Source organism: Streptopelia decaocto (assembly GCF_964273445.1).
Source record: "Streptopelia decaocto genome assembly, chromosome: 10".
NCBI classification, from domain to species: Eukaryota; Metazoa; Chordata; class Aves; order Columbiformes; family Columbidae; genus Streptopelia; species Streptopelia decaocto.
This window is the reverse complement of record NC_138665.1, coordinates 822916-1389553: the sequence shown is the minus strand read 5'-3', so window position 1 is coordinate 1389553 and position 566638 is coordinate 822916. Positions and strand designations below refer to the sequence as shown.

Below are 566638 nucleotides of genomic sequence, written 5' to 3'. Positions count from 1 at the left end.
CCTAACTCTGGCACTAACCCGTGTCCTGAGAAGCTCATCTCCACATCTGTTCAACCCCTTCAGGGATGGTGACTCCACCAGTGCCCTGGGCAGCCTGTTCCAATGCTTCACAGCCCTTTCCAGGAAGAAATTTTCCCTAATATCCAATGTGAACCTTCCCTGGGACAACCTGAGGCCATTTCCTTCCATCCTGTTCCTTGTTATTTGGGAGAAGAGATCAATACCCTCCATCCTTCCCACCATGGGCAAAGCTGGAAGCCAGCAGCCCAGCTCATGTGCCTGCCGAGCAGTAGCAACACCACAACCAATAATGCCCCCTCCATACAGCCCTGGCCTCATAGCAATGACCACCTCTTCTGTTGAAAGCAGCTGGATTTTGGCATGCTTCTGTAAGGGAAAGGAAATATTTTTTTCTTTCCCCTTCTTCTTCTTCTCCTGCATTTTGATGGGGCTTGAGATCTCTCGGAGGAAGACGCTTTTCCCTTTTTATCAATTAGGAGCACACACGCGCGCGCTCCCGCTCCCTCTCCCACCCCTACTCTGCTTTCCTCCCAGCTCCCCTTGGCTGCTGGTTTCAGACAAAGATGTGTGAGTTCTTTGATCTGCCTGGCAGCCACCACTGGGGGATTGGCTTGGAGGTTAATTACACACAGGCCGTCTCCAGCTGTGGCAGGGAGCCGTTCGGCTGGAGAGGGAGCTGTCCCTTCTCCCCCCCAGCTACAAACTTCAAGGGGACAGGAGGGCACGGAAGGTACCACTGAAACCCCTTTTGATATGACAAACGGGCTCCTTGCTTGCCTCTCTGGTTCTTGTTTTGTTTGTCTAACTGGTATTTGAAATATGAATGAGCTCTCAGTCCTAAGGGTCCAGCCACTGTCTTAACAAAACCTTGTCTTCTTCCCTCCCCGCTTTCCCCTTCCTGCCTGGGCAGAGCTGGAGTTTAGCTCTTCTGTCCGTCTGTCTTGCCCATCCGTGTGTCCTTGTCCCAGAGTCCTCTGCCCACTTGCCCATGACTCAGCCCATCTTGCAAGGAGCTGTAGAGGCTGGACCCTGTGCTCAGCCTGTGGTCCAGCGGTGCTCTGCAGCTGTGACAGCAACAGGGAGCCCCATCCAGCAGATAAAAGTTGTTCAGGCTGATGGCTGGTACCCGGGAGGTTTGCATTTAATCCCCTCTCTCTGTGGCTGGCTTGCTCTGTGATTATCTTCTTTTTTTTCCCCCTCTTATTTCTTTTAAAGCCACTTAAATCCCTATGTGCCTCAGTTTCCCAGTCTTCACAGTAAAGGCAAGAAACATTTATCCACTCCTCAGGGTTGGATTGAGGCTGATTGATTTGCTTGTCCAACATCCCAAACAAAGTAGTGCTGCAGAGGAGAGCTGCTGATGTAATCCCTCCTGCATTAGCAAAATCCTTCCCGAAGGAGCTTACATAGGTGCTCCAGGGCACGGTGTGGTTGGATTTCCATTGCTTTTCAGTGACTTATAGGCCCCTCCATAGGCTTCAGAGCTCCCCCACCGTATCTAAGTCTGAGGTTGGAGTCAAATGATGCCATGCAGTGAGCAGGGGGAACCTCAGCAATGAGATCAACCCTTCAAAATGGTCTGAAGTGGGCAACAGTGTGTGTCCTCTCAGGCATCACACAGCCTAGACTGCAGCCATGCAGGAGTGCAACCCCGTGCTTGGATCTGGGCTCTCTGCTGAACAGATTTAGGGCAAGATCTGAATTCCCCATGAAAAATGCTTTTCTGTTGCAACCAAGAGCTACAGCCAGCTCTGCTGCCTGTCGGTGGAAACTGCCAGTGATTTGGGGAAAAACATGCCTGTCTTGAGAATCTGCATGAAGCCAACCTGCTCGTGTGCTTGTTGGGAGTGTGAGCAGAGCTCAGAGCCAAGCAAGCAGAGGGCACACTTCTGCATATACATTTTTGCTGGCAACTGGAAGTTTAAGTGTGGCCCGTGCATGGACCTAGGGGTGCAGCCCAAGCCCTCATGCACCATGATGGTAATTGAACTTCTTAGACGTAAGGGCTGATGGTTTGTGCAAAAAAACAGTATTGTGTCTAATATTGGTTATCTTGGTTAAACGAACAAGGAGCTGTAGTTCAACCTTGTCCTCTGTTCCCTTTCCCTTCCCTCATCACCCACATGCTGCTGGGTGGAGGAGAAGCAGCTCAGCTGCTTTCTCCATCCATCCTTCCATGCCAAGAGCAACCCCATGGGGGCCGAGGGGCTGGGGAGCAGTGCCCAGGGCGGTGTGTGTGCTGCAGGGAAAGGGCTACGTGTCCCTCAGATCAGCCCAAGCTGCCTGTCTTGGCCAACCAACCTGAGAAGCTCTTCCCATCATGCAGGAGCAAAGCGATTGTTCCGTGCTGTGCGCCTTTCACAGCTTCGTAATGAATAGGGACACGGTTAACATTTTACAAAACGCTCCTTCTCCTTGGGGAACAGCCAGCCCTGACACTTTGAAGCTGTTCCAGAGTCAACAGATGCAAGAAATGAAACTAGTGGAAGGAGATGGGCACGCAGCTTCCCAGCTGCAGGCGGGGAGGAGACGGCGTCCTTCAGCCTCGGGCGCCACCCAGAGATGATGACACTGGGGGTTGCTTGGGGGAACTGCAGAGCCCATTTCTGCCCTTGCTCATAGCCATGCAGGGCTTACTCCGGGTGGAGGCAAAGACTGGACTACACGCAATGGAGGCAATGGTTCACTGCCCCTGTCCATGCTGTCCAGACCATCCTTACAGGATGTACAGGAGACAGGCTCTCCTGAGGCTGGTGCGATGTCCTTCCCTAGCTCAACACACCTGTTTGAAAAACTGCTGTGTGGGCAGGGAACACATCTGGTGCTTGAAGGCCTTCTGGAGACAGCACTTGGAAGACAGCACCCACCTTTCAGCATCCTCACCACTCTTTCTAGAAAGGCTGAAGTGAAAATGCCTGGGCAGAATGAGTGCAGAGAAAGCCCCTTCCCCTTCTCGGTGCTGTCCCTGCTCGCACTGTCACCTTGCTGCTGTCACCCCCTGCCTCCTGCCCTCTCCCTTAGCCACCGAACTGAGGTCCTGCACTGCCAAGGTAGGAGATGGAGGAGGTAGGGATGGGAGCTCCCTCTTATGCTGTCCGAATCTCAGCCCCTTGCAGTAAAGCTGGCAATAACAGGTAATGAAGGAGGAAAGAGCACCATGGGGAAATGAAGCGGAGACTGCTGCCTTTTCACATCCCGTTTACACTGAATTCAAACCGTGTTTCAGTGTTTTTGTTTCAGTGTTTCTGTTGATCTTTTTTTAAGTGTAGGAAGGCTTTTTCCCCTTTTCACCATGTAGCTTGGGTGGCTTTTCCATGTTTTCCTCTAAATGTTTAAGACCTAAATGTTCCCTGGCACAGTAAAGATCTCATATCCTGAAATCACAGCAGGCAGAGAGTTGGGAGTGGGCAGTGCGAGAAACTTCAGCTTTTGTCTCACCCTAAGGTAACTGTGATGCCCTCAGTTTCCCATGCTCTCCTCATGGAACACAAATGTGGTGACTTGTGCTATTTTATACAAGTTTTAAGCTTGTTGGAGTGTGTGACAGTGTTGGGGAGCCTGCGGAATAGGTGGGTTTTGTTGTGAGTGTAGAGATGTGCTCTGTGGTCTTTTCTGATGCTTGCAGGACCTGTTACATGGCTGCTTGCAACCAAACAAGGCTGAACCATGTGGGGTGTCCCTTCCCACTGCTGTCCTCATACCCCACTCTGTCGGTGTGCCCACAGAGAACCGCAACCCTGGGTAAGCTGGCTGTTGCCCCAGGTGCAAAACCATCACAGCCAGCATCTTCACAGATACGTACACTCAGAACAAAAGCAGTTGTGTTGGCAAGAATAAGCAGGGGGTGGACAAAGTCTGCCCTGTGACAGTGGTTCTCTCCAACATACCAACCACATAGTTGAGTTCATTTGTGCTTCCAGCCTCCCTAGAAGCCTGCAGCAGCGAGTTCCATTCTTGCATGAAAACAACTATTTTTCTTCAAATATGTGATAATTTTATCAAGTGTCCCTTGTTTGTGTACTGTAAAGTAGGTGATGGTGATTTCCTGTTCCTTCTGGCTGCACCAGAAATTGATTTATACACCTCATAGCTGCAGCCAGCTCTTTGACATGAGCAGTGACATGGACATGTATTCTGTCCTCTCCTCCTCTCTGATAACTTCTGGGTTGCAGTTCTCACCCTAGCAAGGTGCTGAGCTGTTTTGAGAGACCTCACCTCTGAATGGTGGTGGGTAAATCTGGTGCATAGTCATAGAAAATTGCCCTCCCAGCTACTGGATACCAGCTTCTCCTCCAGCTGAGCTTGGGGTGCTTTTGCCCACTGGTGCAACACCAGCTTCCGTCTTCTCTGTGCACTTTTTGACTCCTAAACATATCTGACAATGGAGATAAGGAGGTTCTAGTAAACAGATTAGGAGATTTGTGGCTGGAATGGAGGAAGGAGATCTTTTGCTCCTATAAGGAGGGGTGGTTCCTTTCAAGCTTTCCTGTGGCAAGGAAGGGACGAGATTAGTTCTGTTTGCCCAGGAATATTTTACCTGTATCGTATTCACTTCATAGAGTCCTCTAGGGCTTTTCCTTCACTTGGAGCAACTTTATATGTCTCCTGCTGACACTAATGGGAAATACTCCCATACAGGGGATATATAACATTTACTCACTTAAACACAGAAAGAGTAGGCAATTAAAGTATACAGCAAAGAAGAGTTTGGCTGCTCTCGGAACAGCTCTAGGAAAGGTGGAGTCTCCACAGAACTTGTTAAACACTCACTTAGTACCTCTAGGGGCTTTTCTGTCTCTTGCTGTGGAGATTTGAACAGCAAGGGAACCAAAGCAACGCTCTTTTCCTGCCAGCACACCCCAGTGAAGGGACTTGCGAAGGACGCCGAGGCACACACGGGTACAAGCACTCCCTTCCCACCTTTTCTCTATATATCAAGCAAATTTTGAATGAATGAGCGGTCCAGGGCAGTGGCAGCAACACTTTGCCTGGGAATCCATTTCCAGGAAGAAGAGCATAGAACATATTTGTTGCTGTAATTTCCCCATTGGGGTTGTAGCGGGAGAAACAGTGAGGGCTGTGGTTGGACCACCTACTTCCACCAAGGCTTCAAACAAACAACAAGCCACCCCGAGGCTCTGTGTCCCCATTACTGTCAAGAAAAGGCACCACAGTCCAACAGGTCAATCTGTTTTCTATGGGTGATAATTCACAACCTCAAGTCAACACTCCTGCTTCTCTCCCTGGCCACAGAGGTGGTCGTGGACTGGCAGCTCTGGGTGAGGAGGTGATCTAAATTGACCACTGCTTTATGGAGAGAGTCTGTCAGTGGTGCTGGAGGTCTCACAGAGCCCTCACCAGCTCTCCCCAGCTGCCTCCAGGGTCTCACAGATGAATCACTGCTCCTGCTGACTCAGCCAAGCGGTGTTATTCACCATTTGCTCCTTGGAAGTTTCTCCTCAAGTTGTCTGCAAATGAGTATATCAAATAACACATGCAAAAAGCCGATCCCCTTCTATTTCACTTGGCCAGAGGACCTCTGTGACCTTGGGGGCAGCTGGGGCAGGAAGGCAGAGAGGAGGATCTGAGGAGACAAGTTGGCTCAGAGGGTCTGTACTTGCACTGAGATGTGTGGGAGCAGGTCCCCAGAGCCAGCCCACGTGTGCATGGGAAGCCATGGCTACAGAAATGGGCTTTGGGGGAGATGTGGAGGTCAGCAATGCCCACAGCAGCAGCTGTTTTGTGCAGAAACAGTGGTAGAAGCTCCTCTTGTGTGAGGCCAGCAAGCTCTTACTGGAGCTGCCTTCCCTTTCTGGAGCTGCAGCCTTTCTGCTCCCTGTCCAGGCTGTGAGCACCTCCTCTCTGCACTTTCCCATAAGTTGCATCCCTCAACTTGTGCTTAGTGAGATCTGACTGACTGCAAGTGCTGCTGCACCCCTTTGCTCTGTGATGGGGTCAGGAGCTGGAGACCTCTCTGAGAACAAGCACTCCCTGGGGAGGTCCCTTCCAGCGAGGGAATGGTTAATCTCCTGAAGCACTGAACCCTGGTGGGCTTTTTTTTTCTGCAATAATGAGAAGTAGAGTGTGCACATCGCAGTGTGATTATTACCTGTTTATTTTTTCATGAGGCTTCTCCACTGTGTGTCACTCTAGTGTCATCATCCGTAAACACATTGATTTAACCATTACTTTGGAACAGCACTCGCCTGCTCCGCAGTCTAGATACCTGTCCCCTGGGGGGACCTGGAGTGACGAAGCGGGCTCAGAGCTCTTCCTCGGGCTCTGCTTCACTCCTTATGCAGTGTTTGCCCCTCCTCTAGCCTCTCTTTTTTGTCTGCTCACCTCTTTCTTTCCTCTTCTTCACTCTCTGCTCACCTTATGCTCCATCTCCCACTCCCACTCAGCTTTCTGTCCCCTTCGCTTCTGCCAGCGCACTCAGCAGGAGGCAAAGGACAAGCACATCTCCTGCCCAACCTCAGGCTCTGCAGACACGGCAGCAGCTCCAGGTATCACCCGTTGCTTTCAGCTGCACACCGGCAGGCTCTGCTGGACACACATCCCTGCATCCCCTCCTGCCTGCGTGTGAAGGATGCTCCCAAGGGAGCTTTCCTGCAGAAGCGGTAGTGGTGACAAGAGGTGGCTGTAAACAGGGGTGTCTGTGCACCTGGGAAGGTGGGATTCGCCTCTTCTCCTCCAAAGGTGTGTGAGCAGCTGAACCTTCTGTTTTTTTGCATCATCTAAGGAGAGGGCAGTCACTGCAGGGACACCCTAAGAAGGTTCCCTGGCAAGGTCTCTGGAGCTGTTTCTCCCTGGGTAAGAAGGGAACGTAAGCTCTAAGTCTAAGCTTAGACTTAGAGCCCTTACTATGAACCACTGGAGGTAGATGAGCTGAAGCCACCCTGGGGGACCTGCTGTGCTGGCCTCCAGTCCCACCTGTGGCAGTGGGACACAGAGCGCCTGGGCACTGCTCTGCTCTCAGAGGAGCCTGGACTGGGAGTCAGATCCCATTAGAAGGCTGAAAACCACATACCGTGGGTTGGGGAAAGCTCTCAGAAGTTCAGTATCACCACACAGGGTGTTTGCAGAGTTCTATCTGCTTTGAGGGCCACCTTCCTCTCTTCTCCTGTCCCTGTCCCTGTCCCTGTCCCTGTAAAACACCCCTCCATGTTCTTCCTAGAAAACTTTCTTCAGGCACCCTGTAAGTCAGAGACCATCAAGGATGGAGGATTGGGAGTTTTACTAGCTGGCTGGTGGGGTTGTCATATTATGGATGTTGTCACTAGCATTATAAAGGACACAATACAGACCTTCGCACCCAAAGTGGGTACAAAGGGTTTGATGTATATGACTGTGGGACAGCTAAAACTGCTGAAAACCAGCCATCTGGTGCCATTATTTTAGGGACATGGTCGTGTTTCTTTTCACAGCTATTGCTCTCCCTCCACTGCTTTCACTCAGTACAGTTTGGGTCTGTTAGTCTTGGAGCCAGTGCTTGCTGTCCTCAATGCCATAGTGTTGCAAAGGGAAATCCTCAAGGCAGGTGCTTGAAGTATTTTATTTTCAAGATTTCCTCAAAGATGCTCAGAAGGAATTGAGAAATAGAGGTGAAGAATATTTGAACTTGAAGCTTTTCAACAAATCAGTTTTTCTGATTCTGTTTCCCTGTTATGATCCCCATTGCAGACAAGGGCCAGGGAATCTCCTCACCCCTCATTCCCACCCTAACAATGGACCAGTTTGCTCTGAGCCCACCTTCAGTCTTGGATAGGAAAAGGTCCAAGAGGATTGCTAGTGATATTTGGAAGCAGAGCAGTACCCCAAAAGGATGTTAAGCAGAGCCAGGCACATCATTTACCAAAATAATTACCCCCAGATAACATTGGGCTTAATTTAGGTTGAGGAACTGGTGGCACCGAGGAGATGTTACAGCACTGTGTAGCCCTGTCTTGCTGCTCAGGTGCCACCAAGAGGCATGGCTGTGTTGAAGTTAATCATCAGAGGGCTGGGGACCACCGAGGTGGGGGTGCCTTGGATGCTGCTCCACAGCGAGTGCTGTCTGCTGAAGAAGTGTCCTTGGGTAGAGTTCTATCAGCTGCTGCTTTGGCCCCGAGTCATGCCAGGATACAGCGCTGAGGTTCTGCTCTTGAAGTTATTTAATCTGCCGCATGCTTTCTCTTTGCCTGTGCAAAACGGAGGCAGACCCTACCCCACGTCTGCAGTGCTGCGTGCATGAATCCATTAAAGTCTGCGCAGTGCTCCGATACTCTGGAGCTGCAGATCCTATCAGCACCTTGCTAAAATGGCTTTGCTAATCCCCACCGTTCACAAAGGAATCAGCAATGGTCCCTGAGGGACCCTTTTGTTCTGCTGTCAAGGCCTGGGCTACTTAGCAGAGTCTAACAACCCTGAATGCTTTCGCAGGAAAGCTCCGTGTGCATTATTTATTATTGTCAGGATTGTTACACTTAATAGTCACACTCACCTGCCCACTGCACGCTGCCGGGTGATAGGATGCTTTCGCAGCTCTGGTGCTGCTGAGGCACAGCCCCATCCTTCAGTGTTGGAGGGTAGGTGTGACTGTACAAGGCCATGGTGGATCCTCTTTGGTCAAAGGTCTGGGTGCCTACACAAGTGAGAGATGCTGCAGTCAGTGCTGCTTTAGGAGGGACGCGAGGAAGGTGTTCAGTGAGGCCAAAGGCTGAAGAAGGACAGTAGGAAGGGCTTGCAGAGGGAAGGTAAAGCACCTTCTCCCAAGCATCTTCCGCATAACGGCAAAAAGTGCTCGGTCTGAAGGGCAGCAAGAGATTCTTGTCTCAAGAGCAAGCTCAGGAGGGGCAAGGAGAGAGGGCAAAAGGGGTAAGAACAGAAATGGGTTTGGAACTCAGAACTGAGATGGGTTTAGGAGTTCATGTGTGATGAAGACTGAGAAATTTCAAGGGACACAGCCTCTCTTACCCAGAAGTCTTATGAAGGTTGAGGACCAATGACAGATTCCTCCTGGGGACCTCCCAGCTCATGTGGAAACAGGGCCAGGGGGCACAACAAGCTCACAAAGCTCCTTTAGACCTTCATTGCCATGTGAGCCCACGGGACATTCAGGGAGAGTCCTGCCCATCGCCTGTGTCTGAGGGGAAGGGGGTCTGCCCCTGGGGACTTCTCCTTTCTTGGAGAGAAGCTGCAAGGCTGGGCTACCCTTGGGGGAGGGGTGGATGGACTGGGTGCCTGCTGTGGGTGCCCATGGCACTGGCCTCATGTGGGGCTGCAAGCTGGCTCCCAGCGAGGTCTCCATGCTGTGCACTGGGCAGTCACCATCTGTTCCCACCCACTCACAATGGCCACAACCAGCCGGACAAGGGACACCCTGGGGGGTGACATAAAGAGCAGAATGTGGGAGAGGACAGAGGGACAGGGCGCTAACAGAGGGGAGGAAGAGGACGTAGAAAAGAGGAGGAAGAAGGCAAAGCAGGGAGCAGAACAAGAATACACACTGGAATCCAGAATTGTTTTTCCTCCCAGAAGCCGCCCAGTTTTAGCAAAGTCCTTTTCTGTCTTTAATGAATTCTGGCTTCCTTCCCCCTGCCGACCCCGGAGAAGATGGAACATTTCCAAGAGCAGGAGGGAGGGAGCAGTGAGAGGGGCTTGGAAATAAAATTTAAAGGGAAAAAAAAAAGAAAAAAAAGGGGAAAAAAAAGAGAGTCCTCTTTAAAAGTCACTTTGCATCCCCTCCCCAAGCGGGAAGGGAGCACGGGTCATGTCAGAGCCCTCCGCCGATGTGCCTTGCCTTTGCCGCTTTGCTAATGACACTGGAAATATGCTAAGGAGCTGGCTGCGAGGGGCTTTTCTAATGCGGTCACTTCCTGGGACCTCAAAGAGGCTTTAATTGCAGGGCGGCGGAGACGGCAGGTGTGCTTGTCATCTCTAATCAGTGCGCTGGGCGCACTGGGCCGCCTGCGCCAAGAAAGCGGGTTTCTGGTGCTCCCCCTCCCCGCCTCGCCCTTGTACCCCCCAACTTTTCAACCATTGCACACCTGTCAAAATGATTATGGGAATGAGACTCCAACATGGGCAGAAAGAGCAGATTTGAAGGAAATCCTCTTTCTGCCTCATTCTTGCTCTTTCTTTTTTGTATGTGGTGTTTTTTGTTTTTTTATTCTTTTGCTCACGTTCACTCAGCTCAAGAGGGATTAAGAGAAGGGGGGAAAAAAAATCCCCCTGGTAAATGGATCCTAAACACGCATTGTTGTCAGTGGGCTTTTTTCTCTGGTACATTCTGGAGTCGTCGCAACGTTTCCATGCTGGAAGCTCATGGATAAAGCTGTAACGTAGCAAACGAGAGGCAGCCCCTGTGAGAAACACCAGCCTCCTTGTGTGTCGCTTCTCTTGCACAGGCACACAAATACACACCGCTCACACATATATTCCCTGATATGGAAGCCCAGCACTTGCATGCACACAAATATATAGTGCACAGCTGAAATTGGTCGTGTCCCTGTCTCCCCATGGCTTGGGAAGCAGCACTCAGAGTCACAAAGACATGCACACAAACACACACACACACTTACACACCCCCTCAGTGCACCAGCACACACAGATAAAGGACCAGAAACCTGTATTCACATGTACAGAGGCTTTCCCCAGCAACAAGTGCAAATATTCCAACCCAGTCACACATACATATACACATATCTGCCACTAAGCAGCTTTCCTCACACTACGAAGATTTTAACACAAGTGCATGACACTTTCTTGTTAAATTCCTTGCTAAGTGGCAATTAGTACTGAACAAAGCACATAAATGCAGTGTCGATCTGTGCAACTTGCAGCAAATGCTGTGCTGGTGGTTGCAGAGGCGGATCTGACTCAGAGGCTGGGTTGCACCTTGTCATGCATGAGCATCAGAAAACCAGTGGGATTCTTTATAAATAAAAGCATGTGTTAGAATAAATTGTGGTCACCCACATAGGCCTTTTTACTGAAGAAGTCGTCTTCTGCCCACCCGCCCAGGACAGACTGAGACACCGGCCAGGATGCAGCCATCCATTGAGATGCCAGCTGCTGCAGACAGACAGCTGTCTCTGCAGACGGACAGAGAAGCATTGAGCTCTTCTGACATGCCTCGATGGAGGTGCTTATCAAAACCTTCTTAGCCTGTACCACACTGCTAACCTTTTAGCACACGCACTGAGCGATGCTTGAGCTGCCCAGGTGATGGGACCTGCTTCTAAACCTGCAAGTAAAGAATTCCCACTGGGAAGCAAGGCAGAGGTTGGGAGGAGAAGCAGTTGTTGTATGGATTGTAACGTGGTGCCAAGTAAAGTGAGGGAGCTGCACTATATGTATATTTTATAGTACATGGAAAGTGACTTTTAAAGCGTCTCCAGCGATGTTGTGATGCCAGCTGAGCACAAAGCCGCTCTGAATCCCAGTCAGTCTTACCTTGGGTTGCTTGGAAATAGATCAGTTTATCCTGCTTGCCTCCCTCTGATTTCTCCATCCCTTTCTCTCATCATCTCCCATACCTCTGCCACCTCTGTTTGCTGTCTATTTCCTTCCAGCCTTCTGCTTTACTTTTCAGGGTCATCTCTCTTGCTGGATCTTGTGTGTGGCTGCAGCTTTTGCTCTGAACCTCCGACACAAACACGTCACACTTGCTGTCTCCCTATGGCCTGGGAAGCATCACCCAGTGGTGCTGCTCTCCCCATGTGCCTGCAGCTCCCGGGTTCCCAGGCAGGGCTGCCTTGAGGCAGAATGAAGCCTTCAGCAAGAGTCAGCAGCAAACCTCCAAGTTACTCTTAATGGAGAAAATGTTCCTTACTCCTCTCCCATCCTGAAGCTTGCCCCAACAGTTCCTTCCCCCTTCCATGCCACAGCCCATTTCTCCCCTACCTAACTACACCCCAGACCAAACACCAGCCTCTTCCTTTCTCTCCTTCTCCTCAGACTAAATCCCCCCCCAGAAGCTGTGATCTCTGCCACACTGACCAACAACTGCCCTGGAGAAGTATGACCTCAGTCCGTAGGGCAGCCATGCAACCCCACCCCACTGCTATTGACGCACATGGGGATTTCATAGCTTTATGTCACAGGATCACAGAACAATTCAGGCTGGAAGGAACCTCACGAGGTCTCTAATCCAAACTCCTGCTTGACGTAGGGTCAGTTATGACCCTCAGGACTTGATCCAATCAGGGCTTGCGTGATTGTCCAACTTCTCTGGGCAACCTTATGGTGTTTTTTTTACTTTTATTTAGTCTGAACTTCTCATTTCATCTTATGCTCATTGTCTCTCATCTTCCCACCGTGCACCACTGTGAAGAGCCTGGCTCCATCTTTTTAATGACCTCCGTGTAGGCATGAGAAAGCTTCTATCAGAAGCATGGCAGCTTCTGAGATGACTGAAGCTGTCTCTTCTTCAGGCTAAACAAGACCTGATTCCTTAACACCTCCTCAGAGAGCAAATACTCCAGGTCTCAACCATCTTGGTGTTCCTCCACTGAATCCAGTCCAGTGTGTGGTCTTTCCTGTCCTGGAGTGTCTAACGAGTGCTGAGTAGAGAAGGAAAAATACTTCCCTTGATTTGTTGGCTACACTCCTTTTCATACCACCTGGGCACACTGATGGCTCGTGTCCAGCTTGCCATATACCAGGACCCCAGGACATTTCCAGTAGAACATGTCTGTGTTGCTGCAGGGATTTCTTCCTTCCTACAGCAGGACTTTGCATTTCTTCTTATTCCTCTGACTTCTATACCAGCACTAAGGCACACAATATGCCCTGGTCCTCTAGGATTCTAGCTTTTACTCACATTGGTGTCAGGGTATTTTGACTAATCTCTGCATCAGCCTTCACTTCCTGACCTGTGCACACTCCACAGCTATAACTTACACCTCTCTGCCAAGACATTTCTTTTCTGCTGTTGGCACTTGCTGTACCTGATCAGCTCATCTCTGCAATATCTCTCTGATGATCCAGCCTGAACACTGGGAGTCCTGTCCTTATGTTTTCTAATTATTCCTGTGGCTTTTCTTGAGTGCTTTCCAGTGCAGCATCAGCTCCTGCTGTTCTTACACTCCCCTATCAGACACAGCTCTACCAGTGCCAAGCCAGTACCCCCAACCTTCCCAGGAGCAGCATCATGTAGGACATCCTTCTTTCCATCCTTAAGATGTGCTTGCTCCAGAGTAAAGGGATGGGAATAACTACAAATTTAGATATTTATAATAAAGAAGTTTGCAATGCCCCAGAGCTCTACTATGTTAGGTAGCAAGATGCCATAGGAAGAAAAAAATTACATCTCAAAAGTTTTTTTTAAAACTGAGAGTTCTCTTAGGGGCCTTGGTCTTGTTAAATTAGTGGGCAGGAGGTGCAGGAGACAAGAGATGGAAAATCTGATTCACCACCAGCAGGAGCAGGAAACAGTGGCTCATGGTCACCCAGGAGCTCTTCAGAAGACGTGGAGAGCAGACCTTGCTTTCCCCAGCACTGTCCTTGCTGGTGGCTTTTTGTGTTGATCAGGAAAAGCACTTCCAGAAGAAAAGAGTAGGGGGATTTTGATGAAAAGCCATCACCGTAGCTTTAGGCACATTTCAATGCTTGGTGGACCAGTAATAGCCTTAAAGACACATTCAGAAATCTGGAGTCCGGATCTCCATTCAACCCCGTGCCTCTTACCCAACTCAGGACCATGAAGGAAAGAGGAAAAGCAGAATCTCCCCATGTGGGGGGCACCACTGGCAAGCAGAAATGGGGGAAAAAAAAACCACCACAAGTGAATGAGTGAGGACAGAAGAGCTCATTTTGTCTATTGAAAAGATTCTGTTTAATAAAAAATTGATGACATTTTAGTCTCTGAGCTAGGCCTGTTCCCCTTTAAAAAGAATCCCATCACTCTATTTTTCATCTCGCTTAGCTCCTTTCTGATAATCAATCAGGCACTTTCTCCATCTCCTCCACATCGTGGGATCCACCAGAGACTCTTACACGTGGCCACTTTTGAAGTAGGCGCAACTGAACATGGGAAAGGAAGGAAGGGTTAGTCCTAAATAAATAAACAAACCAACTAACTAAACTCTTTTTTGTTTTATTCCTATAAGGAATAATGCAAAGAACTTCAAAGAAGAGGGAGAAGGATCGTTAAAGCAAACAGAACAAACAGTCCAAGCCAAGAGCACAGGCACTTCAGCTATCACCCAGGTCAGCCGGTGGCTGGCCAAGTCCTTCACGTGCACATCACCCACCTTCTCCTTTTCCACGCTAACCATCAGAGTTGTGGGTTGGACACGGCAATAGCTGTCCACCAGCTCTCTGAGGGACCCTCCACGTGCAGCTGGCAGATTCAAAACAAGAGGACATGGTAACTCATGTGGCAGAGTGAAGCTGCAACATGCACGGTACAGGTCTGCGTAGGTTCAGAAGGTGATTTGTCGAATCAAGCAACGGAGATTCACCAGGGAGAATTAAATGTAAAGATACTACTTCTTCCTGAGAAAATGCCGAAGACAAATGCTGCTGCAGGCAGGGAAAGTGTCATGGGGAGGTATCTCTGCCTGCCTCCTCTGGTACCTCTTTAGGTCCTGTGTCCAGTCCTGGACCCAGCAGGACCAAAGGAGATGCTCCTCAGGGTCTGATTGTTGATTGGGCTCTGACATATCTTTCTACAGAGCACTGTGGTAGATTTGAAGACCTTGTGAGATGGAGAATCTACCACTTCCCATGTCTGTTTAGATACGCTTCAAACTCATCGCTTTGGAGCTGGAGTCACTTTAGGCACAGAGATGAACAGGACACTCAAGAGCAGGGGTGTCAAACTCATTGTCACCAGGAGCCACATCAGCCTCGCAGTTGCCTTCAAAGGGCCAAATGTAATTTTAGGACTGTATAAATGTAACTACTCCTACATTTATAAATGTGACTGCTCCTCTCTGCTCAACAGAATGGGAAGTGACTTTATCTCCTGGTAAGACAGTTCTTAATGAATCATACTTCTCCAGTAAGGGCAGAATCAAAAGTGACTTCTGACCAAAAAGACGTGGGCTTTGTAATGCCTACAGGGTGCCTGTGCATGTGGGTAAGGAAGGGGAAAATTATCTCAAAGTAGGTGGAAACACCAACTTCTCCAGCAGTCCAGCTTGCACTAACATCAGTGGAAGGGCTTTGTCTCCTTCCACAGAGATCAGCTTGATCCTGTGTCCTTTCGTTGGGTGTACTGGGTGAGGATACAACCATGGGAATCAGGATTGAAAAAGTCAGCCAAGATTATCATGGCTTTTTAGCAGTTCGTCTCTTTTCCTCTTGAACGAGGGGAAAAAGATACCTTACCATGCAAGTACTTGGACTGGATTCTTCTTCTCCAGAGTTTTCTCTTCGTTCGAATGAGAGTTTCCGTTTCTCAAATCTTCTGTTCTCTATAGGAAAATCAGAGGTGAAAAATTTACCAGAGATTTTTTACTCAGAAGATTTTTTGGTTTGTCTTGGTCTGAAACACTGCCTCCTGCTCCTTCAGAACCACACATGACCACTGAAAGGGCAAGCATTTTGCAGAGGGTGGCCCTAAAATTAACGATATGTGAGATTTTGAGGGAAAGGATGATGTTTCCAAAGCAGAGCTGGCGTTTTTCAGACCAATGTAGTCACTACTCATTTTCTCAAGATAATCGCAGACTGTCTATGCAAAAAACATCTCTCAGAGAATCCTTAATTAGCTCGTACTGGAGAGGAGATATTTCTGTGTCCTTGTTCAGATTTGCAGGCACCATTAAAGTCCTTTGTTTAGTGTCTGGCAGTCGCCAAGACACTATGGGGGTGTTAACAAATCATCAGTTCTCTGTGGTTCATCTGGGCTATGTAAAACATTCTCTTATATTCCAACAAACACAAGCTGGAGCTGGAGCCCTCTACTTTCCAGGCAGGGGCTGAAACAGGCAGAGTGAATGGCTGTTTTGGGGTGCACATCTCAGTTTTTGGTACATCTCCTGCACAGGCAACTGCACAGTTCTGGGGGTAAGTGGTAGCAATTCTAATAAGATTTTAGAGTGAAGGTTTCTGTGGAATATAGACATTTCAATAGAGTTATACTTCTTGGGAAGTATGGGAAATGGATAATAACACAAAGCATGGGGAAATTCTCCTCAGTAGGTTACTGTGTCTGGCTGGCTCAGACTGTTACTCCTCAGTCCATCAGATGCAGGATAGCTTTGGCCTGCAGATAGTCCAGATTTCACAAAGTAGCTAAATCCTAGGGGAACTAAGGAATATAGACATATGTCCAAGTCACCCAACAAGTCAGTGACAAAGCTAAGAAACGAGCCCACATCTCCCAAATCCTATTTCAATGTTACTTGTCAAAGTGAGCCAGCTCGTTCATCTTGGTGGAAGCAAGTCCTCAGTGAAAACGAACGTGGACTCCAAGGTGCTTCGTCCAGTCCTCATCTCACTCTGTGCCGTCTGATTTATTTAAAAGCAGCTTGGGAAATACCTTTAGCAAATACCTTGCCCCAAACTATACCTCTCAGCCATTCAGCTGAAAGATGGTGTAGATCATGCGTGTCATTCTTTCTTTAAAATTTTAATAACACCTATCAAAAAATAGGAGCTTAGAGAGCTAAACAAAAAGTCACCAGCTCAAGTTAATTCCATAGCTATGTCTCAGACTCATCTGATCTGATGCTGGGCATGTTTACTTTGATGTTCTTCTTTGCAAACAACATTGTTAAAATGCCAAAATCCCAGATAAAGGTATTTAGCAGAGCATGAAGCATTGCAGGAAGTATCCCTGTTGTTCTGCTGGGAGCAGTCACTGGCTCCAGACAGCTCAGCCTGTCTCTTATCGAGGTACCAGAGGGTGGAAGGACCTCAGGCTGATCATGAGGCTCAGTGGGGCATCCTGAAGGGGGGGTCCTTATGGCTGAATAGCTGATGTGTGGTTGGGAGCTCTTGGCTTGGAACAGCCCATGAGGACTGAGTTTGCAGGAACCTGCTTATTAGATGCAAAGGGAGAGACAGAAGGAACCCACTGTTATACCACTGGTTGATGGATCTGTTGGAGACATTTAGAACAGCTGGAGTTGTGGCAGAGCAGCCCAAGCACTGGAGACTTTGTGATGTTTAAGTTAAACCCTGAAATGACCTGGCCTATAAATTTCAAGCTGCTGTCGCTCACACTGCACAGATCTCCCAGGCTTGCACTCAGATTATGGGTTCAAGCCATAGGAGGCTGCACGTCAAGGTCTGGAGCATTTCAGAAGGAAAAAATGCCTGGGAAGGGCTTTCCACCTGCTCTGAGGGCAAGAGCAAGAGAAGTACTAAAAGCAGCATCCAGACACAGATGCAGAGAGAGGACAGTCCACGAGGGCAAGGTCTGTTTTCTGCACCAAAAAGCAGTTCTGCAAGCTTAGCCTAATTGCACAGAGGTGTTGGCAGCATGTCAGTGCTGTACAAAATCAGGAGAGGTTAAGATCATGTTAATTTGTACACACACAGGGGGATCAGGAAGACTGGTAGCAGGGAAGGCATAGAGCAAGGGTGGGTGAAAAGAGGAGGAGGAGGAGGAAGAGGAGGAGGGAGAAGACTTGCACATGAAAATGTTGGGTTTATGTGTGTGGGGGGGTCCATTTCCAAAGCAAGAATACAAATGATCCCAACAAAGCCCAAGCTGTCCTGGAACCCTGTAGCCAATTAGTGCACATCAATATTTAATCAGATCTCGCTATTGTGCAGCCTGGACTGTGCTACCCCAGCCCCTGCCACACTCACTCTTTCCCATCACAGACACACTGTTATGACACATAATGATATTGTCGATGAATAATTTAGAGCAGTTTTTCTCCTCTTCTCTCTCTGTCTCTCTCTCTCCCTGTGCCCTTATTAGCAGAAAATGTGGAACAACTTCTGGGAGGAGGCAAGGAAGGAGCTACTTCCGTAATGTTGCTCAAGGACCAGCCTGGCCTCCTGCCTTCCTCCCGTGTCTGTAATCCAGTGATTAATGTTCCCAGGATGGGCTGGAGGTGACCTTCCCTCAGTGAAGGGACCAGGCAATAAGCTAAGAGGGAAGGCTGACTTGGAAAAGCCTGTTGACGCTACGTATCTCTATAGACTGAGCCATCTTGAAAGCCAGGGGTCATCACCAGCTGGGAAAGCAGCAGCCAAATGTGACAGAAGACATCCAAGGAAACACCTCTGTGCCTAAACTGGTGAAAGGGAAAGATTCAGTCTTCCCTGTCTGCACCTTGACTCTGGCACTATGGGAAAGGAGGTCTTTCTGAGGGTGCGGTGGGCAGCAATGGCAAACTTCAGTAAATAGCTCCATGGATGTAGCCCCTCCTGCAGACACTTGTGTGCAAACTGTTGGTGAATCTTTCAACAGCTTCATTTTCCATTTGTATTTGGACAAAGCACCAAGGATGTCTGTCTCATCTTTATACGTGACACCTGTCTGATCAGCTGTGGCCATGCACTATTCATACACAGGGTAGGATGGACCAGCAAAGCCACATGGTGTGTCAAGACCTCATAGGCACGGGTGTGATCCAGTTTGTGTGGGTTGCAGGACACATAGTAGAAGTGTCAGGGATGCTGCGGTAGGAAGCGCTCCATGGAGGTTCATGGTGCTGTGTGGTCAGTGAGGGGTGTCCCTGTGCAGGGGCAGCAGACAGGCAGAGGTCTCCCCTGCATCGTGATGGGATTGGGCAACATTGAGCTGTACCTCCATCCCTACCAGGCTAAGCTGCACCTCCATCCCTATTAGCCCAAGGGTTAATTTGTTACAGCTGACTGATCCTTGTGCTGATCCTTCAGTAAAATGATCTGGTAAATGGTGGTGGAAACACAAATCTTAGAAATGACTTTTTTTTTCCCTCTCTTTTCAATGTTTTTTTTTTTTTTTTTAGATTAATCTGAGTCTAATTAGGGAAGCCATTGAATTTGAACTATTTTTCTGCTAACTCCACTCTCTTTCCAGTCCTGACCTCCCATCAATAGCTTTGACCTCGTGTCTGCCAGGCTCTACCTTTCTCATTAGCAACTTCTGAACCTGTTGGGTGAAGTCAGGCCGCTGGGGTGAGGAGTCTCAGGGATTATAATGTTCCTACAGAACACAGGTGAATATAGAAAAGAGCGACTAAATTAGCTTCCACATCATGGGAAACACTGAATGGGATGGGTAGTGTAATTCCGGGTTGTCAAGTCTAGTATGGATGACAAGGGGAAGAATAACTACCTCTCTCAGTGTTTCTTATAAAAAAGTTATTTTGGTTAAAATCGTTTTGGGGAAAGAAAGGCTTGTCCATATTTCAATCATCTGAGTGTACGAAATTCAGTTGTCTTCTGCCATGAGTCTCTGATATAAAGACCAAGCATCCATGGTCAATAATTCAGGCTTCCTACCCATGCCTGCCATACTTACCCAACTTTTTGATCCCACTGTGAGCTCAAGTTAGCTGCTCCATCCTGCCCATATGGATTCAAACCAGAGTGCTGCTCTCAATGGGACTGAAAACTCGGGAGTGGAGCTGCAGAGATGTCTGTCCCACAGCCTGCGTGTTGGTGGTCCTCCAAAGTTTTCCCGTGGTTTTACAATTTGACCTGTGCTGTGCTGTTTGAAATGAAAAACCAGAACCAGCCTATCCTTCTGGAAATAAGGCAACCCCAAGACAGGAAAGTTCTCCCACAGGTCACTTAGCAGGACTTTGGGGAGATTCGATTTCCAAAGCCTGGAGAACTCAGAGGTTTGGTCCCCCAAAGGGATCTGGTTAAGCTTTCCAGGCGCAGCACCGAGGGAAATGGTTAAGGATATCTCTTGCTGTGTGCTGTCCCACTGTGCAGATGGTAACTGTGGTCACTGTGCCTTGTTAAGGCACTTTCTTGTGTTTCATTTGCACACTCTAAGCTAAGCAAAGCTAATGTCTGGGTGTACCTGGGAGGTTTCGACTCATTCTAGATTTGCATGCAGCGCTGGAACAAACCCAGCAACTCTCTGGCCACCCCTCCACATCACCAGCACAGCATCAAAGATCCTCCGTCCTGTCTTGAAATCATTACTATTGGCAAAATAATTGCAACAACAAAACTACTAAAAGCCCTGTTTGCACTCCTTTCATCTTGGCTCAGTCAAGATCCAGCCAGCCTTCATAATATGTACTTTTAAAAGGGAAGACGAAGAAGGGGAAGAAATCTTATCCCTATCCTCATCTTTACCAGGGCATCATTGGCTATTCTCGTGCTATAAAGCACAACATTATTTGAGTTTAGGAGGATTTTTTTTGTGTTTGTCTCTGAAGCAATAAGTGTCAAAGTTGATTATTGATTGAGACTGAGGGATCTGAGAACTGCATGAGGAAAACTGACTGATTATTCAAACCCCTTTCTCTCTTCTTTTCCTTTCTTTCCTTTGCACCACGATTGGATTGATCGACCCTGTCTTCATTATCTTCCCTTCTCCTTTCTCTCTTCTGGCCCCTACTGGGGATTCCTGACTAAACTATGGCAGGGCTCAATTGATCCTCCGCAATTCACTCGCTCTTCGCAAGGAGGAAAAACTGCACCGCTGCATAATTCAAAAAGCAAACACAGTGAGGAGAGGGAGAGAGGAAAAATCAATACGGCTACAACTGATCCTGCAGATAAATGAAGTGGCGAGCGCTGACGAGAGGGAGGATCCCTGGCAGCGGCGGGGCTGAGCCCAGAGAAAGTTCAGCAGCTCGGAGATGGGCTTGGGCAGAAATGGACCAGCTCAAAGCCCTTTTGGAGGGGAGCAGGAAGGACAGGGGGCCCTTACCTCACGCAGCAAACAACCTGGGGTGCAGGAAAGCCCAGAGACAAGCAGGAGAGACCCTCAGCTGTGCTGTGTTTGCAGTAGACTCCTCACTCCCTGCAAGGGACCACACTTGGCAGAAACGTGCTCTTGCTCCTCTCCCTTGTTAACCTTCAGGGCTCCTCCTGCCTCCTTTCCAGCCCGAGCTGGTGACAGAGCTTTGACCTCCATGAGACAAGGAGGTTGTGATTTTGGAAACAAAATGGAAACAGAGGCTCCTGTGCCTCAGCCGTCCTGCTCTGAGGGTCACTTGTTGCCCTGCGTGGGCATCCTGGCTCCCCAGAGGCAGCAGCCGTGCAGGCTTGTCCTGGAAACCCAGAACACTAAAAAAAAATTTTAAAAAATATTAAAAAATTGAAGGCTACATTTTCTTTCCCTCCTGCACAGGGAGGATGGGCTGATTCCAAGGCTGTTTGACAGCCTGGTGGGTAAACAGCCAGCATTTTTTCTCCTCACCTGAGTGGTGAATAGGCAAAGGACTTGACTCCCCTGTAAGGGATGTGCTGGGCGGTGAGCACAGGGTGTCTGTGTTGCACTAGGGACCGTCTCCCGTCACCCTTCCCACGTATCTTGTGTAGCAAGAATAAGGGAAATATCAGAAAATCACGAGGATGACATCTCTTGGATGGTCTGGCATGGACAGCCACTGAGAAACTGCTGGAGAGAGTCCAGCGCAGCCACCAAGATGCTGAAGGGAGTGGAGCATCTCCCGTGTGAGGAAAGGCTGAGGGAGCTGGGGCTCTGGAGCTGGACAAGAGGACACTGAGGGGGGACTCATTCCTGGGGATCAATATGGAAAGGGGGAGTGTCAGGAGGATGGAGCCAGGCTCTTCTGGGTGACAACCAGTGACAGGACAAGGGGTAATGGGTGCAAACTGGAACACAGGAGGTTCCACTTAAATGTGAGAAGAAACTTGTTCATGGTGAGGGTGGCAGAGCCTGGCCCAGGCTGCCCAGGGGGTTGTGGAGTCTCCTTCTGTGCAGACATTCCAACCCGCCTGGACACCTTCCTGTGTAACCTCATCTGGGTGTTCCTGCTCCATGGGGGGATTGCACTGGATGAGCTTTCCAGGTCCCCTCAGCCCCTGACATTCTGGGATCCTGTGATTCTGTGTGAGGGATGGCAGCCAGGCGCACTTCTGCTCTGGCTGCGCAGGCCAATGTCCTTGGTGACTTTTCCAGCCTCTTCCTTCCATAGACATTATGCCTGCTGTTTAAACTGACCAGGAGCAGGTCCCAAACTTGCCTACAACCAGTCTGCAAAAAGTAAATTTATCCAGAAGTCTGCAAAATGGTGGTTGTTGTTGCTGTTTTTCCAGTGACTGAGCTTTGACTGTACCTCTGGCAGTAGAAGGGGGTGTCTGACTCTCCTGGGGAGGAGAGTAAAGGCTTCTGCACTGCTGAGCTCTGCCAAAGGGAATGGAAATGGCCATGAGTTTCAGATGTTGGCAAGTGGAAGGAGTAATAGGAGATGCACTCCCATTCCCTGCAAAGGGGGTGCTGCCCTCTGGGTCTTCCCAGTGTTCCCCTTTCACCACCCCTGTTCCTCTATCTGATAGTACATGGCAATGTATTGTCCAAAGGATAAAGTGGGGGAATGCGATTAGCTGGGCTTGAAATCAAAATCTGTGTGAGAATGGCAGGATAAAGGACATGGCAACCCAACCTCTGTCTGAACAACCAGGAATTCGGGCACATTCATTCTGCAGGTGAATTTTGCAGCTGAGCCACCTACTCTGGTGCTTCAGCAGCTTAAATGTAAAATACTACCTTGAGCAGAGATCTAATACATTAAATGACAAAATATAGGAATGTCTGGGCTACATACGCAGTCTTGTTGAGTGTCTAGAAATGACGTAGCAAGAAAATCCTTGTTTGTACCAATGCATTGTCATTGTCAGGCAGTGCCCAGCCCTTTCCTGGCTTGTAATGGATCCCCAGAAAAGCCCCATAGCTGGTGTCTCACAAGTGCAAGGAGCTCTGCTGAGGTGCACTGAGGTTTCCTGCAGCCAGGAGAGAGCAAAGGCTTTTAAAACAATATTGCTCTGTATTTTAAAATGATTTAAGAACCCAAAGAACAGCCCAGCACTGGGTTTGCCAGCAGAAGGGATAGATTGTTCTCTTAAAAGCTTTTAAATGCATGTGATAGAAAGGGGAAATACAGCTGCCTCACTGAGAGATATTGCTGTGGTACCAGCTTCCAAGCTGCCCACACATAACTTTAACTCTTCTTCTATTTGAAGCTGAAAGACACCTTTGTTTGTGGTGGGATCTTCAAGTATCCCAAGTGAATCAGGCACCTGGGAGAAGGATTTCAGAAGATTGTGGTTGATAAGGGAAGATTTTAGTGCTCCTTAGTCATCCAGACGCCTGAACAATTTCCCCTGAAACGCTACATCTATTCACAATCCACCTCCCTTGTGCAAATCTTGCCTCCACCATTGTCCTCAGACAGTTGCGAGGCGAGATCCTCCGTTCCCGAGTTTCCATCAGAAACACAAAGCTACTTTTCTTTGCAGGCACATTTGTGCTGACAGGCTGCACCCACCCAAGCCACGATGCTCAGTGGGTGCTGCGGGGTGAGCCTGCAGCCAGCGGAGCCCCGGGAGGCTGGGGAAAGGCACTGCGACCAGCGCACTCAGAGCACCCGCGGCTGCGAAGCACTGAATCAACGCTTGTGAGACTGCTTGTCTTCACTGCTCTGGAGCAGAGCTCGGATGAGTCTGTCTCCAGCAACAAAATCATGAGGGCCACCCTGTTCTCTCAGGACTCCGACTCCAGATGAGCCATCTTGGTGCAGTCCGCAACGCTGCCCTGAAACATATTCCTAGATACTGTCTGTGCCAAGCACTTTGCACTGAATAATGTCCTGTTCTCTGCTCTGCTAAAACTTGCAGCATGGATCTAGAGACCCTTCATTCAGTTTTCCCCCATGTCTCTGGAAAACCTGTGCACATCCCAGCTGTTCTCTCACGTTAGAGCCATCTGCATCTCACGTGCTGTTTGCTTTAAGGCCATTTGCACTTCTCCTAGGCCAAGCAAGACAGCAGTTGCTCTGGCCCTTCTGGTCTTAGAAACTGTTAGATCTGTGGAAATGGACAGTCACAAGCCCTGAGGAAAGAGAAATAATCTAGATCCTGGACAAAGCCAAGCTATTTCACTGTGCACTTGTTGGTGCAGCTCAGATGCTGGGAAAGGCTCTTTGACCCTTTGGTTTTGGTTCGCTACGAATTCCCATCCATCCTCAATGGACTCGGATGGTGTGGTCAGAGTGGAAAGAAGTCGCAGACCTGGAGACAAGAATCAAATTCCCACAATTATTTGTGTTCCTGGGTGCCCCATGGCCACCTGCCCATCATCTGTAGTCAGAAGCATTCAGTGCCAGGTCTGGAGCATAAAAGGGCTCTGAGGAATCCCAGTCAAGGTTCCTGTGAACCATTGTGCTACATTATCCACACAGGAGTGTGTCCTTTAAATGGCAGCAATCGTTATGGCTTTCCCTACATTAAATTTCTTGTATGCTGTGCATTACCCCTGTCTTTCTGCCCTCCAGGGATAGCTTTTGTCTTCTGCCAATGTGCTACATGTCTCAACTTTTGTCATCCCTCAGATTGCCTGAGGCAGTGGAGGTGACCTTGTTGCTGAGCTTTCGTTTTCCTTTTTCATAGGAAACCTCCTCTTCCTTTGAGCTGCTCGTCACCACGCTGTGAAGCTCATTTTCCCATCTTGTCAGAACAAGTCTCACCCAAGTACAATTTGGCCATGAAAGACATCAGTGAGAGGGTGTTGCATCTTGTGCTATCAGCACCCACCACCTGATCTGCCTGACCTGGATCTGTCTTGAAGATGGAGAAAGTGAGCCATAGTCTGCCATGCCTGAGCCCAGCTCCAGGACCAGCACATATTCCCCTCCTAAACATCCGTCTGCCTCCAGCTCACACACCTCTCATTGGGTCCTTTCTGCACAAAATCCCCTGAGGTGGGCTACAGAGGGTAAAGCAGGTGGATAAGGGTGAGCTGTTGCAGTGGAAGGAGAAGGGTTGAGAGGTGTAGGGTATTGGACAGTTGCAGGAGAAGAGTGGGAGGATTTATGGCCATTATATGCCACAAGGTTACCAAAACTGATGGAAGAAGGATGGCAGCTTGATCTCTCTAAAGAGTAGACAACTGTGTACCTCTAGCCATCTTAATTACCTCTGTCTGTACCTCTCCTTGTTCTTCTAGGTCCTATTTCAGAACATGGGTGAAGCAACGAAGTTGCTTCAAAGAAATAGAAGATTGTGGCAAATGAGCTGGTGATCATGGGTTTACCTAAGGTGTACATGGTACTCTTTACTCGTGGGTATGTTGATGCATGTGAGGTGTCCAGCAGAGCACTGGCCCATCCTCTGGCTATGCTAAGACTGATGCCTTGTGGTCAATGATGACAAATGGTCTGGAACACATAGATGGAGTGTCTCACCTGTGTTTGTGGATGAGAGCAGTTCATTTCTATGCCATGGAATATCTGGGCAGTGTCCTGGCCTGAACTTTTTTTCTAAACAGCTCTCAGGATAATGGCACTTGTTCCTGGAGCATGGTCATAGCTTACTTGCTCCTTAATTTTGCCTGGGTGTGGAGGCTGGAGAGGGGAGGCAGCTGAAACAGAATTCATGGAGACTGCTGAGTGGTTGGGCAAACCCATATGGTGCCCCAGGGAATTGCTAGACCTGTGTCACCAAAGGAAACCTCTACCACTTCTAAAGACAGCAAGTATTGTTGTTCTCCCTAGACCTGAACCTACCTGGAGGGTCATGTAATTGCACTCCGGGGAGACAAAGAAAAACATCAGTGCTTTTACCCCTCATTGTAAAAGCAGAGCCATGAGCTTTTCAGTCCAAATTCCTATAGGATCCCAGCTCAAGACTAAAACCAGACTCCATCCTGAGTCTGCAGCATGTGCTGGACCACTACATATTGCTAGAGGGAGAGGAAAACAGTCATGATTTGGAGACAGCAAAGTGGTCTCTATTTAGTGGTCTCATAGAACTCAGTTGTGTCTACCACCTGTGCTGTGACACTGATTCAAAGATTTTGAGCATTTGAGCCAGCTGAGCTCCCTGCTCCTTGCCTCCCATCAGGTTGTGCTGGTCCTGCAGGCACCATGTCTCTACTGTAGCTTCCTTCAGCACCCCGTAGGGCCACCTTGATCTGACCTTCACTGGCCATATTTCATGATGGTTCAGACCCTTCATCCCAACTTGTGCTCTGCTCACTCTCCATTGCGCACATGAGAGCTGGTGTGATTTCAGGCAGGAACTTAAGAGATCAGTTAACTCCCTTTGGAAGAAAAGTAGGGATTTTCTCTGCCCTGACAAACCAGGACAAGCAACGTGTGGGTGTCCTTTTCCACACTCTCCTTGTGGACTAACATTTCACCAACAATCGACAGTGAGAGACAAGCGTGTTTTTTCTGCAGAAACCCTCAGTGCTATTTGCCCACTGGGCTCTGTTTGCTTACAGTGATGGATGAGAGCAAAGAGGAAGCAGGCTCAGCACACAGATAATTAATACTTCTCTCCAAAATGTTCCACCTGAACATTTTTCCAACATGTTTCATGGGGAGGAAAAGTGTCAAAATCTGAAAATCTTCAAAACAGCTGGAAGGGCTCTTCCTTCTTCAGCCGGAGTCCGGCAATTCAGATTTGTTAGGTACGAAGGACTTTTCAGCTATTCTTTTTGATCAGGCAGCCAGGAGAGGGAGCTCGGCATCCTAGTCCCAGACTGCACTCGCCAAACATCACTGAAGACAATAATGTTGACGATTCTTTTGTTCAACAAATAAAAGAAGTGGCCCACGAGGGAACCCGTGTTGGCAGCTGCTTTATAAGGGCTTCGGGGAATTGTGGAAAATCAATGCTTGCCAAAGGCAAAATGGACAGTACCAGTGGAAGAAAACAAAAGTAACTATCGGGCTTCTGAGAGATTATTGCATGCAGAGGACCTGATCTTGGAAAACTGTGGTGTCTTCAGTTGTCACAGCCACCAGCAGGAGCACTGAGCACTTGGTACCTGTCAGGATTTGGAGCAGGAGAAAAGCGTGAGGCTGAACTTGGGACATTTGTCACCAAAACCCAGAGGAAAGTCCTCTTGGCAAAAATTCTAGGTTGCCTTCCCAGAGCACTGGGGACTTGCAGTTCTCATCAATCTTGTCAGGAGCAGTAGGATATTCAGTGGTTTTTATATGTCGGTGTTTAAGCAAGAGGATTGTCACCTAGCTTTAGGTGTCAGAAAGTGAACGTTCAAAGAATCAGAATGGAAACGGATTCCCAAATGTACTGAACACTGGTGGAAAAAAGACACTTTAAAAATGGATAATTATTCAGTGCCAGCCTGTCACTGAGGCCAGGAATTTAGTAAGATCTGAAGGGAGACGTTTGTGTAGATAAAGAAAGTCCTGTATTCTTAATCCAAACTTTCTGAGTTTAATGTTGTCAGTTTAATGAGTTCTGATTAGCAGTACTGTGATTCCTGGATTTATTGGAACTCTAATGCCTTTATTTCCTTTTGATGTTTAAGATCCTGGGAAGAGCAAATTGTAGAACTGGCTTCACCAGCCTGTTGACGGCCTTCACCAACCTGTTAAGAAAATCCCCACTCAAGATACCATCTTAAGGCTTTTAGAGACACTCCGCAATGCTCTTTCTTAAAGCCCCATAAGCCCCTAACAGGCTAATTTCAATCCATGTAGTGCTGCTGTGGACCCCCAGTCCAGAGATGCTGTCTCGCCAGCAGCTGCTGCTCTTGGGGGTGCCCTTTCATGATGCATTTTTTTTGGTCTTTTTTTCTTGTAAATTATTATATTTGTATTTGTGCATCTTTTCCCTCGCGTTCAGTGTAATGCCTCTGCCAGGTGATTTGTAGTTGTAGGCACAGTGAAGGCAACAGTCCACGTTCAGGAAGCTGAGATGGGGAGTATGACTCTTTGGTGATGGGCTCATTCATGGATCTTTTCTCATCAGCCATTCCCAGAGTTGCTATAACCACTCAGCACAGACCAATCTGTCCTTCAAATATCCCCCATCTACTGCGTAGTTTGACTTTTAGAGGGTGCTGAGTGATACACTTCAGACACAAAGACTGTAGTCACTACCTTTGAGGAACAAGACTATCCAGCCTTTTACACTCACCCCAACTGTTGTAGTCTCGCTGGGGTCAAGGGTACTCCATAACACCTAAGGACCATCAAAGTTGATGAGTATTTCTCTGTTTCCTTCCAAATTCTGTTTGGATAATGACAGTGCCTGGAAGGAAACCACAGCCGCCTTATCCCGATAGATACATTTTCCCTTGGGCTAGAGTGAAAAAAAAGTTATTTTGAGAGTGCCAGATGGGCTACGGAGACATCTTAACAATACCTGCCATTAAAATACCTACCTCTATTACATGATTGCTGGCACACAGCAGGCTGAAACTTGCACCCAAGCTGCAGAGCACTGCGAAGTCAAGTGCTGCCTAAGCCAACTAATAGTGATAATAAAGGGTGTGGGTCTTGGTCGTGAGGAGAGACAGCTCTTGAGAGACCGCCTGTTTTGGCTGGTGACTGGAAGTCTTGTGGGCCTGTTTTTAAGTGATCCAATTCTATTGTTTTCTATAAATATGCTGTGTAGAGGGAGAACATACCCCATTAACCTCCCAGCAAGCAAAATGTAGGATATCACTCTCCTGCCCTGGTCCTGGTGAGTGCTGGCTGGCATGGCTGGCATTCCTCCATCAGTGTCTTCATTTAAAATGGCACTTCAGTCAAACCTGAGAGCAGTTCCAACTCTTATGCAGTGAGTTTCTCTACCTGCATGGATCTCACTGACATGAAAAATGAGCACATTTTTTGAGGATCCTCTTCACCTGCTGTCCCATCTCGGAGAAGAAGCAATGCCTCAGAGATCAAGCAGCCAGACATCTACTACTTACCAGCAACCCAGCTGAGGGTTTGCTCATCCCATTCTCACTAAGTTTATACAGCAAACCCATCATATTCGGTGGTTTAACCGCAGTTCTTCCTTTGGATGGTCCTTGTTGGGGACTGTTTGTTGGAGACTGTGGGCTGTTCTTGCCCTTAAAAGCTTCTCCATGCTGTGACATCTGATAGTGCTTATCAGGTTATTTCTTCCTTCGGACTCCTAGCCATCAAAAGACGGAGACTCTTCACTGAGATCCATCTGCGGAACAGATGTCTTCCATGAAGCTTTCACATTCAGGCATCAATAAAGTGAATAAAGGAATCACATACAAGCAACTTAAGGATATTAGGCTCTGGGAGGATGGACCTCCTGGTTCCTAATGTTGTGTATTTTTGAACTGTAACTGTAGTGAATAATGCATAAACATGTCTTGTTTGCTGATTTTCACCTCTTTTTCTATGCTTGAGGAATGTCTCTAGCTGGTGAGCAATTTCCTTGTTCGGCACTTGTACTCCGTCTCGTTAGCAGATCTTCATATCCATCATGAATATTCAAAATTGGAGCTCATTTGCAATTGGCTGGCTATATCACATGGCACATCTCTGTCTCCTGGTTGGAAGGATGCTTGGCTGCACCGTTGCCTGTTCAAATAGAAAGTATGTTTTCTGGAACTGCTCACGCATTGACTTTGAAATTTGTTTCCGGCAAACATTTGTCCTCGAAATCCAATTGCTTCGACGGCTGAAGAAAGCAGACATAAAAGAAACATGGGCATTTATAATTGAAAGGGAAAGTCCTTAGCTTTGTTGAATCTCCTACCGGAGGTGCCAATTAGAGACTGCTGGATCCTGGATGGAGACACCTGCCTATTCCTCCCCAGCTCATTTAGGACAAGAGAGCAGAAGGCACTTGCAGGCACTGCCATGCTGGGTCAAGATTAGACCCACAGCCTTGAAGCAGAAGTTGCATGAGTCCAGCTCCCCAGTCCTGAAGCCAAGCCAGGCCCCAGAACTTTTAGAAACTGAAAGGCTGAATGAAAACATCAAATGCAAAGACAGTTTGCAGGAATATCAACCAGAGGAAAAAAAAATAAATAAAAAAAACCCCAAACAAACAACAACGAACTGTACCGATACCATCACTGGGCACAGACAGCTCCAGATTTTGTAGCTTCCAGACAAAGTCAGCAGCAACCGTCAGAATCTGTGTTTCAAGTCTGACCTTCTGCTTTTATCTATATTTTAAACCCCACACAAGGTATACAAGGCGAATGTTGCTGTTACAGTCAGAAAAGCCTAAATAATGGATGAAGAACAGAGGCTGCAAAGGGGGTGGGGGGTAAGAAAAAAAGAGAAAAATAAAAAAATAAAAAAAAAAAAAGAGGAAGAGAAAAGCTTGAGGGAAAAAAAAGAAAGACAAGAGAAAAAGAAAGGAAAGAGCCCTCCAAAATCAGAAGAGGCTGACACCTCTGACAGGGTGGGGGCTGAGACTGACAGTGGCAATGTTTTTTCTTCCATGGTCGCAGTGGGGCACACAGGGAACTGACCAGGGGCTGTTGTTGGAGCCGTTGCCACTTTCTACTCTCCAACCAGAGTCAAAATCAGGCAGCTTCTGTGCTGCCTTTGTCCGTTCTCCAAGCTCATCTTCCAGAGGCCATATAAATGTTCTCAGTAGGAAGGAAGCAGGAGAGGTCTGTAGTTGAGGATGGTAAGAAAAGAAGGTGTCCCTGTCGGACAGGGCTGTACTGCGCTCAGAGGTGCTAAAACATCACCAGGATTGTGTCCTTTTGCACCAAGGTGGGGGTTTGAGGGAAAGGTTTGTCCATCACAGAAGCACAGATTGGCAACTGCCCAGGCTCCCACCCTCTTCTAGGCAAGGGTGAAGACAGGAACCCTTCTTTTGCAGTGTTCTGAGGATGCTTAGTGCCTTGCCTTCCCCAATTATCCATATATCTTGAGGTTCATGATTAAGAGGGATAAAACAGGACCAGATGATGGACCAGGAACATTTCTGTGATAAGGGAAAGGGACAGAGCTGGCACATCCACAAATCTCCTCCTGCACTGATGCAGGCTCCATGACCATGCTTTTTTTCCTGATACTGCAACCTCAACCTGCAGCTGGGCTCATGGTGGAGGAAACCATGGTCACAATAGTGTAGATACACTGAAGACACATCTCCAGGTGTATGTCCCCCCACAGGAGCTGCAGTGAGGACAGGAGGGACATAGCAGGGCGATTTCAGGGGGCTGCTTTCATGCCAAAACTCCCTAGGGCCAGCAAGTGGCCTAATTTGGGGCACCATGCAGTAATTAAAACTAGCAGCCCAAATTCCGCAGCACTCCCCGTGCACAGCCCTCTTCCCCTGACATCCCGAAGATCTCCTTTTATTAATGGGAAGGTTTCAGAGCTGACGAATTAAGGCCATCAGGGTAAATTTCTATCTAATGAAGATTTTAGCAAAGGGAGCCATGCAGGAAGAAGACCTTTGTGTGGAAATGTTTGCTGGATCCTTTATTCTTTCTGTAAAAAGTTAATACAGAGGCAGCGACTTTGCTTTTGCAGTGGGGCTTGGAGCACTGGTGAGGTATTTGCTTTTTGGCAGCGTTTAGCTTCACTTGAATCCCTCCAAGGGCTGTCATAACCTACAGCAGAACTTAAACCCCTGAACATGAGAGTTTTTTACTGAGTTAGATATTCGGAATGGTTTACAGGAGGCCACCTTCCTCCTTCTCCAGCCCCCAGAGGGAGGCTGGCTCCAGCCCGCAGGAGCTAAGAGCCTTACGAAGCAGAATGAAGCCATCAAGGCTTGGCGCAGAGGCAAGCTGCATTTCCATTCCCTGCAAAGTGCACAGTCACTCGTTCACAGCTCCCTCTCGGTTTGTTTTAAGTGGATTCTTGTCTTCTCTGTATCTGCCTTCAGTTTTCAGGTGCTGGTTGTTTTTAAGGAGTGAGCTGCCTTGTGCCGAGTGGAAGGCTGCGTTGAGAGCAGAAAGCAACTCCTTGCCATTCATCGCAAGTCCTCACTCCTCTGTGCACCCACCATTGGAAAGATGCCCAGGACCAGCTTTTTAGCAAATCCTCTATGCAGGTGATCATGGTTTATAACATGCAAGTGACTGCCTTGACTCCAAGCTCGTCCAGCAAAGAGTAGGATATGCTGTGACCTGTCCCCAGCCACCAAACATATGTGTGTCATCAGTGCTTAGAAAAAGGCAGGCAGCTTCCCTTCCACCCCTCGCAGGGTGATGTCCCTTCTCTCCCTGCCCTCCCCAAGCCACAGCGCCCAGGTCAGACCCAGGCACTGTCCCAGAGTGATGCCACCACATCACCCGCTCTCCTGATGCCGGCTACAAACAAATCAGGTGGGTAAATAGCAGTGGTGGAGGAGATGCTCTTGTGTTATCTTGCAGAATACTATGGTGGACCTGCCAAATCAGGCAAGAGATGAATGGAGATTTGAGGGAGGAAAGGAAGGAGGAAAAAAGCAGAGCTAAACAATAGTTTTCACAGGGATGGCCTGAAGATGTTTGCGAGGGTCAGATAGATAAACGTGGTAACACCAAAGGGTGCAACTGGCTTATTTATATTTATGGCCTGTCAGAAGAGACTGTCTTTGCATCGTGAGGCTACTTAAGGTGAAAATAGGGTGCCATGTACAAGGGACTTTGTCCTTGCAGGACGTATATGAGGGCTGATGTGACAAAGGGAGCACAGATGATCTAGAGATGCTCTTGTCTGATAACAACTAGACTCATGACTGGTTCAACACTGAAACTCACCACTGCGACCCACCCTACCCACACTTCTGGGGGTTGTTATTCCCAGAAACTTTGGTGCTCAACTGTTTTGGACACTTAAACTAGCTGGCCCTGGGCATTACAAGGCAGTCTGCTGGTGATAGCTATACACCTCCTATAGGGATTTTTTTCAGTCAGTAGCTGTGGTGAGAGTTGATGCTTCAGGTGCAAGTACTCTAGTAGTAGCAGAAGAGGTGATGACTTGTTTATGTTTGCTGCTACTATCTGTGCAATTTCATATAATTCATAAACCAGGGATATCCAGGTTCAGCTGACTAATTGCTAATGGTGCCAGTACCAAATGGCACAACAAGAAGTGGGGAAGGTGGAAATATGGTCATTACTGTGGGACTGGGGCCCCAGCAGACACTGTAGTGGCTCCATGGGCAAATTCATCACACTGCGATCAGCGTCTCTTGCAGAAGATGATCTTATCCACACAGGGGAGGTCTCATCTCATGGTGTTGACCCAAATCGCTACTATCAAGGGCTTTTTCTTGGCAGTAGGAAGAACAGGGAAACAGCAAGACTGGCAAAAATAGTAGGCATGAATGCTGGTCTGGAAAGACATTGATCCATCAGTCAGGGGAGAGAGAGACGTTCCCTCATTCATGAGCAGTATAGCAAGCCATGTCGATACAATACATTAGTAATAAATAGTGGGAGAACAGGAAGAAGCAGCATGGCTGAAGGGGATACTCAAGTAAGAGTTCAAAATGCCTCTTCCGTCAGAGCTCTGTCAATTGGCATCTTTAATGAGGCTTCAAAAAAAGTCTCCAGAGCATCTAAAAATCACTGTGGATTACTGCGGCCATCACAGCAAATCCACAAAGCACTTACACCTTGCATGGGTACATCCCTTGGCCCTACATGATGTCAAAGATGAGTTTGTGCTCAGCTGTGGGCTGTGGAGAGATGAGGGATGCAGGGAATTTGGGGCAACTACCAGAGCATCTCCTTTCTTTGAGCCTCACACGACGGCACAAGTACTGGACATACAGCAGGACCAGGGGGCAAACAGGGGGAAAAGCAAAATGTCTTGAAGGTGCTCAACATGGAGGGGGCTGTGGGAGCCGAGATAAGTTTGGGAACTGCAGGTGGTTGCCTACTGGAGGCTTTAGGGTATCTTAAAGCCAAGTCTAGATACAGTGCTCTGTCAGGGCAAATAGGCCACTGTGAAAATGTGAAGGTATTTGCAAAGGTAAAGCCCACCATGGGATTCACTTCAGTTTTCATTTGCATCCCCATAGGCTTTCCAGCGAGCAGAGGGAGCACTTGTGCTTGAACCTGTTTGCAGGGGGATCGATGAAAGGTGCATTCACCCAGCCAGCCTGAGAGGACTTTGTGGCTTTGGCCCCTTTCCAGGCAGGGAGATGGAACAGCTTGGTCTAACCCATTGGTGAGCAAAGCACTGTTAACAAATGAACAGAGCTACAGGCCCTGAAAACAGCTCCTTAGCCATTCACTGAGAACCACTTGATCAGGTGAGAGGAAAATCCAGTGCATCTGCCCATGAATGAGGAAGAGAAGATGGTCTGGAAGCAAAGTGGCCCATCTGCAAAGCCTGCAAAGGGCTTGTGAGTTCAGGAGTCACTGAGGGTATGATGCAACACATTTTCCTGCCAAGCTATAGCCCCAGTAAAAACCCAAACAATGAAGTGAAAGCAAGGCTAAAAGCAGGAGAGTTGGCCTCAAGTCCCTGCTTACGTTCAAGTTCCCCATGCAACTTTGGGGTGTATGGACCCATTAAACACTTAACTTCAAGTTACCACACAACACCTCACTCGCAGGCATCTGATTTCCAGACAGATCCCAAATGCATGTTGGGGTCCTGAATCTGTGCAGCGATTCAGGTACTTGAGAAGGGTGTTCCCGGCAAGGTGACAGGATAAGACATAGTGGAGAAGAAACTCCATCCCAGGGTGGTAAGTGAACTCCACGTCCAGCAGAGCATCAGTCAGGGACGCTGCTAAGGCTGCCCAGCTACAACTCCTCACTGCATACACACCAGCTAATGTTATCTGGTAGGGTTGAGCAGGACCCCTTTGCTTTTAGAAAGCACAGGGGCCATCCCCTGTTACCCCCTAGCACAGCAATTAGAGCATGGCAGGGTGTTAGAGCCAACTTTCAACATCCACGTTGTCTCAGGGACCATCCAAGGGGCAGTTCTGGTCCCCAAAGCAGCTGGAGCAAGAGCTGTGCAGAACCCAAGGGGCGCGGGCCAGCAGGTCCAGGGTGTGAGTGCTGCTGAGGAAGCAATCATGAGAGCGGATGAAAGCTGGGATAGGGAGTGTGGAGAGGCTTGTGGGGACCTGGCTTCAGCCTGAGTGGCATGTCTTCCCTTTGTAGCTGTGCAGAAAGTGCTGGTCGAGAAGAGTTGCCCTGGCAGAGATGGCCGATGCTCAGACCTTCCCAGCCTGCTATCTCCCGCTCCATGCAAGTCAATGTGCTTTGGTCCAGGGCTGTTTAGCGGTGTAAGGTGTGAACCTCATCCTTCTGGGAAAGCAAGACTGTGAAGAAAGGAGACACAGGCACCCAGGACCTCTCCTTCCTCTTTGGAGCTCTTGTCCACTCTGGTTGGAAATAGAGTCAAGCCTTATTTAAAGCAAGCAGGCACTGAAGTAAAGCCTGTGTAAGAGTGGCCACCTGAGTACAGGGTCTGGTCCCTGAGTGCTGGTTTTGATCACAGGTCTGGTTTCCCTGTTCTCTGCAAGTTTCCTTACAGTCAGAATAAAGTCCCCTCTTGGGGCTCAGTAAGCCCCCTGTGATCTGCTTGACAACAGAGCATCCCCTCACCTATGGAGTGGTGAGAGGAGGACACACCTTGGCCTCTTTTGCTTCAAAAGGACTCCGGATCACTTGAGGATTTTAATGAATAAGTGTACCGATTAAGTAGCTTCTCAGGGCTGGTGGAAGCATGATCCATCCCCACCTCTGTGCAAGGGCCACTGCACGCATCCAAGCTTCACAGGGACAAGTAGAACGAGTGTCCACTCCCTTGCTTGGCAGAGGTGGCTCTGGGGAGATGGATGGAGGACCCAAGAAGGACAGGACAAGTGGCCTGGAGGCCAGTTCTCTTCAGCAGTAGGGGTGTTGCTGCCAGGTTGGCTCAATTCCCTGCATCCACAAGGTGTCAGAGCAGCCAGAGATCAGGCTGCTGGACCAGTCCACATAGGAGACCAAGGACAACTTGCCTGCCCAGATGTGACCATGCAAAGGCACTGCAAGGTCTATGAGAGCACTGTCCCCTCAGCAGTGTCCTCAGGCACCCTGAAGCACAGCTGCATGGCCATGTGGTGTGTGCATGGGGTAAAACCAAGCTCAGGAGGCAGCACAACTGGTGTTTCAGGCTCTCTGCAGGCCTGGCTTTGAGGTCATCTTAGTAAACACTTCATCTAGAAGTTTACTGTTGAAAACAATGAAGCTGAGCTATTGAATTGATGTCCACACTCCCATGATTTCAATAATTGGAAGCCATAGGCAGAGGCCACAACGCCTAAGCTTTAATTGAACCTTTGCTCTCAGCAAGGCACAAAGAGCAAGGCCCTACAGAGGGAGCTTTAAGGTTTCCTTAATTTAACCAAAATATCCTGCAGCCCATTTAACAACACATTATGAAGTTTTATCATAAATAATTAACACTGAACTACAATTGACATTATGAAGCATGTGGCTGGCTCAGTTAGTATCTTACAACAACCAGTCATTCACAGGGGGGATGAGCAGCCACCATGGCAAAAATCAGCCACTTCCCCCAGTAAGAGGAGCACTTAATGCAGCTGCTTCTGGTGCAGAGCATAGCAGCTGCTTAACAGCACTCTTCCAAAGAAGAAGCAAAGGAAAACATTATGTCTGAACTGGACTACAGGGTCGATTTGGAGTGGCAGAAGGTCAAGAGCCTTTGGGCAGGGCTTGAGGGTCGATGTACGATGATGAGTCCATAATTGTGTCTGAGTCTCTGTCCTCCTCCAGACTGGTGCAGCAGTATTGTTTTGAGGGAACATCAGCTTTCTGGTGAAAGGCAAGCCTGCTTTTCTGATTGCTTGCAGTCACTAACAGCTCCTGGCAACTTCTGCAAGAAGCCAAGGCCGGAGGTCCATGCCCAGGCATTGGGATCCTGCTCACTCCCTCCTCCCAGGGACCAGGCAGCGTTGTGTGCTGGTCCCTGAGCTCCAGAGATATCTGCACATCTCAGGGACAGGCAGAGGGACCCCCAGATACTTGGCTTTCAGCAATGTCAGTACTGCCTGAAATGGTCACCTCGATTTCAAGGTAGCTGAGAATAAAATTTGACTCAAGGCACAACATTTCCCAAGAGAAATCTATGCCTCATAAGCTGGTATCATGAATAGACTGACCACTCGTCATACCAACAGAGCTGGGCTCCTCCATGAGCCATGGGGAACACAACTCAGCATCTCGATCAGCTTGCCCATCACCCCCTTGCTCCCCCGGCTGGTTCACACCCCTCAGGGACATGTCCCTGTCTGTCCACCTGCCTTTACACCAGAGAAGACAGCAGCACAAAGGTAACAAGCAGAGGGGCTGCACTTCGTGATGATGAATTAGTCATGGGCCAGAGAACTGACCCCGTGTCCTGCTGCTCCGGCTGGCAGTACTGCGCAGCTGTTGGGGGCTGTGAACAGTTGTAGAGCAGAAGATTCCCATGGTTTTGGCTATGGAGTGCATCTAGAGCTGATCCGTTCCCCTCAGCCCCCCTCCTTAAGCTGTGTCTTTTAATAAAGACATACAGGCAGCACGCTTGAAAAGCTCACTTAGATCTGAACCAAACAGCACAGCCAGGGTAAGAAAAAATCCATGCGAGAACCCGGAGGTAGTGAGCTCTCCCATACACTGGCTGCAGGAGAGATGTATCATGCTGAAACACTACATAAGAGATGCTGAGCGGAGCCTGCGAGCGAGAAACCTGGGCAATGACAATTTGCATCTCCGGGAAGAGCCATCAGAAGCCGTTATTCTGCACAGGGAAGGCTGTACTGCCACCCCAGCTCCCTGCGGGGAGATTTGGGTCTCTAATGGGAGGGACTGGAGCCTGGGACTCCCTTGGTGAGTCTCTGCTGTTGAGTCGGTCCTGGTTTGAGGACTAGCTTAGGTTCTGCTGCAGGAGGTGGGGGACCAGAGCAGCGACTGGCCTTGTCCAGCATCTGCTCCCTCTGTGCAGGGAGGTGTGAGCAGGTCTGCGCTCAAGGGTCCTTCTGAAGGAGCAAATGGTCCTCACAGCAGACGTGAAACCCCCCAAATGTGAGTATCCCCCACACCAGGAAGTTTGGGTGGATTTGAGAGGGAAACACTGCCTCCCCTCTTGGCTCAGCTGCCACAGACCACAACACGACAGGAGCTGTGCTCAGCCTGGGACATGCTGCCACCATTTCCCATGGGATGTGCCAGTCAAGATCCCTGGTGTTATAGCAAGTTGGCTGGACCACATGTGAGAGGGCAGCGAAGGTTTAGACTGGATAATAGGAAAAACAAACTCATGGAAAGGGTTGTCAGGCATTGGAACAGGCTGCCCAGGGAGCAGTGGAGTCACCATCCCTGGAAGGGTTTAAAAACCGCATAGATTAGGTCCTTGGGGATGTGTTTTAGAGTTGGACTGTGCAGCATTGGGTTAATGGTTGGACTCCATAATCTTAAAAGTCTTTTCCAACCAAAATGATTCTGTGATTCTATTCTATGATTCTATGATCAAGATTGAGAGTCCTGGATGGGACATTTTTGTATTTCTCAGAGAGCTCTTATCTTCCTATAGGTGCTGGAAATGTTGGTAAGATGCTGCAGATGAAATATAGATTTTGTCTCTGATGTCTCCGTCTCCAGGATGCCAAAGCTTCTGAAATCCCCTGTGAGCTTCTTTACTTTCTGATCTACCCAATGATCCAAAGCCAAATCTCACAGCCCTTCCTTAGAGCTTATGGCTAAAAATGAGGGACTGTTCCCACAGGACTTCAGTAGGACTGCTGGTAAGCAGAGGGCTGTTCCTGTAGGTGAGGGTTGAGATCAAGGTGAGGTGAGATCAAGACCTCGGTCTTTGCATGGGAAAAGCACCAGATTAAATTTCTGGAAGTATTTCTTTAACAAAAACAAACAAACAAAACCCCACACCACAACCAACAACAACAACAACAACAACAAAAGGAAAACAAACAAAACAAAACCAATCAAACAAACCAAACACCAGTTATAGCTTTCCTAGGATTCCTTATTGACACTGAGATGAGTGTGTGGAAGATGGAGCTCTATTTTTGCACACTACAGTCAAGTGTTAAAACTGCTCATACTGCAGGCAGATTGAGCACTCCAGCTCTTAATTTTGGTAGCAAGAGGAGGAAACTCAGAGTTTGGTCCTTGGAAATGCAGAGTGGGAGATATCTCAAGGGTGTGTGCCAACCAGCTTTTTCTGTTGCTTTCTGAAGCTCCTACCCTCTTCTGACCAGACCGAGTGAGTGGAAAATGACCCAATTTCTGCAGTGCAGAATGTGATATGAGGGACCAAAAGTTGAGGTCTGTGAATATTGATGTACATTTGAGTGTCAGCCTACAGTAACACAGCCCAGCCTCTCAATCTTAGCTTTCCCCCACACCATGAGCTCCCTCCAGGCTTCCCCTGTGTATCTCCTTGGCCCGTTGAGATGTTTCATCTTCTCCTCAGAACAGGTCACCAGATTTAGCCCTGCCTCTATACCCTGACCTGATCCAACAGCACAGAAAGACCTTTCCTCACCTGGCATAGATGAGCTCTGGTGGGAACATACAACAGAGGGACCTGATCCTGCACTCCCTGCTCAACCAAAATCCCCAGCAACTTCCACAAGCTGGGTGAAGGGTTTGGTAGCAGAGAGCAAAGAGCACAGGTGAGAAACCTATGGCTGGACACGGGACTTGTTACTTGTGAAGAGCAACTGATCTGTTGGGGATGGAGATAATTGTCCTGCCTCCTCTCCTACCCTGCAGTCCACCATGGGCTTTGCTCTGTGCAGTACCCTGCCCCGTTTCCCAACCTTTTTCCAAAGACAGCTAATTGCCAGCCTTCTTTCTGTGTTCTCCCTCAAGCCCGACTGTCCTCTTCTCTGCTCGGGTGTCTACGAAGGCTGTAATTACTGCTTTACTCCTTTTTCCCCTGTAGTGGAACAGAACCTACTTCAAGCACTGGCCTCTTTAAAAATACATCTGCTCTGCAGTGCACTAAAACACATAGAATAATAGAAGAGAGTCCGTCAGCAGGGGCACCCTTTACCTGTACGGCTTTCAAAGGCAGGAATCTTTTAAAGAACATGGAGCATTTTCTCTCCTCCAGACCCAAAGCTGAGTGCAAAGCTGTGACGTGCTGGCAATATTTGAACAAAGGGGTGCACGTATCCCTCCTCTGTTTTATGGGCTGGTTGCAGTGACACATGTGCAGTCAGGGGTTATTCCTCTGGGGTCAGGTAATGCCTGTTTGCTGTTGCTGGGGATGGCTGGTGGTGGTGGCCACATCCTTTAAATCTCTGCATGAGGACTAGAGCTGCAAGCTCCATGAGTGGAGAGATGGGACTCACTGATGGTCCCCAGACAATCCAGTTATCAACCACCTTCTTTGCCTTGTTTCTCTTCCCAGTGGGGAAGTGAGTGCCTTGGCCCTGTGATTTGGTGCTGACACAAGAGCTATGCTGGCACCATTTACTGTCAGCCTGCAGTTTGGGAGTTGCAATTGACCCCTATGCCTGTGAAACGAAGTGGAGCAAAAGGGATCTGGTGCAATATTACAGCCATACTCCATCCTAAATTACTGTATTCTAAAACATAAAGGAGGAACAGTGCATCACCCCAAGACTTCTACAAACACGTCTGCATTTGCCTGGAGTGACAAGACTCAGTTCGGCAGAGCATGGGTGACTTAAATCATATTCCTGCGCACTTTGGTGGGTGGTGGCAAGGATACACTGGCCGGGATCATTTGTCTATATGCTTAAGGGCTTAGATGCCCAAATTCTTGGAGAGTCTTGGCTTTTGTAGCAGAAAAAATATATATACATGTATACAAGAGCATGGCATGGAGCTAAACAGCTTGGAAGTAAGCACTGTATTGTAACAGGGTCACACACCAGCTCCCGGGGCTCACTGGGCAGAGCTCCAAGAACCGATGTCTGAGAGCTTCAGCAGCCCAGAACTGGTGGGCAACTTTTCTCAGGGAAGTTTTGCAGCACCAGGGCTAGGACTCATCTCTGCTAAGCTGCCACATCCCCATTTATACACGTCTCCATCTGAGCAGGTCGTTCAACATCTTTACAGTCTTTAGGGAAAGTAAGATGCCTCTAGAGTACGATTCACCCGCCCCGCTTCAGAAATTGATGTTAGAATTGCACTGTAGACTCCTTGGTTCCTCTTCATTGACCACAACTGGAGCCTTAGAGGTTTACACTCACCTGTGCACCCCTGCTTTGAAAATCCCAAGTGCATCTGCAGCAAGGCTCAAGTCCCTGCTGAATTAGCTATGTGTGATGCTTTAGAATTGCCAGGATGAATAATCTCCTGGCTGGAGTATTGGGGGAAGGGAGAGGACCTGGCCCACCCCATCCATTCCACCAGCGTGGAGGTAGATTAGAAACCAAGTCCCCTAGGGTGGCTGTCACCTCCTCATTGAGCTCTGGGCCAGCATCAGTGGTGGGTGAGCAGGTAACCTTAGAGGTGGACCTGCTGCCAAAGTGACAGCTTTGATAAATCTCAAGACTAGCTCATATATCAAACCTCAAATGAAAAAAAGAAATGGTGAGAGCTGAATATCCAGTCCAATCAATATTCCTATTTTGGCTGTAGGGTCATGGTTTGGGGATGTCTTTTGCACTCCAGGAACAGGGAGTGTGCATGTGCCCATGACACCTCTGTGTGTGTATTTCTTTTCCATTTTCTGAAGCTCTGCCTGTTTTCCTTGTCCAGCACTTTCCTCCAACATCAGTCTGTGCAAAATGCACTGCAGAGGCCGAATTTGGAGGGGTTTGGGTTCCCTTTAGGTATCCAGCCTGTGCCTGAGTGCTCAGGGCAAGATCCACATGTGCTGCCCCAGAAGAGGGACATCTGGGAAGCGCCTCACCAGCCTAGCCCCCCAACCGTTCCCCAACCATGGCACCTTGGTGAGCAGTAGCAGGATCTGGGCACAGAAACCGACACGCAAGACGAGGCTGGGACCTGTCGCTGAGCTGTCATGGCCCCCAGACCTTCTACTGGGAAGGACCAGCAGCTTTTCCCAGACCTGTGCCCAGGAGGTAGCTATTCAGGAGCAGGGACTGGGATGCAAAAGGGGCCCTTCCCAACATCCTCCTGGACCATCCCCTTGGGCCTTCCAGAGCCTCACACCCAACCTGGGCACAGCGGGTGCTGATGAAGCAGGAGCAGGAGCAAGATGAATCCCCAGGAGCAGGAGCAAGGTGAATCGCCAGGCCACCCTCCCACCCAGCCCCCCATGTGTGATGAGTTCATCAGGCCTCATCACCGCTCCCAGAGCCACTGCCCCCGCTTCCCAGCCCCCGGAGCCGCTGGCCATGGCTCCAGCAGCTAATTGTCCAGGGCTGCCCCATCCTCTGCTCTAGTCCCCAGCCGGATCTCCCCGTCCCCCCTTACCTGGCGGCTGGCAGCGCCATCGGGGGACCGGGGCTTTGCCCCCCGCCTGCGGAGGAGCCCCGGGTGGCCCAGCCCCGCTCCAGCTCCTGAGCCCAGCGCTTTGCATTTGTGCCTGGGAAATACCGACTCGCCTTTTTATGATCGAGGGTGATAAATATTGCATCGCTTGTCTTTGCAAACTTTTTTTTAAAAGCGGAGGCAGAACGGGACCTGCAAGACGCTGGCACAGGGCACCGACCCCTGCCCGGTGCAGGGACCCTGCCACCTATTGCTGCACCCCGGGCAGGGCTCGGGGTCTCTGCTTTGAGGAGGGGGCGGCCCGGGGGGACGCTGCGAGGCAGGAGTAGCGGCAGACCGGAGTGTGTTATGTCTGCGAGGGAGAGCTGGGGAAAAGCGGGGGGAAGAGCGAACAGGGCCCTGCTAATGCTGTGCGGAGCTGATTCTCCAAGGCCCCCCCGGGCAGCACTCAGCATCCAGCCTTCATTAAAATTTCATCGCCAGCACTTGGCCAAGGTCTATTTATGAAAATGCGCTTTTCGCTTCATGGAAAAAACAGGAACGGAGCGAAGGAACAAAGGCGGGCATGGGGTTTGCGAAGAGCCCAGGAATAGAACCGTGCGGTCGCAGATGTGCGGGCCGGGGGGGCCGGGCCGGGTCGCCCTGGGAGCCGTCGCCGCCCGGGACACGGTGCTGGTCCCGGTCCCACGGTGCAGGCAGGGCAGGCAGGGCAGGCAGGGCTCTGCCCGTCACCGAAGAACCTGCCCCGCTAGCTCAGGCGAAGCGGCTCCTCCGACAGTTATTTCGGTCTCTGCGCAATTTTCCTCTCTTTTCAGTCTATTTATTCCACCCCCTCTTCCCAGTAAAATCCGCCGATTCGGGAGCAGCTCCGTTTCGCTGCAGGGCCCCGGTTATCGGGGTGCAGCACCGCACCCCCGCTGCCCCCGGGTCCCTGCGTTTGGATGTTTCTTCCCCCCCCGAAGAAGTTATAGAAAAACAAAGCAAACCAAAACCCACTCCTCCCCCCGGGACAGAGAGGACAGCACGGGGAACCGTCTCCCCCACCCTCCCGCCGCCTTGCCGAACACCTTAAATTTGTTTCGGGAGAGATTTCGATGCGAGCGGCTGCGGGAGATGAAACTCAAGGATGAGCTGAGCCGAGCGTTGAAACATCCCGTCTCAGCCTTCTCAAGTGGCAGCTCCGTCAGGGCCGGGGAGGTGGCAGAGACTGCCTGTAGGAAGCCCCCCGGGGAAGGCGGAATGGGGGGCGAGGGGCACATCCCGTCCCCGCAGTCGTTTGCGAGAGAGCCGGGGCTCTGCGGCTGCGCTCCCCCCGAGCCCGGCCAACGAATTTAGCCCCTGAGAGCACGGTCCGGGCTTCAAAGCAAAACCCACCCCGGGTCCGACACGTGTGGCGTCAAAATACACAGAGTTTGGTTTAGTCCCGGGCGCGGAAAGGGAGAAACCCCCGCAACCTGCTGCTCCAGACCCCGCTTGAACCGCCGGTGTGGCCGAAACATGGTGCTCTCGCTCGGGGCGAACCTCCCACTGCGTCCCGAGTGGGGTAGAGCAGCTCTGCCCGGAACTTCGTTGCCTTTAGTTGAATTTCGTTTCTTTCCCCACGGAAGAGGAAGGGCCGAGTCCCCCACCCCGACGGGAACCGGCGGGGATGGTCTGGAACCGCCCCGGGAGAGGGGGACCCCGGACCGGAGGGGTCCCTGGAGCCGTGCCCGGTGGCCCCAGTAACTGCAGGAGGCAGGAGGGTGAGGTAAAACGTGCATGATTTATTTTTGAAATGCTGCAGCGTACACAGACACCAAATTTCGTTCAGCACACACACAGCGAAACGAAGTATCGTTTAATTAAAAAAAAAAAAAAAAAAAGGAAACGAAGGTAAATTTCTCTATTAAATATGCAAAGCAAAAAAAATAATTTAAAAAAAAAAAAAAGTATTCTTGCCTTAGAAAGTGCAGAGTTCACTATTTGCAAAGGCGGCTGCCCCCGCAGGGCGCTGGGGCGGGATGCTCGGGCACCCCCGCGGCCCCAGGCCGGTCCCGCCGCTCCTGTGAGCCCGAATGACATGATTGTCGAAGCGTAGGATTTTTTACAGTGAAATAATACGGATAGCAAACAGTTGGAGTGAAACCAAAGCAAAATAAATCTCCGTTTTCCCCGAACAAACCGCGACTCCAGGGACGCGCCAATTCTTTTCTTTCTTTTTTTTTTTTAATTATTATTATTTTATCTTTTTTTAAATAATTTTCTCCTCTTTTTTTTTTTTATTTTTTTATTTTTTTTTAAATTTAGCCGATGAGGTAGAAACAGAAAGGTTATTGCAAAAATGCGATGGGTTTGCTGGGGACGGGGGAGAGCGAACAAAACCATGCAAGTGCGTGTGTGTGCATGTGTGTGCGTAGGGACCCTGGCAGCGAGCGCGGGGAGAACAGACCAGCACCTCTGTATTTACAGCCATCCAGGGCAGCTTCGAGCTGGCTTGCTTTCTTGTTTGTTTAATTTTTATTTCTAATTTTTGGAGACAAGAGGATCAGGTACCAAGGAGAGAGTGGCGCCACAGCCCCCACCTGCCCAGCCAAGCCGGGAAGGGGTGAGGAGCTGCAACAAAGACCCGCCAGGCTCTTGCTGCCGCTGCCCTGACTCCGGGCACCCCGCAACTCCCCCTCGGCCTTTCATTTTGTCTTTTCATTTTTCTCCATCTTTTTTTTTTCCAGTTTTATCTACAAAAGCAGTCTGTATCAGTCATAACAGCAGGGCCGCTTTGCCCGTGGGTGAGGAGCAGGCACCAAACTGCTTGCTTCGTTTTGGGCAGGTTTCCCCTTTTTAGGTTTCTTTTTCTTATTTTTTTTTTTTCTTTCCATTTTTTTTTGTTAAAACACACACACAAAAAAAAGCCAACGACCCCAAACCCTGTCCATTTTGGAGGGGCTGGGGGCCAGGGCTGTGGCAGGTCAGCTGGGGGAACAGGCACTCCCCCCACCACCCTCCCAGCTCCTTCTTCAGTAGGTGGCAGAAAATTTCATCCTTTTCTGCTTCTGTCTCTGATTGCAAAACCAGACCCGCACCACGTTCTTCTTCAAGTCTAACTTCTCAGCGATGGCAGCGATTTTCTCTGAGGAAGGCCGCGGCTGCACGGCAAAATAAGCCTCCAGTGAGCGCTTTTCAGGGGCAGCGATGGAGGTGCGCTTGCGTTTCTTGTCACCCCCTGTGTAGATCTCTGGTTTGGTCATTTTCTCCCTCTGAGCCCTCTCGGCCTCCTCCAGCCACGCTTCTAGGATGGGCTTGAGGGCCACCATGTTGTTGTGGGACAAGGTGAGGGACTCAAACCTGCAGATTGTGCTTTGGCTAAGGCAGCCCACCCCGGGGATCTTCAAGTTGGCCAACGCGGAGCCCACGTCTGCCTGGGTCACCCCCAGCTTGATCCTCCGCTGCTTGAACCGCTCGGCGAAGGACTCCAGCTCCCGGGGGTCCGTCTCCGTCTCGGGGCCGGAGATGACAGCGTGGGAAGCGAGGCCATGGGGGTGGGACATGTTCATAGGCTGGGAGTGGTGGGCCATGTGGTTGATGGCCGACATGTGGGAGTGAGGGTGTGAAGGTGTGGAGCCCACGTCCGGGCCCGGCACCCCTCCGAGCGGGAGGGCAGAGTTGAGGTGGTCCAGCAGCTCGCCATCCAGGCCCTGGGAGGGCTGGTGGTGGTGGTGATGGGGGTGGTGAGTGGTCAGCACGGACGGGTGGTGCAGGTGGACGGAGGATGAGGTAGGAGTGCAGGACACGCTGCTCATGGTGTGGTAGGTGGCATCTGGCTTGAAGGGGTGGGTTTTCTGCGATACTATATCCACAGCGGCCAGAGCCTCAGCACCCCGCAGCAAGGTCTCATCAAAGCCCGCAAAAATGTTACCCTGGATCTGGATGGGGCCAGGGGGAAGGGGGGTGGAATAGAAGTGGGAGCAAAAACAAACCAGAAAAGTGGAAGAGGATTAAAAGGAAGGCAGTGTTACAGAGATTCTGCTCTGCCCCTCCAACAGTGCCTGGGACAGGTAAGATGAACGGAGTTCAACCCGCTCCCCCCTTTCCCCCTAAATAAAAGGACCAGGAGCAGGGTGTCAGGCATCCATCCGTCCCCCCGGGATCACCTTCCCAAAAAAGAGAGCAGCGGCAGCAGGGCAGGGAGCCGCCGGGAGTCCCGCAGAGCCCCTGATCCGCCGGACGGCAGCGGGCAGGACGGCTGTTCCCCCCCAGCCAGGGACGGGGACCCCTGTTCTTCCCCCGCTTTCCCTCTCCCAGCTCCGAGCACCCTCGGCGACAGGGACAGCCCCCAGCCCGCCGGACCGACGGCGCTGCGGGAGGGCTGTGACCTCCCAAAACCTCAAACCCAGACAGAAAGTAAGTTGGGGAGAGCGCAGAGCAGGGTGGACCCCCGAAACCCATCCCGGGGGGAGCGCGGAGCCCCGCCGAGGTGCGGCTTACCTGGGGGGCGGGCAGGCAGGCTCTGCGGATGGCTTCGGAGCTGGTGTGCAGGTGGGGGTACTTGGGCTCGTGCAGGATGGGGTGCATGCTGAACGCCTGCTTGCTGTTCATGGACATCATGGTGGGAGAGGAACGGGGCAGGGGCGCTCCGGGCAGCCCGGCTCCGGGGGCGCGGTATTGTCTGTTTCCACCGCCCGGTATCAATGGCATTATAGCCCGGCCCCCCCGCCCCCCCGCCCGCTCATTGGACGGGTCGCGGGAGGAACCTCCCACCGCCCGCCCCCGGGCAGTGAGCTCACCCCCCCTCTCCGGTTGTATCCCCCAAACTGGGGCTCGGCCCCCCCCACTCCCCGGTACTGTGCAGCCCCGGGGTCCCCACCGCTGCGCCGCTCTACCGGTCCCCCCGTCCCGTCGAGGGGATGCGGGGGTATCGTTCCGGCCTCCTTGCAGCTCGCAGCGGCGGCGGGGGAAGGTGAGCGGTGCCGGGCCGGTGCTGCGGCCGCCGGGCCCCTCTCCTGCCCCGGGTCGCCGCCGTCGAGCAGCCCCGCGGCTCGGCACGGAACGGTACGGCCCGGCCACGGCCGGTGGTGCTCCCCGGCTGCATCCTCCTGCCCGGCTCTGCCCGCCCTGACGAGCCCCCTGCCCGGCTCCTGTCCAGCCCTCCCCGCTCCCTGCCCGCCCCCCGGCTCTGCCCAACCCCCTGTCGGGTCCCTGCCCGCGGCTCTGGGCTGCCTTTGAACGGGGGAATTCGGGGAGCAGAGCAGATTCTAGCCCTGATGTGAGCAGAAGCCTTCCTGACTCCCCCTTCCCTCTTCCGAAGGGAAAAAGTTCCTTGGGTTAAAAACCATAAAAACAACGAAATAAGAAGTTTCATCCACTTTTTTTTTTTTTCCCTTTTCCAACGAGGATACCTGGCTTGATTACCCAAATCCTCCTGCCCGTGCAGTGTCCCATGGGCTTAATGTCTGTCTGTCTGTATGTCTCTTTGCAACCGCTCCAGCCTGACAGTCTTCCTGTGACAGGCAGCAGCACTGTCAGCCCAGAGCAGGGGGGCTGATGGAGGGGGAACCCCAGCACCTGCTGGAGACGGGGGAGATGACCACGGGGTTGATGGAGGACAGGAGGGTGCTTGGTCATGCTCAGAGCAAATGCCTTCTCAAGGGAACAGTGTGTGTTTATGCGGCTCAGAAAATCCAGTCCCAGCAATGAGTGTAAGGACGACTTTACGTGGCGCAGGTGTTTCAGGAGAAAGGGTTAGTATACATTTTCTTGGCCACTCTCCCACTCACCCTCTTCTCTACAGAGTCTGCACACAGCATCCTCCGAGATGTCCCTTCTCATGGGGACACCTTGGGTCAAACAAAGTCAACAAGTGTCACACGGAAAGGAAAATTCTTACCTAATCGCAGTGTTGCCTGAGGGGCTGAAGTGGCCCCCAAAAGATGGTTCTTTGGGTCTGGACATGCATGAGGAAAGCTCATATCCAGTGACATGAGACTCGAAGGCAACCATCACCATGTGTGTTGCTACCCAGATTCAGGCACAGCAATGATGCTTCTGCAGAGAGAAGGTCCATAAATTAGACCCTTGTAGCACATTGCTGGCACAGAGGGGCGGAAGAGAGGCCACAGGGGGATGAATCCTGACTCTGGAGTAGTCTGCCTGGGGGAAGAACTGCATCAGCACAATGATGCTGCCAGGAAAGCCCTGTCCTGCGTGGCCTGAGAGATGGGAGAGGGTCTATGGCAGCCCCTACACACCATGGTCCAGAAAGATTGTCCGGTTCATTGAAGTGTCCTACATGTGCCAGAGGCCACCAGGCCCAGCAGTGTGGCCTGCCAAAGTGCTGATGCTCTGACTATCCGCAGGCAAGAGCAGGCAGGAGCTCCAAAGCCTCTTCCCCTCCTGCTTGCTCTCAGCGCAGCTCTCTGAGTCATGGTCTCCCCTCTGCTGCTTGTGGAGAGATTACAGCATCAGGTGATGGGCAGAGGAGAGCGGCTGCCAGAGAGGTTCCCTGGAAGCTTTCTGTACATGGAGACTCAGGGAGAATTACTGCAAAGGGGAATTGTCCCCCTTGGGTGCTCTGCAGTGGGCCCAGGCACTTTCTTTCCCCTTCAGCTTACAGCTCCTGGATTTGCTAACTCTCTTGTGACAGCCACAAGCTTTTGTCAGGGTATTTCATAATTTCTTTTTCTCGGCTCTTCTTGGAAACCTCTCTGTCTTCTTTCTCCTCACTCTCTGCATTTCAGCAGCTCAGAGAAGGAAGGCTGGAGAGAGCAGTTCAGTCCCTAACCCAGGATTTAACTGTGCTGAAGGAAGCAAACCTTGTCCTGAGCTGCTTTTTGCGGCAAGGAACTGACTCCAGACTCTGCCCCAGAATGTGCCCAGGAGGTTGGGGACTGGGAATACACCTGGGCATGTTCCTCTTCTGCACGTCGCTCAAAGAGTCAGCTGGAGAAGTCAGATGCGAATCTCCTCTTTAAGGGACTCAGCACCTGGGTTTACACACCTCCAGGAAGCTCAGGACCCCATGAAGCTCCATGGACAGCACAAAGCTAGTGAGCTCAGCAGGAAGTGCAGAAATACATTTTCCTGTGCATTAAGCCATTTCTCATCTCATTTTCCACACTTGCAACCACTGAAACAATTGCTGGAGCAGCAGAACCACTGTCCCAGGCCAGCTCAAAGACTCAACTAGCCTTGGATCTTGGGTGTTCATCTAGGAAAGACAGATAATAAACAGATGGTGTTCCCTGCTTTTCATTCCCCTTTTCAGCAGATCTCTTCTCCAAACAGTCAAGCCTCCACCCTTTGAGTGTCTCTTCATCACACCCCTGAGCATCTTGCCCTGGACTTGCTTTGTCTTGGCAATGAACGTTTTGAGCAAGAGCTACTCAGGGTAGGATCCCCAAGCACATATCTGCACACACTAGCAGTGACAGACACGTGTAACACAGGTAGGGACACAGTGGGGCACCACGGTGACAGCAGGAACCCCCTCCCTGCTCTGTTCCATGGATGAACCTCTCCTCCTACCAGCTCCTGCATGGATTTGTGGGCTGACCCCAGCAGTGAAAAGAGCAGGTGCCCTCCATATGAGCTGTGCCAAAGCCTCTCAGTATGTTCAGGTGTTACCAGGTTCCTCCTGGCTTGGGAAAAACAGGCATCTTACAACCAGGGTGTTCAAAACCAAAGCAAAGCACCAAATAAGAGGGTAATTTTCTACAGCAGCAATAATGACTAACATCTAAATTACTTTCACAGCAACTGTGTACTGGTTGTTTCTTTAGCCCTTTGCACTTCTGAATCTTTATAATCTACTTTGCAAGGAACGGCCCAAACTTTCAGGTGATTGCTAATGCTCAGCTATGGCTTTCTTGAGTAATGTGGGGCAGCTTCCAATACTCACTGTAGTCTCCTCGTGTATATACTAGGTTTACCCCCTGATCACTCCATAGATGCAACAGTCCAGATTCCCCTCTCTTATCCATCTGTAACAGTAACTCCTGTAAAGCAGGAGGTATTTCACCAGGATAAGGATAAAAGATAGGAGAGTCAGGATCAAAGACCGAATAAACACACTGAATAAAGAGCCTTATGATCTCAATTATTTGGAAACAAACTCCTTCTGGAGGGAGGCCACCTTCCAGGCCAAGAGCTGGCACACTAAGAGTTGGCTTTGGGAATCCTTTCTGAGATAAATCCCTACACAGAAATGAAAAGCCAGAAAGCCCTTTGACTTTTTGTTGCTCTTTGTGATGTACAGATGTGGTGGTTATCTGCTGTGGCACAAAAAATTGGCAAAAAGGGCCAGGGATATTGTCGATATTGTGGGTATCATGACATCTACATCAGATGCTCTCATTTGTCGTTCCCACTGGAAACTAATCTTGGAGACTCTCACCAGCAACGTGTATGCTCAAGAAACTCCATCTGTCTGTTGCCTTTTGAAGATGACCCATAGTTTCTGTCTGGCTTCCTGTCTCTCACCAATGAAATCTTGCAACACTCCACCTAATCCCTACGTTTTTCAATCAAATGACAACTCAATGCAGACTTTTTAGAGGATTGTCCTGCCTGCCATGTGGTTTGGTGCCTCAGGCAGTTGCCTCCAGACTCCAGCTGTTTTTATTACCTAAGTGGGTTTGATTGCTCCTTCATTTGTGCCTGAATGAGAGCCCTTGGCACCCTCGTGGGCTTTAATGGGGTCTGTGTGTTCTAGCTACCAATTAAACCTGCTGGCAGCGATTAACAGCTTCCAACGTAACACTAACACAGAGCAGAGGCAACACGGCTTTCCAGGTTTCCAGGAGAGGATCGGGTGGAAAAGGGACATGGCTTTCTGCAGGGCGATGTGGCACAGGGGCCCTTCCCAAGCGGACAGCTCTGTTGGCTGGAAATGACCCTGTCCCCAGGTGACCGCTGCCACTTTCTTCTCATCAGCGGAACTCTGGCTTGGCTGTCCCAGGCTCAGTCTGTGCCAGCTCAGACACATGTTCCAGCAGCAGGCAGGTAAAGGTGACAATGCCGATGGGCAGCCTGGGGTGGGTGTCACCCCAAAGCATGAGAAGAGACATTAGGGGACAGCTGCCCACCTGTATGTATGGACTGGAGGGACCGCCCCTAGAAAATTGTGTGTGGGGTGATGTAGAGATCGGGAGAACAGTGCATGGAGGGTGGTCCACCCACCAGGACAGTGTGACAGGAAAGGAGAACCTTCTCCCCTGCTCCCCTCTCCTTGTGGTCCTTCCCAGGAACTGAGCAGGTGGAAGTAGCCAAAAATGGTGAATTTCTAGTGCACTGGAAATTTTAGATTTATACTTCATTTCAGCCCCAAATAGCCAATAGTTCTTGCTACCTGCAGCCGTCCTGGTCCCTGCCTGTGGCTCTGCCCAGCCTCTGGCAGCATCCTCGCTGGCCCAGGGCCACCAGTCCTGTTAGCCCATCCCCTCTGCCCCGCTTGGCAGCTTGACAGCTCTGACACAGCCCACCGCCATCTGTGGAAACCCTGGGGAGGATCCATCCATCAAAATTAAGATGTTTGGGGATTAAATGTTTCAATCTCATTGGAATTTACATTTTCTGATGAAAATTTGCTTTGTCAGAAAATGTGTAAGTGGCCCTACCTGCCAGAGGTTCATACACTGTGATCGAGCGATGGTTTAAATCGCCTGTTTGAGTGCAGGAACAGAAAATCAAGCCCCAAGTGCTTTTTAACAGATGCACTAAACTCTATAATCTATGTGTTTTCTGAGAGAGGCTCATGGCATCGAGGAGAACATTTCTCCTCGGGGAGAAGCTCGGAGGGTGCTTCTGCTGATTCCAGCTTGATGTGAGATCAAAAACACAGCCACGACAGCCCCGTGCTACTCTCTGCAAATAGTGGTGTCACACAAGACTCAACAGAGTCCGAACTCTGTGCTGGAATTAGAAAATGACATCAAGTCACGGTTCAAAATCCTATGCTTTCAAAATGCCTCTTTTTCTGGAGGCTGGAAGAGGAGTACAGAAATAGCTCCTGAGGACGATGAGAGCAGTTCCTTAGCCTGAATACCACAAGTGTATTTTAATGCACAGGTCTAGCACTCTAGGTGTAAGAGAAAGACTATCCATGCAGGCCAATGCTGCAAGCCAGCTTGTAAAAATCTTTATTAAAACCCCGCTGAGCCTAATCGTGAAAGATAGCTTTTAATTAAAAAATGCAACCATTCAGCCAACTTTTATAGGAGATTGCTATGACCCCAGGAGATGCCAACCAGGAATAGACTAAACTCCTTCCGGAGAGAGGGATTTTTCCCATCCCCTGTTAGCTGGCAGGGAACATCTCTGTTTTAAATGGGCAACTTCACAAGTTTCCTGAGTGTGGTTTCTTCCATTAGGAAATGGGAATCTTTTAACAGCTCACCCAGGCAGCAAAATTCCTTCACTCCATCTATTGCATTAGGAGCCCGGAGTCCATGCTGCTCAACTCGACGGAGCAGGAGAGAGAGCAAGAGAAAAGAAAATCCAGATGGGGCAAAGTGTAGCTCGACTTTTTAATACTAAATTATTTACAGTAAGTAAAATCGTGTGTGTCAATTGTGAAAAGAGTCCAATTTGTTTGATTTACATTGCAGGGGGGTGCCCTAGGGTAGGGGGTGTTTAACTATCTCCTCTAATGTAATTGCCTATGGCAGCCCGTTAAATATTTGATAGGCTGCCTGAGCAAAGTAAGGAACTTTGTCTGATACGCTCCCGCAACCCTTTCAGTGTATCAAATGTATTTGCAGCCAGAGAGTACCTGAGCCCTTTCTATTGTGTAACTGGTGCTGAGCATGCTCGTTTTAAGCCCATGCAGACTGCAAAGGGCATGTGTTAGCCCACTTTGTGGTGTGCTTGTGTTCTGTGGGAATGTGTGCTTCCCACTAGAAAACGGGGCGCTTCCACTGTACCGACAGACTTATTTTACATAAGAAGCCCAAGTTTCTCCTCCTGTGCCACGGAGGGAGCATTTTCCTGAGCTGGAAAAGCAGTTTTTGCTATTGGCAAGGCTGTGCTCGTGGCTTGGAGGTTTTGGCCCCAGGGCAGCTCCCTGTCCTGGATCACGGTGGCTTTGCAAAGATGCCCTTCGGGTGCAGGATGGTCTGGCCTTGGCTCAAACCTCGGCTGCAGGATAGTGAGTGGGATGGGGATACAGCGGAGGTGGGCAGGACAGCACAGGGGCTGTGGGTGCCAGCAGCAGAGATGAACTGCAAAAAATTCAGGGGTCTCAGCTTACACAGTCCAGCCCCAAACTGGCCTCTTACAGCTTTTACAGTACTATCATGCCAGGTGGACAAACTGAGCATGAGGTGGGTGCAGAGAGGTGAAAAAGGTCTTACGCCTGTCCCATACACTTCTCCTTGACTGTCCTCCATGGGACGGACATACCATGTCCCTCCTCCCCACTGTACCTCACTGGTCTCTATTTGCAGCAGTGCAGCCCAGCCTGAAAACTGGTCAGAAGAGCAGTGTTTGACGCTGCACAGGTCCTGGCTGTTTCCACTCCAGCTTTTGCCAATGGCAGGTCTGTTCCCAGGAAAACAGCAGTCCCTTAGCCCAGGCTAAGAGGAGAACAGCAAAGTGCTTGAGTAATCTGCCCCTGGGAGATGCACAGCTGCTTACAAAGCCTGTTCACTGGCTTGGGGATCTACCCCAGCTCATGCTGTTTCCTCTGCACTGTTCAGCAGCTCAGTTTGTTTGGAAAACTAAGGGGAAACATGCACAAATCTTGCTTGGTTGTAAGGGGACCTCTCTTTTAAGGGCCTTCGCTGTCGCAGAGTTTAGTGGTCACTGGAGGATACTGATGAAGAAAAGGAAAGAGGTGGTTCTCAGCAGAGAAGAAGGAGCTCCCAGAAGACAGTCTGCAATGGTTGCCATGACTGTTTTGTTGCTAAAGGAGGAGGGAAAGATGAATTCATAAACTGCCCCACTGGACTTTCTTCCACAAGGAATGAAGCACTTTTCTCCTTCCTCTCCCAGCTGGGAGGAAACCCCACGTCCCTGCTTTGGCCAGCTGTGATAGAGCCTGTCCAAGCCCACCCCAGCACCACCAGCTGCCTTGACAAGCAAAGGATTAACTGTTTCCACATCCCACGTGGAATGTCAGACCTTTCCAGGGACAGCGCTGACCCCAAGACCTCAAACACCTCCGGCATGGGGACAAGGTTTTGCTGCTTAGATAAGGCTGAGGGAAAGCCCTTCTTCCTCTCTGGTCCACCTTGCCAGTCCCTAGGAATTCCTGGAGGGTAGGAAATATCACATCACCCGCCTGGGATGGTAAATATTTAACAACGGGAACACCCCCTTCCTTTCTCTCTCCCCTCTTCATACATATTCAACTCCTGCATCTCTTTCAGTTGGCAGCACTGCCCCTCTCCTGCTCTCCTCCATCGTGGTGCCACAGCAGTGCAGCACACTCATCGGTGGTGGGGAATTAATTGAGGTGGCCATAGTTCAGGAACAGTGAGAGCTTATAGGAGTGAAAGGTATTAAGGTGTGTTTGGTCCAGAGGCAGAAAAGTGTGGAATGACCTGTGTCCCCACTGCTTGACACCCTTGATTTGCTCAGGTTCCTTTCTGGGACTTGTGCTGTGCCGTGAGAGCACCCCCAGTTTGCTGTGGCAAACCACAGGTCAAACCACACCAGGGAGTGCACTGATAGTGTAAGGTGCTGCTAAGAGAGTTTGGGCACCCAAGGGGGCTGTTCCTCAGCACTATTCCAACTTACTGACCCAGCCAGACACAGCCCTGCTCTGAGATGTACCTCTTGGATGGCTATCAAGTGAAGGAGGTCTTAGGATCATTTAGGTTGGAAGAGACCCTCAAGATCATTGAATCCAACCATAACCTAACTCTGTTGCCCTCTAGAAAAGGATGTCCAAGTCATGTCCCAGGAGAGGTGGTGTCTGCAGGTCGTCTTCCCTTTGAAGGGGTATAGAGTCCCAGATGTGGAAGAGATACATGGAAGTCTCCAGGCTAACACCCTCTTTGAAGTAGGGCCAGTGAAAGCAGGTTGCTCAGGGCTTTGTATAAGGAGGTTTGAACATCTCCAAGGATGGAGATACCACAGTCTCTCTGGGCCCCTGTTGAGTGAGCACAGAGAGGCTGTCAAGGATCGCAATCTACAAATGCAACCAGAAGTTGCCTGGAGGTGTTGTATCTGCCTGATTTAGCATGGAAACACTGTGGGGCTGCAGATGAAGGGAGCTGGTCTCAGTTCACCAAATGGGACCCACATCAAGCTCCACACCGGTCCCCACGGACCCCCTGGGATTTCTCAGGGGGTTTCTGTGGCAGTGAGGCAGAGGCGGCTGGTCAGGATGGAATGGAGGGGGGGATGGAAGACCACTGGGTGAGGAGCAGGAGGAGAGACCTGCTGGGGCTCCAGGATGCAGGAGGAGGTTTTGCAGAGCGTGGCCATGCAGGAATCCAGGCTGATGCTCCCAAGCCCCTGGGGGCTCTGGCAAACACACGCTTGCCGACACGGAGGCTCTCTGTGGTTCTCCATCCCTTGCTGCTCGCTCTAGCTCTTACAGAAACCAGCTCTATTAATATCCCCATGTCTTCCTCTCGGCCCATTATTCTCCTGATGGCCCAAATTTCCAGTTAGCTCCTCTCCAAATTTAAACGATTGCTTCCCCCTCTCCTCTCAACTCCCCCCCACCTTTCCGAGAGATGATGTCACTGATGACCTATATTCTCCTTCCTCTTAAATGACTGGCGCCGAGGCTATTAGATCCCTGCTACTGGGCTGTGATTGGCTGACAGCCAGTCCCAACCTCACAACTAACCACGGCCATTCACCAGGAACGGGGAAACTCCGGCATTGCTAGCGCGTTGAAGAAAGGGAGAGGAAGGAAGGATGGAGCTGGCTGGAGCCTACTCCCACCCAGGGGGGATGTTACCAGGGAAGGGAGGAAGAGGAGCTGTAAAAGAGTTAACAGCTTTGACCAGATGAAAGCAGCCATGAAATGTGTGGAAAGCATCTTCACTGTCTTAACTTCTATCAGGGTCTGCCAGGACCTGGTGGCTGAAACCCTGTGGACCGCTGATGTGATCGCTTCTCCTCTAACCCATCTTGTAGCCCCGTGGCTCCTAAAGCACTGCAGACATGGATGGGAACAGCATTGCTATATGTGTCTGTGCACCTCAAAGCCTGTGTAGCCCAGAAAGTGCCATGTGGAACAGTCTCTTTTGTGCCTAGAGGGCCCAAGTGTGTTGTATTTCCCTGTAACCCAAAGCACCATATCAAAATCCAGCATGCTTCTGTGCAGAAACAAACTCTTACAGTTATTTTCTGTGCCACGATTCAGTAGAGAATCTCAGCCCACATCAGAGCAGGCAGTGCTCCCAGCACCAAGTCATTAGTCCAAATCAGTCCAAATTAAGCTCAACCGGTCTGTGAAAGAGAGCTCCATGAACAGCCAGAAAGAGACTTTCCAGATGGTGTGAGAAAACAGGGCAATGCCCCTTCTGCTGCCCACAACTCTGGTCAAGGCATCCCGTTTCTAAAGCCTTCCTAAGAGTCACCTCTGGCTCTTCTCAGTAAACAACAGGACTTCAGTGCCTGTTTAGTCCTGGCCTAAGAGCTGCCATGGGCCAATGCCTTTGATACCACCTGGTGCTGATCAGCTAAGAAATGAGAGAGTGTGAGAGGAAGGGAAAGTGACATCATGAGTAGAGGTAGGAATAAAGATCCCTTCCTTTCCTCTAGCTTTGGTCATCACTTCCATTTCTACTTTGTGGCCCTGTTCTACATTGTTTCAGCTCTTCAGCCTATTGTTAATCCCCAGTCCCATGAGTCGAGCCCAGGTCCTCCTAGAGCAGGGTTCCCCGGCAGCTCTGCCCATGCAACACCCAAATCCCAGACTCCTCATGCCATAAGCCTACCCCATCCTGACCAACTCCCACAGCTGGTGGGAGACATATTTGAGCAGAAGAAAGGCCCAGCCATCTAGGAAAGAACCCAAAGGCCACTTTTGACATCCTGCTTCTTCCAAAGAAGTCATGTTTGACTAAGAGGTTAGTTTTTGGATGGGTGATGGAACATCTATCTGCAATAGCACCTTCATCGCACTCGGCCACAGGGGTCCCACCACTCAGGAGCGTTAGCCAAAGGGATACAGCAGCCCCAGGACACAAGCGTGCAGACTGTCCCCTCATCCAAAGGACATTCCTTCTGGTCCTTGCTTTGCTATATTCAGCAAAGGGGGCTCTCTAGAAATTAATGTAGTTAGGATTTCCAGCAAGAGAGAGAGGGAAAAGAAAAGAACAAGAAAGAAATTATAAGAAAAAAGAAAGACAGAATGAAAGAAAGGAAGAAAGGACAGGAAGAAAATGAGGAGAGAAAGGGAGGAAAAATAAGGAAGGAAAGAGAGACTCTTGGTTTTCTGAGTTAGAAGCAAAATTATCTTGATTTCCATTTGAATAATTCATGTTTGCCACGGGCCATGTATTCCTGAGCTTGTGTGTCAAGTGTTTATTGAATATATCTCTTGACAGGGCACTTGTGTGATATTCAGCCATTGCCAGAGTGTTAAAAAAACACACACAACAAATGTAAAAGGAGGGGAAAAAAAAGGAAATGCTGAAATGATGGTTCCCTCCACCTCAGTTTGAGAATAATTGGTCCAAATGAAGCCCCTTTATTTTCAATAAAGAGTCTCCCCCTGCCACCTCCCTTCCGTGGGGAACCAGCTGGGAGTCTAGCATTGGCGGCTGGGACATTGTCCTTAGACCCAGAGGGAGAAGCTCAGTGATCATCCTAGAAGATGAGCCTGGCAGGTGCTGGAGGGACTGGAGCCTTTTTCATCTCCTCAGCTTTTGATAGGAAGTAGAGATGTGATCTTGAAGACCAGAGATGTCCCATCCCAAACGTTTCCAACTTGGAAGGAAGCCCAGTTGTGCTGTAAGCCAGGTGGTTCAGGGTTGGTTCCCGGATGTCTTGGACCATTCACCTTCATCTCATAGTCCACATGGCCATGGCACCATCAGCTAGACAGTGTAAGTGTATATCACGTGTACTCAGGCATCAGGGTTCATTGCTGCCCAGACAGTGATGGAGCATGGGTGGAGATCACTCTTCCCAGGTAGAAGCCACTTGAGCAACAAGGAAAAACACCCATCCTCCCTGGTCCTTGGTACTGGGGGACAGGAAGAGACAGGAGAGACAGAAGCTGGAAGAAGGACATCTCCTCTGCCTGGGGCAACCCAGACCAGACCAGGAAGATGAAGCCATTATCAGTGGATAGGTGGAAGGCTGTGGTAGCCCTGGAAACAGAAAGAATGGTGAGATCCTTCATTAACGGTAGTGTTGGCTGTGTACTCAGTGTAGGATGGAAAGAGGTACCAGAGCCAAATCTAGTTCCAGGGCAACAAGTGGGGAAAGATTTGGTCTCTATCCTGGATGATACAATTACAAGTTCTTTGGAGGATTCGGGGAGAAACTCATATGTTCCTACTGCATCACTCAGACCTTAGTCTTCATACAGCTCCTGAAGGCAGTGATGGAGGGAACACAGGGTGGCAAAATCCACCCCAGACACCCTGTCACCCCCACTCCTGCCCTGACACCTGCACCCCAGAGAGGCTCAGCGATCCCTGGGAGGGCAAAGGACACAACTATGGGGAGACCAAGGCCCAGCTGGGGGGGGCAGAAGAGAGGGTCTGCAGCAGCTGGAACAAGTTCACTTGGCAAATTAGAGTCTTCTGATAGGAAACAGCCTGGTGCATGGGGACCCACTCCTGTGTGGCTGCTGGCAAATACCCATCAGCCTCACAAGTTGCCTCACAGCACCACCCGTGACATTGAATCCTGTAGCAGAGCTGGGATATCACAGAAGTGGGGTCAGTGCAGCCAGGCTGGGGGTCTGAGTGGGGCAAGACCATCAAGGTGGACCTGAGCACGAGGGGAAGAGAGCAATGCAGGGATGCCCAGGACGAAGCCTTGACCATTGCTCTCACTCCCCCTCAGCAGCCAGACAGCCAGGGAGACCCCCAAAAAGCAAAGACCTCCTTAAAAGGTGTCATTTGAATAACTGTTTAGGCAGAGGGAGGCAGCCAGACAGGGGACGGGAGCCCCTCACCGCCTGCTCTCTCCCAGCACCCAGTTCACAGCTGGTGCACCAGCAGGGATCCCTGCTCGGCCATATGCTCTACGTGCTGCTTCAATTACCCCTCGGAGGAGCCGGGACTTGCACAGCTCCTGCGAGGGGGAGGAGGGGGCCATGGGGGAAGGGAGGCAAAGCTGGTGGGGAGGAAGGACAAGGCGTGGGATGCCAAAAGCAGGAGCAGGGCTCGTGGGTTTAAATCAGAGCACCTTTGCTCTGGTCCACGTGGGACACCCCTGGTGCACCCCAGGGTGTCTTTGTGTACAAGACCATCCCCCGTGTACAAAAGCATCCCTGGCATCTGAGGGCATCCCTGTCAGCCTCCTGCTGACACCAGCTCAGCACCAGTTTAACAAGCCCACACAGACCCGCAGCACACCAAGGCGGGCAGCCCCTCTGCACCCTTTGGGAGTGGATCTGGACTCAAGATCCAGCTCCTGCATTAGGGATCTATCCCCAGCTGTAAGGATGGGCAAAATGTCCCCAATCCTCCTTCTAGAAAGCTGATTATTTCCAACCTGAGCCCCTGAAGAGAATATATGTAAATGGGAAACCAAAAATTTTCCACTACTGTTTTCATTTTCATAAAAATACCCTTGTGATTAAACAGAAGTGTTCATGGGGAAACACTTTGATTCCTTTAAACATTCTTTACTGGAAAACCAAAACCCTAAAAAACTAATATTTTTTGACCTCCAGACCATGTTTTTTATTTTCTAACTTCCTTTTAGCTTCTGAAATTGTTCTTGTTTGTGTTTTTAATTACTCAAGGAATGTCAGTGTGTGATTACCTGATGAAAGTAAAAACTATTTGGTTTTTCTGAGTATTTCTAATATCGGATTATTCACTACACCTTGAAACCAGACCAGAGGAAAATACTTTACATGAGAAACACTTGTTACTATGATGCTCATTAGACAGATCACCCTGGTCCTTTTCACGCTGAAAAAATCTCAGCCTTGCACACACACAGATTGTGTTCCTCCGAACTGGAATCAGATTCTCTGTTCCTTAGGAAATCTGGTAAAGTGGTGGGGTTTTTAGAGGGGGAGTGTGGGGGGTTTAATTAATTTCTTTTCCAGTTTTGAAACAGGATAGAAAAGCCAAATGTGCATGGAAAAAAAAGCTTAAACGTAAATCATCAGTGACTGACATGAAGCTTATCAGATAATTTTGAAACTCACCACCTTCATTTCAACTCTTCCCAGCCACTGAAAATACTTTTAAGATCAGAAACAGCAGGCTTTATTTCAAGCAGTCATTGTGAAATGAAAAATATGTCAACATGTGCTATCAAGAAAAGCATCAAACCAGGACATGTCAGCATTCGAGGTAGCATTTTGAGTTGGCAAAGATTCATCTGGAGGGTTTTGCTAGTGCTTGTTTTGATCTCGCTGCACCAGGAGCCTCTGCAGTGACTCTGGAGCATTCCCAGGTCCAGAGCCCTGGTAGACACTCCTGGATTCAGACAAGACTTGGGCACGATGCTCCAATCTCTACAGAGACAACTGTGTCTTGTTGTTCACAAGGTGGGAGTTCAGTGTAGAAAGAGGTCATCTCGTTAAAGTGGTGCTAGCGGATGTAGCCAGGCTGTGTCCTGAGTCCCTGCAGGTGGACAGACGTTCCCCGCAGCTCGGACTGCAAACCCTGCATCTCTTCCCCATGCTCTGCTCTTGCCCCCTTGCCCACAGCCAGCAGTCACTGACCAACACCAAACCCACATCAGCACCCCCAAGAGCATCTGAAACAGGAACGTCTTTCCTGCCTGGGCCAGATCATTTTTCTGTTAAGCTGGAGAGCGTGGGCTGTGACCCATATGATGCCTCCATCGAGCATCGCCAGCATGGGCTGGAGTGGAAATCCTCCCACGCCAGAGGGACCCATTGCAGTGAAGTCTGTAAGAGCTGCATGGGGCTGGGAGCAAAGGCTGTCACCGATCCGAGAGAGCCTTGCTGAGGCACACGAGCATCTTGAATCCTGACTCACCTGGAGCGGGGAAGAGAAATTAGCAAAAACAAATCAAGGGCTAATTCCGAGTGTCAAAGCCACTTGAGGAAATTGTTTTGCTTCTGGGAGACCCGCAGGCAGAAAAGCTTGCCTGAATAAATGAGTCCCTCATCCACCAGTCCCAGAAGCTTCCGCGACTCACTCATGTCCAATCACTGCTGTCCCAGAGACTTGTCCCCCCCTTGATCCCTTGTCCCAGCACCTCTCGACCCTGTTTCCCCATCCTCCCACACCAGCAGAGGTCACAGCAGAGGAAAAGCCCAGCCTAACACCCTGTGAGCCAGGGTGAGGGGCGGAGTGGTCCAAGCGGAGCACCCCGAGGTGCAGGGTGAGTGCCAACATCTGCGGGTGGGAAACAAGAGGCAATTTTAGCCCAGACCCCTGTGCAGGTGACAACGGCCTGTGAGCGCACGGCAGCAGCTGTACGGTGCAGGCTGGTTTTGTTCTGGGGACAAAGGAGGGCTGAGCCAAAATTGCACTTGGGCAGCAGTTCAGCCGGGCTTTCCAGGCGGTAAGTGCCTGTCTGCAAACAAACCCTCCCCAGTGCCCCCGGCCACCTGGGACCAGGCCAGGCAGGTTGCCCATAGCCAGGAGTCCCTGCAAGGCTATCTGGTGACAGGAGCCCGCTTTTGTCCCGGCTCCTCCAGGGAAGCAAGCACAGGGTGTCAGCGATGTGCAGGGGAGGCATCCAAAGCAGGGAAAGTTTATATCTTCAGCAGGTTTCTTTCCTTTCAGAGGAGACAAAGCTGTCTGTGCTTTCACAGTGCCTGTGTACCTGCATCTCCTGGGGAATGGGATCAAAGCAGCTCCATGTCTCAGGTGCTGTATTCGCACTGCACTCACCACCCTGCTCCCATTTTTAACCCCATCTTTCTGGTCCTAAAGGGCACCAGCACTCCCACTGCATTCCCTGGTGCTTGGGTTGCTCAGAGACTGGTGTTCAGCACTTTTCCTCCGCAGCTGTGGTCATCCTCATAGCTGTCAGGTGAACAGCCCAGAGGTGACTGTCCACACATAGGGTGTCCCTATGACCTGGCATAGGAGCATCTCTCCCCTGGGTTTGCCTGGAGGAGCTCACACTCCACTTGAGGACAGCTTCCTTCTCTGAAAAGTAATGCACAGTTTGGAAGAAAACCATCTGAAATGAGCTCTGTCCTTGCACTTTACAAGCAAGTTACTTCTGAGCTGTCTTGTTCAGCAACCGCATGATTGTAACCAGAAGTCCCATGCCAGGTGAGGCTGGCTTCAGCCAAGTGTCCACAGCCATCTCCATGACAGTGGTAGGCACTTGGACACACAACAGACACGAATTGCTTACCCAGCACCGAAACAGCAAGAACAGTAAGGTGTCAAAATGGCTTTGGATCTTCTGCAGACATAGGATAGGAAGGTGTCTAACACGGCCTACAGGAGACAGTATTTTTCAGAGAGGAGGAGGAGGGACAAGATGTGGGGAATATCTGAGTGAGATGGTTTATTTGACCTTCATGTATAAATCTTCATTGTCCTTCCTGACAAACAGAATTCTTCCAGGCAGGACCCAGAGGACTCGGGGGAAAAAAGGGTTAAGAGCCCTCCAGGCCATGGGCTGACCCACAGACCTTCCCATATTGTCCCTTTTCTTATCCCCTGTCACTGGGGAGATCAGCAGCCAGCAGATTAACCTGGTCTATGCCCTGCAGGCACTTTGGAGATGAAGGGCAGAGGAGAGAGAGGCTGATCTTTGAATTCCAAAATGCTTGGATGTCCGTGTAGGAGGCAGAAAAGGGCTGGAGGGGAAAGGATGTGCAGGGATGGTGGAGAATATTAACCAGGTACTCCAGCTTCCTGCTCTGAGGGTGTGAGGTCCAGCCCTTGAAGCTTGTGTTTTCCCGAAGGGCATCAACAACTCAGGAGCAGAAAGGTTCCTGCGAGAAGGTGCAGAAGGCTCTGGGATGAGACTTTGTGGGTGAACCTGGAGCTGCACAAGCCAAGTGTCCAGCAAGCAGCCCAGGGGCAGGCTGAGGTAGATGGAAAAGCCGCTGCCCGCAGGTCAGGGAGGGCTCACGCTAAGTCTTGTGTGAGCACTGGCCTTGCCCAGCAGACATGCGATGGGCTGAACCTGCTGTGCACTAGTTCCTGGGAGCCCTAATTAGTGCCCTCAGCAATGCATTAGCACCAGGGGTGCAGCTGAGCCACAGCCCTGACACGAGAGTAGGGCTTTACAGATAGTGTCTGCTTGGGTGAACTAAGAAATGGCAGAGGAAGAGAAGAAGGGATATTTCAGAAATGATCTGATTTGAGATTTTCTTGCCTAAACCTGAAAACCTCCCAAGTTGAATAAAAACAGCGTGTCCAAGCAAAGCAGATGAGTTTCACAAAAGCAAAGGAGGGTGGATGGATGGCAGGACTTAGGTACCTGCTGTTCACAAGGCCAATGATGAGAAAATATTATCTTTTCATGATGGAAAGCTTCAATATCCCAGGGGAAGCCTTGAGCATGATTCCCATCACTTTCTGAAGGGACTTTAACTCAGGTCACTCATGCTAGAGCTAAATCCTGACCTCAGGCTATTCTGGGGCTCAGGACTCTCCACTCCTCTGAAACCTATTCCATTTGGCTGGGAACAATTCAATATCCACACAGGGGTGTGTGTGATCATGACTTGAGTCCAGTGGTTAAGACATCTGCACTTCAGGCCTTATTCTTGTGAATTTTCAAGTGATCAACGCAAAATCAAGAAGATGTCTCAGGAAAGTGCATCACTGTGGCCTCCTGTAATGTAAGGGGCAATGTGGATTCAGGTCCCAGTAGGCAGCAGCTTCTGTTGGCTGGGTGAGAACTTTTACCTGTCCCTGGTGGGAAGGCACCCACCTCTTTCTATTTAGTTTCATAGTACTAGCTCCCAAAAGATGTTTTGTTTTGTTTTTCCTTTCTGCCCTGCTGACACTATCTTGTTTCCTTCACTCTGACATCCTGGAGGTTCTGCCTTGTAGCAAAAGCAAATAAGCCCTCCAGCTCATCCTGGCTGGACCCAAAGTTGAGAAAATACTCAAGCTCTCCTCCAGTTATTAGCACGTTTGTGGAAAGGCTGGAAGCTGCTTCTAGCACATAACAGTTTTTGTTGAAGTTATCAGGAAGACCAGCATTGCTATAATGCACAGTGCCTGGCATGCCCGGAGATCCAGCACTGTGCATAAAGCAATTTAATGGGGGATGTAAGATACAACCTTTCAGAAACTTCCCTACTACAGTGGGAACAAAACCAAACATCCAGACCCAAATGCTACCCAGACCAAAGCTCTGGTTTATGGTACCCACCTTACACTGAGATCCTATAGCCCTGAACTAGCCAAGGAGAACAGAAGAGATCCAATTTTGCTGTTTAAACCTGATTTCCAGCCCATAATTTAAATTTCTGTTGCTGAAAACCATTCAGGGCATCTCCTAAGTTACCAGTAAATTATTTTAAGGGCTCACAACTGTTGCATGAATCATACAATGGGCTAAACAGCAAAAATGCATGAACCTTTTACAACAGAGCTTTAAATTCTCTGTATTTCCATTCTTTGAATGGAAATCCATAATAAATCGTGTAATAAACACTCATACTTCATGCAACATCTTCTCAGTTTGCCTGAGTGAAATTTGCTTTCTTATCTGGACAGGGGACAAAAATTCCTGGTTGCCTTGCAATTTGATTTTGATTTCAAATCCAAGTTCAAAATCTCCACGATGTCTTCTAGCTCAGACAGCTCCTCCCCAAAACCTGCCCCAAAAAAGCACTGGTGTTATTGTGGACCTCAGCCACTTCGTTACAGGATTCACCTACACTCAGCCAGGTTGGAGGGAACCAGAGACAGAAAAGGGATATCAATGGTCGTGGAGCTGAATGAGCTGATACTGATGGGAGAAGCTGTCAAGCTTCATATCTGTCCATCAGTTCTGGGCAGAGTTGCCACAACATGTAAGTGCTGCTGAGCTAGCAGTGGCACAAGGCTTTCAGAGGTATTTAGGAGAACACCCATGATTTGAATGCGGATAATACACCCGAGTGTTGCTAACAGCCTGGGACTAAACCAGCTTGAGCAAAAGGAGGGGCGCAGATCTGTTGCTTGACCCCTCCATCCCCAACCTGCTATGAGGATAATTGACTGTTGTTATCCCAGAAGCTGCAGGAGCCAGAAGGTAAGAGGAGAGCTGTGCAAGGACAATATCTAGGGTTACCTCATGCTACCCTTAGTGTGAGCCTTGAGCGCGAATTCAGACATGCCTCACCCAGGAAAGAACCCAGATCCAGTGTTTCTTGTGCATCTCAGTGTATTTAAGCCGAAACCTTCTTTCATTGATCAAGGCCTGAAATCGATGGGCATCAGAGCACTAAGACACCATCCAAATAAAGCTAATACAAACAGCAATAAAATAGCACCATTGATTTTAAAATTCCCCATCTAAGGCTTTATAAAGTATTCATTAAATGTCTATTAGGATAAATTGAAAGCATTAGGATCATGGGTAACTGGTTATGCAGATTTGCAAGCGTTTTTGGTTAATTTATAAATGCTACATCTACATAGAGAAGTAGACATTGATAATATTACTCCAATCTGTTTTGTTTTTCTCTATATAACTCAAAGTTGTGAATATCATGCTATTAGAGGCAGAAAGGGATCCATTTCCTTCTCTACTGTATTGTAGGAGGTCAATAAGCTAAGGAAGACAACTGAATTTTTCATCTGTTAAAAAGAACAAAGACACATTTAGTGAACACTTTATGTGGCTTGGAGAGAACGGCACCACTTCATTAGAAAGGTCCTGATGCTTGCTGATTACACGGTTGTTAATATGGTTGAGAGGGTCACAATTTTCAAGCACATGGTGAGTTGTATCACTTTCACCCCTTGCAAATAGAAGCTGCTTTGCTAACAGTGGGGTGTGTGTCATGTATCTATAGGGCTATCAAGGAGGACGGCAACGCACACTCATTTAGTGATTGTCAATCAACCACATAGCATGGATGGAGCTATTGCTCAACAGCAGAGACTGGAGCACTGGAAAATGGGATTGTAAAACACACATAAGGGTCTGCTCTCTGCTGGTGATGTAATTATTACTCCCTGCGACTGAGAGCAATGACAAATCCTGTCTCCAGCAGCCATGGAAGGTAACCCAGCGATTGCCTCCAAGACACGGGGCTTGCAGGCAGTTACAGGAGGTGAAATAGCCTCGAAGACCTCGCCAGCTACAGCGAGAAGCTGGTCCATGAATGGGGCCATTAGTCACACTCTCCTGCACAAACAAACCGGAGCACAAAGAGGCCATTAAGATGCCCAGAACCAGGAGGCAGAGAGGGGATCTCCGTCATCTGGCCCTGTGTCTTCTATGCTGAACACATCAGCCTTATTTGAGGCTCAAACCACCTGTAATTAAGAATTACAGTTATTAAATGCAAATATCCTATGTTGGTCCATTACGAGGCCCTGCAAAGTATGCACATGTACTTACAGAGCATCATCTTCCTCACTGCAGCCTCCAGAGTATTTACAACATCTTGGAGGAGGGGAGAAAAGAGGGCATGAATAAAAACCTCCCTCCTGCTTATGGACTGGTTTATTTTGCCATGCAGGTTGTTCAGAAAGAACCCTCCTCTCTGCAATACAAAAGCTCTGCCAGAGATGTTTTTTCAGAGCGCCACAGTCTGAAACACCTGAGATGTAGCTGTGGGAGAGTGTGCCAGGAGTTTTGGTTGCCTTCCTGCTTTTGGGGTAGACTCAGCTTCCCTGTGACTCAGTTTCCCCACTACAAATCACAGAGGAAATCCTGTCCTCAGTAGCTGGATGTTATGGAGATGAATAATGCTGAGAAAGCCTCAGAAGAACATCACTGAACAGCCCATAATAACTCATCTCTCCTCTTAGTCCCTTCTCTCCATGTTGCATTTGCTTGCCTCCGCTCTCCTCTGTTTCCCCTCTCATCGAATGCTCTGAAAATACCTGGTTCTGTTGCTTTGTGAATTATTGGAGGCATTTACCATAGGCCCTCTCATTAATTATTCACAGCTGTTTTGTTCTGGGGCTCAGATGTAATTAATGGCTCAATTAATATTTAAATATTAACTATTTTTAAAAACCCAAGACATCTCTGTTAAGCTTGTCCATTGAGAAATCAAATGCAGGGCAAGCGAGACTTGAGCAGGGAAGCTGAATAGTGTAGTGTGGACAATTCAGTCCTTCTGCAAGCACAGGGCCACGTGGAAAACAAGTCTTGGAGGTGGAGCCAGAGGATGGGAGAGGACAGCTGGGTGGTGGTGGAGCCTACGAGCCCCACCAGGCTCCCCTGGGAACAGGGAGAGAAGAGCAAGAGGTCTATTTTTGTTAGATCCTTGGGGATCAACCAGTGGTTAAAAGTGGGCATTTCTCCATAGACTTGTTGATCTAGAGACTGTTGATCTCCCCAGTATTTTGGATCTCCAGAGGCACTTAAATCTTGCAAAGGTGGATATTCTGCTGGTGTTTCCATCTTCTCCTGCTCCACATCCCGGCATCCAGCGGAAAGAGAGAGGGGGGAAACTGGAAGGTGAAATATGCACCGATGAGGCCCAAAGCTTGGGCCTCATAAACTGGGAAGCAATGAGATGCTCTTCCACTGGCGGGGCTGCCTCCTGCACAGAGGTCTGTTGCTTTCTTATGTCTTTGCCACTTGGGACAGTCAGTCCTACAGGTGCATTGGTGAGAAACACAGCCACGCAGGAACTTGAACTTCTGTTTGATGGAAAAGGCTAAGACTGGGGTTTCTGGTAAAAGATGGTATTTGGAGAAAGGGAGAGGGACAGACTGGCTTGACGTTTGGGTTGAGTGGGATATTCCAATTTGATAGCACTATAAAGGATGTGGTTTTACTGGGCTTTTTAAAAACGGAAGAAAAATTTAAAAGCAAAGTAAGTTTAATGAATTGGAACAAAGTTGATGCAGAAACAAAATAAAAATATTATATTCTAACTGTAATAAAACAGAAATTCATTGCCATCAGCTCTGCTCATTTTCATTTGTCTGTTTGTTTCCAAACTGAAATTTAATCCAAACAGATTTATCCCACCAACCCTGAATTCAGTTTCAGTGTCAACAAAACAACATTTCCCCACACAAGACACAACCCAGGGGGCTTATTTTTCCCCGAGGAACAGTGCAGAAATATTTCCTTTCGCTCTATCCTGAGCATTTCTCATTCACTGAATGTCTCCGGGTCCTCGATGCTGACAGCCAGGAGATGCGAATGACGCCCTGAACAAAGAGCCACGGCCAAGAGCCTGCTCGCTGCTCCCTCCTCCCGGCTCTCCCAGACCCAGAGCCTCTCGAGACTGAGGTTTATCCCGCTGATCGACTTTTTGCCCCTCATCTCCTGGGCGGTCTGGGAGGTCAGACCCTTCTCCCACGGTCTGACCCGGTGAGAGGTTCCCCTCGTTTCGGCGACGTGCGCGGGAAGATGCTGGTCTCGCCTGCCCATCCCTCTGATGGGAATTCGTGGGACGGGTTTTGCTCAGGCTATATAAAGCATTGCTGGAGCCAGGTACCTCCGGGTGGTTTCCGCCAGCCTTCTGTTCGCATCCTGATAACTCCAGCGGGTGATTTACAGCATCATCCCCCTGCACAGGCACTTACTGGGGCCCACATTGCCCGAGCAGGCGCGAGGCCGGGTCGGCTCAGCTCCACACGCCAACATATACAGTAGCGTGCAGCGGCTGAATAATAGATGGCTGGTGCTTTGTGAAGGTCCTGTAACCTGATCTCCATCGCAGGGACACATGGACAGAAATGGAACGGGGAAGCCGCCTGATAATGTAAGCCACGGCCACCCGATACACATCCCTCGAGCACGATCTGGTGCCCAGCCAATAGATGTCTATTGGGGAGGAAACGAGAGCCTGGTTTCTTAGGGACCGGCTGACACTCGCCTCCCCCCTCCAGCTCTGAAAGCGCAATAGGCGATGGGCAGATGCTGCAGCAAGGACCCCCTTGCACCCTGCCCTTCCTGCCCCCCCCAGCAGTGGTCTCCATGCTCTCCAGCTGGAAGGCGATGGGCTTCCCCGCAGCAGCGTGGCCCACCCCACTGTCCTCGGCATCCTTCTGGGGAATTAGGCACCCAAACCTCCACGGAGCAGCCGTGACCACATCCAGAGTGGTCTTGCTCCTGCTGGAGCGTTTCACTGGCCCTTGCCTGCTTAGCATCCCTATGTCCAGTCTTTTCCAAGGAGAGGACACAGGAAGGCTTGCTACAAAAAAAAAACCCAAAACACCTCCTTTCCAAAGCTTTCAGAAAGCCACCTATATCATTTCGGCTTTGCACTGCCTAATAAAATCAGGCACAGGTGTTCTGCAGCCAGCTTTTAGCAGCAAGGAATTCACTGGTGCTGCTTTGTTCTTTTAGTAGACCCCGAAGTCCCAAGCAAGCTCTTCTCCCTCCTCCCCGCACAGACAGAGGCAGATGTGTGTGTGACACAGCACTCTCCATGCTACCGCAAACCTGCTCCCTGCACCCTGCAGTCCAGGTCCCCTGGGAAGAAGAATGAGAGGTTCAGAAAAGGCTCGTTCCCAAGAACTGCAGTTGCAGAAGGTCCCTGTTCCTCTCCCCAGGTGCCCAGGCACTGCCAAAGGCTGCAGACAGCTGGGAAAAGCCACGGATCATCAGACCCTTGGCAAGGTGAGTCTGCTGGCTGCCAGAGGGTGAAAGAGCCCAGCTGAGCATCCAGTGGAAGGGGTCGCAAGTCCCAGCCCTACTGGTACCTGCTGCCTCTTAAGCTCCTCAGGTCATGGGGCTGAACAACCCATTCCCACCCCACTACAGTGTGTTCTCATCCACCAGCTGTGCAATGGGAAGAGAAAACACTCGCAGGAGCAGCTCTCCATAGCCCATATGGGACTCTGCCAGGCTGCAAATCCCAGGGGGGCAAAAACAGCCTTGAAGTTTCCATTTCTTTGGTAATCTTATCCTCCATACAGACACCTCCTAGTCCTTTTGCCTCCCCCTTTGCCTTTTCCCTTGTTGCAGACATCTTGTTTTCTTTGTGGTTCTGCACCACCACTGCACGGTCATGGCATGACTGCTGGTATTGCACCCTCTGCAAAAAGCAACACATGCTGCAAGGGATCCATGCAAGACTGGGATGCTCTCAAACATAACAGCAATGGGAGTTATAGCAGCACAGCAAGGATGGATGGGGCAACCTGCCAAGGGACGCTGTCCTGTCCCCGCTGCAGTGGTGACCCCGCCTGTGGGCAGTGGGGTGACTGGGCCATGGGTGGCCATGCATGCCCATGTCTTGTGCTGCGTGCTGCTCACAGCCAGCAGCTGCTGCAAGAGCGGCTTCCGGAGCAGGAGATGCTCACCTTCAAACCCAGAGGGAGGGTGGTTTAGTGAGGTTGGAATAAAAATCAGTGCAGGTAGCTGGGAGGGGAAGAAAGGGGTCATCTCCCCCAGGAGATGGGGGGAGAACCAGCAAGGGGGTTCAATGACAGCAGTCACTGCTCCTGTCTGTGGTTTGTCTCGCTAAATCCCAGCCCAGCCCTGAGTCCTCCCTGCCAGCACTTTAACTCAGAAGCCTGTTGCAAGCCCATTGCAGGGAAAGCTACAGCTGGACCCAACACACACTGGAAGCTGCTGCACTCCTGCCTGCCTCAACCACACGGATTTCCATCTGCCGCCTCGCTCGGGGGCTGTACCACTACCTGCCATGCTCACCATATTGCTGGCAATTTCCAGCTGGGTGTAATCACCGTGTAGAGCTATTCTCCCATCCCCAAGCCTGACAGCCGGCAGCTTGCACGCCTCAGCCGCAGCTTGAAAAGCCTTGGCGAGGCAGGTTTGCTGCAGGCGGTGACGGGCGCCGCTCCCAGCACACACGCAACACCCGTCCCAGCCCCGGCTGCAGGCAACACAGTCCAGCGCCAGATGCGGGGCGGGATGCGGCGTGTGGGGCACCGCCGCGGCGTGGGGCCCGTGGGGTCACCGGAGCCGGCGTCAGCTGTCAGGCAGAGCCACCCGCTGCAATTACCCACCCGGGCTGCTCGTGGCCGGAGGGCACACGCAGACGGCGGGGATGGGGATGGGGATGGGGATGGGGATGGGGATGGGGATGGGGATGGGGATGGGGATGGGGATGAAACGGGGCCGGGGGAATGCGAGGGGTGAAAGCGTAGCTGGAGATCAAGTTTTTTTGGTGGGTTGTTGCGGTGGGGAGGCATTGCCCAGCTCCTGCTCATGCTGAAAATGCAGCTCCTGCCCCAGCCTGTGTGAACAGGTACAGAGAAACCCACTGAGTCACATCAGGAAAAATTCAGTTTAGATACATAAGATGGCTAGATTTTAATGTTTTTTTTTCTGTCACCTGGGGAAAAATATGTATATATATTCCTATTACAAGAGTGCCTTGTGCTATTTCTGGACAAAATATATTCCATTTGGCAGTTATTTGGACTTAATCTTTAACCTGTTTTCAGCTTGTCATTTCCCAGTTTAGGACTATTTAAGAACCAGCTCACCAAAGAAACAGACTAACAAAAACACAACCAACAAACCGAAAACAACAACAACAAACCTCTCCCCCCCGCCCCTCCCAAATCAATGCTGCTTAACAGTTTCAGATAATTTCCCTACTTTTTCCTTCTCTTTCAATTTGACTTGTGTTTCATGAATGAACTTCAGTTATTTTCAGGTAAACACATTAAGGAAAGCCAAAGCTTTGCATAGCACAGGCTTGGAGACGAAAAAGAAAGGAAAACGCGTTTTGAAGTGCGATTCATTGTGGTTTATTCCAATAAAAAATTCCAAAATATTCTGTAAAATACATAGATATGTTTGGTTTTGCGTTTTTATCAAAAGGCTCATTGAAGTTGATTATTTCTTGAGCTGAAGTAGGAAATTTCTTGTAGACCTCATTTTTCATGCTCAGAAAGAAAACCCCCAAAACCTCCTTACTCTTTGTGGCTCTGGAGTGAAATCTTGAAAGCTGAATCTAGGTAGCCTAAGGGATTAAAGATCTGGTTTTCCACCTCTGTTTGCCATCTGAACAGCCCATCTTCAGGCAGGTGGCAGCTAAGAGGGGAGGTGAGAAAGCAAATACACACAGAACAGCATCCTGTGGACCACCCTGGTGGAGCTGGTGATCATGGTGGGAGATTCTCCCAAGGGGTCTCAGATGCCACTGGGGCACTGACGTGGGGTCACACGGTGGCTTTGGTTCTCCTCCCTGCCTCATGGCCACTTCTCCCAGTGACCCAACAGGTTAATACTGTTCCCACGCTCACCTGCCCTTTACTATGTGCTGTCCCCGGCTGTCTGTGCCTGTTTTCTGCTTCTTGCCCATCGGCTTTGCAGGGCAACATCAGCCTTTTCATTGATTTACCTCTGGTCCCATCAGGCTTCATCCAGTGTCATCAGGGTGGCTGGTCACACACAGGGCTGGAAAGTGGGGTTCACCTGTGAGCAATCAGATGTAGCAAAGAAGGGGTTAAAAAGAGGGGCTGGGAAGAAAGCTGAGCAAATAGGCATGGCTCATGAGGTGTCTGCTAGTCTGGAAACACAAAATTTGTACTGAAGGTACAATTTGGTGGTGGAGGAGGTCACAGCCTTGCAGAGATCTGTGGGTTGGGTGCACGCAAGCTGCACGATGTGTCCCCTGGGTCCCCACCGCCACTGGGCTCCCCGAAGGTGAGAAGTGACAATCCAAGTGCAAGCAAGGCCGTAGCCAGTTGTCCATCACTGGGAGAGAGGAGGAGGAGGAGGGGAGAACAGAGCTGTGTCCTCTCATGGGGAGGATTCCCAGGACACCCTTCATTGTCCACACGCTGCTCCCAGCTGCTCCCCTACCCGCCACCAGCCCATCTCCATAACGTGAGCTGACACAGCTCCTGCGGGAAGACGTGGGATTGAAAACCCTCCCTTCAAACCCTCTAATTGGAGTTAACTTTTGCCCTGAGAGTGACTCCATTATCAGGGGACCCCCGTGGAGGGGCAGGGGTAAATTAGGGTTTGATGGGACCAGACAAAAGTCATTTTCCAAGACTCCCCCACCAGACTTTCACCTGTCCTTTCCCCTCCCACTATCCTCTTTCCTCCCCTCCTGATCAGCTGCTCTCTGACTGGTAAAATGTTTACACAGATCAATTAGAGACACATTTATCTGACATATGGCTTCTCCAAGTCCATCGCCTTGACTGATACAGCCAGAGGGAATAAAAGACCTGGGCTGGAGCCCCTGTGTCCCACCCTTGTGGACACCAACAGTTTTTAATGACTCTTTAAATCAGTTCTGTCTGAGGGGTATGGGCCAAAGCCATTATCCTCTGACATTTATGACCAGGATTCGCTGACTGCTCTGTCCCTATGGCTTCTGCAAGACTCCTGGTTTTACCCATCAGGAAACTGGTAATTCTTCTCTTCCCCAAACACCAGCCACTGCAGCTGGGCTGTGAGATCTCACCCTGCCCAGTCTGGAAACAGCAGCAAACAGCAGGGACCACTGTGAAGAAAGGAGATGGAGGGAATGATTTTCCCATCTCTTTGGTGGTTTCTTCTCCCTTTGCTTCACCTGCCTCCACTCCACGCAGACAAGACCCAGCAGTCTTCAGAGCTGGTCCTCATCTGTACAGATTAACAGACTGTCATCGGAGCAGAAAGCTGCTCCAGCAACACACCGGCTAAAGCAAGCCTCAATAAGCAGGTAAAGTTCCTTTAAACACTGAGCTGATGCATCACAGAGGATCTTCTGCCTCCCCTGTGTCCATCTGATTTTGCTCTCCATTAATGTGTCAGCTAATGAAATGTCAAGAATAATTATTTAAATGCTTCCATGGACTCCTCCAGAGCAACTGATGCAACAGGAGCAGGTGCTCAGGCACTGCGAGAACTGTGACCGGTGAGCTGGGTGACACAGGGATGGTGGCCAGGCAGGGCAAGAGGGGAGGTGGGAGCAGGCAGACTGGGGGGGCTGGAGCAGGAAAATGTAGAGACCATTGCATTTTGGCCACCATGCTGTCTGTGGGGTTTGATGAAAATCATAAGTTTTACAGCTTGTTCTAAATATGTACTCTGTATGCCACAAAATCCTGCAGCCTGCCTGGGTTTGGCTCCACGTAGATGAGGTACGCTCCTGTCCCACCATCCGCTGGTGATGTTCCCCACGTCCAGCTTTATCAGGGTGAGGGGACATAATGAACCTGTAGTCATTCATCGCTCTGTGGAGTAGCACAAAGTGGGAATGGAGACGCTACAATGATACAGAGACAGGGAACAGTGTTTCAGCCTGAATTCAGGCTGGATGCAGTTTCCAAGGCTCCCATTTGAATTATACATTTTCTGTTTTCTCCCGTTGATGTTTGCTCCAAGTGCCCTGCAACCCTGTGTTAGACTCAGCCCATGTCAAGCTCAGCTGTGCTCTGGATCGGGTCCTCCCTGTGTCACCTGGCTGTGGCCATGCATCCTACTGCCACCGTCCCCGTGCAGCTGGAGAAGTGAGGCAAACCCTCATATCACACTCTGCCCCTCCAACACTGCTGTCTGACTGGTCCAGTTTGGCAGAAATGGCAAGATGCAGAACATTTCACTCCCTCTGCTCTGTCCCTCCCCTGTCACACAACTCAGCATTTACAACTTCAGCCACAGCCTCTCGCTCTTGCTGGGAAAGCTGAGCCTTCCCCAGTGATCTCCACTGATGAAAACTTCTTCTACTGGGCAAGCGAAACTCCTGGGATGCAATGGAGTGGTCCTAAACCCACACCCCATCAGTCCTTCCATGAAGATTTCCCTCTGGAGATACAGAAACACAGAGAGTAACAGAGCACCCATGCCACCTCTACCATCCTCAGATGTCCGGGGACACCATGCAGATTTCTGCACCCAGACAGCATTTGGGTCCAAGCAGGGCTCCTTATTCTGCCCTTCGGTGTCTTGGGGACAGGGAAGGGGAAGCCACTTTCGGAGGCCATGGCTCTGGGGCTGCAGCTGCTGATGCATCGCCCCATCTAGTGGCAAACGGTGGCTGGAGGGATCTTTGCAGCCCCGTTAATGCTGGAGAGATCAATGAATGGTTGCCCCTCGCTGAGTATTTTTAGTGTGCAAATGTTTCATGCTGTAATATATATCCTCTGGTTGAGGCTGAGCATATCTCCATTTCCTTCCAGCATTACGAGGATGCCGCTGCAGCCAGACTGACGAGAGACTGGTTTCAATTATAACACGAGGAACCACATGTACAGGGCTGGTCCGTAATATGCTGCTGTGTGGAGAGGTGGGTGCTCTAGTAGTTCCAGTAAAGGTACAACGGTTTAAGTGGAAATGACTGGTATTGATCTTGGCAGGCAGATACCAGCAGAAGTAAAAATAAGCTGCTCTCAATTAACCTGCATTGATCTGAATTAAAAGAAAAATGGATCAGCCCTAAATAAAATACTAGCCTCTCAAGTCAGAGAGACTAGTGGTGGGTGGCTTTTTAGCAGAAACAGGTGTTTGACTTGAGAAAGGAAATGCCTGGTTTTAAAGTGCAGTTCTGGTTAGAAAAGCAGTGGTACAAGACTGGATGTTCCTCATATTTTTCCCCTCTGTGGATGAGTTCTGTATTATGGGGCCCTTGGTTTGCAGATACAAAGAGCTGTTTTCGAGAAGCCAGTCTCCACGAGTCCACTAGGAACTTGTCCCACAGCAGTACCAGCTGCAAGAGACTGGAAAATAGCCATGGATGAATAGATCAGAGTTACTCAGCCTTGGCAGTCTGTGGGCCCTCTGCAGTGGTCAGTAGAGCAGGACCCAGAAAGAAGCCAGTAGAGCAGGAACAGACCTTCTTCCCCAAAGGCAAGGGAGTTTTTTAAGTAAGAAAGGTGGAGAGACAGTAGAAAAGACAAGCCCAAGTCCTGCCTCAATCTCTCAAGGTGATGCGTTGACTGCCATGAGGCCAGAAAGCAATCGAGCTGTCGAGCTCTGTGCTAGACACTTCATCCTGTTCTCCTGACTCTCAGGCTCTGTGTCAACGCTAAAAGCTCGTTTGCATCAGTCTAATCAGAGAACTGGCTTGAAGGCAAAGCTGACACAAGAGTTGTGATAAACAACATTATCTTCCCTCGTGGAGTATATGACACACAACATAGCAATTCCTGGAGGGCTATGAGCTGCCGACAGACACAGTCCCTGCTCTATTCCAGGGCCACTAGGTACAGAGGGGAAAGGAGCAAGGATGGAGTCAAGACTTTGGATAGAAGGGAATTCTCCACTGCAGCTTCCTGCTCTGGGCTTGAGCTCATCTGCAATTTGAACCTTCCAGCTTTTCCCATAGAGGAGCTAATCCAGGGAGCAGATGACAGTGGGAAGCGATGCAGAGACCCTCTTCAGCGGAGATGGGCTGTTGTATCTGAACCTTCTCTAACTCATCTCCTTGGGTTTAAACAGACCACATCACCTGCACAGGAACTGGTGAAAGTGCTCAGCACTAATTCTTGAAAGGTTTCCCTTGGATGGTGAAAAGGAGAAGGTGTCTCTGTCCCACAGCTCACACGCTGTCTTCATACCCTGACTGTCCAAGGCTGTGACTTCTGCTGGACCTTCTTTTTCAGGTCCATGTTCTCTCTCATTTCTCAAAGCAGAATTTAACTTCATCTCCTGACCCATAAGCTCCACCACAATAACTCCTCATAGCAGTCACAGGGATATTAACCATGATAGCTCCTCCCTAGGCAGAATACAGCCTAATAAACTAAGATTCTGACCTTCCCTCCATTCTTGCTGTCTAGCTCTGCCTATAGCTGTCACCAGTCTTGAAGAACAACCACCCTAGGGGGTAGAAACAGGATTGTCTCTAGTAAGAAATATAAATTGGAAAAAGTCCAGAGATATAGATCTACAAAAAAAAAAAGGCAATGACACAAAAGACAAGACCGGAGAAGAGACACATTTATACACTTAAATATGTAAGGTCTTCCTGCAAGGAGAGAGGCAACAGTCCTTGGTGGACAGGACGAGAAGTCATGGATTTAAATAGCAGCCAGGAGCACTGAGGTTTGACAGTTTCTCTTTGGCACAGGTTGGGAAACTGAGGCCTGGGGAAGGAGCTGCAGAGAAGGAAAGAGTGGAGAAACCGGAACATATTCCCCAGAGTTCACAACTCCTTGTCTCCTGCTGTGAGCTCTGGAAGAGACCTGTCTAATGTGCACTAATGAACCTGCCGCCCAAGGGGCTCAGAGAATGATCTGAGCTGGTCTCCCAGGAAAGCAGAAGAGGGATTTGTGGTGAGGAGAAAAGCTGGCATTGCCCCCATGCAGATGGATTTGTGTGCCAAGACTCTGCCTGGGGGAGTGTGAAGTGTCTGCTCGCCCAGCTCTCCCCAGCAGGATTTGTAAATGGAGAATAATGCAACCTCAGGCATTAAAAAGGGAGACACTGAAAGAGCTTCAAGATCCCTCGGTGGGCAGAGCACCCAGACTCTGGAAGACTGAAACCTGGACATACTGACTTTCCAAAATGATCTGTCTTTGCAAGGAAATTCACAGCTGCCTGAACCTGAAATACTCTTTTCCCATCTCCCCAAGCTCCTTTGCTCCCCTGTAACCTGCAATCTTACCCACCCTTCTTCTGCTGCCACCTCTTTTTACTAACTTGGTCACAGTAGGTTTGTCTCTCTTCTAATTTCATCTAACGATGCTGAATACATCTCATGGAGAGATTCAGACTCAGCTTCAGGTGAGCACCCACCATGCCTGGCTTTGAATGAGAGCTCTTCCCATGCTGATGGTGGTTTATCTGTGATTAGTGCCCTCAAAAGACCTCTAGAGTGAATTCAGGACAGCCCTTCGGGAGTACATTTGGTTGACAGCAGCGGAACATGAGTCAGCAGAGTGCCCAGGTGACCAAGAAAGCCCCCAGCATCCTGGCTTGTATCAGCACTGGTGTGGCCAGCAGGACCAGGGCAGTGACCGTCACCCTGTACTGGGCACAGGTGAGGCCAAACCTCAAATCCTGGGGTCTGGCATCAGTTTTGGGCCCCTCATGACAAGAAAGCCCTTCAGGTGCTGGAGCGAGTGGAGAGAAGGGAACGGAGCTGGTGAGGGGCTGGAGCACAAGTGTGATGGGAGTGGATGAGGGACCTGGGGGTTCAGCTGGAGAACAGGAGCTGAGGGGAGACCTTCTGATCTCCGAACTGCCTGAAAGGAGCTTGAAGCCAGGGGGTTCGGGCTCTGCTCCCCAGGAATAAGCTACAGGACAAGAGGAAGCGCCGTCAAGTTGCGCCAGGGGATATTTATGTTGGATCTTGGGAACAATTCCTTCCCAGAAAGGGTTGTCAGGCATTGGAACAGGCTGCCCAGGGCAGTGCTGGAGTCGCCATCCCTGGATTTGTTCAAAAGATGCTGAGATGAGGTTCTTAGGGACGTGGTTTAGTGGCGGACTTGGCAGCGTTGGGTTAAATGTTGGACTTGATCTCAAAGGTCTTTCCCAACCAAAATGATTCCATGATTGAGACAGGTCAACAAGGGGGAAGCCAAGGAAGCAGACGACAGGGGAAGTTTTGAACTCCCTCTTTCAGGCAGGACTGACAGCCGGGAACCCCTCAGCCGCTGGAGCAGGAGACTTGTGGGCTGCTCTGCAGGTGAGCGGCAGCGCTGAGCTCTGTCTGTGCTCCCACAGGCCACCCAAGAGCGCCTGGGCATTCCACACAGTCTCAGGCATGACCTTGTGAGCAGTGGTCCAAGTAACCTCCAAGCAGTGGAGCTGGCCCAAGTAATGCAAATCAGCATTGCCCCACAGTGCCCTCGTCTCTGCACTAGAGAGCACTCGGTACCTTGCTGCTGGTTGGGGTTTCCTTGCCTGTGCTGTTCTGCTCCTTCTTCTTTTGCTTTTCCTTGCTCTTCCCAAAATATCCTCACACTTGACTTATCTATCATGCAATCTTTTCAGTCGCACTGCAGACAATGTCCCCAGCTCAGTAATTATGCCAAAAACTGAACCAGAAAGACTCATTCCTGGTTGCTACAGAGAGCTGGAGCTTCCCAGGTATTGGTTGAGGGTCTAGCCTCAGGAATGCCCAGACGGTTATGAGAAAGGAGAGCAGACATCTGCTTCTCTGGTTCTGGAGACCACAAAACCTTTCAGAGTATGTACAATCTCCAGTAAAGGTAGGAGACCAGCAGCTGACCAGGACAACAGGCTGAACGGTGTAGCTCAGTGAGTGCGTGACCTCAAATAGATCACTTCAGCTTCTACAGCTCACCAAAACAATTTCTACTCATGTCTGTTAGTGGGGATGGATGGAGAGGTCTGGAACAAGCAGACCAACCAGGCTTTTTGGAAGAGCAACGGTTGAAACCCAGCAAGCCTTGGAGGAGCCATGCTGGGAGGTGGGAAAACCCAGAGCTTTCATAAGGACTATGAAAGAGCAGCTTCCCAGAGGACTCACTGAAGATCAGGACAGGCTGTAATGCCTGCCTGACCCCAGCCTCCTGTGCCATCCCCACCAGGAGCTCACTGCCTTGTGAGAGAGGAGGGCAAGGATGGGAGATATCAGCAGGGAGTGAAAGTACCATGGGAAATAAACACATTCTGCAAGGGAAACCAAAGGAGTGCAATGAGTCTGAGGCGTCTAACTGAGGCTATGGGACACTGTGTTGCACATGTGCAGCCAAAGTACTCTCAAGCAACAAGTCTGCATGACACTGACCGCTTTTTCTCAAGTAGAGAGACATGAGAAATATTCTGATAGCTCTCCAGAGCACTGGAAAGGTAGGTTGGCAAAAGCAGGTGATGGAACACGTGCAAATCCACTTCTTGGTGTTGACTTGCTAAAAAGTGATTGAAGCAGAAACAAGGATAATGAGGTTTATTTGGAGGAAAAAATTATATATTGAAATGGAAGAAAATTCTCTGAATATCTCGTGACCTGATGGAAAATAAGAACAGCCTCAAGCTTCTTTCTTAAGCCTGAAAATCAGCACTACTTAACCAATGCTAGCAACAGCTGCAGTGCAGTGCACAGCTGGGCTATGGCTGTCTTCCCAGCTCTGCAGCTAAAGGCAGCACATACCAGTACCCAACAAGTTCCACCGACCAGCCAGGTCAGCCTGGCCTGGCCAAGGGCTCACCAAATGAGGCAAACCTTTAACTCCCCAGGCAAGCTGAACCACAGCGCCACTCCCCAGCACACGTCGGCATGGCCAACCAAACCAAACCCCCACCTAGGAATACATGTACATCCTTGCACTCCCCCACCCCATCACTCCTGGAGAAGGAAAGAGCAGACAAACCATTCCTAACCCACACAAGGTAAAGTCTTGAGGCTTTTCTGTTGACACAGGCAGTTTAAGGACCTACTGAGAACTGCACAAAACTTCTGGTCCACACTCAACTTGCTTTCCAGGCAAGTGCCTGTGTGGAGTTATAATATCCACTAGTTGCAAAGAGACACAGAGTCTAACTTGCATCTTGGCGTCTTACTCCCATTGATTTCAGATAGGAGCTAGGTGCCAGAACAGGAGCAAGAAGTGAGTCGAACCACCTGACATAGGGCTGAAATACTACCGCTTCCCCAGATCATTGCTGCCACACCACCCAGTCTGCATCTATTTCAGGCACAATTTGTGTTCCCAAATGTACATTGAATGCTGGGAAAAGAGTGGCCCAACAACCTGGATGTAAGACTGGGACTTGAAGGACCTGGCTTTTTATCCTTGTGTGCAGAGAATAGATGGAGAGCAAGGCTATGAGCAAGTCTCTTTGGAGCTGAATTTGCTTTTGGCAGTAAAACAGTCAGAAGAAAGAATTCCCCAAGCAAATCTACCTGCTGTGCACCCAAACACTTGTGCAAATTTGCCATTTATCCCTATGCAGCCGAACCCAGGAGACCCTACCAGAGAAAGGGAGCAGGTATAAATGTTACTTCCCAGATACAAACACTGCTCCATCCACAGCTCAGACAGCAGCACTGCCCACCCAGGCTCCGGACCGCTGCCTTTTTCCCATGTTGGTTGCTTCGATTTGGGTTCCTGGGCTGGTTTTGGAGGCTTTTTTTTTTTTTTTTTTCTGGAGGGCACATTTATTAGGGAAGCCCTTTAATTTTTCCGTTTTGGAAGAACCCCAAATGGGCTTCCCGGCAAAACTAATGTGCAGGCGCTCGGCATTAAGATCTGAGTAATCCTGGAAGCACAGACCTGATGTCTCTACAGGCAGCAATAAACTTTTCAGCACAATATTGTAACCTCAACTCTTCCTTCTTTAATGGCTTTGCTCCATGCCATTAGCATTGCTGCAGAACTTTCTGTGCATGGCATGTGCACATAGACGCACGCAGGCAGGGTCTCGGGTGTCAGGGCTCAGGTGCAGCCATTTCTCCAGCCTCCTTGGGTCAGGAATGCAGCCTGGAGGGTAACACACACACACAAATCCTTTTTGCCTTTATTATTTTTGCCTTTATTATTTTCAGGATGCAGTGGCTCTGTGCCTGTTTGGGAGCAGAGAAAAAGGATGGGGTAATCCTCTACAGTCCTCTGCTTCAGTGCCACCAGGGTCACACATGGAACAAGACATAGTTTGTCACCCTGGGGTAGATTGGCATATGGCTCAAGCACCAAGTGCACAGAAATCAGACTGGGTGAGGCAGGTCACATAGAGAATGGGATTTGAATGCACAAGACCCAGGCTGTGTTGGGGCATCTGCCGCCATGTCCTTGGTCTTGACCCCAGTACAAGAAACTCTCATGCATCTCCTCCAGGCAGCGGGACCACCTCAGCTGCCCAAAGCAGGGGCTGGGGGAGAGCATGAAAGGGGTCCACAAGCTAAACCAAGGACTGAGGATCATGGGTGAGCTCCCTGGGGTTCTTGAGGGCTGGGTGCATGGCAGGTCCCTGCACTAACATCTCCTGGCTTCTATGTGTAGCTATCCCTGGCCAGGGACAAGTTTGGAGTCAGAGACAGATGTGGAGGGTCAGCGTGAGTTCAGGAATGCTGAAAGATCTGGCTCAGTTTATGGTAACAGGTTGTCCTGTGCTGACCATCACTCCTTGTCGAAGTGTGGAAGGAGTAGGACAACTGGGAATAGTACCTGGTTGCCTTGTGACAACTGTCACAGCAGCACTGGGGAAGGAGGAGTCCCTTCCAGTTAGAGGGATGAAGGCATGGCCTGGAAAACCAGTTTCCATCCATATTCACAGAGCATTCACAGGGAAGCACCAGACTAATTCCTCGTCTTGGTTTTCTGCTGCTCTACCTACCGGTGGCTGAGAAGACTACAGAAGCAAAAGACTCAGGCTCTGGAGAGCCCTTCATCAGCTCAGCTGACTCCTCCAGACAATTTAAAAGCATTATCAGTTGGCTTGGAAAAAGAGTTAGCAACAGAACCAAGTGCAAATTAATACACAGAGGAAGAAGAGTTTTCTGCCACTCAGCAGCCTGAGCAACCTCAACATGAAGCAACTTCAGCTGGGAAAAGCATGGGGCTGGACCTGCTCTGCTTTTCTCTAATTGCATTACATTACATGAGACTGAGGGAGACTGCTGTCAGCTGGGGGCCAGAGGGAGGTCCAGACCCCCTGCCTTCCAGAGCAAATTGGCACGTGTGACCCTGCAAGAAGGAAGATTTTGAGTGACACTGGGGCTCTGTGTCAGTGGTAGAAGCCTGGGAACCTGCATCAGCAAGTTTCAGCTCTCGGCTCTTTTCCTTCTTCACAAAATTAGAGATGTAACACTTCCCTCTGAAAGCAGACAGAATTTTCTGCCTTCCATCTACAAAAAAATAATATTTTTTTTTTTTTAAAAAGGCAATTTTTCTCCTGGAACCAATTTCCTAGCCCAACTGGCAATGTTTGAGGCTGTGAGAGGCAGAAGGTAATTCCATACGCTTCAGAAAAAGGCCACCAAGCTAAATATCACAGACAAGTATCCATCTAGGGTCACAAAGGGCATCAGGGCTGTCACCTGCATCTTTGGGCCAAGAACTGAGGTGTGCCCTGGCTCCTCCCTCCTGTGCAGGATACATCCCTGTCTCAGCTCTGGTAGCTGTAGCAAAGAAATACAAGCCCAAGAGGCAAGAGGAAGAGAAATACTCAGAGATGGCTTGAAAGTGCTGACTTCCAAAAGCTAGAGAGCCTCCCTTCCTCCTTCCGCTGCCTGCAGGTGAGCTTAGATGACACAACATCCCCACCTGAATTAACCAAGAATAACCACCACTACCCAAGTGCTGCATAACTCTCAGTCCTCCCAGGTGTTTCTTGCCAGCCTGATCTGTGCTAAAACAAAACCTCACTTGAAGTCTTTGAATTCCAGCTTTTCCTCAAACCTTCAGATTCAGGATAAGGAAGACTCTCCCTGGGACTTTCAGCTTGAAGAAGCCTTAGAATAGCCAGCAGTGACATCTTCCAGTACCCCAGCAGTGGCACTGACGGGGTCCCTACTTCAGGTTACAATGATCTCTGCACTGGGACGTGGACAGCAGCTTCCTATGAGCTTCCTGAGTGGCTTCAGGATAGTGGTGCCCTGTGACACAGCCTTGGGTTTATCTCACCCTGAAGCTCAGAGCATCAAAGCGTAATCCAGCTGCATCGCACCAAGGTGAGGGACAGAGTGTGGATCCATGGGCTTGAAGAGAACCTCACAAGAGAGAAGGACATGGTCAAAGAGGACATGAGCTGACACGCTCACGCAGCACTAAGTGCATGAGTCTGTCTCTAGCAAAGTAGGTCACATCAACAAGAGGTTGGCTGAGTGAAACAGGATGCTCTGGTGTTGCATTAACATTACCATTACGAGTCACTTGTTCCTCCTTTGGGGTCCCTCTGCACCAGGCTGCTCCTTCCTCTCATTTGCAAAGTCCTGAAGAAGGAGAAAGGCCCTGGGAAGAGATGCAGAGAGTCTGACCCTCATGATGTGCAGAGAGGGGGGCATTTCCTGGAGATGGAGCCTGCTGCCCGCAAGAGGAGATGGAGCTTCACTGCTGTCAGTTGTGGGAGGCACGAGCAGGAGGAAGCAGGTGCCAGAGTCCTAGAGGAAGCCTCCTAAACCTTGGGACAGTGGGTCTAAGGAGCACCCCTTCCCCTGGACTGAGTACCCCAGCTAGTGGGCAGGCACAGGCAGGGAGAGGCTGATGGACCAACTCTGCTGCACTAGCAGTGCTTAGCATTTAAAGTGCTGTGTTACAGCCACAAAATACAAACTTTAAACATCTACCTGTGTTTTGGGGCCATCACCTGGGCTCTCAGGCAGCTCTTCACAGCACTTACTTCCCAGGACAGGTGCCCAGCCTCTTTTTCTGCACCCACCTTCCAGTGCAGGAGCTCTCCCTTCCTCTTCCACTCTGCTCTTTGCTTCAGCCTCTCTCAGCTGTCAGCCAATGAGGGGGTGGATCCAGATCCTACTTCTGTCAGCCCACCACAGCCTGGAGTCACTGCCCTGGAGAAGGCTCCTGTGTAGATGGACCCTGGGATCTGTGACCACCCGTGGCGGTGGCAGAGACGGGGAGAGCTTTTCTCCAGTCTGGAGGAAGTAAATAAATAAATAAATAAGTCATCCCCAGAGCTCCCCAAAGGTGCCATTAAGGAGCAGAGAGTTAGTGATTAGTGGCAACAGGAAAGGGGGGAAAAATTATAAACAAAGAAGTCATCGTCATGTCCATGGGGAGAACACTTCTAAAAATCCTTTAACAGGGTTCATTAAATATACATGGCCTCAGTGGCTGGCTATACATCCTGATTAGCCCATGACTTCAGCTCCTGCAGTCCAGGGTGTTTCTGCTCCTCACCAAGGAGATAAAAGCAGGTGGTCCGTCACAGTGGCCAGCATGGCCAGCCAGGGCCCTGTGCATTGGCATGGAGCAATCATGACCTCTGGGAGCCCTATGGACCTTCATTCTGATAATATGGCACAGCAGACACAGGCATCAGCTGGTGTCTCGCTGCAGAGTGCAAAACGGGTCCAACCCGTTCGTTCTGGGTGAGAAACAGAATAAGAGAGAAGGAGAAATCAGCAGGACCAGAAAGTCCCTGAAGACCCACTTTCAGGTGTTTCCTTCTGCCTCTGACAGTGACAGTCCTGACGTGGGGCTCAGGTAAGGGGAATCTTTGCAGAGCATCACCCTGGTTTATCCAGGTCTGCTGGAGCACAACCATGTGGCACGGCAGGCTAGACACTGCAGGACGCTGCACAAGTCTTTCCACTGTCACACTCAGCAGGGCCAGGTGACTGGGTTAAAATTCGTGTGCACTCTCTATCCTCCAGTCTCCCTTGCTCTTCTGCTGGAGAACACGCAGCTCACCCACTCATTCAATCAGAGAAGCAGTCCAAGGCCTCTTTCTTTCCCCCCTTCCTTTAATGATATTAATATTTTATTACTTTTCATTGGAAGAAACATGCAAATGAATGTGTGTGGGAAGGCCCTGGAGTCTTCCAATGTTAACAAAACAAGTAAACAAGGATTGTCCTCCTTATGAATGATGTTAACACAATATACAAGTGTTGTTCTACAATCGATAACCTCATAGGAAGCTCGGGTGGCTGGAGGCTCCGTTACTACATTAACTCAGATTGTCATTAAAAGGTTTCTGCTTTGCTGATAAGATTTTTTGTTTCCCCCAAACAATATGAGAATTTCTTTCAAACATTACAGTAAGATCAGAGAAACACAGGGCTGCATAGGAACTCATGGCTTAACTGGATCAATTCCCAGCACCTGGGGAGTTGTCCTAGAAACCCCCAAATACTCCCAAGGGTCTAGGGACATTTTCAGCCCTAAGACTATATTTCAGCACCAAGGCTATAGACTCAAGAAACCAAGCTGTCTGCAATAGTCTTACTGTAACAAGGAAACAAACAGCAGAAGGGTGTGAAACCATCATGAAAAATGTCCTGACATCTCTTGTTGGGAAGGGAGATGAAACCAGGAGACCCTGCATTTGTTGACATGGTTTTCTACTGCCTGAGCTAAAGGAGTTTGCAGCTCTGGAAAGTTCTTACCCAGTTCAGCTGCCTGCAGGAGATGCTCAAATGGGAGATCAGGAAAGACACAAGATACAGATTAAGATTTCATTATAAAGCGTCCAATCCAAAACACCTGGGTGAGAAGGCATGTGAGACTTGTTGTGGTCAGCTTTTAGCTGCTGACCTGAAGATGTGGCCTAATTAAAAACAGAAGTCTCGTGCAATAGAAACCTTCCCAATTCAGGTAAGTCTAAGTCCTACAAATGTCGTATTTGCCAAAAGTAATGATAATTGCTATATTGTCTTTATGGGGTCCATGATGGTCTTGCATAAAAATATGGAAAAATAGGAGCATGACACCAGAAAAGAGAGGAAAACAAAGATAGCACCTGCTTGCAGTAAAATCAAGTTAAACATTACTGAAAACAGGAGATGTAGGTGCAAACTAGCTTAGAAGATTGAGTCCTTCAAGAAAGTTTTCTGGGTTCAATTTCTTTGGCTGTTCAGGATGTAAGCAAAGGTCTGTTACACTAACCATGTAACACAGCATTGTCGATTTTCTTCTATTTTTCTTCTGCTTTTCAAATTCCTTCCAGTTTCAGCCATCACCCGCTGAATCTTGTACATGAGAGGTGGAAATATTGAAGGGGAAATGCTGCTTATGTGGCTCTGTCTAAGATGCAACAGCTGCACAGAGCAAATGGAACGCTCAGGTCCAGCACTGCAGTCGTGACTCCTCATGACAGAGCCAGTCTCTTCCCAGATCCGAGTCCCACGACTCACTCAATCACTTCCATAAACAACTCCCTTTGAAACAGCAGCCTGTTTTTCTCACTGCTCAGCCTGGCCTGGGCCAGTGGGTGGAGTAATTATGTTAATTCTGCCATCAAAATGATTAGCCATTCCATTTCAGCCAAGAAAATGCTGGAAATTGGCTCATGATTTATTCTGCGCTCTTATTTCATCTCAGCCTTTTCACACGGCACTTGGGTCTCCCTGCAGCTCGCTGGCCAATTAGTCGAATCAAAGGAGGCACATAGAAATGCAGGTCTTAAACACAGGCCAGGTCCACATGTTGGCAGGATCTGGATGGATCCATTCCCCAGAGTCTGCAGAAGCGACATCTTCCTTTCCCTGGGGATCCTTCACCAGGCTGGACTTTCCTTCATGTTCAAGAAATCACCTCCATGGGGAACTGGCAGCTCCTAAGTTCATGAGTTTCTCTGTGAAGCGGAGAATCTCTGACTCAGTCCAAAGATGAAAGAGATTTGTCTTTCACAACCTAAAATAGTGATGAAACTGCTCAAATAGAAAACTCCACTCCCAACTGGAGACAACCAATGGTGACTGAGGCTGGAAGGGGCCAAGCTCCCCCACCCACCCCTGCTCCCAGCCCTGCTGGATTCCTCACCATGACAAGAACATTTTTCTCTCATCTGCTTTTGAGTGTCTCCCATGGGATCTCCAGTGCTTTCCTGGGTAATCTACCATGGCCTGACACATTTCTCTGTCAAGAGGTTTCCCTGGGCATTTCATTTTAAATTAAAAGCCCCACTCTTCTTTGTTGCATTCCCTTTATGCCTTGACATGTCCTCTCCCTCCCTGCATACCCATTTTGCTGAGAAAAAAATTGATGTATCATCCATTTGGAGCATTGCATACCTGGTCCTTTCACCCTGCCCATCATCTTTCCCTGGTCTTGATTTTTATGCTGCTGCTGCATTAGAAGTTTAGACACATTCCATACCTTGAAGCCTGAGAGCTCCATGAAGTGTCCAGAGGTCACAATGAGAGGGTCTTCCTGGAGCTGAGCTGTCTTCTATCTGTCGTGCCCAGAGCATCCGAAGATGCTCTGCTATGTCACCACATCACAGCTCACACATGTGTCATCTCCTGTTCATGACACATCTCCATCCTCATTCTTGTCACCCATGGCACTGTCCCCAGGCACAGACGCTGCCCCTCCAGCACAGCACCACAGGGATGCTGGGCTCATGTGTCTGCTCTTAAGGACACCCCAAGCCCCTTCCCTGCCTGCACAGCCAGGTTATGGGCTGGGACAGGCCCACTCTTCCAGGATGAGCTGAGGCGCCACCACCATGGAGCGATTTGTCTCCTGCTGACCTGTCTCAGGCTGGCTCTTGAAAGCTGCTAAATGGAAGTGACTTCAAAGTTCTCCTGGGGCCACCTCCTCATTTATCTCAATGAGACCGGTGACATCCTGGACTGTGATGCATGAGGCATGCCACCTTGCTCTGCACCGTGACATCTCGGGGTTTTCTGCTTTGCTGCCTCTCCCACGGGATGCCCATCACTGCTGGGGGTGACGGCTTCGGCACTCGGTCCAGCAGGCAGTTATATGTCCTAGAAGAAAACACATTATTTGCACTTTTATTTAAAAATTATATATATATGTAAATAATAATAATAATAATAATAATAATCCATGGACAGTTCTGAATTGCCAATGTCTGCTTTTGAGCTTTCTGGTTTGCTCCTCTGTGGGCTGTCTGTACTAATTCCATAGCCAACAGTGCTTCCCAGCCCCCAAAATGACCTGCAGGGAGGAGGAAGAGTTATCACAGAATCACAGAATCACAGAATGTCAGGGGTTGGAAAGGACCTGGAAAGCTCATCCAGTGCAATCCCCCCATGGAGCAGGAACACCCAGATGAGGTTACACAGGAAGGTGTCCAGGCGGGTTGGAATGTCTGCACAGAAGGAGACTCCACAACCTCCCTGGGCAGCCTGGGCCAGGTGCTGCCACCCTCACCCCCAACAAGTTTCTTCTCATACTTAAGTGGAACCTCCTGTGTTCCAGTTTGCACCCATTGCCCCTTGTCCTGTCACTGGTTGTCACCCAGAAGAGCCTGGCTCCATCCTCCTGACACTCCCCCTTTCCATATTGATCCCCAGGAATGAGTCCCCCCTCAGTCTCCTCTTGTCCAGCTCCAGAGCCCCAGCTCCCTCAGCCTTTCCTCACACGGGAGATGCTCCACTCCCTGCAGCATCTTGGTGGCCGCGCTGGACTCTCTCCAGCAGTTCCCTGTCCTGCTGGAACTGAGGGGCCACAACTGGACACAATATTCCAGGTGTGGTCTCCCCAGGGCAGAGCAGAGGGGCAGCAGAACCTCTCTGACCTACTGACCACCCCCTTCTAATATAACGACTGTTCTGGGGCAAGGAGCAGCCCCAGCAAAGGTCTCCTGACTCCTCACGTGTCACAGCAGTGGCACTCAGGGCTCAGGGACAGGTGGCCCCATGTAGGAACTTTGGGATGGGCATAGGGCTGAAGCCAGATGTTCCAAGGCTCAGACCAGTGCTTTATGCATGAAACTAAGAAAAATACTATCCTATGCCTCAGCAAAACGTCCTGATGATATTCAGTGCCTCTTCCCCACCCTTGTGCTCTGCAAATTATCCAAACAACGTCAAAAACAGATTCAGGTTTTTCAGAAGACCCCCTGGGTGGCAGCACAACAGTCCTGGACTTTCGGAGAGGGGCAGATTAAAGATGTTTTCCTTAATATCTGCTTTTTTGTTAGAGATATCCCCACTCTCAGATTGGAGACTCACCAATAAACCAGGAACAGCCTCTCGCTCTTGATGGATCACCGAGAGATGCATCCCAGCAACCTGAAACCATTCAGAGGAATTTGGAACAGATTTAATTCAAGCTTTTCCCTGCTGTCAGAGCAAGCGGAGTCCTTGCATCGAGCTGCAACCATGCAGATTCAAATTACTTTTAAATTACTCTTGTGAAGCTTTACAGCAGGAAGGTTTCCTCCGAATAGCGGGAGTCATGGGAATTTGGGGGCTGATACGAACAGCAGCGCCTTTCCCAAAGTGAAATACTACAGGCAGGAGAAAATGTGGAGAGAGCAGCATCCCCCGTGCCACAGCCCTGAACTCCTCTGCCCAGCTGCTCTGGAGCCAAGGGCTATAAATTACCTTGAAGTGACTTTTCTCGTAAATGGTTTTAATTTTTGTTTTTATGTTCGGAGAGGGAACGGCATGATCTATAGCACAACATACTGCTGCTGGTTCTCCCACAGAGATCTTGGGCTTCTCTCAGACTTCTTTTTTTTCCTTCTGCTTTCTCATTAATGGGCGGCCCCAAAGCAAAGCGGAGGTGGCTCATTGTCAGTCAAGATCATTCCCAGGCCTGAACTGGAGATGGACAGATGCAGTTGGTGTCCAATAATTGCCTCTTCCTCATCGTCATTTCTCACTGGCAGGAGGAAGGAGGTAGTGAAGTCTTAAAGGGAGGTGTTGCTGCTCATGCTGGGGCATCCCGAATTTATGGGGGTGGCTGTGTTCCAGCACCTTCTTGCAAGAGAGGCTTTGTGCTCAGGCGTGCATGGACAGCATCCCTGCAGAGGTGGATTTTGAGCAGAAACTGTTGTATTGCGCCTTTCTGAGACAAGGAAAGGCTGGTCAGCCTCTGGGAGGGGAAGGACAGAAATCCGTAAGTCTGCAGGTGGGGAGGGTTTTTTGGGATATGGGAGCAAGAGTCCTTCCAGCGTCTTATTTACTGCATTCCCAGCTGTGGTGCCATGGCTTCTGCACCCTCGAGGGACAGTGACAATCATCCCAAAACATCTGGTACAGACAGAGTGAGAGATTCATGCTGCCTGTGCGGGATGCAGAACCAGGCTGGTGGGTCACAAGCCTGAGGGGAGCCAAGTGCAACCTGGCGGCATGAATTTAGTTGGAGCTAGCCAAGGCAAGGCTGGATTTGATCCAGAATGCCGTTACCAGCCCAAACATCACAGGAACTGCCAAAACCATGCCATGAAATCAGAGGAATCTGAAACATGGGTGCTAGAGAGAGCAGAGGTGTGTTACTGCTGAGCAGCACAAATATGATCTCCAACACTGCTAAACCCCAACTGCAAATTAACAGTCCAGGACAAGGGGAAGGTGTGTCCAAAGGAGGCACCACATCTGCATCCAAGAGCTTTAGCTTGTTGAGATGGGGTCAGCTCTCAGCTTTAAAATCAGCTTCAAACCTTTGCCCTGCACATTCATTGCACATTTCCATGCAACCCTACCACAAACAGCACCTTACACTACAACAGGCTGGCCAGGCAGAGCCAGGAAGGCTAATCATGCCACCAGACCTTGGTCCATGTCCCTGCCAGTGCCTCCAACACTCCTGCAACCTGAGCTGCCTCTGCTGCCTGCACATCCCTGTCCCACGCATCACTCCGAGCAGCCTGAGGTCCCGGTGCTGAGCAGAGCAGCAGTGGGTGAGCACATCGGCCCCTTCTCCATTAACATTGTGGAGGTGGAGAGAAAAGCAGAGAAGCTGCAAGAAGCTTCACCCTGCCTGGGATGCTGCTTCCTGACCTTCTCTGGAGCTTAACCACCCCCAAAGTCAGCCCTGCTGAACAAGACCAGCCCTGTGGGAGGAACATCCTGGGAGGCATACAGGTTTCTGTACCCATGAAAGGTTTCTGTACCCATGAAAGATCCCACCTCATCCCTTGCCAGGAATCAGTCATCTCACTTCTAACAGCAACATGTTGAGCTTCAGGCCCTTGGAGTTGGACCAAGGTAGGCCGGTTCCTCCTGTTCCACTGTCCCAGTTTATCACTATTACCTTCACCACTACCATTACCATTTTTACCATTTTCACCAATTACCAGTGGCAATGCATTTCCTCCTAATCCTGTCCTTTTGCAAGGTCTGCACCTCTCTAATTCCTCTGCACTGTCTCTCATCATGTCGCTACTCACCGGCTGTGTCAGTCTTGCCAGCTCACCAGCTGGCACAGGGCACACCTTGGCTATTACCCTCACCCACGGGCCACACACCACTTTGTCTCAACCCAAGCCCAAACTGCTCCTAAAAACTACAATTGTTCATCTATCCCACCCTTTCTCCTTCTCCTGGGGCTACTGGTGTTTGAAGAGCCATCGAGAAAGTTGGTGGGTTGAAGTAGATGGTACACAAGGAGATGCTCAGGAAACAGGTTTTCTCACCCCAGAGAAAAGTCCAGACGGGGAATCTAACAGCTGCCTTCAGCTGCCTAATAGGGCATCACAGATAGGATGGAGCCAGACTCCCAAACACGCACTGCAAAGGGTCCGTGGCCAAAAAGCTCCAGTCAAATAAGGGAAAGCAAGAGGGTGGTCCTCAGGCTTGCAGAGGTCCTGTCCTGCACAGATTTTTCAGTGGTTTCTATGATACACTGAGACAGATCAGGAACCAGATCTAGTTAACACTGAACCAACAAAAATACAGTTTGCTGCTGGATCACGCCTCTTCACCAGCTCATTGCCTGAGCAATGGGACATGGAGCTCTCTGATGCACTTGGGGATGCAGAGGCCGAGCTAGGAGAAGCCTCAACCTTAATTCCCATTATCATTTCCGACAGTTTTGCTGCATTTGCAGTTTGGGTCGCAAGATGGAGCAATTGCCCTATTTGTCATTCCTGGCTGGAAACCACTCGGCTGTCCTCTGTGTATCTGGGGAGCAGCGGCGATTTTTTGCAGCCTGGATCAGCGGGTTTTTCTTTTGCTCAGGTCCCAAGTCCCTGCCCCAGGAAGTACCCAAGCCTGCACAACCCTGTTCCTCAAATTCACCCTGCAGGACCACATTCCCTGCACAAGCAACTGGCACAGGGTGCCCAGCTAAAGGCCCATTCAGACCATCCACACCAGCTGTCGCACCTTTGCCCCATGGTCTGTCCCACCACTGGGCTCTCTGCATCTAGGAGATGGGTGCTCAGAGTAGCACCCAAAAATGTCTCTATCCCCAGATTTCAGGTCTCTTCAAATCTACTGGGAGATGAAGATGCCTTTGACAGTGCAGCATGGGTTCAGATCATAGAATCATAGAATGTCAGGGGTTGGAAGGGACCTGGAAAGCTCATCCAGTGCAATCCCCCCATGGAGCAGGAACACCCAGATGAGGTTACACAGGAAGGTGTCCAGGCGGGTTGGAATGTCTGCACAGAAGGAGACTCCACAACCTCCCTGGGCAGCCTGGGCCAGGCTCTGCCACCCTCACCCCCAACAAGTTTCTTCTCATATTTAAGTGGAACCTCCTGTGTTCCAGTTTGTACCCATTGCCCCTTTTCCTATGCCTGGTTGTCACCCAGAAGAGCCTGGCTCCATCCTCCTGACACTCACCCTTTACATATTTATAAATATTAATGAGGTCACCCCTCAGATCTTCACTCCCAAGTACCCTCAAGCTTCAGCAGGCAGCTGAGATGCCATCTAGGATTAAAAACTGCCCTTGGGAACCACACAGGTCACAGCCTGGTATTTTGGGATGTGGCTGCATCTCACAACTCCCCAGGAAGCATTGTGGACAGTGGAACTGTCCCAACGGAGCTCAGGGGATGGCAGGACTGTTTGATGGGCTGCCTGCAAGCACCACGGCAGGGAGGAAACAGCCAGGGAGAAAAGTTCCAAGGGACTTACTGCAGCTCATTCCAGACAGGAACCTCCCAAGCAAACCACTTTCACCAGAAAATGATGGCTCGCTTGAACTGGAGCTGTTCCACTCCTCCACATCTCTCCTCATTAGAAACACCTTTGAAAGTAGTTGAAATGTCCCATTTTTCCAGACACATTTTTCGTAGGACAGTTTTTCCCTCCTGAAACTCACTCTGAAAGTTGATTGGCACAACAGAATGGCCTCTTTGGAGCGAGCAGCTCCAAAATAGTCATTTGGCCTCTTACTTCCCAAAAGCTTTCATCAGGATGGAAAAACTGCGAGAGCCTGGGGAGAAGTCCTTTCTCAGCAACTTCAGCCATCAGAGGCCAGGCCAGCTACTTTCCTTATTCCCCTTCCAAGGCAGCAGCACAAGGCATGGCTGCACGGACCCTTTGCCTCACACACCAAATATTTTGTGGATGTTCAGGGCCACCCAGCAGAAAGGAAACAGCATGAAGCCACAGCTGTATAAATATCTGGGGGTTGGTGGCCATAACCCTTCCTCCAGGATCCCTGGGACCTCTCAGCATGTGTGCAGCAACCAATGCTTGAGCCTCAGCCCCATTCCCAGTGGGCTCCGGAGAGGGAGCAGCTCCAGCTTCTCTCCCATGGAGTTGCAGCTGGGGTGCAGCAGAGGTCTTGGTTTTTCAGGCAACCCTTGTGTTCATCCCTCCACACATCCCTGAGCCATCAACCTGCTGCCAACAGCTCCAGCCTTTCCACAGGGAGCAATAATTGAGGTCTCACCACCACAGGGTAGATGGGTGGGGAAGGTGCCAGGTGAACTCATGAGCAGCGTAGCTGCCATGGATGTGCAGGGGGAGTCCCATGAGGCTGGAGAGATGGGAAGGGGGCCTTGGTTGGATCCACATGAGACAGCAAGGTGCTGGCCCCACAGAGCTTGCTGGCTCTGGAGGGAGAGAGCCTGTGGCCACTTTGCTTGAGCTCATGAGCATTTGTGGGTCAACCCCCTCAGTCCCAGCCCACTGAGTCCTGTGCTGATGGCTGACGGGGCCTGGACAGAGACAGGGGGCACAAAACGTGCGTATTGCTTCTCAGGGTCTGCTCGTCTCATGACACTTTCATAGGACTGAGTAGATCTGGACCAGTGACGGGTTTCTCCAGCAGAGACCAGACCAAAATCACAAGCAGCAGCAGGGCAGTACATGGTCTGTCATCCTCTCCCTCCATGAGAGCTGCTGCTTGGGATGAGAGAAGAGCTGAATTTTCCCAAGCTCTCCTCACCTGTCGGGTGGCAAACGAGGCTGAATTTCCCCTGTGCAAAGACCAAGGCCAACAAGCCCCTTTGACAACACACAGAAAGTCCAAGAGTTCCCATCTCCCTGGCTGGTCCTTCCCCCGTCCCCGCCAGCTGCCCCGGGCTGGCCTGGCTGCTCATTCCAGGCGTGTTTCTCATGGCCGTGGGAGGAATGCAAAGCCCTGGGGTGTTCATGGAGACCAGCACCAGATCTCCTCCGAAAAGGGACAGCGGGGTGATGTCAGCGGAAACATATTTTTAACCTGCACTCGAATGAAAAGGAAGCGACCCAGAGGAAATGCATTAAAAAAAAAAAAAAAAAAGAGCCTCCTGACAATAAGATTCCAGCTTTGCTTTCAAGTTTTACTTTTCCCAGGACTCCAGCTCCCTCCTGCCCTCGGCCAAGAGGGAAAAGAGCGAGTGAGGGAGCGAGAAGCCTCCCCGCACACCCCACAAACAGGAAGCATTGGCTGTATGAAGATGGGGGCTGTGTCAGAAGCGGAGGGGCAGGACACGGGACGTGCTGGGGCCCTGTGACATCCAGCTGGACCACCAGCCCACCTGAAGAGCGGCACGTCGGCTGGGCCAGCCTACGCAGAGCAGGGCAGCTCTGACGCCATCCAGCCTTTCCTATGACCGTGCAGCTGGCGTAAGCCAGCCACAAGAAAGATGTATGCTTGCATCCTCAGCCACAGTGAGATAAAGCCCAGGAAAATGAAGTGGAGGGGCTGCTTCTGAAAGAAAGAGACTTCAAACATTTTATTTTCCACAATACAGTGGATAGAGCCAGGCACTGGGCAGGGTTGCATGTCCAGGCCATAGCTCAGCAGACAAAAATCTCTGCAGCAAAAACAGGGGGCGGTGGGAGAGCAGTAAGGGTTTGCTAGAGTCTCAGCACCCCAATTGCCATCGATCTCACATCATCCCAACAGGATCTGGATCATCAACCCAACAGGACTCAAAGTTCACCCCTAGGGAAAGACATAAACTTCAGATCCACTGCTGAATCTGACACCCCAGCCAAGGGTGTCATTTTGATGGGGAGGAAGAAACGGGACAGCCTCTGTGTCCTGGAACATGGAGCGACCTGGTATTTTGCGTAACCTGGTGGCAGCAGAGGGGCTCCAGCAGCTGCCAGGAGAGGAGGGATGGAGTCAAGGTGTTGTGGGCCCCCATGGCCTGGAGGGCTCTGCCACAAAGCTTTGCAGTTTCCCATCTTCCAGGGAGCCTCAGGGGACACCTGACAACAACTTACGGCCCAGGAAATATTATCCAGGTCAAAATGCTGTCGACTCTGCAGACATATCCCATAAACCTTCACTCACAAGTTAAAACAACCCCTTGATTGTCTGCTTCCCTCCCCAGAAATGCTCTGGGCACCCTCCACTCAGCAGCCAGCTGCAATGCTGAGTGTGCATAAACAGCAATGCAGCGAGTTTCAAGACAATAAAGCCATCCAGCAGCCAGAGGCCATTTCTCCTCTACCCCACACAGCCTGGCAGAGCCAGCAGGTTTCATCCCATCCAGGACACCTCCCCACCCCAAAGTTGGGCTGTCACCAGGGAATTAATACTCTGAGACTCTCCAATGGCCTGACAGCTGATTGATGCACAGAGGAAGGAGGTCCATCAGCCTCAGACATGCCCCCTTGCCTTCTTCTCACCTGAACCCATCTGTCCCCATTCAGCAGGCTGGGCAAGAGCCATTTGTTGAAACCTTTGCCAGAGACACTCATTAATACCATTTAATACTCTGTTTCCTGGAAGACACAAGGTTCCTGGGGGCAGAGAGGGAGAGGGGGAAGGAGGGAGGGCTGAAGGGAAGGCAGAGGTGGTACCCCCATGGCACTGTGTGTTGTGAGCTCGGGCAGAGAGTGAATCCCTTCAGAAAACTAATCACCCCATTAGAATACAAGTGGATCTTCTTCCTGGACCCCCTCCCCATCCCTCTGCAGAAACACAAACAGAACACACAGACACACAAAGGCAGGGCTGACACCCAACAGCTGAGGAGGGCAGGAGTGCCCTGTGAGGTCCCATGGGGCACAAATGCCTCCAGAAATTTTCCAGGAATGGATCCCCTCCACCAACCTGAACATTCCCCTGTGCTGTGTCTACAAGTGATGTACAAGGGGCTGAGCCCTGGGCAGCTCAGCTGGTCATGATCACCCAACCCCACACAGCCCACTCTGCACATGGAGGCTGCACGCTGTGGGTGGCTCTCCAAAGCCCTGGGGTCACCCCATCCCTGGGTGAGAAGGTAACGTTTGTCCTCAAAGGCTGGAGCAGTACAGCTCAGCAGCAACAAGCCCCATCACACCATGGGTCAGCTTGCCCAGGGGGCACCGAATGCCTCTTCTTTATTCCATTTTTCTTTCAGGGCTAAACTGCAGCCCAGAAGCTCTTCCCCAGACCTGCATGGGGGAGTTATTTTTAGGCACAGCAGGTGGGAGGCAGGGGCAAAGAAGAGCTTGGACCAGGCTGCAGGAAAGTAGAGCTTAGCAAGGCAGGAAGGAGCTGGAGGGTGGATACAAGGAGCACTCCCTGCCTGCAGCCACCGCGGCTCCTTCCTCAGTCACACATCACTGGCTTCCCAGAAACAGCCACCCAAGGGGAAGACGCTCGCCCGCCCGTGTACGCAAGGATGGTGGAGGGGCCTGGTGCTGAGCTGGGGGCAGGACAGGAGAGGGCAGAGGTGGCAGTGGGAGGAGAGGAGCTTCCAAGAGCATCCCATGAGACCCCAGCCCAGGGGGGATGTCCCCTGCAGAGGTCACACCAGTCACTGGCTTTTGTTCCTGTCCACTGCTGGTGGGAGCAGTGGGAGAACAGAGCTCCGGAGGGAGGCAGATCAGCTTGGCGAGAGGCTGTGATGCTGCAGCACATGGGGAAGGTGCTGCAAGGAGGGGATTAGGGGACTCTGAGAGCTGCACCACTGCAACCGAGTAAACAGACATGAGTTAGAAGCCTGCAAGTATGGGCGAGTAGAGTACATCAACAGGCTGAAGGTGTTTGAATCCAGGTGTAGAGGGCAGAAAATGCTCCCTCCACAGTGCTGGAGGGAGTCCTGAGGTTTCCTTCCTCTCTGTGTGCCTGCAGCCCTGAAACTGCTGCCCCAGCAGCACCCTGGTACCTCTGGGGCGCCCAGCAAGGGCTGCTGCCCCAAGCTGCTGGGTCCCCTGCAGGCTCACGGGACAAGACTGAGAGCTTTCAGCTCCTCTGGTGCCTGGGCAGCATCAGCGTGGTGCTGGAGGACAGGCTGCTTCACCTGGGAAACACGATAGACGAGGAATGAAAAGAAAAAGAACAGCCTGAAACAGTAGTTCTCAGGCTTTAAGGCAAACCCTCAAATTGAGGGACTGATTATCTCAGCATGTCACCTGCACCCCCATTTGCCTTATGCCAGTGAGGTGATGCCCCCAGTCAGAGCAGCAGCAACAAGAGACATGGCAGAGCCCCTGCCTCCCTGTTTGCAAAATGTGGGCAGCACATTCCCTCATCAATCAGTCTCTATGCACATAAAGCATATGTGACAATTAGGGGCAAATGTGCTGGGGTGTATTTCATAAAGTGTTCTGCACTGATCCACTCTGCGTTTTGTCTGGTAGGTTTTGTGTGTATTTGAGGGTTGGTTTCTTCTTTCTTGACTTGTATTTTGGGGAAAACCTATTTGCCTCAGTGGTCTGTCTGCCTCCAAAACTATGTGCCTATCCTTGCTACGTAACTGACATTTCCGGGATTTTAAGGTAGATATATATATATATATTTGTATATATATATATTTTTTAGGAAAGAAGACCTGGTAGACCAATCTTTACGTGCAGACCAGATTTTCCCTGAAGTATCTTTCCAGCCCCCATGCTTTACCCAAGCAAATGCAAAGTATTTCCAGGCTTGCACCAGTGAGTTCCTTGGGTCTGATGGGCCTGGAAAAGCGCAGCTTATTTGTCGGAGAAGAGGGAAAAGAGAAAAGCAGTTTGCTTTGCTGTCCCTCTGCTCAGCGCCCTCAGACGGTCCCTACCTCCTGGCCCGCAAACTGCCTGCAGGTATTCCCACAGTCCTCCCCCAGCTTTGATGGACAACTTCCTTCACGCTGAGTGACACTTGGGGACCCACCAGGGTGTGTGAGGGGTTTTGAGGACAGCTGACCCGGTCTCCACCCTGCAACAGTGACAAGAATGAGCCTTTGCCCCCTCCTTAATCCACCTTCGCCCCGCTGCCGAGAGGAGCCCGTGAACCCTGGAACCCCGTCCCCTGACCTGCAGAACGTGAAAGGGAGGAGGCAGCGAGGGGGGAAGCCAGGACCCGCCAACGATGACCAGCACTGGGCATCCCCCGGGCTTCAGGCCACCCCCAGCACTCGCTGTCCCGCATTGTTCACCGAGAAAGGGGCGCTGGGGACGAGCCCTCCCGCCGGCGCTGTGAAAACCGCCTTTGTGAGGGGCTGTCACCCGGGGCTGTCACCCGGGGCCCAGCCATCCCGGCCTCTGGTTTCCAGGACGACGGGAGGAGGAGGTGGAGAGGGGGCTGATGGGGAGGAAGGTGAGAGACAGCAGCAGGACGGTTTGGACAGTGCGGGCAAAAGTGAGTCCCAAAAAGCGGCTCGGTGGTTTCTTCAAGACGCTGTCTTGCTGGAAGGGGAGATGCCAAAGCTGAGCCCTGAACTGCAGCCAAGCCCATGCTGGGTGCAGGATAAGGAGGAGTCAGGATGTGGCCCATGAGCCTGACCTGGCTGTATCCCACTTTGAGCATGGTGGGGTCCCTTCTGCTCCCATCTCTTAGTCTCAAATCAAACCTTCTCCAGCTCCCTCCAGCAAGCAGAGGGTGCCACCAGTTGAGCTTGGGATTAGTCAGTCCCAATGGCTACTTGCCCACTGTAATTGCTAGCTCACGCTGCCCCCAACCTCCCCCACCTGGCAGACAGAGCTCAGGTATATTTTTAGCCAAATATTTATGGTTTGTCCCTTTGCAACTCTCCAGTTCCATCGGATTTCAGGGGAGTTCAAAGGTGCTTTCCTGCCGCCTACAAGCTCTGGGCTATTTATAGCTGTCAGATGTTGGCAGCCCAGCTTTCATGGTGACAATGTGCGCATGGAAATGGCTCATTGCTTGTGAGTAACTCCAGGATCAGCCGCGAGCCTGAGGAGTGACAGGGTATTGCTTACAGCCCTGTATACAAGAGAGAGTCAGAAACGGTGGGTGGTGGAGAGCAAAGCGATGCTCCTTTAGACTGGATATGAGAAAGAAGAAAAATATCAAATTTGCCAGAGAGATCTCTTAACCCTTGGGATGCTCCTCTGGGGAAATGATGCTAATCCTGCCCCATGGGCTATTTCAAGCGAGGGTGGCCTAGTTGCTGTAGCTGTTCTCGCTGGTTCTAGCTCTGGGGATACTCTTATTCTTCCTTAGGCGCTCAGGAGAGAACGAATATCACATTGGCACAACATCATTGCTGATCTCAAAGCCCTGCCTGTTCTGACCTGGATGCCTCCAGAACGTGTAGTGCCACAAACCCCTCATATGCCCATATCCAGCTCCCAGCCTGCAAAAAGGCTTCCCCTGGCTGGGACTTGGGACAATAGTATCCAGTGCTGCATCACTAAGAGCCAAAAGGGTCACTTCTTACATATCCATTGCATGCAGCTGGGCTGACCTTTTCCAAAGATGCCAACAGCTGCGATGGTGACCAGATGGGCTACCAACCACAGGCAAGCTCTGACCCAACATCATGGTGGAGGGACAGAGTGTGGTCTATTGCACTTGGCCATCTGGCTGTGAAGTCTGGCCAGGCTGGGGGGCGAAACAACAGGGGCTTCAGACTAGAGCTTTGTCTTTCCATGGTGACCATGACCATCATGTCCAGGGGCACTGAGAAAGACTTGGTATTTTGGGATTACATTGCTTCATGGAGAAGGAGAGGTGAATCAGGGCTCTTGCATGTATATCTGATATGTTGGTTTCCATTTTCTCTGTAGAAAGTGCATATCCCACATCATTGGGATGATACAGCAGGGTAAAGCAGGCATTTCAAAGTCTGAGAGACATGCGGTCTTGCATCTGTATAAAACTCCACACTTACAAAGCTGCCAGGAATGATCAAGCACTGGTGGTCTCCGAGCACCACGAGGGCTTCTCAAGCTTGGGCTTTTTGGAGCTGTGCAGCCATCCATGAGGATGAGCAATGGCACATTCCAGACCTGACTTAATGCTGTGGCATCTTCCACTCCTGCTAGAAACAAGCTCTCTGCTCTCAACACGTCTCCACTGCTGAAGGGACTGCAATCTCCTGCATCTCTTCAAGTGCTGCCCTGGTCTGACAGAGGGCAGGAAGAGGAGGAGAATGCCACATCCATCTGCGAGCACATGGGAACTTGTAGAGGGTTGGAAAAGAACTATCCGAGCTGGACAGGGTCCTGGGCAGCATGGACGCACACTCCCTGCTCAGGAAAAGAGCCAAGGAGCCTTTCATCACCACGGCTGCCCCAGATCTCCATTTTACATCACATCCGAACAAAAGCACTTCGCCTTCCTTTTTTTTTGGACTCACACACACCTCTCTCCCTTCAGCATCAGCTGCCAGCATATGGGAGTGTGGCAGACTATTTAAGGAAAACGCCCAGTAACATTACAATTACTTACCATAAAAGCCTCATGTTCCAATAACAGCCTAATGTTCCAGGCACCTGTCCAACAAGCTCAGAATTTTCTTACCTGCCCACTGCAGGATTCATATCCATCACACTTCCCAACAGACATCTAGATGTGCCATCACAAAAGCGCAAGGAAGACCTCAGACTAGCTGCTACATCTGTCTGCAAGTGGGGACAGCAGCTAGTAGGACCTTTCATCCCTACTAGCAGTCATCTGCTGGGATCTGCAGTAGGTTGCAAGGCAACAACTGGTGTGCAAGAGGCAACGTCAAAAGCAGCAATTCACCTGCAACCAAAGCAGTCTGTCTCTGGCTAGCAGCACCTGGTTGGCTTCGACCACTACTGCAACTCCAGTGTGGTCCCCGCATGGCCACAACTCTGCTGACGGTAGATGACAACTTAAGGGTCCCAACAAGACCAGATGCCCCTCTCACCTCCTAACACAGTCACCCTGATGCTGGAATGAGGCAGAAACTGACAAATGGTGCAAAAATAAAAGGGTTCATAAATGTTTTTCTTGGTCAGATCCCATGAGTCCAATCAGCAATATCCGCAATGGCTTTTACAGACCAGGCTGGGCAGTGTGATTTTGTTCAAGTGTTCCCAGGGAATTAAAAAAAAAAAAGTCAAAAACATGTGTCTTGCTGAAAACAGTCTCTCTGATATGAAACCATGATTGTTCACCAGCGAAGTTCCTTGCGGGCTTGGGAAACAGCTCACGAGCAGAGGAGATGGTGTAACAGGATGTGGGCATCTCATCTCTCCCTACCGGTAGACAGTCATAAGCACTGGCACTTACCCAGCAGTCAGCTACAATTTGTTTGCACGCAGGGTTTGCTGGAAAATTGCATCCAGCCGTCCAGTTAATAAAAATTATCCACACACAGCTCACCGGCAGCATTTGCTGAATGAGAGATGGATGCTAAATTATTCACTCTGCACCATCGGAGCCTCGGCGGTGGAAGAGAGGGGAGGAAGTTTTCACTGCTGCTAGTCATGTTATGCTGTCAATTATGGAGCACTTCATTCTCTGGGCTGTAAGGCTGCCATCTGGTACTAAATTCACCAAGAAAAATGAAAAAAAGAAGGCAGCATTTTTAAGGATTGACTGCTCATCATACAGCAGTTCTAGAACACATTTTCTAGCATTCATGAAAAGTACAAATCCAGTGGGAAGTACAGTGTAGAAGGGATAATATGCCATTTAGAGTATTCCACCTACACAGATGTGGAAGAAATATTTGAGGCCACAAAATCCCATTCTGCCTACCCCATCTGGTAAACCTGAGAGGTCAGTAGAGAGGGTAGATGACATAGCATAAGCTTCTAGATGAGCTACTGGGCTCCACAGCCAGGCACTTTCACATTCCTCCCAGTACTGAGCTACTCTCTTCAGCTGCTGAGCTACTTCTCAGCCCACTCAAATTTTGAAGGGTTTTAACCCTGACAGCCAGGGAAATGAAAATATTTGTAAGGTGATCAGCATCATGGCAGGTCCTTGTTCTCAGTACAAAACTAGAAATGCTCAGAGAGGAGATTTGCTCACGGATATTCACAGCCAGGTGCTTTAGTGTCCATGATGGGAGTGTTTTGGTGGAACTGCATGGCGACCAGACTCTGAATGCATAGTCTGTGTTTGGAAGCACACCCGGCCCTGCTGCATACCACACCAAGCAATTAATTTTATCAGGAACCAAACAGAGGAGACATATTAAATAACAGAGCAGAGCGTGTCCCTGCAGGCAGGGCTGGGGAAGAAGATAGAGCACCTTGGCTAGATATGAAAGGCTTCAGGAGAACAAAAGAAGAGAAGGAGGCAATGAAAATCAGACGGGAAAACAAGCTCACTAATTTGTTCAAAGAGCCACAGACTCTCAGCACTGAACACTAGAGATTTCGGGGGGGGGATTTAGTAAAGACGGAGATGAGGGAGCCATGTGGTTCATTAATCTCTTAGATGGCCCTGACAGAAGCGAGGGACAAAGATGCCGCTCTACCATGTGGCTTCCCATGGCACATCACAACACTGGGAAGAACTGAAACAACCACGGGATGCCCTGAGTAAGTCCATTAACTGAGAGTTTTCTTCCTTTTCATGCCTTTTTCCTCCAGGCTGTGTACCTTCCACCCTCAGTACAACTCTGGAGACCATAGAGGTTGGCATTGCATGCAGAGATGATGAAGGAACTTGAAAATCAGGTTTAAGTTCTTCAACCTGCTGTGGCTTGGACTTAAAGCATCCACAACACATGCAGGAAGACAAAACTTGAGTTGTCTGCTGCCTTCCCAGCCCTGCCTACTACCAGCTCATCCAGACTGCAGGAAGCTTGGGTTCCCATAACATACCGAATGCACTCTGGGTCGATACCTCCCCAGAGCCCCCAGCATGGGGCTGAGGGCTCCAGTGAAGGCTGTGGTGAGTCTGGTCTGGAAGACAAATGTAGACTCAAAATAGGCAGCATGGATGTGCCTGGGAAGGTCCTGTGGTAGCTGCAGAAATTCCTACAACCTCACACATCCTCTCTTTGTTTAGTCTTTCACTGAGTCTTGGCTTCAGAGAGGAGATTCATCCTTCCTGACGGGCCACACAGCTACACGCTGATGAGATCCCTCACATGACGTCTGCACTGCCAGTGGAGCTGCCCGAAGCATGGCAGATCCTACAAAGTCCCCCTTGGGGACACGCTTGGAAAGAGGTGCCAATGAACTCTAAACCAGCCTCCACCCAGCACAGAAATGCTCCACAGATTCCCTTGACTTTTGCTGGATTTCTGGCAGTCTCCTGTTACTCTGAGACCAAACACCTAATTACTCCTTTAGCACGTGTCTAGAGCTGAGGACTCATGTCCTACCAGACACTACAAGGAGTCAGCAGAGGTAAGGTCATGAAAAGCAGGAAACACTGCTACAGAAGAGGAAAGTGAGTGGGACTCACACCCTCTCCTTCTCTCAGGAGTTTGTCCCTCTTTGGGGACCTGAAGGAAGAGCCACAATGGAGTTTTCTGCTTTGAAGGTAGCTCAGGAGCTGATACTTGCAATGCATTGTAAGGTGAGGAGAAAAGCAACCAGCTGATTCTAGGAAGAGACCCTCAATGTTGTACCAAAGCCACAGTCTTCACTGGGATATAACCCAGACGGTGTCCCATGAGCTGTTGATTTACTTGCCACAATAGTAACTTTTGCACCACATTTCATGTCTGGTGCCTGCAAACACAAAGACCCACTGACAGAAGGGAGCAGAATCTGGCTCCTTGTCCTCAGGAGCTCCCTACATGCCCCTTGCCATATTCACTGCCTATTGGCTTGACCCTTTGAACACAGTGGCTGATAGTAGAGGAAAATACCTTCCATACAAGCTTGAATTTCCAGTCCTCTTTGGACTCTTACACTTCTTCCATGTCTTCCTGTCCTGGAGCATGGACTGCTGAAGCTGCTGCTTCCAGTCACTTTGCCAGCTAAGAAGCGATGCTCCTGCACAGGCAGAGGTGCTGGATGTTCTGTTTATCTTCTAGATACCTGCCTCCCTCCATTTCTTTCTGAATTTGGTCTTCCTGTCCTTGAAGAGCTGAGGAATATTCAAAAGGGCAGCAAAACCACACAGAATACCAGGTAGCAAGTCCATAGGTGCACTCTTCAGGTAAGGTGCACTTGCACTCATCCCCTAGGTACAAACAAGGGCATTTTCCCTGTTATTCTCTAGCATGTCAGACTCATCCAGCCCATTTCTTTCCCTCTGAAAGACAGTGGGGTTTTAGCTCAAGCATTGGGGGGTGTTAGATTTTTAATGCTTATTTATTTTTGACATTGCACAGGCTGTTCCAGCACCCGCTTTATCTCCAGTGATCTTTGACCCTTGAGTGTCAGGAGTTCAATCTGGTATGTTCCACTCTTTGCCCCCACTTAATTCTTTTTAGCTGCTCGGCCTTTGAAACCTGGTGCCATATGCCAGCCCAAAAGAGTCCTGATCAATACCAGGGGACCACATCTCTGTGACCTTGCAACCCGCACCGTAAAGGGCAGAGGGCAGAGCAGAGTGTTGGCCATGTTTTCATTACGAGATTTCAGCTGCATTTGTTGGAGGGGGAGGGAGAGGCTTTCTTTCCTGCTTTCTTTCTTGCTTTCTTTTCATGAAATTTAGTCCAGCTGGGACACCAGAGCTCCTGGCTGCCTGTCGAGTCCTCTGTCTCATTTAATGAAAGTGAGCAAGATAACCACTCAAAATCAGGATCCCTGAAAAGGTAAACTAGAAAGATCAGCAGCACATCTCAGTATAAGAAAGGAATTGTTCATGCCTGTCCCTTTCAGACAGGTCGGGTGCTTTGGGGGTGCAGTCTCAGTCTCCCTTGTAGTCTCCCTCCTTTGTGGAAAACTTACAGGCACCAGGTTTATTTTATTTTTTGAACAAGGAGAAGAACAGATGAGAAGGGAAAAGCTCGTGGTGTCTCCTTGGGACAGGAGGGTTTTGATGGCACTGCTTCCAAAGGGAGGTTTAACCCAGCTTCGCTTCATCAGGGAGGAAAACCCAGCAGTTAAATCTAAGCCAAAACTGTTCAATTGGGAATGGGCAGCTACCTGTGGGATCTTCTCCATTTGCCTCCGTGTCCGCTGTCCCTTTGGCGTTGGTGCTGCGCCCTGGCAGAGCAAGGCTGCCAGGGACCATGTGGCAGGGCCAGGCTGATGGTGCTGTCACCCCATATACGACACACGAAGAGGCCATTTCCCTTTGGGCAGAGGTCACACCCAGTGCCACAACCATAGCTGGGAAAAAGCTACTCCCCAACACAAGCACCAGACCCCAAGGGGTGCAGGACAGAGTGTGGCCATGCCATTGGCCACCACTGTACAAGCCATGTATTGCCTGGGCCACCAGGCTCTGATCTTGGTAGCCAAATCCTGTTAAACCTCCTGGTTCCCCAAGGTGCTGAGCATCTCCTGGTTCCCAGGTGTCTGCAGGGGGAAGATATTCCAACAAGAGGTTCCACTTAAATTTGAGAAGAAACTTCTTTTCAGTAAGGGTATCAGAACACTGGCCCAGGCTGCCCAGGGAGGTTGTGGAGTCTCCTTCTGTGCAGACATTCCAACCCGCCTGGACACCTTCCTGTGTAACCTCATCTGGGTGTTCCTGCTCCATGGGGGGATTGCACTGGATGAGCTTTCCAGGTCCCTTCCAACCCCTGACATTCTGGGATTCTGGGATTCTGTGATATGCTCAACCCGCACCCTTGACACCAAGCAATTACCACACTTAGAAAGGGCCAGTGAGGTGATTTGATTGGTGTGGTTTTGGCTGCTGATTGAAGACTTCAATTCCCAGTCTTAACACAACTGCACAAAACAGTCCCATCCAGACTTTCCCTTCTCCTCATCTGTGCTTCCACCCCTCTGCAGAGAGACGCACAGTCCATGCCAGGATCTGCAGGACAAAAGCTTTGTCCCGTCAGGAATGAAAACACTTTTGGATGATCCTTGCAGACTGCCATTTTGGGGTCAGTGGCTTGTATATGACCCTCTGAGAGAACTTTTGGGGGCTTATTTGGGCTTAGACGAGTTGATGACTCCCCCCTTACCCTAATTACCCAAAGCCCTGTGGGGTGAGAGCACCCCATCCTGGTTCTGCCCAGGGCGTCTGGGTTTCTCTCGGAGGCTGGAGAGCCAGGAAAGGTCCCACTTGCATTGGTCTGTGACCCAAGTGTTTGCCCAAGGACAAGAACGGTGGGTCATCTTATACTTAGTGCGCAGTACCCCTTGGTGGCAAGGGGAGCTGATACCCCAGACAGAGGGCACTGCTTTGCACCATCTAATTAACCCTTCTGACAGCTTCGATTAAAAATAAAGGGGCCTTCAGTTCCCTGCTGGAGTGGCCTATTTTATGTGTGCATCTCCTTGGTTTTGCCTCAGCATATGATGTTCAGGAGGCAGTTATTTCAGGAAAGGTACGCTATAGATAACTGATCTGCCAGCCAGGTGTCATGTTCCTTCATTTATTTTCAATTACTTTGTCTCTTTAGCTCCAGTGAGAATTGCCTGGTGTCAATTCACTTGGTCACCTCCGTGCCTGCCGCACCTCTCCGGAGGCACTTCTCCGGTGTGGTGTGATCCCTCCCCAGGGACAGGCTGTTACAAAACAACTCTGCTTCTCTTTCAGTTTCATCTCGTTCTCATCTTCCGGGCCACCCCCAACTTTGTGACCCCTGCCAGAGTCACACAGAGACTGTGGGAGCAGCAATGGTGCAAGCAGGGAGAGAAACCCCATCTTTAGGATGGGAGCCTCCCCTCTGCTCCTCAGGATGCTCGTGACAGTGATAAGCTTGGGCAGCAGCAGTGCACAGCTTCAAAGGTTTCCTGCATCCTCCTTCCCAAGTGCATCTTGCTGTCATTATTTACTAGGTGGCAAGTGCAAGGCCCCTGGACCTCCTCTGTCCCTTGGCTCATTGCACTGAATGAAGTTCATTTTCCTCCTCAGCTGCTGACTAACAGGCCAGTTTGGGTGTCCATGTTCACAGACTGAAGTGGACCAGGGGCATTCCTGGCCAGGAGGAACGTTTCTCTCCTTTTGTGGAGAACTCTCTCAGGCAGACCAGTCGGGATGGAATTCAGGACCTCCTGGACCCTCATTTCGCTTGCCCCGTGCTATGTGCACACATACACACACAGAGATGCCTCAGTCCCCTACTGCAGAACCTGCCCCTCCTGGTCAAGACCCATGGTCACCCTTTCATCTGGGACAACATTGTCCCCTCGGAGGTGCACCCATAGGTTGCACAGCAACACCCTAAAGTCATCAGAGCACAGGAGTCCTGTCTTGACGAGCATTAGGGTAGGGGGTTTGTGCTGGCGGTCTCAGGGCTCATCTCATTCCCTCTGTGCACTCTGCTTTTGCTCTTCTTCTCCTTTCCAGTGACACCAGCACCGTGCTGTGCCCCCCCAGCAGCTCCTCCCCACTGCCCAGCGCCTGCTCCCTCTGCAGCCCAGCCAGAGCTGGCTGCTGGCTCCTGCCCACCTGTCTGTGCCCACCCCGATCCTGGCTCCCTACAACAGAGCGGGGATAACTGCTGAGACAGACAGCACCATGCAGAGAAATGGGGACACTTCAGACAGGAGGAGACACCCATGTCGCCAGATGTGTCTGGGAGAGACAATCCAGCCCTCCTGCCTCTTGCCAGAGAATCCCCTGAAGTGCTTTGTGATTAAAGATGGGCTGAACCCTTCAAATCTAAATTCTCCTGTGCTTAGGGGAAGTCCAGACCTGCAATTTAAGTCTAGGCTGAACCCTAGCTGAACCCTCTCGTGGTGCACCACCTTTTGGATCATGTATCTTCATGCTTGCTTATACTTCTGGGCACCTTTTTACCTGCCTGAGCTGCTCTCCAAGTGTGATCCGAGTCATTCCTGGCATGTCCCCGCTCCCGCTGGCACCACTGAGCTGGCAGGGCTAGTGACAGGGGCTTGCTTGTCTGCCTGCTCGCTGTCAGCAGCACAGCCAGATCAGTGCTTATGGTGACAACAGCAGGGACCAAGAAGGGCATGACGTAATTTTCGGATCCATCGGGAAGTTTTCAGCAGCGACGGCTGGAAAAAAAACCCAGCATTTTCCTGTGAAAAAGGGCACATTTGCTCTGGTTTCAATGAGAAAGAAATAAATAGAAAGCCTGGTAGTGACTGTCCTTAATTGATTAGTCATTTCTGCAGATGATAATTGCACATCAAAAGACTGAGATCCTACTGTTTCATGCAAATGTCCTTACGAATAACAGCAAGGCACAGGGGAAGTGGATACAGGAAACAAATCCTTTAGAAGCTACACAGCAGAATTTGGAGTTTGACTTTCATTTCAGGAAAAGATTTTTCTCAGAAAATGCCTGGAAGAAATATCCTCAACCTCAGTCACTTCCCAAGCACCAGAAACATGGAGATGAAGGATGCACGGGAGTGCTGAGGTGAGGAGCTCTTCAGCCAGGGGAAAGCATTACTTCTTCTGACACAAGTGGAGACCTTTAAAATGCAGTTGGTTGCAGAGCCAGGGGCTGAGACATGGCTGGTTGTGCTTGTAGGGGTCTGGTAGTAACCCCAGGAAGCAGCCCTACAGGTTGGTGCATCAGAACTCAGTAGCTGCCAAGGGCAAAGTCTGGGGAAGGGGTGGGGTGTCCAGAGGAAAGAGCATGTCAGTGACTCCACTAGAATTGCAAGATGGTCCTCCTGTCCCTCCTGCCTTTTGTGCCTCACCCCCAGTTTAAGATCCTTCCTTCACATTGCAGTTTTCTGTGCTCTTTGACATGTGTCTGGGGTGTCCAGCCTGACTCCTGATCCCCAGGCTGCGATGTCTGTGGCACCAGTTGAACTGCTGGCTCCTGGGCTCACATGAGACTCTCCATGCTCATTTAATTATTTCAGCGAAGCTGCTAGCCCTGGTGTCTGGCAAAAGAGGCTTGTGAGCATGACTCAGTCAGCCTCCAAAAGAAGCAGCGAAAAACAAGGATCTGCTGTGAGCTGCATCTTGATTTTTAAGCCAATCTTGTGATGTTTTGCAGGGCCAAAGCATGGGTCTGTCATATCAGGACAGCTCCATAAAATGCAGGTGTTTCTGGTGCTTGTAAGCAAATTGTCTGTTTTGCAAAAGGACTGTGGCACTTTGTCCTCACTGGGTCACAGAGACCCTCTTGTCCCCCTGTGCCCTCAGGGCTGCAGTCACAGCATGGGTGAATCTTTTGCAGGTGTCATTTCTTATTTGGGCTATTTCAAGGGCTCCCAGTGGCCCTCGCACCTACCCCTTCACTGCTCCAGGTGAACCTCAGACCCATGATCCCTCCAGCATCCCAAACATCACTGAGCAGCTCTGAACAGTGGTAGGCAAGGCAGATCCAATGAGCAACATCAGACTGTGCTCTTGAATCTGCCCAGACCAGAGCAGGATTTGCTTTTTCAGGCCAGAGCAGTGGTCAGATATCTGCAGAGCAATAAGCTGCTCTCAGCCCTACATGGAGGATGACTGTGGCCAAGTGAGGAAGTGTTTATGGTTGGGGAGAAGCCATTCCCCAAATTCCTCCAGCCTAAACTCCTGCTCTGTGGTCCCTACAACCTATGGTGACAGCAGGGAACTAGATTTGATCTTCTGTGTGGTCCTATCCAGCTCTCTGTGCCCAGATTCCTATATGTACCTTCAGTGTGAGTTAAAAACAAGCTGGCATTTAATTATTCCTTCATCTGCTCATCACCGTCACTGATGAAGTCACTGACGAAGCAACACTGTGGATGCTCTGGGTAGGCTGAATTCCCCTGCTGACCTGCTGAAACCTCCACAGCAGCCGGGTTCAGATCAGTTACCTTCAGATGTCTTCGGCGTGGAGGGCTGTCGAGAGCTCCCTCCTCCTTTGTAGTCAGCTAAGAGAAATAGGCACTTTTAGGGCATGAGTCATCTGACCTATTTAGCCATCTTAGGAAGAGATGAATGAGTGCTTAAGAGAGCTTGTTTCTTTCCACTGTCTAGACAGCCAACCTCTCGGCTGCAAACACCTACCCTTGCTCTCCTGGAGCACACCAGGCACCCTTCCCAGGCTGGTGAGGGACACAGCTTCTTGTGGCTTTCCAGCACAGACGGATGGTTGGATCACACCTGGACATCATCAGAGGGATTTGAGCTTGGCTTAACTTTGTTCAGTCTGAAAACAAGGCAAGATTTTGACACCAAAAGGATGGAAATCCACTTCTGGACAACCTTGTCTGCCTCTAAGGGAGAGTTTCATGGAGCTGAGCTTGCTCTGGCCATGTTGGTCCCAGGACAGCATGCTACAGGCCATTTAGGCTCTGAACAACATCTAGCTGTGTTAGCCAAGAAAAAGCGGCATATTATTTTAGGCTAAACCAGCAAGAGTGACTAAACTACCCAGCTGATGCAGCTATGTGGCTGTGACCTGGTGCTACCATCAGCTTGTCTGGGGCCGTTGTGCCCTGTGCCATGATACGCTTGAGCCAGTGGAATTTCTACTTGATCTTCACAAGGATGCAAACCAGGAAAGATTGTGCAATTTTAAGAATCACTCCAATCTTTGGAGAAAGCCCAGCTACTGTCACTTTTTGTGACTCCTGGGACCATAATGACTTTCTTTACAGAGGAGAAGAAAAATATCTAAGCAAGCAATTAACATCTTTCTCAGATCATCGTGGTCTGTAGGCCACCTACCCCTGCTTCTCTGCTAATCTGACATTACAGCTTAGCTCCTGAGCTCTCCTTTAGTTTTCCTCTACAAGACCACAGCTGATAAATATCTACAGATGCCAGCAAGATTTGTTGGCATGAATTGATGAGGACAGGGAAGGCTTGGGAAGGTGGTACTATACAAACCAAAAGGTCTCTAACATAGTTGAAGAAGGCTGTGCTTCTAGGAATGAAACTGGTTGGCTGTGTCCAAGAAAATGGGACTTTGGCACTAAAAAGATCCAAGTGTGACAAAAGGCCTGAAGTCATCTTCTGTGAAGAGTGAGTCACAGCAGGGATTGGACTCACATCTGTACTCCACAGCCCTGAGGCAGATACTGAACACTGTGGCTGGGGCACTGGAACATTTTTTGGAATGCACGCTCTGATACCAGCAATGGTACAAACAGGACCCCAAAACCAGTAAAACAGCCTGAGGAAAGGCTTTATGGTGAGAGACACAGAGGATGCATGTTTTGAATTAAGCACAAAGGTTGAGAGGGCTCTTGAGCACAGGTCTAGCCTAGCAAAACCATCCTACGAAATGAAGGGACTCTTGCAGCTGGAGGAAACATGTTCAGCCAGTCAAGTGCTAGAAGCTGAAGCAAACAGGTTCAAATGAGAATAGGAGGGGTGCCACAACCATGGGATTCATTAGTCACTGAATCTACATGAAAGATCTTGACACTCTGGAAGTGCTTGAATGAAGATCCACCGTCTTTGCAAAAGAAGAGCTTTAGGCGAGCAGAAGCCAAGAAGCTACTGGCTTCTGTACATGCAGAAGCATATGAAACACTGGCTTGTAATATGTACAGAGAGATCAGAGGCACCAGCCTGGTTCAGCAACTGCTGGTGATGTGGCCCAGATTAATCCTTTTGGGGCTAAACACATCACTGAGGTGCCTTCTGCAGCTGGTGGGGAGAGACAGCCGTGTCCAAACTGCAGCTCCTCCTGCAGAAGATGTCCATTGCCCTGCGGCATCACCCCATCTCTTCTGGTCGTGGAAGAAGCTTGGGAAATGTGTTGGAATGTCTGGGGGTGACTGAAATCCCCCACATCTCAGGGACTTCTCACCTCGGTCCCTCCCTATTTGCTCCTGCCCTTTGCTACAGGAGCCTAATCTTCCACAAGAATCTGGAACAGCCGCAGCGGGGAAGCACACGCTGAGATTTTTGAGGTTTTATTAAGTGTCAGGAGACGGCTACCAGGGGAGATCTCATGGAGTGAAGAGCGACCCCCCAACACTCAGCCCATGTCAGCGCAAGCCCAGCCGCCCAGCACCCCGCAGCCGGTAAAAGCCCTGCCGAAGCAGGACTCTGAGTCATACCCTGGCCATCACAAAGACAAGAATGAGATCACATTCAAAATTAATATATATTTTTATTGAATAGTTGCTCTAAGTGGGCTTGTGAAGCCACTCATAGAATTACTTCTTTCACCTCAGCAGTGGTTCAGTAACAGTTATCAGCTTTGCAAGAGAAGAAAACCAAACAGAAGAGGGTGCATTAAAATAAATAGGTTATTTTTTTTCTTATCTTTAAAATAAACTTTTCAAATAAATACTTTGGTTTTTTATTTTTTTCCCTTAAAAGGTACAAGACTATTGTCAAAAAACAGCCATCAGGTTATAAACATATATTATACCTTATAGAAAGGAACCCAAATAAAGACAGCCAGGGGAGGGGTCTCTTTATACACTGTACAGAATGCCTTTGTACCAATTAAATGGAGAATTAAAGGGTTCGGTTCTTGGTACGAGACTCTCCTTTGAAGCCAAGGGTGATCCGTCTTCTAAGGAGAACTTTGTGCTGAGGACACCTGGGGAGGCAGGAGGCTGTGGAGCCACCGCCTGTCTGCAGAGCATCGCAAAGGCCTGAGGGAACCGCTGGGAAAGGACGGGCAGAGGGGACGGGGAGGGGGGAAAGGGGCTCTGTTGGGTCTGTGACCGCTCCAGGACAACCACACACCTCTCGGCTGGTGCTGCTGTTGGGACAGAGGGTGTGAGAAACCTCCTCCCCCAAAGCCCAGGCCAGCTCAACAGGGTGGGTTTGGTCCTGCTCACGCTGAAGCCCTTTGGGGAGCTGCAGGAAGGTGCAGTAGGAGAGAGACCCAGCAAGAGACCTCGCATGGCTTCCCCTTGCCGGCACTCCCACGGAGGCTTGTGATCCCTTCCCACCCATCCAACATCCCTCTTGCCTGCAGTCCCCCTGCCAAAGGACCATTCAGCCTCCCTGGCTTATGTCCCCATTGGATCCTTCTGCAACGTCACCCCAAGCAGGACAACAGATCTCATCTGCGCAAGCTCAGTACCTGCACTCTGGGAGAAAGAATTTGCAAGAGATCCCAATTCTCACTGGGAAATACCCTGAAGCAGACTGAGCCCAAAGACATCACATCTCTGGTTTGGCCACATGGACTAGATGCCAACCAGCAGCTTCCAGCTGCTGCAAGCATCCCACAGGTCTGGGTTCTGCTGCCTCCTTGAAGGGGACAAGCCTGAGCTGGATCCCATTAAAGACCAAGAATGGGCTTTGGGGTGGAGGCGCATCCCTTATCTACTTTCCTCACATGCTGATCACAAAAATTAGACCTTCCAATATCTGAAGACCTCCCAGCTTTCTCCAGCCTTGAAACACCCAAGGGCCAGAGAGAGAAAACTAACAAAGCGGGTGGTGGAAACAGCAAGTTCAGGGCATGGTGTGTTCTTTCCCTGTGCAAACCTTGCAGCAGTTCCTCTCACCCCACTGCTCATCCCTCGTTATTGCACTAAAGCACCTGTTTATAAACTGTTATTCTGTGCTTTGACAGCTTTTGGTCGATGACGCTTGACGACCAGCCATTGGTTTCACACATGGGAATGAGGAAGAGTTAACTGAATGGGATTCTATGGGAATCTGAGAGTAGAGTCCCAGAGAGTTCCCCCCCCCCGTTCTTTGAGGTACTTGGTTGGCACTGATGTTTCTCAGGGATGCGTGGACAGCAGCCCAAGGACCTGTTTTGCCCTTCCACAAGGAGGGTGGGATGGGAGGGAAACTCCACCTTTGTCCCCAGTGACCCCTCCTCACCAGTGCTGGGACTGGTCACTTTTGCCAGCTGGGAAGGAGAGGATTTGGACCAAGGGAGGTCTTGGAGAAAGCAAATACCAGCAGGAGCTCTAGTGTGGATGTAGCTGTGTTGGTCTGGGTGGGAAGAGGAGGTGCCTGCATGGGGAGCAGAGCAGGGACAGCTCAGGTCCTGCTCAGTAGCTCCTGCCTCCTCCTCCTTTGGCCCTGCACATTTCCTGGCAAAGGAGCCCACAACCGGTAGGGACACAACACAGAGAAATGTTCCCTTGCAAAGTGGCTCCATCCTTGTCACATCACAGGGGCACAGGGAAAACAGAGGACTCAACGCGTGACTCTCCCAAAAGAAAACCAAAAAAGACACGTCAGGACAGAGAGAAACCCAAACTGCCAGGACAAGCAGCTGCAAACAAACATCTGGAGCAGATGTTATCTGACTCATTACAGGGTGGGGCAGGAAAGGGGCTCACAACCCCAACCAAAATTGGAGTCCTCTCTGCAGGGAAACCAAACTATCTGGCAGCCGGAGACAGGGAAGGAGCAGGATGGATCTGGTTTGAAGATGTGAGAAAAAAGCATGATCAGAGGCTGGCCACAGCCTTCCTGACACCCGAGATCAGCGAACCAGAGCTGGCCTCTTTGGACAGCTTTTGGCAAATCCTAACCTGTCCTTCCTGCGGAGAGCAAGGAATTGGAGCTCACTGAGTCCCCCCCAGACGGAGTGGGGAGCCACACGAAGCCACCTGCCCCTACAAGCCGTGTAGGGGCCAACAGCTCTATACTTCTCTAGTCCACACAACTGCAAGGATGTGGCTTTGCCTTTTGCCCTCAACACGGTCAAACCAAAGCCTTGCCCTGGTCTGACACCCCTCAGTGCCCATCTGGGGCTCTCCTGCTCTCAGGTTCCCTTTTAAATGTTCCATATTTCATAAAATATATCTCGCAGGTCTTTCATTTCTTGGAGATAAGACGTTCAAGAGACCTGGCTGGACTCCTCAGCCCCGCACCCAGGCTATGGCAAGATTCCCTGGTAGAAATGGGACTTCCGCACTGACCCAGAAAAATCCCATTAGGTAGAAGGCTACTGGCAGGCGTCCTGGCCTCCTACCAATTACCAAAGGTAAATACGCTGCAATAGTAGTGCAGGGCTCCGCCTCGCTCTGCTAGCGCCAAGCAAAACTGGCTCTGGGGAGCTGATATGTGGACAACCATCTTCTCATCCTACTGGTCCCACACCTGGGGGAGGTCACTCTGTGCCTGCATGACTTCGGAGGCTGTGAAAATGATGAAGCTCCTCATGTTGAGTCATTCCACCATCAGGAGAGGAAGCAATGAGTTGCAAAGATACAGAGGTGGTAACTAAATTTACAAGGAAGATTCATTTAAAAAGGAGGAGAAAAAAAAAATCGAAGTAGAGCAAGTTGGAAAATTCTGTTCATTAGTTTTCTTTAAAAAGTTTCAATGAACTATTTCACATTCTCATTCAAGTGAGACAGTTCCTCAAACCTTCAGTGAAAATGGGACCTTTTCTCCCTAAAAAAAAGTTTTCTATTTTTTGGGAAGAAGGAATTTAATCAGCACCAATAGAAAAGTGAACCAAGTGTCCAAAAGGAAGAGTTGCCTCTTGGTGGAAGTCTCTCCCCAAAATATCGCTCAGAAGTAGGGAGCCAAGCAATTATTGGCATATGGATAAATATGTTTGCAATATATTTCATAACTGCTGCCACAAAGACACGGACTGATCTTATGGGGGTACACACACCTACAGGGCATCCTCCGAGAAGGTCATTGCCTTAAAACCCAAACGATTTCAGGGTCCAGAGCTGGCCTCAAAGGATGTGCAAACCACACAGACATGGTCCTCTCCCTTTTCAATGCCAGGAGATCCTCACTGTAACCCAGAGCATCATCCTGAATTCCCCACAGCTTACGGAAGTGGGTTCTCCACCCTTGGTCAGAGGAACCATCTTTCTACAGCCCCGCTCAGGCTCTAGGTGAAATCGGGCTGAGGATTTCGGTCATGACTGTTACGTGGCCCAGGCACAAACTTCGCACCAGGGATGGGATTCATCTTCCCTTCCATGAAGAACTGGGAGTTCAGTGTTTGAGCCCCATTTGTGTCAAGGGGAGACAGGCACCACCAGGCTATAATTTAATGAATAATGTTTTCAAGGTGGGATGAATCACCCACTGGAACCGCTTTTCTCAGCAACAGAGGGAGCTTGGATCAGCTGCAATTTTCAGATAGCAAATGTATGGAAAGAGGAATCCCATCGTGAGAGTCTATGTCCTGCCTCACCCCACAGGCCGCACTAATCCTGACCTTCTCTCTGCAAAGCAGAGGCTCCCAGAGCAACCTGTAAACCCCTCTCCCAACTACCCAGGAACTATAGGTCTAGGATTAGCAATTAACAGACTGGGAAGTCACCTTCCAGCATGTGCAAGTATACCAGGAAGCCAAACCTTGCATCTGGCACCATTCACAGCAGTATCATGAATATTATTAGTAACAGACCTAGCCATCCTAACGTTATATTTATATATACAAAAATAGATCCACAGAACTCTACATAAAGAGGTGGCTGAAGGAAGGTGATGGACGAGCCCTGGATGGCATGGCTGTGGAGGACGCCAATGGACACGTTGCATATATTTCTCCAGGGGAACCATTTGCTTCCCTCTGAACACACACACACACACACACACACACACACACACACACACACACACACACTTCGGAGGGGGGACAGGCAGGCAGAGCTGAACACTGGGACATCATCCCAGCCCCAGGCTTCCCTGACCGATTGGCCGATGTCAGCAGAGTCACAACTGAGAGCTGCTGCCGTGTGTTGGCAAGCGGAGATGGGGCTGAGTCCTGGACCTTCCCCCAACCGCAGCGACGAGTTGGGCTTTTTATCATCCCAGCAAGTAAACCATGAAGCCCTGACCCTGATTCGCGTTTCCTCCTGGTCTGCAGACAGCCCAGCCCTAGGGTTTGGTTCAGACCCATCTCCGGTTTGCCACAGGCAGCCACCATTGCAGAACACCCTTCAGCAGTGCCAGCAGGTTTGCCTGCCGGCGTGACGCTGGTGTTGGTGTGAGACACGGGTGGGCCAAGGAAAGCGAGGTGAGGACCCACAGGCAACTTCTGCAGGGAGGGAAGGTGGGGCTCCCATCTTTCAACACCCCCTTCTGCTCTCAGTTTCCCTCCAATCCAAAGCAGGCACAGAAGAAGTCCCCACTGGGGAGTTGCCCAGGACCGGCACGAGGTGACAGGGAGAGCAGGGTGAGAGGCAGATGCTGACAGTTGGGTTTGGGGTATTTTTTCTAAAGTGAATTCAGTGCTGGTGGAAGGTACCAGACTGGGGTTCTTGGAGCTCAAGCACAGAGCCAGTGCCCGTGGCATCTCCTCTGTGGTGGGATGGAGCTGGGCGGCATCTCCCACCCACCAGGGTTTGTGGCCTGGAGGCAGCCCTTCAAGGCATTGAGAAATGAACGGCAGTTTCAAAACAGCTTCTTGTTCTCAGCTAAATCCCATAGGGGACCTTTCCCTCACTACAGTCGGGCAGAAGCGAGTGGGCTAGGCTGCCTCCAATAGCTCCATCCTCTGCCAGAAGGTTTCTAAAGCTTCCCACACCTTCCCTTCCTCTTTGAGACAGAAAAATACAATGCCACCTCATTTTGAAGCTAGATTGCTTCTCCCAGCAGCTTCCAAGCCCAAAGGGAAGCCACTGCCACCAGTGGGACCCTGCTGCACCCCGACCGTTTGGGGAAAGCAGACCTACAGCCATGTGAGAGTAGAGAGGCCCCCCACAAAAAGTGCTGGAGAGAGATAAAGAGAGAGAGAAGGAGGTCTGGCTCCTGGATGACTCTTGCAGAGGGGATGTGTTGACCTGCCTCTTCCCCTCATCGGGAAGGACCACACCATGGGCCAGCGCCAGCTCCTAAAACCCTCTGACAGCGAGCCCCAAGGACCCGCCGGGTGGCCCTTTCCCATGGGCCACGGCCAGGGAGGGCACCCGCAGCTCCCTCTGCCTCTCCTAGTCCCTCCACCCACATGTGCAAAACCATAATTTCCCACCAGCTTGCTGCCAGCTCCCCTGGCCATCCGGCTGCCTTCCCACTCCCAGAGGCTGAGGGACCACCAGTTCACCCATGTCATTCCCAGGAGCTGATGGTGATTAGGGGGGAGCGCTGCAGAGCAGAGGGAGCTGAGAGAGGAGGGGGATGGAGGGGAGAGGAGGAGGAGGAAGAGGAGTAGAGCCTGCTTCTCCTCCCCGGGAGGGTCATACCGGCTTATCCAGCGTCTTGGGGAAAGGTGTGCCGCTGGAGGAGGAGATCTTTCTGCAGACCGTATTGGTGTGGCTCTGGCAGCGGCAGCCAGGTCGTTTCAGGTTGTCATAACCCCGCTGACAAAGTTTGAGGCACCCCAGGGTAGGAAAGTAGCAGCAGAGGCAGGGCATGAGGAGAGAGAGGAAGCTCATGGCAGCCCAGCGGGCACAGCAGGACCCCGGCCCGCAGGAGCAGGGGTCGTCAGCGCAGGTGTCCTCGTCATCGGTGGAGCAGTGGTAGAAGAGACCCTTGACACAGCAGAGGCAAGTCCCGTAGTCGAGGAGGCTCTCGGGGGAGCAGAGGCAGCGCTGGTTGCAGAGCCAGCAGGAGGGCAGGCTGCGGGCGGCCGTGCAGCGGGCACACTTGCATCGCCCGCACTCCTCGCAGATGAAGAGGTGGCCGGTGTGCAGCGTGGGCTTCTCCGCCACCCCCTTCAGCGGTGACTCCTCCGGTTTCAGCTCGCCGGCCCGGGGCTGCGTCCGGATGAGGGAGTGCCCGGAGTGGGAGGGCGTGAGGCTGCTCAGGAGGCGCTGGTCGGAGGCGGTGGTGCTTTGGGAGACGGAGCTGGCTGTGCTGGAATGGCTCATGTGCTGCTGCAAAGGTGGCATCTGGTGCTGTTGGCTGTGGCTGCGGTGCAGGTCCTGGAAGGTGGAAGACACCAGGCGGTCCTGGGACCACTCTTGCTTGTGTGGTGGCTGGGACAGGGACGGGTTGGAGCGGGCTTGCTGGAAGCAGGCAGCTGGTCTCTCCACGTAGTTGTTGCTGGCACGGATGGAGCGGATTTGGTCAATGGACAGGACCTGCTGGAAGTCCTCAGCGGGTGGGTCCATCGTCTCGTCACAACTGAGTTCAGCCACACTGGAAGAGAGCTGCATTTCCAGGAGTGCGGAGACCCTGCGGCATCAGGGCACATCTAAAAATCCTAAAGAATGGGGCGGGAAGACAGAAAACATTTGTGTTACATTTTATAATGGATCCATCCACACAAACCAGGAAGCAAACACTGGCTGGAGAGCTCCTAATGAAGTTGTTTCCAATAATGAGACTCGAAGTACTTCTGTGCCTGGGGAGACAGCCTGGACATGTCCAAACGGCAAGACCTGTAAGATCTGTCACCTGAAACAGGTAGACACAGCACCCACCTGTGCTTTTGAGCTTTTTTGCGTCCTTCCAGAGGATTTCCCACCCCTTGCCACTCCATCTGTCCTCCCTGTCCTTCCCCAGGGTAAAGTGATGGCCCTCTCTAGAGGAGGGGAAACGTGAAGCTGTGACATATCCAGAGCCAGTGACAGAAATGGGAACAGCATCTCCTCTGGAGCAGCAGACTCTGTTTTGGGGCTTCCCAGTACACCCCAGCACCATACCCTGTACATACCAGGGGCACAGGGCTGGAGGGCACCTGAACACATATAATTTCAGGCAGTATCAGCAACAAATCTCAACTAATGAGACATGCGCTCAGTCAGGAACAGGCCAAGCCCACAGACTCCCTAAATCCCGGCAATTCCCACTGCAGTGTCCCGTTTTCCCATGTGCAACCCAGCAGCAGCCCAGGAACCCGTTTACCCCCATCACGAACACTGAGAAGGGCAGGTTTCTCTACAGCCCCAGCACAAACACAGGGCAAAGCAGGGAAAGCAGACTGTGCAGCAGGCAAGCCCCATCTTGCTCCTCGTACCCAGGCTGCCGCGCTGTTTGCTGTTGTTTTCAGGAAATGGCACTTCCGAGTCTGCGGCGCTGGCAGCAGCGCCTGCTTCGTCCAGAGGGAAGGTCGGGACCGTCTGAGGGCTGTGGGATGGGGCAGGGAGGATCCCTGTGTCCCACAGCTTCCTCCCACCCCCAGGCAGGTTTGACCTCATGGCATTAGCACCATCACCAAACCCTCGGGCTGCCAGACTTTGCCGCTGGCGTCTGGGTGAAACCTCCGCAGGGCTGGGCGAAGGGACAGGCAGGAGTGGGTCTGCAACGGAGCTGGGGCTTGGCCCTTAGGAGGGAGGGCGGGAGAGAAAAACAGCGCACAGAAGCCATTCGTTGCATGCCAGACCCCAGCAAAGAGCTTTCCCCCCTGCACTTCCAGCCCAGATTTCAATATCGGATACGTGCTTTCCGTGCGCAGCCAACTTCCCCAGGACAAAGCCATTCTCCTCTGGCAGCTCAAATGAGTGATCCCTCAGTGACACAGATATTGTCACGGTGCCCGGGCCCGCAGGAAGACTCTGTTTCAATAGGAAGCTCCCCGCCGGCGTTGCACATGGTCAGCAGCCCAGGCGGCCAGCGGCAGCTTTCAAGTAGGTGAGGGGCCACAGGTAGAATCTGCTCATGCAGCAGAGAGAGGCAGAGGGAAGATTGATTTTCATTAGCTAGGCTGACCTTGAAGGGCAGGGAAAAGCAAAGGCAACTTACTTTGACTGTTCAAGCAAGATCTGGTCTCTCCCATCCCCCTTCCCCAGAAAGAAAAGGCAACTGATCTGCTTAGATTTGGGTTTTTCCTTCGCATGGAGCCCACTTGCCATCCCTTCCATGTGCTCTCAAGTGAGATGCTCACCCCATCCAGGGAGATGCGGCGGTGAGTGAGTGGCTCTCCCAGGACAACCATAGTTGATTTGGACACCGATTTGTTTATCAGAACTACCAAAGTAAATTAGGAGGGCACAGCTGACCCAGGGAAGGTTTTGTGAGCATGCTGCCAGGATGAGAATGGGCCACAGAGGCAAAACACCCTCTTGTGATCTGTTACCTGCTTGCACTGAGCTCCTCACCTTGGAAGGTCTTACTACAGCACAGGCTGTCAACCTGAAGCCCCCTGGACCCCTGAAGAGACAGGACACATCTCAGCCTGCAGCTAGGACCATGCAGGAGGGAGCAGAAAACAGCCTCAGCAGGTTCCCACATCCCTCATGACCCAGATCCCATCTTGGGGTGGGATTGTTCAGGGGACGATGCTGATTTAAACCCAGGGAGGAGCTGCTCACATCTGGGTGTCCATCCCCTCTAGCCTGTGTGCTGGGACTTGGCAGCGTTCGGGCATTAGGACTTAGCCAGCGAGTCTCTGGTGATGTTCCCATGTGGGGCTTGAACCAAGGTGGGACCCAAAGGGAGAAGAGGGTGACCCAAGGCAGCAGAGGGTCCCACTGCGATGGAGGCAGTGAAAGTGGGAGATAAAGAGCAGCCAAAGGGCAGACCCAGTACAGCTACACCCAGTCCTCTATGCAGCTCAGAAGACATGAGGAGACCTATGAGCCATGCTTAGGAAGGAGGAGATGCACAGGGGACACCACGAGGACGAACAGAGCCGTGGGGACACAGACAGAGGGAGAAGCTGGCAATCAGGCCATGCAGTGCAATGCAATCCGGACACTTAGAATCTGTGTCCAGGGTTTGGTGTGACACAGCATCCTGGGCAAGACAGGTCCTGGGAGGACCCCCAGCACTGAACCAGGGCCTGAATGCTCCTGGACCTATGAAACCCCCAGGCACAGGGCTATAGACACGGACCCAGATTTGCCGGCTAAGGGGAGGCAAATGTCCCTCTGGGATCCAAGGGTACATGAGCCAGAGGATCTGAGGGTCCTCCAGTCCAGAGGGATGGGGAGACGAGGAACTGAATGACCAGAGCTGGGACCCTGCTTCTGCTCCCTCCCCCGACTCTGGGGGAGCCCAGTGTCCCTGATTCCCTCCCAGCCCTCCCTGCTCCAGCCCCATGCCAGGGCTGCAACCAGTGCATATCCCGGCCCCCAAGGGTCTGACCATCCCCAAGGCACTGCCGTACCCTCCCTGCCTACCTACCCATCTGGGGGAGACCAGGGCAGCCTGTCCCCAGCCTCCTCCTCCTCACACCCTGCCTGCCAGGCAGGCATGCCACCCGGAAACTGGGCGAGCTTTATGGCCGCCAGCAGCCCCAAACACATAAAGTTCGTGTAATAATGGGCCAGAGAAGGGATCGTAAAAGCAAATGATTTACAGCGTGGAGGTGGCTTCAAGCTGGAGATGAGCTGCACAGGGCTCCCAGGTGGGAGAAAAGGGCTTTTTCCCTCCAGAGGGACCCCCTCACCCGGTCCCGGGTGCTGCAGGGTGGAGCGGGTCAGTGGCAGGAGGCTGATCCCCAGCCCCTCTGCCCGCAGCCCACGCGTGGCGCGGAGCCGGGCTGCAGCCCCCCGTGCCCAGCCCCACCGTGTGCTGGCTCCTCCAGCCCTCCCTGCAACACAGCTCACGCGTGGCTTGGATCCGGATCCGGATCCGGCCCGCAGCCCCCAGCCCCACTGTGCCCACAGCCCACGCATTTCCAGGACCTCCAAGCACCGCCGTGCATGCAGCCCCTTCGTGTTCCGGACGCCCCAACCCCGCTGTGCACACAGCCCACGCGTGACTCTGACCCACACCCAGCCCCTAGCCCCACTCGACGCGTGTCCCGGACCCCATCCCCACCGCACAAGCATGGACCCCAAGCTTCAGCGCACACTCACAGCCCGCCCAGGGACCCTCGTCCTGTCGGCAAACAGCCCACGCGTGTCTATACCCGCCCCCCCCGCGCTGCCCACGCAGACCCCCCTGCCCAGCCCCGCCGCGCACACCCCACGCGCGTCCCCTCCCCGTCCCGCCACCGCTCCGGGCGGACTCACCCCGCCGCCGCCGCCTCCGCCGGTCCATCCGCCCGCGGAGCCCCGAGCCCGGCCGGGGCCAGCCCCGGGGCACCGGGCGGCCCGGAGCGGGGCTGCTCAGGGGCGACCGGCGGCAGGCATAGACCCGGGGCACCGCCCGCCCCCCCGGCCCCGCAGCCGGACCGTGCTCCGCGCCCTGGGGAGCGGGAGCGGGGCCGGGCCGGGCCGCCGGCGGGGGCAGCGAGGGAGAGCCCGGGAGGGCTGCCCGGCTCCGGTTTGTGAATGCAGGCTGGTCCCCGGCGCTCCTTGTGAATGGGGGCAGCGTGGAGGATGGGAGGGAGGGAGGGATTTATCGCTGCCCATTCGCATCTCTCTCTCTCCCTCTCTCTGCCGTTCGCCTTCCCGGAGCTGGAGCTCTTAACGCTTACCCCAGTGGCGTCATCCCGCTGCAATGGAATCGGCCCATTAGCGGTCCCCATAGAGCCCTGAGCATCCGCTCCCCAGATAATGACTGCAACGGAGCCGAGAGCAGCGCCGGGGCTGCGGGATGCAGCAGGCACTACTTAAACATTTCCGTCTGCCTCAGGCTGCGCTTCCCCCCCCTGCGCCCACCGGGACAGCCCACCCTGAGGCCCCGCCGCCCCCCAGCCCATCGTCCCCCATGGGGACATCTGTGGTGGCCATCCTGCCGGCCTCAGTCACAGGGTCCGTGCTGTATCACACGTAGGATGGGTTCAGTTCAGCCCGACACTGCGGGCAGGTTGTGTTAGGAGCGTCCTGGGTTTGGCTGCAAAGGGCCCATATGCACTATTGGGCTCTGTCACCTTGGGTGCCTCACTTGACCTGTAAGTCAGTGTGAAGTGGATGCAGTCACCTTCTGCCCTGCCTCCCAGGCATCTCAGGAGGCACTGGTAGGAGCCCAGATGTCGTCCACCCCTGATACTACCAAAAAAGTCCAAACTAATACCCAAATTAGCTCCTGTAAAAGAAACTCAGGGCAGGCAGGCTGGAAAGGGGTTTTTCTGTACTGAGATCCACAGAACCAGTCCACACACATCCCATTCTCCCAAGAACAAAAACCTCAGGCTCGAGGTCCAAACAAGACGGGGATCTTCTGTCCCAGGCATTTCCTTGAGTCACTGTGTGCTCCTGCCTTGTGCTGCTTTCTTTAAGGCAACAACTGCTTCTCAGGACCACTGAGGATCCTTGTGATACCCCTTGGCCTCATTTATAAATAAACTGGACCTGGTTTTACAGCCCCAAAGACACAAGTCCTCTCCTTGGGGACACTGGACATTGGCTATGGACCTCACCACAACTCCCACTCTCACTTTATTCCTCAACATTTCCAAGCTGGTCATCCATCCTTTCTGGTAGTGTTTGCTGGATGAACAAAGCAACATTACCAGCTCATGGAAGGCTAAGAACCTGTCTCCAAGAAGTGAAGCTGAAGCGATCAAGCCCTCAACCATCCCAGCTGAGTCCCTTGCAGCTCGGCCATGCTGTGCCGGTGTTCACTGCCAATGGGCAGTGCAGGGTCTGGGTGTGAGAGCAGGCGGTGGGGGGAGTGGGAAGGAAGAGAAGAAGCCTGAATACAAGTGACAAAACCAGCTCTGCTGCTTGTTGCCCTAACAGATGGGAATAAACCAGGATGATCCCACTGACCTCATTGGCTCCCTCCCAGCTGATGCCAGCAGAAGCACTGGAGTCCTCCCCAGGAGGGGCCAGTGACCCTACTGTCCCAGCTGAGCCTTTCCAGGCTCGTTCTTAGGCATTTCTAGGCTGAGTGTTTCTCCATCTCCATAGGATCCCACCAGTGATGCTCCTCCAAGAGGGCTTTTTCCAAGAGGAATGAGTCCCTGACGGCATCCTTCAGCCTCAGAAATGGCTCAGAGCCTTAATGCTGCATCCCTCTGTGCTCCTACGAGCCCCTCCTCTTCTCCCCATCGCTCTCAGCTCCCTCTTTAAAGGCGCAGAAAGGATCTGAATTGCCCAATTCCCAGCGACCGCCAGCTGGCTGTGAGCACCTGACTCCTAAAAGCACGTGTGCTGTCCTCCCTTTCTCCCAGCCCAAATCTATCACTCCCACCTTGAGGTGCCGGTGATTCAGGCTTCCCTCCGCTGGCTCACAGCATCCCCAGCACAGCAGCCTGCGTCGTGCTCAGCCAGCGCTGCTTTATTCCTCGCCCGCTGCCGAGGGAGGGCCAAAAAGGCATGAATGCAGATCCTGAGACAAGTGGGAGGGTGGGAAGCAGAGGGAGAATAGCAGCCTCCTGGTGAGTTAGTGACCGCAGCATCTCCAAAGAGGAGTCCTGGGAACACAAACGCGTTTGCAAAGCAGAAAAGTTCAGAGCTGCTCCCAAAGGAAAGGGTCCGTGTCAGAACCTCCGGCAGGTTGTCAGAGGCTTTTTGACTGTCGGAGGAAGGATATGGTCCCCTGACAGTGCACAGCTATGATGTGCCATGTGTGAAGGTGTGAGACTCTCAGATTTATTACAATCTCTCACTGTGCGGGGTCTGTGGGAGTGAGCAGCTGCCCTGACAGGGGGATTTCACATCCCCCCAGCGCTGTGACAGCTCACACTGTGCCCCACGCACCCACCGCTGCCTCTGCTCCCTCCCAGCCGCTACCTGCAGCTGATCCCAGCTCCTCTTAACTGGCCTTTTGCACTGATCGCACTCCTCCTCCCAGTTTGAATCCACCACCTTTCAACCCCTTGGGGTCCTGTCCAAAGGGACAGGGGAAGAGGCAGCTCCCAGGAGTCCCATTCTTTGCCCTTATTTTAGATGCTGCCAGCATGCCTCCTGCCCAGGACAGCTGATAGCACTGACATGCAGACACTGAGATGGCAGCAGTGCATCCCCATGTTCCCAGCTCCAGCTGAGCCCTCTCAGTGAGCTCTCAGTGCCTGTTGCGGATCTCTGCCTTGGGGGACCCTCACCCCTGCCAGTCCCCGCAGGTCACCAGCAATTCCTCCCAGCTTTGCTCTTTCCACTCCCCCTGCACATCCCAAACACCTCAAAAAAGGTGAGGAGCTACTCGCCTTCCTTCCCCTCCTCCAAAAGTGTTTCTCTAGATGCACACACATGTTCACAAAACCAAAAGAGCTAAACCTGGAGTCTGAAGAACTTAAATGCAATTTGAAAACAACCCAGGATTGCTTGGCGCTGTTTTCTCGGCACGTTGACCAGCCGCCTCCAAGCCTGACCACCTCTAGTCCTGCCTGTGCAGACAGTCGAACAGTAATTGCTGTGAATCAGTCTGGAAGTGGGCAGCGGAGAGGAGAATATCCCAGAACAAGGCTGAAGATGTCTGATCTCTTCTGATGCTATTAGCCAAGGCTGGGCACAGGGGGAGGGAAAACTCATCTCCAGTTAAAGATGATGCAAGGTGGGGGGGAGGAGAAGGAAAAAAAGAAAGGAGAGGATAAAGAGAACATGCGATTCCCCTGATTAAATCAGCCAGAAACAATGAGGTCCTGGTGCCCTCTAATTTCTAGATTCACAGATTTTAGGGCCAGAAGGGACCGTGATGTTCATCTAGCCTGACAGTCTGTATTATGTAAAAGCCACTTGAAGGCAGACAGTGCCACTAGCTTTTCAGAAGGAATAGCAAGCGCTGGGGAACTTATTAAAAGACTGCGATCCTCCTAGGGCGGAGGGCCATGTGCCTCCCAACACACGCTTTGGGAGCGGGAGAGGGACAGGTACATCTGCCCCACTGGGCTCAAGCTGAACAGACGGCAGCTTTGGGGAAAGAAAACATCGTTTCCCTTCTATATCACACAGTTCCTTTGCCCAGCAAAGAGGGATAAGCAAGAAGGAAAAAAATCCAGCCCTTCCTTGTGTTTTCTTTTTCAGCCTTCCCTAGTCTCTGGAAAGAAAATGCCCTGCAAGAATTCTGGCCCCAGGACGTCTCTTGGTCACTTTGGTGTGAAACTCCACTGTTTGCAGCGATGCAGCTTCACAGCAATCTGAGCTGAGCCCAACCCACCGGGCCAGCCAGATCCTGAGCTCCTCGCTCAGCCTGCAGCACCACGGAGGTGTAGTCATTGACTGCAATGTGAGTTTTTCTCTGAAGATGGAGCCAGGCAGCATAAAACATCAATAAAGAGCTCAGGATGCATCCCTTTAATGAGCTGAGATTGTAACACGCTGACGGAGCTCACCAGAAGCTGCCCATTCTGTCAGGAGGAGTAGATCCTGCTGGAGAAGTGTTAAGTGGGTCCTGCTGACTCATTGATGCAGATGGTTCCATCCTCGCATGGACGGCAGCGAGGCTGGAGATGCCATCTCTGGGGAGAGCATCCAGCACAGCGCCCAGGTACCTGATGTGTGAACCCAGCAGGAGCACAAACAGAAAAGCATGTATATATATATATATATATATACTTATATTTATTTATTTTTTTTCCCCATGTCCCATTGTGTATAGCAAATGCCAAGTGTTGGGCAAAGTTCAGGGCACCCCAGTACATCAACGAGCTCCCTGTGCTTCCACAGCAGGTTTTCTTCTACAGAAAACACGTTTGTCCCCGCGAGGTCCCCTACCCAAATCCACGTTGCCCTCCCAGCAGAGAAACCAGAGCAAAGACATGATTAAAGCAGCAAGTGCCACTCAAAATGTGCGACACAGCGACCGCGGCCATGAGCCCCTCGGGAACCTGAGCAGGGCGGGGAAAGCCAGACGGTGCGTTGGTTGTAGAGATATTGGGGGGGGTCTCTCAACACAAGCATTTCCTCACCGGGAAACTGTCAACTCCATCTTCCAGCTCCCTGGAAGCACTGGCAGATGCCTGTGCACACATTCTGCCTGAGGTACAAGCTCTGGGAGCTGGGTCCCTCGCACCGTACCAGCAGATGAAGGGTGCAGAGCTGAAGGCTTCTCATTCTCATTAGGAGCAGGCTGGCTTGGTGAGCCAAAGCGGTAGCTCTGTGCAGGGTGCCATGGGTGGGTGATGTGTGTTTTCCAGCCCAAAACCCATTGCTACACCCACCAAGTACCAAAGGGTTTGCACCCTCCGGACCCTGAATGTCCCCAAAAAGCCCATGGAGCACCAGTTCCTCCTGCCAGGTCTGACCCTGCGTTCGCAGAACATGTGGTTTCATCCAACCTGTGTCTATGTGGCACATTCAACCGCTGCCTTGATGGGGACGGGATGCTCCCACAGCCGTCTCTTCTGTCCCCAAGTCCTCAGGGTCAATTCTCTCCCTGGCTCCCATGCCTCACGCTCGCAGTGATGTTTCTCCACCATGCTGATCTTTTCTAGGAGCAGTCACCAGCTACTATTCCAGCTCTTCTTCGGGCTTTCTAGAGGTCCCAGACCAAGCTCTACCACTTGTATCAGGTATCCCTCCTGCAGATGATGAGCCCAGATGTGCTCAGCTCTCCACAGACCAGCTGGCCCATGCACTCAGCAGCAGGTCTTCCACCTCTTGTCCCCATCCAAGCCCAGGTGCCTGACCTGAGCATCCTCCCACGCCCAGGTACCACTCTTCCCACTCCAGACCAAGCCTTCTCCTGCCTCATTGAGCAAAACTCATTCCCCATGGATGAAGGCAGAGGGAAGGGAGGCAGCTCCCCACAATCTCTTTGCCTTCAGCACTTTGAGTTCCCATTTCAATGTCACTTTAACTTGAGCGCACGCGAGCGCAGGGGAGAAAGGCTTGGTATTAAATTGCCAATCTGGTCACATGTTGCCTGGGATTTGGCTGTAGCTAAGCAGCATCACCCCCGCATTCACTTTTTTGGCTGGTGACTCCTCTGCTCGGCGTAAGGCAGGGCCAGCGAAGAATAGGAGAAACCGGAGGGGGAAAGACAAAAAAAAATAAGGCGAGTCATTGTGAATGTCAGGAGCTCCTCGGCTGCGGGTGTGACAGTGATCCTCCCCCTCCAAACTCGCTCCGGGTGAGAGCCAAAGAGAGAGGATTTCATTAGGATCTGGTAGCAGGCTATTTTCAGAGCTGACATCCTACCCACAGCTAAAAATAGCTGGTCCCCTCCACGCAAACCAGGGTTTCTTTTCTGTTAAACTTTAATAAACCTCAGCAAGGCTCAGACCTTGCTTTCTCCCCACACTTTGCTCCATTGCTTGCTCCACTCTCTTCCATCATCCCTTTCTTCCCTTTGCCATCCCTCATTTCCTGCTGCCCAAGTGTCCTCTCCCATCTGGTCCCAGCTTGCAGAGACCAGAGCGGAGATGTCACCGCAGCAGGGCTGGGGAAGCAGAGGGCTGGGGTCAACTCCTACCCAAAAGCAGCATCCTGCACACAGACCCAGGATTTTGGGAGGCCAAGCAGGCAGCAGGGGTCTGAGATGCCTTCAGCATCCCTTCAGAGCCCAGCCCCGCTCCCGGATGCACATCAGAGCACCCCAAAAGGAGGGACCATGCACTGCACCCTCGGAAGGTACGAAAACGCAGGCAGAACGGGGACAGAGCCAGCCCAGCTGCAGCCCCCCGGGCATCATCTCCACCAAAGGCACAGAGAACCTGGGGTACATCTCCAGACTGGACCCAGAGGGTCACGGCATGAAGCTGTCCCACCTGTAGAGGCCAGCTCCAGCCCTCAGCCACAGTCACCTCCAAGAGGGCTCTCCTAGAAACATCACCTAGCCTAAAAACCGCATCCCTCCCCTGAGCCCTGGAGGCCACCGCTGCTGCTGGCCCCCCTCTCTGAGGGGTGCTCACAATTCCCTCCCTTCATTAGCACCGCCACCTCGCAGGTATTTATAGGAGGTATTTATAGCCAGCACACCTACCCCCTCCTCCCAGCTTTGTTAAAGACAACACAAATTTAACACCTTCCCATGCTCCTCTTGACTCCAGCCCAGCCTGATGGCCCAAAATCCCATGGTTTGGAACATCCAACCTCCGCAGAGACCTTCACTGCTAGGTGCATGCACCCTCCCTGTCCCAGCCCCAAATCTTCCATCTCTCTCCGCTCCTAGCACGGTTCAGCCCCAGCAGGGTCTGCAGCTGATCTGTGCTCTGCTGCTACTAGGATGGACCAAAGGTTCATCAATAGATGCTTTTTCAGCTTGGCCCAGCTGCCCAAAACAGCCACGAGTGGGTCCATCCCTGCCACCTCAGAGCATCCCTTGCTCTGCCTCTCCAGGTGCCCCAGCACCTCGGGGGCATGGACCAAGCTGCTGGGGGACATCCTGGCACACCATGAGGACACCCAAGATAATCAGGGCTGGTCTGATCGGCTCAGCCCAGTGCCCGCCAGCACGAAGGGGTCCGCTCACCTTCTCCCTCCGCTCTGCGCCAGGCGTGCGCCGGCCCTTCGGAGGCTCTGGCCGCCGGCCAGCCAGCCATTTCCTGGTAATCTAATAGCTGCAGCAGATGAACTCAAAATGCATTTCCTGCCACCGTGCTGTAAAATTTTTATTAATGTAAGGAGAGAACACAGCTCTGGCTCGCGCCGGCCAGGGCCACAGCGGGGAGAAGAGCAGCAGGGGTCTCGGCACAGGGCTGGGGCCGGGGGCCACAGGTATGGCAGCAGTGCCCAGGGGATTGCTGTGGGAAGGTGGAGGCACGGGGCTGTGTCCCCCACCCGCAGCACGGGGAAACTGAGGCACAGGCAAGGGAAGTGCCTCACATGGTAGTGCCCCAACTGCCTTCTCAGGCCATGCAAGGTGGGCTCAGCCCACTCCGATTGTTCTCACCAGCCACTCTGTCCTTGAAAGCCACCTGAGACAGGACCACTGAGCCATGGGTCCTTTTCCCTTGTGGCCCTTTCCATGGGGGCACCTGGCTCTGTGAGGATCCCAGCCAGCAAAGACAGCACGGAGGGGATGGAGGCAGGGTGAGAGGAGCTGCTGTGCCCTAGATGGGCACCATGGTGGTAGACCTGCCCCACATTCCTGCCTGCCCTCCATGCAGCAGCTCAGCCACCTCCTGCCTCGTGGCCTGGGCTGACCCCTTCCCGGCTGGCACAGTCACGCCCCAGTTAAAATCGCCCATTAAGGTGCTCTTGGGTAAGGAGCAGCCTCTAGTGACCAGTAAATAGTGGTCACCAGCTGCTGAGTTTGCCCGGGGAGGGAGCAGGAACCTTGGCTGGAGAGGAGCGGGGTGCTGGAGCTGGGACACGCGTGCCCTCACGGCTCTATTTCAGCAGCGGTCGCTGTGTCCACACACAATCCACGGCCCTCAAGGGCTTTGCGAAGAACCTTCAGGGCCAGCAGCCATCTCAGCATCCCCTCCCCACCCCCTTCAGCATCCACCTCCACACTCACCCCCAGCCCCAACACCCCAACCATGTCACCAACCCAGGGCACCCAGTGGGTGACATCCCTGTGGTGAGGGGGAGCCGGCAGCCCTGGGGCCGCGGAGCTGGAGCCGTTTGCACAGCCTTTTCCCCACTCGGAGCCTGCTTCTTGCGCCAAGGCAGAGCTAAATTGGAAAAACACACACAATGACCTCTTGTGGAATGTAGTATGAATATTTGATAGATCTAATGTAATCATATCCAATCGATACAGGCAGGAATATCTCTCTCCCCCTCCTCCGTGCTCTCACTCTGCCCTGTCCCTTCCTCTCTCTTCCTCTCTCTCCATCGCTCTCTTTCATTAATGCATTCTCCACTTTACATTATTTATTAACTTCCTTCCTTTTTTTTTTTTTATTTAGAAAAAATAAATTAAATAACAGTGGTTATGTGGAGGCTCGGACGCTCCTGCCTAAGCGCTTTTGGGCCAGACAAAAACTTTGCTGACCTTCTCTCCCCTCCTTGCCTTCCTCTGCCGAGATGGAGAGGCTCTGCCCCATGGCCATGATCCCCTGACACCCTGTCTCCCACTGACCCACAACACAGCCCATTTCCCACCTCCCCATAGGCACCTGCTCTGCTGTGAGCACCAAAAATCCCCCGAACATGACCCGTTGGACATGGCACAGCAGAAGATGCTCAAACCCTGTAAGCCAGGCCCTGAGGTGCAGGCAACACCTTGGAGGTTGAAGGTCTCCAGACTGGGCCAGAAAGGTGGCCTGTTCCCACCTCCAGCACAGCAGGGGACAGATTTCCCTTGCTGTCCCCAAACTGAGCCCGTCTGAAGCCAGAGAAGCGGGGAGGGTGATGGTCAGACCCATGGTGAACTTGGTACTCTGCTCCAGGGTCTTGCAAACCCAGCTCATCCATCCTTCACTGTGGTTCCCAGGAGAAGCATCTTCCAAGACAGGTTTCAGGGCCCCACCAGCAATACCCCCCAAAAACCCCCACATTTCTGCAGTGACTGGAGCTTGTCCGGCTGCAGATCCCACCCACTAGGACTTGGTGTGGTGGGACCCACAACCAGGAGGAAAGCGGGGCTGAGCACACAACAAGGAGGGGTGTTCTTGCACACTGGCACCAATGTGAACCCCAGCACCATGCCCCCCCTCCTCGGCAGCCCCAGAGCTGGTGACAGGGAGCAACAAAATGCCTAAAGCCCCTGAATGAGCTGGGAAAGGGGAGGAGGAAGATCCCCATACAGGGCTGAGCTCTGCCCCAGCTCTTCCCAAGGCTTCCCAGAGCAGCTGGGCAGGTCCTGGCAGTCCATGGATGCTCCCCAGGGATGCTGCTGGTCTGTGCTGTGTCACCGGGGCGGGCTGAGCACAAAGGTTTGCCTCGGTGGGGACAACCACACTGTCCGTCTTTGTGCCAAGCGCCCCTGACACCAAGACCCACCCCCCCAGGGCCATTTATTAGGACAAAGAGACCCTGGGCTTGGAGAGGCACATTCCTCCGCTCCAAGCCAGACCCAAGGGGCCATGGAAAGGCTGGGGCAGGGCCAGGCCCCGCTGCAGGCAGTGGGAAAGTTGGGACGGATGGGGAAAGGGGCTGTGCAGCAGCCAAAGCAGTGGCCTTGGGGTGAAGGGTATCCCTGGGGTGGTGGAGGGAGCAGAGGGGGCGAGGCCAGGGATGTCCCGAGCGGGAGAGAGCAGAGGGGGACAGTTAGCAGGCAGCTCTCTGCAGTCATGCTGCCTTCAGCGTGGGCAGAGCTGCCCTTGCTCTGGTGGAAAGGGGGACCTCTACGTGTCACCACTCTCGTCTCCTTCCTCAGAGGTGGGTGGCATTGGGCTGTCCCTTGCTCAGGGACCACATCCAGCAGAGCTGGACACCTTGCAAGGAGACCACAGCGTTTTGTTGGGCAGTTTGAGCTGGGGAGCGCTGCTCAAGGCGGTGTCCCCTCAGGGTCCCCGCAGGCTGGGAAAGGAGCCACAGGCTGAGCCGCCAGCGCAATGGATCAGGCACAGGGATGGTGCTTGGGAGCCTGTGCAGGATCTGTGGGGCAGAGCTGGGGACACGGGACATGGCTCCTAGTAGGGCTCCGACTCTCAGCTCGGACACACGGAGCCACTGAGGTCCTGGATTAACTGGCTCGGTTTCTGTGTGGCTCCACCTGACTCATCCCACCTTCTCCCACTCACCAATCCCCATCCTCCCCAAATATCTGCTGTGGGGCAGCATCCTGGCACAGGAGGGCAAATTTTGGCTGTGTAAAGGCTCACCTTCCCCATCTCAGTGGAGGGACATGAGACAGCACAGATGCTGCCCCATCCCTGCACCAGCACCTGGGGTGTCTGTCCCTCCAGGGACACCCCATTTCCCAGGGTGGGGGGGATGCGAGGCTGAAAGTTTTCCTACAGGGTAATGAGAGGCTGAAGATTTTATTATTTTCCATGAGTGGAGGGTGTGACAGCAGCCTGGGAGAGGACCTGCTGCTCCACAACACACAGGCAACATAGTTCAAAGGAAGGACGTGTCTTTGCCCACACTGGTCCACTCCTCCCTTTCTGGAGGACATTATCAAGAATACGTTCGTGGAAATCAGGAAATTAAGTTGTTTTGCAGTTCCTGACACAGTTTAGCACTTCCGATAGGTGCAATGGCTTATCCTCAGCCTGCAGTAATTTGGGAAGGATTCTTCCTGCTCCCATGCTATGGGAGATGCGGAAGATCCCCAGGGCACAGCCAGAGGAGGAGGTTGGCTGCTGCTCTCCAGGACACCACAATCAAAGCATCTTCGCCTGGGGTCATCATAAGGAGGGTGATGATCCAGCCACACTGTTGGACGTAGCTTCTCCCCCACTGCTGGTGTCTCCAGAAAGCTCAGGGGGACGAGTAGGATTTCAGCTGGGAATGGGCTTGAGAAAATCATGGGGAAAGCACATGGGTCTGTTTGGAGACACCAAAGGACTGCTCATCCCCAACACAGTGAGAGCTGAGGATTTCCTGCTTCCCCACTGAAGGGTTTCCAGAAGGGTCCCATGGGGAACCTGCTTTTCCCCACCACTGGATTTCACGAACCAGGGCTGCTCAGGGCACAGGGGAGGAAGAGCCACCCACATCTCCCAGAAAATCAGACACAGCACTGGGGGACCGTGGCAGCTCTCCCCAGCCAGCTCCCCCATCACCCTCACGCCCGGCCTGCGGATGTGACAGCGCTGCCATCGTATGTGTCACCTCTGCCTGGCTCCGGCTCGCACTCCCCTCACTGCTGGGTTTTGCTGAACCAGGAAAATCGATAGCAGCTGTCTGCTGATGGCCAGCCCGGGCGAGGGATCGGCCGGAGGAGAGGCAGGGGCTCCGGGGAGGAGAGGAGACAGAGCAGGAGCAGGAGGACCCCAGGGGCTCAGGGAAAGGCAGCAGAGCTGCGTGGCAGGAGAAGGTTTGGATGGAGAAGACCTGGAAGGATTTGTCTCCCATCCCTGGAGGGTCTGGAGGACTCATCCTGCTGACGCAGCCCCCTCCTCCCAGCCCCCCAGCAGAGACCCGGCTGCCGTAGACACACGGGAACCGACAGAGACTGGGCTTTAATGCGAATCTCTTATTGACCCTGCAGAGCTGAGGGCGGAGGAAGATTGAAAGGAGGAAGTGTAGGGAAAGAGCTCCAATTAGCAGCATCAAAGCTATATATTATCCGCTGGAACGGGTGCCTGGGCCAGCAGGCAGCAAGCCAGCGCGGTAGCTGCTGCACCGTATGGTGCTGGGGGTGACCTGGCCTTGTACAGAGCCTGGGCACCCCCCAGAGCACCCCCAGGAAAGAACCCCACACTGGGGACACCATGGAAGGGGCAGGGGACATTGTGCTGAAGGATGAGCAGAGAGAGACCCTCCTCCCCAGCCCCTCCTGTCTCCTTGCTGGACTCAGATGCTCACAGTGGTGCTCTGCATCATTCAAGTGACCATTTCCAGCTTTCCCAGGGCACTGAGATGCTGGAACAAAGGAGGGAATTTACCGGGAGCCAGGGAAAAACTGTTCCATGGGAGGGGACCAAGAGGCAGATGAGCTGCTGGGATGTGGGGCACAAAGCAGGAGGTTTGGGAGACGCCTGCATTGCCTTGGCTGGGAGTTCAAGTATCCTGCGTGAGGACACCAGCACGATCTAGGTGGTGGGGAGGGACACCCACGTTTCCTACTGCCCTCCGCTAAGGAGGCAACACCCAAAGCACCCAAAGGGCGTCTTCAGGGTGTCCTGCACTGCTGCAAAGAAAAGACCACTGAAAGAAAACGCTCAATTTCTAGCAGAGACACAACCTCCTGTTGCCTTCTCGCTCCAGTGTTTTCCACCACACTTCTCCCTGCAGTATCTCCAGCACCTTCCTCTATCCTGCCGGGGTCCCAGGGACCCATCTCCTGAGCCCACCCAAAAGTGTCTCCGACCCCAGGGATCCTGCGGGACAAGGCAGGGTTTCACCTCTCCCAGAGCCACCCCAACATCCCTGGGCAGATGCTCTTCCCAGAAGAGCTTTGGAAGTTTCCTGAGCTGATCGAGCCCCTGTTGCATATTCCTCTTTCCCTTGAACCACGTCCCTGCCCTCAACAGGGAGTGAGAGGACCACAAGGCCTCCAGCTCCCCCACCCATCGCTCACCCGTGGCACATATTCAATACCCCGTAAATATTTGCCTCTTAGGAGCCATGTTGGGCACATATTCCAGCTCAGAGGGAGACTTTCCAACCTCATGGCTCGTGTCAGGAGCTGCGGGATAAGGTCCTGGCTGGTTGCTCAGACCCACACGCATCCCCCCTCCTCTGCCTGGGGTCTGTAATGGCCTTGGACACCACCGAGTGCCCATGCTTGGGTGGGATCTGCCTGGATGAAGAGGGTGAAGGTCTGTGAGATGAGTGCAGCTCACACCCCAGCCCAGATCCCTTGTGGGCTCTCCCCTTCCACGGTCCCACAGCCAGGGGTGACCCGTGGGTCCCAGACACACTGTGGGTCAGGGGCTCAGCAGATGCCACCAGGGCAGGGTGGAGGGAACCTGGATGGTGGGGAGATGCTCTTGTTGCAGACATCCCACCAAGAGCTGTCCCGCCAGCTGGTGATGGAGGGGCCTGTCACAAGTGGAGTGGAGAGAGCGAAGGCAGCTGGCAGTACACAGCCCCCCCGGCCAAGCTAATCGGAGAGAAACCATGATGTAAGGGCGGGGAAGCAAGGTCCCGGCCTTTCCCAGGCTCCGCCGTGCTCCACGATCCGGTTCCCTGCCAGTTTATCAGCCACTGGAGCGTGACCAAGGGAACATCAGCCAGGACAGAACAAACAAACATCTGAGTTTGGGCTTCCTTCCTTCCTTCGAACAACTGGAAAAAAAAAACAGAGAGAGAGAGGGAGGGGGGGGAATTAAATTAAATTAAAAACCAAATACTGAAACAAGTCAAATAAATAAGCATTTGTGTTTCCATGGGGATGTGATGCATTTTTGGGAGTGGGAGCTTGTCCTCAGGGAGAAGCAATGCTAGAGCAGCGAAGCTGGAGATGGAGGAGCGGCTGTGTGGGCAGCTCAACACTGCGCCCAGCGGGACCCGGCGCTTGTCCCTCAGCTCCGACAGCCCTTGGATCAAGCGCTGCACAGGCAGCCGCACGCCACAGCCAGATCACAGCCGCAGCAGGGGCTTTGCTTCAGTTTTTAGCTCGTTTTCTTAACATGGCTGTGTGCTCTGGGTTTTCCTGCTGGGCTGTGTGCCTCAGGCCTCTTGAAATCACTGACCAACATCACCGTAAGAGACAGATGTCCAGAGGTGACTTTAGTCCTATTAAGTGTCATGAAAGGAGAGAAGTTAAGAGGAGCAGAGAAGCTCAGCCCCTTACTAGACACCAGAAAATCCCCCTGGTCCCTCAGGTCCCCAACACTCAGCCACGTTTCACCACTTCATTACCTGTTTAGAGGGGAAGTCCCGGTGGACCGAGGTTGTTTTGCTCTTTGTGTTTCATTACAACAGCCTTGCAGCAGGGGTAGGTCAGGACCAGCCAGCTCCAGTCCATGGACTCATCTCTCCTTTACCTTTCCTAAAGGTCTTCTGGATTTTCCTCCAGCCTTGCTGTGCTGTGTCATCCATGATGGGTTTGGTTGGGTTGAGTTGAGACAGGTTGTATCATTCACATTGGGTTGTGTCATTAAGGTTGGGTGGAGTCATTTGTGTTGGGTTGTGTCATTTCACTTCAAATCTTAGAATCACTTAGGCTGGAAAAGACCTTTAGGATTATCAAGTCCAGCCATTAACCCAGCACATCCAAGTCCACCACTAAACCACATTCCTAAGAACCTCATCTCCGCATCTGTTCAACCCTCCAGGGATAGTGACTCCAGCACTGCCCTGGGCAGCCTGTTCCAATGTCCCACAGCCCTTTCCAGGAAGAAATTGCTCCCAATATCCAACCTCAACCTCCCCTGGTGCAGTTTGAGGCCATTTGCTCTCATCCTATCACTTCACATTGGGTTGGGTTGTGTCATTCTCATTGGGTTGTGTTGGGTCATTTGTGTTGGGTTGGGTTATGTTGGGTCACTCAAGCTGGGTTGAGGTGGGTTTGGTTGCATCACCCAGGTTGTCTTGAGTTGTGGTGTTCAGGTTTTATTGGGTTGAGTTGGGCCAGACAATGACACTCAGGTTGGGCTGGTTGTGCATCAGAATGAAATGGTTCCTACACCCACGCTGACATTTTTCAGAATTTTTGTCCTACGAACCATTTCCAGGAATATCATCTATCTGCTCGGCCACCCTTTGTTCTTGCCGCTCTTGGGGAAATTGCCGCATTTCCTGTAAAATGCAAATTCTCTGTCCTGACCTGAGGAAATATCCCCCAATTTTTACCAGCGCAGAAGCCACGTGTAGAGAGAGACCCGCGCGTGGCCTGTGCGTCACAGAAAGCACCACCCAACGCCAGCACCGCAACCTCCGAGAAATCCCGTGAGCGGGAAAGAGCCCGATTTCTTGCACGACCCCTCAGAAGGGAACGAGCGAGCCCAGCAGAGGATGCATCTGTAGGATGCGGAGTCACTTTCCTCCACACGCGACGATGACCTCGGTGGCGCTGGGGCTGCCGGCAGGGACTGGCAGGGCCGTTCCCAGGCTGAGGGCTAATTCTGTGTCCCCCAGGCCGGATGCGGTACCTCGTCACCAGCACCCGTTAGGGAAGAGCATTGTGTGGGATGTTGCTTTTTTTAAAAACGGTTTGTGACCCCGGGAGTAGCATGTGAGTGAGAGCCGCTGCTGGAGGAAGGAGGGGAGAAGCGGGGGGCAGAAAATTCCCAGGTCCCAGCTCTCCCTGGGAAATCCCCAGGAGCTCCCAGGCACTCTCTTTCCCAGTACACGAGACCCCCCCGTGCTGGGGACAAGCAGCAGGTGCCTGTCAGAAGCACCGGGCACTTAGGGGAACCAGCAGCTGGCAAATGCAGCTCCTAGGGGGCTGGAGCTGCGGCACCGCCTGCCCCACAACCAAGGGATGGGTGACAGGCACTGCCCGAGCATGAGGAGATGGGACCACCCACCACCCATAGCCACTGCCTCCTCTTGGGAGCTGACACCAGGGCACACTCGCACCCCGGCAGCCCAGGAAGGGCCTGTGACAAATTCTCATGGAGGCTGAGATGCCTCTGCTGTGAGCTCATGAAGTGACTAACTTGTTTATGTCCCCTGGGAGCTGCACTGAGTTTTTGGGAAGCAACAGATCCCCCTCAGCTCCTCTGCCTGTTCCAGGCACCACCCCCATCCCTTTCCTGAAAAACACTCTTGGAAAACAGAAAGCTGCGGTGACGCGGCACCACGTCCCCTTGCTGCAATCACAGCAAGTGGCTGTTCTGCCTCCTGCCAGACCAGTGCACCCAGGAGCGTGACAGCAGGTAGACTGGAAGGACTCAAAAGGCCTGAATTTTCACATAGAATCCCAGAATGTCAGGGGTTGGAAGGGACCTGGAAAGCTCATCCAGTGCAATCCCCCCATGGAGCAGGAACACCCAGATGAGGTTACACAGGAAGGTGTCCAGGCGGGTTGGAATGTCTGCACAGAAGGAGACTCCACAACCTCCCTGGGCAGCCTGGGCCAGGCTCTGCCACCCTCACCCACAACAAGTTTCTCCTCATATTTAAGTGGAACCTCCTGTGTTCCAGTTTGCACCCATTGCCCCTTGTCCTGTCACTGGTTGTCACTAAGAAGAGCCTGGCTCCATCCTCCTGACACTCCCCCTTTCCATATTGATCCCCAGGAATGAGTCCCCCCTCAGTCTCCTCTTGTCCAGCTCCAGAGCCCCAGCTCCCTCAGCCTTTCCTCACACGGGAGATGCTCCACTCCCTTCAGCATCTTGGTGGCTGCGCTGGACTCTCTCCAGCAGTTCCCTGTCCTGCTGGAACTGAGGGGCCACAACTGGACACAATATTCCAGACGTGGAATTTGGAAAACTGAGCATGGAAAATATGGCACGGCATATATACCACACTAGGGAAAAGCGCTGCGTACTTCGCTGTGAGGATTTGTGCACCCAGGTACCAGGAGGCACAACTGAGACTCATCCTGCCCCAACTCCAGCATGAGACAGTGCAGCCACCTGCCAGGGCTGTGGCTCTGACCCAGAGAGACCCACACCTGCAGCCCCTCTGAGGACACCAGGGCTCAGCACCGCTCAGAAGATGCCTCATGTGCTGGGCAGCAGCTGGGTTAGCTCACTTCAGGAGGTTCTGCCATCCCCAGAGCTTGTCCCCAGCTGACAGGGACATCCTGGTACACCCTACGGGTCAGAGACCTCAGACCCGCTGCAGAAGAAACTGGGTCTGCAGGGGCTTCTCCTCAGCACCACCGATGGGGCAGGGACAACTGCTGAGCAGACAATGAGGGGGGTGCAGGGGGAGGGCGTTCCACTCCTTTGCAGGAACAGAAATGTCATGTGTAAGCACATGACTGACCAGTTAAAGCTGCCCGTGTGTAACGAAACTTCAGAGCTCCAGTGCCACCATGTGTCCTGTATCCTCACCCCACCTTCCAGCCGCATGTCCCCAGGTTCCAATATATGTTGGGGAATTACCTGTTGGAAAGCAGTGTAGTGGAAAGGGACCTGGGGGTCCTGGGGACAGCAGGGTGACCATGAGCCAGCACTGGGCCCTTGTGGCCAGGAAGCCAATGGTACCTGGGGTGGGTTAGAAGGGGGTGGTCAGTAGGTCAGAGAGGTTCTCCTGCCCCTCTGCTCTGCCCTGGGGAGACCACACCTGGAATATTGTGTCCAGTTGTGGCCCCTCAGTTCCAGCAGGACAGGGAACTGCTGGAGAGAGTCCAGCGCAGCCACCAAGATGCTGCAGGGAGTGGAGCATCTCCCGTGTGAGGAAAGGCTGAGGGAGCTGGGGCTCTGGAGCTGGACAAGAGGACACTGAGGGGGGACTCATTCCTGGGGATCAATATGGAAAGGGGGAGTGTCAGGAGGATGGAGCCAGGCTCTTCTGGGTGACAACCAGTGACAGGACAAGGGGCAATGGGTGCAAACTGGAACACAGGAGGTTCCACTTAAGTATGAGGAGAAACTTGTTGGGGGTGAGGGTGGCAGAGCCTGGCCCAGGCTGCCCAGGGAGGTTGTGGAGTCTCCTTCTGTGCAGACATTCCAACCCGCCTGGACACCTTCCTGTGTAACCTCATCTGGGTGTTCCTGCTCCATGGGGGGATTGCACTGGATGAGCTTGCCAGGGCCCTTCCAACCACTCACATTCTGGGATTCTGTCCCCAGTGCCGCCAGCATGCTCCCTGTTTTGGATCCCTCTGGATCTGTGTCCAAACGCAACTCGGTCCCACCATCCTGCCCCGAAGACACTTCGTGTTGAAGAGGAACCCGAAGCGCCCGTGCCAGGAGCTGCCGGCCCAGGGAACCCCGCGGTGTCCCCAGCGGTTCCGGCTGCACGATGCCCCCAGGAACACAGCCCGAGAGGTGCGGGCTCCATCGGGCGAACCCACTGCTCGCCTGGTTCCGCCGCCTTTAGATGAAAATCAGCATTTTATACCCCAGAAGGTCGCATCTGCCCGCGTCCGGCCCCGCTCCCGGTCCCGCAACCACCAGCACCACCGCCGCCCCGCCGCCGGCCCAGAGCGTAGTGCGCATGCGCCGCCTTCTCGCAGTACAACACCCCCCCCCCCCAACCACGCCCCGCGGCGTTCTAGGCTGCACAGTGCCTCTCTATGGTATTCCCCCGGGATGCTCTTACGATTACAGCCATAAAGCTCCACTTCGCGCTCCCAGTAGCGCCGCTCATCGCCTGCCCCGGCTGCTCCCCGGAGACAGGCTCTATGCGCGGAGGCTTTTCGCTGCCTCCGCGCTCTGGGGACACCCAGGTCCTTATGCTGCTTGTGGCGCTCTAGCTGCCTTCTTAGATCTCTATGGTGCGTGCGGCGCTCTATCCGAGGGCCTCCCAGCTCTTTATCCCCGCTGGGTCGGTGCTTGGTGGTATTTTCTGCCGCTGCCCGGTGCGGGCCGCGCTTTGCCCCGCTCCCGTAGAGGCGGTGCTGTTCCAGTCCGTGCTACCGCCTCGGACTACTCATTCCTTACCACCTCTATGGCTGCAGACGCTCTACCCCGCGGGTCGCTCTCTATGGCGGGCGGCGCTAGGTGCTGCAGCCCCGCCCCGGGGCGGCCCCGCTCCCGGCCCGGCCCGGCCCAGCCCCGCCGCAGCCCCGCGGGTTTGGGGCCCGGTGAAGCCGCTCGGGAGGAGCCGGGGCGGGTCCGAGCTTCGGGGGAGCTGCGGAGGTGGGTCGGGGGCGGGGTGGGGGATCCCGGTCCCCTCAGCTCCCGGGGCTGGAGCGGCCGGACCCTGCGCTCCCCGGTATGTCCTCCCCACAGAGCCCGCCGGGCTGCGGGCAGTGCCCCGGCTGCTCTTGGGCCGCCTCCGCTGAGGAACCAGGAGCTGCAAGTTCAGTTTGTAACGTGGTTTGTTTGGTTTTTTTTTCTTTTTGTTTTCTTTAAAAGGTCAGCGAGACCCCGATTTCAGAGCCGTTGGTTCCTCGGGCAGCACCGGCTTCCTGAAGCACGACCAGCAGTAAATGTGTGAAAGGTTCCGAGCGGCGTTTTTAGCCCGGGCAGGACGGCAGAGCCGTGATCACAACACCGACCCTTTGTCACTTGATCAGCGTCCCGGGCCCGTCTGAAGCCTCGTTCCGCCTTTTCCCCCGTCTCAGCCTCATCCTGGTCCCAGGTAACGTTGACTGACCCCGAGTCCAGACGGGAGTGAGACACCAGATCGCTCAGTCTGTGGGTGGCAGAGCTGTTTTCTCTCTTTCCCTGAAAAAAAAGCAACTCCCCCCTGCCTGGGAGAGCTGCCTGGCACCTTTCTGCCATGGTAGGACCCAGAGCCGCTGAATGAAGTGGTTTAATAATAGGACTTTACTGCAATAAGAATCCCCACGGGGATATACCACGAGAGCTGGCTGTTTTGCTTTGCTGGGGTGGGGAAGAATTAGAGCTTGTTTCTGTTAAGCTGTGCAGCCTGACAAAGCTTTGCTTGAGACAGATGAAGGAACTGCAAACAGGAGATGGCAATAAGGTTATGGGAAGCAGGGTCTGGAGTCAGGTGGTTGGTGTTAAACATGGGGTGAGCAGATAATTACCTTTACTTCTAGATATAAAATGAACTAACTGTGAAGCTGGCAGTGTCTGGGATGTCTTTATTAGCTTCTTAATTTAATTGAAATCCCTTGTGGGGAAGGGCTGGAAGGCGAATCTGATTCCTGACAGCTGAGATCTAATATAGCTGTCTGCTATGGTGCAGTCTGCAGGGGGGCAGGAGCCTCTCTCAGTGGGGGAACAGCCAATTTGCCTTTTGTTTCTTCTGTAATTAATAGGTAAGCGAGGTCAGCTCGGGCTGTTAAACCTTTAACTCTGCTGGCAGTGGAGTGTCTGTGCCTCAGAGGTGGCAGCCTGGGTTTGTCACCTGGGTTAGTGTACTTGTCTCTCTGGTCCTGCACAGCCCTCTCGAGGCAGCAGTTCTATCTCAGCCTTCGCAGCGCTTTGCTTTTCATCCACGTTCCCTTTGCTCCAGCAGTGGCATGGGGTGGTGTTTGGGTACGTCTTCCAAAGCAGATGGAAATGTCAGATTAAATGAGCTGTGTGTGGCCTGTCTGAGATTTGCAGATGGAGTATTTCTCAGGCTGCCTTGAAAAACAATTTCTTTTCTCTCTCTTTTTTTTGAAGCGTAAGGCCTGTTGTGCTCCTGAAATTTTCCTCTCCCTTATGGATCAGAAACCTTTGCTTTAGCCAGATGCTCCTAGCAATGAAAAAGGATGCGTGAGTGTCAGCAATGTTTGGAAATTAATGAAAAACACGTGGTTGTTTTTCAGTGCTAAATAACCTTGAAAAACAGGCTGGACATGCTCACACAAAGCAATGAAACAGGTCTGCTCCCAGCCCCAGCAGACAGGGCATTAGAGCAGCTTCCCTAATTCCAGCAACCCAGGTCACCCTGTTCCTGGAAGATTTTGGCTAAAAGCAGAGATTTGTGTGGTTTCTCTTTCCATATATGTTTTCATTGCTGAAACTGCTTGATTACTATTTTTTCCAGCGCAGTATTTTTCTTTGCTCAAAATGTGGATTGTGGCTTTTTATCCAAGAGCTTAAAAACCATTATTGGTGACTTTAAATGCTTCTTGTGTCTGCAGTGTGACCAACTGCTGAAGGGCCAGGCGGGAAGTCTCCTGGACAGATGAGCCACTCCTGAGGCCCCTCTTCCTTCCTCCTCCTTTCACAGCCTGTCTCTCATCTTTTCTCTCAAGAGACTTGTGGTAATTCCTCAAATCACAATATATTTGTGTTTTTTGCATTTCCCTCCCGCACCTGCAGCTCTGCTCCTCCTGTTTCACCCCGTCACTTCTAACATGGGTTCTGTGTGTGCTCCTGTTTTTCATCCACCACGTGGACTCTTGGACAGAACAAGCTACACAGAAAAAAATATTCACATCTAATGTCTGTGTGGGATTTTGTCTTGTTTTGGCAGACTTGGTAACTGAATATCTTTCCTTTCCTAAAGTCCACTTGTGTTTACGTGCAGGGTAGTTTAATTTTTTCTTCCTCCTGCCCTTTTTTGTTTGAATTTCAAGGGAAAGTTTGTCTTGAAATCTCTCAGCTGCTGCGTTTCATTTCTGCCCAGGTGAGCTGCATGTGGGCTGGACACCATCAAGATGAGAAGCATAGAAGTGAGGTCAACAGGAGGGCTGAGAGAAACAGCTGTTCACAGAACTAATTCCAGCCAGGAGAGAGCTGTTGGCTCTCATTAAACAAATGCAAAATATAAATCCTCTCTAATCATATAGATTTTTGTTGTTGTTGTTTTCAACTCCTCTTAGTTTTAGTATGTCTTGGAAAGATTTAATTTCAGGCTTCTTTGGGAGCTCTTTGTGGTGTCTGCTTCCAGCAAGAAGAGCAGAGAAGCAAGAGGTCTCATTGATTAGATTAAATATCTGGGCCACTTACCATTACCTGTGTTTATTCTCTGGTGAGTTTTGATATTGGAAGAGGACGAGATAAAAGGAAGCGTGCGCAGAAAGAGATAACTATGGCTGGAGCTGCCCCAGGCAGAGGCCACCTCTAAATGGGTTTGTAGATGAGCTTTTCCTATCAGTTTTGGGCCTTGTGTGAGGAGATAGCAGGAATGTGCAAACAGCCTTGCTGCTTTTCCCCCCATGTTGGGTTAGTGGAGATCCTTGATATCCAAAAGCCAAGCTGGACAGAGCCTTCCCTCCTGTGTGTCTTTCTCAAAGAATAGTCTTCAGCTTTATAAGTTGCAATGCTTGGTTCAGGGAGTTAATAGTTTCTTTAAGCTTTGTAAAGCCAGTAAATATCATAGTGAGCTCCTGGTTTTCTATAGCTGCAGATTTTCTTTGCTTATTTGTTAAGTTTTCATATCAAATTTGGCTAATTCTTTTTTCCTATACTGATATTGAAAGCTTGGGGTGGAGGTGAAGCATTAGCCCAGAATTCTGCAGTGGCATTCCTACAAAACCTGACGTTCTGGCTGGAGACCACTGAAGGGCACAGTGAGTATTCACAAGTGTCCTCAGATGCCTGGCAACTCTGGCTGTGTAAGTTCTCTAGTGCCCCAGTTTCTCTGTCTGTAGTGAGAATGCTGGAGTCTTTCAAGATGTTGCAGCTCCCTCAGCACCTGTAAAGATTTTCCTGCGCTTTGCAGCAGTGTTTGAAGCGCAAGGTCAGATCTTGGTCACTGCAGGTGTCAGGCAGTGGGTAAGGAGCTCCCAGTGCCTCCTCTCCTGCTCCGTGGAGTAAAACAGTGGCTTCTGATCTGGAAGCAGCTGACGTTCAGGACAGCCTGATCGCCTGCAGATTGCTGAGGAGCGAATATTGCATTTTAGCAGCTGCTGAAATTTTTTTGTGGTGCTAAAGCCGTCAGTGACTTGTGCACAGACCACGAACCTTGCAAGACTCGATGGCTGGAAAGTGTGCTTCTGAATGTCAAACTGTGTCCTCTTTATAAAAATGCTTCCACTTCTTTTTGTTCCCTAGAGCTGGCTGGCTGTATTTTCCTTTTTTTCTGCTTAGCAAGTTGTTGTCTGGGAATATGGCACTTGTTGATTTTGTTGTCATTACCAACTTTTGAGATCTCTGCACTGAGTCAACTATGAAGTGTAGAAGCAGGCTTGACAGCCAAAGCATCAGTGCCTGTACTTTTCAGATAAGAAAATGGAGGAAAATCAGAAGTCTAGGATAAGAAATGCTCTCAGAGTCTATGTCTTATCCAGTGATACTGTATCTTTATGCACTTCAGACCAAAGCACTGTTAAAATTCTGCTGGGTTTAGACCCGACCTCCAGAAATTAATAACTATGACAGGGTGTTGCTTCACTTCTTAAAACTTGTAGTGGTTTAGCCTTTGCTCTTCGTGGTGAAGAGTTGTTACAAATCTCCCTGCGAGAAATCACCTTCTAATCTCTAGCCTAAAATTAACCACAGTTGGTTTCTCTTCATGCCAGCTGTGTCCTTCAGCAGAACCAGACATCTTCCTCCTCCTCATTGTTTTTCATGCTTTTTCTAGAACTGACCTAATTACTGGATTCCTCTAGTTCTTGCTTCTCTAACCGAGGTCACTTTTGTCTTCGTCACTGATCCTTGTAGTTCTGCCCAGGAATGATGAATTCAAACTGGGAAGGACGACACCTGCAGCGGATGGGGCTTTACCAGGATTTTGCACAAGACCGCTGAACGCACAGCCTTCTCTTCTGGAATTGCTGATAAGCCCTAGGATCTCATTTTGTTTCTTCTTTGGACTGTTTTCTGCTGTGCTTTGTGGTGGTCACAAAATAAGACACCGTTGTCTCTGCTCCTTCTGTTTCCAGCTGATGTGCATGGAGTGGATTAGCTTGTTTGTTTAAAAAATTCATTGACCCCCTAAAGGTTAATTCCCCGTTGCTTCCGTTAAACGCAGTTTTTGAGGGCAGCCAGTCTTCACACGCAACTTCGTGCTCTTCCTCTTGAGATATTGGTGATATCTGTGAAAGTAACTACTGCAGCTGGCCTGAACAAGGGGTGAAGCACCCAGTTCTGAGGGGATCACTGCATCCTCTGTGTGTCGTTAACAATACGCGTGGATTCTAGATGCTGGAAGCAGTTTGGCAGCGGGCCTGGTTGCATTGGCCCTGGGAGGATGCAAAAGTGACGCTGGTACTTGGACGTGGCAGTGAAGGTGTTTAATATGAGACTCCAAACTCTGCATTTAGTTATTTTGCTTGTCCAGATGCTGCCTGGGACATTGGTGACTCTCCTCTCTGGCCAGGCTGCCAGGTATCATGACCACTTCTTTTCTTCCTTCTCAGTGGACTAGTTCTCACTTGTCTCTTTTGTTAGTAAGCTATAATTGCAGGGATTGAGACCAGCTCTCCCAGAAGCGCTTATAGTGCCTGGCGTACGAGTTGCAGAGCTCGGAACTGGGACGTGATGCGGTAGCACGGCCCAGTCACCTTGTTCTCTCCTCTCTCTCTCTCTCTCACAGCTCGGGATGTGGTACAGGAGGCTGCCCCGGTTGTTCGTGGTGCCGCACCGGCCGACTAGGAGCACCAGCCCTCGCCTGCCGTGGCTGCCCCGTGACAGGACCGTCCCCGCTGCTGCCGCTCGCTGGCATCACACGGTCCCGGAGTCCCTGAAGTGTGCCTGGCAGTTACACGGTGATCACCTAGGTGGGTATTTTGAGTGCATTTATACCTGCTTTGGGGTCTGTTTGGGGAGAGGAGCGAGATTTTCTTGACCTTGTCCCCTGGAAGTGTTTTGTTTTGTTCTTTTCCACCCCCCGGCTTGTGAAATGGCCTGTTAGAGGGATGCACGCTGGAGTCTGTGTTTTCTGCTCCTTTTGGGAATTCCTAAAGGCACGTTGGAGTGGGCTTGTCTGCTAGTGCCAAGACTTTAATGATAACTGAGGCAATGCTAAATCAGAAATCAAGGGATTCCTGAGCAAGAATTGCATCTAAGCCTTGCCCTGTCACTCACTTATTTTCTCTGTAATGCTCAGGGCTCTGAGTGGCAGGCAGGATGGCTGGTTTGGTGTTTGCCCAGCTCTTTTTGCCTCCACCTGTGCAGGTTTTCCTTAAAACTGATGTGTGAAACACAGTTGTTGAGGCAGGTTTGCAAGCAGCCTGTGTGGCTGGATGGCAGGAGCAGCAGGGGGGCACAAAAGCCTTTTTGATGCAAATTGTACCTCACTGAGAGACTGCTTGAAAAAAAAGGAAGGAGAGTGTGTCTTAATGTGAAGTAATACAGCAAACCAGTTATAAATGCTGTCTGACACTGATTTTTGTCATTTTGGAGGTGACTTGGCAAGGGGTTGGTATTCTGAGTCATTTGGAAGCAAAGGGACTTGCTTGGTACTTCATCCAACACAGCAGCCCCAAGAAAGGATATTGTTGTTTTCACACTCCAAAGTGACCTTGGATACTCTGATTTCGAAACTGAGTAGAGCTAGAGCAGGAGGAGCAATCATGTCACCTCTGCCAGCTGTGACACCCTCCTTCTGAGGGGCTTTGAGTGTCCCTAAGCTGTCCCAGGGTGGAACAAGGAGGAGAGGCTTTATTGTCATGCTCCATGGATGTCAAAACTCTGTATCAAGGCCTTGATCATAGAATCACAGAGCAGTTTGCGTTGAAGACACCCTCAAAGCTCATCCAATGCCACCCCTGCCATGAGCAGGGACATCTTCACCAGCTCAGGTTGCTCAGAGCCCCGTCCAGCCTGGCCTGGGATGTCTCCAGGGATGGTTCATCCACCACCTCTCTGGCCAACCTGGGCCAGGCTCTTACCACCCTCAGGGCCAACAATTTCTTCCTAATATTTCTAGCCTAAATCTCCCCTCTTTTAGTTTAAAACCATCACCCCTTGTTGTCTGTAGTGTTTGTGTAGTTTGGATGTTGGTGTGATTATCTGGTTGACTCTTCCCTGTATTTCTGTGCTGGGGTCTACAATGATGTTACACACAGCAGCTGCTATGCTGCTCTGAATTGAGTACTTGTGGAAGAGAGATGATCGAGGTAAGTATGTTTGTCAGCCGTGCTCCTCCCTATCGCAGGACAATGTTGCCTGCAGACTTGGTAAGAAGGGAGACCATGGTGAGATCACTGACAGCCAGGCCTCCTAAGAAGATATTCTGCCTCATCTTTATCATCTGACAAGCTATTTTAATTTACGCGAAGAGGCGCTAAGTCTGGCGGCCTTGCATCCCCTGTAAGTGAGATCATAACTTGTGGGCTCAACGTTTCGCTTCTTGGCTTTGTTTTTTCTCGCTGTTCACACCAACACATCTTCTGAGCCTGTCGGTCTTTGCAGAGCTCAGGTATGCGAACACCCTGATGCGTTTCGATTTCGTCTGGCTGCGGGACCACTGCCGCTCGGCTTCCTGCTACAATGCCAAGACCAACCAGCGCAGCCTGGACACAGCCAGCGTGGACCTGGGGATCAAACCCAAGGCTGTCCGAGTGGATGAGTCTACGCTCTTCCTCACATGTAAGTAGCAAAGTGATTGTGCTCTGTACAGACCACCAGCCCTGCTTGGAGAGAGCCTTTTAGTTTTGCTGGGAGAGGGCGGCCCTATCTCTAACTCAGTAGCTGTTTTGAGAAGAGATTTAGCTGTAAGCACATTTTAAGCGCTGCTCTTCTGAGCAGTCTGTTACTGTAAACATGCCTTAGTCTTAAATTTGTGTCTGTTTTTCCTCCCCCTCTTCCCCAGCCTTTTTTGGGTAGAGATGTGTTTATCTTCAGTGTCTGGGTAAGGTAGGTAGTGAACAGATTGGTCAAGACATGGTTGATTTTCTTTTCCTTACCCTGTCCTCTTTGAGCTGGTATCCCTGATCAGAATTCACATTTTCTGTCCTTTCTGGTCAGCTTCCTGGCTGCTTTCTTCCTTTTGTTGTTGCTCACCTTTATTTATGGGCTTGTCTTCAGTGCTTTACTTCTTGGAGTCCTGTCAATAGAAAACCAAACCACTGAAGTTGAAACACTTAGCTCAGAATTTGGAGTTGTCGCAGCAACAACAATGCTTTTAGGACTTTTGGCCTTAGGCAGGTGATATTTTGGGTGGCATCAGGGTGCAAAGAGTCTGTCACAGACAAAACTAAAAAGGTGAGGATTGTCCTAGAGCGATGGTTGCACTCTACCATGATCTTGGGCTGTTCAGTGCAGTTGTGGTGACTGTGACTCTTCTCCCCTGTTGAAGGGCCGGACGGGCACGTGACGCGCTATGGGCTGGAGTGGCTGGTGAAGAACAGCTACGAGGGGCAGAAGCAGCAGGTCATGCACCCACGGATTCTCTGGAACGCAGAAATCTACCGCCAGGCCCAAGTTCCTTCTGTTGACTGCCAGAGGTTCCTGGAGACAGACGAGGGGCTGAAGGAGTTCCTGCAAAACTTCTTGTTATACGGGATTGCTTTTGTAGAGAACGTCACTCCCACCAAAGAGGACACAGAAATCTTAGCGGAAAGGATCAGCTTAATCAGGTAATGAGGGCTGCCCTGGGAAGGCCACTGACAGCTTTGTAGAGGAGCCTTGAAGGTTAGGCTGTTATTTTCTTTTTGTTTGGAAAGGTGCTGCCCTCCTATCCTGCGTATTGTGCGGAGTGGTCTGGTTTGCAAACAAGAGGTCTGGATCTTCTACAGCCTCAACAGAGATGCAGTGTTGCACTGGGGGATCTGAGCTCTTTTAGGGGAGAGGCTGGAGTCTCTGGGTTATGGAGCTGCCTTGGGAGCATGTGATGACTTTTGTGACAGTGGGACTGCACACAGAGGAGTGACTGAAGGAAGGAGCCTGTCTGGGAAGACGAGAGCTTTGCAAGGAGAGACATTTCCTGTTATGACTTGAAAGGTTAGGAGGGCAGCCCTGGCCATGGGACCCAGGGAGATCAAAAACAATTTGTAGCTCTTGCTAAAGAAAAATATTGAGGAATGTTTTTTCTTTGTTTGTGTAAAACACACCAAGAGCATGGCAAGCTGGGGTTTGAGTTTCAGGTTTTATCCAAGCTGCAGAAACGGTTTAGCTTGCTTTGTGCAGTTGGAAGAGGAGGGATTTCTTTTAATCAATAGTCGCTCCAAATAGAAATGAAGGGCTCCAAGGAATATCCAGCTCACTTTTTCTCCAGGTACCTTCACCCTGTGTACCATTTGTCTTTGTCTTCTGTCTGTTCCCTTCTATGCACATTGTAGCAGGAGGTGGGTGAAAAAGCAGGATCCTGAGAACAAAAAATGGGATCATTAGGCAGCCCTGTGGTGGGTACAAGCAAGGGCTTCACACTGGCAACTCTTCATGTTGCTCAGTGGCTTCCTTGATTTGACTGGAGCTGGTGTTTGGTGTGGAAAGATGATCTTGTATTTGTAGAGAGCAAGCAAGACTCATTGCCATCAGTGTGCTTGGGGAGCAAAAAGAGAAATTTAATACTGGAGGGCGCATAAGATGTGCCATCTCTTGACAATGTGGATTTTGTTAAGTTGTCCTGTTTAAATTTACTCTGTACATAGGATGGAGGGGAGTATCCTCAACTGCCAGAGAGGATCCGCTTTCCTGCCAGCTGATCCCTGCAGCACTTTGTGATAACCGCTCACCTCTTTTGCAGGGAAACCATTTATGGCAGAATGTGGTATTTCACCTCCGACTTCTCTCGGGGAGACACTGCCTACACCAAGCTGGCTCTGGATCGTCACACAGACACAACGTACTTCCAGGAGCCCTGTGGGTGAGTGTTTTTGCTGGGTCACAGACACACGTGCGGAAGGCAGGAGGAATTCACAGTGATGCAGTTACTAGCAGTACAGCTTCATTGTTTCCAGTGCTGCTGATGGGATATATTTCTACAGTCACACAGCAATGGTTGGTCCTGTCTGATCTGTGTGGACAGGGCTGGTCTGTAGATGACTTTTTCCTGTGCCTGAAACTTCTAGGTCTTGCAGAGTGAAGGACTTGGCTCTGAGGTTGCTGCCTGCTGCTTGGTGTTGCTGTGGTTTAAGTTGTCTTTGCAGCCACAAAGGTAGCTCAGTGATGTAGTCTTTTCTGTGCCACCCTGACACTTATCTGACAATCTGAAATCAGTCTCTGAAGTGACACACAGCGTTTAACCTCACAGAAGTGAGGAGCTGAATTCATTTGTGGTTTTATTTGTGGCAAGGCTCAGCTCCTCCTGCAGCAAGTGCCCCTTTATCAGCCGTTGTAGAAGTTTGCTCTGAAAGTTTGCTTTGACCCTGCTGACCTGGGGCAAGCCCTCCTCACCCCTATCAGCACCGGTTTGTTTTGCTGGCTGAGCTTTGTTACTGGCAGCCTTCAGGGAAACAGGGAGAGCAGTTTGCTTGGCGCAGCCTGCGGTAACAGTCTCTCTGCCCTCCCAAGCTGTGAGTGGTGACTGACGTACGTGCTGCGCTCACGTACACGCTGCGCAATCATGCTCCTTCAGTTCAGACAGGTTGGGCTTTGCATTTTGGCAGCAGTGCAGGCCTGTAGGTAGTCAGAAACCAGGATTCCCCAGCCCTTGGAAGTTCATGCCTGTCTGTGCTTTTAAAGGCAGTTCATAGCTACAGCACTGTTTCCCAAATTCTAGTTTGCAAACTGCTGTTCTGATACAGCCTCTGGGCTGTGAGTTTTACAGAGAGCTGGAGAAAGGAAGAGGCAGCAGCCCTGGTCATGGTGCACAAATGAAGTGCAAGAGACTTAGGCTTAATTTCTAGCTAAATTCTTTTTTGTCTGCTTTCATCTGAATCGAGAGGGGAATCGTTGGGAAATGGCCTAGGGGAGAAGTGGTGTAAGTACCATGATCTCTTATGGAAGCAGGGCTACAAAGAGAAGTCATTGGGTGCCTGCCTCCTGCCCCAGGGCAGGATTAGCTCTTCCCCAGGGAGGCTGTTAACTTGCTGAACATTTTAACAGGAAAGCTCTGTGGTCCAGAGCTATGAAAAACAGAGCAGGGGTGGCATCTGTTGACTGCATGAGGATTTTGGAGCAGCCCATCAGACCCGGAGGGCTGTGCTACCCAGGTAGCACCCAGAGCAGGTGCCCAACCAGGCAGGAAGCTTTTGGGTGTAGTGTTTGTTCTAAAGCAGCTCAGTAAGTGGATTTCAGTGTGCTCTGTGGATATTATATGTGCATAAAGCATAAGTCCTGCCACACACTTCAAGCCAGATCTAGTTGACTTCCCATTGGAGGTGAATAGCTGACTGCAGAGCCCGTGTGTTTTCATGACCTGCACATTGTTACCAGCTTGGCTGACTTGTTTTAGGAGCTCACAAAATCTTCCCAAAAAAATCGAACAAAAAAAAATAATTAGTAATCAGAAATTCAGCTTACAAAAGAGATTTGATTAAACTGTTCCATGCCAGAACTATAGAACTCATTAGCTATTTCTATGCCTTTCTTTTCCACTTTAGAGGGTTCCCTTCGGATAGTTGTATTCTCATCTGCAGCCAACTGCAGTGTATCAAGCAGTGACAGCATAGACTAAATTAACAGGGCTAACCATTTATGATTTGCAATTCTGCAAAACCATAGTTGTGCAGGAAGAACATGAATTTCTGGCTCTCTTGAGCCCCTGTCTCTGCCAGAAATCCCCTCTTCCCAGACTGTTTCAGACTTGCTTCCAAAACACTTGAAACAGTCTTTGACCTGCTACTAAATGAAATGAGGTGTTTTTCAAGAAAGATGTGTTCATTTGAATGTCTGCTTTCCCCCTCTGCTTTGCCTGAAATCGCCAAATCTGACAAGTCTCAAATTAAATTATTGCAAATTGTAGAGGATAGAAGCTCCCAAAGCTATGGGGAAGACTGCAACATCGTCTTGCTTGTCAGGTACCAAAGATCCTGCCCTCAGAAGAGGTTTTCTCAGCACCCCAAGCTTCAGGAGCAGGTTGTTGCCTTTGAGGCACAGAGTGTCCTTTGCTCCAGTGCTTGTGGAGCGACTTTGTAAAGCTGTCCTCAAACTGTTGAGGGTATATAGGGTGGTTGGAGCACCCAGGTGAAAAGGTGAGGGTGAAGCTGGAAGGTCCTGCCACATCACTCACTGTGCAGCTGGGCTAAGAGGCCCTGAAGCAAGATGAGAAGATAAAGGCTTTCCCAGAAGGTCCCAATTAATTTTCTGCCAGGCGAAGTTGGTACATTGAAAACTTAGAGTAGGTGGCTTGAGGCAGCTCCTGTGTGTTTGTTCCTAAGTACAATGCCTGCCTTGCTCAGATGAAGGGAAGAAGAAGTAAAAGAAGGACAAAAGCTGAGTTGGATGGCTTCCCTCTAGGGACGGGGTGTCCCTGTAGGTGAACTTCTCTTTGGGGACCTCTGCTCCAGGCTTTCCAAAGGGTCTTTAACGTGTTGCCTCGAGGGACTTCTCCTGACTGTGTGTGGGAGTCCATGGCGTACGTGCCTTTCAGAATCACCCTGGACTCCTGTTGTAGTTCCTGGAGACCCTCAGCAGCACAACCAGCATTTCTTTAACTGTCCTTTTGTTCTGAGGTGTTGTAGGGAAGTTAATTTTATGCTTTTGAACCTCTGCATCCTACTGCTTGGATGGACTTTGGGTGATATGTGCCTGATCCTACACCACTTGAAGTCTCCCAGACTCACAGCCCTCAATTTAGAAGGCGGTGTAGGCAGTTAGCCCTCCGCTCAGAAAGCGAAATGTGTGAGATTGGGCCTGAAGAAATTGCAAGTACAGCCAAGCAGGTCTTAGCAAAATGAATTGTATTACAGATAAGCGTGTCACAACCATCAGGGAAGTGTGCTGCATCCATCTACCTCTGTCTGGGTCCCTGGAGGCCAATGTCTTGTGCTCTGGATTCTCTCGCCCATGCAGCATCCAAGTGTTTCACTGCCTGAAGCACGAGGGCACGGGCGGGCGGACGCTGCTGGTGGACGGTTTCTACGCGGCAGAGCAGGTTCTCCGGCAAGCCCCTGACCAATTTGAGCTGCTCAGCAAGGTGCCGTTGAAGCACGAGTACGTTGAGAACGTGGGAGACTGTCACAACCACATGATTGGAGTTGGTCCGGTCCTCAATGTCTATCCCTGGAACAACGAGCTTTATCTCATCAGGTAACATCAACATGAGGCCTCTTGCTTCTGGGGAGGAGAAGGGATTGTGGCAGTCAGTAGTGGTTCTCCAGAAGATACCATAAACTAAAAACGAACATATGTTTTAGGGGCAGAAGTGAAACCACAGAAACACCCTGTGTTTCCTCCTGGGCTGTGCTATGCTGCTTTAGAGGAAGTGTCAGAACCACTGGCACAAAGATGGGTGTCAGTGCTGAACTTTTATTTTGCTCCTGTCATCCTCCCTTCAGCTCCGTGCCCTCATCTCACTTCATTTGAGAGGCAGTAGAATTCAACCCTTGTCTGAAAAAGCCTCTAGAAGCTAGCCTGGCATACGGGGAGCAGGGAGGGCACAGACAGGTTGCTTTCCAAAGGATATTCAAGCTGCTTTCTGCAGCTCTGGCTCGGCTTACTGCAGGAGGCTGTCCAGGACTGCTTCGCACTTTTATTCTCAACAGCCCTCAGTCTTGCCTGTTGCTGTGGCACATCCTTCAATGGAAAATGGTTTTACACTTGCCAGTAAATTCCTCCTTGCTCCCAGTGTTGTGTAATCTCCTCAAAGTCCTGCCTCTGTGGCATAACCTCCCTAGTCATCTTCATCTCTGTAGCCTCCCTTAAACACTGACTGATCCTGCTGGCTCCTGAGGTTCCCTTTGGAAATACCTGGAGCCACATGGGCAGCCTCTTCTCTTTCCTTTACTTCCAGATACAATAACTATGATCGTGCTGTCATCAACACTGTGCCTTACGATGTTGTGCACCGCTGGTACGCTGCTCACCGCACACTCACCGCAGAGCTCAGGAGACCAGAAAATGAACTGTGGGTCAAACTGAAGCCGGGCAAGGTAGGACTTGGGAGGCTCGTGCTTGCTTGGTACAGGCAGCGTGGCCCTTTGAATGTGCAGGCTTGTTGCCACTAAGGTAAATGCTTCCTATGCTGCAGTTTTCCTCTTTACAGCTGTTCTGAGGTGCCATCTGTTACAGTACTGGCATCTGTCGTGTATGTTCCTGCTGTCCTAAAACAATACAAGCTTCCAGATAAGGCAGAAATGTTTAATTCGAACATGGCCTCAGATTAAGGTTAGTCTTGACTAGGGGAGAGGAGATCTTTCCAGTCACTGAAATGAGGGCACTGAGAAGCAGAGAGGCTGGAAACAACTCTAACTTCCAGAAGAAAATGGTATTTTGAGATAAATATAAAGATGTGGGAAGCTGAATCGATTTCTGTTCTGAAGTTGTATTTAAACCCTTACATTTCCAGTGAATCGCAGCAGACTTAGGCTATCTTCTCTGTCCCAGAAATGGCTGAGGTGCCTTAGCATGCCTTGGTATTAAGAGGAAAAAGCTCTGCCCCGTGTTTGAAAGGTTGATGCTGGGTGGCAGCTTTGGAGGATCTTAAAGAGCTTGAGCCACAGTTGTAGACTTGAAGGTGTTACGGTGCCTGGCTTCTTCCTTCAGCTGTCCTGCTTGAAGGGGGTTTTATTCCTACAGGGTCTAGATACAGCCTGAGCCCAGGGCCCCAAAAATGAAAGGGTCCAGCAGGGAAGATGATCAGATCAGAGTCCCTACACCTCTGTGTTCCCAGGGAGGCAGAATTGACACTGTAGAGGCAGGAGAAGGCCAGTTGCTGTTGCTGGTGAACTATTGCTCAACCAGAAAAGCAAAGAAACAGCTCAGAATGTATTTCTGCACTTTGCTACCCGTGGTTAGCAGCGGAGCAGAACTGCTGGCCTCAGGTAAAACAGCTGTGCTAAGTCAGGTGAAACATCTGGCTGTGGTCTCATGTGCTGTCTGGCAGCGTTGAACAAGAAGGGTCATGCCCACCCTGGCAAACCCTTACCTGCTCTCCCAGTCTCCAGGGCTCTCCAGCTCCAGGACAAGGTCCTGGCTGCGGTGGTTGCCCTTCTGACGGCCTTTTCTCCTGCAGGCGCTGTTCATAGATAACTGGCGCGTCCTGCACGGCCGGGAAGCGTTCACAGGGTACCGCCAGCTCTGCGGCTGCTACCTGACAAGAGATGATGTGCTGAACACCGCACGCTTACTGGGGCTGCAAGCGTAGCCCGGACCACCCTCCGTGGAGAGGCAGCCGGAGCTCCAGCACCACCGTGCCCATGTGTCACCACGCCGAAGATGTTGCACATACCTCGGACACCTCCACCATCTCCAAGCAGATCTTGGTGCCTGCTCAGGAGAGGGAACGGGTGGAAGCCAAAGGTTTTGGGAGCTTGACGGGACTGTGTTCTGCCTTGGAGCATTGTCAGCTCCTCCTGGTCTTTGCAGCCAGTCTGTCTTGGCTCTGCCGAGTGGGGGTTTATCACACCATGGGAAGTGCTCCTCCAATCAAGTGCCTTCAGGATTTGGAATCTTTGAGTTTTTCCCTGTTTTCAAGCATTTTTGTCGGCTGGCAGTTCTAGTTTCTTTTTTTTAGCAGAGCAGAATGGAAATATTTGGGGTTTTGTCTCACCCCAGGCTGGACTTTTCCTCTCTAGAGAAGATGAAAGTCTATGGTCCCTATTTGAAAATGCCACTATGCAAACTGAGGGCTGTTGGCATATATCAGCGACTTCTTAAACCTACGATGTACCCCTGTAACAGTCCCTGACAGAATCCATGCTGCTTGAGGGATGGCCTGGAATGAGAGCCTGGTATAGTTAGGGTATTTCTGAAAAGATTAGGTTAGAAGGAAAGGGGGAAGTAGCAAGATCTGCATGTTGGGAAGGAGGGAGGACTGTTAGACAAGGGCTGTATTTCTCACGCTTCCCTGACTTCCAGTAATGCTTGTGTTCTTTCCATCCGTTGCACTGTACTTGTATCAAGGATGAAGGCTCAGCAGCTACAGTATTTGGTGACAAATTTCCTGCTGTGCCTGCTTTTTCCTCTTTTCTGAAGAAGGAATTTGTCTTAGGGCAGCTTTACACTGGCTGCTCGATACAACTGACCTTTCATCACCCAGTTCTGCTGCACACGAAGGTAATAAATACAGAGGTGCCTTGTGGCTCCTGGGAGGATAGACCGGAGTCTGGCACGTTGCAGGGCAACAGTGTAAGGAACAAAAGCAAATCCTATCATTATTAAAAGTATTGGAGTTTTAGAACCAGGAGGGCATTTTAGGATTTGTTTATTATTTTCTTCCATATTTTTGGAAGTGCTCCCTCTGCTCTGACCAGACCTTAAAACAGAGCTGGTCGCCCTCACTCCTGGCTCTCCTGTGTAAGCAAGATGCTCTTGTGTCCATGGTACAAGTGCAGCACACGTGTGCTAAACTTGCTGCCCTCATTTAATCTAAATACTGAATATATCGATCCTGCTGTTAAAAGATGCTCTTGAAAGCTTCTCTTCATGCGGAAGGAGCTCTCCGATGCCTTTCGCGTTGTTTCCAGCCTGTGGGGAGCTGCAGTCATGGGGAGTTGGAAGGGGTTTGGGAGTGAAGGCTTGACAGGAAGGTGCTGATTGAAGGGTATGTGAGGAAGTGAAACATGAGCAATGGTGGCAGGTGGCACAAGTTCCAACTGAGCTGGCTTCTGTCAGGTATGTCTCCCAGGGCCTGTGTACAGCAGCCTCAGACACAGGCAGGAACTTGAATTTTCCTCTTGGCTGAGCCAGTGGGTTCTTTGAGCAGCCTGCATTGTACGCTCTGTTACTTTCTTTGTTAGACCTTTTGTTTATAGGTTCTACTTAGGTTACACTAGCACAACATAGATGGGAAGTTTTACAAATCCTCGTTAATCGCGTTGAAATGACAAACCACAGTGGGCACACGTGCTGTCCTGCACACAGCCCAGGTGCTCTGGGCTTGGTTTTTCACCCTGTGCTTCTGGGTGAAGCTGTGGCTTGGAGCATGGGTGCCATAAAACAATCTCTGTGTTAGTTGACAAAAGACCCTGATCGGTATTTGAAAGAAACACTTGAGCGGTGGAGCCTTCTTTCCAATTATTTGAGGATAGTGAGGGTTCCTTAGCTCTTTTTTGCCCCCGGGATACGAGGGAAAGTGCTTGGGTAACCTGGAAATGTACCTTTAGTCAATGAGATCAGCTTTACCTCCCTCTACCCAGGGGACCTCTGTCTTTATCAGCTGCAAGAAGCTGAAAATCTGCCACCACCCTGAGCTGAGGGTGCAAGGGAGAACCGACCAAAGCATATCGACGACAGGTTGTCGCGACACAGGTGCCTTTCCCACAAGCAATGTGGTGACTGTAGCTCTGCCTCCCGCTGCGGAGCGTCCTCAGACACCAACCTCCTCTTCTGAGCCAACTCCAAGCCAATGCGCTCCTCAAGCTGATTGTGTCATCTGTTCACGGTGAATGTAGAAGCAAAACATTTCCTCGTAGGTATTATTCAAATCAATTTAGCCACCAAAAAATAAAATGAGGAGTAGATGGAGCTTTGTTTAAATCTTGTGTTTCTCCCCACTTCCCAAGAGGGCTAAATTCTTCCTAAGCAGCTTCTGAGCGTCGAAACTTCACATCAAAACAGGACTTCTTGGCATTGCTGCCTGTCTGCTATGGGTGTTTGTTGTGCTGTGTTACGGACCAGGCTCTGTTTGCTTTCATGATACCAAATCAGTTTTTGTAATTGAACTTTTTTGACTCTTTCAGCCAATAAATGATGAACTGCTTACTTCTCGTTACACTGGTGATCCCATGTATGTGTTTCAGAAAATGTCTTAAACTTAGAAATCAAGTCTTCAAATAAATGATTTACAGAGTGGTCACCTTAAAACAATATACATATTCCAAGGAGTCATGAACTTGAAAATAAGTCTATATCACCTATTAAAGGTGGAATAAACCCAAGGAGCAGTTAATCAATGAGTTTTTGTTGACTCTCATTGTTCATCATTTCTCTGGCCACACGGTGGCAGAAGATGCAAGTCTCTGACCAGTCCCATCCCAGTGATGCTGGTTCTGTTTTTAAAGTGTGATACCCATTTCTTTGGAGAATCCCAGGAACTCGGGTTCAAGAGCTTATATGATTGAACACTTTTAAAGAACTGCAGGATTTGATGGCTGTGGTGGCAAAGAAGGGTGGAGAGGGGAATGGAGATGATGTGAGGGGACATAGAGAGGGAATCTGAGAGCACAGTGGGGATGATGGGGGGGGTGTGGAAATGAATGACGGTGATTCAGAGGCAGGTAGGAAGCGAAGCGCGATCTGAGAGCAAATGTTGCAAATGAGGCTCTTAGCGACATGGTTTATTGCTAGAGTTAGGTTAAGGTTGGATTCGGTGATCTTAAGGGTCTCTTCCAAGCAAAATGATTCTGTGATTCTAATCAGGTTGTACCCAGTGAGGCAAGGAGCTCTGGGCGGGGCTCTTGGAGGGCAGTGTGTACTCTGCAACCCTCGGTTCCCAGCTGTGGACATCCCAGGGCCCACAGTTTGGTCCCTTTTGCTACTGGGGGCCATCTCAGAACCACACAGAATCCCAGAATGTGAGTGGTTGGAAGGGACCTGGAAAGCTCATCCAGTGCAATCCCCCCATGGAGCAGGAACACCCAGATGAGGTTACACAGGAAGGTGTCCAGGCGGGTTGGAATGTCTGCACAGAAGGAGACTCCACAACCTCCCTGGGCAGCCTGGGCCAGGCTCTGCCACCCTCACCGGGAACAAGTTCCTTCTCTTATTTAAGTGGAACCTCCTGTGTTCCAGTTTGCACCCATTGCCCCTTGTCCTGTCACTGGTTGTCACCGAGAAGAGCCTGGCTCCATCCTCCTGACACTCCCCCTTTCCATATTGATCCCCAGGAATGAGTCCCCCCTCAGTGTCCTCTTGTCCAGCTCCAGAGCCCCAGCTCCCTCAGCCTTTCCTCACACGGGAGATGCTCCACTCCCTTCAGCATCTTGGTGGCTGCGCTGGACTCTCTCCAGCAGTTCCCTGTCCTGCTGGAACTGAGGGGCCACAACTGGACACAAGATTCCAGGTGTGGTCTCCCCAGGGCAGAGCAGAGGGGCAGGAGAACCTCTCTGACCTACTGACCACCCCCTTCTAACCCACCCCAGGTACCACTGGCCTTCTTGGCCATCTCTCCCTCACCTTGTGCACCTGAACACATTCCCCCACCCCATATGCACCCTCAGTTGCCTCCACTTGCCCTCTGGTCCGCTCCAGACCACCCCATTTGCTTTCCGGTGCCCCCACATCCTTCATTTGGTGTCTTGTCCCCCCAGGATCCCTTCCCATCCCCTTGGGTGTGCCCTTTCTTCCCCTCCAGTGCATCCAGGAGCCTTTCACTCCTCACAGGACTCACATAAAAAAGAAATAAGCTGCTTTCAGCCCAGCCAGGTTTGATGGAAAGACTAGCAGGAAAGGAAAAAGAATGCTCTTGGAAGCATTTGATCCGTGCTTCCCTCAATTATAATCTACATGTAGTGATTAAAATCCTTTTCTTATATTAAAAAAAAAAAAAAAAAGCTTTAATTCTGCATTTCCTATACTGAAATTATTCTCAGCGAGCTGAAAGGTATTTACATTTTTAGCTTTACTTCTCATTTCTTTCCTCTGGCTACTGGAAAACATAGAAGCTATTTTAATAGCTAAAGTACCTAAAATGTATTACCTAAAGTTAATTATTAACTTAATTAAAAACCTTAGTTCAAACCTGAGCTGTCAGGGTTGGAGAGACAAACAGTTTTACCATGGAAATGGAGCAATATGATTTCACAGAAAAACAAGGAGGAAGCAAATTAAAACGTGGCAATGATTACTATATCGAGGAAAGACAGATGGCGCAATCGAATTTCCATGTGATAAACCTGAGAGGCATGCAGGTGGGTCGGATTGCTCTTTATAATATGTGAAATATTAAACGTAACGTGCAGAACACACAGCAAACCTCCCAGTGACCAACTCTCCTGGAAACCCTTACACCTCCTGCTCTTCTTAAATAAACCGCAGCTGTTTGGAGTTGACAGTTTTGAGCAGGAACACGTGAGTTCCCTCTTTTCCATATGCAAACGATTGGAATCGGCTGATTTTACCCAGCGTCTCTTTTCTCCTCGCCTTTTTCTGTTTGAACTTTAAAGATGTCCCTCACCACTAGCCAGAGAAATTGCGTGTTCATTGACGGATGTGGCAGCACCGCTAATGAGAAGTACCCATTTCCAGTTCATTAACTACTGTTAATACACTTTGAGCCTCGGGCATGGAATACGATAAATACATTAGATGAGGAAGGGTAGCAAATGATCACCTAGTCCCCCTTTGATAACCTCAGTAGATTAATAAAGGGGAAACCTTAACAAACCCATAGGAGTCTGGTGATTATAGCACCAGACCAAGATTTTCCGAGTGATTGATTATTCTGCTGTTATTTCACACCAACCCATCTACCAGATTGGTACAATTGTGGTTAATTAATCCCTTACAGCTGATCACAGCACCCTCTGCCCTCCACCCCTAAGAGGCAAAAAATGGAGCAAAAAAAGGGGGATTTTAGGTAAAAACAGCCACTAGGGCTCACCATAAAACCTGTTGCTCCAAAGCAGTTTGGTTTCTCAGAACAGCCAGACTTCAAAATGTTTGACAGATGAGGAATTTTATTATTTTACTGGGGCAAAAAGGAAAACAAAACAAACAAGCAAAAAAACCACATTGTGGGTAAATACCAACAGGGAATTCTAAGAAAGATTTAGTTGAAGAATTCAAGCTTGAAAACACAAGCAGAGAGGAAAGCAGAAGCTGCAAGAGGCAGGAAGAGGCAAAAAGCTGTAAAGAGAAGTTGTGAAATAAAAAGATAGTAAAGATTTCCAGAACTCAGAGTCCAGAAAATATTGCACGTTTAAAGAAATGATCCGCACCCAGCACTGGCTGAAGACTCTTTAAATATACGTGCGCAAGCCCCGGTGAAACAGCAGCAGAAGTTTCACTGTCAGCATTTGCCGAGTCAGACTTCGGTATCACAAAAGAGTCAAAACAAGGCAGTTGTCAAAGAGACAACACAATTAATCGGTCTGAACACAGGAAAAGACATGAGGCCTTTCTGCGGCATCAAAATCCCTCTGTTAAGACACTGGTTGTGCAGGAAAGTGATTTTTTTGGTGGCAGAGCCTGGCCCAGGCTGCCCAGGGAGGTTGTGGAGTCTCCTTCTGTGCAGACATTCCAACCCGCCTGGACACCTTCCTGTGTAACCTCATCTGGGTGTTCCTGCTCCATGGGGGGATTGCACTGGATGAGCTTTCCAGGGCCCTTCCAACCCCTGACACTCTGGGATTCTGTGAAGGTGTCTGTCAAGCAGCACGTTTGTTGTGGTACCTCCTGCAAGCTGAGAAGGGGTGTCACAATCTACAAGCATTTATGTTGTTCAGAGGTTCATATTTAGCTGATGCGCATATTATAGAATCACAGAGTAATTTCGGTTGGAAGGGACCTTTAAAGGTCATCTGGTCCAACGCCACTGCAATTGATGAACCCAACAACAACATGACCATCAGGCTCCATAGTCTGCACTCACTACTGCGCTCAACAACCAGCAAGAAATTAAAACTGTGCTTGTTATTAAATAAAAATGTTATAAACTGAGAATTCCATCCACTTCCTTTAACACCCTATTCCAGCAGATGTAAATTTGATGGGTAAATTTCATATTATTAATGATACATAATTAAGGATACATATTATATTTCATATTATTAATGATACATAAGGCAGGAGGGCTCTGCAGAGGGATCTGGATAGACTGGAAAAATGGGCTGATTCCAATGGGATGAAGTTCAACAAGGCCAAGTGCCGGGTCCTGCACTTTGGTCACAACAACCCCCTGCAGCGCTCCAGGCTGGCACAGAGTGGCTGGAGAGCAGTCAGGCAGAAAGGGACCTGGGGGGACTAATGGACAGGAAGCTCAACATGAGCCATCAGTGTGCCCAGGTGGCCAAGAAGGCCAATGGTGTCCTGTCCTGTATCCAAACCAGCGTGGTCAGCAGGACAAGGGCAGTGATCCTTCCCCTGTGCTCTGCATTGGGGAGGCCACCCCTGGAGTATTGTGTTCAGTTCTGGGCCCCTCAGTTCAGGAAAGAGATTGAAGTGCTGGAGCGGGGCCAGAGAAGAGCAACAAGACTGGGGAAGGGACTTGAACACAAGCCCTATGGGGAGAGGCTGAGGGAGCTGGGCTTGTTTAGTCTGGAGAAGAGGAGGCTCAGAGGTGACCTCATCACTCTCTAGAACTACCTGAAGGGCAGTTCTAGCCAGGTGGGGATTGGGCTCTTCTCCCAGGCATCAGCAATAGGACAAGGGGGCATGAGCTTAAACTCTGCCAGGGGAAATTGAGGCTGGAGATTAGACAGCAATTCTGTGCAGAGAGAGTGGTCAGGCATTGGAATGGCTGCCCAGGGAGGTGCTGGACTCACCGGCCCTGGAGGTTTTTAAACTGAGATGGGACATGGCACTTAGTGCCATGATCTAATAAACAGACTAGAGTTGGACCAAGGGTTGGACTGGATGATCTCTGAGGTCTTTTCCAACCCAGTCGATTCTGTGATTCTGTTTGATAGCTATGTTCATTCTGGCTCTAGCGCAAGAACGAAGAAATATAATTTCTGCAAACCTCATATTTTAGGATGGAAAAGATAAGATCACCCTCTTTGACAAGGCAAAGCAATTTTCCACTCTTTTAAAATTGTGTCCTTGATCATATAATAATAACTTCTCCCATGGAAAGTATAAATGTAAAAAGTAAAAGAACTTGTTCTCATGACATAGTGTTTTTAATCTAAAAATACAGTAATTTATGCTAAACAAATAAAGGGAATAAAGATGCAAAAGTGTAAAAACAACAATGGGAAATGCAGGAGTCACAGGTGGTGACACTTTATGCACAGCAACGTGCAAGAAGGGGCAAAACTATTCCCTGCCTAAGTTTAGGGAAGGAAGAAATCAGTGTATTTTGAATTATAAGATTATATATGTGCAAGCCCTTGATTTCTAATTTAGCTTGTCTGGAGAAGCTCAGCTGGGATGAGATCTCCAAAGAGCCCGATTCCCCTGGATAAAGGATGCACATGAGCTTTGTCCTCCAGTTTTCAGGTTTAATCTTGATTTCCACAAGATTTTCATTTTACTTCGGTGTCCTTTCCACATATTTGCAGCCATTGTGTTTATCTTTCTGGACATTACAAACAAACGCTTTTCTTTCAATGTGGCTCCAAGTGAAGAGGATCTGAAGGTAATTAGGTAAGAAAAGGGGCGTCTTTTCCCATGAGTTTGTTGATGAATTGTGGTCCATAAAATCAGCCTGAAAGCTTTTTCTAGGGAAGAGGAATAAAGGGGGGGTTGTGGTGTTTTTCTGTGCATGAAGTGAACAGAAAGTAAGTATTGTAGAAGAAAGAGAGGGGGAAAGTGTATATTTTTGTGAGAAGCAATAATTATCTGGGCTCTCTGACATGTGGGGGTGAGGGATTCTCCACTATAACATTTTTGAGCCTGGAGACTAAATGCTGCAACCCCAAATTAGGTGAACCTCACTAGGAAAATATACCAGTATATCTTAAATATGCTAGCTGTTTGCAGGCTAAAAGCAAGGGGAAGGAACTTTACTCTTTCCAACTTTTTCTCCCCAAAAGTGGGCATTTTTGGTGACATTCAAATGCGTTGTCTGGCAGGGATGCTTGCTTGAGTTGGAGATACCCCAGCACATAGCTGGGGGACCAGTGCTAAAGAAATCCCATAAGCATTGCTAATTAGAAAGGGAGGTTTGTTTGTCACGCAGACAGATGTTAATGAATACAAATAAATTCTTAGAGGGTGTAATTTTTCAGATGAGTTTGGCAGACACTGTGGCCTGGGGGGATGTAGATGATGGTTACCTGGCAGCTCCTGCTACAATCTGTGATTATACAATGATTTCTTCATATTAAAGTATAAGGTGGAATAGTAATTTTTTCCTTTAGCTTGAGTGTTTCCCAGCTATACTTAGATTAATCTTCCATTTCTTTATGCTTGTAACCCCTTAGGGTTTTGATGTAGATGGTCTAAAACACAAATCTGGAGGAATTCTGCAACGTGGCTGTTATGTCCACCAGACCGAAACAGGCCAGAGGCAACGGATGGTGCTGAGCGCTGTGCACAGGACTGGGATGTCACAAGGCTTTGCAAAGCACCTGAATTTTGTGATGCACCTCGTGAGGTTCGGGGGCCTTTAGAAAGTAAAAAGACACTTGAGCTCACAGAATCACACAGAATCCCAGAATGTCAGGGGCTGGAAGGGCCGTGGAAAGCTCATCCAGTGCAATCCCCCCATGGAGCAGGAACACCCAGATGAGGTTACACGGGAAGGTGTCCAGGCGGGTTGGAATGTCTGCACAGAAGGAGACTCCACAACCCCCCTGGGCAGCCTGGGCCAGGCTCTGCCACCCTCACCCCAAACAAGTTTCTTCTCATATTTCAGTGGAACCTCCTGTGTTCCAGTTTGCACCCATTGCCCCTTGTCCTGTCACTGGTTGTCACCCAGAAGAGCCTGGCTCCATCCTCCTGACACTCCCCCTTTCCATATTGATCCCCATGAATGAGTCCCCCCTCAGTGTCCTCTTGTCCAGCTCCAGAGCCCCAGCTCCCTCAGCCTTTCCTCACACGGGAGATGCTCCACTCCCTGCAGCATCTTGGTGGCTGCGCTGGACTCTCTCCAGCAGTTCCCTGTCCTGCTGGAACTGAGGGGCCACAACTGGACACAATATTCCAGGTGTGGTCTCCCCAGGGCAGAGCAGAGGGGCAGGAGAACCTCTCTTGACCCACAGGCTGTCCAGAGACCACCAGCAGTATATTACACAGCAGCAGCGAGCAGGAGCAGAGAGTGGCTGCGCAGGGTCCATCCGGCCGCTGCCATCGCAGGGTGGCTTTGGCAGATGCTTGGCAGTGAATGTGTGCGCCACGTTGTGATGCTTCCACTCAATATGGTAGCTCAGGAGAGCACTTCATTGTCGCTACCAGCTGCTTCCCCTTATCAAATCAGCTCAGCATTATCCCAGTCCCAGCTTTTACATCCCCCAGTTTGCTCTCTGCCTGCCCCATCCCAGACTTACTGTTCAGCATCAGGATGGAGCAGAGGGTACAGCACCTCTGGAGAGACATCACATCTTGCTTGCCTTGGAGGTGCAGCAAAGGCACGATTGTGAGAAGCTGAGCATCTGTGCTGACCTCAGAATTTGCACGTCTCAAGTAGGAAGTAAGTGGCTGGTTTTAACCCCTTAAGACAGCCTTGTTGACGTCTGGTCACAATTTGGTGCCTTGGCTCTTCAGCTCAAAAGGATGACACCCGCTGTCATGACACACAAGGATTAAGGTGGTGGGTGCAGCTGGCCCAGGGGAGGGTGATGGAGGGATGAAAGTACATCAGGTTTGAGCAAGAGCTCTTGCTTGACAGGTAAACACTCAAAAATGTATTTTCAGCAGCCAACTCAGCCTTATTCCAGCGGGCATAAGGTATTATCCAGCTATCACTATGTCAGAGCAATTTCTGAAAGTTTTTTTGTTGTTGTTTTGGTTTTGTTTATCTTTTATTATTATTTAAAAAAAAAAAATATATATATATATATATTTAAAGGTTACAGTAAGTACTCCATGCAGATACTACCCCTCTCAGCACCAGAGGAGAGGGCTTAGGCAGCATTTCTGGAGCCTGTAAAAGCTTCAGAACTTGCTTTTAATTAGGGTGGATTTTGTCTCAAAATTTTCTTAGATATCTCCTTAGCCACAGAACCATCACTGTTGTGACTATAGGGGCTCCAGTTTGCCAACAAATCCAAGCAGAGGAGCTTTGAATGATGAAGTGAGGAACATGTGGAAGCTCTTGTAAGGGTCTCCCCTCTTTCCCTCCCATCTCCCATGTGAGGAAAGGCTGAGGGAGCTGGGGCTCTGGAGCTGGACAAGAGGAGACTGAGGGGTGACTCATTCATGTTTACAGATATATAAAGGGTGAGTGTCAGGAGGATGGAGCCAGGCTCTTCTTGGTGACAACCAGTGAGAGGACAAGAGGCAATGGGTGCAAACTGGAACACAGGAGGTTCCACTTAAATATGAGAAGAAACTTGTTTGGGGTGAGGGTGGCAGAGCCTGGCCCAGGCTGCCCAGGGAGGTTGTGGAGTCTCCTTCTGTGCAGACATTCCAACCCGCCTGGACACCTTCCTGTGTAACCTCATCTGGGTGTTCTGACATTCTGGGATTCTGTGATTCTGTGAAGGGTGATGCTGAGAACCTGCTTCTGTGTGTGGAGCTGCAGTAAACAGGCTGGTGGGGTGACATGTGCTGGGGACACGGGGCTGTGCTGGAGAGGGGACGAGACAGCAGGTCCAGCCCGTGCTCTCGTGTCACTGATCTGCCTCTTCCCCTTCTCTGCAGGGGGAACCCTGGGTGTCCTCGTTGAAATCTATCAGGATGCAGTCAATGGCACCGTGGGTCAGTCCGTGCTCCTGCCCGACTCCTACAGATTTGATGGTGCCCTGAGGAAGAGCTGCAGCTCGGGCAGGACCCTTACAGTGATTCCTGGGCGATGCCTGGGCAGGTTAAATGTGGGCAACTCTTTCTTGAGGCTGCTCGTCCTTGTGTCACCCGCTCTGATTTTTCTCTTGCTGGTGGAGCAGCCCCAGGGGCTGATGAGTGTTTGACGCTGCGGCACCTCCCGCTCACTTTGCATAAGTAAACGTGCGGTGCCTGAGAAATGCCGCTGAGGAGGCAGAGGCCCACGGTTTCCCCGGTATAAAATAATCTTCTGATGGCCCCACACGCCTGGCACATCTTTCCTTCAAGGGAGGTGGCATGTGCTTCAGCTGGTGCCCAGCCCCAGGGGCTGCCCCACTCCAAACCCGTCCCTGCAGAGCCCCGGGCAGCAGCAGCCACCCTGACCTGCCCATGGGGACACGGTAGAGAGCGCGTGGTCCCCCACCCTCTGTTCCTGCAGAGCCAGAGCTGGGGTCTCACACAGGTGCTTCCCACCCTGGCACGTTCCCCGTGTGCCAGTGATGATGTGGACGCCTCCCCAGCAGCACTTTGTGTCTCTCTCTCCTCCTCTCCTGGATCAGCTCTCCATCCTGGTGAGGGGAAAGTGCCCTGTTTGTTGTCAACCAGATACCTGTTCCTCCAGTGCAGGATTGGTCCCTACACTCAAACACCCCTCTCCCCATTCAGTACCCTCTCTCCAGTCAAATAAACTCCTCCAACAGCTTCTTCCCCACAAAAGCAGAGGCTGCATCTGCAGCATCACTTTGGGCTGTTCCAGCAGCCAACCAAGAGGGGAAATAATTTTAAAATCTTGCAGCAAGCCCAGGGTGATCAGAGCACCTCAGTATGGGGCTGCCGGGGACCAGAGGCTGCTTTTGCTGAGTGTTTGCTGATCATTCTCTGAAGGTAAGAGAGGGGGCATGTAGGCACCCCTTGGCATTGTCAATGCACTAGAAACCACGCTGAGGTTTCCACTGTGTGTGTCCAGGCGAGAAAAGGAGCCCCAACACATCTTGTAGTGCTGTTGCAGCCGAGAGGGCTGCGGAGGTTCGTAGCCCCATCCCCGCCGCAGCCCTCCCGACACCAACCCCCGTCTCACGTCGTGGCCGTGCAGCTGTGGTCAGCTCTGAACAGCAGCCACCAAGATCAAACAGACTGACGGGGCTCCGCTTCCCCTCCAGCTGCCTCTGGGAGGGGGGGTTGCTGCATGCAAGAGGCTCCAGACCCAGCACCTGGCCCCCACCCTCACTAACGAGGCGCTGGCAATCAGTAACTCGGGGAGCAGGAGCTGTGGAGAGGTGCAGCCCCGAGGAGCTGACATGGGGGCACAGGGGGCTGGTGGTTCCCTGGGTCAGAGGTGTCTCCTTGTTCCCATGTTTGCAACTCACATTTCTGCTTCCTAGGCTTCCCGTTTCTGCTTCTGCTCCCCAACACAACCACCGCCACATCTGGGCTCCCCCAGGCCCCGCTCCGGGAGAAGCACATCCCTCTGTGCAGACCCAGAGCCTCCTCTTAGCCCTGCCCGCACCCTGCCCGCACCCTACCTGCACCCTATCCTGCACCCTACCTGCACCCTGCCCACACCCTGCCTGCCCTCCTGCCTGCACCCTGCCCGCACCCTGCCTGCACCCTGTCCCGCACGCTGCCCGCACCCTGCCTGCACCCTACCTGCACCCTGTCCCGCACCCTGCCCGCCCTGCCTGCACAGCCAGGGCACAGGCAGCTCCCCTGTCCTGCACGGAACCTGCCTGTGGATTTGCACCTCTGGCTGGGAGCTTTGTGAACCCTTTTTGCCTGGGCGAGGACAAGCAGCGAGCAGGGCAATGAGTGGAGCCGGCTGCTCCTGGGACCCCAGCGGCCAAGCCGGGCTGGCCTCGGGCTGGAATCCCCCTCTTCCCTCTTCCACCGCCAGCACTCGTAGCAGCTCAGGAACTGCAATTGCAGAGCACAGGAAGAAAGCCTGGGCTCGCCCGCTCGCAAATAAACCCCACAGCACGCAGGGGACTGAGCAAGAGTCACCGACTTCCTCCCCTGCCAAGGCGACAGCTCGGAGGTGCTCGCTGGCCGCCTCGGCACAGAGCCTGGTGGCTCCAGCCCCATGCCGGAGGTGGGGTGACCAGCTGGCCAGAGCTCCCACGCCAGCTCCCCTGCCAGGGCTGCCCCCAACACCCAGAGCAGATGTCATCCGGCCAGCGCTGCTGGAGCCTCGGCTCCCTCCTGCTGCTGCTGGGTGAGTATGGGCTGAGCGGGGGGTCCGGGGATGGGGTGCACCTCTACAGCACCCCGGAGGAGGGTGACATGGAGGGTGATGCCGGTGCTGCTCCTTGGCTGGGTGGTGGTGACAGCTCTCCGCTGGCCCCCAGGACCTTCTCCCCATGGTGTGTGCCACTGGGGACATGTGCCAGTCCCAGGCAGAGTTGTGGTGGCAGAGGCTGCTCCAGACACTGGTAGATGAAGAGCAGGAGAGGGCTGAGCCTTTGCCTGCCCTTTTCCTATCAGGGCACAAGGCTGGGAGCTGCTTCAGGTGTAGATGGACAGAGAGCAAACCTGGCTGTGGAACAGTGTGGTGGGACAAATAACGCTGAGGGTGCTGGACATCTGGAGCCCATCTCTCAGCCCTCTCTGGAGCTGCTGCCCCATCTCACAGGCAGGCTGAGCCCACACAGCTCCCTGCAAGCCCCAGAGAGGCAGAGCCCTTCACTGCCAGAGCGTGGGACCACCATAGAATCCCCCCAGGACGGATGCAGAAACTGCATGTTGCTGAGAAACAGCTTCTGCAGCAAACAGGCTGGTGGGGTGAAGTGTGCTGGGGACACGGGGCTGTGCTGGAGAGGGGACGAGACAGCAGGTCCAGCCCGTGCTCTCGTGTCACTGATCTGCCTCTTCCCCTTCTCTGCAGGGGGAACCCTGGGTGTCCTCGTTGAAATCCATCAGGATGCAGTCAATGGCACCGTGGGTCAGTCTGTGCTCCTGCCCGTCTCCTACAGATTTGATGGTGCCCCTTCCTTCCCAGTGGCAATTTCCTGGACATTCTGTAAAATCCCGGTCAAACTCGCCACCTGCACAGTGCAGAACTGCTCCCTGGGTGCCGGGGGTGCTCCCAGCAGCTGCTCTGCAAATTGTTTCCCTGAGCCTACAAACCACAGCCGTGCTGAGCTATTCCCTGAGAACGGGTCCCTGCTGCTGCGGGACCTGCGGCTCAATGACAGCGGGGGGTACAGCGTCACCTTCGGGCCGTCATCCCAAACCAGGGACATCTTCCTGACCCTGTATGAGCAGCGTGTCACCCCTCAGCATCCAGGTGAGGGTAAGTGTGCGTGTTTCAGCGCAGACACCTCAGGCAGGGCGGGCGCTGGCAGGAGCATCTGTCCCTCCTCCCAAAGGGATGAGCTGCTGTGATGAAGACAGGATTTCCAGGGATGTCTTATATGGTGCTTTAGGTCTCATATCTTCCTGGCAGTAAACCCACCCTGTCCTGCACTGCCAGCTTTATCAAAGTATAAGGGCTTCCTGTGCAGCTGGTTGTCTCTAAACGATAAATGCTCTTTGACCAGCCCTGCACTTACCCAACATGAATGGCTACAGCTGAGAGACATGCACTGAAAACCCTAAGCACTGGGTTTAGGTTCTGTGCTGAAGGAAACCCAGTATTCACTGGGGAGAATAGGGTGCTCAGGGGTAAATCTGTGGCTTCCTGGGCCAAGGAAAATACTCTGAATGATTATTATTTCTGCCTGTGCAAAACACATATCTCACGGGGCAGGGGCAGTCAGTCAAACTGGCAGCTTCGATCCCTTTGGCAAGATGGGTTCCTCCTTTAACCTGCTTGAGTCCAGCATCTCTGTCCAAACTGCCATGTACTCCTGATGATGTCCCTCACATTCACCTTTCTTTCTGTGTTTGTTTCTTGCTGTTCCCTGGCCTGGTTTATCACTTTGCACAGTGACCACAGGGGTTTTGAAGTCCTAACTTTACATTCCCAATTCCCTCCCTGGGTTCTGCCTCCTCTGAGGGATCTTTGCCCCATCTCAAGATGCAGAACAGAGCATGCTTTCTTCATACCAATGATGACTCTTTCACAGCTCTGCTGCCACCCTACATACCAAGTACATGCAATAATCTCCATGGCAGTATCTGGCACGGTTCATTATGTGTATCACCTGAACATCTGTGCCTTCTGTGCTAGGACTGGTAAGCTCTGTCCCTCTGTGCAGATGACATATGCTTTCCAGGATATAGGTGTTTCTGAGCCACCATGGGGTGATGCTGTCAGCTGTCTTCCTGGCAGTGTGGACAGGGAACCCTCCTGCACAGCCTCTGCACTTCTATGTGGCTTTGGGGGCTGGAGAAGATGCCCATCACAACCCAGGGACTGGTTTTGGGTCTGAGCCCTGCGTGGCTCCACCTGCAGCTCCTGGGTCTGGCACCTCCATGGGTTTCAGAGCCACAGCAACCCCCATGCACAGTCTGTGCAGCCCATGGGGCGCACACAGCGTGGGCAGACGTGCAGGAAAGGAGATTCTACACTTGAGCTGCCAGCGTGGCAGCTTTTTGCAGCGCAGTATTTCCATTGACCCATGTGTTTGTGGTGCTGCTCTTCAGCCCCTTTTGCTGCTCTCTGATCCCGGGGGTAGCGCTGCAATCAGCAGGAATGCTCTAGAAAATGTGGTGAAGCCACTGCAATTGCTTGTTTAGAAAACACGCCACCTGTTTTCTCTCAAACAGCAGACACTGTGGAGCAAGACTACATCCGTTACTCTTTAATTGGAATTTGTTCTTTAATCTCCATCCTTCTGCTATTCCTGCTCTTCTACTGCATACGGCGCCGGGGTGAGTGGATCTGCTCCTCCTTGTTGCCCCTCCAGGTCACATCCTTCAGCTCACCCAGGCATATCCTTGGGTGTTAAAGGTAGCGGAGGGCTTAGGATTTGCCTGGGTTCCGCTCTTCACATCAAAATGATTCCTTCTGTAAGAGCACCTCCCAAATGTGCCACCTTCTTCCAGTCGTAAGCGCTGCTGAATGCATTTCGTGTTGGTGATGCAGCTTAACAAAGCAGAAGCACACCTGAGGTCTGTTGTGGAGAACTCTACTTTCTGGTGCTGAGATCAGAATCAACAGATCGCAGCATATCTAGTCTGTAAAAGAGGTACAATTTAATGGACTCTGAAATGCATTCTCTACGTGTGGCCGTGACTATTCCGTTGTAATTACTTTAAAACCCCAGCTGGCAAGAATACCTTGGAGTGTTTCCACTTCAAAATAAGCCAACGGGGTGCATATATTCCACAGCTTCCATCAGGGATATCTTCAAAACTTTCATCCCTGAGGGTGCATTTGTCAGGAAACAAATTCATTTCTTTCCAAGTGGGAAATCTCAGAAATCTCTGTCTTAAAGGCAAAATCCACATCACGCCCCTGGTGAAAGTGCTAATAGAGTAATCCTGGTTCTCCAGCACTGCGAGACCAGTTTGGACCATCAGTGTGTCTGCCAGATAATAAAACTCTCTCTTTCCTAGGTGCAGCTGAGAAGCAGAAGAGAAGAGTCATTAAACAACAGCAGGTACAGGAGAAAATCTGAAAGCTCTTGGGCATAGGCATCTGGGTAACTGCTAATTGCTGGCTTGAAAGGTGTACTGAGCTGCAAGAATCGGGTGCTGGATATAAAATTAGGAAGTTAATTCATTATTGTAAGGGAAGGCTGCAAAATGCCTGTGCTTTCCTCAGCTGTGCAGCAGCTGCAAACTTCTCCTCCATCTTTCCCCCAGTCGGACCCCAAACCAACATGAACGTTACCTTCATGGCTGAGCAGCTTTGGCCAGCAGCAGCAAGGAAAGTGCAGAATGGTTCAATGCAGAGAAATGTGTAGATAATTATCTCTCCCTGCTTCCTGGGCTCATGAATTTGCATTAATGCATTTATTAGGGGATCAGTGTGGACAATCTAGGGACTCATCTCACACGGGGTTTTACCCGTGAAAAATAAATGGAGAGAAAGAGGCAAATAAACCCACGTAGAAGAGAGCGAGCTGGCCCAAGTCATTTCTCTGCCCACCACACAGTGCTGGGGAAGGTGTCTCTGCAGGGAACAGGTCTCCCAGAAGAACTAGAGTTCACCAGAGACCATGTCTTGCAGGTACTACCAGCCTACAGTTGTTTGCATGCAAAGAGGATTTTGTGATTATTTTTTTTCCAGTGAAAACAGCCAAGATCAAGGGTAGATTCCCTACCCTGTGCTCTCTGGTCTGGAAACCACAACAAAACTTCCGCAAAGGTTTCTATCCCTGTTTCCAGTGTCCATCCCGCTCTCCCACCTACTCTCTAGGCTGTGTCTGTTTTGTCCAAGAGGTCCCTGAGCAAAGTAGATGTCCCTCTCCAGTGTACCTGATGGGCTGAGCCAGTTTTGCATCCATGGGCTGGGGGAGCTGGGACCGATGTTCCCCCACCATTATCATGGGTAAAGCCATCTGGGCTTTATGTAGCTCCTGCCCTGACAACTCCTCACTGTGTGCAGACAGTCCGTAGCCCTGGACCCCTCCTGATCCCACCACAGCCTCTGGAGAAGGGTCTCATTTTTGCTCTTTGTACTTCTGTAGGTCTCAAGTGTGGAGGAGTCCCACATGGACAGCACTACGGGCGGGGACGTGGCAACCATTTATGCCAGAATTGGAGACAGGTTTCAACAGCCACAGCCAAGACCAACATCAGAGCCTGTGTATGCATCCGTAACTTCTCCTGATCCACCAGGACTGGACACTAGGCCCTTCCATCACCCGTTTTGACTGTGGGAGCTGCCTCATGGGGGAGCTTTGCAGAAGGTGGTCATGCCTCAAACCAAAGAGGTTGTTTTTGTCACTGACGCTGCACCCTCGGGGCTCCCCCTCCAGCAGCTCCGCACGCCAAGCCCAGTCTGTAAAGGATTTGGAGCAACAGAGTTCAGAAATGCATTAGTTTGCCTTGAGCTGCAGTCTCTCTTCAATTTGAGAGACAAGCTGGTTTTAGTTTCTCCTTGAGACTTCCTGAGAGCACAGAGACAACCAGCATAAGACGAAGATGCTTAAGGCAAAGGCAAATCAACAGTTTGTCCATGGGAAGCTTGCTTCCATGGACTCACCTTAATTTGAGGGGTAACAGAGAGCATTAAATGGATTTTAATCATGTGTCTCAGGTTCACTACCAGTAGTCTTGTCACATTAAAAGAATATATGAAGATGCTTTGACTTGAAAAGTTGTCCTTATTTTCATAAGTATACCAAGTAATTGTTGAGCAATCTCTTCCTACAATGAACTTTGCTTGACCTCAGAGTGCCAGGGGTACAAGTTCCTCTGTTATTTCAAATGTCCCTTTGAAACACAAGGAGATGGCACTTTCTGTACAATGGATTTTCTCAAATTTCTATGCATGGGTGGGAGAAAACGGAGCTGTGTAATTCTGGTTTAAAATTAAACGGCCACATCTCCCCCAGCAGCACCAGCACTTTCAGGCATCTTTAGAATGCAAGGAGGGCATAAATTGATTTTTTTTCCCTCTGGGTTTCATGGAAAGCCAGGCAGTATGAATCAAAACGTGGGGCCCTGTCACTGATAATAAATGGATGCTATGAAAGGATGAAAGCCCTTAGGGATGTTCTAACTGGAGCCACTGTCAGCATGTGCAGTGATGCCAGGCTGCGGGGCAGGATTCGCTTGGACAGAGCATGGAAGCTGCCACTGCCTCTCTCCCTTTTCGGGTGCTCCTCTGTCCGCTGGGATGATGCTCATGAGGGATGATGCTGAAGATGATGTTCAAAGCGCCAAGGACAAGGGGTCTACTCCCACCAGAGCTGCCCATTCCCTCCTGCATTCTTCCCTTCAGGCAGGAAGGAAAAAGCACCCAACACCTCCAGCAGCACAAGAGGCTGCCTCCAACATTCCTGCCTGCTGTTAGCAAAGGAAAAAAACCTTCCTCTGGAGAGATACATGCAGTGGTACGTGCAGCTTTCGCTTTCTTCTCACCTGCATCTCCAGCTGAGTGTTCTGCAGCCCTGCTCCTGGCTCTGGGGTCTCAGACCTGCCTCATGGTCTGACCGCTCTGCTCTCGCGAAGTCCTGCCGGTGTTCGTGGTGGCAGAGCTTTGCTCCAGAAAACAACTGTGGTTCAATGTGGTTCAATGAAGTCACAAAACTGAACACTTGTACCAGGTAAAGACAGAGCTGCCACTGTGGTTGATGTGATGCCTTAAGTAGCAGGAGAGATGAAAGTACTAAAAAAATATAGCAGCAGCAAGTAAGTACACAGAAAATATGGCTTTCACTTTTCAGGTTAAAGCATGTATGGTCACTGCCTTACTGACAGCCCTCTCTGTCTCTGCCCCACTGCAGAAGGACTTCGGAAATGGCATCTTTGGGGATTGTGGAAGGGCAAGGGAGGGTTGCTCAGGACACAGATCTGGTCCTCGACACCTGCCAGCAGCCACACAGCCCATTGAAAGAGTCAGCAGAATAACCTCTTGATCTTCCTCCATCTCTGGTAAGCCACAAAATAATCTCAGCCCTGGAGCAAAATGAAGACCTAGAAGTGAATTCCTGCATCCGCTAATCACCCAGAAACACAACTATCCCATTACCAGCTGCTGCATCTTGCAGAGCAGCCTCTCCCTCCTGGAGAAAACACCTCTGGGGAGTTGAGCCCCTGGGCTGTGCTATGGAAACACCCCAGGCTGAGCTGCTACTCAGAAGATAAAACCAAGAGGCAGGAGCAAGCCCTGACCCCCTGCAGATCTGTGAGTCTGCAGTAAAGCTTCGTAGCTCCCTCAGGGCGCACACACTTCGTGTGCTGTTGGCACTGCTGGGAGTACAAATGGGATTTGGGTCAAGCAAATAGGTGATAGCAACCTGCTTCCTGGAATGAAATTATACTTCAGTGATCAGCAGAAAGACAAGTCTCTCCCTAATTGTGTCTGAGACAGACTGAAAGCAGCAGCAAGTTTTGCAAGAGTTATCAGGATTTTGCTTTATCCTTCTGCTTTTTGCTAAGGTTGAGAAGTAAAGAGGAACTGAGTATGAGTTCAACACGGACCAACTGCTGCCGCTCTGTGTGAAAATGTATAGGAATGTGATGGGCCATATAGATAAAGGAGCCCAGTCTGGGAGATTAGCCCGCCACTGAACTGTTGTGCCAACTTGGCAGCTCCATTTAATATGGATTTTATTTGGGGCTTGGAAAACGGAGCTACCTAGCAAAATTCATCTGATGGGCTGGCGTGTTTCTGTACATGAAGCGCGTGTGTGACAAGGCTTAACCCTGAGCAGTATGCTGGTGTGGGGCTTGATCACAGCACAGCAGAAGGTGTGATGTGACTCTTGTGGCTTACTGACCCTGCTCAGCCTGGTTAGAGCCATTTCTGTGAACGATCCATTTCCCAGGGGTGAAATGTGCTCTCTTTTGGGGTTTAAGTTATGCTGCCCTCCCTGGCCGGGTGAGTGGGCGATGGTGCGGAGAGGGGGGGAGCAGAGAGGTCTCAGTGAGCTCACATAGAGACAAAGGGCAATTGCAACAGCTTCCTGGACATTTCACAGAACTGCAGTTTTCACTTTTGTTTTAAAATGCCCATAAGAAGACTGAGCTCAATTTCTTTCTGGAAACTCATTTTCTTTTTTTTTCCCTCTTGTTTTAAGCTAAAATTCAATTTCTGCTGCGTTCTGCCTGTTTTGGATATGACTAGGGGGAAGGCTGTCTTTTGGCTGGACCAGTGGTCCGGGATTTGGGGTGATGGGTTTAATAGGAACTTCAGTGCCTGATTCTGGAAGTGAGGTGCCACTTGCACTCATTTTTTTGGCCAGTTGAGTGATGTGCATGTCATTTGCCAAATGCGTCACCCAGGAAAAACAGGCTCTTCTATTACAAGCCTCGTCTAGAGCCCCCAGGCTTTGGCATATTCACTTTAACCCATGCGTCCCTGCCATCAGCAGCTGCTTTTCCCATCATCTGATCCAGGTTGTGATACATCCACACACCGCTGGAAAGAGGCGTCTGCTGGGGGCTGACAAGGTGCTGCATTAGTACTAATTGCACACAGGTACTAATTGCACAGGTTTGCCTACACCTGCCCCCCATGCTGGCCGATATGTTAACGGGATAGCTGCATTTGTGGCATTGTGCTGTTGGAACTCCACACTTCGGCAGGCTGCAAGTTCAGCCTGGGGGAGGAGGCAGCAGCCCCTGCGCCCGCCTGGTGCAGCTGAGCAGCTCGAGTCCTCGCAGCCAGGCCGCAGCTCTGCTTGCAGCCCCAGAGACCGAGCGCCCGCAGGGCTGCACCCAGGGTCTCACCGCTGCAGGACAGAGAGCGCGCTGCACGTGAAACTGAGAGAAGCTGCAGAAATTAATGGGGAGGGGAGAAAGTGAGAGCAGACAAGGCTGACCACATCTGCTCCATGACGTTCTTCATGCTTCCCTGTTTCTAACTTCTTCTTTCCAACTCTTTGCTCACCCTGAGCTCCCCACCACAGAAGACATTTGGTTTTCACCTACACTGTGTCTCCTGTCCCTGCCTCTAACCCACACCACAGCTGCCTCCGCCTGTGCATTTCCCCCCAGGGCTTGCTTTGTTCGCAAGTTGAAGCTCTTCAAGGTCAGTGTGGCTTTCCTTGTGTCTGCAAATGGCTCAGTGCTTGCAGACCTCGGGTGCTTGCTGGCTGCATCTCATCTTCTTACTCTGCCCTGGTGAGACCGCACCTGGAATATTGTGTCCAGTTGTGGCCCCTCAGTTCCAGCAGGACAGGGAACTGCTGGAGAGAGTCCAGCGCAGCCACCAAGATGCTGGAGGGAGTGGAGCATCTCCCGTGTGAGGAAAGGCTGAGGGAGCTGGGGCTCTGGAGCTGGACAAGAGGACACTGAGGGGGGACTCATTCCTGGGGATCAATATGGAAAGGGGGAGTGTCAGGAGGATGGAGCCAGGCTCTTCTGGGTGACAACCAGTGACAGGACAAGGGGCAATGGGTACAAACTGGAACACAGGAGGTTCCACTGAAAGAGGAGAAGCAACTTGTTGGGGGTGAGGGTGGCAGAGCCTGGCCCAGGCTGCCCAGGGAGGTTGTGCAGTCTCCTTCTGTGCAGACATTCCAACCCGCCTGGACACCTTCCTGTGTAACCTCATCTGGGTGTTCCTGCTCCATGGGGGGATTGCACTGGATGAGCTTTCCAGGTCCCTTCCAACCCCTCACATTCTGGGATTCTGTGTGATTCTTCCTGCTGTGTGCATGTAGCCTTGGGTTTTTAAGATTTCAAGTGTGATGCTGGTCATCTCCATGGCCTGTCTGCGTATCATATTTTATTCTTCCACATTTCAATCCATCCCAGGCTCATGTGGCTGAATATCATACTTTGCGACCCCTGCTGAATGCATGGGGGACCTGGTGACAAAGATCGTGGTCAAGGCACTGAATGACTTCTTCACTTCAGTCTTTAACAGTAAGACTGGCCTTCAGGAATCCAAGGTCCTGGAGAAAGTCCACAGCAAGGAGGACCCCCTCCATGGGAGAGATCAGGTTAGGTGGCACTTAAGCAAACTGGACATGCCAATGGACCCTGAGAGGCTGCATCCATGAGTCCTGAGGGAGGTGGCTGACAAAAGTGCGAGACCACTCTTGATAATGTTTGAAAGGTTGTGGCAGCTGGGAGACGTGTCCGAAGAATGGAGGAGAACTCCTATCTGCAGAAAGGGGCAAGAAGGAGGACCCAGGGAACTACAGTGCCAGCAGCTGCATTTCAGTCCCTGGGCAGGTGATGGAGCAGCTAATCCTAGAACCATTTCCCAGCACAGAAAGGACAAGAAGGTGATAAGGAGGAGTCAGAATAGATTTATGAATGAGAAATCCTGCTTAACCAGCCTTATAGGCTTCTTCAGTGAGTCGACTGGCTTGGTGGACAAGGGGATAGCAGTGGATGTTGTCTACCTTGATTTCAGTAGGGTGCTTTATACCATCTCCCATAGCATCCTCACAGAGAAGCTGACAAAGTATGGCTTAGATAAGTGGATTTATCAGTTTTGTGGGTTGGAAACTGGCTGATCAACTGAACCGAGACATGGTCCTGGGCAACCTGCTTTAGGTGACCCTGTGTGAGCACAGTTCATCTCCAGAGGTGCCTGCTGACCTCAGCTATACTGTTATCTGGGATTTGTCCACACTATTTTGTTTAGAGGGGAAAAGTGTCACAGTTGTCCCTTGTGCAGCAGTTGCTCAGAGTCTATGTGATGTGCATCATGGTTACTTGGGCTGATTTCAAGTGATGAACCCAGTACAGCCAAGATTACTGTTGTCTGCAAGGCTCCAAGCTGCCACTTTTCACGTGTTAGCAGCCTTGAAGAGATAGTGTTCCCCTGGTTTCCCAGGGCTGAGTCTCCAGAAAACACCTTCTCCACTGGGACTGAACAGGTGAACCTTATTCCTTTTTACCGATTGCTTTTTTTTTCCCTCTCCTTTAATCCTATGCAGAGAGTTTCAGGAACCGTTCCCATATGCAAAGCTATGTGCAGACACCTCTGCTGAGCACCCACATGGATATTGATGAAAACCAGGAGCACACAGCTCACACAAAAACCCTCTCCTTGCCCACTGCTCCACCATGCTACCGTTCAGCTCAGAAGTTTTGTGGGCAAGACTCCTAAGTCTTTCCCCACTGCCCTTGACTGCAGAGGGGTGGCCGTTTGTTTTCTCCAGCCTGGAGACCACAGAAGGGGTTGAGCAGCCACCAGCTGCCCCATGGACCTGCCTGCTGTATCCTGGGCTTGGTCCTGCTGGGGGTGGAGGGGTCTCCAACCTCTACCTTCTAACAGAAATGCTGAGATCAACCAGAAAATGCAATTCAGTTTTTCATTCACACTCTTCTGATTTCTAGCAGAGACCGACCATCGTCCCTGCGTGACTTTGGGGCTGCGGCAGCGCAGGAGTGGGAAGAGTGAGGGATGTGGGGCTGTGCAGTCACACGGTCTGTGGCACGAGTTTCATGTCTGCTTATGGTCACCTCCTCTCATCTTTTTCCAACCACAATAGAAGCGGCGAGTGTGCAAACTCTTCCTTGCAACCAATATCTACTGTTTGGTCTCCCCCAGCCCCTCAAAAGGCAAAGGGTGCAATGCAAGTGCCAGAAAAGCTTTTAGAATACTTGAGAAAAGGAGTTAAGCACTAGCAGAAACCTGCCTCAGTTTTTCATTTAGTTCATCTAAGATTAAGTGGAGAATATGTTTTTAAAGCTTCCTCCAGCAACCTGGAAGGAAATTAATGGAAGGATACATTTCCTTCCAGGAAGGATTAATGAGTCCAGAGTGGCTGATTGATAAAAATAACTCTTTGGAGCAGCCAAATGAAGGGGTTTATGTGGATGATGGGGATGCAGTGGGCACAGTGGGTGGGCAACATGCATCTATGGCAGCTCATCCTTTATGCAAGCAAATGAAATATCTGCCCAGAGAACAAAAGCTTCATCCTTGAGTGTCTTTCTGAAGATACCTTCAGGTGAATGGTTGGTGTTGCACCTTGATGCATCCATTGCAGCTCCCAAGGGCTACCCAAGAAATAAGCTTCTCCAGGGAGGGAATCTCCCTGGGAAAAGGACAGAGGGTTGTTTCTTTTCACAAGTTGCATTTGCACTGCTTTCTGTTGATTTTAGCTTCTCAGACATCCCAGGCTCAAGTGAACCGTACGCAGAATGCAGCAGCCCTTCGCTGTGATGACAAATGCCAATGGACTTGTGACATGACCCTGCAAGTACCCAGCCCTGCATTGGGGAACCAGGTGGATGGAAACAGGGAACCTGCACTGAGCATGGGAAGAAACAGAAGCTAAACTAAAAATGAAAATGTACAGCTGACCACAAACCAACATGAAAGGCAGAATCTGAGTGGGAGCAGCCTCCACTTCAACACATAAAAAAGAATAAACAAACAAACATAAAGTTTTGCTTGACATACATTTTGCACTGAGCTAGTTGTAAGCTCCACTTACCTCAAAGGTCATTGTCCTTCCTGTCCAAAAATGTCTGTCCTAACCTAAGGGTAAGCAGCCTGGCCAGTGTATAGGAAACTACTGAAATTAGCAGATGTGACAGATTACAGTGTGAAAAGCAACAAAACTCAGAGCTCTGATGTGTGAGGTGTGGGTGGGTTTCACAGTGGCCGAGGTGGGGGAAATGAGAAACAACTGACCTTCTCAGATAATGATGGGGAGCACTGGGAACCTCTTGGGGAAGACACCTGCAAGGGCAGTGTTGCCTGAGTAAAACCAAATGGGCAATACCAGCTAAAGGTGAGATTGTCTAGGTAATGGTGTCAGGACCACTATATTTGGGGGTGGATGTAGAAAGATGAGGACCAATGGGGGAAAAGTAATTATGGGCTTATTTATTTGGAAGAAGACAGATGGAGAAAAAAAGGGTCAAGAAATGGTAAAAGAGATGGCAAGGTCAGCATCAGGCTGGACCTGCTTTGGCAGGTGGGAGGTGTGGGTTGGATGCTTTCACCAGCTGGCAGAGGGCACATGGATGGGGTTGATGGAGCTGACGGGTATCACTCTGTTGGTGCTCTGGACCTGATGACATCTGCATCCACCCACCTTTCCTTAATGGTTTACACACAGCTGTCCTGTCCCAGCATCCATCTCGCTCTGGTTTTGGTGGTCCATGGGAGTCAGTCAGGGCCAGCCAAACTCAGCAGGGCAGGAAAGCTTTCCCCAGTGCTCTGGGGCAGAGCTCAAATGTTCCCAAGTCTCTTATCCCTCTGTTGTTTAGTCTAGAGCATGAAACTTGTTCCCCAGGTCATCCTCTCATCCCAGGAGTGTTTCTCCCATAAACTGAAATTCCCTTTGCAGAAAGCTTGTCAGATGTGGATGATCCCAGTCCACATCTACCTTGGTGAAGGAAAAAGCTACTCGCAGTGGGAAAAGTGTTTCAGAGCCCGCTTGAGCCCCTGGCCACCACTAGAAACAAGCTGGAGGACAAGCTCAAGCTTTGCTCTGATCAGGGAGCTGGGCTCCTCTCCCAGGGGAGGGATGGAAGATGACTGAGCTGTAAGAAAGGGATGGGGATGCATCTTCTGGCCTCAGGGCATGGAAATTATCTGGGACATCCCCTGTAATTTATATCACTGCAAGAACTGAAATAGGAAATCCCTCCTAGAAGCAGAGTCAGGCAGGTTATTCTCCCTGGTTTGGCCTGGCAATCAAGCTCAGCGTTTCTTGCAATGGGGCCACTCCTGGGGTGCATTACAGCTCTGCTCATGTGCCCCTGTGGGGATAGAGTATGGTCCCTTTGGGGTCCCCCTCTGTCCTGCCCTGGCTGAAAGGACCACTTGGAGTCTGTGCTGCTCCCAGACGGGGCGCAGGGAGAGAGCCAGGAGGTGAGAGCTGGGAGCTGCTGCCCATCACCAGGAAACCTCCCAGGAAGGGTCCCCGGGCAGGAGGGCAGAGAGGAGGCAGCGAGGAAGGAGAGGAGCAATCAGCAGGAAAACATTCAGTCTGGAGCCAGTCCAGGCTGGGAGTATCCACGGCACTGACCTCACGAGCATCGGATATCCAGACCTTCAGACTGCAAAATCTCCTCGCACGGTACAGCCTGACCCATTATTCTCATTGCAGCGTGAGATTTTGAGGGGCTATTTTTCAAGTGTGGCAATTTTTGAGTCATTTTTCCCTGACAGATGCTGATGTGCCGTCCCATGGAGCTACTGGGGACCAGCTGGGTGCTCCTTGCAGGTAAATTGTCCCGAGGGTGGGTGAGGTCCCAAACCTTGCCCATTGCAAACCCATGGAGAGCATGAGGCTTCAGCAGAGCTTTGCAATGGGGATCTCTGGTCCATATAAATTAGACTTTTTAGATGGGCAAAATGCTTAACCTGAAAGGGAAAGGTGCTTCTGTTTCGCTGTCCAAAGACAGAGAAGGTAGAAGCAGCTTAAGAGCTTGGTCTGGGGCTGATATATGTAATAACACAACATTTAATGGAGTTATACTCCTGTGCACGATCTCAGTGTGGTCCTAATATATGCACTGGCTGCCTTGAAGCAGAAATCTGCAAAGATTTTCAGGGCAAGCATCTTAAAATAGAAAAGAATCTCATTACAATGTAGCCAGAGTTTCAGATGCTGTGGTGTTAGTGAGCTCTGTTTGAGTGTCTGTTGGATGAACTTTGGATATTGCAGTTGAAAAAAAGGTGTCTGTGCTGAAGTATTTTCTCTTATCTTCTGCTAGTGGTATTGCATGTTCTGTATAAATAGTGTTCTCTCAGAGCAAGGGGATTTTCAGTCGTACGATTGTACCTCTTACAGTTTCAGGGGCATGAAGGCACAAAAATAAAAACCAATAGAAGCTTCTCAAGGTTATAAGAGTGAGAAATGAAAATCAACAGATGAGCTTGTTTCACTTAGATTGTTAGACCTATTTCTTTCCCACCTGCGCTGCAAAGTTGCTAAGGGAAATCACCAGTCAGAGCATAAGGGACAATTTTCAGGATTGTTTGCAAAGACGGCAGGTGGCATTGTAAATGCACACGAACATCTGCTTATCGGAGCAGGAGCTGAGACACGGTGGAGAGAGGAGCAAACAGCCTGCGCACCGGTGGCTCTGCGCCAGGAGCAGATGGCTGCCCGAGGTGAGAGCGTCCTGCCCCCCGAGCGTCCCTCCGCCTCGCTGCAGGTTGTTCAGGGCCACCGGTGCTGGAAATGCGTTTCCACGGTGCCTCTTTTGTCAGGAAGCGTGGCTGCGGTTGCTCGGCGGCCGCTGTCTGGGGACGGGCTGAGATCACTGCTGCCAGTCCCCATCTCGGCAAGTCTCAGACTTGACGCACCTGTGCAAGGATTAAGCTGACAGCTTTGGTGAGGAGGACTGTTAGCAGAAATCACAGTGCCCAATTCAGAGCAGCCTCTAGGATTACCAGAATTGCCACCAGTAATAATTAGAACTCTCCCTAGGTAGATAAATACCCTTTCTTTCATCAGCCTAGGGCTGGCTTCTTCCTTTAAATTCTTGGGCTAAAGCCCAAGTCATGACAAGCCCGAAAATTGCCATATGTTTTAGAAAGAGAGATGCATCCCACTCTGCTGGGAGCGTGCAGATACTTTCAGCCCCAAACAAGACCAAGAATCTGGAATGAGCCATGGAAATTACGTCAGGATTAGCAAGTACTTTCTGGGCACAGACTGGGAGGAAATGCTACACAAATGCACACAAAACTCAAGTAGATAAAGCTCAGAGCCGATATCTCCAAGCACCCTGTGCTGTATTTAGGTACTGGTACCAGCTCTGTCTGGGATGTCTCCCTGCCTGGCAGCAGGATGGGCAACGGCGATGGCTTAGTGAGCAAGTGGTCCAGGTACCACGTGTGTCCTTGGCACGGGAGGTACCAAAGCCTCTCCCAAGCCATGCTGACTTTCTCCATATCCCTGACTTGAATTCTCTTCCCCTTCCACCCAGGGCTGCTGGTGCCTTTGTCACAGGCTACAGAAGCAGTGGGACCCCTTGAGAGAAAAGCTGCCGCTGTGGGATCCTCAGTGCTGCTTCCTGGGCCGGGTAACGTCACACACATCTACTCCGCACAGTGGGAGTACCTCAACGGCACCAGCTCCCGCACCATCCTGCAGTACTACAGGGGTTCTCACAGCCCAGCCATTCATGCACCCTACACAGGACGAGCCATTTTCCATCCATTCAATGGATCTCTCTTGCTGGAGGACGTCCAGGAAAGCGACAGTGGCACCTACAAAGTGACTGTCAACATGCGAGAAAAGGAGAGCCTGAAAATCCTGCTGGAAGTCCTTAGTAAGTGGTGGGCATGGGAGGGAGGAGAGGGATGATGGATGCAAGCAGAGCAGTGGCTTTATTTGACTGTCTATGGACCATCAGCTGGACAAAGGGATTTGGAGAAGTGATTTGAGCTAAGTCTAATAGGACAGTCATGGGTTTGTTTGAACCTGCCATGCATGGAGACATCACCACGGAGACTTTGGGAAGAGGTTCCAAACCTATCCCAGTGGAGAAGATCTGGCGGTGCTGCCCAAGGAGACCTTCTAGGGTGCCTGGCTGTGATGAAGGCCTGGGTTCCATCCTGGAAAGGCTATTTTCGCCCTGGTTTTCTACTCCCGGTGCAGGGATGGAGGGGCTGTCAGGATTCTGTGTATCCACTGCCACCCACAGAGAGTATCTCTGGCACTTTTACATGGGAGACCAGGCAGAGCCGATGGAGCTAAGCCCAGCAGGGTGGGCTTTATAGAGAAGTCACAAAAAATACCCCTCTCAGACCACAGTGGCCAATAGTTTGTTTGCAATTTGCCGGCGCCAGCCGCTGCCACAGAGATAAGAGCACACTTTGAATAACACAGAAGTTCCTCCTCAATATTGCTCTCGGTAACTCCCTTAATTTGTTTTGGCATTATCCTTTCTCTTCTGTAATAATGTTGTTGCCATAATGCTACCACAGCTCTTCACCACACGTTTCTCCTTTCCACCACACATAAAGCTGAAAGGCATCTGCATATTTTTCCTCTTTTTTCTCATTTCCTGACACATTTTAAAATGCCCTGTATTTACCCAAATGTAATAAAAGCAATGACTCAGCTTAGAAAAAGAAAAGCCCAAACCCTGAAAGCACAGCTGCCCTATGCAGCACAGGACTTTCCGAGGGAGAAGCACCTGCAATCGCACTGTTGCAGACTCAAGGCTGCTGCGGTGACACATGCAGCCCCGTTGCCCCTCATAGATGCTACAGGTCACATCTGAGAGAAGTGCTGGTGTTTCTGTCCCTTTTCCAGAGCCCGTGTCCCGCCCCCAGCTCCGGACCAGTGCTCTCATGGCCCAGGCCAGCGGTGAGGTGTTCTGCGATGTGGCAGAGGGCAGGGTGGACACCATCGCCTGGAAGAAGGACGGGCAGCCTCTTCCCCCGGACAGAGGTTTTCGCCTCTCCAACAGCCTCAGCGTTTTGTACCTGAGGCCAGCGAAGAAGTCAGACTGCGGCTCCTACTCCTGCAATGCCAGCAATGGGATAAGCTGGCAAGAAACCTCCCTGAACGTCACCATTGCAGGTGATCGCTGCTGAGGTTTCACTTCCTTCTCTCCACCCGTCCCTGGGGATCCCTGGGTGGTTTCATCCCGTCCCTCTGCCTCCATCCCCCAAGGTCTGGCTGCCCTCTCATGAGGTTGTGGCCCATGTGCTGTTGATAGGAGCTCCCCATCCTAAGGCAAACAGCAGCAATTCCCATTTTCTGATCCCACCAAGGCACAGCCCTTGGCAGGATGGGCAGCAGGAGATTGGCTGTTTTCTCTTGGAGAAGGTCCCAAGTGATGGCCTTTGGCTGAGGTAGGTAAGCAGGACATGGGCACAGTGGTGGTGGCCAGGAAGCCTGTGGACAGCACACATCCCAGGTTGGACATTCATGGACCACAGATTGCAGCAGAAAGCACTGATTTGGCCATCAGCTGGCAAATAAATTGAATATATCCTGGTGAGGGAGGAGCACCATGGCCCACCAGAGCCATCCATGCTGGTCCAGCCAGTGGCCTGACTCCTGGCTCCTCTTTCCTATTTTTTTCCAGGTCTTTCCCCTCCCTTGCAGGATGTACTGAGGATTGCGGTGGTTGCTGTGGTCTTCGCTGCCGTCTCAGGATGGGGAATAATATTTCCTGTCTGCCAGTCTGAAAAGCTGAGAATAAGTGAGTCTGCACTTGGGGGCAGCCAAACCCTTGTTTCTCTTGTCTGGTGGAGAAGAGTGAGGAGCATTGCTGTGGGAAGAGCTGATAATCAGCCTATTCGCTTTCCAGCTGTATAAACATATCACATTCTCTCCTTAGCAATTTTTTTTTTTTATGGCAAAAACTGATTTTACTCTGTTTTCAAGCTAGGCTAGATCTGCTACTTCCCAGACATTTTTGTTCTAGAAAGTTGAGGTGATTGACTGACACTTTAAATGAAAAAAATTTCTCAGGAGCATTTTTTTTCATTACGAGGCTCTATTTTTAAGAGAGTATGTTTATTAATACACTGTACTGGGGGGGGGGGGGCGGGGGCGGGGCACAGAGCCCTTTCCAGATACACACGCTAAAGAGTGGGTGAAACCCACCAGGCCCTGGTAACGGATACCCCAAAGCATCCCGGGTGGGGAAGGGCTGCATCCCACTCTGTGGAAGGGGTGGGGGCTGGTGTGGGACATCATGAGGGGTCACAGCAGTCACCCCGCTGCTCTGGGTGTCTAGGGGGCGAGCTGTGGAGGTGGCTGAGTGCCTACACCTGCGGGCTGGTGTGCATCGCCTCCATCCTGGCAGGCACCGCTGGGATCCTCTGGATGCGGGAGGAAGGTAAGACATGGATGGAGGTGGCTGGGGGTGGGGGTGGTGCTGTGCACCTTCACAGGATCCCAGAATGTCAGGGGTTGGAAGGGCCCTGGAAAGCTCATCCAGGTCAATCCCCCCATGGAGCAGGAACACCCAGATGAGGTTACACAGGAAGGTGTCCAGGCGGGTTGGAATGTCTGCACAGAAGGAGACTCCACAACCCCCCTGGGCAGCCTGGGCCAGGCTCTGCCACCCTCACCAGGAAGAAGTTTCTTCTGCTCTTTCAGTGGAACCTCCTGTGTTCCAGTTTGCACCCATTGCCCCTTGTCCTGTCACTGGTTGTCACCAGAAGAGCCTGGCTCCATCCTCCTGACACTCCCCCTTTCCATATTGATCCCCAGGAATGAGTCCCCCCTCAGTCTCCTCTTGTCCAGCTCCAGAGCCCCAGCTCCCTCAGCCTTTCCTCACACGGGAGATGCTCCACTCCCTTCAGCATCTTGGTGGCTGCGCTGGACTCTCTCCAGCAGTTCCCTGTCCTGCTGGAACTGAGGGGCCACAACTGGACACAATATTCCAGGTGTGGTCTCCCCAGGGCAGAGCAGAGGGGCAGGAGAACCTTTTGACCTTTCAGCAGTGCAGGATGCAGCATGGAAAAGCAACCCTTGCTGTGCAAACCATTTGGGGTGAAGGCCTCATGGGAGAGGCAGAGTTTGACGGGGGTCAGAGAGGAAGGCAATGCCCTGGGGAAGGAGGGTCACACAGGAGTGTGGAGATAGACCCAGTCAGAGACACATGTGTCTTCCCCATGGGTGATCTCAGCCTAGTCATGGGGGCCTGGACCACCGTATGGATTACACACCCATCCATACAATTGATATATTTATTTCCCTTTACTCAGAGCCCTTACCCAGAGTTAATTGCAGAAGAAAATTAAAATGATCCAGGGATGTTTGCAAGGACAGATTGAAAAGGCTGGGAGTCGGGAGAGGGTGGGAAAAGGTTACAAAATGCTGAAGGTGACAGGCAAGTGCAAGAACTGGTACTCTGCCTTGTCCTGTTTTCTTTCAGGCCCTTCAATTGCAATCATATTGCCAGAGATTGCCCTTACGTACGTGATGGTGGTAACCTTCCTGGTCTCTGCCACCGTGACCTTCCAGCCTACGAAGTTCATCCAACTCAGATCCAAAACAGGTGAGCTGTGTGACCAAGGATTGCAGGGAGTGAGGTAGAACTGGTCCATGGCAGTTTTATTTTGCCTGACAACTCTTCCTTTACTTTTTAAAATAAATTATTTCTACTTCTGTGCTAACTCAGGCTGGTGGATTCCACACCAGACCATGGGTGAGAGCAGACCCCCCCAGTCCGCGTCTCATAATACACATTACTATTACTTTGTCATCTTTCCGTTGGCCAGCACAGCGCACGATGGGCTACGCTGCTCCCGGAGGAGTGGTTTCGGTGGTGCTGACAACCAGCTTCCTCATAAAGAACATCCACAATCGCCATGGTGAGAGGGGATGCTCCAGGGAACACCCCAAACATTTGTCACACTGAGGCTAAAACTTGACCAGAATATGTAATCCAAATATCCTTTCAACTAGGCCATTTGGAGTTAGACCTGCTGTAAATAAAATTTTTAAAAAATCCAACAAATTGGGGTTTTCAAAGGAGAGCAGTTTTTGCAAAAGCAAAACAAGTTTTCACCACCCCACCTTTTTGTGCATGTTTTCATGGTGGCAATTTGCCTTTCTCCTTTCTCTCCTGCTTCGGATGGTGCTTTGTGCTGATGCTGGGTTTGTCCGACCACAGAAGAAGGATGCACAGAGTTCGTGGACGTGACCACCCTCGCGGTCAGCACGGCAGCCGTGTCGGCCCTGCCGCTCCTCGCGATCTTACTCTGCTGTAAGTCTCCCTGCTCCTTCATTTCCCTGCGCCTCCAAGTGCCTTATACTCAGTGAGCTGGTTTCCCTCTATCCCCACGTGACCAAGCAGCCATGTGAATTATTTAAAAAGTATTTATCGGCTCTCGTGACAACCCCAGGACCTGCCCATTGACCACTTCCCTTCCCCAGTGAACACCAGACACCACCCCCCGCGTACAACACCCTGTACCGCGTGTTTGGTGACTCTCATGTGCTTCCTCCTGACACCTTGGAACAGATTTGTCCTTTTACAGATCACACGACTCAGGGATGGCTGAAGGGACATGAGTCCGATTGGGTGGACAAGGCAAGGTAGATCCTCTATTACTTTTTTCTGTGTAAACTCATACTGCTTAGAGTGAAAAGAGTGGGATATGGAAACTATGCCATGCCTTGGTTTAAGTCCCAGACTCCAGGAAAGGTGCAGTCCAGTGCTGCCCTCCCAGCCCTTGATTTCACTCTGGGTTCAGAGCAGGTAGCTCTGGTGGAGGTCCCCATCCAGTGAAATGCTTGAATACATCCTCAAATCTCCCCACAAATTTCTCCCTCATGGCCTCAGCATTAAGCTGTTAGGCCTTAATTCCTGCTGGTTTCATCCCAGCACTTTGGATTTCAGCCACGCTGTGGGTACATTTGTGTTAAAACAACCTGTGTGCCTTGCAGGAAAGCCCCCAGGGCATCACAACTTCACAGGCCTCAACCAGCTTCTCTTTGCCCCCGCCAAAGCCATCCTGAGATACCGAGGAATGAATAACACACCCACAGCTGCTTGTAGAGTCTTGTTGTGTCTTTGGGCCATGCAAGGATGGGTGTGGAGAGAAGCCACCGCAGCCCTCGCCTCTGCCTGGGGCAGGGGGCAGGTCTGGATGGGACACCAGAGCCCCTGGCTCTAGTGATGCTCAGCACATCCCTACTCCTCTTCCTTACAGGTCCTTTGAAATGTCTCAGCCCAGCAGCAAGGATGCCATTTCCATGTCTTAGAGGTCAACTGGGGTGCTCCTTGGTTGGCAGAGTCAACTCAATCTTTCTCCCAGGTTTGGTGGGTCGAGGGTTCTCAATTTCACCCAGTTTGAGCAATACCTGTAATAAATGGCAACTCAATGAACTCATTTCTGACCTTTTTTTTTTAACACAGAGCTGGGGGAGGCCAAATGCAGGTTGCCCTTTTTTCTCTTTAGAACCAGGCCCTAAAGTAGAGAAGAACCTTTAGAAATAGTTGCAGGAGTCTCACTAGTTTATCACAGAATCACAGAATGTCAGCGGTTGGAAGGGACCTCAAAAGCTCATCCAGTCCATCCCAGAGAGGGCTGAGAGATGGGCTCCAGATGTCCAGCACCCTCACCGTTATTTGTCCCACCACACTGTTCCACAGCCGGGTTTGCTCTCTGTCCATCTACACCTGAAGCAGCTCCCAGCCTTGTGCCCTGATAGGAAAAGGGCAGGCAAAGGCTCAGCCCTCTCCTGCTCTTCATCTACCAGTGTCTGGAGCAGCCTCTGCCACCACAACTCTGCCTGGGACTGGCACATGTCCCCAGTGGCACACACCATGGGGAGAAGGTCCTGGGGGCCAGCGGAGAGCTGTCACCACCACCCAGCCAAGGAGCAGCACCGGCATCACCCTCCATGTCACCCTCCTCCGGGGTGCTGTAGAGGTGCACCCCATCCCCGGACCCCCGCTCAGCCCATACTCACCCAGCAGCAGCAGGAGGGAGCCGAGGCTCCAGCAGCGCTGGCCGGATGACATCTGCTCTGGGTGCTGGGGGCAGCCCTGGCAGGGGAGCTGGCGTGGGAGCTCTGGCCAGCTGGTCACCCCACCTCCGGCATGGGGCTGGAGCCACCAGGCTCTGTGCTGAGGCGGCCAGTGAGCACCTCCGAGCTGTCGCCTCGGCAGGGGAGGAAGTCGGTGACTCTTGCTCAGTCCCCTGCGTGCTGTGGGGTTTATTTGCGAGCGGGCGAGCCTAGGCTTTCTTCCTGTGCTCTGCAATTGCAGTTCCTGAGCTGCTACGAGTGCTGGCGGTGGAAGAGGGAAGAGGGGGATTCCAGCCCGAGGCCAGCCCGGCTTGGCCGCTGGGGTCCCAGGAGCAGCCGGCTCCACTCATTGCCCTGCTCGCTGCTTGTCCTCGCCCAGGCAAAAAGGGTTCACAAAGCTCCCAGCCAGAGGTGCAAATCCACAGGCAGGTTCCGTGCAGGACAGGGGAGCTGCCTGTGCCCTGGCTGTGCAGGCAGGGCGGGCAGGGTGTGGGCAGGGTGCGGGCAGGGGGGGCAGGCATGGTGTGGGCAGGGTGCAGGCAGGGTGCGGGCAGGGTGTAGGTAGGTTGCAGGTAGGGTACAGGGAGGGTGCAGGCAGGAGGGCAGGCAGGGTGCAGGCAGGGTGCAGGCAGGGTGCAGGCAGGAGGGCAGGCAGGAGGGCAGGCAGGAGGGCAGGTAGGGTGCGGGCAGGGTGCAGGCAGGGCTAAGAGGAGGCTCTGGGGCTGCACAGAGGGATGTGCTTCTCCCGGAGCGGGGCCTGGGGGAGCCCAGATGTGGCGGTGGTTGTGTCGGGGAGCAGAAGCAGAAATGGGAAGCCTGGGAAGCAGAAATGTGAGTTGCAAACATGGGAACAAGGAGATACCTCTGACCCAGGGAACCACCAGCCCCCTGTGCCCCCATGTCAGCTCCTCGGGGCTGCACCTCTCCACAGCTCCTGCTCTCCGAGTTACTGATTGCCAGCGCCTCGTTAGTGAGGGTGGGGGCCAGGTGCTGGGTCTGGAGCCTCTTGCATGCAGCAACCCCCCCTCCCAGAGGCAGCTGGAGGGGAAGCGGAGCCCCGTCAGTCTGTTTGATCTTGGTGGCTGCTGTTCAGAGCTGACCACAGCTGCACGGCCACGACGTGAGACAGGGGTTGGTGTCGGGAGGGCTGTGGTGGGGATGGGGCTACGAACCTCCGCAGCCCTCTCGGCTGCAACAGCACTACAAGACGTGTTGGGGCTCCTTGTCTCGCCTGGACATACACAGTGGAAACCTCAGCATGGTTTATAGTGCATTGACAATGCCAAGGGGTGCCCACAGGCCCCCTCTCTTACCTTCAGAGAATGATCAGCAAACACTCAGCAAAAGCAGCCTCTGGTCCCCGGCAGCCCCATACTGAGGTGCTCTGATCACCCTGGGCTTGCTGCAAGATTTTAAAATTATTTCCCCTCTTGGTTGGCTGCTGGAACAGCCCAAAGTGATGCTGCAGATGCAGCCTCTGCTTTTGTGGGGAAGAAGCTGTTGGAGGAGTTTATTTGACTGGAGAGAGGGTACTGAATGGGGAGAGGGGTGTTTGAGCGTAGGGACCAATCCTGCACTGGAGGAACAGGTATCTGGTTGACAACAAACAGGGCACTTTCCCCTCACCGGGATGGAGAGCTGATCCAGGAGAGGAGGAGAGAGAGACACAAAGTGCTGCTGGGGAGGCGTCCACATCATCACTGGCACACGGGGAACGTGCCAGGGTGGGAAGCACCTGTGTGAGACCCCAGCTCTGGCCCTGCAGGAACAGAGGGTGGGGGACCACGCGCTCTCTACCGTGTCCCCATGGGCAGGTCAGGGTGGCTGCTGCTGCCCGGGGCTCTGCAGGGACGGGTTTGGAGTGGGGCAGCCCCTGGGGCTGGGCACCAGCTGAAGCACATGCCACCTCCCTTGAAGGAAAGATGTGCCAGGCGTGTGGGGCCATCAGAAGACTATTTTATACTGGGGAAACCATGGGCCTCTGCCTCCTCAGCAGCATTTCTCGGGCACAGCACGTTTACTTATGCAAAGTGAGCGGGAGGTGCCGCAGTGTCAAACACTCATCAGCCCCTGGGGCTGCTCCACCAGCAAGAGAAAAATCAGAGCGGGTGACACAAGGACGAGCAGCCTCAAGAAAGAGTTGCCCACATTTAACCTGCTCAGGCATCGCCCAGGAATCACTGTAAGGGTCTTGCCCAAGCTGCAGCTCTTCCTCAGGGCACCATCAAATCTGTAGGAGACGGGCAGGAGCACGGACTGACCCACGGTGCCATTGACTGCATCCTGATGGATTTCAACGAGGACACCCAGGGTTCCCCCTGCAGAGAAGGGGAAGAGGCAGATCAGTGACACGAGAGCACGGGCTGGACCTGCTGTCTCGTCCCCTCTCCAGCACAGCCCCGTGTCCCCAGCACATGTCACCCCACCAGCCTGTTTACTGCAGCTCCACACGCAGAAGCAGGTTCTCAGCATCACCCTTCACAGAATCACAGAATCACAGAATGTCAGGGATTGGAAGGGACCTGGAAAGCTCATCCAGTGCAATCCCCCCATGGAGCAGGAACACCCAGATGAGGTTACACAGGAAGGTGTCGAGGCAGGTTTTATCACAATAATGAGGCTGCATCTTCTTCTAAACAAATATGGGTAACCAAATGCGCCCACTCCACCCTTTCCTGCCGCCATGCTTGACTTCTCGCTCCCCAGTGCAGATGATTTCACAGCATGTTGAGAGGGGAAGGAGGGAACAGTTGTCCCTCTCCCCCTGAATCCACAGGTCTATGTGTGTCCTGTCCCCTTTAGTGTGGGACAGCATCTCCAGGGGACTCCTCTCCCCTCACCATGAGGCTCAGGGCCATGCTACCTGCATGGGACAGGAGAGGTCTCACTCCTCATGTTCAGCAGGAATCTGCATCCTTACTAACTTTTTTTTATTGTTTTTTTTTGAGTCTTCCTCCTGTTACTTTCAGCACGAACTGTACTTTCGATGGACCCCTCTACAAACAACCTTAGGCAGAGCATTCAACTGAAGATCAGGAGTTGAGTCAGATTGAGACATAAGAAAAAGACGTATTAAAAACAAAAGTGGGGGGCTAGATTCTTGGCACCCTGTGGTTTTCCCCCCAGCTAAGCGATGATTCATGCGTGGGCTTAGCTGTCAGGATACAGGGAAACCATGACTTGTAGCTTAATCTCAGGTTGAGTGTTCAGAGTCAGATAAGTTTAAGGGACACAAAACTGCGAGAGGTCACAGAGGTCTGTATGGCCTTTGGCATCAGCTAATTGCACAAAGCAAATTGGGCAGCAGAGAGTAGTCAGAGACTACTCGTGGACCTGGCAAGTACCTCAGGCAAAATACCCTCATCCCATCAGGATGCCAATGTGATATTCAGCTTCTTGCTGGTACCTGAAAGCAGCCTGCTTTGCTGTACCTGAGACTGCAGCTGTACTAGAGATAGGAGTTAAGGATTCACCCACTTCTATGGCTTTTAAAAGTCTTTTTTTCAGTTCCAACCCCCCTAGGTATCCCTGCAAATGTAACTGAGCCCTGCAGTTTTGCATGTGGCAAACCTCATGGCCGGCCTGAGGAGAAGCAAATACAAACAGACCGACAGCGACTGCCATGCGTAAAGGGAATTTTCTCTCTTATAAGCACAACATCACGAGAATCTCTAACTAATAATGGATGGAAAGATGGAAAGGAGTTTCACTGGGGGGCATGGGCCATGTTTCTATATCTCTGAGCCTTATGTCTTGCTCTCCTATTGCTCTGGTAGCAGTGAATATGATTTACTGGCTGTGTTTGCCTAGCCCTTGTCAGCAAAGTCTCTGGCTTTTCTGTAATACCATCAAGATTAAAAAATGATAGATAGATAGATAGATAGATAGATAGATAGATAGATAGATAGATAGATAGATAGATAAAGTAAATAAATAAGAAGCAGTGGATTTAATGTAGCAGGCTAAACTAGACAGGCTGAGGGTGCGTGGTTGCTCAGGACCATAGACAGATGGCTTTTTAATGCTGATGAAGGTGGAAAGTCCACAGCCTCTCCAAACAACCACTGCCAGCACCTGATCACCCTCACAGTGACTGTTTCCTTGTGTTCAGACAGGTGTGGGGCAGCCAGCGGCTGAGCAGACACGGAGCCATGGCTGCTGCTTCCAGGGGGTCTGTCCCGTCTCACAGCAAAAGAGGGTGGCAGTGGGGGTGCTGCTGACGCTGCTCTGAGACAGGGCGTGTTGGAGGAACTGCTCTGGGGCTGGTGTCGCACCGGCACAGCCCCTCCGGCAAGGAACCGCTTTTGTGAGAAGGGAGAGAGCGGCCCTGGTGAGTGTCGCGGGGGGTCCAAGGTCTCATCACGGGGTGGGTGGGCAGTTCTGGGCTGCAGCCTTGGCGGCTGCCCTGTGGGACAGGGGAGATGGGGATGGGGAATGGAGCGGTGGGATCAGGGACCTGGAGCAATGGGGATCACAGAATCCCAGAATGTCAGGGGTTGGGAGGGCCCTGGAAAGCTCATCCAGTGCAATCCCCCCATGGAGCAGGAACACCCAGATGAGGTTACACAGGAAGGTGTCCAGGCGGGTTGGAATGTCTGCACAGAAGGAGACTCCACAACCTCCCTGGGCAGCCTGGGCCAGGCTCTGCCACCCTCACCCCCAACAAATTTCTTCTCAGATTTAAGTGGAACCTCCTGTGTTCCAGTTTGAACCCATGGCCCCTTGTCTTGTCACCGCTTGTCACCCAGAAGAGCCTGTCTCCATCCTCCTGACACTCTCCCTCTCCATATTGATCCCCGTGAATGAGTCCCCCCTCAGTCTCCTCTTCTCCAGCTCCAGAGCCCCAGCTCCCTCAGCCTTTCCTCACATGGGAGATGCTCCACTTTGTGGCTCTGGGGGTGGACAGGACAAGGAGGACCATGGGCTGGAGTGATGGAGCCAGCTACCAGATCCATGGGGACAAGGGACTGGAGCCATGGGGGCTGAATACTGGACCCACAGGACCAGGGACTGGAGGGATGGGGATGGATAATGGAGTGATAGGGATGGCTACTGGAGCAATGGGGACAGAGAGATGAGGCAGGGGCCAGGGGGCCTTTTGCACATGTGAGTTGGGCTACTCTGTCCCAGGACTCTACCAAGTTTAATTTGTGTGTCCTGAACACAGGACATGAAGAGCTTTAGGCAAGGGCAGGGTAAAGTTACAGAAGTCTCTGAAGTACCTCATGTATTTAATTTATCAGGGAGTTTCTTGGTTCGTTTAGAGCTGCACTTAAGCATAAAGCTTCTCTTTTCTAGATGAGCGTTACATCTGCTACTCTCACTTCTGGTTTTTTGGTTTTTTTTAGTATGAGCAGAAAGAGCACACAAGGTTTTTATGCACCCTACCTTTTCATACACCCTTACCAAAGGCTTTGATGGTGCCTGCACTTCCTGGTGGGGGAACTTATTTTGTCCTTGCAAATCGCAACATCCCTTTTGTTTCTTCCCATTGCAAGGTCTGTCAGTACAAGATCTGTAATTATCCATTGACCTAGGTCAGGGGAAGTGCATGCTTTTAACAAACTGCTAATGTAACCTAATGTGTTACACAGGAGGACATGGCACTCTTCTGCAGGAGTTGGTGTTGCCTTGCTCTTTTGAGAGATGTCTCCAGGTACAGGTGGTGTTTGAGCAGCCCCATGCCCTGGGGGCCCAGCCAGCCCCTGCAGCCCGCGTTCGGACCTCCCCCACCTTCCTTTTGCCAGGGGCTGATAAACAAACACTTCTGCTCTTTATCTTTACCTTCCTTGTGTGATTTCCTGTGTTCTGGTGCAACGGCAACACCAGAGCTAAAAGCCTGCGCCTGTACCGATTGCCTTCGCCGTCCCCCCGCACACAGTTCCTCTTGCTTTGTTACACAACCACAAGCCTTTTTCCTCACTCCAAGACCAGAGGAGGAGGCAGTTGAAATAACGGTGGAGCATTTCTTTGGCCCCTCTATCCCTAAGGGAGCCTCTCACCCCTCTCGAGCAGCAGGAGGGACTTGCTTGCTTGCAAAAGGCTGATTGAGAGCCCCAGCAGCCCGCAAAGCCTGGGCGGGCTCACAGTGCTGAGGAACTTCCCTTCCCCTGACACGGACATTTTTGTTCAGATATATGTGCCTTGGTGACAGCACAGCTCCAGCTCACATAACAAGTTATTTTTTTGCAGCTGAAACATAGTTGACGCACATCCCATTGCTACAAAAGGCTGGATGAGATGCTGAAGTGCCAAGGATGTTTCCAAAGAGCCACAGGCATGTTTTACCATGAAGATCCTGAGATATTCCTTAAAAAGATCTCTTTGTAGAACTCCAGCAGGCTGCAGCATGCTTCTGTTTCAGCTTTTCCATATGTGTTTGGAAAGATGGAAGATAACACAGCATAGCGATGATACTAGAGGCCAAGGGAAAACATAACAGCCTTATAAATACGTCCGTCTTCACAAGCCCTATTTTTCTCCCTGTTCATGTAAGATTTCCTGAAAACTTCTGAAAATATCTGCCCCTTACCAAAAGCGTTGGTTCACATTTCCAACCGCCTCTCAGACTGCAAATATTCAACTGTGCTAATGCCTTGTGTGAGACGAGAGGTTCTCTTCAGGAGATAAAACAGTCTGCATGACCACAGGCAGATATAACCCACACTCTGCCTTACATGTGCATCTCCACCCAAAGGCTCTTATCCATTTCCTCAGCCACATGTCTCATGACTCCTGGTCTGCAGGTAGAAAAAGGAGGGATTAATTTTTCAAAGGAGCAGCAGCATTTTGAGCAAGGAGGTGTGGCATGTGCCCTCCTTCTAAATACACCTTATTCTCCATCTCCTGGGATAAGCCTTGTCACCTCTCCATAGGCATAGGGAGAGACGGTCATACCCAGTTGCATCGGGGGGTGTGTGTGTGGATCCTGCTACCCTGAGAGGCTGTGGAGGTCGTTGCTAAATACAAATGGGCAATTTCATGGCCAGCAGTTGCAGAAATAAATAACAAAAGGACGAGGCAGGGCTGTACCTGCCAGCATTGTAAAGCTGCAGCACACAGAAAGCGGCCAGACACTCTCGTCCTCCCCTGCGCCTATGCTGGTCTTGAAGCTGTTGGATATCAGTGGTCTTTGTGTCTAGGAGATGTTTCTTTTGGATCACTGTGGAGAGCTGGTGCTGAACACAAATGGCCGTGATGGTTTCCCAGAGCTGTGCTGTTCTGAGCAGTGTGGGCTCAGGCTGCTGTACCGCAACCCCCTGCTTCAGCATGCGCTGCCTGCAGGGATGCCGGTGCTGTGGGGACACGTGGAGAAGGCTGGGGGTCCCTCATCGCTGCACTGAACACCCTTTGCCTTTCCCAACCTCTGTATGGCAGATGCTGATGTGCTTTTCACAGTGTCCTTCACAGGCCCGTCCATCGTGCCCAGAGAGGCCATCCCAAGAGCATGTCGCTGCAGGAGCTCGTCCCTCATGCTGGTTTGAAAGTCTGCAGGGCTTTACCATGTTAACCTGGCTGCAGGCGACCATCACAGGCTGTGAGTATGAAAAGGGACTTGTGCAAGGCTTGCATTGGCCAGGCACCTCCTTAGAGATCATATGCTTGCACATTTCTGTGCTCTCCTTGCATCCCTTCCCCAGGACATGGCACTGCCGGTAAAGGTGTGTGCCCCTGGCAGGCGCCTCCTTCCTCCCAGTGCTGCGGCATCACTGTGCCTGGCACCACCACCACGTCTCACAAGCAGCTCTCTTCCACTGCACACCATAGGATTGCTTCCCTCTGAGCCTCTTCGCCACTCTCTGACCACGATCTACTCTCCAGTATCCTTTGCTGAGCCTCTGAGCCTTCCCTCTATCAGCTTTCGTCTTTGCTCAGCTGAACTTTCCTTTTGGTACATCTTTCTGTAGCTTGTTCCCTCTTCAGCAACCAGCAAAACATTTTAAACGTGCAAAAAGCGGCTTCAGGATGACGGTTCTGGCAGATGTGACTTTCCGCTTGCTAAGTCCTTTTACACCAGCAGTGCTACGACAGTGTTCTCACGCCTGGATTTTGTACAGGGTGCCTTTCAGGGTCACAGTTGCAGACTGACCCCCACATTAGTGTGATTCTCCTCTGGGGAAACCATAAGACATTTTCAAGACAAAGGCTCTTATGTAAACACCTGTTTAGATTCTTTTTCATGTTGAAAGCAGCTTGTCTACACAGCAGCTGCACCAGAGAGCCGTTGAATTACTCAGAGGTGCCAAGAACTGTGAATGTGTGATGAATAATCACCTTTCAGATGCATAAGGTCACTGGGTGCCTGGTTGAGTGGGAAGCATCCGTCTTGCAGGGCTTAACCTCCTCTCAAGAGGATGGTGAGGCCGAGGCTGTAGGTTTTAACAGCATTCAGAAAGGTCAGCTCTCAGACACTGGTTATTTAGCATCCAGGACTACATAGTCCCAATAAAGTGTATTTCAGAGCTTGTTTTCCAAGCAGTGCTCCTCCTCCCAGGTGTTGAGGGAGCAGCTTGAGATCCAGGGGTGAAGCTGCACTGATTATGGTTCTTGTTAGCAATTTCTGATGTGCAGAAAACCCCAAAAGTCCAGATTCCCATCATTTTCATTCCACAGAGCAAGGAATTGTCTTAACCAGCTAAGAAGCACTTATATAACACCAACAAAAGTATTACAATTTTTATCCTGAGAAAGGAGGAAGGAAATCAGACATGAGACACAATGTGCTTCGGGAAATCAGTTGGTGACTTGTGTTTAAAAAAAAAAAAAAAAAAAAAAAAAAAAGTACAAGCAGATTAAATTGTTCTTTGGCTCATGCTTTAAAACTAACCCATCCTGCTCTGGCATCTCTCCTATTTCCAGACCTGTTACTGGTTTTGGAGGGGTCCTTCGCAGTGAAGGAACTCACAGAAAGAAGAGTCGCAGCTGAAGGATCCTCCGTACTGATGGATGCACCAGATATCAAGAACGTAGAATTAACTGAATGGGAATATATAAGAAACACCACCTCTGAATTAATCCTGCAGTACTATGCGAATTCCCCGTCTCCGACCATTTACCCGGCTTACCAAAATAGATTGATTTTCTTTAAGGAGAATGGCTCGATTCTCCTGCAGAGGTTACAGGAGACAGACAGCGGCATCTATAAAGCAACAGTTGATCTGAAGCAGGGAGAAGCTAGGACAACCTTCCTTGAAGTTATCAGTAAGTCAAATGTGTTGAGAGGATGGTTCTCTGAGACAAAGACTCGACAGTCAGTGCAGCAGACAGGCCCACAAGATGGCAACCAGAATAGAGCCATAGAATCATAGAATATCTCATGTTGGAAGGGACCCATAAGGACCATGGAGTCCAACTCCTGTTCCTTGTAGAACTACCTAACACTAAACCATATGACTAAGAGCATCAGCCAGGCGTGCCTTGAACTCTGAGAGGCTTGGTACCGTGACCACTTTTCTGGGGAGCCTGTTCCAGGGACCAACCAACCGCTCAGTGAAGAACCTTTTCCTAATATTGAATCTGAACTTTCCCCTTCATTCAATTTTTTTGTGTGCTATTGCTGGTCACCAAAGAGAGGAGATCAGCAGCTCCCCGTCTGTTGCCCCCTGTAAGGAAGTTATAGACTCACTGAGGTCACCTTTAGCAATGAAGTCACCTTTCAGTGATGTGGCCAACCCTCAGTCTTCTCTCCTTCAAGTTGAACAAGCCCAGTGACCTCAACTGCTCCTTCTAAGTTCTTGCCCTCAAGGCCTTTCACCATCTTGGTCGCCCTCCTCTGGACACGCTCTAGTACATAGTTTGATGTCCTTTTTCTACTGAGATGCCCAAAACTGCACCCAGGACTTGAGGTGGGACCTCATCAGTGCAGGGTAGAGTGGGACAGTCTTCTTCCTCCACTGGTTGGCAATACAGAGTTTGGTGGACGTGGTAGGCCCTTTGGGCTGCCAGGGCACACTGTAGGCTCATATTCAATTTGCCATCAACTACAACCCCCAGATGACTTTCAGGAGGGCTGATCTCTGGCCTCTCATCCCCCAGTTTGTACATATAGCCAAGATTACCCTGTCCCAGGTAGAGAATCCAGCTCTTGCTCTTGTTAAATTTCCTATGATTGCCCTTCTCTCTATCCAGACCTCTCTGAAAGGCCTCTCTATCTGCGAGGGAGTCCACAGCTCCTCCTAATTTGGTGTCATCAGCAAACTTACTTAATGTACATTCAACTCCTGCATCTAGATAATTTATAAAAACCTGTGGCAGTTGCACATCCCCCTGAGATCTGGAGCCTTCACTGGGGCAGCTGATGGCTCTTTAGCACCTTTTGTGCCCCACTGTGCCTGTCCCCACATACACACCTGGGGTGGTACCAAAGTGCTGACAGTCACATCCTCCTCTATCCCGGGGCAGGGTGACTTCACCTCCACCTGCTGGGGGGGCAGGAGGAGTGAGACCCTCAGCCAATTGACAGCGTCGTTAACAAGGGAGGTGTCCAGAGTAGCTGCAAAGCTTGTAATGCCCACAGCCAGATCTGACTAGACTATAAAACGGGGTCCCTGCCGAAGGCCCCTTGGACTGGTCTTCTCAGAGCAGCGGGTCTGTGAACCGGAGCCCTCTCCTTAGATTGGGACACTGTCTAAGGAGATTCCCGGGATTGAGAGCGCCTCGCCTCCTCATTTGAGTGAGTCGTTATTTACTGAATATATCTGTGAATGAGTCCTTGCCTAACCAGGCGAATGTAAGCCCTTGCCTAATCCAGGTGAGTGATTATTTCTTGTGGGTACCCTGGAGTCAGAGGCCTTCAGTTTTGTCTCTTGTGAGTGAATACATGTACATCATGGACCCTCATTTTTCTTATGTTGTCGTACTCCAATAATCTCCTCAACTGATATACAAACCTGTATTTTTTGTTGTCGGAGTGCTAACTAATTGCATAAACCCTGTTTCTAGTCAGTTAATTGGCTACACTTTTTTGGCTAGAATAAGGTCCGTTTTGGAACTTGTTGTTCACCTAAAACTGACTTTGGGGTGCCTCTGTGACAAAACCTTAAAGAGCACTGGCCCTAGAATTGAGTCCTGGGGAACCCCACTGGTGACTGGCCATGAGTCTGATGTCACCCCATTCACTATAACTCTTTGAGGCCAACCCAGTAGCCAGTTGCTCACCCGATATATTATGGACTTGTCTAGCTGTGTGCTGTGACATCCATCACAGAGGGATGCTGTGGGAGACAGTATCAAAAGCTTTGCTAAAATGCAAAACTCCCCACATTTACTGGCTTATCTTGGTCAACTGCATGGGTGAACTTATCATAAAAGAAAATTAAGTTGGTTAAGCGGGACTTTCCCCCCCGTGAACCCATGCTGGCTATGACCAATTACTGTGTTGTCTCTAAAGTGGTTTACAGTAACTCACAGAATAACCTCCATCATTTTACCAGGCACTGAGGTGAGACTGGTAGGCCTGTAATCACCAGGGTCTTCCTTCTTACCCTTCTTGGAAATTGCAACAACGTTTACCAGCTTCTGGTTGACTGAGATTTCTCCATATTAAAAAAAAAAAAAAAAAAGAAAAAAAGAAAAATAATGGAAAGAGATCTTGTGATAACATCCGCCAGGTCTTTCAGTACCCTGGGATAAATCGCATTAGGGTTATGTGCATCCAACTGGAGAACCAAGTCTTGAACTAGAGGAGGATTTCTGATTTCATCACTGCCTCGAAACACACAGACTGGAGATGCTAAAAGCATTGCTGGGAAATGACAGAGAGTTTTTTGCAGCTGAGTATGGCTGTGGCCCGAGTTCCTGGTTGGGGCATCAGGCTGCATGATGCCTCCTTCCCGGCACGATAGAAATGGGGAACGCCTTCTGCCTTAATTTTTATCTAGTTGCTTTGTCATGAACAGCTGCTCACAGGAAGTGTAAGGCATAACATTCCTTTGAGACAAGGGATTTCTGCTCACATTTGATGAACAAAGAAAAGCCATGGTGATGATCTGAGGAACTCAGGAGCTGCAGGCTGTGGCTGGTCCCTTAGAGCTGGGGCCAGAAGCTCCTTGGTAGCAATCCCAGGCTAAGCTGCTGCCTCACCAGTTCCAACTACTAACCCCTTCAGGATCAGATCATGAGATGAGCTGGGTTGATGGATTAATTCCACTAGAGTTCCATCTGCCAGGCAGATGTGTGTGAACTCCTGGGGCTCCCTGCAGGTTCTCCCCGTGCCTAGCTCCAGGCCTTGCAGACTCTTCCTTCACACCAACATTGCCCTCTCCTCTTGGAACACCCCGTGGCAGACAATGTTCACAAGTCTTTGCCATCACTTCCCAACTCGCAGCTCTTTTGGGTCAGTGTCCCTGAGCCCACATGCTGTGCCTGATCTCCAAGAGTTGGTAGTGTCCATCGTAGCGGTGGCACAGTGGCAGGGATGGGGACATCTTCCTTCTTCTTTGAACTTGGTGAATGTTGCCCTGCTCTTGCAGTAACTTCTTTCCCTCCAAACAGACCTAGGATGGAAATAAAAAGGGAAGGACCCCCTTATTCCCCAGGGGCTCAGTATTCTTGCATGTTGTGAAGCACAGGAACAGGCTGCCCAGGGCCGTGTTTGAGTCACCATCCCTGGAGGGGTTTAAAAGATGAGGCTTTACGGACACGGTTTAGTGCTAGAGTTAGGTTATAGTTGGACTCGATGATCTTAAGGGTCTCTTCCAACCAAAATGGTTCTATGATTCTATGTTGTCCAGTTTTCAGGTCCAAAGCAAGGCAGCACTCACTCTTCTGGGGGTGCTACCACACTCTTCTCTGCTTTTCAGAGCCTGTGCCCCAGCCTGAGCTCCAGTGCAGTTCAAACCTGGCTGGTTCGCTCATAGAGCTGGTCTGCATGGTGCCAGAGGGAATGGTGGCTTCCGTCACCTGGAAGAAAGAGGGACATCCACTTCCCCCTGAAAAATGCTCTCTGCTCTCTGGAAACACCACCGTGCTGCAGATAAGGATCGGAGAAAAGTCAGACTGTGGCTCCTACTCCTGCAATGTCAGCAACATGATAAGCTGGAAGGAGGCAACGCTGAACCTGACAGTGACAGGTTAGTCTTGCCCTGCCTCGGTGGGTCCAGCGGTTTCACAGAATCACAGAATCCCAGAATGTCAGGGGTTGGAAGGGACCTGGAAAGCTCATCCAGTGCAATCCCCCCAGCTCCAGAGCCCCAGCTCCCTCAGCCTTTCCTCACACGGGAGATGCTCCACTCCCTTCACCATCTTGGTGGCTGTGCTGGACTCTCTCCAGCAGTTCCCTGTCCTGCTGGAACTGAGGGGCCACAACTGGACACAATATTCCATGTGTGGTCTCCCCAGGGCAGAGCAGAGGGGCAGGAGAACCTCTCTGACCTACTGACCACCCCCTTCTAACCCACCCCAGGTACCATTGCCCTTCCTGGCCACCAGGGCCCAGTGCTGGCTCGTGGTCACCCTGCTGCCCCCAGGACCCCCAGGTCCCTTTCCCCTATACCGCTCTCCAACAGGTCATTGTCCTGTTGTCACAGGTCCACCCCACAGGGTACAATGGTCTCTTGGACATTCCTGAGCAAGGAAGACCCAGGGCTCATCACTTGGGTTTTCCAGCATTTTGCAGGATCACTGTTCTGTGTTTTGGGGTTGTCCCCAGCATGGGATTTCCCTCCCGCCCTTTCTTGCAGGTCTCACACCGAATCTACACCATGTGCAGAGATTGGCCGTCGTTGCCCTGATGCTCGTCACCTTCTCTGCCATCAGCTTCATTTTCGTGCTCTGTCAGCTGAGGGAGCTCAGGTTCGGTGAGTGCCTGGAATGTTCTCCCATGTGTATTTGTGTCTCAGCATTAACACTGGGGACACGTGCAGGTTGTGGAGTTGGGTTTTGCCTTTGAGTGTAATCTCCCCTGAGGAGCTCGCCATGCCTGGTGCTTGTGGCAAGAGCTTGGGCCATAATATGGGCCTCCAGAGGAAATCCAGCACTTATCAGGTCATTATAGGAGACAAAAACTGGGAAGAAGTGTTGTAAAGTTTATCACTAGGTGGAACTGGTGTCTGATTCAGTGTGGAACAACCCCAGGTCTGGGTGGTTTCTCCTGGTATCTCCTGAAGTCAAAGCAAGTCCATGAAAGTTCACCAGGTTTTCTTTTCAGGGTTTTGAAACCTCAGGGATTCGACTCTTGACAAAGGAAACCTGTGCTTGTTGTTTATTTTCCCCTTACAGGCTGCATCCATCTTGTTTGTGTGGTAGTGAGTCCATTTGCCTTTTTTTTTCCCAGGAAAGGAAGCATGGAAACATATAATTCTGTTTACCTATGGACTGCTGTGTATCTCTTCTCTCCTCTTGTTTGCCACCTCCATCATCTGGATGCAGGAAGAAGGTAGGATTCATTTAACCTGATTTGTTCTTAATTGCTTCAGTGCATCATCATTCTTTCTCCTCCAGGTCTTTACAGTAGCATCTTTGATGGAGCAGTATTTGATCTGGAGAAACAGAAGTTAGACTTCACTGCTCTGTAGCCTGCAGGTTCCTCTTTCTCTGCCCTTTTGAAACCAAAGGGCTACGTTTGTTCCTCTGCACTCTTCAGGTACCACTACCCCTTCTACAGGACTTCTCACAAATAAAAAAGCTGTTCAGAAACCACTTCCACCAGACCTTAAGAGACCATGGGTGACAAACACAAAGCTCGACTGTTCTAAAACTGCTCCATAGCCAGTTCTTCCCTGCTTCAGGCTGAGGCTACCTGTTTGTCATGCCATGGGTGCTCGTTTACTACATGCTGAGCTGCCAGCAGACATCAAGGCGAACAAGCCCAAACACCCTCAAAAAAAACCCCTGCACGTCTTCTCCCCATTCTCTGTTAAAGGAAGCGTGCTGCCTGTGTGTACATTTATAATAAATATTGCTTGCTACCAACTTCCAGGATAAAAACTGCCCTCAGCTGTAGGATACGGTCCCCTGGCCAGCAGAGCTGAGCCAGCCCCACTTCCAGACCCATCCCCAGGCCATGGGGACCCTTCTTGGCTGCCGTCTGCAGTCCTGCTCCCGCTGTGCAACCCCATTGCACAGGGTGATGGATCTTACACTCCCAGATGCAGCAGCTGGGTGCAGGGTCACCACAAGCCAGCTTTCCCTGCCTTGTTCTCAGACCGCTGCCTCCACCAGTTTCCATCTCACCTTCTGGTTTACTTCTCCTCCCACAGGTCTTTCTGTTACCTTCATCTTGCTTGGGATGTTCTTCTTCACTGCGGTAATAGGAACTGCCCAGGCGGCAGCAGCAGCGGTGTGGAAACCTGCAGCTCTCAGCCGCTTCAAAATGAAAATGTGTAAGTTGCTGTGTATGATCTAAGCCTCTGGTGGAAAAGGCCTGATAATGGCCCAGGAGTAAGCTCCGTAGGTTTTCAGTCCCAGAAGGGAGTGGAGGCTCAGCACACTGTTGTGACTCTCATCCAAGGTGTTGCCCACACCTTGCTCACCCTCCCACTGAAGCTCAGCTCCCCTGCGTGCCATCCTGCATCCTTACCCATTCTGCTCTCATCCATCAGCAATTTTTCCCTCTCCCAGGGCACTGTGTCATCCGGAACTCCATAGCCCCCACAACACTGATTGTCAACTTGTTGTTCACCACCCTTTTGCTCCACAATATCCAGCAGCTCCATGGTAAGGGGTGGCCTGGGTTTGCACCACCCGTGTCATTGCTCACCTTTCTTCTGGGGAGCAGTGGGGTATCTGGGGGGTGGGGGTGGATTCACACAGGGCAGAGAGTCCTTAGGTGGCTTTACATGGCTGGATCTGCAAGAAATCTTGTTGTAGCTGATGTAGTTGTGGCAGCTTTGCACTGAGTGGGGAGGTCGTAGCTCTTCCATAGGTTCATCCTGAAACACAGGAATCCTCCCTCTGTGTCACATAACAAGTCCCTGGATTAAACTCATGGCACCTAAGTGTTCATAGGGAGATGTCGGCCTGAGGAGCAACTGCTGACAAGTTCTCCGTTTTTCTTTGGCAGAGCGAGGCTGCTCAGAGGCTGTTGATCTGACGACCAGCTGTGTCCTTGCTGCTGCAGCTGTTGTCACTGCACTGCTGCTGCTCTTCCTATGCTGTAAGTAGCCCCGTGGTTTCCTTCCAGCAACCATAACAAACTGCCAAGCCACTGAGTCCTTCCAGACTCAGCTCTCACACCTTCTCCTGGCAGTGGGTACAGGAAAAGATGCTTTCCATTAGATAAAGCCAGACTTTTGCTGTAAAGAGCGGGACTGTCCAGATCAGCTGAGGACCCAACTCTGGTGTCCATGCTTTTAGGAAAGCCCCAGTAGGCACTGGTCCCTGCTTGCAGTCCTTGCCAGCACCTCTGCTTTGTCCATGGGTGCTCAAGGAAAGCAAATTTCTCCTGCAGAATGTCCTGCCATGGTCTTCCCTAATGATAGCCATGCCATGGTCAAAAAAACCCTCAGCCTTGGCGAGCTTCGGGAGCATAAACTATCTGATAAACAGGCAAGACTGGCTGTGGGAACATATTATGATTATGGTGTGATGCTCACAAGCCTACTGTGTTTTTTCCAGCTTCTCCTTTTAAAGTTCCTGGTTTCTGTGGTCTTGCTGCGTGAATCCCCTCATTGCCTTGATTAGTAATTGTATCTGGCCTCCCCCAGGCCAGGCTTTGCAGTGGCCTGGTCTCCAGGGCTGGCTGGCCATCCCAGCGGGCTTCCCAAAAATGCTGGCTCAGCCTTTGGGATCACATGAAGCATCTCAGGCAACTGGTAAGAAGGAGGGTCAACAGCATGTTAAGGAGAGGATGCCCTCAGGGAGAGGGTGGAAAGGGGGCTCTCATGCTTTCCCAGAGGGCACAGAGCATTTCCAAGTCTGGAATGTAGGAAATATTCAACAAGTCCATACAGCCACACGGAGGCAGGGGCTTGCAGGCAAGATGGGTGTCATCACCCTCCAGGATGCCTTCTTGTTTCTCCCCCCTCAAAACCTCTTGGTTTTGGAAAGAGGGGGGCTCTGCCCAGTAAAATGTTCCTGTCTTCACTTCTCTCTGCAGCCAGGTTTTCTTCACCCGTCCCATGAAATGCAGGGAGCAGCCCGAATTGCCGGGGCATTGTTGGAAACCCAAGAGTTACTTGGCCTTTCTTTTCTTTCCAGATCACGGGAAAAAGCGTAAGGGTCAGATGATGAGAAACCATCACACCAACAAGAGCACACGAGTCAGGGCCACCATGGTAACTCGCTGCCGTTAGCTGGCTCCCCACTATTGCATATCCTTACTCCTTAATGATGAATATTTAATTCATCATGAATATTTATGAATATTTAATTCATAATAGCAAGGAAGCATCTGCCTGCCTTCCTGCAGAATGACATGAGCTTTGTCCTCACCCTGGGGGGACACAGCGAGCATGCTGGTGGCCAGTGCTGTAATTCCGCTGGGTCCCATTGGACCCATGGGGTCACTACCACATCCTGGGGAGCTCTTCTGGATTTGGAGGTGCAGTGGACAATGCCCCAAGTGTTGTGGTTTCACCTGCCTGTGCCAGCACCACAGGGAATGTGCTTGGCTGCCCAGAAAAGCATCTTGGTGTCCAGAGTACGTCAGTTCTCAGGGCTGCTGCAGTCTGATTTGGGTAAAAACACACTCTTCTACTACACATAATCCAAAACAACTACAAATAAGACGCAGGGGAAAAAACAGGCTTTTCACCCACAACATCAACGTTAAATACACACACCTCCCTTATCTGATTCACTCTTCCTGCCTACGGAAACCTCCCTCCCACGCTGGCATCACCACCAATGCTCAGCCTCGCCGGGGCCGACCTGCCCCAGCCCCACCTTCCTCTCCTGCCTCCTTATTTTGGAGATGCCGGAAGGATTTTGGGGTCAGTGGAGCCCCCCCTTACCTCTCCCACAGCTGAGCCTTAGGCTTCACAGAATCCCAGAATGTCAGGGGCTGGAAGGGCCCTGGAAAGCTCATCCAGTGCAATCCCCCCATGGAGCAGGAACACCCAGATGAGGTTACACAGGAAGGTGTCCAGGCGGGTTGGAATGTCTGCACAGAAGGAGACTCCACAACCCCCCTGGGCAGCCTGGGCCAGGCTCTGACACCCTTACTGAGAAGAAGTTTCTTCTCAGATTTAAGTGGAACCTCCTGTGTTCCAGTTTGTACCCATTGCCCCTTGTCCTATCACTGGCTGTCACCGAGAAGAACCTGGCTCCATCCTCCTGACACTCACCCTTTATGTATCTGTAAAGATTAATGAGGTCACCCCTCAGTCTCCTCTTCTCCAAGCTAAAGAGACCCAGCTCCCTCAGCCTTTCAGCCCTTAGCTTGATGTCAGCATGGTGGCTGATGTTGCACCCCTGCATTTTGGGTGTGCTGGCCCATGTGCAGCTGCAGCCTTCCCCCGCCACTGCAGGGGGTCATGGTGGTTTGGGGTGGTTTACTTCTCTGCAGGCCAGTCTCTGGGGTAACTGGAGGGACTGGGAGGTTTAAGAGGAGTGCAACAGCACCATGTACCAGAGGGGTGCCCATCCCAGGGCTGGGACAACCTGCCCCCCCCAGCAGTGTGGCTTGCGATGCTTGGCAGCGCAGCCGAAGAGCTCCTGGTCCCTTTTGTGTCACCAAAGGACACGGTCTCTGTGTTTTCAGCAGGTGATGGAAGAAATCCAAGGACAGAGGGAGTAAACGGTTGTGCCTACTCCAGCCAGGGAGCTGCGTCGACATGCTGTGGGCAGCCGAAGCAAAGTATCCATAAGCTCTGCCTCTACCCAAGCACCAGTGAGGCAAGGCTTTGGCAAAAATCTTGACAAAATGCTGCAACCCAAGTCTCCACACAATAGCTCCAGGTGACAAATGATACTCCCTCCCCTGCCACTTCCCTGCCCTCTATTCGTAACACCCAGGCTGAGAGAAAACATGAGCCATTGCTCTTGCTAATGCTGGTCGTCACCCAAGCAAGGGCAGCTTTTCCATGAGCCAGAAATCATATCAGACCCCAAGCTGGAGGCTAACCACCCTCACTAATGCTGTCACAACACATGCCTGATTTTTTAATATGTTAATGAGTCAACAACAACAAAAAAACGTGTAAATGTCAGTCAAGGGAAAAAGCTGATGCTCTGGAGTGTTTTGAGGAATTTGATCCAGTTGTCTCAATGTATTGCTGTATTAATTATCGTAGACAACTGCAAAAGAGCAGAGGAACTCTCAGTTTTAGCCGCTGGCCCGGTCAATGTTCTTTCTACTGTAAAAGACACAAGTTCACAGAATCACAGAATCGACTGGGTTGGAAAAGACCTCAGAGATCATCCAGTCCAACCCTTGGTCCAACTCTAGTCTGTTTATTAGATCATGGCACTAAGTGCCATGTCCAGTCTCAGTTTAAAAACCTCCAGGGCCGGTGAGTCCAGCACCTCCCTGGGCAGCCATTCCAATGCCTGACCACTCTCTCTGTAAAGAATTTCTTTCTAATATCCAGCCTAAATTTCCCCTGGCAGAGTTTAAGCCCATGCCCCCTTGTCCTATTGCTGACTGCCTGGGAGAAGAGACCAATCCCCACCTGGCTATAACTTCCCTTCAGGTAGTTCTAGAGAGTGCTGAGCTCAGCTCTGAGCCTCCTCTTCTCCAGACTAAACAACCCCAGCTCCCTCAGCCTCTCCCCATAGGTCTTATGCTCAAGTCCCTTCACCAGTCTTGTTGCTCTTCTCCGGACCCGCTCCAGCACTTCAATATCCTTCCTGAACTGAGGGGCCCGGAACTGAACACAATACTCCAGGTTCCATGCTGCCCAAGCGCTGCCGAGATGTGCTGCTGCCGGAGCTGCGCTGCCTGTGTTTCTGAAGCTTTAAGCTGACCCTGGTTTGCTTTCAGCAGAGCTCTGCCTGGCGTTTGGGAAGGATGACCAGGAAAGGCAGCTCCATCAGCACCCATAGGTGCCATCATGTTTAAAGCACCCCTGAACTAGATCAGGAAAAAACAAACAAACAAACAAACAAACTTATGTTCCTTTTTTCTCCACTTTGTTGTAACCCCTCTAATAAACGTGTTCCACATTGGATACTTCTGTGTGTATCCCCATCTCGCTTCCTCGGGCAGAAGACAACTCCATCCTATTTCCAGCCCCACTCATGGGCTGGTTCCTGTCCCTGTGAGTGCTGGACCAGGTTTCACTACCCAGGTATGAACTGAGGGTTTTGCTGCCATTTCCACAGCTGCCTCTGCCCTCGGCTCCCCAGCCAGGCACTGGTTTACATCGATGAAAGGGGAATGCTGTTTTGGGAAGCACTCGGCTTCTCACTCTGTGTTGGACCTGCCTTTTCCCGGCTGCTGAGCCCTGTGAGGCTGCGATCAGCTCAGGGTCTCCCCCAGTGCCACTGGGAATCATCCAGGCTGTCAAGCAACAGGAGGGTGCTGGGTGCCTTCCTCCCTGTCACCACTGCCCTCCACCTCATTACTTCAAGCCCCGCCTGAGCTCCAGGCAGCTGAGCACACCAGGCCCTGCCAAATCCCCACCAAGCAGTGGCAGCAGGGATGCTTCCCTCTCTTCTCAACTTATCCCATCAGCTGCATTGGAACATCCCCCATCCCCACACCAAGCTGGATTGAAGGTGTCCATAGGAGGAACAGTCCTCTCCCCAGCTGGATTTGGGGTACAGGGGACCACGTCCCACCAGCCTGGGCAAGGCTGGAGCTGAGCCAGGGATGGGCACTTCTCCAGTGTGGCTTGGACAGGGACAGAAAGCCCAGGGCAGGGACACATATCCAGTAATGCTCATCTCTGAGAGTGCGGCTGCATGCAGCAAAGAACCACAGAATCCCAGAATGTCAGGGGTTGGAAATGCCTCTCAGAGACCCACAGAGGTACTGGGCCAGAGCTGCATCCATCCTGTCCCAGCTCACTTCAGGTTATTCAATCAAGGATCTTTCCTGTGAGAAAGGGGGAGGGGTTAACAAAAGCACATGCAGACACAGCCCAGGTAGACAGGGAAATAGGAGATTATGCCAAAGACCAAAAACCTCCATTCACCAATTGATGGGGCACAAACAACCAGCAGGCAGAGCTTGAGAGAGGACAACCCTGGAGTTTGCAACTGATAAGAGGGGAGAAGCAGAAGGGAGGTGAGGAATTGGGATATTTGAGAGGGAATATGGCACTGTGCCAAACTTCCTAAAGCACGGTTGGAGGAAGGAGTAGAGAGGAGGGTAAAAGGGGCTGGTTGTGTGTAAATGGCACGTCTCTGAATCAGCCCTGATCACTGCAGTCTGCTCCAGCTTCCCATTAAATCCTTTCTCAACTCTCTGCGTCATCTCGCTCTCCAACCCATGCGGGATGTGCTGTAAGGACTCAGAGCCAGCAACTGGTGGAGACTGGTGTGAGCAACCGATAGGAGGAGCCATAAAGGTCATAATAGGAAAAATACTGGTGGAAAATGTCTGCTGAAGTGCTGACAGTAGCAGATGTCTGCGGGCAGTGCCAGCCTGGGGACCAGGAGCATCCTTGAGGAGCACAGCTGGCATCCGTGAGCTGCAGCTGGTACCCGAGAACCTGAAACAGCCCGGGATACCCTCCATAACCATAAAAACAAGAAATGGCAACAACAAACTTATCATCTGAAAAGGGGAAAACTCATCAAAAAAAGGTGAAAAGCAGTCTGGAAAAAGGAGGAATCAGTGACAGGCATTGTCTGCTTCAGCTGATGGAAGAGAGAAACAGCCTGGGAAAGCAAGAATTGGTCTGAGAAAAATAGAAACCAGCATCATCTATGGGCTGTTCTGGGCGAAAGAAAGACATCTGTTCCAAATAGTGGTGTACTACGCCCCCTCATGTCACTACAGCACAAAAATCACTCGCTTTCTACCCCAAATGGAGTCTCTCTCCCTACAAGAATTTCTCTATGAGAGAGGACCTGTCCCAGGGATGCCTGTGTGACTCCAGATTCCCTGACACGGGAATCCATGCAGGGAGACTTTGTCCATCATCAACTGATGAGCACTATACTGGTGACATTTAAATTATTCACATATATAGGTATTCATATTAGAAATAAATCATAGTTATACGTGTTTCTAATATTGATATGTAGATACTTGCCACCTTAGTAGTGGTAATTTTGTTACTAGCTTGAAATACATACATATACTTGCTTCTCTGGGAGACATTTTGTAGCAACTTGAAATATATACTTGCTTCACCAGCAGTAATTTGTTTGGCTGGCAAACTTGAGCACACCGCAACGCTTCTGCTGCTTGGGACAGCTGCTTGGTCAGATTTCATCTACACAGCAAAATGATTTGATTTCACAGCCCTTTGCTAACAGCTTTGCTAATTAGGTGGATGGTGCATTAACCTGCCGAAGCTTCCCAGGGAGAGGGAAGAGGCCCAGGAGGGAGGAAGGACATGGAAGGCACCAGCACAAAGATGCAGAGGAGATGGACACTGGCCATGTCTCTCCCACAGGTACCCTGCAACGCATCTGACACCCTCCCGTATGCAAACACAGGCACATGTTTACTCAGGGCACATTAAACTATTCCCAAAGGCTATTTTTCCCCCACCAGATTTAGCTGTTACAACAGCACAAAGGTATTTCCTACAGCCTAGAGGACGTTTTTACGACTGCAAACGCAGCTGCTCTGCATAAATGTGCATACAAAGGCCACCAGATAAACCTGGAAGCTAAAGGAGCACCCACAGGGTGAACCCCAGACATCTCTGACCCCATCTCACTTGGGTGGAATCTTCTCTCAAGTCCATCTACCCCAGGACTAGGAGCTGTGCCAGGGTGGCTGCTTGGCAGGTCCTGGTTGAGTCACCAGGGAACTGATACAGGTTAAAAATACCCTCACCTGGCTTCGGAGCAAGGTTGTTGGGATGGTTTTAAGCCCAGCTCAGTCCCCCAGGCTGCAATCACTGCAGGAGGAGCTGGGCTGCGCAGAAGAAGGACAAACGGGGATGCAGGAGCATCACAGCAGTAGTAAATGGCCTCCCCAAGCACGGTGGCTCTTCCTGCAGGGCTGGGCATCAGGGGTAAATCCAGCTTCTCAAGGTCTGCCACCAGCTCCACCCCACCACCGAAGCCTGGAGCCCACACACGTCCCGCAGCGGGGAGCACACCCTGCACTACCGCAGGCTCTGGATCCCCACCCTGAAGATCACATCAGCTGGGATTATACAGGCGCTTTTATTAGCAGCAACAGACATGAACAAACCACAACATCTCCAAAATGATTTACAGACAACTCTCCAAAAAGTTTAGAAAAGTATTTTTTGTAAAACATGAGACATGTTATACCTACAAGTGCAACAGAAAATTTGACAACCTGCATTGCAGCTTAAAGCTGACATTGAAATCTAGTTTACTGCACCCAAACTGCCCTGTTTCCTTTAGTGCTTTAATTGCAACATGAAATCCCAGGCTGATAGATGGCCCTTTGCTGCTGGCCCCTTTATATCCCAGTTATCTCACAGGACAGAGCTCCATGGGATGTACCAGTGCTGGAGTGGGCAGCATCCAAGACACTCGAGCCAGTTCACTCTCCTGTGATTTCCCTGTTTGCCCCAGAAAGAGATGTAGGGCAGCTTGGTGACTGCTCACGTTGTGGGATATGATTTGAGCCTCTCCCAGGTGTACATCTGTTCCCCAGAGAGAAGGGATAACTCTGAGGAGAGGGACACCCACTGCTCCCCTGGCCAGGAAAGCCCTTTGCAGGTCTACAGGCAAGACCCAAGCTCTAAAAACACCCACTCGTACCACTCTCCATTTGCTGACTGTGGCTTGGGGCAAGGAGAGGTCCCCAGGCCACCAGCTGCTGGTGGTCACCAGAAGTGACCAGGACACCCAAAACAGCTGCACCCACAGAGGTGCCGGGGACCAGCTCAGTGCCTGAGCCTAAACCCATCAGAATGAAATATGGGTGCAAATACCCTGGTCTGATGATCAGCAAAAAGCACCTTGTGAGGTCCAAGGCTCCTGGGAGAGCATCCAGTTCTCTCCAGTGTGAAGATGGAAGTTGTGCCTTCAGGCTAAGTAATTTCAACTATAAGAATGAATAATGACCCCCTTCACGAGCAAAGCCCAGAAGAGCTTTGCAGAAGCAGCGTGGGGAAGGGAGGCAACAAGAGCAGGGGCTGGGAGCAGGGCTGCCCCAGCCATATCAAACCAGACCAAGTCTACCATCACCCGCAGGAGCAGCAAAAGCAAAGGACAACACGTAGGACCCAGGTGGTGAGTGCTCAGAAGAGGAGGACACGTCCCCAGATCCCGTCAGAGCCCAAGGCTGGAGGACAGAGGAGATGGGCTTGGGAGCATCCCTACATCTCCCATACCGGGCTGTGTCACGACAGCACTCCCCAGCAGCCCCAGGACTGTGTGTGTGTCCAGTGGAGATGGAGCATTTTTCCAAAGCAGTCAGCCCATCCACAAGCACTTAGCCCAGATGGGCTCTGCAGGAAGACTGGAGACATGAGGAGGTCTGGAGCACAGCAGCAGCCGGGTCTCCAGACACAGCCATGCCCACTTCTCCCCCAGGGATGTGCAAGGGGCCTTGGGGACGAGCAGGACAACACAGAAATAGTCCAAGCTGGTGTTACACAAAAAATATTTGCGGGCTTCGGCAGCTTAAGCAATTCAGAGGCTGGGACAGCATCCAACATGTGGCGCTCCCCGGGCAGCATCCACCACCATCAGGGGAAGGCAGCAAGGGCACAGCTGCTCAAGATCTCCACCTGCAAGGAGAAGAGAGGTCTCCATCTAAGCCATCTCCTGCGTGCAGATCCTGCATCTGACACTCACTCAAACCCCCTCCGAGGCCTCAGGCAGCTGCAGGGTGGTGGCAGCACTGAGAAGTTCAGAACTTGTGTGCTCTGCTCCCAATTTCAGGAGATACTTCAGCCAATTTATCTCTGGGAGGAGCTATCTGGGACCTGGCTGCACAAGACAGCTGAAAGCTCTCTTATTTTTGACTGGCCACAACATGGGATGTGGTTTCCAACCCTTAGGGGATCACATCCTTGTCCTCACCTTCCAATAAGCTCCAGTTAACAGCCCAAGTTTTTTGTGGTCACATAGAATGAGCAATCTCCAATAGGATTTCAAGAATCACTCCCCAGAAATCTCTGGAGCCCTTTGGACAATTAAAAAAACAAACAACACCCATTAAAGAGCATATTTCAGAATGAGTCTGCACATCCTCTGCATCTGGAGGCTGCTGCAGCTTGAGTTATGCCAATCTGGAAAGCATCACAGGAAACCAAAGTCTGGCCCCTTGTGAGCCACAGATGTGATTCGGAGAAGGTGTTTCCCCTCTGGGCAAGAATCTGCTCTCCCAAAAAACACAGCATGAGTTTTTGTCTGCTTTTGCAATGGAAGGAATTGGGACAGGACCACCACTTATCACGGCAGTACATGTGGCTACAGAAAACGTGTAACGAGAATCTAAAAGCCAACGTAGAGGGAGAAGAGCTGATGGAGCAGATGGACGATGGACCAGGAGGAAGTCTGAAGTTCCCCCCTGCCTGGCAGCGCCCAGCGCCCGCTTTGCCAGAGATAGCCAGCAATATCAGGCTGCGGGTGAGGAAATGAAGGATATTTTCAGAGCAAATCCCAGTGGGGACTGAACAGACAGGATGGCAAATCCTTTGAGCCCCCAGAGCAGGGAAAGCAACCCCTCAACTGCATGGAGAGGTTGGCAAAGGACCTGAGCTCTCCCACTTGTCCGGTTAACTCAGTTCCAGCCAACGATAAAACTTTGGCTTGTAGCCACAGCTGAAGGAGCAACCCAAGAGAGGGACTTAAAGCACCTTACCTACAGCCATTGCGACACGGGCGGTCCCTTCTCCTGCACCAGACGAAGACACCTGGGGACAAACCAGTCATCATCTCCGTTACACCACCTAGAGATGGTGCTCAGACAACACTCGGATGGGAAACCTCGAGCCAGCACCCCTTGACACAGGGTTGGTGTTCGGGGTCTGCAGGAGGCCCCCCTGCCCATCTCCACACTGCCCCACAGGTACTGATTGCCCAGCCCAGCCGATGGCCAGGGAGCAGCGCGGGCCACCAGCTCTGGCCACGTGTGAGCAGGGACACGGGGAGTGTCGCAGGGATGACGTGAGCAGGAGCGCACCTTTGCCAGCACCTACCCAGCGCCTGGAGGCTTTTCACAGGAAAAACCTGAAAGCTTTGTGCAATAGCAAAACATACACATAAATCACCCAGGGAGGACCTCCCACTTCTCTTTTAAACTGACAAATCCTCTTCTCAGGTCCAGACTTGGACTTTTCTTTTAACACCCCTCCAATTTTGCAGTTGGTAATCTGAGAATTAAAATCCCCACTATGCCAGGGACTGGGGATGAGCCAGAAAAAATGCTCTCCAGCTCCAAAAAAGGAGGAAAATCAAGACCACTGATTAAGGAAGCTCATTTCCTTTCTAAGGGCAGAAAACCACAGCAGACCATGGTTGGTGGGGGGGCTCAGTGCTCTTACCCTAGAAGGGATGTGCAGCTTCCCCCAGTAAAGTATAAATCTCATGCCCACTCTAGACACACAGGGGAAGTTTTCATGACAACCTTCCCTCCCTCTGGGAGCAGAGAGGCAAGGGAAGGCAACAGAGGACAAAATTACCTCCAGCAGCGATGCAGCAACCCGCCAAAATCCAGTAAAGAGTCAGCCCCAGCACTCACCTGCGAGCGAGCCCATGATAACGCACGCCAGGAGCACGGGCAACACCACATTTGCAGCATCTGCAAAGGAGAGGATTCACAGTCTCTGCAGCCAGACCAAATTTAACCTCCTACCCACAGCCTCCAAGCAAAAACCCACCAACAGGCAGTTGTGCCTGGTGCAGGGACACAGAGATATGTTTTCTTGGGCTATTTCCCTTGTTTCTTTTCCCGGGCATCAGGAAGAATTCCCCACTTACTCTGCACATGGAGCAGGAAGGAGGTTTCATTCTGGCTGACTTCATTGCGGACCACGCAAGCGTAGTAGCCGCTGTCATTTATTGATGCTTTAATGATGCACAGGGTGGTATTGTCAACAAACTGGATGTGGTCGCTTCCCAGAAGCAGCTCCCCATTTTTCTTCCACCAGTACAAGTCTGCCTTCCCTTCCAGGACATTGCAAACCAGTTTGGTGTTGCCTCCTTCCTTCACGGATGAGTTGCCCACAATTTCTGGCTCGGACAGCGGTTCTGGGAGAGACGAAGCGACTGTCAGCATTCAAACCCACGGCTCTCCGGACGCCAGACCGGAGCACCTTCCTCCGCAGCGATTCAAGCTCTCCAGCTGTGGCGGAGGGTTTGCTATCTCATCACTCACCGACAACGCGCAGCTGGAACCAGTCTGTGGCCTCCAACTCGGACCTGAACCGGTACAGCTGGTCATCTCCCTGCTGCAGCACGATCTGCAGCGAGAAGTCCGTTTCATTGAACCATGTGCGATTCTCATAGGGACGAGACACGTTGGCAGGTCTATCAAAAGCATAATTGATGATGACTCCTTCCTGCGAGCCGGTTTTGTATTCCCAGAAGACAACTTCGCTGGCGTTCACTGGTGGTACTGTCAAAAGCACAGTGCAGCCCACAGCCGAGACGAGTCTCTGTGATGCTGGCCTGAGGTCAGCAGAGTAGCATGGAGAAAGTGTGCGGGCTGAAAAAGAAATCAGATGTTACTCTGCAGCCCCTGAGAGTCAACTCCATGCACCTGGGAGGCGGTTGTATGTATTGGGTTTGCTTGGTAAGGTTTTAGCAGCCAGAGGGCTGCAGGGGTGGCTTCTGCGAGAAGATGCCAGAGATTTCCCCCATGTCCAACAGAGCCAATGCCAGCTGGCTCCAAGACGGGCCTGCTGCTGGCCAAGATTGAGCCCATTGGCAACAGGGGTAGTGCCTCTGGGATAACATATTTAATAAGGGGGGAAAACTGTTGTACGACAGCCACTGGAAGAGAGGAGTGAGAATATGTGAAACAGCCCTGCAGACACCAAGACCATTTGAAAAAGGAATGGGAGGCGATGCTCTGCCCATGGAGGTCCACAGGGGAGCAGACATCCATCCACAGGTGGAGAATTTGGGAATGAAGTTGAGCCCGGGGAAAAGGAGTAGTGAGGAGAAGGTGGTTTTAGAATCCCATTTCCATACTGTGATTCGACTAGAAATAAATTAAACTAATTTTTCCCCGAGTGAAGTCTGTTTTGCCCATGACAGTAATTGCTGAGTGATCTCCATGCCCTTATGTTGACCCACAAGCCTTCATTATGGTCTCTCTTCCCTGTCCTGCCAAAGAGGGTGGTGATCAAGCAGCTGGCTGGGCACGGGGGGCCCAGCCCCAGTCACCCCCCTGCACCGCAACACCCGCCCTGGCTCAGCAGCTCTGCAAACAGCGGCGCTGGGGCTTCATTATTTCTGGATTTAAGCAACAACATGGAAAAGCAGAAAGTCCGAACATTTGCATATGAGTTCCCTTTGTATCTCTCACCCGAAAAATGCAGTTCTTTGCCTTAAACGTTCAGCTGGTGTATCTGCACAGCGCCAGCAGCTTGAACCTGGGGACAACTCCCCGATCCCACTCAGGAGTCCTTTTCCTCCCTCCCCCTCTACCAAAGGCACAAATCTGAGCTCAAGGAGCCCTCCCCACAAACAAGCACTTTCCCATCGGATCACTGCCAAAAAATGGCATTAAGAAACGGGAAAGCCAGTGAGCCTCTTCCCGATCCTCATTGAAAAGTTCTTCTCCGGGGAAAAGATGGGGCTGAGGAGTGCCCAAGTCCAGGACTTGCCTTCCCTTCTTCAAAAACGAGTCAGGAAAAAGGGTCCTGCGCCCCTAAAGCCGGGGGAGAGGCTCGGCGAGATGCAGCCCCGCTGCTGAGCTACGGCTGCCCTTGCTGCAACTGACAACTCGGCAGCTCCCGAGTCAGCAAAACACCCCAAACCGCGCGGTGCTACATCCACGGACACTCCCGGAGCGTGAACGACCACCCACCCGGCATGCGGTCCCGGGGGGACCCAGGGACCCCCCTGTCCCCCGGTGAGCAGAGACTTGCCTGTGATCCCCAGCCCGGCCGCCGAGCTGCCGGGGCAGGCGAGGAGGAGGAGGAGGAAGAGCACGGGCAGCATCGGCGGGGCCGGAGCGGAGGCAGCTCCGCCATGAGGCACCGGGACGGGGCGGGGGGGTGACCGGGAGCCGCCCCTCCCGCAGCCCCTCCGGGCTTGTGCCGCTGTCGCTCAGCGGGGTGACCTTGGGACAGAAGCCAGAGTGTCCGGCTGCCGCCCGCAGACCCGGCCGGGCGGCCCCGCCGCAGCCCGGGGAACCCGCCCTGGCTGGGAGCGGCGCCTCCTCGGAACAGGAGGGGTCAGGGTGGGGGAGCGCGGGTTTGGCTACTGGCTCCGCAGTCCCGCTTCCTCCTTCTCGTCTTCTCCCCTCCCCTTCCTAGAGCGGCCAGACTCAACACGCAGGAATAAATCCACAGGCAATGCCTCCCGCCGCCTCTCAGGTACCTGCCCTGTTTGCCACGGTTCCCTTTACAAATGTTTCTTTGTTAAGTTTTCAGACTTTTTTTTTCTAATTTTTGGTGCATGTTTTCTTCTGTCTCTCTCAAAATCACCAAATCGTATATGAACTAGTGACACATCACGCTGGTGGATGATGGGGACACGTTGGCCTTCCACTTAGGGCGATGTAGATGTTGAGACTTTGGGATTTTCTTCTTTTCCTGTGCTGACATAGGACATGAAAAGAATGCCTACTTTTTCCAAGGATTTGTCTGCTCCCTAGGCTGAAACCAAACTGCATGGAGGGGGGAAGAAGTGTGCTAGGGGAGCAAAAGGAGATTGAGAGCTTGAAAGGACCGGTAGCAGATTCTTAGACCCTGTCATTCTAGAATGATTTGGCTTGTGCAGCAGTTGCGAGGTCCGTAAATTTTGTCACAGAGGCACCTCAAAGTCAGTTTTAGACAGACAATGAGTTCCAAAACAGACTTTATTCTGGCCGGAGAAGTGCAGCCAATAAACCGACCAGAAACAGGGTTCATGCAATTAGTTAGCACTCCGACAACATAAAATACAGGTTTGTATATCAGTTGAGGAGATTATTGGGGTACAGCAAAATAAGAATAAGGGTCCACAGCGTGCACGCACACACAAGAAACAAAACCAGAGCCCTCTGACTCCAGGGTACCCACAAGAAATAATCACTCGCCTGGGCTGGGCAAGGACTCATTCACGGATATATCCAGTAAATAACGACTCACCCAAACGAGGAGGTGAGGCGCTCTCAATCCCGGGAATCTCCTTAGACAGCGTCCCAGTCTAAGGAGAGGGCTCCGGTTCACAGACCCGCTGCTCTGAGAAGACCAGTCCAAGGGGGCCTCCAGCAGGGACCCTGTTTTATAGTCTGGTCAGATCTGGCTGTGGGCATTAAAACATGGTCCAGAAGCTTCCTGCTACTCTGGGCACCTCCTTTGTTAACGACCCCGCCAATTGGCTGAGGGTCTCACCCCTCCTGCCCCCCCAGCAGGTGGAGGTGAAGTCACCCTGCCCCGGGATAGAGGAGGATGTGACTGTCAGCACCTTGGTACCACCCCAGGTGTGTATGTGGGGACAGGCACAGTGGGGCACAAAAGGTGCTAAAGAGCCATCAGCTGCCGCAGTGAAGGCTCCAGATCTCAGGGGGATGTGCAACTGCCACAGGTGCAAAAAATCCAAATGCCAGGTCAAAAAGGGCACTCATGGAATTGACATATTCCCTGGCCCCATGGGTCATTTGCAGGACTGTGAGAGCACACGAAGGAGCCCATGACAGTGACAAAGAATTGGGTTTTAATAATGTTACCAGAGCAGCTTCCTACCATGAGCTCAAGAGGATGGGAATGTGGCTAAAACGTGGCTTTGCATCACAGGGGAGACCACAGAGGGCTGCATAGGGTTTATCACATAGAGTACGAGGTGGGTGAGGATTTTTTTCCGTTCCCCTGAATTGTTTCCATCACCTTAGCAGTGTGGAAGGGGAGTGAAGGGCGTTTCCACAAAAACAGCTGCTTTGCAATAGCAAAACCCTATGCAGAGCTTTGTGTGGTGGTGTCTAAGGAAACCCTGGAGTGAGATATATAGGTATACACAAAAAATAAACCAAGCCAAACTGGTTTGAAAACACACCATGGAGGAGAGCTTCCCGTAGAAGGCAGGTTCAGACATGGATGCAGCGCGTATTTCAGCCCCAAGCAACTGCAGAAACACAATGAGGTCAAACCTCACTATGGCTGGGCCCCCTTGGTCCCCTCCCGATGCCTTCAGCAGTGTGAAGCGGGGCTGCTGGTGTTTGGGGGACCCTCCAGTGTCCCCTGAGATGGATCAAGGCTCAGCTCTCCAGCAAGGGGGCGAGCAGCCAGCTTTTCCTGACTTGGGAATCCCTCGGCAGAAGAAAGGGACCCCATCCCGGCACCACGTGTGGGTGCAGAGGGTCTCGCCTGTTATCAGCCTGCAAGCCAGCAACACCAGCACTGTTACAGCAGCCAACACCTGCTGGCACCAGAACCAGGAGGTGGTGCCCAAGCACCGGGGCACAAGAAAGCCAGGAGGATGAAGGTTCGTGCAGTAAGATGGGTGCTGCAGTTCAGCAGGCCAGCAGTGACATGTTTCTCAAAGGCAGGAGCCTCCGGGACAGGGTTTTGAGCTGGAGCAAACCTGCAGACCTGCCAGGAGCAGGAGCTCAGCACAGAATTCAGGGAGATAACAAAGTCAGAGCAGAGGGTGGCCTACAGCCCCGAGTAGGGGACCATCTGGACCAGCCAAAGAACCAGCAAAGTCACCAAGAGGGGTCAAGTTTGGAGCAAGAGGGCTCTGGCAGAGATCTACAAGTCCCCTGCTGAAGAATCTGAGAGGAGCATCAATACACAGAATAGGTGGGTAAAAGAGATGGAAACAGTGAGGCAGCAAACAAGGCAGGCACGATGGCGAGGCAGCAAGAAGGGCTGCAGGCAGCAAGCACGACATGGCAGCAAGCTGGTGTCGAGGCAGGAGTCAGAGCGTGGCAGTGAGCAGTTCCCAGGGCAGCAGTCATGGCCCCACCAGCCTGGAGACGAGCAATCAGGGCCGCCTGATAAGCTAAAGAAGGGCCACACGTTACCCTCTGTCAACACCCAGCTGCTGCTGCTCCACCTGGAGTGCAGAGCCTCCAGGGACTAGAGCCTGTGGGAGAGGGGCAAACAGCTGAGCTTTGGAGGAAAAAAAGTCAGGCAAGTGCAGAAGGACACACAGTGCAGCTGTTCCTGGGCCCCACAGCTGGGCTAGGGGAAGCAGAGCACACCTACGACCTCCAGTCTCTAGGGCAAGGGACCCTGGATGGGCTGTACAGAGAAAATTCTCATCAGCTGTGAAGAAAAACAAGTGAAACTAATTCAGAGAATCCATGAAAGAGCTCAGCACCCTGCCATGCAGCAGTCCCTAAGGGAAGGGGCTGCTGGCATCCCCGAGCTGTGTGGTGGTCCAGAGAATGAGAGACACAAGGCTTGTGATTGCTCCTGGCAAGTTATTGACATGGCTGTGAAAGGAGAGACCAAGGGCAGTGGGAATGCCCTGATGGTGGGACTGGAACGAAAGCCAAGATTATGCATTGCCGGGACGGACTCACTAACAGGGTACAGTGCTGCACTTGCTGCCGTTGATAGAAGAGCACCAGCACCGTGGAGGCGAGGGACTTAAAAATGGAGGGGCAATTGGCTCATGGAGGTGTTCCGAAACACCCCTGCAATGGGGAGGTTCCTTCTGAGACGAAGGGGATGCCGTACGGTGCAGGTCAACCAGGCCAAGTCGGCAATAGATCGCAAATGTTCCACACCCATGACTCGAATTGGAGACAGGCGGGTGGGAAGGGAGCCTGAGGGGGATCCAGCCAAACTGCCGGCTTGCGGCAGCACCAGCCCAGGGCTTCCCGCAACCAATGCCGGGACACCCCGAGGACAGAGATTTCCTGCAGCCTTCTTTGTCCTGAGGTGGAGCAGGAACAGATGAGCACAGGGGAAAACTGCCATTTTTTTAATTGGCTTTAATGATTTCTAAAAACAATCCAAGGCCGAGCAGAGGCTGGCAGCACCATGTCCTCAGGGCAGGTGAATCCCGCGGTCACTGTCCATGCACCCATCCCTGGCGTGGACGCTGCGCAGGCACCCGCGTGGCGCTGGCAGCCGGGCTCTACTCCTCTTGCTGTCCCGCAGTGCAGCTGCAGCGGAAAGCCCTGCGCAGAGCCCGCAGCGCCCTCCGGAACCGGGAAGGCCGTCGCCGTGGAGCTGGGCCCTGCGCTGGGCAGGCCATGTCTGTGCTGGTCTCTCCCCCCTGCTCTGCAGACATTGGAGAAACCGTGTTCTCTTCTTCAGCCTTTGCAGCTGGGACGAGAGGGGCTGTGCTGGCCTGTCCCTCATTGTCTCCTGCCAAAGGAGCCTCAGTGGCTTCAAGTCCTGCAGGTGCTGGTGCTGCCACTGGAACATCCACGCATTGGGCCAGGTCCTGCTGTTCCACCGCTTGCTGGCCAGGTCCCTGGATCTCAGCCTCAGCCCTGTGCACGGCCTCACTGATGATGTGCTCCACAATGTCGGACAGGTCCACATCGTCCTCTGTGGGGCTGTGCTGGGCAGGTTCCAGGCGCTCTGCCTCTGCTGCCGCCTCTGTGTCTGTGCAGCTGGTCAAGCCAGACCCCTCCTGGGGACCTGCAGAGGCATCCTGGAGGTGCTCCTGGACCGAGGGGTTGATCCACATGCTGTGGATGATAATGTCTCCGCCTTGACACCCCTCTTTGCTGTTCTCATCTTGCAAGTCCCTGTGCTGGGCCAGGTCCTGCTGTTCCTCTGGTTCCTGGCCAGCTCCCATGATCTCAGCCACAGCCCTGCGCAAGCTCTCATTGAAGATGCGCTGGGCTGTGTCCCACAGAGCTGCGTCGTAGGCTGTGGGGCCCTGTGGGGCAGGTGCTGGGCACTCTGCCTCTGCTGCTGCCTCGGTGTTGGTGCTGCGAGGCCAGCCAGACCCCTCCTGGGGACCTTCATGGTGGTCCTGGACGTGCTCCTGGACCGAGGTGGTGACCGAGGTGCTCTGGATGCTGTGCTGGCCCAGGCTGTGGCTGACCTCCGAGCAGGAGGAGGAGCAGGACACAGGGGATGGAGGTGGCAGTCCCGGCACTGCAGCAGCTGCTTGCGGCCCCGTCCAACCACCGGCCTTTCCCTCCTGCCCTGTCCCGTCCCTCCCCTGTGGCTTCTGGAGCAAGGGAGGCTGCCCAAAGGGCTGGGAGTGGGCGTTCGCCTCCTTCTCAGTTGCCATCTTGGGTCTCGTCTATCAAAGAGCCGCAACGGGCACCCAGGGGAGATGCTGCCTCCTGAGAAGCTTTTGCCTCCTGAGAAGCTGCTGCCTCCTGAGAAGCTGCTCTCCTGGGAGTGAGCACCCCAGGGCTCTCGCTCCTTAAATACCCCCACGGTCAGGGCGGGGTCCCCCGTGTCACAATGGCCTTTGGTTATGATGAGGTGCCCACATCACAGAGCCCGGCGGTCGCCACGGAGACACCCACCTCCGGGCCCGGCTGGGCCTGGCTGTGCGCGGCGTGGGGCAGCCCCTGCTTGAAGGAGGAGGGAGCAGAGAATGGCGAGGGAAGCTGTCCCCAGCACACAGCACCCCGTCCCCCAGAGCTTTGCTCAGATGCTGCTGCCTGCTCCGCTGCACCTGCAAGAATCCGCATTCAGAGCTTGTTGGCAGGACAAACCAAGGGCCACTCTACAGCCTCACCACACTGATTCTTTGTTTTCAACATGATTGTCATGAGTTTTCTTAAGTAGGTATGAGCCTCCTTTGAAGAAAAAGGCTGAAGCCACATTCACAAAACCGCACAGTCTGTTTTCAGCAACAGAATCTACTGTTTCCCCCTTTAGTGACAACCAGGATCCTCTCAAGGTGCGCTTTTACAGTACTTGTGAGCTGTTCAGTGACTCGCTTGCTAAAGGAGGTGGCCTCATCCAGCTCCCAGTTTTAGCCTGCCAGCTCTCCAATGCATTGCCTTAGACAGAGGCCTGAGGAGAAGCATTGTGTTGCACAGGGGTCTCCAGCCTGGAAGGCTACTGCTAACAATGGCTGCTGTGTGGAGTTTGCCTGCTGCTTCAGCCAAGCTAGCCCCCACCTCCTAAAAGGGATTGTTAGACGGGTCTCTCTGACCCAGGGACAACCGCTGCCGTCCAGAAGATGGATTCTTACCTGCAGCCTCAGTCACACCTTGTCCCCCACCCGCTCCCTCGAACAAAGGACAACAAAAAAGAGCATGCCCAGAAGCTGGCCAAGGGTCCTGAGGTCACCCAATGGACCAGAGAGATAGCCCTGAGTGCAGGCCACGCAGGCGCAGACAAGCGCTGGCAAGAGAGGCAAAGACTTTTCGAGCCTGCACAGTTAAGCCCGGATTGAGAAACAAAGGTGGAGATTGGCCTGAAACAATGGGAGCGAGGGGGGGTGAAGAAGTATAAAGATGGTTCCTGACTGGACGTCATTGAGATGTCCCCACCAGAGGATCCCAAACCACTATGGAGGACCGGCAGGACTCCACGGGACTGGACCCCAGAGGGACGGACACCTTTGGAACTCATCTGCTGGTAAACCAGTCCTCATTCCTGTTATAGGAAAATAGGGAATTAGGATTTTAGGCCTAAATCAGTGTTATAAGCTGTGCTGCTAAGGCTGCAAGTTTCAGCCTTGTCTCCTGTATAGCCCTTTCCCAGAACCACGAGCGTGGTTACCTTATGCTTGCTTTGTATCCTTAGACATTGATAAATGCTATTCTTAGGTTTACTGATTTTGTACTAGATTGATATTTGTACTAGATTGATGAACTATGGATAACAAATGAGGCAGGTGGAACTTCAAAGCTAGCCCTGTAACTGAGGACTTTCCGTTCGGTACTTTCCGAAGTGGAACATGAAGAAAGAAGTGAAACATGAAGACCACTGGGACGGAAGGAACCTGAAGACATCAATAGAAGACATCAATAGTGATAGACAGTGATAAATTTTGCTTAGTTGCATAATACCTGTTAGAACCCTATATAATGTTTAGCTGTATTACTGTATGATTGTCACTCTCTGAGGAGGTGATCCAACCCTGCTGTTCCTGCGAATCTTCTACAATAAATACTGCTCAGAGTAACCCACGAGAGTTCGAGTCTCTCTCCAGCGCCTTCCTAATAACCTTTTTTCAATTCCCCTCTTTTCCTTCTTCTTTCCCTGTTTCTTTTTCCTTTCCTGTTTTCTTACTCTCTCGCACAAGGGGGAGAGTGCGTGGGGGAGAGGAGTTTAACAATACATCTGCCAGGGTTTTATTGTCACCCCGCAATCTTAACCCTCGACACAACTAAAGCACAACCAACCTACAAGTTTCTTGCAAGTCTCGTCCCAACGCACACAGAGCATCTCCATTTCTTTTTCATCATTTTAAATGGGCAGATGGAATTTTCCACAAGAATATCCCCAATCTAAGCAAGACTCACTGTTCAGCACACCAGTCCTGCACTGACCTTGCCGCCAATAGGCATCCTGTAGAACATGTTCCATACTACGATTCCTGCCACGACTTTATCCCTGAGGTAGAAAATGGCACCATCGCCATGCCCTTCTCTTTGCTTTGGAACTTGAGGCGCTGGGGGAAAACTTGGAGGAATGTCCATTTCTGATGCTTCTGCTTCAGTCTCTTGATCGAAGGGACCTTGTCCCTCTAGCAAAGAGATGTCCAAACATCCAGTGCAGAAGAGAAGCAGCAGCTCTTTGCCGGTGATGTTGAGAGCGGACTAAAGAGCAGGGCCCTGGAAGAGACGGAGGTGTTGTTCTTTTCTTTGCATCCAGCAAACGTTTCAATAAGACGAGAACGAAACCATCCTGACATGAAGCACAGCGCTGGCCGTTCCCGACTTCCATCACCAAAAGCAAAAGGCAGAACAGCCTGCTTCTTTAAGGCAGTGTAGACAAAATAAAGACGCTTGGAACCACAGCAGCTCTTCTGTGCAAAACCTGATCATTTGATTGCTATGGAGAAAATTCAGCCTCCCTGGGAAAAGAAGTTTGAATTTTGGGAAATGAGTTACCCAAGGCCTTCTTGGAGGAACGTTACGTTTGAATCCCATTTGACTATCCAAACCAGCCTTTAAAGCTTGGTGTAGGAAAGAAGCAAACAGATTGATGTCTCCTGGAGCTCTGCAGCGTGATCAGACCAACTCTCTGGGCACTATCCAGCGAGACACGTAAACCTTCACGCACGGACACAGCTCCCGAGCACGACTCCAGCCCTCCCTGATTGCTCCCTTGCACTTTTCAGCATGGCTTTTGCTGTTAATTTAGCAAGAACTCCTCCTGTTGGCAAATTACTGTTGGTAAACTACTGTCAACAAGTCCAATGGCTTAGTAGCCTACATTGGGACCCAGATTGCTCCGAGGAAGGAAGTGTTGATTTCAGAGAGAACATATAATACAGATTCAAGAGAAGTACACATTGCTGTGTCAACACCTTGAACTGGGCACCTGCTGAATTGGAGCTGGGGGGCTTAGAGGAGTCAACGCAGCTGTGATTTGGGGCCCAGCAAGTCCCGTGTGTCAAAACTGTTCCAAAATCATGCCGAGGAAACAGATGCTTCCCACAAAACGATATGGGCATCTCTAGATGTACATCACTACCTTTCTGGCCACGGCCCCAACTGACTTGTTGCGGCTCAGCCCCGCAGCACCAGAACATGTCGCCGGTCACCTCCCGCCTGAGGAGCGCAGGTTGGACAGCTGTGGCAAGTTACTTGCTTTGTTCCATGTCAATTTTACTCCTTTGGCTTTTTTGGGAAGTGTGGCTGTTTCACGTCCACTCCATCATGACGTTCCAATTTCCCTGAAAGCACTGGCGTCACCTTATCCCAGAGAAGGACCGCGCTGTGAGTAGGAGGAATACTCCAGTCCAAGCCAGGAAAAGAAGGGCTCTGCTCCGGGACGTGGCGGTGCTGTGCTTTGTCCTGAGCCCCCGGCCGATCGCAATCAACTGTGCCCTTCCCAGGCAGAAATTCCCCGCAGGGCAACTCGGCAGCTGGAGGCTGGGAAGAGAGATGCTGCTGCTGCCCGGTGCTGACCCAGTCATTGCAATCAGCTCTGGTTCTGTGCAGTGCACGGGGGTGCTGGGGAAGAGGAGGATGCTGCGAAGGCTGCAGCCCGGGGCATGCAGCAGCCACAGACAGCCCTGGCTGGTTTGCAATGCGCCACACAGGGATCAGCAGCTGCTGCGGCTCTTGGCTAACTGGGTTTATACCTGAGCCTCCCTCCATTTTTGGGCCCCAGAAAAACCCAGGGCAGAGTAACTCGCATCTGAGACGAAGCTCTGAGCGGGTGGATTTCTTGTCAAGACCAGCACTGTTTGCGGCGCTTCTCCCCGGTCTCTCAGGCCTGAACGTGCTCTCGTGACGCTGGAAGCCTTGTGCATCAGAGCCTTGTGCAGAGATGGATCATGGCTCAGATTTCCAGCAAGGGAGCCAGCAGCCGCCTCTTCCTGACTTGGAAGACGCTCAGTAGAGGCGAGGGACCACGTGTGGGTTTGGAGGGTCTCAACGGTATCAGCTCATGTAGGTGCTCCAAAACACCCCCGCAATGGGCAGGTTCCTTGTGAGACGAAGGGGATGCCGTACGGTGCAGGTCAACCAGGCCAAGTCGGCAGTAGATCTCAAATGTTCCAAGTCCTTGACTGGAATTGGAGACAGGCGGGTGGGAAGGGAGCCTTTGGGAGGGCAGCGACTAGTCGCTGCCCACCTGGTGTAGGGAGGCGCAACCAGCTTGTGTAGCAGGTGAGTCCCACCCACACGGTGCTGCAGCAGCGGGTGTGGTAGCTTGTGCAGCAGGGTGCAGAGAGCACTTGTTGTTTGTCAGCCCCTCTAGCTTATTGCCAGCGTCCCGGACTGCTGACGACCATGGTCGCCACCAGAAGGAGAGCTTGCCTCAAACAGACTGTAGCTACACAGACTGAGGTTCTGTCCCGAACGGTGGCTGTTCAGGTCTCCGGCTGCAGGGAGTGCCAGAGCCTGCTGCTGCCGGGGCAGGGAGGCCAGCACTCCACCTGTGTGAGGGGTGAGCAGGTGCAAGATCTGCTCGACATGGTCGTCAAACTTAAGGAGGAGGTTGAGACGCTGAGGACCATCAGGGAGTACGAAAGGGAGATCGACTGGTGGAGTAACACCCTGACGTGCCAGTCGGAAAGGTCCCAGGGAGGTACCCCCCAAAAGGAGATGGACCTCCTGCCCTCTCGGACAGAGGCAGAAGTCCTGAGACGGCCCCACCCTTGTTGCTCTCAGGCAGAGGTAGGGGACCGAAAAGACGACAAGGGTTGGAAGCGTATTCCGGTTCGGCGTCGCGGGCAGCCCCCCTCCCTGCCTGCTTTGTCTCCCCAGGTGCCCCTCCGTAATAGGTTTGAGGCCCTGGATCTTGAAGAAGAGGTAGGTGAGGAGGTGATGCCAAGCCTGCCCACAAGATCACGTAGGAAGAGGCAGTCGACTTCACAACTTAAGACTGCCTCTGATAAGAAAGAAAGAAGGGTGATTGTAATAGGAAATTCCCTTCTGAAAGGAACAGAGGGCCCAATATGCAGAGTTGACCCTCATCTTAGGGAAGTTTGTAGTCTACCTGGAGCCCGGATCAAGGATATCGCTAGAGAGCTCCCCAAACTGGTGCACCCGACGGACTACTACCCGCTGCTGGTCTTCCAGACAGATGGGGAGGAAACTGCTTCCCGTAGTCTGAGGGGGATGAAGAATGATTTCAAGGTCTTGGGAAGGATGGTGAAAGACTCAGGGGCTCAAGTGATCTTCTCTTCACTCCTTCCATCTTCAAGTGATGATGTGGGATGGAATAGGAAAATTCACTCTCTAAATGGTTGGCTCCAAGACTGGTGCTACAGGCAGGGCTTTGGATTTTTTGATAATGGTTGGTTTTATAAGACACCAGTCCGGACACTGTCACGTGGGAAAGGTTTATCTCGCAGGGGCAAAAGGATGCTGGGGCAGGAATTAGCTGGGCTCATTTGGAGAGCTTTAAACTAGGCTCGAAGGGGGATGGGGTTGTAGCTGGGCTTGTCCCAGTGGGGCTGTATTCTAAAACTGATGAGGACCGGGTGGCCTCCTATGCCCCTAGGGAGAAACTGGTGTGCTCTGCTCGCTCCCTGAAATGCCTGTATACCAATGCGCGCAGCATGGGGAATAAGCAGGAGGAGCTAGAATCCTATGTTCGGTCGGGAGATTATGATCTGGTGGCAATTACAGAAACATGGTGGGACAGTTCACATGACTGGAATGTGGTCATGGATGGCTATGCCCTTTTCAGGAAAGACAGGCCAGCCAGGCGGGGTGGTGGAGTTGCTCTCTATGTGAGAGAGCAACTACAATGTACTAAATTCTGCCCAGGAGCGGATGACGAGCGAGTTGAGAGTGTATGGGTCAGGATCAAGGGGCAGGCTGGCAGGGCTGACACTGTTGTGGGTGTCTGTTACAGGCCACCAGATCAGGCTGAGGAAGTTGATGAGGCCTTCTATGGGCAGCTGAGAGTGGCCTCACAGTCACAGGCCCTGGTTGTTGTGGGTGATTTTAACTTCCCTGATGTTTGCTGGAAGGACCATTCAGCCAGCCAGCCACAGTCCAGGAGGTTCCTCCAGTGCATTGATGAGAACTTCCTCATGCAGATGGTGGAGGAGCCGACTAGGAGAGGTGCACTGCTGGATCTCATCCTCACTAACAAGGAGGGTCTGGTCGAAGCAGTAAAGGTTGAGGGCTGCCTGGGTTGCAGTGACCACGAGATGGTGGAGTTCAGCATCTCGTGTGGCAGGAACAGAATAGCAAGTAGAATTGCAACCCTGGACTTCAGCAGGGCTAACTTTGGCCTTTTCAAGCAATTGCTGGGGGAAATCCCATGGGCAAGACTGCTTGAAGGAAAAGGGGCCCAAGATAGCTGGGTGGCATTCAGAGATTGCTTCTTCCATGCTCAGGATCAGAGCATCCCCACACGTAGGAAGTCAAGGAAGGGAGCCAGGAGGCCTGCGTGGTTGAATAGGGATCTGTTGGGTATGCTCAAGCAGAAGAGGAGAGTTTACAGGTCATGGAAGCAGGGGCTGGCCACTTGGGAGGAATATAAGGCTGCTGTTAGAGGATGTAGGAAGGCAGCTAGGATAGCCAAGGCCTCCTTAGAATGACAGCTGGCGAGAGGGGTCAAGGACAGCAAAAAGAACTTTTTCAAATACATAGCAGATAAAACTAATACCAGAGGCAATGTAGGCCCACTGATGAATGGGGTGGGTGCCCTGGTGGCAGAAGATACAGAGAAGGCAGAATTACTGAATGCCTTCTTTGTCTCTGTCTACTCTGCTGGAGGCTGTCCTGGGGAGCCCCGTACCCCTGAGACCTCGGATGAAGCCAGGTCAATGGAGGAGTTTGCTTTAGTTGATGAGGACTGGGTTAGGGAGCAATTAAATAGTCTGGACATTCATAAATCCATGGGTCCAGATGGGATGCATCCGCGGGTGCTGAGGGAGCTGGCTGAAGTCATTGCTGGACCACTCTCCATCATCTTTGCTAAGTCTTGGGAAACGGGAGAGGTGCCCGACGATTGGAGGAAAGCAAATGTCACTCCAGTCTTCAAAAAGGGCAAGAAGGAGGACCCGGGTAATTATAGACCGGTCAGCCTCACCTCTGTCCCTGGGAAAGTAATGGAACAGCTTGTCCTTGGTGCCATCTCAAGGCATATCAAGGATAAGAGGGTTACTAGGGGCAGTCAGCATGGCTTTACCAAGGGTAGGTCATGCTTGACCAACCTCATAGCCTTTTATGAGAATGTAACAAGGTGGATGGATGATGGCAGAGCGGTGGATGTGGTCTACCTTGACTTCAGTAAAGCCTTTGATACAGTCTCCCACAGCATCCTCACAGCTAAGTTGAGGAGGTGTGGTCTAGACAATAGAGTAGTGAGGTGGGTTGCAAACTGGCTTAGGGAGAGAAGCCAGAGAGTGGTAGTCAATGGTGCGGAGTCTAGTTGGAGACCAGTATCTAGTGGAGTGCCTCAGGGGTCAGTGCTGGGGCCAATATTATTCAATATATTCATTAACGATTTGGACGAGGGAATTGAGTGTACTATCAGCAAGTTTGCTGATGACACCAAGCTGGGAGGAGTGGCTGACACGCCGGAGGGCTGTGCTGCCATCCAGCGGGACCTGGACAGGCTGGAGAGCTGGGCGGGGAATAACCTAATGAAATTTAACAAGGGCAAGTGTAGAGTCCTGCACCTGGGCAGGAACAACCCCAGGTTCCAGTATAGGTTGGGAGATTACATATTAGAGAGCAGTGTAGGGGAAAGGGACCTGGGGGTCCTGGTGGACAACAGGATGACCATGAGCCAGCACTGTGCCCTTGTGGCCAGGAAGGCCAATGGCATCCTGGGGTGTATTAGAAGGGGGGTGGTTAGTAGACCGAGAGAGGTCCTCCTTCCCCTCTACTCCGCCCTGGTGAGACCACATCTGGAATATTGTGTCCAGTTCTGGGCCCCTCAGTTCAAGAAGGACAGGGAACTGCTGGAGAGGGTCCAGCGTAGGGCAACCAAGATGATTAAGGGAGTGGAGCACCTCCCTTATGAAGAAAGGCTGAGGGAGCTGGGTCTCTTTAGTTTGGAGAAGAGGAGACTAAGGGGGGACCTTATTAATGTTTATAAATATATAAAGGGTGAGTGCCATGGGGATGGAGCCAGGCTCTTCTCGGTGGCAAACAATGATAGGACAAGGGGTAATGGGATCAAGCTGGAACACAAGAGGTTCCACTTAAATTTGAGAAGAAACTTCTTCTCAGTAAGGGTGACAGAGCACTGGAACAGGCTGCCCAGGGAAGTGGTGGAGTCTCCTTCTCTGGAGACATTCAAAACCCGCCTGGACATGTTCCTGTGCGACCTCACCTAGGTGTTCCTGCTCCAGCAGGGGGATTGGACTAGATGATCTTTTGAGGTCCCTTCCAATCCCAAACATACTGTGATACTGTGATACTGTGATACTGTGATACTGTGAGCCTGAGGGGGATCCAGCCAAACCGCCGGCTTGCGGCAGCACCAGCCCAGGGCTTCCCGCAACCAGTGCCGGGACACCCCGAGGACAGAGATTTCCTGCAGCCTTCTTTGTCCCGAGGTGGAGCAGGAACAGATGAGCACAGGGGGAAAACTGTCATTTTTTTAATTGGCTTTAATGATTTCTAAAAACAATCCAAGGCCGAGCAGAGGCTGGCAGCACCATGTCCTCAGGGCAGGTGAATCCCGCGGTCACTGTCCATGCACCCATCCCTGGCGTGGACGCTGCGCAGGCACCCGCGTGGCGCTGGCAGCCGGGCTCTACTCCTCTTGCTGTCCCGCGGTGCAGCTGCAGCGGAAAGCCCTGCGCAGAGCCCGCAGCGCCCTCCGGAACCGGGAAGGCCGTCGCCGTGGAGCTGGGCTCTGCGCTGGGCAGGCCATGTCTGTGCTGGTCTCTCCTCCATGCTCTGCAGACATTGGAGAAACTGTGTTCTCTTCTTCGTCCTTTGCAGCTGGGACGAGAGGGGCTGTGCTGGCCTGTCCCTCATTGTCTCCTGCCAAAGGAGCCTCAATGGCTTCAAGTCCTGCAGGTGCTGGTGCTGCCACTGGAACATCCACACATTGGGCCAGGTCCTGCTGTTCCACCAGTTGCTGGCCAGGTCCCTGGATCTCAGCCTCAGCCCTGTGCACGGCCTCACTGATGATGTGCTCCACAATGTCTAACAGGTCCACATCGTCCTCTGTGGGGCTGTGCTGGGCAGGTTCCAGGCGCTCTGCCTCTGCTGCCGCCTCCGTGTCTGTGCAGCTGGGCAAGCCAGACCCCTCCTGGGGACCTGCAGGGGTGTCCTGGAGGTGCTCCTGGAACAAGGGGTTGATCCAGATGCTGGGGATGAAGATGTCTCTGCCTTGGCACCCCTCTTTGTTGTTCTCATCCTCCACATCCATGCGCTGGGCCAGGTCCTGCTGTTCCTCCGGTTCCTGGCCAGCTCCCATGATCTCAGCCACAGCCCTGCGCAAGCTCTCATTGAAGATGCGCTGGGCTGTGTCCCACAGAGCTGCGTCGTAGGCTGTGGGGCCCTGTGGGGCAGGTGCTGGGCACTCTGCCTCTGCTGCTGCCTCGGTGTTGGTGCTGCGAGGCCAGCCAGACCCCTCCTGGGGACCTTCACGGTGGTCCTGGACGCGCTCCTGGACCGAGGGGGTGACCGAGGTGCTCTGGATGCTGTGCTGGCCCAGGCTGTGGCTGACCTCCGAGCAGGAGGAGGAGCAGGACACAGGGGATGGAGGTGGCAGTTCTGGCACCGCAGCAGCTGCTTGCGGCCCCGTCCAACCACCGGCCTTTCCCTCCTGCCCTGTCCCGTCCTTCCCCTGTGGCCTGTGGAGCAAGGGGGGAAGCCCAAAGGGCTGGGAGTGGGCGTTCGCCTCCTCGTCGATGGGCATCTTGGGTCTCGTCTACCAAAGAGCTGCAACGGGCACCCAGGGGAGATGCTGCCTCCTGAGAAGCTGCTGCTCCTGAGAAGCTGCTCTCCTGGGAGTGAGCACCCCAGGGCTCTCGCTCCTTAAATACCCCCACGGTCAGGGCGGGGACCCCCGTGTCACAATGGCCTCTGGTTATGACAAGGTGCCCACATCACAGAGCCCGGCGGTCGCCACGGAGACACCCACCTCCGGGCCCGGCTGGGCCTGGCTGTGCGCGGCGTGGGGCAGCCCCTGCTTGAAGGAGGAGGGAGCAGAGAATGGCGAGGGAAGCTGTCCCCAGCACACAGCACCCCGTCCCCCAGAGCTTTGCTCAGATGCTGCTGCCTGCTCCGCTGCACCTGCAAGAATCCGCATTCAGAGCTTGTTGGCAGGACAAACCAAGGGCCACTCTACAGCCTCACCACACTGATACTTTGTTTTCAACACGATCATCATGAGTTTTCTTAAGTAGGTATGAGCCTCCTTTGAAGAAGAAGGCTGAAGCCACATCCACAAAACCACACAGTCCGTTTTCAGCAATAGAATCTACCGTTTCCCCCTTCTGTGACAACCAGGGTTCTCCCAAGGTGCGCTTTTACAGTACTTGTGAGCTGTTCAGTGACTCACTTGCTAAAGGAGGTGGCCTCATCCAGCTCCCAGTTTCATCCTGCCAGCTCTCCAATGCATTGCCTCTGCCACCTTCCTTCTACCGGGCCCAAAGTGCATTCTACTGCCTGGTTAGGGAGATGCACGTGCCACCGGTCCCAAAGCATCACTCTGGGGACCCATCATAGCTGGCCATTTCCTCTCAGCTGCTGCACCAGCCAAACCTTTCTGGAACAGCAAACTCTCAGAATCTGCTCCAGGTCTGTAAGAGTCGGTCCAAAACCAGTATCTGCCTGAACATCGCCATCCAGAACAGACTGACAGTGACTTAGACAGAGGCCTGAGGAGAAGCATTGTGTTGCACAGGGGTCTCCAGCCTGGAAGGCTACTGCTAACAATGGCTGCTGTGTGGAGTTTGCCTGCTGCTTCAGCCAAGCTAGCCCCCACCTCCTAAAAGGGATTGTTAGATGGGTCTCTCTGACCCAGGGACAACCGCTGCCGTCCAGAAGATGGATTCTTACCTGCAGCCTCAGTCACACCTTGTCCCTCACCCGCTCCCTCGAACAGAGGACAACAAAAAAGAGCATGCCCAGAAGCTGGCCAAGGGTCCGGAGGTCACCCAATGGACCAGAGAGATAGCCCTGAGTGCAGGCCACGCAGGCGCAGACAAGCGCTGGCAAGAGAGGCAAAGACTTTTCGAGCCTGCACAGTTAAGCCCGGATTGAGAAACAAAGGTGGAGATTGGCCTGAAACAATGGGAGCGAGGGGGGGTGAAGAAGTATAAAGATGGTTCCTGACTGGACGTCATTGAGATGTCCCCACCAGAGGATCCCAAACCACCATGGAGGACCGGCAGGACTCCGCGGGACTGGACCCCAGAGGGGGGCAAAATAATAAAGTAACACTGATTGCATTCTAAGCCCTGTGTCGCGGTTGAGACGGACAAATGACATGGACCAAGTTCTTTCAAGATGAAAGTAGTAGATGCCATTTATTGCCACAAGTGCATTTTTATACAGTTTTACCAATTCATGTGTCTCTTCACTATTGGTTACAAGTTACAGCAGTAACATGTCATTGGCTGTTTTTGCTATCATCAATGTTACTCTTCTAATCCCTTCTCTCTCACAGGTACATCCTTAACATCTCCCGATACTTCTTTACTCCCATCTTTCTCACAGGTAGGCCTTCATATCTTCAAGGCTAATTTCTGTTCCCATGCCATCCATCAGGGAATACACGGACCCACCATACTCCCCCACAATTCTCCCTTTTTGTTTTTCTGCTAAAAAAATTGCCTTCATTGTCCGCTGCAGGGCCCTTTGCAGCAGAGAAATCACGCATGGCAACATTAGTAACACAACCACAACAATCATCAAAACAATCAGTCCTGTTTTCGCTACCGATACCAACCATCCTAAAAACCCCCAACCACTAAGCAATTTATTTAACGAATCCCATCAAAATCTTAACACCCATGTCCTTGAGCTAACAACAAAAAGTCTATCGCAGCTCTACTCTGCCGTGTGGCATGTCTTACAGAATTTACATCTAACAAAAGTCCAGTTAAAGCCTTAGAAGTTCTGTTAGTTTGCTTAACTAGCCAGCATCCTGATTTTTCTAAAGTATTTAAAGCTTTAGTTGTGCCAACACCAGATACAAGAGATCCTAAAACCCTTAACCCTGATCCTCAAAAATCTACATTATCATCACATTTTGACTCATATACACGCAAAAAGTGTTTTTCTTGTCTTGCTCTTCTGTGATCTATTATCATAGATACATTGGGCGTTAAGAGAGTTAATAGTCCCAAAATACACAGTCCTCCAACGGCATTAGAAGGAATTCCTGGTCAGGCTCTATCTTCACAGATCGAGAATACACCATACAGGAGGTTTTGGGGTCGCTGTCCCACATTATCAATGACATCTCTTGGATTCTTCTGTGAGGCATTACACCATCGAGTTTCATTTCTGTAGTCACCAAGGGTAGCATTAATATTTTGCAGTTTTATCCATTCATGTTCTTGTATATTGTTCTGACACTTTTCCCAAACCGGCTGGATACAAGCATCCATGGGCACAGATCCCAGCAATTCCAGTTCCTGTGGTTCGATATCTGCTTCTGGGAGGCAATTAATCCAAAGTGCCATGTTGGTATTATTACAGTTTGTTGCAATGCCTTTGCACCGACCACTATTTTGAAACAGTTGTGTGATGCTGCTGTAATCATCAAGGGGGATGCCAACCAAGCATGTGTGGAACGGGTTTTCCGGAGACATCGTAGTTAGGCATATAGAGTCCTGGTCAGTCATGTTGGCTAAAGTAATCCACATGTTAGTCTTTGTCTGTGCGGGCATCCAAAACGCAGCAGCTGCAACAATCATTGTCAGGAAGATAACACAGGTTTCACGTTTCGTGCCAGCAACCATTGCGGCCCTTGATCTGTAAAGACACAAGCACAACCTCTCCCCCGGGTTAGCAATTGGTGTGGCCTTTTCCATTGACCATTAACTAGTGATTTGGCCATAACTAATGTAGGTTCTTTCTGATTTAGCATGGTTTTGGGTCACACTTGCACAGTGTTTCATCACAGGGCAAATTTGGGCTGCACCACATAGATATAAGTGATTCATCACATACAATCCTTTTGACAATTGGTTTTGTGATGTTTTCCCTACTTCTCCCCCCTTTTTGTTTTTAAAAAACCAAACCAAAACAAAAACACAGTTCAGAATCAGATACGTGCGTTGGACCTTGACTACGTACTCAGAATCACAAATCAAATTTAGAGGTTCCTCCTTAAAAGCTCTAAGTAATGTAAAGCTGAGCCAAGTTCTGCTCATTGGGTTGAACCTTCAATAATTTTTACAGAACGATACCCATTGTTATCTTCACGCCAAACCACTACAGCTTTATGAGACTGCCCAGAACCATCAACAAAAACCATGCAAGTATGTAGGATCAGACCAAATACACGTATGGTCTGTGACCTGATGTTAAAGACTTGCAGGTTCTGCAGCAATTTACATTTTACATTTATGCATGCCAAAAGCTGTGCTGTTAAGAAAACCAGCTAGTGCAATTTACAAAGACATAGATTACAAATACAAAAAAAAATTCAGAATTAAATTCCACAAATGGTACATATATGACAAAAGGATCATGGCCTATTAAGACTTAAATTCATTCCCTGCATTTCTTGATCAGAGTAACAATCAGTATATCAGTCTGTTAGCAATCTCATCATACTGTCCCACAATAGCCACAGGTTTTTTCTTTGTTGTAGCTATAAACAGACAAATCTGCAAGTCCAATCGAATGCAGTCGGCCTGTAAGGTTTTCATAAGTTTATTCCTCAAAGTTTCTAACTCCATTTTGGCTGTCATATTTATTGGATTTTTTTTTTTTTTTCCAGATCAAAGTCCTGTTTCAGATCTATTAGTGTAGTATTTGCTTTATTGCAACATTGGCTGTTAATACTAGTGGAAATACAGCATTTGAAATTTCCTTGGAGATTTCTTACTTGCAGCAAGCAGATCTGCACCATCCAAGCAGCTTCTTGCAGGACATGCAACTGAACAGAATTCTCAGAAAACGTTATTTGAGCTTACAATTTACTTAACAAATCTTAACCTAAGAGAGGTATAGGACTTTCTGGCAACTACAGAATTCATGTATTAAAACTTTATTCCAGATTTGACATTCTATTGGTCTCAAAAAACGGCCTTTCTTTCGTTCTCTCCCATGACCTCAAAAACAAGCATGGTGAATTTACTAACAAGTCTCTTACAACTAGTTACCACAGAATAAGTCTATTAACAATTTTTTTGTTTGATTTTCCAGTTTCATTAGAACTACGGGTCTGCTCAGGCTGCCTTTAAACTTCACCCTCGGACTGCTCCATTCAGTCTTACATCGCTGCAGTGCGGGGGAGAGAAAACCCCCCTTTCACCACTTTAAAAGCAGGCAGCCAGGTTTTTCCATTTTTTTTTTCTTTCTCTTCTTGCTGCAGTTCAGATATAACCAAGGTCACGCAGCTGGCATAATGGCTGGTACGAAGTGGGAGGCTCTGGGAAACTCCTCAGTTACAATGAGCTGCACACAGGCCTGGGGTATTTTGCTCTTTTGTTTTCCCATTTCATTCCAACCATAATACACTTTATATGCAATTTCAAGTAGCTCAGCAATAGTTACATTCCTTAGCTCCATTTACCTTTTACAATTTACAGATGTCAAAAACCAGTATAATAAACATAAATCCATGATTCTATTTTCCTAGATCCAAATCAGTTAATATTCTAGCAACTTTTAAATACAACCTCTTCCAAATTCACATCTATCATAGCATTTAGGTGTTTGTTTTGTTTGTGTTTTTTGTTGGTTTGATTTTTTTTTTTGTTTTATGTTTGTTTGTTTTGTTTTTTTTTTCCTATGCGAATCAGATTTTAACAATTTAAATTCTTTTCTGGCCTCAAAATTGGCAAATTAACTTACAGTACCACACTTGACCAAATTTTTTCCAAAGTTCTGCATAACAACATTAATTGCAATACAGCACTAAACCCCAGAATTCCACATTTAAGCCACATTCGAGTAAAGTATCATTTCAAGTTTTCTTTTTTCAGAATATTTCCCCTCAAAGTTACTCTAACATGTAAGGATGCATCCTAAGGGGGAGCAAGGTGGAATTTTAGCAGTGGAACCAGTTCCCATTTTGTAATTATCTCCCCAAACAAAGTTCTTTTGGTACCAAATACATATATACACTAACTAAAATACTGAGCTCAGATATGAAAACCATGTACCAAGTTCAAATATGCAGATGGATCACAGTTACACTTATTCAAGACAATATCTCGATTTTTGCATTGCACCTTTGAACCGCTCACTGCTCAGCCAGGTAGCGGTGCCGCTGGGTCTCCCTGACAAAACAGGTCAGTGCGCGCTGAGCCCCATTGGCACCCGCCCCCCCGCCGCAGCGAGCTGGACTGGGCAAGGCACCAGGATTCTTTCAAATCCAGCACATCGAGATGAGACACAGCCTGTCACAGAGTTGCGCAAGTCTGAATGCCGGAATAAAGGTAGCATGCTGGAGAGAAAAATAACAGCTACTACACACAAAATTTTACCATCACATTCACGCAGTAAAGAACTAAATTACTCATGATCTTCTGTATTATCACAAAACGCACATTTAGAGTCAACGGATTCTCATGATTTAACAGACTGTGAACTTATCGTACCATATAACAAAGACCTACCAAAATTACAACATGCTTAAACCAATACCCACATAGAAAACAGGTTAATGAGGAAAGCATCTTGCGACTTCAGCAAGTTTACTGTGACCTGTGTGTTATCAGTTAACTCTCTCTCAGCTTGTTGAAGTTCAAACCGTTCCAGCTGTAAAACTGTCTGTAATGATCTAATGATCTCTTGTAGAGATTTATTTTGTCCTGCTCTTCTCACCTTAAAAACAACAGTAACTGGAACAAAGCATTATGCTTCAAGGTTCTATCCTCTGGCCACTTTTCCCATTCATCTAACTTAAACAGCAGCCATCATTGACCATAATATTTCACAAGATCTTCTTTCATCATATTTCCAAGTGCTTTCCTATGTTTTAAAACACCTCCCAATACCGATTTCTTAGGAACACGACTGAAAACAGTCGTTTCTGACCTTATCTGGTAAGTAAAAACCATGAGAAGAGGGAGGGGGGGCGGAAAACACAGGGCTGCTTGCAGCACGACTGGGAAAAGTGGGGAGAAAGTTTTACGGCGCACTTATACCACAAAGAAACAATTCTAACAACAACTAGTAAAATAATTAACTCACATTCCTGACAAGCTGCTTGATTTTCAGAGAGGCAATACACAGAAACACATAATATGTACTGTAAAACTCACAGATAGCATGTTGATAGCAAACATTAGCATTCTCTACTGCTAAATTCAACACCAGTGCTTCCTTAGCTTCTAAGTTTTCAACCTGCTTATTGATGGCCTCTTGAAGATGGTCAATAAATTTCATGTAATTCTCACTGGGACCCTGATTAATAGTTGCAAATGATTCGGCTGCTTTGTTGGTTTCAGGCACCTTTATCATAGCTTGATATGCGAGGTCTGTTGACTGCCTCAGGATTTCAGAAACTTATCGTGCCTGTAGTTGTGGTGTGTCAATTAGTGTCTCTTCCAAGAGTTGTGGGATACCTGCCACTGTCAACAAATCCCCATCGTTCCGTCCTAAATGTTCTATAGCTGGTTTGTTTTTTTTTTTCAAATCTAGCCCAGAGAAGCCACCCCCCTCCGCTGTCTCTGCATGTTCCCATTGCTCTTTTAATCCTCTCAAAGTCTCTAGCAACAAGTGCCATGTTGTTAACAGTTCAGTTGTTTCTTTGGATCTTTCAGTAGTGCTTTACCCCATAGTAACATAGTCCTTTGTAAAGTCAGTTCCAGAGGGCTAATACCCTGCTTCTTCAGAAGCAACTTCCATGTGGATAATATAGTACCCTCTTCTTTAGATGTTTCCCCCCATGTTCCTGGTAGCTCACCTACTCCTTAGCGAGGTGTCTTTTCAACGATCCAGATCTTCGGCAGCTCCCTCGGCTGCTCTATCAGCTGTACCAGGCTCCGTCTCCACAGCTCTTCTTCGGCTGTTCACAGCTTCACGCTGTCTCTTTGTCATGCGAGATCCTCTTCAGGCAGGATCACGTCGGGGTCACCAGATGTCGCGGTTGAGACGGACAGACGACATAGGCCAAGTTCTTTCAAGATGAAAGTAGTAGATGCCATTTATTGCCACAAGTGCATTTTTATACAGTTTTACCAATTCAAGTGTCTCTTCAGTATTGGTTACAAGTTACAGCAGTAACATGTCATTGGCTATTTTTGTTATCATCAATGTTACTCTTCTACTCCCTTCTCTCTCACACGTAAATCCTTAACATCTCCGGATACTCCTTTACTCCCATCTTTCTCATGGGTAGGCCTTCATACCTTCAAGGCTAATTTCTGTTCCCATGCCCTCCGTCAGGGGGAAGCCATGCCGGGACACCCCGAGGACAGAGATTTCCTGCAGCCTTCTTTGTCCCGAGGTGGAGCAGGAACAGATGAGCACAGGGGGAAAACTGTCATTTTTTTAATTGGCTTTAATGATTTCTAAAAACAATCCAAGGCCGACCAGAGGCTGGCAGCACCATGTCCTCAGGGCAGGTGAATGCCGTGGTCGCCGTCCATGCACCCATCCCTGGCGTGGCACCCTCAGACGCTCCCTCTGGACGCTGCGCAGGCTCAGGACCAGCCGCATGCGCAGGCACCCGCGTGGCGCTGGCAGCCGGGCTCTACTCCTCTTGCTGTCCCGCGGTGCAGCTGCAGCGGAAAGCCCTGCGCAGAGCCCGCAGCGCCCTCCGGAACCGGGAAGGCCGTTGCCGTGGAGCTGGGCCCTGCGCTGGGCAGGCCATGTCTGTGCTGGTCTCTCCTCCATGCTCTGCAGACATTGGAGAAACCGTGTTCTCTTCTTCGTCCTTTGCAGCTGGGACGAGAGGGGCTGTGCTGGCCTGTCCCTCATTCTCTCCTGCCAAATGAGCCTCAGTGGCTTCAAGTCCTGCAGGTGCTGGTGCTGCCACTGGAACATCCACACATTGGGCCAGGTCCTGCTGTTCCACCGCTTGCTGGCCAGGTCCCTGGATCTCAGCCTCAGCCCTGTGCACGGCCTCACTGATGATGTGCTCCACAATGTTGGACAGGTCCACATCGTCCTCTGCAGGGCTCTGCTGGACAGGTTCCAGGCGCTCTGCCTCTGCTGCCGCCTCCGTGTCTGTGCAGCTGGGCAAGCCAGACCCCTCCTGAGGACCTGCAGGGCTGTCCTGGAGGTGCTCCTGGAACAAGGGGTTGATCCAGATGCTGGGGATGAAGATGCCTTGGCACCCCTCTTTGTTGTTCTCATCCTCCACATCCATGTGCTGGGCCAGGTCCTGCTGTTCCTCCGGTTCCTGGCCAGCTCCCATGATCTCAGCCACAGCCCTGCGCAAGCTCTCATTGAAGATGCGCTGGGCTGTGTCCCACAGAGCTGCGTCGTAGGCTGTGGGGCCCTGTGGGGCAGGTGCCGGGCACTCTGCCTCTGCTGCTGCCTCGGTGTTGGTGCTGCGAGGCCAGCCAGACCCCTCCTGGGGACCTTCACGGTGGTCCTGGACGCGCTCCTGGACCGAGGGGGTGACCGAGGTGCTCTGGATGCTGTGCTGGCCCAGGCTGTGTCTGACTTCTGAGCAGGAGGAGGAGCAGGACACAGGGGATGGAGGTGGCAGTCCCGGCACTGCAGCAGCTGCTTGCGGCCCCGTCCAACCACCGGCCTTTCCCTCCTGCCCTGTCCCGTCCCTCTCCTGTGGCCTGTGGAGCAAGGGGGGCAGCCCAAAGGGCTGGGAGTGGGCGTTCGCCTCCTCGTCAATGGGCATCTTGGGTCTCGTCTACCAAAGAGCTGCAACGGGCACCCAGGGGAGATGCTGCCTCCTGAGAAGCTGCTGCTCCTGAGAAGCTGCTCTCCTGGGAGTGAGCACCCCAGGGCTCTCGCTCCTTAAATACCCCCACGGTCAGGGCGGGGACCCCCGTGTCACAATGGCCTCTGGCTATGACAACCCCATGTAACAATGGCCTCTGGTTATGACGAGGTGCCCACATCACAGAGCCCGGCGGTCGCCACGGAGACACCCACCTCCGGGCCCGGCTGGGCCTGGCTGTGCGCGGCGTGGGGCAGCCCCTGCTTGAAGGAGGAGGGAGCAGAGAATGGCGAGGGAAGCTGTCCCCAGCACACAGCACCCCGTCCCCCAGAGCTTTGCTCAGATGCTGCTGCCTGCTCCGCTGCACCTGCAAGAATCCGCATTCAGAGCTTGTTGGCAGGACAAACCAAGGGCCACTCTACAGCCTCACCACACTGATACTTTGTTTTCAACACAATCGTCATGAGTTTTCTTAAGTAGGTATGAGCCTCCTTTCAAGAAGAAGGCTGAAGCCACATCCACAAAACCACACAGTCCGTTTTCAGCAATAGAATCTACCGTTTCCCCCTTCTGTGACAACCAGGGTTCTCCCAAGGTGCGCTTTTACAGTACTTGTGAGCTGTTCGCTGACTCACTTGCTAAAGGAGGTGGCCTCATCCAACTCCCAGTTTCATCCTGCCAGCTCTCCAATGCATTGCCTCTGCCACCTTCCTTCTACCGGGCCCAAAGTGCATTCTACTGCCTGGTTAGGGAGATGCACGTGCCACCGGTCCCAAAGCATCACTCTGGGGACCCATCATAGCTGGCCATTTCCTCTCAGCTGCTGCACCAGCCAAACCTTTCTGGAACAGCAAACTCTCAGAATCTGCTCCAGGTCTGTAAGAGTCGGTCCAAAACCAGTATCTGCCTGAACATCGCCATCCAGAACAGACTGACAGTGACTTAGACAGAGGCCTGAGGAGAAGCATTGTGTTGCACAGGGGTCTCCAGCCTGGAAGGCTACTGCTAACAATGGCTGCTGTGTGGAGTTTGCCTGCTGCTTCAGCCAAGCTAGCCCCCACCTCCTAAAAGGGATTGTTAGATGGGTCTCTCTGACCCAGGGACAACCGCTGCCATCCAGAAGATGGATTCTTACCTGCAGCCTCAGTCACACCTTGTCCCTCACCCGCTCCCTCGAACAAAGGACAACAAAAAAGAGCATGCCCAGAAGCTGGCCAAGGGTCCTGAGGTCACCCAATGGACCAGAGAGATAGCCCTGAGTGCAGGCCACGCAGGCGCAGACAAGCGCTGGCAAGAGAGGCAAAGACTTTTCGAGCCTGCACAGTTAAGCCCGGATTGAGAAACAAAGGTGGAGATTGGCCTGAAACAATGGGAGCGAGGGGGGGTGAAGAAGTATAAAGATGGTTCCTGACTGGACGTCATTGAGATCTCCCCACCAGAGGATCCCAAACCACCATGGAGGACCGGCAGGACTCCGCGGGACTGGACCCCAGAGGGACGGACACCTTTGGAACTCATCTGCTGGTAAACCAGTCCTCATTCCCCTCTTTTCCTTCTTCTTTCCCTGTTTCTTTTTCCTTTCCTGTTTTCTTACGCTCTCGCTATCGCGTGCCGCTTTACGGGCAAAATAATAAAGTAACACTGTTTGATTGCATTCTAAGCCCTTGGAGTTTCAGATGCCTTAATTTTGTGCCTCGAGAAGAACGTAAATGAACCATCACGAGTCCATCGCTGAGTGGACCCTAACAAGGTCCTTGCAAGCTCTCAATCTCCTTTTGCTCCCCTAGCACACTTCTTCCCCCCTCCATGCAGTTTGGTTTCAGCCTAGGGAGCAGACAAATCCTTGGAAAAAGTAGGCATTCTTTTCATGTCCTATGCCAGCACAGGACAAGAAGAAAATCCCAAAGTCTCAACATCTACACCACCCTAAGTGGAAGGCCAACGTGTCCCCACCATCCCCCAGCATGATGTGCCACTAGTTCATACACGACTCAGTGATTTTGGGAGAGGTAGAAGAAAGCATGCACCAAAAATTAGAAAAAAAGTCTGAAAGCTTAAGACGAAACAGCACTTCTAAAGAAGGAGATGATTGGAAGCCGCTCTGACCTGCACTGCTAACAACTTGTCCTGTTGTTTTTTAAAACAAGTTACTCTTTTAGTGAATTTGCCTGTCAGCTAAAGCTTTCATATTAGCTGCATTTTCCTGGAGCACCAGACACGTGTTTTGGTAAATATAGCAATGGAATGCAAACTTATTGATAAGCACGGATGGACATCTCGCAAGAGTGGCGACGAGAAACCGGTGACCAAGAAACTGACCAACTGTGTATAACATTCCATTCACATGAATACTTCATATAAAAGTGGGAAATCACGAGGATCTCGTCCCTTTTTTTGCCTTTTCCCTTCTGCTTATGACCGACATTAGGAGAGGACCTTGCAAGTCGTCCCTGCGAACTGAGGCCAGTGACAGACTGAATCCAGCTCCGGTTGGCTGCAGAGTCCAGTCCAGGACATCGGGTGCCGGCTCTGCAGTTGCTGAGACTTTCAAGATTGGTTTTGTATATTTTCAATTATTTTCTCTATTCTTATTAGTAGCATTAGTAAAACATTGTTCATTTTTCCAACTCTCTTCTCCCCGTCCTTCTTTCCCTCCCGATCGCCTGTGCTGAGTGGGAAAAGTGGAGAGGGAGGGGCACAAGGGGGAAGTGCGTGGGGGAGAGGAGTTTAACAATACATCTGCCAGAGTTTTATTGTCACCCCGCAATCTTAACCCTCGACACAACTAAAGCACAACCAACCTACAAGTTTCTTGCAAGCCTCGTCCCAACGCACACAGAGCATCTCCATTTCTTTTTCATCATTTTAAATGGGCAGATGGAATTTTCCACAAGAATATCCCCAATCTAAGCAAGACTCACTGTTCAGCACACCAGTCCTGCACTGACCTTGCCGCCAATAGGCATCCTGTAGAACATGTTCCATACTACGATTCCTGCCACGACTTTATCCCTGAGGTAGAAAATGGCACCATCGCCATGCCCTTCTCTTTGCTTTGGAACTTGAGGCACTGGGGGAAAACTTGGGGGAATGTCCATTTCTGATGCTTCTGCTTCAGTCTCTTGATCGAAGGGACCTTGTCCCTCTAGCAAAGAGATGTCCAAACATCCAGTGCAGAAGAGAAGCAGCAGCTCTTTGCCGGTGATGTTGAGAGCGGACTAAAGAGCAGGGCCCTGGAAGAGACGGAGGTGTTGTTCTTTTCTTTGCATCCAGCAAACGTTTCAATAAGACGAGAACGAAACCATCCTGACATGAAGCACAGCGCTGGCCATTCCCGACTTCCATCACCAAAAGCAAAAGGCAGAACAGCCTGCTTCTTTAAGGCAGCGTAGACAAAATAAAGACGCTTGGAACCACAGCAGCTCTTCTGTGCAAAACCTGATCATTTGATTGCTATGGAGGAAATTCAGCCTCCCTGGGAAAAGAAGTTTGAATTTTGGGAAATGAGTTACCCAAGGCCTTCTTGGAGGAACGTTACGTTTGAATCCCATTTGACTATCCAAACCAGCCTTTAAAGCTTGCTGTAGGAAAGAAGCAAACAGATTGATGTCTCCTGGAGCTCTGCAGCGTGATCAGACCAACTCTCTGGGCACTATCCAGCGAGACACGTAAACCTTCACGCACGGACACAGCTCCCGAGCACGACTCCAGCCCTCCCTGATTGCTCCCTTGCACTTTTCAGCATGGCTTTTGCTGTTAATTTAGCAAGAACTCCTCCTGTTGGCAAATTACTGTTGGTAAACTACTGTCAACAAGTCCAATGGCTTAGTAGCCTACATTGGGACCCAGATTGCTCCTAGGAAGGAAGTGTTGATTTCAGAGAGAACATATAATACAGATTCAAGAGAAGTACACGTTGCTGTGTCAACACCTTGAACTGGGCACCTGCTGAATTGGAGCTGGGAGGCTTAGAGGAGTCAACGCAGCTGTGATTTGGGGCCCAGCAAGTCCCGTGTGTCAAAAGTGTTCCAAAATCATGCCGAGGAAACAGATGCTTCCCACAAAACGATATGGGCATCTCTAGATGTACATCACTACCTTTCTGGCCACGGCCCCAACTGACTTGTTGCGGCACAGCCCCGCAGCACCAGAACATGTCGCCGGTCACCTCCCGCCTGAGGAGCGCAGGTTGGACAGCTGTGGCAAGTTACTTGCTTTGTTCCATGTCAATTTTACTCCTTTGGCTTTTTTGGGAAGTGTGGCTGTTTCACGTCCACTCCATCATGACGTTCCAATTTCCCTGAAAGCACTGGCGTCACCTTATCCCAGAGAAGGACCGCGCTGTGAGTAGGAGGAATACTCCAGTCCAAGCCAGGAAAAGAAGGGCTCTGCTCCGGGGACGTGGCGGTGCTGTGCTTTGTCCTGAGCCCCCGGCCGATCGCAATCAACTGTGCCCTTCCCAGGCAGAAATTCCCCGCAGGGCAACTCGGCAGCTGGAGGCTGGGAAGAGAGATGCTGCTGCTGCCCGGTGCTGCCCCAGTCATTGCAATCAGCTCTAGTTCTGTGCAGTGCACGGGGGTGCTGGGGAAGAGGAGGATGCTGCGAAGGCTGCAGCCCGGGGCATGCAGCAGCCACAGACAGCCCTGGCTGGTTTGCAATGCGCCACACAGGGATCAGCAGCTGCTGCGGCTCTTGGCTAACTGGGTTTATACCTGAGCCTCCCTCCATTTTTGGGCCCCAGAAAAACCCAGGGCAGAGTAACTCGCATCTGAGACGAAGCTCTGAGCGGGTGGATTTCTTGTCAAGACCAGCACTGTTTGCGGCGCTTCTCCCCGGTCTCTCAGGCCTGAACGTGCTCTCGTGACGCTGGAAGCCTTGTGCATCAGAGCCTTGTGCAGAGATGGATCATGGCTCAGATTTCCAGCAAGGGAGCGAGCAGCCGCCTCTTCCTGACTTGGAAGACCCTCAGTGGAGGCGAGGGACCACGTGTGGGTTTGGAGGTCTCAACGGTATCAGCTCATGTAGGTGCTCCGAAACACCCCCGCAATGGTGAGGTTCCTTGTGAGACGAAGGGGATGCCGTACGGTGCAGGTCAACCAGGCCAAGTCGGCAGTAGATCTCAAATGTTCTAAGTCCTTGACTGGAATTGGAGACAGGCGGGTGGGAAGGGAGCCTTTGGGAGGCTGGTTTAGGGAGGCGCAACCAGCTTGTGTAGCGGGTGAGTCCCACCCACACGGTGCTGCAGCAGCAGGTGTGGTAGCTTGTGCAGCAGGGTGCAGAGAGCACTTGTTGTTTGTCAGCCCCTCTAGCTTATTGCCAGCGTCCCGGACTGCTGACGACCATGGTCGCCACCAGAAGGAGAGCTTGCCTCAAACAGACTGTAGCTACACAGACTGAGGTTCTGTCCCGAACGGTGGCTGTTCAGGCCTCCGGATGCAGGGAGTGCCAGAGCCTGCTGCTGCCGGGGCAGGGAGGCCAGCACTCCACCTGTGTGAGGTGTGAGCAGGTGCAAGATCTGCTCGACATGGTCGTCAAACTTAAGGAGGAGGTTGAGACGCTGAGGACCATCAGGGAGTACGAAAGGGAGATCGACTGGTGGAGTAACACCCTGACGTGCCAGTCGGAAAGGCCCCAGGGAGGTACCCCCCAAAAGGAGATGGACCTCCTGCCCTCTCGGACAGAGGCAGAAGTCCTGAGACGGCCCCACCCTTGTTGCTCTCAGGCAGAGGTAGGGGACCGAAAAGACGACAAGGGTTGGAAGCGTATTCCGGTTCGGCGTCGCGGGCAGCCCCCCTCCCTGCCTGCTTTGTCTCCCCAGGTGCCCCTCCGTAATAGGTTTGAGGCCCTGGATCTAGAAGAAGAGGTAGGTGAGGAGGTGATGCCAAGCCTGCCCACAAGATCACGTAGGAAGAGGCAGTCGACTTCACAACTTAAGACTGCCTCTGATAAGAAAGAAAGAAGGGTGGTTGTAATAGGAAATTCCCTTCTGAAAGGAACAGAGGACCCAATATGCAGAGTTGACCCTCATCTTAGGGAAGTTTGTAGTCTACCTGGAGCCCGGATCAAGGATATCGCTAGAGAGCTCCCCAAACTGGTGCACCCGACGGACTACTACCCGCTGCTGGTCTTCCAGACAGATGGGGAGGAAGCTGCTTCCCGTAGTCTGAGGGGGATGAAGAATGATTTCAAGGTCTTGGGAAGGATGGTGAAAGACTCAGGGGCTCAAGTGATCTTCTCTTCACTCCTTCCATCTTCAAGTGATGATGTGGGATGGAATAGGAAAATTCACTCTCTAAATGGTTGGCTCCAAGACTGGTGCTACAGGCAGGGCTTTGGATTTTTTGATAATGGTTGGTTTTATAAGACACCAGTCCGGACACTGTCACGTGGGAAAGGTTTATCTCGCAGGGGCAAAAGGATGCTGGGGCAGGAATTAGCTGGGCTCATTTGGAGAGCTTTAAACTAGGCTCGAAGGGGGATGGGGTTGTAGCTGGGCTTGTCCCAGTGGGGCTGCATTCTAAAACTGATGAGGACCGGGTGGCCTCCTATGCCCCTAGGGAGAAACTGGTGTGCTCTGCTCGCTCCCTGAAATGCCTGTATACCAATGCGCGCAGCATGGGGAATAAGCAGGAGGAGCTAGAATCCTATGTTCGGTCGGGAGATTATGATCTGGTGGCAATTACAGAAACATGGTGGGACAGTTCACATGACTGGAATGTGGTCATGGATGGCTATGCCCTTTTCAGGAAAGACAGGCCAGCCAGGCAGGGTGGTGGAGTTGCTCTCTACGTGAGAGAGCAACTACAATGTACTAAATTCTGCCCAGGAGCGGATGACGAGCGAGTTGAGAGTGTATGGGTCAGGATCAAGGGGCAGGCTGGCAGGGCTGACACTGTTGTGGGTGTCTGTTACAGGCCACCAGATCAGGCTGAGGAAGTTGATGAGGCCTTCTATGGGCAGCTGAGAGTGGCCTCACAGTCACAGGCCCTGGTTGTTGTGGGTGATTTTAACTTCCCTGATGTTTGCTGGAAGGACCATTCAGCCAGCCAGCCACAGTCCAGGAGGTTCCTCCAGTGCATTGATGATAACTTCCTCATGCAGATGGTGGAGGAGCCGACTAGGAGAGGTGCATTGCTGGATCTCATCCTCACTAACAAGGAGGGTCTGGTCGAAGCAGTAAAGGTTGAGGGCTGCCTGGGTTGCAGTGACCACGAGATGGTGGAGTTCAGCATCTTGTGTGGCAGGAACAGAATAGCAAGTAGAATTGCAACCCTGGACTTCAGCAGGGCTAACTTTGGCCTTTTCAAGCAATTGCTGGGGGAAATCCCATGGGCAAGACTGCTTGAAGGAAAAGGGGCCCAAGATAGCTGGGTGGCATTCAGAGATTGCTTCTTCCATGCTCAGGATCAGAGCATCCCCACACGCAGGAAGTCAAGGAAGGGAGCCAGGAGGCCTGCGCGGTTGAATAGGGATCTGTTGGGTATGCTCAAGCAGAAGAGGAGAGTTTACAGGTCATGGAAGCAGGGGATGGCCACTTGGGAGGAATATAAGGCTGCTGTTAGAGGATGTAGGAAGGCAGCTAGGATAGCCAAGGCCTCCTTAGAATTACAGCTGGCGAGAGGGGTCAAGGACAGCAAAAAGAACTTTTTCAAATACATAGCAGATAAAACTAATACCAGAGGCAATGTAGGCCCACTGATGAATGGGGTGGGTGCCCTGGTGGCAGAAGATACAGAGAAGGCAGAATTACTGAATGCCTTCTTTGTCTCTGTCTACTCTGCCGGAGGCTGTCCTGGGGAGCCCCGTACCCCTGAGACCTCGGATGAAGCCAGGTCAATGGAGGAGTTTGCTTTAGTTGATGAGGACTGGGTTAGGGAGCAATTAAATAGTCTGGACATTCATAAATCCATGGGTCCAGATGGGATGCATCCGCGGGTGCTGAGGGAGCTGGCTGAAGTCATTGCTGGACCGCTCTCCATCATCTTTGCTAAGTCTTGGGAAACGGGAGAGGTGCCCGAGGATTGGAGGAAAGCAAATGTCACTCCAGTCTTCAAAAAGGGCAAGAAGGAGGACCCGGGTAATTATAGACCGGTCAGCCTCACCTCTGTCCCTGGGAAAGTAATGGAACAGCTTGTCCTTGGTGCCATCTCAAGGCATATCAAGGATAAGAGGGTTATTAGGGGCAGTCAGCATGGCTTTACCAAGGGTAGGTCATGCTTGACCAACCTCATAGCCTTTTATGAGAATGTAACAAGGTGGATGGATGATGGCAGAGCGGTGGATGTGGTCTACCTTGACTTCAGTAAAGCCTTTGATACAGTCTCCCACAGCATCCTCACAGCTAAGTTGAGGAGGTGTGGTCTAGACAATAGAGTAGTGAGGTGGGTTGCAAACTGGCTTAGGGAGAGAAGCCAGAGAGTGGTAGTCAATGGTGCGGAGTCTAGTTGGAGGCCAGTATCTAGTGGAGTGCCTCAGGGGTCAGTGCTGGGGCCAATATTATTCAATATATTCATTAACGATTTGGACGAGGGAATTGAGTGTACTATCAGCAAGTTTGCTGATGACACCAAGCTGGGAGGAGTGGCTGACACGCCGGAGGGCTGTGCTGCCATCCAGCGGGACCTGGACAGGCTGGAGAGTTGGGCGGGGAATAACCTAATGAAATTTAACAAGGGCAAGTGTAGAGTCCTGCACCTGGGCAGGAACAACCCCAGGTTCCAGTATAGGTTGGGAGATTACATATTAGAGAGCAGTGTAGGGGAAAGGGACCTGGGGGTCCTGGTGGACAACAGGATGACCATGAGCCAGCACTGTGCCCTTGTGGCCAGGAAGGCCAATGGCATCCTGGGGTGTATTAGAAGGGGGGTGGTTAGTAGATCGAGAGAGGTCCTCCTTCCCCTCTACTCCGCCCTGGTGAGACCACACCTGGAATATTGTGTCCAGTTCTGGGCCCCTCAGTTCAAGAAGGACAGGGAACTGTTGGAGAGGGTCCAGCGTAGGGCAACCAAGATGATTAAGGGAGTGGAGCACCTCCCTTATGAAGAAAGGCTGAGGGAGCTGGGTCTCTTTAGTTTGGAGAAGAGGAGACTAAGGGGGGACCTTATTAATGTTTATAAATATATAAAGGGTGAGTGCCATGGGGATGGAGCCAGGCTCTTCTCGGTGGCAAACAATGATAGGACAAGGGGTAATGGGATCAAGCTGGAACACAAGAGGTTCCACTTAAATTTGAGAAGAAACTTCTTCTCAGTAAGGGTGACAGAGCACTGGAACAGGCTGCCCAGGGAAGTGGTGGAGTCTCCTTCTCTGGAGACATTCAAAACCCGCCTGGACATGTTCCTGTGCGACCTCACCTAGGTGTTCCTGCTCCAGCAGGGGGATTGGACTAGATGATCTTTTGAGGTCCCTTCCAATCCCAAACATACTGTGATACTGTGATACTGTGAGCCTGAGGGGGATCCAGCCAAACCGCCGGCTTGCGGCAGCACCAGCCCAGGGCTTCCCGCAACCAATGCCGGGACACCCCGAGGACAGAGATTTCCTGCAGCCTTCTTTGTCCCGAGGTGGAGCAGGAACAGATGAGCACAGGGGGAAAACTGTCATTTTTTTAATTGGCTTTAATGATTTCTAAAAACAATCCAAGGCCGAGCAGAGGCTGGCAGCACCATGTCCTCAGGGCAGGTGAATCCCGCGGTCACTGTCCATGCACCCATCCCTGGCGTGGACGCTGCGCAGGCACCCGCGTGGCGCTGGCAGCCGGGCTCTACTCCTCTTGCTGTCCCGCGGTGCAGCTGCAGCGGAAAGCCCTGCGCAGAGCCCGCAGCGCCCTCCGGAACCGGGAAGGCCGTCGCCGTGGAGCTGGGCCCTGCGCTGGGCAGGCCATGTCTGTGCTGGTCTCTCCTCCATGCTCTGCAGACACTGGAGAAACCGTGTTCTCTTCTTCGTCCTTTGCAGCTGGGACGAGAGGGGCTGTGCTGGCCTGTCCCTCATTGTCTCCTGCCAAACGAGCCTCAATGGCTTCAAGTCCTGCAGGTGCTGGTGCTGCCACTGGAACATCCACGCATTGGGCCAGGTCCCGCTGTTCCACCAGTTGCTGGCCAGGTCCCTGGATCTCAGCCTCAGCCCTGTGCACGGCCTCACTGATGATGTGCTCCACAATGTTGGACAGGTCCACATCGTCCTCTGCAGGGCTGTGCTGGACAGGTTCCAGGCGCTCTGCCTCTGCTGCCGCCTCCGTGTCTGTGCAGCTGGGCAAGCCAGACCCCTCCTGGGGACCTGCAGGGGTGTCCTGGAGGTGCTCCTGGACCGAGGGGTTGATCCAGATGCTGGGGATGAAGATGTCTCTGCCTTGGCACCCCTCTTTGTTGTTCTCATCCTCCACATCCACACGCTGGGCCAGGTTCTGCTGTTCCTCCGGTTCCTGGCCAGCTCCCATGATCTCAGCCACAGCCCTGCGCAAGCTCTCATTGAAGATGCGCTGGGCTGTGTCCCACAGAGCTGCGTCGTAGGCTGTGGGGCCCTGTGGGGCAGGTGCTGGGCACTCTGCCTCTGCTGCTGCCTCGGTGTTGGTGCTGCGAGGCCAGCCAGACCCCTCCTGGGGACCTTCACGGTGGTCCTGGACGCGCTCCTGGACCGAGGTGGTGACCGAGGTGCTCTGGATGCTGTGCTGGCCCAGGCTGTGTCTGACCTCCGAGCAGGAGGAGGAGCAGGACACAGGGGATGGAGGTGGCAGTCCCGGCACTGCAGCAGCTGCTTGCGGCCCCGTCCAACCACCGGCCTTTCCCTCCTGCCCTGTCCCGTCCCTGCCCTGTGGCCTGTGGAGCAAGGGGGGCAGCCCAAAGGGCTGGGAGTGGGCGTTCGCCTCCTCGTCGATGGGCATCTTGGGTCTCGTCTACCAAAGAGCCGCAACGGGCACCCAGGGGAGATGCTGCCTCCTGAGAAGCTGCTGCTCCTGAGAAGCTGCTCTCCTGGGAGTGAGCACCCCAGGGCTCTCGCTCCTTAAATACCCCCACGGTCAGGGCGGGGACCCCCGTGTCACAATGGCCTCTGGCTATGACAACCCCATGTAACAATGGCCTCTGGTTATGACGAGGTGCCCACATCACAGAGCCCGGCGGTCGCCACGGAGACACCCACCTCCGGGCCCGGCTGGGCCTGGCTGTGCGCGGCGTGGGGCAGCCCCTGCTTGAAGGAGGAGGGAGCAGAGAATGGCGAGGGAAGCTGTCCCCAGCACACAGGACCCCGTCCCCCAGAGCTTTGCTCAGATGCTGCTGCCTGCTCCGCTGCACCTGCAAGAATCCGCATTCAGAGCTTGTTGGCAGGACAAACCAAGGGCCACTCTACAGCCTCACCACACTGATACTTTGTTTTCACCGTGATCGTCACGACTTTTCTTAAGTAGGTATGAGCCTCCTTTGAAGAAAAAGAGCTGAAGCCACATCCACAAAACCACACAGTCCGTTTTCAGCAATAGAATCTACCGTTTCCCCCTTCTGTGACAACCAGGGTTCTCCCAAGGTGCGCTTTTACAGTACTTGTGAGCTGTTCACTGACTCACTTGCTAAAGGAGGTGGCCTCATCCAGCTCCCAGTTTCATCCTGCCAGCTCTCCAATGCATTGCCTCTGCCACCTTCCTTCTACCGGGCCCAAAGTGCATTCTACTGCCTGGTTAGGGAGATGCACGTGCCACCGGTCCCAAAGCATCACTCTGGGGACCCATCATAGCTGGCCATTTCCTCTCAGCTGCTGCACCAGCCAAACCTTTCTGGAACAGCAAACTCTCAGAATCTGCTCCAGGTCTGTAAGAGTCGGTCCAAAACCAGTATCTGCCTGAACATCGCCATCCAGAACAGACTGACAGTGACTTAGACAGAGGCCTGAGGAGAAGCATTGTGTTGCACAGGGGTCTCCAGCCTGGAAGGCTACTGCTAACAATGGCTGCTGTGTGGAGTTTGCCTGCTGCTTCAGCCAAGCTAGCCCCCACCTCCTAAAAGGGATTGTTAGATGGGTCTCTCTGACCCAGGGACAACCGCTGCCGTCCAGAAGATGGATTCTTACCTGCAGCCTCAGTCACACCTTGTCCCTCAACCACTCCCTCGAACAAAGGACAACAAAAAAGAGCATGCCCAGAAGCTGGCCAAGGGTCCGGAGGTCACCCAATGGACCAGAGAGATAGCCCTGAGTGCAGGCCACGCAGGCGCAGACAAGCGCTGGCAAGAGAGGCAAAGACTTTTCGAGCCTGCACAGTTAAGCCCGGATTGAGAAACAAAGGTGGAGATTGGCCTGAAACAATGGGAGCGAGGGGGGGTGAAGAAGTATAAAGATGGTTCCTGACTGGACGTCATTGAGATCTCCCCACCAGAGGATCCCAAACCACCATGGAGGACCGGCAGGACTCCGCGGGACTGGACCCCAGAGGGACGGACACCTTTGGAACTCATCTGCTGGTAAACCAGTCCTCATTCCCCTCTTTTCCTTCTTCTTTCCCTGTTTCTTTTTCCTTTCCTGTTTTCTTACGCTCTCGCTATCGCGTGCCGCTTTACAGGCAAAATAATAAAGTAACACTGTTTGATTGCATTCTAAGCCCTTGGCGTTTCAGATGCCTTAATTTTGTGCCTCGAGAAGAACGTAAATGAACCATCACGAGTCCATCGCTGAGTGGACCCTAACAAGGTCCTTGCAAGCTCTCAATCTCCTTTTGCTCCCCTAGCACACTTCTTCCCCCCTCCATGCAGTTTGGTTTCAGCCTAGGGAGCAGACAAATCCTTGGAAAAAGTAGGCATTCTTTTCATGTCCTATGTCAGCACAGGACAAGAAGAAAATCCCAAAGTCTCAACATCTACACCGCCCTAAGTGGAAGGCCAACGTGTCCCCACCATCCCCCAGCATGATGTGCCACTAGTTCATACACGACTCAGTGATTTTGGGAGAGGTAGAAGAAAGCATGCACCAAAAATTAGAAAAAAAGTCTGAAAGCTTAAGACGAAACAGCACTTCTAAAGAAGGAGATGATTGGAAGCCGCTCTGACCTGCACTGCTAACAACTTGTCCTGTTGTTTTTTAAAACAAGTTACTCTTCTAGTGAATTTGCCTGTCAGCTAAAGCTTTCATATTAGCTGCATTTTCCTGGAGCACCAGACACGTGTTTTGGTAAATATAGCAATGGAATGCAAACTTATTGATAAGCACGGATGGACATCTCGCAAGAGTGGCGACGAGAAACCGGTGACCAAGAAACTGACCAACTGTGTATAACATTCCATTCACATGAATACTTCATATAAAAGTGGGAAATCACGAGGATCTCGTCCCTTTTTTTGCCTTTTCCCTTCTGCTTATGACCGACATTAGGAGAGGACCTTGCAAGTCGTCCCTGCGAACTGAGGCCAGTGACAGACTGAATCCAGCTCCGGTTGGCTGCAGGGTCCAGTCCAGGACCTCGGGTGCCGGCTCTGCAGTTGCTGAGACTTTCAAGATTGGTTTTGTATATTTTCAATTATTTTCTCTATTCTTATTAGTAGCATTAGTAAAACATTGTTCATTTTTCCAACTCTCTTCTCCCTGTCCTTCTTTCCCTCCCGATCGCCTGTGCTGAGTGGGAAAAGTGGAGAGGGAGGGGCACAAGGGGGAAGTGCGTGGGGGAGAGGAGTTTAACAATACATCTGCCAGGGTTTTATTGTCACCCCGCAATCTTAACCCTCGACACAACTAAAGCACAACCAACCTACAAGTTTCTTGCAAGCCTCGTCCCAACGCACACAGAGCATCTCCATTTCTTTTTCATCATTTTAAATGGGCAGATGGAATTTTCCACAAGAATATCCCCAATCTAAGCAAGACTCACTGTTCAGCACACCAGTCCTGCACTGACCTTGCCGCCAATAGGCATCCTGTAGAACATGTTCCATACTACGATTCCTGCCACGACTTTATCCCTGAGGTAGAAAATGGCACCATCGCCATGCCCTTCTCTTTGCTTTGGAACTTGAGGCGCTGGGGGAAAACTTGGAGGAATGTCCATTTCTGATGCTTCTGCTTCAGTCTCTTGATCGAAGGGACCTTGTCCCTCTAGCAAAGAGATGTCCAAACATCCAGTGCAGAAGAGAAGCAGCAGCTCTTTGCCGGTGATGTTGAGAGCGGACTAAAGAGCAGGGCCCTGGAAGAGACGGAGGTGTTGTTCTTTTCTTTGCATCCAGCAAACGTTTCAATAAGACGAGAACGAAACCATCCTGACATGAAGCACAGCGCTGGCCGTTCCCGACTTCCATCACCAAAAGCAAAAGGCAGAACAGCGTGCTTCTTTAAGGCAGTGTAGACAAAATAAAGACGCTTGGAACCACAGCAGCTCTTCTGTGCAAAACCTGATCATTTGATTGCTATGGAGGAAATTCAGCCTCCCTGGGAAAAGAAGTTTGAATTTTGGGAAATGAGTTACCCAAGGCCTTCTTGGAGGAACGTTACGTTTGAATCCCATTTGACTATCCAAACCAGCCTTTAAAGCTTGGTGTAGGAAAGAAGCAAACAGATTGATGTCTCCTGGAGCTCTGCAGCGTGATCAGACCAACTCTCTGGGCACTATCCAGCGAGACACGTAAACCTTCACGCACGGACACAGCTCCCGAGCACGACTCCAGCCCTCCCTGATTGCTCCCTTGCACTTTTCAGCATGGCTTTTGCTGTTAATTTAGCAAGAACTCCTCCTGTTGGCAAATTACTGTTGGTAAACTACTGTCAACAAGTCCAATGGCTTAGTAGCCTACATTGGGACCCAGATTGCTCCGAGGAAGGAAGTGTTGATTTCAGAGAGAACATATAATACAGATTCAAGAGAAGTACACATTGCTGTGTCAACACCTTGAACTGGGCACCTGCTGAATTGGAGCTGGGAGGCTTAGAGGAGTCAACGCAGCTGTGATTTGGGGCCCAGCAAGTCCCGTGTGTCAAAAGTGTTCCAAAATCATGCCGAGGAAACAGATGCTTCCCACAAAATGATATGGGCATCTCTAGATGTACATCACTACCTTTCTGGCCACGGCCCCAACTGACTTGTTGCGGCACAGCCCCGCAGCACCAGAACATGTCGCTGGTCACCTCCCGCCTGAGGAGCGCAGGTTGGACAGCTGTGGCAAGTTACTTGCTTTGTTCCATGTCAATTTTACTCCTTTGGCTTTTTTGGGAAGTGTGGCTGTTTCACGTCCACTCCATCATGATGTTCCAATTTCCCTGAAAGCACTGGCGTCACCTTATCCCAGAGAAGGACCGCGCTGTGAGTAGGAGGAATACTCCAGTCCAAGCCAGGAAAAGAAGGGCTCTGCTCCGGGACGTGGCGGTGCTGTGCTTTGTCCTGAGCCCCCGGCCGATCGCAATCAACTGTGCCCTTCCCAGGCAGAAATTCCCCGCAGGGCAACTCGGCAGCTGGAGGCTGGGAAGAGAGATGCTGCTGCTGCCCGGTGCTGACCCAGTCATTGCAATCAGCTCTGGTTCTGTGCAGTGCACGGGGGTGCTGGGGAAGAGGAGGATGCTGCGAAGGCTGCAGCCCGGGGCATGCAGCAGCCACAGACAGCCCTGGCTGGTTTGCAATGCGCCACACAGGGATCAGCAGCTGCTGCGGCTCTTGGCTAACTGGGTTTATACCTGAGCCTCCCTCCATTTTTGGGCCCCAGAAAAACCCAGGGCAGAGTAACTCGCATCTGAGACGAAGCTCTGAGCGGGTGGATTTCTTGTCAAGACCAGCACTGTTTGCGGCGCTTCTCCCCGGTCTCTCAGGCCTGAACGTGCTCTCGTGACGCTGGAAGCCTTGTGCATCAGAGCCTTGTGCAGAGATGGATCATGGCTCAGATTTCCAGCAAGGGAGCGAGCAGCCGCCTCTTCCTGACTTGGAAGACGCTCAGTAGAGGCGAGGGACCACGTGTGGGTTTGGAGGGTCTCAATGGTATCAGCTCATGTAGGTGCTCCGAAACACCCCCGCAATGGGGAGGTTCCTTGTGAGACGAAGGGGATGCCGTACGGTGCAGGTCAACCAGGCCAAGTCGGCAGTAGATCTCAAATGTTCCAAGTCCTTGACTGGAATTGGAGACAGGCGGGTGGGAAGGGAGCCTGAGGGGGATCCAGCCAAACCGCCGGCTTGCGGCAGCACCAGCCCAGGGCTTCCCGCAACCAATGCCGGGACACCCCGAGGACAGAGATTTCCTGCAGCCTTCTTTGTCCCGAGGTGGAGCAGGAACAGATGAGCACAGGGGGAAAACTGTCATTTTTTTAATTGGCTTTAATGATTTCTAAAAACAATGCAAGGCCGAGCAGAGGCTGGCAGCACCATGTCCTCAGGGCAGGTGAATCCCGCGGTCACTGTCCATGCACCCATCCCTGGCGTGGACGCTGCGCAGGCACCCGCGTGGCGCTGGCAGCCGGGCTCTACTCCTCTTGCTGTCCCGCGGTGCAGCTGCAGCGGAAAGCCCTGCGCAGAGCCCGCAGCGCCCTCCGGAACCGGGAAGGCTGTCGCCGTGGAGCTGGGCCCTGCGCTGGGCAGGCCATGTCTGTGCTGGTCTCTCCTCCATGCTCTGCAGACATTGGAGAAACCGTGTTCCCTTCTTCGTCCTTTGCAGCTGGGACGAGAGGGGCTGTGCTGGCCTGTCCCTCATTCTCTCCTGCCAAATGAGCCTCAGTGGCTTCAAGTCCTGCAGGTGCTGGTGCTGCCACTGGAACATCCACACATTGGGCCAGGTCCCGCTGTTCCACCAGTTGCTGGCCAGGTCCCTGGATCTCAGCCTCAGCCCTGTGCACGGCCTCACTGATGATGTGCTCCACAATGTCTAACAGGTCCACATCGTCCTCTGCAGGGCTCTGCTGGACAGGTTCCAGGCGCTCTGCCTCTGCTGCCGCCTCAGTGTCTGTGCAGCTGGGCAAGCCAGACCCCTCCTGGGGACCTGCAGGGGTGTCCTGGAGGTGCTCCTGGAACAAGGGGTTGATCCAGATGCTGGGGATGAAGATGTCTCCGCCTTCGCACCCCTCTTTGTTGTTCTCATCCTCCACATCCATGCGCTGGGCCAGGTCCTGCTGTTCCTCCGGTTCCTGGCCAGCTCCCATGATCTCAGCCACAGCCCTGCGCAAGCTCTCATTGAAGATGCGCTGGGCTGTGTCCCACAGAGCTGCGTCGTAGGCTGTGGGGCCCTGTGGGGCAGGTGCTGGGCACTCTGCCTCTGCTGCTGCCTCGGTGTTGGTGCTGCGAGGCCAGCCAGACCCCTCCTGGGGACCTTCACGGTGGTCCTGGACGCGCTCCTGGACCGAGGGGGTGACCGAGGTGCTCTGGATGCTGTGCTGGCCCAGGCTGTGTCTGACCTCCGAGCAGGAGGAGGAGCAGGACACAGGGGATGGAGGTGGCAGTCCCGGCACTGCAGCAGCTGCTTGCGGCCCCGTCCAACCACCGGCCTTTCCCTCCTGCCCTGTCCCGTCCCTCCCCTGTGGCCTGTGGAGCAAGGGGGGAAGCCCAAAGGGCTGGGAGTGGGCGTTCGCCTCCTCGTCAATGGGCATCTTGGGTCTCGTCTACCAAAGAGCTGCAACGGGCACCCAGGGGAGATGCTGCCTCCTGAGAAGCTGCTGCCTCCTGAGAAGCTGCTCTCCTGGGAGTGAGCACCCCAGGGCTCTCGCTCCTTAAATACCCCCACGGTCAGGGCGGGGACCCCGTGTCACAATGGCCTCTGGCTATGACAACCCCGTGTCACAATGGCCTTTGGTTATGATGAGGTGCCCACATCACAGAGCCCGGCGGTCGCCACGGAGACACCCACCTCCGGGCCCGGCTGGGCCTGGCTGTGCGCGGCGTGGGGCAGCCCCTGCTTGAAGGAGGAGGGAGCAGAGAATGGCGAGGGAAGCTGTCCCCAGCACACAGCACCCCGTCCCCCAGAGCTTTGCTCAGATGCTGCTGCCTGCTCCGCTACACCTGCAAGAATCCGCATTCAGAGCTTGTTGGCAGGACAAACCAAGGGCCACTCTACAGCCTCACCACACTGATTCTTTGTTTTCAACATGATTGTCATGAGTTTTCTTAAGTAGGTATGAGCCTCCTTTGAAGAAAAAGGCTGAAGCCACATTCACAAAACCGCACAGTCTGTTTTCAGCAATAGAATCTACTGTTTCCCCCTTTAGTGACAACCAGGATCCTCTCAAGGTGCGCTTTTACAGTACTTGTGAGCTGTTCAGTGACTCACTTGCTAAAGGAGGTGGCCTCATCCAGCTCCCAGTTTTAGCCTGCCAGCTCTCCAATGCATTGCCTTAGACAGAGGCCTGAGGAGAAGCATTGTGTTGTACAGGGGTCTCCAGCCTGGATGGCTACTGCTAACAATGGCTGCTGTGTGGAGTCTGCCTGCTGCTTCAGCCAAGCTAGCCCCCACCTCCTAAAAGGGATTGTTAGACGGGTCTCTCTGACCCAGGGACAATCGCTGCCGTCCAGAAGATGGATTCTTACCTGCAGCCTCAGTCACACCTTGTCCCCCACCCGCTCCCTCGAACAAAGGACAACAAAAAAGAGCATGCCCAGAAGCTGGCCAAGGGTCCTGAGGTCACCCAATGGACCAGAGAGATAGCCCTGAGTGCAGGCCACGCAGGCGCAGACAAGCGCTGGCAAGAGAGGCAAAGACTTTTCGAGCCTGCGCAGTTAATCCCGGATTGAGAAACAATGGTGGAGATTGGCCTGAAACAATGGGAGCGAGGGGGCGTGAAGAAGTATAAAGATGGTTCCTGACTGGACATCATTGAGATCTCCCCACCAGAGGATCCCAAACCACCACGGAGGACCGGCAGGACTCCACGGGACTGGACCCCAGAGGGGGGCAAAATAATAAAGTAACACTGATTGCATTCTAAGCCCTGTGTCGCGGTTGAGACGGACAAATGACATGGACCAAGTTCTTTCAAGATGAAAGTAGTAGATGCCATTTATTGCCACAAGTGCATTTTTATACAGTTTTACCAATTCATGTGTCTCTTCACTATTGGTTACAAGTTACAGCAGTAACATGTCATTGGCTGTTTTTGCTATCATCAATGTTACTCTTCTAATCCCTTCTCTCTCACAGGTACATCCTTAACATCTCCCGATACTTCTTTACTCCCATCTTTCTCACAGGTAGGCCTTCATATCTTCAAGACTAATTTCTGTTCCCATGCCATCCGTCAGGGAATACACGGACCCACCATACTCCCCCACAATTCCCCCTTTTTGTTTTTCTGCTAAAAAAATTGCCTTCATTGTCCGCTGCAGGGCCCTTTGCAGCAGAGAAATCACGCATGGCAACATTAGTAACACAACCACAACAATCATCAAAACAATCAGTCCTGTTTTCGCTACCGATACCAACCATCCTAAAAACCCCCAACCACTAAGCAATTTATTTAACGAATCCCATCAAAATCTTAACACCCATGTCCTTGAGCTAACAACAAAAAGTCTATCGCAGCTCTACTCTGCCGTGTGGCATGTCTTACAGAATTTACATCTAACAAAAGTCCAGTTAAAGCCTTAGAAGTTCTGTTAGTTTGCTTAACTAGCCAGCATCCTAATTTTTCTAAAGTATTTAAAGCTTTAGTTGTGCCAACACCAGATACAAGAGATCCTAAAACCCTTAACCCTGATCCTCAAAAATCTACATTATCATCACATTTTGACTCATATACACGCAAAAAGTGTTTTTCTTGCCTTGCTCTTCTGTGATCTATTATCATAGATACATTGGGCGTTAAGAGAGTTAATAGTCCCAAAATACACAGTCCTCCAACGGCATTAGAAGGAATTCCTGGTCAGGCTCTATCTTCACAGATCGAGAATACACCATACAGGAGGTTTTGGGGTCGCTGTCCCACATTATCAATGACATCTCTTGGATTCTTCTGTGAGGCACTACACCATCGAGTTTCATTTCTGTAGTCACCAAGGGTAGCATTAATATTTTGCAGTTTTATCCATTCATGTTCTTGTATATTGTTCTGACACTTTTCCCAAACCGGCTGGATACAAGCATCCATGGGCACAGATCCCAGCAATTCCAGTTCCTGTGGTTCGATATCTGCTTCTGGGAGGCAATTAATCCAAAGTGCCATGTTGGTATTATTACAGTTTGTTGCAATGCCTTTGCACCGACCACTATTTTGAAACAGTTGTGTGATGCTGCTGTAATCATCAAGGGGGATGCCAACCAAGCATGTGTGGAACGGGTTTTCCGGAGACATCGTAGTTAGGCATATAGAGTCCTGGTCAGTCATGTTGGCTAAAGTAATCCACATGTTAGTCTTTGTCTGTGCGGGCATCCAAAACGCAGCAGCTGCAACAATCATTGTCAGGAAGATAACACAGGTTTCACGTTTCGTGCCAGCAACCATTGCGGCCCTTGATCTGTAAAGACACAAGCACAACCTCTCCCCCGGGTTAGCAATTGGTGTGGCCTTTTCCATTGACCATTAACTAGTGATTTGGCCATAACTAATGTAGGTTCTTTCTGATTTAGCATGGTTTTGGGTCACACTTGCACAGTGTTTCATCACAGGGCAAATTTGGGCTGCACCACATAGATATAAGTGATTCATCACATACAATCCTTTTGACAATTGGTTTTGTGATGTTTTCCCTACTTCTCCCCCCTTTTTGTTTTTAAAAAACCAAACCAAAACAAAAACACAGTTCAGAATCAGATACGTGCGTTGGACCTTGACTACGTACTCAGAATCACAAATCAAATTTAGAGGTTCCTCCTTAAAAGCTCTAAGTAATGTAAAGCTGAGCCAAGTTCTGCTCATTGGGTTGAACCTTCAATAATTTTTACAGAACGATACCCATTGTTATCTTCACGCCAAACCACTACAGCTTTATGAGACTGCCCAGAACCATCAACAAAAACCATGCAAGTATGTAGGATCAGACCAAATACACGTATGGTCTGTGACCTGATGTTAAAGACTTGCAGGTTCTGCAGCAATTTACATTTTACATTTATGCATGCCAAAAGCTGTGCTGTTAAGAAAACCAGCTAGTGCAATTTACAAAGACATAGATTACAAATACAAAAAAAAATTCAGAATTAAATTCCACAAATGGTACATATATGACAAAAGGATCATGGCCTATTAAGACTTAAATTCATTCCCTGCATTTCTTGATCAGAGTAACAATCAGTATATCAGTCTGTTAGCAATCTCATCATACTGTCCCACAATAGCCACAGGTTTTTTCTTTGTTGTAGCTATAAACAGACAAATCTGCAAGTCCAATCGAATGCAGTCGGCCTGTAAGGTTTTCATAAGTTTATTCCTCAAAGTTTCTAACTCCATTTTGGCTGTCATATTTATTGGATTTTTTTTTTTTTTTCCAGATCAAAGTCCTGTTTCAGATCTATTAGTGTAGTATTTGCTTTATTGCAACATTGGCTGTTAATACTAGTGGAAATACAGCATTTGAAATTTCCTTGGAGATTTCTTACTTGCAGCAAGCAGATCTGCACCATCCAAGCAGCTTCTTGCAGGACATGCAACTGAACAGAATTCTCAGAAAACGTTATTTGAGCTTACAATTTACTTAACAAATCTTAACCTAAGAGAGGTATAGGACTTTCTGGCAACTACAGAATTCATGTATTAAAACTTTATTCCAGATTTGACATTCTATTGGTCTCAAAAAACGGCCTTTCTTTCGTTCTCTCCCATGACCTCAAAAACAAGCATGGTGAATTTACTAACAAGTCTCTTACAACTAGTTACCACAGAATAAGTCTATTAACAATTTTTTTGTTTGATTTTCCAGTTTCATTAGAACTACGGGTCTGCTCAGGCTGCCTTTAAACTTCACCCTCGGACTGCTCCATTCAGTCTTACATCGCTGCAGTGCGGGGGAGAGAAAACCCCCCTTCCACCACTTTAAAAGCAGGCAGCCAGGTTTTTCCATTTTTTTTTTCTTTCTCTTCTTGCTGCAGTTCAGATATAACCAAGGTCACGCAGCTGGCATAATGGCTGGTACGAAGTGGGAGGCTCTGGGAAACTCCTCAGTTACAATGAGCTGCACACAGGCCTGGGGTATTTTGCTCTTTTGTTTTCCCATTTCATTCCAACCGTAATACACTTTATATGCAATTTCAAGTAGCTCAGCAATAGTTACATTCCTTAGCTCCATTTACCTTTTACAATTTACAGATGTCAAAAACCAGTATAATAAACATAAATCCATGATTCTATTTTCCTAGATCCAAATCAGTTAATATTCTAGCAACTTTTAAATACAACCTCTTCCAAATTCACATCTATCATAGCATTTAGGTGTTTGTTTTGTTTGTGTTTTTTGTTGGTTTGATTTTTTTTTTGTTTTATGTTTGTTTGTTTTGGTTTTTTTTTTCCTATGCGAATCAGATTTTAACAATTTAAATTCTTTTCTGGCCTCAAAATTGGCAAATTAACTTACAGTACCACACTTGACCAAATTTTTTCCAAAGTTCTGCATAACAACATTAATTGCAATACAGCACTAAACCCCAGAATTCCACATTTAAGCCACATTCGAGTAAAGTATCATTTCAAGTTTTCTTTTTTCAGAATATTTCCCCTCAAAGTTACTCTAACATGTAAGGATGCATCCTAAGGGGGAGCAAGGTGGAATTTTAGCAGTGGAACCGGTTCCCATTTTGTAATTATCTCCCCAAACAAAGTTCTTTTGGTACCAAATACATATATACACTAACTAAAATACTGAGCTCAGATATGAAAACCATGTACCAAGTTCAAATATGCAGATGGATCACAGTTACACTTATTCAAGACAATATCTCGATTTTTGCATTGCACCTTTGAACCGCTCACTGCTCAGCCAGGTAGCGGTGCCGCTGGGTCTCCCTGACAAAACAGGTCAGTGCGCGCTGAGCCCCATTGGCACCCGCCCCCCCGCCGCAGCGAGCTGGACTGGGCAAGGCACCAGGATTCTTTCAAATCCAGCACATCGAGATGAGACACAGCCTGTCACAGAGTTGCGCAAGTCTGAATGCCGGAATAAAGGTAGCATGCTGGAGAGAAAAATAACAGCTACTACACACAAAATTTTACCATCACATTCACGCAGTAAAGAACTAAATTACTCATGATCTTCTGTATTATCACAAAACGCACATTTAGAGTCAACGGATTCTCATGATTTAACAGACTGTGAACTTATCGTACCATATAACAAAGACCTACCAAAATTACAACATGCTTAAACCAATACCCACATAGAAAACAGGTTAATGAGGAAAGCATCTTGCGACTTCAGCAAGTTTACTGTGACCTGTGTGTTATCAGTTAACTCTCTCTCAGCTTGTTGAAGTTCAAACCGTTCCAGCTGTAAAACTGTCTGTAATGATCTAATGATCTCTTGTAGAGATTTATTTTGTCCTGCTCTTCTCACCTTAAAAACAACAGTAACTGGAACAAAGCATTATGCTTCAAGGTTCTATCCTCTGGCCACTTTTCCCATTCATCTAACTTAAACAGCAGCCATCATTGACCATAATATTTCACAAGATCTTCTTTCCTCATATTTCCAAGTGCTTTCCTATGTTTTAAAACACCTCCCAATACCGATTTCTTAGGAACACGACTGAAAACAGTCGTTTCTGACCTTATCTGGTAAGTAAAAACCATGAGAAGAGGGAGGGGGGGCGGAAAACACAGGGCTGCTTGCAGCACGACTGGGAAAAGTGGGGAGAAAGTTTTACGGCGCACTTATACCACAAAGAAACAATTCTAACAACAACTAGTAAAATAATTAACTCACATTCCTGACAAGCTGCTTGATTTTCAGAGAGGCAATACACAGAAACACATAATATGTACTGTAAAACTCACAGATAGCATGTTGATAGCAAACATTAGCATTCTCTACTGCTAAATTCAACACCAGTGCTTCCTTAGCTTCTAAGTTTTCAACCTGCTTATTGATGGCCTCTTGAAGATGGTCAATAAATTTCATGTAATTCTCACTGGGACCCTGATTAATAGTTGCAAATGATTCGGCTGCTTTGTTGGTTTCAGGCACCTTTATCATAGCTTGATATGCGAGGTCTGTTGACTGCCTCAGGATTTCAGAAACTTATCGTGCCTGTAGTTGTGGTGTGTCAATTAGTGTCTCTTCCAAGAGTTGTGGGATACCTGCCACTGTCAACAAATCCCCATCATTCCGTCCTAACTGTTCTATAGCTGGTTTGTTTTTTTTTTTCAAATCTAGCCCAGAGAAGCCACCCCCCTCCGCTGTCTCTGCATGTTCCCATTGCTCTTTTAATCCTCTCAAAGTCTCTAGCAACAAGTGCCATGTTGTTAACAGTTCAGTTGTTTCTTTGGATCTTTCAGTAGTGCTTTACCCCATAGTAACATAGTCCTTTGTAAAGTCAGTTCCAGAGGGCTAATACCCTGCTTCTTCAGAAGCAACTTCCATGTGGATAATATAGTACCCTCTTCTTTAGATAAGTTTCCCCCCATGTTCCTGGTAGCTCACCTACTCCTTAGCGAGGTGTCTTTTCAACGATCCGGATCTTCGGCAGCTCCCTCGGCTGCTCTATCAGCTGTACCAGGCTCCGTCTCCACAGCTCTTCTTCGGCTGTTCACAGCTTCACGCTGTCTCTTTGTCATGCGAGATCCTCTTCAGGCAGGATCACGTCGGGGTCACCAGATGTCGCGGTTGAGACGGACAGACGACATAGGCCAAGTTCTTTCAAGATGAAAGTAGTAGATGCAATTTATTGCCACAAGTGCATTTTTATACAGTTTTACCAATTCAAGTGTCTCTTCAGTATTGGTTACAAGTTACAGCAGTAACATGTCATTGGCTATTTTTGTTATCATCAATGTTACTCTTCTACTCCCTTCTCTCTCACACGTAAATCCTTAACATCTCCGGATACTCCTTTACTCCCATCTTTCTCATGGGTAGGCCTTCATACCTTCAAGGCTAATTTCTGTTCCCATGCCCTCCGTCAGGGGGAAGCCATGCCGGGACACCCCGAGGACAGAGATTTCCTGCAGCCTTCTTTGTCCCGAGGTGGAGCAGGAACAGATGAGCACAGGGGGAAAACTGTCATTTTTTTTTTTTAATTGGCTTTATTGATTTCTGAACACAATCCAAGGCCGACCAGAGGCTGGCAGCACCATGTCCTCAGGGCAGGTGAATGCCGCGGTCGCCGTCCATGCACCCATCCCTGGTGTGGCACCCTCAGACGCTCCCTCTGGACGCTGCGCAGGCTCAGGACCAGCCGCATGCGCAGGCACCCGCGTGGCGCTGGCAGCCGGGCTCTACTCCTCTTGCTGTCCCGCGGTGCAGCTGCAGCGGAAAGCCCTGCGCAGAGCCCGCAGCGCCCTCCGGAACCGCGAAGGCCGTCGCCGTGGAGCTGGGCCCTGCGCTGGGCAGGCCATGTCTGTGCTGGTCTCTCCTCCATGCTCTGCAGACATTGGAGAAACCGTGTTCTCTTCTTCGTCCTTTGCAGCTGGGACGAGAGGGGCTGTGCTGGCCTGTCCCTCATTCTCTCCTGCCAAACGAGCCTCAGTGGCTTCAAGTCCTGCAGGTGCTGGTGCTGCCACTGGAACATCCGTGCATTGGGCCAGGTCCTGCTGTTCCACCAGTTGCTGGCCAGGTCCCTGGATCTCAGCCTCAGCCCTGTGCACGGCCTCACTGATGATGTGCTCCACAATGTCTGACAGGTCCACATCGTCCTCTGCAGGGCTCTGCTGGACAGGTTCCAGGCGCTCTGCCTCTGCTGCCGCCTCCGTGTCTGTGCAGCTGGTCAAGCCAGACCCCTCCTGGGGACCTGCAGGGGTGTCCTGGAGGTGCTCCTGGACCGAGGGGTTGATCCAGATGCTGGGGATGAAGATGTCTCTGCCTTGGCACCCCTCTTTGTTGTTCTCATCCTCCACATCCACGCGCTGGGCCAGGTTCTGCTGTTCCTCCGGTTCCTGGCCAGCTCCCACAATCTCAGCCACAGCCCTGCGCAAGCCCTCATTGAAGATGCGCTGGGCTGTGTCCCACAGAGCTGCGTCGTAGGCTGTGGGGCCCTGTGGGGCAGGTGCTGGGCACTCTGCCTCTGCTGCTGCCTCGGTGTTGGTGCTGCGAGGCCAGCCAGACCCCTCCTGGGGACCTTCACGGTGGTCCTGGACGCGCTCCTGGACCGAGGTGGTGACCGAGGTGCTCTGGATGCTGTGCTGGCCCAGGCTGTGTCTGACCTCCGAGCAGGAGGAGGAGCAGGACACAGGGGATGGAGGTGGCAGTTCTGGCACCGCAGCAGCTGCTTGCGGCCCCGTCCAACCACCGGCCTTTCCCTCCTGCCCTGTCCCGTCCTTCCCCTGTGGCCTGTGGAGCAAGGGGGGCAGCCCAAAGGGCTGGGAGTGGGCGTTCGCCTCCTCGTCGATGGGCATCTTGGGTCTCGTCTACCAAAGAGCTGCAACGGGCACCCAGGGGAAGCTGCTGCCTCCTGAGAAGCTGCTGCTCCTGAGAAGCTGCTCTCCTGGGAGTGAGCACCCCAGGGCTCTCGCTCCTTAAATACCCCCACGGTCAGGGCCGGGACCCCCGTGTCACAATGGCCTCTGGCTATGACAACCCCATGTAACAATGGCCTCTGGTTATGACGAGGTGCCCACATCACAGAGCCCGGCGGTCGCCACGGAGACACCCACCTCCGGGCCCGGCTGGGCCTGGCTGTGCGCGGCGTGGGGCAGCCCCTGCTTGAAGGAGGACGGAGCAGAGAATGGCGAGGGAAGCTGTCCCCAGCACACAGGACCCCGTCCCCCAGAGCTTTGCTCAGATGCTGCTGCCTGCTCCGCTGCACCTGCAAGAATCCGCATTCAGAGCTTGTTGGCAGGACAAACCAAGGGCCACTCTACAGCCTCACCACACTGATACTTTGTTTTCAACACGATCGTCATGAGTTTTCTTAAGTAGGTATGAGCCTCCTTTCAAGAAGAAGGCTGAAGCCACATCCACAAAACCACACAGTCCGTTTTCAGCAATAGAATCTACCGTTTCCCCCTTCTGTGACAACCAGGGTTCTCCCAAGGTGCGCTTTTACAGTACTTCTGAGCTGTTCACTGACTCACTTGCTAAAGGAGGTGGCCTCATCCAACTCCCAGTTTCATCCTGCCAGCTCTCCAATGCATTGCCTCTGCCATCTTCCTTCTACCGGGCCCAAAGTGCATTCTACTGCCTGGTTAGGGAGATGCACGTGCCACCGGTCCCAAAGCATCACTCTGGGGACCCATCATAGCTGGCCATTTCCTCTCAGCTGCTGCACCAGCCAAACCTTTCTGGAACAGCAAACTCTCAGAATCTGCTCCAGGTCTGTAAGAGTCGGTCCAAAACCAGTATCTGCCTGAACATCGCCATCCAGAACAGACTGACAGTGACTTAGACAGAGGCCTGAGGAGAAGCATTGTGTTGCACAGGGGTCTCCAGCCTGGAAGGCTACTGCTAACAATGGCTGCTGTGTGGAGTTGGCCTGCTGCTTCAGCCAAGCTAGCCCCCACCTCCTAAAAGGGATTGTTAGATGGGTCTCTCTGACCCAGGGACAACCGCTGCCGTCCAGAAGATGGATTCTTACCTGCAGCCTCAGTCACACCTTGTCCCTCACCCGCTCCCTCGAACAAAGGACAACAAAAAAGAGCATGCCCAGAAGCTGGCCAAGGGTCCTGAGGTCACCCAATGGACCAGAGAGATAGCCCTGAGTGCAGGCCACGCAGGCGCAGACAAGCGCTGGCAAGAGAGGCAAAGACTTTTCGAGCCTGCACAGTTAATCCCGGATTGAGAAACAAAGGTGGAGATTGGCCTGAAACAATGGGAGCGAGGGGGGGTGAAGAAGTGTAAAGATGGTTCCTGACTGGACGTCATTGAGTTCTCCCCACCAGAGGATCCCAAACCACCATGGAGGACCGGCAGGACTCCACGGGACTGGACCCCAGAGGGACGGACACCTTTGGAACTCATCTGCTGGTAAACCAGTCCTCATTCCCCTCTTTTCCTTCTTCTTTCCCTGTTTCTTTTTCCTTTCCTGTTTTCTTACTCTCTCGCTATCGCGTGCCGCTTTACGGGCAAAATAATAAAGTAACACTGTTTGATTGCATTCTAAGCCCTTGGCGTTTCAGATGCCTTAATTTTGTGCCTCGAGAAGAACGTAAATGAACCATCACGAGTCCATCGCTGAGTGGACCCTAACAAGGTCCTTGCAAGCTCTCAATCTCCTTTTGCTCCCCTAGCACACTTCTTCCCCCCTCCATGCACTTTGGTTTCAGCCTAGGGAGCAGACAAATCCTTGGAAAAAGTAGGCATTCTTTTCATGTCCTATGTCAGCACGGGACAAGAAGAAAATCCCAAAGTCTCAACATCTACACCACCCTAAGTGGAAGGCCAACGTGTCCCCACCATCCCCCAGCATGATGTGCCACTAGTTCATACACGACTCAGTGATTTTGGGAGAGGTAGAAGAAAGCATGCACCAAAAATTAGAAAAAAAGTCTGAAAGCTTAAGACGAAACAGCACTTCTAAAGAAGGAGATGATTGGAAGCCGCTCTGACCTGCACTGCTAACAACTTGTCCTGTTGTTTTTTAAAACAAGTTACTCTTTTAGTGAATTTGCCTGTCAGCTAAAGCTTTCATATTAGCTGCATTTTCCTGGAGCACCAGACACATGTTTTGGTAAATATAGCAATGGAATGCAAACTTATTGATAAGCACGGATGGACATCTCGCAAGAGTGGCGACGAGAAACCGGTGACCAAGAAACTGACCAACTGTGTATAACATTCCATTCACATGAATACTTCATATGAAAGTGGGAAATCACGAGGATCTCGTCCCTTTTTTTGCCTTTTCCCTTCTGCTTATGACCGACATTAGGAGAGGACCTTGCAAGTCGTCCCTGCGAACTGAGGCCAGTGACAGACTGAATCCAGCTCCGGTTGGCTGCAGAGTCCAGTCCAGGACCTCGGGTGCCGGCTCTGCAGTTGCTGAGACTTTCAAGATTGGTTTTGTATATTTTCAATTATTTTCTCTATTCTTATTAGTAGCATTAGTAAAACATTGTTCATTTTTCCAACTCTCTTCTCCCTGTCCTTCTTTCCCTCCCGATCGCCTGTGCTGAGTGGGAAAAGTGGAGAGGGAGGGGCACAAGGGGGAAGTGCGTGGGGGAGAGGAGTTTAACAATACATCTGCCAGGGTTTTATTGTCACCCCGCAATCTTAACCCTCGACACAACTAAAGCACAACCAACCTACAAGTTTCTTGCAAGCCTCGTCCCAACGCACACAGAGCATCTCCATTTCTTTTTCATCATTTTAAATGGGCAGATGGAATTTTCCACAAGAGTATCCCCAATCTAAGCAAGACTCACTGTTCAGCACACCAGTCCTGCACTGACCTTGCCGCCAATAGGCATCCTGTAGAACATGTTCCATACTACGATTCCTGCCACGACTTTATCCCTGAGGTAGAAAATGGCACCATCGCCATGCCCTTCTCTTTGCTTTGGAACTTGAGGCGCTGGGGGAAAACTTGGAGGAATGTCCATTTCTGATGCTTCTGCTTCAGTCTCTTGATCGAAGGGACCTTGTCCCTCTAGCAAAGAGATGTCCAAACATCCAGTGCAGAAGAGAAGCAGCAGCTCTTTGCCGGTGATGTTGAGAGCGGACTAAAGAGCAGGGCCCTGGAAGAGACGGAGGTGTTGTTCTTTTCTTTGCATCCAGCAAACGTTTCAATAAGACGAGAACGAAACCATCCTGACATGAAGCACAGCGCTGGCCATTCCCGACTTCCATCACCAAAAGCAAAAGGCAGAACAGCCTGCTTCTTTAAGGCAGCATAGACAAAATAAAGACGCTTAGAACCGCAGCAGCTCTTCTGTGCAAAACCTGATCATTTGATTGCTATGGAGGAAATTCAGCCTCCCTGGGAAAAGAAGTTTGAATTTTGGGAAATGAGTTACCCAAGGCCTTCTTGGAGGAACGTTACGTTTGAATCCCATTTGACTATCCAAACCAGCCTTTAAAGCTTGCTGTAGGAAAGAAGCAAACAGATTGATGTCTCCTGGAGCTCTGCAGCGTGATCAGACCAACTCTCTGGGCACTATCCAGCGAGACACGTAAACCTTCACGCACGGACACAGCTCCCGAGCACGACTCCAGCCCTCCCTGATTGCTCCCTTGCACTTTTCAGCATGGCTTTTGCTGTTAATTTAGCAAGAACTCCTCCTGTTGGCAAATTACTGTTGGTAAACTACTGTCAACAAGTCCAATGGCTTAGTAGCCTACATTGGGACCCAGATTGCTCCGAGGAAGGAAGTGTTGATTTCAGAGAGATCATATAATACAGATTCAAGAGAAGTACACATTGCTGTGTCAACACCTTGAACTGGGCACCTGCTGAATTGGAGCTGGGAGGCTTAGAGGAGTCAACGCAGCTGTGATTTGGGGCCCAGCAAGTCCCGTGTGTCAAAAGTGTTCCAAAATCATGCCGAGGAAACAGATGCTTCCCACAAAACGATATGGGCATCTCTAGATGTACATCACTACCTTTCTGGCCACGGCCCCAACTGACTTGTTGCGGCACAGCCCCGCAGCACCAGAACATGTCGCCGGTCACCTCCCGCCTGAGGAGCGCATGTTGGACAGCTGTGGCAAGTTACTTGCTTTGTTCCATGTCAATTTTACTCCTTTGGCTTTTTTGGGAAGTGTGGCTGTTTCACATCCACTCCATCATGACGTTCCAATTTCCCTGAAAGCACTGGCGTCACCTTATCCCAGAGAAGGACCGCGCTGTGAGTAGGAGGAATACTCCAGTCCAAGCCAGGAAAAGAAGGGCTCTGCTCCGGGGACGTGGCGGTGCTGTGCTTTGTCCTGAGCCCCCGGCCGATCGCAATCAACTGTGCCCTTCCCAGGCAGAAATTCCCCGCAGGGCAACTCGGCAGCTGGAGGCTGGGAAGAGAGATGCTGCTGCTGCCCGGTGCTGACCCAGTCATTGCAATCAGCTCTGGTTCTGTGCAGTGCACGGGGGTGCTGGGGAAGAGGAGGATGCTGCGAAGGCTGCAGCCCAGGGCATGCAGCAGCCACAGACAGCCCTGGCTGGTTTGCAATGCGCCACACAGGGATCAGCAGCTGCTGCGGCTCTTGGCTAACTGGGTTTATACCTGAGCCTCCCTCCATTTTTGGGCCCCAGAAAAACCCAGGGCAAAGTAACTCGCATCTGAGACGAAGCTCTGAGCGGGTGGATTTCTTGTCAAGACCAGCACTGTTTGCGGCGCTTCTCCCCGGTCTCTCAGGCCTGAACGTGCTCTCGTGACGCTGGAAGCCTTGTGCATCAGAGCCTTGTGCAGAGATGGATCATGGCTCAGATTTCCAGCAAGGGAGCGAGCAGCCACCTCTTCCTGACTTGGAAGTCCCTCAGTGGAGGCGAGGGACCACGTGTGGGTTTGGAGGGTCTCAACGGTATCAGGTCATGTAGGTGCTCCGAAACATCCCCGCAATGGGGAGGTTCCTTGTGAGACGAAGGGGATGCCGTACGGTGCAGGTCAACCAGGCCAAGTCGGCAGTAGATCTCAAATGTTCCAAGTCCTTGACTGGAATTGGAGACAGGCGGGTGGGAAGGGAGCCTGAGGGGGATCCAGCCAAACCGCCGGCTTGCGGCAGCACCAGCCCAGGGCTTCCCGCAACCAATGCCGGGACACCCCGAGGACAGAGATTTCCTGCAGCCTTCTTTGTCCCGAGGTGGAGCAGGAACAGATGAGCACAGGGGGAAAACTGTCATTTTTTTAATTGGCTTTAATGATTTCTAAAAACAATCCAAGGCCGAGCAGAGGCTGGCAGCACCATGTCCTCAGGGCAGGTGAATCCCGCGGTCACTGTCCATGCACCCATCCCTGGCGTGGACGCTGCGCAGGCACCCGCGTGGCGCTGGCAGCCGGGCTCTACTCCTCTTGCTGTCCTGCGGTGCAGCTGCAGCGGAAAGCCCTGCGCAGAGCCCGCAGCGCCCTCCGGAACCGGGAAGGCCGTCGCCGTGGAGCTGGGCCCTGCGCTGGGCAGGCCATGTCTGTGCTGGTCTCTCCTCCATGCTCTGCAGACATTGGAGAAACCGTGTTCTCTTCTTCGTCCTTTGCAGCTGGGACGAGAGGGGCTGTGCTGGCCTGTCCCTCATTCTCTCCTGCCAAATGAGCCTCAGTGGCTTCAAGTCCTGCAGGTGCTGGTGCTGCCACTGGAACATCCACGCATTGGGCCAGGTCCTGCTGTTCCACCGCTTGCTGGCCAGGTCCCTGGATCTCAGCCTCAGCCCTGTGCACGGCCTCACTGATGATGTGCTCCACAATGTCTAACAGGTCCACATCGTCCTCTGCAGGGCTCTGCTGGACAGGTTCCAGGTGCTCTGCCTCTGCTGCCGCCTCCGTGTCTGTGCAGCTGGGCAAGCCAGACCCCTCCTGGGGACCTGCAGGGGTGTCCTGGAGGTGCTCCTGGAACAAGGGGTTGATCCAGATGCTGGGGATGAAGATGTCTCTGCCTTGGCACCCCTCTTTGTTGTTCTCATCCTCCACATCCACGCGCTGGTCCAGGTTCTGCTGTTCCTCCGGTTCCTGGCCAGCTCCCATGATCTCAGCCACAGCCCTGCGCAAGCTCTCATTGAAGATGCGCTGGGCTGTGTCCCACAGAGCTGCGTCGTAGGCTGTGGGGCCCTGTGGGGCAGGTGCCGAGCACTCTGCCTCTGCTGCTGCCTCGGTGTTGGTGCTGCGAGGCCAGCCAGACCCCTCCTGGGGACCTTCACGGTGGTCCTGGACGCGCTCCCGGACCGAGGTGGTGACCGAGGTGCTCTGGATGCTGTGCTGGCCCAGGCTGTGTCTGACCTCCGAGCAGGAGGAGGAGCAGGACACAGGGGATGGAGGTGGCAGTCCCGGCACCGCAGCAGCTGCTTGCGGCCCCGTCCAACCACCGGCCTCTCCCTCCTGCCCTGTCCCGTCCCTGCCCTGTGGCCTGTGGAGCAAGGGGGGCAGCCCAAAGGGCTGGGAGTGGGCGTTCGCCTCCTCGTCGATGGGCATCTTGGGTCTCGTCTACCAAAGAGCTGCAACGGGCACCCAGGGGAGATGCTGCCTCCTGAGAAGCTGCTGCTCCTGAGAAGCTGCTCTCCTGGGAGTGAGCACCCCAGGGCTCTCGCTCCTTAAATACCCCCACGGTCAGGGCGGGGACCCCCGTGTCACAATGGCCTCTGGCTATGACAACCCCATGTAACAATGGCCTCTGGTTATGACGAGGTGCCCACATCACAGAGCCCGGGCGGTCGCCACGGAGACACCCACCTCCGGACCCGGCTGGGCCTGGCTGTGCGCGGCGTGGGGCAGCCCCTGCTTGAAGGAGGAGGGAGCAGATAATGGCGAGGGAAGCCGTCCCCAGCACACAGGACCCCGTCCCCCAGAGCTTTGCTCAGATGCTGCTGCCTGCTCCGCTACACCTGCAAGAATCCGCATTCAGAGCTTGTTGGCAGGACAAACCAAGGGCCACTCTACAGCTTCACCACACTGATTCTTTGTTTTCAACACGATCGTCATGAGTTTTCTTAAGTAGGTATGAGCCTCCTTTCAAGAAAAAGGCTGAAGCCACATTCACAAAACCGCACAGTCTGTTTTCAGCAATAGAATCTACTGTTTCCCCCTTTAGTGACAACCAGGATCCTCTCAAGGTGCGCTTTTACAGTACTTGTGAGCTGTTCAGTGACTCACTTGCTAAAGGAGGTGGCCTCATCCAGCTCCCAGTTTCATCCTGCCAGCTCTCCAATGCATTGCCTCTGCCACCTTCCTTCTACCGGGCCCAAAGTGCCTTCTACTGCCTGGTTAGGGAGATGCACGTGCCACCGGTCCCAAAGCATCACTCTGGGGACCCATCATAGCTGGCCATTTCCTCTCAGCTGCTGCACCAGCCAAACCTTTCTGGAACAGCAAACTCTCAGAATCTGCTCCAGGTCTGTAAGAGTCGGTCCAAAACCAGTATCTGCCTGAACATCGCCATCCAGAACAGACTGACAGTGACTTAGACAGAGGCCTGAGGAGAAGCATTGTGTTGCACAGGGGTCTCCAGCCTGGAAGGCTACTGCTAACAATGGCTGCTGTGTGGAGTTTGCCTGCTGCTTCAGCCAAGCTAGCCCCCACCTCCTAAAAGGGATTGTTAGATGGGTCTCTCTGACCCAGGGACAACCGCTGCTGTCCAGAAGATGGATTCTTACCTGCAGCCTCAGTCACACCTTGTCCCCCACCCGCTCCCTCGAACAAAGGACAACAAAAAAGAGCATGCCCAGAAGCTGGCCAAGGGTCCGGAGGTCACCCAATGGACCAGAGAGATAGCCCTGAGTGCAGGCCACGCAGGCGCAGACAAGCGCTGGCAAGAGAGGCAAAGACTTTTCGAGCCTGCACAGTTAAGCCCGGATTGAGAAACAAAGGTGGAGATTGGCCTGAAACAATGGGAGCGAGGGGGGGTGAAGAAGTATAAAGATGGTTCCTGACTGGACGTCATTGAGATCTCCCCACCAGAGGATCCCAAACCACCATGGAGGACCGGCAGGACTCCACGGGACTGGACCCCAGAGGGATGGACGCCTTTGGAACTCATCTGCTGGTAAACCAGTCCTCATTCCCCTCTTTTCCTTCTTCTTTCCCTGTTTCTTTTTCCTTTCCTGTTTTCTTACTCTCTCGCTATCGCGTGCCGCTTTACGGGCAAAATAATAAAGTAACACTGTTTGATTGCATTCTAAGCCCTTGGCGTTTCAGATGCCTTAATTTTGTGCCTCGAGAAGAACGTAAATGAACCATCACGAGTCCATCGCTGAGTGGACCCTAACAAGGTCCTTGCAAGCTCTCAATCTCCTTTTGCTCCTCTAGCACACTTCTTCCCCCCTCCATGCAGTTTGGTTTCAGCCTAGGGAGCAGACAAATCCTTGGAAAAAGTAGGCATTCTTTTCATGTCCTATGTCAGCACGGGACAAGAAGAAAATCCCAAAGTCTCAACATCTACACCACCCTAAGTGGAAGGCCAACGTGTCCCCACCATCCCCCAGCATGATGTGCCACTAGTTCATACACGACTCAGTGATTTTGGGAGAGGTAGAAGAAAGCATGCACCAAAAATTAGAAAAAAAGTCTGAAAGCTTAAGACGAAACAGCACTTCTAAAGAAGGAGATGATTGGAAGCCGCTCTGACCTGCACTGCTAACAACTTGTCCTGTTGTTTTTTAAAACAAGTTACTCTTTTAGTGAATTTGCCTGTCAGCTAAAGCTTTCATATTAGCTGCATTTTCCTGGAGCACCAGACACGTGTTGTGGTAAATATAGCAATGGAATGCAAACTTATTGATAAGCACGGATGGACATCTCGCAAGAGTGGCGACGAGAAACCGGTGACCAAGAAACTGACCAACTGTGTATAACATTCCATTCACATGAATACTTCATATAAAAGTGGGAAATCACGAGGATCTCGTCCCTTTTTTTGCCTTTTCCCTTCTGCTTATGACCGACATTAGGAGAGGACCTTGCAAGTCGTCCCTGCGAACTGAGGCCAGTGACAGACTGAATCCAGCTCCGGTTGGCTGCAGAGTCCAGTCCAGGACCTCGGGTGCCGGCTCTGCAGTTGCTGAGACTTTCAAGATTGGTTTTGTATATTTTCAATTATTTTCTCTATTCTTATTAGTAGCATTAGTAAAACATTGTTCATTTTTCCAACTCTCTTCTCCCTGTCCTTCTTTCCCTCCCGATCGCCTGTGCTGAGTGGGAAAAGTGGAGAGGGAGGGGCACAAGGGGGAAGTGCGTGGGGGAGAGGAGTTTAACAATACATCTGCCAGGGTTTTATTGTCACCCCGCAATCTTAACCCTCGACACAACTAAAGCACAACCAACCTACAAGTTTCTTGCAAGCCTCGTCCCAACGCACACAGAGCATCTCCATTTCTTTTTCATCATTTTAAATGGGCAGATGGAATTTTCCACAAGAGTATCCCCAATCTAAGCAAGACTCACTGTTCAGCACACCAGTCCTGCACTGACCTTGCCGCCAATAGGCATCCTGTAGAACATGTTCCATACTACGATTCCTGCCACAACTTTATCCCTGAGGTAGAAAATGGCACCATCGCCATGCCCTTCTCTTTGCTTTGGAACTTGAGGCGCTGGGGGAAAACTTGGAGGAATGTCCATTTCTGATGCTTCTGCTTCAGTCTCTTGATCGAAGGGACCTTGTCCCTCTAGCAAAGAGATGTCCAAACATCCAGTGCAGAAGAGAAGCAGCAGCTCTTTGCCGGTGATGTTGAGAGCGGACTAAAGAGCAGGGCCCTGGAAGAGACGGAGGTGTTGTTCTTTTCTTTGCATCCAGCAAACGTTTCAATAAGACGAGAACGAAACCATCCTGACATGAAGCACAGCGCTGGCCATTCCCGACTTCCATCACCAAAAGCAAAAGGCAGAACAGCCTGCTTCTTTAAGGCAGCGTAGACAAAATAAAGACGCTTGGAACCACAGCAGCTCTTCTGTGCAAAACCTGATCATTTGATTGCTATGGAGGAAATTCAGCCTCCCTGGGAAAAGAAGTTTGAATTTTGGGAAATGAGTTACCCAAGGCCTTCTTGGAGGAACGTTACGTTTGAATCCCATTTGACTATCCAAACCAGCCTTTAAAGCTTGCTGTAGGAAAGAAGCAAACAGATTGATGTCTCCTGGAGCTCTGCAGCGTGATCAGACCAACTCTCTGGGCACTATCCAGCGAGACACGTAAACCTTCACGCACGGACACAGCTCCCGAGCACGACTCCAGCCCTCCCTGATTGCTCCCTTGCACTTTTCAGCATGGCTTTTGCTGTTAATTTAGCAAGAACTCCTCCTGTTGGCAAATTACTGTTGGTAAACTACTGTCAACAAGTCCAATGGCTTAGTAGCCTACATTGGGACCCAGATTGCTCCGAGGAAGGAAGTGTTGATTTCAGAGAGAACATATAATACAGATTCAAGAGAAGTACACATTGCTGTGTCAACACCTTGAACTGGGCACCTGCTGAATTGGAGCTGGGAGGCTTAGAGGAGTCAACGCAGCTGTGATTTGGGGCCCAGCAAGTCCCGTGTGTCAAAACTGTTCCAAAATCATGCCGAGGAAACAGATGCTTCCCACAAAACGATATGGGCATCTCTAGATGTACATCACTACCTTTCTGGCCGCGGCCCCAACTGACTTGTTGCGGCTCAGCCCCGCAGCACCAGAACATGTCGCCGGTCACCTCCCGCCTGAGGAGCGCAGGTTGGACAGCTGTGGCAAGTTACTTGCTTTGTTCCATGTCAATTTTACTCCTTTGGCTTTTTTGGGAAGTGTGGCTGTTTCACGTCCACTCCATCATGACGTTCCAATTTCCCTGAAAGCACTGGCGTCACCTTATCCCAGAGAAGGACCGCGCTGTGAGTAGGAGGAATACTCCAGTCCAAGCCAGGAAAAGAAGGGCTCTGCTCCGGGGACGTGGCGGTGCTGTGCTTTGTCCTGAGCCCCCGGCCGATCGCAATCAACTGTGCCCTTCCCAGGCAGAAATTCCCCGCAGGGCAACTCGGCAGCTGGAGGCTGGGAAGAGAGATGCTGCTGCTGCCCGGTGCTGACCCAGTCATTGCAATCAGCTCTGGTTCTGTGCAGTGCACGGGGGTGCTGGGGAAGAGGAGGATGCTGCGAAGGCTGCAGCCCGGGGCATGCAGCAGCCACAGACAGCCCTGGCTGGTCTGCAATGCGCCACACAGGGATCAGCAGCTGCTGCGGCTCTTGGCTAACTGGGTTTATACCTGAGCCTCCCTCCATTTTTGGGCCCCAGAAAAACCCAGGGCAGAGTAACTCGCATCTGAGACGAAGCTCTGAGCAGGTGGATTTCTTCTCAAGACCAGCACTGTTTGCGGCGCTTCTCCCCGGTCTCTCAGGCCTGAACGTGCTCTCGTGATGCTGGAAGCCTTGTGCATCAGAGCCTTGTGCAGAGATGGATCATGGCTCAGATTTCCAGCAAGGGAGCGAGCAGCCACCTCTTCCTGACTTGGAAGTCCCTCGGTGGAGGCGAGGGACCACGTGTGGGTTTGGAGGGTCTCAACGGTATCAGCTCATGTAGGTGCTCCGAAACACCCCCGCAATGGGGAGGTTCCTTGTGAGACGAAGGGGATGCCGTACGGTGCAGGTCAACCAGGCCAAGTCGGCAGTAGATCTCAAATGTTCCAAGTCCTGGACTGGAATTGGAGACAGGCGGGTGGGAAGGGAGCCTTTGGGAGGGCAGCGACTAGTCGCTGCCCACCTGGTTTAGGGAGGCGCAACCAGCTTGTGTAGCGGGTGAGTCCCACCCACACGGTGCTGCAGCAGCGGGCGTGGTAGCTTGTGCAGCAGGGTGCAGAGAGCACTTGTTGTTTGTCAGCCCCTCTAGCTTATTGCCAGCGTCCCGGACTGCTGACGACCATGGTCGCCACCAGAAGGAGAGCTTGCCTCAAACAGACTGTAGCTACACAGACTGAGGTTCTGTCCCGAACGGTGGCTGTTCAGGTCTCCGGCTGCAGGGAGTGCCAGAGCCTGCTGCTGCCGGGGCAGGGAGGCCAGCACTCCACCTGTGTGAGGGGTGAGCAGGTGCAAGATCTGCTCGACATGGTCGTCAAACTTAAGGAGGAGGTTGAGACGCTGAGGACCATCAGGGAGTACGAAAGGGAGATCGACTGGTGGAGTAACACCCTGACGTGCCAGTCGGAAAGGCCCCAGGGAGGTACCCCCCAAAAGGAGATGGACCTCCTGCCCTCTCGGACAGAGGCAGAAGTCCTGAGACGGCCCCACCCTTGTTGCTCTCAGGCAGAGGTAGGGGACCGAAAAGACGACAAGGGTTGGAAGCGTATTCCGGTTCGGCGTCGCGGGCAGCCCCCCTCCCTGCCTGCTTTGTCTCCCCAGGTGCCCCTCCGTAATAGGTTTGAGGCCCTGGATCTTGAAGAAGAGGTAGGTGAGGAGGTGATGCCAAGCCTGCCCACAAGATCACGTAGGAAGAGGCAGTCGACTTCACAACTTAAGACTGCCTCTGATAAGAAAGAAAGAAGGGTGATTGTAATAGGAAATTCCCTTCTGAAAGGAACAGAGGGCCCAATATGCAGAGTTGACCCTCATCTTAGGGAAGTTTGTAGTCTACCTGGAGCCCGGATCAAGGATATCGCTAGAGAGCTCCCCAAACTGGTGCACCCGACGGACTACTACCCGCTGCTGGTCTTCCAGACAGATGGGGAGGAAGCTGCTTCCCGTAGTCTGAGGGGGATGAAGAATGATTTCAAGGTCTTGGGAAGGATGGTGAAAGACTCAGGGGCTCAAGTGATCTTCTCTTCACTCCTTCCATCTTCAAGTGATGATGTGGGATGGAATAGGAAAATTCACTCTCTAAATGGTTGGCTCCAAGACTGGTGCTACAGGCAGGGCTTTGGATTTTTTGATAATGGTTGGCTTTATAAGACACCAGTCCGGACACTGTCACATGGGAAAGGTTTATCTCGCAGGGGCAAAAGGATGCTGGGGCAGGAATTAGCTGGGCTCATTTGGAGAGCTTTAAACTGGGCTCGAAGGGGGATGGGGTTGTAGCTGGGCTTGTCCCAGTGGGGCTGCATTCTAAAACTGATGAGGACCGGGTGGCCTCCTATGCCCCTAGGGAGAAACTGGTGTGCTCTGCTCGCTCCCTGAAATGCCTGTATACCAATGCGCGCAGCATGGGGAATAAGCAGGAGGAGCTAGAATCCTATGTTCGGTCGGGAGATTATGATCTGGTGGCAATTACAGAAACATGGTGGGACAGTTCACATGACTGGAATGTGGTCATGGATGGCTATGCCCTTTTCAGGAAAGACAGGCCAGCCAGGCAGGGTGGTGGAGTTGCTCTCTATGTGAGACAGCAACTACAATGTACTAAATTCTGCCCAGGAGCGGATGACGAGCGAGTTGAGAGTGTATGGGTCAGGATCAAGGGGCAGGCTGGCAGGGCTGACACTGTTGTGGGTGTCTGTTACAGGCCAGCAGATCAGGCTGAGGAAGTTGATGAGGCCTTCTATGGGCAGCTGAGAGTGGCCTCACAGTCACAGGCCCTGGTTGTTGTGGGTGATTTTAACTTCCCTGATGTTTGCTGGAAGGACCATTCAGCCAGCCAGCCACAGTCCAGGAGGTTCCTCCAGTGCATTGATGAGAACTTCCTCATGCAGATGGTGGAGGAGCCGACCAGGAGAGGTGCACTGCTGGATCTCATCCTCACTAACAAGGAGGGTCTGGTCGAAGCAGTAAAGGTTGAGGGCTGCCTGGGTTGCAGTGACCGCGAGATGGTGGAGTTCAGCATCTCGTGTGGCAGGAACAGAATAGCAAGTAGAATTGCAACCCTGGACTTCAGCAGGGCTAACTTTGGCCTTTTCAAGCAATTGCTGGGGGAAATCCCATGGGCAAGACTGCTTGAAGGAAAAGGGGCCCAAGATAGCTGGGTGGCATTCAGAGATTGCTTCTTCCATGCTCAGGATCAGAGCATCCCCACACGTAGGAAGTCAAGGAAGGGAGCCAGGAGGCCTGCATGGTTGAATAGGGATCTGTTGGGTATGCTCAAGCAGAAGAGGAGAGTTTACAGGTCATGGAAGCAGGGGATGGCCACTTGGGAGGAATATGAGGCTGCTGTTAGAGGATGTAGGAAGGCAGCTAGGATAGCCAAGGCCTCCTTAGAATTACAGCTGGCGAGAGGGGTCAAGGACAGCAAAAAGAACTTTTTCAAATACATAGCAGATAAAACTAATACCAGAGGCAATGTAGGCCCACTGATGAATGGGGTGCGTGCCCTGGTGGCAGAAGATACAGAGAAGGCAGAATTACTGAATGCCTTCTTTGTCTCTGTCTACTCTGCCGGAGGCTGTCCTGGGGAGCCCCGTACCCCTGAGACCTCGGATGAAGCCAGGTCAATGGAGGAGTTTGCTTTAGTTGATGAGGACTGGGTTAGGGAGCAATTAAATAGTCTGGACATTCATAAATCCATGGGTCCAGATGGGATGCATCCGCGGGTGCTGAGGGAGCTGGCTGAAGTCATTGCTGGACTGCTCTCCATCATCTTTGCTAAGTCTTGGGAAACGGGAGAGGTGCCCGAGGATTGGAGGAAAGCAAATGTCACTCCAGTCTTCAAAAAGGGCAAGAAGGAGGACCCGGGTAATTATAGACCGGTCAGCCTCACCTCTGTCCCTGGGAAAGTAATGGAACAGCTTGTCCTTGGTGCCATCTCAAGGCATATCAAGGATAAGAGGGTTATTAGGGGCAGTCAGCATGGCTTTACCAAGGGTAGGTCATGCTTGACCAACCTCATAGCCTTTTATGAGAATGTAACAAGGTGGATGGATGATGGCAGAGCGGTGGATGTGGTCTACCTTGACTTCAGTAAAGCCTTTGATACAGTCTCCCACAGCATCCTCACAGCTAAGTTGAGGAGGTGTGGTCTGGACAATAGAGTAGTGAGGTGGGTTGCAAACTGGCTTAGGGAGAGAAGCCAGAGAGTGGTAGTCAATGGTGCGGAGTCTAGTTGGAGGCCAGTATCTAGTGGAGTGCCTCAGGGGTCAGTGCTGGGGCCAATATTATTCAATATATTCATTAACGATTTGGACGAGGGAATTGAGTGTACTATCAGCAAGTTTGCTGATGACACCAAGCTGGGAGGAGTGGCTGACACGCCGGAGGGCTGTGCTGCCATCCAGCGGGACCTGGACAGGCTGGAGAGTTGGGCGGGGAATAACCTAATGAAATTGAACAAGGGAAAGTGTAGAGTCCTGCACCTGGGCAGGAACAACCCCAGGTTCCAGTATAGGTTGGGAGATTACATGTTAGAGAGCAGTGTAGGGGAAAGGGACCTGTGGGTCCTGGTGGACAACAGGATGACCATGAGCCATCACTGTGCCCTTGTGGCCAGGAAGGCCAATGGCATCCTGGGGTGTATTAGAAGGGGGGTGGTTAGTAGATCGAGAGAGGTCCTCCTTCCCCTCTACTCCGCCCTGGTGAGACCACATCTGGAATATTGTGTCCAGTTCTGGGCCCCTCAGTTCAAGAAGGACAGGGAACTGCTGGAGAGGGTCCAGCGTAGGGCAACCAAGATGATTGAGGGAGTGGAGCACATCCCTTATGAAGAAAGGCTGAGGGAGCTGGGTCTCTTTAGTTTGGAGAAGAGGAGACTAAGGGGGGACCTTATTAATGTTTATAAATATATAAAGGGTGAGTGCCATGGGGATGGAGCCAGGCTCTTCTCGGTGGCAAACAATGATAGGACAAGGGGTAATGGGATCAAGCTGGAACACAAGAGGTTCCACTTAAATTTGATAAGAAACTTCTTCTCAGTGAGGGTGACAGAGCACTGGAACAGGCTGCCCAGGGAAGTGGTGGAGTCTCCTTCTCTGGAGACATTCAAAACCCGCCTGGACATGTTCCTGTGCGACCTCACCTAGGTGTTCCTGCTCCAGCAGGGGGATTGGACTAGATGATCTTTTGAGGTCCCTTCCAATCCCAAACATACTGTGATACTGTGATACTGTGAGCCTGAGGGGGATCCAGCCAAACCGCCGGCTTGCGGCAGCACCAGCCCAGGGCTTCCCGCAACCAATGCCGGGACACCCCGAGGACAGAGATTTCCTGCAGCCTTCTTTGTCCCGAGGTGGAGCAGGAACAGATGAGCACAGGGGGAAAACTGTCATTTTTTTAATTGGCTTTAATGATTTCTAAAAACAATCCAAGGCCGAGCAGAGGCTGGCAGCACCATGTCCTCAGGGCAGGTGAATCCCGCGGTCACTGTCCATGCACCCATCCCTGGCGTGGACGCTGCGCAGGCACCCGCGTGGCGCTGGCAGCCGGGCTCTACTCCTCTTGCTGTCCCGCGGTGCAGCTGCAGCGGAAAGCCCTGCGCAGAGCCCGCAGCGCCCTCCGGAACCGCGAAGGCCGTCGCCGTGGAGCTGGGCCCTGCGCTGGGCAGGCCATGTCTGTGCTGGTCTCTCCTCCATGCTCTGCAGACATTGGAGAAACTGTGTTCTCTTCTTCGTCCTTTGCAGCTGGGACGAGAGGGGCTGTGCTGGCCTGTCCCTCATTCTCTCCTGCCAAACGAGCCTCAGTGGCTTCAAGTCCTGCAGGTGCTGGTGCTGCCACTGGAACATCCACGCATTGGGCCAGGTCCCGCTGTTCCACCAGTTGCTGGCCAGGTCCCTGGATCTCAGCCTCAGCCCTGTGCACGGCCTCACTGATGATGTGCTCCACAATGTCTGACAGGTCCACATCGTCCTCTGCAGGGCTCTGCTGGACAGGTTCCAGGCGCTCTGCCTCTGCTGCCGCCTCCGTGTCTGTGCAGCTGGGCAAGCCAGACCCCTCCTGGGGACCTGCAGGGGTGTCCTGGAGGTGCTCCTGGAACAAGGGGTTGATCCAGATGCTGGGGATGAAGATGTCTCTGCCTTGGCACCCCTCTTTGTTGTTCTCATCCTCCACATCCACGCGCTGGGCCAGGTCCTGCTGTTCCTCTGGTTCCTGGCCAGCTCCCATGATCTCAGCCACAGCCCTGCGCAAGCTCTCATTGAAGATGCGCTGGGCTGTGTCCCACAGAGCTGCGTCGTAGGCTGTGGGGCCCTGTGGGGCAGGTGCTGGGCACTCTGCCTCTGCTGCTGCCTCGGTGTTGGTGCTGCGAGGCCAGCCAGACCCCTCCTGGGGACCTTCACGGTGGTCCTGGACGCGCTCCTGGACCAAGGTGGTGACCGAGGTGCTCTGGATGCTGTGCTGGCCCAGGCTGTGGCTGACCTCCGAGCAGGAGGAGGAGCAGGACACAGGGGATGGAGGTGGCAGTTCTGGCACCGCAGCAGCTGCTTGCGGCCCCGTCCAACCACCGGCCTTTCCCTCCTGCCCTGTCCCGTCCCTCCCCTGTGGCCTGTGGAGCAAGGGGGGAAGCCCAAAGGGCTGGGAGTGGGCGTTCGCCTCCTCGTCGATGGGCATCTTGGGTCTCGTCTACCAAAGAGCTGCAACAGGCACCCAGGGGAGATGCTGCCTCCTGAGAAGCTGCTGCTCCTGAGAAGCTGCTCTCCTGGGAGTGAGCACCCCAGGGCTCTCGCTCCTTAAATACCCCCACGGTCAGGGCGGGGACCCCGTGTCACAATGGCCTCTGGCTATGACAACCCCATGTAACAATGGCCTCTGGTTATGACGAGGTGCCCACATCACAGAGCCCGGCGGTCGCCACGGAGACACCCACCTCCGGGCCCGGCTGGGCCTGGCTGTGCGCGGCGTGGGGCAGCCCCTGCTTGAAGGAGGAGGGAGCAGAGAATGGCGAGGGAAGCTGTCCCCAGCACACAGGACCCCGTCCCCCAGAGCTTTGCTCAGATGCTGCTGCCTGCTCCGCTGCACCTGCAAGAATCCGCATTCAGAGCTTGTTGGCAGGACAAACCAAGGGCCACTCTACAGCCTCACCACACTGATACTTTGTTTTCAACACGATCGTCATGAGTTTTCTTAAGTAGGTATGAGCCTCCTTTCAAGAAGAAGGCTGAAGCCACATCCACAAAACCACACAGTCCGTTTTCAGCAATAGAATCTACCGTTTCCCCCTTCTGTGACAACCAGGATCCTCCCAAGGTGCGCTTTTACAGTACTTGTGAGCTGTTCAGTGACTCACTTGCTAAAGGAGGTGGCCTCATCCAACTCCCAGTTTCATCCTGCCAGCTCTCCAATGCATTGCCTCTGCCACCTTCCTTCTACCGGGCCCAAAGTGCATTCTACTGCCTGGTTAGGGAGATGCACGTGCCACCGGTCCCAAAGCATCACTCTGGGGACCCATCATAGCTGGCCATTTCCTCTCAGCTGCTGCACCAGCCAAACCTTTCTGGAACAGCAAACTCTCAGAATCTGCTCCAGGTCTGTAAGCGTCGGTCCAAAACCAGTATCTGCCTGAACATCGCCATCCAGAACAGACTGACAGTGACTTAGACAGAGGCCTGAGGAGAAGCATTGTGTTGCACAGGTGTCTCCAGCCTGGAAGGCTACTGCTAACAATGGCTGCTGTGTGGAGTTTGCCTGCTGCTTCAGCCAAGCTAGCCCCCACCTCCTCAAAGGGATTGTTAGATGGGTCTCTCTGACCCAGGGACAACCGCTGCCGTCCAGAAGATGGATTCTTACCTGCAGCCTCAGTCACACCTTGTCCCTCACCCACTCCCTCGAACAAAGGACAACAAAAAAGAGCATGCCCAGAAGCTGGCCAAGGGTCCTGAGGTCACCCAATGGACCAGACAGATAGCCCTGAGTGCAGGCCACGCAGGCGCAGACAAGCGCTGGCAAGAGAGGCAAAGACTTTTCGAGCCTGCACAGTTAAGCCCGGATTGAGAAACAAAGGTGGAGATTGGCCTGAAACAATGGGAGCGAGGGGGGGTGAAGAAGTATAAAGATGGTTCCTGACTGGACGTCATTGAGATCTCCCCACCAGAGGATCCCAAACCACCATGGAGGACCGGCAGGACTCCACGGGACTGGACCCCAGAGGGACGGACACCTTTGGAACTCATCTGCTGGTAAACCAGTCCTCATTCCCCTCTTTTCCTTCTTCTTTCCCTGTTTCTTTTTCCTTTCCTCTTTTCTTACTCTCTCGCTATCGCGTACCGCTTTACGGGCAAAATAATAAAGTAACACTGTTTGATTGCATTCTAAGCCCTTGGCGTTTCAGATGCCTTAATTTTGTGCCTCGAGAAGAACGTAAATGAACCATCACGAGTCCATCGCTGAGTGGACCCTAACAAGGTCCTTGCAAGCTCTCAATCTCCTTTTGCTCCCCTAGCACACTTCTTCCCCCCTCCATGCAGTTTGGTTTCAGCCTAGGGAGCAGACAAATCCTTGGAAAAAGTAGGCATTCTTTTCATGTCCTATGTCAGCACAGGACAAGAAGAAAATCCCAAAGTCTCAACATCTACACCACCCTAAGTGGAAGGCCAACGTGTCCCCACCATCCCCCAGCATGATGTGCCACTAGTTCATACACGACTCAGTGATTTTGGGAGAGGTAGAAGAAAGCATGCACCAAAAATTAGAAAAAAAGTCTGAAAGCTTAAGACGAAACAGCACTTCTAAAGAAGGAGATGATTGGAAGCCGCTCTGACCTGCACTGCTAACAACTTGTCCTGTTGTTTTTTAAAACAAGTTACTCTTTTAGTGAATTTGCCTGTCAGCTAAAGCTTTCATATTAGCTGCATTTTCCTGGAGCACCAGACACATGTTTTGGTAAATAAAGCAATGGAATGCAAACTTATTGATAAGCACGGATGGACATCTCGCAAGAGTGGCGACGAGAAACCGGTGACCAAGAAACTGACCAACTGTGTATAACATTCCATTCACATGAATACTTCATATAAAAGTGGGAAATCACGAGGATCTCGTCCCTTTTTTTGCCTTTTCCCTTCTGCTTATGACCGACATTAGGAGAGGACCTTGCAAGTCGTCCCTGCGAACTGAGGCCAGTGACAGACTGAATCCAGCTCCGGTTGGCTGCAGAGTCCAGTCCAGGACCTCGGGTGCCGGCTCTGCAGTTGCTGAGACTTTCAAGATTGGTTTTGTATATTTTCAATTATTTTCTCTATTCTTATTAGTAGCATTAGTAAAACATTGTTCATTTTTCCAACTCTCTTCTCCCTGTCCTTCTTTCCCTCCCGATCGCCTGTGCTGAGTGGGAAAAGTGGAGAGGGAGGGGCACAAGGGGGAAGTGCGTGGGGGAGAGGAGTTTAACAATACATCTGCCAGGGTTTTATTGTCACCCCGCAATCTTAACCCTCGACACAACTAAAGCACAACCAACCTACAAGTTTCTTGCAAGCCTCGTCCCAACGCACACAGAGCATCTCCATTTCTTTTTCATCATTTTAAATGGGCAGATGGAATTTTCCACAAGAATATCCCCAATCTAAGCAAGACTCACTGTTCAGCACACCAGTCCTGCACTGACCTTGCCGCCAATAGGCATCCTGTAGAACATGTTCCGTACTACGATTCCTGCCACGACTTTATCCCTGAGGTAGAAAATGGCACCATCGCCATGCCCTTCTCTTTGCTTTGGAACTTGAGGCACTGGGGGAAAACTTGGAGGAATGTCCATTTCTGATGCTTCTGCTTCAGTCTCTTGATCGAAGGGACCTTGTCCCTCTAGCAAAGAGATGTCCAAACATCCAGTGCAGAAGAGAAGCAGCAGCTCTTTGCCGGTGTTGTTGAGAGTGGACTAAAGAGCAGGGCCCTGGAAGAGACGGAGGTGTTGTTCTTTTCTTTGCATCCAGCAAACGTTTCAATAAGACGAGAACGAAACCATCCTGACATGAAGCACAGCGCTGGCCATTCCCGACTTCCATCACCAAAAGCAAAAGGCAGAACAGCCTGCTTCTTTAAGGCAGCGTAGACAAAATAAAGACGCTTGGAACCACAGCAGCTCTTCTGTGCAAAACCTGATCATTTGATTGCTATGGAGGAAATTCAGCCTCCCTGGGAAAAGAAGTTTGAATTTTGGGAAATGAGTTACCCAAGGCCTTCTTGGAGGAACGTTACATTTGAATCCCATTTGACTATCCAAACCAGCCTTTAAAGCTTGCTGTAGGAAAGCAGCAAACAGATTGATGTCTCCTGGAGCTCTGCAGCGTGATCAGACCAACTCTCCGGGCACTATCCAGCGAGACACGTAAACCTTCACGCACGGACACAGCTCCCGAGCACGACTCCAGCCCTCCCTGATTGCTCCCTTGCATTTTTCAGCATGGCTTTTGCTGTTAATTTAGCAAGAACTCCTCCTGTTGGCAAATTACTGTTGGTAAACTACTGTCAACAAGTCCAATGGCTTAGTAGCCTACATTGGGACCCAGATTGCTCCTAGGAAGGAAGTGTTGATTTCAGAGAGAACATATAATACAGATTCAAGAGAAGTACACATTGCTGTGTCAACACCTTGAACTGGGCACCTGCTGAATTGGAGCTGGGAGGCTTAGAGGAGTCAACGCAGCTGTGATTTGGGGCCCAGCAAGTCCCGTGTGTCAAAAGTGTTCCAAAATCATGCCGAGGAAACAGATGCTTCCCACAAAACGATATGGGCATCTCTAGATGTACATCACTACCTTTCTGGCCACGGCCCCAACTGACTTGTTGCGGCACAGCCCCGCAGCACCAGAACATGTCGCCGGTCGCCTCCCGCCTGAGGAGCGCAGGTTGGACAGCTGTGGCAAGTTACTTGCTTTGTTCCATGTCAATTTTACTCCTTTGGCTTTTTTGGGAAGTGTGGCTGTTTCACGTCCACTCCATCATGAAGTTCCAATTTCCCTGAAAGCGCTGGCGTCACCTTATCCCAGAGAAGGACCGCGCTGTGAGCAGGAGGAATACACCAGTCCGAGCCAGGAAAAGAAGGGCTCTGCTCCGGGGACGTGGCGGTGCTGTGCTTTGTCCTGAGCCCCCGGCCGATCGCAATCAACTGTGCCCTTCCCAGGCAGAAATTCCCCGCGGGACAACTCGGCAGCTGGAGGCTGGGAAGAGAGATGCTGCTGCTGCCCGGTGCTGACCCAGTCATTGCAATCAGCTCTGGTTCTGTGCAGTGCACGGGGGTGCTGGAGAAGAGGAGGATGCTGCGAAGGCTGCAGCCCGGGGCATGCAGCAGCCACAGACAGCCCTGGCTGGTTTGCAATGCGCCACACAGGGATCAGCAGCTGCTGCGGCTCTTGGCTAACTGGGTTTATACCTGAGCCTCCCCCCATTTTTGGGCCCCAGAAACCCAGGGCAGAGTAACTCGCATCCGAGACCAAGCTCTGAGCGGGTGGATTTCTTGTCAAGACCAGCACTGTTTGCGGCGCTTCTCCCCGGTCTCTCAGGCCTGAACGTGCTCTCGTGACGCTGGAAGCCTTGTGCATCAGAGCCTTGTGCAGAGATGGATCATGGCTCAGATTTCCAGCAAGGGAGCGAGCAGCCGCCTCTTCCTGACTTGGAAGACCCTCGGTGGAGGCGAGGGACCATGTGTGGGTTTGGAGGGTCTCAACGGTATCAGCTCATGTAGGTGCTCCGAAACACCCCCGCAATGGGGAGGTTCCTTGTGAGACGAAGGGGATGCCGTACGGTGCAGGTCAACCAGGCCAAGTCGGCAGTAGATCTCAAATGTTCCAAGTCCTTGACTGGAATTGGAGACAGGCGGGTGGGAAGGGAGCCTGAGGGGGATCCAGCCAAACCGCCGGCTTGCGGCAGCACCAGCCCAGGGCTTCCCGCAACCAATGCCGGGACACCCCGAGGACAGAGATTTCCTGCAGCCTTCTTTGTCCCGAGGTGGAGCAGGAACAGATGAGCACAGGGGGAAAACTGTCATTTTTTTAATTGGCTTTAATGATTTCTAAAAACAATCCAAGGCCGAGCAGAGGCTGGCAGCACCATGTCCTCAGGGCAGGTGAATCCCGCGGTCACTGTCCATGCACCCATCCCTGGCGTGGACGCTGCGCAGGCACCCGCGTGGCGCTGGCAGCCGGGCTCTACTCCTCTTGCTGTCCCGCGGTGCAGCTGCAGCGGAAAGCCCTGCGCAGAGCCCGCAGCGCCCTCCGGAACCGCGAAGGCCGTCGCCGTGGAGCTGGGCCCTGCGCTGGGCAGGCCATGTCTGTGCTGGTCTCTCCTCCATGCTCTGCAGACATTGGAGAAACCGTGTTCTCTTCTTCGTCCTTTGCAGCTGGGACGAGAGGGGCTGTGCTGGCCTGTCCCTCATTCTCTCCTGCCAAACGAGCCTCAGTGGCTTCAAGTCCTGCAGGTGCTGGTGCTGCCACTGGAACATCCACGCATTGGGCCAGGTCCTGCTGTTCCACCAGTTGCTGGCCAGGTCCCTGGATCTCAGCCTCAGCCCTGTGCACGGCCTCACTGATGATGTGCTCTACAATGTCTAACAGGTCCACATCGTCCTCTGCAGGGCTCTGCTGGACAGGTTCCAGGCGCTCTGCCTCTGCTGCCGCCTCCGTGTCTGTGCAGCTGGGCAAGCCAGACCCCTCCTGGGGACCTGCAGGGGTGTCCTGGAGGTGCTCCTGGAACAAGGGGTTGATCCAGATGCTGGGGATGAAGATGTCTCTGCCTTGGCACCCCTCTTTGTTGTTCTCATCCTCCACATCCACGCGCTGGGCCAGGTCCTGCTGTTCCTCTGGTTCCTGGCCAGCTCCCATGATCTCAGCCACAGCCCTGCGCAAGCTCTCATTGAAGATGCGCTGGGCTGTGTCCCACAGAGCTGCGTCGTAGGCTGTGGGGCCCTGTGGGGCAGGTGCTGGGCACTCTGCCTCTGCTGCTGCCTCGGTGTTGGTGCTGCGAGGCCAGCCAGACCCCTCCTGGGGACCTTCACAGTGGTCCTGGACGCGCTCCCGGACCGAGGTGGTGACCGAGGTGCTCTGGATGCTGTGCTGGCCCAGGCTGTGTCTGACCTCCGAGCAGGAGGAGGAGCAGGACACAGGGGATGGAGGTGGCAGTTCTGGCACCGCAGCAGCTGCTTGCGGCCCCGTCCAACCACCGGCCTTTCCCTCCTGCCCTGTCCCGTCCCTCGCCTGTGGCCTGTGGAGCAAGGGGGGAAGCCCAAAGGGCTGGGAGTGGGCGTTCGCCTCCTCGTCCATGGGCATCTTGGGTCTCGTCTACCAAAGAGCTGCAACGGGCACCCAGGGGAGATGCTGCCTCCTGAGAAGCTGCTGCTCCTGAGAAGCTGCTCTCCTGGGAGTGAGCACCCCAGGGCTCTCGCTCCTTAAATACCCCCACGGTCAGGGCGGGGACCCCCGTGTCACAATGGCCTCTGGCTATGACAACCCCATGTAACAATGGCCTCTGGTTATGACGAGGTGCCCACATCACAGAGCCCGGCGGTCGCCACGGAGACACCCACCTCCGGGCCCGGCTGGGCCTGGCTGTGCGCGGCGTGGGGCAGCCCCTGCTTGAAGGAGGAGGGAGCAGAGAATGGCGAGGGAAGCTGTCCCCAGCACACAGGACCCCGTCCCCCAGAGCTTTGCTCAGATGCTGCTGCCTGCTCCGCTGCACCTGCAAGAATCCGCATTCAGAGCTTGTTGGCAGGACAAACCAAGGGCCACTCTACAGCCTCACCACACTGATACTTTGTTTTCAACACGATCGTCATGAGTTTTCTTAAGTAGGTATGAGCCTCCTTTCAAGAAGAAGGCTGAAGCCACATTCACAAAACCTCACAGTCCGTTTTCAAGCAATAGAATCTACCGTTTCCCCCTTCTGTGACAACCAGGGTTCTCCCAAGGTGCGCTTTTACAGTACTTGTGAGCTGTTCGCTGACTCACTTGCTAAAGGAGGTGGCCTCATCCAACTCCCAGTTTCATCCTGCCAGCTCTCCAATGCATTGCCTCTGCCACCTTCCTTCTACCGGGCCCAAAGTGCATTCTACTGCCTGGTTAGGGAGATGCACGTGCCACCGGTCCCAAAGCATCACTCTGGGGACCCATCATAGCTGGCCATTTCCTCTCAGCTGCTGCACCAGCCAAACCTTTCTGGAACAGCAAACTCTCAGAATCTGCTCCAGGTCTGTAAGCGTCGGTCCAAAACCAGTATCTGCCTGAACATCGCCATCCAGAACAGACTGACAGTGACTTAGACAGAGGCCTGAGGAGAAGCATTGTGTTGCACAGGTGTCTCCAGCCTGGAAGGCTACTGCTAACAATGGCTGCTGTGTGGAGTTTGCCTGCTGCTTCAGCCAAGCTAGCCCCCACCTCCTCAAAGGGATTGTTAGATGGGTCTCTCTGACCCAGGGACAACCGCTGCCGTCCAGAAGATGGATTCTTACCTGCAGCCTCAGTCACACCTTGTCCCTCACCCGCTCCCTCGAACAAAGGACAACAAAAAAGAGCATGCCCAGAAGCTGGCCAAGGGTCCTGAGGTCACCCAATGGACCAGACAGATAGCCCTGAGTGCAGGCCACGCAGGCGCAGACAAGCGCTGGCAAGAGAGGCAAAGACTTTTCGAGCCTGCACAGTTAAGCCCGGATTGAGAAACAAAGGTGGAGATTGGCCTGAAACAATGGGAGCGAGGGGGGGTGAAGAAGTATAAAGATGGTTCCTGACTGGACGTCATTGAGATCTCCCCACCAGAGGATCCCAAACCACCATGGAGGACCGGCAGGACTCCACGGGACTGGACCCCAGAGGGACGGACACCTTTGGAACTCATCTGCTGGTAAACCAGTCCTCATTCCCCTCTTTTCCTTCTTCTTTCCCTGTTTCTTTTTCCTTTCCTCTTTTCTTACTCTCTCGCTATCGCGTACCGCTTTACGGGCAAAATAATAAAGTAACACTGTTTGATTGCATTCTAAGCCCTTGGCGTTTCAGATGCCTTAATTTTGTGCCTCGAGAAGAACGTAAATGAACCATCACGAGTCCATCGCTGAGTGGACCCTAACAAGGTCCTTGCAAGCTCTCAATCTCCTTTTGCTCCCCTAGCACACTTCTTCCCCCCTCCATGCAGTTTGGTTTCAGCCTAGGGAGCAGACAAATCCTTGGAAAAAGTAGGCATTCTTTTCATGTCCTATGTCAGCACAGGACAAGAAGAAAATCCCAAAGTCTCAACATCTACACCACCCTAAGTGGAAGGCCAACGTGTCCCCACCATCCCCCAGCATGATGTGCCACTAGTTCATACACGACTCAGTGATTTTGGGAGAGGTAGAAGAAAGCATGCACCAAAAATTAGAAAAAAAGTCTGAAAGCTTAAGACGAAACAGCACTTCTAAAGAAGGAGATGATTGGAAGCCGCTCTGACCTGCACTGCTAACAACTTGTCCTGTTGTTTTTTAAAACAAGTTACTCTTCTAGTGAATTTGCCTGTCAGCTAAAGCTTTCATATTAGCTGCATTTTCCTGGAGCACCAGACACGTGTTTTGGTAAATAAAGCAATGGAATGCAAACTTATTGATAAGCACGGATGGACATCTCGCAAGAGTGGCGACGAGAAACCGGTGACCAAGAAACTGACCAACTGTGTATAACATTCCATTCACATGAATACTTCATATAAAAGTGGGAAATCACGAGGATCTCGTCCCTTTTTTTGCCTTTTCCCTTCTGCTTATGACCGACATTAGGAGAGGACCTTGCAAGTCGTCCCTGCGAACTGAGGCCAGTGACAGACTGAATCCAGCTCCGGTTGGCTGCAGAGTCCAGTCCAGGACCTCGGGTGCCGGCTCTGCAGTTGCTGAGACTTTCAAGATTGGTTTTGTATATTTTCAATTATTTTCTCTATTCTTATTAGTAGCATTAGTAAAACATTGTTCATTTTTCCAACTCTCTTCTCCCTGTCCTTCTTTCCCTCCCGATCGCCTGTGCTGAGTGGGGAAAGTGGAGAGGGAGGGGCACAAGGGGGAAGTGCGTGGGGGAGAGGAGTTTAACAATACATCTGCCAGGGTTTTATTGTCACCCCGCAATCTTAACCCTCGACACAACTAAAGCACAACCAACCTACAAGTTTCTTGCAAGCCTCGTCCCAACGCACACAGAGCATCTCCATTTCTTTTTCATCATTTTAAATGGGCAGATGGAATTTTCCACAAGAATATCCCCAATCTAAGCAAGACTCACTGTTCAGCACACCAGTCCTGCACTGACCTTGCCGCCAATAGGCATCCTGTACAAGATGTTCCATACTACGCTTCCTGCCACAACTTTATCCCTGAGGTAGAAAATGGCACCATCGCCATGCCCTTCTCTTTGCTTTGGAACTTGAGGCACTGGGGGAAAACTTGGAGGAATGTCCATTTCTGATGCTTCTGCTTCAGTCTCTTGATCGAAGGGACCTTGTCCCTCTAGCAAAGAGATGTCCAAACATCCAGTGCAGAAGAGAAGCAGCAGCTCTTTGCCGGTGATGTTGAGAGCGGACTAAAGAGCAGGGCCCTGGAAGAGACGGAGGTGTTGTTCTTTTCTTTGCATCCAGCAAACGTTTCAATAAGACGAGAACGAAACCATCCTGACATGAAGCACAGCGCTGGCCATTCCCGACTTCCATCACCAAAAGCAAAAGGCAGAACAGCCTGCTTCTTTAAGGCAGCGTAGACAAAATAAAGACACTTGGATCCACAGCAGCTCTTCTGTGCAAAACCTGATCATTTGATTGCTATGGAGGAAATTCAGCCTCCCTGGGAAAAGAAGTTTGAATTTTGGGAAATGAGTTACCCAAGGCCTTCTTGGAGGAACGTTACGTTTGAATCCCATTTGACTATCCAAACCAGCCTTTAAAGCTTGCTGTAGGAAAGAAGCAAACAGATTGATGTCTCCTGGAGCTCTGCAGCGTGATCAGACCAACTCTCTGGGCACTATCCAGCGAGACACGTAAACCTTCACGCACGGACACAGCTCCTGAGCACGACTCCAGCCCTCCCTGATTGCTCCCTTGCACTTTTCAGCATGGCTTTTGCTGTTAATTTAGCAAGAACTCCTCCTGTTGGCAAATTACTGTTGGTAAACTACTGTCAACAAGTCCAATGGCTTAGTAGCCTACATTGGGACCCAGATTGCTCCTAGGAAGGAAGTGTTGATTTCAGAGAGAACATATAATACAGATTCAAGAGAAGTACACATTGCTGTGTCAACACCTTGAACTGGGCACCTGCTGAATTGGAGCTGGGAGGCTTAGAGGAGTCAACGCAGCTGTGATTTGGGGCCCAGCAAGTCCCGTGTGTCAAAAGTGTTCCAAAATCATGCCGAGGAAACAGATGCTTCCCACAAAACGATATGGGCATCTCTAGATGTACATCACTACCTTTCTGGCCACGGCCCCAACTGACTTGTTGCGGCACAGCCCCGCAGCACCAGAACATGTCGCCGGTCACCTCCCGCCTGAGGAGCGCAGGTTGGACAGCTGTGGCAAGTTACTTGCTTTGTTCCATGTCAATTTTACTCCTTTGGCTTTTTTGGGAAGTGTGGCTGTTTCACGTCCACTCCATCATGACGTTCCAATTTCCCTGAAAGCACTGGCGTCACCTTATCCCAGAGAAGGACCGCGCTGTGAGTAGGAGGAATACTCCAGTCCAAGCCAGGAAAAGAAGGGCTCTGCTCCGGGGACGTGGCGGTGCTGTGCTTTGTCCTGAGCCCCCGGCCGATCGCAATCAACTGTGCCCTTCCCAGGCAGAAATTCCCCGCAGGGCAACTCGGCAGCTGGAGGCTGGGAAGAGAGATGCTGCTGCTGCCCAGTGCTGCCCCAGTCATTGCAATCAGCTCTGGTTCTGTGCAGTGCACGGGGGTGCTGGGGAAGAGGAGGATGCTGCGAAGGCTGCAGCCCGGGGCATGCAGCAGCCACAGACAGCCATGGCTGGTCTGCAATGCGCCACACAGGGATCAGCAGCTGCTGCGGCTCTTGGCTAACTGGGTTTATACCTGAGCCTCCCCCCATTTTGGGGCCCCAGAAACCCAGGGCAGAGTAACTCGCATCTGAGACGAAGCTCTGAGCGGGTGGATTTCCTGTCAAGATCAGCACTGTTTGCGGCGCTTCTCCCCGGTCTCTCAGGCCTGAACGTGCTCTCGTGACGCTGGAAGCCTTGTGCATCAGAGCCTTGTGCAGAGATGGATCATGGCTCAGATTTCCAGCAAGGGAGCGAGCAGCCGCCTCTTCCTGACTTGGAAGACCCTCAGTGGAGGCGAGGGACCACGTGTGGGTTTGGAGGGTCTCGCCTGTATCAGCTCATGTAGGTGCTCCAAAACACCCCCGCAATGGGGAGGTTCCTTGTGAGACGAAGGGGATGCCGTACGGTGCAGGTCAACCAGGCCAAGTCAGCAGTAGATCTCAAATGTTCCAAGTCCTTGACTGGAATTGGAGACAGGCGGGTGGGAAGGGAGCCTGAGGGGGATCCAGCCAAACCGCCGGCTTGCGGCAGCACCAGCCCAGGGCTTCCCGCAACCAATGCCGGGACACCCCGAGGACAGAGATTTCCTGCAGCCTTCTTTGTCCCGAGGTGGAGCAGGAACAGATGAGCACAGGGGGAAAACTGTCATTTTTTTAATTGGCTTTAATGATTTCTAAAAACAATCCAAGGCCGAGCAGAGGCTGGCAGCACCATGTCCTCAGGGCAGGTGAATCCCGCGGTCACTGTCCATGCACCCATCCCTGGCGTGGACGCTGCGCAGGCACCCGCGTGGCGCTGGCAGCCGGGCTCTACTCCTCTTGCTGTCCCGCGGTGCAGCTGCAGCGGAAAGCCCTGCGCAGAGCCCGCAGCGCCCTCCGGAACCGGGAAGGCCGTCGCCGTGGAGCTGGGCCCTGCGCTGGGCAGGCCATGTCTGTGCTGGTCTCTCCTCCATGCTCTGCAGACACTGGAGAAACCGTGTTCTCTTCTTCGTCCTTTGCAGCTGGGACGAGAGGGGCTGTGCTGGCCTGTCCCTCATTCTCTCCTGCCAAATGAGCCTCAATGGCTTCAAGTCCTGCAGGTGCTGGTGCTGCCACTGGAACATCCACGCATTGGGCCAGGTCCTGCTGTTCCACCGCTTGCTGGCCAGGTCCCTGGATCTCAGCCTCAGCCCTGTGCACGGCCTCACTGATGATGTGCTCCACAATGTCTAACAGGTCCACATCGTCCTCTGCAGGGCTCTGCTGGACAGGTTCCAGGCGCTCTGCCTCTGCTGCCGCCTCCGTGTCTGTGCAGCTGGGCAAGCCAGACCCCTCCTGGGGACCTGCAGGGGTGTCCTGGAGGTGCTCCTGGAACAAGGGGTTGATCCAGATGCTGGGGATGAAGATGTCTCTGCCTTCGCACCCCTCTTTGTTGTTCTCATCCTCCACATCCATGCGCTGGGCCAGGTCCTGCTGTTCCTCCGGTTCCTGGCCAGCTCCCATGATCTCAGCCACAGCCCTGCGCAAGCTCTCATTGAAGATGCGCTGGGCTGTGTTCCACAGAGCTGCGTCGTAGGCTGTGGGGCCCTGTGGGGCAGGTGCTGGGCACTCTGCCTCTGCTGCTGCCTCGGTGTTGGTGCTGCGAGGCCAGCCAGACCCCTCCTGGGGACCTTCACGGTGGTCCTGGACGCGCTCCTGGACCGAGGTGGTGACCGAGGTGCTCTGGATGCTGTGCTGGCCCAGGCTGTGTCTGACCTCCGAGCAGGAGGAGGAGCAGGACACAGGGGATGGAGGTGGCAGTCCCGGCACTGCAGCAGCTGCTTGCGGCCCCGTCCAACCACCGGCCTTTCCCTCCTGCCCTGTCCCGTCCCTCCCCTGTGGCCTGTGGAGCAAGTGGGGAAGCCCAAAGGGCTGGGAGTGGGCGTTCGCCTCCTCGTCGATGGGCATCTTGGGTCTCGTCTACCAAAGAGCCGCAACGGGCACCCAGGGGAGATGCTGCCTCGTGAGAAGCTGCTGCTCCTGAGAAGCTGCTCTCCTGGGAGTGAGCACCCCAGGGCTCTCGCTCCTTAAATACCCCCACGGTCAGGGCGGGGACCCCCGTGTCACAATGGCCTCTGGCTATGACAACCCCGTGTCACAATGAGGTGCCCACATCACAGAGCCCGGGCGGTCGTCACGGAGACACCCACCTCCGGGCCCGGCTGGGCCTGGCTGTGCGCGGCGTGGGGCAGCCCCTGCTTGAAGGAGGAGGGAGCAGAGAATGGCGAGGGAAGCTGTCCCCAGCACACAGGACCCCGTCCCCCAGAGCTTTGCTCAGATGCTGCTGCCTGCTCCGCTGCACCTGCAAGAATCCGCATTCAGAGCTTGTTGGCAGGACAAACCGATGGCCACTCTACAGCCTCACCACACTGATTCTTTGTTTTCAACATGATTGTCATGAGTTTTCTTAAGTAGGTATGAGCCTCCTTTGAAGAAAAAGAGCTGAAGCCACATTTCACAAAACCGCACAGTCTGTTTTCAGCAATAGAATCTACCATTTCCCCCTCTAGTGACAACCAGGGTTCTCTCACTTGCTAAAGGAGGTGGCCTCATCCATCTCCCAGTTTTAGCCTGCCAGCTCTCCAATGCATTGCCGTTGTTTGTGTTTCCCTCTCTAATCGAATACCTGTCTCTAAAGCAAAGAGAAGAGTTATCAAACATCCAGTACATAAAAAAAGCGGCAGCTCTTTGCCTGTGATGGTGAGAGCAGACTAAAAAACAGGGCCCTATAAGACACTGAGACATCTGCCAGCTCTCTCAGCACTCATGGGTACATCCCATCAGGTCCCATGGATCTGTGGGTGTCAGTTTTGCCTAAACAACCTCTAACCTGATCCTCCTTTACCAAGGGAAATCTTTACTTTCTCTGGACTTTCTCTCTTAGCTCCAGGATCCGGGATTCCTGAGAGCCGGTCTTAGCAGTAAGCAGTAAAGTCAGAAGCAAAACATTCAGTAACTTGGCCTTCTCTGTACCCTCCATCCTCCTCCTGTTTGAGTTTTGACAGTAGCTCCTTATCCATGCGGGTCTCCTGCTGCTTTTACTTGAATTCTTGCTCATAGGGATGCATCAATCTGGAGCTAGGAGGCATGATGCTTAAAAATTAACCAGCTTTCTCAGGCCCCTCTACCTATGGGATTCTTCCAAGTAGGACTTTGAAGTGGCCAAAATTAGCCTTCTTGAAGTCCATGGTTGCAATCCTACTTATTGCCCTGCTTCCTCCACGCAGGATCCTGAACACCATCTCATGGTCAGTGCAGCCAAGCCTGCCCCCAGCCTTCACATTTCCAAACGGTCCTTCCTGGTTTGTTAGGACAGGGTCCAGCAGTACACGTCTCCCTGTTGGCTCCTCCACTACCTGCGCTGATCTGACTGAAAGTGAGTTATTCTCTTCATACAGTTAGAAACACTTCCGTAGCTGGCAAAGTCATTGGTTGGATTTAGTTTGAGAACAAGAAGATATCCAGTGACAGAGCTAATGTTTTTTCAGTTGCTGTTTTCTGGGAGCCAAGGTCTTTCTGAGCTCTGTCCCACAGCTCTGAGGAAGCTGGGAAGAGGGGCATGGGTGGGACAGACCTTGCCTGACATCCAGACTGATCAGTGAGGATATCCCATGCCATTAGCATCATACTTCATGTTGAAGGAGAGTCGGGACTTTCCAGCTAGACGGATGGACAGACAGAGATGGAGACTCATTCCAGTTTCTGGCCTGTTTTGGTGGAGTTCTGTTTGGGAGTTCTTTTAGTTCAGCCTTTTGCTATGCTGCCATTTCACAGTGGCCTCTGGGCCTTTCTGCCTCTTTCTCTCTTTTCCTGGGGAAAGAGAGAAAGAGGCTGTTCGGGACCAGGGTGCTCTCCCTCTTCCCGAGACCAGCTGTTTCGTGCAGATGGAGTTCATGAAGAATTGCATTGAGTAGCTTTCATTTCGTATTCTATTTTCTCTTTTATAGCTATTAGTAGTAGCAGCGGCATACGAGTATTACTTTGTTAATTTATTAAACTCTGTTTAACTCAAACCACAAGGTTGTCCCTTCTATTTCAATTCTCTCCCCTGTTTAGGGGTGTGAGCGGGAGTGAGCGAGCGGCTCTCGTGGTTTTGAATTGCTAGCTTGGGTTAAACTGTAACACCACCTGTGTAAAAAAATTGTCATTCGTGCTCTGCAAGAATCTCCTGGACTGTGTGTTTATTCTGTGCATTGGTGCACAGGCACTTCAGAGAAGTAATGAAGCATGTGGGTTTCCCACAAGGGGTGCAGAAGGATCCACCACAGCCATACATACCCTGAGGACAGTGGCAGTACAAGAAACCCTTAAGCTGTCCTCCACATGAGGGATAACATGTTCATATACAGAAAATTCATGCCTGCCTGAAAAATTGAGAGCCCAAGCTTGACGGCGTGCTAAGGAGACAGATGTAGAAAGTTGCACTTGTGTCCTGTAGATCTCAGAGCACTCCTCCAAGGGAGGAGATACCTCTATTCCTGTTCTGTGGGTAGAGACACAGAAGAATGTGGCTATTGCAGCTTCCCCTGGAGTTGCAAATTGCTGCTGCTGGGACAGTAACATGTGTCTCGTGGCACACTCCCCATCATACACCATCTCATAATGGAGCACTGCATAGACTTTTTAAGAAAAAGACAAGGGTAGAAACCACACTTTGTAAGGCCCAAGTCAGGGGAACAAGTGGAAGATGGAAGGTAAGATGGAATTTGTTTGACTAACCCTCAGAGGTCCACCTCTGAGGTGGTTGCCTTGGCCTCTTGTTGCAGTCAGCAAAGACTTGTCAGCAAGGGTAGGAATGAATGTCAAGCTGTGATGAACCTCTGGGTGCAACTGATCAGCTCTCCAGAGACTGTGGAGGAACCTGGGGGACACTCGCTGAGATGGGCGCTCTCACGGCGTAGACATCCTTGGAAAAGTCCCAGGCTGGGACTTTGGCTGGCACAGCACAAAGCCTGTGAAGTCCTTCAGTCCCCGTTTCCTTGGTCTTCTCTGGAGTTAATGAAAAGAGGAGAGAGACCAAGGCACTATAGGTGAAGGAGACTTGTTCATGAGGGAACCAAGCAAGGAAAGACCCTTTTGGTTTAAGAAAGGACTTTGTTTTAAAACAAAACCAAGAAGCAGCACAGGTAAAGCCAGAAAGATGGTTGGGTTTGCGTTGGCTGTCTGGTGCCCGTTGTTCTGTCCCACAGGTCAGCACAGCCCTGTCACCCTGCTCACGTTGGTCATTTCGGCTCCTCAAGGTGTACCTTAGGTGGTTATTGTCCTTCAAATCAGGATTAAGAGATGCCGAGTTAAAGGCAGAGCCTTGCAGGAGCACAGTTGGTGTCTGGAGATGTGCAGCACTCAGGACCCCACTGCTCACGTTCCTCTCCTCCGTCTGCCCCCCTCTCTCCTCCCTCTGATGTTGCTCCTAGCCCAGTTTTCCCCAGCCATGGTCAGCAGCAGCTCATACTGATGGCTCTGAGTTGACTCTTTCCCCTCCATCACAGGGAGGGCTAAATCAGGTCACAGCACTGGAGCCGTCCTCCCTTCTCCACCTCCTGTCACACCCTGGCCATTGGGTTTGTTTGGGCGGCAGGAGGGAGAACAGCGACTTGGAAGCAGCAGCAACAGAAGTGCTAATTTGCATTTAGTGAATTTCCATGCCTGACAATTTCTGCCCATCCAGAGGGACGTGGACAGCACCCAGGAGAAAGGGCCAGGTGGGAAATGGAGTCCCTGGTGTGTCTCATTACTGGGGGACGCTGCTGCATTAGGGTGCTCCCAGGGGCAGGTGAGCAGAGCCGGGAGCAGACACGAGAGGTCACACATCTGAAGTGGCTGGAGCTGGAAAGAGGAAGCTTAGATCCACCCAGGTCATGAATGCACAGCGTTTGGTAGCTGTGTGTGCACAAAACCTCAGGGAGAGCGGCACCCAGGGCAGGGTCTTGGCTGCCACACCATAAGCCAGGCTCTGTTGAAACCAAGGCTTTCAGGCTGTCCCTTGGAGGATGCTCTGCTCCCTCCATGGGTACCAGTCTGCACACTGGAAGTGAGGAGAGGAGAGGAGAAGGGTGGCCAGACCAGGGACCAGACACAGCATGGCCAGAGGAATATCTCCAGGAAGACATCAAGGTGCAAGAAAAGAAACTTGGGCATGTGTGTACAGGCAGGGAGGCCCCATAACTATCCCACTAGAGGGAGCAAGCAGATCAGTTGTCAGAGGAGACAAGCAGAAGAGTTGGGATGAAGGAGCCCAACCCAGAGGAGGAACTGCAGGCAGAAACTGGTCCTTCATCCCTCACCGGAGCCTGGGAACACTCCTGGCCAGGGTATGCGAGTCTCAGGACCTAGCAGTCCCACCCAGCTCCTCCTTTCCCCTGCAGTTCCTGCTGGGAGAGCAAGAGCAGAGGCGGCTGCCGCGAAGGAGGACGCGGAAAGCGGGGCTGCAGGGCTTGGGGACAGGAGACACAGCTGGCCCAGAGAGGTGGCTGATGCACCCAGGTGCCAGCTGGTCTGGGCAGCGTATGGCTGAGTTCTGGCTGTCACTCTTCTTCCTTTGTTTTTTAAACTGTTTTGTTTGTTGTTTTGGTTTTGGAGTTTGTTTTTTTCAGTTGGTTTTTGACACTTTGCTTTGCCAGGAAGTTGCAAAACCCAGGCAATGAGTCAAAAGAACCCAGAGCTCCCTTTTGCCACCCACAGCCCAGGAGCATCCAGGCATCACGTCCCAGCTGAACAGCTCAGGGATGGCAGGAGCAGCCCTAGGATGGTGACATCTTCCTTTGGGGTGCAGTGATGGATCCTGGGGCTGAGGAAATGTTGAGCCAAACCAGCCCAGATCTTGCTGGTTTGCAGAAGGCCACACACTGAGCTCTCCATCACAGCTTCTAGGAATGAGAGCTTCTAGTCAGTGTGGGCCAGCTTGTGCCCATCCAAGACAACCTGTTCTGTCCCATTCAGGGTGACCAACAACCCCTCCAGCCCCAACCCTACACCTGGCAATGTGTGGGGCTGGAGCAGCTGGCCCAGCTCTGGAGATGGCCTCATGCAGCCAGGGAAGGTTTCCATCCCCTGTGATAACAGGGAGAAGCAAACCCTGGTCCCAGCCCCAGGCAAGGAGTGACCTGATGTGTGACAGGTCTGGGGGCTGCTCGCAGCCAAACACTGGGGGCTACGGGAAGAAGAGGCTGAGTCCTCATGGCTGATGCCCTCTCTTTGCAGCCCCATAGCATGCACGCAGTGGAGCAGCCCAAAGGCTGCATTAGCTCTACTGCAAGCTGAGGGCAAGCAGAGGGGCCGAAATCTGCTGCCCCTCACACTGCTCATCCGAAGCCAGGCGTACATCAACGCAGAATGAGCGAGGTTCACCCAGAAAGAGAGTTTCTGCTAAGACAGAACCAGGCGGTGAGCACACACTTCCCCTGGGCGATGCCTTGACAAAGGGTAGTGAATGTATCTCAGCATCCTCACAAAGAGCTGGATAGTTTTGGGGAGGGGGAGGGAGAAAGACATGAAAAAAGCCTGAGCCAGCAGGAAACGTGTGGTGGGAAGCTCTGAGTCAGCTCCAACCATGGCTTTTCTGAAACTGATCCCTCCTACAGCCTTCACATGTCTTGCACAGTTCTCCAGATTCCTGGGAACAATGCAAAGGTCTCTGCACCTCACAGAGCGGGAGCACGCTGTGTCTGTCCACGTCAGTGTGTCTATCTGCCTGCATAGGAGGGCAGGGTCTTGGGACCTTTTGGAGGTCAGGGTGAAGGTCTCTGCACAGGTCTGGCCAAGGGACCGGCCCAAACTGGGCAGGTTGAGGCTGACCCAGGTGAGTTTAGGGGAAAGGAGAAGGCTGAACAGCAAAGTTGCAGCTGAAATGGATTGCTGGGACAGTGGTTTGTACACTGCCCATGCCACTAGAACATGGCAGCAAAGGATGATGTACATGGCACAGTGCTGTGAGGAAACTGAGGCAAGGAATTGAGCCAAAGCATGTGTGTGGGTCATGTGGGAGAAAGGGCAGAAGGGGTGAGACAAAGAAGGACTGGTCACAAAGCCTAAAACAACTCTTCCACAAGTCTTACCAAGGGCATCAGCGTGGCCTGCCCAAAACCAGCAGGCCCAGCTGGACCCCTAGAGCTGTGGGGTGTTCCCTCCTGCAGCACCCCCAGGATGACCCCTGAGCCAGGCTAGCATCGTCCTGCTCCTCCCCTTACTGGGGTCCCTTTCCAGACGGACATTGTGTTGTGGCTGAGAAAGAAGAGATTCTCTGGGCATCTCTCAAAGGCACAGATCCCTCCCGTCATGCAAACTTCTAGGGTTTCTGGGGTGGATTCTGCTGCTTCAGTGATGGTCTCAAGCAGATTGGAACTGCCAATCCCAGGGAGAAACTGCAGCATCAGTTATTGTGGCACCGGCACTTAGGTGTTGTCGGAGAGCATTTTGGGGGTGCTGAGTCATGTTGTCTAGGTGCTGAGTCATGTCTGCTCGGGTCACCCTGTCCTGGTCACCCTGGCACATCCTTGTCACCAAGCCAGGCTGCCGGGGGGGACCCCCAGCAGGGCTGACCAGCACCATGTGCTCCCACACTTCTCACCTCAGGATCCCCACAGGGAGGGTGAAGGGTGGGTGAAGGGGCACCACAAGCCCTGGGCTGAAATATCTGAGTTCTTCCCATTCTGGGTGGAGGTTTTCCTTCCTCCAAAAGTGGCTGCCACGTTGGTCTCTCACCCAGTCTGGCATCTCTGCAATGCCCCCCATGAACCCATCAAAATCCAGCACCGCGGGTCACCGCATCCTGCCCGTGGGCTGTGTCTCCCCAGTCTCTGTCCTGAGTCAAGAGCCACATGTCCAGAGGGCAAACCCAGATGTGCCCTGCCCCTCTCCCTCTCAGACCCTTCTCCCAGCCCAGCTATTTGCTGGGTCTTTGGAGGACCAAGTGTACCTCCCAGCAGATCAACCCACAGCAGATGAGTCCCTCCACATTTTGCCACAAATTAAATGTGCTGTAAAATCACTGGTATTCTGGGTAGAGGAGGACATGAAAGACCTAGCTTTAATAACTCGTCTTTGCTCCAGGGAGCATCAGGGCTGCTAGAGCCATCTCCAGGGAGCTTCTGCTTGTGACGATGACTTTTTGCTCAGAAATGTGTGGCAAGGGATAACGCTGACTCTTGGAAAGCTTAAAACTGGCTGCAGGAGCTGGGACCACTGTCCCAACACTGGGCATTTTGCTGTTGGTATCCATCCCTTTGCAGTCTGGGCCTCCCAAAATCCCTCTGGTTTGCAAACTGGTCCCAGTGCCACACTTGTGTTCCCTCAGGCAGGGAGAAGCACTGGCGACCTGGCATGGCCCCCGTTGGAAAATGAACCCCATGAGACCTGTGCCAAGGTCAGTACTGAGCCGTGCTGCACCAGGCCACTTGAGCTCTGCGTCTCCCAGGAGTGTCCTCTCTGTGGTGGCCTTGTAGTGGTGCCCCAGACGACAAAATAGTTGCCCACCCTGCTCCACCACATATCTCCATCCTGCTCCCTACAGATCCATCTCTATCTCAGTTTTTCAAAGGCTCTTCTTCCCTCCAGGACCCAGCATTGGCATCTCCCCCAGAGGTGCCGGCTGATGGTGATGAGAACCCTGTGTTACCACTGCAGCTGGATACTCCAAAGCACCATGCAGGTGGGTAAGGAGAGGTCCCAGCACACATCCACGGTAAAGCTTGACCCCCTTCACAGCCAAACGTACCCCACAGCCCCGTGTCAGTGGCCAGATCCACAGTGTGCAGGCACCAGGTCCCTGATCCCCACCCACGGGTCAGAGCATCACCCAAGGAATGTGGTGTCACCCTGAGACAGCTTCCGCTGGCCCTGACATCTCCTGCCTTTCTACATAATAAGGGCTCTGGGAGCTCTCCTGTTATTTGTGTCTTTTCTCACAGCATCTCTTATCTGCTTCTGAACCAGCCTTTGCTCTCTCCGACGAAAGACACTCAGGGCACTTTGCTGCAGCAGAGCATTTGTGGAACTCTCCAGGATGAACAAAGGCATTGTCCAAGCTGGACATCTTGCCGCTGATCTCAGGCACCTGGGAAACCACGCAGGAAGCAAAGCTCCCTGAGAGCCTGTGCTGAACAGGGGGAAACTGAGGCACAGAGGGGCAGGGAGCCCAGGCACATCATTGGCACTCCCCTGCTTCCCAGGTCCCTGTGCCGGCTACAAGGTGCATTGTTGTGCTGCCCCATGGATGGAGGGAACCACCCTGGCTTTGCTGGGCCATGGAAGAGGGCAAAGGAGGAGGGTGGGTCCCTGGCAGCCCAGGAGAAGGTGATCCCTGTGGCAAGGGCAGAATGGAGCCCGCCGTGGAGGTCCCAGTGGGTTCTCCACGTGGTTGTGGCAGACCTGGTCAGGAAGGTGAGCTGATCCAGTGCCTCAGCTGCAAGCACTGAGCCGCCCATTGAGCCTTGGAAGGACGGCGTAATGGGGAAAGAGGTTTTTCCCAAAAAACCCTCTCAGCACAGGAACTGATCAGTGCAAACCAAAAGACAAATGTTTGAGAGAGCATACCAGGGAGGTTAGCAAAGGCCTTCCCGAGCTGCACGCAATGATTTCACATCCCGGGGGGCTGCTGTTTCCTGACTGAAGATCATGTAGCCAACACATGTTAGAAATCATCAGCTGCTTGAGCAAACGGCAGCGCCTTGCCTTAAAGGAGCAGCCTCGGGAAGCTGCGACCCGGCCCTGGAGCTCTGCTCCAGAAGATGCAAAACAGGGGGGAATTCCCTGTCGCTAATCCAGCTCGAGAGGACTCCAGCCTAGGTTGACCCAACAGATCCTGCACACACTATCACCCCTGCAAAGCATGGGAAAATGACATGACCAAATCGCACATTCAGCCATCCTGCCTGAAGCTGAAGCGAATGCAAGGGACAGGCTGGAAAATCCCAGACACACAACTCACATCTGCACACAGGTACTCTGCCTGGTGTCCCCCCGCACGGTGCCTTGCTGACAACACTGGTGACGCCCCAGCAAAACACCTTCTCCTGCTCTCCTGCACTTGCTCTGCACCACTGAGCGCTGAGGAAACAGATTTCCAGGCTTGGCTGACCCGGCTCTCCTAGTGCACAGACCAGGAAACATTAGAAGTGAAAAACAACTCCTCAGCCAGTATCAGGAGGCATTTTTTTTTTATCTGGCTCCCACCCAATTTTCTCTGCACAGTTCCAGTTGTGGTCCTGCCCTTGCTCGCAGGCTTGGCTGCTCGGCAAACCTCCTATCTCCAAAGTGTGGAGAGCAGCCCCAAGCTACCTAGTTCTTGTAGCTCCAGGCTTCATCAGCAGAGCCCACGGGTGCCCTTGTCCCACCCAGTGGAGCAGCACACGGCCCAGCATCGCAGCACACGGGTGAGCGGCGCCCAGGTTGCTTCTGCACATGCATCCACACCCCAAACTGCAAATGCGTTCGGCTCTTCAAGTGCACTTCCCCCAAAAACAGGAGCCTGAGCACCTCCACCCCCTCTCCACCCTGGCTGCTCTGACAGGCAAACGCTGCCCCTTGCACCAGGGGGTCCCTGCATCCCCCAGCGCACACAGCCCTTCAACACCAGAAGCAGCCAGAATTGCTGCCTGAGACCAGGGTGAGGTTTTACAAGTGGTTTGTGCCACAGATGCACCTTTTCTAGCTCTTCCCCCTCCACCTGGCTTTGAAGGTCCTGAGCCTTTTTAATGAGATGAACAACAAGGAGGGTTCATTTTTCATTGTTGTGGGGTTTTTTTTTAGAAATGAATAGTCATCTCTCTCCTAGCTCAGTGCCCTTCCCCAGCTCACACAAAAGCACTTCACCTGGGCCAACAGCTGCTTGTCAGGGCAGGGATGGTGCCCACACCAGGGCTGAGCCGCACAGCTCCTGCCTCTGACGGGCTCTGGGCACCAGGTCATGCACCGAGCTGGCAGAGAACAGAACAAACAGCTCGTGGGCTTGGCAGATGCTTTTGACGGGAAGCTCCCCTTGTCTCAGGAGCATCCTGATGGACAGACACAGCACGGAGGTGGAAGGGGCAGCATTTTCCCCACGCAGGTCTCCACAATACAAGTCACCAGGAGTTCAGCAGCCCCTTCCGGCAGAAAGAGCAAAGGACAGCAAAGGGTGGTAGAGATGAGAGTGGGCACTAAGATCAACGAGGAGCCCAAGCTGAAAGGCTTTGGCTGGGAGAGTTGGTAATAAATCAGTCCTCAGTATCCCCCTCTGCATCTCTTGTCTGCACTGGGTCCCACCTCCTCTGCCCTGCTCCTGCAGCTTTGTTCTGGTCAGCTCAGGCCAACAGGACGTGGGAAACAGGGGCAACCGCAGCCCCCAAACAGCATCAGTGCTGCCTTTCTGCTAAAAGAGTAAGAGGAAAAATATTTTGTTACCCAGCAGATGCCAAGGCAACTGCCAGCATCATCCAGAGCATTCCCCAAATCCTCCCCTTCGCACACCACAGCCCACCGGAGACACTCGCAGTGAGCAAGTGATTAGATCAGTGATCTAAAGACGCTTGTATGGAGCTTGCGTTATTCAAGGCTGGGCAAAGTCTTTTATAAAAGCAATAAAAGCAGATAAGGTGACTAGTTACCCACTTCCACATGTTTGGGAGGTTGTGATAGCTGGTCACACGCTCCGCTGCGTGCTGGGCAGAGCAGCAGCCTGGAGGAGCCCGACACGTCTGGCTGGCGCTGCGGGGACTGCTGCACATTTGTGCATGTCTAAGGATAAAACTGGGCTTGGAGATACCAAAGTGCTGAGATTCAGTGTCCCACACTCACCTCATGGCAAAGAAAGCAAGGGTGGAGGGAGGCTGGTAGAAGAGACCCACTCAAAACTGCTCCTGTGTAACGCCAAGGCTGCAGTGATGGGTCCAGAGAGTGAGGATGGGGAGGAACGACACATGCACAGTCCTGTGCACAACTTTTCCTGTGCAAAAGCCACCTTCGACCCCAGTTCCCCTATCTGGGTGCTCGGCAGCCCTGTGCCAGGGTGCAGCACCTCTGTGATGGGTGTGAGCTGCTGCAAAGACAACACCCGCTGCCAGGAATGGCCACCAGCACAGGATGGGGACACCCCCAGGCCACCAAGAGCTGCTGATGCCACAACCTGCGTGAGCCTTTGCCATGCTCTGCCTCAGCAGCTCACACAACAGGGCCACCCACTCACCTCCCCACACCCAAGTGATGGCTGCGTTTGGGGATGGGCAGGGGGAACCTGCTCTCAGCCCCAAATGTCTTCTGACAAGGGTCATCTCCTCCACCTCCTGGGGAGGGAACCCCAAACAGCCTCACGCTGCTTCATCATCATCCTCACGACCCACAGGAGGGTGGGTGCTTCCTTGGTCTGCGAAGGGGGCAAAGAGTCTGGCAGCACTGCATGGACAACAACGCCGTCTGCAAGGGGGGACAAGAACGTGCAAGCAGAAGGGTAGGACTGGAAAGATGCTTGAGAGGTTTTTCAAGCTCCTGCCTTGGCAGCTAAAGAGAAGGACAATTCCTGCCCCACAACTGAGCCCAAGGCAATTAGGGACCTGAGAGTGAGTTGCTGCTTCCCTCCCTGCCAGCTCCACAAATCATTAAGAGGAGAAAGCGGACCTGCTCTTTCCCTCTTAATTAGGTGGTACCTGTGAAGAGCTGCCTTCTCCTGCATCCCCTGTGTCTGCTGGGGGTCCCGTGGGAAACTGGTCTGCACGAAGCAAGGGGGAGGCAAGAGCATTCAGTGGAAGAGACGTGGCCATTCCTGGCAGGCAGGATTTGAAGTGGGAAAGTTCCTTTTTTAAAGGAAAAAAAAATGCCTTTCATTGTGTGATAGCGCTGGAGAAGCTGCTAGTGAGCCACCTCTTCTTCCACCTCTCCCCACTCCCCAGGTGGGAAGCAGCCCTTAGATGACACATGATCTGCAAGACCCAGCCCAGAAAGTCCAGGCTTATGGGTCAAATCCTGAACCGATGTTATGACTGAAATATCAGAGACAGTTTTAAACCCCTCAAGGATCAAAGCTCAGCCTGGCAGGGCTTGGGTTCACAGCTCTCACCGAAGGAGAGCAGCACTACCCGAGGAGCCCCGTGGCATGTGGGGATGTCAGCCCTGGTTGACTCAGAGCAGCTCTGGCTTCATGGCCATGTCTCTGTGGCCTGTTCCTGTGAATAACTGCGGCTGCGGCTCTGGTTGGTGTCCCAGCTCAGGGACAGCTGCAGGGTGCGAAGTCCTGGGGACAGGGTGGGGACATGGCTGCTACCTCCACCTTGACTCTCACCTGAGTCCAAATGTCCCACTCGCAGTCAAGTCCTTACTTCGCCATAAATCCTGAACTGTCCCCGTCACACGGCTCAAGGTTACCAGAGCTGTCTGAGGGTTTGTGCTGAGGTCAGCCCACGTTTCCCACACCCATCCTTACCAAAAAGGGAGTGTTTCTGGGAAGAACAAAGTGTCTCATCAAGATCTCACTTTCATTTCACAGGTAGAAGCACTAAAAGCCACAGACTCACCTGACCACAGAGTGGCTATTGCAGTTGTCAGGTAACGGTCACGTTTCCAGACTTTCTGTTTGCTTTCTAAACAACTCAACTTTTCTGTTTCAAAGCTACAGGGAACTCTACCCACCCGCAGGACAGAGCGCTGGGGTCTGTGGCCAAACACCAGTGTGCACGGAGAACCTGCCCTGCAGCTCCCAGCCCAGGGTGAGCTCTCGCTGTGGGCAGAGTGGGGACATTCCATCCCCTCGGGCGAGGCCTCTGGGAGATGCTCAAGAGCAAGTGACCCCCTTTCTGCAAACCTTCACCTGTCTGAGCTTCTTGGGGTGGCCAGCTGAGCCCTGGCCAGACCAGCTGGTCCAGTGTCCCATAGGGACACAGCCCATTACCTAAACCCTTGTCACATCATGTCCCCCCTAGCCCTGAGACATTCTGTTCTCAGCCCAGGCAGCACAGGGGGTTTCTTGCTGCCTGGAGCTGGGTGTCCTCAGCTCCGTGGGGCCACCCCACCAGCACTCACACTGCCCTGTGGGTCACACGGGCGGTTCCTGAGGACATGCAACGCCTGTCCCCACAGTCCCACTGCCTGTCCCCTGCCACTGATGGGGCATCTACAGCTGCAGCCTGTCCCTGGCACCATGCTACGTCCTCAAGCCGGTGTCCCCCCTCGGTCCCCATGTCCCACTTCAGTCCCCGTGTCCACCCTCAGTCCCCATGTCCCCCCTTGGTTCCCATGTCCACCCTCTGTCTCTGTGTCCTGCTTCGGTCCCTGTGTCATGCTTGGTCCCCATGTCCACCCTCGGTCCCTGTGTCACCCTCGGTCCCCATGTCCACCCTCGGTCCCTGTGTAACCCTCGGTCCCCATGTCCACCCTTTGTCCCCAGGTACACCCTTGGTCCCTGTGTCCACCTTCGGTCCCTGTGTTCCGCCTCGGTCCCCGTATCCCACTTTTGTCCCCATGTCCATCCTCGGTCCCCGTGTCCACCCTCGGTCCCTGTGTCCTGCTTCGGTCCTCCTGTCCACCTTTGGTCCCCATGTCCCCCCTCAGTCCTCATGTCCACCCTCTGTCCCCGTGTCCCCCCCCGGTCCCCGTGTCCCCCCCTCTCCACCCCCGCGGCGGGAGGTGGCGGGGCAGCCCCCGCCCCTCGCCCCGCCCCTCGCCCCCCCGCTCCCCGCCCGTGTCTCCCGCCGCCGCGGCCGCTCGGAGCGCGGGGCAGCGCAGCGGGGCGGGCCGGGCCATGGCCCCGCACCAGCCCAGCGCCGGGCAGTACCTGCGCTCCGACAGCGGCGGCTCGGAGCTCCGAATGCTGCCGGACGGCCCCGACCCCGTTCCCGCCCGCGGCGAGGCGCGGGGCCGGCGGCGGTGCGGGCCGTTGTGGGGCAGCGTGGCCGTCATGGCTATCCTCGCCCTGCAGATCGCTTCCACCACCGGCCTCTTCGTCTACTTCACCATGGCCATCTCCAAGGTGAGCCCGCCGGCGGGGACTTTGTCCTGCGCCCCCCGCGCACCTTCCCCCTCCCTCCGAGCCGTTCCGGTGCGGGCGGGGCCCCGGGAGGGCCGGGACCGGCGCGGGGCTGCGCCCCCAGGAGCCCCGAGGGCTGCGGGGGGCTCTGCCCGCTCCGCCCTCCGCCGCTGTGCTGGCGGGGACGGCAGCTGCCCCGCCGCGGATCCAGATGTGGAGGTGGGGGGGCACTGCCCCGGCCCCGCCCGGAGCTGCGAGTCCAGATGTGGGGTGGGGGGTGGACACTGCCCCCGGCTCCGCCCAGAGCCGCCGATCCAGATGTGGAGAGAAGGAGCCTTTGTCCTGGGCTCTGTCTAGAGCTGAGGGTCTGCTCTGGGCTGGGGGGCCCTGCCCTGGGGTCCTATCAGAGTCTGCAGCTTCAGATGAGGATGGGGGGGCTGCCCTGAGCTCCACATCCCATTTGCCCGTTGTTCCTGCTTCATCTGCCCCTCACCCCCCGCTTCCCACCCACCCACCGCTGAATCCTCCTCACCCCATTTGTGAGTGGCCTTGCTTGGGAAACTCCCCCGTACCAGCAAGTCTTGGGTGCTTGCTCCAGCTGAATCACACCAAATAACTGCTGGGATCCAGCCATTCCCACCTACCCACAGCATTCCCAAACTCGGACATGACAGACCCCCCACCAGCAGCTGATTCAGGCCCACAGCAATCCCTGAGCAATGGGAGGGCCAAGCAGGGGAAAACGCCGAACAGGAGAGATCTTTGGTGTGGGGAGAGAGAAATTCAGGACTTCCAAACAGCTTCTCTGAAGGTCCCAGCAAAAACAGGACCCCACAGCACCAAGCGTTGCACAAAACCACAACGGGGTGGGGGGAGAGATGGGAAAGTCCTGCCCATGGATGCAGGAGGAGCAGCCTGCGGGTGCCCAGCGGAGCATCCTTTGGAGCAGACCGCTGCCCTCACTTTGGGCTTTGTTTCCATCCCCGGATGCCATGTGGCACCCGCTGGAGGGATTTACATGAAAGGCGTTGGAGAGAGGAGGGGAATGCGAGTAGACAGAGCCACGGGGAAGGGCTGAAGGGAGGAGAAAGCCACTTGGACTAATTTCATAGGGCTGTCACTGGATCCCTGCAGGGGATCTGTGCTGGGGGTAGGTAGTCGCAGCTCAGCATCTCTGGGGACACTGAGTCACTCAGCACAGCCAGCCTGCCCTCACCCCCTCACACGAGGTACTGCCACTTTATAAAACCTTCTCCTTTTTCCTTAATTTAAACACCCCACGCAGCACAAGGTCCCAGGGAGGGGAGAAGGGGTTACCCCGCAGAGAGCAAGGTGCTGGTGGCACATGCAGCCTATCACAGCAGCTTTAATCAAGGCACTTGGCATGATCCGTCGGTGCCAGGACCCAGAGTGACAAGGCACGTCACTGCAGTCCCCATGCTGGGAATGCGCCACCACCTTACTGGGAGCGGTCAGATGAGGGCCGATCCTAGTCATTAGTGTACGGGCACGTGCCGTAATTAGTGCACCTGAGAGCGCAGGGGAGCTGCACACGCTGGTCACACCCAGGCACGTGCTTGCTTTGTGGAGCCTCCCATGAACAGCCTCGCACCACTCAGGGGTTTACTGCCTGGGTGGGCACCAGAGTCTTTGCAAGGTCTTTGCACGCAGGTCTTTGCACGCAGGTCTTTGCAAAACTGCAGCCCGGCCAGCCTGGGGAAAACAGTACTAGGGCTGCACTCACCTTTCTCCAGCATCCAGCTGTGTGATCCACCGCATCAGTCCCTCCGAGCTCGCCCCTGCGGCCCTTCTGGAGCCACGGTGCTTCTGGCAGGTCCAGCCAGCCCGTGCTAGGAGAGGCTGCTGACCCAATAGTGGAAAAAACCCCACACCAGCCCTTTTTATCTGACCTCACACCATCTTTCTTTTGATACAAGAGTCTGTATTGATCCCAAACATGAGTGCATCCTGGTACTAGGCAGGGAGTAACCAAAACAGGGGCTGAGGGAGATGGGCGGGCAGCAGTCTGGACACCTTCCTGTGTAACCTCATCTGGGTGTTCCTGCTCCATGGGGGGATTGCACTGGATGAGCTTTCCAGGGCCCTTCAACCCCTGACACTCTGGGATTCTGTGATTCTGGTGTGGGCTCAGAGCGAGCAGGGACGTGGGCAAGTGCAGGTTGCTGGAGGTAGCCAAGCCCCAGGAGATGATGTGGCCAAGCCTGAGGACTCCTGGGTTCTGTCCTGGGATCTGGGAATGACCCAAGTGATAAAGGTAGGATGGTCCAGGTGCTGGCACCTGGCACACTGATTTCAGGGCAGCCATCCCATCTGTGCCTCAGTTTCCCTGCCCCTAGACAGCAGCACGGTGTGGTGAGACCCTATAGCCAGCCGTGCCCGTCCTGCACTGCGCCATCACGGCCCAGGTCAGCCTGGGGCAGCGTGGGAAGGGGCAGCTCAGCACGCAGCAGCCCGTGTCACGTGGAGGGAAGGCTTCCCAGCCCAAACCGCAAGCCAGCACAGGCTAGAAAGCGTCTGAGATCCGCCTGGGCTGACGCAGCACGGAGAGCGCTCGGGGTCCCGTCTCCACCCAGCACGGCTCGGCAGCTGGAAGGGCAGAGCTGCCTGAGAGCTTGTTTTGCAAGCTGGTTGAGCTCAGCAGCGGGAGAGCACGAGGAGCGCGGGCCCGGCTGCCTGGGCACGTCCAGCCCGCAGCTGCAGCTCCGCACGGAGCCAAGCAGGGCAGCGCTTCCCGGGAGCTGTGAACGTCTTCAAAGCGAAGGCTGGGGTTTACTGCTCCAGAAGCCTCAGGGCAGGAGGGAAGAGATGAAGGAGACGGAGAATGGGAAATTTGGGTTCCTTTTCTTTACCTGGTGCTCTGCAGCTTGTGATAGTCCTTGAGTCTCTCCTCCTCCTCACACTCAGCACTGGAACTCAGTGAAAGGCGTTGTCATGTTTCCCAAAGAGCCGGGATGAGCCAGACTCACTTCGGGCAGGAGTCATGAGAGGACAAGGTGAGATTTAACCTGTCCAATTCACAAAACCAGATCTTTGACAGAACTGGGGACCCACCCAGCCTCCTGCCACCGAACTCCACCCAGCACCAGAGACAGTCAGTGTTTGTGTCCCTCTGCCACCACCAGCTCTGGGATCAGGGCAGCTCAGGGTTGTTCTCTGCCCCGTGGTGTGGCTGTGAGTGTCCTGATGCCGCTGTGAACACCCCCCGAGCATCCCCGCTGCTCCCCGCACCGAGCCCCGCGCTCCAGCCCCGGCTGACGCGGCGTGCGCGGGTGTTTCTGTTCCAGCTCAAAGCCCAGGTGCCGGGCAGCGCGGAGGAGCTGCGGTGTCTGCAGGTTATCAACCAGCAGCAGGAGGGCTCCAGCCTGGAGGAGCTGGTCACCAACCAGCCCTGTCTCAAGCTGGCCAACACCATCAAAGCCTATGTGGCCACGGTGAGCCCGGATCCGCTGGCTTTGGGGACTGGGGGAGGATGGGACAGCTGAGGGGAGAGCTCCTGTCTGCCTCCCTGCCTCAGTTTGCCCATCCACCTCACTGGGGTGGGGGTCAGAGGGCAATTACAACAGTGGTTTAAGATTGGGGTGGTGGAGGGGGCTGCTCACCAGGCCCTCTGCAGCGGGGAGCTGGCAGAACCCAGAGCGGGAAAGACAAAGCTGTGAGGGCTTGGAAAAGAGGAGCTGGGGCACAGGGAATGCCCGTTTCGCCTTTAACCGTGGGGCTGTTTCTCTTCTCTGACGGTCCAGGTGACGGAGAACGTTGTCCGCAGGAGCGCCGTGAAGGGTGAGTCCCGGCCCGGCACCGGGGGAGCAGCTGCGGTGCCGCGAAGCATCGACGGCCTGTTTGCCAGGGCCACGGTCCACGTGCGCCCGGCCCGGCGTGCGGCTGGGGATGCCAGCGGGCTGCGGGCTCCGGTGCTCCTGGGGCAAACTCCGCCAGGGGCAGGGGAGGGGACAGCGAGGACGGTCCCACTGGGCGGGCGAAGGGCGTCTGTCCCCAGGGAGTGGGTTGGAGGGGCAGCTGTGTGTGTGGAATCCGGGGAACTGGGGCCACGGGGGACAGCACAGAACAGTTGGATAATGATTGACTAGACATTTCCATCCCCAAATAGCCTCCCTCGTCAATGGGTCAGTGGGGCATTTCCCTGTCCCGCTTGCTCAACAAGGACGCGTTCTGCTGACACGGGGCTGGGCGTCCCCATGCTCTCTGTCCCCTACAGCTGTGTGTCGCTTTCCTCGCAGAGGCCCAGCGGAGCTACTTCAACACCTCAGAGGGGCAGGTTCCTCCCAAAACAGCGAGCAAGCCCTCGGCACATCTCACCCTCCGCCCACAGAGCCTGGCCCAGGATGGTGAGTCCGCTGGGCACCAGTGGGTTTCTGAGATGGGAACGGGGGAAAGATCTCACCCAAAGGGCAGGGGACCAGGATGGGAGGATACATGTGGTGGCAGATGGGGAAATGTTTCTCCTGTCCAGTCCAAGACCACCTTTTCTACGCCTCCAAGCTGGATGACTGCGGCAGAGAGTTAGAGCCACCCCCTCCCTTTCTCCTGGCCCTAGCAGGTGCTCCCCAGCGCATCTCGCTCCCCTGGGTGACCCTTTCTCCTCCTCAGGAAACTCCAAACGCTTTGGGAACCTCTCGCAGTCCTGCCGCCACGCCATCGCCCTCTGGGAAGACAGCACCATCCACTCGCACCTGCAGAACATCACCTACCGGGATGGGCGGCTGCGGGTCAACCAGGCGGGCAAGTACTACGTGTACTCCCAGATCTACTTCCGCTACCCCAGCGACGGGGCCAGCGCCCGGGTCTCCGTCCCCCAGCTCGTGCAGTGCATCAACTGGAAGACGTCCTACAGCCAGCCCATCCTCCTGCTCAAAGGGGTCGGCACCAAGTGCTGGGCACCCGAGGCGAACTACGGGCTCCACGCGCTCTACCAGGGAGGACTGTTTGAGCTGAAGGCCGGCGATGAGCTCTTTGTCTCCGTCTCCTCCTTGGCCATCGACTACAACGACGCAGCAGCCAGCTACTTCGGGGCCTTTCGGCTTGACCTGTGACAGCTGCCTCTGCCTCGCACGCTCCCGTTGCTCATGCCCATCAGCTCTCCAGTGTGGCCCTGGGGCAACAGATACTGGAACAGGACAGCAGCCAAATGGCCAGAGACTACCTGGTGCACGGTCCTTCCCCGCGTGCATTGTCCCTTATGGTGAGGGACGAGCCAGAGGAGGGCATGGGGGCTGCCCACGGGGCCCCACTGTACAGCCGGGAGGAAGCCCAGGAGCCAGGAAGGGCTCACGGGAGACAGGCACAAGTTGGGGACATCCCGGCCCTGGTGGCACATCAGCTCCCTGGCTCCTGTCCGAGTGCAGCGGCGAGCGCACGGCTGGCGCCCGGGACAGAGCGCCAGGGCACAGCCCGCGGGGACGAGGCAGGTCCAGCGTCAGCTTCTGGAAAGGAGCGAAGGAGTTTCAGTTTGGGCTAATTAGAAACCTGGAGCGATGCCAGCAATCAGTTTGCGGTGAGGGCAATAGCAGGATTGCGAAGCTGGAGCGATCACCAGCCCAGGTGACCGCACCCGGGCACGTGGCAGTGAGGAGCATTGTGCCTGAGCCAAACTGCACAGGACCATCCTGCCCAGGAGCTTGTTATCACACCTCTCCTTTGCTTCTGACCAAGCATCTCTTTCTTTGGGGCTTTTGGTCCTCCCAGCCCTGTTGGGCCAGCACAGGCCCCCCCTCGCTCACGTCTTTAGCAGTCGCTAACCTGCAGGATTCCAGCTTGTGGGTGAGCCCTGGCGGTAGCAGCACAGGACCCAGGAGGGACAAGACCAAGCCCTTGTTGTTAAAGGCCATCTCAGATGCAAAAGGTGGCTTCAAGCAGGGCAGAGCGTGGTCCAGCTGACTCGGCCCATGGACACTTGGCTGGATGCAGCCCCCTTTTGTAATTACCTGTATACCCTCTGTATCATATTAAGACTGTTGGTGCGTACGGACGGGACAGCAGCACAGGCTCCCACGAGGGGTGCCAGCACGACAAGGCGGGGGCTCTCTGTGCTGGTTTAAATAAACCCTGTACTCCAGCACTTGGTCTTGCACCTCTTTGCATCAGGGACTGCAAGCAACGCGCCCTGAGCCCCTGAGCAGCCGCAGTGCGGCACAAAGCAGGCAGTCCAAGGTCTGGGCCAGTGCCCACCCTGGGTGCTGGGCAACCCCACTGGCTGTGGCTCGGCCTCGTCTGCCGCCTCTTTCCCTGTCCCTGCCCCAGCCCAGAGACCGGCTGCAAGGGGCAGAGCAGAGGGGCAGCTTCTCCCCGGCTCCTTTCAGCCTCCTCCCGGGCTTCCAGCCGGGCTGAGCAGGGTCCTGCCGTGCCAGCCCGGGGATGCCGGGATACCGGCAGCGGAGCAGCCCGGGTGCGGTGCCACAGCTGCTGGGTGCTGAGAGAAGACCCGGGGAAACGGGTTCGTGGGGTTCCCAGGGGCTCTGGCCCCGAGAGCTGCAGACAGAGCCCAGCTAAGGCTGCAGGCAGTAACCAGGTCCTGCCTCATCTTGTACCTGGAGGACCTCGGGCTCCACCGCTGCCTCTGCCCCACAGACACCTGTGGCTTTTCCAGGGAGACGCTCCTGCCCTGCGGTGCCTTTGACTCCCAGGAACCAGGGGTGTTCTAGCACAGCCCTCCCAGGACCCACTCCTGTTCCTCCCCTGCTCGCGGCAGCTCTTGCTGGCTGTGTCTCCCCAGGGGGATCCTGGTGCTGCTTTTCTTCTCTCCACTTGGCGGTTGCCAGCTCAAGGCACAGCCAAACCCCGGCGTGCCAAGATGGGCTTGTTCCCCACCACGCTGTGGCCAGGCAGGGGCTGTTCCCTGCTCCCACTGTGCATCCCGCAGCTTTCCAGGCCTGAGCCCCCTCTCTTTGGCTGGGGCTGGGAGCCGGTGCCAGGCTGAGCTGAATGGTTCCGGCATCCCCCCACCCACAGTCATGGGACATGGCCACTCACCAGCCTCCAGCTCCTGCTTCGGCAAGGCCCCAAAAAGCCCCACCAGGGGCACGGTGTGGCCCCCCCTCACCCCTTGCACAAGCGCCTGGAGCAGCCCCAAGTGCACGGGCAGCTTTCCCAGCTCATCCAAACCCTCCCAGCTGGAGAGCACCGAGCAGCGTCCCAGCGTCTGCAACGGGGTGAGGCGGCTGCCCCTGCCCCTGCCCCTGCCCCTCCCCGCGGCGGGAGACCGGAGGGGCTTGTGCTCGGCCCTGAGCGGCACCCGGTGCTCTTGCCCAACAAAACAACCCGAAAGCGCTCAGCACAGCTGGGGCCCTGGAGCTGTTGCTGAGCCAAGAGCCCCAAACACCGCAGGCTTTGCTGCACAAACCCCTCCCACAACCACCTTCCAAATGGTCCCTTTTTCTTCCACCTCTGATTCCTCCTCCTGCTTTCTCAGTCACCTTGGTGACCAACAACAGGATTCAGCCTCCCAGGGCTCTTAAAATCCTTAATGGCCTGAAAACACGCCCAGGGGAGCACTGAGTTCATCCTGGCTCCCACACCCCTGGCTCTGAGCTGCCTTTGGCAGCAGCTGTGGGAGCTCAGGGTTCCATCAGGGAACCCAAGGCTGCAGGAAACGGAGCAGGTGGTTTGAAGTTTTTATTTGAGATAGAGTTTAAAGCAGCCCCGAGCTCGGTAGCGCAGGTAGGACGGTGCCGTTCAGAACCCAACGAGCAGGAGCCGTCAGTGTCACAGGTGAAGCGGCCCCCCGTGGGACAGCCAGGCCCAGCGCCAACGGGCTACGGGTCGCTCCGCTTCACTGGAAGGGAGAGGACTTGTGGGTGGATGTTTCTGGAGAAGAACTCCATGAGCATCAGGCCAAATGGCAGCCTCACCGAGTCTGGAAAGAGCCGAGCAACGCTGGGCAACAACAGAAGGGACAGCGTGGGGCAACAAGAGCTGGCGGGGTGGGCTGGAGGCCGGTCTGGCCTGGGAGGGGGTTTGCACGGTCCCAGCTCTGCACCTTTTCCAGGTCTCTGGCTGTGGCTGCAGTGGGGAGAGCGGCTTGTGGGCACCCCCAGCACAGACGCCGCTCCAGGCACAGGCTGCTCCGGGGAGGCACCGCGTCCCGGCTCCGCATCTCCCCACCGTGACAGCTCCCCTTCCAGAGCAACCTCACCCTGCCCAGCCCTGGCCTGAGCCTACGGGAGGCTTAACACACACAAAATGAGAGGTTGAGAAAAGCAAAACAATCCCAGGAATTCGATGCACATTTGACACGCGCCAAACTGGAAGACAGTTTTCAATTTCCCAAACTACTTCGATATTTAACAAGAAGCAGAAAGCACTGCCGGAGCCAAAAGCTAATCGCCCCCGTGCAGACAGACACAGAACCGCCTGCTCGGGCACGTCCCACCCCGGCCCTGCAGACGCGCTCTGGGTTCGTTCCCACCGATGCCCCCAGCACCTGGCAGGGCCGCCTCGCTGCTTCTTGTGTGAAAACAGGTCCTGGCTCCTCCGAGTTTCATGTTAAAGGAAACCCTGGAGACTGGATGAGATCAACCCAATGGCCACATGCACAACGTCCTCAGAAACTGAGCGTTTTCATTTTAGGGAGGGACTGGAAAAAGAACCCGGCTCGTGCCCTTCTCCAAGCTGAGAGCTCATTGACACAACATTATGCAAAGATCTATTTTTTTAAATCAGAAACACCCACAGAACAGCACAGAGGCACAAACAGGATGAGCAGTCTTTAATCAAGGGGGTTCGAAGTCACAAGTGTCACTCACTACCCCTCACCACCTTTGGTTTTCTAGAGCTGCTGTGGATGGAGAAAGCAGATGGAGTCGGGCAAGAACTAAGAGTGCAGGCTGGCACTACCCAATTTCTTCACCAATAGACCTGGTCGCTCATGAAGCCTCCGTGCCTCAGTTTGCCCACTTGTACGAGATGTCAATATGCATTGGTCTTTGTAAAAGGCTCCAAGACCTGTGGTAGGAGCACAGTGAAGGATCCCGCAGCTCAGCCCCACGTGTCAGGGTGGCTTTCTGGTAGCAAAGACCTCGAGCCACTCGCCATCATGGATTTTAGACCAACAAGTGTGTGTGTGTCTGTGTGTGTCTGTGTGTCTGTGTGTGTGTCTGTGTGTGTGTGTCTGTGTGTGTCTGTGTGTGTGTCTGTGTGTGTGTGTGTGTGTGTGTGTGTGTGTGTGTGTGTGTGTTCAACCTCAGTGCCAACAGGCTCCGGGCATCGCCCCTGCCAGGTGACACCTCTGCAACCTCCCCTGCTCTTTCGTGCTGCTTTGAAAAAGACCGAGGGGGTGGAGGGGGATGACTGCAGCTCTAATAACATTTTCAGGTTGATCTTCTTTCTCCTGGCTTCGTCGTGTTGAGTTGATCCGGACACATACAGCTTCCTTGTAGTCGCTGCCAAAGGACCCGTCTTATCTCCGCCGCAGCAAAGCTCTGCTTTCAACTCAGCTCAGACCAGCGCGCCGGCCAGCCAAGGGCGTTCACAGCATAAACCGTGCTGCCCTTTGTCTCAACATAAATTCTGGGGCTGAAATACCTTTTTGTTTTCCTTCCCCCCCCAATTCTGTTGTTATTAACCAGTTCACTGCTACATCCAAGTTGTTTGCTCCCTTCCAAACAAGATCTTGTTTTACTTTCAAGTCCCAAGCCCAGAACAAGCTCGCAGCGGGAAGGAGGAAATCCACGCTGAAAAACACATCAACGCCCCAGGAAATCATTTCTTGGGACATTGTAAATAAAGCGTACAAAAGAAAGCAAGCTCGGGGCTGTGACCCCGCTGTCACACGCACGCAGACGCCACCGGCACTCACAGCTCTGCCCTGATGCGCATCTGCCCTGGGGGCACCCCGGGACATCTCACCCAGCGCTCTCCCCCAAGCGTGAATTCAGCCTGAAAGAGAAGAAAACAAACCACTGAATCTCTTTCTTTCATTAAGAAAGATTCGAATAGTAGGAGGCAGGATGTTCCTTAAACCAATGGTAAAACGTTAGTGCTTTTGCAACGGAGTGAGCAGAGGGAACCCCACGCTCATCCATCCTGTCCATGCCTGGTGTCCCAGAGCCGAGCACTGTCCTGGTGTCCCAGAGCCGAGCACTGTCCTGGTGTCCCAGAGCCGAGCACTGTCCCGTCCCAACAGATGGGACGAGGGATGAGGTCACTCTGAATGCGACACGCGCCCTGTTCAACAGATGAGACCAGGTGTGAGCTGACTCTGCGCGGCAATGCCAAGTGAATGACAGACAATCACTCCGGGGGTCCAATTATGAATTTACTAAAAGCACATGGTGGTACACAAATTACAGCAATCAGTGACTTGGCAAAAGTATGTTATAGTACCACAAAACTTATCAATGCATTGACAGCAAAAGCCCTTCTGAAAACGGTGGACTGGCAACAATTAGTAATTGTAATGCAAAACTTAACTAGACTTTAGCAGCAGAACTCACAATGATATTACTTTATATGTTTAAGAAAAAGGAAAAGAGAGAGAAGAGGAAAACTGAGATATCAGAAAGAGAGAGAGACAGCGAGGGGGAGTAAGATGTCACTCCACAGGCACATCGGTCCCGCGACGGCCTCTGGAGGGGGGGACGTGTTGAAGATTTACACGTCGCCAACCCGTATCATACGTGAGGTTGTTTTATAACCCAGTTCATTTACATGCGAGATAGGAGAGGGCGGTTCGTCTCCTCCCTCTGCTCGCTCTTCATGCTCATTAGGAAGACTCTTCTGGAAATGGGTCTGGGGTCTTCAGACTAGGGGAGAGTTCATGGCATTGACCAGGAGTGAGTTGTCTTGCCCGTCAGGGGTAGCTGTTGGTTCGTGGTTTCTTCTCGTAGTTGGTTGTCTGACAGATGGTTCATCTCTATCATCCCAATTAGGCCATGAGGCATTTTACAGCAACACTGTTATTGCCCTTAGCTTACAAGGTGTCTGCCTCCATGGCCATAAAACTTTGGGGAAGATAAAAGGAGGTGTCATCTATCTCTTCCTCCCAAAGCAACAAAACCCAGACGTTTAAGGCATAACAAGGTCCTTTGCTCTGCTAAGGATCAGGGTGCTGCCTTTTACTGCTCAGACCTTGGATTCCGAGCAACAGACCTCAGGGCTGCTGAAGAGGCGAAGCTGAGGCCGGCAGCTCCATCATTCCCCCTTTTCCACTCCCGGACACGTCACCGCTGGCACCGACAGCTCCCGGTACTGGAGAAAACAGCTGAGCCAGCCTGACCCAGACTCACGGATCCGTGCACGGAGGACACGCGGTTTTCCCCTTAATTTCCCCCAACAAGACAAGCTGGGATCAAAGGAAAAAATGACTCCACTTACCTACTGCCTGCAGCACGGGGGAGGCAGGAGGAGCCCGGCCCTTCGCTCATCCCTGCCCATCCCTGGGCATCCAAAGCTGCCAGAGCAAGTTGTGACCCCCCCAGAGCCCAGCCCTGACGGACACCCCGTATCTGCTGCCTAATCCAGGGTGGCATCGGGCTCCCTTATCCGCTGCATCTTATTAAGGCAAAGCTCAGGGAGCTTCTCCGCGGACAGGCAGAGAAGAGGAGCTGAGCAGCAGCCCCGTTCCTTCCATAATAAACTCCCGCCTGCATTTTGTGTCCCATTCAAACCCAGCACTACCCCAACTCCCATCCCTCCCGTACAAAGGCAGAGAAGCGGGAGCAGCTCTCCCCAAAAGGGTCCCCAATAATGTACTTCATAACCATGGTTCTGTAACCCCCTGCCAGGTCCCTTCCTTTTCTGGGTGAGGATAGAGGATGGAGTCCTGTGGCCACCTCCTCGTCCAGAGCATCACCGCTGGAGTCAGAATGTTTTAGCAACAGATGGGGAAGGGATTTATAGGAGCATCAACCACAGCTTCACCTCTGGTTGTTCAACCCAGTGCTGTTTGCTTAGCTGAAGTCGCAGCTTGGCGTTATTTATGAAGTGTATGGATTGTCTCCAGCTCTGACATGTACAGTCAGTTCACTGAAGAGAAACCCCAGGGCTCCTCCTGGAGTCACTGGGAAGGTAAAGCAATAGAAACACAAGAACGGGACGAGGCAAAACCCTTTGCAGCAACTCAAACTGCCCGGGGGAAGGGGAACCCCTTTCCCAGCCAGTGCCCTCGACTGGGGCAAATGGAGAAAATGCTTGAGTAGGAATTATAGGAATTCCACAAAAGCAGACAGCAAACAGTCAGGAGCTTTTATAACACACATCTCACTGGGAAAGGGAAGACATCAGTCCCAGTATAGAGCTATACATACATCTACAGCCACATAATGCCCTTGTGAGCCTCACGTTCTGGGCACAGCACATCACTGCTGTAGCTAATGCAATAACAACAATTGAGTAACATTGCTGCAAGTTTCCCTATGCAGAGAACTACAGCTTAGGTCTGGAGCTGAAATCAGTATTTTCTTTACGCAGACATCACTTCTGTTGGTTAATGGTGTCAGCATGTTTTCGCAGACAAGAGCAGCTACAAAGTCATGCTCCAAGCTCCTATTTCCACCTTGCCCACGTGTACCAGCCCCCCAGCTGTTAAAATGCGCAGCCCCAGCCACAGGAAAATTATATTTCCACATTAAAAAGCAGCAAGAGTGGAGAGACCTGCTCGAGGAGGAGGGAGCATCTCCCGTGTGAGGAAAGGCTGAGGGAGCTGGGGCTCTGGAGCTGGACAAGAGGACACTGAGGGGGGACTCATTCCTGGGGATCAATATGGAAAGGGGGAGTGTCAGGAGGATGGAGCCAGGCTCTTCTGGGTGACAACCAGTGACAGGACAAGGGGCAATGGGTGCAAACTGGAACACAGGAGGTTCCACTTAAATATGAGAAGAAACTTGTTGGGGGTGAGGGTGTCAGAGCCTGGCCCAGGCTGCCCAGGGAGGTTGTGGAGTCTCCTTCTGTGCAGACATTCCAACCCGCCTGGACACCTTCCTGTGTAACCTCATCTGGGTGTTCCTGCTCCATGGGGGGATTGACCTGGATGAGCTTTCCAGGTCCCTTCCAATCCCTGACACTCTGGGATTCTGTGAGCAAGAGGCAAAGAAAGGTCTTGTAGCATTGCAACATTTCTTTTACTCACCCATCATGTTTGCTTTGGCATTGCAGGTACTCAAAGTCCTGCACACTGAGGACCGAGCCTCTCTAAAGCCCAGCTGTGCCAGGCTTTCCCACAAAGCCAGTGTGTACATTTTCCCACGTTCTCACCTTCCTGCGCAGGATTTTCTCAGGCCAGCCTCCCGAGGACACCTCTCCCATGCAAAACAAGCCGGGTGCCAGGCAGGCTGCTGCGGAGCTGGAGCTTGTCTGCTGGCACAAGCCTTGCGCTGGGCAGCTGCTTCCTGCCCCGAGCTCCCCAGTGTTCCCAGGGCTCCCATGGCCAAACAGCTGTGGTCCTGCTCCACAAACATGCTCCCTGCCCCTGTCACTTCCCGCAGAGCACCCAGGATTGCTCACCAGCCAGCTGCGATGCTCCAGCTTTCGGCACCTCTTGCCCTTGCACCAGCCTACCTCAGCCTTCCCACAAGAACGAGAGGACACGCTCTCATGTACTGCAGCTCTAATTGAAGCAGGGATCAGATTTTCAAGCTAGAGCGCTCCTGTGTATTTGTAAGATAAGCAGAAAAGAGCAGCTTTGTTTTTCTGGTGTCCCAAGCGTGCTGCGGGGAAGAGAAGCTGCATGCACAGGATGGGCATCCCCAGACGCTTCCAGCACAGACCTCGCTTGGGGGGAAGTTCAGGGAAAAGGACGGTGGCAGCTTCTTCCCTGGACTCAGACCCAGACTGGCGGAGCGTCCATCTGGTGAGAGGGGGACAATCCTCAGCAAAGAGGACAATGGAGCTTTTGAAGGCAAAGCGGCTGGTGCCACCAGGCTGGCAGCCACGGCTGAGGCGGAACGTGAAGCATTTCAAGTTGTGAGTAACTTACAGGCACGCTGCAGTCCGGTTCAACTCGGTAACCAACTCCTGTCATACAAAACCACCACAGACAAAGTCAAGGCATTTATTTTTTAAGCAGAAGGTATCTGATCCACCCATAACATCTTGGTTTGATTCGGTTTGAAGCTACACAAGAATTCAAGATGTCATCATCTCACCTCCAGGTTAAAGCAGTGGCAGAGGGTTGTCGCTGTTGGATGGCTTTGGAAAAGAAATAAGCTGGCTTCTGCTCCAAGTAGAGACGAGGAATTTGTCTCTATTTGAGACAGTTTAAGACTGAGCAAAGACTCAGCTCTAGGCAGGAGTCCCCGCTCCCCCCAGAACAGGTTTATCACAGACAACCCACCACCTCTTGCCACCAAACCTCAGCTGGTCTGCGGCGCCCGGGCAGGGACAACAGGAGTTGTGACCGTGGCCAAGGCTGCACAAAGTGCAACACCTGCTCCACAGCCAGAGGTTTGTCCGTCAGGAAGCAGAGTCGGAGCCACCGCTCTGTAATTCTTGGCCATTACTCAACAGCTCAGCTGCCTTCCGCGGCCTTGGTGGTGAGCCAGAGGTGACAGGAAGAGCTGCTGCCACCGATGAGCCTCAGCCACGGACAGCAAAATGCTGCCCACCACAGAACACAACCACAATGAACGCCACCACCCTCCAAAAGCATTCATATACCTCTAAACTCCAGTAAACGGTCACAACTTTATTCACAGGAAAATAATTTGGTAAGATCTGGGACAGGGACTTGAGGAGCACAGACGTGGAACGAGTTGTGTGGCCAACAGTGGTCAGGAAGGGGTTTTATTGCATAGTTATTGGCAAAAGGAGAGACACCGGACAGAAAGCGGCGGTGCGGTCAGTCCCAGAGCCAGGATCCGGCCTGGGCTGGGAGCAGCACGCGCAGCCGTGTAAACGTCCCGGGCGCGGGGCTCTCCGGGAGGACACCTAAGACACTGCTGAGTGAGGAAGAGGTCACTTGTGCAACATCTAACACAGTCGGAACTCACCGGGAAGTGCAGTAAAGGTGGGGCAGTAACTCAGGACTTTGCCATTACGTACTTGAGGGAAATCGAGAAGAAATCTTTAGGCATAGATCTAAAAAAAGGGATCACGATGAGAATACAACTGTTAACTCCTCCTGCCTCCTCGGGGTTCTCCTGGCAAGGCCGCGTCACAGTAATTAAATACATTCACAGAAGATTAATCAAAACAAGCTTCTTCCCAATCAGATGCTGGCCCTGGTTTTAAGGAGATCTGGTCTGTTGGGGGTTTGGTTTTGTGGACTTTTTTCATTCTTTCAGTAAAACATCCTCAGCTGGCCAATTTTTTTTCCCCATCCCCTATTTCAACTTTACAAGATTCTTATTTTTACCAAGTGGCTCCTTGGGAATACACCACCCCTGAGTTACAATCGTATCTTTCTGCCACCACCTGAATGCTGTGTGCAAAATCATCCTTCTCCTTCAAAACGCCTGAAGGTACAGACCTTGTTTTTTCCTCCCCATGTTAGTAGCAAGAGTTCAAATAAAATAAGAAGAGGAGATATAGTTCTATAGCATTTCGCTTTTACTCCTTCATGGAATCTTTCCAATGCAACTTCACAAAAGCAATGTAAATAAAGTCTTTTTTTTTTCTTCTAAAAAGAAGATAATGTTCCACAGATTATGTAGTGCAATTGGTTATCTGGTAGAAAAAAATTATCTTCTTCAGCTCCACGGAAGGAAACGCTGAAAACAGTTCCATGGTCTCAATAAAAATAGGAAAGTATATCCAGTATTATCTATAAAGTTTCTTTTGTGTTGAACACACAATACCTACTAGTCTGCCTTTAATTGAAGAGTATAGAGTCTGGGTCCTGGTTAGCCAGCTGTGCAATGTGCTTTAATACATCCTTTTTAGTAATGATCCCAAGTAGCTTCCTGAAAAATGAAAACACATTTTCAGTGCATCGCCACCCACAGAAGGCAACCCCTGCTCTCACACGGCTTGCTAGAGGGCACGTTTAATCCAAGTGCCTTTTTGGATCACAGCACTGATGCTCCACACAAAGCTCACAAGCCCCAAGAGAAACTCTATCAGTATTTTACACTAAGAAAGTAAGGAGGTTATAACCAAAAGACAAATATTTAACACCCACCCTTTCTGAAAAGATCGACCTGAGTGCCTAGTGCTACCTTCTAAGTCCTTGAACTCAGTAGCGATGCTTTCAAAACGGTGCTGCAAGGCACACCAGGAAAGAGGCAGAACGTGTGCGGGGAGCGATGCCGAGTGGTGCTGGAACCAGCAGCTGGTCCCAGTGCAGCACGGAGGGAACAGCGAGTCAGTCCTACCAGTGCCGCTCCAGGGGACTGGTTGCTCAGTGTCTATCTCTGCCCCTCATTCCTTCCCACCTCACCAAACACACTGCTCCTGATCAACACCGAAGCGAATTCAGGTAGTTCTAGGAAACACACGGCCAGATCGGAGGGGAGGCCGTGAGCCCTTTCCATCCGCCCATCATCCTGTGGAGCTACAGGCTTCACACTGCTGCTACAACTGGGAGAGGCTCGGGGTTTCACAGCTGCTTTTTTCCAGATAGCAGCTGCTCCAGCTGATGCTCAGAGCTCCCCACATCAGAGGCCTTTGCTCACTGGAAGGGGGTTGTGGCTCAGGCAACCCCGGGACCCAGAGCTCTTACCCGTTGTGAGTAACCAGGCACTGGCGCAACCCCAGCTTGCGGAATATATCCACGACGATTTCCATGGGCGTTTGGTCTGTCACTGTGAAAGGACTGAGGTCCAGGATGCTCCTGAGTTTCAGCATAGAGGGGGAGCTTGGAGGCAGCGGAGGAGAGTGGTCAGTGAAATAAATAATTGAAGTGCTCACAATCCCATCCTGCTTCTTCCGGGCATTTTCTGGAAGAAGAAGTATTTGATTAAATATCATCCCTCCTTTCCTTTACCAAAGTGAAGAGCATCCCCTTTCCTCCCTCTGCCCACACCGGGCTGGCCTTAAAGGTCCATTCCTCCTTTCACCTGCACTGCTTCTCAAGGCAACCGATGACCCGAGGAGGGTGTGATGTTTCCATCCTATCTTCTAATAACTACAGTGTAACCTCTGAGGTTTCCAGAGTTTCACCCCAGGGCTGAGCTCAGTGCAAGCTCTGCCTAATGCCGAGGCTGCCACACATCTCCGCATTTTGCTGTGGCCGTGTAAATGCAAGCTCTGGAGATCTTTAACTTCCCGGTTTTAAGAGGAGGTAGATAAAATGCCTCGTACACTTCTCAGTCATCAATTTTAGTGGCACGCAGAGCAGCTAAAGAAGTAGTTTTAAGCACTTAACCTACTGGCACAGGCTCTGTGCCCATGATTAGGATCAAGAATAGAAAACAAGTTAAGTACTTGCCATCTCTCAGATATTTACACGAGTGCACGGCAGCCCACTCCTGCCACACGGGCAATGTGGGTACCTGCCCCACTGCAGCTCCGAGGTGATGTTTACATTCCATGACTCGCTGGGAAGGGGCTGGCCTGGCAGCACAAGCACCAGGCTGCGTACTCGGAGCTGGCTATCAAAAGGTAAATCCCATTCTGTGGCACATAGCAGCGCAGCACTGTGCATATCTGGGGGAAAAGATTGCTCTTAACAAGCCCCTGGAGATTCGGAATAACACAAATGCAGTAATTTGTGGTCACACCACAAAGCAGCCTTACAGAGGAAAGGCAACACGCATAATATGATAGTGCCCTTTTTTCCGTATTTCAATCTGTATTGTCATAAGCACTTGGCCCAGATACTTATCTGAGCAATACTCATGTGCTCTAAAAGACTACTGTACATCCTAACAGTGATGCTGAAAATTCTACCTTAAAAGAGAGAGTGAACACATGAGGTTGATCCATAGCTGCAGGCAACTTAATAATAAAAACTAGTGCAGCTCTGCCATGGCACCGAGCTCGCTCAGGACACACTGCAGAGCTCGTGTGTCTGCAATTCTCCAGGATCACACTGTTCCCACCACCACTTTCTGCTTTTGTCCAAGGGAAGTCCAAGGGGATCCTGGGGACAGCAGGGTGAGCATGAGCCAGCACTGGGCCCTTGTGGCCAGGAAGCCAATGGTACCTGGGGTGGGTTAGAAGGGGGTGGTCAGTAGGTCAGAGAGGTTCTCCTGCCCCTCTGCTCTGCCCTGGGGAGACCACACCTGGAATCTTGTGTCCAGTTGTGGCCCCTCAGTTCCAGCAGGACAGGGAACTGCTGCAGAGAGTCCAGCGCAGCCACCAAGATGCTGGAGGGAGTGGAGCATCTCCCGTGTGAGGAAAGGCTGAGGGAGCTGGGGCTCTGGAGCTGGACAAGAGGAGACTGAGGGGGGACTCATTCCTGGGGATCAATATGGAAAGGGGGAGTGTCAGGAGGATGGAGCCAGGCTCTTCTTGGTGACAACCAATGACAGGACAAGGGGTAATGGGTGCAAACTGGAACACAGGAGGTTCCACTTAAATATGAGAAGAAACTTGTTTGGGGTGAGGGTGGCAGAGCCTGGCCCAGGCTGCCCAGGGAGGTTGTGGAGTCTCCTTCTCTGCAGACATTCCAACCCGCCTGGACACCTTCCTGTGTAACCTCATCTGGGTGTTCCTGCTCCATGGGGGGATTGCACTGGATGAGCTTTCCAGGTCCCTTCCAATCCCTGACAGTCTGGAATTCTGTTTATCTCTGCAGTATCTTGCCTCTTACCAATTGAAATGATGAGGTCTCTCCTGAGGACGAACCCAACCAGCCTTTGGGACTCCCGTGACACCACCACTGGGTAGCCACTGTACGTGGTTTCGTTGATGATGCTCTCAACATCTTCTACGGTCATGCTGTCCTGAGTGATGACAGTCAGAGGAGGATCGTTCCTCCGTGGCCTCATTACGTCCATCGCAAGTGTCTTGTGTGAGAACTCTTCCTTGGCTTCCAAGAAAGGGTATCCATTGAGGCGAATATGGGCATCGTAAATGCCTTCCCGCCCAATGGCGTCAGCCACCCACTTGCTGGTCATGGCTGCTGCCATCAGAGGAACAATGTACTCCAGTCCCCCCGTGAGCTCAAACATAATGACCACTAGTGACACAGTCATTCGGGTCACCCCACCTGCAAACAGAACACAGGAAGACAGATGACATGAAGAGGCAATTTTGGGGCTCTCTGGGGTGCACTGATGTTTGGAGGTTTGCTACAGCTGTCCTCTGCCAACACACCTAAAGAAGGTCTTGTGTCAACAAGGGGTTGTACTGTTGGACTCCTACATCACATTCAGCATCGCAGTGCAAGCCAAACGTGAGCAGAACAGTACTGAAACCATCCATCCCCTCCAGAATATCATCCCATGGGCTGGTTTATAAGGGTTTGCTACACATTTTTGATGGGGCTTGCCCTGAACTCTGAAGACACCTTAAGAGATGGCTCATTTCTCCCTTGTTACTCAGCTAACTGCAAAATAGTCTGGCCACGCCATAGAAGGGCCCCATACGCATCTCCATAGGCAGATTCATGGCACACGACCTCTGACAGGCCATAGGCAAGAGGTAAGTGTCACCCTGACATCTTTGAGTTGCTCTCATGAACTCCCTTAATAGCAAGTGCTTCAGACAACTGACCTTTCAAGTTTGCCAGCTTTCAGCCTGACGTTTTTGACTTCTGTACTACTACTAGTAGTAGTTGAGGCATTTCAAGATAAAACACTTGAGCCTTCTAAGCTATTGACATAATTTTTTCATAACAGCATTGTTTCTTGGTTTATTTTATGCTTTTGAGATTCAAGTCTCAAAGCTACTCTCAAATATTTTAGAGGAGTTTTACTCCATCTCCTAAAGGAGCATATACCCTTCAGTACTCTCCAATGGTAAAAAGAACAGTTAATGAAGTGGAATCATATTTCTTTTTCATCAATTACATGCAAACAAGGAGGTGTAACCCCTTTAGAAAGACCAAAGCTGGGTTTTGGTAGCATGCTTTTGCTGTTCCTGAAATGGGAGTTTCTCCCGATACAGTAAAGTAGGTCCTTAAGAGTTAAACGTATTATTCCATGGAGGAGATGATTGGGAATTGCAGTGAAAGTGAAGTTCAGTCACGTGCACTGAGTTTCGCAAATTCAGCCAAGCGGAATCAGTGTCACCAAAAAGCAGAGCTGCGTCATAAGATTTAAGGTCAGAACAGGCAGGAAAATAAACTAAAACCTCACAGGAAAATCTAAAGTCCCTGGCCACTCTCATTTTTTCTAGCTGCTGATTCAGGAGGCTCCCCACTGAAACCCATCATGTCTGACAATAGGCTGGTGCTGGCAAAAGAACGCAAACAGGATGAGAAACACAGTGCACGTTCTACTACAAAGTTTCCTGTTCTTGAGACAAAGCCAGATTCTACGGACTGTGAGAACAACAGCAGCATTGCACTACTACCCTTCTTGTTCTGGCAGGACAAGGGGTGATGGTTTCAACCTAAAGGAGGAGAGATTTAGGCTGGACATGAGGAAGAAATTGTTGGCCCTGAGGGTGGTGAGAGCCTGGCCCAGGTTGGCCAGAGAGGTGGTGGATGAACCATCCCTGGAGACATCCCAGGCCAGGCTGGACGGGGCTCTGAGCAACCTGAGCTGGTGAAGATGTCCCTGCTCATGGCAGGGGGGACACTGGATGAGCTTTGAAGGTCCCTTCAGCCCAAACTATTCTATGGTTCTACAATTTAAATGTCCGACCAAGACCCAAACCGCTTCAAAAGCCATCTTGCTTACCCAGGCACGCCGCAGCCCCCACCATTGCGTAGAGGCCAGGGGTGATGCAGTCGGCTCCCTGGCTGCACCAGCCGCTGAAGATGGCCCAGTCGTGGTGGTAATAGGCCAGCTGCTCCACGGCTACTCCAAGCAACCTGCCTGCAATGGCCCCCACAGCCATGCTGGGGATGAAGAGACCCGAGGGCACCTGTGAAAACACACAGCGGTAAACCTGCCATTCCTCAGGCACTTCAAAGATAGCAATGGAATTCCAAAACATGGCCAAGTTAGAGGTTACGGTAAATTTTAAACTGGCAAGGCTGCCTTGCTCTGTCACGTCTGCCCTTCCTGTACCCTCATGCTCTACAGTCTCTGCAAGGAGTTTGAATTTACTCTTTTTTGAGTGGGAGAAACAGCCCCACAAGAGGCTTTTTCAAAAGCTGCTTTCCCAAGAGAATATAACACCGCTAACATTCCCCCCATGCCTTTCTAACCACACAAGGAGGTGTTTATTGCAGACACGGGATTTCCCCACTCCGCTGCCTTCACGTACCTCTTCCCTGGCAGAAACTCAAATTCCACCAGGAAAGTGAGGGCACCTGCAATTAGCACCCACAGCACGAGTGACGCCCAGCAGAGCCGATGGCAGCAAGTTTCACCTCTGCACTTCAGCTGTTCCAGCACTCCAAAAGCTCCTGGTCTTTTAAGTCAGAGGATTTCCCCCCGTCCCCTTTACACTTTTGTCATACGGCTTTCTCATTCTCACAGAGCGGATGATCGCCCTTGAATGTCCACAGCTCTGCAGTGGGGTCACCTTTCTGGACAGAGCACTGGAGGACTGGGGGGCACGAGATGCTCAGCTCTGCCGAACCCCACCGCAGGAAAGCTCAGAGCTAGGCCGGACATCCGCAGCTCAAGAGCTGCTGCCAAACAAGTTCAGAACCATCTGATCAAGGAGTAAGTAATTAAGATATTGATTGCTTCGCAATTAACTATTGCATGTATATCAAAAAAGGCTTAAGGCAGGACAATTTAGAAGCATTCCGTGTTCGGCAAATGGGACGTGAAGCCCTGAGACATCAGCTTGAGTGACTGTATCTGATGCTCACGCTCAGGAGAAAAGGTTTCTACTGCCCTCAGTTACGAGCAACAGAACAAATCACTGCAGCCTGTCACCTCAACCCTTTCTTAACAGAGCTTGGGGAGGAAAACATGTCTGTTTATTGAGCAAATAAAACTCTGAGACCTGGCGTTCCTGCAGGGGATGAGAAGAACACACGTTCCTTTACAGGCAATTCTCACCTTCATGCCAAAGGTGAAGATCGTGATGAAGACTTTCATTATAAGGGCCAAAGCCAGCTGCCACATGGCTGTGTAAACTCCGGGGCCAGCAGCTCGGTCTGGCAGGTCATCCCCTTTGGTGCTGTTGAAATCGTTCACGTACTCGCAGAGCTTGGAAGAGTCCAAAATCCCACAGTCGTTGAAGAGCTCAGAAATCAGCTCGCTGGTGCTCATTCTGGTGTACTCGTTGGGGAAGGCCAGAACGGCCGTGATCGCAGTCACGACAAACACCTCCAGCACGGGGTATTTACCCAGCTTCGTCGTCTTGCGCCGCCTGCACCAGGCGATGTTGCTGCGAATGAAGAAAGCTCCCCAAAGCCCACCAAATATTCCTAAAATGATGAACGGCACAAGCTCCAGAAGGTGCCATGGCATGTGAAACTCCACATAGAAGAGAACCAGGCGGCTGTTCCCAAAAGGGTTGATGGAGCGCAGGGTAAACGCAGCGACCAGAGCAGCAAAGAAGGAGCGCCACAGCGTCTTGAGAGGAAAGTAGTAACTGACCTAAAGAGGAAAAACAAAGTGGATTCAGTTAATTCAACGCTTGTCACTACACCAATCGCTGCCTAGTAACACAATCACCACAGCATGAAGTAAAAGCGAGGGCTGAGATGGATGTGCCCTGGCTATGTAACTCTCCTCTCCAGCTGAGCACCCCAGGCTTTATTCGGAGCTCCCGTTCTGTGCGTATTGCAATGGCCAGGATGGGTCCTGGCCTGCAGCTTCCAATGTAGCAAGTGCCCTCTGTGATCCCTCAACTGGAAGTGACTTACTCGGATAATAAAAGCTGGTCCAAATCAGCTACGAGCCGAATCTGGAGAACTATTTGCCTTGCATGCTCTGCAAAGTCCACAAGTGCCGAACAACAGTGCTCGCCATAGCTGCCACCACCGCTATTGCTCAGCTGAGCAAAACCATGCCACTGCTCCTCTGAGCTAAGCCCTGAAGCAAACAGCAGTGATGCATTTCATGTCTGGATCAACTGAACAAGGATTAGAAGTTCCCTGGGACAAAAAGGGGTTTGAGAACCAGATAAGTTGTTGTAAGGAGATGGTGGACATGTGGAAAATGTGATAGAGGCTGTGGCTGTGAACAGTCAGCGTTGCTGAGCACACGCAGATCGGGGGAACCCAATAGGTTTATTGCAAAGCTACACAGAAACATCATCCAAAATAAATTCTCCAGCATTTGTAAGAATTACCTGAAACCTCAATAAGCTTTTAGGTTGCTTGGCCTTGTAAATACACCACCAATCAGTATTCAATAGGGTCTCATTTCCACACCCAAGCAGCTACGAGTGGACTGTATTTTTAAACCAGCAGGGTCAGTTCTTGCAATAAAACGGCTCGCCTAGAGCTAATACAAAATGCTGGTTACCTCTTCCAGACTGAAGAGGACTCCTCCGATGGGTGCACCAAAAGCTACAGACACACCAGCAGCTGCAGCTGCTGATAAAACCTAAAAGAGAAACCAAAGATGGTCAGATGTTTTCAGCCCCCCAAATTTCCCCCTTTTTTTGTCTTAAGTTTGTACAATGACCTCTAGTGTAACTAGAGGTGCTGTGGGGCCACCCAAAACCCTGCCAGCCCACTGGGTGGATTCTGTTGAGTTTGGGTTAGTAGAAGGTAAATTGGCCAATATGATACTACACATTTCACATTAACTATTGTCCAGTGAGTTGTCCACAGAAAAGCCTTGCAGCACTGTGAGGAAACACTCATGTCACGTTCGATGTCACTTGGTTCTTGCACCTTGCCCATCGCTGTGTCCCTGAAAGCAAAACCCGGCATTCTATTCCTACGGTCAAGTCCAGGTCCCTCAAACAGAATCACAGAATCCCAGAGTGTCAGGGGTTGGAAGGGCCCTGGAAAGCTCATCCAGTGCAATCCCCCCATGGAGCAGGAACACCCAGATGAGGTTACACAGGAAGGTGTCCAGGCGGGTTGGAATGTCTGCACAGAAGGAGACTCCACAACCTCCCTGGGCAGCCTGGGCCAGGCTCTGCCACCCTCACCCCGAACAAGTTTCTTCTCATATTTAAATGGAACCTCCTGTGTTCCAGTTTGCACCCATTGCCCCTTGTCCTGTCCCTGGTTGTCACCCAGAAGAGCCTGGCTCCATCCTCCTGACACTCCCCCTTTCCATATTGATCCCTATGAATGAGTCCCCCCTCAGTCTCCTCTTGTCCAGCTCCAGAGCCCCAGCTCCCTCAGCCTTTCCTCACACGGGAGATGCTCCACTCCCTGCAGCATCTTGGTGGCTGCGCTGGACTCTCTCCAGCAGTCCCTCAAACAGTCCCAATACAGTTTATGCAGTTACATGGCAAGCACAAATCAGTACAAATAAGTGTTGCAGAACTGGCTCTGCAGCAGGTTCATGCCAGTGAACTCTCCCATCACAAACAGGATGCCAGCCTGCACTGGGGAGATGCTGCGGTGTCACTTCCTAACAGAGATGGCTTTTTCTCCAACTAGGCCTTGTGCTGAGGCACACCAGGAACAGGCCAAAACCAAACCATTTACAGTCAGTGCAAAGCATCAGACCCCACGGTCTCCCCACACCAGCCTGACAACATCAGCCTCTCTCCGTACCTCTCTGCGCTTCGCTTCGTTCTTCCTGTATTTGGTGAAGAGATGACACAAGATGTTTCCACAGCAGCAGGCGACGTGCACCAGGGGCCCCTCTTTGCCCAGGCTCAGCCCAGACGACACCGCCAACACTAAGGTGATGGTTTTGATGATCAGCGTCCACTTGCCCAGGTAGCCTCTAATGATGAAACCACTTAAGATAGTTTTGATCTGGAAGTCAAGCACACAAAGCTCTACAGGCTTTCATTCAAGCCCTGGGCAGAGCTCCTGTTTTACTAGGCTCTCCCAATCCATATTCCCCTACAGCTTCCAGAGACCCTCCCCAGCTACCAAAAGGAACAGAGTCAGCAAACACCAAATCATTTTAGTTTTTAAAGAGATTGCATGGAGACTCAAGCACTTAAGACATTTTTCCAGCAATAGTTTTGAAAAAACCACACGTATTAAGCCACCATCTAAAGCGTAATAAATCATTATTATAAATCATAAGAGGCATGCGTAATCTTTGGATGGTGGATGCCTACCCCACATTAAAAAACCCAACCCGCTTTCATTCTCACTCACCTCTGGGATCCCTGAGCCACAGGCGTAAGGAGCAAACCCCTTCACAAGTAACACAGCGAGAAGGGAGAATAACAAGGCCCAGGTAACGTACATGAAGTAATTGAGAATATACGCAAAAGCCCCCTGAAAAGCAGAGAAAGTGACCCAAATTAGATTATTTCAACTGAGATCACATCAAACCTACGCACTGAAACAAGCACACAGAAGTAGCAGGTAATCTCACATATAGTCAGCAGCCAAAAACAAAGAAAACTCCAGCAAGTCTGAGGTTTCAAGGACAAGTTACATTTGCTGGGTTACAGGGATATAAACCAACTATAACTCCAAAGACCGTTATATAAAATAGCAAACAAGGTACACAAGTACTGGGCTAACTGTTGTCCTGGTCCAGTGGGCTACTCCACCCAGAGATGCCAGAAACGCAAGACTTGTGCTCATCTAACATCCCTCTAAATGGTTTGTGGGCAAATTATCCTCCAAGCAGCAAGTCTCAGACACATGATGTCCTGGTTTTGTTAAAAACAGGTTTCACTTTTAGTGAATTTGCCTGTCAGCTAAATCTTCATATCAGCTGCATTTTCCTGGAGAACCAGATACATGTTTTGGTGAACACAGCAATGGAATGTGAGGTCACTGATAAGGATGGATGGACATCTCGCAAGAGGGGCAACGAGAAACAGGTGACCAGAAACTGACCAACTGTGTATAACATCCCATTCACGTGAATACTTCATATAAAAGTGGGAGATCATGAGGATCTCGTCCCTTTTTTCCCTTCTGCTTCTAGCGACATTAGGAGAGGACCTTGCAAGTCGTCCGTGTGAACTGAGGCCAGTGACAGACTGAATCCAGCTCCGGTTGGCTGCAGAGTCCAGTCCAGGACTTCGGGTGCCGGCTCTGCAGTTGCCGGGACTCTCAAGATTGGTTTTGTATATTTTGTATTATTGTCTCTATTTTTTATTTGTAGCATCAGTAAAACATTTTTAATTTTTCCAATTCTCTTCTCTCTGTCCTTCTTTCCCTCCTGATCGCCTGTGCTGAGTGGGAAGGGGGGAGAGGGGGGATTGAAGGGGGAGGAGAGGAGGTTAACAATACATCTGCCAGGGTTTATTGTCACCCTGCAATCAAAACCTCGACACATGACTAAGATATTGCACTTGCAAATGTGTCAATGTTTTGTTCCCCTCCTGAGGTAAGTAACTTGTGTGAGTTTCTTTACACCCTTGGAAGACCCCAGTGGGGAATGTTAAGCCCCTAAACTACCTAGAGCTTGCACTTGGAGCATATACATCCAGATCGCTAGCAAAGGATGACACAGGCTGGGGAAATGGGGTGTTTGGCAGCAAAACCAGTTGTAGGCACACGTCACCTCTCCATGGCCAAGGATGAGCTCGGACCAACTCATCCACTCGGGACACTTGTCTCTGTCCATAAAGGTTGTGTTGGATTTCCAGCAGCAGTGCTCGTGGTTGAACCAGAAGCCTGCTAAGCACACGCCTTCCTTCAAATCTGTCATCCAGTGCGCAGAAATGTCGATCAGCCCCGCTAAGGAACCTGGTTGAAAGAAAAATATCAATAGAAAAAGAAAACTTAATAGCGGCCTTACGCAGACTCAAATACCCGAAGGTTACAGCCTGCCCGACTGATTTTCGACTCGCCTACCAATAGAGCAGTACTGATATTTTTGCCTACAATTAACTTCTATTCTACAGAGAGCTAAATGGGAAGATTTATTTAAGTATATATATCAAAAAGAGTAGGTCAGGAAACAAAGCATTCCTAATCCTATTTCAAATGCTGGCCACGGCGAACCACGTTCAAACCCACCCTACATCACTAGAAATTAATTCTTCTCAATTATACTTATTAAATATAGCAGAGCGAGTAGTCTGAGAGGCAGGGAGGGACGGACTGCATTTCTGGAGGACACAGACAAAACACGCCACTGGAATCCAGGAGTCACACTAACAATATTAAGACAGGAATAACCTTGAATTCAGAGAAGTAGCAAGTGCTACTACAAGCTCCAGAGGTAGCAATAAACATTTAGCAAATCTTCTGGTTAATGAAAAACTGGATAGCAGCTTTCCTATGTAAATATTAACAGAAACGTTATATTCATTCCTCGTGATGAATGCTTGGTTGCCTTCTATCGGGACGATCTGTATCCAGCTGATTTATTTCTGCCGCACTGGGTTCAAAGTTTGCTCCTCAAGTCATTTAAAAGGCCTCAGCCAGTCGACCTTTGAAAGAAGCCTGAATTCCCTAAGGACACCTCTCACTTTTGATATCAGGACATCTTTCACTCTCTGTTTTGTATCTGGCTATTTACACCAACGCAGCCTCAAAGCACGTAAAAATAATCCTCTGCAAATTGCAAAGCAGCAGCACAGAGGTGGCTGCAGCCCCTTGCACAGCACTTGCTCCAGGGCCAAAGTCTCCTGTTCCAGGGCCAAAAATCTCCCGCTCCGGCGATCTGCCGGGGTTTGTGGCAGCAACCGATACAGATGCTGCAGCGCAGAACCAGGATATTTGCTCTTACCTGCCAACAACCCAATGAGGAGCATCAACAACCAGCCGGAAAAGGCATCGCTCACGCTGTGTATCAGTGCCCACGTGGACTCTTTACTTCTACTGGTGATCTAGGAAAGTGTTTTTCAAAAAGAAAGAATCGTCGGTTAAAACATTGATCTGCTTTGCTGTAAATGTTTTCAAAACTGCGTGGTGTTATTGTGAGTGGAAGACAGGCTCTAACATTCAAAACAACAGCTATCGTGACATATTCTGTTTGAGGGGTGAGAGAAAAGGTATCAGCCAGTGGCTGCTCTTCAAGCTGGCACAGTGAATGCAGCTCTGGTGAGGAGATGTACAAAAACGGATCAAGGATTCCTTTTGTTGGGGAAAATGGAAGGAATTATTCTCCTCCCAGGTGTCTTCGGCAGAAAAACAAGACAAAATTCATCCCTTTATCTTTTAAAGCCATTACTTGTTAGTAATGTTCACTTTGTCTTTAAAAATAGCAACACAGAGATGCTGGTGTTCAAGAGGAGATTCTGTTCTAAATTCAGAAGGTTGATTCTCTAACTGATAAACTATCAAACCCCTTTCTGCAGTGGCTGCAGCAGCCATGGGGTGAACGACATCTGCACAGTAACATCGCTCGGGGAGGTGCAGTGTCATCATAGGTGTTGGTGAACAGGTATCCCACAACTTCAAAGTTTTACCCCATCTTCCTGTCACCACACAGCTATCATTTGGTGCTTTAATCAAACGGAACGGTCTTCACAGGAGCATCACGTTGTGCAATCCGAATAGCCTGATTAACGTTGAGATCCCACATTTTGGCAGTTTTGCCACAAGTGAATCTGAACACTGAAGAAACCCTTCGAGCACTTTGCCCCCGGCAATTGATCAATACTGCACCCACCAGCTGTGAGAGCAAACAGAGGCTGTCACCAGCACTTCAGTCTCAACATCTGGAGTACAAACTAGACCTCGCTTTGAGCAGACGAGACAGTCACAGGTTTAATACCGACACAGAGGGCGGTTGGGCAGGGAACTGGGCTGTACTGGTGGCACTGGGCAGTGGGACTCGGGCCCGGCCTGTCAGTCCCACTGCTCGTGAGAGGCGGACAGAAGGGTGACAGAACAGCTCTTGTGTGCCTGCGCCTCTCCCAAAGCAAACATTCCAATGCGCCAGTATTATTCCCAGATAAAGAGGCACATTGATGCAAACAGCTAGTACTCGCTAAATGAGGAATAAATAAAGTAAGAATCATTTCTGCCTGAATGAGCCTCATTTGTTTGTTTTCTTTTCCTCTGGATTTTTATCTTTCAAATGCCACACTGATTGGGAGTAAAACTGGTACAGAACCAAAGCGGTGCCAAAACTATTTCCTTTCTATTTCTTTTCATTGGACCAACCCTACACCTCTTTGACCAGCTGGAACTTGTGCCTCAACCTGATTTCAATTTCTTTCAATACAGACAGAAGCTGATAGCAAACAGATCCGCACTGATGGGCATCATCCTTGTATATGTGCACCTGTGCCTGAGGACATGTGTGTGATAATCCTTTTGGCTTTGTACACTTAATCCATAGACAGGGACAGCTTTTTGGGCAGTAAGTAATGGGGCCACAGAGCCCAGTAATTGGGCCTGTACTTGCTCCAGTTTGGGCATTATGCTGTATTGTATTTACTCACACACTGAGTAGGGAGCACGTTCAGTTTGCGTGCTGTCATTAAGACAAAGGTTGCTTTGTGAGGCTCAGGAAAAAAAAAATACAATTAAAGAATATATTTGCAAGCAAATAAACGAGTTGAGTTCGGTCATCGCTACACAAGAGTTCTGCCAGCAAGGGTTTTGCATGAATTGGGAATAGAAAGAGCATCATTCCCAAGTGCAACTGCATGAGCAGAAAAACAGTCTGCTTCTTTATCAATAAACAGGATTGCGGGTGCTTAAGTTCTTCCACTATAAACCATACAACAGCAATGTAATTCCTCCAAATAACACATTCACCTTCCAAGAGTAGGAGTGTAGCTTTTGCTGTGCTTCAGAGTCAAGCAAGTTTAATGTGGCATAAGAAAAAGTGCCCTTAAGGATTTAAGATGTGTATCAGAAATCCAGTAGAGCTTTTTAAATAAATAAAAGCCTTCAGAAGAGAAATAGTAATTGATAAACTGCAATATGTTCAGTTTAGTGTTCCTCTTCCTCACACGAATCCTGCAGAGAGGCTCTGGGTTCCCACACTAAGGGCGATTCCTCTGTCCCACGTTATCGCCAGAAAGCACCTCACAAGTCCAGCAATCAGAACTGACATTAGCTCTAGCGAGTTAATTATTCTGCCCTCAGTGTCAGCAAGGAGCAGGAAGAAATGTTACCTCTCTGTGCCTGTCCCGGTCCCTGGACTTCTCTCGCACCCAATCTATAGTGTTAAAATCTTCGTAAGTGCCCACACCAGGAAGAGGTTCCTCCAGGAAATCCATTATGGTGCTTGTGCCGTTCATCCCTCCTCCATTATACGAGGAAAATCCTGGGGGGAAAAAAATTGAGCGTTTCTTAGTTTTCCTCCTTTTTAGGAAAAAACACATCGCCAAAACACTAACTTAGAGATTTCAGTGGAAGCAAACTGCTAACGAGCTGTTTGGTGAGCTAAGTACACCGAGCAAGCCTCCCAGGGATGACCTGGGCAGCTCCAGCAGTTCATGTAGAGACTGGGTCAATCGTGGAAAGGACTGTTCAGGAACCAAAGTAAATTAACACTAGGTGTTCATTCTTCCCTTGCCATGATGATATTTTGCTATTTGAGGAAAGCAGAGGGGAGAGGAGAAGGTGAAGGAATATTTGAGACCCCCAGCAGAAGAAATGGAGTTGCAGGTGGATCTAGTGAAGATGAGCAGGAGGACAGGAGATGGGGGAAGCGGAGCATCCGACGCCTATCACTGCTGAGGGGCCAGAAGAGCCTGAGCAGTGGGAAGAGGTACCAAATGGGGACTTGGGGAGACACGAAACTGGGGCGTGGAGTCACCCCTCGGGTTAAACAAACTCAGCCAAACCACTGGCCTTCTGTCCAACCTGCTACAACCCATGGAAAATGATCACAGAATCATGAGATACCAGGTTGGAAGGGACCTCAGGGATCACCTGCTCCAAGCTTTCTTGGCAAAGCAGCCTAGACAGGATGGCCCAGCACCCTGTCCAGCTGAATCTTAAAAGCGTCCAATGTTGGGGAATCCACCGCTTCCCTGGGGAGGTTATTGCCTGGTGAGATCGCACCCGCAATATTGTGTCCAGTTGTGGCCCCTCAGTTCCAGCAGGACAGGGAACTGCTGGAGAGAGTCCAGCGCAGCCACCAAGATGCTGCAGGGAGTGGAGCATCTCCCGTGTGAGGAAAGGCTGAGGGAGCTGGGGCTCTGGAGCTGGACAAGAGGAGACTGAGGGGGGACTCATTCCTGGGGATCAATATGGAAAGGGGGAGCGTCAGGAGGATGGAGCCAGGCTCTTCTGGTGACAACCAGGGACAGGACAAGGGGCAATGGGTGCAAACTGGAACACAGGAGGTTCCACTTAAATTAGAGAAGAAACTTGTTGGGGGTGAGGGTGGCAGAGCCTGGCCCAGGCTGCCCAGGGAGGTTGTGGAGTCTCCTTCTGTGCAGACATTCCAACCCGCCTGGACACCTTCCTGTGTAACCTCATCTGGGTGTTCCTGCTCCATGGGGGGATTGACCTGGATGAGCTTTCCAGGGCCCTTCCAACCCCTGACATTCTGGGATTATTCCAATGGCTGATTGTTCTCATCATGAAAAATTTCCCTTGTGTCCAATTAGAATTTCCCTGGAGTAACCTGTACCCATTACCCAATATCTTTTCCTTGTGACTCCTCGTACAAAGGGAATTTCCATCTTCTCTGTAGCCACCCTTTAAATACTGGACCATGGTGACGAGTTCTCCCGTACACCTTCTTTTCTCCAGGCTGAACAAGCCCAGTTGCTTCAGCCTTTCCACATCTTGTGGTTTCCTAGTCCTTGCATCATCTTTGTGGCTCTTCTCCTGCCTGTCCACATCTTTTTTGTATAGCAGGGACCAAAACTGAAGACAATCATCCCAGGTGCGACCTGACAGGCGCTGAGTAGAGCAGGATAATGACTGCTTGCTCAATGCGGATGTATATTCCCCAAATTTTGATCACAAGACAGTCTCTTCACGTTTAGGAGCACAGGCCAAGGGTGTAGGGCAGGGTAAGACAAAGACCTAGAGAAAACTATTCATGTACAGTGTGATAAGGGGTGGCCAGGTCCATCTAAAGACAACATACAAGCCCTGCTCCCACGCAAAGGCTCTGAAGTCTCATTCCCCCCAGCTCCACCATCCTCTGGCAAGAAAATTAAATGGTTAATTGAATGATTTGGCTTGGAAGGGGCCTTTAAAGATCGTTTAGCCCCATGCCCCTAGTCCTGGATTCCAGTGTAAAAAAATGGGTCAGATAGATGGATTCATGTTGTCTCCACATCCCCAAGCATTTGGGCAGCTCCCAGCCAGGCTGATGTTCGGTCCTTGCCTTGGACCCGAGTGCATCCTACCTGCCCTCAGAAATGCATTTAAGTCTTCTCCAGTTGGAAAACATCCATTAATCTATCCCCGCTTTTGTTTGCTCCTAGAACAAAATATTGAGCATCTCTGATCACAAAAGAACCTTTTAAACCCCCATTAATGCAACACTTGTTCCTTTAAAAACAGGTTTCTTAAAGCCCCTTGCAAGCAGTTTGAAGGAGGTGTTGAAACACATCGAGGGGAAAACCAAACCAAAGGTCTTTTAAACCTTGTCCAAAGAAATCGAGCAGTTTTCTTGACAGACTAATTGACATGAACCAGTTCTTCTGTGCAATTCAGCCTGAGTTTCATTCCTTTGCTTGTGCAAGCACTAGGGCCCCTGCTCCGAGTCAACACCAACAGAATCCGCAGTAACTACTCTACACAGTTTTCTTTCTACGCCACCAAATGCTCAAAGGGCAAAAACTGCCTGGGTTACTTCAAGAAACACCATTAAATTTCAGCAGAGGTGAAAGGTGTTCTGCACTCTATTACCTACTACGCAAAAGTATCATCAGAAAATGTAAGTGGCACTGCCTTACACAGGGAATACTAGTTCTGAACCTCCCTTAAGACGACTTTCATGCTTCTCTCACTGCGATGTCTGATACCCACCAAGCTCCACGGGCGTCTTTGGCAGGCTTGCTCACCACTATTTGACTTTGATGGCCCTACAAGAGGCCAGCAGCGACCTCCCAGCCTATCTGCTGTGCACAGCCTTGCTGCTTAAGAAATGAAGGATGGAGGACACAACTGATCACCCCTCTTTTTGCACCTCCAGCCTGCTCCTACCTTCTACACTCAGGAGGACGGCACAGCAGCGAGACGCAGCCCTCGCGCTCCGCATGTGGACAGCGCAGAGAACGGAGCAGGGAGTTGTACGGATGAACCCCTTAAAATCCCAGCTCAGAAAAACTTTTAAAACAGTCTCGTACAACATACATTGTTGGTCGGAAATGGAGAAGAGCAAGGTGCTGCCAGGCAGCTAATGTGTGTGTTGAGCAATCTCAGTGTGTCGTTGCCAGCAGCAAAACAAAAGGAAACGAAGTACAAAAATAATTCTAGAAGGCGGCAAGAGACCGAAGTCCTCGGTAGCCCATTTCTTACCCGAGCTGGAACCCAGCCTTAAATAACCACAAATCATTCACTTGGCAATGTATCCCATGTGCTCTGCAGAGCACGCGTGAGGTCACACGCCCCTAGTAACACACACGAGGAGAACACGCACCGTGCACGTTCCTCCTCCAGCAATGCACTGCTGCTGAGAGCTTCCACGGGAGGACACGTGGGGACACGAGGAGAGGGAGGGAAGGAAGGAAGGAGAGGGAGGGAGGGAAGGAAGGAAGGAGAGGGAGGGAGGGAAGGAAGGAAGGAGAGGGAGGGAGGGAAGGAAGGAAGGAGAGGGAGGGAAGGAAGGAAGGAAGGAGAGGGAGGGAAGGAAGGAAGGAAGGAGAGGGAGGGAAGGAAGGAAGGAAGGAGAGGGAGGGAAGGAAGGAAGGAAGGAGAGGGAGGGAAGGAAGGAAGGAAGGAGAGGGAGGGAAGGAAGGAAGGAAGGAGAGGGAGGGAAGGAAGGAAGGAAGGAGAGGGAGGGAAGGAAGGAAGGAAGGAAGGAGAGGGAGGGAAGGAAGGAAGGAAGGAGAGGGAGGGAAGGAAGGAAGGAAGGAGAGGGAGGGAAGGAAGGAAGGAAGGAGAGGGAGGGAAGGAAGGAAGGAAGGAGAGGGAGGGAAGGAAGGAAGGAAGGAAGGAGAGGGAGGGAAGGAAGGAAGGAAGGAAGGAGAGGGAGGGAAGGAAGGAAGGAAGGAAGGAGAGGGAGGGAAGGAAGGAAGGAAGGAAGGAGAGGGAGGGAAGGAAGGAAGGAAGGAAGGAGAGGGAGGGAAGGAAGGAAGGAGAGGGAGGGAAGGAAGGAAGGAGAGGGAGGGAAGGAAGGAAGGAGAGGGAGGGAAGGAAGGAAGGAGAGGGAGGGAAGGAAGGAAGGAGAGGGAGGGAAGGAAGGAAGGAGAGGGAGGGAAGGAAGGAAGGAGAGGGAGGGAAGGAAGGAAGGAGAGGGAGGGAAGGAAGGAAGGAGAGGGAGGGAGGGAAGGAAGGAGAGGGAGGGAGGGAAGGAAGGAGAGGGAGGGAGGGAAGGAAGGAGAGGGAGGGAAGGAAGGAAGGAAGGAGAGGGAGGGAAGGAAGGAAGGAAGGAGAGGGAGGGAAGGAAGGAAGGAAGGAGAGGGAGGGAAAGAAGTTGGGTTAATGTTAGTTAACCTTTTTTTGTCCCACATGAAGCAAGGAACCTTTTGAAACTGGGTTATTTTGTGGCAGTTTTCACTTATGCTACATGACTCATCTTGTTTTCCTGCGGCTTTCTCTGTTAAGAGGCAGCTGTGCCAATCTGGGAAATGGGCTTGAGAAGACATCATAGGTCTCTCTTCTCCTCCGCTGCTCTTAGGTGATGGGGTCGAGAGCAATTGTTCGAATTCCTTATTTCTCCCCATCTGGAGACATCTTTACCCTGGTGGTATCTACAACCCAAATAAGCTAAAGGAAATACTAAATATTATCCTTTTGTATGGGATTTTTAATACTCCTTTTCCCCACTGCCTTCCAATTTTGACTGGGTTTTTGGTTTTGTTCCTTTCAAGAACAAGCCCGACTTGTGCTGCACAGAGAACGGGGCACGTTTGCCGAGGGCCTTGAGGAATTACCCTGTTTTTAACCAACATTTTTGCACTTACGAGGCCAGCAGCAACGTTTTTCAGAGGCTTCCCCACTCAAATATCCTCACTCAAAGTGCCAAGTGCTGTTCTACAAATCTGACGGACCAAAACCTTCTTGAACAAATTATCCGCATAGCAGACAACCAGGTTCAACTGAGACACTTGCAACTCCTGCTTACCTATATAAAGCCATCTGGATGAGCACTGCCCCACAGCCTCTCAAGGCTACAAACCCCCTCTGAAGCAGAAAAAACCCCACAGAGCCCGACAGGGCCCGACAGAGTCAGAAAAGTCCCGAAAGAGCTTGAAAGGGCTCAAAAGAGCCCCACAGAGCCAGACAGAACCAAAGCCTATGACAGCCCAACAAGGCCCAACAGGGCCTGACAGATCCCGACAGAGCCTGATAAGGCTTGACAGAGCCCAACAGATCCCAATAGAGTTTGACAAGGTCCGACAGTGCCTGACAGACCAGGACAAGGCCCAACAGTGTCCGACAAAGCCCCAGAAGGCCCAACAGTGTTTGACAGGATCCGACAGAGACCGAAAGAGCTGACAGGGCCCTACAGAGCCTTATACATTCCGACAGAGCCCAATAGAGACTGACAATGCCCAAAAGGGCCTGACGGAGCCCAACACATCCTGACAGAGTTTGACACGGCCCGACAGAACCTGACAAGACCCAACAGTGCCCAACAGAGCATTTGATATAGGGGACAAGGCACCAGCCCATTCAACCGCAGCTCAAACAAGGCTCATCTGCAGTCCAGAGCTGCGGATTTTCACAATAAATGCCATGGCTGTGGAGACCGTGGCTGCAGCAGGACAACCGAACCGGGGGGTAAGTCAGGGTTTGATCCAGCACATGGGTTTGATGGCGGCGCTGGGTTGCGAGCGTGTCACGGTGGGCTTTCAGCAGCCTCGCTGCTTTTCTGGGCAAGTTGAAATATAAATTTAGGGGTGGTTTATAGTATTAAGGAAAGCCAGCAGCCACTCAGGCATTCATTTTCATTGTCTGTTCAGTTTTATTTTGGCACACCTACTTTAATCTGTCCTAAAGATAAAAGGTTGTCCTTAAAAAAAAGAAAAAAAATGCTAATAAAGCAGTGTTAAGCTACGTTAACTGAGACTACTTTGAGAAGCATTTTCTGCAAGAAGATGAGATCAGGGTCATTCCTTGCTCACTCTTCTGGAAGAACTGCCCAGCCCAGCGATTTTGAGCTGGGAGAGAGTTCCCAGGACAGCCGAGAGAATCACAGAATCCCAGAGTGTCAGGGGTTGGAAGGGACCTGGAAAGCTCATCCAGTGCAATCCCCCCATGGAGCAGGAACACCCAGATGAGGTTACACAGGAAGGTGTCCAGGCGGGTTGGAATGTCTGCAGAGAAGGAGACTCCACAACCTCCCTGGGCAGCCTGGGCCAGGCTCTGACACCCTCACCAGGAACAAGTTTCTTCTCTAATTTAAGTGGAACCTCCTGTGTTCCAGTTTGCACCCATTGCCCCTTGTCCTGTCACTGGTTGTCACCCAGAAGAGCCTGGCTCCATCCTCCTGACACTCCCCCTTTCCATATTGATCCCCAGGAATGAGTCCCCCCTCAGTCTCCTCTTGTCCAGCTCCAGAGCCCCAGCTCCCTCAGCCTTTCCTCACACGGGAGATGCTCCACTCCCTGCAGCATCTTGGTGGCTGCGCTGGACTCTCTGCAGCAGTTCCCTGTCCTGCTGGAACTGAGGGGCCACAACTGGACACAATATTCCAGGTGTGGTCTCCCCAGAGCAGAGCAGAGGGGCAGGAGAACCTCTCTGACCTACTGACCACCCCCTTCTAACCCACCCCAGGTACCATTGGCTTCCTGGCCACAAGGGCCCAGTGCTGGCTCATGGTTATCTTGCTGCCACAAAGCAACACAGACAAGACCCTTAGGGCACATATCACATCACAGCCCCCCCAGCACTGAACGTCCACCCAGGACCAGCCTGTGTGATCCCATCCATGCCACGACCAGCAGCCCCGCGGGGGATCTCACTGTCCACAAAGCCAAGTGCAGGAGGGACTGTCTGACCTGCACGCTCGGGACCAGCCAAGTACAGTTTGGGGATGGATCCTGGTCTCCAGACGCTGATCCCATTCAGCCCAGCCTGATGTGCCTAAAAAATCAGAACCTCAAAGTCTCTAGACACACAAGGCAGTTTCGCAGCCATGTAAGCAGATAAGCTATCCATTCAACAAGGTAACGAGTAAATGTCTTTATATTTTTTCCAGGAGTAATACTGAACTATAAAATGGCTGACAGCCATAAATATTTATCAAGATCATATTCCTGCCTCAGCTTATTGCAAATGAAGGATGCTAGGATACCCAGGTAGGAATAAAGGAAGAAATGAGCTCAGTAGCACCTTTCAAAACACAATCAAGATGATTATACAGGTCTGCCGATTTCCTAACGTACAGATCCCTAAATCACTATTTAATGCCTAGAAACAGCAAGTCAAATGTTAAGAGAAGTACAGTTCATTTTTTAAACACAGATTTGTTTGCGTTTTGATCACCTCCCTAAGACGGGTTAATGCTCCACTTTAGAGGGACTACCTGGCTTAAAAAAAAAAAGCAGAGCTTGTTAAAGTTACAGGCATGTGTCACACAGACCCACAGGGCTTTGTTAATTGTCCTGCCCGCACAGCGAGATGCCAGCAGCACCTGGGAACGCTCTGCCTCCGCACTGCTCCCCTTGCTCTGGCAAATCTGGAAGAAGAAGGGGTTTTGCAGACAAAAGGGAGACCAGCAGTAAACAAGCAACCATTACACAGCAGAAATCACACCGACCACCCCAGCTGCAACCCCTGCCCACCGCACCGCCCCGTCGCCCCAGCGGGAACGGGCAGTTTGCTGCTCCGCAGCCTCCACAACGCGGCCCCACGCGTTCCCCTGGGCTCCTGTCCCCTCTTCCTCCCTGGCAGGGCTCTCCTCACCCTCGCTCAGCCGCGGGAGCACCTTCGGGAGCCCATCGGTCCCATGGCCGCTGGGTCGGGGGACACCGGGCGCTCCGCTCGCAGCGGCACTTGCTGCAGCCTCTTCCTCCAGGCTCGGGCAGCAGCGCTGGGCCCTCCCCACACGCCCGGTGCAGCGTCACCGTCACATGAGCCGGCCCTTGCACCTCGCTGGAAGGGGCAGGATCTGAGCGGCACAGGGAGAGGTTCACGCTTGCGGGCAGGCGAGGGCAGAGGACGCTGGCGACGTCCAGGGATCAAGGCTCCCGGTGCAACCAGAAGGGAGGCTGCACCCCCAAGCTGCGAGCGGAGCTGCTTGGGCAGCACTCAGGATGTTTTATCCAGCAGAATAAGGACTAAGATCTGCGCATTTGCTGAGCTGCACAGATGCGGTGCTGCAGAGACCGGAGCTGCCTGCGCAGGGCCTTTAAAATGGAGAGCAGCTCGTTGCTAAGGCTGTTTGCTACGAGTCAGGCAGGTTGCAGCTGTGCACTCACACCTCTTCTCCTTCACCCCAACAGTCCAACCCCAAAGATCTGGCAAACCTGGCACTCAAGCCCCTCGCCCCGAGGCTGGCTGTGGGGGGACACCCCAGACACCCAGTTACCCACAGCAGATTGATGCTCCCAGCACATCAGCCTGGGACAGACCCCGCTCTGCACCCACACGTTTTCAATGATCCGGACAAACCAAGCTTCAGCACAGGAAAACACACATTTATCAATGGAGTTCCCTGACACTGGTGGGTCATAGAATGATGGAATCATTTTGGTTGGAAGAGAGACCCTCAAAAATCATCGAGTCCAACCGTAACCTAACTCCAGCACCAACCATGTCCTTAAGAACCTCGTACCTGTGTCTGTTCAACCCTCCAGGGATGGTGACTCCAGCACTGCCCTGGGCAGCCTGTTCCAATGCCCCACAGCCCTTTGGGGAAGAAATTGTTCCCCACATCCAACCTCAGCCTCCCCTGGTGCAACTTGAGGCCGTTTCCTCTGCTCCTGGCGCTTGTTCCTGGGGAGCAGAGCCCGACCCCCCTGGCTCCAAGCTCCTTTCAGGCAGTTCAGAGATCAGAAGGTCTCCCCTCAGCTCCTGTTCTCCAGCTGAACCCCCAGCTCCCTCAGCCGCTCCCATCACACTTGTGCTCCAGCCCCTCACCAGCTCCGTTCCCTTCTCTCAACTCGCTCCAGCACCTCAAGGGCTTTCTTGTCGTGAGGGGCCCAAAACTGCAGGATTTGAGGTACAGCCTCACCAGTGCTGGGGAACAGGGTCACTTACAGATAGGCTGAAAAAACCTCTTCTTCTCCCACCTGGCTGACATCTTGCTTGCTGAAGAGCTGCTTTCAGCGCTCTCTGCTCACTGTCTCTCCAGGAGGCTGGCAGGCACTGAACTTTTCTTCCGCCGTCTCTGCAGATGCAATATTCCACTCCGCTCTCCCCAGCCCCCCCGGGAGCACTCTTTATCTTGCTATTCAATGTACCTAAGAGCTCAAAGGGGCTGGTGATTAAGTTCGTCTGGCTGCAATTTGTTAGCGATAGCTTGTCATTTCAACATTGTGTGGCAAGCCTGAAACTCTACACCCCAGCAAACACTGACTTTGCTTTCACCTGATATGCTGCTCTGACAACCCCGGGCTCCAGTCTGGAGGTCAAGGAGGAAGGCAGTGAAGACTAAAGCCAGAGGAGATATCTCCCAGACCAGGGATCATCTCAGAGCTTGGCTGAGATCTAATGGGTGGGTCAATTAGTCTAACCTGCCAGAGACGCAGCAGTTGAGTGAAAAACCTGGCTAGCACAACAAAGAAAGGTATTTAATCCTTCCAAGAGCAGCAGCCAGCTGATCATCCCCAATATAGCTACACCATCCGCCTCCCATCGCGTAGAGCCTGTCTGGAAAGCATAAAGTGGATAAAAACAAAAATCCATATGAAACTAAGCTTCGCTAACCCCGCTGCATTTTGGAGTGCTGTTTGTTGCTATTGCAATTCTCAATTCTTGCCCTCAGAGCTCAAAGAGACAAAAAACCTTCTTAAATCCTACAGCAAAAAGGAGCCATTCCAGCCACTGAAACATTTTTAAGCTTTCCTCTGAAAGAAGTGGGGAACACGGTCCTGTCTTTGCTCCCTATGATTTAAAGCACATCCAGAGAGCACCACGATACCCAGGCATGACACCTTGTTCTTCCCAAGCCCAGCATCTGCCTCCGCGATGAGCAGAGAAAGGGCTGCTAAAGAAAAGCACAAAATAAGCCAGCATTGCTGCCTAACTTAGACACCCAGCCAGGATTGCTAGAAACTACTCAGAGGACACCATTTGTATTTTAATAGTTTTGGAAAGGGATATTAAGGAACTAGAAACCAGTGCAACTTACAAACCACTTGACAGAAGCAACCCCTCATCTAGGAGATAATACTCAGTGAGGCAGCTGTTCCAACAGCTTGTGCTAAAGCAATCAGGCCTTGTAAATATTGTATTTCTTAAATTAAAAAAAGGACTGCAGATATAATCTAACTGACCATGTACCTGGGTATTCATTAAGCTTTGGACAAAATTTTCTTTAGAAGGTCTGAGGCAAATTAGGCTCTTGGAAAGTAGGAGGAAAAGTTTCCTCACCGAGAAGCAATTGGCAGAAAACACAGGATGTTAAAAGGCAGAAATTCCTGTGTTTTTGAAACAGGAGGAAGGCAACACTGGAATCCCATTGATGTCTGCTTGCACTGGACTACCTGCTGCATTTGTAAGTGGTCTGGAAAAGCGGTGGCTACACTTATTGTAACTTGTGCTGGGTAACCAGCATCTCTTTGCTGGCTTGGAAGGGCTACAGCTGGATTACAGGAGAGCAGGAGAAACCCAGTGCCAGCACAGCAGGGGATGCGGGGAGGGGAAGAGACAACGGCAAACAATGTCCTGCTCCAAGTCAGCATGTCTGACTTCAAAATTCAAGCGTCTGCGGGCAACGCTCTGCAAGTCATTGCTCAATACTTGAGAACAGATGATAAGGAAAAGGCTTTTCTTTAAATCCCTTAGACTAAGAAACAGGAAAGATTTACAGCTCCACAAATGCACCCTGAACGTCCTGTGTAGTTGCGGTCACCTTCACTGTGGCACAGAAACGAGGTGATGCCAATAAGATGAAACAACTCCTGGGAAGTGTGGCTGTACCGTTAAAAAGGCAGTGCCACCCCATCCACCCTCTGAGATTAAAATCTGTGCTTTGACAACCATGTTGAAAAAGCACTGTTAAGATGCGCTTGCCGCCTGGTGTAACACCATTACCTTACTACCGAGACTACGAGAAAAACTAGAAAAGTATCAAAGCATTAAAACAATGAGTTTGATTCCCAAGCACAACTTAACAACATGGGAAGGAAAAAAAATTACCAAGGAAAGTTTTATCTGTTGCCTTTTATTGACAAAATGCAAAGTCCAAACCAGAGGAGATAAAAAAGAATGTGATGCTCATAGTAAGTTTTCAATAACACAAACAGCACAGTCCTTTTTAAATTATTTTGACTGAAAGAAGCATGAAGTGCTTGGAATATTGACATTTTGGCTCAAGCTCTTAAAGAGCTCCGGCCTTTGGGAAGCAGGTGCATTCGTGCAAATACCAGTTAGGATCAAAGTTTCATGGTCACTCTAGATCCTCCTTGAAGATACTTTCCAACAGCAGGATCCTGTGGCTCCAGCCAGCAGGGGAGGCTGGTGGGTCCCATCGGTGACCTGACGTGGTACAAAAGCCCTGTCACTCGCTAGCCAAGGGCTAATACGGAAAGCACGGAGGAGTGCTGGCTGTCAAATGGACTCCAGATTTACAAATCTACCAAGCAGCAGGTGACCCTTCCGCCTCCTGTCAACAAGACAAGACCCATAAGTTCCAGTTCTGGCTGTTTTTTCAATGGGAGATGCCAGCACTATTGCAGGAGAGTTCACATCTGGAATATTGTGTCCAGTTGTGGCCCCTCAGTTCCAGCAGGACAGGGAACTGCTGGAGAGAGTCCAGCGCAGCCACCAAGATGCTGGAGGGAGTGGAGCATCTCCCGTGTGAGGAAAGGCTGAGGGAGCTGGGGCTCTGGAGCTGGACAAGAGGAGACTGAGGGGGGACTCATTCCTGGGGATCAATATGGAAAGGGGGAGTGTCAGGAGGATGGAGCCAGGCTCTTCTCAGTGACAACCAGTGACAGGACAAGGGGCAATGGGTGCAAACTGGAACACAGGAGGTTCCACTGAAAGAGGAGAAGAAACTTGTTCGGGGTGAGGGTGTCAGAGCCTGGCCCAGGCTGCCCAGGGGGGTTGTGGAGTCTCCTTCTGTGCAGACATTCCAACCCGCCTGGACACCTTCCTGTGTAACCTCATCTGGGTGTTCCTGCTCCATGGGGGGATTGACCTGGATGAGCTTTCCAGGGCCCTTCCAACCCCTGACACTCTGGGATTCTGTGACAGTCTTGGAGAAGGTGGCAAGGGAGGGCTGGGTTCTGGTTCCAAAGGCATCACTAACTCACCCCCATCTGACAACACACCAGGCAGCAAAAGCAGCAGGTCCCAGCCAGAGGTTTGCAGCAAACCCCACCACAGGAGAACCTCGGTTCTCACCTCCCCAGCTCCGGCCAAGCCTCTGCCACCGCATCCTCAGCCAGGCACCGAAACATTTGCCAGAAAACCTTTCCTGAAGTCAACGGGGGAAATTTGGAGATGGAACTGAAACCGGTATTTGAGCAAGCAACTCCTTCTCCTTTTACTCTTCCTCTTTTACTTCGGTGTCAATCTCCCCATGGACTTCAGCATCCTGCCACAGAGAGAGCCCCTTTCAGGGGACCCGCTCCTCTCTGCCACCGGGCTTAGGGCACCCCTGAAGAGCTGCCACGTGTGCCAGGGGGCAGAGCCCTGCTTCTTTCACAGAAGTAACCACAGGCCTTCAAACACCCTAAGTGGAGACGGGTAAACCTATTTAACCAAGGAGAAGAATAACTGAGCGCTGCTTCATGTCAGCAGCAAAACTAAACTCAGCTCAACACACCCACCGCTGCTTCTGCCCTCCCTAGAATAATAATTTCCTTACAAGAAGTCAAAGAATTCAGCTCATTCTCTCTAAATATTAAACATGAGCACACGTTTAACTTCAGAGAGCTGATACCCCAGTGCCTACAGAAAAAGCAGTTCTCACCAGCAGGAAAGGCAGCATGAATTTACAGTTCAATGACCAACATGCATAACATGATTATTTCCATAAACCTAATTCTGCACATACTAGTAACCAATAGATCTTCAGAAGTAAATGTGGTCACAAGGCATTATTTCAAGTGGATTCCCAGAGGTGCCCAGTTCTAGCAGTCACTTGCACAGCGGGCGGGCTGGAGCGAGCACAGTGCCCGGTACCCACGCTGCAACACCCCAACGTACCCGACACCTCCTTTAACCCAAGACACAACACCCTCGGGATATAAGCCTTGCACGTGTCCCCTTTGTGCATGGAGAGAGGGTTTTTTAACCACAAACCAATGCTTATCACTCAGAGTTAATGCAACCACTACAAAACCACAGTGATCCTTCCTCCGCTTGAGCCTGAAAGGGGCGAGAGGGACCAGGCCAAGCAGAAAACAATCACGTGCTCCTCAGAGCATCTCCGTCAGCAGAAGAGCTGGTAGTTTCAGCTTCTAACAGGTGACATTTGAGGAAGTTTGTCTTCATTTGCACTACCCTGAGAGAGAGACCACATGGTTGAGAAGCAAAACAGAAGGATTTCTTTTTAATTTTTGCCCTACAGTAAATTTTGGGTGAAAGAAGAGGATAAGAAGGTTTATGGGAAATCATTGAGACTTGCAGTCTGCTGTCCAAAATTAAGTCTTTTTGCTTTTAAACTAACCTACAATAATTCACAGAAGACAAAAAGCTTGTCTAGTGCCAAAGCCCAGCAAAACCATGCAGATTCAGCTCTTCCCCATTAATTTGACAACCTCAGGCTCAGAGCAGAGGAAGAAGCAACAGATCCCCTGGACAGCAGATCGGTGGCAGGGAAGCCCAGCGTCTCAGGCTGCGTGCTAGCTCAGCACCAAAGCCCTCGGTGCCATTACATGTCAAGATCCTTTAAAGACAACCTTTCAAATTACAGAGAGGGAAAAAGGGGAGGGGAGAATCTATGCTCGCATCCCAAACCCCCAGGAACTGGTCTGCACAGTTATCCCTGTCCATCCCGCTCAGCACACCTCCCTCACGGCACACCCAGCTCTGCCTTCCAGCAGCTGTTTCTGAAAACTCCAGAAAGGACTATCGAGAAGCCCCAAAAGCAAAGTGGTCAGAGTGGATATGCAACCACGCAGATGGCAAAGAGAGCAGTTTGCCTCTCTGAAAGGTTACTGGGAGCACAAAGCCCAAGATGACACCAAGCTGGGAGAAGAGGCTGACACTGGAAGCTGTGCTGCCATCCAGAGACCTGGACAGGCTGGAGAGCTGGGCAGGGAAAATTTAATGAAATCTAACAAGGGAAAGTGTAGAGTCTTGAATCCGGGCAGGAACAACCCCAGGTTCCAGTTTAAGTTGGGGAGTGTCCTATTAGAGATGCCAGCATAGGGGAAAGGGACCTGGGGGTCCTGGGGACAGCAGGGTGACCATGAGCCAGCACTGGGCCCTTGTAGCCAGGAAGGCCAATGGTACCTGGGGTGGGTTAGAAGGGGGTGGTCAGTAGGTCAGAGAGGTTCTCCTGCCCCTCTGCTCTGCCCTGGGGAGACCACACCTGGAATCTTGTGTCCAGCTGTGGCCCCTCAGTTCCAGCAGGACAGGGAACTGCTGGAGAGAGTCCAGCGCAGCCACCAAGATGCTGCAGGGAGTGGAGCATCTCCCGTGTGAGGAAAGGCTGAGGGAGCTGGGGCTCTGGAGCTGGACAAGAGGACACTGAGGGGGGACTCATTCCTGGGGATCAATATGGAAAGGGGGAGTGTCAGGAGGATGGAGCCAGGCTCTTCTCAGTGACAACCAGTGACAGGACAAGGGGCAATGGGTGCAAACTGGAACACAGGAGGTTCCACTTAAAATTGAGAAGAAACTTGTTCGGGGTGAGGGTGTCAGAGCCTGGCCCAGGCTGCCCAGGGAGGTTGTGGAGTCTCCTTCTGTGCAGACATTCCAACCCGCCTGGACACCTTCCTGTGTAACCTCATCTGGGTGTTCCTGCTCCATGGGGGGATTGCACTGATGAGCTTTCCAGGGCCCTTCCAACCCCTGACACTCTGGGATTCTGTGACAGTCTTGGAGAAGGTGGCAAGGGAGGGCTGGGTTCTGGTTCCAAAGGCATCACTAACTCACCCCCATCTGACAACACACCAGGCAGCAAAAGCAGCAGGTCCCAGCCAGAGGTTTGCAGCAAACCCCACCACAGGAGAACCTCAGTTCTCACCTCCCCAGCTCCGGCCAAGCCTCTGCCACCGCATCCTCAGCCAGGCACCGAAACATTTGCCAGCAAACCTGTCCTGAAGTCAACGGGGGAAATTTGGAGATGGAACTGAAACCGGTATTTGAGCAAGCAACTCCTTCTCCTTTTACTCTTCCTCTTTTACTTCGGTGTCAATCTCCCCATGGACTTCAGCATCCTGCCACAGAGAGAGCCCCTTTCAGGGGACCCGCTCCTCTCTGCCACCGGGCTTAGGGCACCCCTGAAGAGCTGCCACGTGTGCCAGGGGGCAGAGCCCTGCTTCTTTCACAGAAGTAACCACAGGCCTTCAAACACCCTAAGTGGAGACGGGTAAACCTATTTAACCAAGGAGAAGAATATCTGAGCGCTGCTTCATGTCAGCAGCAAAACTAAACTCAGCTCAACACACCCACCGCTGCTTCTGCCCTCCCTAGAATAATAATTTCCTTACAAGAAGTCAAAGAATTCAGCTCATTCTCTCTAAATATTAAACATGAGCACACGTTTAACTTCAGACAGTTGATACCCCAGTGCCTACAGAAAAAGCAGTTCTCACCAGCAGGAAAGGCAGCATGAATTTACAGTTCAATGACCAACATGCATAACATGATTATTTCCATAAACCTAATTCTGCACATACTAGTAACCAATAGATCTTCAGAAGTAAATTTGGTCACAAGGCGTTATTTCAAGTGGACTCCCAGAGGTGCCCAGTTCTAGCAGTCACTTGCACAGCGGGCGGGCTGGAGCGAGCACAGTGCCCGGTACCCACGCTGCAACACCCCAACGTACCCGACACCTCCTTTAACCCAAGACACAACACCCTCGGGATATAAGCCTTGCACGTGTCCCCTTTGTGCATGGAGAGAGGGTTTTTTAACCACAAACCAATGCTTATCACTCGGAGTTAATGCAACCACTACAAAACCACAGTGATCCTTCCTCCGCTTGAGCCTGAAAGGGGCGAGAGGGACCAGGCCAAGCAGAAAACAATCACGTGCTCCTCAGAGCATCTCCGTCAGCAGAAGAGCTGGTAGTTTCAGCTTCTAACAGGTGACATTTGAGGAAGTTTGTCTTCATTTGCACTACCCTGAGAGAGAGACCACATGGTTGAGAAGCAAAACAGAAGGATTTCTTTTTAATTTTTGCCCTACAGTAAATTTTGGGTGAAAGAAGAGGATAACAAGGTTTATGGGAAATCATTGAGACTTGCAGTCTGCTGTCCAAAATTAAGTATTTTTGCTTTTAAACTAACCTACAATAATTCACAGAAGACAAAAAGCTTGTCTAGTGCCAAAGCCCAGCAAAACCATGCAGATTCAGCTCTTCCCCATTAATTTGACAACCTCAGGCTCAGAGCAGAGGAAGAAGCAACAGATCCCCTGGACAGCAGATCGGTGGCAGGGAAGCCCAGCGTCTCAGGCTGCGTGCTAGCTCAGCACCAAAGCCCTCGGTGCCATTACATGTCAAGATCCTTTAAAGACAACCTTTCAAATTACAGAGAGGGAAAAAGGGGAGGGGAGAATCTATGCTCGCATCCCAAACCCCCAGGAACTGGTCTGCACAGTTATCCCTGTCCATCCCGCTCAGCACACCTCCCTCACGGCACACCCAGCTCTGCCTTCCAGCAGCTGTTTCTGAAAACTCCAGAAAGGACTATCGAGAAGCCCCAAAAGCAAAGTGGTGAGAGTGGATATGTAACCACGCAGATGGCAAAGAGAGCAGTTTGCCTCTCTGAAAGGTTACTGGAAGCACAAAGCCCAAGATGACACCAAGCTGGGAGAAGAGGCTGACACTGGAAGCTGTGCTGCCATCCAGAGACCTGGACAGGCTGGAGAGCTGGGCAGGGAAAATTTAATGAAATCTAACAAGGGAAAGTGTAGAGTCTTGAATCTGGGCAGGAACAACCCCAGGTTCCAGTTTAAGTTGGGGAGTGTCCTATTAGAGAGCAGCATAGGGGAAAGGGACCTGGGGGTCCTGGGGACAGCAGGGTGACCATGAGCCAGCACTGGGCCCTTGTAGCCAGGAAGGCCAATGGTACCTGGGGTGGATTAGAAGGGGGTGGTCAGTAGGTCAGAGAGGTTCTCCTGCCCCTCTGCTCTGCCCTGGGGAGACCACACCTGGAATATTGTGTCCAGTTGTGGCCCCTCAGTTCCAGCAGGACAGGGAACTGCTGGAGAGAGTCCAGCGCAGCCACCAAGATGCTGAAGGGAGTGGAGCATCTCCCGTGTGAGGAAAGGCTGAGGGAGCTGGGGCTCTGGAGCTGGACAAGAGGAGACTGAGGGGGGACTCATTCCTGGGGATCAATATGGAAAGGGGGAGTGTCAGGAGGATGGAGCCAGGCTCTTCTGGGTGACAACCAGTGACAGGACAAGGGGCAATGGGTGCAAACTGGAACACAGGAGGTTCCACTTAAATATGAGAAGAAACTTGTTCGGGGTGAGGGTGTCAGAGCCTGGCCCAGGCTGCCCAGGGAGGTTGTGGAGTCTCCTTCTGTGCAGACATTCCAACCCGCCTGGACACCTTCCTGTGTAACCTCATCTGGGTGTTCCTGCTCCATGGGGGGATTGCACTGGATGAGCTTTCCAGGTCCCTTCCAACCCCTCACATTCTGGGATTCTGTGATGGGGCAGCTCAGCTGCTGGAGACAGACAAGCGGTGCCTCCCCCTCCAGCAGCCACTCTCACACTTCTTGCAATTGCCACTGACTACAAGGAGATTTTCTGCTTTGCACGTAACAGGCATCTCGCACCAGCCTCCATTACAAGGCAATGCTGGGAGACAAACGTGGCACGTTTTCAGCTGTCCTGCAAAAGTCTATTCAGGGATGTGATGCTGTGTCAAATCCTGCAAACTATTCACATTGATATCATGAAACACAAGACCCGTCCTAGGCAGAGGCTAGTGGGATCCATACAGAAAATATAAACACGAAATCCTGCCGAAAGTCGCTATGAAAAGCAGAAAGCGGATGCGTGGGTATTACCTCCCATCTCCCTATCGAGTGGTGGGTCATCGTCTGCCACAGAGAAGTCCAGAGATGCTCCTGCTATTTCCAGCATATCTTCATCACTGGTGCTGCTCTGGAAACTCCCCCGTCGATAGCCTTTCTGATCCATGGCCAGAGCTTCCAAACCTGGGGGCAAAGGGAACAGTTTTTAGAGCACAATCATGAAGAGTCATCTTCTAAGCTTTGTCCTGAAGACCAAGAGGCCATGCTGCTCTTCCCACATGAAGAAGAAATGCAGCGATATCCCCTCAAGTTTTGGCTAGAATAGGACACAACTGGATGTTTGCAGTTCCAAGAAAGGCTCTTGCACTAGATTTCATATTGCCACACACCAGAAACAAACATCAAGTGCCAGTGTGGCATCTGAACTCAACTGGAAAGACAAACAAACGGCAGCAATAGGGTGCTCCGGTTCTTTAAAGAAAACAGGTTTAGTGAACATTGCGTGGCCAAGCCAAGCCGCATGGAGGAAAATCCTGCCATAATAAGGGTCGTACACACATATCCTCTCAGCCCAGCGACAGCCAGAAAAGGGCTCAAACTGGATTTTGAATAACCATGAAACAGGCTTAATGAAGCTTATGAGACCAACAAATTGCAATCGGCCATCCCAAAAAAATTGAAACAACCCTCGTCTCAGCTGCCTGTATCTCAGGGGCCCTGTCCCATGTCACCCACTGCCACGGCTTGTGCTCCAGGGTCTGACCGCTATCTCTCACCCAAGAGCAGCCCCAATGCCTCAGATAATGTTTTCCTTTATAGAAAACCAATTCTGTTTCTAAGTTCTTAGTCTAAAAAGCATCTCGAGACATCTCCTTTTCCTCCTTTACGTTACCCACAATGACTGTGAAATCATTTCCATCTGCTGATCACTACCAGACAGAGCAAGGAGAAATCCACTCTAACAATAGGTAAAAAATTACTCGGGTCAACACCACGTTAGACAAGGCAAGTGACATCTGCTGATGTGTTTCTAAAACAATCTCCACATGTGCTCTCAACAGGTTTGCAATGACTTTGTTTTTTACCATTTCACCTCCCGCAGTGTCATTGTATTTATTGATAGAGAACTGTGCAAAGCCCATCACGGAGGAAGGATCCTCACAGCTGCGATGCTCTCCAGATGCGCCAAGCTCACCTACCTCCTCTGAGATGCAGGCAAACTATCAAAACAATGATTCTTAACCCCCTGCACGCAAGGCCGCAAAAGGCAATCTGGAAACGTGCTATTAAACTTCATAAATAATCTTAAATAAGTACCCTTGAGCGCTGCCAGCTCGAGGAGCGGCCAGTGCCAGGACACAAGACCCATGGGCTCTCCTCCTATTCTCTCAAATGGCAGCAAAACTACAAAAGCACAAGCTGTGAAAACATAATAATAAACTAAATTGGAAAACAAACAGGTCTCAGCCTCAAAACTAGCTCTTGCAACCTGCAAGTGGGAATCTTTTCATCTTAACGAGAAGACAGGCCACGTTAGCTTTTCTCTTGCAAACATACGTATTTTTCAAGAGAATTATAGAGGAACTAAATATGCAGCTCAGCCTTATTTCAGGAAGGGAAAATGTCCTCTGCAGAAAGCACTTCCTATTGCAAAAAACTGCCAGCACACCATAAAAAATAAAAAGTCTTGGCACTGGACGAAGCGACGCGTTGGGCTCTTCGCTGAGCCTTATTCTGTGGGACATGATACTGCTTCACTTTGAAGCTCTGTTTACTCATTAAACTGGTGCAGAGCACACCAGCAAAGAGAGGGCGAGCGCACCAGCAAAGAGAGGGCGAGCGCACCAGCAAAGAGAGGGCGAGCGCACCAGCAGCACGGAGAACCAACAGCAGAGGAAACTAAGGGATTCAAAGCTATTATTGGCCAGCTAACAATAAAGATAATTAAACATCATTAAAGTGCTGTGGTGCACCTTTGGTGAGCTCCTTCCAGGGAGCACAGCAGACACCAGCTCCCAGCCCGGGAGGCAGGAATGGTGGAGAACTAAGGAAAGCCTGTGCTCGTGTGTCGCAGGGCTTGGCTGCAGCACAACACAGTGTTATAGGTATTTTCCAATAAGGTTCTGTGTGTGTGTGTATCTATATGGGAGGGGAGGTTTAAAATATATCTGTATGTGCATATTTGCTTTGCACAAAAGGCATAAAAAGCCCTGCCAGCGGCTGAGTGCCTCGGCAGAGAGAAGGCACAACGCCATCAGCATGGGCCGCTGGGAGCCCCCGTTTGAAAACGGGGGCAATGGCACCTCCTGCTCCCTCTAATCCATCCCCTAGTCTGTCCTCATTTACACCTTAAAAAACCAAATCCAAGCCAACAAGCACAGCAGCCTGCAGCCACAGCAGAGCCGGGTAACACCCAATGCTACAAAGCACAAAAAGGACACAGAAGATGATAAATCGGTGCTTGCTTCTCTCCCAGTCGCTAAAGCAGTCCCTGCAGATACAGGTTTAAGACACTTTTTCTTACAAGAACGCTCCCTCTATGGGCAAGCACTGCCTTTCACCACAATCCCTCATCAGGAAACAGCTGCTTCTGTCCTACCAGGTGTGGGCTCTCCGGGATGCAGCAGCCGTACGTACCAAAGGGCTCGCGGTGCAGCCAGCGTGTGTGTGCGCGAAAATCCATCGTCCCCCAGCTGCTCCCGTTCGCCTGCTCCGCCGTCCTGCTTCCGCACATCGCAGTCAAGCAAAGGGAAGCACACAAAGCAAAGCCCGATGGGGTCGGCCCCACGCCGCCTGGAAGTGACTCAGATGACACAAGCAGGAAGCCGGAGCACCCCGCGGCCACCCCGCCGAGCCACCCAGCCCCGGCCACCGCTGCCAGCCAGCTTCAGGCCCGCGGGCACTTCTCCGTCCGCACCAGACATCACGGGCTCTTCTCTCCATTCCACGCTTTGACATCCCCGGCCTCATCCCCAGTAAACCTGCTCCCCCAGCCTCACCTGCAGCCAGAGGAGCGGGACCAGCTGTGGCACCAGCACCACCACACTTGCCATCACCAAATCCAGCAACACAAGGGGCTTGGAGCTGCCCTTCCAGCACACAGGTCCAACAGTTCCCCAGTCAGAGCGTGGTAGAAGTTCCCACAGCGTTTTTTCCACCCTGTCAGACGGGAGGTTTGGCTGCGGCTCTGCTGACACCACAAGCCGTCACACCAGAGCACAGCTTAAAAAGGAGCCGGGAGTAATTCCAACCAGGCGCCTTCACAAGTTGTTGCTGTGGTGGAAGGATTGAGCTTGCCAGCCCGCGGCTATTTATTTCATGTGAAAAATCAAAGCCCAGATCACAAGACTGGTGAGGGGCTGGAGCACGAGTCTTATGAGAAGCAGCTGAGGGACCTGGGGGGTTCAGCTGGAGAACAGGAGCTGAGGGGAGACCTTCTGATCTCTGAACTGCCTGAAAGGAGCTTGGAGCCAGGGGGGTCGGGCTCTGCTCCCCAGGAACAAGCAAAACAAAACACCACAATGAAAATACACTGGACAAGGAATAGCTGGAGGGAGTCCAGTGGTGGGCTATGAAGATGATGAGGGGCCTAGAGCATCTTTCTTATGAGGAAAGACTGAGAGAGTTGGGTCTGTTCAGTCTGGAGAAGGCTGAGAGGGGATCTTGTCAATGCTTATAAATGTCTTAAGGGTGGGTGTCAAGAGGATGGATCAGACTCCTGTCAGTGGTGCCCAATGATAGGACAAGGGGCAATGGGCACAGACTGAAACACAGGAGGTTCCATCTGCAGATGAGGAGAAACTTTACCTTAAAATGTGCCAGAGCCTGGCCCAGGCTGCCCAGGGAGGTTGTGGAGTCTCCTTCTGTGCAGACATTCCAACCCGCCTGGACACCTTCCTGTGTGATCTGCTCTGGTGACCCTGCTTTAGCAGCTGGGTTGGACTGGATGATCTCCAGAGGTCCCTTCAACCCCAACCATTCTGAGAAGTGACAAAACAAGAGGAAACAGCCTCAAGTTGCGCCAGGGGAGGTTGAGGTTGGATCTTGGAACAATTTCTTCCCCAAAGGGCTGTGGGGCATTGGAACAGGCTGCCCAGGGCAGTGCTGGAGTCACCATCCCTGGAGGGTTGGACAGACGGACATGAGGTTCTCAGGACATGGGGCAGTGCCAGAGTCAGGTTATGGGTGGACTTGATGATCTTGAGAGTCTCTTCCAACCTAAATCATCCGTTTTTTAGAGATGAGAAAATCAGAGCTTTGACAGTTCAGGGCACTTCTAACTGATCCCTACAGCACCTCTTCACAGGGGCAGGCACACCCTGCCCGCAATCACCAGATCCAAATACGGAAAAGCATAGAATAAACTAATTGTAACTGGAAAAAAAATACTTAAATATTTTATATATTTTTTTAATTTAGCTGTTTTGTCAATGTACCAGGCTTGGAGCCAGCAGAGCATGGCTTTACTGCAACACTATCACTCCAGAGGCTCACCTTGCCTAAATAAAAGGTTTCTCATTCGAGCAGAGGAGGTTTCCACACGAGAGAGAAAATTCAGTGCACTGCTCAGCTAAGTGAGCTGGTTTGGATCTTCTTGTATCCCAGCCCATGAAACACACAACCCTGCCAGGCACGGGCTGATGTGCGCACTTGAAGTGAACTGCAAATGGCACTGAATGAAACAGAAAACATCTGACACAAATAAACCCCAAAACTCAAACAACGGTGATTTCTTAACTGCTTAAAAAAAATTCAGAGCAGAGTGTTTACAAGGTTGGAGGCAGCATTCACAGAAGAGCTCTGGGGTTTTCAGCCCTCATCCGAAAACAAATCAGGGTTCAGATACCAGTGGATCCCTTGAAAGCATTTTGTAGCTTTACAAAAGAGATGATGCTATTTTCCCAAGTCATTCCTTCCTCTAACTCCTTGTGCTGTCTGAAATGCCTACAAGCAGTCCCCCCTTCTGTACAGACAAAACTACACCAGCAGGTGAGCTGACAACGGAGAGGATTTCTCACACCATCCCTAAGCACCATTTGGGTGCAGTAAGTGACATACAAGTATTCTCAGGAAAAAATGCAATATTCTAAAGCATGTTGTTATTAGCAATGGCTTCATTTCACAAACACAAACGAATCACTTAGTGGCCCAAATAAAATTATAAATGTGTCTTTTGCCATTGCATTTTAAGTGTATGGGCATAAAAGCACTTCAGTACACATGTTCCCTTCTCGCTGCCCGCCTGCCTGTTTCTCCTCTGAAAAGCAGACAACTGCTCCAGCCTCCAGCATCAGCCACATCAAAAAAAGGGACCTGGGGGTCCTGGGGACAGCAGGGTGACCATGAGCCAGCACTGGGCCCTTGTGGCCAGGAAGCCAATGGTACCTGGGGTGGGTTAGAAGGGGGTGGTCAGTAGGTCAGAGAGGTTCTCCTGCCCCTCTGCTCTGCCCTGGGGAGACCACACCTGCAATATTGTGTCCAGTTGTGGCCCCTCAGTTCCAGCAGGACAGGGAACTGCTGGAGAGAGTCCAGCGCAGCCACCAAGATGCTGAAGGGAGTGGAGCATCTCCCGTGTGAGGAAAGGCTGAGGGAGCTGGGGCTCTGGAGCTGGACAAGAGGACACTGAGGGGGGACTCATTCCTGGGGATCAATATGGAAAGGGGGAGTGTCAGGAGGATGGAGCCAGGCTCTTCTGGGTGACAACCAGTGACAGGACAAGGGGCAATGGGTGCAAACTGGAACACAGGAGGTTCCACTTGAATATGAGAAGAAACTTGTTCGGGGTGAGGATGGCAGAGCCTGGCCCAGGCTGCCCAGGGGGGTTGTGGAGTCTCCTTCTCTGCAGACATTCCAACCCGCCTGGACACCTTCCTGTGTAACCTCATCTGGGTGTTCCTGCTCCACGGGGGGATTGCACTGGATGAGCTTTCCAGGTCCCTTCCAGCCCCTGACATTCTGGGATCATCCATTCCCCTCCACAGCAGATGACGGGTCCCTCCTGGGGCTCCCAAGGCGGGTCCAGGGCTCCCCCAGCCCAGCACAGGACCAGGAAACTGAAGTTGCTCCCATGGGGCTGGAGCTGGTGGCACAAATCACCCCACAGCTCCAGGAAACATCTCGGCCTCAGCGGCTGCTTGAGCAAAGGCAAACAAACACGGGGCGAGCTGCTGGCACCAGGCAAGGGCTGGACGGCCACGCTGGTCTGGAACAATAGGTGGTTGTAGAGAAACTGGGAAATCCACCAACACAAGCTGAACACAGAGACTTGAATTGTTTTAGGGCTTGTTTGGGGTTCTTTTGTTCTTTAACACGTACTCACATGGACTCCAGGAGCTGATATTCCATGCGCAGGCCTGACCTCCTTCCAGCAGGGGAACACGCGCTGTCACGTTTCGCCAGGTAACACCAGAAAGCAGTGTACAAACCTGCGACGTTTCAGTTTTTCTGGCACTGGGGTCGGTACAGCACGTTATCGGATCTGTACTGACACTACACACGATGGCCTTAAGTCCCCATTAGTGTCACCTCTTCTGGAATAATTCATCATTCCCCGCAGCTTATGACACTAAGTCCAGTACAGTGCAAAACTCAAGCGGAGGCAAACATCGGGCACAGCTGATTTCATCCTCAGCTCATGAGAAACTACATTTTCTGAATAAAACCTTGTTTCTAGGGTTGTTGTTAATCAAATCGCATATACTTGCCAGAAGAACACATGTCCAGAAGAAAGAGGTAGCACCTTGCTACCCCATCGTCTACAGTAATTTGCAACTAGTTTTCCCAGACAGTACCTAGAAGGTCTATCCTTTGGTAAAGGCCTGTACGACATTCTAACCTCGTATATGTGAGCAAAGTTTTGGCAGTCATCATATGCATAAACACTGTGCATGCTGCTCCTAATCCCTGGGTACGTGCACATTTAAATCAAACAGGAATGTGCTTTTCAAGTGCTTTCGGGCCGGGGTGGGGGGAAGGCAACAAGACAAAGTGGGATGGGAATGATGGAAATATCTGGCTTTCCAATGGGAGAACAAAGGCCAAGGATTCCCACGATGCCCAGGTTGGTTAATGCCAATACAGAAACGGAGCCAGCCCAGCCACCCACGGCTCTGCCACCTTCAACATGAAGAAGTTTCTTCTCATATTTAAGTGGAACCTCCTGTGTTCCAGTTTGCACCCATTGCCCCTTGTCCTGTCACTGGTTGTCACCAGAAGAGCCTGGCTCCATCCTCCTGACACTCCCCCTTTCCATATTGATCCCCAGGAATGAGTCCCCCCTCAGTGTCCTCTTGTCCAGCTCCAGAGCCCCAGCTCCCTCAGCCTTTCCTCACACGGGAGATGCTCCACTCCCTGCAGCATCTTGGTGGCTGCGCTGGACTCTCTCCAGCAGTTCCCTGTCCTGCTGGAACTGAGGGGCCACAACTGGACACAATATTCCAGCTGTGGTCTCCAGATGCAGCCAAAGGCCCTGCCGGCCCCAATCAAGACCAGCGTTGGTCCTCCCAAAGCCAAAAGAAAGGTTGTTTAGCGCACATTCAGGACAACTGTCACTAGTACTACCAGTAAATCCCAATCCGTTATTAGAAACATATTTTCCTAAGTTATTTCCTCTGCATCAATTGGCTTCTCCAGGGAAGCTCATTCTTCCTCCCTCTTCCCAGACATGCTCCACTTCTTTGTGATATTAATCACCTTGCATATAGTTTTAAGGAATTGTGTCAAAGCAAGCCAAGTAACATTTAACAGTCAGCAACCTTCTAAAAGCCAAACAGCAGTTCTTCCTGATAATTACTGATACGCAACCACAGCTCTCAAACCACCCCTCAAGCAGTAAACTCCCATTTAAATGTTTTTGTTGAAACTGCCGGTTTTTTGGTTGACATTGCCATTGTTTTCTACAGTTGACTATACCTATGAGCTGGGTCCACATGCTTTATTGGAAGCAAACAGCTGCACTGGAGGCAGGGCAGGACAGAAGAGCTGGTACACCAGTGTGCTGGAGATGATGAGCAAAGCTGCAAACACCCAAGGATGAGCAGCCAAACTGACCCCAACGTCCCTCTGTACAGCCATGCTGCTCTTCTCGGAAGGTTTTTTTCCCCGTTTCACCACAACAGACATCTGTAACACGCCAAGTTTAGAGAGACAAACTACACCTTGGATTTCCCAATACCCACTCCCATTTCCAAAGCTATGTGCTGCTTATCCCTCCTCCCAGGATAAACACCTCTGCTTCCAGTGCATGCAGACCTGCCCAGCGCAAGCCAGTGGGGTTCAGAAGAGGATCCCATGATATCCACACTCAATATCCATGTTACCAACCACCACTTTGATTTGCATCCCTCTTGCGACACTGATCGTGGGCCCTAGACAGCTCTCAGGTCCAGGCTCACCCAACAGGTTTGGGCTCACAGAATCCCAGAATGTCAGGGGTTGGAAGGGACCTGGAAAGCTCATCCAGTGCAATCCCCCCATGGAGCAGGAACACCCAGATGAGGTTACACAGGAAGGTGTCCAGGCGGGTTGGAATGTCTGCACAGAAGGAGACTCCACAACCTCCCTGGGCAGCCTGGGCCAGGCTCTGCCACCCTCACCCCAAACAAGTTTCTTCTCCTCTTTCAGTGGAACCTCCTGTGTTCCAGTTTGCACCCATTGCCCCTTGTCCTGTCACTGGTTGTCACCCAGAAGAGCCTGGCTCCATCCTCCTGACACTCCCCCTTTCCATATTGATCCCCAGGAATGAGTCCCCCCTCATTGTCCTCTTGTCCAGCTCCAGAGCCCCAGCTCCCTCAGCCTTTCCTCACACGGGAGATGCTCCACTCCCTCCAGCATCTTGGTGGCTGCGCTGGACTCTCTCCAGCAGTTCCCTGTCCTGCTGGGACTGAGGGGCCACAACTGGACACAAGATTCCAGGTGTGGTCTCCCCAGGGCAGAGCAGAGGGGCAGGAGAACCTCTCTGACCTACTGACCACCCCCTTCTAACCCACCCCAGGTACCATTGGCTTCCTGGCCACAAGGGCCCAGTGGTGGCTCATGGTCACCCTGCTGTCCCCAGGACCCCCAGGTCCCTTTCCCCTACGCTGCTCTCTAATAGGTCATTCCCCAACTTATACTGGACCCTGGGGTTGTTCCTGCCCAGATTCAAGACTCTACACTTGCCCTTGTTCTATTTCATTACATTTTTCCCCGCCCAACTCTCCAGCCTGTCCAGGTCTCTGATGGCAGCACAGCTTCCAGTGTCACCCACTCCTCCCAGCTTGCTGTCATCCTCTTGTACTATATTAGCCCTATTGTAGCTTTGCTCCGGTGTTGCTCAATGTTCAGACCAAAGCAGCCTGACCAGCATGTTTACTGGGATCGTGGACATTTCAGTGCTTCTCTTCAGAAGTCCTTGCTTTAAGGTGCTTCATCATACAGAAATGCAGTAAGTGCCAAGACACAAATCACACCGCCTTGTTTTTGCTGGGTTGGTTGTTTTCCTCTTCAACTTTTTGTAATTTCCATTTTAACTGATTTTTAACTAGAAAAACACCTGAAAGAACATTTTAATAGTTTAATACCAATGATTTTTACCAATTTAATTCCAATTATTACTTTTATATGTATTATAAAATCAGGCTATTATGTTCAAGTGGTCTGCTAAAGTAAGCAATAATTCAGAAGAAAGTATATTTGAAATCTCTTCTGATCTTGGACCTGACTTTAAATGGACAGTGAGGGTTTAAAGCCTGCGTGTGAGCCGCCCGTAGAAGCAACACTTCCCCAATTCAGAGCTGACTTGACTATAGGAACGGGCATCCTTAAGTGCACACTTCATTGTGTTTGAAGGCAATGTAGTGAGATATGACCGTAAAACGCAGAACTGCTGAACGCACCCAGGAACTTCTTTTGCTGTTCTAAGCACACATACTAACTAATAAGAACTGCATGCTTGTTGCTCTTTTTTTTAAATTTTCAGTTAAAAAGCCAAAATTCTCAGCTCAGCCACCACTTCCCTGGTTGTCCTGGTTTTGTTAAAAAACAAGTTTCTCTTTTAGTGAATTTGCCTGTCAGCTAAAGCTTCATATTAGCTGCATTTTCCTGGAGAACCAGATACATGTTTTGGTAAACACAGCAATGGAATGTGAGGTTATTGATAAGGATGGATGGACATCTCATGAGAGGGGCAACGAGAAACAGGTGACCAAGAAACTGACCAACGGAGTATAACATCCCATTCATGTGATACTTCATATAAAAGTGGGAGATCACGAGGATCTCGTCCCTTTTTCCTTATGGCGACATTATCAGAGGACCTTGCGAGTCGTCCCTGCGAACTGAGGCCAGTGACAGACTGAATCCAGCTCCGGTTGGCTGCAGAGTCCAGTCCAGGACTTCGGGTGCCGGCTCTGCAGTTGCTGAGACTTCCAAGATTGGTTTTGTATATTTTGTATTATTTTCTCTATTTTATCGGTAGCATTAGTAAAACATTTTTAATTTTTCCAACTCTTCTCTCTGTCCTTCTTTCCCTCCCGATCGCCTGTGCTGAGTGGGAAGGGGGAGAGGGGGTTAACAATACACCTGCCAGGGTTTTATTGTCACCCCGCAATCAAACCCTCGACACGCGTCCTGAAGCAAAACCACCACACAAATCCCCAACAGCCGAGAGCTTCTTCACAAACACCTCCAGCTCCTGCCCACGTTTTGACAAAAAGCAGCCTAACTTGAAAATGCCAAAGACCCACTTTACAGGCAATTTATGACTGTGACACACAACAGAGCGCTAAAGGGGTTTTGCGACTGCTTTTTGAGGTTTCTGTATTTTCCAGACTAAAATCAGTTCTTTACAGCTGTTTCCATACTGACACACAACCAGCAGCTTCTCTGCTGTTACCACCGTCTTTGGAAATCCAGGATGGTGACACTTGCTCCATGTAGGAGTATCAGCTGAGCTAGAGCCTTATTTTTAAAACATACCCATGTAGCTGGTCACCAATGACTTCCAAGTGTCTCCAGGGCATCCTCAGGTTAGCAAATCTTCAACAACAAACAGATGTCACTCCACTCATCCAGCCTTCCCAACACAAACGGGAAGAGGCCAGTTAACACAGGACCCGGAGTGGAATAGCACAGCATGCCTGCCCCCAAATCTAGTGGAAAAATGACCGGAATGCCAGATGAGAAGATCTTAATGCAGAAGTGTCTTCAAGGCAGCATGAAAACCAATAGTACTGGCCAAATATTGGTTTTATACCACAGAATCATTTTGGGTGGAAGAGACCCTCGAGATCGAGTCCAGCCGTTAACCCAGCCCTGGCACTGCCCCATGTCCTGAGAACCTCATGTCCGTCTGTCCAACCCTCCAGGGATGGTGACTCCAGCACTGCCCTGGGCAGCCTGTTCCAATGCCCCACAGCCCTTTGGGGAAGAAATTCTTCCCCAAATCCAACCACAACCTCCCCTGGCACAACTTGAAGCCGTTTCCTCTGCTCCTGGTGCTTGTTCCTGGGGAGCAGAGCCCGACCCCCCTGGCTCCAAGCTCCTTTCAGGCAGTTCAGAGATCAGAAGGTCTCCCCTCAGCTCCTGTTCTCCAGCTGAACCCCCCAGGTCCCTCAGCCGCTCCATCACACTTGTGCTCCAGCCCCTCACCAGCTCCATTCCCTTCTCTCCACTCGCTCCAAACATTCTTTTTCCACTTTCTGGCAGGGAAACACACAGAGTAAACACTCTGCCCTCTAAACCCAGACACACTTCAAGGCTCAGCAATGTTTCTTAACTCTGATTCCTATCACTGCAACGGGCAGATCCCAAGAACTAGTCTAGCAAGAGGCTTATGTTGTCTCCTCCATTCCCAAAAATCTATCACTGCATGGTGTGCTCCATGGCCATATCCACCCACGGTTTGCAGCGACACCCGGCACCCACACGGGTCCCTGTGCCACAACCACGTCCGACAGCTCCACACTCCACGCGGAACAACTCCCCCGATCGCAGCGTTTTTAAACACTGCGCCTTTCCTGTTTACCCCCACAGGGCAAACAAGAAAACAAGTCCATTTATTCAAGGTATAGATAATACTCCCTGACTAAAATAAGTTAATGCAGCCACAGAACTAGTGCTTTGGAAACTTGCTTCCGCTTTTCAGATTAAAATGTAAGTCCTTGTAGTAACACATAGTACTCATGCACTGTAACCGCTGGCTGTGCACACAAAGACGGAGGGTCTTCACCTTTGGATTACAGAATTTACAACCACCTCATTCTCTCCCTATCTGTTGCATTAGGTTATTTTACTGGAATTCAAAATGGACAAGAATTTGCTGTTACAGAGCTCAAGTTATATTTCTATAGTCCGGTTTAGTTTCAAGCTTTCATCAAGTTTCAGCTTGAAAAACTGTCATTTCATGCTATTGTTAATTGCCAGGTACTGTATTCCAGCAGAATATCTGCTATTTTTTGGTTGGTATTGTGAGGTTTCACAGCAGACCCTGAAATTCAAACAGCACAATGTGGCATCGGGTTAAGACTTTGGGGAGACTGCAGTTCTCCTTGCTTGACGGCATAGAAAACACCCAGAATACTGAAATATAGGCTACAACGGACTTAGAAGGGGATTTTCTGAGCCACAAAGAGAATGTAAAGCACCCAGTGAGAAAAGCCTCCCTGTCGTGACAGTAAGAGGGTTATGGGGGGAGAACCGGAGCCCTGGCAAGAGCCGCTGCTGAGCCTCCCCAGGGAGATGGAACTAACCATCCAAAGAGATTCTGCCAAATCCCAGTGAGAACGACGTGCACCGAATGCTGGGAAGGGCCAGACCCCGAGGACTGTGCACACGAGTTACCGTTCCGACACCTCCATGAAATCCATCTGAACCGCTCGGCACACATAACGCAGCTGATTTTAGACATTTTTGTCGGAGCAATGGATTTAGTTCTGCTGGCAGGCGGACTGGCTATTCAATACACATTCTCTCCTTGTACAGTCGCTAGGTGTTTTAAAAAATAAAGTTTCTGAAAAGGGAGCAGATAAAAATGGCATTTTTGAAGTACTGAATGGCAGCCCGACAGGTCTGAAACTCACACACACAGAATGTCAGGGGTTGGAAGGGCCCTGGAAAGCTCATCCAGTGCAATCCCCCCATGGAGCAGGAACACCCAGATGAGGTTACACAGGAAGGTGTCCAGGGGGTTGGAATGTCTGCACAGAAGGAGACTCCACAACCCCCTGGGCAGCCTGGGCCAGGCTCTGCCACCCTCACCCCCAACAAGTTTCTTCTCAAATTTAAGTGGAACCTCCTGTGTTCCAGTTTGCACCCATTGCCCCTTGTCCTGTCACTGGTTGTCACCCAGAAGAGCCTGGCTCCATCCTCCTGACACTCCCCCTTTCCATATTGATCCCCAGGAATGAGTCCCCCCTCAGTCTCCCCTTCTCCAGCTCCAGAGCCCCAGCTCCCTCAGCCTTTCCTCACACGGGAGATGCTCCACTCCCTTCAGCATCTTGGTGGCTGCGCTGGACTCTCTCCAGCAGTTCCCTGTCCTGCTGGAACTGAGGGGCCCAGAACTGGACACAATACAACTCCTCGCGTTGAAGCAGGACAAGCTGGCGTACACAGCAGCGCTCACTGACCGCAATACTGAAGCAGCTCTCGGGACTCATTGAATTTCTACAGATGGTTCAGCCTCCTACAAAACCAGGACGCATGTTCACGGTTCACCTTCCGCCCTCCAAAAACAGAAGCTGCAGCATTTCAGCGTCCAAACGCTCTGCAGCTGCCCACAGTGCCAGCATCCTCAAAATAGAAAGAGGTTTCCGTATCCCCACTGGGAAAAGGGAAATTTGTAAAGCAGCTACTGCCACTGAAATAAGCAGCCTGTCCCGCTAATTAATTTCCAGGTAGGTCCTCAGGAAGCAGCTTTGTGAGGCGATCCTTGGTGGTGGCGGGTTGGTCTCATCCACAGCAGGTAGCAGAGCCCCATGGGTTTCAGACCCTCTGTTAATGGACACCTCCCATGCTGTTCGTTATAAAGTGTTCTGGAAAATGGAACTGCACGTACATTTCATGAGGAACTGGTCCATTTATTGTGGTGCAGCACTTGAGAGACTGTAAGCACCACACAAACACACAAAGGATCTTCCCTTTGTTGATTATGGTTCTTACAGTCTCAAAGAAGAGCTGAAATGAACAGCCCCTGCCTACAGCAGTATTTCTTTCATTTAAAACTTTTTAAAAAGTGATACTGTAGCAGCTGTCATTAAAAAAGAAAAAACACAAGTTATTTTTACATAACCTGTGTAGGTCTCACTGCAATACTTAATTTCTTGATAATTTTCTGCTTAAAGCAAAAACCCATTAAGATGCAAAAGGACTATTAAGATGAAAATCAGGGACGTGATGAAAATCTCCTGCCCCCTGAAAAGCCACCAGTTGCCTCTCTCTGACCAAAGTGCTCGTCTGCGTATTCTTATCTCTACTAACTCTATTACCCAAGCATGCATGCAGCATCCCTTCTTAGGGATAAAACGCACAAGCATCCACGACACAGACAAACCCAAAGTTCAGTCAGCTGGCTGCTGAAGGCCCAGCAACTTGCCTGCTCTGTCCTGGAGACACTCCGGTTCTGCCCTACAGCACAGCCATGTCTTTCTTCTCCAAATAACAGCAGGGCGCTGCAACAGTCGCCATCCCTGGAGACAGGCTCACCCGGTCCTCAGCCTTGAGAAACAAATGGGTCTTGAGGAAAACTTCAATAGCTTCACCCAAAAGCATGCAGGGATGCACACCTGACATCCCACCAGCCACGACACAGCTGTGCAGAAAAGGAACAACTGTGAAACCGGCCAGCACTGGGCCCTTGTGGCCAGGAAGGCCAATGGGACCTGGGGTGGGTTAGAAGGGGGTGGTCAGTAGGTCAGAGAGGTTCTCCTGCCACTCTGCTCTGCCCTGGGGAGACCACACCTGGAATCTTGTGTCCAGTTGTGGCCCCTCAGTTCCAGCAGGACAGGGAACTGCTGGAGAGAGTCCAGCGCAGCCACCAAGATGCTGCAGGGAGTGGAGCATCTCCCGTGTGAGGAAAGGCTGAGGGAGCTGGGGCTCTGGAGCTGGAGAAGGGGAGACTGAGGGGGGACTCATTCCTGGGGATCAATATGGAAAGGGGGAGTGTCAGGAGGATGGAGCCAGGCTCTTCTGGGTGACAACCAGTGACAGGACAAGGGGCAATGGGTGCAAACTGGAACACAGGAGGTTCCACTTAAATTTGAGAAGAAACTTGTTCCCGGTGAGGGTGGCAGAGCCTGGCCCAGGCTGCCCAGGGGGGTTGTGGAGTCTCCTTCTGTGCAGACATTCCAACCCGCCTGGACACCTTCCTGTGTAACCTCATCTGGGTGTTCCTGCTCCATGGGGGGATTGCACTGGATGAGCTTTCCAGGTCCCTTCCAACCCCTGACATTCTGGGATTCTGTGAAACATCATCAGCAACACTGCAACAAGCCTTGAAACATCAGTTAGGGTGCTCTCACACCACTTCAGAGTGTCCAAGCACTGGCCTCAAACCAAAAGCACCACAGAAAACAACATCTGCAGCGTGACAGCGACGGGTACGCAGCACCGTGCAAGTCCAAACCACCCGGCTTTGCAGCTTCTCCTCTTCAGCAGATGTGGACGAGCGCAAGGTGACCTTGCCTGCTCCGTCTGATGCCATCTGCTCTGCCTTGGGATACTATACAAGCAACATCGAGGGGACGGGTGGGCTTCCACGGGCAAGGGACTCGTTCAGAGAAGGATCTTCCCCAGGCAGACTTCCTTCGGAAACAACTGCCCGTGAGGCTGTGCTGCGTCATCAAGAGTGAGTTGTTATTCCAGAGGGAATAATTAAACACATGATGCAAATGCACATCAACATTCAACCCCACGCTGTCAAATCCTGCACGTGGGCACTCAGACCTGAATGCAAACTCCCAAACAAACCCGCTGGATGAGTCCAAGACCAGAGGATGGCAACGTCAGCCCCTGCCAGCCCTTGCAAGCATATTTCATAGCACATCACAAATGACTTGGGATGTCCTGTGGATGAACTATATGAGCATGCTCAAAGCGAGGGATTTTGGGGGACAGGTTTGCCTTTCTTCACTAGTGACCAGATCCAGCTGGTGTCACGTTCCACACCAGGGATGGAAGAAGAAAATGAAGATCCATGGCAGAGGGAAAGAAAGAATACGGGTGTTGGGGGAGGAGGAGGTTGGCCAAGGTGGACACAGAGCAAAGGGGCAGAAGTGGGTGAGACCTGAGAGCCCACAGGGCTACAGCAGCACCTTGGTCTGAAGGTCTGGATGCCACCACAACACAGCCAGCCTTGAAAATGCTGTTCCCAGGTTAAAAAAGAACATTTGTGTACATCGCCCTGCACTTAAAATCCCCATATCAAATCTAGACAGCGGCACATCCTGGGTGCTGCGGGAGATCTCCAGGCATCTCAGCAGCAGAAAACGCGCCCTGAGCATGAGGCCACCACCCCACATTAGAGCCACTGTCCCTCTGCACCGTCCGCATCCCTGGTTTTTGAAACCTGCTGCTGATAACTCGTGTGACAGTCACGGCCAACAACCTAAGAGCTCGTTCCATGATTCCTCCCACTAAACCAGCTGATCGTGAAGAGCAGCTCTTCATCCGGACAGCAAACCACTCCGCGTTGTAATTGCAGGCTGCAACGGGATAATTGCACAACCAGTTTTTTGCCTTGCCGACACATCTAGAGTTGAACGAATAATGTATCGTTAACAGATATTTCCCTGAAATAGCCACATTTCTTACTCAATTAGGAGCTTCATGGCTTACAAACCAAACAAAAAAAGCACCAAGAAAAAACCCCACACAGATCAAATGCAAATCAGACAAAGTAGTGCTGGAGAAGAACTGAAGGAAAGTATTTAGATAAAACTGAAATCTTGCCTCACAGTGTTACCCAGTCCTGAAAAGCAATGGGGTTGCCAAGAGCACAGGGCAGCAGACAGCAGCAGCACAGCTGTACAGCGAAGGACACGAGAGAAAAGTACATCTGTGCGCACAACTTCCCAATGACCCCCAACAAAGCTCTGTGGGAGGAAAGAGCAACGGGCTTCCATGTTTTAGGGCCCATGGTGATTTTCTAACTTCTGCAGCTTTCTGGTAGCTGAAGATAATGATGCGTGAGTCTGCAAAGAGACCAAAGGAAATTTGCTATTAAGTTTTCAAGCATACGGGAGGGTTAGAAGGTGCAGGGACAATACGACTCCATTAAAAACGAACAAACAAACCACACCAGACTTTTGGTTGGGTGCTGCTCCCAAACCATTTCAGCTTCTGGCGTTACTGAAGAACTGTTAGTGACAACGCCACAAAATCTTGGGCAAACCAAAACCAAATCCAAACCTCGGAAGATATTTCAGTGAAAACAAGTTTGAGGTCATATACTACACACGTGCACCCATCACTGTGCAGAGGGTGGGAGGTCATTTCAGAAAGCAGCAGCTCAGCAAAGCTCCAGCTCAGGCTGGCAACAAGCTGATTCGGTCGTTGCATCCCAAAGAATTAAAAACAGCTTGCGAAAATAAACCCGTTCTCAAGTTCTTCCGGGAGCAAGGGCAGTCAGAGGGACAGCGGCGTCTGCCAGCCACACGTCCCCACTGCCTCCCAGGTGCCCCCCACTCCCAGGTGCAGTCCCACCCCACAGCCAACCTCCCCCACAGCCACCCAGAGCAGAACCACCAACACCTGGAAAATTCCGAGATGTGCCTTTCACAAACACCTGCTTCACACAACCGTAGAAAGCTAAATTGTTCCTTTCGTTCTGCCCACAAGTTTCAAGCTTAACAAAGGCTTTAGGACTTGGGCCAATGAAAGCTCACAGCATCCAGAAGCCAGTAACACATGTTGTATTAAAGGATTTCCAAACTCCAGTTGACCTATTTCTCACCCCACCTGTGCCTGGTGGCTCCTTCAGATGGGAATTTTCCTTGAGCACCCAAACAAACACAGAGGGACAGCAGCTCCAACCACGTGCACTCCAGCAGACGCAGACAGAATGGAAAGCGGGTGGCGTGTCCCCCGCAGCCCATCCTCTCGCACACGCTGCCCAAGCCCGGTGCTCTGTTCTCGGCACCGGCCTTCACCCGCAGGAAAGGTTAATCATGATTACAAGAAGATCATTTACCCATCCAACAAGCAGCGGCAGTACCTTCTCCCAAGGCTCAGCTGCTCCTGCCTTCACTCCGATGCTTCTTGGAGCTGCTGGAAGAGAAAGAGTCACTTGCTCAGGGAGGAAAACAGAGCCAGGACACACACACAGCCTCTCCCAGTGTGAACTGTGGGGGTGTCAGCCCCGTAACTCGGAGCCAGTGGGACTAAAGACACTTCAGGCACTGGACTCATGTCGAGTTTCATGGAGAACATCCCTGCCCAACACAGGGATCTGGGAATTCTCCCATTTCGTGATCCTCTTCAACCTTCTACACCAGCTTTTGCTAAAGCTCCTGCTTCCCATCTCCAGCTGCAACACTGTCCCAACTAGGGTGAGGGAAGAGCAAATTAATTTTAGTGGACACAAGCATCAAGGCTCTATGGGAAAAGGAGGCAGGATGGTAGGACAGGGGTGTCACCAGGTTTAGGAATCCATGTTTAGATTGTGACTGTGGTTTGCAGGCTGCTTCTTTTTTTAAACCTGGAATATGTGACAACACAAGTGCCAATTTTCATTTCCAGGAGCAGCTTTTCAAATGTTCACATTTAGGAGACTGGGAGAGAAGACAGTTTCCCCAGGGTGTACAAAATCCCAACAGAAGCTCCTCACAAGCTGGCAAGACTCAAGTTTCTTGGGGGCAGAAGGCCGGTGCAGGAGCAGCAGCCAGTCTGACCCACAGGATGCCCAGAGGCCGCTGCGGGAGCCGACCCGGCCCACGTCCAGCTGCCCACGGTCCCGCTCAGGCCGAGCTCTGGTTCCCCAGCGCGGCGGGAGCTCAGACGCAGGGCGGTTCGGGTCCTTCCCACCCACAGCCCACAGCGCTCGGCTCCACGGGTCCCCCACTCCCGCCCACACCGCTCGGCCTCACAACTGCCCCGGTCCCCCCATCCCTACCTCGGCCGCTCCGGGCCCCGCTCCGCCAGGCCCGGGCCCCACAGCCCCCGCGACACCTGCGCGACGGCGGCTCCACCGCGACAGCGGCTCCACCGCGACAGGGAGGGGTCACGTCGCCCACGTGACGCCCGCGCTGCCCCGCCCATTCGCGCCGTGCCCATCCGGCAGCGTCTTGCGCAGGCGCACTGTGCTGCTGATGAAGGAGGCGGCACCTCACCGCCGCCATCTTGAGTGTGGGCGTCGGGCTCTTAAAGCGATACGCTCCCCGTTCTGTGATGGGTTGGTCAAGGGCAGGCGAAGCGGGTGCGGAGGGTCCCTGAGTGAGGCCACCGTGAGGCAACAGCGCGAATGGCACCTCCACCTTACCGCTGTCCCGGCCCGGCTGTTCCCCCTCTCTATCACTAGCCCACTACCGCAGACCCACTACATCAGTGACCACCCCCATCCCTGCTCTCCCCACCACTGGTCCCCTATTGCTGGTCCACCCCACTGCTGACCCCCCCATCACTGGCTGCCCCAGCAGAGACTGCCCATCACTGCCCCCCCCGCCCCCTCTGACAGACCACCCCCATCACTGATCCCTGTAGCTGACCCCCACCACTGATCCCCCATCACAGACCCTCCCCATTGCTGACCCCCATCACTGACCCCCCAAACACAGATCCTTCCATTGCTGACACTCCCATCACTGACACTGTATTGCTGACACTCTATTGCTGACCCTCCATCACCAAACCCCCATCACTGCCCCCTGTGTCCCCCAGCCAGGCTGGTGCAGCAGGTCCCAAAGGTCTCTGCCCTCTGCCACCACCATGAGCCCCACTGGGATCCTACCCCATGCTGAAACCCTCAGGAAAACCCCACCCTGTAGGGTGAGGAGGGCTGGACCCAGCCCAAGCATCTCTTGCTTTCCCCTGAGCTCAGCTCATCCATCACCACCCAGCCCTGGGCTGGGACATTGCTGCCAAAACACATGGGGTTGGGGGGGAAGTTTTTGATGCGGTCTTAACAATAATTGTCCCTCCTTCCCTTGCCCACCCTTTTCCCCAGCCACTGCGGAGGAGTCGAAGGACACGGAGGAGTTTCTCCCCCTGAATCCCTCCGGCTGGAGGATGCATCCTTATACAAGATGGGGCACTTTCCAGCCCCACAAAACCCGACTGTGAAGGGAAAATGTTAACGGGAACAGGAAAATTTCCAGCTCCAGGAACACTTTTCCCCCTCAATCTACCAAATACATGCAAAAGGTGTTAGTGCTTTCCACAACCCGCAGACAACCTGTCCCTTGGCACCAGCACAGTCACCTCGGTGTCCAACCCCACTTTCCGTGCCACACTGAAGGGGAGCCGGCCAGTGCTTGGGGACAGTCCCTTGGGGTACAAAATACCTAAGGTGGAAGAAACGTGGGTTTACAGCAAAGGCTTAACATTGGGAAGACAACTTTTTAACCTCACATCTGCTTCTGTTTTGTGGTGTGGCTGCAGAGGACAACCCCAATGACAACACCCTGCCCTGGGCCAGCCCTGGAACCCCCAGGCCAGGGCAGAGCAGGGGGCTGGTGGCTCGTCCTGTCCCCCCGGGAAGACACCATCCCTCCTGATCCCCAAAGCAGGCTAGTCTGGAAAACAAAAGGCGGTCCTAAATCCACCCTAAACCCAGCATCCCTCCACTTCTGCCCAAACAAGCCACATCAGTTGGTACCTCAGGGCTCTGGGGGCTAAATCCAGCTCCCCCCCAGTCCAACCCCCCAAGGCTTGACTGCACCCCCTGGTCTCTGCCCAGATGCTCCCTGTAATCCCCTGCACCCTCGTGCCAAACCGGGGGCACTGTCGGAGTGGAGCACAGAGCTACTGTGCGTGCCAGGGAGGAGGAGCAGCTGTGGTGCCTCAGTTTCCCTTCTCCCCATCTGTCTCCATGGGCCAAGCACTGTGGCAGCAGTTTTTATAGGGATCCCCCCACAGCGCACGAGCATCCTCAGCAGCACCGAGCTCCTTGGGGAAGCAGCCAGGGCAGCTACGGTTCATCACCCAGTAGGAGCCAGTGCCCCTATACAGTGTAGCCCCGCTACCGAGTGGAGCATCTCCCGTGTGAGGAAAGGCTGAGGGAGCTGGGGCTCTGGAGCTGGAGAAGAGGAGACTGAGGGGGGACTCATTCCTGGGGATCAATATGGAAAGGGGGAGTGTCAGGAGGATGGAGCCAGGCTCTTCTGGTGACAACCAGGGACAGGACAAGGGGCAATGGGTGCAAACTGGAACACAGGAGGTTCCACTTAAATCTGAGAAGAAACTTGTTCCCAGTGAGGGTGGCAGAGCCTGGCCCAGGCTGCCCAGGGGGGTTGTGGAGTCTCCTTCTGTGCAGACATTCCAACCCGCCTGGACACCTTCCTGTGTAACCTCATCTGGGTGTTCCTGCTCCATGGGGGGATTGCACTGGATGAGCTTTCCAGGGCCTTCCAACCCCTGACATTCTGGGATGCTGTGATACCAGAGCCCACCTCCCAGTCCATCCCCAGTCCGGCTGGGACAGGCAGCACTGGGGGTGCAGGCAGCACCAGAGGGCAGCAGTGGTGCAGGCAGGAGCTGCCAGGCCATGCAGAGCCCAGCCAGGAGCACCTGGCTTGAGCTCCCCAGTTACCCCTTGGTGTCCTGGGTGGCATCTTCTCCTCCTCCCATGGAGACTGGCTGAAAACCTGACTGTTTGTTTCTCTAGGCCTGGAAGCATGGCCAGTCCCTGCTGGGAGACAACCCGGAGGAGCACAGAGCCGTGCTGAGGACACGCTGGGGTCATGCCACTGGAAGTTGAGCAAGAACATCTCCTGCTGAGATGCTGAGTCTGGCAGCAGAGGGCCCTGCGGTGCGAGAGGACCAGAGCAGAGCAGGACCCAAGGCTCCAGCTCTCGGTTGTCCCAGGAGCTGGGGGGCTCTGCACGCTCCCAGCTCCTGCTCGGGACGGAGATGCACAGGTCCTGCACAGATGTGTTGGCTTCCCCGAGGAACATCTCCTCAGATGGTGTGTGGGAAGATGGCCCCACATCTCTTCATTGAAAGTCTTCATCCAACACCCAGCACCCTGGTACCCTCAGACTGCCCGTGTCCCACCAGGACAGGTAGCAAAGGTGAACGTCACAGAGTGGCTGGCAACACTCCCACTTTTGGGACATTAAGAGACAGTTTTACCATAACAATAACCCTAAGAAAACAGCACCAGTCTCATGCCATGTAAGTGAAGATCCTTTAGAAGAGGAAGACCATGTCACAGGTCCTGATGTGGTGAACGCTGACTTCATCTGATCTCCTTTTTGATCTCGTGGCTCAGCTGGGTTCCCCCAGGAATTAGCACCAAGAAACGAGGACCAGCTCCTCTGGTCTCAGCCCTGGGTGGTCCCTGGATGCAACCGCCACAACCTTGTGCACAGTGTGATGCTCCCACCCACTAGATGTGCCCGCCTACCACCTCCCGGGGAGCAGGGGCTGCTGGATTTGGCCTTACACCTTCCTCATCCCCGCTGTGCTCTGGGCAGGGGGCAGGTGGGCAGCAGGTTCCTCCCTAGGGACATCAAGTACCTGTCCGCTGCCCAGACACCCAGCACACGCAACAGCGAGCGGGTATCTCCTGCCCTGCTCTCCGGTTTGGTCCCTTTCTGGTCCCCTTCACTGCGTTACTGCCCCCAGGCCTGGGAATTCCTCCCGCAGGGGAGGTCCTTGCCCTCAGCATTCCCCAGAGCAGCCCCATGTCCAGCTCCTGCCTCACTGACAGCACCACCATTTTCCCATTAAATGAACTAACTTCTCATTTTTTTTTTCTTCCTGGAAAATCAGCATTTATTTTCTCATTTGCATAGCATGCAAAAGGCCTGGAAGAAGCAGAAACAAACAGGACAGGGAGGTGCAACTTGGAAACCTCAGCAGAAAATGGACTTTCTACAAAGCAACAGTCTTTGGGAAGGAGGAACGGGGCTGTGGGGCTGGGGAACAGAGGGAAGGAGAGGGCTCTGCTCCTCTCCCCGCCGTCCTGCTCATCCCGACAGCCACCAGCGCTGCTGCAGGGACTGGGCTGCTCCGTGATGCAGCTTCAGGAAGAGAAACCTGGACCCAAAGGTACTTGCAGACGCTCTAGAGGCAGAGCTGCCGGAACCGGGAAGGCAGACCCCATTCCCGATTTCCTGCCCATTGTTTTCTATGCCGCTTGCCCAGGAGCTTCACCAAAAGAAATAATAAAATCCCCCTGGCTGAATGTGAAAGGCAGAGCCATCACATGGAGGCAGGGACAGTCCCGGGGCCACCCGCCCTGTTCCCAGCACGCCGGGAAGCCGTTTAATTCAGGGAAACAGGAAGCCTTGAAATAGCAGAAGCTGGAGACACGTGGTGGGGGGAGCACCCGGTGTCCCACCACTTCGTCTGCACAGCCCCTGGTTTGCCCTTTGGCATCATTTTATTATGAGCCCTTTGCCGGTCCTGCCACTGTGCTTTCCCTGTCTCCTCACCCGCCCTTCCCAGCAGAACCCAGCTCCAAAGCACTGGGTGCTCCGGGACCCATCCCTGCTGTGCTCTGGGCCACCCTGGATCTGCACCCCACTTGGAGAGTGCACCCAGAGACGTCCCGGTGATGGGTGCAGCCTGTCAGTGCTGCCTTGATTCTAACAGACTGCTCAGCCCCGTGCCCTCCTGGGGTGGGGATCAAACCAGAGGTGGTCTTCAGAGTGGAAGCAACCAGCTTCTTGTCCAACCCTACGGCTGTGCAGGGATGGAGCTGCTGACCCTGTGTGCTGACCTGGGGGGGCAGAAGGACTTAGAGCCAAGTCGGAGCTGAGCACACAGGGGGCGAGCGGGAAGGAGGGGATGCTCTGGACCACACAAGGCTGTGTGGAGGAGGATGCTGCTTCACGCCCCTGATATTTGCATGCAGTGGCTACCAGCGATACCTACTCAGCATTGGTGTTCCAAGTACAGACAGCCAGAACACAGCTGGGAGCCAACAGATAGCAAGGAACGCACCCCCAAAAAAAGCAAATATCACAGAAAAACGGAAAAAGGTTTCAACTTTAAAATCTAAACATGCCCAACAGATCTAGGACGGGCAGGACATGAAAACTCATGGGAGACAGTGAGGAGTGTGCAGCTGGGCATCATGCTAACCAAACCATAAAGAATTACACAAGAAAAAACAAAAGATATTTCAAGTCCAAAGATCACTGCATGAATAGAGTCGCAGCCTCTGGGTGCAGAAAAACAGGGGTGATTATGCTAAGGAGAGTTCTTTGCTGGCTTAGCCCCCTACTTGAATGCAGGCTTGGTGCCGAGGAATGGTGACCCAGGGCTGGACCCTCCTGGTATTAGTTAAAGCAGTTTAATTATGAGGTTAATACCGGCTAAGGCAGCAGGATGCCCCGGCCGGATCAGCTGGGTTCCTCTGTTCCCCTCCAAGCTCACCCCAACCTGGGCCGGTCTTGGTGACATGAGCCAAAGGGTTTTGGCTGGGATGGAAATCAGGCTCTGGCCCCGTGGTCAGGGCTGCCTGATGCTGCTGGTGGGGACCGCAGGGGCAGCTCCTGGTGAGGCAGAGGACAAGGTGGCAGGAGAAAGTCCAGAGAGAGGGGACAACCTTCCCCTGCTGTCATCCGTCACCACAGACATGCTCTGCTGCTGAATGAAATACCAGCAGCTGAGATGCACGTGAGGCTCGTCCGTTCCCAGTCCCCAGGGCCAACCCCTGTCCTTGCAGAGCAGAACAATCCCGGGAAGTGACCCGGGCGAGCGAGGGGACAGGATGCCGTGCTGGCCGCCACAGACACCATTGTCTCTTTGGATACCTGGAGGATGAAGTCAGAGCCCAGCCCGATGGAGGAGCAGGGGTGGGGGTTGAGCAGAGAACAGCAGCCAGGAGAGAGGAAAACAAAATGCCTCTGATCCCAGGCACCTGCCTTGGTCTCCACCTGGGTGGAACCTCAGCGAGGACCTGGAGGAGCTTGTCTGCTCCTATCCAAGGGCGCTGGCAACCCCTGGGGGGAAAGCACCCACTCCACTGTGAAGCTCTGCTGTCCTCTGGGCAGTGACGGGGTCACACAGAGACTCCTTGGGGAATTTTCGGGAGTTGCACCACTGCTGAGGAAACCTCCCAGCCCTGCTCTGTAGCACAAGCTTCCAGGCCCACCAGGACAATCCTGGCCCATTACCTGCCCTGGTAGCTCTTAAAGACAGCACGCTGTCTCCATGGACTGCCAGGTCATTGCCAACCTTCCCAGGGTCTCCACCAAGGCACCCAGAGGTGGGGAGCATCCTTGGGGCACCGCTGGTGGGAATCAGAGCAGAGGGCGTAAAGCAGGAGCAAGACCCCAGCTCTGGTTGGCAGCAGCACCCTCCGCAGCCCAGGGGACAGGGCTGGGAGCCAGCACCGCACTGCTCGCTGCACGGGGGAATTGGAGCACCGAAGGGGTTCTCACTGGGCTGGTTCATCAGGCACTGGTTGGAGCAGGGATGGAGCTCGCAGGCCTGAACACATGCTGAAAGCTGGTGGAGGAGAAGCGCTGCTCCTTGGGGAAGACTCTGCTGGGGGCTGGTGGAGCTGGGGGCGCCCTGGGGCTGTGCAGGATGGAGGTGCATGCTCAGCCTGGCTCTCTGAACACCCCCTGCCCGTTGCAGCTTGGCTGGCTTCATCCTCCTACCATTCTGCACAGGTAGCACAACCCACCATGGCTACAAGCCCACAATGACCCTTTGAAAGCTGAGGGCGGAAATGGGGATTATTTCTTTATCACAATGTTGCTGAATGTATCAAGGCTAGAATGTTTCTGATTTATCATGACATTTTGTTACAGCACTGAAAAAGGACATAGTTTTCCAGTCCCCATGTTAGGATCACAGGGTTTATTTATCTCAACAAGACCCTTAAACGTGAAGGATACCTAATCTCCTGAGAGAAAAACTCCTGAAACGGTCTTCTAATTCCTTCTATTTATAATGCTTCATCTCATTATTTTTAAGTTTTGAGGTTCTTTGGTAAGTGTATATACATTTCTCCCCTGATACTGGGATATCAAATATTTGAGTCTCCTTCCTCTAAAGCTTAGGAAGTTTTCTTGCTGAAGACAAGTTCAATATGCCAAGAAGGATTCTGGCAAGGAGGATTGCTCCTTAAAGAAATACTTCATGGCTTGGGGGATTTCTGGTTGCTATGGGTGCAATTTAGCTCACCTAAGTGTACAACTCATGTAGTTACCTCGGGTGCCCTTAGTAGTCAATGGAGAGAAACAGGTGCTTTTAAAAGCTTCCACAAGCCCACCCCGAGCTCTGGCCTTGCCCGTAAGGGCCACATTGCCATGTTTCTGTCACTCTAAATCAGGATCTGAGGTTGTTCAGCCTGAACCACAACTCTCCTCGCAGCCCTGTGCCAACAGCCTCTCTCCATCCTGCCTTTCTATGGGGACTTTCCACCCTGGGGACTCCCCCAGCACAACCATCGCCTGGGGTGCTCCAAGTCTCCCATGTCCCCACTGAATCCCTCCATGGCTTCCCATCCCCCCATGGCATCGCAGCTAAAGCCCGTGTCTCTGTGGTGGAAGCTGTGGGCAGGGACAGTGGAGAGCTGATGGGAACGGTGACGTTGGGCTAACGTCACCCCTTTTGGTTCTGGGAAGGAAGTTTGCTTTTGGGAAGTAGTTTCAACAGAGAGGAGCAGTCAAAGCCTACGTTCACCCCCTCTTGCCTAAGCGTGGATCTCCCTTGAAGGAGGCAAAGCCACCCCAAGTAATGCAGTGGGGTGTCTCCCGTCTGTGGTGGCCAAAGGCAAGGACCGATGTTTCAAGAGAAAGTTGGGTTTGTTATGTCTGGGAGCGGGCAGGGTCACCAAACCTATCCTCCCTCAGTTCCCAAAATGGACACACACCCCAGAGCTGTGTCTGGTTGCACTTTCACCAGAGGGGAGCAAGTCCATGTTTGGGACATCGAGGACCTGTGCCCCCCAGGAAAACACCTCGGACTCTGCAGCTGTGCTTGTCCTGCATCCTCACCAGGGTTGTCCTTGGGCGGGGATTCAGGTGATGGAGACTTTGGCCTTCCCAGGTCCTGCACTGATACTGGCTTCACCAGCTCCTGCAAGCGGGACGTGGGTCGGGCACAGCCAGGGCTGGCAGCTCCCCGGGGAGAGGAGGGGGCCGAGGACAGCCCCCCAGGCTGGCAGGGAGGCAGGGAAGGGCTGAAGAGCCGAGCTCCAGCCTGGCTGGGGCTGCTTCCCACACACCCATCGGAAGGAGGACCAGCTGCCACCGTCAGGTTCCACAGAGCTGGTGCTCCCTCCCACTCCCACTGGGACAGGACACCTGTGGGTGCTCCCCTGGGTCCCAGGGGTGACTTCGCACCCTTGAGGGCATGGGGTGAGCTGGGGACCAGCATGAGACGAGCTGGGCTCTGGGTGGGCAAGGAGTGATGCGCTGTGGTTTCAGAGGGGGAACATGACCTACAAGAGCTGTGCCCGCCCCCACACAGCACTCTAGCTCCAGCTAAAAAGCACACTCGAAAATACATTTTTAAGTCAGGACCTGAAAGGTTCCTACTTCTCCTTTCCCATAAATGTGGAAAGATCCCCCGAAAACACGTGAGAGGGTTTGTCAGGAGAGAAAGGCAGCAGCAGATGGCTTCCCCAGGGCTGGGTTATCTCCTAAAATAGTTACAGCCGCTTGCATCACCGTGGCCAGACTGTCTGGGCAGGCAGGGACTTCCCTCCCCGAGAAGGACGCAGTTCCTCTCAGTGGTCCCCGGGCAGCACCACACCAGTGTCCTCCCGGCCGCTGGAGGAGAAAGAACCAGCTGGAGCTGGTGGAGCCCGGCAGTCCGGAGGGGACCAGAGAACCAGGGTTACATGGGGACGGAGAACTTTTGGTGGGACTACTGAGGTCCTGATCCAAATCTTTCTGCAGTTAGACATCAAGCCCCTCTTGCCGATGGGTTTTAAGCTCAGCAAGAGCAACAGCTCTTTGCCATGGTGTTTTGGTGGAGGAATAACTCACTTCTGTGGCTTTCTCAGGTCTGACACAGTCAGCAGGGTGTGATAAAGGCAATTTAACCTATAATTTATTTAGGGAAACTCTGGTGACTCTTTTTACCCCCACAGAGGTTGGGGAGATCCCTCCAGGTGGGAGCAACTTCATCAGCCTGGGTAGGCTGAGGGACCGTGTCCCACTCCATCAGCCCCCGTGCACAAACAGAAGCCCTTGTCCTGTCTTGAGGAACATCTCCACCCAGCAAAAGGCATCCCATCCCTTCTTCCTGTGGATGTCAGAGAGCAGAAAAGCAGCAGGGTGTGCAAAGACATGGAGGTGCAGGCAACGTCTGCCCAGAGGTGCCCCCTATGGTGGTGGCCACCAGGGAGGTTCCTGGCTGTGTCTGTGCAGCAAGGGAGGGAGGTGGCTGGTTGCCAGCCAGCCCCTGTGTGGCTATGGGCCACCTCTGCAAAAGCTGTCACCTCCATGCCCCAGTCTGGCTGTTTGGGTCCCCAGGACACCAGGAGATCTGCTTTGCAGGCTGGCATGGCAGCTGGAGCTGAGCACCCCCAGCCAGAGGAGGGGGCTTACTGGGCAGCCTCAAAAAGAGCGTGTGGGACCTACTGCTGGAGCAGTGCCTGCTCTGCTGGTAAATAACCGCTGTGGTCTCCAGGCAGGCTGGGTTTGCAGCTGGGCTTGAAGGAAAAGCTGCAGGCGGGAGGCCCGTGCAGTTGGCTCGACTCTGGTTTGCCACTTCCCGTCCCCGCGCACGCTGCGCTTGCTTCTAAGAAAAGAGGCAGGCGGTTGTCGGGCAGCAGCCGCAGGCGGTGAACACGTGGCTGGCAGCAGTGCCAGCCTTGCAGGTGTCCCGTGCAGGCACCACGTGCCCGTTCCAGCCTGCATGGGGCTGGGTTTCCCCTCCGCTGACCGTGGCTTCCAGCCCAGCCAGCCTGGACCAGCAGCTCCAGCACTGCTCAGGGTCTGGCCATCCCCAGCTCCGCCAGCACCCTCAGCTCCCGCCGCCTCCAGCAGGTGGGTGGCAGGTCCCAAGCTCTCTCAAGACTCTTTGCAGAGGCCCACACCAAAGCCCAGCCCGGCCCTGCTGCTCCCAGAGCTCCTTCGCCCTGCTCCAGCCTCCTCCAAGCTGCTGTGGCAAGAGGGGCCCAGGGGAGGAACTGAGGAGCTGCAGGACGTGCTTCTTTGTGCTGATTATTTTTGCAGCACCTCCACCACACATGCACACAGGACCATCTAACTCTCCCCACCCACCGCCTCGGTCAGCCTCAGCCACCACAGGCCAGTGAATGCTGTAGCACCCATCTCAGTGTCACCTTGTCACCCAGGCACGTCCCCAAGCCCCACCTGGGGTCCCCAGGAAAAATAACCCTACCTTGTCCCAGCAGACGACCTGCCAGAACCCCTGTGCCCAAAGGGATCTGCTTGCAGTGATGTGTCCAAACCTGTCCCAGGGGTCAGGCTGAGCATCACTGTCACTCCTGTCATCAGCACAGGATGGCGCTGGCATTAGGTCTCATGTCATCCACATACAGCACTGATACTGTGCCCGGTGCCAGCCCCACTGCCCTCCAGCACCAACCAAGCAGATGCTGACAGTGTGTCACTGGTGCTGGAGGTACCACAAGCCCTGGAGAGGATCCTGCTCAACATGGGACAGCTCAGGTGCAGGCAGCATCCACGTAGCCTGATTCAAGGGGCTGGAGAAAACCTGGGGTGAAACCCAAACCCCTCGCCTGGCAACTCCCACAACAAACAACCCGTCTGGTGTTTCATCGAGACTGATATCTTGCTGCTGGGGTGTATCGGCCACAGCAGATTTGGGGCTTGAAAACACTTGTATCTGCAGCTGCTTAACAACATTTGCAGACATGGTGCTCATGCGAGCTGGTGAGCAGCTCCCAGGAAAGGCAACAGTGTGGGATTCCCCAGCCCAGCACCAGCATCACTGCAACCCAGCCAGAGACCACGCTGCTGGGCGGGCCGGGGGTGGTCTGTTAAAAATCCCCTTCCCACACAGGCTGGAATGATGCTTGTGATACCCAGAGACAGAAAGAAACCATGGGTGGGAGAAACAGAGGAGTCAGAGCTAGATTGCAAGGGTGAAATGCCTGCGTGCAATGACTCGGAGGGGAAAAAACAGCTCAGCTGACACCGCGGTCGCTGCCATCATCAGTGAGCAGGGCGGGGACAGTCCCCGCAGCTCCTGGTACTCTAGACCCTTGGTGTGGGCTGAGTATCCGCACAGAGCAGGCTGCTCTGGCCCCCGCAGCACAGCGAGCATCACGGGGACATCTCTGAGCGTCACAGGTAGAGCTCCCGAGCATCACCGCCCCCCAGCCCCACCGCGCTGCTCTCACCCCATCTCACTGCACCTTGGCAGGGCTGTGGGCTCCCTTTGGGAGGCAGATCAGTGGCCACATGACACAGCATGGAGAGAGTGACAATGGAAAGTGTCCCCCACCCTGCACAGGGTTCTGCTGGGGCTGCTCAGAGGTCTCGTCACACTCCGGCCCTCCCGCCTCAGTGCTTGAGTTTGCAGGACTAATGCACGTTCAGCAGATTCTGCAGCAGCACTAAGTCCCAGGCTGGCAGATTAGATGACCAATATCCTCCTGATCAGCACCTCATGAACCAAGGAGTGAGGGAAGAAGCTAAAACTGTCTTGTTTCCTGCTCACAGTTGCAACAGAGGCACACGTGTCCCTGCTCCAAGCAGATGTCACAGGGCAGTCCTGCCAGCCCTGGGACGAGCAGGGCCTCACGTTCCTCCTGACCATGAGCCCCTCCTGGTCACCCCACTGCTCACGGGGCAGCTTCTGGGGAGGGGAACCCCAGGGGAGGACTGAGCATCCCTCACAACTTCCACGCTCAGCTGCTCCCAGGCTGATCTCACGCCTGGACCATTCCCGTATTTGACAGCACTTTCTGTCTGCCCCACTGAACCACACACCCGCGGGGACACAAACCCAGCGAGGCAGGGAGTCCCCACACACCACCCGAGGCAGAGGGCTGCAAATCCATTCCCTGGGACTCACTCCTGGGGTCGCTGCGAGTGGCAATAACCAGAGGCGACATCACCAGGGCACATCCGTGACACAGTGGGACCTCTGGAGCAGCATCACCCACCAACACCCACCCCAGCCTTTCTGAGCACACCGGGAACAAACTCACAGCTGCAAACCCGGGAGCCTTGTTCACCTCTTGGATCTTTAGCCAAGCAAGAAATACTCTCTGTAACATATCTGTAGGTTGAAGAAGGTGGCTTTCCAGAAGAGTATCAACAGGAGCAGGGCTGGACCCACAGCACGCTGGGAACAGGTCCCCAGGGCCTTCTCCCACCCGCAAGAGGAGCAGGCAGTGGCTCATCCCTCGGGGAAGATGGAGGTGGAATGGGATGGACTCTGCCCTCCTCTCCCACCCCTACACTGCCCAAGAGCCAGAGCCCGTGTGATGGGGTGTCGGAGCAGCTGCCATGGTCATTTACCCACCCTGCAGCTCCCAGCAAGGCCCCAGCTGTGTGGCTCAGCCCTCCTTTTGCCAGTGGGTCAGCTGGATCCAGCCCCATTGGAGCAGCTGGGCTGCCTGCCAGCCCATGGGGTTACTCCAGGGAGACCCCAGCCAGGCAGGACGTTGCCCCAGGGGTCAGCAGGCAACAGTAGAGCTCAAGTCCTGGGGACATGTTGCAGCAGAGCTGGCTTCCTCTGTCTGTCCATCCATCCAACTCTCTGCCCATCCATCCCTGCTGCCAGGGGAGGGCTCAGAGGGCAGCCAGCCTACTCCATGCTCTGCCACAGGCAGGGAGGACCAGGGGGTCTCCTACCCCACTTCAGCCAGACAAATGCTGCTTGACCTCCTTCCCCGAGGCCCCTCTCCCCCACCTCTCTGATGCCCCCCCAGTGGCAGCCCTTGAGCTTGTGCATAGCACAGTCAGCTGCGGAGAAGAGAGGAGCCCGTGAGGAAAGACTGAATACACACAGACAAGCAGAGAGACTTAAAATGCTGTTCATAAAAATACATCCCATCTGTACAGTGTGAAACACCCTTTTTACAGTATTTACAGCAGCAGTAGGGGCAGAGGCACTTGGGGTGCAGACAGGGGTCTTATTTGAGGCTACTTGTGCAAAGCAAAGGGTCAGCAGTGGTTTCCAGTGCCTGCGACAGATGCTACTGTGGGTACAGGCTGTCCTGACCCAAGAGGGGACACCACGGTCTCACCGCTGCGCCGCAAACCGATCTCGCCTAAAAATCACCCAGGGTTTCTCCCTGGGCTGCAGCAGCGGCACAGGACCCCCCACCCCACACAGCCACAAGAGCTGCCGATCCCCCTCGCAGTGCAGAGCCCGGTGCCCAAAGCGAGAGCTCGTCCCATCTCACGCTGGCAGAGCCTTGACGGTACAGTGACCAGAGCAGGGCCCAGCCCCCAGTGCGGCCCAGCGGCCAGCCCACTGCTGCTGGACCAGTCCCTGCCCTTCCCTGGCGCAGAGCGGCACGGGACGGCTGTCGCCCACACGGGCAGCGCGTGGCACGGGCACATAAGCAGAGGATGTGTGAGGGAGGCACGGGGCTCATCTGCTGTGGGTCTTCCCCTCCAAACTTGCCAGCAAAACCACTTCTCACATCTCTGCAAGACAAGCAAGGGGTGGGGAGGGAAAGATTGGTGAGACAACATTTGCAGGGAGGAGGGCTGCATGATGCTCTGGACCCCCCCGGTATCACCAGCAGCAGGGCTGGTGCAGAAATCTGCTGCAGGGGCTCTGTCCCTCTCCTGCTTCTCTGCCCCCAGCATGGCTCCGGGCCAGCAGAAGCAGCACTTCCCACCAGCCCCCTCATTTTGGACACTCAGAAGGGAAGGGAACAAATACTGAGAACTGCGACTTACGCAGCCTGCCTAGGGAGAAATACTTTAATTTTTTAATTAAGTTCTCTCTTCCTCCCCTTTGGAGAGGAAGTGTGGCCTCTGCCTCAGTTTCCCCAGCGTTGAAGCTATTGGGGACCAGTCAGCCCCACAGGACTGTTGAGCTGCCTGGGTAAAGCTGCCAGACATCACCTTTGCCAGAGGCACCTGCAGCCAAGGGCTTTATCAGGAAGAAAACATCTGCAGGAGGAGACCACGACCCCGCTGTGCTCCCAAGGGCTGCAATCGCCCTCCCTGCCACTGCATTGACCCGCTGAAGCGGTTCCCATTCTGCAGATGCACAAGTCTCGCTCCAAGACCTGCCCATGGTCTCATTCAGTGCAAACACAACCCACGGGGCATTTCCACAGGAATGTGTTAGGTGGTACTTATCAAGTCTGAATCTTCACTTTCCTCTCTCCAGATAGGCTATTTCCACAGAGCTGATTTTCTCCAAGTTGGGGTATGCCACAAGGGAAAACATTTTTCCTCCTGCTCACCTTCTCCCCCATAGCAAAGCAAAGCCCTGGAGCAGCAGTGGGAGGGATGCTTAGGCAGAGAGGCACAAGCACCTGTTAATCTTTGTTAAAATGCCAATAGCTCTGCAGGTTGCACTGTTTGGCAACCCTTTTTGCAGGCCTTCGTTGTAAGGGCCAATCTGGCCTTCACATTCCCGGTCCCCTCCAGCAGCACAGTGCTGCCACCTCTGCCTCACCAGCTGGGGGAAACTGAGGCACCAGATAGGGGAGACACTAAAGGAGTGGAATTTCTGCCCCAGCTCAAAGAATTTGAAGATGGCTGGGGGGGGTGACATCCAGATGAACTCCACGTCCCTTCCCTCCCCACCCTGAAGAAAAGACAGAAGGATTCTACCCCTGATGCCAAAACCAGGTCCTAAGCCCCCTGGGCCAGGCTCTGCTAAGCCAGAGGCAGCAGAGCAGCCCCAGCCCAGGCGTCCTGCCAGGCTGGATGCAGCTTGGGAAGCACAGGGATCAGAGGTGCGTACGTACCCTCCAACACTTTATCCAGATCCGCAATGAACTCCTCCAGCTCCTGGGTGTCTCCAAGCTTAGCTAGCGGGGAGAAACACACTGTCAGGTCTCTCCCATCCCCCCTTCCACCCCAAGCTCTAGTTTGGGAGAAGAAAGATCCCTACCCCTTGCTTTAACCATGACTGCTGCTTCTGGACCAGCCTGGCAGTGGCGAGATTCCAGGGGGCTGCGTGTGCAACCCATGGCTGCACAGCTCCGGAATAACCCAGGCAAATGCCCCGAGCACAGCGTCTCCATGGGGCAATGCATCTCTACAGGATTACAGGCCACCCTTGGACCCAGCTCCTGAAGGCACCAGAACAGCAGCCTTGAACCTTTCCAAGCAGCTGCCCAGCACTGCCTGGCTCTGGAGTCCCACGCTTGCACAGGCAGCTCTAGCATCATGCACCCACCCCTACGGCAGTGTGGTCCCCCTGTGCACACACACAGGTCGGGGCTGGCAGCTACAGAACTGAGCAGTGAGAGGTTCCACCAAGGACGCTGCTTTAGGAAGGAAAACCCCAGGGCTGACTGACCTACGGACACACAACAATTCCACCTCCGCACTCCCCCATCTCAGACCTCGGCTTGGAGGGCAGGACAGTGCCCACAGGCACCGCACACATCAGCATCCCATAACCCAGAAAGCAGGGCTTCAGGCTCAACATGGGGGAAGCAGAGAAGCAGGGCACATCCTCCCATGTACATGAGGTCAGTCAGCAATGGCTCTGCTGAGGCCAGAGCTGGATTCATACATGGTGGGAAGGGTGCTCAGCTCCCCTGTGCTGTCCCATCCCTGCACAATCCTGCCCTTCCCAGGTGAGAACAGAGCCCCTCTCTGCAACCCTCCCAAGCAGACCTCTGGCTCAGTCCAGCCTCAACGTGCCAATCCAACTTCATACCTCTTCCAGGATCCAGCCAGGACCCCAGGGCCCATTCCCCCCTCCACACCCTGCAGGGGCCCATTGGCACAACACCCCCAGGGCAGCCCATCACTGCTGAGCAGAGCCAAGGACGCAGAAGGAAGCCCTGGCATCAGTCCTTGGGACACATTTTTCAGCCTCACCTGTGGAGGGGTAAGCACCGGCAGGGGTGTTGAGGTCCTCCTTGCTGGAGTTGAGACTGCTTCCTGGGGACGTGCTGGTACCTGCAGGTACAAAGTCACGGTCCATGGCCACGCACACCTTATAAAAAAGTTGCAGGACCAGGGACCATTCCCATGTGTGGCATAGGGTCCCTGGTCCACCTTCACTCTTGGCCAGCCCATCTACTCTTCCCCTGCTGCAAGGAATACTTGGGAAAAGGGAACTGAGCTTCTCTGCCAAGCCAAACAGCACCAGACGTTGCCTGGGCATAGCCACAGAGACTCCTCGTGGTTATTACAGCAAACCGATTCCCTCTGAGCTCCTGGTTATCTCAAGCCTTATGCAGCCCTGCAGCAGCAAACCCAGCAGAAGGAGCCCCAGCAGATGTTGGCAGGCTCTGGACCAGGATCCAGTGGCCATCACCCCATGCTACTCATCCAGCCCTCAATAGATAAGTCAGGCAGGCAACTCAGAGGTGGAACCAGCAGGAAGCTCTGTGGTTTAACATGGAGAAACCCCAGAGCTCCCAAAGCAACTCCATCCCATCAGACACCATCCTCCCTCATTCCCCAGACTCACTCTCCAGCTCATCAATGCCGCTGTCGTACACACTGTGCGCCGCTTTTCTCTTCAGCTCTTCCAGGTGCTGCTCGTATTGACAGGCAGGGCCTCTCTCAAAGTCCTCCATCACCTCATCGAACTCCCGCAGCAGGTCACTGAGCTCCTCAGCCATGGCTGGGGGAAAGAAGACGGCGCAGGGGGTGGTGTGAGGCACACACTGGGCAGGCAGCCCCAGCAAAAGCTGCTTGTGAGCAGAACCAGGCTGGGGATGGGCAGACCAAGGCTGCCATGCAGCAAGCTCAGGGCTGACACTGTCCCACACCCCAGAGCTCGGAGCACATCCAGCTCCTGACAGCTCAGCCACCCCTCCAGCTCATCGCACAGCTCAGCACGGGCCCAACCACTAAGAGCTGGTCCTAAGCAGGTCTTGATCCCGGACCCAGCTTCTCGCTCTGCCTTCAGGGGAGGGTACAGCAGGGCTGAACGGGGCCCTGAGCTATGTCACACCCAGGTGACCAGCGGTGAGCCCGGCAGCTGCTCCCCAGGGATGTGCCGCTGCCCTACAGAGCCAGCCCATCCCCGGGGCAGCGGGGCTGGAGCAGTCCCGGAGAGGAGCTTCAGAGGGCAGGAAACATCAGCACAGCCGGTGGAGAGGAGACAGGCGAGGGGCAGTGCCGGGCTGGGGCTGCCCACGGGCCAGCGCAGACACGAAGGGGCCACCGGCGGGTTCCCGGCCCCAGCCGCGCGGAGGGAAAGCCAGAACAAGACCCGATGGAGCCCGGGCAGGGCAAGGCCAGGAGCCTCCGTCCCGCACGCTGCAAGGTGCTCCCCGGGAGCTCCGCGACGGGGGTGGGATAGAGGAGCAGAACCCCTGCGGGAGCTGCGCCCGGGCGGAGCGGGGAGACCGAGGCGGGCTCGGGGAGACCGAGGCGGGCTCGGGGAGCGCAGGCGCCACACTCACCGACAGACGGTCCCGGTCCGGGCAGCAGCTGCAGAGAGTCCCGCCGCGCGCGGCAGTTTTAACCGCGGCGGCCGCCCCGAGGGGGGGGCGGGGCTGGGGCGGGGCCGCCGCGCCCTGGAGGCTCCGCCCCCCGCACTCGGGACCGTGACGCTCCCGTGGGGTCCCCGCCCTCCGGGCCGCACCCCCGCGCGTTCCCGTCCGTGCCCGGAGGCACAGGGGCTGGGTGTAGCATGGGTCTCCACTCTCCCACGTGGGGCTCTCACACAGAACCACAGAGTGTCAGGGGTTGAAGGGACCTGGAAAGCTCATCCAGTGCAATCCCCCCATGGAGCAGGAACACCCAGATGAGGTTACACAGGAAGGTGTCCAGGCGGGTTGGAATGTCTGCACAGAAGGAGACTCCACAACCTCCCTGGGCAGCCTGGGCCAGGCTCTGCCACCCTCACTGGGAACAAGTTTCTTCTCATATTTCAGTGGAACCTCCTGTGTTCCAGTTTGCACCCATTGCCCCTTGTCCTATCACTGGTTGTCACCCAGAAGAGCCTGGCTCCATCCTCCTGACACTCCCCCTTTCCATATTGATCCCCAGGAATGAGTCCCCCCTCAGTGTCCTCTTGTCCAGCTCCAGAGCCCCAGCTCCCTCAGCCTTTCCTCCCACGGGAGATGCTCCACTCCCTGCAGCATCTTGGTGGCTGCGCTGGACTCTCTCCAGCAGTTCCCTGTCCTGCTGGAACTGAGGGGCCACAACTGGACACAAGATTCCAGGTGTGGTCTCCCCAGGGCAGAGCAGAGGGGCAGGAGAACCTCTCTGACCTACTGACCACCCCCTTCTAACCCACCCCAGGTACCATTGGCTTCCTGGCCACAAGGGCCCAGTGCTGGCTCATGGTCATCCTGCTGTCCCCAGGATCCCCAGGTCCGTTTCCCCTACACTGCTCTCCAACACTTTGTTCCCCAACTTATACTGGAACTAGGGGTTGTTCCTGTCCCCATGCTTTGGTGGTCCTGAGTGATGCCTTGGGCCTGAGGCCAGAGGACAGGGGACCTTTGTCCTGTGCAGCTCAGTGGCCAAAGCTCTTCCACACAGTAGCAGCCATGGGGGGTCTCCCAGGGCAGAAAGATGCCAGTGGCATCTCCCTCCAGCCCATCCCTGCCTCGTCCCTGGCACTGATCCTTTCCACACAGCAGGAGGATGGGCCAGGCCAGGCTGGAGATCTTCAGATTTTCTCCCAGGTGTCCTGTTTCCTTCTCTGAATCATTGTCCATCCACCAGAATCTGAAGTCCCATAGGATGAATTTTCCACTTGCCTTCAGCCAACCCTGCCTCCCTTCCTCGGAGCTCCCCCCTCCTTTGTGCTTTCTGCAGACTGGGGTCACCTCTCAGTGTCCTGAGAACCAGCTTTGGGCTGGTTCTGCTCCACGTCTCTCACTTTCCCTCCAAAGGCAAGAAACACTCACCCGGTGGACTCGTGCTGCCCATCACCACCCTTGCTGTCCTTCATCTGACAGCTCCGTTCAGCTGGGGCAAACCCTCACTGACTTTCTAGGGCAAACAAAATCAAATATTGATCCCGTGGTAGCCAGCACTGCTTCAGGAGACCGGGGAAACATTATCCACATCAAATTATATCGATGCCTTTCTTCTGTGGATTTAACCCCTCGGGCAGTTCCTTTGGCCTCAAAAATACAAATAAACCGATGCTTTGTTTAAGATTGGAGGAACTTATTGTGAGTCACATATGTTCTTTCATGTTTACCATGGGAACTTAAGCTGATAAAGTGTTACGTGATGCCATGCAATATGTTTATGTGTGTGTGTATCTTTGACCAGCAGTATAATGGAGACACATAGGTTAAAAAAAACATATACAAATAAGATAAAGATCCTGCTTTCTTTGTTTCTTTGCTATTGACTAAAATCACTCACTCACTCATGAATTTGAGTAACTGATCCTGCAAGTTACTCCCTGTTGTACCGCTCTTAAGGCCTCTAAGCTTGACTCCGGCTGTAAAAACCCCTCAAGTGCCAAGTGGCCCAAGATGGTTTTGTTGGTGTTGGTGCAAACAACCAGCCAGCAAACACCCCCAACAACAACCCACCCCTGTGCTGGCACCGGGGGTCTAGAAACGTCAAGATACACAGAATCACACCAAGAATCGACTGGGTTGGAAAAGACCTCAGAGATCATCCAGTCCAAGCCTTGGTCCAACTCCAGTCCATTGACTAGATCATGGCACTAAGTGCCATGTCCAATCTCAGTTTAAAAACCCCCAGGGCTGGTGAGTCCAGCACCTCCCTGGGCAGCCATTCCAATGCCTGACCACTCTCTCTGCACAGAATTGCTTTCTAATCGCCAGCCTCAGTTTCTCCTGGCAGAGTTGAAGCCCATGCCCCCTTGTCCTATTGCTGGTGCCTGGGAGAAGAGACCAATCCCCACCTGGCTAGAACTGCCCTTCAGGTAGTTACTTTCCCTTCAGACAGAAACTTTCAGATTGTTTCAAAAGGTGAAATCACAGTAAGTTCAGCTTGGGGAGGAGGGGAAAAGAGCCTGACAATCACCGTATCTGAAGAATAACAAAGGTTAACCAGCTTTTTCAGAGCTGGTCCAGAGTGATGCTGATGCTTCATGAATGATGGTGCTTTGCAACTGATTTGTAAAGGGGTTTTTTATTTTGTGAGGCTAAAATAAAACAAGTTGTAAGCAAATACTCGTGTATGCCAGGCAGTGACAGCCAGTGTGCTTCTGAGGGAGAGAAAGTCTGCGGGCTGCTCTAAGGAGGCAGCTCCTGGGCAGAAAGCAGCAGCGGCTGGAGCTGGGCTGCCCTCAGCTGGAGTTTTTAGCAACATCCCCATCGGCAGCGACAACCGGAACCGCGCGGTTTCCAGGTCCTGCGGTGTGTTGCTAGGAAGGTGCTACATGATGTTGACATTTTCTGCAGTAAATGCTTCCCACCGAGCCCCAGTGCCCTCTTCTGCCACCATCACAGCATTGGGAAGGTCAGCTTCAAAAGGACTCTCCTTGGAAAGCAAAGCAAATGTCTCCCTAGTATTTCAGCATCCCTGTCCCATTCATATTATTATTATTATTATTATTATTATTATTATTATTATTATTATTATTATTATTATTATAAGCTGGATGGTGATTCTATTAGCACTCTACAACTATCTGAAAGGAGGTTGTAGCATGGACAGTGTTGGTCTCTCCACTCAAGTAACAAGTGACAGGATGAGAGGAAACGGCCTCAAGTTGCGCCAGGGGAGGTTGAGGTTGGATGTGGGGAACAATTTCTTCCCCAAAGGGCTGTGGGGCATTGGAACAGGCTGCCCAGGCTGCTGGAGTCACCATCCCTGGAGGGTTGGACAGACGGACATGAGGTTCTCAAGGGCATGGTTTAGTGACAGGCTTAGGTAATGGTTGGACCCAATGATCTTGAGGGTTTTTTCCAACCTAAATGAGCCTATGATTCTATGTCCCATGTAGTGGTGCTTCTGAAACCAGCTCTGCAGCACCTTGCACTTCTTCCCATCGCTCGGTGGGAACAGTGTCTGTCAGGAAGCCTTTGTGGGCTTGATGCTCATGCAGATGCCTGTTGTAACACCCAGCGGTGACCACCAACCTTTCAGTCACCCTTTCTATCCTTGTTTGGCTTCCAAGGTGGAAGGCAACATATAAAGACAGTTCAACACAACAGTCTTGTATAGAACTGTTAGCCAAGCATATGCAGTCCCCATATCACTCACATCCTCAGATCTGGCATAGCTCTGCAGTGCCTATTTTCCAAGTGCCATGAATTTGATAGAGTCCATATATTATACACTATAATTTCTGCACACTTAATTCTTAGAGAAAGGTAGTGGAAGAACAAATTAAAGCTCAGAGGAATCAAGGGAGAGAAGCTGAAGTGATGCTGGTGGCATCAATCTACACCACAGCCTCCCTCCGAGTGACTCTCTGAGGTGACAGGGAATGAGGAAATGTTCACTCTACTTTGTTTTTTCTTTTCTGATACTGAAAAATTTGACCAAAAATATACAATAGAGGCTGCGTGGACTTCTCAACATTGACGTCAGTGCCAGATTGATTGCTCTTGGTAACAACACCAAGTCAAAGCTACACCTAGAAGCTGTGGCATCAGGTTGAGCTATGGCCATGACAAGGCATGGAGCTGATTTTGTGCTCTACTCAAGATCTTAATGTCAGATTGGACGCTTCTGGTTTCCTCCTTTATGAGCACACTAATGGCTGCAGCCACCAAAATGTTTGGGCAGCAAAGTGCTTGTGATGTTCCCACGATGAACTGAAGGCGAGGAATGCGGAAGGTTTGTGGCATCTCCATGCCTGTGGCTGTTGTCTTGCCAAGGCTCAGACTGGCAGTGGGCTCAGAGCTGTGCCCAGTGCTGGGACGTCCTGCTTCTCTGTGTTACCCCCTTGCATGTTACATGTTTCCAGCCTTTGTATCACCACTACTGCACAACTGTGCCTTTCCCTCTCCTCTTCCATTAGAGTATGTTCCTCTTTGATCCCCCAGGAATCCAACACACAAGAAGCTTCTCCCCAGGATGGCCCATCACCTAGTGAGCCGTATCCGTCCACCCTCTGTACACCTAGGGCTCTGACACTTCATATTCCCCCATGAGGACAAAAAAAAAGCTGATTTGCAGCCCAGGTTTCAGCTCGGCACAATTATTTGAGTGCCCACTTGTCCACCTGCTTTTTCCTGGATTCAAAATTCTCGGTGAACATTCGTAACAACTCCTCCCAGCCTGAGGATCTGCCCCTTTCCCAATTCTCCTCCTCAGTGGGGACACAGAGGTATCAACCATCAGGTCATGGACAACAGTTACTGGAACATCTTGTCCTCATTAGTTCGTTACTGTTTATGAACTCAAGCTGTTACTACTAACAGGAGATAACCGGACACTTGAACCACATGGGACAGTGAGATCAGTGCTGACTGAGGAGCAGAGGATCAAGCTGAGATGCCAGAGGCTTCTAGGAAGGAAGGTGGCCTAGAGGGTCTGCTCTTGCAGCAGGTATAATCCTGTAGTCTGCACAGAGCAGCTGCAGCCTCCTTGGATATGGCGTTGGTTACACAGTTGATGCTCCAGTGTGCTGGTGACCCTCAGAAACCTTCAGCAGACTCATGGTGTCCCAAGTTTATCCGCTCCTGCAGACCCAACAGCACTGTTCCTCTCTGGAGCTTATCAGTTCTTGGAAGGCTTTCACAGCTATCTCTCAGCACACACTTTTCTCTTCAGCATGCTGTTCTCCGGGGACTACTTCTCCACCCGTCCCCGCAGTACCCATCCGCCAGGAAGGACCTTTACAAAATAAGAGCTCAGCAGCTGAGAAGGTGCAGTACCGTGCGGTGGGAACGACCCGCTGGGCAGACGCAGCCGAGGCTGTGGCGAACACCCCTCCCACTCAGGCTGGGGCGCAGAAAGGATCGTGAGTTTGTTAATCATCCCCTCGATGCTACAAGTCGTAGCCAAAGCCACGGCACTGTTCTGGCGGTGAGGGACGCGAGCCGTGCCGTGGGCTCCCTGCTCGCTGAGCGAGATGCCAGCGTTGCCGGAGCGCGGATCTGCACCGAGGTGCCGAGTGTTTGCCCACACCTCGGCATGGCACCTGGGGAACCAGCCCAGGGAGGAGGCCCTGGGGAGCAGGCCAAATCCTTTTTCTTCGCCTGGGTCCTGACCATTTGCAAAGGCAATAGGATGAGACCTGGCAGGTCAGGGAAGTTCAGGCGCAGTCTAGAAGCCAGTCTTGCAAATCCTCTCACACCTAAGTCAGGGATCTGAGCTTGGTCCAGCTCATCTACCTCATGCTGAATCGGTGCCCAGACATTTGCAGAACCAGGACCCAGTTAAATATGCTTAACAAATAAACACCCATGAAAGGAGACCTTGCAGGGTTTTGTCTTGTAGCCAGAGGCAGACCAGGGTCCAGGGGATGAAGCCATTTAGCCCAGGGCTCTTCCTCCAGAGGAGACAAGGAGTGATAACTGAAGAGCGAGTACAGGCTGCACGTCACCTCGTCCCAAGCAGGGGGACAGCACAGAGACGCGAGGCACACGCCCTTCCACACCGCTGCCTGCACAACATTCACGCACAGCCACTGCACAAGCACACAGGTTGCTTGGTTGCCATCCAGCAACAAGCCCACGTGTGGAAAGTCCTTCTGCTGGCAACCTGCAAACGCCTCTCGTGCTGTGGGTCTGCCTACACCAGAACAATTTGGCATGTCTGCTGGTAGTGAAGGTGCTCCCGCAGACTTTCGCACGCCCTTCACTTCTTCGCTCCTCCGAAGTGGGATAGAGGACTCATTTTTGCTGGGGAAATGTTGCCCAGTTTTGTCCACAGAAGGCAGAGCAGAGGGCATGGACCAGGCTCACTAGATGCCAACGTCCAGGTTTAGGAATGAGACGCTGCTGTACAACTCTGATGAAACAGAGCTGCTCTCCAGGGTGCGGGTCCGACCAGGCAGAGGCGATGGAGCCCCTGTTGAATCCTCACTCTCCATGCTCCTGAGAAAGTTGAAAAAAAGAGAGATGCTATTTACACAAACTGCTTCTATTTCCCACTCCACGCCCAAATGGCCTCTACAAGTGACCCCAAAGATTTGCCATCTCTTTGGACAGTCCCCAAAGGAACGTGAAGACAGACAAGGAACAGTAGCAGAGAAGACTTGTACGACCTGTGCTCCAGGAAACCATTTTGCACAGGACAGTCCGTGTTTGCTGAAGGAGCCACCAGCCCTACAAAGAGACTGAAGGGTGCCGAGCACACCCTGCTCCAGACCACCAGGGGTCAAAATACCTCCTGTGTTAGGTGCAGTGATTGTGGGCCCAGATCATGGGATACAAAGCCCTTTTACTCCACCTTCTTTAATAACAGGGAATGGCATGACCTCAAATTGTGAGCCTGTGTGAGACCAACCTATCTTGCAGTGGAAAAGCAAGATGTACAGACACGTGAACGCCCAGCACAGGCAGAAATGGCACAGAAATGCAGGCAACACCAAGCGTGAAGAAAATTTGGAGGAGGCTAGTGGTGGGGATGAAAAGGGAGCAAGTATCAGTGTGTGACCCTGAGAGGCTGGAGCAGTGGAGGGATCTGGGGGTGCAGCAGGACGAGCTGTGCTGGTATGCACACAGAAATGTGTGTGCAACAGGGGAATTGTGGAATCTTAGAGCGGTTTATGTTAGAAAAGACCTTTAAGATCATCAAGTCCAGCTGTTAACCCAACCCCGCCAAGTCCACCTCTAACCCATGACCCTGAGAACCTCATCTACCTGTCTGCTAAACCCCTCCAGGGATGGTGACTCCAGCACTGCCCTGGGCAGCCTGTTCCAACGCCCCACAGCCCTTTGGGGAAGAAATTGTTCCCCAGATCCAACCTCACCCTCCCCTGGTGCAACTTGAGGCCGTTTCCTCTGCTCCTGGCGCTTGTTCCTGGGGAGCAGAGCCCGACCCCCCTGGCTCCAAGCTCCTTTCAGGCAGTTCAGAGATCAGAAGGTCTCCCCTCAGCTCCTGTTCTCCAGCTGAACCCCCCAGGTCCCTCAGCCGCTCCCATCACACTTGTGCTCCAGCCCCTCACCAGCTCCGTTCCCTTCTCTCCACTCGCTCCAGCACCTCAAGGCTTTTCTAGTCATGAGTGGCCCAAAACTGACCCAAGGATTTGAGTTCTGATGAGGAGATATGATGCAGCATGAATTTGGGTAAAATAGTGTGGCACAGGCTGGGGAGGAAAAAAAGAGAATAGGGATCTCCAGGGAATGGAAAACCTGAGATGTTCCAGCTGTTAGGTGTGAGCGCAGAAAGTGAGGGGGTTTTGCTGGGGAGTTCATGACCAAAAGTGGTGGAAGGAACACAAAACACGGGCAGGAGGATCAGCGGGATTTGTCCATCACTTGCCAGCAGTGGGGTGAGTGTTGCTGCTCATGCAGCGAGGTGTCCTCCAGCAGCACACGCCTCGCGGGGACTTACAGCACGGTGTTGAGCTTCCTGCGCAACAGGTAGTCAATGACATCGGGGTCTGTCTGAAATAGCCTCCTCAGGATGTCACGCTGCATTTCTGGAGAGACCTGGGAGAGTCACACAGACGTGCTCATGGCATCTCCTCCTCTCCAGAGGAAGACGAGCAGAGGCAGCCAAGGATAGCAAAAGGACTCCAGGTCAATATGTGCTCACAGACCCACTGTGATGGTGTCACATCGCACCTCCTGGGGTCTGAGCAGGATCTCAGCCCCTGCTTTTCCCACATTAACCCCAGTCCTTCAGCTCCCCGTAGACCACACAACTGCTACAAGGCTTTTTGGGGACCTGAAATATCACATTCCCACAGACCTGTAGGAAATAGATGTTTCTGGTATTTCTCAGGGATTTTCTAGGTCCTCCCCTAAAGCCAGGACCAGGGGGACTGTTCTGTGTATGTTCTTGGTGATCCAGGGAGTTTCTCTCGGGGTTTCAAAACAGCTTCACAGCCTCCACTGAGTTGTCCCCAGGGAGAGCAGCCCCTTCAGTGGTGTGACCACCTGGCGCCCACCTGCATCACGTCCCTTGGCGACTGCTTCAGGGTGCCCAAGGCCACTTGAAGCACCTGTGGTACTCGAGCCTGCACCTTGCTGCACATCTTCAGGGGCTCTCCCACTCCATCACCATACCTGCCTGCGAGTGACCCTGCCTGTGTTCGCAAACTGCATTGCACCACTCTCGTCCTTCTCCACCAGCATCTCCCAGAGCGGCAAAGGGAAGCACGGAGCCTGGAGAGGTGTCCCCGGTCTGTCCTGCCTCCCTGGCACCCGCGCTGCAGCAGGGCAGAGCGGAGAGTGCAACAGCGGTGGTTTGAATCCACCTGAACCACCACGCAGAGCAGGATTCAGCCAGAAGATGCCAGAGGCTCTTACTGCTGTCTGCAAGTGCCGTGTGGTGAGTGGAGAAAGGATGGAGCCAGAGGTGCCTGGGGACACAGCGAGGCACGGCAGGGATGAGCTGCTGCAGGGAAACTTCTGACAAGGAGAAAATTCTTCCCCTGAGGGTGGCGCATCCCTGGGACAGGACCCAGGGAGATCACAGGCCTGCACCCTTGGAAATACAAGGAAACCCCAGCTGGACACAGCCCTGATCTAGCTTTGAAGTGAGTCCTGATCTGGCTGGTCAGGAGGCCCCAGGGGTCTCTTCCATGCGAACCTTTATGTGACTCTAAAAGATGCTTTTGGGAACCTCAGGTCAATGCATCCTCTAGGGCAGGATGAGCACTCCCTGCTCACACTGATGGAATCATCCACTGAAGAGCAGGTCTGAAGTGATCCCATCTTTCACTGTCCTCGCCAGCTCTCCCCACTGCTACATCCTTCCCACAGCTGCCCGAGGCTGTGTCATCTCCACCCCACATCATCTCCTTCCAGCCCCTTCCCTCCTCTAGGGTCTCCCATGTTTTCCTCTTCTTTGCCCCCCTTCACTGGGTCTTTGGGGGAGAAACTGAGGTGCCACTCCTGCAGTTGCTGTTGGCCAGTTGTTACCTGTCCCAAATGAGCTTGGTCAGACATCACCGTGGTGGAAAGCAACACAGAAGAGGGCACCTGTGCATGGCATCACCCTCAGCTCTGCCTTTACAGTGCCAGTAACAAGCCACCTCAAATTAATACTCACACCTGCCATGAGGAATGAATCACGCTTTCACAAGTCAACTCGACTCATCTTCTACTAAGTGGGGCTGTGAATATATCCATCCTTCCGCTCCGTTAGAAGAGTTCAGATGGGAAGGAAAGGTCTAGAGAAGTTGCTCTGAGAAAGCCTCACCTACCATGAACAAGGTCTGGTAGTGCTCAATCAGCCTCTGGAGCACCTGTATGATGGCAGCACTGTCTTCAAAGTTCATTGCACGAGCATCTTTCTCTCCAGGCTTCTCTTTCTGCAGGATGTTGGGACCAAAGATTGTGGCCAAGTTGGAAACTGTCATTTTATTCCCAGGAATCTTGCAAGCAAGCACAAAAGGAAATTGTAGATTATAGATGGACCAGCATGAGATGTCCCAGGAACCTCAGCCACCCCAGGACAGGGACACAAGCTGCTGAGTGAGGCCAGGATGCTGATCTGGGTCCAGTTTGGTCCTCTCCAAGCTGACAGCAGGGCCAGCATGAAGGATTCTCAGTGCTGGAGCACACACATCCCCTGCTTGCACCAGATCCTTCACTCCCATCTGCCTCACTTTCACAACCCATACCAGAAGGTAGCAAGCAATATTTCTATATCATCTTATAATATGGAACAAAACCAGTCTCTTTGAATCACAGAGAGACTTAGAGCTTAAATCGTCCAGAGAAACCAAAATCTCGACTCCTTCATGAAAGCTGGCGGCGGAAAACCAGAATCAGTCCACAAAAAATAGCCCTTGCTCTGCCTACAGACACACAGGCAGGTCTCTCTGGGATTTCTGCAGCCTAGAAAATCACATAGATGGACTGAGAGCCATGGACACGGGGGTTTATCAACAACTTCGGTTTGCCAAAGGATTCACCCAGGCTTGCAAGAAGCTCTGCTTGGTTTAACCAGCCAAGTTGCAGTAACCCCTCTTCATGCAGTCAAGGTGTTTGGGTCAGCCTTACCTCCTGGCCCTCAGGGCCCCGGGAGCTCTCGGCGTGCTGGGCCACCTTGCTGAGGAACCGCAGGAGCCGCTGCAACGTGTCGCTGTGGCAGGGGGGCAGCAGGAAGAGCAGCAGCTGGAGAGCAGCCAGCTGAGCTGGACCCTCCATCGCTAGGCAGAGAGCAACCCGTTAATTACAGAATCCCAGAGTGTCAGGGGTTGAAGGGACCTGGAAAGCTCATCCAGTGCAATCCCCCCATGGAGCAGGAACACCCAGCTGAGGTTACACAGGAAGGTGTCCAGGCGGGTTGGAATGTCTGCACAGAAGGAGACTCCACAACCCCCCTGGGCAGCCTGGGCCAGGCTCTGCCACCCTCACTGGGAACAAGTTTCTTCTCAAATTTAAGTGGAACCTCCTCTGTTCCAGTTTGAACCCATTACCCCTTGTCCTACCATTGCTTTTCACCCAGAAGAGCCTGGCTCCATCCTCCTGACACTCCCCCTTTCCATATTGATCCCCAGGAATGAGGCCCCCTCAGTCTTCTCTTGTCCAGCTCCAGAGCCCCAGCTCCCTCAGCCTTTCCTCACACAGGAGATGCTCCACTCCCTTCAGCATCTTGGTGGAGCGTGTAACTAAACCACAGCCCTACAAGCTGCAGAATGCCGTGTCCACCACGCAGCTGGAGGGGCTCCAAAAGCAGCTGGGCAAGCAGCTGGAAGAGAAGTCCACTAAAGGCTGTTAAACTTTAACAATTCTTCAGGCTCAGGTTACTTGGAGACCACTGGAAGGTGGAATACCAGAGAAAACAACTGTTTTTACACACTCCTCGAAGCAGGAGAGCCTGGCTGCTCCTGGAAATGGGATAGTGGTCCAGACCAACTCTGCTCCAGCCACGTGTGCTTTAAGCTAAGCCTGAAGACATGGCTGTCGCCTGTACACATCGCTCAAAAAAGAAAACAATTCAGTACTGTGAACATTCTGCAGTTCTGCCTGGCTTTTGGGGGAAATGGCAACCTTAATCTTCTCATCTCCCAGGAATAAAAATACAAATCCTATCTTTTAGCTGAAGTAACACCAATTTCCACAGGGGAAGGCATAGAGAAGGTAATTCATCTGACTGTTCCCAACCTTTTGCTTAACACTGTGCCCTAAAAGTCTTTATATGACCAAGGTGCGTGATTTATTCTTCTGTCCTTTAGGCTGCAGACTCGTATGAGAAATACTGTCACTTCACATCCAGAGAAAGATGAAAACAGGACAGAAGTAACACCTCAGTAGATCTGGACGAGGGTTACAGGCTCCTGACCTGCAGGGAGAACATCTGAACATTGCCAGTCCAAGCTGGGACCAGCAGCAACTCAAACCCTTCCAGGGGACAACCACAGGCACAGAGAAGGTGGCACAGGGCAGCAGCCATCGCATCCATCACCGCCACACATGGTGGCCACCACCACCCTGGCCAGAGACCTGTCCCCAGACACAGAAACACCCATCAGGGGTGACCATTGCTGAAATGGGAAGATGCAAAGTCAACAGGTTAACGTGGCTTCTGCAGGATGATGTCCCGCCATTCAGACCTGGAGCTCTCTAGGGGTCAAGAAACATGGTGAGGGTGGTAGCACCAGTCTCCCTGGATTTCTAGAAGGTTTTGGGCAAAGGTGCTCATTTAAAGTGCTGAGGTAGATGAAACTGCTGCGACATAAGAAGAAAACCCTCCAGGAGACAACTAACTCATTAAAAAATGGCAAACACAGGGTAGGAGTAACTTCCACAGTGTTTGCTGTTCACAGCTTGTGCTGTTCAATGTGTTCCTTAATGTGCTTGAGAAAGAAGACAGCAGTGGCAAGAAGAACACTCTGGAAGCAGTAGACTGGCCTGGCCTGGCCTTCTCTCCAGCTTTAGATGTGGTTCCTTCCCTGCATCTTCCTTCTCCACACTCTTCACAAGCAGTGAGATCACCTTCTGAGGCCAGCAATCTCACCCCAAAAGCTCTATGTCCAGACCCTGCAGGTTCATCACCCTGTGGGCTTCTGGAGAGTGGGACACAAGCCCTATGTCCTCCAGAAACATCTGCATCTCCTAAAAGAAGGACAAGGAGTGATCCAACTTGAGTTGAAACTCAGCTTTTGCTGATTCTTCTATCCTTGTGCTCCAGGACCTCCTTCTTCATCACAGACTCTCCCATCTTGTCAGGTGTGGACATCACCTGCTTCCCAGATCAGCCTTTCTGTAGATGGGTCTTACAAAACACTCAAGAAGCTGGCAGCTCAAATTATTGTTGATTTGCAAAATAGATTATTTGGAAGCTCATATCAAACACAACGCAAATTCCACATCTAGGACTCTAAATAAAAGACACCACAGTAAAGACAGCACAGCTACTGTTTTCACTTGGGATGGTGATGGCCTGTTTTCACTTGGGATGCTATTATCTCTTCTGTTTCTCCTCTTTGATGCAGGTGTCTCCTGCCCCTGCAGAGATGCAGGTCCGCAGCTCAGCCAGAGGCGCTGGCGCTGCAGGCAGCCTTCCATCTCCACCAGCACCCCGGTTTTCCTGATCTCGTAAGGAGACAGCATGCTGAGACGTGCCCCAGCCTCGGGATACAGTTATCCTGAAGAAACTCGGTGCCATGTGCCCACAACTGGAGGACACACCGGTAGCCTCGTGCCTTTGCTCTGGGGTGATATCAGCAATGACGGGTTGGTTCACACTCCTGCTTTGCAGTGCAGGTGTGCTGTATGCTCAAATACCCAAGCTCGAGGGCAGAAGATTGCTTCATACGTTCCCCTAAATCCCTGTGCACCTCTGTTCCCCCACCACGTGCCCTGTCTTGGTCCCTGACATGGCAGAGCCCAAGGGTGTGTAGCTGCTCATTTTGGATACAGAAGCAGGGATTCAAGGATTTGGATTTGGAGGATCAAATCTGAGGAGAGAAGGATGGCAAAAAGGAAGCAACAAGGTGGTGAAGGACACCAAGAAAGAGTAATGCTGGAAGCTGTGGAGACCGACAAAAATCTCAGACACCCAAAATACGGAGGGTAGGGAGAGCTGGGCAGAGCGTCTGCAAAGACACCCTGACACTCAGTGCAAACCGGGGCCGACTCCTGCGCAGTGTGCTGAGCTGTGCTGGGCCTGGTGCAGAGCCAGGTAACTGCACGAGAAGAAAATACCCTCTTTTTTTCCTTACAAAACCGAACGTGGTGGGTCAACTGTGCAGAATGAGTCTCTGCGCGCCGGGTACTCACAGGCTGTGCTGAGGAAGGCTGCGTAGAGCTCCCTGGGAATCAGCGAGTCCGGCATGTCCCGAAGAAACTCTTTGAGCAGAGCAGCCACATCATGAACGCTCTGATGCTCATCCAAGAAAACATCCAGTCCTTGGTCAAACTCCTCCCTCAGCTTAAAGATGGAAGAAAATAAGAATAAAAGCAATAGTCAGTTCTTCCTCTTTACACCAGTCAAGCTGTTGGGACCTGCCCCTGTACAGAGCTACTGCGGTGGCAGGACAAGATGTCCCAATGTCCCCGGATGCAGGGAACCCCCAGGAGAGGCATCCCAGAGCCCAAGAGCCTGCTGCTGCCCAGAGGATGGACCACGGCACCAGAGGAGATCCTGGCCGGTGAAGGGAGCCCAGAGCAGGCTTTGGAGAGCCAGCCACGGGATGGAGGCTCATCTGCTACAGGCAGCTTGGAGAGGTGGAGCCTGCTCTCCATGGCTGGGAGACGGACCCAGCAGCAGGTTGTCTGTGATCCACCATGTACCTGCGATATTTTAGACCTCTCCACATCAGTGTCTGCTTTATTCATTCCCCACCGATATGAGCATCTGTCCTCTGAGTGTGGTACCGCTACAGAGGATGCAGGAAATGTCTCGCTTTACCTGCTGAACTCTTTTCCTGGAGCTCCCCACCCGGAAGATGCCCACCGTCTGGAGACCTGGGAGACAGACAGGTCAGTGCTCTGCACCTACACCCCCCCCACCACCCTGAACAGTCCTTGGAGCACTTCAACATCACGCCTTCCCCACCCCTGGCAGAGGGGGCAAAAAGAAAGGTTTTGGAGACACAACATTTCTGGGATCGATTGCCTGCAGGTCAGGGAGGAGAACGCAACCGTACAGCCACTCTGAGCCAGATGCTGGATGTGCACCAGGAGGTGGGTCGCTGACATGCACAGTGACACTTCTCAGTCCAGACGACTCTCCCCACGTGGTTTTGGGAGCATGCACTGCCTCAGGAGCCAGCTGCCTCCTCCCATCTCGGGGAATGGCCAGGCCAGAATGCCCTAGCCCACCACGTGTGATGGGTTTTACCAACCCACTGCAGGGCATGTCGTCTGGCTGGACAGACATGCATATTTACCATGCATTTCGATGTGTTTGCAACATCTGTCCACAATCCGTGGGACCTGCCGGCTGATGGGGTTGAGGCTCAACATCTTCTTCTTGCTCAGGCTTCTCTGCGGATCCAGCTCGTGGGGGTGTGACAGCTGCAGCGCCTCCAGCAGCTTGGATGTGTTGTCACTCAGGTCAGTGATGGAGTCCACGGACATCGCCCCCTGAGACGGACCAGAGGTGATTCAGAGGGTGGGAGGAACTACCCCACAAAATCCCAGAACGCCGTCATTCCTGTGACCTCAGAAGTTTGTGGGAAAGGGAGGCATCGCCTCCAAACAAAAGCAGAGGAGTTGCAATAGAACCACAGAAAGACCTTTCATCTCCCATGTGTATATGTGCACTGCTCCCAGCGTGAGGTGTTCCTAAGCACAGCTTTCCTACTGGGCCAGACCCTACACAGCACACAGACACAGAGAAAGAGGAAACATCCCCAAATCTTTCACCTTTGCCTGTGCAATATACTGGATTTAGTTACCTGCATTGGAGCTGCTTTACACCAGGAGTTACAGGCACTTAACAAGAGATGAAGCAAACCAAACCCAGCCTGATACCCACCTTCCCTTGCAGGAAACAGGACTAAAGCCAAGAAGGTGGCCAAGGCCGACCAGCCACACCGTTCTCCTTGCTCTTTGATGCAAGGGTGGTGAACACTGAAAGCAGTTCAGCAACACAGCTATGTCCCTACAGCAGTGGCGGGTCTCTCGCCAATAGGGAGGCAACATGACCCACCATCGACAGGTACAACCTCAGATGGGAATTTCGCAAGTGCAAGGACCAATCTCCAACTGTGACATGGCCAAAAAGCCGATGCTGTTTCACAGAGAAGCCGTGTCTGTTCCCTGTGCTGCTCACCAGGATGTGATGCAATGGAGGAGCAGAAGAATCCACACCACTGATGTTGAATCACAGAATCCCAGAATGTGAGGGGTTGGAAGGGACCTGGAAAGCTCATCCAGTGCAATCCCCCCATGGAGCAGGAACACCCAGATGAGGTTACACAGGAAGGTGTCCAGGCGGGTTGGAATGTCTGCACAGAAGGAGACTCCACAACCTCCCTGGGCAGCCTGGGCCAGGCTCTGCCACCCTCACCCCAAACAAGTTTCTTCTCAAATTTAAGTGGAACCTCCTGTGTTCCAGTTTGCACCCATTGCCCCTTGTCCTGTCACTGGTTGTCACCAGAAGAGCCTGGCTCCATCCTCCTGACACTCCCCCTTTCCATCTTGATCCCCAGGAATGAGTCCCCCCTCAGTGTCCTCTTGTCCAGCTCCAGAGCCCCAGCTCCCTCAGCCTTTCCTCACACGGGAGATGCTCCACTCCCTGCAGCATCTTGGTGGCTGCGCTGGACTCTCTCCAGCAGTTCCCTGTCCTGCTGGAACTGAGGGGCCACAACTGGACACAATATTCCAGGTGTGGTCTCCCCAGGGCAGAGCAGAGGGGCAGGAGAACCTCTCTGACCTACTGACCACCCCCTTCTAACCCACCCCAGGTACCATTGGCTTCCTGGCCACAAGGGCCCAATGCTGGCTCATGGTCACCCTGCTGTCCCCAGGACCCCCAGGTCCCTTTCCCCTACGCTGCTCTCCAACAGGTCGTTCCCCAACTTACATCTGGGCAGGAACAACCCCAGGTTCCAGTATAAGACTCTACACTTGCCCTCGTTACATTTCATTAAGTGTTTCCCTGCCCGACTCTCCAGCCTGTCCAGGTCTTCCAGTGTCAGCCACTCCACCCAGCTGACTCCACCCAGCTCGGTGTCATCAGCAAACTTGCTGATCGTGCACTCTATTCCCTCATCATCCTGTCCCTATCTGCCTTCAGCTGCCTGGCCATGTCCTTCTGGCAACCTTGACTCTGTAAGAGCTGAACTAGTAAAGAGTGTCCCACCTCCCCAGCCCACCCTCCTGGTGAAACATGGGCATCTCGTTTCCCTGAGGGCAGACCAGGACCCACCCAGTGTGCAGCATGAATAACTCACATTCCTTAAGAAAAGACCCTGGGAAACCATATTTATGACTGAAGTCAGAGCGTCCCCCAGCCTGCAGCACCATCACAGTGCAGACATCTTACCCTCCGCTGGCTCCAGGAGCTGTTGTTGAGAAGAGCTGGGGAAAGCGGCTCCTCCGGGAAGACCTCGCAGGGTACCAGGACACAGCTCCTGCCCATCGGCGACCTCTTCTGCCTCTGAGCCCGAAATCTCGTCACTGTCGCTTCCACCTCCAGGCAGAGCCGGCGGCTCTTCTTCACCGCGTCCTGCAGCTGCTTGTAGGCACAGTCATTGGCGATGACTTGGAAGAGCGGGATCCCAAACGTCTGAGGAGAGCAGTCTAGGGAAAGACATGGGAGAAATGGAAAAGCATTCCTAGCAAGAAAAAGGAGAGGGAGCTGCAGCAGCACAGCCCAGCTGCTGGGGGCACGTGTGCACAGCTGGATAAAATAATTCATCAGCAGAAGGGAACACTGGGATAGTGTGAAGGTAACCACCAGCAGGAGAGTGAAGAGAGAGGGAGAACAGGGAGATGCAGGGGAGCTGGGAAGATGGCAGGAAAACCGGTCTCCATCCACAGGCTTGTTGCAGCCTATCTCAGTTTTTCCCTAACTTTCCTTCCTTTTGTTGGTTAAAGCCTCATGAAGATGTCATAGCGTCTACGGAACGAAGACTTCACAAATCACCAGAAATATCACAGAATCACAGAATCGACTGGGTTGGAAAAGACCTCAGCGATCATCCAGTCCAAGCCTTGGTCCAACTCCAGTCCATTGACTAGATCATGGCACTAAGTGCCATGGCCAATCTCAGTTTAAAAACCTCCAGGGCCGGTGAGTCCAGCACCTCCCTGGGCAGCCATTCCAATGCCTGACCACTCTCTCTGCACAGAATTGCTTTCTAATAGCCAGCCTCAATTTCCCCTGGCAGAATTGAAGCCCATGCCCCCTTGTCCTATTGCTGATGCCTGGGAGAAGAGACCAATCCCCACCTGGCTGGAACTGCCCTTCAGGTAGTTCTAGAGAGTGCTGAGCTCAGCTCTAAGCCTCCTCTTCTCCAGACTAAACAAGCCCAGCTCCCTCAGCCTCTCCCCATAGGGCTTGTGTTCAAGTCCCTTCCCCAGTCTTGTTGCTCTTCTCTGGACCCGCTCCAGCACTTCAATCTCTTTCCTGAACTGAGGATATCTGATACAAAAGGTTATTACCAAATCATAACCTCCAGTTTTCTACAGGCTTTGTGTATGCTATGTCTGTTTGAGAGTAACAAACAACCTTGGTATTAATGGCATTTTTCCCAAATGACTCTCCCCTCCACACCTCCTTGCAGATGCAAGCAGAGCTCTCCTTACTTCCAGACTCCACGCCATCCCGAGCCAGGGAGGTTTGCAACCGGAGTACAAGCCACAAATCCACTTAGTAAAATACCAGGCTGCTGCTCAATAATTTCCTTGAATGGACTTTGTACTGGTGTGAAGAAAACTATTAAGTGTTCATTCCTGCTGTCTGGGCTCTACGCTTGTGGTTGCCCAGGTTGGCAGCTGACGTCCTCCAAGGGGCAATAAAACAGAACGCAAAGCAGCGAGACCAGGGGTAAAATGGGCAGACAGGAATGTTCATATGTGTACATCTTTACAAATGCATGTTCGCGCACACACGTATGCGCCAGACTCTCCCATGCTTGTGCACGTATTGTTACACGCCACCCCGGAGAACAGCAAAACAACACGGGACTAAGCACCTTGCTGAATCCGGGCACCTCCCAGCTCAGCCCCATTAAAACCCACCAATTTCACGTGAGAGCAGGGACTGAAACCTGGATAAAAGGGAGGCTGCTCACCTTTCTTCTCCTTTGAAAAGCTCTCCAGTTTCTGACGGATAGATTTACTGCCTTTAGGTCCAACTATGAGGAGAAAAGAAAGCAAAGGTTCTGCATCATTAGACTGTTTCAGTATGGCCTCCCCTTAAAAACATTGATCTTTCTGCACACCCACGGGCAGAGGGACGCCCTGGATTTGATGTGGGATGGCATGGTGGCCACCAGCTATCTGGGGGAAACAGCCCCAGAGAGGGGCAACCATCCTCCCAAAGTGGAGGGAGGGACAAACCCCCCCCAAAGGGGAAGAGGCGACCCCTCCACACCCAGGCACTTGGACCAGGGGGGTCCCATGGCACCAAACCACCACTGTGGGTTAAAGACACCCCGGCTGTGGGATGCGCCCCACCTGGCTCAGACCACAGCCCTGTAAAGGTCTCTCCATCAGGGCTTACTGATGCCCCGCTGTCCAGATGTGCAACGCACCGAACGACAGGTCAGGGAGGATGAACCATCAGGCTGCCAGCAAATGAACAGGTGTCACAAAACAGAGTCAAAATGATCCGAGCTGAGCTCTCTGGTGGCAGCCAGGCTTGCCAAGCCCCGCCAGAGGAAACGTCTGACACTGCAACAGCTCCAAATGTGACCTGTGCGTGGGACAGACCGGTGGCCAAGAGCAGCTGCCAGCGCAGGGGCTCTCACACATGAAAGAGCAGTGGAAAAACCTCAGCTGCCCGAAGGCTGTAGCTTAAAACTCTACAGGACACACATAGAGCTGCTGGAGAGGGGCCAGAGGAGCCACAGGAACGATACGAGGCTGGAACAGCTCTGCTGGGGACAGGCTGGGAGAGTTGGGGTGTTCAGCTGGAGAAGAGAAGCTCCGGGGAGACCTTATTGAGGCCTTTCAGTGCTTAAAAGGGGCCTGTGAGAGACATTGGGACAGACTTTTGAGCAGGGCCTGTTGAGATAGGACAAGGGGTGATGGTTTTAAACTAAAAGAGGGGAGATTCAGGCTGGACATGAGGGAGGAATTTTGTACACTGAGGATGGCCCAGGTTGGCCAGAGAGGTGGTGGATGAACCATCCCTGGAGACATCCCAGGCCAGGCTGGACGGGGCTCTGAGCAACCTGAGCTGGTGAAGATGTCCCTGCTCATGGCAGGGGGGGCACTGGGGAGCTGGGAAGGGCCCTTCAACCCAAACTGTTCTGTGATTCTGTGATGATTCTATGTTCTGGACATCTTTAAATTCCGTGCCCGTGTTATATGTGACTCTGTATTAATGGTGATGTCCTAGCAGTTACTTAATGACTCAGAAAGCTACCTTAACTCATCCTCAGAGGTCTGGTCTCAACACTGGAACAAGGAATACAGCCCCAGAAAAGCTTTTGTGGAATGTTTTACAGAACACAGACAAAGCTGGACAAAGACAAAATACATAGCACCAGAAACCCCATATTGGTCCAGGAGAGTCAAGCCCTGCTCCTTAGTATTCCCCACATTGTACATCCAGGGGCACCCATCACTGTTTTGTTGCAGCAATGAACTGAAAACTCCTTCACCACCCACCCTAAATCCAGGACAGATCATGCTATTCTGGCTCGTGCTCCTTATTCTGAAGGAATTCTCTTCCTAGACACAGCTTATATAATTGTTTGGGTTATTTTGTAAGATTTAGAAGGGAGCTATGAAAGCTGGTATGAGCAACATGTGCATTAATTATTCTGCAGCACTGTATGTCTTGTTTCATTCAAATGACCAGATAGTCGGAAGATGAAGAACAACTTGGAAGCAAAAAGCACCCAGCTAAGGAAACAAAAGGCCAGCAAAACTCCAGAGTTTCAGCACAGTTTTAGGAGGGTGACACAACGTGCTGGGGCTGAGCATCAGCGTGACGCTCCGCTCCTAAAGCCGTGCAGATGCTCCTGAGGGAAATGAGCCACGGGGCAGCAGATAGTAAAGAAACCATCAGGATCTCCCAGCTCAGAAAGCCCGAGTTGGTATCTCCATGACAGAGGAACACGTGTGATCCACCACGAAACCAGGAGATGAGGACAACTTCTTTTCACGGAGATGCATTACAGCAAGCTCGATGCCAGGCATCCTTTGAAGATTTCTTCTTTCTTGGCCATGTCCTGCTCGAACCACAGGCTTGTTCCTGCAGACTTGGCCAAAACAAGATGTAGCTCCCTATCAGGTGTTCCCCCTGTAGCTCCCCAGGGTCACCCTGGTGTTTGGTGTAAGGTCTGAGATGCTGCAGATATTTGTTGGGGTTGAATGAGCTGCCCAGAGGGTATCAGAGCTGAAGGCTGCCCCAAAGGGCCGCTCACAATGGGATGTTCCTGTGTTCCTCATCGTCAAGGTATCTGCAGGTATGAGGATTAGAAGAGGTGCTGAACACCTTTTCCTTGAGGAAAATAATAACTATGCAAAGGCTGTTTATTACAGAAGGCAGGAATTTCACGTGGGTAGATGTTGGTACAGAGAGGTGGGTGGACCAAACAGAGACCGTGAAGCCCAAATTCGGGCATTTCCAAACATTATGAGCTTCCCTTTAAACCGCTGGGGTAGGAAAATGATGTTGCAGGTGCAATAGTTTCATAGCTGATCCTCAACGTTGACTCCCAGCCGACAAAATGCAAAAAGAGCAACTGGCAGGTACAAATCTAAAGGATACAAAGATGGGCAAAAGGAAGGAGGGGGTCCCTGACGGCAGCTGCTTCCTTCCAAAAGCAGGTGAGCATGAGACTGGTGTCCAAAACACACACAAGGATGAGATCAGGACTTTGCAGTCCCCTGCACTTATCCCGCAGGAGCCCGTCAGACAAAACGCAGCACACTTGATAGACTGCACTTAAAACGCTGCACTGTTCCCTAGAGAGAGCACTGCTGCAGGGTATTGCTGGCAATGGGATCACAACACTCAGAATTAAAAGAAAAATTAAAAAGAGAAGGAACCAGGATGTTTATGGTCAGAGTCTCCCAGGGATTTAAAGGCAGTTTGTGCTGCAGCCCCAGGCAACTGTGTGTTCTGGGAACGAGGAGCTTTCTCTCCTTCTTCTTGAAGCCATTTCATTGCATGGAGTCTTCCAAATATTAATTAAGACAGGAAACCAAACTTGGATGTCGCCCCCAGTAAGTACTTGCTGAGCAGTGTAAGGTTGAGGTTGGGCATTAGGAAATACTCCTTCCCCGAGACAGGTCCCCAGAGATGTGGGGGCTCCACCCTTGGGGGTCCCAGCCCCCGCTGCCCTGGGCTGTGCTGGTGACACTGGGATGCCACAATAGCAGCCCAGGGCACAGGAGGCATTTCGAGCTGGTCTGTCCACTCCTGAGTTACAAGTACATTTGGAAGGAGTCCACGCTCACTGTGCTGGGTTAGATGTGCGGATGTCGGGGGACACGGGCAGCTATGGGAACCCAGACAATGCCTGTAGGCCAGGACAGAGGAGCACAGTCCCTGTGGAGCTTCTATATTTATCTGCCCGTTAATTTCAGTGGCGTGTCTTCTAGCCTTGCATAAGCCCCTTCCCAGCATCATGACTTTTTGCTGGATGTTAATCCAAAAAAGCAAAGTCTGTCCCATCCCAATGGCATTAAGATAGTCCCAGTGGAAGACCATTGCATCTGGTTTGGATTAAGTGGATCAGAGGCGGACAACAGGCCAGGTCATATTCTCACACTCCTATGGACACACAAACCCCCCTCAAAAGGCTCATTAGGCCTTCGAGGCTCAGACCAAAGCAGAGAACAAAATATGAAACAGACCAAAACGTGCCACAAATGTCTTCCCACAAGCATCATCCCGTGTTACGAAGTGCAGGCGTGGGGATGAGCAATGGCTCAGCAGGACCCATCCTCTCCCACCCTCTACCTTTAGCCAGGCTGAGATCCCCAAGCGGCAGCTTCTCCTGCAGCTGGTAGAGAGCGATCTCCTGCAGACTGGCTCTTTCCAGCTCCGAAAGGCTCTGCAGGGGCACGGGCTGCATCTTGGTGCTCGGTTCTGGCAGAAGAGCTGAGACTAAGGTCCTGTGAAAAATATGCATATATATATATATATAAAAATAGTCAGGAGCGCATCCCAGAGACACCTGCTTTAGCAGAGAAGCTGGTGGAAATGCCACAGGGTGTCTTTGCAGGCGCAGGAGACACTTGGCCCTCTTGCACCTTGCTGCAGAGCCAGCTGACATGCAGGTGCCCTGGTCACAGCATCTCACTTTGACCTTCCAAGCGAATGCCTTAGAGGCATCAGGGAATACATGAGGGATCTCAGGCCTGGCTCCCCAGACCCCACAGGCTCCCTGAGGCACCTCAGTGCTTGGCAGAAAGCTCCCTGGACAATTCCAGCCGCCATCTGTTTTCACATGAAGCCCAACACCGTCAGGCTCACAACACAAGACGGGGCACATCCTGGCTAGAGGAGCAGGGACTGTGGTCCTGCTGCTGGGACTTGGCCATTCCTCACCACTGGAACACAGTTCCTGGCTGGCATCAGCCTCGAGCCCGCGCTCCATGTGAGCAACGGCAGGATGGAGGCAAGTCCAACCATCTCCTCACCAAACCTAGAAGACACAATGTGTTCCAGAGCACAACGAAAATGTGAGGGAAACCGCAGGAGGCCGCACTTGGCCCTGCTTTGTCTGACACCTTGTCTAACATGCTTCGCCAACCAGCTGGGAGCTGCTCAGCAAGCAGCACGCAGAGCCAGGAGCTCCATCGCAGCGTGTCCTCACGTTGTGTCCACAGACACAAGCTTCGGCTGCAGGTACCGGCAGCTGCATTGGGATCAGCCCTGGATACATTCAGACTTGAACTTTTCATCCTCCTCCCCCTCCCATAGAAGTGGGACCACGCTAAAAGCTCCTCCCGGCTGCTGTGGCAGCCCGAGCGTCCCCCAGCTCCCTCCAGACGCCCACCTTGCTTCCCCTGCCCTCCAACAATCTCCACCAAGTCAAGGAGCCCAAACCTTTTGGTTTGATGCTGTTAACAGGCCCCAGCAGCCCATCTTCACACAGACCAGCTGAACGCTGCTCCCAGCCAGCCCCTCACTGCAGCTCAGCACAAGCCAGACCACGGGCTCCGGGTCGAAAGGGCTCGGGATGAGACACCAGCCTCAAACTGGTCTTTGGAGGACGCTGTGCAGCTGCACATCCCTCCCCTCCTTCACCCACATCCCCCTGTGCTGGATGCCGAGGTGTAAGGAGTAACTGAGGAGGCTGGAGCGGCTCTGGCGGGGGCTGCTGTACAGCGGGGGGCACATGCTGCGGGTCCCTCTGTCCCCCTGCAGTGGGGTGAGGCTGCAGAGATGCCTCCCACGCTGTGTACACATACGCAGGCACGTCGCAAGAGCCAGAAGCCACGAATGCATCGCAAAGAGCAAGTTTTATTTTAGTTACCTCCCTACTGGGAGGTCTCCAAAGCCAGACCTGAGCTCCCATGCAGCGGTGACACGGCGGGGATGCAGGCGCTGGTCAGTTCGGCCCCGGTAGGAGATCGCTGGGCCTGCTGAGCTCGCCTGTATTTCAAGGTTCCAGGCAGGCGCAGCCTCCCGCTCTTTCTCACAACAAAGCAGGAATCTCAGCCACAGTGATACGGGTCTAGAGTTCCTCACAGGCCTATGTTATCTAACACAGGTTCTACTCATCAAGCACACAAGGTCAGGAAAACAATTAGAGTGATGTATGTGCTTTTTCTACAGACAGCTGCAAGTCACTTGAGCGTATTTACATTTAACCAACCTCCTCGCCAATCTTCTGCAGAACCGTGGGTGTAGCAGTTTCCCTCCAGGGCAGGTGAGGAGACCTGGGGGGTTTGGGATTTTTTTTCAGTCATAAAAAACCTAAAAAGCAGCTCACATTCCACTACATAAGACGCCTTTTATTCACGAGCTTTTCTTTTCCGCCTTTTCCCCCCATTTGAAATTGGTTTATTTCTTAATTTAATACTCCACACTGAGCTTCATCTCTTATAAATCAGACACTTCCAGCACCAACCAGTGCTGTGGAAGCCTCACCAAGGCCTGGATCCCCGGCACAGGCTGCACTGCAGCCCGCAGCCCCGCACGGGTCACAGCCAAGCGCCCCATCCCGTCTCCCCCATCTCTGGGGAGCTCCCCCCGTTGTTTGCAGCTTCCTCAAGAGGTTGCGCTGGGATACGCTGCCAGCTCCTCACCCCGCAGCGACCTGGGCGCCCGTCCCCTTGCCGAGGGGCTGCGGCTGCTCCTCCTGCACCCAGCGAACCGGCCACGGTCCAAAGAGCACAAAGCAGCAGGAGACAGGACCAAGGTTACCAGCGTGGGCGCAGCAGCGAAGACGTGGCCAGAGTACAACTCCGAAAGGAGCCTTCCCGAAGAGGGGCAATCGTGAACAATAAATGCCTGGCAATCTCCTAGGGCCGGTGCTGAGGGTGAGGACAGGACAGTGTGACGGGGCAGTCCCAGCAGGCTCTTGTATCAGCCCCTGTGCCCAGGGAGGGCTGTTCTCTGGGGCAGTGCTGCTTTTGGCCAGGTTTGCAATTTCTAAAGATATTTAGGAAGCTACATAAATTTAAGAAAATATATTTTATATATATATGTGTATATATATATATAAAAGAGTTATGAATTCCCCAGAAGGCCATGCCAAAAAGGGAATTCAGCTAAAAACAAAGATATTCTTGAAACATTTGGTGTTTATTACAGAAACAACACGCCTCAGCATGGACACGGTGGCAAACATGAGAACAGCTCAGCACCTCAGGACAATCAAAACTGGGGTACCCGGGTGCCCATGACTGTCTGTACACTGGACCCAGGGGTAAATCACGAGGAAGGGCTGGTGCGACCCCATGGACACGGCAGCCAGACGTAGCACTGACCCCACTAAAGGGGCCAGAGAGTCATGATACCCAGTTAAATTTTAGGTGAAGCACAGCCCATTAGTGTCTTGCTGGAAAAGGGGCTTTTTCATTATTAAATGATTAAACATCAGGGGCTGTTCTTTAGGATCTGCAGCTTCTTTTGGCCACCCCTCAGCTTCCTGTCGCTCCACGCGCCCCTTCACAGCACAAGCTTTGCAATCAGCCTTGAACACAATGCATGGCTTTTTATAACGCTCATCCTGCAGGAAATAAATACGTGGAAGGAAGAAGGAGCCCCTTCAGAACATATTTGACATACTGTCTCAACGGGGCTACATGTAGGGGGTCAGTCTTAAACTTAAATAACTAACTGGTCCTACCAAGCTCTGCAAAGAGATCCTGGCACTGAGCTCCCTGGGACAGCCTGGCTGGGAGAAGGGGGCACAGATGAAACGATGCCTTCGACGGGCAAGAACATCGAACATATCCACTCGCCAGCAACAGCTCTTGTGTTTCTGCCACACCAGAAATGCGGGATGAGCAGAGCGGGAGCTCCCGGGAGCAGCGGGAGACGCTACGGATGGACAGACAAACCGCTGAGACAGACACACTGAAAGAAATTACCTTTCTGCAGGCACAGCCCACACTGCCTGACGGGGAGGGATGGTTGGAGAGGAGTCACAGAGGACGCGGCTGCATCGGGCAAGGAGGAGGAAACCCCATTGGGACAGGGAGCAGAAGGGAGAGAAAGCAGGAAGAAAAAGAGCAAGTGGCTGCTTATCTGGCCTCACCATAAGGCTACAAGAATAGCCCTATAAAACACCACATTGCTGGCTTTCTGATAAACTCCTGCTTCAGCTATTAACCCCGAAAATCCCGGCCTCGCTTCCTGCAGCAAGCGTGTATCTGTGCTCACAGGAGCAAGCAAAATGGGGACCGGCATCGACAACGTCAACTCCCCAATGGCCCAACTGCCCAGTGGCAGCACAGCCCTCGGGGTGTCCCTGCCCCAGGCTCGGGCGTCCCCCCAAAAGGAGGAAAACGCCAACACGCAGCAGGGGCAAAAGCCAGAGTACTGCAAATCCCGCTTTGGAGGAGGATGCCATAGAAGGAATCGCACTAACTCAAAACCAGAAATAAAATGCCTTTCACTGGGAGCGTTAACATGGTACTTCCTCTCCGCAATGACTTTCCCTGCTTATTTTTAGGACTAAGGCTTATTTAAGGAAATCTCATGGGAAAAGCTCAGCTCAGCCTTCCCTTCTATTGCCAAAGAGTTGCCGTTGCTCCCCCGTTTTCAGCAGCAAAGTTACTCTCTTCCCAGGTGGAATGAAGGGTGAGCGTTTACCTTCCTCGTTTTCTTCTCGCAGCACAACCAGCGGCAGCCTGGGCTCTCTCCTCTTCTTTCAAGATGATGGTTTGCAAAGCAATGTCTCCACCACCTCGTGTGGCCCAGCGGCGCGGGTGGGGAACCTTCCCTGCCTGCTGGCGGGAGGAGAAGCGGAGAAGTGACGGAGAGGAGATGCTGCAGCTGAACACGGCCGAGGGGACGAGAGGGGTGATGAGAACGTGCATTCTCTGCCAAAAGAAATGAGAGCCAGAAACATCATGGTGTGGAGAGGGAGGGCAGGGTTAGATGGGAAGGAACAGCACTTCCCACGCCTGACAGCGCTTGTGCCTTGGCAGGGGATCGGTGGTTGCGCAACCTCTGTCCCCATGCTTTCCCCACTCCTATCTATCAGTAACTAGGACACCAATAGAAGCACCAGCTGGTCTGGTAGATCAAACCCAAGAAGACAATTCTTTGCCTGGGTGCTGGTTGATGAGGGCCAGGGCACGGTTTGCACCTTGGCACTCCATGCAGGCCTCTCGCTTGCTCCGTCACAGCATCTTCACGGTGACCAAACCCGCAGTGCGGTGGGGCTGGGCCGGGCACGGTGCTGCCCCGCACACCCAGCACGGCTCTGAGGGACCGCAGGGCCCTGCAGAGCTCTGGCATTGAGACCTGACAGGATTGATGCGCAGCTGGCATCTTGTACAACATGTTGTACGTCAGGGGTTACAGACACCAGAGAGCCTTACAAATCTACAGCAACCCACAAGACACACATGTTAACACCCCAAATTGGCACCTTGCATGTCAACACATTCACAAGCGACTCCGGGAGCGCAGCCAGGCTGCTGGTCCATGACATGGCAATGCCTGGGGTGCAGCAGTGCAACCCCTGCACTGCCCCGGCTCTGCCCGGTCCCGCTGCAGCCTCAGCCACAGCTGGGGACAAGCCGAGCAGGGTCCTGACTGGGACGTCCCCTCACTGATGGCCCTCCTGTCCCATGGGAACTGCCAACACCAGCTTCCACACAGCAATTCAAACCCCGGGATGCTCAGAGGTGCTGAGTGTCCCTCCAGGACATTGCAGTGGCTCCCCATGTTCTACCAGCACTTGGATGGCCCCATCATGACACATCCCATCCCAGGCCCAGCTTTCCTAACTCCAGAGCATCTTTCTTCTCAGGTTCCCTTTTCCTCCTGTTCATTTGGGACCTGCCCGTGCCTGGGGCCCTCTGCACCTCCTGATCCAGCAGGCACCAGCTCCCACCAGCTCACTTGCCTCCTGCCCCACAGCAGCTGCATTCCCAGAGGCCACAGCCCGGCTTGCAGGCTCCTCCAACACGTGCAGCCGTAGCACAGGAACCCCCTTTGCCGGCTCTGTGGAGGCTGCTGACTGCCCATTTTCTCTGTGCACCGTCTCATCGCCCGTCCTTGTCGCCGAGCATAAACTGGTGTTGCTGTGCTGCACCAGACATCCACCCCAAGTGTTGCCATCATCAGCAAACTCCATCTGGTTTGAAGGAGGTCACGGACCTGGAATTCATTGCCTGTTGGGTAAAACATCAGAAGAGGCTGGAGAGGAAGCAGGGAGCGTTTCATAGCTGTTGGCTGCTGATCACTTGCTGGCCCGATATCAGTAAATGTCCAGAGCATTCACAAGGGCAGTAAAGCCCCATGTTGGCAGAGGATTCAGATGGAGCACCTCCCTTCCTGTGGCAGTCACCATAAGCTAGGTGAGAAAAAGAAAGCAGCAGGGCCAAGATTTGCCCATAAAAAATGTTTATTCCTTAAAAATACAATGTTCATCTGCGGTGACACTATTCAGAACATTTCTTCAGAAGGGTTTTAACCTGCCTCCAGTGTCAGGAGCAAGGAAGGCAGCCCCACCTGTGAGCATCCCCACCCTGAGCAAAGGGTCCCTTCGCCCTCCCCGCTGCCTGCACCCAACCAGCTGTGCTCCAGCCTGGGAATCCCGGCTCCCAGGGCTCTCCTGGAGACAGATGGTTTGGTACCTGCAGCAGCATCTCACTCGCATCCTCACTGTCCAGGGAGCCCATCTGCAGAATGGATGAGGCCTCAAGGAAGCCCCAGTCCCTCTGGAAGGGCCTTGGTAAAGAAAGCCTGGGCAGGAGAAGAAGCAGGAGCCAGGACTCATCTGGCCCTTATCTGCTCCACAGGTCCCAGCTCCACTCCCTCCCGCTGCCCCACAGAACAACCTGCCCGCTCCACCACGAACTGCAGCCAACAGCCTGAGCCGCTCCCAGAGGAGCTGCACAGCCACAGCAGCTCCCAGCGGAGGGGCCTCTCGCTGGCCAGGACGGCCTGTCCGAGCCACAGCTCCCAGCTCACACCCTGCGGCCGACGCTCGGGAGCGCCGGGGCCTCACGAGCCTTTCTGCCGCATTGGCTTCCACGTTTTGTACCAGCTCTGGTGTGGCCAGCAGGACTAGGGCAGTGACCATCCCCCTGCACTGGGGAGGCCAAACTTCGAATCCTGGAGTCAGTTTTGGGCCCCTCACAGCAAGAAAGCCCTTGAGGTGCTGGAGCGAGTGGAGAGAAGGGAACAGAGCTGGTGAGGGGCTGGAGCACAAGTGTGATGGGAGCGGCTGAGGGACCTGGGGGGTTCAGCTGGAGAACAGGAGCTGAGGGGAGACCTTCTGATCTCTGAACTGCCTGAAAGGAGCTTGGAGCATGGAAGGGTTTGGTTTCTTCTCCCAAGCAACAAGTGATGGGACAAAATGGCCTCAAGTTGCGCCAGGGGAGGTTAAGGTTGGATCTGGGGAACAATTTCTTCCCCAAAGGGCTGTTGGGCATTGGAACAGGATGCCCCGGGCAGTGCTGGAGTCACCATCCATGGAGGGTTGGACAGACGGACATGAGGTTCTCAGGACATGGGGTAGTGTCGGGGGTGGGTTATGGTTGGACTTGACGATCTTAAAAGTTTTTTCCAACCTAAACTGTTCTACGATTCCATGATTTTATATACAATGCAGCCAGTGCACCCCATTCACCCAGCCAGCCTGCTCTGCAAGCAGGGTCAAGGACACGCCTTCCTAACTCCATGGCTGCCCTCTGCGCTCCACAACAGGCCAGTTTGCAGCAGTTTCTTTCCTCCTTTTCCTAAGGAGAAGTCTCTGCTGAACACAGGCCACCTGCTGAACACAGTAACTGAAAGGGACAGGAGGACAATGGTGACAAGTCCCTGCCTGGCACAACAGGCCCATCTCCTCCGTGACCATCCCCACCTGCCCAGGCAGACACAGGTAATGGGTACAAGGCTCTGCAAGCGGAACCAAACAATGAGAAGGACAATTGTTGATCCAGCTTGGAGAAGTCACCATGGTTAAGACAGTCTACGCTCCGTATCACAACCACTTCCATAAAGAAAAGAAGACAGGTCATTGTCATAGGAGACTCTCTTCTGAGGGGAACAGAAAGCCCAGCAGACCAGACTCACTTCTTAGAGGAGTCTGCTGCCTCCCTGGGGCCAGGATTAAAGATGTGAAACCTCCCTGCCCTGCTACAGCCCTCAGATTATTCTCTGTTATCGATTTTTCAGGTAGGTAGCAATGGATTTGCAACAAGAAGTCCAAGGGTGATCATGAGAGACTTCAGAGCCTTGGGACAACTGGTCAAGGGCTCAGGAGCACAAGTAGTGTCCTCTGTCCTTCCAGTTCTAGGAATGGCAAGGGGAAAAACAGAAGGACCCAGCAGATCAATACCTGGTGTCACACACAATTTGGGTTTTTTTGGATCATGGGTCGGTTTAAACGACACCAGGGCTGCTGGTGACAGACCCTTTCAAAAGGAGAAAAGGATCCTTGCACAGGAGTTTTCAGCGGTCATTGGAAGAGCATTAAACTAGATTCGAAGGGGGAAAGGGATAAAGCCAGGCTCAGCAGAGATGAGTGTGTGGGCAGCCCACCAACAGTTGAAGGACAGGGTGCTAGCAAGGTCCTTCTGTCTGCCCCACAACATGCTGAGTGCGCTGGATCACACTGGAAATGTCTGTGCACTAATGCCCACAGCACCTTTGCCACCTCAGTGGGGCAGAGGATGGAGATCCGCATCGCAAAGACACAAAGGTTATTGATGTGTTACAAACCAGGGAGACAACGGAGAACAGTCACGTAGGAACTGGGGCTGCTCCCCTCAAAAAGGCGGCAAGATCAGTAGCCCAACTGAAGTGCATCTACCCCAACACACACAGTGTGGGCAACAAGCAGGAGCAGCTGGAAGCCAGCGCGCGGCAGGAAAACTACCATCTACTTGCCATCGCGGAAACCTGCTGGGCTGACTCGCACAACTGGAGCGTGGCATTGGATGGCTGGAGCCTCCTCGGCATGGAGAGGCGAGGAGAGGAGGTGGGTTTGACTGTCTAGAGCTTGACAATCCAAACGGCAGCCAGTCATGAGTGGTGCCCCCCAGGCTCGGCGCTGGGGCCAGTTCTATTTAATCTCTTGTCCTGGTTTTGTTAAAAAGAAGTTTCTCTTTTAGTGAATTTGCCTGTCAGCTAAAGCTTCATATCAGCTGCATTTTCCTGGAGAACCAGATCCATGTTTTGGTAAACACAGCAATGGAATGTGAGGTCACTGATAAGGATGGATGGACATCTCACGAGAGGGGCAACGAGAAACAGGTGACCAAAAACTGACCAATGGAGTATAACATCCCATTCACGTGATACTTCATATAAAAGTGGGAGATCACGAGGATCTCGTCCCTTTTCCTTATGGCGACATTAGGAGAGGACCTTGCGAGTCGTCCCTGCGAACTGAGGCCAGTGACAGACTGAATCCAGCTCCGGTTGGCTGCAGAGTCCAGTCCAGGACTTCGGGTGCCGGCTCTGCAGTTGCTGGGACTTTCAAGATTGGTTTTGTATATTTTGTATTATTTTCTCTATTTTATCAGTAGCATTAGTAAAACATTTTTAATTTTTCCAACTCTCTTCTCTCTGTCCTTCTTTCCCTCCCGATCGCCTGTGCTGAGTGGGAAGGGGGAGAGGGGGGATTGAAGGGGGAAAGTGGCGGGAGAGGAGGTTAACAATACACTTGCCAGGGTTTTATTGTCACCCTGCAATCTAACCCTTGACATCTCTTTAGCGATGATCTGGACGAGGGGATCGAGTGCACCCTCAATCAGTTTGCAGACAAGTTGGGGGAGTGTTGATCTGCCTGAGGGTAGGAAGGCTCTACAGAGGGATGTGGACTGTGTGGATCGATGGGCCGAGGCATTTCACCCTACATCTTACCAACCTTCCACAGAGGGGTGGGGAGGAGCCTGACATTCACTGAGAGCATGAGGAACAGCCTTTGGGAAGATTCGGGAGGAGAAAAGTCTGTGCTGCTTGTAGCATTTCCAGAAGCTCAGTCTGCAAAGCAAAGCGGGTGGAGAACGGTGGTGGTAAGTCGTTACTAAACCAGAGGTCTGATGTAGGCGCTCTGCTCCACCCAGATCAATAGAAAATTAAATACAACTATGTAAGAAATTATTTACAGAGTGACACTGCAATTCAGACCACCAGAACACTGCCAGCTCCTTAAGCTCTCAGCTTAATTGTTAAACCATTAGTAGAGAAAACAGCAGAAAAAGAAACAATTGTTTGGCTCAGAGAACTGAGACATCTAAATCTTCTTCTGTGTAAACATATCTCAGTTTTCAATCATAGAAATGTCTAAAAAAAAGTCTTTTTCTTTCCTTTTGGTGGTTCTACAAACCAGGAAATGCGTCTTTGTTGTTGCTTACGAGGACAGTCTATGGCTGTTCCTACCGGTAAAAAGAAGGTTCAGAATGAGAGATTTGGGTGCACAAAACACGTACAACATCGGCAAAACAGGTAGTCAACACGTTGTGCTTAAAAATATCAGACAGGAACTTTTTTCACAAAATATATTGACCAAATAACTGAACAAAGAAGCTACAGAACTTGAAGTTTCTTCCATTGCTGCTCTGGACTTACAGTTTCACTTACATATTATCCCACCCGAGTCCATGATGCGTGCAACACTATCATAATGAACAGAGGTAAGAGGATTTCTTGGTGTACGTATCCCGCTGTCGTTTTCATCATGAAGTCGAAGCTCAAGTCATTTTCAACCCATCGAAGCCACAAAACTTCCACCTTTTCTCTAGGCTGGCCCCGACCCCGCTGAGCTCCTGCCTGAACGTGTTCTGCAGTCGAGTCATGAGAACTTCCACTTCCGCGGTGCAGATCTGTGAGAACAGAAGGAAAACGGCACTAAAAATACAGACGCTTTTGGTTACAGAAGCCCTGTAATGACTGGCGATATTCAAGCTCCTTTAATTGCTGACATACACCTGGGCTTTGCCTACATGTCCCGTCCAATACTCATAGTGATAATCCTGGCACAGCACAAGTTGTGCACCTGCCACACTTCAGGGTGCAGATACATCAGACACTAGAAATAACGGTAAAAGGACCGTCCTAATTTTTCACACTGTGAAATGGAAGATAATGTGTATAAGGTGAAGATTATATAGATTATATAGTATAAAGATTAAAAACTCCCAAGCATTTAAGTAACTGAACAGCAAGTATCTGCCAGCATCCTTACCCAGCCACACGCCACCTACACCATCTGCACCAAAAGTCAATCACCCATGGGCAGACAGGCCTGGAAATCTGACTGCTCGGGCATTTACTACATATAATTAAAGTTCCGCAAGCGAAAAAACTTCAGGATGCTGCAAGTTAACAGTTTCAGAATATATAAGGAGTGAGAAGGTCACGTCCACCTTCTATTCAATTGCCTGCAATGGTTTCCTTATTGCAACAGAAAAATGAACACCTTATTTGTTATATTCACAAGAATTCAAGGTGGTTTCTGCTGTGTATCTGGGACTGCTCTGACACATTCAGAACTCGCTCTGCACAACAACCTCATTCGCTTGCTGGTTAGGCAGAGCATTAGGAAGTATTTTTGGACAAAAACACAGATATTTGCCGAGAGCGCAGAACAATGTGACATCCTTTGTACATGTTGTGTTGATCTGCCACACTCACTGTCTCTATTTTTAACTCCCTTTACAGTCTGCAGAGTTTGCAGCTCTGTAGAGTCTCCAGGTGCTTACTGACCACGCAGCTCAGCGGTGTTTCCTCCTGCTGAGGTTCCATTTCAGTCTGACAATTCTGTCACATCCAGACTGATCCCACTTCACGGTCTCCAATACAATCCACAACTGGATTTTCCAGGAGATAATCTTGAGTCACTTCCCCAACTCATGTTGGACTCTTGCCTTCCCAAGGAGGCATTACACTGTTCTTTTGATTCACTTTCTGTGTGTGCCAGCACAAATCACCATGCTCAGCTCGCACTTAGCTAGGGAAAAGAGGTTTGAACCTCCAGGAGTAGACAACGTACACACAAAGTGTGTTCACTTTTAAGCCTGCATTAGTGCTCAGGTGCGTTCCTCTGAAAGCCCTTTGGCAGTAATCACAGGTCCACGGTTTTCAAAATGTGCCCAGCACGTAATAAAGATTAAGAGCACCCGCTTTGCAACGTGGATTTACATTTGGTGGAGGCACAGTTGTCATCAGGCTGTTCTGCAATCGGGCAGAAACAACGGTCCGAGTTTTGAGAGAGATGGAGAACCAGAACAAGGTCAGGCTGCCGATGGGTTTGGTAACACATGAAACAGAGAGCGGACACCCCGGGAGGAGCATCAGCTACACTGCCCAGCACCTGTGATGCACACAGTGCTACGGACAGTTTCTGTAAGGGCTGTTTCACGGCTTCAAACCACGCTTGGCCTTGATTTCTGCTGACCTGCTGGCCTTCTTGGTGAGACTGATGGGCAGGGAGCAGGGGAAAGACGTTCCTCTTCCTCTCCTGCTGGCAGCTCCAAGAAATGAGGTTCTGTTCTCAAGTGCTCCCCTGCAACCCGTCCCCACCTCACACCCAAAGACCTGCTGAACCTCCAAAGCAACACCCCAACTAACACCGAGCTCCTGCAACAACAGAAGAGCTAAGACAGAACCTGAAGAACAAATGGGCAGCCCCCTTTCAAGAGACCAGGTTTGCCGGAGTGTCAGTGAACAATAAAAAAGACCGATGCCATCGGCGAGGTTAAAAGATGCCCTTTTCCCAGGGCTTTTCTGCTAAGCTTATTGGAGAAATGTCAGCAGCCCTTTCCTGCATTGTAGGTTCCAAAGAAGTGCCAGAAGTCCGCAGGATATGATGGCATTTCTTTAGGAGTTCCAAAGAAAAATAAAGGCAGCTGTTCACCTCATACACAAATTCAGAATTAGAATAAGAAAGTAAATCATTAGATAAGTCTTAAAAGGGCTGGAGTGAGCCTGCAAAACACAGGCCAGCAAGCTGCGCTTCCTTAGGATGGGACAAATGAAGCAGTAAGTTCTAAGCAAAAGCAGCTGAAAAAGTTCCAGTCACAAGAGATGATTCCAGTGCTGGGAACCCTCCTGTTCCTGGGGCACTTTAAGGAGTGAGATGGAACTCCCTTGAACCTTCAGCCACCTTTGCACAGTCACTCCCCATTTACTCCCAAAAGGAGCCTGAAGCAGCGATACACAGAAATACTGCAGGAAACAGCAGCTTCTTGTTGTACTAAGGAAAATGCGTTAGCACTGCTCTTGTTCTGGCCCTTCTTGACCCCCGCAGCCAGGGCTCAATCCCTGCCCTTGGCACAGAGCCCTGCAAGCAGGACTGCCAGCCAGGGCTTATGCCCTGAGGCCATTGCACAGCATCCTCCTAAAAATGACCTCACTGACGGTATCAAAACGGAGACAGAAAAGGCTCAGTGAAGGGCTTCGAGATCAGAAATATGGAAAAACTTGGCTCGGAAACACAAAAACAATGTGACTGTTCAGTTTATAGAGAATATATACAAAGAGTGGCATGGCAGATGTTACAAGATAATAAACTGTATGCAAGAGGCTAGTTGTTTGTTCTTTTCCTTTGAGGTCATAAGGATAAGGGAAACAAGAGCAGCCAACTTAAACAGAATAAACAAAAATACATTTCAGATGGAGATTTTCAAGATGGAATTCACCACTGTCAAACACAGCCAATGTCAAAGGGTTTGCTTGACTTACGAGCAGGATTACACATGAACATCCGCAGTAAGAACGTATTCAGCTCTGTATTTATGTTAACATTACACTGGATGAGGGCTATGGCAGAACTTGGGTTGCTTTGAGCAACCTGACCTAGTGAAAGATGCCCCTGCTCATGGCAAGGGGGTGGACTAGATGATCTTTAAAGGTCCCTCCTAATCCAAACGCTTTGTGATTTTGAGAGAGTTCACCCTTTCCCCCATCCTCTTGTAGGAAATTATTCCAGTTAATACACACCAGTTCTTACCATCCAACCCCCACCCCACTCCCAGGGAGGGAGTGAAGCTCTCCTACACAGACCAAACACACTGGGGGCACAAACACAGCAACCAGGCTGGCCCGGGGGCCTGGGAGGGCCGATACACCTACTTTGCTGTCCAGACGCTGCAGGTAGGAACAGATGTACTCTATGCTTGCTCCAAATGGGTGAACGTGAAGAAATGTTGAAATGATTCCTGCGGAAAGGAAGAGCACAAACATCATTCTCACGAGACAAGAGCCAGCTGAGAACACCAGCTCCCGGCACTGGTGGCACAGCACACAGGGATCTAATTGGGCTGTTTTGGTTTGAAGTACAGCAACGTTTAGCTCGTAGGCTGCAAAGGAAACAACAAGTCACCAAGGCAGCTCGTGAGCACTTAAAATAGACTTTACCACTCTCATGCCTTGCTGAGTAACGGTAACATGCCCGGTGGTGAACCATATGGAAATGATCATACCTGTGGGGACGTAAGGCCCGAGGAGAGGGAAAGCAGAGCTCGGCTCCAGCTGTACCGAAGGGCAAGGAGCAGGACAGGACAAAAGGCAAATGGGAAGAGCAGCAGTGGCATGTGTGTCTCATCCCAACAGCTTTGCAGCACTCAGTTTAACAGAGTAACCCAAGTTTGCGCCCTGTCACAAAGAGGCACCTTGCAGCCCATGGCCAGGATTGTACATCAAAGCCTGACTTGCATTTCTGACCATCGTGTGCAGGAAAAGGCTGTGCCTTCGGGTTTCCCCAAAGTCCCTTCCCCAGCTCATGATCTGGCACAAACAGATCCATCCGGATAACAATAAATGATTCCTTGTTATTCTCAAATCAGATATAGAGGGATGACTGAGGAGAACCTGGCTGAGTGACAGTGAACTGAAGAAAATGCCTTGTCCCACAAAGACAAGGACTTCTGTTCCTCCTTTTCCAATGCTGCAGAAAACCCCCAACTCCCCAGTGTTTTGGGCTGAAAAGTCATAGCATGCCATGTTAGGCTATTTTTCAATATTACCAGAAATAGGCAAGGGGAAAGGAAACAAAAAGGTTAGCAGATACGCCTGCACTGTAAATCAGAGGTCAGCAATCCCTTTGTGAGCAGCACTTAAAAACGCTGGCAGTATTTCCCATCCCATTGAGCCCAGCCTTCTCTCCCTGCCACCCTTCTCCACTTTCCTTCCTCTCTGGCTACAGGTTCTAAAGCCAAGAGAATTTCTTTCTGTGGGGCCCACAGCACACCATGCTCGACCTAACGGTGTGTGCCCTACTGCTGTGGGGCCACAAACGCCATCCACCCCGGGACACCCTAGAGCCACCAAGATGCTGCAGGGAGTGGAGCATCTCCCGTGTGAGGAAAGGCTGAGGGAGCTGGGGCTCTGGAGCTGGACAAGAGGAGACTGAGGGGGGACTCATTCCTGGGGATCAATATGGAAAGGGGGAGTGTCAGGAGGATGGAGCCAGGCTCTTCTGGGTGACAACCAGTGATAGGACAAGGGGCAATGGGTACAAACTGGAACACAGGAGGTTCCACTTAAATATGAGAAGAAACTTATACCCGGTGAGGGTGGCAGAGCCTGGCCCAGGCTGCCAAGGGGGTTGTGGAGTCTCCTTCTCTGCAGACATTCCAACCCGCCTGGACACCTTCCTGTGTAACCTCATCTGGGTGTTCCTGCTCCATGGGGGGATTGCACTGGATGAGCTTTCCAGGTCCCTTCCAACCCCTGACAGTCTGGGATTCTGTGTGACACTAAAGTCTTCGAGCCTGTGACACCACTTAGGACGCTGTAAGGTTGATCAGGTTCTAACTGAATGAAGACAAACCCTCCTCTGTAACTTACTATAACACCTTCAGTGATGACTCTAAGAAGAGCAACTCGCACTCCAGTACGTGCTGACTGGGACTGCCAGCACACACCAGCCCCCTTCGCACGTGTGTGGTTTGGACTGAGAGGTGCGCAGTGCACGATTTGCACGTGAGCAATGCACCAGGTGGAACCCTGAGCCCAGCAAAGCTCGAGGCCTTCCTTGGTTCCGGGACTCCCACCTCCATTGGCGTAACCAAAGGAACAAGAGGTGGCCAGCGGGAGCTGCGAGGCCACCTTGAAGAACTCCAACTCAGTTCGAGTCTCCAGCATCGTCACCAAGCCCGTCAAAAGAACTTACCAACTAACAGAACTTCTCGTTCAGATTTCACAGGACTGTTGCTCAATGTCTTCTCAACCGGACACTCCTTCTCCTGGCTGCACGCACAAACTCTGGATGCACTGCTCTCCTGCAAAAACACCACAGGGTTTCCACACACCAGCAGCACAGCAAACACACAGCAAGCACAGGCTCAGTCAGACTCGACAGTCTGTATTTTTGCTTTCCTAGACTAGAAAGGAAGCCTTGTAGAGACTAATTCAGATACAGATGTTTATTTTCCAGATGCCTAAACTGAGGCAATATGATTAACAAAGTGCCCAATGGCTGCAAAGGGTTTAGGATCAGACTGTCTTTGACTTGAATTTGTGGTACTGAATCAAAACAATATTTTACATAATTTATTATCCCCAAAACAAACACAAGACTGCTAGTGATGCAAAGACTTGGCAGATGCACTAAAAGCAGTACTTTCTTCCTAAGTTTTCTGCGGAATTCCAGTGGTCTGAGCGCTACAAACAGCTGTAATTGGAAACAGCCTCCAGACACCACTGAAAAGGACTGGACTTGGGCCAATAACCAAGATAGAATTAAATAGTCCCTTGGGTTTGCTTAACTTCTTATGCCAGTGCAATTCTCAACTAGACGGGACTGAAACTGTGCAGGCCCGGCCCAAGCAGGCTGTGATCTGCTTCCACGGGAGAAGCTAAAGGTCCACACCACGGAAAGTAAAGGTCCATGCCAACTTTGAAAAATCGCTCATTTTACAATGAGGTGTCACTGCTTCCCTTGGTAAGATATTCTGACTAAAGTAGCAGAAACACAGACTTACATTGCCTTGACAATCAACTGCATCTCTCTCCTTGTCCTCTTCATCTGCTATGCTCTGCTATGTAGAGGTAAAGAAAAGGAAAGGTTACTGGTGATAGTCTGTTAATTCTGTTCCGTGAAGATTACTGAAGATTACTGGGATACAAAGCCAGTTTTACATATTAGAAAGCCATTTATTATCTTCCCCAGCTCATGGCACAAGAAGGTAGGGCTAAAGATTGAAAATCTGAGACAAGATCAAGTATTTGGCTCTATGGCCCTTGGCAAGAACTGCTGCCTAATGTCTCTTGTCTATCCTGTATGATTGTGCCTGCGCTATAGAGAAGAGAATCAAGCATGTTTAGATTCCCACACGGGTCCACAATCACAAGACAGAGTGGATCACACTTGACAAAATATGGTATTTATGTTTAGAATAAATCCACCAAGCATGAGAATATTACGACACTGACAAAAACATTCAATTCAATAGCGCTTTATGGAAGCCAGATGAAAATATGTCGCTAGAATACAAATCTAAAAATCAATGTTTGATAATTGAGACCGCTTTTTCTTAACTTTTAAAGCTCAGGTTGCAGAAAAACACATTTCAGCTGCCATACCACTGTACACTATAAAACAATACAGTTTCTTAGGTGGATTGTCTCACAGGTACATGAAGCCAGCAGCAAGTTCATTACTGATATATGCTCTCCAATTTGGTAGGTGATTTTTTCTGCCTTTCCAAAGCTGGTCCTAAGCTAGGGCAAGGTATCTTGTACACTCTGTCCCTTACTGTGCTCATGATGGACCACAAAATCCAAGGACTGCGTTTACTGCTGAGAATAAGGAAGCACTGGGGTGGCACGTACCTGCTCCTTCAGGTTTTCTAATAATGTCTCCATTTTCAGTTTTTCTTCTCTCACTTTTTCTAGCTCAGCTTCTCTCTTCTTGTATTCATCTTGTACTTTCAAAAGATGCTGGAAGAGAAAAGATAAACGCAATTCTTAACTTGCCTATCACCTCTTACTATTTTCAAGAACAGAAAATTATTAGGGGCTTTTCCACAAAGACCAGACGGACCATATTCGGAACAATTAAAGGGTTAAGTATACAACAATAAGAGATCTTTTCTACAATGTACCTTAGAAACACCTTTGCCTATTAGCATGACTTTGTAAGCATGAGGCAGTAATTCCATCATCAACAAACCTCCTTTGTCCCTGAAATAAAGCACGTGTTATGCGCTTGACTGTGGGCCTGACCCACAGTAATGTTAATTCCTCCTCTCCCCCGGTCTGGGTCATGCTGTGGCCGTACAAACAGCACATGAGAAAGAGCAGCACAGAAACAAGCTGGGGAACTCACCCTAAAGTCTTCCTATATCTCTAGTTCCACATCAATACAGTGGTGTCTTGCAATTTAAGAAAAGACTCTGAAACTGCTACTAGATAAGGAGATTCGCACCGTAACCTGTACAATTTACATGGCAGAAGAACACGACGGCTGCTCCAACCCCGACATCAGCCCAACAAACGCCCCAGCGAGTCGTGCACCCCCGCCCAGCAAAGCTCAGGAGAAGGGCTGGGGGGTGAATCCCAGCCCACGTCTCGCAGGCGAGCAGGAAACGCTCCAGCCCAACCTGGTGTCTGTCAAGGAGAACCAAGCTGTGGCTGTGGATATAACAGTGTGCTTTCAGAGCAAATATGTGTCCTTGGATGCGTCCGTGATGAGCACAAAAACAACCAACAAACCAACAGAGGAGAAGTATGATTGATCCCCCATCGGAGCCAGCAAAACCAGCAAACTGCCAACAGCACTGTGCGTCCCAGAAACGGGCAAGATCGAGTCACCAGGAGGAGACGAGCTCAACTGCTAATATGGCAAAGGCACTGGCCTAGCGGCTTGCCTAGGTCAAACCAGGATACATAAATATACAGTCCAGTGAATGGTTTCTTCCATGCTTAAAATACCCCTAACGAGATGTTTACTTTAATATTTTTCTCCCTTAACTAGAAGAAAAAAAAAAAAGTCATAATCCTATTCATTAATAGTTACAAACAGCATCTTTTTTCAACAAGGCAGTTGCTCCAGAGTCTTCTCCCAACACCGTTCATCCTGGTAGCGATGTAAAGAGAAACTTGACCTGCCTGACACCTGCGAGAAGGGAATTCTGGTTCATCCTACACTGTCCTCCCACCCTGAAAGCTGATGGTGACGACAGAAGCTTTTTCCTGCCAGCTCCAGCATCACAAACACCAGTTCTGTCAGTTCGGATGTCAGGTTCATCCAGAGAACAACCACAGCCTTCACAGAATTCTTATTTTAACAAGTTCTTACCTGAACTATTACACGCTCTGTATGCTTGGTTATCAGTCTGGCTTAATATCCCAAGGGCTACTGTTAAGGTTTTGTGAGGACTCAAAGCGCTCTAGATTCAGCCCAGGGAAAACCCAAAGAACAATACATGCCCTACACATTTCTGTGAGAACAAAAGCCCAAAGTGAGCTTGGGATTTCCCACTTTCTTGCTTATGCTGGTAACTGGGATCTCCCCGAGTTATGGAAACTCAGACTCAGCACTTCAGAAGTCACAGTGTGGTCAAGCAAAGAGCACACAAGGAATCCATGAACTACAGATTGTTTCCAATTGACTTATCAGTTCATACACAGACACTGCTCTGAATGCTTGGTTGTTTAGGGTTTCTGTGGCAACAATGGAAATGAAAAAAGGCTGCTTCCACTTGCCAGTTTTGACCCCACATAAAAACATAATGCTTGTGTTTCTGCTCTACAGCACAGCTCCTTTGCCTTTGTAGCGAGGCCCCAGCTCTAGAAAAGTCCAGGCCCACCTTCTGCATCCCCTGCAGAGCCTGCTGGAGAAGCTTCATCTGCTGCTCCTTGGTTGTGTCGTCATCCCTGCTGGCTTTGCCCTGCTCCTGCTTCAGCAGCTCCACCTCGTTCCGGTAGGCGTCCAGCTGCCAGCGCAGACTGTCGTTCTCTTCCTTCAGGGCTTCCACCTGTGACACCAGCGCTGGAGAACAAGGCAGGGAGAGAGCAAAAGTCAAAGAACTGCGAGCAAGAAGTCCTTGGGTGCTCTCCCCCAGCACCCAGGGCTCTGTAGCTCCCAGCGCCCAGTTACAAATCCAGAGTATCAAAATGAATTTCTCCCAACCGCTGTTTGTGTTAGCTCTTTAGGAAACAAGCTCCTCTGGACAAAGAGCAGCTCTCAGTAGTGAGTGCAGTATTTAAGCTTGGAAGAAAACTAAACAAACAAAAAAAGAAGCAAAAGAACATATTGGGGTGAAATGACCATGCTGGTTAGAAGCAGGTTTCCTAACCAGCAAAGCTGAAAGACTCTGGGAGAGGTGTCCCTGGCCGCTTCAGCCAGAAGAATGTGTCCATCAATCGTGGGAAGAAACACCTGCCTCAGCCACACAGGGCTTGGTAAATTCAGGACTGGGATTATACAACGTGATGGCAGCAAAGACAGGCCCAGCAGGTTCCAAAACACAGCCCTGGTGCAGAGGGCACCGCCTGGCACCCTGTAGCCCTGCTCGGTACTCAGGCCATGGCCAGAACACATGCAGGCCGGTTTGCCCAGGACTCGCACGCTGCACTTGGAAGGGAGACAAGACATGCTGCATGGGAAGAGGGTGGGTTTGGGTGGGTTTATTTAACTGCCCCCTCTCATTCTCCCAGTCAGTGAATGTGTGTTGGGCCCCACTCCAGACAGCTACACATTCTAAAAGGAAGGACAGCAGGCAATATTCAACTAATGATAGGACAAGGGGTAATGGGTACAAACTGGAACACCAGAGGTTCCACTTGAATATGAGAAGAAGCTTCTTCCCATTCCAACCCGCCTGGACACCTTCCTGTGTAACCTCATCTGGGTGTTCCTGCTCCATGGGGGGATTGCACTGGATGAGCTTTCCAGGGCCCTTCCAACCCCTGACATTCTCTGACTTCCCCCACAACCTTCATGATGGCATTTCCTAAGCTGAATGCTGGACTTTGTAACCTCAACATCCAGGAAGGTCCTTCAATGCATTTCTGGACTACTCATCCTTAGTTTCCTGCAGACAAAGGGAGAATGGGTATTTGGACAGTCAAGTTCTTGTGTCAGCTGCAGCCAAGGGCATTTCCAGCTGTACGATACAGGAGCACTCAGCTGACAGCACAGCCTTACTATGGCCACATTTGCCACTGCACCCCTTGCTGTCCCCTCCACAAGCGCTGCTGCTGCTCAGAGCCCCAGTGAAGCCCAGCGCCCCAGCACGGGGATCTGCTGCTGTGTCTCCAGTGCCGGGAGGACACCAGCAGCGCACACAAACAGGACAGCACAGGGTGATGTAGCTGCAAAAGCACAGAGCAGCTGTGCAGGTGGCTCAGTCCCCCCGCACACTTTGCCATGAACCCCCATGTCACACCAGGGACTGCGGTTCAGATGCAGCGTTAGGTTCCCTGACCGTGGCGGGGAGATCAACAAACAGCAGCTACAGAACCAGGCACTGAGAGGAAAACAAACTCCAGATAACTGCAGCTGATTTTGCTCCACCTGTGACAATTCTGAGGTACAGAACAGTCAGAACATGACTCCTGAAAGAAATCACTGATGAGACAAGTACTTAGTTTATGAACTGCAAAAAGTGATTTTACCTGATTCTTCTGTTTCTTTCATCTCTGACGGATCTTCTATTTCTTCATCAGACATTTCCATTTCCTCCTCTCTTCGAATACCCATTAGTTCATCATTATGAATGTTACGAATTTCCTAAGGTTCAGAAAGTAGAGGGTTTTTTAAAATACAGGTTGCAAGGAACAGATTGGTTGGATAAAGAGATGCTGAAATTTAAGTCTGCAAAATGCAACTCCATGATACAAGAAAGAGGAAACAATAAAATAATATTTGGCACAGACTATTAGATCAAGGACAATATTTAGCAAGAGTCAATCTGCCAGTGCTATCGGAATTACCCACACTGTAGTTTCTCGGTGACCCCTCTCCCTGCATCTGCCCTGCTTGACGTCCACACGCCCCTCCTACCTTCAGCGCTGCCCAACCTGGAACCTCCACTGGGTCGCTACCTCACGTCTCCTCTCTGGCAGCACCTCTAGACCAGACTGACCTGCTGCCAGCGCCTCCCCTGCTCCGCACGCCCAGGGGCTGCACCACTCTTCCCTGGCCCATCCTGCCCCGCTGGGTTCCAGCCCCACGCTCTCCATCACCTGGGTAGGACGCCCCACTCCGACTGAGCAGGACTTTGGTTCAGCCCTCCCCGACAGGTATGTCTGAGTGAAGTCAGCCCTGCTGTGCAAACCGTGAGACATTGTGCCAGGCCGTGTCTTCTCAGGAGCTAGCGGTCCCAGCCCGAGCTGGGACTAGAAAAATCATCATAGAATCTTCAGAGAATGTCCCGGGTTGGAAGAGACCCACCAGGATCATGGAGTCCAGCTCCTGTCCCTGCACAGGACACCCCACAGGTCATGCTGTGTGTCTGAGGATGCTGTCCAGTCTCTTCTTGAACAGGCTGGGGCCGTGACACCTCCCTGGGGAGCCTGTTCGGTGTCCAGCACCTCTGGGTGAAGAACCTTTTCCTCATGTCCCACTGACCCCTCCAGCACATCTTCTGCCATTCCCTGGGCTCTGTCACTGTCACAGAGCAGAGCTCAGCCTGCCCCTCCTGCTCCTGCTGAGGAACCTGCAGCCCATGAGCTCTGCCCTCAGTCTGCTCTGCTCCAGCTGAACAAACCCAGGGACTGCAGCCGCTCCTCATACGGCTTCACTCCAAACCTTCACCAACTTCATGGCCCTAGATCAAACTAAACCTGCTACAGCTGCACACCAGCACAAAACCCACTTGATACTATAAATACCTGTAGCCCCCCCGAGCCCATGGAGCTCTCCTGTGCGGCACCAGGCGCACGGTGGGGATCTCCTCTGAGCAGGGACACCTCTCAAGGTTTCCCCACCAGACTGAGAGACCCTTAATCCAGCATCTGATATCTATAATGAGCTAAGTGACATTTTACATTATGCCTAAAAGCATATTATATGCTAGCAACATTTATATATATGTATACAATAAAAGGCTGAGGGAGCTGGGGCTCTGGAGCTTGGAGGGGGGACTCATTCATGGGGATCAATATGGAAAGGGGGAGTGTCAGGAGGATGGAGCCAGGCTCTTCTGGTGACAACCAGTGACAGGACAAGGGGCAATGGGTGCAAACTGGAACACAGGAGGTTCCACTTAAACATGAGAAGAAACTTGTTGGGGGTGAGGGTGGCAGAGCCTGGCCCAGGCTGCCCAGGGAGGTTGTGGAGTCTCCTTCTGTGCAGACATTCCAACCCGCCTGGACACCTTCCTGTGTAACCTCATCTGGGTGTTCCTGCTCCATGGGGGGATTGCACTGGATGAGCTTTCCAGGTCCCTTCTAACCCCTCACATTCTGGGATTCTGCGTGAGATATCTCCAGCTATAGCTTAATTATTAGAACTACAATAAGTAGCAGAGTGTTTGACTGCTAATCATTGTCAAAGCACCACTGCCACATCACTGTTTAAAAAACAATTCAATTATTGCTTAATCACTATTTGATTGCCATATAATTACCATTCAGTCATTGATTAATTATCACTCAATCATCGTTTATTCACCAATAAAACCTCTTTAGTTAGCCCCACAATGATGACTTCTCTTAATGATTCACCTGTGAGAGCAGCTCCCCTGGTGCTGTCCCCTCCTGAAACATCTGCCCAGCGTTTCCTCCTCCTGTCACACAACACATCCTGCACCTTCCAAGCACTGGCCTACATGGCACAGCCTTGGCCCACATTAGGGATCAGAAAGGAGCAGGGATGCTCCCTCCTGTGCTGGTCTCTGAGCTTCCCCAGCTCCTGCTTGTGTGTGGGTCCTTTCTGCTCCATCCACCGTGTCCAGGCAAAACTGGCCAACCCCACCTGCTCCTATGGACAAGAGCCCTGCTCCATCCTCTGCTCACACTGGGCAGAAATGGAGCTCTGCACAGACACCCATCAGCCCGTTTGCAACCTCAGCCTCTCCACACCCCCTGCAGAGCAGGACAAGCAACATTCAGAAAACAAGTGAGTTACTCAAGGAGGTGGAGATGTCAAGACCACTCACCAGAGGCTCGCACAGGCGGCCAACTGTCCCTACCCGATGCCAATTCACCACAACTTCACTTGGATTATACACCTCAGAAACAGCCATAGGAGAAAAGATAGAGAAGATCTGCTTATGAAATAAAATTAACATCCAGCTCTTTGTAGATTTTACTTGAATAGCCTGAAGCTTTCAAAACCTCTTCTTGCCAGCACCGAGCACATGTGCACCAAGAGCAGCCAAGAGGGAATCGTAGCATCATAGCACAGCTTGGGTTGGAAGGGACCTTCAAGTGCCATTCAGTGCCCCCCCTGCCACAAGCAGGGACATCTTCACCAGCTCAGGGTGCTCAGAGCCCCGTCCAGCCTGGCCTGGGATGTCTCCAGGGATGGTTCATCCACCACCTCTCTGGCCAACCTGGGCCAGGCTCCCACCACCCTCAGGGCCAACAATTTCTTCCTCAATGTGGAAAGCGACCATGGACACCTTGGGGACAGCAGCAGGGAAAGGGTGAGAACAAGGCAGATCCAGGCACGACGGGCAGTGCTGGTTACACTTCCAAAGCAACTGCTGCCCCAGAGACCACCCATAAACCAGCAGCTGGGTTGAAGACCAGAGAACCATCTTCCCACCATCTTTAGCTGACTGCTCAACAGCTGAAACCCTAAAGCAGCCTTGAAGCTGGAGAAGACTGTATGGAGCACAGCATGCAACAGACCCTACACCACGGATCACTGGCACCCTCACTGTGCCCAAGGGAGCCCTGGATGGGTGAGGAAAAAGCATCAGAGAAGGCAAATACTTGAGAGAGGCCCTTCCTAACCAAGGGAATATGCTGGCTGGTAGCTTCCGTAGCATAGTGGTTCTCCAGCTCTCAAGTTTCCACAGCTTCTTAATGAGCTGCCTGCTGTCTTAATGACACTGCTGGGAAAGCCACCTGAAGACTAAAACCCTGGCCTAGCCTAACTCCCCAACACACACCCATTCCCTGAGCTGCCCACCAGGCTCTCCTCCAATGCGGTGACCCACAGGATTAAAGTCTGCCAAAAGCTGTCCCAAGAAGATGCACCTTGTGGGTCCACCTTCCTTAAAGAGAAGACCCTAAGCTCGGGGAGACCATCAGGCTGAGCCCAGCAGCAAGTGCTCCTGGAAGAGGCCTCAGCAGTGGTCTCACAGCCTCTTCCCACTGGGAGAACTTACCTTGGAACAAAAGACAGCTCCAAATGGAGAGAGTGCTCCCACCCCAAGCACAGTAAGCAACCTCAGTAAGCAGGAGAGAACAGGAGCACCAGGCTCAAGGCAGAGGCATAATCTGAATCAGACTCTGCACCTGGCCTATCAGGTATAAAACGACACACCAGCTCCTGTAGCTACTACAAAAGGTTTGACTCGGTGGGATTTGGCAAGTCCCAGAAGTGCAAACTCATGGGGAGATCACAGCTGGGAACTTCCTAGGGAAACAGCCACTTAGAGTTTGCCAGTGTTGATAAGGATCGATCGTCTGCTTTTGGCTGGGTATTATCTAGCCCCACAGTTTTTCTCAGGTCATAGCTATGTGGGAAGGTGTCCTGCATACACAGTTTTAGAATATACTCAATTTAGTGGTGATCACTGTCAACTTTGCCCATGATTCAAGCTCCACCCTACTTTAAAAGCTTAATGAGCAAGACAAATACAATTTCTCGCTCTCCCCTTCAACATTTTTCATACCCCAGGGCGACAATACTTCCGTCACCACTTTGAGCGTTAACCTTTCCAGGGAACGGACATGGAAGTGAGACTCAAGGAGAGACAAGCTGTGAGCAGGAGACCCGCCACGGGGCTCTTTGCCGCTCTCGGTAGCCCTGCACGTCCCCCAGAGCACAGATATCTCCTCCCGTCTTCCTCAGCCGGACACACAGCAAGACAAGCTCCACCGCCAGATGCCGACAAGCGACGTGACATCCCTGCCAGGCAGGTGACAGCAGGTGGCGTGTATTTCACCACTGACTCCAGGACAAACACCTCCCAAACCCACTGCTTCCCTAGAGACGGCCTTTCTTTACCTCAGCTGGATTCTTTCTGACATTGTGCCTGACTCCAGAAGGATTTGATAAGATCAGATAAGGGACTGAGAACTGTTCTTCCCCTTGCAGGAAGCACAATTGGAGTGAAATGTCCTCTTCTATCACCCCCCTGCTTGTCAGCACCTCTAAATCCTGTATTTCACTAGTAATGTCACTGCACGGGATAAATACACAAATATGAGAACATTCTCCCTCAGACTCCTCAGCCGCAATTATTCCCACCTCTCAAGTTGGTCAATAAAAATGTGATAAAACAGATCTCTGATGAAGCTTATGATTGTGGTGGTTTTGTTTAACATCTCTCTAGAAATCCCTTTTGCTTTAACATTAAAACCAGCAGAAAACAGATAAATCATTATTACTATTGTGCACGACTTCAATCAGCATACAGATCCCAATGTACTGCTACTAGTAACACAAATACCGAAAGAAAATGTATTACCTGTAGCACAACAGACGACTGAGTAATTCCCACCTTACACTGTGAGTTAAGGTGGTGTTATCCACACAAGCATTGTGCAAACTTAACATCAATATCCTGAGAAGAAAAAGACTGTGCTGGAGGATCTAACACAATAAAAAATTACCAACCTCTGCTTGTTTGCACCACACGCTGATGTTCTTACGCTGAGCTTTCGTGAAATGGTCCCAAGCCTTTTGTTTGGAGGCAGAATGGTACACGGCCACTATCTGCTCGACTGGAGTATCAAATCAGCAGTCAAATCAGGCCAGAATATCATCCAGAGAGCACGAACAAGAGGAGTAAAGGAGTAAAAAAGTGGAATCAGGCAGGTGGTTTGGCTAACCTTTTCTTATAACACTGTACTGTGCCGAAGCTTTGCTCAGGAAAGGGGGCTGCGCCTGGAGAGGAAAGTGCGGCCTTCACCAGGCCGGGGACAAAGGTTCAGAGTGTAACCATCGACTAGGAAAGCGGCATCTGCTCTCAGCTAGAAAAAAAGGCACGCATTGCGCCGAAAAATAGTCAAATACGCTGTGCAACGCTGCCAGCGAGGGTAACAGGTACTCACCGACACAGCACCTGCTGTCAAAAATGGGATGATTAAGTACAAAGCTGGCACTTTGGGTACAGTCCCAACGACCAGTGCCACAGCCCACCCGTGTGCACAGCGGGGAATGGATGCTGGCATTAGTCAGCAACCTTTTTGGTTCCTGAGACTTATTCCTTCTATTTCTCCAGGTTTGTGGAGAAATAAAGCGCCTCTCCTGGGATGGGAACTCAGCCAACAGCAGAAAGCACAACTACCTGATTTTTTTATGCTTGTGATGTTGTAGTAAGTGTAATTCTTACAAAATAAAATAAGCGTTCTGCTATTTAGATGAACTTAAGAGTGGCTGAGATATCAGCGGTGTTATAGAGCGCGGTTGCATCTATTACAACTCCCTCTGCATCCCTCTCTGCACTGTATCACCATACTTTTCACCATAAATAGAATTTTTTAAAAAATGAAGTACCAAACAAGTAGCAGCTGAAATTATTGAATGCAAAACCAAAAGGTAAAAATGTTCACAATTTAGCCAAGGGGCTCAAGGAGACTCGGTACAATTGTGGAGAAGGTATCAGTACAATTGTGGAGAAGGTACTCTTAAAAAAGAAGAAAAAGGTAGAAAAAAACCAATTCATACTCACTAAAGTAAGGATGTGTAAGAGGCAATGAGCGGTTTGAGGAACTGTTATAAATCACATCTCAGACTAATACAGCCCACGCCTCTTCCTTGATTTCATGGTTTAATAAAGTACTGGGATTTGAAAGAGCCAGGTTCAAAACGCTGTTCTGCAACAGGTTTTCAGTTGTGACTGAGGACAAGGTGTGGGGAGCGCTCTGCTGCATCCTACCTTTGGCGAATAAATCCTGTATACTTCGCCGAGGCACCAGATTACCAGGAACTTACCTTGTCTGTGCACAGACGAGGAGTTGAAAAGATGACAGAACTACTAATGTACTATAATTAGAAGAGGGAAAAAATTAAGAATTCATTCTCTCCTCCCCCTAGATGTGGACTCTTACTCCAATAAAAAGTACCACAGAAACTTTTGCCACGTTAATGATCTATGCTTATAAATTAACTGTAGCTGAATGGAAATGATTGCTCCTTCTTTTCCTGAAGCCCTTTTAATGTTGCCTCTCCAGACTCTAGAAATAAAGCATCTTCCCTGCAACAACAAAAAAGCAACATTCAGCATGGAAACACTACTCACACTGAACCAGAATCCCTGAGAGAGCAAGTTTGAATTTCTCTTTAGCTTCTTCCATCTCCTTCTCGTGAGCTGCTTTCTCATTCACAAGCCTGCGGACGTGGCTGTTGGCCGACTGGATCATGGAGTAGAAGTTGTTGGCAGTCCTCCTGTTCACTTCTCCACGCTCTATCCAGGTCAGCAAGGTCTGTATGGCTTCCAAGAACTTGGTGTCATCTGCAGCAAGAAAGGACACCTTTATATCGCACAAGCCCACGGTCACCTGTGCAGCTTTCAGATCCCTTCCCTGGCGCTGCTCAACTGCTCTCTTACAGAGATCAACTTACATTGGGCAGCTGATCACAATTCTTGAAAGCACGATATTATCTGAATACAAGGCTATACAAAGGAAGGCAAGTCTAACATGAAGCTGATGTCATGAGGATGGAGCCAGGCTCTTCTGGGTGACAACCAGTGACAGGACAAGGGGCAATGGGTGCAAACTGGAACACAGGAGGTTCCACTTAAATATGAGAAGAAACTTGTTCCCGGTGAGGGTGTCAGAGCCTGGCCCAGGCTGCCCAGGGAGGTTGTGGAGTCTCCTTCTGTGCAGACATTCCAACCCGCCTGGACACCTTCCTGTGTAACCTCATCTGGGTGTTCCTGCTCCATGGGGGGATTGCACTGGATGAGCTTTCCAGGGCCCTTCCAACCACTCACATTCTGTGATGGAGCAAACCATCTGTTGAGGTGCAACAAGAGGACCAGCTGCTACAAACCTACCGGAAAACTTCATATGCCTATTCAGATGTACTCTTCCATGAAAGAAAATAACAGCCAGCTCCAAAGGCATCAGGCCACACACAGGTCTTGGGCTTCAGAGAAGGTCTTAGGACTTAGACTAGTCCTTTTAGCATGAACAAAAATGGTTTGGAAGAAACTGTTGTACTCAACTATGGGTTTGTTTTTACAAAAAGACAATTCTGAAGAAGAGACGGCTACGAGAGCTGCAGCGTGCAGGCTGAGGGCTTGGTCTTAACGGGCTCTGCAAGGTCTATATGGCACCATCATTTCAGCTCAGCAAGACGACCACTGGAGAACACAAATCTCTGAAGGGCAGCCATGGGCCGCAGATCCACTTACCTTTCAGTTTCTCAGCAACAACACTGCACTCGTGGTCGGAGTAGTGCACGACGGGAGGCGGGGAGGGCGGGCGGAACCGCTCCTCTTGCAGCCGCCGGCGGTGGCGCTCCTCCCTCGCCAGCATGCGCTGCTTACATTCCCACTCGTACAGATCGTCCCGAGCCTGAGCAAAATCCACGTGCAGGCGCCCGGTGTCCTTCTTGTCAGTGCTGGAGCCCAGCCTGATGCGATAGCCTGGCAGTGACGACAGTGTTGGGACGGGACAGGGGACTTACCTTACGCTCCAACCACCCATCAGTGCAAGTCCCGCTTTCCCACAGAGCCAGAAAACCTCCAAACAGAAGAGCTTACTGAAGAGTTTAACACACAGAAAGCAATGCTGGAGGAGAAAGCATTGTCAGGGGCTTTGCTGCTATCTGGCTGTGTTTTGCACATGCTGGGTAAGATCTTACATGGGCCTCTCCCCCAGGAAACACCAGCAGGTACTGGGTCTCGAACAGCAACTGGAATGGTACTGGAGTTGGACCAAGGGTTGGACTTGATGATCTCTGAGGTCTTTTCCAACCCAGTCAATTTTGTGATTCTGTGAAAGCTCTGGAGCTTGGCGACTAAGCCCAGCTGTTCATATGCAGAAGGCAGAACTGTCTTCCACACTTCCACAAACTCCAGAAGGTGAGGATGGGAAGGGAGGAATGGGAGGTGAGACATGGTAAACAGGGCAGCAGGTGGATGGCAGGAATCTTTGGAACAGTCCCCATCATCCAGTGGGAGCGGGAACAGGGTCAGCAAACGGACACATCCACTGCGTGGAAACTCCTCTGACCACCAGCATAGTTTGCAGGACTCCTTTTCTGGAGTTTCACATCAAACGTGCTAGAAGGCTCTCCTCTGGGATTCAGAGGTGGTATGTACATACAAAAATCTGCATTATAGAGAGACTTTGGACAAAGAACAAACCCAGAAGCAATGCCTGCGCGTGGGTGACTGTGCACACAATCACGGCTGCAGGCAGGAGGAACTACAAGCAGAAAACACCTGCAGCTCAACGGGCTGCTTTGGCTGCGTAGAAGGGGTAACCACAAAGAGCCACAGCTCTTACCAACAGGGCATTGCAAGTCTAACTCAATTCAACAGTCTCTGGAATGAGACGCAATGTAGTCAATACGGACTACAGAGAAGTTTCCATTATTTTCAACAGCAAACAGCATTATCTTGACAGTCCCACCTCTCTGGAGAGAATATGGACTTGGAAAGCAGTTCCCTGGTTTGTTAATATACTGAAACGATGAATTTGGAAGGGATTTTAGCACGGAAATAGAAAGTATTACTGTATTTTTCTAGAATGGTGAAGAGGCGGGTGGAGAGCCCGGCCTGCCCAGGGCAGACGTGACCAGCACAGCAAACGCGGGCCTGGCTGGAAACGCACCATCTGCCATCCGCAGGGTCCGGAACACCAACCCGAAGGTCTCCGTCCTCCATAGATCAAACCTCTTAAACCCTACGGATGCAGAACAGGGGTTCCCTAAGCAAAAGGAGCCCAGGGCTTTTGGCTCTCACAATTAACTGGGAAAGAAATACTGGTAAGTCAAACAAACCTTCCAATTAACAAGCAGTTGAGAGCAACTGCAAATTTTTACAGGACCCTTAAGCATCATCTACAGAATCTGCTGGGCATTTATTCAGGTAAGAGAGGGATGGACTCAGCACCTCATCCCAATATTTTGCAGAGGTTTGCAGTACCCCAGGTAAACACCATTGCTCTCTTTCCCATTATGAGCTGTTTTCACATACTTAAGGACAAATGTAGAAAAAGAGGCAAATTGACACAACATTAGACAAACCTTCCAATGAGAACAAAGCCTATGAAGAGGTCATTAGACCTCTATCCCAGACAGAAATACACTTACCAGAAAGATAAAGCGCCTTGTCCACCATGAACTCCTCAGCAAAGCGGATATGACAGAAGTTCTTCTTGCTCTTCCGAATGGCTATGACTTCCCCGCACTGTTCAAACACTTCCATGATGATCTGCTCGGTGGCGTTTTCCGGCAGGCCCCCAACAAACACCGTCTTGCACCCTGGGGGCCTCTCTCTTGTGGCTGGAGGGGGAAGATCTGAAGAGGGCAAGAGAGAGAAAGCACAGCAGGTTTGGTTTTGGGTTGTTGGCACAAGTTTCTCTTATCTTCCCCTTCTCCTGAGGGACAACCATCCTGGCGCAGAACACGAGCAGCACCAGGACCTCAAACTTTATCATGGGAGATGCTATAAAAGCACAGCTAAAAGGACTGTCCTAACATAAAGAACGCATAGATAACAGAGAATCCTAAAGGGCAAAAAGCTAAACAGCAGTCTGTAAAGGGTACGAAAGTATTTACATTAAGGGAAGGTCATGAACTTAATTTAGACTACAAAGGAAGAAAGAGATGAAGGAAATGGGTGTAGCCAAGAGGTGTAGAAGGGATTAATGTTTGGGGTTTTTGTCTTTTGGGTTTTTTTTCACCTGTACAACAAAAATAAACCACAGAACACAAAAGCCGGCTGAAAGTTCAGTCTAGTTTGTCTGAAGCAGGTTCCTCAGCCACCTGTAGCACCACGGCACACAGGGGAGGCTGCGGGACACCGCTGTGACTCGGAGGGGTGCTTCTCCAGCACCACACTCATTCCCATGCCCAGGTGCCCCTCAGCGAGACCCTCCCAGCTCAGTGCATGAAGACTGAAAAGGATTATGCACTTGTCACCTTGTGTTTCTTAACACGTGGAAAATCTGAAGTGAATTTCAGCGCCGAGATCTATCGTCCCCAGTTCAGCTCACGGAATTACACTGCTTACATATTGATTTAACAAAATAGTGGTACTACATTCTTTCAATTCTGCGGCATGCTTCCAGCGAAGTTCTTCCAAAAGCAATTATTAGCATTATTTTCTTTTTGTTTGGAAATAGCTCCTTTGGGTTCCCAGCTGGAGCCTGAGCGCTGCCTTGCCACAGCCTTATGAAACATTATCCTTGATGTTCTCTGCAAACCCCGGTTCTTCTCACCTTTTAACACCCTGCTCTTAGTTCACAACAGCAGATGCTGCAGGACAGCGCCCAAGGCAGGAGCTCATCCAAGGGCCTCCGGGAAGGGCTCGTAAACTCTACAATGCTGAGGTTCTGTGACAACCTCGAAGCACATCGCCCATCCTTAGCAGAACAAAGACCTTGTTATGCCTTAAATGTCTGGTTTTTGTTACTTTGGGAGGAAGAGATAGATGACACCTCATCTTAACTTTCCCAAAGCTTTATGGCCAAGGAGGTAGACACCTTGTAAGATAAGGACAATTAACAGTGTTGCTGTGAAAGGCCTCATGGCCTAATTGGGATGATAGAGATGAACCATCTGTCAGACAACCAACTACGAGAAGAAACCACGAACCAACAGCTACCCCTGACGGGCAAGACAACTCACTCCTGGTCAATACCATGAACTCTCCCCTAGTCTGAAGACCCCAGACCCATTCCCAGAAGAGTCTTCCTAATGAGCATGAAGAGCGAGCAGAGGGAGGAGACGAACCGCCCTCTCCTATCTCGCATGTAAATGAACTGGGTTATAAAACAACCTCACGTATGATACGGGTTGGCGACGTGTAAATCTTCAACACGTCCCCCCCTCCAGAGGCCGTCGCGGGACCGATGTGCCTGTGGAGTGGTGACATCTTACTCCCCCTCGCTGTCTCTCTCTCTTTCTGATATCTTAGTTTTCCTCTTCTCTCTCTCTTCCTTTTTCTTAAGCATATAAAGTAATATCATTGTGAGTTCTGCTGCTAAAGTCTTGTTAAGTTTTGCATTACAATTACTAATTGTTGCCAACCCACCGTTTTCAGAAGGGCTTTTGCTGTCAATGTATTGATGAGTTTTGTGGTACTATAACATACTTTTGCCAAGTCACTGATTGCTGTAATTTGTGTACCACCATGTGCTTTTAGTAAATTCATAACTGGACCCCCGGAGCGATTGTCTGTCATTCACTTGGCATTGCCGCGCAGAGTCAGCTCACACCTGGTCTCATCTGTTGAACAGGGCGCGTGTCGCATTCAGAGTGACCTCATCCCTCGTCCCATCTGTTGGGACGGGACAGGTTCCCCTCTCAGGATAACACTGACCACAACCGCCGGGTTCTCCCTGAAAACCAGGTTTAATCTCCCTTCCAGTACACCTTATCACACATCCCCTCTGCCTGCTTTGCTATCGATAGCAACATGTCTTGGAAATCTCCCGAATAATCAGCCCTGATCAATTCTCAACAGCCTAACATTTGTATTGAACACAGTTTTCCACAGACTGTATCTCAGACCAAAAGATGTATGTTAGGTCTCCCATAAGAACATTAAACACAAGATAACTGTAAAGGAGGGTACTGAACCCACAATATCTGCATTTTGCAAAAAAATATGGTTTTAAAAATAATGGGAATAGTCTCTGCTAGACTGGCTGTGGCAGAATGCAAACCCCCCTCTCTCCCCCTTCCTCCTTCGATACGGAAGGCACAGACACATCTCCCTCTCTCTCTGCTGCTTGAGGCCAACAGCTTCTTTTGTTTGATCCCGGATCCCCGGGCCAGGGCCGTTAAGAGAGGAGAAGGGAGCGCCGAGGCGCCAGGGAGCTGCGGGGCACCCACAGCCAGTGTGGGGGATGTTTGGAGGCTTCAGGGGCACCCACAGCCAGAGTGGGGGTGCAGAGAAGCTTCTGGAATGCCCACAGTCAGATCTGATCAGGCTATAAAAACGGGATTCTCGTCGAGGCTCTGCCCCTTGTGCAATCTCTTGGAGTTATGAGCTGAGCTGCAGCTGCCAGGAGGCACTGCCCCCATCCCCGGGACAGAGACTCCGCTTGCCTTGCCACCACATGTGTGAGTAAATTAACCCTCGCAGGACTGCGAGTGTATCCACTTTCCACGCACATTTGCACGTGTACTTTCCGTGCTCAATACGAGCACGTGCATAAATTAATCCTCACATAATCGCGAGTGTATTTTCCTCCCGTGCTTCCACATAAGCACGTGTAATATTCCGTGCATATTTGCACGTGTATTTCTCCTCACTGGATTGCGAGTGTATTATAAATTAATCCTCACAGAGTCGCGAGTGTACACTTTCCGTACTCAATACGAGTATGTGTATCCCTTTAAAATAATCCCACACCGTGTTCGGGCAAGTGTGGACTCCTCCCGGACTCAGGGACGGCTCCGGCATTGTTTTGGTGAATCCACATGTATGCACACTGTCGATCTCTAGTGGTATTAGTTGCTGCACCTTTAATAATTACCTCAGCTGATATTTGAACTTGTATTCTAGTCACTTTGGAGAGCTAAAACCCCATCTTCTACCGGTCAATCTGCTGTACTTTTTTTTAACCAAACAAAAGTTTGTTTTGGACACTGTTGTCCCTTAAACTAAAGGAAAGGCTGAGGGAGCTGGGGCTCTGGAGCTGGACAAGAGGAGACTGAGGGGGGACTCATTCCTGGGGATCAATATGGAAAGGGGCAGTGTCAGGAGGATGGAGCCAGGCTCTTCTGGTGACAACCAGTGACAGGACAAGGGGCAATGGGTGCAAACTGGAACACAGGAGGTTCCACTGAAAGAGGAGAAGAAACTTGTTGGGGCTGAGGGTGGCAGAGCCTGACCCAGGCTGCCCAGGGGGGTTGTGGAGTCTCCTTCTGTGCAGACATTCCAACCCGCCTGGACACCTTCCTGTGTAACCTCATCTGGGTGTTCCTGCTCCATGGGGGGATTGCACTGGATGAGCTTTCCAGGGCCCTTCCAACGCCTGACATTCTGGGATTCTGTGATTCTGATTTATTTTGTAGCTACAAATAGTAATCAAATACTGACCTCTCTCCTTCAGCTCCTAAGGAACCTACATGAGAGTACTTAAGCTTGTTAAAGTGGGACATGGAACAAAATTGTTGTTGGAAGAAAAAGAGACAAGCTCCAAATGAAGTGAGACAACAGTGCGTGCAGGCAGCACTGAAATTAGTGGCACAGCTTTGTGGTTCAATTGTGAGATAGTGGAAAAAGAATACCACAGATAAAATCAGAAAGTACTTGGGCCACAGAATGCTTAAGGAGAGGATTTGGATAATACTAGAAATTTTAAAATAGTTTTTAGTATTCTAGAAGGACATCGTGCTATGAAGAACTGGGCGAGTATGACACCAGGTTTCTCAGATAAAAGCTACAGAACAGATGTATTGATGATGATATTGCAAATGACAACTCAATACATTTCACCGGGTAGTTCTTGCAGCAGTAAGTGACACTTGAAATCCATGGGGCAGTAATTTATAAGTAGTAAAGACATTAGAGAACAGCTAGCACTAAAACAGACAGTCTTGATGGAGCAACCACAAGATTCACAACCATTTTAATTCACTTTAATTGAAATGAAAAGCTAAAAAAGTAACATTTTTGCAGCAAGATTTGTAGCTGAAAAGGCCTTTATTTCATAGCAGCAACTTTAAGAAATCAAAGGAAGTGGTCTAAAAAGCTCTAAGGACTTGAATGTAATCAAAGCTTCCAGTAAATGAACTGGAACCTATAGGTCAAAGCAAGGAAAAAAAAGCCTTGCCCTGCAAGTCTAACTGGATGAGTAATAACTCCAACTTAGGAAATACACAGAGTCTGCAACAAACAGGAAAGGAACTGATCACCACAGCAAAGTACTCGTTGGAAGAAAGAGTGAGGGCAAAATAAGATTTGATCAAAAAAAAAGTAATCAAGATGATCTAGAATCTTTGAATAAAAATTAATACAAGTACCAAGAAGCCCCCTGGCTGGAAAAATTCTAAGTCCAGAAAACAAAGAACTGGGACAGAGGGTATGGTAAGCACATAACTGATCTGTGTCTCTTCTAACGGCAATAGCTAAGGGTACCCTCCAAAGCCAAGCCACGACATCTCCTTATCTCTACCACATCCACATTTTGTTGGCTATTTCATCCCCTTCCTCTTGCCCTGCACGAGCCCAGCGACTGACAGGTAACGTCTTTCCCCGCCGTGAGAGTCGGTCCGAAGATGGAGCAGTATTTGCCTGACCATCGCCATCAAGAACTTAGAGAACTAAGGCCCTGACAGCAGAACGCATGGACAGTGATTTGGAGAGGGGCCTGAGGAGAAACATTGTGTTGCACTGGTTTCTCCAACACGGGGGGGCTGCTGCTCACAATGGCTGCTGTGTGGACTTTGCCTGCTGCTTCAGCCGACCAGCCCCCGCCTCCGGAAAGCTGTTGTTATGAGGGTCTCTTCGACCCAGGGACAATCGCTGCCGTCCAGAAGATGTGTTCTCACCTGCAGCCTCAGTTACGCGTGTCCCCCACCCGCTCCCTCGAACAATGGCCAACAAAAAGGAGCATGGCCAGAAGCCCGCCAAGGGTCCCGAGGTCACCCAATGGACCACAGAAAGACCCCTGAACGCTGGACACGTAAGCGTTGGCAAAACAAAGTGTGAATCCTTCAAGCCTGCGCAGTACGAGCCTGGGTGGCGAAATCAAGGCGGAAGACTGACCTCAAACAATGGGAGCAAGGGGGGGTGAAGAAGCATAAGAGATGACTCCAGAATGGACACCAGTGAAGATCTTCCCACCAAAGGATCGCGAACAGTGACAGAGGACCAGCAGGATTCCACGGGACCGGAGACCAGAGGGATGCTTCTGGAACTGGACTGGTGATAAACGCAACCTCATTTCTCATCTTTACTTTTACTTTTCCCCGTTTCTTTTTCCTCTTTTCTTACTCTCTCTATCGCATGCCACTTTACAGCCAAATTAATAATGTAACACTGCTTGATTGAATTATAATCCCCTGGCATTTTGGTTGCCTTAATTTTGCACTCTGAGGTCAAGGTAAATGAACCATCACGAGTCCATCACCGAATGGCCTGTGACACCCCCACTCTGTTTTTCCTAATAGAAGTGAGGAGAAAGGGTTAGCCAGCTGGTGTGAAGGGGATCCTTGTTTCTTGCTATAGCCTGGAGAGCCCCGACTGTTTCTTAGTTTTCTGGTTTATTTCCAGCCGCCTCCACTGTCCTTCCATCGCATTCTGCAAAACCCAGCGCGCAGACCCAGCATCCTCAAGAACTCACCGTGCCTGAAGCCTCAAATAAAACACCCAAGAATCACGCCATGAAGACTAGAGTTCAAACATCCAGAGACTGCAATGCTTTTTTCCCCACTCCTTATCAATCTAACAACTGAAAAGGCTATTTATTGAAATGGCAAACGCTCAGTGACAAGAACAGGCTTTTCCTATTGTTCTGTCACCTGGTCTGTGGTGACTTGCCCCAGAGCTGCTACATCCAGGCTATGTAACCGCTCACACACACACACATTACTACACAGCCAGACTGTCCTGGTTTTGTTAAAAAACAAGTTTCTCTTTTAGTGAATTTGTCAACTAAAGCTTCATATCAGCTGCATTTTCCTGGAGAACCAGATACATGTTTTGGTAAACACAGCAATGGAATGTGAGGTTATTGATAGAATGGATACAGCTCTTGGGAGAGGGGCAAGAGAAACAGGTGACCAAGAAACTGACCAACGGAGTATAACATCCCATTCACGTGATACTTCATATAAAAGTGGGAGATCACGAGGAACTTGTCCCCTTTTCCCTTTTGCTCATGGCCAACATTAGGAGAGGACCTTGCAAGTCGTCCCTGCGAACTGAGGCCAGTGACAGACTGGATCCAGCTCCGGTTGGCTGCAGAGGCCAGTCCAGGACTTCGGGTGCCGGCTCTGCAGTTGCCGGGACTTCCAAGATTGGTTTTGTATATTTTGTATTATTTTCTCGATTTTATCAGTAGCATTAGTAAAACATTTTTAATTTTTCCAACTCTCTTCTCTCTGTCCTTCTTTCCCTCCCGATCGCCTGTGCTGAGTGGGAAGCGGGGAGAGGGAGGGGCACAAGGGGGAAGAAAGGGGGCTAACAATACACCTGCCAGGGTTTTATTGTCACCCTGCAATCAAAACCTCGACACCAGCCAGAAACAGAACAAAACAGAAATAGTTACGTGGGTTAGGTGGGAAGAGAGTGCAGCTTTTGCAGTGAATGATCTCCTTGGCAGCTGGCATGTCCGGAGGGATGGGCGGCGGGACGATCCCCAAACCTGGCATCATGGGGTTGATGGGAGGGATTCCGGTCATCATCCCGAGAGCTGGGTCAAAATCTACATGGGGGACAGAACGAGGGAGAACTTTGAGATTTGTGCCCCTAGAACACCATTTAAAACTGTTTCACTGTTGATTGCCTCAGCCAAGTAGATTTTATCTTTTTCTGCTCTGTAGACACCACCTCTCCCCTGGTGTCAAAACCTTCCCCAGTGAGTATTATATGATCCATATAAAGAAACCCATGGCATATGGGAACAGCATAAAACCCAACCCAGTCCAGTTTCATGATGTAGTTTCGTAGTGCAGACAGCTTGTGACAGAGGGTTAAGGAGGGTTAAGAGGGTTAAACCTTGCAAACTAGAGAATTGCAGCAATTTCAGCAGCTAAGAAGGTGCCAGAATAATTCTGGGTGAAAGGCACAGAGGCATTTAACAAAACACCCTGCTGCAAGCTTACCTGCTTACCTGCTTTCTAGGCTTTAGTTAGCACTCTGACCCTATCTAAGTAGCAATCTTCTTTGATTTTGCTCTTAGATTTGCCTCTGATGCCAAATAAAACTACACAGATCCATCAAGGGAGGAGCATTGTATCTGCTCAGAAGTTGTGAACCCTGCGAAAGCAACACCTGCAGTAACCGGAATGGAAAGGGTGCGCTCAGATGCCTTTTGGAGAAGGCTGATGAGCTTGGGACCGTCAGCAGCTCATCTGTAAGGACACCCAGTACCGGTACCTGCAGAGCCAGCTGGTGCTACTGTGGTGAGAGCTCAGCAACAACTCCCTCCTGCAGGGGCACATCATCTTCTCTACCCTCTGGAAGCTCTAAGAAGCTCTGAAGACCTCGGCAAGCCCAAAATACCACAGGACGCTCCCACGGAACGTGCATCCCGAGCACTACAGAGTCTTCGAATCCGGCTGCTTGTTTCAGGTGTAGATGGACAAAAGTTACAAATGTGCAGAACTGAGGGGTGCAGAGGCAGCATTGTCCTTTGATCTTGAGTTGGCATCAGTTCACTTGCTGTTCGTATCCCTACGGCAGGCAAATGTGTCCATATTGCTCTCTTCACAACCCACTACTTACAGCAATCTGGATAAAGACAACTTTTTGTGCCCAGCTTGGGTGTTTGAGTTCAGTAGCTTCATTTTGTTTTCCATTGTATTTTGAAATATTTTCCCGGGCCTACGTTTCTACCCAGTTTATGTACATCGGTTTACTTGCCTAATTTGGATTTCCTTGCACTGGGCGCACATGTTGTTCATTTTATGTCACATATGAACAGTCATAGCAAAAACTGAGGCAAACAGGTGTTTCCAGAGGAAGGCACAACAAACGTTCCTGTAGCCAACTGTGAAATACGGATATAGGGATACATGTGAATTGTATCCTGATGAGATACATTCGTTTATCCATGGTCAGCTGATGCTGGGATGGCCTGGTCTATGACACCTGGCTTGGAAAGCATGACATTGAAGTTGCAGAATTTTAATATTTAAACAGTCATGAGTGGATTTCAGAGATTATACTGTCAAAAGAGCTGAATACAGTGCTGTCTGCCTGATTTGTTTTAAATGGTATTTCCAGCTATCTCAAAAACAACTAAAAATTCTGCAAGCCTGTCTTTGGACAGAGCCTCATTCCACAGCACGGGCAGCCTTACCGCTCCCTGTGATGGTGCTACATGAATCCGTGAAACGTGCTGCATACACCTTTCCAGAAGAACGGGCTGTGAGGAATGACGAGCGCTGGGCTGAGTGACCGAGGCTGTACCTACACAACTACAACTGCACAGAGGCCCCTGAGCTGGGTTCTGGTTGAAACGCTCAGACCAGGGAAGAGCTGCCCCAGCACAGACCCTGCGGTCTCCTCGTATTGCTAAGCTGAGGTCCAAGATGAAGCCTAGGGGACAGAAGAGTACAGATTGTATGCAAAACTTATGGCAAGCAATGCTGTTTGTTAAATACACAACAAACTACCTGCTCTATGCCACAGGAGCAGAAATAGGATTGCTGCCAGAGATGCTCCGTCCCCAGGTGAGCAGGCGATGGTTCAGGCAGCAGTCGGCATCCTTCTCAAGTGCTTCGTGCAGTCAGGCACTGAAACAGCCATTTCCTACCAGGAGTTCAATGCACCATATCCATTTTACTGCCCTACTGCTTTCCTCTTCATCTCCCTCCCACCCTTCCTTTTAAGCAGTTCTAGTTGAGTTTAGAACAATATGTTACTTGACAGCACTGGTTTCCCGAGTCTGCTCCTCCTGTAGTCATTACCACTTAAAAAATGAATCCTGTCGGCAAGTTTTAGGTCAGTCTGTTCCCCTAACAAAGAGTGACTTACAAAACACCTAATCAGAAACTACAGACACTACTGACCTTGCAGCTGCAGACACCCTGGAGCCTGCACAATTAGTTGACTCGTGTTTAAACATATCTTGAGACTGTTGGATGAAGTGTCCTTCTGCTGAATATTGCTCATTATACGCCAAAATGATTATGTAACCAATATGCAAATGTGTAACCAGTTGGCTCTTTAGGACTGTCCTGACAGTGTGAATGTAGTGATAAGATTTTGTCTATAATGCTGTTCCCTTTCCTCCTCGCGCGCTGGCTTCATTCCATCATCCAGACTTGCACAGCTCTGTCATAAACAATATCTCATCCCTGAGTGTGGCTTCTGTCCTGGTTTTGTTAAAAAGAAGTTTCTCTTTTAGTGAATTTGCCTGTCAGCTGAAGCTTCATATCAGCTGCATTTTCCTGGAGAACCAGATACATGTTTTGGTAAACAGAGCAATGGAATGTGAGGTTATTGATAAGGATGGATGGACATCTCCCCAGAGGGGCAACAAGAAACCGGTGACCAAGAAACTGACCAACGGAGTATAACATCCCATTCACGTGATACTTCATATAAAAGTGGGAGATCACGAGGATCTCGTCCCTTCTTTTGCTTATGGCGACATTAGGAGAGGACCTTGTGAGCCGTCCCTGCGAACTGAGGCCAGTGACAGACTGAATCCAGCTCCGGTTGGCTGCAGAGTCCAGTCCAGGACTTCGGCTGCCGGCTCTGCAGTTGCTGAGACTTCCAAGATTGGTTTTGTATATTTTGTATTATTTTCTCTATTTTATCAGTAGCATTAGTAAAACATTTTTAATTTTTCCAACTCTCTTCTCTCTGTCCTTCTTTCCCTCCTGATCGCCTGTGCTGAGTGGGAAGAGGGGAGAGGGAGGGACTGAAGGGGGAAAAGTGGGGAGAGGAGGTTAACAATACATCTGCCAGGGTTTGATTGTCACCCCGCAATCTAAACCCTCGACAGCTTTGCACTCCAGGTAATGAATTCACAATTAGCAACAACACTCTTGCTTGTCCACTGCAGAGTATCTAGAGCTACCCCACAATAACCATAGTTTGCATCAAAAAACACATTGTCATTTCCTCCAAAACCAGTTTTATAACTGGTCTCTAAATAAATCACTTGCAGACATTAATGCATTTCCAACACAGCTTATTAATGTTTTCTGTATGCGATAGGTATTTATCTCATTCAACTGAAACAGGTTCTTCCCAGCGCCGCGTTTGAAAGCCAAGCGGGCAGCGTGTGAGCAGCTGACGTACCGGGCAGGAGGGGCTGTCCTGTCATCCCCATGGGAGCCATCCCCAGGTTGTTCATGGCGGTGGCCCAGGCGGTCGGGTCTGACATTGGCAAGCCCATCAGAACGGAGTCGAGGTTCAGATTCCTGCCACCATCTGCCGAGAGGGGAAATAAGCGATTAGGAGCTTAGTGCACATCTTAACTCTCCTGCAGGGAGCAAAGCTCTGCAGGATCAGCACCCAAAGCCAGATTTGAACCCAACACAGAGGAAAGAGTCAAATGAAAACAACGCAAACAAAACCACACACAGTTCTGTCCCTCTGGAGCAGATGACATTTTATGGAAGCAAGGTCTATGAAAACACTGGCCTCCAAAAGCATCTGCATTATGGTTTATCCACTACAATCAACAGCTCCGAGGGGCCTTACAGGAACACCGATTAAAGGGGTGTGCTTTGATTCCTCCCAAGGGATTTATGAACACAGAACAAACATTCAACAGGCATGAATTGTCTTAATTGCACTCAATTTAACAGAGATGACCAGTCTGTTTCAGCAGACAGCACTTCCACTGCCATTTGAAGACATTTCTCTTCCAGGAGAAATGAAGCAAAGAACAACGTCATGGTGCTGACAGCAGCAGGACCAGCGTTATTTATTCCAGGTCGTGCAGAGTTGTCTGGTAACCCAGGTGGAACCACTACCATTATACAAACATACAGTTCAATCAAGCATTCAAATCTTGTTTGGTGATTTAGCTGGGTCCACCGTGCCTTTAGCTGGTTACTTCCACGTACCATCAAAACATATGCTTGTTCTTTTTGTTTGCACAGGTTAGAAAACAGAACAAAACAAACCCCACACAAACGTTTCTTTCTTGTGGAAAAAACACAGGAGGACTTATCCAGTTCAAAAAAGCCAACAGGACATTCTGCTGCTGAGAAGACGGAGCTTGAGACAGCTGCCCAAACCAGAGCAGGGACACCAAACCTGCCCACCTGCACTCAGAGATGGCTCACGTGCTGTCCTCCTGATGACACTTCCATAAAATGAATGCTCGTTTGAAAAAAATCTGGCTTTGAAAAGTGTGCGGGGAGGTAAACAACAACAGCGTTACTGACAGAGCTACATGAAAATCCTCCCGGCTCTAACCTGAAGCTCAGCTGAGCTGATATTCCTCCTTCTCATATAACCTGGGACCACAACCCAGTGCACAGACTCCCAAAGCTCTCCTGAAGGCCTCCAGAGCACAGCAGCTGGAGGCCGCCGTCATGGCACGGGCAGATGCCACATTTCCCCATCACACTGGTGGGGTTGCAGTTTTCAACCACAATATAATCTGCAAAGACATTTCAGTCTTTTTTTTTTCCAGTCACTCTGCGAAAAACACAATGAACATTCCTTAGATACCAGCTTCAGTAAGACTCCTAGATCTGGTATTACAACATCAGAAGCTGTTATGATCCAATTAACAATTTGCTTTTATTACATTATCTTAGACATGAATGTCTGCAGTCATTCAGGCTGATCTGCCTTGTTATGCTTTTCATTAGGGTCGTGATTTTAATAATGAGATATTGTCCAATTAGAAAAAAAAAAAAAAAAGATATATCTATTGGGACAGTTATAGAGATTCCACAATGCTTAAAAAAATAATAATAGAAATGTTGCCTTTTTTTGAACAGAGGCAGCAACGAGCACTCACCCAAAACCATAGAAACATGGAACCATGAACACCAAGCAGTACCAGACCACACCTTCATTTCCATCTGTCCCCCTCTGCACTAACACCTTAGCCTAGCAACTGTTTTCGGTCTGCACTGATGTGGATCCCTCCTGTATCGCCAGTGAGGGAGCTGCTCCCCGGCTCACCTGCAGGAACATTTGCTCTCTTCCTCTTCTTGCCTGGGTCGCTTCCATTCTCAGCTGGGCTTTCCACCACCTGCGGGCCAGCAGCGCTGCCCAGCTGCAGAGACTTGTTATTGCTGGCAGGGTTCAAGGACAGATGGTTTAAGCCTAAAAGAGAAAAAGACACTTTCTTTAAACTGGCTTGTGATGCTTCAGGATCACTGTAATGAGAAATGCCCAGTCCCAGGTAAAACACCTCCTCAGGCCCCTGGAGCTGTGTCTCCTGTTTACCATCCTTAGCTATGCCTGACCTGAGTGTTACACCGAATATCACTTGAAAACATCACTCACAAACATCACAGAATCACCAAATCACAACGTCAGGGATGGGAAGGGACCTGGAAAGCTCATCCAGTGCAATCCCCCCATGGAGCAGGAACACCCAGATGAGGTTACACAGGAAGGTGTCCAGGCGGGTTGGAATGTCTGCACAGAAGGAGACTCCACAACCTCCCTGGGCAGCCTGGGCCAGGCTCTGACACCCTCACCCCAAACAAGTTTCTTCTCCTCTTTCAGTGGAACCTCCTCTGTTCCAGTTTACACCCATTGCCCCTTGTCCTGTCACTGGTTGTCACCAGAAGAGCCTGGCTCCATCCTCCTGACACTCCCCCTTTCCATATTGATCCCCAGGAATGAGTCCCCCCTCAGTCTCCTCTTGTCCAGCTCCAGAGCCCCAGCTCCCTCAGCCTTTCCTCACACGGGAGATGCTCCACTCCCTGCAGCATCTTGGTGGCTGCGCTGGACTCTCTCCAGCAGTTCCCTGTCCTGCTGGAACTGAGGGGCCACAACTGGACACAATATTCCAGATGTGGTCTCAGAGTGCCTTGAGTCCTGCTGCTCAGAGCACATTATTGATGATGGAGCAGATCAACTGATGAGTTACATTTACTCAAGAATAAATTTAGAATGGTATATAGAAATAAGGGAATCTAAGGCAAAGATATAAAACCAGAGGAGTTAGTATGGTATGTACCACATTCCCCTGATAGAAGACTGCATGCTGGCTTTAGACACAGCTGTCCATCTATCTATTTAACAGCAATCATTATGAGCTGAGGCCCCCCTCAGGCTTGGAGAACACCAACATAACTCACGTTTTCCTGGAAGGACCCTTATGAAGGTGACACCAGGGCCCATACAGACCCATGAGGATGGGAATTAGTTTTCAAAAACAGCGCAACTTGCAAAATGTTCACTAACTCCAAAGCACACTCTGAAATACCAAGTAACCAACAGCCTGCATATTACTCAAAAACTACTTAGCTGATCACTTAGAGAAGATTTTTCATGTTTCCTGAACATTTTGAATTGTTCCTCATTCACAACCATCCCCATCAATACACAGGACAAGTTACTTCAGCCTTGAGCTCAAGTTTCACCAGAAATACCCAAGTGCGTGTTCACCACACAAAAAGCAACAGTGAAGTACAAGTAAAGAGAAATATGACGAAGCAGAACAGAAGCTGCCAGAAGTAAATGCTGGCGGGTGCGATGGCATCACCGCTGCCCCATCACTGTCCGAGCACTGAAGGGACACAGGGCCGGAGCCTGGATGTTGGTGTGAGCGGCGGCGTTTGAAGAGCATCCATCGCACAGGCTCGGGCTGCAGCGTCAGCCCACCAGCCCCATCACCAACGCTCGAGTTTTGGGAGGTCCCAACACCCAGAAGCAAACCAAGAGAGGGCAGATGGGGGAGCTGCAACATCTCGCTGTCTCGGTACAAAAGGTTTAGTACAAAAGACTCCTATAACTACTTAGGCTGTCAATCAAAACTGAATCACAGCGGCGGAATAAGTTGTTCTAAGGGACACGTGTCAGAAGAAAAGGAGGTTTTAGAAAAGCCATAAAGAAAGGAGTGAGCACAAGGAAGAACATGCATCTGCGACGCCGGTAGCACGTGGTCCTGCCAGACTCCTACACCCCGATGGCCACAGTCCTCAGGTGCTTTCTTCTGCTGAAACAGCACTTTGGAGTGTAAATCCCGCTGTTGCGCACCCAAGTGACCAAAGTTGTAACTATCTCTTCAGCAGCGCCTTCAACATCCCCTAGAAGCTGCCTATATCCCCACCTTCTACCTCCTAGGAGACCAGGCAAATTAACATGGGCAAACCTCCCTCCTATCGCAGCTCGTCACCAGGAGGGGAACTCGGAGGGGATGCAGAACAGCACCCCAGGACGGTTTCAGGTGTCCACAGGACCTTTGAAGCCCAACACTGTGTTCCAGCAACACCCTACTACAGCCAACCAGTTGTTTAGATGGTTACATGATCTCCCCTAGATTATCCTAACCACCCTGCAATGAAAATCAAAAGATTTATAGGAAAAGTCAGCTAGGGAAGAAATACAAATTGCAGAGGAACAGCACTTGCTGATGTGGTAGGTGATACAGTGCAAGTGGGGAAATGAATCAGGCTCTTGGACACAAGAGGCATTTGAATGAGACAGCTTTAAAAGAATGGACAGTTCAGGTTATAAAAAAAGACATACTTGAAAAAATATTGTTTGGAGCTTTTTTCTACGACCAGAAGAGCACGTTTCTAAGAAGAAAGAAGATAAAACTGATATTACAGAAGCCCAGCTGCACGGCTCAACAAAAACAAGTCCGCTACGTCTGCAGTGGGGAGCAGAGGGAAGCAAAACCATCACAATTTCAGGTCATTTCCCAATCGGTCACATGAGGGTCAAATGGGTTATTGGATAATTCACAGAACTGTGCAAGACTGGGGTCTCCAGTGAATATTATGAAACAGAGCAAAAAGACAAACAGATGCCTAAAACACCAACCACTGTATAAAGTATTAATAGCTGATAATGCAGATTAGTACCAAAGAGGATAGAAGAAAAATTGTTTTGAAGCTTCCAGTGTATTTCCTAATTCAAGGTATTACAGCCATTTCAGAGTAACTTTATGCTAAACCGTCTTTTAGACGATCACCCTCCACAGATGTGTTGTGGGCAAACTGCAGGGAATGGTCAATTAATCAGAATCCCAGAATGTCAGGGGTTGAAGGGCCCTGGAAAGCTCATCCAGTGCAATCCCCCCATGGAGCAGGAACACCCAGATGAGGTTACACAGGAAGGTGTCCAGGCGGGTTGGAATGTCTGCACAGAAGGAGACTCCACAACCCCCCTGGGCAGCCTGGGCCAGGCTCTGCCACCCTCACTGGGAACAAGTTTCTTCTCAAATTTCAGTGGAACCTCCTGTGTTCCAGTTTGCACCCATTGCCCCTTGTCCTGTCACTGGTTGTCACCAGAAGAGCCTGGCTCCATCCTCCTGACACTCCCCCTTTCCATATTGATCCCCAGGAATGAGTCCCCCCTCAGTCTCCTCTTGTCCAGCTCCAGAGCCCCAGCTCCCTCAGCCTTTCCTCACACGGGAGATGCTCCACTCCCCTCAGCATCTTGGTGGCTGCGCTGGACTCTCTCCAGCAGTTCCCTGTCCTGCTGGAACTGAGGGGCCACAACTGGACACAATATTCCAGATACAACCTCACCAGGGCAGAGCAGAGGGGCAGGAGAACCTCTCTCACCCCAATGTCAGTCCTGTAGCTAAGGGTTTTTTTTTCCCAAAAAATACGTTAATAAATTAGGTTTTTTTGTGAGGTATACAAGTAGCTTTTCACTCCTCGTTGGCTCATCGCTGCTGGAGACGGCTGCGTCCCTCCCCAGCATGGTCATCAGAGCAGATGCAGCATCTGAGTGCTGCTCCTGTACCACAGGGCACGATCAAGTGCCCTGGCTCGACCTGATGGTGGAAATAAGTGGAGTTAGTAGCTGCCTTTGCTCTTCAGTTAGAAAGTAATCGACTGAGTGGTGTGTGTTAACATTTGGGTCTTGGTTTACGCTGCGCCTGTCTGGCATGTCATCTTCACCCCTTGCAGGGTGTCCAGCTGGCGGAACGAGTGTCTGGCTGGATCGCTGCTTGTCCGCGTCCTTCCCTACGTCCAAGGGTGGGAAAACATCCTTCCAAGTTTAGTGTTGCATTTCCATCAGCTGGATAATAACAGAGGTAAATCTCGCAGTTGCTCCTTTTCTGTTCTCCCCGTTTCTTCGCTGCACACGGCCTCTCTCTATTTTTAACCTGCTGCCTCCAAGATTTATTTTCCTGAGTCCTCATGACCTCAGTGATATTTTGACTTTGGGGTATTTAAGAAACAGCATTGTAGGCATCTCGCATAGTCGGGCGTGACTATTGTTGTTGCCAGCTGAATAGTACTTAGTTTTTTGGCTGCTTCTTGCGTTCTCACCTTTCAGTAGCTCAGAGAAGAGCCCTCCAGGCTCTCTGTGTCCACTCTCTTGTCTATTTACAGCCATACAGAGCAAACATGTTTATTAACAAGTTCTTGGAAGTGTGATCCACCAGAACAGAAGTGGCGACACCGCAGTGGGTCGAGAGGAAGGTTTGGTACCAGCATCTCAGCCTCTCAGTGCGTTGGGACGGCATAATTGTCATGTTTGGCACTCCTGTAGTTCTGCTGAGTTTCCCTCCCAGAAACACAGGTGAACCTTAGCAGAATGTAGCTATTTTTATCACTTTATATGTATCCGCAAACAGTATTTGTTTGTGTGTGTGGTTTTTTTTCCCTTGACTGTTCAGTGTGACTGAGCCAAACATAAAACAAACTGGATATTTAATGTCCCCTGAGTGTTGGATCCCTGCAAGTGCCGAAGATGACAGAAAGCAGAATAATGATCTCAGAGCTCAATGAAGGGCAGTATACCTTGCTAAAAGTTGCTGAGATTAATTCTGTGCTTGAAGCCTCTGGTAATTTGGAATTGTCTACAAAGTACTTTTTTCTTGTTACCTGTGGTTTTATGAAACAACCTGTTTTAGAGAGCCAGGAATGGTTGGGACCATGTTTTGCTGGCACATAAATGGGTACAAACTGGAACACAGGAGGTTCCACTTAAATATGAGAAGAAACTTGTTTGGGGTGAGGGTGTCAGAGCCTGGCCCAGGCTGCCCAGGGAGGTTGTGGAGTCTCCTTCTGTGCAGACATTCCAACCCGCCTGGACACCTTCCTGTGTAACCTCATCTGGGTGTTCCTGCTCCATGGGGGGACTGCACTGGATGAGCAAAGGAAGTTTCCCAGCCGTACAGCCAGCACCCCACCGGTTAGATCATAAGTCAAGCTGTAAGCAAGTGCCTGACCCAAGAGAGAAGCAGGGGCCAGAGCAGAAGCGGGGCAGCCCTGCTCCCCCCAGCTGCCCCGCACCCGGGCAGCCCTGCCAGCCCTGGAGACCTGCGGTCCGATTCAGCTCACACCCTGGACAGAGACTAATGCAGCTCCTGGGAAGTGGATAATGCTCTGCTGGGATCAGTATATCTAAGTTGCTCACGGGGACTTCAACCCCAACCTGGCATCTATAGGAAGGAGCAGAAACAGACCTACAAATGCACCTAAGTCTTCAGCATCAGGTCACACGACCCTGGCTATCCACCGCCCCACCATGGGAAATGAAGCACCATGTAGCTGCGAACCAGCAGGTAACACCTCTCCTGCTTTCAGCATGCAGATTAACAAGAGAAGACCTATACAAGGAGAAGAGACCATGGTGACAGACAACTGACCAGTAATTAATAACTACTTGTTTCTCTTCTTGTCTTATATCATTTCTACCTGAAAACATCCAGACCTCGAGCACTGGCTTTAAATACTCCCCAAAGGCAGTGACCTGAAGAGCAATTATAAATTACAAAAGCAAGGTTTGTTCCTGGAGGTCGGCTCCGTAATTAAAAGCATTCCTGAGGAATTCTCCTCCTGGTTATCTCCTGCACCAAAAGGTCAATCTGTTCATGACAACTTGCTTAGAGAGCTGGTGAGGAGCAAAGGGAAGAGGAGGCTGGTGCAACTGCAAGTAAAACACCCTTGAAGACGACTGCCGAGTTGGTGGCTGGACAGATGTTGTCGCAAAGACCCCAGAGTCGTTCTCAAGTCGGGGTGATGAGCAGCAGCAGGCTAAGCCTGCAGCACAGTTTCTTCTTATTATTATGTCATTAAGAAGAGGTGGAGTAGGAAGATCTCAAATCAGCCCCTCCATCTCTTCCTTCTCAGCTGATCCTCACCTTAAGTTTCATTACTGCTCTAAGAACCTGTCAAATGTGCTCTGCAGCACAGGGCTGAGTTTGCAGTGTTGGCACCAACCTCTAGCAGCACAAACTCACACGGGAGCTGCTGTGTGTGCCCAAGGACCAGGAACAGAGCTTCGAAAACACCCTCCAAAATGAGTACTGCAAAGTTTGAAACAGCAACGGTTGCCTAAAAGGATGAAGTTCCTCGCCTACAAGAGGATGCGAGTTGCAACCTGACAAGGCACATGGAGACACGTCACCTTGTGTTACCTGCCAAGATCCAGGGCTGAGCAGCAGGCCAGGAACTGCTGGGTGCCCACCCACAAAATTGACTTCTTAAAAGGAAGAGTCACAGCAGAAAAGGCTGTAGTGAAGTCAGAGCCAGTTCTTCATTTGGAGCTGTGTATAATATATCAAGCCATCACATACATTTTTAATCTGATGTCACTTGATTCAAAGCCAATCTTCCTTGCCAGCAAGAAAAGGCCTATTGCAGAGTTTTAGGTTATGTGATAAAAGCTCACCTGCACACACACAAAGGAGCAGAGAGAGATGGTGATGGGCAGGGAAGCTGAATAATACCTGACTCAACCAGGCCCATCACCGGAGAGCCATCAGTCCATTAAAGCCCGTATTCACAAGGCCTGAGGAGCACAGTGGCGGGTGGGAAGCCACATTTCAGACCCACAGAAGGACACCCTGTTGGGACCTCTCGCAGGGTTGTCCCAGGAGAGCCCCAGCTGGAGTGTACATCCCAGGAGAGCCCCAGTGCCCGGCCCAGGACTGGCCCAGGAGAGCCCCGGCCCCAGTGCCCGGCCCAGGACTGGCCCAGGATTCAGGCATGAAACCCATCCAGATGAGCTAAAGCCAAAGCAGCTTTTGGACATGTACACCAGATGATTGTGCCATCGTTCCAAGGGACCTCAACAGGAAGTCTCTGTACCTTCCAGGCAGCTCTCACTTCATACAATATAGAGGAAGGCTTGATAACCACCTTTAGAATAGCTAGACTTGAAGTGTCATCTTCTAACAATACTTTATAGGTTTACACCATTTTGGACATACTCCTCTGTGTTGCTCAAACACAGCCTTAAACCTTGAGATCAGAATGCCATCTTTAAGAGAGGGGTTCCTCCTCCAGCTTGGACATACGGGCACACCAACTCTAAACTGTGCCAAGGCTGGTGGTCTACTCTACAAATACAAACGCTATCCAAAAATAAACAGCAGCCTGTGACACATCTCATGTCCTGCTGAATTACTGGGACCTGTGTTTGCAACACTTCAAATTTCCCACCACAACGTCTCAGTCCCAACCTGCAACTTCAGTGATTTGTCACCATTAGCAAGGGGATGCCAAGGTCTCCGAGAAGAGCATCGTTCTCAGCAGGCACACAGCTCCAAGGGCCTTGACAAAAAGCACCTCCCCATCCTACACTAAATTACACCATCACTGACATTTCCTCCCTGTGTTAGAGCCCCAGGCTTCACTCTGGTTCTTCCCCTTCACTCTCCCCAGAAAAGCTGGGGAAGTGCTTAAGTTTGGGGGCTTAGTGTTGTTTTTAACAAAGTAAATTGAGGAAACTATTCCTCTTAGATTTTTTTGGGGCCATACTGAGCACAGAGGAGCTGTGGTGTCAGGACACAAAGTGTGTCATGCTCTCCTGACCACTGCAAGAAGTCACATAAGATCAATTCTGCAAGTTGGGCCAAAGCTTCTAAATTTTCTAATTCTGGATGAAAACAAGGACCTGGAACTCTGCAGTTACAGGGTTGTCTGCTCTTCTAGATGGCATTCTGCAGGCCTACAAATCTTCAGTTATCCAAACATTGGCACCTTATGGCAGCCACTGAAAAGTTTTGCAAGCCACGGCATGTGGTAGCACATCTGTCTGCTTCCCTGGCAAAGTGCACTGCTGTCCCATGTACCTCTGGAGAGGAGCAAGGAATGGTTTGCTAGAGTATGGACCAAGGCTTCAACTGCAACTTTATAAAGCTGGCTTTTAATTTGCTACTTAATAAGCAGCAAATATAAAGAACGCTAAACAGGCATAATATGATCAGAGTGCACCATGCCAGGAATGCAAGGTGCTGGAGCAGGCCATGGGCAGGACTCCTGCTGAAAGCCCCTGGGAGCTGGAACTACAATAATCAAGTTACACCATCAAAAGGGGCCACACAACAGCTGTGACATTGCCAGGAGAAATAAAACAGCAACCTGAACGTGTTGCACAGTTGGAGCCTTGGGAGCCACATGCAGACACGGGAAGGAGGCAGCTACTATATAAATACTGTAAAACCAAAAGCAAGACGCTTGCCCAACAGCCACGGAAGATTCAGCCACCAAATAACGATGTTGCAGCACAGAATGGAGTCACCCTAAGCTCCATTTAGCGGGGGGACAACAGTTGCTGGCACGGCCAACAGCTCCCAGCACAGCCTGAGTTCAGAGGACAATTCTGCTCACACAGGGACATTTCAAATCCAAATCCAATCCTGCGATGTTTGGTCACAAGCACCACGCTGCTGGTGGTGACAACTCTTCATTCACTGAGAACAAGACATGACCGGGCAGCTCAGACACGCGATCTTGGCGAGAGATCAATCCCAGAGCTACAGCCCAGCACCTCGAACCAGCAAAGGCACTGAAGGACGGACCAGCTGTAACACACGGCATAGAGCTGATCAGCCACCAGCTTCGACCTGCTCAGTGTGAATGACACGACACTGCTAATAGTGTCCCAGCAGCTCACCAAGAAACGTAACGCACAATCCACGGGGCAAGAAATACACACGTCAAAAATGGTAATTACCCTTGGCGTCATGTTCTCTGATAAAGAGGCAAAGCTGAACAGGATACTTTCGATCACATTACAATGTCTTGCACTCCAATTAACTTCTGTGACTATCACTAGCAGGTCCAAAGCTATCTCAAATAAAGCAAAGCACTGCTCAAGAACTCAGAATCATCCGGCTGGGTCCTGAACATCTCCAAGGACAGAGACTCCACAGCCTCTCTGGGTAGCCTGTTCCAGCGCTTGACCACCCTCACAGCAAGCCAAGTCTTCTCATGTTTAGTTGAATTTCCTGTATTTTGATGTGTGCCCTTTGACCTTTCACTGGGCACCACTGACTCCAACATCACCTTCTTCAGTCTTTCCCATCAGGGTATATTTGCACACAGGGATAAGATTCCCTCTGCCCCCACCTCAAGGCTTCTCTTCCCCCAGTTACACAATCCAGCTCACTCAGACTCTCCTCCCTAACAGACAATCCCTCCATCACATTAAAAACCCTTCATCGGGCCCAGTCCAGAACGTCCATCACTCTCTTGTACTGGGAAGCCCAGAACTGGACCCAGTGCTTGAGGTGTAACCCCCAGTGCTGAGGGAAATGGTCTCTCTCTTGATCTCCTGGCCACGCTCAACCTACCGCAGCCCGGGATGCTGCTGACCTCCTTTGCTACAAGTGCACCTGGTTGGCTCATCTTCAACTTGATGTCAGTCACAACGCAAGACTTTTTCCACAATGCTGCTTCCCAGCAGTTTGTCCCCAGCAGGTATCAGTGCATGGGGTCATTCCCCCCCAAGGTGGGGACTCTCATCACAGGAACTGCCTAAGGGTGACAGTAACACCAGCTCAAGTTCAGTGGAGTGTTTTTTGGGGCAAGTCGGGTGAAGTCCAGTGTGAGATCAGTGACTACCTGAAGGATGAAGCTGCAGCCAGCTCAGCATTACTTCACCAAATGCATTTCTAACTACCAACCATGCACTACCCGTGATAGAGGTGGGCAACACCCAGCAAAAGCATCGTAAACACAACCAGAGACGCCCCTGGGAGAAGGGACCGCAGACTTGCTTCAGCCTCTTCATGAACATTCCACTTCCAAAAGAATTATTATTTATGGGCTTTCCATTAAGTGTAATCAGATATGCTCTCTGACAGATGCAACACATGACCCCCAGACGTGAATGCAGAGACATTTTTTGTGCTGGTACAAATTCATGGTGTCGGATTAATGCTCAAAGGTGACCACACAGGGCATGATTTAGGCACTGGTACCAGGAATCCAGACGTCAGGCTCTCATCAAGCCATGCCTTAGGTCAGCCTATCTGACCACACCAAGATCAGCAAAGAGGTCAGAGTTAAAACCCTTGTTTTGCTCCCACTGGAGGATTTGCTTTGGTTTTCAAACTCGGGCCATGCAGGTCATGTCTCACAGAGCAATCCTAAACCGGCCACACTGGTACAATGAAAGGACAAGTATGAATGAAAGCAGAAATTATTCTATTACTCTCAGATTTCCAGTATTAGCAATTAACTGATACCCCACAGGCCAAGAATGCACGTTGAGGCAGCGCTGAGGCAAGGATTCCTTCCTGTGGATCCCCGCACGAGGATGACTGATTTAAAGAGCTAAAAAGCGATCGCTTCAAATCAAACTTCATCTCCAAAAAAATTACTGAACTGCACGAGGAAAGGAAGAAAGTTTGTACCATGCTGTGAAACTTCATTCCAATTTACAGCTTTTCTTCTGAGCCAATGATTCCTCAACGCAAGACCCGGTTTAGCGCTACCCTTCTTATTTGATATGCTCCTCCACAGTGTCTAAACCCAAAGGGTAGAAACAGGACTTTCTTGGTTTTAAAGCTAAGCGTCTGCATTTACAACTTCATTATGGCACGCAGAGCCCATGGTACAAGTGCTGCGGAAGAAAAGCCCGCTGCTTTCCTTATACAGCCTCAGAATAGAACTCCACAAGTCAGAAATATTCCGATATTACAAAAAATGGGAGCTGATGAGATCGCAAGCAGCAACATATTTTCCTTTGCAGGCAGAGGTTGGAAAGTGAGAAGCTCCTCACAAACCACAAACAAAAACAAATGTATTTTCTGGGTAGTGCTGTCTAGAAACAGCGCTGGAGAGGACGCGGTTATCTTAGTCCCACTCACATGCGAGATCCTGGCAGCTCCTCCAACAAGGACTCCCAGGATGCCAAGAGCTACTTCACAGGCACTTTGCTGTGGTTTTTGTTCCACACTCTGTGAGCAGAGAAAGCCAGGAGCTACTTACTGCTGATGGTCACCGAGTCACCTTCACCCACAGAAACTGTCACGCACTTCATGGCACACGTCTGGATCTCTGCAAGGGTGGTGATGGTGAGCAGTCGTCCTGGTTTTGTTACAAACAAGACCAGTTTCTCTTTTAGTGAGTTTTCCTTTCAGCTGAAGTCTTCTTAGTAACTGCACTTTTCTGAAGTTGGATACATGTTTTGGTACACACAGCAATGGAATGCAAGGTCATTGATAAGGATGCAGGTCCTGTAAGCGAGAGGGGCAAGGAGGAGCGAACTGGACAGGTGACTAAAGCTGACCAACTGAGTATTCCATCCCATTCACGTGATACTTCATACAAAAGCAGGAGATCACAATGGTCTTGTCGCTTTTTCCCTTCTTTGACCATGGCCAACATCTGAGGAGAACCCTGCGAGTCATCCCTGCAAATCTGAGGCCTAGCGACAGACCCTGCATCCTTGAATCCAGCTCCGGTTGGCTGCAGAGTCCAGCCCAGGACTTCCGGGTGTCTGCTCTGCTGCTGCTGGGACTTTTAAGATTGGTTTTGTATATTTTGTATTACTTTCTCTATTTTATTAGTAGCATTAGTAAAACATTGTTAACTTTTCCAACTCTTTTTGTCTCTCTTTGCCTTCCTATCACCTGTACTTAGTGGGGAGAAAGGGCTGAGGGGGGGGTGTGGGGGAGAGGGGGTTAACAAAGCATCTGCCACGGTTTATTGTCGCCCTGCAATCAAACCTTGGCAGCAGTAAAGGTCCCTGTGCCAGCTGCCTGCCCCATAGGCAGGAACAAGGCTCTGGGTGGGGGCACCCACACCATTCAGACCTGGCAGCTTCAGCCTTGCCTGAGGGTCTCCAGGGCCCCCCGAGAAGGGACAAGCCCCCATCCATGCAACACTGAATAAAGAGAAGCAAAACATCTTGAGACAGCTTTGCGTTCCCTTCCCCGAGATGGAGAAAGAGTAACCAACCCACGAAAGTATTAAAAAGTGGGCAACAGAAGTAGTACAAAACTGGGTATCTTGCAGTATGGAGTTTGTCCCAAGAATTAAACATTTGCAATGCACTTTAGTGTAAGAAACTCCTCCTCATTATGTGAGGTTTCACACCCTAATGTTGGTAAATGCCACGGACAGCAGCCACCTCCAGAACAGATTGCCTCTCTTCTGCCATTTCAGCAAGCTACTGTTCAGCTTGAGCTCCAACCACGTCCCACCAGACACAAAGAACACGCACAGAAGAGAGCTGAAGCTGCAGAAAAGCTTCTCTCCTGGGCACGGAGCAGGAAAGAAGCTGAGAGATCAGCCAGGACGACTGCGCGGTGCCAGCACAAGCACTTTCCCTTCGCACCAGCCTTAACAAAGCATCCTCGGCTATTTTGAGCTGGTCCACTTGGGAAGGGAGGGACCACCAGAACACGAGCAACCTCAGGGCTCCACTCAGCTCTACACGGGCTCTGTGGAGAGCCAGGAAAGGCAGAAACCAGCAGATCTCTGCATTTGCAATGCAGTGCTGTGCAGCAGGTAAGGAGGAGAAAAACTAAGGGTTTCAGTGAGTGTCAGACCACGCCAGCATTTCTAGAGTGCCATATGTGGCACAGGTATTAGTGCATCCTTCACCTCCGAGCACACACACTATGTATCTCCAGGGGTTCTCAGAAGTTTGAATTTTTAGGAACAAGATAGCAGGTGTCATAACGCATAGATTCGAAATTTTTTAAAAAGCAACATCGACTAGAAGATTCCTCACTAGAAAAATGAATTGGGGAAAAACAGATGCTTTAGGCCGGGCAGAAAATCGCTATCAGCAAGTCCTCTTCACCTCTAGAAACAGATGCTGAGTTGTGTCTTAACGGGAAGACACGTGGCAGCTTCCCGCTGTTCTAAATAGCACTAACGATGCACAGCCCTGCCTGTCCCCTTGGGTGGGTATTGATTCAGGTCTGTGCTGACGCTATATATGGCTGTGGCTTTCACAGGACATGTTTAGAAAGAGCCTGGAGACAGGAAAGATCTCAATGTTCCAGGCATAAATCAAGGGAAGTATCTACCATCACCGGGTGCCGGGCCAGACCCTGGACAGGACTTCACCTTCCAGCCACTAGTTCCTCCTAACAGAGCCTGTTTGCCGTAACAACCAGCAAAAAAAAACCCAGAAATAGTCCACAACATGAACAGAACCATTTCACTGATCAGTCCTATCACTGCTGACAACACTTCTACCCAAAACGCAGCTTTGGGCTGTTTGCTGTGCAGGTTTCCCATGACTGCAGAAGATAACAGAACCCACGGTGCTTCCAATTCGAGATTTTTGCAAAATCTTCCCTGTTGGGTTTACTAATGGTCAATCAAATGCCAACAGGAGCTCTGCCACAAGCCCGGCGCTGCTTTAGAGGGGCCAGACGAGGGAACCGTGCGCTCCAACAGCATCTCCGCACTGCTGTCAGACACTCCAAGGGGTGTCTTGACATCCAACTAGTCAATAAAAAGCAGGCTCACAAATCTCTGCCCTATAACTCATAGAGAAAACACTAGTAACAGGTACTCTGACACTTCCAAGTAACTAGAAGCATTTTAATTATACACTTAAAAAGCCCACATAGATTATTCCCACTCAAACGTCTCTCTGACCCAGCATCAAGGAACTTCAGAAATGGGCTGACACAGGCTTTACTATAAATATGGATTTACCTTTTGCCAACATTGGCAAATATATGAAATAAGTATTGCTCAGCCTCAACAGGCATCCCTTTTTCTTTCGGCATGTTTAGAAATGTCATGTAGAAATAAACTGGATTTCAGGATACAATCTGCTGTCCGATTACACAACATGTGTTTTAAGCTCTAAAGAAATGCACTTTAGAAGAAACTGAAGCACACAGCATTGGCAGTAATCATTGAGAAAACACTGAAAACAGCAAGGCAGGGAAAGGAGAGAAGATACTGAGGCTTTGAAGTTACATTTTGATACCAACCTTTTCCTTCCCAAGACTAGTTGCCAGGTTCAAAAAATACTCTTGGGCTTGTGCACTCTTTCCTACTGTACTCCTGGCTTTACTGTCATGGTTAGAGCCTTATAATCACCAGTTTGACGCAGGAGCTGCCTCGGCACGCTGATGAGACCAGCAGACTTTTGATAGTTACTTCTGCCAACTCCCTGTAGTCCTATATGCTAAAACACTAACAAGACGTTATCAGAGAAAAGCACTTTCAAGAAAAGCACACAAAACACCAACTTTTACCTGCGTACTGCAAAAGAAACACGGCAAGGTGCTGATTCAGTATTTCAGGCAGCCCTCCTGCTGCTCCCAGCTGGTTCATGTGTTCAACAGACGGAGCCCAGGGCTGAGCTCCCACACCCGGTGCAGCTGCACACAAACCTCCGAGCTCCAGCACAAAAGGAAAATCGGGTCCTAACGACAGTAAAACCACCACACGCTGTCCTGCGGGCAGCGACAGCCCAGGCGTGGGGAGCACAGGTTGGGACCTGGGGCCGGAGCTGGCAAAGGGCAGCTGCACATGTCCCCATCAGTCTCCAGTGACTGACACCCATAGGCTGATTCTGGGATGGGGGGGCTGGAGGTGGACAAGCAGGTGGAAAAGCGATTAGCAGCAAGTACATCTGAATTTGCAAGGGATTTCATACATCAATGCTCTTCAGCGCTGGCACGCAGTTAAATAAACCCTATTTGCATGCCTGAGATTAGTTGCCTTTGCATAGAAAGATTAAGTCCTGGTAATCCCTGACGGTAAGAGGCATACCGCTCACTTTGATTGATTCTGGAAGCTTGTACTCAACTCAACAGAAATATTAACTTCTGACAAGCTAATTATTCTAGTAGGGCACTGTAAAGAAAAAATGAGCGAGAAAAAAAGAAAGAGAGACACAAAGAATCTCTTTCTTCTCTGACTACGCAGCATTCAGTAATACCAAAGGGCTATCCGCAGTGTTTTCAAGCGAATGGCAAGTTTTCAGAGACACAGTCGTGTATGAGCTCTGCTGTTTACTTACTGTTACAACGCAAAACAAAGGAGGAAAAAAAAGCCCTTCCCCAGTGTGTGAATGCACATAGGTGTGTACACCAGCAGACCTGGACGCTCAGCGTCTGTGCGTCCCTCTGGGCAGTCAGTCCCCACCTGCATGCCAAATTACTAAATATTCCACCGAGTGCGTTTAGGACGCTCGCAGGGCTCTGTCAAACCAGCCTCCCTCTCAACACAAGGTCTAGAAATTGTTTTGCTGTAACGCTGGGATTTTCAGGGGGCGAGCAGCTCGTCCTCCATTGCGCGGGGTGCAGAGCAGGCAGCTCCAGGCACAGGGGGAACAGGCTCCCAGGCGGCTCATCCGTCACATCCCTCCCCATCCTGCCGACCTCTCAGCACGCCCAGAGAGCGATACCTGCTGCTGCATAACCAACGCTCAAAAGCTCACATTTTCAGATATATATTTTTGAAAGGCTAGAAGAAACCTCCAACAGAGCCAGCAATTGGGATGACCAGAAAAACCTTAGTGCAAAAATCTGGAGCGAGGGGTGAGTGCTGCGCCCCAGCCAAGAGCCTCGCAGAGGGGCAGCGCCAGTGCCAGGACCTGAATGGCTTCACCTTGGCCAAGAGCGGAGCAGCTGGGAAAGCGTCGCTTCGGAACGGACACGCTGACGCTGGAAGAATGTCAGCGGAAAAGTTGGGGATTAGGGGAAAAATGTCACACCATCTTTGGAAGGTGCACAGAATGCCTCTCCAGCAACACGTTATCTCTGAAACTACTCAGGGATTGAACTTCACCTCTCCTATGAGCTCAAGTCACCCGCAGCAAAAACATGACCTTAAACAAGGAAACCTGACCTTACAGTGGCTCAGGCAGAGCTTTCAACAACTTAATGCTGGGGCTTTTTAATTAGATGTTACAAAATCCCTTAAACAAAACATTAAGAAACTGAAAAAACAACCTGTCAGCTCCCAGAGGGGGTAAGAGGTCAAAGGCTGGAGTAGGAAGGAATGCAACTTTGCTGGACAAATCCATACCCCGGGTTGCCTTGGCATCTTACCCATCATCTCACAGCTCTGCTGCAATCTTCTGCAGGGCAGAAAACTATGGGGCCTAAGCACTGTACCTGTGTAAATGAAGTACAGGGGAGCTCCAAAGTAATCCAAGGACTAACACATTTGTGTAACAAACATGTGGCACTAAAGAACAAAAGCATTTCTACGCAGTGCAATCTGAACACACGTTGCAGTTAACAGCTAGACTCCCCACACACAACCAAAATATAAGCAAGATAATTAAGATGGTGAGAAACACATAAATATGAAGCTTGAGTATAATGCTTAAGGAACCAAATAAGTGTGTGCATGCACATTACCTATGAATCATAGTCAAAGGATGTTTATACAGTGGGGGTGCGGGAGAGTTACAGCCCACTGGTAGCTGCGGTTACTGGTGCGAGTGTGCCTGAACCAAACGGTGCTTCCTACGTACAGTCTGGCTGCGGCAGAGCAGATCCAACACAAGCCCAGTGACAGGGCCGGGCACGGTTGAGCCTGCCTAGCGCTCAGGAGAGAACCCAACCAGTTACACCCAGCAGCTGAGAAGCTTCTGAGACCTTATGGCCCAGCTTCACAAACCACCCACTCTTGAAGCATCCAAAGCAACCTGTGTCAGTCAGTCAGTTCAACAATTTCACAGACTCACAGGATGTCAGGGGTTGGAAGGGACCTGGAAAGCTCATCCAGTGCAATCCCCCCATGGAGCAGGAACACCCAGATGAGGTTACACAGGAAGGTGTCCAGGCGGGTTGGAATGTCTGCACAGAAGGAGACTCCACAACCTCCTTGGGCAGCCTGGGCCAGGCTCTGCCACCCTCACCCCAAACAAGTTTCTTCTCAAATTTAAGTGGAACCTCCTGTGTTCCAATTTGCACCCATTGCCCCTTGTCCTGTCACTGGTTGTCACCCAGAAGAGCCTGGCTCCATCCTCCTGACACTCCCCCTTTCCATATTGATCCCCAGGAATGAGTCCCCCCTCAGTCTCCTCTTGTCCAGCTCCAGAGCCCCAGCTCCCTCAGCCTTTCCTCACACGGGAGATGCTCCACTCCCTCCAGCATCTTGGTGGCTGCGCTGGACTCTCTCCAGCAGTTCCCTGTCCTGCTGGAACTGAGGGGCCACAACTGGACACAAGATTCCAGACGCAGTCTCAAATTTCTCAAAATGCAACTCAGTTCCCCCTACCTTTTGTACTACCTTGTTACTTTTTAATTACCACTGAACCCCGAAGGCAGCCTAGAGACTTCCCACCCTTCAAAACAGCTTCCCCACCATCCAAAAGGCAACCAAGGTCCAGAGCACTGGGGATGTCACCAGCCTCAGCAGGCCCTCGATGCACTTGGAACAGAAGAGCTACTCAAAGACACCCCGCTGGTGAGGGCCGCACCGAGCCGGAGAGACGGGCCGAGCAGGGGGAAGCAAAGCGAAACTGTTCGGGCCCTGCGAGCCCCGCGACCCGCTGCGGCCTGAGAGGCGGCAGAAAACCCCCGGGCGGGGCCGGCGCCCCCGCGGCCGCCCGCACACTCTGTAAACTGGGGGACCCGCCAGGAGAGACCCGCAGACACGGAGTGCACGCCGCCGCGGCCTGCTGAGGCGCTCCCGGCCCCAAGCGGAACCACCGCCCCACTCCCAAGAGCCTCCCGGGCGGGCGCAGCCCCGAGCCGGGGCCCTCCTGGGGCCGAGCCGCGCCGCCCGGACACAGCGAGGCCGGAGGCTTGCCCGGCCCCGCACTCACCGCCCGGCCCAACCCGGCCCCGCACTCACTGCCCGGCCCCCGACTCACCGCCCGGCCCAGCCCGGCCCGGCCCGGCGGCGCCGCAGCCGCACTCCGCGAACATCCGCACCGCCCACTGACCCTTCCACTGACCACTCCACCGACCCCTCCGCGCGCGCCACTGTGGACGCCCATTGGCTGCCGCCTCGCTAGGGTCCCCACTGTCGCCGCCCATTGGCTGCCGCCTCGCTAGGGGGCGGAGCGCTGCGCTGCGCGCACAGCACGCCGGGACGGTGGCGGTGTCCGCCGTGTGCAGCACCTGTATGTCAGCGCCGGGGGGCGGGGGGGCGGTGTGTCCTCCCCTTGGCCACGGGTTCGAGCCCCGGCCTCTCCTCTGCGCCCGCGGTGGAGGAGGGGCGCAGGCCCTGCAGCCTTTTCCCCGCGTCCCTCTGTACCCGCCGCGATCCCGGCGGTAGCCTTCTTCCCCGCACCGCCCCCCGACGCCATGTCCGCCCTCTGCAGCCCCAGCACTCCCAGGCGCCCGCCGGCTCCTGGAGAGCTGGGCCGCCTGTTCCCAGCCTAGGCCCCAGCACAGCCGGGTTAGCGGGGCCAGGGAACAGCCTGGCAGGAGTACAGCTTGTCCAGCTGAAGGACAGCAAGCAGGGGAGGGCTCGTCATCTTTCCCTCTCTCCCCCTCGGGTCGGGAGTTAGCAGGGCTCATTGAAAGAGCTTTAAACTGGATCTGAAAGGGAAGAGGAGAAAACCAGGCACAGCAGAGGAGAACCCAAGGGTGGCATGGCCAGAGTTTCACAAAATCCCAGAGTGTCAGGGGATGAAGGGACCTGGAAAGCTCATCCAGTGCAATCCCCCCATGGAGCAGGAACACCCAGATGAGGTTACACAGGAAGGTGTCCAGGCGGGTTGGAATGTCTGCACAGAAGGAGACTCCACAACCCCCCTGGGCAGCCTGGGCCAGGCTCTGCCACCCTCACCCCCAACAAGTTTCTTCTCAAATTTAAGTGGAACCTCCTGTGTTCCACTTTGTACCCATTGCCCCTTGTCCTATCACTGGTTGTCACCCAGAAGAGCCTGGCTCCATCCTCCTGACACTCCCCCTTTCCATATTGATCCCCAGGAATGAGTCCCCCCTCAGTCTCCTCTTGTCCAGCTCCAGAGCCCCAGCTCCCTCAGCCTTTCCTCACACGGGAGATGCTCCACTCCCTGCAGCATCTTGGTGGCTGCGCTGGACTCTCTCCAGCAGTTCCCTGTCCTGCTGGAACTGAGGGGCCACAACTGGACACAAGATTCCAGGTGTGGTCTCCCCAGGGCAGAGCAGAGGGGCAGGAGAACCTCTCTGACCTACTGACCACCCCCTTCTAACCCACCCCAGGTACCATTGGCCTTCTTGGCTTTTTGAGATTCAGGGATGGGCTGCTACCCAGGCCCTTTGCTCTGCTGTCTCAGCAGAGACAGGGCATGGAGAGCAGTGCAGTAGAAGAAACAGAAGGGTTGTAGATGTGTTAGAAACCACAGAAATCCCTGGGAATGGCTGCAAAGGAATTGGGACTTCTCACTGCAACAAGGTGGTGGGATCAACAGTCCAGCTGAAATGCAGTTACAGCAACGCACACAGAATGGGCAATGAACAGAGGAGCTGGAAGCCATTGTACAGCAGAAACGCTACATTGTAGTTGCCATCACAGAAACACGGTCATGGCCAACAGCATGTGCACCTTTGCATACTCTCTGGACTATTAATGGAAAACCACCTAAGAACTGTGCCATCCTGGCAGGATTTGGGGACACTTCCAGGCATGGAGCCCCAACTACTCCAGCCTGCGAGCAGCCCTTCCAGCCCAAGGCTTGGAGAGAGGAGACAGGTCAGTGCCTCAGCACGGGATCCTCCGCTGCGCAGAGGTGCTCTGTGTTCAGAGGCACCACGTCCAACTTTTGTTTATCTTGGCATAGTAGGACAAGAGTTTTATTCAGCTGGCAGTAACAAACTGTAGGAAGGAACAATTATTCTGTATAAAATATTTACAACGTTGACATGATGATGTAGTATAGAGGAAACACCAGCTTGGGGTGACAGCAGCAGCATTGGGAAGTGACAATGCAGGATGCGGCGCTGAGTGCAGGCACAAAGGGGTCAGAGATGGGGCTGAGGCAGCGGGCTTGAGCTCATGTCACCATACGTGTCCCTTCCTGACGTGATGATGAGCATAGTCCAGAGCCCAGCAAGGAGCTTCACCTTTAGACTGCGCCTCAACCGTGCGCTGCCATTGCTATACGCTGCTTAGTACTGGGACTTCAGTGCACCGCTGTGTCACCGGGCCCTGTGTCACAGTCCATTCGGTGATGGACTCATGACGGTTCGTTTAATTTGATGGCGAAGCACAAAATTAAGGCAACCAAAATGCCAAGGGGTTATAATTCTATCACACAGTGTTACTTTATTATTTGCCCATAAAGCAGCACGCGAAAGAGAATTTAGAGGAAGAAGGGAAGGAAAAAGGAAAAGGGGGGAAAGAGGATTTGGTTACCACCAAAGGAGTCCCAAACGTGTCCCTCTGGTCTCCAGTCCTGTAGAGTCCTGCTGGTCCTCTGTCATGATTTGGGATCCTTTGGTGGGGAGATCCCAATGATGTCCAGTCAGGAACCATCTTTTACGCATCTTCACTCCCCCTCACTTTGGGATTTTCTTCTTTTCTTGACTTCAGTAAAGCATTTGACACAGTCTCCCACAGTGTCCTTGCTGCTAAACTGAGGGAGTGTGGTCAGGATGATCGGGTAGTGAGGTGGACTGTGAACTGCCTGAAGGGAAGAAGCCAGAGAGTCGTGGTCAATGGGACAGAGTCCAGCTGAGGCCTGTATCCAGTGCAGTGCCTCAGGGGGCAGTGCTGAGGCCGGGATTATTCAATATATTCATCAATGATTTGGACGAGGGAATAGAGTGACTGTCAGCAAGTTTGCTGATGACACCAAGCTGGGAGGAGTGGCTGACACTGGAAGCTGTGCTGCCATCAGAGACCTGGACAGGCTGGAGAGCTGGGCGGGGAAAAATGTAATGAAATAGAACAAGGGCAAGTGTAGAGTCTTGTATCTGGGCAGGAACAACCCCAGGTTCCACCAAGATGCTGAAGGGAGTGGAGCATCTCCCGTGTGAGGAAAGGCTGAGGGAGCTGGGGCTCTGGAGCTGGACAAGAGGAGACTGAGGGGGGACTCATTCCTGGGAATCAATATGGAAAGGGGGAGTGTCAGGAGGATGGAGCCAGGCTCTTCTGGGTGACAACCAGTGACAGGACAAGGGGCAATGGGTGCAAACTGGAACACAGGAGGTTCCACTTAAATATGAGAAGAAACTTGTTGGGGGTGAGGGTGGCAGAGCCTGGCCCAGGCTGCCCAGGGAGGTTGTGGAGTCTCCTTCTGTGCAGACATTCCAACCCGCCTGGACACCTTCCTGTGTAACCTCATCTGGGTGTTCCTGCTCCATGGGGGGATTGCACTGGATGAGCTTTCCAGGTCCCTTCCAGCCCCTGACACTCTGGGATTCTGCGATTCTCTGACACATGACATGAAAATAATGCATAATTTTCCAAGGATTTGTCTGCTCCCTAGGCTGAAAACAAACTGCATGGAGGGGGGAGTAAGTGTGCTAGGGGAGCAAAAGGAGATTGAGAGCTTGTGAGGACCTGGAGCAGATTCTGAGAGTTTGCTGTTCCAGAAAGGTTTGGCTGGTGCTGCAGCTGAGAGGTAATGGCCAGCTATGATGGGTCCCCAGAGTGATGCTTTGGGACCGGTGGCACGTGCATCTCCCTAACCAGGCAGCAGAATGCACTTTGGGCCCGGTAGAAGGAAGGTGGCAGAGGCAATGCATTGGAGAGCTGGCAGGATGAAACTGGGAGTTGGATGAGGCCACCTCCTTTAGCAAGTGAGTCACTGAACAGCTCACAAGTACTGTAAAAGCGCACCTTGAGAGGATCCTGGTTGTCACAGAAGGGGGAAACGGTAGATTCTATTGCTGAAAACGGACTGTGTGGTTTTGTGAATGTGGCTTCAGCTCTTTTTCTTCAAAGGAGGCTCATACCTACTTAAGAAAAGTCATGACGATCACGGTGAAAACAAAGTATCAGTGTGGTGAGGCTGTAGAGTGGCCCTTGGTTTGTCCTGCCAACAAGCTCTGAATGCGGATTCTTGCAGGTGCAGCGGAGCAGGCAGCAGCATCTGAGCAAAGCTCTGGGGACGGGGTCCTGTGTGCTGGGGACAGCTTCCCTCGCCATTCTCTGCTCCCTCCTCCTTCAAGCAGGGGCTGCCCCACGCCGCGCACAGCCAGGCCCAGCCGGGCCCGGAGGTGGGTGTCTCCGTGACGACCGCCCGGGCTCTGAATGTGGGCACCTCGTCATAACCAGAGGCCATTGTGACACGGGGGTCCCCGCCCGGACCGTGGGGGTATTTAAGGAGCGAGAGCCCTGGGGTGCTCACTCCCAGGAGAGCAGCTTCTCAGGAGCAGCAGCTTCTCACGAGGCAGCATCTCCCCTGGGTGCCCGTTGCGGCTCTTTGGTAGACGAGACCCAAGATGCCCATCGACGAGGAGGCGAACGCCCACTCCCAGCCCTTTGGGCTGCCCCCCTTGCTCCACAGGCCACAGGGCAGGGACGGGACAGGGCAGGAGGGAAAGGCCGGTGGTTGGACGGGGCCGCAAGCAGCTGCTGCGGTGCCGGGACTGCCACCTCCATCCCCTGTGTCCTGCTCCTCCTCCTGCTCGGAGGTCAGACACAGCCTGGGCCAGCACAGCATCCAGAGCACCTCGGTCACCCCCTCGGTCCGGGAGCGCGTCCAGGACCACCGTGAAGGTCCCCAGGAGGGGTCTGGCTGGCCTCGCAGCACCAACACCGAGGCAGCAGCAGAGGCAGAGTGCCCGGCACCTGCCCCACAGGGCCCCACAGCCTACGACGCAGCTCTGTGGGACACAGCCCAGCGCATCTTCAATGAGAGCTTGCGCAGGGCTGTGGCTGAGATCGTGGGAGCTGGCCAGGAACCGGAGGAACAGCAGGACCTGGCCCAGCGCATGGATGTGGAGGATGAGAACAGCAAAGAGGGGTGTCAAGGCGGAGACATCATCACCCACAGCATCTCGATCAACCCCTCGGTCCAGGAGCACCTCCAGGACACCCCTGCAGGTCCCCAGGAGGGGTCTGGCTTGCCCAGCTGCACAGACACGGAGGCGGCAGCAGAGGCAGAGCGCCTGGAACCTGTCCAGCAGAGCCCCACAGAGGATGATGTGGACCTGTCAGACATTGTGGAGCACATCATCAGTGAGGCCGTGCACAGGGCTGAGGCTGAGATCCAGGGACCTGGCCAGCAACTGGTGGAACAGCAGGACCTGGCCCAATGCGTGGATGTTCCAGTGGCAGCACCAGCACCTGCAGGACTTGAAGCCACTGAGGCTCATTTGGCAGGAGACAATGAGGGACAGGCCAGCACAGCCCCTCTCGTCCCAGCTGCAAAGGACGAAGAAGAGAACACGGTCTCTCCAGTGTCTGCAGAGCATGGAGGAGAGACCAGCACAGACATGGCCTGCCCAGCGCAGGGCCCAGCTCCACGGCGACGGCCTTCCCGGTTCCGGAGGGCGCTGCGGGCTCTGCGCAGGGCTTTCCGCTGCAGCTGCACCGCGGGACAGCAAGAGGAGTAGAGCCCGGCTGCCAGCGCCACGCGGGTGCCTGCGCAGCGTCCACGCCAGGGATGGGTGCATGGACAGTGACCGCGGGATTCACCTGTACTGAGGACATGGTGCTGCCAGCCTCTGCTCGGCCTTGCATTGTTTTTAGAAATCATTAAAGCCAATTAAAAAAAATGACAGTTTTCCCCTGTGCTCATCTGTTCCTGCTCCACCTCGGGACAAAAAAGGCTGCAGGAAATCTCTGTCCTCGGGGTGTCCCGGCATTGGTTGCGGGAAGCCCTGGGCTGGTGCTGCCGCAAGCCGGCGGTTTGGCTGGATCCCCTCAGGCTCCCTTCCCACCCGCCTGTCTCCAATTCCAGTCCAGGACTTGGAACATTTGAGATCTATTGCCGACTTGGCCTGGTTGACCTGCACCGTACGGCATCCCCTTCGTCTCACAAGGAACCTCCCCATTGCGGGGGTGTTTCGGAGCACCTACATGAGCTGATACCGTTGAGACCCTCCAAACCCACACGTGGTCCCTCGCCTCCACTGAGGGTCTTCCAAGTCAGGAAGAGGTGGCTGCTCGCTCCCTTGCTGGAAATCTGAGCCATGATCCATCTCTGCACAAGGCTCTGATGCACAAGGCTTCCAGCGTCACGAGAGCACGTTCAGGCCTGAGAGACCGGGGAGAAGCGCCGCAAACAGTGCTGGTCTTGACAAGAAATCCACCCGCTCAGAGCTTCGTCTCAGATGCGAGTTACTCTGCCCTGGGTTTCAGGGGCCCAAAAATGGAGGGAGGCTCAGGTATAAACCCAGTTAGCCAAGAGCCGCAGCAGCTGCTGATCCCTGTGTGGCGCATTGCAAACCAGCCAGGGCTGTCTGTGGCTGCTGCATGCCCCGGGCTGCAGCCTTCGCAGCATCCTCCTCTTCCCCAGCACCCCCGTGCACTGCACAGAACCAGAGCTGATTGCAATGACTGGGGCAGCACCAGGCAGCAGCAGCATCTCTCTTCCCAGCCTCCAGCTGCTTAGTTGCTGTCACACTCCATTTGGTGATGGACTTGTTACAGTTCGTTTACCTTGATCCTGAAGCACAAAATTGAGGCAACCAAAATGGATTATAATTCCAACCAAAAGGGATTATAATTCTATCACACAGTGTTAGTTTATTATTTTGCCCGTAAAGCAGCATGTGAAAGAGAATGTAGAGGAAAAAGGAAAAGAAAAATGAAACGGGGGAAAGAGGATTTGGTCACCACCAAACGAGTCCCAAAGGCGTCCCTCTGGTCTCCAGTCCTGTAGAGTCCTGCCGGTCCTCTGTTGTGATTCGGGATCCTTTGGTGGGGAGATCTCAACCATGTCCAGTCAGGAACCACCTTTTATGCGTCTTCACTCCCCTCACTCCCACAAGTTGAGGCCAATTTGTTTCGCAACCCAGGCTTAACTGTGCAGGCTCAAAAAGTCCTCACTTCACTTGCCAGAACCTGTCTGCGCCTGCATGGCCTGCGTTCAGGGCTCTTTATGGTCCATTGGGTGACCTCAAAACCCTTGGCGAGCCTCTGCGCATGCTCTTCTTCGCTGGCGTTAGTAACGGGGAGCAGGTGGAGGGAGAGTTTGGCTGAAGCAGCAGGTGAAAAGCCATCGTCTGGACAGCAGATGTTGTTCTCAGGTCGGAGAGACCCGTAGAACACGATTCCTTTTAGGAGGTGGGGGCAAGTTTGGCTGAGGCAGCAGGTGAAGCCCACACAGCAGCCATTGTTAACGGTCAGAGAGGCCTGTGCAACACAATGCTTCCTCAGGCCTCTCTCCAAGTCATTGTCCATTCAAGTTCTTGATGGCGATGTTCAGGCAAATACTGTCCTTCGGCCGGACTCCTACACCCTGGCAAGCTCCTGGGCCACTTCAAATAAGTAAATAAGTAAAATTTGTATTAAACGCTAACAAACTTCCATAAACGTTCCACATGTGGAGTATGTAACAGAACCTGTTCAGGGAGCGTTGGGGTCTCCTGTGAGAAGAGGCCCTCGAAGCAGATCTTGTCCTCGGTGCAGGCGAGCTTGCAGGCTCCCGGCTCCTCAGAGATGACGGGGACGGTGAGGGCTCGAGCGACAGCACCCTGGCAAAGTCAGCCTGTGCCCCCGCCACGTTCCACGCCGCCGTGTGGGCCTTCCTGCGCTTGAACGAGGCCGTGATGTTGTCCTTGTACTTGTTGAGAATCACAGAATCCCAGAATGTCAGGGGTTGGAAGGGACCTGGAAAGCTCATCCAGTGCAATCCCCCATGGAGCAGGAACACCCAGCTGAGGTTACACAGGAAGGTGTCCAGGCGGGTTGGAATGTCTGCACAGAAGGAGACTCCACAACCTCCCTGGGCAGCCTGGGCCAGGCTCTGCCACCCTCACCCCAAACAAGTTTCTTCTCAAATTTAAGTGGAACCTCCTGTGTTCCAGTTTGCACCCATTGCCCCTTGTCCTATCACTGGTTGTCACCCAGAAGAGCCTGGCTCCATCCTCCTGACACTCCCCCTTTCCATATTGATCCCCAGGAATGAGTCCCCCCTCGGTCTCCTCTTGTCCAGCTCCAGAGCCCCAGCTCCCTCAGCCTTTCCTCACACGGGAGATGCTCCACTCCCTTCAGCATCTTGGTGGCTGCGCTGGACTCTCTCCAGCAGTTCCCTGTCCTGCTGGAACTGAGGGGCCACAACTGGACACAAGATTCCAGGTGTAGTCCCCCCAGGGCAGAGCAGAGGGGCAGGAGAACCTCTCTGACCTACTGACCACCCCCTTCTAACCCACCCCAGGTACCATTGGCCTTCTTGGCTTTTTGAGATTCAGGGATGGGCTGCTACCCAGGCCCTTTGCTCTGCTGTCTCAGCAGAGGCAGGGCATGGAGAGCAGTGCAGTAGAAGAAACAGAAGGGTTGTAGATGTGTTAGAAACCACAGAAATCCCTGGGAATGGCTGCAAAGGAATTGGGACTTCTCACTGCAACAAGGTGGTGGGATCAACAGTCCAGCTGAAATGCAGTTACAGCAACACACACAGAATGGGCAATGAACAGAGGAGCTGGAAGCCATTGGTACAGCAGAAACGCTACATTGTAGTTGCCATCACAGAAACACGGTCATGGCCAACAGCATGTGCACCTTTGCATACTCTCTGGACTATTAATGGAAAACCACCTAAGAACTGTGCCATCCTGGCAGGATTTGGGGACACTTCCAGGCATGGAGCCCCAACTACTCCAGCCTGCGAGCACCCCTTCCAGCCCAAGGCTTGGAGAGAGGAGACAGGTCAGTGCCTCAGCACGGGATCCTCCGCTGCGCAGAGGTGCTCTGTGTTCAGAGGCACCACGTCCAACTTTTGTTTATCTTGGCATAGTAGGACAAGAGTTTTATTCAGCTGGCAGTAACAAACTGTAGGAAGGAACAATTATTCTATATAAAATATTTACAACGTTGACATGATGATGTAGTATAGAGGAAACACCAGCTTGGGGTGACAGCAGCAGCCTTGGGAAGTGACAATGCAGGATGCGGCGCTGAGTGCAGGCACAAAGGGGTCAGAGATGGGGCTGAGGCAGCGGGCTTGAGCTCATGTCACCCTACGTGTCCCTTCCTGACGTGATGATGAGCATAGTCCAGAGCCCAGCAAGGAGCTTCACCTTTAGACTGCGCCTCAACCGTGCGCTGCCATTGCTATACGCTGCTTAGTACTGGGACTTCAGTGCACCGCTGTGTCACCGGGCCCTGTGTCACAGTCCATTCGGTGATGGAATCATGACGGTTCGTTTAATTTGATGGCGAAGCACAAAATTAAGGCAACCAAAATGCCAAGGGGTTATAATTCTGTCACACAGTGTTACTTTATTATTTGCCCATAAAGCAGCACGCGAAAGAGAATGTAGAGGAAGAAGGGAAGGAAAAAGGAAAAGGGGGGAAAGAGGATTTGGTTACCACCAAAGGAGTCCCAAAGGTGTCCCTCTGGTCTCCAGTCCCGTAGAGTCCTGCTGGTCCCTGGTTGTCACTAAAGGGGGAAACGGTAGATTCTATTGCTGAAAACGGACTGTGTGGTTTTGTGAATGTGGCTTCAGCTCTTTTTCTTCAAAGGAGGCTCATACCTACTTAAGAAAACTCATGATGATCGTGTTGAAAACAAAGTATCAGTGTGGTGAGGCTGTAGAGTGGCCCTTGGTTTGTCCTGCCAACAAGCTCTGAATGCGGATTCTTGCAGGTGCAGCGGAGCAGGCAGCAGCATCTGAGCAAAGCTCTGGGGGACGGGGTCCTGTGTGCTGGGGACAGCTTCCCTCGCCATTCTCTGCTCCCTCCTCCTTCAAGCAGGGGCTGCCCCACGCCGCGCACAGCCAGTCCCAGCCGGGCCCGGAGGTGGGTGTCTCCGTGGCGACCGCCCGGGCTCTGAATGTGGGCACCTCGTCATAACCAGAGGCCGTTGTGACACGGGGGTCCCCGCCCGGACCGTGGGGGTATTTAAGGAGCGAGAGCCCTGGGGTGCTCACTCCCAGGAGAGCAGCTTCTCAGGAGCAGCAGCTTCTCAGGAGCAGCAGCTTCTCACGAGGCAGCATCTCCCCTGGGTGCCCGTTGCAGCTCTTTGGTAGACGAGACCCAAGATGCCCATCGACGAGGAGGCGAACGCCCACTCCCAGCCCTTTGGGCTGCCCCCCTTGCTCCACAGGCCACAGAAGAAGGACGGGACAGGGCAGGAGGGAGAGGCCTGTGGTTGGACGGGGCCGCAAGCAGCTGCTGCGGTGCCGGGACTGCCACCTCCATCCCCTGTGTCCTGCTCCTCCTCCTGCTCGGAGGTCAGCCACAGCCTGGGCCAGCACAGCATCCAGAGCACCTCGGTCACCACCTCGGTCCGGGAGCGCGTCCAGGACCACCGTGAAGGTCCCCAGGAGGGGTCTGGCTGGCCTCGCAGCACCAACACCGAGGCAGCAGCAGAGGCAGAGTGCCCAGCACCTGCCCCACAGGGCCCCACAGCCTACGACGCAGCTCTGTGGGACACAGCCCAGCGCATCTTCAATGAGAGCTTGCGCAGGGCTGTGGCTGAGATCGTGGGAGCTGGCCAGGAACCGGAAGAACAGCAGGACCTGGCCCAGCGCATGGATGTGGAGGATGAGAACAACAAAGAGGGGTGTCAAGGAGGAGACATCATCACCCACAGCATCTCGATCAACCCCTTGTTCCAGGAGCACCTCCAGGACACCCCTGCAGGTCCCCAGGAGGGGTCTGGCTTGCCCAGCTGCACAGACACGGAGGCGGCAGCAGAGGCAGAGCGCCTGGAACCTGTCCAGCAGAGCCCTGCAGAGGACGATGTGGACCTGTTAGACATTGTGGAGCACATCATCAGTGAGGCCGTGCACAGGGCTGAGGCTGAGATCCAGGGACCTGGCCAGCAACTGGTGGAACAGCAGGACCTGGCCCAATGCGTGGATGTTCCAGTGGCAGCACCAGCACCTGCAGGACTTGAAGCCATTGAGGCTCATTTGGCAGGAGACAATGAGGGACAGGCCAGCACAGCCCCTCTCGTCCCAGCTGCAAAGGACGAAGAAGAGAACACGGTTTCTCCAGTGTCTGCAGAGCATGGAGGAGAGACCAGCACAGACATGGCCTGCCCAGCGCAGGGCCCAGCTCCACGGCGACGGCCTTCCCGGTTCCGGAGGGCGCTGCGGGCTCTGCGCAGGGCTTTCCGCTGCAGCTGCACCGCGGGACAGCAAGAGGAGTAGAGCCCGGCTGCCAGCGCCACGCGGGTGCCTGCGCAGCGTCCACGCCAGGGATGGGTGCATGGACAGTGACCGCGGGATTCACCTGCCCTGAGGACATGGTGCTGCCAGCCTCTGCTCGGCCTTGCATTGTTTTTAGAAATCATTAAAGCCAATTAAAAAAATGACAGTTTTCCCCTGTGCTCATCTGTTCCTGCTCCACCTCGGGACAAAGAAGGCTGCAGGAAATCTCTGTCCTCGGGGTGTCCCGGCATTGGTTGCGGGAAGCCCTGGGCTGGTGCTGCCGCAAGCCGGCGGTTTGGCTGGATCCCCCTCAGGCTCCCTTCCCACCCGCCTGTCTCCAATTCCAGTCCAGGACTTGGAACATTTGAGATCTACTGCCGACTTGGCCTGGTTGACCTGCACCGTACGGCATCCCCTTCGTCTCACAAGGAACCTCCCCATTGCGGGGGTGTTTCGGAGCACCTACATGAGCTGATACCGTTGAGACCCTCCAAACCCACACGTGGTCCCTCGCCTCCACCGAGGGGCTTCCAAGTCAGGAAGAGGCGGCTGCTCGCTCCCTTGCTGGAAATCTGAGCCATGATCCATCTCTGCACAAGGCTCTGATGCACAAGGCTTCCAGCGTCACGAGAGCACGTTCAGGCCTGAGAGACCGGGGAGAAGCGCCGCAAACAGTGCTGGTCTTGACAAGAAATCCACCCGCTCAGAGCTTCGTCTCAGATGCGAGTTACTCTGCCCTGGGTTTCTGGGGCCCAAAAATGGGGGGAGGCTCAGGTAGAAACCCAGTTAGCCAAGAGCCGCAGCAGCTGCTGATCCCTGTGTGGCGCATTGCAAACCAGCCAGGGCTGTCTGTGGCTGCTGCATGCCCCGGGCTGCAGCCTTCGCAGCATCCTCCTCTTCCCCAGCACCCCCGTGCACTGCACAGAACCAGAGCTGATTGCAATGACTGGGGCAGCACCGGGCAGCAGCAGCATCTCTCTTTCCAGCCTCCAGCTGCTTAGTTGCTGTTATGCTCCATTCGGTGATGGGCTTGTTACAGTTCGTTTACCTTGATCCTGAAGCGCAAAATTAAGGCAACCAAAATGTCAAGGGATTATAATTCTATCACACAGTGTTAGTTTATTATTTTGCCCGTAAAGCGGCACGTGAAAGAGAATGTAGAGGAAAAAGGGAAAGAAAAATGAAACGGGGGAAAGAGGATTTGGTCACCACCAAACGAGTCCCAAAGGCGTCCCTCTGGTCTCCAGTCCTGTAGAGTCCTGCCGGTCCTCTGTTGTCATTCGGGATCCTTTGGTGGGGAGATCTCAACCATGTCCAGTCAGGAACCACCTTTTATGCGTCTTCACCCCCCTCACTCCCACAAGTTGAGGCCAATTTGTTTCGCAACCCAGGCTTAACTGTGCAGGCTCAAAAAGTCCTCACTTCACTTGCCAGAACCTGTCTGCGCCTGCATGGCCTGCGTTCAGGGCTCTTTATGGTCCATTGGGTGACCTCAAAACCCTTGGCGAGCCTCTGCGCATGCTCTTCTTCGCTGGCTTTAGTAACGGGGATCAGGTGGAGGGAGAGTTTGGCTGAAGCAGCAGGTGAAAAGCCATCGTCTGGACAGCAGATGTTGTTCTCAGGTCGGAGAGACCCGTAGAACACGATTCCTTTTAGGAGGTGGGGGCAAGTTTGGCTGAGGCAGCAGGTGAAGCCCACACAGCAGCCATTGTTAATGGTCAGAGAGGCCTGTGCAACACAATGCTTCCTCAGGCCTCTCTCCAAGTCATTGTCCATTCAAGTTCTTGATGGCGATGTTCAGGCAAACACTGTCCTTCGGCCGGACTCCTACACCCTGGCAAGCTCCTGGGCCACTTCAAATAAGTAAATAAGTAAAATTTGTACTAAACGCTCACAAACTTCAATAAAGGTTCCACATGTGGAGTATGTAACAGAACCTGTTCAGGGAGCGTTGGGGTCTCCTGTGAGAAGAGGCCCTCGAAGCAGATCTAGTCCTCGGTGCAGGCGAGCTTGCAGGCTCCCGGCTCCTCAGAGATGATGGGGACGGTGAGGGCTCGAGGGACAGCACCCTGGCAAAGTCAGCCTGTGCCCCCGCCACGTTCCACACCGCCGTGTGGGCCTTCCTGCGCTTGAACGAGGCCGTGATGTTGACCTTGTACTTGTTGAGAACCACAGAATCCCAGAATGTCGGGGGTTGGAAGAGACCTGGAAAGCTCATCCAGTGCAGTCCCCCCATGGAGCAGCAACACCCAGATGAGGTTACACAGGAAGGTGTCCAGGCGGGTTGGAATGTCTGCACAGAAGGAGACTCCACAACCTCCCTGGGCAGCCTGGGCCAGGCTCTGCCAGCCTCACCCCCAACAAGTTTCTTCTCAAATTTAAGTGGAACCTCCTGTGTTCAAGTTTGCACCCATTGCCCCTTGTCCTATCACTGGTTGTCACCCAGAAGAGCCTGGCTCCATCCTCCTGACACTCCCCCTTTCCATCTTGATCCCCAGGAATGAGCCACCCCTCAGTGTCCTCTTGTCCAGCTCCAGAGCCCCAGCTCCCTCAGCCTTTCCTCACACGGGAGATGCTCCACTCCCTGCAGCATCTTGGTGGCTGCGCTGGACTCTCTCCAGCAGTTCCCTGTCCTGCTGGAACTGAGGGGCCACAACTGGACACAATATTCCAGGTGTAGTCCCCCCAGGGCAGAGCAGAGGGGCAGGAGAACCTCTCTGACCTACTGACCACCCCCTTCTAACCCACCCCAGGTACCATTGGCCTTCTTGGCTTTTTGAGATTCAGGGATGGGCTGCTACCCAGGCCCTTTGCTCTGCTGTCTCAGCAGAGGCAGGGCATGGAGAGCAGTGCAGTAGAAGAAACAGAAGGGTTGTAGATGTGTTAGAAACCACAGAAATTCCTGGGAATGGCTGCAAAGGAATTGGGACTTCTCACTGCAACAAGGTGGTGGGATCAACAGTCCAGCTGAAATGCAGCTACAGCGACGCACACAGAATGGGCAATGAACAGAGGAGCTGGAAGCCATTGTACAGCAGAAACGCTACATTGTAGTTGCCATTACAGAAACACGGTCATGGCCAACAGCATGTGCACCTTTGCATACTCTCTGGACTATTAATGGAAAACCACCTAAGAACTGTGCCATCCTGGCAGGATTTGGGGACACTTCCAGGCATGGAGCCCCAACTACTCCAGCCTGCGAGCACCCCTTCCAGCCCAAGGCTTGGAGAGAGGAGACAGGTCAGCGCCTCAGCACGGGATCCTCCACTGCACAGAGGTGCTCTGTGTTCAGAGGCACCATGTCCAACGTTTGTTTATCTTGGCATAGTAGAACAAGAGTTTTATTCAGCTGGCAGTAACAAACTGTAGGAAGGAACAATTATTCTATATAAAATATTTACAATGTTGACATGATGATGTAGTATAGAGGAAACACCAGCTTGGGGTGACAGCAGCAGCCTTGGGAAGTGACAATGCAGGATGTGGCGCTGAGTGCAGGCACAAAGGGGTCAGAGATGGGGCTGAGGCAGCGGGCTTGAGCTCATGTCACCATACGTGTCCCTTCCTGACGTGATGATGAGCATAGTCCAGAGCCCAGCAAGGAGCTTCACCTTTAGACTGCGCCTCAACCGTGCGCTGCCATTGCTATACGCTGCTTAGTACTGGGACTTCAGTGCACCGCTGTGTCACCGGGCCCTGTGTCACAGTCCATTCGGTGATGGACTCATGACGGTTTGTTTAATTTGATGGCGAAGCACAAAATTAAGGCAACCAAAATGCCAAGGGGTTATAATTCTATCACACAGTGTTACTTTATTATTTGCCCGTAAAGCAGCACGTGAAAGAGAATGTAGAGGAAGAAGGGAAGGAAAAAGGAAAAGGGGGGAAAGAGGATTTGGTTACCACCAAAGGAGTCCCAAAGGTGTCCCTGTGGTCTCCAGTCCCGTAGAGTCCTGCTGGTCCTCTGTCATGATTTGGGATCCTTTGGTGGGGAGATCCCAATGATGTCCAGTCAGGAACCATCTTTTACGCATCTTCACTCCCCCTCACTTTGGGATTTTCTTCTTTTCTTGACTTCAGTAAAGCATTTGACACAGTCTCCCACAGTGTCCTTGCTGCTAAACTGAGGGAGTGCGGTCTGGATGATCGGGTAGTGAGGTGGACTGTGAACTGCCTGAAAGGAAGAAGCCAGAGAGTCGTGGTCAATGGGACAGAGTCCAGCTGAGGCCTGTATCCAGTGCAGTGCCTCAGGGGGCAGTGCTGGGGCCGGTATTATTCAATATATTCATCAATGACTTGGATGAGGGAATAGAGTGACTGTCAGCAAGTTTGCTGATGACACCAAGCTGGGAGGAGTGGGTGACACTGGAAGCTGTGCTGCCATCAGAGACCTGGACAGGCTGGAGAGCTGGGTGGCGAAAAATGTAATGAAATATAACAACGGCAAGTGTAGAGTCTTGAATGTGGGCAGGAACAACCCCAGGTTCCACCAAGATGCTAAAGGGAGTGGAGCATCTCCCGTGTGAGGAAAGGCTGAGGGAGCTGGGGCTCTGGAGCTGGACAAGAGGACACTGAGGGGGGACTCATTCATGGGGATCAATATGGAAAGGGGAGTGTCAGGAGGATGGAGCCAGGCTCTTCTCGGTGACAACCAGTGACAGGACAAGGGGCAATGGGTGCAAACTGGAACACAGGAGGTTCCACTTAAATATGAGATGAAACTTGTTCAGGGTAAGGGTGGCAGAGCCTGGCCCAGGCTGCCCAGGGGTGTTGTGGAGTCTCCTTCTGTGCAGACATTCCAACCCGCCTGGACACCTTCCTGTGTAACCTCATCTGGGTGTTCCTGCTCCATGGGGGGATTGCACTGGATGAGCTTTCCAGGTCCCTTCCAGCCCCTGACACTCTGGGATTCTGCGATTCTCTGACACATGACATGAAAATAATGCATAATTTTCCAAGGATTTGTCTGCTCCCTAGGCTGAAAACAAACTGCATGGAGCGGGGAGTAAGTGTGCTAGGGGAACAAAAGGAGATTGAGAGCTTGTGAGGACCTGGAGCAGATTCTGAGAGTTTGTTGTTCTAGAAAGATTTGGCTGGTGCAGCAGCTGAGAGGAAATGGCCAGCTATGATGGGTCCCCAGAGTGATGCTTTGGGACCGGTGGCACGTGCATCTCCCTAACCAGGCAGTAGAATGCACTTTGGGCCCGGTAGAAGGAAGGTGGCAGAGGCAATGCATTGGAGAGCTGGCAGGATGAAACTGGGAGTTGGATGAGGCCACCTCCTTTAGCAAGTGAGTCACTGAACAGCTCAGAAGTACCGTAAAAGCGCACCTTGGGAGGATCCTGGTTGTCACAGAAGGGGGAAACGGTAGATTCTATTGCTGAAAACGGACTGTGTGGTTTTGTGAATGTGGCTTCAGCTCTTTTTCTTCAAAGGAGGCTCATACCTACTTAAGAAAACTCATGACGATCACGGTGAAAACAAAGAAGCAGTGTGGTGAGGCTGTAGAGTGGCCCTTGGTTTGTCCTGCCAACAAGCTCTGAATGCGGATTCTTGCAGGTGCAGCGGAGCAGGCAGCAGCATCTGAGCAAAGCTCTGGGGGACGGGGTCCTGTGTGCTGGGGACAGCTTCCCTCGCCATTCTCTGCTCCCTCCTCCTTCAAGCAGGGGCTGCCCCACGCCGCACACAGCCAGGCCCAGCCGGACCCAGAGGTGGGTGTCTCCGTGACGACCGCCCGGGCTCTGAATGTGGGCACCTCGTCATAACCAGAGGCCATTGTGACACGGGGGTCCCCGCCCTGACCGTGGGGGTATTTAAGGAGCGAGAGCCCTGGGGTGCTCACTCCCAGGAGAGCAGCTTCTCAGGAGCAGCAGCTTCTCACGAGGCAGCATCTCCCCTGGGTGCCCGTTGCGGCTCTTTGGTAGACGAGACCCAAGATGCCCATCGACGAGGAGGCGAACGCCCACTCCCAGCCCTTTGGGCTGCCCCCCTTGCTCCACAGGCCACAGGGGAGGGACGGGACAGGGCAGGAGGGAAAGGCCGGTGGTTGGACGGGGCCGCAAGCAGCTGCTGCAGTGCCGGGACTGCCACCTCCATCCCCTGTGTCCTGCTCCTCCTCCTGCTCGGAGGTCAGACACAGCCTGGGCCAGCACAGCATCCAGAGCACCTTGGTCACCACCTCGGTCCAGGAGCGCGTCCAGGACCACCGTGAAGGTCCCCAGGAGGGGTCTGGCTGGCCTCACAGCACCAACACCGAGGCAGCAGCAGAGGCAGAGTGCCCAGCACCTGCCCCACAGGGCCCCACAGCCTACGACGCAGCTCTGTGGGACACAGCCCAGCGCATCTTCAATGAGAGCTTGCGCAGGGCTGTGGCTGAGATCATGGGAGCTGGCCAGGAACCGGAGGAACAGCAGGACCTGGCCCAGCGTGTGGATGTGGAGGATGAGAACAGCAAAGAGGGGTGTCAAGGCGGAGACATCATCACCCACAGCATCTCGATCAACCCCTTGGTCCAGGAGCACCTCCAGGACACCCCTGCAGGTCCCCAGGAGGGGTCTGGCTTGCCCAGCTGCACAGACACGGAGGCGGCAGCAGAGGCAGAGCGCCTGGAACCTGTCCAGCAGAGCCCTGCAGAGGACGATGTGGACCTGTCAGACATTGTGGAGCACATTATCAATGAGGCCGTGCACAGGGCTGAGGCTGAGATCCAGGGACCTGGCCAGCAAGCGGTGGAACAGCAGGACCTGGCCCAATGCACGGATGTTCCACTGGCAGCACCAGCACCTGCAGCACTTGAAGCCATTGAGGCTCATTTGGCAGGAGAGAATGAGGGACAGGCCAGCACAGCCCCTCTCGTCCCAGCTGCAAAGGCTGAAGAAGAGAACACGGTTTCTCCAGTGTCTGCAGAGCATGGAGGAGAGACCAGCACAGACATGGCCTGCCCAGCGCAGGGCCCAGCTCCACGGCGACGGCCTTCCCGGTTCCGGAGGGCGCTGCGGGCTCTGCGCAGGGCTTTCCGCTGCAGCTGCACCGCGGGACAGCAAGAGGAGTAGAGCTCGGCTGCCAGCGCCACGCGGGTGCCTGCGCAGCGTCCACGCCAGGGATGGGTGCATGGACAGTGACCGCGGGATTCACCTGCCCTGAGGACATGGTGCTGCCAGCCTCTGCTCGGCCTTGCATTGTTTTTAGAAATCATTAAAGCCAATTAAAAAAAATGACAGTTTTCCCCTGTGCTCATCTGTTCCTGCTCCACCTCGGGACAAAGAAGGCTGCAGGAAATCTCTGTCCTCGGGGTGTCCCGGCATTGGTTGCGGGAAGCCCTGGGCTGGTGCTGCCGCAAGCCGGCAGTTTGGCTGGATCCCCCTCAGGCTCCCTTCCCACCCGCCTGTCTCCAATTCCAGTCAAGGACTTGGAACATTTGAGATCTACTGCCGACTTGGCCTGGTTGACCTGCACCGTACGGCATCCCCTTCGTCTCAGAAAAAACCTCCCCATTGCGGGGGTGTTTCGGAGCACCTACATGAGCTGATACCGTTGAGACCCTCCAAACCCACACGTGGTCCCTCGCCTCCACCGAGGGTCTTCCAAGTCAGGAAGAGGTGGCTGCTCGCTCCCTTGCTGGAAATCTGAGCCATGATCCATCTCTGCACAAGGCTCTGATGCACAAGGCTTCCAGCGTCACGAGAGCACGTTCAGGCCTGAGAGACCGGGGAGAAGCGCCGCAAACAGTGCTGGTCTTGACAAGAAATCCACCCGCTCAGAGCTTCGTCTCAGATGCGAGTTACTCTGCCCTGGGTTTCTGGGGCCCAAAAATGGGGGGAGGCTCAGGTATAAACCCAGTTAGCCAAGGGCCGCAGCAGCTGCTGATCCCTGTGTGGCGCATTGCAAACCAGCCAGGGCTGTCTGTGGCTGCTGCATGCCCCGGGCTGCAGCCTTCGCAGCATCCTCCTCTTCCCCAGCACCCCCGTGCACTGCACAGAACCAGAGCTGATTGCAATGACTGGGGCAGCACCGGGCAGCAGCAGCATCTCTCTTCCCAGCCTCCAGCTGCTTAGTTGCTGTCACGCTCCATTCGGTGATGGGCTTGTTACAGTTCGTTTACCTTGATCCTGAAGCGCAAAATTAAGGCAACCAAAATGTCAAGGGATTATAATTCTATCACACAGTGTTACTTTATTATTTTGCCCGTAAAGCGGCAGGTGAAAGAGAATGTAGAGGAAAAAGGGAAAGAAAAATGAAACGGGGGAAAGAGGATTTGGTCACCACCAAACGAGTCCCAAAGGCGTCCCTCTGGTCTCCAGTCCTGTAGAGTCCTGCCGGTCCTCTGTTGTGATTCCGGATCCTTTGGTGGGGAGATCTCAACCATGTCCAGTCAGGAACCACCTTTTATGCGTCTTCACCCCCCTCACTCCCACAAGTTGAGGCCAATTTGTTTCGCAACCCAGGCTTAACTGTGCAGGCTCAAAAAGTCCTCACTTCACTTGCCAGAACCTGTCTGCGCCTGCATGGCCTGCGTTCAGGGCTCTTTATGGTCCATTGGGTGACCTCAAAACCCTTGGCGAGCCTCTGCGCATGCTCTTCTTCGCTGGCTTTAGTAACGGGGAGCAGGTGGAGGGAGAGTTTGGCTGAAGCAGCAGGTGAAAAGCCATCGTCTGGACAGCAGATGTTGTTCTCAGGTCGGAGAGACCCGTAGAACACAATTCCTTTTAGGAGGTGGGGGCAAGTTCGGCTGAGGCAGCAGGTGAAGCCCACACAGCAGCCATTGTTAACGGTCAGAGAGGCCTGTGCAACACAATGCTTCCTCAGGCCTCTCTCCAAGTATTGTCCATTCAAGTTCTTGATGGCGATGTTCAGGCAAATACTGTCCTTCGGCCGGACTCCTACACCCTGGCAAGCTCCTGGGCCACTTCAAATAAGTAAATAAGTAAAATTTGTATTAAACGCTAACAAACTTCCATAAACGTTCCACATGTGGAGTATCTAACAGAACCTGTTCAGGGAGCGTTGGGGTCTCCTGTGAGAAGAGGCCCTCGAAGCAGATCTTGTCCTCGGTGCAGGCGAGCTTGCAGGCTCCCGGCTCCTCAGAGATGACGGGGACGGTGAGGGCTCGAGGGACAGCACCCTGGCAAAGTCAGCCTGTGCCCCCGCCACGTTCCACACCGCCGTGTGGGCCTTCCTGCGCTTGAACGAGGCCGTGATGTTGTCCTTGTACTTGTTGAGAATCACAGAATCCCAGAATGTCGGGGGTTGGAAGGGACCTGGAAAGCTCATCCAGTGCAATCCCCCCATGGAGCAGGAACACCCAGATGAGGTTACACAGGAAGGTGTCCAGGCGGGTTGGAATGTCTGCACAGAAGGAGACTCCACAACCTCCCTGGGCAGCCTGGGCCAGGCTCTGCCACCCTCACCCCCAACAAGTTTCTTCTCAAATTTAAGTGGAACCTCCCGTGTTCAAGTTTGAACCCATTGGCCCTTGTCCTGTCACTGGTTGTCACCAGAAGAGCCTGGCTCCATCCTCCTGACACTCCCCCTTTCCATATTGATCCCCATGAATGAGTCCCCCCTCAGTGCCGCGATTGAGAGACGGGGACGCAGTTTGATGCAAACAAATGTCCGATTTATTGATCAGAGGCGACACATTTATATAGTCTAAGGCTAACGTGTTACATACTGATTAGCTCATCTTTGGGAAAGTTAGTTCGGCTGAGAAAGTTTTACAAGCTATGTTCCCATCGCTAACAGTTGCTAGTTTCATGGTCATAAGATATACTTTGTTGCAAGGAGAAGGCACCTGTTTATCATTGCAAGTCCCTTGTTCTTTGTTTTAGCTTCAGCACGCTGTAATTTTCCACTGCAGCACATTCCCACTGTTACCATGGTCTGCTCTTACAACAGACTAGCTAACTTATTATATACATAAGACTATGTTATAGATCAATTCACATCATATGAATTTAGATAACCCACATCTCCCCCTTTTTGTTTTCAATCATCTGATTCTTCCCAGGGTCGACGTCCGACTAATTCCAGGACATCTTGCTTCACCAACATTTCAGCACTGGGGGTTTTTGCGAAGTCCTGTTGTTGTATAAGGAAGATTTTATTCATTGAAGCAGTTATCGATTTCTGTAAGCACTGCAACACACACGGAATCATTATTAATAGCACACAAATTATTAAAAGAATAGAAACTCCCTGTTTGAGCAAATCTTTCATCCATCCTGTAATACCATTGTTTGTCACTATATGATCTCCTTGTTTCTTAGTAACTGGCCAAGCTTCTTGGGGTATTACTGACCCATTAACCGAGAGAACTTGGGGTCTAAGCCTACTTGTGCCAAGGACAAACAAAAATCTGTAGTCCCAGTGCGATTTGCCCAGGTAAGCCATACGTTAGTGCGAGGGTCAACATGATGCAAATCAAAGCAAAAGCCTATACCTATGATAAATGACAAAGAGACTAACACTTTGCCCATGTTTGCAAATTCTTATTCTTCCTTCTGTTTCTCTTTTTTAAACACTTCTTTTTTGTTTCTTCCCACTTATCGGGGCTTACTTCCCAAATTTGAGGTACCGGAACAAGTTTGGCACACTCAATAGTTCTCCAAAGGATATTGTCTGATCGTTTAGCGATATATCTGTGCCATTCTTCCGACTTTGTCTGGTAAGAATGAGACCTTTCACCCTCAATTCCCATATCTACAGTCCACAGTGAGGGCATTGAAGATCGCGCTTGTCCACGTCCTGAAGTGACGTCATCAGTAGGAGCCGTTGGCATCACTTCCCAGCTCTAGAGCCGGATCATCGTCAGCAGGAGACTGTTGCAGCGCCTCTCGGTAAGGTCTCACGTTTTTCGCCGGGATCCAGCGAGGGCCTCTTTCTGTTGAAACACAAGCATAGCCTCTTCCCCATGTGACAAGGGGATAGGGTCCCATTATCATACCTGTTTCCGGGTCCCGGATCAAAACCGGCGGTTTCACTCTGGGTTCAAAAAGGTTATTTGTGCTGAAATGGCGAACTACCGGAGGATTGCTATCTAATAGAGAACAATTCAAAAAGTTAAAAACGTACAAGGCTTTCTGTATTCGCTCCTCTGGCGTAGCAGTCCCTATTCCCCCTTTTTGTTTTAATAATAAGCGTTTTAAGGTTTGGTGAGAGCGTTCTATCAGAGCTTGACCCGTGGGGGAATGAGGGATGCCCGTAACGTGAGAAATTCCCCAAAAAGCAAAAAAGGCGGTTAAATTTTTAGACACATATGCGGGACCATTGTCTGTTTTAATTTGAGAGGGTACCCCTAAAGTGGCAAAAGCGCGTATTAGATGTTTTTGCACATCGCGTGCTTTTTCTCCTGTATGACAGGAGGCAAATAACATTCCCAAAAATGTATCAACAGAGCAATGAATAAACTTTAAACGACCAAATTCGGCAAAACGAGTAACATCTGTTTGCCAGAGTTGAAGACTCTGTAAACCTCTGGGATTAACTCCTCCTGCTATGGAAGGAAAAGAGTGCCTTTGACAATCAGGACACACTGCAATGATATTATTGGCTTGTTGTAAGGTAAGGTTAAACTGTCATTTTAGGCCTCCAGCATTTTGGTGGAAAAAGGAATGACTAAGCTTAGCTTGTGTGACACGGAAGATAAGTTCCTGTAACAAGTCAAATAATGCAGCATGAGAAACATCCCGTAACACAGAAGCCTCGGCTCGGCTAACAATTCCTGCAACATAAGCAGAATCAGTAATTTTGTTAAGAGGAACAGACCATTTACGAAAAACTCGAACAACTGCGGATAATTCCACTATTTGAGGAGAACCTTGAACAATTTCGATATCAGATTCCCAGGGCTACAGCTTTCTCCATGACTTCATGGTATTGTGCTGCCACTAGAATGTCATCCATATAATGATATAACAATGCAGCAGGTACCACAGTTCTGACAGGACTAAGTATTTTGGCCACATACCATTGGCATATTGTGGGACTATTTTTCATTCCCTGTGGTAGCACAACCCACTGGTATCTTTGCAAAGGAGCTTGCATGTTGACGCTAGGGACCGAAAAAGCAAATTTAGGAGCATCGTCTGGATGCAATGGAATGTTGAAAAAACAATCTTTGAGATCTGTGATAGTTAAATGCCAATCTCGAGGGATCATGGTAGGTGACGGTAGCCCGGGTTGCAGGGCTCCCATGTTTTCCATAGCGTCATTAATTTTTCTCAAGTCATGGAGCAAGCGCCACTTGCCAGTTTGTTTTTTAATAACAAAAACAGGTGAATTCCAGGGACTTGTAGAGGGTACAATATGTCCCATAGATAATTGTTAATCTCTTGCAGTAACTGCTCTACTACTTGGGGTGAGCGCAGTGATGTAGAAGGAGGCTCTGGGAAACTTCTCAGTTACACATTCCTTAGCTCTATTTACCTTTTACAATTAGACGTGTCAAAAACAGTATAAACCAGTATAATAAACCTCAATCTATTACTCTATTTTCCTAAATCTAAATCAGTTAATATTCTAGCAACTTCATACAATACCAAGTTCATATCCATTATAGCATTTAAAGTATCATTTCAAGTTTGTCTCAATTTTTTTTTTTTTTTTTTAATTAAATTATATTGCCCCTCAAAGCTACTCTAACGTGTAAGGATGCATCCTGAAGTGAAGCAAGGCAGAATTCTAGCAATGGAACCGGTTCCCATTATAAATATGCAAATTAAAATACTGAGCTCAGATGTGAAAAACAAATACCCAGTTCAAATATGCAGATGGATCACAGTCACACTAATTAAAGACAATATCTCAATTTTTGCATTGCACCTTTGAGCTGCTCACTGCTCAGGCAGGTGGAGGTACCTCTGGGTCTCCCTGACAAAACAGGTCAGCGGCGCCGGAGCCCATCAGTACTCGCCCCCCCGCCATCGCAATGAGCTGAACCGGGCAAGGCCTTCCTTTTTGCTTTGTTTTGTTTTCAGTGTCTCATCTGGTGCGCTATAACTGTTAGTCCAAAACCTGGATTCTTTACTTGATGTGCATATGAAAAAGCCAAATTTAGTGTACCGAGATGAGAGACAGCCTGTCACAGAGTTGCGCAAGTCTGGATATTGGAATAAAGCTAGCATGCTAGAGAGAAAAACAACAGCTACTACACGCAAAATTTTTACGATCACATTCATTCAGCAAGGAACCAAATCACTCATGATCTTCCGAACCATCACAAAATGCACATTTTGAGTCAACGGATTCTCACGATTTAACAGAGTACGAACTTATCATACCATATAGCACAAACCTATCGAAATTGCAACATACTTAAACAGATACCCTCAAAGAACACAGGTTAATGAGGAAAGAACCTTGCAGACTTTAACAAGTTTCGCGACCTGTGTGTTATCAGTTAAGTCTCTCAGCTGTCTGAGATGATTTAATGCAAAAACAACATTAATTGCAACAAGATTCTATCCTCCGGACACTTTCCCTAATCATTTAACTCATACAGCAGCAAACACTGATTTCAATATTTAACAAGATCTTCCTTCCTTATAATTCCGAGTGCTTTCCCAAGCCTTAAAGCACCTTCCAACACCAATCTTCTAGGAACACAACTGAAAGCAACTATTCCTGACCCCATCTTGCAAGTAAAAACCTTGAGAAGAGGGAGGGAGGGAGGAAAGGGGGGGGGGGGGGGGGGGGCGGGGAAACGCACAGGTCTGCTTGAAAACAGTTAACTCACATTCCTGACAAGCCGCTCGATTTTCAGAGAGGCAATACACAGAAACACACAATATGCACTGTAAAACTCGCAAATAACGTGTTGATAGCAAACATTAGCATTCTCTACTGCTAATTTAAACACCAATGCTTCCTCAGCTTCCAAGTTTTCAACCTGCTCACTGATGGCCTCTTGAAGATGGTCAATAAATTGCGTGTAAGTCTCATTGGGACCCTGATTATGGTGTTTCAATTAGTGTCTCTAATGATCTATAGCTGTTACCTTTCACAGAGTTCCTTTGCCCAGTTCTCATCCGGTGACTCCCTCTGCTCTTTTGTAGGGGTTAGAGGGTTAAAAAACAGTAAAAGCAAATTGGTAAAATTGGTAAAAGGACTGATAGTACACTTGTTTACGACTTTAGCATTCTCAGCTTTCACAGGGCCTTTGAGTAAGTTGTCCGACTCCAATCCTCTGGACGATGGTACAGGAGGCCACCCGCTCGGCATTTTTCCTCCCCCCGCCCCAGACTGCTGAGCCATCGGGGGCGCCGACAGTACAGCAGGGGATGGAGTAGGGAGGGTATCGCAGACACAAGCCGGGTAAACTTCACAGCAACTTTCAGGATACTTATCAGGCTGCAACGCTGCAAAAATTCCAGCAGCAGCAGATCGTTCAGCCTTAAGGTCTTTTAAGGCAGTCCCATGATTTCCATTGCTGACTCTATCCCATTTTTTCTGCTCTATATTGTCCCAAAGTTCAAGCGTAAAAATTGAGGAAGCAGTCACCGTAGGGACCGTAACTTGCACCCATTTAAGGATTAACTTAAGATCTTGTCCCGAAAGAGCTCCTCTTCCCTGCTTATTAGGCAGAGTTTTCATGTGCTCATAAACGTCTCTTTCAGGGGAACTCTCCTGATTCCCCATTTAGTTTCCCGCAGCAGCTCACCTCTCGTTTTAGACGGAGGGAGTGATTGGCCGGCCGGCTTATCCTGCTTCTTTCAGCAGCACTTCCCAAGTTCTGCGGGACGTCGCGACAGGCCACCTCGCCCTGGGCTGCCACCAGGCAGGCGGTTATCTGACCTGCGTTCCTGTCACGGACGATCACATCGGGGTCACCATTTGCCGTGATTGAGAGACAAGGATGCAGTTTGATGCAAACAAGTGTCCGATTTATTGATCAGAGGCGACACATTTATATAGTCTAAGGCTAACGTGTTACATACTGATTAGCTCATCTTTGGGAAAGTTAGTTCGGCTGAGAAAGTTTTACAAGCTATGTTCCCATTGCTAACAGTTGCTAGTTTCATGGTCATAAGATATACTTTGTTGCAAGGAGAAGGCACCTGTTTATCACTGCAAGTCCCTTGTTCTTTGTTTTAGCTTCAGCACGCTGTAATTTTCCACTGCAGCACATTCCCACTGTTACCATGGCCTGCTCTTACAACAGACTAGCTAACTTATTATATACATAAGACTATGTTATAGATCAATTCACATCATATGAATTTAGATAACCCACACCTCAGTCTCCTCTTGTCCAGCTCCAGAGCCCCAGCTCCCTCAGCCTTTCCTCACACGGGAGATGCTCCACTCCCTGCAGCATCTTGGTGGCTGCGCTGGACTCTCTCCAGCAGTTCCCTGTCCTGCTGGAACTGAGGGGCCACAACTGGACACAAGATTCCAGGTGTGGTCTCCCCAGGGCAGAGCAGAGGGGCAGGAGAACCTCTCTGACCTACTGACCACCCCCTTCTAACCCACCCCAGGTACCATTGGCCTTCTTGGCTTTTTGAGATTCAGGGATGGGCTGCTACCCAGGCCCTTTGCTCTGCTGTCTCAGCAGAGGCAGGGCATGGAGAGCAGTGCAGTAGAAGAAACAGAAAGGTTGTAGATGTGTTAGAAACCACAGGAATTCCTGGGAATGGCTGCAAAGGAATTGGGACTTCTCACTGCAACAAGGTGGTGGGATCAACAGTCCAGCTGAAATGCAGCTACAGCGACGCACACAGAATGGGCAATGAACAGAGGAGCTGGAAGCCATTGGTACAGCAGAAACGCTACATTGTAGTTGCCATCACAGAAACACGGTCATGGCCAACAGCATGTGCACCTTTGCATACTCTCTGGACTATTAATGGAAAACCACCTAAGAACTGTGCCATCCTGGCAGGATTTGGGGACACTTCCAGGCATGGAGCCCCAACTACTCCAGCCTGCGAGCAGCCCTTCCAGCCCAAGGCTTGGAGAGAGGAGACAGGTCAGTGCCTCAGCACGGGATCCTCCGCTGCACAGAGGTGCTCTGTGTTCAGAGGCACCATGTCCAACGTTTGTTTATCTTGGCATAGTAGAACAAGAGTTTTATTCAGCTGGCAGTAACAAACTGTAGGAAGGAACAATTATTCTATATAAAATATTTACAATGTTGACATGATGATGTAGTATAGAGGAAACACCAGCTTGGGGTGACAGCAGCAGCCTTGGGAAGTGACAATGCAGGATGTGGCGCTGAGTGCAGGCACAAAGGGGTCAGAGATGGGGCTGAGGCAGCGGGCTTGAGCTCATGTCACCATACGTGTCCCTTCCTGACGTGATGATGAGCATAGTCCAGAGCCCAGCAAGGAGCTTCACCTTTAGACTGCGCCTCAACCGTGCGCTGCCATTGCTATACGCTGCTTAGTACTGGGACTTCAGTGCACCGCTGTGTCACCGGGCCCTGTGTCACAGTCCATTCGGTGATGGACTCATGATGGTTCGTTTAATTTGATGGCGAAGCACAAAATTAAGGCAACCAAAATGCCAAGGGGTTATAATTCTATCACACAGTGTTACTTTATTATTTGCCCGTAAAGCAGCACGTGAAAGAGAATGTAGAGGAAGAAGGGAAGGAAAAAGGAAAAGGGGGGAAAGAGGATTTGGTTACCACCAAAGGAGTCCCAAAGGCGTCCCTCTGGTCTCCAGTCCCGTAGAGTCCTGCTGGTCCCTGGTTGTCACTAAAGGGGGAAACGGTAGATTCTATTGCTGAAAATGGACTGTGTGGTTTTGTGGATGTGGCTTCAGCTCTTTTTCTTCAAAGGAGGCTCATACCTACTTAAGAAAACTCATGACAATCACGGTGAAAACAAAGAATCAGTGTGGTGAGGCTGTAGAGTGGCCCTTGGTTTGTCCTGCCAACAAGCTCTGAATGCGGATTCTTGCAGGTGCAGCGGAGCAGGCAGCAGCATCTGAGCAAAGCTCTGGGGGACGGGGTCCTGTGTGCTGGGGACAGCTTCCCTCGCCATTCTCTGCTCCCTCCTCCTTCAAGCAGGGGCTGCCCCACGCCGCGCACAGCCAGGCCCAGCCGGGCCCGGAGGTGGGTGTCTCCGTGGCGACCGCCGGGCTATGTGATGTGGGCACCTCATCATAACCAGAGGCCATTGTGACACGGGGGTCCCCGCCCGGACCGTGGGGGTATTTAAGGAGCGAGAGCCCTGGGGTGCTCACTCCCAGGAGAGCAGCTTCTCAGGAGCAGCAGCTTCTCAGGAGGCAGCATCTCCCCTGGGTGCCCGTTGCGGCTCTTTTGTAGACGAGACCCAAGATGCCCATCGACGAGGAGGCGAACGCCCACTCCCAGCCCTTTGGGCTGCCCCCCTTGCTCCACAGGCCACAGAGGAAGGACGGGACAGGGCAGGAGGGAGAGGCCGGTGGTTGGACGGGGCCGCAAGCAGCTGCTGCGGTGCCAGAACTGCCACCTCCATCCCCTGTGTCCTGCTCCTCCTCCTGCTCGGAGGTCAGACACAGCCTGGGCCAGCACAGCATCCAGAGCACCTTGGTCACCCCCTCGGTCCAGGAGCGCATCCAGGACCACCATGAAGGTCCCCAGGAGGGGTCTGGCTGGCCTCGCAGCACCAACACCGAGGCAGCAGCAGAGGCAGAGTGCCCAGCACCTGCCCCACAGGGCCCCACAGCCTATGACGCAGCTCTGTGGGACACAGCCCAGCGCATCTTCAATGAGAGCTTGCGCAGGGCTGTGGCTGAGATCGTGGGAGCTGGCCAGGAACCAGAGGAACAGCAGGACCTGGCCCAGCGCGTGGATGTGGAGGATGAGAACAGCAAAGAGGGGTGTCAAGGCGGAGACATCATCACCCACAGCATCTCGATCAACCCCTCGGTCCAGGAGCACCTCCAGGACACCCCTGCAGGTCCCCAGGAGGGGTCTGGCTTGCCCAGCTGCACAGACACGGAGGCGGCAGCAGAGGCAGAGCGCCTGGAACCTGTCCAGCAGAGCCCTGCAGAGGACGATGTGGACCTGTCCGACATTGTGGAGCACATCATCAGTGAGGCCGTGCACAGGGCTGAGGCTGAGATCCAGGGACCTGGCCAGCAAGCGGTGGAACAGCAGGACCTGGCCCAATGCACGGATGTTCCACTGGCAGCACCAGCACCTGCAGGACTTGAAGCCATTGAGGCTCATTTGGCAGGAGAGAATGAGGGACAGGCCAGCACAGCCCCTCTCGTCCCAGCTGCAAAGGCTGAAGAAGAGAACACGGTTTCTCCAGTGTCTGCAGAGCATGGAGGACGGACCAGCACAGACATGGCCTGCCCAGCGCAGGGCCCAGCTCCACGGCGACGGCCTTCCCGGTTCCGGAGGGCGCTGCGGGCTCTGCGCAGGGCTTTCCGCTGCAGCTGCACCGCGGGACAGCAAGAGGAGTAGAGCCCGGCTGCCAGCGCCACGCGGGTGCCTGCGCAGCGTCCACGCCAGGGATGGGTGCATGGACAGTGACCGCGGGATTCACCTGCCCTGAGGACATGGTGCTGCCAGCCTCTGCTCGGCCTTGCATTGTTTTTAGAAATCATTAAAGCCAATTAAAAAAATGGCAGTTTTCCCCTGTGCTCATCTGTTCCTGCTCCACCTCGGGACAAAGAAGGCTGCAGGAAATCTCTGTCCTCGGGGTGTCCCGGCATTGGTTGCGGGAAGCCCTGGGCTGGTGCTGCCGCAAGCCGGCGGTTTGGCTGGATCCCCCTCAGGCTCCCTTCCCACCCGCCTGTCTCCAATTCCAGTCAAGGACTTGGAACATTGGAGATCTACTGCCGACTTGGCCTGGTTGACCTGCACCGTACGGCATCCCCTTCGTCTCACAAGGAACCTCCCCATTGCGGGGGTGTTTCGGAGCACCTACATGAGCTGATACCGTTGAGACCCTCCAAACCCACACGTGGTCCCTCGCCTCCACCGAGGGTCTTCCAAGTCAGGAAGAGGTGGCTGCTCGCTCCCTTGCTGGAAATCTGAGCCATGATCCATCTCTGCACAAGGCTCTGATGCACAAGGCTTCCAGCGTCACGAGAGCACGTTCAGGCCTGAGAGACCGGGGAGAAGCGCCGCAAACAGTGCTGGTCTTGACAAGAAATCCACCCGCTCAGAGCTTCGTCTCAGATGCGAGTTACTCTGCCCTGGGTTTCTGGGGCCCAAAAATGGGGGGAGGCTCAGGTATAAACCCAGTTAGCCAAGAGCCGCAGCAGCTGCTGATCCCTGTGTGGCCCATTGCAATCCAGCCAGGGCTGTCTGTGGCTGCTGCATGCCCCGGGCTGCAGCCTTCGCAGCATCCTCCTCTTCCCCAGCACCCCCGTGCACTGCACAGAACCAGAGCTGATTGCAATGACTGGGGCAGCACCGGGCAGCAGCAGCATCTCTCTTCCCAGCCTCCAGCTGCTTAGTTGCTGTTATGCTCCATTCGGTGATGGGCTTGTTACAGTTCGTTTACCTTGATCCTGAAGCGCAAAATTAAGGCAACCAAAATGTCAAGGGATTATAATTCTATCACACAGTGTTACTTTATTATTTTGCCCGTAAAGCGGCACGTGAAAGAGAATGTAGAGGAAAAAGGGAAAGAAAAATGAAACGGGGGAAAGAGGATTTGGTCACCACCAAACGAGTCCCAAAGGCGTCCCTCTGGTCTCCAGTCCTGTAGAGTCCTGCCGGTCCTCTGTTGTGATTCGGGATCCTTTGGTGGGGAGATCTCAACCATGTCCAGTCAGGAACCACCTTTTATGCGTCTTCACCCCCCTCACTCCCACAAGTTGAGGCCAATTTGTTTCGCAACCCAGGCTTAACTGTGCAGGCTCAAAAAGTCCTCACTTCACTTGCCAGAACCTGTCTGCGCCTGCATGGCCTGCGTTCAGGGCTCTTTATGGTCCATTGGGTGACCTCAAAACCCTTGGCGAGCCTCTGCGCATGCTCTTCTTCGCTGGCGTTAGTAACGGGGAGCAGGTGGAGGGAGAGTTTGGCTGAAGCAGCAGGTGAAAAGCCATCGTCTGGACAGCAGATGTTGTTCTCAGGTCGGAGAGACCCGTAGAACACGATTCCTTTTAGGAGGTGGGGGCAAGTTTGGCTGAGGCAGCAGGTGAAGCCCACACAGCAGCCATTGTTGACGGTCAGAGAGGCCTGTGCAACACAATGCTTCCTCAGGCCTCTCTCCAAGTCATTGTCCATTCACGTTCTTGATGGCGATGTTCAGGCAAATACTGTCCTTCGGCCGGACTCCTACACCCTGGCAAGCTCCTGGGCCACTTCAAATAAGTAAATAAGTAAAATTTGTATTAAACGCTCACAAACTTCCATAAACGTTCCACATGTGGAGTATCTAACAGAACCTGTTCAGGGAGCGTTGGGGTCTCCTGTGAGAAGAGGCCCTCGAAGCAGATCTTGTCCTCGGTGCAGGTGAGCTTGCAGGCTCCCGGCTCCTCAGAGATGACGGGGACGGTGAGGGCTCGAGGGACAGCACCCTGGCAAAGTCAGGCTGTGCCCCCGCCACGTTCCACACCGCCGTGTGGGCCTTCCTGCGCTTGAACGAGGCCGTGATGTTGTCCTTGTACTTGTTGAGAACCACAGAATCCCAGAATGTCAGGGGTTGGAAGGGACCTGGAAAGCTCATCCAGTGCAATCCCCCCATGGAGCAGGAACACCCAGATGAGGTTACACGGGAAGGTGTCCAGGCGGGTTGGAATGTCTGCACAGAAGGAGACTCCACAACCTCCCTGGGCAGCCTGGGCCAGGCTCTGACACCCTCACCCCCAACAAGTTTCTTCTCATATTTAAGTGGAACCTCCCGTGTTCAAGTTTGAACCCATTGCCCCTTGTCCTGTCACTGGTTGTCACCAGAAGAGCCTGGCTCCATCCTCCTGACACTCCCCCTTTCCATCTTGATCCCCATGAATGAGTCCCCCCTCAGTGCCGCGATTGAGAGACGGGGACGCAGTTTGATGCAAACAAATGTCCGATTTATTGATCAGAGGCGACACATTTATATAGTCTAAGGCTAACGTGTTACATACTGATTAGCTCATCTTTGGGAAAGTTAGTTCGGCTGAGAAAGTTTTACAAGCTATGTTCCCATCGCTAACAGTTGCTAGTTTCATGGTCATAAGATATACTTTGTTGCAAGGAGAAGGCACCTGTTTATCACTGCAAGTCCCTTGTTCTTTGTTTTAGCTTCAGCACGCTGTAATTTTCCACTGCAGCACATTCCCACTGTTACCATGGCCTGCTCTTACAACAGACTAGCTAACTTATTATATACATAAGACTATGTTATAGATCAATTCACATCATATGAATTTAGATAACCCACATCTCCCCCTTTTTGTTTTCAATCATCTGATTCTTCCCAGGGTCGACGTCCGACTAATTCCAGGACATCTTGCTTCACCAACATTTCAGCACTGGGGGTTTTTGCGAAGTCCTGTTGTTGTATAAGGAAGATTTTATTCATTGAAGCAGTTATCGATTTCTGTAAGCACTGCAACACACACGGAATCATTATTAATAGCACACAAATTATTAAAAGAATAGAAACTCCCTGTTTGAGCAAATCTTTCATCCATCCTGTAATACCATTGTTTGTCACTATATGATCTGCTTGTTTCTTAGTAACTGGCCAAGCTTCTTGGGGTATTACTGACCCATTAACCGAGAGAACTTGGGGTCTAAGCCTACTTGTGCCAAGGACAAACAAAAATCTGTAGTCCCAGTGCGATTTGCCCAGGTAAGCCATACGTTAGTGCGAGGGTCAACATGATGCAAATCAAAGCAAAAGCCTATACCTATGATAAATGACAAAGAGACTAACACTTTGCCCATGTTTGCAAATTCTTATTCTTCCTTCTGTTTCTCTTTTTTAAACACTTCTTTTTTGTTTCTTCCCACTTATCGGGGCTTACTTCCCAAATTTGAGGTACCGGAACAAGTTTGGCACACTCAATAGTTCTCCAAAGGATATTGTCTGATCGTTTAGCGATATATCTGTGCCATTCTTCCGACTTTGTCTGGTAAGAATGAGACCTTTCACCCTCAATTCCCGTATCTACAGTCCACAGTGAGGGCATTGAAGATCGCGCTTGTCCACGTCCTGAAGTGACGTCATCAGTAGGAGCCGTTGGCATCACTTCCCAGCTCTAGAGCCGGATCATCGTCAGCAGGAGACTGTTGCAGCGCCTCTCGGTAAGGTCTCACGTTTTTCGCCGGGATCCAGCGAGGGCCTCTTTCTGTTGAAACACAAGCATAGCCTCTTCCCCATGTGACAAGGGGATAGGGTCCCATTATCATACCTGTTTCCGGGTCCCGGATCAAAACCGGCGGTTTCACTCTGGGTTCAAAAAGGTTATTTGTGCTGAAATGGCGAACTACCGGAGGATTGCTATCTAATAGAGAACAATTCAAAAAGTTAAAAACGTACAAGGCTTTCTGTATTCGCTCCTCTGGCGTAGCAGTCCCTATTCCCCCTTTTTGTTTTAATAATAAGCGTTTTAAGGTTTGGTGAGAGCGTTCTATCAGAGCTTGACCCGTGGGGGAATGAGGGATGCCCGTAACGTGAGAAATTCCCCAAAAAGCAAAAAAGGCGGTTAAATTTTTAGACACATATGCGGGACCATTGTCTGTTTTAATTTGAGAGGGTACCCCTAAAGTGGCAAAAGCGCGTATTAGATGTTTTTGCACATCGCGTGCTTTTTCTCCTGTATGACAGGAGGCAAATAACATTCCCGAAAATGTATCAACAGAGCAATGAATAAACTTTAAACGACCAAATTCGGCAAAACGAGTAACATCTGTTTGCCAGAGTTGAAGACTCTGTAAACCTCTGGGATTAACTCCTCCTGCTATGGAAGGAAAAGAGTGTCTTTGACAATCAGGACACACTGCAATGATATTATTGGCTTGTTGTAAGGTAAGGTTAAACTGTCGTTTTAGGCCTCCAGCATTTTGGTGGAAAAAGGAATGACTAAGCTTAGCTTGTGTGACACGGAAGATAAGTTCCTGTAACAAGTCAAATAATGCAGCATGAGAAACATCCCGTAACACAGAAGCCTCGGCTCGGCTAACAATTCCTGCAACATAAGCAGAATCAGTAATTTTGTTAAGAGGAACAGACCATTTACGAAAAACTCGAACAACTGCGGATAATTCCACTATTTGAGGAGAACCTTGAACAATTTCGATATCAGATTCCCAGGGCTACAGCTTTCTCCATGACTTCATGGTATTGTGCTGCCACTAGAATGTCATCCATATAATGATATAACAATGCAGCAGGTACCACAGTTCTGACAGGACTAAGTATTTTGGCCACATACCATTGGCATATTGTGGGACTATTTTTCATTCCCTGTGGTAGCACAACCCACTGGTATCTTTGCAAAGGAGCTTGCATGTTGACGCTAGGGACCGAAAAAGCAAATTTAGGAGCATCGTCTGGATGCAATGGAATGTTGAAAAAACAATCTTTGAGATCTGTGATAGTTAAATGCCAATCTCGAGGGATCATGGTAGGTGACGGTAGCCCGGGTTGCAGGGCTCCCATGTTTTCCATAGCGTCATTAATTTTTCTCAAGTCATGGAGCAAGCGCCACTTGCCAGTTTGTTTTTTAATAACAAAAACAGGTGAATTCCAGGGACTTGTAGAGGGTACAATATGTCCCATAGATAATTGTTAATCTCTTGCAGTAACTGCTCTACTACTTGGGGTGAGCGCAGTGATGTAGAAGGAGGCTCTGGGAAACTTCTCAGTTACACATTCCTTAGCTCTATTTACCTTTTACAATTAGACGTGTCAAAAACAGTATAAACCAGTATAATAAACCTCAATCTATTACTCTATTTTCCTAAATCTAAATCAGTTAATATTCTAGCAACTTCATACAATACCAAGTTCATATCCATTATAGCATTTAAAGTATCATTTCAAGTTTGTCTCAATTTTTTTTTTTTTTTTTTTAATTAAATTATATTGCCCCTCAAAGCTACTCTAACGTGTAAGGATGCATCCTGAAGTGAAGCAAGGCAGAATTCTAGCAATGGAACCGGTTCCCATTATAAATATGCAAATTAAAATACTGAGCTCAGATGTGAAAAACAAATACCCAGTTCAAATATGCAGATGGATCACAGTCACACTAATTAAAGACAATATCTCAATTTTTGCATTGCACCTTTGAGCCGCTCACTGCTCAGGCAGGTGGAGGTACCTCTGGGTCTCCCTGACAAAACAGGTCAGTGGCGCCGGAGCCCATCAGTACTCGCCCCCCCGCCATCGCAATGAGCTGAACCGGGCAAGGCCTTCCCTTTTGCTTTGTTTTGTTTTCAGTGTCTCATCTGGTGCGCTATAACTGTTAGTCCAAAACCTGGATTCTTTACTTGATGTGCATATGAAAAAGCCAAATTTAGTGTACCGAGATGAGAGACAGCCTGTCACAGAGTTGCGCAAGTCTGGATATTGGAATAAAGCTAGCATGCTAGAGAGAAAAACAACAGCTACTACACGCAAAATTTTTACGATCACATTCATTCAGCAAGGAACCAAATCACTCATGATCTTCCGAACCATCACAAAATGCACATTTTGAGTCAACGGATTCTCACGATTTAACAGAGTACGAACTTATCATACCATATAGCACAAACCTATCGAAATTGCAACATACTTAAACAGATACCCTCAAAGAACACAGGTTAATGAGGAAAGAACCTTGCAGACTTTAACAAGTTTCGCGACCTGTGTGTTATCAGTTAAGTCTCTCAGCTGTCTGAGATGATTTAATGCAAAAACAACATTAATTGCAACAAGATTCTATCCTCCGGACACTTTCCCTAATCATTTAACTCATACAGCAGCAAACACTGATTTCAATATTTAACAAGATCTTCCTTCCTTATAATTCCGAGTGCTTTCCCAAGCCTTAAAGCACCTTCCAACACCAATCTTCTAGGAACACAACTGAAAGCAACTATTCCTGACCCCATCTTGCAAGTAAAAACCTTGAGAAGAGAGAGGGAGGGAGGGAGGAAAGGGGGGGGGGGGGGGGGGGGGTGGGGCGGGGAAACGCACAGGTCTGCTTGAAAACAGTTAACTCACATTCCTGACAAGCCGCTCGATTTTCAGAGAGGCAATACACAGAAACACACAATATGCACTGTAAAACTCGCAAATAACGTGTTGATAGCAAACATTAGCATTCTCTACTGCTAATTTAAACACCAATGCTTCCTCAGCTTCCAAGTTTTCAACCTGCTCACTGATGGCCTCTTGAAGATGGTCAATAAATTGCGTGTAAGTCTCATTGGGACCCTGATTACGGTGTTTCAATTAGTGTCTCTAATGATCTATAGCTGTTACCTTTCACAGAGTTCCTTTGCCCAGTTCTCATCCGGTGACTCCCTCTGCTCTTTCGTAGGGGTTAGAGGGTTAAAAAACAGTAAAAGCAAACTGGTAAAATTGGTAAAAGGACTGATAGTACACTTGTTTACGACTTTAGCATTCTCAGCTTTCACAGGGTCTTTGAGTAAGTTGTCCGACTCCAATCCTCTGGACGATGGTACAGGAGGCCACCCGCTCGGCATTTTTCCTCCCCCCGCCCCGGACTGCTGAGCCATCGGGGGCGCCGACAATACAACAGGGGATGGAGTAGGGAGGGTATCGCAGACACAAGCCGGGTAAACTTCACAGCAACTTTCAAGATACTTATCAGGCTGCAACGCTGCAAAAATTCCAGCAGCAGCAGATCGTTCAGCCTTAAGGTCTTTTAAGGCAGTCCCATGATTTCCATTGCTGACTCTATCCCATTTTTTCTGCTCTATATTGTCCCAAAGTTCAAGCGTAAAAATTGAGGAAGCAGTCACCGTAGGGACCGTAACTTGCACCCATTTAAGGATTAACTTAAGATCTTGTCCCGAAAGAGCTCCTCTTCCCTGCTTATTAAGCAGAGTTTTCATGTGCTCATAAACGTCTCTTTCAGGGGAACTCTCCTGATTCCCCATTTAGTTTCCCGCAGCAGCTCACCTCTCGTTCCAGACGGAGGGAGTGATTCGCCGGCCGGCTTATCCTGCTTCTTTCAGCAGCACTTCCCAAGTTCTGCGGGACGTCGCGACAGGCCACCTCGCCCTGGGCTGCCACCAGGCAGGCGGTTATCTGACCTGCGTTCCTGTCACGGACGATCACGTCGGGGTCACCATTTGCCGCGATTGAGAGACAAGGACGCAGTTTGATGCAAACAAGTGTCCGATTTATTGATCAGAGGCGACACATTTATATAGTCTAAGGCTAACGTGTTACATACTGATTAGCTCATCTTTGGGAAAGTTAGTTCGGCTGAGAAAGTTTTACAAGCTATGTTCCCATCGCTAACAGTTGCTAGTTTCATGGTCATAAGATATACTTTGTTGCAAGGAGAAGGCACCTGTTTATCATTGCAAGTCCCTTGTTCTTTGTTTTACCTTCAGCACGCTGTAATTTTCCACTGCAGCACATTCCCACTGTTACCATGGCCTGCTCTTACAACAGACTAGCTAACTTATTATATACATAAGACTATGTTATAGATCAATTCACATCATATGAATTTAGATAACCCACACCTCAGTCTCCTCTTGTCCAGCTCCAGAGCCCCAGCTCCCTCAGCCTTTCCTCACACGGGAGATGCTCCACTCCCTGCAGCATCTTGGTGGCTGCGCTGGACTCTCTCCAGCAGTTCCTGTCCTGCTGGAACTGAGGGGCCACAACTGGACACAAGATTCCAGGTGTGGTCTCCCCAGGGCAGAGCAGAGGGGCAGGAGAACCTCTCTGACCTACTGACCACCCCCTTCTAACCCACCCCAGGTACCATTGGCCTTCTTGGCTTTTTGAGATTCAGGGATGGGCTGCTACCCAGGCCCTTTGCTCTGCTGTCTCAGCAGAGACAGGGCATGGAGAGCAGTGCAGTAGAAGAAACAGAAGGGTTGTAGATGTGTTAGAAACCACAGAAATTCCTGGGAATGGCTGCAAAGGAATTGGGACTTCTCACTGCAACAAGGTGGTGGGATCAACAGTCCAGCTGAAATGCAGCTACAGCGACGCACACAGAATGGGCAATGAACAGAGGAGCTGGAAGCCATTGGTACAGCAGAAAAGCTACATTGTAGTTGCCATCACAGAAACATGGTCATGGCCAACAGCATGTGCACCTTTGCATACTCTCTGGACTATTAATGGAAAACCACCTAAGAACTGTGCCATCCTGGCAGGATTTGGGGACACTTCCAGGCATGGAGCCCCAACTACTCCAGCCTGCGAGCACCCCTTCCAGCCCAAGGCTTGGAGAGAGGAGACAGGTCAGTGCCTCAGCACGGGATCCTCCGCTGCGCAGAGGTGCTCTGTGTTCAGAGGCACCATGTCCAACGTTTGTTTATCTTGGCATAGTAGGACAAGAGTTTTATTCAGCTGGCAGTAACAAACTGTAGGAAGGAACAATTATTCTATATAAAATATTTACAATGTTGACATGATGATGTAGTATAGAGGAAACACCAGCTTGGGGTGACAGCAGCAGCCTTGGGAAGTGACAATGCAGGATGCGGCGCTGAGTGCAGGCACAAAGGTGTCAGAGATGGGGCTGAGGCAGCGGGCTTGAGCTCATGTCACCCTACGTGTCCCTTCCTGACGTGATGATGAGCATAGTCCAGAGCCCAGCAAGGAGCTTCACCTTTAGACTGCGCCTCAACCGTGCGCTGCCATTGCTATACGCTGCTTAGTACTGGGACTTCAGTGCACCGCTGTGTCACTGGGCCCTGTGTCACAGTCCATTCGGTGATGGACTCATGACGGTTCGTTTAATTTGATGGCGAAGCACAAAATTAAGGCAACCAAAATGCCAAGGGGTTATAATTCTATCACACAGTGTTACTTTATTATTTGCCCGTAAAGCAGCACGCGAAAGAGAATGTAGAGGAAGAAGGGAAGGAAAAAGGAAAAGGGGGGAAAGAGGATTTGGTTACCACCAAAGGAGTCCCAAACGTGTCCCTGTGGTCTCCAGTCCCGTAGAGTCCTGCTGGTCCTCTGTCATGATTTGGGATCCTTTGGTGGGGAGATCCCAATGATGTCCAGTCAGGAACCATCTTTTATGCATCTTCACTCCCCCTCACTTTGGGATTTTCTTCTTTTCTTGACTTCAGTAAAGCATTTGACACAGTCTCCCACAGTGTCCTTGCTGCTAAACTGAGGGAGTGCGGTCTGGATGATCGGGTAGTGAGGTGGACTGTGAACTGCCTGAAGGGAAGAAGCCAGAGAGTCGTGGTCAATGGGACAGAGTCCAGCTGAGGCCTGTATCCAGTGCAGTGCTTCAGGGGGCAGTGCTGGGGCCGGTATTATTCAATATATTCATCAATGATTTGGACGAGGGAATAGAGTGACTGTCAGCAAGTTTGCTGATGACACCAAGCTGGGAGGAGTGGCTGACACTGGAAGCTGTGCTGCCATCAGAGACCTGGACAGGCTGGAGAGTTGGGCGGGGAAAAATGTAATGAAATAGAACAAGGGCAAGTGTAGAGTCTTGAATGTGGGCAGGAACAACCCCAGGTTCCACCAAGATGCTGAAGGGAGTGGAGCATCTCCCGTGTGAGGAAAGGCTGAGGGAGCTGGGGCTCTGGAGCTGGACAAGAGGAGACTGAGGGGGGACTCATTCCTGGGGATCAATATGGAAAGGGGGAGTGTCAGGAGGATGGAGCCAGGCTCTTCTGGGTGACAACCAGTGACAGGACAAGGGCCAATGGGTGCAAACTGGAACACAGGAGGTTCCACTTAAATATGAGAAGAAACTTGTTGGGGGTGAGGGTGGCAGAGCCTGGCCCAGGCTGCCCAGGGAGGTTGTGGAGTCTCCTTCTGTGCAGACATTCCAACCCGCCTGGACACCTTCCTGTGTAACCTCATCTGGGTGTTGCTGCTCCATGGGGGGATTGCACTGGATGAGCTTTCCAGGTCCCTTCCAGCCCCTGACACTCTGGGATTCTGCGATTCTCTGACACATGACATGAAAATAATGCATAATTTTCCAAGGATTTGTCTGCTCCCTAGGCTGAAAACAAACTGCATGGAGGGGGGAGTAAGTGTGCTAGGGGAGCAAAAGGAGATTGAGAGCTTGTGAGGACCTGGAGCAGATTCTGAGAGTTTGCTGTTCCAGAAAGGTTTGGCTGGTGCAGCAGCTGAGAGGAAATGGCCAGCTATGATGGGTCCCCAGAGTGATGCTTTGGGACCGGTGGCACGTGCATCTCCCTAACCAGGCAGTAGAATGCACTTTGGGCCCGGTAGAAGGAAGGTGGCAGAGGCAATGCATTGGAGAGCTGGCAGGATGAAACTGGGAGGTGGATGAGGCCACCTCCTTTAGCAAGTGAGTCACTGAACAGCTCACAAGTACTGTAAAAGCGCACCTTGGGAGAACCCTGGTTGTCACAGAAGGGGGAAACGGTAGATTCTATTGCTGAAAACGGACTGTGTGGTTTTGTGAATGTGGCTTCAGCTCTTTTTCTTCAAAGGAGGCTCATACCTACTTAAGAAAACTCATGACGATCACGGTGAAAACAAAGAAGCAGTGTGGTGAGGCTGTAGAGTGGCCCTTGGTTTGTCCTGCCAACAAGCTCTGAATGCGGATTCTTGCAGGTGCAGCGGAGCAGGCAGCAGCATCTGAGCAAAGCTCTGGGGGACGGGGTCCTGTGTGCTGGGGACAGCTTCCCTCGCCATTCTCTGCTCCCTCCTCCTTCAAGCAGGGGCTGCCCCACGCCGCGCACAGCCAGGCCCAGCCGGGCCCGGAGGTGGGTGTCTCCGTGGCGACCGGAGCATCTTCAGCGCATCTTCAATGAGAGCTTGCGCAGGGCTGTGGCTGAGATCGTGGGAGCTGGCCAGGAACCGGAGGAACAGCAGGACCTGGCCCAGCGCATGGATGTGGAGGATGAGAACAGCAAAGAGGGGTGTCAAGGCGGAGACATCATCACCCACAGCATCTCGATCAACCCCTCGGTCCAGGAGCACCTCCAGGACACCCCTGCAGCTCCCCAGGAGGGGTCTGGCTTGCCCAGCTGCACAGACACGGAGGCGGCAGCAGAGGCAGAGTGCCTGGAACCTGCCCAGCAGAGCCCCACAGAGGACGATGTGGACCTGTCAGACATTGTGGAGCACATCATCAGTGAGGCCGTGCACAGGGCTGAGGCTGAGATCCAGGGACCTGGCCAGCAAGCGGTGGAACAGCAGGACCTGGCCCAATGCGTGGATGTTCCAGTGGCAGCACCAGCACCTGCAGGACTTGAAGCCATTGAGGCTCATTTGGCAGGAGAGAATGAGGGACAGGCCAGCACAGCCCCTCTCGTCCCAGCTGCAAAGGACGAAGAAGAGAACACGGTTTCTCCAATGTCTGCAGAGCATGGAGGAGAGACCAGCACAGACATGGCCTGCCCAGCGCAGGGCCCAGCTCCACGGCGACGGCCTTCCCGGTTCCGGAGGGCGCTGCGGGCTCTGCGCAGGGCTTTCCGCTGCAGCTGCACCGCGGGACAGCAAGAGGAGTAGAGCCCGGCTGCCAGCGCCACGCGGGTGCCTGCGCAGCGTCCACGCCAGGGATGGGTGCATGGACAGTGACCGCGGGATTCACCTGCCCTGAGGACATGGTGCTGCCAGCCTCTGCTCGGCCTTGGATTCTTTTTAGAAATCATTAAAGCCAATTAAAAAAATGACAGTTTTCCCCCTGTGCTCATCTGTTCCTGCTCCACCTCGGGGTGTCCCGGCATTGGTTGCGGGAAGCCCTGGGCTGGTGCTGCCGCAAGCCGGCGGTTTGGCTGGATCCCCCTCAGGCTCCCTTCCCACCCGCCTGTCTCCAATTCCAGTCCAGGACTTGGAACATTTGAGATCTACTGCCGACTTGGCCTGGTTGACCTGCACCGTACGGCATCCCCTTCGTCTCACAAGGAACCTCCCCATTGCGGGGCTGTTTCGGAGCACCTACATGAGCTGATACCGTTGAGACCCTCCAAACCCACACGTGGTTCCTCGCCTCCACTGAGGGTCTTCCAAGTCAGGAAGAGGTGGCTGCTCGCTCCCTTGCTGGAAATCTGAGCCATGATCCATCTCTGCACAAGGCTCTGATGCACAAGGCTTCCAGCATCACGAGAGCACGTTCAGGCCTGAGACACCGGGGAGAAGCGCCGCAAACAGTGCTGGTCTTGACAAGAAATCCACCCGCTCAGAGCTTCGTCTCAGATGCGAGTTACTCTGCCCTGGGTTTCTGGGGCCCAAAAATGGGGGGAGGCTCAGGTAGAAACCCAGTTAGCCAAGAGCCGCAGCAGCTGCTGATCCCTGTGTGGCGCATTGCAAACCAGCCAGGGCTGTCTGTGGCTGCTGCATGCCCCGGGCTGCAGCCTTCGCAGCATCCTCCTCTTCCCCAGCACCCCCGTGCACTGCACAGAACCAGAGCTGATTGCAATGACTGGGGCAGCACCGGGCAGCAGCAGCATCTCTCTTCCCAGCCTCCAGCTGCTGAGTTGCTGTTATGCTCCATTCGGTGATGGGCTTGTTACAGTTCGTTTACCTTGATCCTGAAGCGCAAAATTAAGGCAACCAAAATGTCAAGGGATTATAATTCTATCACACAGTGTTAGTTTATTATTTTGCCCGTAAAGCAGCATGTGAAAGAGAATGTAGAGGAAAAAGGGAAAGAAAAATGAAACGGGGGAAGGAGGATTTGGTCACCACCAAACGAGTCCCAAAGGCGTCCCTCTGGTCTCCAGTCCTGTAGAGTCCTGCCGGTCCTCTGTTGTGATTCGGGATCCTTTGGTGGGGAGATCTCAACCATGTCCAGTCAGGAACCACCTTTTATGCGTCTTCACTCCCCTCACTCCCACAAGTTGAGGCCAATTTGTTTCGCAACCCAGGCTTAACTGTGCAGGCTTGAAAAGTCCTCGCTTCGCCTGCCAGAACCTGTCTGCGCCTGCATGGCCTGCGTTCAGGGCTCTTTATGGTCCATTGGGTGACCTCAAAACCCTTGGCGAGCCTCTGCGCATGCTCTTCTTCGCTGGCGTTAGTAACGGGGAGCAGGTGGAGGGAGAGTTTGGCTGAAGCAGCAGGTGAAAAGCCATCGTCTGGACAGCAGATGTTGTTCTCAGGTCGGAGAGACCCGTAGAACACGATTCCTTTTAGGAGGTGGGGGCAAGTTTGGCTGAGGCAGCAGGTGAAGCCCACACAGCAGCCATTGTTGACGGTCAGAGAGGCCTGTGCAACACAATGCTTCCTCAGGCCTCTCTCCAAGTATTGTCCATTCAAGTTCTTGATGGCGATGTTCAGGCAAATACTGTCCTTCGGCCGGACTCCTACACCCTGGCAAGCTCCTGGGCCACTTCAAATAAGTAAATAAGTAAAATTTGTATTAAACGCTAACAAACTTCCATAAACGTTCCACATGTGGAGTATGTAACAGAACCTGTTCAGGGAGCGTTGGGGTCTCCTGTGAGAAGAGGCCCTCGAAGCAGATCTAGTCCTCGGTGCAGGCGAGCTTGCAGGCTCCCGGCTCCTCAGAGATGACGGGGACGGTGAGGGCTCGAGGGACAGCACCCTGGCAAAGTCAGCCTGTGCCCCCGCCAAGTTCCACACCGCCGTGTGGGCCTTCCTGCGCTTGAACGAGGCCGTGATGTTGACCTTGTACTTGTTGAGAATCACAGAATCCCAGAATGTCAGGGGTTGGAAGGGACCTGGAAAGCTCATCCAGTGCAGTCCCCCCATGGAGCAGCAACACCCAGATGAGGTTACACAGGAAGGTGTCCAGGCGGGTTGGAATGTCTGCACAGAAGGAGACTCCACAACCCCCTGGGCAGCCTGGGCCAGGCTCTGCCACCCTCACCCCGAACAAGTTTCTTCTCATATTTAAGTGGAACCTCCCGTGTTCAAGTTTGTACCCATTCTCCCTTGTCCTGTCATTGGTTGCCACCGAGAAGAGCCTGGCTCCATCCTCCTGACACTCCCCCTTTCCATCTTGATCCCCATGAATGAGTCCCCCCTCAGTGCCGCGATTGAGAGACGGGGACGCAGTTTGATGCAAACAAATGTCCGATTTATTGATCAGAGGCGACACATTTATATAGTCTAAGGCTAACGTGTTACATACTGATTAGCTCATCTTTGGGAAAGTTAGTTCGGCTGAGAAAGTTTTACAAGCTATGTTCCCATGGCTAACAGTTGCTAGTTTCATGGTCATAAGATATACTTTGTTGCAAGGAGAAGGCACCTGTTTATCACTGCAAGTCCCTTGTTCTTTGTTTTAGCTTCAGCACGCTGTAATTTTCCACTGCAGCACATTCCCACTGTTACCATGGCCTGCTCTTACAACAGACTAGCTAACTTATTATATACATAAGACTATGTTATAGATCAATTCACATCATATGAATTTAGATAACCCACATCTCCCCCTTTTTGTTTTCAATCATCTGATTCTTCCCAGGGTCGACGTCCGACTAATTCCAGGACATCTTGCTTCACCAACATTTCAGCACTGGGGGTTTTTGCGAAGTCCTGTTGTTGTACAAGGAAGATTTTATTCATTGAAGCAGTTATCGATTTCTGTAAGCACTGCAACACACACGGAATCATTATTAACAGCACACAAATTATTAAAAGAATAGAAACTCCCTGTTTGAGCAAATCTTTCATCCATCCTGTAATACCATTGTTTGTCACTATATGATCTGCTTGTTTCTTAGTAACTGGCCAAGCTTCTTGGGGTATTACTGACCCATTAACCGAGAGAACTTGGGGTCTAAGCCTACTTGTGCCAAGGACAAACAAAAATCTGTAGTCCCAGTGCGATTTGCCCAGGTAAGCCATACGTTAGTGCGAGGGTCAACATGATGCAAATCAAAGCAAAAGCCTATACCTATGATAAATGACAAAGAGACTAACACTTTGCCCATGTTTGCAAATTCTTATTCTTCCTTCTGTTTCTCTTTTTTAAACACTTCTTTTTTGTTTCTTCCCACTTATCGGGGCTTACTTCCCAAATTTGAGGTACCGGAACAAGTTTGGCACACTCAATAGTTCTCCAAAGGATATTGTCTGATCGTTTAGCGATATATCTGTGCCATTCTTCCGACTTTGTCTTGTAAGAATGAGACCTTTCACCCTCAATTCCCGTATCTACAGTCCACAGTGAGGGCATTGAAGATCGCGCTTGTCCACGTCCTGAAGTGACGTCATCAGTAGGAGCCGTTGGCATCACTTCCCAGCTCTAGAGCCGGATCATCGTCAGCAGGAGACTGTTGCAGCGCCTCTCAGTAAGGTCTCACGTTTTTTGCCGGGATCCAGCAAGGGCCTCTTTCTGTTGAAACACAAGCATAGCCTCTTCCCCATGTGACAAGGGGATAGGGTCCCATTATCATACCTGTTTCCGGGTCCCGGATCAAAACCGGCGGTTTCACTCTGGGTTCAAAAAGGTTATTTGTGCTGAAATGGCGAACTACCGGAGGATTGCTATCTAATAGAGAACAATTCAAAAAGTTAAAAACGTACAAGGCTTTCTGTATTCGCTCCTCTGGCGTAGCAGTCCCTATTCCCCCTTTTTGTTTTAATAATAAGCGTTTTAAGGTTTGGTGAGAGCGTTCTATCAGAGCTTGACCCGTGGGGGAATGAGGGATGCCCGTAACGTGAGAAATTCCCAAAAAAGCAAAAAAGGCGGTTAAATTTTTAGACACATATGCGGGACCATTGTCTGTTTTAATTTGAGAGGGTACCCCTAAAGTGGCAAAAGCGCGTATTAGATGTTTTTGCACATCGCGTGCTTTTTCTCCTGTATGACAGGAGGCAAATAACATTCCCAAAAATGTATCAACAGAGCAATGAATAAACTTTAAACGACCAAATTCGGCAAAACGAGTAACATCTGTTTGCCAGAGTTGAAGACTCTGTAAACCTCTGGGATTAACTCCTCCTGCTATGGAAGGAAAAGAGTGCCTTTGACAATCAGGACACACCGCAATGATATTATTGGCTTGTTGTAAGGTAAGGTTAAACTGTCGTTTTAGGCCTCCAGCATTTTGGTGGAAAAAGGAATGACTAAGCTTAGCTTGTGTGACACGGAAGATAAGTTCCTGTAACAAGTCAAATAATGCAGCATGGGAAACATCCCGTAACATAGAAGCCTCGGCTTGGCTAACAATTCCTGCAACATAAGCAGAATCAGTAATTTTGTTAAGAGGAACAGACCATTTACGAAAAACTCGAACAACTGCGGATAATTCCACTATTTGAGGAGAACCTTGAACAATTTCGATATCAGATTCCCAGGGCTACAGCTTTCTCCATGACTTCATGGTATTGTGCTGCCACTAGAATGTCATCCATATAATGATATAACAATGCAGCAGGTACCACAGTTCTGACAGGACTAAGTATTTTGGCCACATACCATTGGCATATTGTGGGACTATTTTTCATTCCCTGTGGTAGCACAACCCACTGGTATCTTTGCAAAGGAGCTTGCATGTTGATGCTAGGGACCGAAAAAGCAAATTTAGGAGCATCGTCTGGATGCAATGGAATGTTGAAAAAACAATCTTTGAGATCTATGATAGTTAAATGCCAATCTCGAGGGATCATGGTAGGTGACGGTAGCCCGGGTTGCAGGGCTCCCATGTTTTCCATAGCGTCATTAATTTTTCTCAAGTCATGGAGCAAGCGCCACTTGCCAGTTTGTTTTTTAATAACAAAAACAGGTGAATTCCAGGGACTTGTAGAGGGTACAATATGTCCCATAGATAATTGTTAATCTCTTGCAGTAACTGCTCTACTACTTGGGGTGAGCGCAGTGATGTAGAAGGAGGCTCTGGGAAACTTCTCAGTTACACATTCCTTAGCTCTATTTACCTTTTACAATTAGACGTGTCAAAAACAGTATAAACCAGTATAATAAACCTCAATCTATTACTCTATTTTCCTAAATCTAAATCAGTTAATATTCTAGCAACTTCATACAATACCAAGTTCATATCCATTATAGCATTTAAAGTATCATTTCAAGTTTGTCTCAATTTTTTTTTTTTTTTTTTTTAATTAAATTATATTGCCCCTCAAAGCTACTCTAACGTGTAAGGATGCATCCTGAAGTGAAGCAAGGCAGAATTCTAGCAATGGAACCGGTTCCCATTATAAATATGCAAATTAAAATACTGAGCTCAGATGTGAAAAACAAATACCCAGTTCAAATATGCAGATGGATCACAGTCACACTAATTAAAGACAATATCTCAATTTTTGCATTGCACCTTTGAGCTGCTCACTGCTCAGGCAGGTGGAGGTACCTCTGGGTCTCCCTGACAAAACAGGTCAGCGGCGCCGGAGCCCATCAGTACTCGCCCCCCCGCCATCGCAATGAGCTGAACCGGGCAAGGCCTTCCTTTTTGCTTTGTTTTGTTTTCAGTGTCTCATCTGGTGCGCTATAACTGTTAGTCCAAAACCTGGATTCTTTACTTGATGTGCATATGAAAAAGCCAAATTTAGTGTACCGAGATGAGAGACAGCCTGTCACAGAGTTGCGCAAGTCTGGATATTGGAATAAAGCTAGCATGCTAGAGAGAAAAACAACAGCTACTACACGCAAAATTTTTACGATCACATTCATTCAGCAAGGAACCAAATCACTCATGATCTTCCGAACCATCACAAAATGCACATTTTGAGTCAACGGATTCTCACGATTTAACAGAGTACGAACTTATCATACCATATAGCACAAACCTATCGAAATTGCAACATACTTAAACAGATACCCTCAAAGAACACAGGTTAATGAGGAAAGAACCTTGCAGACTTTAACAAGTTTCGCGACCTGTGTGTTATCAGTTAAGTCTCTCAGCTGTCTGAGATGATTTAATGCAAAAACAACATTAATTGCAACAAGATTCTATCCTCCGGACACTTTCCCTAATCATTTAACTCATACAGCAGCAAACACTGATTTCAATATTTAACAAGATCTTCCTTCCTTATAATTCCGAGTGCTTTCCCAAGCCTTAAAGCACCTTCCAACACCAATCTTCTAGGAACACAACTGAAAGCAACTATTCCTGACCCCATCTTGCAAGTAAAAACCTTGAGAAGAGAGAGGGAGGGAGGGAGGAAAGGGGGGGGGGGGGGGGGGGGGGTGGGGCGGGGAAACGCACAGGTCTGCTTGAAAACAGTTAACTCACATTCCTGACAAGCCGCTCGATTTTCAGAGAGGCAATACACAGAAACACACAATATGCACTGTAAAACTCGCAAATAACGTGTTGATAGCAAACATTAGCATTCTCTACTGCTAATTTAAACACCAATGCTTCCTCAGCTTCCAAGTTTTCAACCTGCTCACTGATGGCCTCTTGAAGATGGTCAATAAATTGCGTGTAAGTCTCATTGGGACCCTGATTACGGTGTTTCAATTAGTGTCTCTAATGATCTATAGCTGTTACCTTTCACAGAGTTCCTTTGCCCAGTTCTCATCCGGTGACTCCCTCTGCTCTTTCGTAGGGGTTAGAGGGTTAAAAAACAGTAAAAGCAAACTGGTAAAATTGGTAAAAGGACTGATAGTACACTTGTTTACGACTTTAGCATTCTCAGCTTTCACAGGGTCTTTGAGTAAGTTGTCCGACTCCAATCCTCTGGACGATGGTACAGGAGGCCACCCGCTCGGCATTTTTCCTCCCCCCGCCCCGGACTGCTGAGCCATCGGGGGCGCCGACAATACAACAGGGGATGGAGTAGGGAGGGTATCGCAGACACAAGCCGGGTAAACTTCACAGCAACTTTCAAGATACTTATCAGGCTGCAACGCTGCAAAAATTCCAGCAGCAGCAGATCGTTCAGCCTTAAGGTCTTTTAAGGCAGTCCCATGATTTCCATTGCTGACTCTATCCCATTTTTTCTGCTCTATATTGTCCCAAAGTTCAAGCGTAAAAATTGAGGAAGCAGTCACCGTAGGGACCGTAACTTGCACCCATTTAAGGATTAACTTAAGATCTTGTCCCGAAAGAGCTCCTCTTCCCTGCTTATTAAGCAGAGTTTTCATGTGCTCATAAACGTCTCTTTCAGGGGAACTCTCCTGATTCCCCATTTAGTTTCCCGCAGCAGCTCACCTCTCGTTCCAGACGGAGGGAGTGATTCGCCGGCCGGCTTATCCTGCTTCTTTCAGCAGCACTTCCCAAGTTCTGCGGGACGTCGCGACAGGCCACCTCGCCCTGGGCTGCCACCAGGCAGGCGGTTATCTGACCTGCGTTCCTGTCACGGACGATCACGTCGGGGTCACCATTTGCCGCGATTGAGAGACAAGGACGCAGTTTGATGCAAACAAGTGTCCGATTTATTGATCAGAGGCGACACATTTATATAGTCTAAGGCTAACGTGTTACATACTGATTAGCTCATCTTTGGGAAAGTTAGTTCGGCTGAGAAAGTTTTACAAGCTATGTTCCCATCGCTAACAGTTGCTAGTTTCATGGTCATAAGATATACTTTGTTGCAAGGAGAAGGCACCTGTTTATCATTGCAAGTCCCTTGTTCTTTGTTTTACCTTCAGCACGCTGTAATTTTCCACTGCAGCACATTCCCACTGTTACCATGGCCTGCTCTTACAACAGACTAGCTAACTTATTATATACATAAGACTATGTTATAGATCAATTCACATCATATGAATTTAGATAACCCACACCTCAGTCTCCTCTTGTCCAGCTCCAGAGCCCCAGCTCCCTCAGCCTTTCCTCACACGGGAGATGCTCCACTCCCTGCAGCATCTTGGTGGCTGCGCTGGACTCTCTCCAGCAGTTCCTGTCCTGCTGGAACTGAGGGGCCACAACTGGACACAAGATTCCAGGTGTGGTCTCCCCAGGGCAGAGCAGAGGGGCAGGAGAACCTCTCTGACCTACTGACCACCCCCTTCTAACCCACCCCAGGTACCATTGGCCTTCTTGGCTTTTTGAGATTCAGGGATGGGCTGCTACCCAGGCCCTTTGCTCTGCTGTCTCAGCAGAGACAGGGCATGGAGAGCAGTGCAGTAGAAGAAACAGAAGGGTTGTAGATGTGTTAGAAACCACAGAAATTCCTGGGAATGGCTGCAAAGGAATTGGGACTTCTCACTGCAACAAGGTGGTGGGATCAACAGTCCAGCTGAAATGCAGCTACAGCGACGCACACAGAATGGGCAATGAACAGAGGAGCTGGAAGCCATTGGTACAGCAGAAAAGCTACATTGTAGTTGCCATCACAGAAACATGGTCATGGCCAACAGCATGTGCACCTTTGCATACTCTCTGGACTATTAATGGAAAACCACCTAAGAACTGTGCCATCCTGGCAGGATTTGGGGACACTTCCAGGCATGGAGCCCCAACTACTCCAGCCTGCGAGCACCCCTTCCAGCCCAAGGCTTGGAGAGAGGAGACAGGTCAGTGCCTCAGCACGGGATCCTCCGCTGCGCAGAGGTGCTCTGTGTTCAGAGGCACCATGTCCAACGTTTGTTTATCTTGGCATAGTAGGACAAGAGTTTTATTCAGCTGGCAGTAACAAACTGTAGGAAGGAACAATTATTCTATATAAAATATTTACAATGTTGACATGATGATGTAGTATAGAGGAAACACCAGCTTGGGGTGACAGCAGCAGCCTTGGGAAGTGACAATGCAGGATGTGGCGCTGAGTGCAGGCACAAAGGGGTCAGAGATGGGGCTGAGGCAGCGGGCTTGAGCTCATGTCACCCTACGTGTCCCTTCCTGACGTGATGATGAGCATAGTCCAGAGCCCAGCAAGGAGCTTCACCTTTAGACTGCGCCTCAACCGTGCGCTGCCATTGCTATACGCTGCTTAGTACTGGGACTTCAGTGCACCGCTGTGTCACTGGGCCCTGTGTCACAGTCCATTCGGTGATGGAATCATGACGGTTCGTTTAATTTGATGGCGAAGCACAAAATTAAGGCAACCAAAATGCCAAGGGGTTATAATTCTATCACACAGTGTTACTTTATTATTTGCCCGTAAAGCAGCACGCGAAAGAGAATGTAGAGGAAGAAGGGAAGGAAAAAGGAAAAGGGGGGAAAGAGGATTTGGTTACCACCAAAGGAGTCCCAAACGTGTCCCTGTGGTCTCCAGTCCCGTAGAGTCCTGCTGGTCCTCTGTCATGATTTGGGATCCTTTGGTGGGGAGATCCCAATGATGTCCAGTCAGGAACCATCTTTTATGCATCTTCACTCCCCCTCACTTTGGGATTTTCTTCTTTTCTTGACTTCAGTAAAGCATTTGACACAGTCTCCCACAGTGTCCTTGCTGCTAAACTGAGGGAGTGCGGTCTGGATGATCGGGTAGTGAGGTGGACTGTGAACTGCCTGAAGGGAAGAAGCCAGAGAGTCGTGGTCAATGGGACAGAGTCCAGCTGAGGCCTGTATCCAGTGCAGTGCTTCAGGGGGCAGTGCTGGGGCCGGTATTATTCAATATATTCATCAATGATTTGGACGAGGGAATAGAGTGACTGTCAGCAAGTTTGCTGATGACACCAAGCTGGGAGGAGTGGCTGACACTGGAAGCTGTGCTGCCATCAGAGACCTGGACAGGCTGGAGAGTTGGGCGGGGAAAAATGTAATGAAATAGAACAAGGGCAAGTGTAGAGTCTTGAATGTGGGCAGGAACAACCCCAGGTTCCACCAAGATGCTGAAGGGAGTGGAGCATCTCCCGTGTGAGGAAAGGCTGAGGGAGCTGGGGCTCTGGAGCTGGACAAGAGGAGACTGAGGGGGGACTCATTCCTGGGGATCAATATGGAAAGGGGGAGTGTCAGGAGGATGGAGCCAGGCTCTTCTGGGTGACAACCAGTGACAGGACAAGGGCCAATGGGTGCAAACTGGAACACAGGAGGTTCCACTTAAATATGAGAAGAAACTTGTTGGGGGTGAGGGTGGCAGAGCCTGGCCCAGGCTGCCCAGGGAGGTTGTGGAGTCTCCTTCTGTGCAGACATTCCAACCCGCCTGGACACCTTCCTGTGTAACCTCATCTGGGTGTTGCTGCTCCATGGGGGGATTGCACTGGATGAGCTTTCCAGGTCCCTTCCAGCCCCTGACACTCTGGGATTCTGCGATTCTCTGACACATGACATGAAAATAATGCATAATTTTCCAAGGATTTGTCTGCTCCCTAGGCTGAAAACAAACTGCATGGAGGGGGGAGTAAGTGTGCTAGGGGAGCAAAAGGAGATTGAGAGCTTGTGAGGACCTGGAGCAGATTCTGAGAGTTTGCTGTTCCAGAAAGGTTTGGCTGGTGCAGCAGCTGAGAGGAAATGGCCAGCTATGATGGGTCCCCAGAGTGATGCTTTGGGACCGGTGGCACGTGCATCTCCCTAACCAGGCAGTAGAATGCACTTTGGGCCCGGTAGAAGGAAGGTGGCAGAGGCAATGCATTGGAGAGCTGGCAGGATGAAACTGGGAGGTGGATGAGGCCACCTCCTTTAGCAAGTGAGTCACTGAACAGCTCACAAGTACTGTAAAAGCGCACCTTGGGAGAACCCTGGTTGTCACAGAAGGGGGAAACGGTAGATTCTATTGCTGAAAACGGACTGTGTGGTTTTGTGAATGTGGCTTCAGCTCTTTTTCTTCAAAGGAGGCTCATACCTACTTAAGAAAACTCATGACGATCACGGTGAAAACAAAGAAGCAGTGTGGTGAGGCTGTAGAGTGGCCCTTGGTTTGTCCTGCCAACAAGCTCTGAATGCGGATTCTTGCAGGTGCAGCGGAGCAGGCAGCAGCATCTGAGCAAAGCTCTGGGGGACGGGGTCCTGTGTGCTGGGGACAGCTTCCCTCGCCATTCTCTGCTCCCTCCTCCTTCAAGCAGGGGCTGCCCCACGCCGCGCACAGCCAGGCCCAGCCGGGCCCGGAGGTGGGTGTCTCCGTGACGACCGCCGGGCTCTGTGATGTGGGCACCTCGTCATAACCAGAGGCCATTGTTACACGGGGTTGTCATAGCCAGAGGCCATTGTGACACGGGGGTCCCCGCCCTGACCGTGGGGGTATTTAAGGAGCGAGAGCCCTGGGGTGCTCACTCCCAGGAGAGCAGCTTCTCAGGAGCAGCAGCTTCTCAGGAGGCAGCATCTCCCCTGGGTGCCCGTTGCGGCTCTTTGGTAGACGAGACCCAAGATGCCCATCGACGAGGAGGCGAACGCCCACTCCCAGCCCTTTGGGCTGCCCCCCTTGCTCCACAGGCCACAGGGGAGGGACGGGACAGGGCAGGAGGGAAAGGCCGGTGGTTGGACGGGGCCGCAAGCAGCTGCTGCAGTGCCGGGACTGCCACCTCCATCCCCTGTGTCCTGCTCCTCCTCCTGCTCGGAGGTCAGCCACAGCCTGGGCCAGCACAGCATCCAGAGCACCTCGGTCACCACCTCGGTCCGGGAGCGCGTCCAGGACCACCGTGAAGGTCCCCAGGAGGGGTCTGGCTGGCCTCGCAGCACCAACACCGAGGCAGCAGCAGAGGCAGAGTGCCCAGCACCTGCCCCACAGGGCCCCACAGCCTACGACGCAGCTCTGTGGGACACAGCCCAGCGCATCTTCAATGAGAGCTTGCGCAGGGCTGTGGCTGAGATCATGGGAGCTGGCCAGGAACCGGAGGAACAGCAGGACCTGGCCCAGCGCATGGACTTGCAAGATGAGAACAGCAAAGAGGGGTGTCAAGGCGGAGACATCATCACCCACAGCATCTCGATCAACCCCTCGGTCCAGGAGCACCTCCAGGACACCCCTGCAGCTCCCCAGGAGGGGTCTGGCTTGCCCAGCTGCACAGACACGGAGGCGGCAGCAGAGGCAGAGCGCCTGGAACCTGTCCAGCAGAGCCCTGCAGAGGACGATGTGGACCTGTTAGACATTGTGGAGCACATCATCAGTGAGGCCGTGCACAGGGCTGAGGCTGAGATCCAGGGACCTGGCCAGCAAGCGGTGGAACAGCGGGACCTGGCCCAGTGCGTGGATGTTCCAGTGGCAGCACCAGCACCTGCAGGACTTGAAGCCATTGAGGCTCGTTTGGCAGGAGACAATGAGGGACAGGCCAGCACAGCCCCTCTCGTCCCAGCTGCAAAGGAGGAAGAAGAGAACACAGTTTCTCCAATGTCTGCAGAGCAGGGGGGAGAGACCAGCACAGACATGGCCTGCCCAGCGCAGGGCCCAGCTCCACGGCGACGGCCTTCCCGGTTCCGGAGGGCGCTGCGGGCTCTGCGCAGGGCTTTCCGCTGCAGCTGCACCGCGGGACAGCAAGAGGAGTAGAGCCCGGCTGCCAGCGCCACGCGGGTGCCTGCGCAGCGTCCACGCCAGGGATGGGTGCATGGACAGTGACCGCGGGATTCACCTGCCCTGAGGACATGGTGCTGCCAGCCTCTGCTCGGCCTTGCATTGTTTTTAGAAATCATTAAAGCCAATTAAAAAAAATGACAGTTTTCCCCTGTGCTCATCTGTTCCTGCTCCACCTCGGGACAAAGAAGGCTGCAGGAAATCTCTGTCCTCGGGGTGTCCCGGCATTGGTTGCGGGAAGCCCTGGGCTGGTGCTGCCGCAAGCCGGCGGTTTGGCTGGATCCCCCTCAGGCTCCCTTCCCACCCGCCTGTCTCCAATTCCAGTCAAGGACTTGGAACATTTGAGATCTACTGCCGACTTGGCCTGGTTGACCTGCACCGTACGGCATCCCCTTCGTCTCACAAGGAACCTCCCCATTGCGGGGGTGTTTCGGAGCACCTACATGAGCTGATACCGTTGAGACCCTCCAAACCCACACGTGGTCCCTCGCCTCTACTGAGGGTCTTCCAAGTCAGGAAGAGGCGGCTGCTCGCTCCCTTGCTGGAAATCTGAGCCATGATCCATCTCTGCACAAGGCTCTGATGCACAAGGCTTCCAGCGTCACGAGAGCACGTTCAGGCCTGAGAGACCGGGGAGAAGCGCCGCAAACAGTGCTGGTCTTGACAAGAAATCCACCCGCTCAGAGCTTCGTCTCAGATGCGAGTTACTCTGCCCTGGGTTTTTCTGGGGCCCAAAAATGGAGGGAGGCTCAGGTAGAAACCCAGTTAGCCAAGAGCCGCAGCAGCTGCTGATCCCTGTGTGGCGCATTGCAGACCAGCCAGGGCTGTCTGTGGCTGCTGCATGCCCCGGGCTGCAGCCTTCGCAGCATCCTCCTCTTCCCCAGCACCCCCGTGCACTGCACAGAACCAGAGCTGATTGCAATGACTGGGGCAGCACCGGGCAGCAGCAGCATCTCTCTTCCCAGCCTCCAGCTGCTTAGTTGCTGTTATGCTCCATTCGGTGATGGGCTTGTTACAGTTCGTTTACCTTGATCCTGAAGCGCAAAATTAAGGCAACCAAAATGTCAAGGGATTATAATTCTATCACACAGTGTTACTTTATTATTTTGCCCGTAAAGCGGCACGTGAAAGAGAATGTAGAGGAAAAAGGGAAAGAAAAATGAAACGGGGGAAAGAGGATTTGGTCACCACCAAACGAGTCCCAAAGGCGTCCCTCTGGTCTCCAGTCCTGTAGAGTCCTGCCGGTCCTCTGTTGTGATTCGGGATCCTTTGGTGGGGAGATCTCAACCATGTCCAGTCAGGAACCACCTTTTATGCGTCTTCACCCCCCTCACTCCCACAAGTTGAGGCCAATTTGTTTCGCAACCCAGGCTTAACTGTGCAGGCTCAAAAAGTCCTCGCTTCGCCTGCCAGAACCTGTCTGCGCCTGCATGGCCTGCGTTCAGGGCTCTTTATGGTCCATTGGGTGACCTCAAAACCCTTGGCGAGCCTCTGCGCATGCTCTTCTTCGCTGGCTTTAGTAACGGGGAGCAGGTGGAGGGAGAGTTTGGCTGAAGCAGCAGGTGAAAAGCCATCGTCTGGACAGCAGATGTTGTTCTCAGGTTGGAGAGACCCGTAGAACACGATTCCTTTTAGGAGGTGGGGGCAAGTTTGGCTGAGGCAGCAGGTGAAGCCCACACAGCAGCCATTGTTAACGGTCAGAGAGGCCTGTGCAACACAATGCTTCCTCAGGCCTCTCTCCAAGTCATTGCCCATTCAAGTTCTTGATGGCGATGTTCAGGCAAACACTGTCTTTCAGCCAGACTCCTACACCCTGGCAAGCTCCTGGGCCACTTCAAATAAGTAAATAAGTAAAATTTGTATTAAACGCTCACAAACTTCCATAAACGTTCCACATGTGGAGTATCTAACAGAACCTGTTCAGGGAGCGTTGGGGTCTCCTGTGAGAAGAGGCCCTCGAAGCAGATCTTGTCCTCGGTGCAGGCGAGCTTGCAGGCTCCCGGCTCCTCAGAGATGACGGGGACGGTGAGGGCTCAAGGGACAGCACCCTGGCAAAGTCAGCCTGTGCCCCCGCCACGTTCCACACCGCCGTGTGGGCCTTCCTGCGCTTGAACGAGGCCGTGATGTTGTCCTTGTACTTGTTGAGAATCACAGAATCCCAGAGTGTCAGGGGTTGGAAGGGACCTGGAAAGCTCATCCAGTGCAGTCCCCCCATGGAGCAGCAACACCCAGATGAGGTTACACAGGAAGGTGTCCAGGCGGGTTGGAATGTCTGCCGAAAAGGAGACTGCACAAGCCCCCTGGGCAGCCTGGGCCAGGCTCTGCCACCCTCACCCCCAACAAGTTTCTTCTCACATTTAAGTGGAACCTCCTGTGTTCCAGTTTGAACCCATTGCCCCTTGTCCTGTCACTGGTTGTCACCCAGAAGAGCCTGGCTCCATCCTCCTGACACACCACCTTTCCATATTGATCCCCATGAGTGAGTCCCCCCTCAGTCTCCTCTTGTCCAGCTCCAGAGCCCCAGCTCCCTCAGCCTTTCCTCACACGGGAGATGCTCCACTCCCTGCAGCATCTTGGTGGCTGCGCTGGACTCTCTCCAGCAGTTCCCTGTCCTGCTGGAACTGAGGGGCCACAGCTGGACACAAGATTCCAGGTGTGGTCTCCCCAGGGCAGAGCAGAGGGGCAGGAGAACCTCTCTGACCTACTGACCACCCCCTTCTAACCCACCCCAGGTACCATTGGCCTTCTTGGCTTTTTGAGATTCAGGGATGGGCTGCTACCCAGGCCCTTTGCTCTGCTGTCTCAGCAGAGACAGGGCATGGAGAGCAGTGCAGTAGAAGAAACAGAAGGGTTGTAGATGTGTTAGAAACCACAGAAATTCCTGGGAATGGCTGCAAAGGAATTGGGACTTCTCACTGCAACAAGGTGGTGGGATCAACAGTCCAGCTGAAATGCAGCTACAGCGACGCACACAGAATGGGCAATGAACAGAGGAGCTGGAAGCCATTGGTACAGCAGAAACGCTACATTGTAGTTGCCATCACAGAAACATGGTCATGGCCAACAGCATGTGCACCTTTGCATACTCTCTGGACTATTAATGGAAAACCACCTAAGAACTGTGCCATCCTGGCAGGATTTGGGGACACTTCCAGGCATGGAGCCCCAACTACTCCAGCCTGCGAGCACCCCTTCCAGCCCAAGGCTTGGAGAGAGGAGACAGGTCAGTGCCTCAGCACGGGATCCTCCACTGCACAGAGGTACTCTGTGTTCAGAGGCACCATGTCCAACGTTTGTTTATCTTGGCATAGTAGGACAAGAGTTTTATACAGCTGGCAGTAACAAACTGTAGGAAGGAACAATTATTCTGTATAAAATATTTACAACGTTGACATGATGATGTAGTATAGAGGAAACACCAGCTTGGGGTGACAGCAGCAGCCTTGGGAAGTGACAATGCAGGATGCGGCGCTGAGTGCAGGCACAAAGGGGTCAGAGATGGGGCTGAGGCAGCGGGCTTGAGCTCATGTCACCCTACGTGTCCCTTCCTGACGTGATGATGAGCATAGTCCAGAGCCCAGCAAGGAGCTTCACCTTTAGACTGCGCCTCAACCGTGCGCTGCCATTGCTATACGCTGCTTAGTACTGGGACTTCAGTGCACCGCTGTGTCACCGGGCCCTGTGTCACAGTCCATTCGGTGATGGACTCATGACGGTTCGTTTAATTTGATGGCGAAGCACAAAATTAAGGCAACCAAAATGCCAAGGGGTTATAATTCTATCACACAGTGTTACTTTATTATTTGCCCGTAAAGCAGCACGCGAAAGAGAATGTAGAGGAAGAAGGGAAGGAAAAAGGAAAAGGGGGGATAGAGGATTTGGTTACCACCAAAGGAGTCCCAAACGTGTCCCTGTGGTCTCCAGTCCCGTAGAGTCCTGCTGGTCCTCTGTCATGATTTGGGATCCTTTGGTGGGGAGATCCCAATGATGTCCAGTCAGGAACCATCTTTTACGCATCTTCACTCCCCCTCACTTTGGGATTTTCTTCTTTTCTTGACTTCAGTAAAGCATTTGACACAGTCTCCCACAGTGTCCTTGCTGCTAAACTGAGGGAGTGTGGTCAGGATGATCGGGTAGTGAGGTGGACTGTGAACTGCCTGAAGGGAAGAAGCCAGAGAGTCGTGGTCAATGGGACAGAGTCCAGCTGAGGCCTGTATCCAGTGCAGTGCCTCAGGGGGCAGTGCTGGGGCCGGTATTATTCAATATATTCATCAATGATTTGGACGAGTGAATAGAGTGACTGTCAGCAAGTTTGCTGATGACACCAAGCTGGGAGGAGTGGTGACACTGGAAGCTGTGCTGCCATCAGAGACCTGGACAGGCTGGAGAGCTGGGCGGGGAAAAATGTAATGAAATAGAACAAGGGCAAGTGTAGAGTCTTGAATGTGGGCAGGAACAACCCCAGGTTCCACCAAGATGCTGAAGGGAGTGGAGCATCTCCCGTGTGAGGAAAGGCTGAGGGAGCTGGGGCTCTGGAGCTGGACAAGAGGACACTGAGGGGGGACTCATTCCTGGGGATCAATATGGAAAGGGGGAGTGTCAGGAGGATGGAGCCAGGCTCTTCTGGTGACAGCCAGTGACAGGACAAGGGGCAATGGGTGCAAACTGGAACACAGGAGGTTCCACTGAAAGAGGAGAAGAAACTTGTTGGGGGTGAGGGTGGCAGAGCCTGGCCCAGGCTGCCCAGGGGGGTTGTGGAGTCTCCTTCTGTGCAGACATTCCAACCCGCCTGGACACCTTCCTGTGTAACCTCATCTGGGTGTTCCTGCTCCATGGGGGGATTGCACTGGATGAGCTTTCCAGGGCCCTTCCAGCCCCTGACACTCTGGGATTCTGCGATTCTCTGACACATGACATGAAAATAATGCATAATTTTCCAAGGATTTGTCTGCTCCCTAGGCTGAAAACAAACTGCATGGAGGGGGGAGTAAGTGTGCTAGGGGAGCAAAAGGAGATTGAGAGCTTGTGAGGACCTGGAGCAGATTCTGAGAATTTGCTGTTCCAGAAAGGTTTGGCTGGTGCAGCAGCTGAGAGGTAATGGGAGTTGGATGAGGCCACCTCCTTTAGCAAGTGAGTCACTGAACAGCTCACAAGTACTGTAAAAGCGCACATTGGGAGGATCCTGGTTGTCACAGAAGGGGGAAACAGTAGATTCTATTGCTGAAAATGGACTGTGTGGTTTTGTGAATGTGGCTTCAGCTCTTTTTCTTCAAAGGAGGCTCATACCTACTTAAGAAAAGTCATGACGATCACGGTGAAAACAAAGAATCAGTGTGGTGAGGCTGTAGAGTGGCCCTTGGTTTGTACTGCAAACAAGCTCTGAATGCGGATTCTTGCAGGTGTAGCGGAGCAGGCAGCAGCATCTGAGCAAAGCTCTGGGGGACGGGGTCCTGTGTGCTGGGGACAGCTTCCCTCGCCATTCTCTGCTCCCTCCTCCTTCAAGCAGGGGCTGCCCCACGCCGCGCACAGCCAGGCCCAGCCGGGCCCGGAGGTGGGTGTCTCCGTGGCGACCGCCCGGGCTCTGTGACGTGGGCACCTCATCATAATCAGAGGCCGTTGTGACACGGGGGTCCCCGCCCTGACCGTGAGGGTATTTAAGGAGCGAGAGCCCTGGGGTGCTCACTCCCAGGAGAGCAGCTTCTCAGGAGCAGCAGCTTCTCACGAGGCAGCATCTCCCCTGGGTGCCCGTTGCGGCTCTTTGGTAGACGAGACCCAAGATGCCCATCGACGAGGAGGCGAACGCCCACTCCCAGCCCTTTGGGCTTCCCCCCTTGCTCCACAGGCCACAGGGGAAGGACGGGACAGGGCAGGAGGGAGAGGCCGGTGGTTGGACGGGGCCGCAAGCAGCTGCTGCGGTGCCGGGACTGCCACCTCCATCCCCTGTGTCCTGCTCCTCCTCCTGCTCGGAGGTCAGCCACAGCCTGGGCCAGCACAGCATCCAGAGCACCTCGGTCACCCCCTCGGTCCAGGAGCGCGTCCAGGACCACCGTGAAGGTCCCCAGGAGGGGTCTGGCTGGCCTCGCAGCACCAACACCGAGGCAGCAGCAGAGGCAGAGTGCCCAGCACCTGCCCCACAGGGCCCCACAGCCTACGACGCAGCTCTGTGGGACACAGCCCAGCGCATCTTCAATGAGAGCTTGCGCAGGGCTGTGGCTGAGATCGTGGGAGCTGGCCAGGAACCGGAGGAACAGCAGGACCTGGCCCAGCGCATGGACTTGCAAGATGAGAACAGCAAAGAGGGGTGTCAAGGCGGAGACATCATCACCCACAGCATCTCGATCAACCCCTCGGTCCAGGAGCACCTCCAGGACACCCCTGCAGCTCCCCAGGAGGGGTCTGGCTTGCCCAGCTGCACAGACACGGAGGCGGCAGCAGAGGCAGAGCGCCTGGAACCTGTCCAGCAGAGCCCCACAGAGGACGATGTGGACCTGTCCGACATTGTGGAGCACATTATCAATGAGGCCGTGTACAGGGCTGAGGCTGAGATCCAGGGACCTGGCCAGCAACCAGTGGAACAGCAGGAGCTGGCCCAATGCGTGGATGTTCCAGTGGCAGCACCAGCACCTGCAGGACTTGAAGCCATTGAGGCTCATTTGGCAGGAGACAATGAGGGACAGGCCAGCACAGCCCCTCTCGTCCCAGCTGCAAAGGACGAAGAAGAGAACACGGTTTCTCCAATGTCTGCAGAGCATGGAGGAGAGACCAGCACAGACATGGCCTGCCCAGCGCAGGGCCCAGCTCCACGGCGACGGCCTTCCCGGTTCCGGAGGGCGCTGCGGGCTCTGCGCAGGGCTTTCCGCTGCAGCTGCACCGCGGGACAGCAAGAGGAGTAGAGCCCGGCTGCCAGCGCCACGCGGGTGCCTGCGCAGCGTCCACGCCAGGGATGGGTGCATGGACAGTGACCGCGGGATTCACCTGCCCTGAGGACATGGTGCTGCCAGCCTCTGCTCGGCCTTGCATTGTTTTTAGAAATCATTAAAGCCAATTAAAAAAATGACAGTTTTCCCCTGTGCTCATCTGTTCCTGCTCCACCTCGGGACAAAGAAGGCTGCAGGAAATCTCTGTCCTCGGGGTGTCCCGGCATTGGTTGCGGGAAGCCCTGGGCTGGTGCTGCCGCAAGCCGGCGGTTTGGCTGGATCCCCCTCAGGCTCCCTTCCCACCCGCCTGTCTCCAATTCCAGTCAAGGACTTGGAACATTTGAGATCTACTGCCGACTTGGCCTGGTTGACCTGCACCGTACGGCATCCCCTTCGTCTCACAAGGAACCTCCCCATTGCGGGGGTGTTTCGGAGCACCTACATGAGCTGATACAGGCGAGACCCTCCAAACCCACACGTGGTTCCTCGCCTCCACCGAGGGGCTTCCAAGTCAGGAAGAGGCAGCTGCTCGCTCCCTTGCTGGAAATCTGAGCCATGATCCATCTCTGCACAAGGCTCTGATGCACAAGGCTTCCAGCGTCACGAGAGCACGTTCAGGCCTGAGACACCGGGGAGAAGTGCCGCAAACAGTGCTGGTCTTGACAAGAAATCCACCCGCTCAGAGCTTCGTCTCAGATGCGAGTTACTCTGCCCTGGGTTTCTGGGGCCCAAAAATGGAGGGAGGCTCAGGTAGAAACCCAGTTAGCCAAGAGCCGCAGCAGCTGCTGATCCCTGTGTGGCGCATTGCAAACCAGCCAGGGCTGTCTGTGGCTGCTGCATGCCCCGGGCTGCAGCCTTCGCAGCATCCTCCTCTTCCCCAGCACCCCCGTGCACTGCACAGAACCAGAGCTGATTGCAATGACTGGGGCAGCACCGGGCAGCAGCAGCATCTCTCTTCCCAGCCTCCAGCTGCCGAGTTGCTGTTATGCTCCATTCGGTGATGGGCTTGTTACAGTTCGTTTACCTTGATCCTGAAGCGCAAAATTAAGGCAACCAAAATGTCAAGGGATTATAATTCTATCACACAGTGTTACTTTATTATTTTGCCCGTAAAGCGGCACGTGAAAGAGAATGTAGAGGAAAAAGGGAAAGAAAAATGAAACGGGGGAAAGAGGATTTGGTCACCACCAAACGAGTCCCAAAGGCGTCCCTCTGGTCTCCAGTTCTGTAGAGTCCTGCCGGTCCTCTGTTGTGATTCGGGATCCTTTGGTGGGGAGATCTCAACCATGTCCAGTCAGGAACCACCTTTTATGCGTCTTCACCCCCCTCACTCCCACAAGTTGAGGCCAATTTGTTTCGCAACCCAGGCTTAACTGTGCAGGCTCAAAAAGTCCTCACTTCACTTGCCAGAACCTGTCTGCGCCTGCATGGCCTGCGTTCAGGGCTCTCTTTATGGTCCATTGGGTGACCTCAAAACCCTTGGCGAGCCTCTGCGCATGCTCTTCTTTGCTGGCTTTAGTAACGGGGAGCAGGTGGAGGGAGAGTTTGGCTGAAGCAGCAGGTGAAAAGCCATCGTCTGGACAGCAGATGTTGTTCTCAGGTTGGAGAGACCCGTAGAACACGATTCCTTTTAGGAGGTGGGGGCAAGTTTGGCTGAGGCAGCAGGTGAAGCCCACACAGCAGCCATTGTTAACGGTCAGAGAGGCCTGTGCAACACAATGCTTCCTCAGGCCTCTCTCCAAGTATTGTCCATTCAAGTTCTTGATGGCGATGTTCAGGCAAATACTGTCCTTCGGCCGGACTCCTACACCCTGGCAAGCTCCTGGGCCACTTCAAATAAGTAAATAAGTAAAATTTGTATTAAACGCTCACAAACTTCCATAAACGTTCCACATGTGGAGTATCTAACAGAACCTGTTCAGGGAGCGTTGGGGTCTCCTGTGAGAAGAGGCCCTCGAAGCAGATCTTGTCCTCGGTGCAGGTGAGCTTGCAGGCTCCCGGCTCCTCAGAGATGATGGGGACGGTGAGGGCTCGAGGGACAGCACCCTGGCAAAGTCAGCCTGTGCCCCCGCCACGTTCCACACCGCCGTGTGGGCCTTCCTGCGCTTGAACGAGGCCGTGATGTTGTCCTTGTACTTGTTGAGAATCACAGAATCCCAGAATGTCAGGGGTTGGAAGGGACCTGGAAAGCTCATCCAGTGCAATCCCCCCATGGAGCAGGAACACCCAGATGAGGTTACACAGGAAGGTGTCCAGGCGGGTTGGAATGTCTGCACAGAAGGAGACTCCACAACCTCCCTGGGCAGCCTGGGCCAGGCTCTGCCACCCTCACCCCAAACAAGTTTCTTCTCAAATTTAAGTGGAACCTCCTGTGTTCCAGTTTGAACCCATTGCCCCTTGTCCTGTCACTGGTTGTCACCCAGAAGAGCCTGGCTCCATCCTCCTGACACTCCCCCTTTCCATATTGATCCCCAGGAATGAGTCCCCCCTCAGTCTCCTCTTGTCCAGCTCCAGAGCCCCAGCTCCCTCAGCCTTTCCTCACATGGGAGATGCTCCACTCGCTTAATGGAGCGTTAAAGTGTTAAAGAAATGTTCTTGGCCCTGAGTTTCCCACAGCATAGTCTAAGACACCTGTGCTTAAAAAAAATAATTTAATTAAAAGATAAAATAAAAAATAAAGTGAAAGGTACAGTAAAGAAACAGTCTGGACTGGGTACCTCTCAAGGGGACAGACCTGGAGACTTTTTTAAGTCTTGGGCTTTGAAACCTTCCCAATCTGTGCACCTGCTCTTCATGTATCCTTCAGGCATTGTCCAATGGTAATTCTGGGTCTGGGGGCTTCTTTGTTTCTTATCGGATTCTCTTTCTCTGTCCTCCAAGCAGCTTTTTTTTACTGTTCTTATCTAGAAGGTTTACAGCCTCTACTGACAGAGTTTCCTCTCCATCTCCTGGTATTGGTCTTCAATGCCCCTTTCACCAAGCAACCAGGTTAAGAAAAGTTCAAAACATGCAGCCGGGAATTCTAGCAAGCCTGGACACTCACACGAAGTTTGGCTACTCATGCTAAAATAGGTTATACAAACAAAAGAATACAGCTAAAAGAATAGAATACAATTTAAAAGTTAGTTCGATTAAGCTTATTCAGCAACAGGAGGAGTAATGATGCAGCACCTCATAGTACTCCTGCTTGCATTGGCTGTAATTTAACAGCAGGGGTGTGATCTTCTGGTCAAGCTCCATCCAGTCTGGGGGCTGAGCTGCTCCTTCATCTGCAGGTTCTGGAGCCAGGTGATGGCATCATCACAGTATCTGGCAGGTGCCTCCTCACCTTGGCCTGCCGGTGCTCATTGCCCTCCTAGTGTGTCAGACATACAGCCTGCAGCTTCTCCTCGCCCTGCATGGCCCACAGGTCCTGCTGGTACGAGCTGGCACCTCTACCTGGAACGCTTTGATGTCAGAGATGAGGGGCCAAGGATTCTGGAGCTCATCGAGGTCGGGACAGCCCAAGGAGTGGTGCTCGTGCAGCTGTGCCATGCTGCAGCTGTGCCACTGCCCCTCCAACGGGTCCTTCCCCACCCATGTTGCACAGGCTTTTGAACACCAGTGGGTCAAGCCACTTCCCACACCAGTAGCTTGAACTTGCTGGTGATCAGCTCAGTGGGCTTCTTCCACGCCCGGCTGTCATCCAGCAACGGAAGGTGGCCTTGGTGCTGTCGCAAAGTCAGGCCCCTCCATCATGCCCGCGCCGCCCCCTGCCCCGCGGAGCCACCTCCGGGGCACAGGCTGCACACGGAGCCAGGACGGTGCTGCCAGCACCAGCTCTCAGGCTCGTGCCATGTTGTACAGCAATGAACCGCATCTGCCACGTCATATTTGGTCTCAAGCCTTTCCCAGGTAGAGACATGCCACAGAGAGCCTGTGGTTGGCTTTATTTTTTAAAGACACTTTAATTTTTGTCTCTTTCATTAGGATGGGGAAGGCCTCAGGACCAAGGCAGGTTCTGGATATGGCCTTGAGCCTTCATGGCTGCTGGTGGGGCAAACAACAGAGGTGGAAACAACTGCTATTTCATGCGTAGCACCTTCATTTTAAGATAAGGGCGCATTCCTAGCTGAGAAGCCTCTTTTAAGATTTTTTTTTTTCATGTGGATTAAATGGACATTATTTTACGAGAAGCAATTCAATACCACAGCCTGTGGCAGGGTCAGCAGTCTGGCCACCGCTGCAGTGTGCCAGAGCACACAGAGGTGCTGCGTGCTCCCAAGGGACTGTGTCAGTGCGTAGGGACCACTGTGGTCCCAAATCCAGCCCCGGTGAGACAAAGCAGCCCTCCTGCCTGGGGTTTTCCCTGTCTCTACAGCAGCTGTTCCTCCTGCCACAGCTCAGCGTTCAGCCAGTTACTCATTAACTCTCTTTACAGCCCAAACCAAACAGCGACAGCACAGCCCGTGCTGCCCTGCACCTCTCCGGGGCGTGCAGCGCCCAGGGCTGCTCCGCGCTCACCCTGCCAGCTCCGGTGCAGACAGAGCTGCTGCCAAGGAACAGCGGGAACCTTCTCCGTGTCCCCAGTGCCGTGGCCGAGCGCCCAGACCCGAGCAGGGGACACCCTGCTGCCCCTCCAGCTGCAGGTTCGGGGGATGGCCCAGACTCCAGCTGCAGCACCACGAGTTTGGTTGAGGAAGGGCAGCGCCTGGGAGCACTTGTGGTCCAGGACAGGTGTAGGATACGCACACACCTCCCAGCCTCTGCTGCCAGGGCCAGGAGCCAAAGGCAGCGAAGCAAACGCTGTGCAAGCAGCAGAGAGGTGGTGCTGCAGGCAGAGGGGAGGGCAGGGGCAGCTGGGCAGAAATGGGGCAAAGATCCTGTGGAGCGAGTGCTGAGTCTTGCTGCCAGGAGACACAAGGCAAAATCCCATGCGTGCCGCACACCTGCAGTTTGGGTTGCCCGAGGCTGGTGCAATACGGGCCGTGCTGTGACTCTGCGGGGCTGTGGGCAGGCTGGAATTGGGCCGTGCTGATGTCTGGCAATAGCATCCAGCCAGGTCCCAGCCCATCTGTGAGCTCCTCCACAGCTGACAGGCCCCGAGTTCATGGTGACAACGTTGGAGATGAGCTGGAAAGCCTGTGAGAGCTGCTCCTTACCGTGTCAGTTCTGGAGCCGTGGGCAGGACACAGTGGGGAGAGACTTGGCGGCTCTTCCAGGGGATCGGTGGCTGTTCCCCAGGAGAAGGAGGATTCTGCTCTTCACGCTTGCAGCCAGCTGGGAGAGCTGCAGCCGCACGTCCTTCTGCCAGTAGGAGTAGAGCAGCGGGTTCAGGAGGGAGTTGCACAGTCCCAGCAGCCAGAGCCAGCTCTCAATGACTCTGTAGGGCAAGCACTCAGAGCAGACAGTCTGCACGATGCTGGCGACGAAGAACGGCAGCCAGGACAGCGTGAAGCACCCGATGAGCACTGCGACGGTGCGCATGGCCTTCATGTCGCTGGCGGTGCGGGACGGGGGGCAGCCCCCTGCCAGCCCTGCGTGCTCCACTTGTCGGATGTGCTGCACATGCACAGAGGCAATTTTCAGCATGTCGCAGTAGAGATAAAAGAAGAGAAAGAGCGCCGGGAAGAAGCCAACGCAGAAGATGGTGAGCACGTAGACAGGGTGGAAGACTTCGAAGAAGGAGCACTTCTTCTGGGTGGAGATCTTCTGAAAGCACGGGGTGAGGACCGGGAGGAAGCCAATGATGCCAGCAACCAGCCAGAGCACCACCAAGCGCACCCCGACCCTCAGGCCTGTCACCAGCTGGACATAGTGGAAAGGCTTCCTGACTGACAGGTGCCTGTCACACGCAACCAGAATCAGGGACAGGATAGAGGCAGCAGAAGAGGAGGTCACAAAAGCCATTCTCAGGGCGCAGAAGATCTGGGAAGGTTGAAAGGGCTGGGATAACTCATCCTTGGCCAGACCCACAACCGTGAAGCCAACCATGGCATCTGCAACAGCGAGATTAAGGACAAAATAGAGCCCTTTGGAGCCGCTCTTCAGGATGAGGCAAAGGAGAGCGATGGCCACCAGCGTGTTGGCAGCGATGATGAGCGAGGCCAGCACAGCAAGGATGGCTCCCAGGGCTAAGCTAGCCATGGCAGTCCCCTGTGGGGCACAGCCCAAGGTCGGCACGTCCCCAGCACGATTTTAGGGCATCCCTCACCTGGGGCTTCTCAGCGCGAACAGCTCCGCAGCGAGCGCAGCCCCTCGCTCTGCGGTGAAAGCCCTGGGTGCGGTGGCGTCTCTCCAGCCGGGAGCAGAGCTCTGCCAAGAGCACCGGAGCATTCACAGTACCTGCTGTGCCCACAGAGGTCCCTCCCCTCCAGCCACGTTTCCAGACAACCCTGGAGCAGAGGGTGAGCAACGAGCACCTGGGCAGGAAGCTGCGGCGGTGGAACACGGGGTGGTGGCCATGCCCCAGCCTTGGGAAGCTGAGAAAGATGCTGGCTTTGCCGGGGAACTGGGGTGCTGTGGGAGCTCCTGAAGCTGCTCCGGAAGGCTACTGGGTCTGGGACCCTCCAAACTGCCCTGTGAAGCACCTTGTGTCCCGGAGACACGAGCTCTGGGCTGGGGAGTGCTGACGTAGCTGGAATGGTCCGTGATGGGGTTGGCTGGTGGATCTGGTTACGGCAGGATGCTGTGGCTGAGAGCTGTGCCGTAGATGAAACCCCCAGCTCTCTGTTTAGCTGGAATTACAGTTTCCAAGGACCCGAGCTGAGGCAGTGTCCTGCTTTGGCACAGACGCTAGTGACAGGGGACAAGCAAACAGAGTTCCAAATGCCCAGCCCCGCTGGCATGTGTAGGTGACACAGCGCGTGGGGCTCAACGGGGGTCACTGCCGGACCCAGGGCAGCCTCTTCCCGCAGGGACCAGAGGAACAACAGCCATAAAGGCAACCTGGTTGTAACAGGGACAGTACTGACAAGAGATATTTGCTAAAATACAGATGGAGAAATGCCTGCCTGCCCAGGAGGCCAGCACATCCTTGGCACCCCAAGAATCAGTTTAGGTGGGCAATGAGCTCTGAACAGACTTTGTTCCAAACAGAGCTATTTAGTGGAAAATACCAGCTAGAAATATGGTTTATCAAAAATTATTCAGTGCTCTGACAACATTATAAACCACAGATCCAGATGCCGGTTAGGAGTTCGATTACTACCCAGCCAATTCAAACTCAAGGGATCCCAAAACTCTAGTATGACGACTCAAAACGCGCATCCTCCCACTCATAAGAAGCGAGGACTCTCAGGGGTACCCAGATCGCTCACGGGTTTCACAAGGCATCTCAGTCCTTGAGGAACTTACCTTGGACGGCCTCCCAGCCTGAGGAGGAGACTCTTCCAGCGCAGACCCACTGCTCTGAGGACACCAACTCCATGGGAGTCTCCTACCCTGCCCGAACCTGAGCTGTGGTGCAGAAACTCCTCTCAACCGAGGCGTCTCATTGTTGTCTGTCGAACGCGGGGTGTGTGTGCACGACCATGGTGGTCTGTTGGTCTGGAATGTTGTGATGGGGCAGGGAGAGTGCAGCACGTCTGCCAGACAGGTGCAGGTAGGAGACCGCAAAGCCTTTTGTTTCCCGATTCTCCTCCACACCCCACCAGGGGCAGGGAAGGGGTTTTGGGGTTTGCTCCCTGCTGGGTGTAAACTACGATGACACTGAAGAAAACCAAAAGAATGTAATGAACTGCAGTTAAAATATGTCCTGGTTTTGTTAAAAACAAGACCGGCTCTCTTTTAGTGATCTTTCTTTCAGCTCAGTTCTTCTAGGTGGCTGTACTTTTCTGAGTTTTAACCTGCATATTTTTCCTAGGATGCTGATAAGAGATCAATAGAACGCTGAAGAATCTCATGTCTAGATTTATTACTATGGTAGCCAAGAAAAGACTGGTAAGTTTTCCCACATTCCATTGTGAGAGGGGCATGTTTGAGGAGGGGTGGATAGAACAGGTGACTAGAACTGACCAACAGAAGTATTCCATCCCATAATCGTCATACCCCCTATATAAAAGGGTGATCACAGGGTCACTCTCTCTTCGCCCATGGCCGGCATCCAGAGAGGCGTCTGTCTGTCTGTCTGTGATCCACAGGCCTCAGGCCCTGCATCCTGCAGCCAGGTTCGGTTTGCTGTGCAGTCCGGCCCGTGACTTCCGCCCGCCCCGCAGCCCCAGCTCTGCTGCTGAGTGACGCCAGCGCCACAGCCAGCACTCCAGACTGGCTTTGGATGTTTTGTATAGATATTTTCTATTTATTAGTAGCATTAGTAAACCCCCTTAAAACTCTCCAACTTGAAGTCTAAGTCTTTCTTCCTTTCTCCTTATCTTTCTTATCATCTTTCCACTCTAAAGGAAGGGGTGGCGGGAGGTAAAGGGGATAACAGGGAGCGTCTGCCGCGGTTTATTGCCACCTTGCCTTAAACCCTAACAAAATACTTCTCTCCAATAGACTTGTATTCACCCACCATGTGTTTACTTCCCTTCAACCCACTGCTCCCCCTCTCTTGTAAATACAGTTTAATAGTGAAAAGGATCCTCGCAGCCTCCTGAGCCGCGGCCCTGCAGCGATATCGCTGCTCGAGGCGCGACTGAAGCCCAAGAGCTGCCAGGAGGCACCGTCATCGTGCCCGCAGCTGGTACAAGGCAGCGATGCCTCGGCAAAACCCCAGCAAACAATCCTCTTTTGTGTGTCCAGCCTGGACTGGCTGAACATCCCCTGTGCAGTGTGCACAGAGGCAATCCCAGCACACCCAGGCAGGACACGCTGCTGTGTCACAACGGGCCATGACCCACACTAAAGCCACCCTACAAAGAGCAAAGAGGGGAGGGACGTAAGAGCAAGTTTTAATGGAGTGGGACATCCGAGTTCAGCTTTAAATCATATTACCTTCCTTTAAAAATGATATAAGCATAAATAATATAAACAATAAGATTAAGAGAATGAGGTTTTACAAAACTGGTATTTTCTGACATTAACAATTAAACTTTGTTTTAGAAACATTTCTATTGTAATGAATCCTAAAGATCGCTTTCATAAATATATATATATTTGGGGGAAGAAAAGATTTATGTAGTATGCTGAAAAAATAGCTTCTGTTCTCTCCAAGGGCAGACAAACCGTCTGCTCTGGAATATACCTGCAGTAAATCTGAACGAACACAAGCTCAGGCCATCCAGTCAATAAATAATTTAATGAGGTTACGGTTCTGCAAGAAAACACGACAGCACCCCTTCCCAGCCCCCAGGCTCGCCCTGCGGGCACAGAAACGCACACGCACCGAACAACAAACCACAGCTGCACCAAAAGGCCACTGGAATGCACGGATCTTCACAGAAGATATCGCTTCAGGCCTAGACACTTGTACACCGGTAATACTCGCCTCTGCGTGAAACAACATGCAGCACCCACCAGCAGCCTCCCAGTTACACGTCGGCCAGATCATGCTCCAGGGACCATGCATTTCGGGAAGAGCCCAGACCCACGTGGACCAAAACATCAAGACATGGGGACGGTGAAATGAAGAGGAAGGCTGCAGCAAAGCGCTCTGCTGCAAGTCTGCAAGATGACTCTCGTGAAATGAAGCCAGCTGTCAGAATGGAAGTCGCTTCAACTGCTCGTATGTGATAAAAAACTGACGGGAATGTCAAGGAATTGGGCCAAATACATAAGGCAGCTGCGCTGGGGCTCCTGACACAACCAGGCCGTGGCAGGTAGAGCATCAGCACAGTACGGCTGAAGACAAATGTGGGGAATCCCATCTTGCAGGCAGCACCAACCCACCTGCACGGGTGGAAGCGAGAGCTGTGAGATGAGCCACCACGGCAGGGGAGAGACTGACCACCAAGATGCTGGAGGGAGTGGAGCATCTCCCGTGTGAGGAAAGGCTGAGGGAGCTGGGGCTCTGGAGCTGGACAAGAGGACACTGAGGGGGGACTCATTCCTGGGGATCAGTATGGAAAGGGGGAGTGTCAGGAGGATGGAGCCAGGCTCTTCTGGGTGACAACCAGTGACAGGACAAGGGGCAATGGGTGCAAACTGGAACACAGGAGGCTCCACTGGAAGAGGAGAAGAAACTTGTTCCCGGTGAGGGTGGCAGAGCCTGGCCCAGGCTGCCCAGGGGGGTTGTGGAGTCTCCTTCTGTGCAGACATTCCAACCCGCCTGGACACCTTCCTGTGTAACCTCATCTGGGTGTTCCTGCTCCATGGGGGGATTGCACTGGATGAGCTTTCCAGGGCCCTTCCAGCCCCTGACACTCTGGGATTCTGTGACCCCGAAGCAAACTGGCCCAGGCTTGCCTAGACCACTGACAGACTGAGGTGGCTCTAACCTCCGACTGGAACTTCTTTAAAATAAATCCCGCACGCAGTTTCAGAGGGCAAGAAGGATCTTGCACAGCAACACAGAAGCGCTGGTCCTGCAGAGCAGGTCAGCACCCATCTCAGAGCAGGAGAACATTCCCCAGGCTTCACCCACAGAGCAGGCGCTGACCAGGGAAAGCACCTCCCGCAGCTCAGGCCAAGGGGAAAGTCTCAATCCAACACCCGAGAGCGCTCACTCTGCAGGAAACCACCTGTGCCCTGCACTGGCCACCCAGAACTGGCACAAGCAGCAGCCACAACCAGTGGCATTTTCTGGCATTTGAATCAGCAGCCGCCACGTGGCAGCTCACGTCTGTCCCCAAGCAGAGTCTGCTCTGTGCTGCAGGGCAGGCAAAGGGCTGCCTATCAGTAGGGGTTTTTTTTCCCTTCACAGCTTGGTTTTCCCCTGCCTGTCCATACCCACAACCTCGCAGCAGCACACTGAAGGATACAATGATGTTCCAGGGACCCAGCCGAAGCCAGTTTGGCCAGAAGCCTTTATAGAGTGCAAAGAAGCCCTCGCTCTTCCATGTCTGGGAGGAGAGAAGAGACAGATCAATTATGAGATGCACCAGGTGCATGTTCTGCCCATCTCCCTAATGCCAGCCATGATATAACAGACCTTTACCACTGCTGCAATAAGCAGACAGGCCAGGGGAGGTGCAGTTATGGGAAGTCTCACAGCATATGAAGCTCATTAAACTGCACCACTGACAAAGTTTTGTCCCATAAGGTTGGGAGGATGTTCAAGCTGATGGCGACCTCAGGAAGGTGACTCTAGGCCTTTCCCTGGTTTGTCCAACATACTCACTGATGAGCATGTTCTGTTGCTGTAGAATTTAACTGCTCCTACCAGTGGTGCTGGAATCCAGCCAGTCTCCTAAAGACGGGGCTTTGCCCCCCTCTCACGTCCTTACCTTCACCAGGCCATCCAGAGTGCCCCTGTAGAGGTCCGTGCTGCCCACGATCGCCCGCTGGTTCATCATCCGTGTCCGCACCACGTCGACAGGGTTGGAGGCAATGGCCCCGGCCAGCCCACACGTAAAACTGGACCTACATGCACATCGGAACAGGAGAGAACAGCTCTGAACACGGCCACAATGGCTCATGCAAGCCTCGACATACGCACGAGAGCATATCTTTCACTGGATTTTCTGACAGGCCTTTAGCAATAAACATTAGCTGCGCCCAGAAAACAGGGGGAGGCAGAAGCCATACACCTCGGGACCCTTGAGAGCTGGGGAAGGGCCACGCTCTGCTTTGTGTAATTAAGACCCCATCAGAGCCCACCGCTGGGCCCCACATGGGCAGGTCCAGCAAGGGTCTCCAGGCGCTGTCAAGGTGGCACAGACCTGGGGCAGCCTCGTGGAAGCGCGCATCCTTTTCACCAGAGCAAACATTTCTTCGGGGCGGGGAAGGAGGGAGGAAGAGCAAAGGCAGCAAGAGGGAGCATGCAGCTGCTACTCTCCTCCCTCCACGTCTGGTCTAGTGCTTGTCACCTTCAGCCCACAGCAGGCAAACCCAAGAGAAGCACCGCAGCACCTCCAGCTAAAGTGTCTGCCAGAAGAACAGGAAAATGTAGGTGAAAAAGGCTTTGGGAGGTTTCTAACCCACCTCCTGCTCAGAGCAGGCCGACTTCCAAACCTGGTCAGATTGCTCAGGGTCTTGTCAGCTTTGCAAAGCTCTGTTCACCTCACAAAGCCCTGACAGCAATGGCTGCGAGCTGGCAGCGTCCGCACAGACGAGGAACTCAGACTGGAGCAGCAGTTTGAGCTGATTGCTACGGGCAGTCACACACCCACAACTCCTGCCCTGCTCACACCAGGGCACAGACACAGAGCAACAGCATTTGGGGTCATCCGCAAGCTGAAATCAGGCAGATGTTTCACGTCACTAAAGGATTTCTGCTGGGTTCTTTCTCCACCGAAGTCTCTCTGGGGATACTTGCTGATCATTCTGAGCTGCTCCAGTTGACACTGCAGATCCCTCAGAAGTACCAGCCTGCTCTCTGCAGCTCCAGAGCACTTGCTCTATGAACAAGTCTCAGTCCAAACGCACCTCGCTCCTCTGCCTCCCATCCCCTGCCAAGCCTGGGGAGCGCAGCAGCTGCAGCAAATACTCACACGAAGTGGGCAAAGATGGTGTCACCCATCAGGCCTGACAGAATTAAGTGCTTCTTGGTGATGTCGTAGACCGGCAGTTCCACCCCGACCACGATGGCAGCTCTCTGAGCTGTCGGGAGAACACCCTGCGGAGCACAAACACCAGTCACAAGCGCAAACTGCCGCCTGGGGACACAGCTGGTGTGACATCTCCCCCCAGCTCCCTCTCAGGGGCTTTTTGCTGCCAATCTACCTTGCCCCATCTTGCAGCTGTAGCTCCCCAGGCAGACCAGCTCACTGCCTCTCAACTTTACTCCATGGCCAAGGAGGATTCCTCCCCTGGCAGCATTACTCCAGGGAGATTAACCACATGCTGCTTCTCTCCTCCCAGCCAGTAGCGCACAGAAATCAGGCTATAACCCACTCATCTTCCCCCAGCAACTGCAATACCAGAGAAGATCCTGCGCCACAAGAGGAGCAGGTGTTTAAGGAGCCAGGTGTGGCTCCAGGTTTTCCTTGCTACGTAACAGCAGAGAGCATCTGCCTTGTTTATGACTTAGGAGGTTTTAATGTATTAAAGGAGTTGCTGCTGGCAGGACATTGATTTGGGATCTGGCAAGACAGCTCCTGGAGCAACTATGAGCTTAGGTAAGAGGAACCAGTTACCTTCTGTCTGAGAAATACCCCAGCAAACCCCACATAAGGGATCAGATAAAAATATATGCAAACATTTATTGGCAGCACTGCAGAGTTGGACCATTTCACAGAACTGTAACACCACCCCAGTGGCTCAGGGAGACATCATGGAAGACATCATGCCCTGTGGTCACCGGGATGGGGAGCGACCCTTCCGTGTGGCTGAATTACGAGCCCGCCCATCAGGACGGCAGCTTTCTCACCACACAAAACCAAGCAGCTCTAAGAAGTAAAAGTACTTTCCAGGTTTACGGCTCTTGCTGTCCCATCCTGCTGTGCTAATGCAGCACCTGACGGTCTGCTCCTGGGTTCTTGCCTAAGCCAGTCCTGGCAGCTCGAACATCCCCACAAGATAAAGGCCAGAACTGGGGGGACTGGTGAGCACAAACATCTTTGCCTGAGCATGAGGGAAGACTGGAGGGAGGAGGCAGTGGTTGTCCTATATCAGAGAGCAGCAAGACTGGCTTGATCACTGGGATCTGCCTCGAGTCTGATCTGTCTCTGCACCGTGTCCTGTCTGCAGCACACATCTGCAACATAGAGGGTTTCGCTTCTTTTCTAGTCTCTCTTCCCCTCCTATGTGTCCTTGTCTAGAAAGCAACAATAATCTCAAAGGAAATACTGTGTCACCCACCACCGGCAGCTGATTGACTCCTCCTCCCCTTCCCACACTGCAACGGCTCTTTTTGTGAAAGGCTTCAGGGACCATAAAAGGGAGAGATCAGACTGTTGCCTGAAAAACCCCTTGGGATTCTGTGCTTCCCAGGCCTGACTTGGCAGGCTGCTGGGTAACTGAGAGCGTGGAAGACTTGTAGTAGAAGGACAAAGTGAGGTTCTCTAACAAAAGCCAAAGAACCGCCGCTAAAATCCAAACGGTGAAGCCTGAGCACAGGTAACTCCCATCGGCCAAGCCCAAAGCCTTACACCACCAGCGTCCCCAAAAGGCACCGGTCCATCCTACTCCTTGTATGCTCAGAGGGGAAGTTTCCAGGGGTCTAAGACCAAATAGGCAGAGACACCAGGTAATTTTGTCCCTTTGGAACTTCAGAAAGTTATTCTCATTAGTGTCTCCCAGGTTACTTGGAAGAATTCCTCCTCCTCCACATGAGGAGGTGTGCAGCCGCCCACATTCCACAGCTGGTACATCACCCCGCTCACTGTGCACAGTGCAGCTGAATCCAAGATGCGCCAGGCTGAGCATCCTTCCCAAGGCAGAGCATGGAGAGGATCCAGCCCCCAGTGCTGGGCCATTCAAGGGGCATACAGAATCATTTTGGTTGGCAAAGATCATCGAGTCCAACCACAACCCACCCCTGGCACTGCCCCATGTCCTGAGAACCTCATGTCCGTCTGTCCAACCCTCCAGGGATGGTGACTCCAGCACTGCCCTGGGCAGCCTGTTCCAATGCCCCACAGCCCTTTGGGGAAGAAATTGTTCCCCACATCCAACCTCAACCTCCCCTGGCGCAACTTGAGGCCGTTTCCTCTGCTCCTGGCGCTTGTTCCTGGGGAGCAGAGCCCGACCCCCCCGTCTCCAAGCTCCTTTCAGGCAGTTCAGAGATCAGAAGGTCTCCCCTCAGCTCCTGTTCTCCAGCTGAACCCCCCAGGTCCCTCAGCCGCTCCCATCACACTTGTGCTCCAGCCCCTCACCAGCTCCATTCCCTTCTCCCAACTCGCTCCAGCACCTCAAGGGCTCTGTTGGAGTGAGGGGCCCAAAACTGCCCCCAGGCTTCGAGGTTTGGCCTCAGCAGTGCCAGCACAGAGACGGTTGCCGCCCTATGAGGACACCAGCCTCAGTCCTATACACCAGGTGTGCCCAGCCCAGTGCTGATGCTGCCTTAGCACAGACCCCATCTCCACCACAGACGTGCTTCTGTTTGTCCAGTAACCTGAACCAGAACCTTTCTACCGCCCTTGGTTCACAGTTCTCTTCAAGAGCTGCACCTGAGTGTAGCGAATGAGTTGAGGAAGCTGTTAGTTCTGCTACTAGTGTGGGGGTCCCAGCAGCTGGTGCTCACCCTCCACAGGCCTCGGGTACCCTCCTGCTGGTAGATGTCGATGAAGCTGCCAATCATGCCACCCTGGAACAAACTGCCTTGAGCCTGCATTCGAATCTGCAAGAAACATGAGAGTCAGCGGGATGACACCCAGGAGGGCGGGGGTACCAGCTCCCTGCACCTCCTGGTAGAAAGAACAACCAAACAACTCCGAGCAGCCACTGCCACCCGCGCGTCCCCCCGCAAACCACGCAGCACGTGATGCTGGTGGGCAAGGAGCAGGGTGGAACCACGGTGCAAAACCCAGCCGGGACAGAGAAGTGACAGGCAAGGCCCTCCTGCTCTGCCACAGCCCGAGAAGGTTGATCCACACAGGGAGATGTGCGGGAATGTTCTCCAGAGCTACCCTGACCCCAGTAACCGCACAGCAGGGCATGGAGGGGACCAGGGGGCCTCTGGCCACTCCGTGTACCACGCAGGACTTTGCGGCAGCAGCAGCAAAGCACAGCAGAGTGAGCAAAGGAGGTCTGATGAATTGCTGGCTACCACCCCGCTCACCTTACCCACTTACGGTAACAGCCCCTTGCCATAACTCATTTCATGATCTTTCAAAGCTGTAGTATTTAAAATCTGTATACTGCCCTGGGCTTCTGTTCCCATTCATAAAAAACCCAAATTAGCAGGACCAATGTCAGCCGGGAGAGCTGGGAGAGCTGCACCTTCCCTGAACCAGCAGCTTGCACATGTCAACCGCAGCCGGCCAGGAGCGGCCTCTGGCCAGGTGCACTTCTCACCTTCAGCACATCTGTTGGGTTGGCAATTGCAGAGGAGATCACCCCTGAAACCACTCCACAGATCACATTGATTAGCAACGTTTCATCTGCAATCAAGAAAAAAGAGTCAAATCCTAAAGATCCAAAGAGCAGGTGGGTGCAGAGATTGTACTGAACAAGCGAGAAGAGCAGAGCAGCTCAGTTTGCAAATCACATGAAGCTGCACAAGCAGAGACTGGCCAGCAACCACCAGCTCATGGCAAATCTGTCCCACACCTGATGGAGACAGAAAGCAGCAGCTGAGACACTCAGCAACACGCTCTCAGAGAGAAGCGGGTCGTACTGATGCGTACAGCTGATCAGACAAGGAGAGACCATGATACATGAAAATTTTGAACAATTATCAGTGTCCAGTGATGCATTTCTCATGATAGAGACAAGCCAAGACAGAGGGAGACCAAGAGGAACAACCCAACTCTTCTCAAGGCAACCTGACACCAATTTGTTTCCATCGGGAGCCCCAGCTGGCTGCGCTCAGAACATGCAGCCACCTTGAGAACACAGAGAACAGGCGACCCAGGCAGAGAAAGTTAGATGCAATTAGTTCCAGGGGCGGGGGGTGGAATAATCCAAGACTTCCAGGCCCAGTATTAGGGTGATGGTTATGTTGGGAAAAGGCACAGCCCTTTGCTGGTACTGACCACAGCACTTCCCCGAGGAGACCAGGCCACTGGCTGCCCCAGGCCTGTAGGGAGACAAACATTCAGAGAACAGTACTCACAGCTGGAAACGCTGCCACAGCGAGCGAGGAGAGACATGTGGGCCTGTGTACATGCACAGAACCAGGCACGGGAGAGGTGTTACAAGAACAGAGCAGGTCCTGGAAAGAAGCTCTAGTGCACTGTGCTTCCCAGTCCTCCCACCGGCCTGCTGACCGGCCCCAACTGCCTTCCCAGGTCGGAACTGCGTTACAATATTCGCTTGTGTCACACCAGGGTTTAAAACTGCACATGCAGGTCTCAGTGCTCCTTCTGTGAACACACACCAGGCTTCTGGAATGACCTCACTAATGGTGATCAATATGGAAAGGGGGAGTGTCAGGAGGATGGAGCCAGGCTCTTCTGGGTGACAACCAGGGACAGGACAAGGGGCAATGGGTGCAAACTGGAACACAGGAGGTTCTGCTTAAATATGAGAAGAAACTTGTTCGGGGTGAGGGTGGCAGAGCCTGGCCCAGGCTGCCCAGGGAGGTTGTGGAGTCTCCTTCTGTGCAGACATTCCAACCCGCCTGGACACCTTCCTGTGTAACCTCATCTGGGTGTTCCTGCTCCATGGGGGGATTGCACTGGATGAGCTTTCCAGGGCCCTTCCAGCCCCTGTCACTCTGGGATTCTGTGATCCAGTCCCTACACAGCAGCCGCAGAGGCCTCGGTTACAAGGTGCACAGGTCAGGGCATGTGCAGTGTCCCATCTCTGCAGCTGGAGCCAACGCTAAAGGGCTGGACAGCACAATTTCTATCCACATGTGCTGTGTTCAGGCACGAAGACTCAAAGGCTCCCAGAAGGACTCGCTACAGAAGCTTTCGATCCGCGTCCACATCTGACAGAGTGATGGGATGTGATGTCTTCCCTGAGACTAATCAGAAAGGAGAGATGAGCCAAGGTCAGCTATACCGGTTTTTTGGTTCTGACGTTGCAAAGAGAACTAAAGGCTGGGGAAAGGACAGACCTAGGGACTAATTCACATCTGGGGACTAATCTATCTGTACTGAATCTATCCTTGCTATCACCACACAAACAAAACCACAGTGCGAAGTAACAAGAACTCCGCTTCTGTGGGAATCTATAACTGGGAAGGACAAAGAAAGGTGTGAGCAAAACCACACAGCACAGAGAGCAGGAGGTTTCACGCTGAACCGCTGGCAAGAGGAGAGGTGCCTGTGCTGACACGTTTCCTGGCACTGACCTTCCATCCGATCTACAAACAGCCGCTTCAGACTCTGGTAAATGCCGATCTTTATGGTGCCGTACGACGCCTGTCTCAGCAAC

The 566638-nt window shown here is 51.8% G+C and overlaps 14 protein-coding genes across 50 annotated transcripts in view; 5 read left to right on the top strand and 9 right to left on the bottom strand.

The window, feature by feature from the left end:
• Window positions 1-45192: 45192 nt before the first annotated feature.
• On the bottom strand, window positions 45193-89866 carry LOC309444297 (brain-specific homeobox/POU domain protein 3; the record flags this gene model as incomplete). 4 transcript variants are annotated; one of them, XM_082061994.1, is made up of 4 exons in its annotated part: window positions 45193-46098; window positions 86746-87492; window positions 87958-88574; window positions 89787-89866. In XM_082061994.1, 2 exons carry the CDS (start codon window positions 86758-86760, stop codon window positions 45193-45195), a joined length of 921 nt encoding a protein of 306 aa, XP_081918120.1. The 4 variants fall into 4 exon arrangements, with proteins under 4 accessions (XP_081918120.1, XP_081918117.1, XP_081918118.1 ...); XM_082061991.1 differs by lacking the exon at window positions 86746-87492 and adding an exon at window positions 72577-72748; XM_082061992.1 differs by lacking the exons at window positions 86746-87492; window positions 87958-88574; window positions 89787-89866 and adding an exon at window positions 72577-72778.
• Window positions 89867-113120: 23254 nt separating this feature from the next.
• On the bottom strand, window positions 113121-124293 carry SPRY3 (sprouty RTK signaling antagonist 3). 2 transcript variants are annotated; one of them, XM_082061776.1, is made up of 2 exons: window positions 124181-124293; window positions 113121-120076 (listed from the first exon to the last, which is right to left on the bottom strand). In XM_082061776.1, the coding sequence occupies exon 2, from the start codon at window positions 120027-120029 to the stop codon at window positions 119109-119111; it is 921 nt and encodes a 306-aa protein (XP_081917902.1). In that variant the 5' UTR covers window positions 120030-120076; window positions 124181-124293; the 3' UTR covers window positions 113121-119108. The 2 variants fall into 2 exon arrangements, with proteins under 2 accessions (XP_081917902.1, XP_081917901.1); XM_082061775.1 differs by lacking the exon at window positions 124181-124293 and adding an exon at window positions 123774-124155.
• Window positions 124294-142352: 18059 nt separating this feature from the next.
• On the top strand, window positions 142353-160326 carry TMLHE (trimethyllysine hydroxylase, epsilon). 5 transcript variants are annotated; one of them, XM_082061871.1, is made up of 10 exons: window positions 142613-142735; window positions 142955-143180; window positions 145924-146013; window positions 147981-148164; window positions 149801-149977; window positions 150687-150966; window positions 152076-152195; window positions 155285-155521; window positions 156225-156363; window positions 157446-160326. In XM_082061871.1, exons 4-10 carry the CDS (start codon window positions 147987-147989, stop codon window positions 157575-157577), a joined length of 1263 nt encoding a protein of 420 aa, XP_081917997.1. In that variant the 5' UTR covers window positions 142613-142735; window positions 142955-143180; window positions 145924-146013; window positions 147981-147986; the 3' UTR covers window positions 157578-160326. The 5 variants fall into 5 exon arrangements, with proteins under 5 accessions (XP_081917996.1, XP_081917997.1, XP_081917994.1 ...); XM_082061870.1 differs by lacking the exons at window positions 142613-142735; window positions 145924-146013 and adding an exon at window positions 142353-142371; XM_082061868.1 differs by lacking the exon at window positions 145924-146013.
• Window positions 160327-170653: 10327 nt separating this feature from the next.
• LOC309444319 (uncharacterized protein) lies at window positions 170654-176384 on the top strand. Of its 9 annotated transcripts, none has more exons than XM_082062036.1 (5): window positions 170654-171167; window positions 171837-172244; window positions 173666-173767; window positions 174461-174498; window positions 175531-176384. In XM_082062036.1, exons 1-5 carry the CDS (start codon window positions 171116-171118, stop codon window positions 175714-175716), a joined length of 786 nt encoding a protein of 261 aa, XP_081918162.1. In that variant the 5' UTR covers window positions 170654-171115; the 3' UTR covers window positions 175717-176384. The 9 variants fall into 9 exon arrangements, with proteins under 9 accessions (XP_081918162.1, XP_081918163.1, XP_081918160.1 ...); XM_082062037.1 differs by having other exon boundaries at window positions 171837-172238; window positions 173663-173767; window positions 175531-176383; XM_082062034.1 differs by having other exon boundaries at window positions 170655-171167; window positions 173663-173767; window positions 175531-176382.
• Window positions 176385-184139: 7755 nt separating this feature from the next.
• LOC309444318 (uncharacterized protein) lies at window positions 184140-192749 on the top strand. Its single transcript, XM_082062030.1, has 10 exons — window positions 184140-184659; window positions 186374-186718; window positions 187708-187977; window positions 188489-188605; window positions 189146-189247; window positions 190292-190414; window positions 190638-190730; window positions 191033-191125; window positions 191400-191457; window positions 192075-192749. The coding sequence occupies exons 1-10, from the start codon at window positions 184605-184607 to the stop codon at window positions 192124-192126; spliced, it is 1308 nt and encodes a 435-aa protein (XP_081918156.1). The 5' UTR covers window positions 184140-184604; the 3' UTR covers window positions 192127-192749.
• A 4323-nt stretch (window positions 192750-197072) lies between these two features.
• LOC309444422 (uncharacterized protein) lies at window positions 197073-404980 on the top strand. Of its 3 annotated transcripts, none has more exons than XR_014185020.1 (12): window positions 197073-197224; window positions 200293-200431; window positions 201754-202095; window positions 205695-205964; window positions 206574-206690; window positions 207167-207268; window positions 208092-208214; window positions 208453-208548; window positions 208895-208987; window positions 210031-210107; window positions 211538-212197; window positions 404904-404980. XR_014185020.1 is itself a non-coding variant. In XM_082062221.1 (11 exons), the coding sequence occupies exons 2-11, from the start codon at window positions 200398-200400 to the stop codon at window positions 211568-211570; spliced, it is 1290 nt and encodes a 429-aa protein (XP_081918347.1). In that variant the 5' UTR covers window positions 197073-197224; window positions 200293-200397; the 3' UTR covers window positions 211571-212845. The 3 variants fall into 3 exon arrangements, 1 of the variants encoding a protein (XP_081918347.1); XR_014185021.1 differs by having other exon boundaries at window positions 211535-212197; XM_082062221.1 differs by lacking the exon at window positions 404904-404980 and having other exon boundaries at window positions 211535-212845.
• On the bottom strand, window positions 216054-222214 carry LOC309444238 (transmembrane and immunoglobulin domain-containing protein 1-like). The gene is made up of 6 exons (XM_082061901.1): window positions 221925-222214; window positions 220205-220534; window positions 219808-220077; window positions 219569-219628; window positions 218690-218741; window positions 216054-217610 (listed from the first exon to the last, which is right to left on the bottom strand). Exons 1-6 carry the CDS (start codon window positions 221995-221997, stop codon window positions 217598-217600), a joined length of 798 nt encoding a protein of 265 aa, XP_081918027.1. The 5' UTR covers window positions 221998-222214; the 3' UTR covers window positions 216054-217597.
• On the top strand, window positions 317535-323897 carry LOC309444186 (tumor necrosis factor ligand superfamily member 10-like). The gene is made up of 5 exons (XM_082061815.1): window positions 317535-317812; window positions 321115-321261; window positions 321571-321607; window positions 322066-322173; window positions 322436-323897. Exons 1-5 carry the CDS (start codon window positions 317585-317587, stop codon window positions 322876-322878), a joined length of 963 nt encoding a protein of 320 aa, XP_081917941.1. The 5' UTR covers window positions 317535-317584; the 3' UTR covers window positions 322879-323897.
• On the bottom strand, window positions 333308-385295 carry LOC309444418 (H(+)/Cl(-) exchange transporter 5). 9 transcript variants are annotated; one of them, XM_082062204.1, is made up of 14 exons: window positions 385188-385295; window positions 384267-384343; window positions 366137-366286; window positions 347864-348015; window positions 345520-345619; window positions 344347-344531; window positions 342978-343100; window positions 342417-342623; window positions 341203-341283; window positions 339787-340329; window positions 338506-338692; window positions 336471-336869; window positions 334437-334653; window positions 333308-333678 (listed from the first exon to the last, which is right to left on the bottom strand). In XM_082062204.1, exons 2-14 carry the CDS (start codon window positions 384268-384270, stop codon window positions 333588-333590), a joined length of 2439 nt encoding a protein of 812 aa, XP_081918330.1. In that variant the 5' UTR covers window positions 384271-384343; window positions 385188-385295; the 3' UTR covers window positions 333308-333587. The 9 variants fall into 9 exon arrangements, with proteins under 9 accessions (XP_081918330.1, XP_081918332.1, XP_081918333.1 ...); XM_082062206.1 differs by having other exon boundaries at window positions 384291-384343; XM_082062207.1 differs by having other exon boundaries at window positions 384291-384340; window positions 385188-385275.
• Window positions 398165-402856, bottom strand: LOC309444424 (regulator of cell cycle RGCC-like). Its single transcript, XM_082062223.1, has 5 exons — window positions 402711-402856; window positions 401768-401923; window positions 401170-401250; window positions 400083-400145; window positions 398165-398799 (listed from the first exon to the last, which is right to left on the bottom strand). Exons 2-5 carry the CDS (start codon window positions 401919-401921, stop codon window positions 398792-398794), a joined length of 306 nt encoding a protein of 101 aa, XP_081918349.1. The 5' UTR covers window positions 401922-401923; window positions 402711-402856; the 3' UTR covers window positions 398165-398791.
• Window positions 404981-405383: 403 nt separating the features above from the next.
• Window positions 405384-434991, bottom strand: ARHGAP36 (Rho GTPase activating protein 36). 6 transcript variants are annotated; one of them, XR_014185019.1, is made up of 13 exons: window positions 430940-434991; window positions 429676-429905; window positions 425365-425519; window positions 421517-421579; window positions 419764-420020; window positions 417662-417857; window positions 417181-417236; window positions 416550-416700; window positions 413325-413473; window positions 412523-412693; window positions 411064-411801; window positions 410704-410801; window positions 409222-409241 (listed from the first exon to the last, which is right to left on the bottom strand). XR_014185019.1 is itself a non-coding variant. In XM_082062216.1 (12 exons), exons 1-12 carry the CDS (start codon window positions 431168-431170, stop codon window positions 409109-409111), a joined length of 1890 nt encoding a protein of 629 aa, XP_081918342.1. In that variant the 5' UTR covers window positions 431171-434991; the 3' UTR covers window positions 405384-409108. The 6 variants fall into 6 exon arrangements, 5 of the variants coding, with proteins under 5 accessions (XP_081918342.1, XP_081918345.1, XP_081918346.1 ...); XM_082062216.1 differs by lacking the exon at window positions 411064-411801 and having other exon boundaries at window positions 405384-409241; XM_082062219.1 differs by lacking the exons at window positions 411064-411801; window positions 430940-434991 and having other exon boundaries at window positions 405384-409241; window positions 428952-429809.
• Window positions 434992-435513: 522 nt separating this feature from the next.
• ENOX2 (ecto-NOX disulfide-thiol exchanger 2) lies at window positions 435514-487244 on the bottom strand. Of its 3 annotated transcripts, none has more exons than XM_082062215.1 (15): window positions 487086-487244; window positions 469080-469223; window positions 467232-467363; window positions 463525-463680; window positions 456389-456595; window positions 454482-454715; window positions 453363-453575; window positions 451736-451842; window positions 446614-446728; window positions 444804-444985; window positions 442825-442932; window positions 441975-442031; window positions 441164-441272; window positions 439123-439208; window positions 435514-435872 (listed from the first exon to the last, which is right to left on the bottom strand). In XM_082062215.1, exons 1-15 carry the CDS (start codon window positions 487138-487140, stop codon window positions 435741-435743), a joined length of 2037 nt encoding a protein of 678 aa, XP_081918341.1. In that variant the 5' UTR covers window positions 487141-487244; the 3' UTR covers window positions 435514-435740. The 3 variants fall into 3 exon arrangements, with proteins under 3 accessions (XP_081918341.1, XP_081918340.1, XP_081918339.1); XM_082062214.1 differs by lacking the exon at window positions 487086-487244 and adding an exon at window positions 483505-483740 and having other exon boundaries at window positions 441975-442028; XM_082062213.1 differs by lacking the exon at window positions 487086-487244 and adding an exon at window positions 483505-483739.
• Window positions 487245-553571: 66327 nt separating this feature from the next.
• On the bottom strand, window positions 553572-554761 carry GPR119 (G protein-coupled receptor 119; the record flags this gene model as incomplete). The annotated part of the gene is made up of 1 exon (XM_082061694.1): window positions 553572-554761. The coding sequence occupies one exon, from the start codon at window positions 554759-554761 to the stop codon at window positions 553781-553783; it is 981 nt and encodes a 326-aa protein (XP_081917820.1). The 3' UTR covers window positions 553572-553780.
• A 3072-nt stretch (window positions 554762-557833) lies between these two features.
• SLC25A14 (solute carrier family 25 member 14) overlaps window positions 557834-566638 on the bottom strand; it is a 9885-nt gene continuing 1080 nt past the window's right edge. The window contains exons 3-9 of one of the 4 annotated variants that reach the window (XM_082062253.1): window positions 566556-566638; window positions 564611-564696; window positions 563838-563933; window positions 561145-561269; window positions 559939-560074; window positions 559474-559554; window positions 557834-558293 (exon numbers count right to left, since the gene is read on the bottom strand). The exon at window positions 566556-566638 is cut by the window's right edge and continues 12 nt beyond it. In XM_082062253.1, coding sequence (XP_081918379.1) covers window positions 558252-558293; window positions 559474-559554; window positions 559939-560074; window positions 561145-561269; window positions 563838-563933; window positions 564611-564696; window positions 566556-566638 — 649 coding nt within the window. In that variant the 3' untranslated portion in view covers window positions 557834-558251. The other 3 variants (XR_014185024.1, XM_082062254.1, XM_082062255.1) reach the window with 3 other exon arrangements.

Coding starts and splice junctions, on each gene's coding strand:
- SPRY3 (XM_082061776.1), bottom strand. CDS start 120,029: ATGCAGCTCTCTTCCAGTGTGGCTGAACTCAGTTGTGACGAGACGATG.
- TMLHE (XM_082061870.1), top strand. CDS start 147,987: ATGTGGTACAGGAGGCTGCCCCGGTTGTTCGTGGTGCCGCACCGGCCG. Junction 148,165..149,800: donor GTTACACGGTGATCACCTAG/GTGGGTATTTTG, acceptor CGGTCTTTGCAG/AGCTCAGGTATGCGAACACC. Junction 149,978..150,686: donor GTCTACGCTCTTCCTCACAT/GTAAGTAGCAAA, acceptor CCCCTGTTGAAG/GGCCGGACGGGCACGTGACG.
- LOC309444319 (XM_082062031.1), top strand. CDS start 171,116: ATGTCATCCGGCCAGCGCTGCTGGAGCCTCGGCTCCCTCCTGCTGCTG. Junction 172,245..173,662: donor CCCTCAGCATCCAGGTGAGG/GTAAGTGTGCGT, acceptor TCTCTCAAACAG/CAGACACTGTGGAGCAAGAC. Junction 174,499..175,530: donor GAGTCATTAAACAACAGCAG/GTACAGGAGAAA, acceptor GTACTTCTGTAG/GTCTCAAGTGTGGAGGAGTC.
- LOC309444318 (XM_082062030.1), top strand. CDS start 184,605: ATGCTGATGTGCCGTCCCATGGAGCTACTGGGGACCAGCTGGGTGCTC. Junction 191,126..191,399: donor CCTCGCGATCTTACTCTGCT/GTAAGTCTCCCT, acceptor GTCCTTTTACAG/ATCACACGACTCAGGGATGG. Junction 191,458..192,074: donor GATTGGGTGGACAAGGCAAG/GTAGATCCTCTA, acceptor TCTTCCTTACAG/GTCCTTTGAAATGTCTCAGC.
- LOC309444422 (XM_082062221.1), top strand. CDS start 200,398: ATGTTAACCTGGCTGCAGGCGACCATCACAGGCT. Junction 206,691..207,166: donor GCTGAGGGAGCTCAGGTTCG/GTGAGTGCCTGG, acceptor TTTTTTTCCCAG/GAAAGGAAGCATGGAAACAT. Junction 207,269..208,091: donor CATCTGGATGCAGGAAGAAG/GTAGGATTCATT, acceptor CTCCTCCCACAG/GTCTTTCTGTTACCTTCATC.
- LOC309444238 (XM_082061901.1), bottom strand. CDS start 221,997: ATGCTGCCCGTGCTCTTCCTCCTCCTCCTCCTCGCCTGCCCCGGCAGC. Junction 219,629..219,807: donor CTTCCTGCTCCATGTGCAGA/GTAAGTGGGGAA, acceptor TCTCCTTTGCAG/ATGCTGCAAATGTGGTGTTG. Junction 218,742..219,568: donor TATCATGGGCTCGCTCGCAG/GTGAGTGCTGGG, acceptor GTTTGTCCCCAG/GTGTCTTCGTCTGGTGCAGG.
- LOC309444186 (XM_082061815.1), top strand. CDS start 317,585: ATGGCCCCGCACCAGCCCAGCGCCGGGCAGTACCTGCGCTCCGACAGC. Junction 317,813..321,114: donor TCACCATGGCCATCTCCAAG/GTGAGCCCGCCG, acceptor TTTCTGTTCCAG/CTCAAAGCCCAGGTGCCGGG. Junction 321,608..322,065: donor CCGCAGGAGCGCCGTGAAGG/GTGAGTCCCGGC, acceptor CTTTCCTCGCAG/AGGCCCAGCGGAGCTACTTC.
- LOC309444418 (XM_082062203.1), bottom strand. CDS start 368,837: ATGTGCGGAAGCAGGACGGCGGAGCAGGCGAACGGGAGCAGCTGGGGG. Junction 338,693..339,786: donor TCTTCACCTTTGGCATGAAG/GTGAGAATTGCC, acceptor GTGTTTTCACAG/GTGCCCTCGGGTCTCTTCAT. Junction 333,679..334,436: donor TGCCTGGTTACTCACAACGG/GTAAGAGCTCTG, acceptor TTCATTTTTCAG/GAAGCTACTTGGGATCATTA.
- LOC309444424 (XM_082062223.1), bottom strand. CDS start 401,921: ATGGCTGAGGAGCTCAGTGACCTGCTGCGGGAGTTCGATGAGGTGATG. Junction 401,251..401,767: donor CGGCATTGATGAGCTGGAGA/GTGAGTCTGGGG, acceptor TTGTACCTGCAG/GTACCAGCACGTCCCCAGGA. Junction 400,146..401,169: donor CGGTGCTTACCCCTCCACAG/GTGAGGCTGAAA, acceptor TCTCCCCGCTAG/CTAAGCTTGGAGACACCCAG.
- ARHGAP36 (XM_082062216.1), bottom strand. CDS start 431,170: ATGGAGTTTGCTGATGATGGCAACACTTGGGGTGGATGTCTGGTGCAG. Junction 416,701..417,180: donor CCAGGAAAAGAGTTCAGCAG/GTAAAGCGAGAC, acceptor TCCATCTTTAAG/CTGAGGGAGGAGTTTGACCA. Junction 412,694..413,324: donor GGGGCCCTGAGGGCCAGGAG/GTAAGGCTGACC, acceptor CTTGCTTGCAAG/ATTCCTGGGAATAAAATGAC.
- ENOX2 (XM_082062213.1), bottom strand. CDS start 483,583: ATGAACCAGCTGGGAGCAGCAGGAGGGCTGCCTGAAATACTGAATCAG. Junction 454,716..456,388: donor CAAGGCGCTTTATCTTTCTG/GTAAGTGTATTT, acceptor CGTCACTGCCAG/GCTATCGCATCAGGCTGGGC. Junction 444,986..446,613: donor GAAAGAAACAGAAGAATCAG/GTAAAATCACTT, acceptor CTTGTTCTCCAG/CGCTGGTGTCACAGGTGGAA.